Below are 562,193 nucleotides of genomic sequence, written 5' to 3' on the forward strand. Positions count from 1 at the left end.
ACATATACTATATACATATATATATATATATATATATATATATATATATATATAAGCAGCTGAACAGGATTTAAATGGCACCATCATGGTGAAAAATATTATTAACAACTAATAACAATTAATAACTTTGGACCCATATCATGTAATTTGCTTGGAATTTAATAAAAACTACTTAAATATGGTAAATATTTTTGCGTTCCGCCATTTTCTCATGCCGATTTAATGAAATAATTATTTGCGAAGAGAAGTACCATAAACCTTGTAGCTGAATGTCCCTTCTTTTAGTGACAACGCGGAAAGTCACCTCTGATCAGAGTTAAATTTCATTGGGATGGGGGGGTGGGGTGACTGTGCTGTTTTTATGGATCTCAGTATTGGGTAGTTAAACAGGTCGCTAACCCACTCGCTCCACACCACGTTCGCAGCAGATTGTAGTCATGCTGTAATCTTACTTTACGTGGGACGGTGACCTTGCTGCAGTTCGATGATAGTCAGAGCAATAACACACCATCAAGATGAGCTGATTCAAATGACACAACTTTGCTCGTCTGTAAAAGCATAAACAACACAAAACTGTTAACAGACAAGAATAAAGATGACAAACATGTCAACTAAGTGACAAGTTCTAACATCATTTTGAAACAAGCACAATGTGTAAAAATCTCCAAATGGATGCCACAGTGGGACTCCTCTCTAACAGTCATGATCAAAAAAGTCAAACAAACTGTAACGGGCTCGTAAAAATAGAGGTGGAAAGAGACAATATGTCATTCTCCCGCTGTCACCGATCTGGGTCTATTTCAAACCTCAGCAGGGCCACTGATGGAGTCGACTAAGGTCGCTGGGCTAAAAGAGAGCACATAAATAAATCTCAACTGCACCACAGAATGGTGCCTTTGACAAGAGTAGTGCTCTCAACTACAGTCGATGTATGAAGAGCATTTATATTTTTAGATCTAAATTAGTGGCCATGTACCATGTTCCTTCGTTACTAGTTCTAAAGTGACGTTTTAGACGACCACATGCCTATGGCCGAATCACAGCCATGCTGATATACAGCCATATCGCACGGCTACTCTTGTGATATTGCTCATATATTTTTTTTTTCCTCTAAGAAATAAATCCTGAAATTTTCTGCTTGTTGTATTAAATCATAGTGAATATATTGTGAATAATAAAGTTAATTTATCAATACCCCAGACCACTGTTTCAGACAGATTCATGTGCGATTAGGAGGTTCAATCTAACAAAATGCACCAGAAACTGCTTTTACACCAACTAAATGAATCAAAATCCCTGCCAAAAGCTCTAAAGTGAAAACTACCATAAATTACACTAACTAGCATTGTTCTTGTTCTCTTTCTTGTTGTGCTGTAACTTTTAGGGCTGACATCACAAAACGTTCAGTGGATAGATAACACAGTATAACACTGCAAGCTTCAGTACGTCCTGTGAAACATATGGTATATTGGAGTACTGCTGACGCTTAAAGACAGAACTGATCTGTGCTTATGAAGTGGAGACAATTAACCAGCTCTCATTTAAACTACGTGAGAAGAACACATGTGCCTAATTGTCTCAAAAGTTTTAATGCTGTTACAAAAAGAATAAATAAATACATAAATTAAACATAAAACACTAATCATATTTTGTTTTAATTTAGTACAGCAAACAAAGCATAGACGTTTGCTAAATTGTATAATTAAGTCAAGTGCACACCAACCAAAACAGCGCAATTAGCCGTGTACATGGGCAGAGAAAGTGAGGATGAAAACAACTTATCTGGACCAAATGACAAAACAATTAGCGTGGGTAGCAGATAACAGCTTATATGTATAAAAAAATATTAGTAATATTTAAAAGAAGCCACTATAACTAGTAGGACAAAAATATGAAGTCCTTCCTGCATCGCTGCAGCTAATTTGTAAACATGTTCGACACCACAGCAAACTACACAAGTAATGAAATAATTATAAAGGCTGAATCATTTCATGCAGCCAAGAAGGCTAATTGTACATTTTCAAGGTAACGCAAGCCTAACAGTATCTCCAAAGTGTGATATTACATTTTATGCTCCAAGAGACAAAGGGAAGGGGGAAAAAAAAAAAAATCAAGCATGTGTGATGTGTCTTTTTGAACAATCCGGTTCCTCACATCACATTAAGAGTGTGATTTATGTGATAATACAGGAATGCCTTCCGGGAGAGAGTGAGAGCTCAAAATGACACCTGCCTGGGCTGATTAGACCCTTCATCCACACACACACACACACACACATACGCACAAGGCCCTTTAATGCAACCCAACCTATTTTCACCACAAAGGCAATAAAGGCCATAAATAATCCACTCCGCATCCACTGTCGGAAAGTACGAGTGTGTAAACCGGAGGAAAGACATCTTCCGTATGCTGGCCAATCTTGGAGACCGCTTTACTCACTATTTTATAGCATCTGCACATATTTGCCCAGAATTTCGCCCATAGTCTCTGTCATTAGGCACTTACTGTATGAATGAGCTCAACCTGGGAGCTGGTTCAGCAGTTTCAGTGTTTCTCTTAAAGTAAAGTGCTTCATCTTCAAAAAGACAAAAAAAAAAAAAAAGTATGGTGCTACATCTGGATAAATAATCACCCTTTCTGAATTACTCACTGATGGAAACAGAAACTGAACATCTCTGATGCCATGATGCAATTTGGGTTTTGAGTAGTCTCGCGTAGCCAGACCTTCAGACTGACAGCAAAAGGTCTGGACTCCATCGAAGGTTTCATTGACAAAGGCTGTCTGACTGACATGTAAAGCAACCAATCACAGTTCGTTCTGTTTAGGGGCATGAAAATGTAAAGTCTCTTCTGATTTGCTCTATCACGTCAACTCCCGAAGCATTTCCCATTTTGTGTGCCTTTTGCATCAGACGTTCAGCCAGTGGTCCGCGGGTGTGACGTCTGAGGCTGAGATTAGGTTTTGAGTGAGGGGCAAGATAGTGACATTTGAGCTCATGGAGGACATTACTGGGCGTTTCATCAACTATGTGTAGTTTTTTCAGTACTGGTCAGAATTATTTGCCCCCTTGGTAAATATGATCAAAGATGGCTGTAAAAAATAAATCTGCATTGTTTAACGTTTTGATATTTTATTCAAAAAATAAAATATCTGCCAAAAAGCTCTTTTTTTCTTTTTTTTTTTTTTTTTCTTTTTTTTTCCCATCTGACCATAGAACCCGTCCTGTTCGAAGTCCCAGTAGTGTCAGTTACTTTTCAGATGAAAAAAAAAAACAAAAAAATAGCTTTTTGGCAGCAAACACTTAAGATGGGTTTGGTGCACACAGGGATAAAAATGTACCCCATGTGTAAAATTAAATACTGGAGGTCCTGGACGTCTTGTTCAGATACATGGCATCATGAATTCTATCAAATATAAAAAACAGAAAAAAAAAAAAAAAAAGGTGAGAACATTGCACGGGGCGGGGGCATGCTCGCACTGAATGTTTTTTTAATGTTATTTGCTTTACATGCTCATTTGTAGGATTTTTTTTTTTTTTTCATTTATTTTTTATTACCCTACATGTCAAAAACTAATTTTTCACACACAAAAAAAACTTGTTGCAACATTTTACCAAAATCAACATTTGGTTAAAATCTCATGTCATAAATGACGAAGTGCTATGCAGGATATTTAAGACATTATTGGCTTATTAGATGGCAATACTGTGTGCCACATCTCAGATTTCAATTACATAAAATATTACCCATAGTAATATTTTAGACATAGTTTTTTAAAGTAAAGAATAAAGGAAACACTGTACAGTACTTATTGAAACAACTAGTTCTTTATTTAGTTATTTATTTATTTTACCCTTGTAAGTTCACAAGTACCCTTGTAAGACCCACCCATCCCATAATAACACTTTCTCATTGGATCTATGCAAATCCCATAGGTGACCTATTTTGATCTCAAAAAGGTGAGTTCTCACTGAAAAGTGAGGAGTTTGCTCTATGTATAATGGGCCGTGGTTGGATCTTCCATCGGGACAATGATCCAAAAACAAACATCAAAACCAACACAAAAATGTGTCACTGAGCACAAAATGAAGCTTCTGCCATGGCTTCTGCCGTCCCAGTCCCCTGACCTGAACCCTAAAGAAAATGAGTGGAGTGAACTGAAGAGAAGAAGCACCAACATGGAGCTGGGAATCTGAAGGATCTGGAAAGATTCTGCATGAAGGATGGTCTCTGATCTCTTGTCAGGTGTTCTCCAAACTCATCAGGCATTATAGAAGAAGACTCAGAGCTGTTATCTTGGCAAAAGGAGGTTGCAAAAAGTATTGAAAAAAGAAATAGAAAAAAAAAAAAAAAAAGGGGGGGGTGAATAATCTCCAATTGTTTTGGAGAAAAACATTTATTTCATAATGTGATTTTTCCCCCCACTTTCAATTCTTTTCCTTCAATGAAAGGTTAGATTTTTGCTATTTCTTTTTAATAAAATATCAAAAGCATAAACAATGTAGATTTATTTTTTACAGCCATCTTTGCTCATATTTACCAAGGGGGAAAATAATTCTGACCAGCACTGTATGTCGGTCGGTTGGTCATCCATTCATTTTTTATTAATTTATGTATTGCACCGATACAAAATTTATCTGCCGATACCGATTATTCAGAACGACATCTGCCAATACCAATAGTTTGATATTTTTAAGAAAACAAAAAACTCTCCCAATGAATGCTGTCCTCTATCGGGCAAGATCTCCCAAATAACCCTCTCATTGGGCCCATTACTATAATATTAGAGGTTAAAATCACCACCAGAGCCCAAACTATATATTCAACTGCTATTTATTTTCAGATATAATAATTACAATCAAATAAAACTAAAATGTATGCAACTCAGTTGCACATACAATATTTTTTACAAGCACTTGTCTTCATGGCAAATGTATTCAAACATACAGTAAATAAGCTCCTCTAGTGTTTGTATAGCTAACTAACAAACTGTGAACACTTTCCTGAGGTAAACGCAACATTAAGTGACATTGTTCACAAGCTGTTTTATTGACATCTTTCCGGGGTTGAAACATTGATTGAGTGATTACATGAGACATGATACATTTCAGTATCTTTCAGACATAGACGTTCATATTTCAATAAATATACATTAAAAACATATATACATAATATACATATAAATGTACATAAATATACATAAATCTACATAAAAACATATAAATGATGTGTGAAATTATCATAAATTCTACTAATATTAAATGCGTGAATAATAATTTATATAAAAATTATATTCATTTTTATATAAATTGTCCTACATTATACAATGACACAGCAGTGTCAGCAAAAGCTTAATATTAAATAATTAGACATAAAATGTAAAGAAAAAGAAAAGTCTATGCGAATATCACTTGTTAACAGAATATTTGTATCTATCTATCTATCTATCTATCTTATCAAAGGCATCAGGGCTAAAGTGAAGAGAACAAAGACACAGTTAGGAAGCTTTATTCGTCCACATTCTTCACAACTTCCCATTCTTTTCTCCTCTTATTGCTAGTAAAGCAGTGAAGACTTACATCTCTTCTCTTGTGGCTCATTGACTGAAAATTACAACCAAAAGCTGCACAATGTGGCATCGTATATTATATTCTGAGTTGTGTTGCGATAAAAATAGCAACAGGATAGTGTCAATAGCTCACTGTGTGCAACCATTTGACGTCATCAACATAGAGCGCACTGTGCACCTAAACAAAATGGCGCCCCCCATTGTCCAAATATGTCATGGATTTTTTTAAATAACGTAAATCTTTCATGGGTTTTCTACTACATATTTCAGTAAGAGACGTTATTTACGTTATATTAAGCCATACAAGTATTAATACCAGGGGTTCCCTTTAAGACAAAAGCAGCCATTTTATTCCAGAAACATTCACGAATCAATGGTGGAAGTGACACTGCAGTGCGTAACTACCAGAATTATGACAAAAATGACAACTGTGATGTATGTCTATTGTTGGTCAAAAAAAAAAAAAAAAAAAAGTGCTGTTTTTTTTTTTTTTTTTTTTTTTGCTATAAGTCTCTTTATGCCTAACAAGTTACTTTGAGAAAGACTGCTCATTTATTAAGTGCTATGAGGGTATATTCAGTGTCACATACGGGAAATAAATAAAAGCCATGGTATTGAATTCCTCATTAGAAGCTGCAGATTTAAAAAAAAAAAAAAAAAAAATTGTGTGCTTTCTTTAGCAGAGTCAGAAATGTAACTGGAAATGCACGAATGAACTCGGATTCATTCAGTAATGAATGTCTCTGTGTTTAGAGGTCCTAATTAAATGTTTTAACTCAAATTGACTTTCATTCCATCAATTCCTTTTCATTATGGTGGGAATATATTTTCTGTAGAGAAATAGCTAATCTTTTTAAAGAAAATATACAGATATACACTGGAATGTAATGTTTTTTTTCTCTCTCTCATCCAAGGTGTTTAATATTCTCAGATACTGTAATGAATATACTCTGAGATGACTTGATCATATATAATCAAATCTGCATTTTCTCACCCAGTTCTCCTAAAGCCTTTAGACACTCACAGCTGTGAAGAAAAGCACAATTTCATAGTTATAAATCCCTCCAAGTACATCCATTACAGATATCAAGCTACGACTTCCTCCCATTATATTGACTGTGGTCCATTGGCCTGTTCACTCTGAGCTTTTAATCCATTTCCTGAGTCAAGTTACTAAATACACACATTATCGTCAGACAAAGGTTATTGATTAAAGCGGACGGGCGTTCGTCATCCGAAATAGAAGGACACTCTCTTTACGCTCTGTATAATTACCTTTTCTCTCTAATTGAGGCAACAGATAGAAAATATGCCGAACAAAGCAGAGAATCAATATTAGAGCGGTTAAAACAAGTTTTAGCTCAATTTGGCGCCGGAACAGGAAAAAGGAGGGATTAGCAGAATTGTGGCGGAAATATGAGAGGGGGAAGAGGATGGAGAAATGTGTTATACTGCAAGTCAGCGGATCTCTCATAGTTTTACAGAGCGCAGACAAAGAGGACCCACATAAAATCTTGGGAAATGGTGTTCCAATCTGGTTTCCTAAATAATGTTTTTAATTTTTTTTTTTTTTTTTTTTTTTTGAGAAATTTACACTTTTATTCAGCAAATGTTTAAAAGTTTTATTGCTAAAAAGGATTTATATTTTAAATAAATGTTGTTCTTTTCAACTTTCTATTCATTCATCAAAAAAAAAAAAAAAAAAAAAACATCTTCACAAGAAGAAAAAAAAAAAAGATGAAAAGGAAGAAGAAAAATGTTTCTTGATTTCTGAAGGATCATGTGACACTGAAGACTGGAGTAATGATGCTGAAAATTCAGCTTTGCATCACAGGAATAAATTCCATTTTTAAACATATTCAAACAAAATTTAAATTGTATTCTCATTGTTATTTTAAATTGTAATAATATTATACAATATTACTGTTTTTATTATATTTTGATCAAATAAATGCAGCCTTTGTGAGCAGAAGAGATTTAATTCAAAAACATTTAAAAATCTTACCAAATAAAATGAATTGCATCATTACATTATAAAAGCCATTTAGCAAACCTTTGCACAGATCTGCAGTTTAACGTAAATTATGGTATACTGACGATACAAACAACTGTTTCAAAATAGGACCTCCAAATACAGTTTGCAATTTCTGAACAATACAAATTTAGAAACTCTGCTTTAGTTCTTTAGGTGCAGATTTCATGCAGGCCTATTAGTGCAGCGTGACAAATGTTCAGTTGAGGTGTTTTGAGAAGAGCTCAGGTGTTTGAAGGGAAAGTTCATCGAGAGAAAAGAAAAAAAAAAATCTCGTCATTTAGTCATCATAATGTTGTTCCAAACCTGCATGACTGCATGTGAAAAACAAGGAGGTCAAGATATGTTGCAGCAGATTTGATGTAAAAAATGCTAAATGTTATTTGTCTGTGTGTCTCTTTATAGGATGTGTGTGTTTATGTGGTGAAATCAGCCAATCAGTGTCATCATAATGCCCTTTTCCTGCTCTGGACAAAAAAAAAAATTCGTAATTTTAATGGTAAAAGTTAAAAACCTGTTAATTGGTTCGCAAGTTCTCTTTCTAATATACACAGAGCAAAACTGTAATAAATTTAACATTTCATGGAATTTTATAGTAAAATACTGTAAAATATACAGTTTTTAGATGTAAAAAGAGAACAAGTCATCTTATATTTTATAGTGAAAAACTGTAATTTGGCATTCCCAGAATTACCTGTGTGACACATTCAGTTTTTCATTGAAATAATTTAAGTTCAATCTGGTAAACCCTGCTGTTTGTTTACCATTGTTTTATTTTTTTTATTTTTTAACTACAGTATATGCAGTTCCAGAGTGATCGATCACACGGAAGTTATGGCTTCAAGTATTTTATTAAACCACAAATTCCAATAATTCCATACGTTTACCAAAAGCGACAAAATCCAGCCACACTAGAGTTCATGAAACAGGCTCAAAACATCACACAATAAACATTGCTTTGCCCCTGAGGCGCTCAACAGCGTAATGGAGTGAGTGAGTGTGTGTGTGTGTGTGTGTGTGTGTGTGTGTGTGTGTGTGTGTGTGTGTGTGTGTGTGTGTGTGTGTGTGTGTGTGTGTGTGTGTGTGTGTGTGTGTGTTCTTACATGAGAAGAATATCTTGCCCGATAGAGGACAGATGGCAAGCGGACACAAGCTTACCCCTCTCTCCTTTCCCTCCATCTGGATGCTTTTCCAGGTAGGGAGCAAAACACTGCCACAAAAGCAGACCAACATCAAAGAAAGAAACAATATGGCCGCTCATGAAAGGCGGGCAGTGATTTAACTTAAACCACAGTCAAGAGGGGATAGTTGCTTCTGTTTCTCAGCCAAGACGGCTGTGCATCAGTGTTTTCAGTCGTACAGAGATGAGAGAATGAAAGAAAGAGGGAAAAGGACAAAGAGAAAGAGAAAAATTATTAAAAAAAAAATAAAAAAAAAAAAAAAAGGCACAAGAGATGAAAAAAAGAGGAAATGAGCTCAGAAAATATATCAGGAGAAAAGCAAAGGAGAAACAATATGCTCACGAGGATGAGTATTCGGCGTTAGAAGACACTTTAGGACAAGAGTGGAGGAAAATTACAGTACGTTTCACCGTTTGACGCGTAGAACGAAGCACTTCTGATTATCATAAAGAAAAACCCAGCATGAGATGATTCACCACTCTACCTTAACTCTTAAAGGGATAGTTCACCCAAAAATGAAAATTCTGTTTTTATGTACACACTCTCATGTCCCCAATGGACACCATTGGCTTTTTAAATTGGACAAAACAGCTGGAACATTCTTCAAAATATATTTTTTTTGTGTGTTAAGCAGAAGAGAGAAAAATCATACAAGTTTGGAACAGCATGACGGTGAGTAAATTATGTCAGAATTTACACTCCTTTAAAATTCAGTATTTCTACCTGAAGTATGACATTCACAATCGGCCAGGATGCGAAGGGATAATAGAGGGGCAAATTTTACAGGCCGTTTGGGAATTGGAGAGGAAATGTAGCGAGACAGAAATCTAATTTAATACATGTCACAAAAGACGGGTGATGAGACTTCACATTATCTCTCTAACGTGGCATTAATGACATGTGTCACAATATAAGCAATAATGTGAGATTTACAGACTGCAGGCAGATGAGGAGGATGTCAAAACTAAGCCTTCAAATATGCACGGATGTGTTACCTGTCATTTAGCAGACGCGTTTTCAGTGCAGCACACTAATTGCAGAGACTGTTTGATTTAAGCAACCTGGGATTATGGGTTATGCTTGAAGGAAATGGTAAATATTAGAAATATTTAATGTGGTATGACACGCTTATCAGTAGCAGAAAGCATGATCACATTAGTAAAAGATTTCCAAAACATGCCATTTTTCCAATTTCCAACTGGGTTCGCTTTAAGAACAAAATTTTATACTGGACATCAAGTGGCAACCCAGTATATAAAAATCTCCTTAAAATCCAACATTGAAATGCATTACATATAGCAGAACAAGGCAGATGTTTAGTATCGGTCTGTATTTAGTATCAGTATATATCGGTATATATATCGGTTTAGTATCGGTATATATCGGTACTATACACAGTACCGATATATACCGATACTAAATTTCTCCACCGATACGGATATCTCCACCGATAAGCGATATCTGCCGATACCGATAACAATACAGATAGTTTGGGGGTTCTGCCTTTTATACCTTCTTTTAAATTAACGATAATTTCATTATAATTAATAATTAATCATATTTTTTATTATTATATTTTGAAAGAAATGCAAATAAAAACTTTTTTTTTATTTTCTCCATTTCATCAACTTGTTTCAGAGTAACTGTTATCAGTTATAAACAAACACATTACTAAAATTAATATTAACACATTAAATTTTGAAGATTAAATTAATATTTCTTAACTTTCTGAATGTTATTAATTCATATAATTACTATTAATATGGAACATCAAACTTGTTTCTTAGCATTTTCTTTACACAAAGCACAAATTCAGTGCATTTTCCTGCCCTTTTTTGATTGACAGGATATATCGGCCCTAACTATCGGCTGTTTTTAAACTATCAGCCAAAGATGATAGTATGAAAATTTGCTTTTATCAGTCGATATATCAGTGCATAATGGTTCTTGTGGAAGCTCAAACGTGTTGCATAACATGAGAATGAACCTCATTGGTTCTCGCACGCCACGCAAACATGCTTCAGCTTCTGTTTATCATATCCGATGTGTGAGTTTATGAATGTAAATAAAAGTATATGTAAATAAAAGCCTTTGAAGCGTCAAATTGTCAGTTACGTAGCTGTCTATGGAGGGACAGAAAGCTCTCACATTTCAGCAAAAGGATCTTCATTTGTGTTCTGAAGATGAACAAATGTCTTACAGGTTTGGAACGACATGAGGGTGAGTAAATGATGACAGAATTTTCAGCTTTGGGTGAACTAACCCTTTAAGCATTATGCTTGAAGGCTCAGTTGTGATAGTGCCTTGTAGTAGAGAAAATAAGCAATTTCCTCTTTTGGGCACTTTTGGGATCAGTGTGCTACCACCACACCAATGCCGGGGGTTTCGCAGCTCAATGTCTAATATTGTTAGAAAAAAACATCAGAGAAATTTCCACCACCTTCCTTTCCTTTCAAACGCAGAAGATTCAATCATCATGACTCAAACCATCATTAAAAGGTTCAAAAGCCGAGATCACTGGGAATTATACAGGTATGTCTTCAATTATGGATTATAAGTAACGAGGGAGGATTTTAACGTGACACCGGCGAGCATCAAAAATGCATGTGCCATGTAAGGAATACGAATAGTGTTATGCTTTTTTCTTGAAGCGAGTGAAGCTGAAAAATACAAATGTATTTTTGAGCATGTGTGTTTTCAGTGATGTGCTCCCTTGCTCTCTGCCTCTCTGTGAAGCATGAACGTGTCTACAAGAAAAAGTACTTAATGTAAGACACTTTCAGATGTCTAAGTGTCTGTATCTTTTCCTCTTTAAGGCATTACACTCAGGAGGACTTCTTCAAACTGAGCCATGTCAGAACGGGCCTGCGTCTTCAACGCAACGCTCATGACCATTAACCGCCGTGATCGCTGTAACAGAAGCGTTTTCTAGTGTGCTTCGCCAGCTCGCGCCCCAGCGATAATGATCTAAGCATAGGGCAGGAGGGACTGCTTAACTGATGGCAGCAATCTCCAAACTCGGAGAACAAGCGAAGCCTTTTACCGCCAAGAATAGGAGTATCGGACAGCTGTAGAAAGTGTGTCAACATACAAAGGCGTTTAGGCGTAGCGCAGGGGCACCTTGACTGTTTTTTTTTCCCCCAGCTTTTGTCCTGTTGAAACAATTATTTTATTATTTTTTCTTTCTTCCAGGGAGATTTACCCAACATATCTTGAGAAGCTCTAGAGGTTCTTGGCTATTTATAGCAGCAGCACTGCTTTTGATGAGAATGTGGGCGCATATTCCCAACTCTCTCCCAACAATTCAAGACGAAAGCTTCATATAGCATTAATGGCATCTGTACTGAATTATTTTACATATGTGATATGCAAATGAGATGATAATAAGTGGTCTTTGGCCCCTCCCTAATTAAACTTGGAAACACAAACAAAATGCAGCTGCTTCTAGCAACAAAATTTCGATTTTATGAGTCGTTGAGTTTGAAATGTATTTTCATGCAATTCATAGTGCATAATGCAAGTACTGTACATGCCATAAGGGGCTCGATACAGTGAATATTAGTGAAAACCAGGGTTAGTATAGTTAACTAAACCTAAAACTGAAACCATTTAGCGGAGAAAAAAAAATAAAAAATAAAAAATAAAAAATTTGTGTTGCTTTATATAACTAGGAAACAACTGAGTTTGGAGACCCCTGTTATACACAAAAAAGACAGACATTTCTCAAAACATCTTCCTTTATTATGTTCCACAGAAGAAAAAAGTCATACAGGTTTGGAACAACACGAGGAAGCATAAATGCTCCTTTTTCGGGTGAACTATCCCTTTAATGGCACATACATTTGATGGTAAATCTGTCGCCACAGGACCGCACATGTACAATTTGATGGGCAAACATCCATGTCTGGTTCTGCATACTTGTGTAGAGCATTTTCCTAGCTTGAGATCACACACAAATATTGATATGTGCAAGCTAAGAGTACTTACAGGAATGTTAACATATACAGCATATCTGATGAGTCTCAGTGCTATCATTGCTTCAAGGTTTTCATTTCAACACACACACACACACACACACAAACAGCCTCCACCTGGAGTACGGACAGAGAAAAGATAAAAAAAAAAAATACTGCACAATACTCACATTCTCAATACAATTATTTAGCATACAAATGTTTTTGGTTGAAAAATTGGTTATTTTAGAAAGTGAAAACAGACAAACAACGGCCAGTGATACTTTCAGTTAAATCACTATTGTAGTTAAAGTGTCTTTACGTGCTGACAGGAAATTTACGGATCAAGAAGGCCATCTACCTGAGAGTAATTAGAGACACGCAGTTCAACTTTGCTCATAATTGTGTGAACTGTATTCGTTGACAGTCAGGCTGTTATCTTAAGATGTGTTGGAGAGCAGTTACTTCTTGCCCATTAGCGATGTTTATTCCAAGCATGCGTTCCTGTCAGATATACCAAATGAGTTTAAGTCTAGTATTGACCTCATTTACCCTGTAGTTGAGCTGCTAAATTATTCCAAGGGGCAAAAAGTCGTTTGCACAAGCCTGAGGAACGATTTTTCTGTGAGAAATAAAGGTGTGCTATCGACTACGTCCTCAACTGTAGGTAAAGACATAATCCACAGTTTAACGTTATTGTTAAAAATGAGAAAAGAAAATGGAAAATAATCTCCTTTCACGAAAGAGTGAAATTTTAATATCCCATCTAGCGCTATCCACCAGTTTGACATAATTGCTCTTCTTTCTATGATGTGGCCTAAAAGTTTTTAAGAATCAGGGATGAATAATGAAAGATAAAAGAAGTGAAGATCTTTTGATTTTCTTAAATAATCACAAGTGGGAGTTAAATTACTTTCCATAAAAGTGTCAAGGTTTTAAAACTTAATGCTTGGTCCATAAAAAAGGGAAAAAAACTTTCCCATTAGGTGGGAAATTAAAGAAGGAAAAAGAAATCAGGCAACAAAAAGAGAACAATAAAAGGAAAAGTGTGTGGCATTATGTAAAATTGGCCACTAAAGAGCCCAGGGCTGTTTTAATCCTTTTTGTGCAAGAATCTTTTTCGCTTCATGAAGCTGAAGAGTCGATATTGTGTTCTAGCAGGGACTCCTGATGTCTTCTTGTATTTGTGAATTGACCTGATTGAGGCTGCTGCATATTTGAATTGCACGTTGAAGGACAATCTAAAGCCCTATTTACACCTAGTATTAACTTCCGTCTCGAGTGATAAGATCACATGGTCAACTGAGACGCATGACCATTTACACTTGGTATTTGGGTGAATCTCACGTGTCAAAGATTGTGTCAAGCATAGTTTCATGACTTGTTAACTGTCATAAAAAGAATGTTAAAGTTGCGATTAAACGAAAGTTGAGACTGACTTTACTGCTATATTCTGAGTTTTTTTAGATGCATTTTAGTGTGAAACTTGATTTTATCCATCAGTTGTTGATTGGTTTGTGAAAAGTGGGTGTTGAATATCTGAATTTGACTGCAGCATGGACTATTATTTATAACGGAGTGTCTATTTACACTAAGTGCAAATAGCATCCCTTGTTGGCAAACGCTATTTACACTAGCTCCGCCCCCCAATGTCTGGTTGGGCCACTCAAGTTTTAAAAAAGACACATGAAATTCAACATCTTCAGTGGCGCAGCAGTAGTGTGTAAGGCTTATAGACTGTTAACACGATCAACATGGGTTTGAATTCACCTTTTGCCGAGCTCACATTTATTTTTAATAAAAATGAAAATAATGTTCTACACGGGGAAATAAACTGCCAACGCGAGTGTTTAATAATATTAAAAGTGTTTATTGGGTAAGGTTAGGGGAAGGTGTAGGGAGGGTTTTTATTCTCCCAATAAGGCAGCATCCATTTAATAATTTTAATAAATATAATCATTTACACTCTATGATATTATTGAACCTACTGAGTTGCAAATAGCATCTAATCACTATTTACTCTTATTGCAAAGAACTGATACTTTTACATGGTGTAAATAGAACCTATCGCTATTTTCACCTAGTGTAAATATCTATCGCTAAGAAAATGCTGCTATTGTCACTTAGTGTAAATGGAATATATTGTTATTTTCACTTAGTGTAAATAGCATCTATCGCTAAGAAAATATGCTATTTACACAGTGTAAATAGCATCTATCACTATTTGTACTTAGTGTAAATAGCATCTATTGCTAATCTATTGTTACGTCCTTGTGCTGTGTGTGCATTTGTTTTTCTCTCTCCCTGTTTTTCCCCCATCCCTTTCACTTTCTTAAATGCCGTTCATTGGTTCAGTCACCTGTCACTCATCATCCGCATGAGTACCACCCCATGTACTTTTGGTTTTGGCTAGGCAGTGTAGGTTAGTTAGGGCGTCTCGGACACTGAAGACTTTTCTTCTTCACATTTTCTTTTTGGTAGTTCGTCTTAGGGCATATTTATAAGTTAGACTTGTTCGGTTTTGTTACTTTCTTTTCTTTGGCGCCGCCCGCGTCCCCAGACCATTTCAGTGGTCATAACATTTGGGGGCTCATCCAGGATCGATAAAAAACCCATCCCAAGGCATTAAAAAGGTATACATATAGTTAAAAAAAATATTTAAAAAAAAATTATATATATTTGATGTTTCAAAATTATGGTAATGTCTCTTTGATTAAAAAAAAAAAAATGATTTTTTCATAAGTAGCTTTTGTAGCTTTTTAAAAAACACATTTCTATAAAATGGGTAACACCTTAATAAAAGGTTCCTTTTTTTAAAAATTACTTCACTACATTAGTTAACAAGAACCAACAATGAAAGATTAATAAATTCTTTAGAAGTATTTTAGTTAATGTTATTTTGAACATTTACTAATGCATTATTAAAATCAAAGTTGTATCTAATAATATTATTTAACGGACCTGAGTTAAGACTACCAAGGACACTAACTAGGGAACACAGGGAAACCAGAACAGGGAAAACCGAACCAAAACACAATAAAACTAAACAGACAAAGATACACATGTTACAATATTGTAATTATTTATTGATTGATTGATTTATTAGTTTAGATTACACACAAGTCTCTAGAAATGGCTCATGTCCTTCCTTCATTGTAAGACTACAATGTTTTTTTTTTTTTGTTTTTTTTCTTTCACCAGTTTTATTGTCTTCCAAGTGAAATTGCATTGTCTAGACCTCCAGAGTCAGCAGGCTATTAATAGACGGCACAACATAACATCAAAACTTGATATCAGATCACGAAGATGACAGTGTTGGCTTGTCCTAACATGCCATTTTCTTCTTATTAATTTCATGGTTGTAAACATTTCAATCATTCAAATCAGTCAGCGCATTTTGCAATCTCATACAATAGTCTCCCTTTCTGTGAATGCGTTTCTGTTTAACCCTGATTCTAAAGTATCTAGAATTAAATGTAGTAACCAAGGCCATACCGTCACTGTGAAAAGGAGCAAATTAAGGTAATTCATACAAACTGAAAAGCACAGGGGCGGTACTCGTTGCCTGGGACACGTATTCCCACTGGGAGAAAATTAACATGCCATAACTAAGACAAGTATAAGCCGTGGGGTGGTCAGACCGGTACAGCACTAGAGCAGTGGGTGTTTTTTATTTGCAGATTTGTTATGACATGTATTTACAGCTCTACTAAACACCTCATTTAAAATGTCACAAAGACAAGTTGAATAAAAAGAGACTGCTGAGTTTAATTATTATTACTACTTTTAGTGGTGCTTTCTATTGCTCATACTGTACGTTGGGATTTAAACAACCCCATGACTATTTTAGGGTTTCATGTATTTAAGTCATTCCACACTGTGTGCATCATAACTATTAACTATTTACATAAGTACTGTATTTAACTATTTACATGGTATATAGTGTGTGTCTATGTAGCTTCTCTCTTGTTCACCGTCTCTATGTGTGCGCAAGCATAAAAATGTGTGTGAGAGAGAATGAGAGAGTGAGAGAGACAGACGGAAAGGTCAGCAAAGTATGCTTAACATAAAATTGAGAAATATGAGAGAAATTTGGTTGTCCATGGTCAAATGTTTTAGTACATTAAGCCACATTAAGAATGTTTTAGAATAAACTATGTTGAGAAAATTGCACTTTCTAATGAAGTAATCGAATGCGTTCAGCAGTGGAGCATCATACACTAGGAGAGTAGGCTCAAAATATTAAACATAAATCATATCCAGTGCTGGGTAGTAACTGATTATATGGATTAAGTAATCAGAATCCTAAAATTAAAGAGTTAGTTCACCCAAAAATGAAATTTCTGTCATTAATTACTCACCCTCATGTCATTCAAAAACCTGAAAGACCTTCGTTCATCTTCAGAACACAAATTAAGATATTTTTGATGAAATCCAAGAGGCTTTTTTTTTTTTTTTTTTAAATCAACCATAGAAAGCAACGAAATTACCACATTCAAGGTCCAGAGAAGTAGTAAAGATGTGGTTAAAAGAGTCAAAGTGACTACAGTGATTCAACCTTAATGTTATGCAGCGACGAGAATACTTTTTGTGCACAAAAACAAAATAAAAACAAAGACTATTCAACAATTTTACCTCTTCCCTGTCAGTCTGTTACACAGTTGGCACAGTGAATGCATTGTAGTGTTCTTCCATGTTCTACATCCAAACGCCAGCTCAGTATTGGCCGAGGCTGTGTTCACGTGAGCAGAATGACGCATGCATGTGATGCTGACGCAGGAGCCAGCCAATAATGAGTCGACATTCGTAGAACACGGAAGCTACTACTTCAGTCATTCTCCTAATTTTTTATTTTAAATTTCTGGTAACACTTTACAATAAGGTTCATTAGTTAACAACATTAGTTAACATGAACTAATGAACTGCACTTCTACAGCATTTATTAATGTTTGTTAATGTTAATACTAATACAGTATTAAAATCAATCAACAAATACAGTAACAAATGTATTGCTCATGATTAGTTCATGTTAGGTAATACATTAACCTATTGTAAAGTGTTGTAAAGTGTTACTAATTCTAATTTTTAGAGGCAGCTTGCATCAGCACTACATTGAATACACATGAAGAAGAAGTAGTTATAGTAGTCGTCTGGTTTATTAGAAGCAGAGACCGTTCTTTGTTAGAAGTAATAAGAAACCTCATTACTTGACTGGTTAACGTATACTCTCTGCTGTCTCAGACGACATCTTTGTCTTGTGTCTGCCAGACGCCCACCGTAGCTTATCTACTTTGCTTCAAAATAGACAACCTCATCACTAGATGTCACTAAAATTTACACACTGCACCTTTAACGAAAATTAGAGAATAAAATAAAATATGGACACAAATTGGTTTTGGAAACAAATTCTTAATTTGTTGACACAGCATCTATTTACGGTTTCCACAAAAAAATTAAGCAATTTCAACACTGCTAATAAGAAAAGTTTCTTGAACACCAAATTGGTGTATCAGAATGGTTTTAGAAGGATCATGTGGCATTGACGTCTGGAATAGTGATGCTAAAAATTCAGCTACACAGGAATAAAAAATTTTAATCAAATAAATGCAGCCTTGGAGACTCCTTTCAAAATCATTAAACATCTAAACGACACCAAACATTTGAACAGTATATGTAAGCCATTTCTAAATATCAGAATATAATAGATACTTTGGGACAGGCTCTTTTGACGTTGACTAACATGCTAATATGTTCTCAGAACACTTTAGGAACCACATAATAACACTTTAACTAATGTTAACTAATAAACCTTATTGTAAAGTGTTACCAACCAACCACATAATAATACCCTACACCCTAGCATCGTAGTGGAGAGTTTTACACAATAAATTAATTAATGTTTTTTTTGTTTTATTAGGAAAACTGTTGAGCTGACAATAACCCTGAAAATGTAGTGTTTTGGGGAAAATCAAAATCAAAAGGGCCTTTCACTGCATCCCAAGGGGACTACAGCCCCATTTTACCATACTTTTATTTAAGGTAGCCCCACCATACTCAGAAAACAAGGACAGAAAAATGGAATGCAGCCAGTGATTTTATACTCCAAAAGGCAGGACAAAAGAACAACAGAAAGAAGCAGCACATTATCATTTACCTCATGTCTGGAGTCTTTTGAGATTAGTGTCACATGTGCTGCTCTCTGAAGAGCTGATATGTTTCTACATAGCATGAGCAGAGCACTCCACAACCACTGCCAATGACCAGAAACATCTGCTGGGCTCATTTACTGCTCCTCACCTCTAACAAATCATTTTTCTAGAGCGTGCTAGCAGTTCTCCTACTTGTTTTTATCTGTAATCAACTTGCTTACAAGTCCACTAAATAATTTAAAAAAAAAACAGTGCGAGAGAGACAAAAAAAAAAAAAAAAAAAAATGAACCTGGCTGATTTCATTGTCAAAGCGATGCAATAAATACACTTACCTTCACTCTGAACTTTCCCTGAGCACCCAGCTCATGTAATTAATGAGAGAAGAGAGCCTGAAACACACACACACACACACACACAGACATGAAACAACACTGTGTCATTACTGGTAAACTTGGACAACTGTGTTTATTATTAAGGCATCATTAAAAACTGAAATAACTAGCGTGCTTCAGATTAGCTGATGCTAATTGAGACAGCAGGGAGATTCAAGTGGGTGGTTATGTTGCTTTACTTGAAATGTTTTCTGGATAAAAGTGAGTTTGAAATGCCAACTATATTTTATGCGTAGCTAACGTCAAATGGGTCCTGCTGTGGAATAAGAGAGTTATAAATTAGAAAAATGGAGTAAACAAACTAAAAATGCTAACTACCAGTAATACTAGTAATGCTAATTACTAATTTGTCAGTATGCTTATACAAACAATGTGTTGATGGTTCGAAATTTACTACTTATCTTTAGTTATTGTCACATGACTCACATCCAAGAAACAAAGAAAAAAATTCTACTTGCTATTGCTAGTTGGCAGCAGGATATTCTCATTCTAGACAGCATTGTAGCGGACTAACATTTGTACAGCATTAGTTTAGTTTAGTTCCGGTCCTCCAATTTGATTGGTCAAGCAGCATTCCCAGAGTTCTGATATTTAGTCCAAAAACGTGGTATTTTTCTCTGTTTTGCTCACATGACTTAAGTGTTTTTTTTTTTTGTTTTTTTTTTTCACATTACAAACTGTCCATTAGTATGACTTTGCACATGACAAAAAACAAAACATATTTTGGCCATAATTTAAGGATTAGTTATTCTTATTATTGAATTCAATCATTAACACTGTACTAATTTGTTCTCTCAGTTAAAATGAGGGAACAAATTACTACAACATGGCCACGATAATAAGTCGTGGAAAGAATTTAACTAAAATAAGGGAACCAATCAATAAAATTTGCTGATACATTATCTATTTTTTTCCACATGCTCCGTACATTACTGCTGGAGATTTTTCAGTGACTCCTTCTGCAATGTTACATGCTGATGCCAGTGGGTTGCAACAAGTGACTGAGTGAGTCATTGCATTATTCACCCAACAGATTCACCCAACTCTGATTCATTCAGAAACAAGACACCACTACTTTGTGTTTTATAGGATCTAAAGAACACTTATTATTCGGACAGTCCCCCCGAAGCATTCTGGTATCTTGCACCATAGTTATAGTACACCATCATCCTTTGCAAGGTTCAAATGTACTACCTTTTAGTTACCAATCCAGTTCTTCAACCACTACTAGCCTACACCACCTTCATTTTCAAAGATAATTCTCCATGACAGCTTACCAATGAAACCAATCGTTCATTCTGTACATGGGTGATCCAAAATATTCGGTTTAAGATGAAACATATGGCATCTACAGTAGAACTCTAAAAGAGATTCAAGTCTTCAGCAAATGCTGAAAAAAAAAAAAAAAAATCACACATCACTTTTTATGCTTGGCAGCAAGTTTCCCATAGCTTTGCATGTCTGATTATTCTGGTAAATTAAAGCTGTTTTGTTTTCCATGCACAATAATTACACCCATTGTCCATTCAAGCATCATCATGAATTACGCATCCCAGACCCTTAACATTGGTTATTTTTAAACGTTATAATTTTTGAATGTGGGCAGAACACCGCTTCTTAAACAATTAAAACTGAATCCATCTCCAGCGCTGGGTAAATCAAATATTTACGAGTTGACTACCTTAATGTTTTCTCTGCTCTAAGCAACATGAGCCATCCAAATGCAACATGACAGGGCCGAGAAATGCCGTCCTTGTGCAGAGAATTTTTTTTTTTTTTCAGATAGAGAGACAACATCTTTTGTGCCTTATAATGAATCTTGTATTATTACACAGACAACTTGGAGAACACTATGAAACAAATGAGCAAAACATTGGCAGCTTTAGCATTCAACAGCATACATTTCTGAAGGACAAAGTGAGTATGAGTGATATTTACCCTCTACTGCACTTTTTTCTTTTTCTTTTTTTCTTTTGTATATGGTAAAAAATGATCACATCCCACATAGCAAGTAAACCTTAAAATATTTGTTACATTTTTTGACATCCCGACCCAAATAGGATTGTAAATCTCTATCATTTCTATCAAAATCTATGTATTTCCTGGATGTAACATTCATTATATTTTAAAAATGAACATTTTAAGCAAGCATTATGTGCATTTTCAGTCTGATCATTTAAATATTGATCATCATGTGCATCTTTAGAAGTTTCTGAAATTTCCAAATCAACCAATCAAGCAATAAATGAAAGAAATAAATGAAAAGAAGTGCAGAATAAATGACTGTAGCTGTATATAACCCAAAAGATCTCCACAGCCTTTTATAGTTCAACCCTGCGTTGTACTCTAAAATGCTGTTTGCATTGTAGTTTGTTTTGCACATCATGCTACATGTATTTCCCAGTTGCTCTGGGGGTTAAAAAGCTTTCTGTTGCCACAGGGAGGTGAAATATAAATAATAAAATATAAGTATATATTGTTTTCTAAGCAATAATACAGTACCAGGGCCCTAGAAACCCTAGCAAAACCCCCACTCAAGGGTCATACTGCGTGAATCAGCATTGTACGTGTATCTTAGCAGTCTGTAGCCACAGAAAAATGAAGGCCTAAGACCATTTAAAAGGATGTTAAATAAGGAATGCATAACATATCAGATAGATAGATGGATGGATCTACTGTACAGGCATGAATTTAAGCCCTGGGTACACTTAGTTTTTTTTTACTAGTGCACGCACACAGCCGAACACACAGCCTTGCAAAGTATACTTCATTTGATTCGGACGCGTACACGTGCGTTTCGACACATACGCTGTTTTGAGCAATCTCTCGATGTAAATATATTTGTATTCTTTCATGCTAGAGTTGTTCAAATGAGGGTACTTTCTAACCTCTTCACACAATCTCTCGACTATATAGGTCTCCATTGTTGCTGTAGCTTGCATGCGTTCCGGTCTGCTCTGTTTATGCAGGTTTTCTTCGACTACCTCGTGAATCGACTCCCCCAGGGCATGGCTGCCACCTTGTGGATAAAATAATTAAATGAACATGTGCGACTTGCGCGTACAAACGGTTACAAAAATCCGGTGGTGTGGTACAATATGTGCATACTCTTCTGATGACGAAATTCAAGTCACGTGCACTGTACGCTGACCCTCGCATACGCGTAAAAAGTGAAGTATACTTTTGGTTTTATTCGTTTCACTTTTGGTGTGAAAGGGTCTTTACATTTGCCAAAAATAGAACTTTTTTGTTGTTATAAAAACAAAAACAAAACAAATAAACAGCCCATATGAGAAAAAGTAACGCAAAAGTAATGTAACATTACTTTCTGTAAAAAGTAACTAGTGCAATTAGTTACTTTTTTAGGGGGTAATGCAATATTGTAATGCATTACTTTTAAAAGTAACTTTCCGACAGACGGACGGACACGCTTATGTATGTCAATGGAAAAATTGATCTCTGTTTGTCCTGATGCCCCTGTTTAGAAATATTATGTTTCAATTCTGCTCAGACAGCTCACATAAACAACACTGGCCAAAACATCTTGAAATAGATTTTGTGCATATTTCATTGTGAAAGTAAACATAGATAAAGACCTCTTACAATGGCATTGCATAATACATCATTGCAAGAAAACCTGAAAGAATCTAGGCTATATGTTCATGTGACCCTGATGATGTGACTAAGGCTTGATGGAATGTAGACCCAAGTGTCCTCGTCCCACCCATCTTAAAAGGACACATTTGAGTCAAGGCAAAATTCCATTTATCAAGACAATGTTGGAAGAACCCAGCGGGCCTGCAGAGATGTGAGCTGGCAACAGAGTTGACTGACTGGCAGAGGCTGGCTATTACCAAGCCTGTTCCAACACCCGCGGGAAGGAACGGACCTTTTTTTGGTCTCCTTTTTTTCCCCTCCATGGCAGGATTTCCCAAAGGTGACAACTGAACGAACACAAGGCGACTGAAAGTGTCGGTAATTAAAAGCGTTGATTAAACTGACGGAAAGAGGACGCGCAGAGAGATAAACAAAGTTCAGGAGAGCCAGCAGTGGTGGAAATCTCAATATATAACTCACACCCTGGAGAAGTGGAAAGAATCTATGTCACATTAGTGGAGATGTAGAGACTATTGTTTTCACTTTCTAAAAACCACATTTTTTTATATACTAGAAAACTTCAGAGGAAGGCATGATGTCCACTCTGCTCTTTCCATATAACGCAAGTGAATGGTGACTAGAAATGAATGGTCATCCAAAAATGGCAAATTATCATATGTGACCCGTGCTGGCAAAATGAGTTGCAATGAGCAAATTTCCAAAAATGTGTTATTGTTATTCTCTATTAAAAAAAAACTTCAAAATGATGTGTGATTTGTTGGAATCACAAAATTGACTGAGCTACACCTGTCTGAAGTCCATAAGTCAGAAGGTTCCAAAACAAAATCGCCTAGAAACCATACCTTAAAATCCCTGGTGATACCACCAAATTTGGCACAAATCAAGTCAAAACCCATATCTTTAATATATATATTTATATATTTTATATTATATAACTTTTTTCTGTGATTTCACAATTGTTTGATTAACATTAATGAAACAGCCTATTTATTAAGACCTACTGTACCAAACAGATCTAATATAATGTTACACATCAGATGTTTTTCCCCAATAGTTAACCAAATGTTCAATTAAGACATAACACATAATGTTTGCGTGAAAACTCACCAAGACAGATTTTTTGAAATACTGTAATTCTGTGTATAGGCCTATTTGCATATAGGGATTGCGCGCGCTGTCTAAGGAGTGTTTGTGCGCATGTTTCGGATCTGTCAGTCAGTGCAAGTAAGATCGTTTTGTTTACATCAGCATGAGTTTGATAATCACATTTCATTGGTTCAGACTCATGTCATCAAGAAATCGCTATAGATATTCACAAAGTTGTAATGCTGTGCTTTACAATACCAAACTTGTGCTGAGGGGAAGCGCCAGTCGAGCAAAGGAAAACGGCATTTTTCATGGTCAAAGGAAAGGTACTCCTCTCAGAAAACATACAAATAAAGATACTTTTAGATGTTTAATTGCTATTTGGAGCACTGGGATCGCTAGACGAGGGCTTAAAGAACCCATTTCTGTGAAAACTTCGACCAAAATTGATATTTTTCACTTGTAGCTTGAATTTAGCCGTGCGCATTCCGACTCATTTGGTATGACTTCAGAAGACAAACAAGTAGCAAACAAGTAATATGGACCATTTTAATAATGATTTGTCATTTTTTGAAGCTTGACAGCCCCTGGTGACCATTCACTTTCATTGTAAAAGAAAAGAGCAGCTTAAGCCCAGTTCACACCAGATTAATATTACCTGATGACCTCTAGTCATTTGTAATAATTGCGGAGGCTGTCTGTGATCTTAATCCCGTGCGAATCGGCCATGTCTGTAATTTGTAAAGTAAAACTTCTCCCGCAAATGACCTACCATATTTTGCCGAACACGGATAATATTAATCCCGTGCGAATCGGAATCTCTGTGATTTGGCGGGGTCGTATATCATTTTTTTCAAGGTTCTTGTTTCCCGTGTGCCTTTTTATCCATCTTTCACGAAGAATAGAGGCTGCGTTGGAGTGTTTTGATAGTATTTTGGGTGCTGGGTCATATCGCTATACATACAGCTATACAATTTGCAGAAAGAAAAAGCTGAAAACCATCAGAAGAGCGAAAACAAAAAGAATGATTAGATGGAGGAGATGGATGACATGTATAGCAGCATGCGGTAAGAAACTGTCTTCTGTCTATGATATATCATACATCTAGACCTATAATGACAAGACATTTTCAAGCAACAGCCTATCCAAAATAGCGCACACCCGAGATATAAGTCAGTAAATTTGAGTAAAATCACAGGGCCCTCCCGTCCAAATGCGCCACATGAAATTAAGATGTGTGTGTGTGGCACACAAGGTCCCCAGATAATACTAATCCTGTGCGAATAGGGCTTTAGACATTCTTCCAAATTTTTCCTTATGTGTTCCACAGAAAAATCATCAGAATTTTTAGGTAAACTATTCCTTTAAGATCAAAGAACTTTAAAAGAACCTGAAAAATGTAAGGTGCTCAGATCTCACGAACAGCAGAAGAGCTCTTAGAAGGTTACTTCTTAAAAATAACACATGTTATTTTGTAAGTATTTCTAACACCCTCCTTTAGTAGAGGACTATTGATTCTGCTGTGGGTATTTGTAATCTTGGAGTCCAAGCCTACAGGCTATTAAACTTAAAAAAAAAATTAAAAAAAATGAATGTAACCTCTGCTCCTGTGCTGGAGAAACTAAACTAAAAACAACCCAGCTCTGATTTCTTTCCTTTGCTGACACGGTTTTAATTTAGCCCTGATTTAGCTTGAGGACACTGAACTGCAACCATCAAAAAGTTTCCAAAACCAAGAGCTTTAAAATGTACATACATTAAACACAAAGTAAAAAACATGCCTAACTGGGGATGCAGGGAAAATTGCATCAAGTAGCATCAATATATGATGTGATACTATGAGAAAAGCATCTTTCCTTGATTTGATAGAAGTTAAGTTCAAGTAAATTTTCAGATATTATCTTTTTGAAACATCCTTGAATTTATGATTCAGTTACACTGGAAATCTATGGGGAAAGGTGATAAAATACATCTCTACACTGTTGACAATGGACAATAGACCTTTTATGCCCGCACAATTTTACCAATTTGCTAATGTGACCGCACTTAAAGAAAATAAATAAAAAAATAAAAAAATAAATAAAAGTTCTGGACAAAAATTATATAAGCAAACATTGCTTAAATTTAACCATCAAAAATACTTGCCCTATAGACATCCATTGTAAGTGTATTTCTACTAACAGTTAATTAAACAAAAGAACAAGGCCTTCCATGCAACATTTTATGGAAATGGTGTTGCATTTTTGAGTTTCAAATGGTTGTTGTGGTTCAGAGTAGATGATAAATGATTAAAGGTCTTCTATTATGTTCATTTACAGGTTCATATAATTTGTTTAGTGGGTCTACTAGAATATATTTACTGTACATTTACATTTAATTATATGAAATCATATCATTTGGTTATTTGGTGTCCTTTTTTGGAAAGACATCTAAATTTACCTTGAAAAAAGCTGAAAAATACAGTTTTGTAAAAATCACACTTCAATCTGATGGTTTACTTTGCTGGATATAGGCAATGATGGCAAAATGGACGTGTTAAACAAGATAAATGTTGTATGCTTAATTTCATGATAAGTGCGCGATTAATCGTGATTAAAAAAAATAATAATCTATTGACGGACCTTTTATTTTATATCTTTTATTTTATACCTCTCTTACATTTCAGATGTGATGTCATCTGAGTCATTTCTCAGTTGACATCAAATCTGATGTCAGATGTGATATCAGTTTTTACACTGGCCTGCATTGTACTGCACAGTTTAGAAAGCAGTCATTAGAAAAATGGTAAGAACGCAACAAAATGTTGTGGTTGTACTGCTGGGGAATAGTGTTAAATATAAGTTTAAACCAATGATTCTTCAGTTCCCCTTTGGTGTGGATATTGTGCATTGTTAATTTGCAGATTGTTTACATGCACAAAAAAGGCTTAATAGGTCACATTTAAATAACAAAATATCCACAAAAAGAAAGAACCTACTGATTAAAGCATAATTTGTTCAGATTTGACACTTTCACTGCTTCAAGATACATTATCTACTGTAAGCTTTCAGATGTACTAAGGCACTGTCACTTATACGAACAGAGAATAAGAGACTAAGATAAATGACTAAGACCTCATAAATGGCACCACTACACATATCAGAAGCTTATGAAAAAGAAGTGCAGTTAAGGCTAACTTAAAAAGAAAGGATTAGAACAAAAACATTCCAACAAGATGACTGACCTTGATCAAACTTCAGCGAGAATAAGTTGAGTTGTGTTATATTCAGAAGACTTGGTGGATGACAGAAAAGTTTTCATGAATAACTCTGAGCTTAAGAAAAGTGTGGAGATTTTGGCTACCACACATTCTGCCTCCGCTACGGTTATTTAAGACGATAGAGTATCTGACCGATAAAGAATTTTTCAGTTCAAGGATTTTTGTATATTATGCTTGGTAAAACTATGGGTCAAGTATATAACTATTCGTAAGACCTAAACTGCACACTGAAATCTTTTTAAATGAAATCCTTTTGACAACACTAAAGTGAACTATTCAGTAATGTCCTCTTCACTTTCTTTTTGTCCAGGAAAGGAATTCCACTTAAAGACAGACTGTCTTTATGAGTGAGTCACTCAGTAGCGAAGACTTTTATATTGAAAAGACTGAATTGTTGTGAACACGGAACAAGACACAACTGACAAATGCTTTGACTAGCGCTGTCAGTCACGGGAAAACCGCTTAACTGTTAAAAGGACAAGATAATACATCAGACATTTAAACAGATGTTTTATTATGAACATAGGACTGACCTGAAGGAAAATGCTAAATCTAAATGCAGGTAATAAACTCACTCACTCAATCTCTTTCTCACAGCACTCTTCTACATAATACAGTAAGCGTCAATGAACAATATCAATTGAGAACAAACAGTTTACGTTGCTAAGAGTGGTTGCTAAGGGTGTGTAGTGAACCGTGAAGCGGTCATAGCCGTGTTTTATCGTGAACAAAACACAGCATCAGAATCAAGGACAGGAACTAGCCGTTTAAAAAAAAAAAAATGAATAAACTGTATCAGTTTGATCTTTATAAACTACAAAACAAATGGTAGCATAGCAATTTTGTTTCTTTACATGCCATCTTTCAATCATTGGTAAATAGATAGATGATAAATGATGAAAAGGCCACTATTACTGTATGCTCATTTACAGGTTTCTAAATTTTGTTTAGGGGGTCTACTAAAATATGTTTACAGCTTTTTTTTTTTCTTATAATTTACAGTGTTGCAGCACCTGTTTTCACCCTCTGTCTGGACGCTCTGTTTTAGTTTTGGTTTCTTTAAAAGCCCGCCTTCCGAAAAGTACAGTCCGCTCTTATTGGTCAGCCGACCCAGTCTGTTGTGATTGGTCAACCACTTAGAGAGTGTGTCAAAAATGTAACGCCCCTTACCATAACTGGCGAGTCAAGTCACAATCAAGAAGAACAAGCAAATTGACCCGAAGCTTGGCAAGCACGATTTGTGCAGGACATTTCATAATTGTATATATCTTGCATTTCAGATGTGATGCCATAACTTCTCTACATCATGGTAAAAACTGTATGTCCATTTTAACACAGTGACCTGCACTGAACTGCATGGTTCAGAAAGCAAACGTTAGAAAAATGGTGAAAACACATATGCATATAGGTAAATGTAGGTAAAATATAGGGTAACACTTTAGTTTAGGGCCCAATTCTCACTATTAGGATATTGGCCGTTTATTAGTACTTATAAAGCACATATTAATGCCTTATTCTGCATGGCCATATTCTACATCCCTTAATCCTACCCAATACCTAAACGTAACTACTACCTTACTAACTATTAAGCAGTAATTGGGAGTTTACTGAGGCAAAAGTCATAGTTATTAGTTACTTAATAGTGAGAATTGGACCCTAAACTAAAATGTGACCAAATATAGTACAGTATATAAAAAAGTTATAGGTAAAATATAGGTATATACTTGGCCCATATACTGGGGCTAGATTCCTGGTCAAAGATTCAGCACTTGATTGTGTCAAAATAACAGTTTCTAGACTGCTAGTAATGTACCGTTTTATAAATTCCACAAACAACCAAAAATATGGCCAAATAAACAACGCAAGCTCTTTCTTTAAAGAATGGCTTGCCGTCAAGCGGAAACAATAAATCGGTCAGTCAGCAGCAGCCTCAGAATGACATATGTTGATAAATATTTAATATGAAATAATTATTAAACATTAATCACATTACATTGAGGCACCTGTGGTAAACTCCTCTACAAGGTCTCCCATGATGCCAGGATGTAATTAAATTTGGATGTTTATAAAAGTCTGGTAGAATCTTCCGAATCTAAAGGTAACAAACAGACTGAGAGAAAGAGCACAAAATATCAGGAACCAAAAAACGTTCAAGACAATAGCTACATTCAAAGAGGACAATCAACTTGGCACAAATAGTCTGGAATTTTGCTGATGATCTGACACGGATTCTGATGTAAACATGTTTTACATTATCTGCATACCGTAATAAAGAGGTTACGCAAACAATCATATACTTTAAGCCGCTTTGACAGACTGAGTCATTCATGCGTTGTATTGTGGAGTCTTGATCTCACAACATGAAAAAAAAACAGACACTGCGCTACAAAAATCCATTATTTATCGATTTTTTTTTATTTTTTTTATAAAGAAAGACAAGGAATGATGATGGAAAGCATGTTGAATTATCCATCAGTTTTTAAATTTCAGTAAACTGCAGAAATGTTTCCATTAATGCAACATCTTATGTAATACATAAAAGGAAATATACATTTTGCACATACCTTCATCTGATACACTGAAGAAGCACTGAAATGAAGGGGGAAGTGCGGTAACACTTTATTTTGTTAGTCCACATTAGACATTCTAATACTAACTTTGCAACTGCATGTCAACTAGCATTCATTAGAGTATCAGTAGATTGTCTGTGTAATATCTGCTAACACTTTATTTTGATGACTATAAGTAACTCTGCAAGTACATGTCAACTTATTCTACTAGCCCTAACCCTAACAGTCTACTAATACTCTAATGAGAGTTAGTTGACATGTAGTTGCAAATTAATGACAGTAAATTTAGGCCCAGTTTCACAGACAGGGCTTAGATTAAGCCAGGATTAGGCCTTAGTTTAAATATGGCATTTAAGTTGCTTTTATAAACGCCTTAGAAAAAAAATAAAAATAAAAAAACATTACTGGTGTGCATCTTGAGATAAAAGTTGTTTTCAGTTAAAACAGCTCAAACATGCATTTTAGCCTAGGACTAGCTTAAGCCTTGTCTGTGAAACCGGGGGATGTAGTTGCAAAGTTACTTCTAGTTCGTAGAATGTCTAAAGTGGACTATCGAAATAAAGCGTAACCGTAAATGCAATCCAAGTAAAATATATCCAAATACCATCCGGACACAAAACGTCTAAAGGGGTCTGAGTCTTAAAGGATTAGTTCACTTCAGAATTCAAATTTCCTGATAACTTACTCACCTCAGTGTCATCCAAGATGTTCATGTCTTTCCTTCTTCAGTCAAAAAGAAATTAAGGTTTTTGAGGAAAACATTCCAGCGTTTTTCTCCATATAGTGGACTTCACTGGGGTTCAACAGGTTGAAGCTACAAATTGCAGTTTCAATGCAGCTTCAAAGGGCTCTACACGATCCCAGACGAGGAATAAGGGTCTTATCTAGTGAAACGATTGGTCATTTTCTTTTTTTACAATTTTACTTCCTAAAGTCTATACCATGAGATTTCACACTGGTTTCCAAATCCTAGGGCTGTGTATCTAAATCACACTCTACACTGAAAAAAAAGGTGAAGAAACAATCTTCACTCCGAAATTGCTGGTAAATTTCAAAGAAATGACAACGGGGGGGGGCACCACAAACATATCTAAACTTCAAAACAGCTCCACTTATTAGCAGCTGACAGGAGCTGCACATGTGGGTGGAAGGAATACAGGTCCTCTAATGGAGAGAGCAGTCCCGTCCCATCAGCATCAACACACACTCAACACAACACAATCCCTGCCCACGGTCCCTCCAAAAGAGTTATTCAATCACTCAGGCGGAAAGCTAAGAGCAACCATATTTACTCAACCCTATAGCCTAATTTGGTCAGATCATATTTGCATTACATTTCAATTAATATATTATCAGTATAATTAGTATGTTTTTCCATTATCAAATAAGTAATGAATTCACGTTAAAGAATGTAATTACGGAGGCACTGCATTTATTGCCTGCGGTCATGCAGTCTTGATGTGATAAAGTAAAGTGGCATTTACTGGGGCTGATACAGTACTTCCTGTCATTGCTCAGTGTGGCATAACACTGGCACCAGCTGCAAGGAATAATGCACAAATATGACAATGCAGCGGTTTACTACTCTCCTGTACTGTATATGGACTAACTGTACAGAGAAATGGAAAGCTTAGGTACAAAAATAACAGTTTCAAATCTAAGGCCCTGTTTACACTAGTGCGTTTTCATTTTAAAATGGCTGAAAACGCATGTCACATGACCGTTCATGCACACTGGGCATGCGCGTACAAGTGTAAACAGTTGCCTCTTGCGCATATAGGCAGCAGCAGTATTATAAAATGCAGAGTTTAACTGCACAATGGCTGCTAAAAAGGACAACAAAGTCAGCAAAGCATGCAGTTCTGTCTCCATGTTATTGTTTACACGGTCGTCGAGGCTCTGAGCTGCGTTTCCCAAAAGCCTAAGTTCATCGTAGAACAATAGCCACCAACAACTCATGATGCTTTTGGGAAACACAGCCAGCTTTTCTAGAGTCGAAAACGCTGGAATAGTGTAGACGACAAGCTTAACCATATCAAAAGTTATGCGTTTTAAAACGAAAATGCACTAGTGTAAACAGGGCCTAAATAATGATTGGAGGAATCGCATTCCAAGTTCTTATTGGTCAATAAACACAACTATAAAAGTCTATATTAAAAGAACAGATTAAAAGCCCACATTATGCCTTTGTACAAAGTCTTCATTTTGTTTTTGGGGTCTACTAGAATAGGTTTTCACGCTTGAATGTTAAAAAAAAAAAAAACATTATTTTTCATTGTTGCAGCACCTCTCTTCCCAGTCTGTCAGTAACGCTCTGGGGTGCGTTTCCCAAAAGCAAGAGTGTGCTCTAGTATGTAAGAACGAGTCTATGATTGAATCTAGAAATAAAGCAAAATAACTGAGAAAAATGAGAATTAGTCCTCAGATGTCATGTTCATAATTTATAGCAAAAAAAATCTAGCAATAATTCAATCTCAAAAGGTTTCATTTAAAGAAGTTCTTACCAAAGTCCCATAAGACAAGTCATTTCACTCGTCGGCCATCTTTGAAACGCCTCTCGGGCATGCAAGTGCAGCTCCTATCTCTTTGAATGGGGAAACATCAAATTCTCCAAAGCTGTTTGCCAAGCTTTCGATTAAATTTCATATTTGAAATCACAAATGAAATCTGACAACAACTGTCTCATAAATTTTGTTTCTAAATGCTCGAATCATGACAAAAAAAGGCTGGATCAACCTAATGCACATGCGCAGTCCTAAGTGTGCGTCTCTATAGGAAGTGCGCGTCTGACTGTTTCTATAGGAATCTGAGCTTCTAAAGGCCGCTGCAGTGATGAGATGACTTTACCAATCAGCAATTGGCGTTTATTTAGAAGGCGGGACTTATTCTGCCATATTGCGTGTTGCACTTTCTCCCATTCAAAACAATGCGTGTGAAGCATCTTGTGTTATTCTATAGTCTTTGTTATTACTCCACCACCTGCGTGACATCATTCACCAAAGTGGCTGAACGACAGGTTTGCGACAATATGGTTTCAGGAAACAGTCGTGACTCGTGACTAGCTAGTTGATTTCTTTAGCGATGCATCATAGTATGGTAGTGCAGCAGTGAGTTACGTCGTTGTACAGGTAACTCACCCCTGTTTAGTTCCTGTCTCTATGAAGCTGCTCCCTCCGAAAAGCACAATGTGCTCTGATTGGTCAGCTGGACAAGTGTCACACCCCTTACCATAACTGCAATATTCTACACCAACTCAACCAGGTCCCACCCCTTCGTTTTGCGTATGCCTTGGGCGGGAATTATTTAAATGAGGAATATTGTGACTTGTTCATTCCCCAAAGAAAACTCAAGACTACAATTGAGGGAGTTCAGAAACAGTTCACACTGATATAAAGAATATAGATTAAAGGAGAATATAAAGGTCATGCATGATGCTTAAAAACCTTAATTTTTTTTTGACTGAAGAAAGAAAAAACATCTTGGTTGACATGGGGGTGCGTAAATTATCAGGAAATTTTAATTCTGAAGTAAACTAATCCTTTAAGTTCTATACTCTACAAGCAATGTCTGTTATGAACTACGCCTTGATAAAAAAAAGCCTCTAGACATCTAAGAATTACTGACTTGCATAAAGTTGGAATGAATACAAAAGTATCTCAAAGTTTTCATCAACTAACAATAAGACAAATTATCCAAGTTTAGCTCTGTGTCTAAAACATTCTATAACTGCAGAAATGCTCAATGAAAAGAAAAAACCTGGAGTCTCAACTAAAGACAGAAAACTCTAGAACATGCGTGCATATCTGTTGTCAGCACATGGATTCTCCAGTGTTGCTCGGAAAATATTCTGACTTGGATTAAGGGCTGCTTTGCTGCCTCAGGGACTGGAAAATTTGGTATCATCAATACAAAAAATGAACTCCCAAGTGTATCAGGACAATTTGAAGGACAATGTAAGGTCATCTTTGAAGTTCAACAGAAGTTGGGCGAACAGTGACCCAAAGCACAGAAGAACATCAAGAACAGAATGGCTTTGTCAGAAGAAAATACACCTTCTAGAAGTGACCAGTCCTGACCTCAAACTAAATGAGATACTTTAGCATGACTTCAAGAGGGCGGTTCACACCAGATATTCCCAGAATATTGCTGAACTTGTGGTGCAAAATCTGATGTTCAGAACTGATCCTCTATTACAGGAAACCTTTGGAGGAAGTTATTGCTGCCAAAGGAGGGTCAACCAGTAATGAAATACTTTTCACATATACATACTTTTTCCATCCTGCACTATGAATGTTTTACACTCTATTCAACAAGAACATGAAAAGTTAATGTATTGTTGTTTGTTATTTGTTTAAGCAGACTGTGTTTGTCTTGTGTTTGAAGGTCAGATCAAACATTAACCAATGTATGGGCAGCTATGTTTCCATCCACCTATTTCAATGCGAATTTTGGGAAATTGCATAAAAATGGAATGCTGAATGGAAACACCAAAATTCTAAAAAAACAAACAAACAAACAAACAAAAAAAACGTATGCACTCAATTAAGGTGGACGATTTTATATCAGATAAGAAGACATGTGCATAAAATACGATGGAAACACATTTACCAAATAAATCAATGTGCAAAAAAAAAAAAAAAAAAACCCCTCACAAGAATTTGCCTCCACAGTGGATGTGATTGATAACTGGACTAACCAGCGCACCAATTTCATTGCACAGCATCTCAAATGTTGGTTTGGTCATTCTGAAATGCCTGAGCTAAAGTCTGTTATCAAAATGATTTGGTATAATTACTTCCCAGAAGTGTCTCACACGATTGCGTTCACAAACACCAGGCATCCAAGCCCAAGATAACATCGCAGCATTTATTGCATTTTGTCAGCGCACTTTGAGGCACAAGTCATTTATGATGTGCAAAAAAAGAAGCACAGTAGCTTCCCTATGCATGCAGAAACAAAAGTAAATAAGATCATAGAGAGGACCCCTGCGGACCCTCATGACTATGTGTCAAAGTCAATAAGTCTCCTAACATATCAGATAGTTTGACCTTTTTATGACAAAGCAAGGCTAGTCCAGGTTGTAAAATGTCATGTGTGTGATGTGACTTAAATAATTTGAGTTTTTTTTTTTTTTTATACACTAATACTTTTACCCTGAAATATATTTTAAAGCTTTTTTAAAATAATGATTAAGATGTGTACACTTACATATTGATGGCATAAAGAAAATTTGTACTTGGGATATAAATACTTGAGTTATTAAAATGAAACGTGTCTTGAAAATGGTATCAAAACCATATTAACATGAATTCGAAGAGAACATTTCCAAGAACTTGGCACATGTTTTAAATTAGTATAATTCTAATAGATTTCTTGGTAACACTTTATAATAAGGTCCATTAGTTAATGTTTTAACATTGAGAAATACTTTTGTAACAGTATTTAGTAAGCTCGGTTAACATTAGTTAAAAAAAAAAAAAAAATACTGCTGTTCATAGTTAGCTCATGTCAACTCAGAGCCATTAAAGGGGTCATGAATTGATAAATCAACTTTTCCTTGAGCTTTAGATATATCTAAAAATGGTCATCGTACTATCAGAATATCCTGTAAGTTTCAGAACTAAAAACGTCCTTGTTAGTCCAATAAAAGTTTATATTGACACCAGGCCCAACGAACGACTGATCCTGGAATGTGCCTATCTATGATAGGTGAAACACTGCCTCCGCAGAAGAAATCAATGCCTACTTCCTCATTACAACGTTAGCCCCGCCCACTGGCATGTTAGTGAGATGATGAGGAGATAAGAGCGATACAGGACTAAAAATATCATTACCTTTCAAAGGATCCTAATGCTAGGAATATGGTTATTTTCAACAATGTGAATGTCTCAGTTGAGCTTTATTTATTTGTTTATTTATTTGGTATATTTCACTGGATTCTTTGGTAAATCAGTCACATTTCAGTGCAGGCTTTGAAAACAGACTTTTACGATATGGACTCGACAGTAATGCAACAACATGTAAGTAACTTAATTCTAATGCCTGATCTGATATGTAATGATTCATGTACAGTCAGATGTTCTTTGTGTATGTGTCAGTAAATCAAACCAGTGACTAAACGGTCAACTTCACGTTATTTCTCTTAGAAGAATAAAAGTAATTTGTTATTTAAATGGTGATTCAAATATATATAAAACAATCAAAGAACGCTCCCTTTACAATCGCTAGAGCTGTCAATCAAACAGTGCAAGTTTATCAGTGACTGAGTTCTGGACTCGAATAAAACTCCCGCTTTATTCAACGAATCTCTTAGTTACATCGTATTTGCACTGTTAGTTAAGATGAAAGCATTTGTTAGTGTGCAGATATTGAGTTGCAATGACGAGATCACTGCTTTCATGCGCTCAACAACATGTCTGTGATCGGCTACAATGTTCATCACTGCAACCTTCCATGCCACAATCTAAAATATAATGCCATAGATTTAAATGTAATGCTATAATCAACACTTTCCATGATTAGTTAACCTTGAGAGCTGTAATAGTAAAAACGTGCTAAAAGTTTCCGAGAGAGTAAATTGCAAAGATGTTAGCCAATCACAGCCGTGGGCGTTTACACTAAAGTCTCACAGCGGACACGCCCCTTAAAACAGAGCGTTCAAAATAAAATCAGGGTAGGAAAAATACCTTTTATTTCTAAATGACGACAATTTTTGATGTAAAAATCACTAACATTATAAGTGCACCCCAGGAAACATTATAAAACAATAAACCAACACAGTTCATGATTTTAATAATGCATTATAAATGTTGAAATTAACAGAAAATGAGATGTTAAAATGCCTTAGTTCATGTTAACTAATGTAGTTAACTAATGTTAAAAAATGCAAAGTGTTATCGATTTCTTCCTTTATAATGGGCACTATTTTTTACATTGAGTCTTATGCAGAAATTCATGGGTTTACATACTTTCCCTGCAACTTTTTTTTTTTTTTTTTTTTTAAATTTGAAAAGATTCCTATTAACCCATAATTCCATTAAGAATCTGAATCTCATCTTTGTTTCCTTACCAAGGTCATATCTGTAATCATTTCAAGTGATTAAAATAGTTATGCTATATAGAGGACACGGACAAACCAATAAATAAATGTGGCACAAAATTGCCCTTCCCCCAGAGTCATATAACATGTCTACAAGAATGAAATATTCTGATGAAACCCAAAGATCAGGCACAACTCAAGGGACAACACAAAAAATGATACAATGAAGAGATACAATGGAAGAGGTCAGGAAGTCACAGCGCTAGAAATATAACCCGGTTGTTTCACATTTGGAGATAACAATATTTCACACATTGTATAAAAATACACTGGAGTTGTGTCCGGTTTAAAGGATTAGTTGATTCTTTTATGTCCCCTGGCAAGAGAACAACTAAAGATTGTAGACTTCCATCATTTGCCAGTAGTCCACTAGTCCCTCAAGACTCTGTAATCCTTTTCACCATGACCATCAGATTGACAATGCTATTCATCTGCTGTTCTCTCTCAACATATACCCAAGAACACATATCTGCTGCTGACTTGAGGAAACCGGAGTTGTCCATGTGTTGACATGATTTGGAAAGGGAGCTCTTTGTATTTAGCTGGATTAAAGGAGATCTACAGGAACACTTCAACAAAGATGGAGCTGCTTCTTTGTAGCTTTGCCACTGTCACCGCCAACCACTTAGCCTCATGCTGGGATTGGCATTACAACAATGGACACAAAGAGCTATTGACAGATAGTGAGCATCACCACACTACAGTACAGTACATTAAAGAAAACAACATGAAATCAGAACTGACCCATTTACTTAATAAATGCTCCTCATGTATTTGTGCATTTTATTAATAAATAAATAAATAAATAAATAAATAAAGTGCTGTCAAATCGGTTAATCACGAGTAATCGCATTTAACAAATTTGTGTGTGTGTGTGTTAGATGCGATTAATCGATTTGACAACACAAAAACAAATCCAGATGATCCATTACAATATACAGTAGTGTTTATACATTTTTATTTCAGTTTTAGTTATTTTAGTTAAGTTAAACTACATAAAAATAAAATTTTGTATATTTTATGTTTATTTTATTTCAGTTAACATTCATTTTATTTCAAGCAACGAAAATGCATCATATTGATAACTGATATTTCAGCCTTTGCTTTAGGAAACTAATTAGCACAACAAGACAAATGCTTTGTCAGGTAGAAAAAAAATGCAATTAAGTTCTGATTATTAATAATATTCTGCTGTTTATTATTGTAGGGGTTATTAAATGAGGGTGTTTTAAGTGTGAGTGATTCACTGTTAGTTTGTAGTTAATAGCTCAAGCACTGGAAAAGAAACACTAATAAATAAAAAGTAGCTTTTTACTAAGGAAAATGTGAGTGGTGCTTGCCTGAGTACAACTGGCCACTGAGCGTTGCTATACAGTCACTATAAGGAGTTTTGGGCAGTTGCTTACTGGTCCAAGTCAAAAGACCCCAACCCAAGTGTCTATGGTCTATAACATGCTCTTTGTATCTGAATATAATTTTTTTACCATATTAAGCAAGTCCCCTTTTTCTGGTCACATTTACAAATCGCCACTTACTAGAGCTGCTGAACGATTAATTGTTAAAAGATTGTGATATTGATACAAAACCCTCGCATGATCAGATCTTATTCCTAAATGACAGCGATTCGGCTATATGTCTATTAAAGCTTTGCCGAGATTGATTATAGCGAACATTCAGATCTGTGTTCGTGCTGCTGCTGGGCCAGAGAGAGTGGTTGTCATGTATAGGTATGAAACAGCTTTTCAACCACACAGTATTTCTGCTACAATAATTCAGATTATCACAGAAGTACTGGGATAAAAGTTTATAGTTCGGATATAAACACTGATGTCTACGGTAGCGATCAAAATAGAATAAGTCATCTTTTGAAAGCAATTTGATGCTTCAAATCAAGAGTGTATCAATTACATCGTGACACCAGTAGGCGGCGACAAGCAACTGTTAAAAAAATGTATTTGTCATTGAATCATTCATTCAATAGATTTGTTCAAAAATGCTGATTCATTCAGTAATGAAGCAAGTGAAGTCTTTATGAGTGAGTCATTCAATCATTCATTCAAACTGAGAAAAAAATCTGAGGGATTTTGTGTCTAAATCAGTGGTCTCAAACTCAATTCCTGGAGGGCCTGGAGTTTAGCTTCAATCAGCTCCACCTCACCTGCTTAGACGTTTCTAGTAATCCCGAAGACCTTGTTTAGCTGGATCAGGTGTGTTTAATTAGGGTCGGAGTAAAACTGTGTAATTGAGAACCCAGAAATTGAGTTTGAGACCACTGCTCTAAATTGACAGCTACGCAACTACCACTTTGACGCTTCAAAAAGTTCATAAAGAGAACATAAAAAAAAAAATAAATAAATAAAAAAATCCATATGAATTGAGTGGTTTAGTCCAAATTTTCTGAAGACACAATCACTTTATATGATGAACAGAATGAATTTAGGCTTTTATGCAAATATAAACATTGATCAGCAGACATAAACAGAAGCTAAACCAAACCTGCTTGACGCGCGAGAACAAACCTCAATGGCTCTTGCAGAAGCTCAAACGTGCTGCGTAACACAAGAATGAACCTCTTGGTTCTTGCAAACATGCTTGAGCTTCGGTTTACCACAACTAATGTGTGATGTAGACTGATAGGGTGAACTATCCCTTTTTAAATGATAAGTTGAGAAAGCTCATTTCTGTCATTTAACCAAATTTTTTAATTTGGCTTTTTTCCATTTCTTGTGTTTTCACTGACACTTTACAACAAGTCTCATTACTTAATGTATTAACTAACATGAACTAACAACGAGGAACACATTTATTACAGTATTTATTAATCTTTGTAACCGTTCATTGTTAGTTATATCTCAGGTCCATTAAATAACATTAACAAATACAACTTTTGATTTTAATGATGCATTAGCAAAGGTTGGTTTTAACATCAAATAATAATAAAGTATTTTTTGTTACTTTTTGTTAACTAATGTTAACAAATGAAACCTTGTTGTAAAGTGTTACCATGTGTTATTTCTTTATAAGCCCTCAAATGGGATTAATAGATAAGTGAGGAAAAGAGGAGAAAACGTTAAGCATTTTTCAGGGAGACAAATGAGAGAAACAGCATTCCAAGTGGATTTTTTTTTTTTTTTTTTTTTTTTTTTTTTTAAATCAAATATCGTTGATTAAATCTCATCAACAGATCACAAGAGCTCAGCATCTATTGTCTTTTTACCACGGCGAGAGCAGAATAAAAAGCAGCAACTCGCTGCACAGTGTTTTAATGGCTGTCAAAGTGACATGAATGACTATTTGCAGCAGAACCTTGTTAAATATTAAACACATAGTTGAATGTGGATAACAAAAGCACATTTGCATTTACGCCGTCTTTAAATGTGGTCAAAATCTCTCCAAATGTGGTTTCATGAGTTGTGTGCCTAATGTTAATACTTTAAATGTATAACCCAAATCCCTAACCCTAATTAAGAGCAATATTAATAGTGATTCTTGCCATACCAAACACTACTAATGAATAAAAAACAGTTCCAGATGACTGGATACTTTATAGAGAAGAGGCAAAACTCATTTGCAATATGAAGATCTGCATTCACCATCTTTCATTATACCCAGAAAAATCCCACTCTCTCTGAACCTGAAATGCAAAAAATAGGCCTCAAGCCATGCGCCTTCATGTAAATGTATGGAAAGTTTGAAGCAGACAGGAGTTAATATTCCAGCATGAGTTCTGGTTCCCTCCCCTGCTGCTCTGAAAGGCTGACCTTTGACCTCTGTACTGAGAATGAATCCTCTGGCCCGGGTCACGCTGTCAGAGTAGCCATACTGATCCGGACTAGCACTCTTGACCCCAGAGCCACCCTGACGAGAACACGGTGACAGAATCGGACCTTCAAGGGTGTGTATGTTCTGTCATCGATAATAAACACTCTTCTTTTTGCTTTCCTCAAAGCACTCGCATCTCCCACTGAGAGGGAAAGACTGACTGAGCAGGGCCTTTCACCTTTAAAGGTCATGGAATAGAAGACCCCCTATCAGCTGAAATCAAGGGTGCACGCGGCTGAAAGACGACGACTTTAGGGAACGCTGCAAACAGAAAAAAGAAACTGCTTTGGTGCACTTCTGTGAACAGTCAGTGTCAAAAACAGCAAGTTAGGGGAGTTACAATGTCCACAAAAATCCTAAGTTCTAAGAAAATGTACTCTTTGTATTCATGTTGGTTTCAAAAAACACTTTTTAAAGAAAGGTTTTTAAATATAATGACATTACTTTGACTGAATAAAAGTAATGACATTTCCTTACACCTTCAATACATGAGTTTAAAAAAAAAAAAGTTTTTATCCCTTAAAATTTTATCTCTTAAAACTCATTTTGATCACCAAAATGACATTTAAAAAATTTTCCTGTGAAAAAAAAATCTTCATGCCTTAAAAATAGCTTGAATGTAACTCTACACCCTTGTTTCATTTAGTATACACGGATCAATGAATATGCTAATTAGCCCCGCCTCCACTCGCTCACACCAGCTCAGAGATCCACTTGGTCAACTTACTGAGGTAAACGCTGCACAATGGTATTGCTCTTTACAACATCAGACACATAACGGTAATTAATAAGATTAGCCTTTTGCTTGACTATGTTATCAAACAGATAATAATGTGTTGCTAATGTTACACAAAACCATGTTCCCATTCACCAACAGTCAGACCGCTGCCTTCTAACAATCAGTATCCTCACAAATGCTTTAACAACTCAGAACGTCAGGGGAGAAAGGCATATAGCTCATCATAACATCGTAATATACACCATACACCCGCCATATAGCTAAATCTACATGATTTTTCATATCAACAGAAAAATATTCCAGGATAACCTGGCTTCTCTTGAGACTCCCCTGCTAGTTCGCTGTTAATGATATGCTAAATCCCGCCGTCACGTTGACGTGATTGGTTACAAGGTAGTTTTTGATGTCACAGGCACCAGTGATTTCAAACCACAGGTTTGAGACTGTCTTTTTTTCACTGCATTGTTAAGGAGAAAATACGCATTAAAATACTCAAATAACATTAAAAACTTGATTTTCACCACAGGTGGTCTTTAAAAGAAATTATATTTGGCAAGGTCTGTATTTTAGCTATGTTTATGGAGGCGAAGCTGTAAAAATGAAAAGACATTGCTGATATCAGAATACTAAAACAATAACTGCTACAGGACAGAAATCACATAATTGACTGCAATCTTGTGGTTATAAAATTCATAATCAAATTACTAAGAAACCTGACAGGAATAACACAAAATATGTATCATTTTAAAGCTTAGAAACTCAGCTTTGGATGCTCAATGCATCCAACCATTTTGTTAAACACAAGTCATCCCGCTAAACCAGAGGCGCGCCACCTAGCTACAAAAAAAAATAAATAAATAAAAAATAAAATATTGTATATTCATATTTTTCAAAACTACTGCCTTGATCAACACAAGATATGTGTCATTTGAAAGCTTAGAGTCTGAACTTTACAATAAATGTTGACAATTTGATTAACTCCTAACTACTGCTTATTTGCTGAAAAATAAATATAAAAAGTTTTCATAATTTATGAAAAAAAAAAAGTTTTGTACTGTGTACTGCAATGTGTCGAAAACATCATACAGTTCAGATAATCATGTGTTGTAAGTCATTTGAAAGGTCTCACGGAGTAGAATACAACAAGCATAATTGGGTACGTGAAGCCCCGCAAGACCTATATGTAAATAATGTACCCATGCTGCATTTATGTCACGTTTTTGCTCCTAACTTCATGAAACAGATTCTCATGATTAAAATGAGACCAACATCAACATAATCCAATAAGTCAATCACGTGATATTCCTCATGGAATTAAGACATATAAAACCCCACAGGCGCACAGACGCTAAATAAAATCAGATATAGCTTTCACGTGGCATTTTTGCTTATAACGTCATGAAACATGCATAGATCGTACAAAATGGCACATCATTACTTACAGTGGATGCTCCCGATTGAAAGGAGTCTAAAATCAACATAATCCCTTGCGTCGATCACGAGATATTTCTCTTGAAGGAACGATTTGAAAAATGCCCATTAGAGGGCGTCAAGGGCTAAACAAAAAGACTACCTTGGTTCCAAGTGTTGTAACTTTTGAGTACTTTATGCTATCACCACAAAATTTGATCCAGATACAGCTCACATTTGTCCTCCTACCTGGAGTTGGCCCACCCTTTGCAGCTATAACAGCCTCAACTCTTCTGGGAAGGCTTTCCACAAGGTTTAGGAGTGTGTTTATGGGAATTTTGGACCATTCTTCTAGAAGCGCATTTGTGAGGTCAGGCAGTGATGTTGGCGAGAAGGCCTGGCTCACAGTCTCTGCTCTAATTCATCCCAACGGTGTTCTATCGGGTTGAGGTCAAGACTCTGTGCAGGCCAGTCAAGTTCCTCCACACCAAACTCGCTCATCCATGTCTTTATGGACCTTGCTTTGTGCACTGGTGCGCAGTCATGTTGGAACAGGAAGGGGCCATCCCCAAATTGTTCCCACAAAGTTGGGAGCATGAAATTGTCCAAAATGTCTTGGTATGCTGAAGCACGTGAAGCATTAAGAGTTCCTTTCACTGGAACTAAGGGGCCAAGCCCAACCCCTGAAAAACAACCCCACACCATAATCCCCCCTCCACCAAACTTTACACTTGGCACAATGCAGTGAGGTAAATACCGTTCTCCTGGCAACCGTCAAACCCAGACTCATCCATCGGACTGCCAGACAGAGAAGCGTGATTCATCACTCCAGAGAAAACGTCTCCACTGCTCTAGAGTCCAGTGGCGTTGTGCTTTACACCACTGCATCTGATGCTTTGCATTGCACTTGGTGATGTAAGGCTTGGATGCAGCTGCTCAGCCATGGAAACCCATTCCATGAAGCTCTCTACACACTGTTCTTGAGCTAATCTAAAGGCCACACGAAGTTTGGAGGTCTGTATAGCTACTGACTATGATACCACTAACAGTTGACCGTGGAATATTTAGTAGTGAGGAAATTTCACGAATGGACTTACTGCACAGGTGTCAACCTATCACGGTACCACGCTTGAATTCACTGAGCTCCTGAGAGTGGCCCATTCTATCACAAATGTTTGTAGAAGCAGTCTGCATGCCTAGATCCTTGATTTTATACACCTGTGGCCATGAAAGTGATTGGAACACCTGAATTCAATGATTTGGAGGGGTGTCCCAATACTTTTGGCAATATAGTGTGTGTGTAAAAATTATATATATATATATATATATATAGAGAGAGAGAGAGAGAGAGAGAGAGAGAGAGAGATAGATAGATATATATCTATCAGCAGTTTCTTAGCATGAGAATGTCCAAATGTAATAAATTTGTTTATCTAAACATTTTTTGAAGTTTGCTATCAAACGATACCTACCTTTGATTCTCCTTGCTATAGTTTTGGAGTTATACGTCTTTACTTTTGTGTATGTCACTCAGAAAAAACAACTCTAAAAATACCTTCAAGGCTTAATGGGTTAAATGTATTCTGAGAGTTGGCATTATTTAAATATTGTATTTCAATATTATAATGTATTCCTTCATTATTGACCACTTTATTGCCAGGGTTAAACAGACCTAATACATTCCTGATGAACAAGAGATCTGTTCCAACTCAAAGCTGCATAAGGCATGGTCTACCCTGTCACAAACATCCAATGGCTGAAAGCCACACACAGGATCTGTGCCTATTCAATTATACATAAAGCAAACAGAATCAAATCAATTAGGTATTGCTGTGGCATGAATGAAAGGTGCATAATTGATGCCAGCTCTCCTGCATTATACATATCTGTCTGCAAATCTCCACGTACCGCTTCCGAGAGGGAGTCAAAGAGCACCGGGGCCACATTTCACCACTTTATTCACTTAATCTACTCATTTGCATTGGCATGAGCTGAGAGTGGAGACTGATCTTCAGCTGAAAAGGATCTCTAAAGGTTTCGGTTTTGCCATTAAGTAAGAAGGCCACAGATACCACAGCACTGAAAATAGCTGGATTTTCCCATCGATGTCAAGATATGAACTGGATTGGGTCATATTGAGGCAAGAAAACTCGATACTGGAAAAACGGTTTCTGGAGGAACTACTTGAATGGGTATGCGAGTGTTAGATGAGGTGAAAGGGAGAGATTTTGGGGTCCATTTCGCTCTTTATATTCTCAGGGCATCTAGACAGATGGCAGACATTAAAAGGAAGAGCCATGTGACATCTCTCAACCGCACCGCTGAGATAGAGGTAATTAAAATACATTTAATCAAGTTAGTCTAATGAAAAATGCAGCTGGACACCCGGTTCCACCTTCTGCTCCCACTCTCACACCTTTATGCACTCAAACTTTTAGCCCTTATTTACCAGAAAATTGCACTCACAATAAGGCAATTTTTTTCATATAAAGTAGGACTAGGTACGATTAACTACCTCAAGACAGAACACACATAACTATGTATATGTCATAATTCAAAACACCAGTTGCATCAACAGTCAACGACTAACAGATGAATGCTACTGATTTATCACCTAATTTAAAACCTGATAATATTCATGAGCCAGGGTGATGAGATTTATCAGGGAATTTTAAAATTATGCTTTTTGAACCAGGCAAAGTTATTGCAATTTGAATGAGAATGATTAATAAAATCTTAACATTTATGAAAATTTCTTTAATGAATCAATTTTTTTCAAATTCCTCTTCTCTTACATCTGAAACTGCTACAATATAAGTGGTTGATGTGGACTTAAATATAATAAAAATGTCCCTGACACTTGCTTAAGATGCAGTGAGTTTAAAGGTACATTACATCATTATGGGAAGAAGTCAAGAATTTTTGAAAAGGTGTGAAAGAAATGATAGAGAAGATCCTTGATGTTAACATTTCACTGTCACCTTTACTTTTTCTATTTCATTTATATCCTAAGGAGATCAAGTTACAAAGAAAGAGCAAATATTTATAAATATATGTATTCTTCAAACTTATTTCTTTAAATTGGAGAAGTATTTGTATAGGACATTGGCTAAAAGAAATGGTAACAAATATGTCAATGGAAAAGATAATGTTGGAAAGGTGTTAATAGAAGACTAAGAAAAGAGGTGGTATTGAATATTAATGTAAAGTACTGAGAAGTGTAATGTATATGTACATGTGTATAGTTAAAATGTAATAAAACAAAATTAAAAAAAGATGTCCTTCGTTCATCTTCAGAACACAAAATAAGATATTTTTGATCAAATCCGATGGCTCAGTGAGGCCTGCATTGACAGCAAGATAATTAACACTTTCAAGTCACGTGATTTCAGTAAACGAGCCTTTGTTACGTCATAAGTGTTACGAAATGTTTCGAAATTTCAATGGTTCACGTGACTTTGCCAGTTTGATACACGCTCCGAACCACTGATTCGAAACATAAGATTCGTAAAGCTTCATGAAGCAGTGTTTTGAAATCGCCCATCACTAGATATTGTTGAATGAACTCATTATTTTGGCGCACAAAAAGTATTCTTGTCACTTCATAGCATTAAGGTTGAACCTCTGTAGTCACATGAACTGTTTTAAATTTTTTGTGTTTTTATGGAGGCCTCACTGAGTCATCGGATTTGATCAAAAATATCTTAATTTGTGTTCTGAAGATAAACAGGTCTTTTGGGTGTGGAACGACCTGAAGGTGAGTAATTAATGACAGAATTTTCATTTAAAATATGAATATAATCTGAAGCGTTCTTGATTGATTACTGTATTACCATATGAAAAAGTCTTAGGCACAACATAATAGGCATTTGTAGTGATTGCTTGACTCACAAATCAGTCTAAAGGTCAAGTTAATGATGTTCTAAAAATTGAAAGCTTTTCCATTTTTATTACATCATTACTAATGACGACAACGTTGCCAAAACGATCCCAGTTCACACAGATCAGCGAAAAGACTCAAAACACTGCATTCTGCTGACAGGCCTATAGTTGGCGATGTCACTTTGTAAAGAAACACTACAAACCTACAGACTGAACACGTAATAGCATGCGCATGATGTCACTGTTTTCACATATTTGAGTTTTTGTAGTTTACACAGAGATGATAACGGTATCGATTTCAAAAACTTGCACTTTGAAACTCGTTTTCAAAAGTTTGCATTTCCAGGCCCCTAAAACGCCATTGTGGTGTAAATAAACGCATAAAACGATTTAAATTTTTAGTTAAAAACAGTGCGTTGTAAATGGCCCCTAAATGATTCATTATTGAATTCTGGATTTACTGAATGGGGGGCTAGAGGAACCATGAAAATTCACTGGGTAAAATGTGTGGGTCCCTAAACCTAACCTTAAACCTAACCTTAAGCTTCATTTTTTTGCTAGTGTACGCACACAGTCGAATGCACAGCTTTGCAAAGTATACTTCCTTTGTCTTGTACAAATACACAGGCGTTCGACTCATGCACAGTTTTGAGCAATCTCTTGACACAACACATGTAAACATCTTTGTATTCTTTCATGCTAGAGTTCTAACCTCTTCGCACAATCTCTTGTCTATGTAGGCCTCCATCGTCGCTGTAGCTTGCATGCGTTCCGGTCTGTTCTGTTTATGCAGGTTTTCTTAGATTACCTTTTGAATCGACGCCCCAGGGCACGGTTGCCACCATGTGGATAAACTAATTACTGCAAAAAATTAAATGCGCTTGTGCGACCTACAGTACGCACGGTTACAAAAATCCGGCAGTAAGCGTACTCTTCTGATGACGAAATTCACGTCACACGTACCATACGCTGACCCTCGCGTACGCGTAAAAAGTGAAGTATACTTTGGGCTTTCAAATCCGTTCTGTTGAACAGAAAACTGTTCCAATGTTCCATCCCTACAGGAACATGTCCTAATTAGAGAAATCAAGGTAAGTACACACTGTATAAATTTATTTAAAATATAAATATCCATATAAACTAAAGTGTTCTTTATTTATTACTGTATTAGTATATGGAGCATATTAGAATATACTACTGTATTAGTATAATAGGCTTTTGTGGTATTGCTTGAATGAGGGGGGGGGAAAGAAACAAAAACAAAAAAAAGTTACTAGAGTGTTTTATTAATACCATGATGGAATTAAAAAAAAAAAAAAAAAAACAGACATTGACGTTTGAGTTTAAAATTATTAAATGTGTTTTGCTTTTTCCACAGTACATAAGAAAGCAAGGCAATAATTTAGTAATAAACTTACATTTCAGCATTTGACCCAGGTTTTCACTCTTGCCTTAACATGTCCGAATTTATGTGATTATTTTCAATAAAGTCGCTGCTTCACATAGTGCTGAGCAGGACATATAGCATCACATGCAACTGATTGCATGACGCTGTCACAAAATAAAGAGTAATATGTTTACATTCGCCTGACGTGCTGACATAATGCGTGACATAAACCATCTATCAACACATACATTTACATAAACACAACATGCGTATTATAAAACACGAATTTAAAGAGACCGTGAACACACCACCGAAATGACATCTCACAGCTTCCACAGCGAACACATGTACTCACCTTCCGTGTCGATGAGGCAGACGCTGACTCTGTAGGGGATTGTGGGAAGCGTAGTTTTTAAGCACCCGCGAACGCGTAGTCCAAAGCGCCACAAAACTACATTTCCCAGTATTTGTTGTTGCTGTCATCCACATTCAATGTATGCCATGTAAAGCATATTGTTAGTCACATACTTCTATTTTACTTTCTTTTATAGGTATTTTTGGTGCTGCTGTAATATAAAAAAAATAACAAAGTGTTATATTTCACAAAGTTATTGTGGTTAAATGGAATAACACAGAGTATGGAACAATAAAAATGCTATTAGATCCATGACCATGTCTCATATCAAAACATAATGAGCAGGTATAGGCCTAGGACCTATAATATATGCAATTTATGTTATAACTCAACTTGTTTTGGCAGGTAAATTGCAAATCATCAATATTATCTTAAAGTTTTTTGTTTTTTACAACTCAACTTTGTTGTGTTACAACTCAGATGTAAGCCAGGTCTTGATACTAAGAGCATCAAGCTTAGACTTACAGGCTTCTAGTATCCTAGAATTCATTAGATGTCCCATATGCAGTTAACCAATTGATTATTGTACAAAAATTGATTAGTTGACTTAATTAGAATTTAAAACTGAGGGAGACCTCCCTAAGGAATATTACATGACCGTTGATTAAACACTTAGTTAAACTTAGCCACTAAGACATTTTGTACTAATCTAGAAAGAGTCAAAGATAGTGTTCTGGCAGCTGCAAAGTTTATGAGGCCTTTTATAGCTATGAGTAATAAATTTTCAGTAAAGCAAAGGAAGGAGTTATTGTTATACCGCATATGACATTAAGAGCCAGACTACAGTGAAAAATTACATGAATGGCATATTTAGGGTTTATCTGTTGCTCGCTTTGTATCGAGGGGGATATTGATTTACTGTCATGCAGATGTTGGATAAATGGGGCAACATCTGGATATGACAGAATGACTTATCATAAAACTGCCCTCCCACTGGCAGCCATTATCATGCCGCTTTATTCTTTATGTTAATATATTAATTCAAGTGGCTCCAAGAGCAACTTAAATATATGTCAGAGTTTATGTGGATTCCTGGAAGCCAAGCTATAATAATAATAACAGATGCTGAACTGACATTCTTGCTTAATATGAAAATAAATCCATCTAATGATTTTCTGACTTGGCAAAGAAAGTCCCTAATTTAATAGTAAATGATCATTCTAAACAGTGTTTAAGAAACAAAAGACTGATCTCAACCCAATCTCAACAGAAAATGTAACTATTTTACAAGGTGGCAATTTTAAATGAATTCACCATGTGATTAGTTTGGAAAAAAACACTTTTAGGAAGAAAAACATAAGCATGAAGGTCAACCCCCTAAACTTAACCGTTAGTGGGGTGTCATCAGATAAACATAAGGACTGTACAAAATTATACGAATTTGCTACCAATTCAAAAAAATAAATAGTTCTGAATTCACATGAGAGTATGTTAGAAGAAGTGCTATAAAGTACCATTTTGTAAAGGTGACAAAAGTCCATGTCATATATCACTTTATATGACGTGTCAAACATACTCCTCACACTGTTGTCTCCTTTGCTAAGTACATAGTACATAAATCTTTAGGGACAAAATTGTTGTTTGTAGTGGAAATGGCACCATCAAAGAGTGACATTTGTTTAAAGTGCCCCATTATGTTTTTTTGGCTATATTAACTTTAATGCAGTGTGTAATACAGCTGTTTGTGAATGTAAAATGCCTGTAAAGTTTCAAAGATCAAAGTGTACAACAAATAAAGTTATTTAATTCTGAAGTTATCGATTCTGAACATCCAATTCTCACTTCCTGTTACATACCTACATTACAATATAACAAATTTGCATAATTCCAGGCTATGCTTTTCATTGGCTGCCTACGAACAACGTCGACTTTCAAACACTGTAGTTGTAGCTGAGACTGGAAGAGTTTGGTTTGTGTTGTTGACATCAAAAGGATGAGGACTCAGGCTGGAATTGATACGGAAAAACCAACGCCATTGTGTGTATCATTGGGCCTCATTCGTGAAACTTTCGTAAATTCAGAGAATTTGTGTTTAAACGGACCTTCCCGATAAGTCTCCTTTGTATTCACAAACGCTTCACAAACATCGGATTTGATAGTTAAACGTGTGTATGTTAATGAATTCCAATCATTCATACATGGGCGTACATTTGCAAATTGCATGTCCGGGAACACTGAGGAATCTTCTGGACTCCCTTCTCAGGTTTAGCTCCATTATATTGCATAAATGCAAAACAGACTAATAGGCCATATGCCTAGCAAAACATATTCAATTAACATGTATCCACCAAAGCGTTTTTAGTCAGATGAAAAATGCCAGGCGCTCTTCTGAAAACGGCCAGCTGGTGGCGCTTGAGAGCGCTTTGGAGGCGCAGCGTTTTTTTTAGCTGAGACGCTTTGGTTGAATATTTCTGAATATAAAAATGCAGTAACCACACTCAACCACATTGCAACACATAACCACACTGTAAAAAAAAGAAACAAATTTACACAGTAAAATACTGTTTTCAATTGAAACAGTATTATACCGTAATGCATTCTGGGTAATATTTGTTGTTTTCGAGAAAGCATCCTATAGGTTACTTTTTCGAAAACAACAAATAATATTACCCAGAATGCATTTTTTTACGGTATAATACTGTTTCAATAGAAAACGGTATTTTACTGTATAAATTTGTCTCGTTTTTTTACATTTATTTTTTTGTTGTTTAATTGTACAAATAGGATGGTTGGCCGGTGTAGTATTTGTCCCGCTTCTCCTCCATTGTGATTGGACGGCTGGGTAAAAAGTGACAGTGACGAGACCTGCATTTTACCCAAGGTTGAACAGTTTAAAAAAAAAAGGGGCAAGCGAACTCGTGAAATATTATTACAGTATATAGTGCATCAAAATGCAGTCATCAGTTTGCATAAACAAACACAGAATGTTCAAATGTTTTACACAACATTTACACGTGGTAGGGACAACATGTCTTCCAACCAATATGCCCATATAGGTCGTTTGTCACTTCCCTGAAATATAAACCATAGGAGCGTTTATTAAAGTTGCGCCCCTATCGACAACAGGACACTTTCATGTTAATGCATGAAATACGACCCATAGGAGCGTTTACTAAAGTTGCGCCCCTATCGACAACAGGGACACTTTCATTTTAACTTTTATCTGCACTGGTAGAGCATTGCAATATACAACTATATGCATCATGTGATTATACGAACGTGGGTTCGATCCCAGGGAACACATGTGCTCATAAAGTGTATATGCACTATAAATCACTGAGGGTAGGTTTAGGGTTGGGGTAGGTGTAGGTGTAGTCGTTAATAAAAAAATGAGTTTTGCTAAATGGAAATAGGACAAATGGCGGGTAAGGGACTTGTAAAAAGTCCACACATTGCATTTAAATGAACACGCATTTTGATTGGTAACGACGGTCATACGTCATTTCCTGACGACAGATGTAACACGACACTGTAATTATTTTTATGCCACCTAGAGGGCGCATGACTTTAAAACGTAAATATAGGTCATAATAAGGTGCTTGAAAAAAACGTCCTATAGGGTCATTTTTTGGAGGAGGACAGTCTCGGTAGGGAGCAGATGTACATTTCTTTCATTCCAACTAACATCTAAACATCTAAAATTCAGATATGGTAATAGGCGTTTTGTTTCCAACACGCGCTGTAAGCGATCGACCAATCACAACAGACTGAGCCATCTGACCAATCAGAGCAGAGTAGACCAATCACAACAGACTGAGCCGTCTGTCTCTTTGTTTGGATCTCTTTGTTTAGATAATATGTATATTTTTTTGTAAAATATAATAACATTTTTACCATGTGCTTATTATTATTTAAAGAGTATGGTCAAAGTGAAAGTCTTATTCTTTGCATCTATTAGCATATATTTGTAATTAAGTAGTAAAGGGCTCCTGAGTGCTTCTTTTTTTTATTATTGTTCTTATATAATGTCTGTCCAATGTCAAGAACTGCCAAGTCGAGTTCTTCAGAGGAGTAATCTTTCCTAGCCAATAAAAATCTCTTTTGTTCTACACTGACAGCACACTTCAGTTTAAGAAGGAGCCTTTTAATGTCATGTCCTCCTCTATCAGTATTACTGATTCATTTATCTTTTTTCATTGAAAAACAGGCAGTAAGACTGATGGATAGGTTGGGACAATGGCATAAGGACAAACACACACATAAAAGAAGAAAAAAAAAAACCCTCAATGGCATTTTTAATGAATAAATACTATAGAAATATACAACTGTTCAGAAAATGCAGTTATTCAATAAGCAATTCTGAAATGAATAAGACAGGGTTAAGCTTATGAACAATCTAGTCAATATAGTGACTCATTTTTATATTGGTCAGTGCATATTGTTCGCAAAAGAAACAGGATCTTTTCAGCTGCATAGTCTATTGTGTGTGTGTGTGTGTGTGTGTGTGTGTGTGTGTGTGTGTGTGTGTGTGTGTGTGTGTGTGTGTGTGTGTTTTTGTGACATATCAGGACACAAATTTGTATAATGATATAGGTATTACAAGGAGAGGGTGACTTATGAGGACATTACCCCATGTCCCCATTTTTCAAAAGGCTTATAAATCATACAGAATGAGTTTTTGTGAGAAAGTAAAAATGTGCACAGTTTCCTGTGATGGGTAGGTTTAGGGGTAGGGGTGTAGGGCGATAGAAAATACGGTTTGTACAGTATAAAAACCAGTACGCCTATGGAATGTCCCCGCAATTCACAAAAACAAATGTGTGTGTGTGTGTGTGTGTGTGTGTGTGTGTGGTTCAGGTATTCAAAAATGTCTCCACAAGGATGACAACATCTGAAATCCTTGTCTTTATGGGGACATTTTTTGGTCCCCATGAGGAAAACAGCTTATAAATCATTTTATATTATGATATTATATGCTTTTTTTTTTCTTTTGTTGTTCTTTAGGGGTAGGGTATTTGGATTAGGGGATAAAATATAGAGTTTGTACAGTATAAAAATCATTGGAATGTCCTCGTAATGATAGGAATACCCGTGCGCGCGCGCGCGCGTTTATAGGCTTACACGTACATTAAAGTCATGGAATTTTCTATAGTGAATCTAATTTTAAACACGTATACACGTCTATTGTTTCATAGTTGTGAAATATCATATGCATGTTAAACCATGCATCCACTAGTCTCATGTAGAAGATTCTGCGGATAATTCCGGATACAGAGCTTGCATGCAGTCATTTTATTACTGATGTTATCTGAAGTGTTTGGTTTTATCCCAGATAAAGGAGAGAGAGAGAGAGAAGGAGAGCGCCTTTGTGCGTCCATCACACACACTGTCTGACAGCGGCAGCAGCTCCGTCCGTTACGGGCTCGGCGCTAGGATCCGGCGGATCTCTCTCTCTCTCTCTCTCCCTCGCTCGCTCTTTCTCTCTCTCTCTCTCTCTCTCGCTCTCTCTCCTCTCTCCCTCGCTCTCTTCCAAGCCTGTTTTAAAGTCTCTGCCAGACTTCAGCTCATGCGCTACTTCCTGGAAGGCGGAATGGAAAGCTTCCAGAGCCGCTCCAACTCTTGTCTCTGTGTTTTCAGCCTGATGCATGGACTACTGCTCCTCTAACATCTCTCTCTTAATCCACAGTCCCCTTGACATGTTTCTCTTCTGGACTACAAGCTCAGCCATTTGAAAGAGAAAAGAAAAACTGTTTCCTTTGGCTTGGTCGAACTTCAAAAGAAAAAAAAATCTCTCCAAAGGACTCACTAAAGGAGGCGGCCGAAATACCTTAAAGCGTGTCCAGTGCGTTTGCATTGCTTGTTTGTGGGAGTTTTTTGTTCACCAGGAGGATAACTCTGTCAACAGTTGCCTTATTCCAGATCTCCATGTATACAGTGTGACATGCGGAGGCTACTGCGACCGCGCTGCTGCTGCTGGTGGATTCCGCCTCTGCTTTTCTCCACGCTCGTGCTCCGGTGGGCACATTGTCATCCCGGTAAGTTGGATTTGAGGTGGATGAGAATTGTTTTCAATCGCTCTATTTATCATTACCACCTATTACATTGGCTGCGTAATGTTGAAACAACACATGTCCGCAATTAAAACCATACGAGCGCGAGGCTTTTGTATTTGTGATTTTTTTTTCTGGTGTAAGTCATGGAACTGGGACGATCTAACACGGAATTGTAACGCACATAATGACGTCTGTTGATGTTTCAATATCCTCAAATGATCCGCTACTGTTATTTATAAGCGCGCGGACCCGTTATCTCTAAACATTACACTCAGATCCGTTATAGGAAAACACAATAGCCGATGTCTTTCAGTGGGTATTGTAACATATTTGATTTAAGCAGTTTGAATTATAATGCACACTTGAGCCATCTTTAGTTAAAGCATAACTATAGCAGCATTTCATTCCTTGACGACTTTTAACGTGATTTACGCACTTTCTCTTGGGAAAAGATGGTCTAGGAATTGAGTTTTTTTGTTTTTTTTTTTATTTGCATATAATAGGCTATTGCAAATAGGTTTGACCAATATTTTTTATAGATATTCACACTTTACTTTGTTGGTTATCAGTTCTTTAAAATGGGTGGCACCATTTAATGGGTCTCTTAAGAGCTTAAAAGTGTTCAACAAGAAACTGCATTGTTTACAAACAAAATACTTTTTTATCAATTTATTGTTTGCATAATTAATCATAACTTTTTACAGCAAACCGTCTTCAACTGAGCAATGCATAGCATTTTAAACTTAGGTTAAACATTGTCCAAAACAAACATGAAAATACATTTCTTACCTTAGATCATAAAGCAAGTTTCAATGCATATAATATGTATTATTATCATATATTAATATATAATAAATAAAAATAATACATTGTGAATTGTCAATATTTTGTTATTAATATTCATAATGTAAATTATTTCTATGGTTGCAGGCTAATAATTTTTTTTTTTTAAAATCGTGTGTTCATATGCCGCATAGTAATGCTGAGCAGCAGAGTTTAAGAAAAAAATGTTATTTATTTGTTGTTACTTCGTTTTTGTATTTGTAATTCGAATGTGATGAAGGAAGTAGGGAAGTCAGGCAAGTAGAGATGAAGCCTTGAATATAAATTCCCACAGTAACTAACAATGCGTCTTGGAAAACATCAAAAGAACATGATTTTTGGGGGCTCGTCCGGGTTTTAAAAATGTATATATTTGACGGCATCTTGTTTAAGATGACCTTGAGTGTGTGTGTGAGTGATAGGTGAGGATCTCTCAGGCTCTGTTGTGATGATAGGCAGCAGCCAGAGAAATAACAGAGTCTGAGATGCTCAAGTCATTTTTAACCAGGAGGAGACTGATAAGCTCTGCATATTTGCATGAGTTTTTATGTAACGCTGGAGGCGTCAAGTCTAATGTATAATTCTAGAGAGTATGACATTCTCAGGTCTTCGAATCAAACCTTATGGAAGCAGAACAAGTGCAAGGACTGTTTGTGCTCTTTTAACCAAATCTACACAGATACATGTGAAACAAGTGAGTCATATTCATAAACAAGAAAAGCTTTAGAGATTTTCAGCTCTGTACGAATGAAAGATAACATGATTTGCAGATTGCATCTGCGCAGTGTATTGTATTTTTTAAAAGTGTATGCGTGCACGCAAAGCTACAATGTGTTCGGAAATCTCATTAAAAAGCCAGAACACACTGTGTTTATCTCTCATCTTTCCATATATCTTGGTACATAAAATGCTATCTCAAAACGTAAATTTCCACAATAGCTGACCTACTTTTGAGGAGCTTGATGGTTTTGTGTTATCAAATGGCCATCGCTTTGCATACATAATAAAATGTTTCTTTGTTGGTAGTCAATCATTGTCGCAGGAATAAACTAATAACGCTGCTCTACCCAAGCCTATCAGTTAGAATGTCCTCTGGTTTTTCAATTCTTTGCTTTCGCCACTAGTTTTCATCTCCCATTCTATGTGATCCAAAACTACAAGAGTAGGGTGCTCAGGGACTCGGCGGACATAGGGGTGAGCACTTGAGCGCTGACAGCGAGATAAAGTGTCTAAGTTTCTGCATCTCAAACAGCCGAGAGATTTCATCAGGCCCGTGATGAATGCTCCATGAATAACACATTGTCACCAAAGGGCAAATGCCTGACTCAAGGTTGTGGACATTATTGGCAATCTTTTCTGTCTGTTTTTCTGTTTGCGCCTCTCTCTCTTGTGTCTGTCGCAGTATGTGTTTCTGTCTATCTTACTGTCTCCGTCTATCAGAGTCGATTTCACAGAGAGAAAGGTGCACGCTTCCAATTCTCCAGTCGGAAGTGTGGGAGAAATGAAGTTACCGTATAGAACAAAAGACAACTTTAATGCGTTCCGTTTGTTCCCTGTCATTCCTCCTGCCCTCTCTGCTTTTTTCCAGACGCGGGTCTTTTTAACCTCGGTGACATTTGTTCTGTGTCTGATAGACCTGTTCTTAGCAGAGCCACTGCTGCGGAAAGACAAGCGAGCTCTGTATCCGCCGCCGCTGCAACAGTGACATACAGCAATGTGCTAGAAAAAGGGAACAGTGCAACTTTATTTATTTCTGTCATGCCAGTGGGAAACAAGTGTCTGCACACTTGAGTCTCCAGTAATGGCCAGTTTGCTGACGGTGCAGGAGCGGAAGCGGCGAGAGGGAGGGAAGGATCTCTCGGCGGGGCGTCTGTTGGCCCCAGGCAACGCTCATTTCTCCACAGACGGTTGATCTAGCCGTTGGAGCGATGCATGACTATCACGGAAGAGAAAATTCTAGCGCCGTTTCCACCTAATAATTTAAAGCTATTAAACTCAACTGGTGATACATGGTGAAACTCGCAAGCAAAAATCGTTTGACGCAGGGAAGCAATAGAATTTATCTTCTTTTCCTTTTAGCTTCTTTTCCAACCTCCTATGTATAGTGGGAAAGAATTCAAAGATGTAGAAACCGCCGGCGATAGTGAGGAAAGGATTTCTAGACGGTTATTTCTGTCGCATGACGAATAGCATGCCACGCACTGGAGAGCACAATGATAATTCAAATCTCTTAAGAGGCATCAGACTTCCTGCCTTTCTGATTTCCTTTTATGTGAGCGAGAAGCCATTTCTCTGTCTAATAGAAAAGGATAATTTGCTAAATGTCCGTTTGGAAACGACGGGCACTTAAGATGGGGGGTTGAGTCTCAGGAGTGAGATAGCTGGAGCTGACATTTGGGCCGGACTGGATGCACTAGCGGCCCCTGTAACAACATTATCATCATCATCATCTCTCTCCGCTCGGGCCGTTATCTGTCCGGCTGGGTGACCAAAGCTGCTGTAATGTTCGCCAGGTCACTTTATCAGTCACGAAGCCTGTCATCGTTGCCTGGCTTCTCTAATAGATTGATTAAAAGATAGGGCCGTGCGGACGGGTAAACGCGTGGGGTGATGTCAGGCTGCCGCGGGGTCGCTCTACCAGAGTTTGTTAGCGTGCGTGCTGAATGTGCGCCGCATCTGTACCAAAAGTAGAGTGTGGTTGGAACCAGCAACATGGAGGGAATAAGAACTCTTAACTCGGACGCTATGTCCCAACTTTCACTGTGATTTAATTTTTGTTCAAATATAGAAAGCCTCCAACCAAACATATTTCCAATTCACTTGCAATTTAAAACATTGAAATTGATTAATTAATTTAATAATAAAATGTTTGTTTCAATTTATATTATTTTATTTATTTATTTTTAATCAAAGTAATACTTTTATTCAGCAAGGATGCATTAAATTGATTAAAAGTGACAGTAAAGTCATTTATAATGTTTCAAAAATGTCTATTTCACATAAATGCCATTCTTTTGAAATTTCTATTACCATAGAATCCTGAATAAAATGTATAAAAACATATTAAACAGCACAACTGTTTTCAACATTGATGATAATAATACACTGTAAAAAATAATTTTCATGATTTATCACAACTTTTTTTTTCTTTTGTCAAATCCACTTAGATAATTAATGTAGTTCAGATAACATAATATTTTGAGTTTCTATTTTTTAAACCAATCTCCTTCATTGTTTCAACTCAAATTTTTAATTTTGATGAACTCAAAATTTTAATGGATTAGTTCACTTTCAAATGAATATTACCCCAAGCTTTACTCACCCTCAAGCCATCCTAGGTGTATAGGCGGAAGCTAGATGTTTTACTTTATAACTTGTTAAATATAGATTTTTTTTTTTTTTTTCACAAACGCATCGCTTCACTTCAGAAGGCCTTTATTAACCCCCCGGAGCTGTGTGAAGTATATTTATGATGGATGGATGTGGATGGAGACACTTTCTTCAGCTCATACTCGTTGATCCTCGCTCACTGCCATTATAAAGCATGGATGCGTCAGGATATTTATTAATATATCTCCGATTGTGTTCATCAGAAAGAAGAAAGTCATATACACCTAGGATGGCTTGAGGGTGAGTAAAGCCTGGGGTAATTTTCATTTGAAAGAACTAATCCTTAAAAAAGTAAGTTACCTGGTTGCCTTAAGTTAAAATAACAATATTTTTTTACAGTGAAAGAAATGTCTCAAATCAACATATTAAAATGATTTCTGAAGAATCATGTGACGCTGAAGACTGACGCAATTGCTGATGAAAAGTCGGTTTTGCCATCACAGGAATAAATTACAATTTGTTTGTGAATGGTTTGGATTGTACTCCTGACTTCTTGCATTTAATGTGTTTTTTTTTTTTTTTTTTTTTTTTCAGTTTAAGTATTCAGTTTAAGTGTTAAAGCCAGTTAAATTGCTTCTCCTTATGCTTAACACACACTGATATTCTAAAAAGCTGTTGTTGGTGTTTTGCATTAACTCACACTGTTTCTTTCTCTGCCTCTTTTTTGTTGTGTTAGATGTTGTGAATAGATCTCAAGGATTATTGGTGCTCTTCAGTGAAGGACTCATCTCCAGTTTTCCTTAATAGTCTTGGTGAAGGCAGACGTGTCTGTGTTTGTGAGAGAGAGCGTGTATGTGTCCGTGCTCGTGCTGGTACATTTTCTCCTCATCTCCACTGGCAACCACAGCTCGCAGTGTGTGCCAACCACTAAATGAAGTGGACATTCATGAAGCATGCTGGTAGATCTTGTGTTAAAGACAAAAAACTGCAGATAATGAACTCAGCATGTAAAGAATTTAAGTCATATAATGTTATATTATCAGATAATGTTTTTGGTATGGAGACAAAAAATAAATGTTAGACGATGTAAAGTACAGCCTTATGATTTTCTGAGTGACATTTTTACCTATGACTAAAATACATATCAGAACCTTTAACAGTGAAATAAACAAACTTTAGTAGTTCAGTAGTAGGAACATATTGCACATATTGCCACAGAACAAGCTTCTTTGGAAATAATGCACAAGTATGTCCAGAGCATGGGGCACTTTATTTTAAATGCTTCAAAGAAGGTTGTGAGCGTATAGTTTTATGTGGCCAAACTGCCATGGCAAATTCCACACCTGTAAATGTTTATAAAATCATGCAAGTATTTCAAATACTTAGAGAATGGGGTTCAACAAAGCAATGGAGGGTGATACGTTTGGCTAAAATATTGGTAACACTTTATTTTAAAGTGTCGTAGTTACAGGTTACTACATGGTAATAACAGTAAATAGTGTGTAATTACAAGTAAATAACCCTAAACCAGACCCTAACTCTATAGTAAGTACACGCAGTTAATTAATATTACTCAGTACTTGAGTACAATGTCACCTTAAAATAAAGTGTAACCTAAATATTCATTGTGATATTTTTATTTTATTTTTTTTTTTTTAAGATGGGCCCCAAATCCTGTACAGTTTGATAAATATTGGCTTTGTGCAGACATGTCGGTTGCATTGGTTTTGTTCTTTGTTTGTTCTTTTGTGTGCAGCTTTGCTAAATTGTCTTTTTGGTTCTTAGCGACAACTCTCAACTCTTGTTGTGCACCATTTTTTGAAACGTTAGCCTGATGCAAATTCGGTAGTGATAATGATTCGCCTCATTGAAAGTTGTAGTAGTTGTAGGCAGGAGACCAAAGCCGTGTACTTTGGCTTCACTTTCTCTCAGATTTTCTTCATGTTTGCTTTTGCCACTCTTTTATTTCCCTCTCTTTCTCTATTTCTGACTCTCTCCCTCTCCCAGACTGGAGGTTCTGAAAAGATTTTCATTTGGCACAGTAACAGGGGTTGAAACAGTTTGCCAGGAGACGAAAGAAACCTTTGAGCCTCTGGGAGACTTAAGCGCTAATTCTCCTTCCACATAACCCGGCCCCCCTCCAGCGCCCCGTTCTCCTGCTTACCCCCGTCCCCCTCTCTAAGGTCATAATTAGCAGAGTATGGAGTAACAAACGTAAAAGTCTCTCCATTAATAACGTATAACGGCTGCCGGCCCTCTCCGATTTAAATGCCAGTTCTTCCTATTAACCACGTGATCTTGTGTGAAAGACCAACACGGATCTAAAACGGCAAAGATGATGCTAAATTAATCTGTCTGAAACCAAACAATGGAACATGTTTATGTTTCTTTGCAAGTGATGGATGGATTAATGAGACAGAAATTAATTACAATTTGATGAGTCCCAGTGGGCGTTGCAATATTAACAGCCAGACAGATGTTGTAGTGCAACCGAGATGCAACGACTTTCACTCTTGGCCACTAAGGGGGAGTATTTTGCGTACGTTCTGTTGTTTATGTTTCTAGTTTAAAATATGCATGCCAACTTTACGCAGTGCGGACTTTGCCTTTTACTGTAGATTATACGCAGCATTAATTCTGCGGTTTGTCAAGCCGATCGATCAAGGGTTTTGCGGCGTGCTAAGAGCTAGTGCTAAGTGATAGGCTTCATTTATCACTGTATCACTGGCCCACACAATACTCCTTAAATTAATTTTTCCTTTCAACCACTCTTAAAGGAAGCTATGAAGCCTTTTTTCTCTTCAACATAACTGGAAATCAAATATGTCAAGATAATAAAAAGATACACTTTATTTTGTTGGTACACTTTAGACATTCTGTTAACTACGTATAACTTTTCAAATACATGTCAACTTACCCTCATTAGAGTATTAGTTGCATGTTAGTAGACTGTTAGGTTAGGTGTTATAGGGTTTGGGTTAGTAGAATAAGTTGAAATGTAGTTGCAAATTTACGTATAGTTAGTAAAATGTCTAAAGTGGACCATTGAAATAAACTGTTACCCAATAAAATGATCGCCAATGACGCTTCATTGTCAAATGCATTGAAATGAAAATGCTGAAATCAATTAGCCACCCTCATGTTGTTCCAAATCTGTATGACTGCCTTTCTTCTGTTGAACATAAAGTAAGCTTTTTTTCTTTACAATGTCATTTACTTTCATTCTATAGACATTTTTAAAAATATCCATAGAAGAAAGTTGATCATACCTGTTTGGAACAACATGAGGGTGAGTAAATGAAGACAGAATTGTCATTTTTGGGTGTACTATCCCTTTAAATTCACTTTTGTGAACTCCAATTCTGGATGCCCGTAAGAAGAACCCTCCCCTTGTAATCTGATATCAGTTTTTCGGTTCATTCTTGAAAGGTAATGGCTGGGATTTAGGCTGCGTAATCCGGTCTGGATCAGTGTAAAAGGCCAATCTCTGCCCAGAGCCCTTGATGGGCTGTCTGTCATGGACAGGCCTGCTTGCAATAGAGAAATAACCTTAATTTGGAGGTTGCTGGCTGCGGTTCAGGCCTTGCGTGTAATGATACAGCCTTTAGGGTGATGTTGTCCATGTGATGGGTGTTTGTCAGTCAGGGAATTGTAGCCTAATGGTTTTGTAGGCCAGTTCATTCCATTTGGTACTAATTCTCCCCACACTATTTGTCCCCCTTTGAAAAAGAGGAACAAAAACAGCAGAAAAGGAGTGAGGCTAACTATTAGACACCCTCCATATATCACATCAGCCTTGGAAATTGCGGCAGCAAATAATTTGTTTGCGCGTGGACGCATACGGTCTCTCAGTGGCCATATAAATGAGGTAATGCCGTGGCGTTTCTGGGAAGCACGGTCACGTATTCTGAATGCCCATTTTCACAGACACAATGCATTAGTGTTGCATTAGACCACGACTGAGAGGGCCAGGCCGGTTACAGCCCCTTGATATTTCCTCTGCTTCCGTGGCAAAAAGAGGAAAGAAAAGACGAGAAGGGGAAAATAACCACATGCCAAGAAGCGTTGTGTCAGAGGCCGGAGTTGTGAGTCTTCTCATTAAATTTTTGCAGTGTAGTTGGTTTTTCCACTTTAATGCTTGGGAGGACGCTAGCCTCTTCCACCGAGAGAGAGAGAGAGAGAGAGCGGGCGAGACGCAGCCTGCGGACTGCACCACGCTGCCCAATTTGTCTTACTTCTAGGGAAGCTGTTTAAAGTACAATGTTTTTTTCTATTCTCTCCCTCCTTCTCTTCTCAAATTGGCGGGATTCCCGCTGTCTTTCCGCCACTCCAGATATCTGTGCTTTCATCAGTCAGACCTGTATCGAGTCTGCTCGGAAAATGGCTTGTGATTAGTGTCTGTCCGTTCTGATTTATTCCACTCGTAACAGTCACTCAGTGTGCATATAGTGAATTAGATGAGTACATTATACACACGCATGTTCCCTTATGACCGGCCTCTTCCTGTAACTCTCTTGGAATATCCTGCCACACAGATCTTTAGGTTTCTGTACTTACCCTGATACAGAATCAGCGGGTCTCTGAAGTTACAGAGGATGTTCTTTGCTATGATACTAGCATGATAATGCTAAAGTTGCTTTGTGTGCATCACAAATCTGTAAAGATGAAGTGTGTAGTTTCCTTTGTAAGAATTCAGTTTCCTGAACACCCCCCCCCCCCCCCCCCCCATCTGTCATTGGTCAGCCTAGAAGATAGCCCCGCCCAAACTTAACACTATTGGGTGTGCTAATGCCGAAAATGTAATTGCACACATGGTAATCACCTTCAACAACCTTTTTACTATTTTTAGACAAAGTCATTGTCATCGCAGTCATTGTAAAGCAGCTGATTTGAAAATTCATCAGCTAAATACTAGCATTCAAAGTCAATATGTTTACAGTTTAGCTTTAAACTACACAATATACTGTATCAAGCCAATCAGTTGGCCGCTAGGCTATTTCAAGCTTCATTGTATACATTGTGTAAAATCAGTGCTTGTTTAATATGAGGCATTTTATGAAAATCTTTTTGGCTATCATTTAGTATACTTAGTGAGTATGCAATCCTATGTACGCCAGTGTCAAAAACGTTGTGTTTTGTCTTGTTCTAGCTAACAAAAAAGCTTTTCATAATCAGTTAACGCTATGCTAATCTGTTAGGCCTATATTGCTAACCAAAGGCTAACTAAAACATAAAGAAAGGGAAATGGTTCATTTTACCAATTTTAGCTTTGGTAATATAATATGATATGTGGCATGCAGTGGTGTTCTGAAATGAGGAGGCACATTTTTTATTTATTTATGAATCAATGTAATTTATGAATCATGTGCATTACTCTTAACATTGACACATCTTCCTTGTAAAAATGAACATTACTTTACATTACATCAAAAAAGAAAAAAAATGAATCCAAATACAATTCTATTTTGTAATTTTACATTAACAATGTATTGTAATAAATGTTCTATTTATCAAAACCAAGTCAATCTCATCAAGTTAGTGTTTTAAGCATTTCTACATTCATTCCAAAATAATAACTAAAGGCAATAATAATTTAAACAATATATTTTATTTGTGTATTGATGTTTTACTTTTTAATTCATCAGTCATGCTGCGTAAACACCGTCTGTCACAGACACGATTGTATTTTTAATTTCACCAAGCTGATTGCACTAAAAACCCCCGCAGTCATCGTGTTTTCAGTCCATTTCAAGTTTGATTTTGACGTGACATAAAGCGGTGATATCTAACTGGGTGATCTGTTTACTTACTTTTCAATTAGTCTTCCCATTGACGCCATCATTTGTTCATTCAAACTGACGCGCAGAACGTGCACGTCAACAAGAGGCGGGATTTATCGCACAAACCAATCATATCCAATCATAACCAATTACATCCAATCATAGCGCGATGGAGACGTTGCCTCCTCTCACGTGACTTTCCCCCATTCATTCTCAATTACCCCCCACAAAACACACCGCACGCCGGGGGTCTGATGGTTTTCTATGAGAGCAAAGGGAGGCATGACTCCTGCTGTAACTTTACCTGCGGGTGTCGCTGTTGGGCAGCGTTCCTTAAGAAATACGAGTGACTTGCGCTCTTTTTAATGTCATAATTTGTAATATTTGTGTTGTTTTATATGTAATATGGATTATTTTCTCATCCAATTTTTTTTTTTTTTTTTTTTTTGAGGAGGCACTGCCTCCCTTGATATATATATATATATATATATATATATATATATGATAAGCTTTTCGTAATCAGTTAGCGCTATGCTAATCTAGTAGGCCTATATTGCTAACCAAAGGCTAACTAAAAATATAAAGAAAGGGAAATGGTTAATTTGACCATTTTTAGCTTTGGTAATATAATCTGATATATATAACATAAAAGACATTAACATTATCATGATTAAGAATAGATACATGTAAAGCAATTTTCTATCATTTCTAATCAGGCAATGAATAGAGTACCCATAAAAAAAGTTGTTTCCGCAAATGAAGTGGCTTTGGAGAGGATTTTGAAGGCTTACTGCTTTATTTTAAATATGCTAATTAGCCATGTAATCACCATGATCATACAATGATAGCTTTGACAAACATGCAAATTCAGATGAGAAGGGAGAATTGTCATTTTCTGGCATCTTACTTTAAGGCACTTTCTTCCCTGTCTTCCACTTTTCTTTCCTGCCATTTTTTTCCATATTAAAAACAATCAGCATTGCAAAGAGCGGTAAATGTGCCTGACGTTAAGCTCAAACAGCAGCCGAGTGGCAGTTCAATGTACAAGCATGAAATCAAACCCAAAAGTAGAAATAGTTTTTCATTTCTTTGCCTCTTGACAACTGTGATTGCCTTTTCTGGCTGGGTTGTGTCTTTGATGGTTCACTCTACCTTGACTAGTGCTGATGGGTTAGCGCCGTGACTACTGATTGGATTGGCTGTGTTTGACCTCTTGTAACCTCCTGTACTGGGTCTCAGCGATTGAGGTTACATTGATGCTTGTGTGTTAGGGAATATTCCACTCAGAAATTCTATCAGTATATACTCTTTCATGTCATTCCAAACTCATATTCTTCAGTGGAACGACAAAAGGAGATATTTTGTTTTTTATGCTCTTTTCCATGCAGGTACAGTGAACAGGGACCAAAGCTTTCAAGCCTCAAAAAGGACGCAAAAGCACCATAAAATATCATTAAAGTAGTCTATTTGACTTCTGACTTATGTCAGTCTGTCTCAAAGCTGCTGTATGACTTCAGAAGACTTTGAATTTAGTGTGCAAGACTTATGGACTGCTTTTATGATGCTTCTGCGGTGCTTTACATCTTTTTTGAAGCATGAAAGCTTTAGTCCTCAATTTATCGTAATTCTGTGGAAAACAGACTTTTCTTCTGTTCCACAGAAGAAAAAAAGTCATACGGGAATGATATGAGGGAGAGTAAGTGATGACAGAACTTTTTGAGTGAACTATACAGTAACTTTAGTTCTAAAATTTCCCAACCAGTACGCTGAAGGTCTTTCACTCCCTTGTGAAAATGAAGTACATTTGAGCAGATTTTTAAAAAGAGTACTTGTTACAGAAATAATACACTTTAAAAGAATAATATTTTCAGTCTGACATTTTATTGCATGTTAATTGCAATTACATGAAAATGTATTATAGTTGAACTAAGTAGTACATCTATATATGTAATTTTTTTTTGAAATATGGTTTATTGAATGTACTGACAAGCATTTATGGTAAACTATAATACACTTTAATGTTATTTCTATTGAAACATAGTCATAAATATAATGTTTTAACCCCTTAACTGGTCAACACTTCAGAGAAATGTCGGAGGATTTCGATATAAGAGAAGAGGAGCTTGAGTTTGTTGAAAATTACGCTAAAACTTACACTACTCCTACATCACGTCATGAGTTACTCTTTTGGCGTAAGTCGACATGCGTACGGCCGTCTGCCAGAAGCCAGTTATTTAAGTTTTTAAAGTTTTAAATATGGATATTTTCTTACACAAACACATTCCTTTGCTTCAGAAGACCTTTATTAACCCCCTGAAGTAGTGTGGATATCTTTTATGATGAATGATTGCACTTTTTTGGGCTTCAAAATCTCATCCTCTATTCACTGCCATTATAAAGCTTGGGAGAGCCAGGATATTATTTAATATAACTCTGATTGTGTTCGGCTGAAACAAAATAGTCATATACACCTAGGATTTCTTGAGGGTGAGTAAATCATGGGGTAATTTTCATTTTTGGGTGAACTATCCCTTTAAGTGTCCTTCTATTTTATTAATATTATCATCTGCAAGTATAATTTTTTAAAAAATAATATACTTTAAAGATTTGAAGTGCACTACAAGTACACTTTCAATAAAATTAAGCACACTTCTTTTTCACAAGAGCTCCTCCGACCAGATGTCCGACAGATGGGCTTCTACTCTCGTGCCCCTGGGAGCGCTGTGGATTTTCCGTACTTTTTCATGAATTCCTTTCTCTGTATTCCGCCCGTGTAGGGCGGGATAGGACACTTCCAGGAAGGGTTTTGGCCCAGCCGGTTCTCCATTCCTCATGCTGAGACAAGCGCCGGTGTTCCTCCTGAAACCTCTTTGGATTTACGCTGCCAGTCCTGCCATCTTTCTTGCGTTAATCACCCCAGGCTCCGCTCGCCACTCACCGGAGGTGGCGATGGATGAACCATTGGGGAAATGGAATGGAGAGTGGCCAGGCGTGACAGAGAGGAGATGAGGAGACAGTCAGGATAGGAGAGGAGAATAAAGAAGATGATAACCACCCCAACACACATATACGCACACACATTTTGCTTTAAAATAGCCCGCACCCCAACATTTAGGGCAGATGACTCCACGTGGAACAAGTGTGTGAAATCACCATCAAGGTTTTTTTTTACAATATTTCTTCAAAATTCACACAAAATTTGGTAACACTTTAGTTTAGGGTCCAATTCTCACTATTAGGATATTGGCTGTTTATTAGTACTTACATATTAATGCCTTATTCTGCATGACCATATTCTACATCCATTAATCCTACCCAATACCTAAACTTAACAACTACCTAACTATTAATAAGCAGTAATTAGGAGTTTATTGAGGCAAAAGTTGTAGTTAAAAGTTAGTTAATAGTGAGAATTGGACCTTAATCTATCTAGACTGCTAATCATCTAAAAATGGCCAAATGTCGACCAATTAATTGGCTTGGCTTCAGTTTATCATAACTAAATGACTGAATACTTCACAGCGTGAACTTATGCCTACACAATATTTTAAGTTACTGAAATATGTTTTTGTCAAAACAAACGCCTCTGGACACCAGAGCATGTGTTTATTTCGGAGTCAAAGGCAACCTTGGGCAGAATCAATGTACCAGCACTCATTTCCTTGAGGACTGTTTGCAAGTGGCTGTAGATCAACTTTTGTTAAAGAAAACACAGATGCTCATTTTTAGAACAAGACCACTTGATTTGCATTTATTTCTGGATTTTTTATGAATAAATGCATCAGTAATGCTTATGTTTACCCTGATGGTTTGAATTATTTAAAGCTCTGACCCCAAGGCAAATCCATCCATTATGCGTCAACATTTTGTTAATCATTGATAGGCTCTGGAATGTGATCAGGGAATGAATAATCGCTAAATAAAACTAGCCGTTAGCGAAAGCAAGGAGAATTTTTCACGTTTGTCTGATTAGATAAGGCCAACAGAATAACAAGGTTTTTCTGTCAGACATTTCTTATTGAACGTCCCTTTTGTCTCTTCTTTAGTTTTAGTTTATGTTATTTTATTTGCCAGATGCTTGGTGCCTAGCGGCGCTTTGGTGCCCAGCCAAAAAAATGGCTTTTAGGCTGTGTCACTATGAGAATTTTCGAGGATGTGACAGGATGTTGACAAGCGTTCGGCGAACGGTCCAAAAAGAAAATCTAATTAACATTATACGCGGCCAAAGTTCCGGCTAGCGGATGACTGCAGGGCCTATTAGCGGAAATTAACGGAAACCGATAGCGACAGTTCTCCCGATTCTGGGCTTTTAGTGGTCACGCAGGGTTGGTCCTTGCCACAAGCATTCTTTCACACACTGTCTACACACTTTCTCTTCCACTCTCCTCATGTAGTCAGGGGCACATTTCACAATTCTTGTCTGGAAGTGCAGATACATTGTTGTTAGCATAAACCACAACGCAAATGCTAATCATACTTTGCTGAAGAAACTTCTGAAGGAATTATTATCTAAAAAATTACATTAGCAGCCTAAATGTTGTCTGTTCCTGTCATATATGTTGTCAGAAGATTCGGAATAAAGTGCATTTTATGCTGCTTTTTTTCATGTTTGGAATTTGGGAGTATAAACAGCCATGCACTTTTGCTGTGAAGGAAAGAGGAGCTCTAACATCTAATTTTGCATTTTTTGGAAGGAAAAAAATTGGTTGAAACGATATGAGGGTGAGTAAATGATTGAAATGAAATAAATTTCCATTGGGTGAACTGTTTTTTTGAAGGTTTAGAGTTTTGGTTGAATGTTTTGTTTCAGAAAAGTCATCTTCCACTCTCCCTGTAGGATGAATATTTGTATAGCTTAGCTAGCATTATGCTAGCATTTCGTCAGATTATGTGACCTATCACGGCAGCTGTCTGTGTTGTGTGTTTGTTGTGGTGGGAGTATTACCTGTCATACGTGGCCGTGGCCATGGCCGTGTACGGTACGTGGCGGAGCCCTCGCGGCCTTGCTCCGAGAGGGTATTGTATTGCGGAGGAAGTGTTTTGGGCCGTGTGGCAGATGGTGGGTAACAAAATATCATTACATTTGTGCTCACAGGCTGTGCTGGCAGCCAAATGATAATATAGAAGTCTGCAGCTCCAGCCGCAATGAGATTCTCTGACCCTATTACCTGGGAATACGGAACAGGGAAAACATACAGAGTGCAGAGAACGGAATTATATACGGTGAGGGGGAATTTTTGTCAAGTGTGTGCGCTTGCACTTTTCCTTCATCTCCAGTCATCTCGGCACATTTATTTTTCATGTGAGCGTGATTTTAACTTTCTGCTGCTTGTTGTTATTTCCTGCTGAACGGAATGTAATAAGATCCATACGGGACTCATACACATTGAGGAATCAAAATCTAATCAGAACCTGGAACTATGAAAATTTTAGGATTTTGAAAAAAACACAAAAAAATGGAAAACAAATAGGGGGGAAATCTGCACTGATTATAGGTCACTAAACAAACCCATTAAAAAAATATACTGACCACGTAGTCATGTTTTACAAATTGTGACCACAGAACACCACGATTGTATATATATATATATATATAATCGTGGTGTTCTGTGGTCATATTTTTGGTATAATGAAATATAAAGGTGAAAATGGTCATGGTGGAACTCATTTTAAGCAAAGACTATAACACAAGACGTGTCACTCGTATTGTTTTGAATGGGAGAAATTACAACGCGCAATATGCTGGAATAAGTCCCGCCTTCTAAATAAGAGCCAATCGCTGATTGGTAAAATCATCGCGTCACTGCAGTGGCCGTTAGAAGCTCCGGTTCCTACAGAAACAGTCAGACGCGCGACTCCGAAATGAGACATGAGATGTGCATTTAGGACTGCGCATGCGCATTAGCTTGATCCAGCCTGAAAAATATGAGACATTTGTTGTCAGATTTCATTGGTGATTTCAAATATGAAATTTAATCGAAAGCTTGGCAAACAACTTTGGAGAATCTGATGTTTTCCCCATTTAAAGAGATAGAAGCTGCACTTGCATGCCCGAGAGGCGTTTCAAAGATGGCCGCCAAGTGAAATGACTTATCCTAAAGGGACTTTGCTATAAGTGAACATTAGAGGAAAAAATAAATATATGATATGACTGATATAAAAAATGCTGTCACTATGTGGCAAAAAGTTGTAGTGCCATCTAAAACTAGATTAGAGTAGGGATAAAAAGGAAACGCTGTGATTTCATCCCAAAGTCACAGGCATTGGTCAGCGTGTTGAAATAAATCTTTTGTTCATTTCTCACCCCTGCTCTCATGAAAGCTGAGAAAACTCAGGCTGGGCCCCTGGGATCGAATTGTTTTCTGTGTCCAGGATGAAGAGTTGGAAAAGTCACCTCATCCGTTCATGCCTGTGTTAGCCGTGGCACATGGGCTGGCCGCTGTCCATCCTGAGGTCATCAGAAATACAGGATCATCTGGCTATATTGGCCTGCCAGATTTCATCTTGTTGTTTTTCCATCGATCACTGCATGCAACTCTCAGTAGGGCATTAAAGAAGAGGTTGATGTGCTCGATAGTGTGCCGCTGCTGTTGTTGTTGTTGTTTTTTTCCCCTGTAGTGTGCTAGAGGGGTTATGTTGTCATTTTTGGACTCTGTGTATTGATGTTACATACTCCTTTCATTTTTACTCCAGTTCTGCTGTCACAAGATCAGCAACACATTTTTTCTGCGTTTTAAATTCAAAGTAATACTTTTTTTTTTTCTTTTTTTTTGAAGCCTTATATATTTTAATAGATGCAAAGCATTCGACTAAGGTCACCCACACACTAGAGTTTACGCTGAGTCTGAGAATGCTGGGGATCCATTCTCTGCTGGAATATCCAGCTTAAGCTGATAGCTGTATTGTGGAACTTGGTTTATAGCCGGTCTGAGCTGGTCATTAATTGGTCCACGCTGGTTATTCATCATAGGCCATCTTGGACCAACAAACCGGCTGCCAGCTGCTCATATCAGCGTAAGTTGGTCAAGCTGGGTTTTAGAACATGCTACTTGGACCAGCTTATATTTTCCTAAAGAGATGATTTTAATTAGAATAGCGCTTCACAAGTATGTAGAGGAAAAATGTAAGAATTTGCAAAGGTGAAAGCTGAGAAAACGTTATTTTATTAGCTTCAACAAACTCTGACATCCCTTGTGAAAAAGAAGTGGTGAATTGTATTGAATGTGCACTTGTAGCGTATCTTAAAAGTATATTTAAAAAACTACTTGCAGATAATATAATATAAATTAAATAAAAGTCCATTTATTTGTACTTAAAGGTGTACTGATGTTTTAAATATTTAAAGTACAACAAAAGATTATTAAAACAATGAAGTACACTTATTTTGATATATTTCCTAACATATTAAAGGCCTTTTTTTTTTCTAAGGTACGTTTAAACTTAAATGTCCTAATTTAACAGCCTACTCCTGGCCTAGTTAAAGGCCTACTCCTGGATTAATCTAAAGCTGCATTTCCACCGAAATTACCTGGAACAATTTGTCCCAGGAACTTTTTTCCCCCAGACCTATTGCTAGCTGCGTTTCCATAGCGGTCTAAAGTACTGTGAAGATAGTCCGGTGATGTAGGACTGCACGCGACTTTCCAGTTCCCGCTGGATTTTGTCCTCCGCATATAAGCATAATAAAGCCTGAACCTCGTCGTCGGTCCATCTGTCGTATTTTTTAAACTCCATTGTTGATTCGAACAATAAGTACTCTTTTTGAAAGTATGCTTAAGCGTACTTCTTTTTCACAAAAGATATCCACTGAGTTTTTATGAAGGCTGGTCCTGTGTATTTTTGGAAATCTTATTGTAACACCCTCAAAATCTGACTTTACACATTCCTATTCATCAAAAGTTTCATCTGAGCTTTACATTTGAAACTCAATATATCTTTCAATTACAAAAAAAAGGTGCCAAAAAGTATTATGAAGTACTACGTTTATTGGACATCACCTCATGAGAAGTCATAGTTATTTGTATGCAATGTCATAATATATACAGTATATATAGGGTGAATTCAATCACACTGAATTCAATGTATATAACTTTTCACATAAGCCAATTTGTACAATATCTTACAACTCAATTGTACAAGTTCCCATGAAACTGTGTTGGACATATTTTATGCTGATACCTTGATGTTTTGGACATGTAACAGCATTCTTTAAAAAAAAAAAAAGTGTATTATCTTCTGATAGCGTTGCTGGTACTGCTACAGTATTTCTACTAGGGGTCAGCATGAAGGGTACGTTGACTTATGTCTTGTAGCCAGCTGAATCCAGCTACATATGTTGTTGTGACATGAAAACCCGTCCTCCGTCACAGCATCTGAGCTGGGGTGCCCGTGCCCGTGGTGTAAATGCATAGGCTGTGTATTTTTAGCATCTCTGAGATATGAGTCACGCTTCACTGTACACACCTGCAAAATGCAGGTACTCGCCTGAATTTCTCGAATCGCTATCACTTCAATTCAATTCCGTGTTCTATTCTGGTTTTGGATGGGTTTTTTGATAGACACGCTCTGTCGATCCTTTTCTCCACCAACATGATATGCCTTTGGATGTTGACATAATCTGTCCGGCCCCTTTCTGTAAGCCTCGCTGGCATAGATGTAGTTATCAATCCAAGCAGACAAATGTCATTCCTAATCTGCTTGTCTGGGCTGGATTGAGCTCTCCGTTCAAAAACGACTGCCGCCATTTCAGACTTATCGTCTTTATCTCTGATTTTCATTATCTCTTCCTGCCGGCCGACGAGCGGGACGGTCAGCCACAAAGCGCTCGCGGGCCCAGCGAAGACGCTGAAAGCTGAGCAGATATGAGTCCTTAAGCCACATTGCCTGCTCATCTCAGATAGATCTCTGGAGGAAATGAGAGATGGAGTTAAATGGTGTATCACTGGGCGGATTTACCTCAGGTTGGGCATAAGACGGTCTCGATCGCAATTTGAAATGAAATGCAGCTTACTGGCTTAGTTTGGATGGGGCTACCTTATCATCTGGTCGGCTTGAGTTTGTGTTGCCTGTTGGCACAAAAAAAAAAAAAAAGTTTGGCCATTGGCAGCTGTAAAAAGCCCTCATTAGATCTGAGGAGAGAGGCAGAAGCGCTTAGCAACTGTGTACGTTGGCAAGGGAAGTGGACTTCCTGTGTGCGGGTGTGGAGCTTAAGAACCCCCATGCGATGAGATTTTTTCTGAATAAATGGATGAGATGGGTAAAGAGCAAAGGAGGGATTGAGTGAAAGGAGGTGATTGCTCAAATATGCATTATGGAATCACATACTGTATACTAAGAGTGGGAATCAGCAGGAACATATAGTACATTGGGAGAATATTAAATTGATATCTGAGTCCTAATATTGTGATATTCTGCAATCTTTTACTGATCATGTTTGTCATTTCTTAATTGTACTGGAGCTTCACACAATAAGCGCTGATCTTCCAATGCAACTAATTTTTTATTTTTTTAAATTGTGACCATAATTCTCAGAATTGCGACTATTTCTCGCAAATTACATTATTTTTCACAATTTGACTTAAAGGGGTGGTTGATTATGATTTCACTTTTTTAACTTTAGTTAGTGTGTAATGTTGCTGTTAGAGCATAAACAATGTCTGTAAAAGGGAGATATTTTCTTTTAAAGAAATTGCTGTTTAAGGACAGCTGGTAGGGACTACAACAAGCTTCTTCCCAGGTTAGTGACATCACTAACCCTAAAATTTACATAAATCCCTGCCCCCGAGAACATGCAACAAAGGGGTGAGACCATGTTATTTCAATACAGTATGTAACACAAATGGAATAGCATGTCATAAAAGCAAGATGACAGCATAAGTTATAACCGTAATTAAACTAAACTATACCTGTTCTATCTTCATGCAGTATAAATTCTCTGGCTCTGTAGGCACCTTACAACAATTCCCATATGAGCGATTTATAGATTATCATGACAGAATATGCTAATCAATGACTTTAAGATAGTTAACTCCACATCAGCTACATAAATTCATCAACTAACCATTCAGAAACGTCCTGTTTCATTCTACATGTTGTCACTTCTTCTTGAATCTCTCCATCATTGTCCGACTCCAGTTTGAACATAAAAGGCTGAACAGTTTCTGACATTTTCAGTGAATCTGCGTGAAGTATCGGCGCTGCTAACATGAGCTCTTGAAACTCCGCCCTCTTCTTGGGAGCAGCAGCTCATTTGCATTTAAAGGGACACACAAAAACTGAGTGTTTTTGCTCACCCTCAAAAAGTGACAAATTTAACATGCTATAAAAAATGATCTGTGGGGTATTTTGAGCTAAAACTTCACATACACACTTTGGGAACATCAGAGGCTTATTTTACATCTTGTAAAAGTGGCATTATATGACCCCTTTAAAGGGTTAGTTCACCCAAAAATGAAAATGATCCCATAATTTACTCACCCTCAAGCTGTATATGACTTTGTTCTTTCAGCCAAATACAATTAGAGTTATATTTAAATATTTAAAATATTCTGGCTCTTCCAAGCTTTATAATGGGAGTGAATAACCGTCCATCCAAAGCACATCCATCCATCATAAAAGTAATCCATACGGCTCCAGGGGGTTAATAAAGGCCTACTGAAGCGAAGCGATGTGTTTTTGTAAGAAAAATATCCATATTTATGACTTTATGAACACTAGCTTCCGGTAATGTCCATCCGTGCGTTCATGAGAGAGTCGTTCCGGTGTATGACGTATAGGATGTAGGAGTATCGTAAGCTTTGGTGAGAGTAGACGCCTCTCGCGATACTCAAACTCCTTCGACATTTCTCTTTAAAAATGTTCATTTTAGACTTCTAATTCAGGCTTTTTTGGGCTTCAAAATCTCGGTTACTATTCACTACTATTATAATGCTTGGAAGAGCCACAATATTTTTTAATATAACTCCGACTGTGTTTGTCTGAAACTCATATACACCTAGGATGGCTTGAGGGTGAGTAAATTATGGGATAATTTTCATTTTTGGGTGAACTAACTCTTTAAAATCACAATATGAGACTTTTTTTGTTATTCCAACTTGATATCTCACGATTCACTTTTTTTCCCCTCGTAATTGTGACTCTGATTTCTGGCAGCTATCCTTGCAGTGTGACATTTATTTTACAACTGCCTCTTTTTACTTTTTCAGAGACACAAACAGGCTTCCATAGTACGCACATATAAAATATGATAACATACAACAAATGTTCTTTCACAGACATCTAACCGATGTATGTATTCTTACTGAGTTGTGTAATGACCCCTGTAGACCCAATTTTGGATTACACGGCTGTCTCTTTAAAGAATGTGTGTTGTTTTCCTTTCATGAGAAGCTAAAAAAGGTTCATTTTGTTGCTGTCTTGCTGCTTGGAATTGAGTGTTTATCTCACTTTCAGATCGGTTCATCTGTTTATTTGCCTTTAAATGCTAAACTTTGAGAGACACACAATAAGACAATACAGCTCTTTGTCAGTACGCTGAATAGCCGCTGCATCCATGCTAGATTTACGTAACGCATTGTTGAGTGAAAAAGTGAACTGGAATACAATGATCATTTGAGTGGCAGGTTGAGCCCGAACAAAGAGGCGTGCAGAAAGACTTTCAATTGGATTAAATAGAATGGGTGGAGAACATTAGTAGTAGGTCACCTCCTTTATCACCGCGAGTCACTCGTACCACTGTTGTAATCTGTTTAATTAGCATTCGTCAGACACGTGCTCACGCACGCACACTCATGCATGTGATTCCACGAGCGCCGTGAGAGCGTGTGATCTTCTCAAGAGCAGCTTTTACGATGATTGACAAGCCTTTAGATTTCCTCTGGCAAAATAAAGTGATCAGAGAAATAGCTGCAAGACTTTGTGTCCTGTTGTTAAATTAAACCATGACGCCATCAGAATACTTTACTGGAACTCTCATATTAAGGTCAACACCAGAAAACTGCAATATGTTGGAATCTTCTGGTTTTTCTCAGGTTTTAGCATCAAAACATGAACACAAGGTGTGCACATTGAATAAGCAGCCAGAAATTAACATAATGAGTGAAAATCTATGTGTGCCGATCAGGTTTTGCTTTGTTTGCTTTGTGACCTTTACCTTTAAAACAAATGATGTGAGTTTATAAAGCATAACTGGCATAAGATTGTGTATGTAAGCACATTCACTGTCAAAAATTCATTGGTCATTATCTTTGTAATGGATAAAATTAGACTACATATATATATATATATATATATATATATATATTCGACCTCCTTTTGCCTTCAGAAGTGCCTTAATTCTCCGTGGCATACATTCAACAAAGTGTAGGAAACCTTCTTTAGAGATTTTGGTCCATATTGACATGAAAATATCACGCAGTTGCTGCAGATTTGTCGGCTGCACATCTATGATGCGAATCTCCCATTCCGCCACATCCCAAAGGTGCTCTGTTGGATTGAGATCTGTGACATGACAGATCTTGTGACAAGGCGTGTTATCCTGCTGGAAGTAGCCATCAGAAGATGGGTCCACTGTGGTTATAAAGGGATGGACATGGTCAGCAACAATACTCAGGGAGTTTGTGGTGTTTAAACAATGCTTAATTGGTACTAAGAGGTCCAAAATGTGCCAAGAAAATATCCCCCACACCATTACACCACCACCAGCCTGAATCGCTGATAAAGGGCAGGAATGGATCCATGCTTTCATGATGTTTATGCCAAATTCTGACCCTAACATCTGAATGTCGCAGCAGAAATCGAGACTCATCAGACCAGACAACGTTTTTCCAGTCTTCTATTGTCCAGTTTTGTTGAGCCCGTGTGAATTGTAGCCTCAGTTCCCTGTTCTAAGCTGACAGGGATGGCACCCGGTCTGTTCTTCTGCTGTTAGCCCATCTGTTTCAAGGTTTGATGAATTGTGTGTTCAGAGATGCTCTTCTGCAGACCTCGGTTTTAACAAGTGGTTATTTGAGTTACTGTTGCCTTTCTATCAGCTCAAGCCAGTCTGGCCATTATCCTCTGACTTCTGGCATCAACAAGGCATTTTCACCCACAAAACTGCCACTCACTGGATATTTTCTCTTTTTAGGACCATTGTAAATCCTAGAGATTGTGGTGCGTAAAAAAATCCCAGTAGATCAGCAGTTTCCGTCTGGCACCAACAATATGCCATGTTCAAAGTCACTTAAATCACCTTTCTTCCTCATTCTGATGTTGAGTTTCAACTGCGGCAGATCGTGTTGATCATGTTTACATGGCTAAATGCACTGAGGTGCTGCCATGTGATTGGCTGATTAGATATTTAAGTTAACAAGTAGTCGAACAGGTGTACCTAATAAAGTGGCCGGTGAGTGTGTGTGTTTAATAAAAATTTTCATTATAAATCCATATTGGCTTATAGATTTATTTTGTGTTTGCAAACAGCAATGACGTTATTTGTGGGTGGAGCCTACCGGTGGCAGAAGCAGTCTGTGGAAGCCACAGAATAAAATAATAAAAAAAGTTAATTTCAAGTCTATATCTCACAATTCTGACTTTTTCCCTTGCAAATCCGAGCTTATATCTCGCGATTCTTAGAAGGAAAAACAGAATTGTGAGATATATTCTGTCTTTTTTCCTCAGAATTGCCAGTTTATATCCTGTAATTCTGACTTTTCCCCCTCAGAATTGTGATATAAACGCAGTTACAAAGTCCGAACTTGGAGAAAAACATGCAAATGCAAGAAAAAAAGTCATAATTGTGAAATAAAAATGTTATAGGCTATGTTTAAAAGTTATCTCTGTAAAATATAAAATGAAGACTATATTTTTTGCATTCCGATTCTGACATCCAAAGGCACAACAAAACATTTTTCTCTTATTCTGTGGATTTTTCCCATTTTCCTCCACTTGTTACTACTATTTTTCTGTCACCACTGTGTGCGCACAGCTGCAAGTGACGTAACTGTGTCTATATCTGCACAATTTCCCTGTAAATATCAGAACTGTTATGAAGATTAGCATAGCTAGCATAGTTAGTTTGAAACATAATAATGTACTATAAATAAGCTAGCTTTGGCTAGATTTTAAAAACTACTCTTTAAATGTCCTGAATATGATATTTAGAGCAATTTAGCTGGTTTGTTGGTCATAGAAATGACATCTTGATTAGCAGAATAAAAGCAGATTGTCATTGGGTCCAAACTAACATCTGCATGTTAGTGGAATCTCAGCTATTCCAGCTCTGCGTCTGTTTCTGCTTCTGCCTGACAGCGTAACTTTGGCTTTCTGACAGGGTCAGCCTGGCCCTCTTTACTAAACGGCTTCTTAAATCTAGTTCACTGTTCCCTTCTGTATCCTGATAGTCGTTCGCTGGCTTCCATGAAGTATTGATTCCAAAATAACTTCAAAGCTACTTTAGAAGTGGATGGAGCAAGGCGGGAGATGAAGAGTGTGAGTCAACGGAGCCGATAAGAGTGTGTGTTGAGGGGCGTTTGCTGTTAAGGACTGGCAGGAGAATAGACATACCTGAGAAAATGCATTTGCTAGATGCTAGCTTTTGATACTCGCTAGTTCTTTTAGCCTCTATGTTTTCTACTCGTTTACAGGTTGCTCAATGCTTTGAGGTCTTTCTGAATGTCGCAAGACCACTCTGGGACTTCAGTGTTCTATGTTTTTTAAGTCTACCTGCATGAAAGTATCAGGTTTTGTGCTTGTGTGTGTTTGCTTGCATAATTTACTCACAGTTCCTGACCTTTAGATCCCTCTGTTTGCCTGTTTGTTTTCAGAGCTACTGATTATTATTCCATGTTTCTCATTAATCACTCTGACACAAAACAGAATTCGCAACCAATTTTACTTAAGCAATGTGACATATTTCAGGATATTCATCCAGAAAGAAAAAAAGTCGATCAGGCCTTCATCAGAAATCAAAATTGACCTTGTTTTTAAAGGTATTGTCACCCAAAAATAAAAAGTATGTAATTATTTACTCACGCTCACCTTGTTCTTTCTTTTCGTCCATACAATGAAAGTCAATTGAGGTCCAAATTTAGTTTGGACAGCAGCATTTATTTTATTTTTTTTTAAATATCCTGCTTTTTATTCCACAGAAGAAAGAAATGCATACAGGTTTGGAAAGGCATGAGGGTAATTTTTGGGTGAACTATCCCTTTAAGAAAGTAAACAGAGTCAATTTTGATTTCATGTTGACTTTAAAGGCCATCATAATCTTAGAAGTGACAAATGTGTGGAACTGTCCTGAGGAAGTGACCGCATGCTGACAGAAGCAAAGGCCACGGAACAGAAGGGCAGTCAGTAAACACAGATGGACCAACTTCACACACTCTGAAAAAAGGAAACTGATATTTACATACTTAAGCCAGCTGATACAATTTTAGCTACCAGTAAAATATGAAATCCTGTTGGGATAATATAACTACTAAACTTCTTAAAGGGATAGTTCACCCAAAAATGAAAAATTGATGTTTATCTGCTTACCCCCAGGGCATCCGAGATGTAGGTGACTTTGTTTCTACAGTAGAACACAAATGATGATTTTTAACTCCAACCATTGCGGTCTGTCAGTCGTATAATGCATGTCAATGGGAACTCATGCACAGACAAATCCAAACTAAACCCTGCGGCTCGTGACGACACACTGATGTCCTAAGACACGAAACGATCGGTATGTGGATAAGCATCCGGTGTGTGAGGTCTGAAAACGCGCTCTGATGCCGGAAGTGATCTCTCGCGCGTATGCGTCAATGAGCGCGTTTTTAGACCTCACCAACCGGATGCTCAAGGGAGTTGGAAATAGTGGTGTATTAGAGGTAAAACAATGATATAAATACTGTTTGGTTTCTCGCACAAACCGATCGTTTTGTGTCTTAGGACATCAATGTGTCGTCACGAGCCGCAGGGTTTAGTTTGGATTTGTCTGTGCATGTTTTTTTGACTCTTATAGATGGAGTTCCCATTGACAAGCATTATACGACTGACAGACCGCAACGGTTGGAGTTAAAAATCATCATTTGTGTTCTACTGAAGAAACAAAGTCACCTACATCATGGATGCCCTGGGGGTAAGCAGATAAACATCAAATTTTCATTTTTGGGTGAACTATCCCTTTAAGTCAGCTTTTTCAGATTATGTTCCAATTCTCCAAAAGAGAGAGAGAGAGAGAGAGAGACTTCTAGCAGAGAGAAAATCAGAGAGAAAATATTGTTTTACCAATTAGTCATTCCACAGTAGCTTGTCTAAATGGCCTGAAAATGCCATGGCCTGGAGTTTTTGCCTCATTGCTGGTAGGCCTCTTAGATAGAACGAGCTGTGGGTTATGGAGGTGTTGGGAAAAGACATAAAAGATGAGAACGAGGGGGGCTGTATTATTGTGACTCATTGTGACATTAATATTGAGTGGGTCAAAATGAGCTGGGATATTTTCTGTGACTCAGTGTTGCACTGGCATTGTTTGAAAACAACCTAAATGTTAAACGATAAAATAAGGTTAAACTAACCTATAATCAACTCGCTGTTCTGTTTTTTTTAATAACCTAGGCCCACAATTCAAAGCATAATCACCAGTTTTCATCTGTGAAAACCCCAGCTGTTAAACCAGTGTTTTCAGCTCAGCACCAGTAATGTTTTAAAAAGAAAAGGTTCTACTGAGGGATTCATTATTTCACATTTGTGCTCAGCAGTAATTTGAGCAATCGGGGGATTTATGTCCTGTCAAAAGCCTCAATGTAGGTGCAAGTCCTATTGGATTTGAGCTTGCTGTGTGAGCACAGACTGTAAAAAAAGATGGACAACGCGTCTCTGCTTCCTTCCAATGTAGAAAAATGAAGCCAAAATATCACCAATTATGTCCCGAGTCTGCACCGTAGAGATTGTGAGGTGGAGCTGTGGTATCAAGGTCCTGCCCACACTCCCGCTCACACAGACTCAATCGTAAGCACAGCTGTCAATCATGACGTTACACCCCGGTTTTCATAGCATCAGATAAGTAACTAAAACCAAACTTGTTGGGAAAACGAACACTTGAACATACATCTGCGTGATGAGAACTACCCAAAATGACAGAAACCATCTTTGGAAAAAAAATATTTGAAGTGTAATTGGATTTTTTATTTTGGCTCGCATCCCATTCGATTACACGGAGAGGGAGGGGTTTATGTCCTATACTGCAGCCAGCCACCAGGGGGGGCGATCGAAATGCTTTGGCTTCACTTTTCAGGACTTGTGCAGCACAATTGTGTGATCATAATACACAACTATGTTTGGTCATGTGTCTGTAAAAGTGTCATCAACCACATGTACAACAACTGGCTGAAAATCCTTGAAAACACATTCGCAGTAATACGGCCACTCAGAACACTCTAGCAACCACATACTAACGGATGAAAACCCCTAAAACACCTTAACAACAGCATCCAAACATGATGAAACCACATCAGAACACCTTAGCAAATGCACTGCACCCAACCAGAATGCTGAAAACACCTCAAAACACACCTAGCAGCTGCACACCAACTCCCCAGAACACCCTAGCAACCACATACCAGTGTGCTGGAAAACCTTCAAAACACCTTAACAACCACATAGCAACCATTCGGAACACCCTAGCAACCACATACCAATGTGCCCTTCAAAACACCTTAACAACCACATAGCAACCATCCATAACACCCTAGCAAACACATACTGTACAAACATGCTTAAAACCCCTCAGAACATCTTAGCAACCAAATAGCAACCATCCAGAATGTCCTAGCAACAACATACAAGCATGCTAAAACCCCTTAGAAAACCTTTCTATAGCAACCGCATAGCAATCACCCAGAACACCCTAGCAACCACATACTAATGTGCTGAAAACCCCTCAAAACACCTTAACAACCGCATACTAACATGATGAAACCACATCAGAACCCCTTGGCAACCGCATTGCACCCAACCAGAATATAGCAACCACATACAAACATGCTGAAAACACCTGAAAACACACCTAGCAGCTGCACACCGACTCCCCAGAACACCCTAGCAACCACATACCAATGTGCTGGAAACCCTTCAAAACACCCTAACAACCACATAGCAACCATTCGGAACACCCTAGCAACCACATACTGTACAAACATGCTGAAAACCTCTCAGAACACCTTAGCAACCACATAGCAACCATCCAGAATGTCCTACATACATGCATGAAAAAACCCTCAGAAAATCTTACTATAGCAACCACACAGCAATCACCCAGAACACCCTAGCAACCACATACTAATGTGCTGAAAACCCCTCTAAACACCTTAGCCACCACACAGCAAACAAACAAAACACCCTAGCAACCACATACTGTACAAGTTGCTGAAAATCCTTCAAAACGCATTAGCAGTAATATGGCAAACACTCAGAACACCCTAGCAACCACATACTAATGTGCTTAAAACCTTTCAAAACACCTTAACAACTGCATAGCAACCATCCAGAACACCCTAGCAACTGCATGCTAACAGCTGAAAACCCCTCAAAACACCTTAACAACAGCATAGCAACCATCCAGAACACCCTAGCAACCACATACTGTACAAACATGCTGAAAACCTCTCAGAACACCTTAGCAACCACATAGCAACCATCCAGAATGTCCTAGCAACAACATACATGCATGAAAAAAACCCTCAGAAAATCTTACTATAGCAACCGCACAGCAATCACCCAGAACACCCTAGCAACCACATACTAATGTGCTCAAAACATAGTAACAACCGCATACAAACATAATGAAAACACATCTAAACACCTTAGCCACCACACAGCAAACAAACAAAACACCCTAGCAACCACATACTGTACAAGTTGCTGAAAGTCCTTCAAAACGCATTAGCAGTAATATGGCAACCACACAGAACACCCTAGCAACCACATACTAATGGCTGAAAACCCCACATTAACAACTGCATAGCAACCATCCATAACACCCTAGCAAGCACATACTGTACAAACATGCTGAAAACCCCTCAGAACATCTTAGCAACCACATAGCAACCGTCCAGAACATCCTAGCAACAACATACGAGCATGCTAAAAACCCCTCAGAACAGCTTCGCAACTGCATAGCAACAACTTGGCAACCACCTACAACCAACTCACATTTTTATTTTATAATTTTATATTCCATAAAAAAAATAATAAAAAAAATCCCTTTTTGTGGCAAGATTAGTGTTTTTTCATTTTAAAAATTGGCAATATGAATATAATGTTTAATTGAATATTATTTCTGATACTAATTTAACGAATTAGTTCCAGGATAATCTTCTTAATTATCATGCAATAGCTACAGCTGTCTTGAGACAGAGATGCTGTTATTTTTACTGATGTTGGTTTCGTTGTGTTAGACTTGTTGTAGCTGGGTTACCTTGTTCAGACATTTGCATAACACACCCTGCAGTTAGGGTTTGTCTAACAAAATCCAAACGGCATGATGCTTTTGTCCCTGTGGCTTTTGAAACAAACCAATAGGATGTTATGGAAATGTTTAGCAGAGGTATTTAAATTTGAATGAAACAATATACCTCAGTAAAAAAAAAAAAAAAAGAAAATCAGTGAGGCTTTAAAAATAGTGAATATCTTATTTTCAGGATTGTCTTTTGACTCAGAATTTCATGCTTCGCTAAGTTTTAATGCTAATGTGCATGTGGTTTTCTCACTGAACGCGTTGGCTGATGTATCTACAGCCATGAGCTCTTTGATTGGATTGCTCTTAAGGGAGTCTGTTAGAATAATGTGAAGAGAAAAACAGAGACTGAGGAGTTAGTGTTAAAGGGGGTGAAGGAAACGGCATCTAGTCTTCAGTTGCAGTCAAATCTGGGTGCTGTGGGGGGGATGCTGGTGTCATGGAGACCGAGGTTAGGAGGTCAACAGTGATTGAGGTCGAGGAGTCGGCTGCCCTCGGCCTTCACATCTGTGGAATCTGGAGAAAGTTGCTAATATAGGCTTAGTCCAGAAAATGTGAGTAGAATTTCCAAATAATCACAGGACATCAGTCAATGTCGAGTCACGGTCTGTCTACCTGTGTCTGTGTGTTTCTGTTTACAGGCTGTGATGGTACAAAATGACTGGATACATCCTAAAAAACATTTATTGAGCAATTATGGTGTAAACCGTAATGGTAAACTGCTCATAAAACAGATTATTAACAGGCAACTGAACTAATTATGGAACCAAAATGAGTGCTGAGTAAAATACATTGTTACAGTCATCACAGTATATAGGTTAGCTACCCTTGTTTGGGCTGTGCACAAGAATCAAAATTTTGCCAAAAATGTAACACTTGCATATGAGTTGCAATTCAGAGCGTGAATGCGTTTATACCGCCTCTGCACAGCAGTGAAATCATTTAAATGTGTGACGTGTACACTCAAGCTCAAGGTAAAATAAATCTGCATAGCATCTAATGTGGATCCAGTTGTTGATTTCTTTTATATTGATTCTATAATGGCCAATTAACTTATTTTCTTTTTTTTTTGTGCTAATTTCATATCACTCTTAATTTTGGGATGTTTCTGCTCACATCCACGAAAGGTTTGGAGTCAGTATAATTTTTTTAATAAGAAAATAATACTTGTATTTCGTTAGAATGCATTAAATTGGTCAAAAGTGGCTTTTACATTAATAATAAAAAATCTGTTTTAAATTAATGCTTTTCTTTGGATTTTCTATTTATCAGAATCCTGTATAATGGTTTCCACAAAAAAAAAAAAAAAAAATCAGCACAACTGTTTTCAGCATTGATAAAAATAATAATAAATGTCTCTTGAGCACCAAATCAGCATATTAAAATAATTTCTGAACGATCACTGAACACTATATATTATTGGCTGCTGAAAATTCAGCTTTGCCATCACAGGTAGGGCCTATAAATTACATTTAAAATGTATTAGAATAGAAAACAATTTTTGAATTAAATAAATAAATAAATAAATAAATACATTTCCAGGTTACATCGGTACGTCAGAGGGGACAGGTGACTGTCTTAAAGGATTAGTTCACTTTCAAATAAAAATTTCCTGATAATTTACTCACCCCCATGTCATCCAAGATGTCCATGGCTTTCTTTCTTCAGTCCAAAATAAATTAAGGTTTTTGATGAAAACATTCCAGGATTTTTCTCCTTATAGTGGACTTCAATGGACACCAAACGGCTGAAGGTCAAAATTACAGTTTCAGTGCAGCTTCAAAGGGCTTTAAACGACACCAGACGAGGAATAAGGGTCTTATCTAGCGAAACGATCGGTCATTTTCAAAAAAAAAATCCAAATGTATATGCTTTATAGGCAAAAATGATCGCATCACAAGTGCTTCCACCGGAACGCGATTCTGTATTCTTCAAAAAGCTTACGCTGTATGTCCTACGCCTTCCCTATTCAACTTACGGAACGAACGTGGCGCCAGTTCCGTTTTTTCCGTAAGTTGAATAGGGAAGGCGTAGGACATTTAGCATAAGCTTTTTGAAGAATACGGAATCGCGTTCTGGTGAAAACACTTGTGATGCGATCATTTGTGCCTATAAAGCATTTACATTTTTTTAGAAAATGACCGATCGTTTCGCTAGATAAGACCCTTATTCCTCGTCTGGTATCGTTTAAAACCCTTTGAAGCTGCACTGAAACTGTAATTTTGACCTTCAACCGTTTGGAGACCATTGAAGTCCACTATAAGGAGAATAATCCTGGAATGTTTTCATTAAAACCTTAATTTCTTTTCAACTGAAGAAAGAAGGACATGGACATCTTTGATGACATGGGGGTGAGTAAATTATCAGGAAATTTTTATTTGAAAGTGAACTATTCCTTAAGTAAAAGAGTCATTTGAGTTGTTTATTCAACTGTTTCGTTACAAAAACGCTGATTCATTCAACAACGAAATAAGACGGCGTTATTTCTAAACGAAGATTGGCAATATTTTGTCTAAAAAGTAAGTTAAGTTTTAACTCCTTCTTTAGTGAAATTGGGCTACTTCTAAGTTGTTGCCACGGGTTATTTTTTTCCGCGGGTTGATTTCCACCCCCATACGTACGATTTCGTTGCTCCAACATCCCCAAAACACCCCCCAGACGTACAAATTCAGTAGAGATTTTGGTTGCCCGACAGAGAAAATAGAATTGGGCTATTTTTAGGCTACGTTTGACTTATAAATATTTTATATTTGATAAGTAGATGTGTAATAAGCATCGCATTATACAGTTAGATGGTCATTATCACAAAATAAAACCTTTCAGGACCTTTTGAACGTGTATTTTGCGCTAATGGCCTGACCGTCTGACTGTACATAACTGCATATCAACTTCTGTGACATTCCACTACCGGTCTCATGTTTTGAAAGTAGAAAGTTGGCAGCCGTACAATATACAGTATATAGCCTACAACAAAAACAAATGGTTTATAATGTCTCCAATTCAGCTTGTCTGGGGAGTTTTTTCGTTTATTGGTCAGACTATGGAAAGTGATTCATATGGTCCTTTATTCGAGGCTAATGTAATGGCTGACAGGGCGGCAGGTGAACTTTCTCCCCGGAGCACTTTTAATTTGTGCTACTTGATGCGGATCCCTGAAGGACACAGATTCCAGGATAATCTCTGAGGGATTCAGAGCCTACGAGGGACCGTTAGTAAGTGTGCGTGTGTATGTGTGTAGTGCTGGTACAGTATTTGTCAGTGGACTGCAGAGGGATTTGGGAGTTGATCTGTTAGATGAGGTTCCCTGGGGGGATTTTAGCTTTCTGGTCATCCCAGTGCTGTTTAACCTGTGCTGCTGAACTAAATGGAAACTGATGATATGTGAATGTGTGAAAGTGTCAACTGTATAATCAAAAAAATGACATTTGATGCTGATTCACATTTGAAATTTTCACCATGTGAAATTAATATCAGTACACCACCAATAATGTGCATGTGTGTAATACATGATTAGTTGACATTGAATCACTGAATCGTTATGAAACCAGTTTGAATGATTCTTTAATCAGACTGAATTGGTTTCAGATGTTTTCAAAATGAATCTCTCATTGATTTTTGTTTCTTTTTTTGCAATATGCGAGCTTCATTTTGCACTGTGGATTATTGCTTCTTATCACTGAAGTTTTTCACTCTTCTCATTTTTTCTTTCTTCAATACCTGATTTTGATATACTTTTTTCTTTCTCTAACTTTCTGCTGTGTTCTGATCCTCTCTGATGAGATAATGTGACATTGGAGCAGAGGTTTGACTGTTAAATTTGACTGGCTGGACTAATTCTGCCTTTTCTTCACTTGAGTGAGAGGGGTGTGTGTGTGTGTGTGTGTGTGTGTGTGTGTGTGTGTGCGCGCGTCAATGTTAGTTACACCTCACATGCCTTATTTCACTGCTCTGAAGAAAAGTGTAGTGGTTGTTCGTCTGCTTTGAGAAGAAGGTTGTTTGAAGGGTCTTTGAAGCGGCTCTGCTCAGGTCATCGGTTCAGAGCAAAGGCCAGCGGCAGCTTGTATTTAGCATATCGACATCTGCGGGCCAACAATTTGCTCTCATCAGCTTTTACGAGGGTCTTCAGCATCAGTGACCTCACTATTGAACACATTTACTTATTGAAAATCCAGCTAAAATCCAAAATCAATACTCATATTGTAACTTATTCTATGGTTGGACAACATAGTGCAAAATAAATAATATATATATAGGTCAATGACGTGATGGGCCATTTTTTTTGTCCAAAGAAATTTATTGCCTTGATAATAATAAAAAACAAAGATATGACATCCAAAGTATGTAAGTCAGTACAACTTGATCTCTTTTATTGAATCCAAAAGGTTTTAATTATATTTTGCTACATATAAAGGTATTTTGAAGATTTTGAAGTGTCAAAAGGTCATTCGGTTTAACTGTCCAAAGGCCAATACAGCCATTTCATTTGTGATTAAAATATCTTAAAATGTAATAAATGTACATATTTTTTATTCTGGCATGATTTTAAAACATCATATATCAACATAGTGCAAAATGGTATTAAAATTATGTGAAGTTGATGCTTTGTTATGGGAAAAAAATGTCCGAAAAAATGAATTTCATTGATGTCATTCGGAGTAACCAATATAAAGGGAGCATTTTGGATCAAGTCATGTGGTCAATATCATGTGATAGGATGTGACATCATTCAGACGCCTGCAAAGGACCACATGGTCCCGAAGCAAAGTAACTAACTCTCTCTTAACTATTTGAAAAATTCACGTTTTCACTTGCTCATACGCATGTCCCGAAACATCAGGTCATTCGGTACAACCGCTATAAAACATGGAAAATGTTGTAATATTTTTGTAATTTTTTTTTACTATATATAAAATGTTAGATAACAGCCTGTTAGCATTGTTTGAAAATATCGTCATTTGGTATAACCAAAAGTGTCATTCGGTAAAACCGAAATTTTGGTTAAACCGAATGACTTTTTTTGGTGACACATTTTGTCCATCTTGTAAAAAATGACAAAAGCAGTGTTAATTGATTATAAAAACCACATAATCTCATTGTTAACACTTAATAAAACTTTAAAATTAATTATATCTCCATTATGTTTTTTTTTTTTTACACTTTTAAAAACTTTATTCGTCAATGACCCATATATATATATATATATATATATATATATAAAATTTAATTATATATTACAACATTTTGATATTGAGAATTGAGAATATATATCTTGATTTATGTATTTATTCTGACTTAAATTAGTTTTACATTAGATATTTTTAATGATTACAAAACTGATTATAAAAATATAATAATGCATAGTGATAAAGATCAGTTATTAACTACATACATTTATATTGGTACACAAGGACTGTCAACATTTCTGAATGATGAAGAAAAACAAATTGTTGAACCGATTCATTGAAAGTGAATGAAAATAAATAAAAGCATTCCCCTGTTATAATAATAAAGTTTAATTTAGAAACTCTATTGAAATATATTTATATATTTTTTTTATTTGTATTTTTAATAAGTATTTTAAATAAGAGGCACAACAAAAATTGTGTGTGTGCTATTATAAGGGCTCATGTCAGCAATTTAGTTTTATTCTGGTCTCACCGGTCTAGACCAAACCATCATAAGTTCTTCCCCTGCGGTCGAGTGAGAGGATATTTCATTTTAACCCATCAAATCTCATATCACCCTTAGCCAGAATCGACGGTCAGACACTGTAAGGTTATGTGGCTGTCACTCAGTGGCTCTACCAAAGCTGAACTTCCCGAAGCCAATTGCATTTAATTCCGGGCTTACATCCTATATTCCCAGGTGTTCTCGTAGATTTATGACGTGAATCCAGACTGGTGTGTGTGTGTTCATTGTGGGCGTAGGTCTGTCCCGCAGAGATCCCATGCATTGCCCGTATGCTCACAAGCTGATTGGCTGAGGGAAAATGAGATCCCTTTCCCAGAAGCACCCTCATTTCAAGGGGAAGTGAGCAAAGATTGTATCACTTAGCAAATAGGTACCACTATAGATTTTTTCATCCTCTTCTTCCTTCTCTCCATCCACCCTACCTTTTCTCCCTAAATTCATGGAGCTGGGGAACGAGGACAGCTGTGCGTGAGCTGCCAGTTCCTCAGGGAAGGTTAACCGGCTGACCGTGCTGTTTGTTTAGGTCGTTGGAGGTGTTTAGCCAGGCGTGGCGATAGTGGATAGATAGAAGATGAGAAGAGAGAACACAAATTAATATTAATAATAATAATAAATTATACAGATCTCCCAGTATACCTGTCCTGTCCATGTGTGCATTTCTGTTTGTTTCCTGTTTGGAGGGTTATATGAGACTGTCATAACTGACACCTCAGATCAAATACTGGGATTATACTGACAGATTTGACATACTGTACAGCATCATCATCAGTCCATTCTCCTCCATATCAGTTGTTGAAACCCAATTAGACGTTTAGACCTGGTCTCAGCCTCAGATGACTTGCTCTCAGATTGTTTACGGGCAAATTGTATGTAATTATGGCAATATATCAAAACAGCAAGCTGCAATATGATTAGTTGACGTTACACACATTTCCGGAGTGCACAGGTTCTTATCGTTCTGCTTGCTACAATGGATGATTCTGAGGAACAACTACTGTAGTTGCCAAAGTCTCTGAAGTTTATATGAGTAAATATCTTTGAAGTATATTCATGAGTTTGAGATTTTTAATTAAAGTGTAACTTCCCTCATTTTCAACAAGCTTTATATTGTTACAATGTCGGATTATGTAAATGAACAATGTTTACTCGTTCTCCTTGTTACCTGAACCAAGAAATTCACGTTTATTTGTCAGGAAAAGTCTTTTGACACCTCCAGGGCTTTGTCCAGAAACTTTCTAAAAGAGCCCACAGATCGGATTGACCAGGCTAGGAGACCAGATAAAACTCTTAAACCAGCTTACGCTGGTTTTAGATGGTGTTTTTTTTAATCATTACTATGGTGAAGTACTCAGAACAAAATGGCTGCCATTGGTAGTCTCTTTAAAGGCCCGTTCAAACCAAGGATGATCACTATAACGATAACTATAGCTATAAAGTTTTAATAATCATTCTAATACTATGAGAATAGGGAAGTCCACACCACAACTATAATGTTAAAGGATTAGTTCACTTTAAAATGAAAATTACCCCAAGCTTTACTCACCCTCAAGCCATCCTAGGTGTATATGACTTTCTACTGTCTGATGAACACAATCAGAGTTACATTAATAAATATCCTGACACATCCAAGCTGGCAGTGAACGGGACCAACGAGTATGAAACTCAAGAAAGTGCATCCATCCATCCATCATAAATGTACTCCACACGGCTCCGGGGGGTTAATAAAGGCCTTCTGAAGCGAAACTTATAAGAAATATATCCATATTTAACGAGCTATAAAGTAAAATATCTAGCTTCCACCAGACCACCTTCCATATTCAACTTATGAACTTGTGCTGTTTTCTGTGCTGCGCACACATCCTAAACGTGCACACAGAAAGCTGCCTCTCATACGGAATAGCGTGCGACACTAAACTGAGTTCTCTTCTGCATCTTTTTGCACTTGATTGGACAAATACACACAAAATATGTCAAAATATCCTCGTAAACACAGTCGGTTATGTCTTAAGCGAACGTAAACTGTTGACAAAGAAAACACGTAACAGTATATTGGTTCCGTGCAGCTCTTAAAGTGACAGCAGCCTAATATTCCTGCTGCCATCTCTATAATAACGTTAATCAAACAACAAAAGACAAAGAGAAAATTAACGCTGTTCTTGACTGAATAACTTTTGTAACTATATTTGTAATGTATATTTTATTTATAAAGTGCAGTGTTATTTGATTACAGTTTCTGTGCCTGAATACCTGAAAATCTTAAAACACTGTTTATTTCAATTGTATCTTTGTTCAGTTATTTATTTGTGTGATTGCTAATTTGTTTAGTTGTTCTTTTTTAACTACTGAGCGTTTACTTGTCTTTAATAATGCTTTAATAATTTTTGAGTTCATGTGCACTTTAAGGCATGTCGCTTTACTCTGTGGTCATCTTGCTAACACCCCCTTCTATTTTCTAAACATGTCAGTGCAGCTAGTTGTTAAAACTGTCAAGATTGTGTTTAAATAATGTAAAATCAGCAATGATATTTGACAACAGTGGTTTCATAAATTTAGCTGGTTTAGCGCAAATTATGCTAAAAACTATTTTTCTGGTTCACCCTTCTAATTAGCATACACATTTTAGATTCTAGCAAAAACAGTTGTTAATATTCATGACATTGTGCGTTGTGTAGACAGTATATAGTGTGTTTGTGTGTGTGTTATGGTTGTAAACAGTAGGATTGTCTCAGGCTCTTGTGTTTTATGGCCCTGCATGAAGCTGCTAATGCGACATGCTGCCTTGTTAAACCACCTCTTCCTTTTTCTCTCTCTCCGTTCCTCTCTCCGCCCTTAACCCTGACCATGACTCCAGCGCTTTATTGCTCTAATGTTGTCCTCTGTTCCGCTCGGTGTCTTTCCCCGCCTTTTGTCATCTCCTGCTCTCTCTTTCTCTCACACGCGCACACACATTCTTCAACAAGAGGCTTTCTGTCACTGTAAAACATTGTAAGATCGGTAAACAGTAAGAACTTGGTTTCATTCATGACACTTTGATAATTTACAGATTTACAGATATTTGTTGTCTTTGTGTTTCCAGAATGAAGCCCAGAATTTTGCGCACTACATTTTTGCAACAGTGTGGTTGGAGTTCATGAACTGATGACTCACGATTCTTTTAATGAATTGGTCAAAAAAAAATTTACAGTACACCCTGACAAGTTATTAGTTTGAATCAGTCAAATTACTTGCCATAACTTGTCAGAATTGTTAGTGTTAACATGGATTACATGGATGTTTATAAAATGGCATGTAGTTAAGGGTGCAGATTCACAACAAAGTTTTGTTACATTCATATTTTAAAATGAAATGTTTCCCTTGTAGTGTTTTTTAGACACACTTGACAATTAGTTTCATTTACAAATCTTCTGAGCTAAAATTAAAATTTTGTTTTGTAGATTAACATATGAATTTCTTTACAAACAAAAGTTACATTTTTATTTTAAATAAATTAGTAATTAGAATAATAATAGTTAAAAAAAAGTTTGTCATGACCAGCGCTTGGTAAGTTAATTAATTAATTAATTAATTCCTAAAAACTAATTATATCTTCAAATGTGTAGTAATTATTTTCTCTAAAAAGTATTGCATTACTTATTAATTATTCTCTAAATTCTATATCAACCTCAACCAGTTGAACAATACAAGGATAGACATGAAACTACTCTTTTAATTCTTTCAAATAAATAATATAAAATTGCATATATTATTCTTGAAATGATTCTTCTCCCTATTTAATGTTACATTAAAATCATACATTTTAACATTAGACATTAAATTTTCATGTTAAATACACTTGTTTTTTAATAGAATTGTTCTATAGTCTATACAGTATTAAATGCAAATAAACCAGAAGTAACTGTAATTAAATTACAGTAATTAATTACATTTGAATGTATTACACCCAACACAGGTCATGACTCCCTGTTGCCCGCAAATTATACAATATCCCTGAAAATGGAGTATATAACATAACATAACATAACATAACATAACATAATTTTGTGATGGGGGTGGGTGTGTTTTTATTTAATCTAGACAAAGCTAAAAAGGATTTGTGTTTTGCGTTTTTACACTACAGTACATCCAGTAAATCCCACCTTACTTTTTGTGTTATGGTAGTTTTGAAGACTTTACTATTATTCTAAAATGTGAAATATAAAAATAATGAGTAGCTGTGTCCAGACTTTTAAATGATAGTGTGCTTCAAAACACACACACACACACACACACACACACACACACACACACACACACACACACACACACACACAAAAAAATCCAAATTCTGTAGTAAACACTGATGTGACATTCAGTGCAGGTGTGCTGCTCCTCTTGATCATGCGTGTTATCCGGGCTGTAGTAATGATGACCTGCAGGTGCACGCATCCATATGGTGTGTTTCTCACACACACTCTCACACTCCTGTGGACTTCCAGCAACGCCTGGCTTGGGTTGTGACTCCTGTGTTGCCACGGACATGCTCTGTGCCCTGTGGCACCTTTCACAACAGAAGCCCACTCCCCTTGGCAAGAAAAAGTGTTTGAGAAAGTTCTCGGATGCCATCTGGCGTACCTCCTTTCTCTCTTTCTCTTGCCTCTGTGCCCTCTCGCCCTCCTCTGTGCATTTGAGGCTTGTTCCCGCTGTGCCAGTTTCCCAACACATGTCAAAGAGGAGCTGCCACCCTCCGGTCTCACCACAGGACAGATTTCTCCATCTCTCATTCCCTTTCCTCCTTCCGTATCACATGCCATCACATCTTTACAAAGTGTTTGTTTTGTCACGGGCAGCTAGCTGGCGGTCACCTTGAAGTACACCCGCTATTACTGTAAAATAAGGGTTTGAATTTCCTCATGTTGTAGTAAGGGTACCAACATCTTATCATGTTATGAGTAATTTTATATCATGGTAACAGTATATGTCACAATATTGTTATTATTGCTGGAAATCCAATGAAAAAATGCATTTTAATACCCATGTGGTAATGCTTGTTTTGGGTAATCCAGTGAATACAAATGAAAGGTACTTCATCTCAATAATTTATTTTCTTTTCTTTTTTTTTTATTCAGAACATGATGCAACAAACGATAAGAATATTCATAAAAGGAATAAAAAAAGCACTTGTTAAAAACAAAAGCCTTAAAAGCCTTAGCTTTATATATATATATATATATATATATATATATATATGTTTAAATATTTCTTTATTTATTTTTAACTTTTTTATTTAAAAAAAACATGTATTTAAATAATAAACTGTATTTATTAATGGCATTAACAGTATATTTTTTATTTAAATTACTGTTATAATAGTTTTATTTAAATAGTATTTTACATAAATTTTATAAAATAATATTTAAATAATAAAATAATAGTGGTATAGCAAACTCTCTACTGGTTGACACGCATCTACTGTTGCACGTTATAAACATACGCCCAGCCCTACGTTGACAAGTTCTCCCTCTTTGCAGTCTGCATAAATTTGCCCAAAAATGTTGGAATTGGAGGACGGAAATGGAATGGTGGGAAGATGGAGGGCTGTTGCAGGAGAGATATTTGCGTCCTCTCCTAATCAGTCCTTCCTTGTTCTGCTCCATTACTCCCCCCAAAACAGCTGCTGCTTTCCTCTTTTTATTCTTTTTTTCTGCCTGTTCCCATCTTTTCATCCAATCTGCATAATCTCCGGTTGTTTGCTCAATTAATTTAATTGATTTTTGGAGCCGCTATGTAACCGTAATCAATACCCACAAGCCTCTCTGCCATTATGCAAATCAAGTTGCATCAGGCTTCCTTCATTACCGTGCTCTGATTGGCTGTCGGTGAGATGTTCTAGAGGTGGTCTGTCATTAAGTGAAATTGTCTTCATTTTAGAGCACTTGCCACATGGCGGGAGTTTGCCCTCTCGTAATGTGATAACAAAACTGATACATACTTGACCTACTCAAAAATAAATAAATAAATATATAAAAATAAAGTCGAGGAAAGGAGGGAACATCAGGCCATTTTCTTTAAAAATGAACACGACATTTTTCTCGCAGAGTGAAGCATGTAATGATTTGTTTTTCCCATCACCTGAACATAACATGTTTCCACAAACAAGTACGTGTGCATGTGGGTATTAAATTAGGTTGATTTCCTCAGGCACATTTCCTAGGATGACTGCTAAAATCTAAAAATAAGCTGCATCCTTTCCCCGCAAGACTCCCTGCATCTGAGATTTGATGTGTTAGAATGCGGCGTTTCAAACCGATGGAACTAAAGTGCAGCTAAAAATAAAGTGCCTTATTTTCAAAATGCACAAACAGATGTACAAACACACACCGGTTTATTGTGGCCAATCTCACACCTTGGATCACAGGGTTGGTCATTTCAAACTGTGTGTACGGTTACGTACGTGGCCTTATGTTGACCTGCTCTCGCAAGGACGCAGATGTGTCAAGTGTCCTCCAGCATGTCTCATGCCCGCAGAAAAAATGGAAGAAAGCAAAGCTAGACGTATCCGATGACTATCACTCTTTTTGTACGCCGCTGTCGTGTTTTTTCTGCCTCCCTGTAATACATGAAGGTTTATGCCAGGGGCAAGGTGTCGAGAACTGATTGCTTGTCGTTGTTTGTGTGCTTTTGTTTTTCCAAGTTTTTCCACCAGACGCCAGCTGTCAAAACCCTGCCTGGCGTTTCTGGGATCAGCTCAGTCTCTCCGCTTCCATTTTAGTCCATTATTACAGCATTCCCATTTACTCGATCTCAGCCGAAATGTTAAATACAGCACTGTGGGATTGATAGGAGTGTGCCTTTTGTTCGTGTGAATTTGTTTCTCTCTCCGCCCTCTCAGAACATACCGTTTGCACAATGCCAGAATTTGTCACTAGGTGCCTCTTTATTTTTGCTGATTTGCATATAAATGTGAATAATAGATTACATAGAGCACTTCTGCTGTAATGTTTATTCAATTAAATTAATTTTGTTGAAACACCTCATGGGATAATTGAAATCTCCAGACTTCTTGTTATTGAAATTGGCTCAGTCTTGATTGAGAAGCGTGTGTGTTTATGTGGGGTACACCGCCTCTACATTGCCTACATAGGCAGAATCCTGCTAAGACAGCATGTTGATTGAAATGCAACTCCGCGAGTGAGTGATCTGGAACATTCTACATAGAAAACAGTTCACAGTTGATTCCAGTTTGACGTTAGCATGTTGCAACACCAAAATCCTTTTGGTAAATAATTTCACTCGGTGGCCATCTTGGAAATATGCTGCCTTAGAAGTTTGCTGCCTAGACTTAGCATATTAATTAAAATAGAACCTTATAAGGGACGGTACTGAAATGTTCTACGTAGTTCTACATCTTCTCAATCCACACAAATAGCCAAGGAGATTCAGTTCACAGTTAATTCCGAATTTGACTTTAGCATGTTGCTAATTTAATGATGCAACACCAAAATCATTTTAAGGCAAGTTATTCACTTTGCGGCCATCTTTGAAATTTGTTGCCTTAGAAGGTTGTTGCTTATACTTGGACAGCAGTCTTCTAAGACAGCATTGAAATAGAACCACACGAGTGAGTGATCTGGAACATTCTACATTTAAGACAGTTCACAGTTGATTCCAGTAGAGTTTCTAATCTAATGATGCAACACCAAAATTCGTTTGGTAAATAATTTCACTCGGTGGCCATTTTGGAAATATGCTGCCTTAGAAGGATGCTGCCTAGACTTAGACAGCAACCTTCTAATGCAGCATATTAATTAAAATAGAAATAAGTGACTGTTCTGAAATGTTCTACACAGGCAGCATCTTCTCAATCCACACAAATAGCACAGGAGATTCAACTCGCAGTTAATTCAGAGTTTGACGTTAGCATGTTGCTAATCTAATGATGCAACACCAAAATCCTTTTAAGGCAAGTCATTCACTCTGCGGCCATCTTGGAAATTTGTTGCCTTAGAACGTTGTTGAGTTTATACTTAGACAGCAATCTTCTAAGGCAGCATTTTCATTGAAATAGGACCTAATGAGTGACTGATCTGGAATGTTCTACATAGGGAGCAACTCCTCATGCCACACAAATAGCACAGGAAACTCAAATCGCAGTTGATTCAAATAGAATTTGCCGTTAGCATGTTGGTAAGCTAATGATGCAATACCAAAATCCTTTTAAAAGGTTAGTTCACCCAAAAATGAAAATAATGTCATTTATTACTCACCCTCATGTCGTTCTACAGCCGTAAGACCTTCGTTCATCTTCCGAACACAAATTAAGATATTGTTGATGAAATCCGATGGCTCAGTGAGGCCACTATTGAGAACAAGGCCATTCAAACTCACAAGGTCCATAAAAACATATTTGAAACAGTTAATGCGAGCTCAGTGGTTCTATCTTAATATTATAAAGCGACGAGAATACTTTTTGTGCGCCAAAAAACAAAAAAACAAAATAAAGACTTTTCAACAATATCTATATGGGCCGATTTCAAAACACTGCTTCGGAGCTTTACGAATCAAATCAGTGAATCAGAGCGCCAAAGTCATGTGATTTCAGCAGTTTAGCCGTTTGATAGGAGATCCAAATCACTAATTCGAAACAAAAGATTCATAAAGCTCAGAAGCTTCATGAAGCAGTGTTTTGAAATCAGCTCATCACTAGATATTGTTGAAAAGTCGTTATTTTGTTTTTTTGCCGCACAAAAAGTATTCTTGTCGCTTTATAATATTAAGATAGAACCACTGTAGTCACATGAACTGTTTCAAATATGTATTTAGTACCTTTATGGATCTTGAGAGTTTGAATGGCTTTGCTCTCAATGGAGGCCTCGCATCGGATTTCATCAACAATATCTTAATTTGTGTTCAGAAGATGAACGAAGGTCTTACAGGTTTAGAACGACATGAGGGTGAGTAATAAATTACATTATTTTCATTTTTGAGTGAACTAACCCTTTAAGGCAAGTCAGTTCACTTGATGGCCATACTAAAAAAATATGTCAAACACAAAAATGTTGGGAGAAAAGGATGAGTTGTATCACCGAGCTCTTAGCAATGCATTCTGGGTTTTGTGTCTATGGAGGATATGTTGAGTTCTTTTGGCCAAAAGAATGCATCTTAGAAAAGAATTATGCTTCTTACCTTTTCAGACACCCGTTGCGTCGGAGTGTACCTATGATGCCTTAAAATGATGTCTGTGCTGGCAACTGCACATTAGCGGGCAGGAAATCATGAGTGTTCAGAAAATGAGCGCTCAGTGTGTTCAGAAAATGGGCGCTCAGTGTGTTAATTTGAACATTTTTTTTAATGGAAGCTTCCTGTAGATTTATATGCATTATATACTTGCAATAAAATATGTGTTGAAGTGGGGTTTCAGAAAATGCTCACTAATTTACCCCATGACATTGAACAGCAGCAACCTGCAAAATATTAATTTAACCTGAAGTAGAGAGGAAGGACCTATCATGGTTGTGGCACTGTTTTCAGTTGCTATAACCAGGTGCAAACATATCTTTATTTACTAGATTCGATTAACCCACCTGAGGAAAGATGGCTGTGTGTTTGATGGATAGAGCTTATTTTCTGCAGGGTCAAAAGTCAGGCTTTGCCAAAGCTTTGTGGTAAATTGTTTGTTGTTGTTGTTGTTATTGCTGTTTCTTGGTGGCAGGTAAGGTATAAATTGGAAAAAAAAGGGCCACATTCTCAAACTGTGGATCAGAATGGGGTAAATTAGATTATGACAGTGTTTGGAAGATGATATTTCTGTTTTGTATACAAATCATGACATTACTCTCTCTATCAAGACTGACATTTGATTCAGAGGTAAAATAAAACAACAGTGTTGTACAAAGGTAATATGTTTAATGCAGTTTCTTATCCTTAACTGAATGATTCATTGGTGGAAATCAGTACATTTTTGGGTAACACTTATGGGGAACACATTCACTATTAACTACAACTTCTGCCTCAATTAACTACTAATTTACTGCTTATTAATAGTTAGTAAGGTAGTTTTTGTAGCATTTAAATATAGTTATTGGGTAGGATTAATGGGATGTAGAATAAGGTCATGCAGAATAAGGCATTAATATCTGCTTTATAAGTACTAATAAACAGCCAATATCCTAGTAATATGCAAGCTAATAGGCAACAGGGCCTTGCATGCTATTTGATAATGTTAACAGTAATCAAATAGATATTTAGGCACTGTTAGCAAACTGATATTGGATTTTCTCCATTCTGGTAAATAACAGCAACTATACACAATCCAGTCAATTCCTGAGGGATAGAAGAATCAAGTTCCGCCTGGCATTTTTCTTGTTGAATATCATGTTTCACATTAGGGAGCTAAAATGCTTTACAAATCCACATTGACTTTAAGCACTTTGGCTGTGAAATTGCCTTTTATTGCTCTAATTACTGAAAGGTCTGAAGCAGGTACTCAACTTTAAGTGTGAAAGGCGGAAAATAGTTTTGTTTTTTTTCTCCCTCTTCTACTTCTACTTGGTCCCCACACTCTACTGAAGTTTTGTAAAACTCACCCAAGAATGACATTATGCCCTAAAAATGTATGAGCAATTTTCATGGACATCCAGAAAAAAAAACCTCATTCACTTGAACTTTTGCTCACCTCCCCTTTACATAAATTACATTTAAAACACTGTGAACCTCCGTACTGTGCTGCACATTTATGTGTTGGGTTAGAAAGGCTGTAAATCTAAAGGAAACGTAGATAGGTGTCTTTGTTAAACCTTGATGGTACAATAAGCTGACTCAAAATGATCTCTGCTCAAGGTATCATGTCTGTGTGTAATTTAATTACAGCTATTGAGAAAACAATCCAAAATAATGGCTTCATGCCCAGCTTGTTGAGATAAAGTGTAAATTAGAAGTAAATCAGTTGAGTTTTTATTCATTTTAAATGCTAAGTGTTATATCAACTGCATGTAGAAATGGTGGAAGCTTGCAGATGCTACGGCAGTTGATAAATTACCATGTTATCAAAAGTTAATTTCAAAGTACTTCAGAGACTATCCAAAAAGAACATGGTTTTGCCAAGGTACCTTGTCTAAAAAACATGTTTTGTGTGCTTTGTTAGTACATCAAAAGAGTGTGCTATTAAATGGTAGTAAATGGTAGTATAGTATTAAATACTATATGTGGGCCGAATCAGCAAATGCACCACGGCTGTTGAAAAGCTATTGAAAACTACTGTATGCCTATAATTCAGACCATTACACATTCAGCTAACAGAAAAACGCAGAGAGTGTTACCAAATCACATATATCATGTAGAAAAATGCTATGAAACTACAAAGTAAATTCTTGGAAAATTGGTAAAACTGCTTAACATTTGCTCACCTACTGTATGTCACAGAAATGTTCCCAGTATGCTTTACGAACAATTCATACAAATTCATGTTGCCAGTGCATTGATGTACCAATTTATGCAAGTATGGTTTTAAACTGAAAATTGTTTTGCTTATGCAACAATGTGAAAATATACACGGATTACGTACATGACAATGCTTTAGACAAATTTGGTCTGCTCATGTACTGATGGAACAATTTACGTCAAAATGGTTTTACAAGCCATTTACACAGACATATGGGTGGGCGATATGGCAAAAATATCATGTTTTTTTTTTTTTTTTTCAGGAAAATTACGATTCACAATTTTATCTTGATTTTTTTTTTTTTCATGTTGGTTTTACTATTTTAAAAGCGACTGAGCAGTACAGCAAAACTAATTTCCCTGTTTTAAAAATGTAGCCTTACAAGGTAACAAAATATAAAAGAAAAAAGAATAACAGGCCATTTAGGCCAAAGTAGGGGTGAGCAAAGATTTCATTATTTTATCTTTGTTATCAAAAATAAGAACAAATATGCACATTACAAATACAGAATAATATATACAAATGAAATAAACAGTGCTTTATTTTTCACAGTAGGTGTATTTGACAGTAGTATACAAGTAAGAAATGTAAAAAATAAAACACTACAGAGACTTCACTGTATAAATTATTACTAGGTTTTAAAACACATGCAAATAATACACTTCAATGTCACGTGAGCGTAACTCTATCTCTGCGTTAACACGTGTACAGTATGTTGGGATGGAGGCTCCAGAACTTTCTTCAAAAGCAGATCGTGGACGATCAAAAATTGTGATATCACACACCATTACACAGACATTTGTTCTGCTTGTGTTTCATGAATGAGGTTTATATACAAATATGAATCTTAAAATAAAATGTGATGTTTCACAGGTGATTTACATGGACATGATGTGTGTTAACTGGGTGAACATGCTCAAACAATACTGAAGAATTAGTAAGACTAGAAAGATGCTTCTAAAGCTTAGCTTATCTGAGCAAAGTAGGACAAGAGTTTGACCTTTGTTGTGAAGAGCTGAAAAAGAATATTTAGAGACTTGTCAAACATTGCTAGGTAACGGTATAAGTGGATAAAGATGGAATGCATATGGCTGAGAGTGTGAGGGGGGGGGAAAAGCTAGAAATACCCAGAGTCCTGTGCTGAGAGACTAGTGTTGACGCTCTAGCCTGTTTGCTGTAATAAGTCCCTGTGCTGTTTGTGATCTGCTCTACTTGTTAGTCGTTGTCAGTGGTGGTGCTCAACAGGGCCGCCTGCAGCTGTGCTTTCTGAACGCAGCTCGCCATGTGTGTCTTCAAAACTGCACTCAGGTGGGTCGGGAGCCCTGGGCTCCTCTGGAGATCAGACTGGGTAGGAGGCATGTGGATGTAAGGGATGGAGAATACAGATTGGAAGAGATCAAGACAGAAATACCAGAGGGTGCATTGAGAACTAGAGGATTGTGGGATGAGAAATAGGTGATGGAAATTGTCATGTTGGCGGTCCGGATGAACACAAGGTAATAGATAGAGGATTGAATGCCAGGAAAAGAATGTAGGAGAGGTAAAGGAAGTGTTGGTTGAATTTCTGCTGGACAGTTTCCAGCTGTGTCAGGAGACTGATCACTGTTTGTACTCATTAAAAGTCGCCAAATTGTGTTGCTTGCAAATTCTGCTCAAATTTGTTGCATCACCGATTGCATGTCACTTCAAATCAATGCTTTGGCACAATGATTAGAACGTGCGCTCTTGTATTTTGAGCCTTGCTGCTCAAACGGGTGATACAGGTTCGCATCGGGCCTGCAACATGTCCCCATCCTATTCCGCTTCTCATAATTAGTAGAGATGCTTTCCGGTGCACATACATGGGGTTAGGAATTTGAAATGCTTTCAAAAAAATGTCTTGATGCTACAAATATGTTGCGCCCTTGAACTGGAGTTCTCTTGAACTCAGCGATGGAGGTTTCGGTCATGTTTGTTTACCTATGCTGTATTTAGCCAACAAACTCATTATTACTGATCTAATGCTCGATAAGCACCGCAGGGGTTCACTTCATTAGAGCAATATTCCTCTCATCTGTTTTCCCCTCCCCTTTTTATCCTCCGTTCACTTAACTACTTTTTTTATTTCCCCTTCCTCCTTCCTCTTCTTTCATTCATCTCCACCTCTCTATTTTCCTCTCCTCTCCATTCATCTCATGTCTCTTTTGCTTTGTTGTTATTTCTAGTAAAGGCTTCATGATTGTTTAGCACCCCTACGGCACTTCTTCACCTCCACCTCTCGCTCCTTTCCTTTCTTCATCTTCCCCCTCACATCTAACCCTGCTCTCTCTGCTAATTGACATGGTGAGGGTTCGAGGGACTCCGAGGCCAATGCCGTGCTGTTTGCGAGCTGTTTTGTACCAGAGGCAGAACGCGGTGATGTGCACACACCGTGCGCTGCCATAAATTGGGCGTCCCGTGTGACTCGGTAGGTGCAGTTAGCGAGCGCCCTGAAAGCAATGCTTGGAGCGGGAAATACTTCAAATGACCTTAGAGCTGCACTGAGCCCAGATAACAAGACTGAAGGTGCAGTTGGGGCAGGATAAGCAAAATCACAGCACACTTCTTTACTCAAATGCTTGACACATTGAACCCTGGTTCTCATATGGGTGATGCAGGTTCGAGTTTGACCTTCTACATGTACCAATGCAATTCCCATTCTCTATTCTAAATAATTATTAGTGCACATATTTGAGGTTAAGGATTTGAACTAACACATAACCCTAAGTACACTGTAAAACTCAGTAAGTTCAGAATACTCAAAACATTTGAGGAAACTTATTACCTCAAAAAGTTTAAGTAAACTAACTCATTTTTTTTTAAGTTAGTAGAGCTTAAAATTTTTTGGCAAGTGGGGCGGGGCAAAGAGCCATGAAAGCGGAGCAAGTCCAGTGTGGTGCACAGGTGTCTCATTAACAATCAAGTCCCCGGCATCCCTTTGCTCCCACAGTTCTCAGCCTCGCCCCACTCATCATGATGTTAATTATACAGTTAATTTACATAAACATCACATTCAGATCTCGGTTAAATGTTAGATAGCAAAAAACACATGTTATTATAACTATCAAAGAGAATGTCATTATATACTTGAGTGTATGTAATCAAACAACATACAGTATCTAATTTGACTGGTACTGGTAGGTTTCCGCGGGAAATTCGAGCATGCCGCCATTCGTCTTTGCGTCATTACGTCACGTTTGTTCACATAAAGAACGAGTCCCAGCTAGTAGGCTATATCGCATGTGAGGATGCTGCAGACGGCGGATCATTTATAGCCTTTTCTTACAGCAGCTGGAATAAACAAACTTTTTGATGGTGGATTGTATGGTATGACAAATGGACAATTGGAGATTAGACTGTACAGAAATTGAAATCTACAGGTAACGCTAATGCACACTAAATACACGTAGTCATTCAAGGCTGTTAACATTAGCAATTTGAGAACAAAGTGTAACAATAATAATAATTTGCATGGTTTGATGTGATCCGAGCTAAGTGATCGTTAGAATTACAGTTGGTAGCGCAATTTATTGTAATGCTTTTTTTCTCAGTTGGTCAGAAAAAAGTGGCAGATTTGTTATTTGTTCAGATGACATTTTCCGGTGAAAATTCTTATTTTGGTCACACTTCCAAGACTACAATCTGTGATTCTGAAGTACCTGTACTGTATCCAATGGTGCGGTGACTGACAGCCACACATTATTCTCAAAGCATTGGATTCATCCGCGCTGAGGAGCCGTACCGATGCACAACCCATATAAAGATGATAATTCCGCAAATAACTGCAATTGCAGGTTTCAAACAGAGGCAGAACTTACAGACTGCAGCATTAATTTCAACATTTATTTTCCTTATACAGTCTGGTGCAAAGCATGCTGGGAATTAGAAATCTGCTGCAACTCAATCACATTAAGTTCAGCTTAATACAGTCAAATTTTGAGTTTACGCAACTTTTTTCTATTAACTACAATGAACTTTCATTATTATTAGAGTGAAACAAGCTCATTTCATTTAATTAATTTCACTGTTTGGTTTTGCAGTAAACTTTGACATGAATGATCAAATAATGTTTCTTTCTATTATGATTTCTATTACTATTGCTACTAGTACTATTACTTTGCGACACAATTAGATTCATATTCAGTTGTGAACTGGTTGCAGTTGTGAACTAACCAGCATGCGCAGAAGAACAATAACAAAGACGGCGTGCAGCACGTTGTCATACGGAAATAAACACAGAGTTTAATAAAGTTAGCATATACGTGTTCGTTTATAAGGTTATGTGCCGGAGAAGCCAGCAAATTTGTGCGCAGGTGATAAGAAGGATGCAAGGATGAGGAGAAAGAGAGCAACGTTTTTCTCGTACAGTTTTTCCTCAAGTTTTGCTTGTATACCACTGTCACCGTAATTCTTATGAGTATAACAGCTCACCGTCCCCCCACTGACTAACTTCGCTGCCATCTTCCATATTCAAAGAATGACTGGTATGTAAAATCTTTGATTTCCATCAGCGCAGAATCATGACGAATATCGATCTAGAGTAATGTAAAAGTTGCACAAATTCCGATATGACAGTTCAGGCTGAAGTCGCATTGCAAAACATCAGACCAGTTTCTGATTTAGTACCACATATGGAAGATATTGGTCCAACATATTGGTCCAGATCAGAATCTAAAAGATCAGTTTCCATGTGGTTTGTGCTGTTCACAATCTTATAAAATAAATAAAAAAATAAAAAAATCGGATTTTAGCTACTTTTGTCCGCAGCGTGAACATAGCCATAGACACTTAGGTGGGATTTTGTAATTGTGCTATCAAGAAACCACACAGAAACCATCCGGAACACCTTAGAAAGAAGCTAGCATTGTAAAAATACAGTACTTAATATACAGTACTTTCATGGAAATTAAATAAATTAAAAGGTTTTCCCTATAGATGGAACTTACTATTAATTTGAATGGAGAAACAACTCACCCAAGATGACTTTAATGAACCACATGGCTTGTTTTCTGTAAAGATTAGTGGTTTTCTCAATCTGATGTTTTCTTTCTAATAGATATTTATTGTTTTATATTAGACCGCAGCTGTGAATTGCAATCCATACTTTGTTTATGAGGTTGCGCCTTGGTCACTGGAACATGTAAGCTGCCTTTTCTCGTTCCACAGGGAGAAATTAAACTATACTGAGCTTAATCTGTGATGACTAGCCTTCTATTGATTTCTCTGAAATGTTTTTGCTGCTCTGATGCTGTTGAATGAAAGCACCATGGTAAAGTATATCATTTACACAATGCCAATTCAACTTCTTACAATCGATTCCAGCTTGAATTTAACTTTCAGATTGCACCAAGCCCATTATAAAGTAATAACTCTGCTGTCCATAAATAGAGTCAGTGCACACTGGGTATCTGAATGCTGGTTTATTGGAAAGGTCCATTAGGCCTTTTTACTCTGTTTGGTCATCGGTGATGGAAAGAGAATACAGGGCACACTACCCTCCATCAGGGCAGTAAATTCATCATTCCTCTCCTTTTGCCGCTGTCTAATAGCTTTCTCAAGGATGTGTGTACAGCTTGAATGAAATATGGTTGTGCGTCAGTCTATTTGAATTGAAATGAGATGTCTCTACTTCTCCCTGTCATTTAGTGGAGCTAAAATGGAGGACCCACATAAATCAAAAGATTTTTAGGGCGTTGCTGGGCCACTTAAAATGAAAGAATGAATATAAATGAATAGACTGAAAATGTAGGCTTGAAATGAAAAGCTGAATCAACAGAATAAGTTGATAAGTTTATGTATCTTAGTGGTAAGCAAAATAAAATCATATATAAGCAAATTTGCAAGTGCAAGTATCCTGCACCAACAATAAAGTATAGCATAGTTTGACGTACACAGGTCAAAAAAAGATTTAGACACTTTTGAACAATTAGATCAGAATTAATAATGCCATAAAAGATACACTAGATGACAAAATATAGAATCGAATAGCATCTGCAAATGAACATGTTTCACTAACATTGATAACCAGAAAAAATGGATAAGATTTTAGGCTAGCCGCCACAGTCTAGTTATGAATGTATGAATGTATGAATATGAAACACTGCAGTATCTTTTGTCAAATGTTTTGCCACTTTTGTAAAGACATGAATGTATTTTAAAGTGTGACTTTAGTCTCTAAATCTTTTTTTGGCTCACTGTATGAATATGTCCCATGCTATATCTCAGTGTAATCAGTACCATGCAATATCTCAAAGAACAATGCTATTCTGATATCATAACTGTACCACAGACCACAGTACTTTTGTACACACATAGCATCAGTTCCATCCTGTCATCCGCCCAGTTCTCTGTGTGTCTCTTTAATACATCACTTCCTGTCTTTGATGTTTCTGGGAAGCACAGTTTTTGCATGTTGCCATGAGATCTGCTGTCATCTCACAATTTCAAATTGAATTTTACAGAGCAGAGCATGAGGGGAAAAAATCAGTCCCTCTCCCTCCCTCACTGCACACACACACACACACACAAAATCATTCAAACACACACCACCCTCTTTACAGCTCTGCAATGTTTATACTCTTTAATCAGCTCAAATTTGTCACTCCAAATGCCACTGTTATTCCATATGCACAGAAGAATATGAAATGCCACATAAGAAAACACACTCATTAGCCGAGAGTGAGCGAGCTAAGAACAGGGATTGCTTTCACCTCCTCTTTCTCCTTCCTTCCAAAGTGGTTTAAGTGTATTTTTAATGGGATGCCGAATTGAGAGCTTTACCACTGATGCTTTCCGAGCTTTACCGCCTCCACCCCCATTTCATAGGTGTATAATTAGATTTGGTAGTCCAATGAGAAATACATTTCATAGGTATGTTTTATCAGCTGAAAATACGTTTCACCAGTTCTCCTCATTTATTAGTTGGATTCACTTCAGCACACCGGCGTCTTATCGGAAATTGCTTTGAGTCGCTAACACCAGGCATTTTACTTACAAACGTCTAATTGAGGGAATTTATTTTTGCCTGTGCAAAGCCAGCGTTGCAGCCAGGTCATGGCATTTAGCGCTGCGCTATGCTACGCTAAGCTGCACTACATGCGAGATGTGTGTTTGTTCATCCCTGCGCAAAATCCAAATTTAAAATCTGCCCTATACGCGTTTGCTTCATCGGATTTTGAGATCTGCATGTTGTTCTCCATTTCTGATAGATTACCTTTTGAATAAAGTGGGAGGATTTTATGTCCCTTCTTAGCTTTACTCCTTTAAGCCAATATGAATTTTACTTGCAGACTGAGAAACTGCAGGTACTGCTAAAGACCATTTTGATGAAAACCTGGAAATCTGACTCACTAATTGGCCTCATTTTCTTCGCAATCATAATCCACAGGGTGGATGATAGTGTGAAGCTCAAACTTTGTGAAACAGATGTGGTTGGATAAAAGCTTTTTTTGTTCTTTAGGGAACAAAGTGTGTTTTTAATTCAGTTTAAATGTAATGCCAACATGAAATCATAACTGTCTCCATATGGGGTTTATTTTTGTATACAATTAATCTGTTCACGTTGTTTGCATCATTTTTTCATCATTTTTCCCCCCACACTGCCTAGGTTAGCCAAATAGAAATTGAGCCATTATTTTATGCTAGTAGGTATAGCTGAAATTAATTTCATGCTAGTTAATGTTAATGTAATAATAGTTAAGGCAATAACAATATTTTGAAAAGAAGCCGTAACATTGGAATACATCAAGATGCTTATGTCCAGGCCAATTTTCCCCCCGTTTTTTTCTTGTTGAATATACTGTACTGTAACTTATGTAAGTGAAACTTATAGTAAAATTAGTGAATACTGTTGCTTTGTTGACTTTGAATATTTTAAAACAAATTACACAACTGTTCCAAAGTTTGGGGTCATTTGAAATTTTTTTTGAAAGACATTAATACTTCAAAATTGATCAAAAGTGACAGTAAAGTCATTTATAATGTTGATTTCTGTTTAAAATTAATGCTGTTCTTTCAAACTTTCTATTCATTAAGGAATCCTGAAAAAATGTATCAGTTTTCACAAAAAAATATTAAGCACAACAGTTTTAACATTAATAATAATAAAAAAAGAAATGTTTCTTGAGAACCAAATCAGCATGTTACAATGATTTCTGTAGGATCATGTGACACTGAATACTAGAGTAATGGCCCATCACTGGAATAAATTGCATTTTCAAATATATTAAAATTGAAAATATATATATATTTTTTTTAATCAAACAAATGCAGCTTTGGTGAGCATAAGACTGTGTCTATATCATACAGTTAATGTCTTTTGTCTTGTATTTACATTTATCATAATAGGACACGCAGGAAGCTGTCTCCACCTCTTTCCTGTGTCTCCATGATTTCAGCACAGAGTTAAAGTGTAGTGAATGTTATATTTGGAAGTGCCACATTGAGTGATTATGAAGCAGTTCCACACAGCTAAATAAGCATGATTCAGAAAGAGTGTGTGATGAATGTAGGTGCGTAATCTACTGAGGCTGCAATCCGCAGGCCCTCTGTGCCTCACGCCGCATTCACTGTATTTATCATATTGAATGTGTGTCCGCACACACACACGTACACGTAAAATTATAAAAAGTTCGCAAAGCAGCCTGAAGCAAAGTTTTATGAGCACACACCACATCCATGACAATCAGATGACATGAATGATGCGTACAATCGTGAATGTGTGTGTAGTCATGGTCGATCACACAGTTTGTTCTGGTTGGCAGTGTTTTGTTTGGTTTAAAAGCTTTGCAGCCACCAGATGGTTTTCCTGCCATGAAGCAGTGGGTCTGTCATTAGCCACTGGCAGGGGGGAAGAGCTCGTAGTTTGCATTGGGCCAGCGCTGAGCTGTGTGTGGCTCTGTGTGTGTGTGTGTTTATAGAATAGGGGCCTCATCACCTCATGTGGGTGTTAATCGAATTTCCACGTTCACAAATTTCATGTCCAGCACTTTGCCGCATCCAACCATGGTGAGATTACACTGTGGAAATCTTGACGTCGTCTAGCCGCCCCATTCACAGCCTTCGCTCTTGTTTTCAACACTACAAACAATAATTTCATATGTGTAGCCGCCTTAATCTTGTCTGCGCTCTTAAATTGAGTCTCCAGTGTGTTTGCCCAACATCTTGTTTCAGTGACTTGTAGAAAGATAGGATGAGTTTATTGCAAAATCAGTCATTTTTAGAATAGGTACAGCTTATTTGCCTCGTTTGGTTGAGATGACATTTTCTGTGTCCAAGGCCGTATTGGTGTTTGAGCAGTAATAGATTAGCTGTGACCTGCGAGTTGACCTCTTTTGCATGAAGGAGCACCACGGGTCTCCGTATCGATTCAAAATCATTAGCCGGAATAGCGGCGGCGTGTGTGGTGTCATCGCAACAAGCTGAGGCTAAACACATTGCCTTTTCTTTTTCCAGATGAGGTTATGAAACACATGTAGTCACCTACGCAGAAAACAGGAACTGTAAAACGTGTGTTTGTCAATGTTTTTTTGACATTAACACAATGATTTGTGCTTAAAACTCGAATATGAAACATTCACACATTTATTGCACCCAAGATCATCGCACCTCTGTCAGCGGAGACATGTCTATAGCAGAATTACACTCATCTTTGTCAAACCAAACAGGTTGGTGATGACTAATTGTTTTAAAAAATGTAAATGAGACATAGAGAAAGATCCCAAATGAGATAAATGACATGATGAGAATTTGACGCAGGAAGTGCGGTATCTACCGTCGTGATTTATTCATACGGAAGATCTGTGAAGCATATTGCAGAGGGCAAAGAACATTCGCAGTTTCACAGAACACATGGCGGCCTGGTTGGGATCCAGCCCTTCTGTGAAAGCGTTGTTCGCGGTATGCGTTCAACGCAGTTCTCATTGGGTGTGGATCTATTCCGTGTGTTTTTTTTTTTTTTATTGCCTACATCAATTCTTATATTCACAAACACTATCTTTCTCACTCTCTCTGGGTAATCAGATCACAAAGGAAAGTCATGTAGCCCAGGGACTGTTGTTTTTTGTGAACTTTGGCTGCGTGTGTATGTAATGAAATTCTCCGGTGCAGCATGCAGGACTAATGAAGCCAGCAGAAAGCATAATGCAGTGCCTGATAGACTCCAAGGAGTTCTGGGCAAACTATGAGAGAAAGATAGAGAGAGAGAGGTACCGAGAGTGTTCCTGGCATTCGGTAGGAACCTCGAGGGACTGAACTCCATGGCCAGTTCTAGCTTTTGTATGCAAATAGAAGTGAGGGGAAGTAGACTGCTATTTCGAGGTCTTGTCTTTCTCTCTCTTGTTTCCTGTGGGCCCGAGTTCCATGCCCGAACGTCCTGCCCCGAGGCGCCCCCTTTTCCACACACTTCGCACACAAACACACTTCCACTGGAGCGGCGCCAGCGTCTCCTCCCAGTCACAGCCACGGGAAGCAGTTTTCTCATTCTCTGTCCTCACGGTGACTGACTGCTGTCTAATCGAGGCTCTTGCCGTTCACTCCGCTGGCATCTTTAGCATTCTTAACACCCTGCCATGAGTGCGAGGGTTTGCTAATCACAAACAGGTGCAAAAATGATTAAGCACCTCTTTCCCTGCTTGTATACAACTTGTGATTCACACACACATGCTTATAATGACCCCCATGTATCAATTAAATAGATTTTGGACATTTATTTTGCATATGTTCTTCTATTTATAGCAGACAATGGGATTTAGCATGTGTGTTTGAACTATGTTTTTAAATGGATGCATTTGTGAGGGTCTTAAATTGGATTAGCTATGACAACAAAGACAGCCGCTTAAGGGAATAAGGCAAGAAATATACCCTAAAAAATACAAATAGGTGTCTGCATCCAAAACCTGAACTGTACTCTGGTACAGGACAACAAAATGACAATAAACACACTGAAATTTCAGCTCCAGAAAATTTATTTACAAAAAAACAGCAATGTTTCGACCAGTCAGGTCTTAATCAGGATTGTGTATGATGAAGACCTGACTAGTCGAAAAAAAATGAGATGCGTTCTAACATCTTCTAAAAGAATCTCAGCTCTTGAAAAGTTTTAGGAATTAATGTGTTCTAATGATGTCATCATTTCTAATAGTTTTGTCAATTATTTTTTTTGGAGGACTCTGATATGAATTGTGTTTATAGCACACACTTAAGAGTCTTTTGCACCAGTTAGTTCTAGGAACTAGCCACCAGGGTGGTTCCCCGAGAACTAATAGTTCCCCTAGGGCCGTTTTCCTGGTTGCATTCGCACCACCAGTAGGACCTATGAAGTGACGTAAGTAGCGCTTGTTGTTGTGACTTTTATTTTGACGGTGCTGAGAATGCCAGAGTCTGAGCACACAGCGCTCACATTCTCCATCTTCATTTGTGTAACAGCCTGTCTAATATGTTATTAGATAGAACTGTTATACAAAGAAAAAAGGCAGTATTTGAAAAAGTATTAGCATTTGCCGTGTGGTTGATGTCCAGTGTCACTAGCTTAGCAGAAATACATTATCATGTTTCGCTCAGTCCCCTCAAAGTTGCATTGGATTTTCTCCTTTATTTGAGAGGCCCATCTATCGTTGTTTTCATGTGTTCGTAGAGTTAATTTGTGGAGTAAATATATAGGCTATAAAACTGTGTTTGTACACAGGTTTTTAAAAATGGCGGGTGCTGTTGATTCGTGTGCGTTCAGCCAATCAGTGTACACTTCCGTCACTGATAGTTCCTACAGTGCTGGGTTAGACACTACTCTGAAGTAGGAGCTAATTTAGTTCCCCCAAAAGGAGTTCCTAGAACTAAAATCATTCCTAGTTCCTGCAGTGCGAACACGGCAAAATCCGGGTACTTCCGCCAATATGAAAAGGTTCCTCTGGTGCGAAAGCCCCTTTAGTTTCGGAAGTTTTCTTCTGGTTAAGCAAATGCAGTGCTGTACCAGGAGAGCTATTGAGCAAGTTTACTACATCAGAAAAGCCATACATATGGAGCTGATTATTTGATCCAACTGCAAAAATGTATTCGTTTATAAATCATGCACTCTTGTAAAAGTGTTTTGAAGTTATCGTTTTGAAGGAACCGTGCACAAATAAGTCTTTATTAATCAATAATCTGCCCCTGTAATCATAATTTGTGTAAAAAGGAATAAAAGATGTTAGTGTTTTACTGCCACTAGTGGTCATTTTACCTGGAAACTTGTGAAAAAGTGAGTTGTATGTTTAGGCACGTTTTTGAAGTTTTGCAAAAATTTAGCTAGAGGCAAGTTTGTTTTTGTTTGTTTTTCAGCGAGCAGCTTGTTCCTTATTGTATCAGTTCGATCCTGACTCCGATTTGCCAAAAATGTTGCATGCTTTCTGAGAGGGTCAAGCTCCATTTGAGATAATCTGACAGCTGACTTTCTCCAGGTATTATATGCTTACTTTTAATGCCCCAGTAATCATTGTACAGTGGGACTGCATGCTTCCAATGTGTTGGCCAATCATTCATGTTATGTTTTTAAACTAATTGGTCAAGAAGTGACAGTACTCCGTTCGCTTTTGTCATAAATGGCTTTTGTAATGTTCAATGTAGCTGGATGCTTCTTTTGGAGACCAAAGACAGTCTAGTTCATCCCTCTTTCTCTCCCCGTAGACTATCTTAAAGGGCAACCATCATTACTTCAAATTATGTTATTATGTCTAACAGTGTCGCCTGGCGCTGCCAGCACCATTTTTCTTTCTCCCTCTCAATGTCTCTTCCTCTTTCTCATTCTCTCATTCCCTGTTTGACACACACACACACACACAGTCACACACTGCTTGTCAGCTGCTTAGGCGCCTTCCGATTTAATAACAGTCCATTTCTCTCAGTCTCCTTCTTCTCTCTCGCTCTTTTGGACTCAGTGCTCCATAAACAAGAGACCTCCTGTCTTGTCCTTGAAGTCATTAAGATAGCTGCTTAGCCACAGGACCCTGATGTAGACATAACAAATGCTACAAAGGCTGTTGTCTCGAGACCTCAAAGCCTTTGTCCTGTTAGATTCACAGTGTGGCATGTTTTTAATCACAGCATGGACGGGACGCAAACTCCCTTACCAGTGCTTGACGAGTCTACAGGCATTGATATTGAAATGTGTACAAGACACAGGAGAGTTTTGCACACTCGATGCAAACATGTCACCTCTCTTCACAGCTGTGGGAGTTGAACCACGGCAGGCTGAAGCAGCTGTCCGCTGTCGGCTGTTGGCCTTGCTATGTGGCATCTGTTACGGATATTTCTTCTCATGTGCCTTGACCTTCAAGCTTCTCTTGAAGAGAAATAAAAGGACCTGTTCTTCATTTCACTTTCTTGCTCTCCTTTCTATTCTCCATCTGTCTTAATAAAGATAAATTCACATAGCACTCTTTTCAACTGACATGGTGATGGTGAAAACGTATGAGCCTTTGAGTTTCCCAAGACGATGCGGAATGATACAGAATGTACAAGACCCTTCCCTTTACCACTACCACTCCAGCCAAAAGAGAATCGGGACACTCCTACCCCTTCACGTGAACACACAAAACGAAGGGGGAAAGGGAAGGGGTAGAAATGGGATTGGGCCTAAATCTTGCTAGATTGAAGTAACAACATGAAATTCTACCACAATGAATAAAGCTGTCTAAAATGGTGGTTCTCACCATTTTTAACTTCAACCCCTTCCCATCCTCCCTCCCCACACCATCTGTCCATAGATTACGTAAGAAAAACAATTGAAATTAAAGGATTAGTTCACTTTAAAATGAAAATTACCCCAAGATTTACTTCCCCTCAAAGTGTACTCCCCATCCTAGGTGTATATGACTTTTCTTCTTTCTGATGAACACAATCGGAGTTATATTCATAAATATCCTGACGCGTCCAAGCTTTATAATGGCAGTGAACGGGGCCGGGGTTTAATAAAGGCCTTCTGAAGCGAAGCGATGCGTTTGTGTAAGAAAAATATCCACATTAAACAAGTTATAATTTTTTTTTTTTTTTTTTTTTTTTTTTTTTTAAGTCAAATTAGTGCCCCCAAGTTGAAAACCACTGGTCTAGACCATTCTGAAATGTGTGACAACATGGCAAGTTTTTTAATGACACAGTCAGTTACCTCATTGTTCGGCTCTCAAGCCGGTGAAAACGTGAGGTGCTTTGAGAGTGGTACAATTTGGATAAAAGGGATAATAGAAATTCCTGCAGTCAGCTGGTACTATACTGAAAGTAAAGTAAATTACTTTAAAGAGAGCTGATCCTGTCTCAAATATTCCATTAATTCCACACAAAATGTACATTGTCTGCTTTTAAATTAATTTTGCTAAAAGGAGTTTGATTTCTCTGTGCCAGAGGTTGTACATTATCGATTTTTCATAGTTGTAATTTGCATCAAAATAAAGCCAAATATTTGGATTAAGTCACAAGAGTATCAATATTGACTGAGATATTAAGTCTATACTGAGATTTTGAGTCAGATCTGATAGTTCTACAGGTACCATGGTTTTTTGAACACTGAGCCATGCACCAGTGTCAAGATTTATAATATAAAAACCATGGCAAAGGCACAGTACAGGTACTTCAGTGCAGGCTTATCCTGCTTGGCCTGAGAAGTGCAGCATGGTGTTATGGGTAAAGGGGTTGAAGCAGTTTTGTTTTTCTGATGCTCACAACTCGCCCTAAATCTCTGTTTCTTCCATCTCTCCTAGTGTGTTCTCGCTGTATTTGCTGCTCTCTCACATTTCTGGACAGATTTAGGCGACAGATGTTGCTCCAAGTGTGTAAAAGCATGTGCATCTTTGCATTGGACGTTGGTATATATGTCCTGGATGTGCCCACAGGGTGAATGCCCTTCAGGAGAGACCGGAGGAGAATTTTAATGAGTCCATTAGGACACACATACACATTCTGACCCCTCCTGTCCAAAAAGACAAAAGCAAAATCAAGGTTAAGTGCATGAATGTGAATGCCTGATGTGCATTTCAATTAAGTCTGTGCAATCTTAAAATTCAAAATTATCTAACTGAAAGAATTAAGCATGAGAACAGATTTTACCCTCAGGCTGAAGTCACCATTAATACTAACATTAATAACTGAATGTCAGTTACAATTGAATAGTGGACACTGACAGCACTACTGTTTTCATCTTGAACCTTGCACACTGAATACCTACTACATACTACAATTCTATATTTTTTTCTAGATTATATATTGTTAATTTTATACACAGTTGGGCCAGAAAGTTTTTGGCCACTGAACCAACACTTAAAGGGTTAGTTCGCCCAAAAATGAAATTTATCCCATAATTTACTCACCATCCTAGGTTTATATGACTATCAAAAGCTGATCCATTCATCATAAATGTAATCCATACGACTCCAGGTGGGATTCTGAAGCGAAGCGATGGATTTTTGTAAGAAAAATGTATATTCCATTTTTAAAACTTTATAAACTATATTGGCTTCCGGCAACGGCTGTACGCAAGTCGAGTTCCGGCAGAAGAGTGACCTCTGACCCGACGTATGACGTAGGATGTAGGAGTAGTGTAAGCTAAGGTGAGAGTAGACGCCTCTCACGGTTCAAACAAATAGGGCTCAAGCTCCTCTTATTTCAAAATCCTCTGATATTTCTCTTCAAAAATTCTCATTTTAGACTTCTAATTCGTGACTGGTGTTTTGTTTTGCTCTATCCTCTACACTTCCATGGTCAGGATCTTCTTATCTGCAATATATTTTCCTCTCTCATTTTCTCTATTGTATGTTTATCTTGGGAGTAATTCTCAGAGTCAAACTCCTTGTAAGTGTAAACTTACCTTTTCAATAAATGTCTGATTCTTTTCTTTTCTTGTATATAACCAGTCAGGCAGAGTACGGCTGTATGATTTTGTGAATCTCTGAAAATACAAAGAGTATTTCAGGGTCAGAAGAAGTTTTTGGCAGGAGCCTGTGTTCCATAGTTTGCCAAGGATTTGTGTGTGTGTGACTGTGATTGTTCAGTTTGCTAACACACTAGCCTCTGTCTTGTCTAAATGAATTACAAATTACATGTCCATGGTAACCATTTCTTTCATTTCATTCTACAAATTTCTCAATATATTTAATCATCTGTACAACTCTTTGTTGAGCACCAATTGTAGTTAGCATGGAGACCTCCTTTGGTTTCATTCAAAATAAACTTTTTTGACACATACTTTCATTAAGCGATGATTGGCCCATCCTCCGCAAAAGCAATCTCTGAGTGGCAGTTAGACGACATCGCATGGCTCCTCCGAGACTTATCTCGTTGAGACTTCCGGAATCCGTGTCTGAAAATGAAGCCCTCATAACTCTCCTCATTCTATCATTGTTTCTGTGGAGACAGCCTGACAAAAACGTCAACTCCCAATATCTTCCTCATAAAACTCTGCAGCTCTAATAGAGGGATGTAAATCAATTACGTCAGAATTCATTTAGAAGAGCCGGGCTAGATGGAACCCCTGGCGCCGTAGATTTGATCACAGAAGGCAAGCGTATACTGGCATCGACTTGCAGTTGATTCTAGATTTTGAAAGATTGTGCTTTAAGCCGATGTTGCTTGTTTTTGAACAATATGACATTCTTTTGGTGTGTGTGTGTTTGATGTTTGCCCAGTCTCATGTATTCTCTTGATCATGTGTGTCCATCTGTGTGTACAGAGGCTTTTTGTGCATATTGGGCTGAATTGATGCTGATTGATTTCGACAGGGTCTAGAGGATAGGGGATTCAGTGTGTACATGTGTGTGTGTGTGTGTGTGTGTGTCAAAATACGTGGTAATCTGTCTGTGAGTTGTTCCAGTGGTGATTGGTTGTTCTTGGTATCTCTTGATAATCTTAGTAACTTTCTCTTTCCTCTGTTCTTCCCTCCTGCTTTTAAAGAAGGGCAAGAGATGGCCTTTTCTCTGCATCAGTACCCCACACATAGGCAGAGGGTGTCAAACTCATTATTGTTTTTAGCTTGCCCCATATACCACAGAAATGAAGCAGTCAAAATTGTAAGACTTAGCTCTGTCATACTTGTCAGTGTGTGCACTTCATTAGACATTTTCCTTTTTTTGTAAGTGCCTTCATCTCTGCATGTGTGTGTTTCAAAGCCATACTTCTCAGGATGAAATTGCTGGAAAATGTTCTTAGAAAATGAGAATGAGAATACTTCATAAGCATTGTAAAAAAAAAAAAAAAAAAAAAAAACTTTCAGCGATAGGGCAAATGCACTGAACTATATGGTGCACAGCATTAAGCTACAGTGTTACCACTATGTTTGCAGGTTAACAGGCGAAACAATCAGACTAAATTGCATGACATAATATTAGAAAGGAGGAGGAGAAACTGCACTATATATATAACGTAATGTCTGTACCGTGATGGTTCAGGACGAACACGTACCAGTATACTCCTAAAAAAAGAAAAAAAAATCAAAAAAGGAATGTCCTGATCAGGTTTTTTGTTCCCCCGATCCGATTCATTGAATACTGAGTGTCTGCCGTTATCGAGTCTTAATACGATACTTGTATTTTCTTAGTGCTTGGTGCACACCTCAAGTATATTAAAGTTATTAAAATCAATCCAATGTGTAGAGGGATGTGCAGAGAGTTTCTCAGGGGACATTGTAAACAGACTCTGTGGTCACAATTATAAATATATTCTTGTATTTTATATGTACAATAAGCAGAATAATTGCAAAATAAATGGATAAAGGGGATTTAAAAGGGTTAGTTCACACAAAAATGAAATTTCTGCCATTAAGTACTCACCCTCATGTCGTTCCAAACCCTTAAGACCTTCGCTCGTCTTCGGAACACAAATTAAGATATTTTTAATGAAATCCGAGAGGGTTCTGAACCACACATAGGCAGCAACGTTATTGCACTATTCAAGGTCCAGAAAGGTAGCAAAGACATTGATAAAATTGTCCATGTGACTACAGTGGTTCAACCTTGTTAAGAAGCGGCGAGAATACTTTTTGTGCGTAAAAACCAAACAAAAATAACAACTTTATTCAACAATTTCTTCTCTTCCCTGTCAGTCTCCTACGCTGTTGACGTAGTAAACACAGTGCAGCACTTCCATGTTCTACGTCAGAATGCCAGTGAATTCTTTAAGCTTTAGGGTTTAGGCTGAACTAAGTCTATGGTATGTCACAATTCAGGTAGCTTCATTTAAAGGAGTGCTAAGAGTTAAATAGTCATCTATTTAGTGTCACTTAAAGTGTTTTTTTTAACCATCTGGTTGAATGATTCTGAGCGAAGTGAATAACAGTACCAGTAGAATTTCCTTTAGAATAAGTTTCAGTGTAGTGTGATTACAAACCACTCTTTGATGTATTTCTCAGCCCGTTTAGCTAATCATACTCTGTACAGGAGAACCGTGCTGTTGAAACTGTTGTTGTGACTCAGGACTGGTCATGTACATTCTATTTCTGATTTTGCAGCACCACAATGGAAAAAGAAAATGTAACCATGTCACGATCATGAGCCAGTCAGTACAGACCAACGAAAAGAGCAGTAACCAGTCAGCCCGATGGTAAGCCAGGCCTGTTAAGGGAAAAGCATTTGAAACACATTACAGCTTCTTTGGTTACTTAGTAGCTTGGTGGAAGAGACTTCGTTTGCGCAGATCAAGAACTTTGGGTTAGGTTATGTTTGTCCAACTTGAATTATATTTTTCCTTCCATTTTTTAAACCCTCCATTTTGCTTTGCTAGAATGTCTCTCTAGGCTATCTGTTTCCAGGCAGCCCCTTATGTGTCACAGAGCCCTGACAACTTTTCCCATAGCGTTGGGTTAGAACACTGTGCTTCTATTTGTTTGAGTCTTGAGCCACAATTGGACAAGGTGCTGTTGCCCAGTTATTTGGTTGTTTAAAGCATTCATGCTCCATTGTTGAAGACATCTGGAGTAGAGAAAGAGGGCCTGGGGTACAACGATGTGTAGTCACAGGTGTTTGTGGAGTGACATAAGAGATGGTACTAGCCAACGGGGGGAAAAAGAAACTGGCGGGAAAGCTCTCAGAAAACAGCCAGAACTGGTGAGCTAGACACACTTGGAAGAGATCTCTGAAAGACAGAAACAAAGAAGGCATGTCTCTAGAAGAGGTCGACTCTGCTGCTGATGTATGACTCATCAGAGCAGCTAAAGGGGCATCCCGAGTCTCTCCAAGAGAGTTACTCCCAGGAAGTAAGTTTTGGAGTGCTGGAGAGAGGGGGAGAGCTTCATTGATGGATGGACAGGGACAAAGGGAGGGAGGGAATGATTGAGGGAATGAGAATAGGAGCATGAGTGACATATCGGGAGGATAGCGACTAAGCCCGGCATGCCGCATTGCATAATTACATTTTCTGTTCAAAGAGTATCGGCAATCAATAATGTAATTCATAGAGAAGCCATAGCATACCCTCTCATTGGCATTCACTGCCATGCCCGAGCCGCTATCCTGAAGAATTAGAGCAGCGAGGAGCAGAAGGCAGTTTGTCATTGAAACAAAAAGTCACCCATTGTTCATATCAGAATATACTTACCCAGCATGCTTGGAGAGAGAGAGGGGCCTTGTAAATTGCATTATGTTTTGAGTGATGGCTTTTAGGCAGTCTGTCCTTGTTACCGTAGTGTGGTCAGCACATCGACAGGCTTGCGGAAAAACGTGGCCGGTTCCTCGCTGACATCTTGCTGTGGTTTTAGTCCTTTCTTAGTCCTTTTAGTGCTTTCTTCAGCTATTCTTTTCCTTCTCTTCTAGTCACTTTTTTTGGGTCAGTCTAGATTTAAAATGGCAGTCAGCCCCCAAGTCCTGCCATAGTGAGTTTGAGAGTTTGGACGTGGACGACAGCTGTGAGGCTGATCTCACGTCGTCTCTTCACCTTCCAGTGCATCCCCGACATCCCACAGCCAGGAGCCGAGGGGTTGAGATCGCCTCTGATAAACTCACACAGAGGCCACAGGGTGCTGGGATGTGTGCCATCCTTCCTAACCCCTCCAGCCCCTGTTGCAAGTCGGAACAAATTCTCATTCAACCCAGGCATATCTCTGGCATCCTTGACGACCGAGAGGTTTGGATTCCAGTAAGCTCCCCAATCCTCTGGTGTTGTAATTTCACAGCTAATATGAGCCTTAGAGCCCTGAGCAAGTAGGCGAAGGGGTCTAGAACTCCTGTTGGGTTGAGTCTAGATTAGTTCAGCCTACCGGTGGGACACAGCTAGATCTTCTCACCTTCTCCGGCTGCCAGCGCCTTGTCCGCAGCCTCCTAGCCTCAGTACTTAGCGCTTTAGCCTTCCGTTCACCGGCCAATCAGGCCTTGTTTATTTATTTAGCCCCTCATACATGTTTAATGAGGGAGGGGAAACTGATCCCAGAGCAGACAGGCTGTAAATACCGCTGTGTGGGGGGCTGTTTTTCTCTTTAATGGAGTAGTTTTTTTGAGCCTGATTGGTTTATACAGGATTTAATGACTTGGTTTAGCCAGAGATCGCAGGCTGGTGTGTTTCTGTGTTTGTGAGTGTATGAGGTTGAGTCTTGTGATTTGTTTGTGTGCCTCAGGTTTTAAACTGTAGTTTGACCCTCATGATTTGCATATGCTTGTTTACTCGCTAGGGCCCTCTCTTATATTCTTCTTATATGGATTTTTAAATGACTGATTTCAATACAGATAACTATAGAGTGGGGTGTAGGGTAATACAATTTAGTTATTATTGGGATACAGATATACACTAAAATAAAACATTTTTTACACAATATTTACTCAATTGCTTGAGCAGATATGTGAGCTCATAAAACAATCCATTAGAAGTTTAAAATGATATATCTTTAAAACGCGTGGAAATAATTAACTTTAATGATGAAAGAAGAACTATGCTATCTGTGAGAGTGTTCGCGATATAGATGATAATCAAAACCAAGCAGATGTCTTGTTTGTATTTGGCAGAGAATCCAATTGAGGCAGGAACTGTGATGGTGGAGAGGGGGCGGGGCACAGCAGCTCATTTGCATTTAAAGGCACATGCACGAAAACAGCCTGTTCTTGACTGTAGTCAGAAATGGGTATTTACAACATGGATTTATAAATGATCTGTGAGGTATTTTTAGCTGAAACTTCACAGACACATTCTGGAGACACCTGAGACTTAAATCTTGTAAAAATGGGCATAATAGGTGCCCTTTAAGACTTCTAATAATCAGCCAACAGATTCAAACCCACATACTCTAAAACTCTTTCTCATTATTTTTCTGTTTCAGCAATAGCTGAGTGGGAGAAAACTGAGCATCATGACCGGCCAATCGGTGACAGGCACCGCAGAGCGGCCGAAGAGTCCTACTGGGCCTACTCAGGTGAGCAAACCACACTCAAACATGCATAGGGACACTTCAGAAAGAGTTACATTCAGATTTCTCTTTTGTGACAGTCATTGTGTTCTGCTAGCACTCAAACACATAAACTTCCTCTGATAGACAGCTGATCTTAGCTGTCCACCTCACCCCAGAGGCCTCGCCTTAGGGTCTCCCCTGGCTTTTGCTTTCATGAATGCTTTGCTGTTGAGAAAGTGACTCATGTTGTCCCTCTGAGCAATATTTGCAGAAGAATAGCATTAATCTTTAACTGTGCCACCAAGCCTGCGGCAACCAATGATATTTATTTTATTTATTTAAATGCTTCCCCTTTTCCTTGCCATGAGTTTCTGTTGTTTGCCAGCGTGACGGGTGGCCCCTTGCACAGATGTGGCCTACAACAAACGCTTGGATACCTGCACTTTTGTGATCTTGTGGTCTTTATTGTTTTTTTTTTCCTCTAACATCAAACATTTAATGTCCCGCTAAGGTGTTGAAGTGTCTTTCAGAGGAGCAATTTGTTGTGAATAGTCAATGCATTCAGTGCCAGGGTAGTGTTGGTAGTAAAGGCTTTTTGTATTAGGCGGTATGTGTGTGCTTATATACTCTATTCAATTCTCTACTGAAAAGAGCTTGCTGAGATTGTAGTGTTAGAAGTCACAACCTCTATGTGTGTGCGTATGCATATATTATCACATCAAAGACGCCTTCAGTCAAAGGATCTTGATGTTTTAGTGTTTTTATACATCTATTTTCAAGTGATAATTACACAGTCTTACTTTGAATACTTCCTGCGGGTTGACATTAGTACACACATTTGGATGTCTATGTTGGCATTGTGTGCCAGTGTCAGGGAAGCAAATTTAATACTGTAGCTTGCTAAGCTGTAAGCTACTCGTGATGTAAAGTCTACAGTCAAGCCACTCTTTTGAAAACTTGTGTGGTTACATGTGGCTACTAAAAAAATATTTGAAACACTACAAGAAACCGTTTAAAAAGATGAACTTTCTTTAAAAAAAAAACAGTGAGAATCTTGCACTGTACCACTAATTCTTAGGAAAATTATCTTGTTACTGGAAAAGCTACACCAAGCTAGGCTTTTTAGTAATGAATGTAATTAATTATCTTTTTTATTTATTTATTTTTTTTGTTGTTGGTATGAAAAATTTTGTTAAAGGAGTTTTGGGTGTGACTGCTGTACATTAGGGCTGTCACAATTCCTCGATTCAATTAGAGTACTCGATTTTTTAAAAAATCCCATGCCGAGTAAACGGCAAAATACCGGAAATGGTGCAGAAGTCATTGCTTTGTTATGAGAAAGAATGTCCGTAAAAATGAAATGAATTTCATTGATGTCTTTCGAAGTAACCAATATAAAGGGACCGTTTTGGATCAAGTCATGTGGTCAATATCATGTGACAGGATGTGACATCATTCAGACGCCTGCAAAGGACCACATGGTCTTGAAGCAAAGTAACTAACTCTCTCTTAACTATTTGAAAAATTCATGTTTTCACTTGCTCATACGCATGTCCCGAAACATCAGGTCATTCAGTACAACTGCTATAAAACATGGAAAATGTTGTAATATTTTAAAAACTTGAACTAAATATAAAATGTTTGATTGTCTTGCTTGTTTGAAAATATCGTCATTCGGTATAACCAAAAGTGTCATTCAGTAAAACAAAAATTTTGGTTAAACCGAATGACTTTTGTGGTGACAAATTTTTGTAAAAAATGACAAAAGCAGTGTTAATTGATTATACAAACCACATAATCTCATTGTTAACACTTAATAAAACTTCAAAATTAATTATATCTCCATTATGTTTTTTTTTACACTTTTAAAAACCTTATTCGTCAATGACCCATTTACATCGTAAGGAAGTGGCCAAATATTAAAGACTGAGTAAACATTTGGCCAATATTAAGGATTTGATCTGCTGCGTAACAACAACAATCACTAGGCCATTGTCGCCCTCTGCAGGCATTTGTTATAATACATAATGCATTTTCTATTTTTATTACCAGAGAAAAAAATCTGATTACCACTAAAAATAATCGATTGATTACTCGATTACCAAACTAATCATTAGTGACAATCCTACTGTACATGATGTGTTTGTCCTTCCAATGGAAGTTCTTGAAGAACATTAACGTGTGTCGTACAAGATATTCCCTTTTTGCTCAGTGCAGAACTGCAAGCTTATGTTAAAAGCTTTGCATAATTCCCATCAACCCCTGCTGTCCAGAGACAGGAGATGCTTCGTGCGCTTCGGTCAGGGGTTTGATGGGGTGGGTCACTAGGGCATCTGTGGCTTCACCCTGAGTTGCTGTGTAGTTTGCCCGCTGTGTGGTGAGACATCTCTGCCATCAGCCTGTACAGAGGAAGGGGGAGAGAGCATGCTATTTTTAGTCAGGCATTGATGGTAAAACAGCAAGTCTGTCACAACTACAGACAATTAGTACATGCTAATTAACAAGTAAGTTTTAATCAGTAACCTGGTGAAAAAAAGAGAACATGATGCCACATTATGAGGAACCTAGATAATTCATAAATAGACAACAATTAAAAATTATTACCCTACAAGAACCGAAAACCTCCTACATGGCATTCGAGTCAATGACATGCCACTTATTTTTTTGTTCCTATCGATTGATTTATATTAGAAAATTAATTAAAAAGAATTTCACACATACAGCGATTTAAATACCCCTCTTTTATGATGAGAATGTTTTCAATTTCTTTCTTAAAATTCATTTTGGGGGGGGGACTCAAGTCTCTCAACATATTTGATAATTTTACCTTTTTATGACAAAGTAAGGCTAGTTCAAATCTCAAATCTTTTTATGACAAAGTAAGGCTAGATTTGGTGTGACGTAATGATATTTTAAAATGAATAATTCAGAATATCTGTAAAAAAAACTTTACATCGATAAATATATTTAAAAACTGGATTGAGTCTGTATTCTTGATACTGTATACATTTACTACTGCCATTTTTGAAATCCCTAGTTCAGACGATCTTACAAATCCATGTTTTGCTAATGGCAATGTTTTTTGTTTTTTTTGTTTTTTTTTTTTATAAACACAAATCAATACAACTGTAGACATTGATTCAGAGTCAGCATGTGTTCTTGAGTCAAATCCGCCTGTGGGTTTCTTACGCACATCAAGGGTCCTAGACTGTTAAGCCTTAAAAACTGTGATTGCATGGCAAGATATCGTGAAGCGCATGTTTACACGCACTTGTATGTATTTATATCTCTACACATGTTTTCTGGTAGTTGTGCATCCATGTTTTCATGCTTATACTGCACTGAATTCCTTTGGTCGCTGAGCACCTATCGTTTCTTGTGAGCAGAATGTTGTTGACGAGCACAGATGACTTTGTCCTGGAGGCAGATTTAATGAACTCGGCAGATGATCCTCACTCTGAGAGCGGCTCGTCGTCCTGTCGAGTGGCTTTACTCTGTTCGCGCCTTGTAAAGCTGCCTCGCTTGTACCCTCGGGTTAGTCATCATTCTTGGTTTGCCCAGTTACAAAGCCCTTACCATTTTTGCATCAAGCTCCATTATCAGTTTATTTATTGCTCCCTGAAGATCCCTGGAAATTATGCTTGATCAAAGAAAACCCCAACAAACATGTCTTACGACTTCTCTGGGCTACAGGGCCCACTGGGCCAAATTTAGCTCAGGCAGATTACACTTAAATATCATTAGTTATTCACATATTTCATACATGTGGAATTAGTGTTAACAGAATACTCCACGGCATGTTTTCTTCAATGTTATTGCGGTCCAATTGAGTTTCTTTGTGCATGTGGTTTTGGGAAAGGATTCTCATTGTTTTTCTGGCATCTATAACAAAAATGTAGTGAAAGTCACCATATTTCTTATAAATAATATAATTTAGAAAGGTTTTATTGATTATACATTGCCAAACAGGCTGTGACTTATTCACAATACAGCACTAGCCTCGAGTACCTTATTGCTTTTATAAAACAGTTCCCACACAATACAAATATTAAAGCCAAAAATATGTAACAATGCAACTTTCACTACTAAAAGCCTTCCTTCCGGCGTAAAAAAAATAGACCCTGACCGTGAACAGCAACAGAAGTTACATTTTCACGCCATTAGATGGCGGCAAAGACTGTCTTTATGAGTGTGCCAGTCAGTAGAAGACTTTTACATTGAAAAGACTGAATTGTTATGAACACGGAACAAGACGCAACTGACAAATGCTTTGACTAGCGCTGTCAGTCACGGGAAAACCCCTTAACTGTTAAAAGGACAAGATAATACATCGGACATTTAAACAGATTGAACATTTAAACATAGGACTGACCTGAAGAAAAATGCTAAATCTGAATGCAGGTAATAAACTTGCTCACTCGATCTCTTTCTCACAGCACTCTTCTATATAATACAGTAAGCTTCAATGAACAATATCAATTGAGAACAGTTTACGTTGCTAAGAGTGGTTGCTAAAGGTGTTGTGTAGTGATACACAGAACCGTTGGGTGAAGCGGTCATAGTGGTGTTTTATCGTGAATAAAACACAACTATTGACCAATCAGAATCAAGGACAGGAACGTATATGTAATAATCTCAACATCAATAATGTGCTGTTAAACATATCCACAAGATTCAAATTTATTTGATGCGTAAATAGCGCGACGGTGAGCGATGTTGAAATCCAGTCCAAAAACCAAGCAAGTTCTGTTTCGAGATACATTATGCTTTGTAATTTAAAACACTGAAGCATCGCTTGTTGGCAGTAAGGCACTATTATCTTTACAGCATCTAAATTGAAATGCCTCTCACAAAAATGTGCTAGATTTGGATTGTAAACCAAACAAGCATCTTTGAATGATTAATGAACTGAGAGAAGCTGCTCTCTGGCTAAGCACAGTATCAAAAACCTTGAAACAAGATCAGTATCGTCTTCCAGGGACCATGTGCCACACCCCAAAATACATTTTCTATATGATCGTTCTTGACAGACACTTATCACCTCTATAAGGCACAGCTGCGGTAGTGTTATAATCTCTGTATGCTAACCTTGGCCTATTCGATGGATATTAATTTTAAATCCTTTGTGTTCTCAGCAGCGCTTCCATTAATGGGTTTTAATTTAAAGGACGGAAAATGTACTGCTCCTTTCTTTTCATGACAACCCACATAAGGTAATTTCATCCCCAGATTTCAGCTTTGAATGAACAGCTTGCAGCTACTGCAAAGTTCTATAGAAAGCTGTATGAAGATGGAATTTGATGTCTTGCCTTTGCTGTGCCACTTCTGTTTGTTAAAAAGGCTGTCAATTGGTAAATGCTTTCACGTCTCATGATTTGCTTGCGTACGTTGAGTGCATAGATATTTCGTTTTCAACTGAACAGCAGATTTCATCTTAAAGGTGCAATATGTAAGAATTTTGCAGTAAAAACCTCTAGGCCAGTGTTATATATTTTGTTCACTTGAGTACTTACAATATCCCAAATGTTTGCAACTATTTGTAAATTGTGAGAAAACTGCAATTTTAACCAAGGCCACGGGACGTGTGAGGAGTCACCTGCCAATTGCGTCATACCCGCGTTACCCTCGGTTTCCGTTTTTATTTTGTAGAAACCATGGAAACACCAAAGATGCTTTAATATTTACATGTTTTAATAGGCAAGGGAACAACTGTTTTGATATATTTATAGACAGAAAACGAATTGTTATATAGCTCAACACATTTAGTCTTATTGTTTAAATCTAATTCTTGATTTTTTGCGAGTACCATGCTTTGCATGCCTCAGGGAAAAACACTATTTTGTGAAATAGCTAACATAGCATAATCAGATGCAGCTTTATTTTTAATAACAGTAATACAGCATTTTCTCTATCATACAATATGTTTTAAAATTAATTTCATACCATTTATCAACACAAGCCATCCAGCATTTAATATGATATTCTGAAATAGATCTAACTTACTGCAGTGTGCAACAGTGTCTCACAGCAGCCACCGAGCGAACACACAGAGTAACGTTATAACATTTTCAACGCACCCAGAGCTGCGTTACCTCATACTCATGACCGGAAAAGCGGAAGTGGCGCCAGCGACTGTGGCATAATAAAAGTTCCGCTGCTCGTGAGGCGTGTGTTGCGCAGTCGCTCCAGCGTCCTCGTTCAGCTCCCACAACACTCGGTCCTGCTCTGCTTCATACTACAGTAACGTTAATAATCGCATCCATGAACATGATTTCTTCCCGAGTCCTATCCAGATTCTTTTTTTTCACCGGCCGTTGAAGTGAAGACCACATGTCCCAAGATTCCACGCTCAAACTTGGCGTCATCAAGCTACGCCTTTGTTTTGAATAGGCCTCTAGCGACCCCTAGCGGACAGAAAATATTACATATTGCACCTTTAAAGGAGCAGTTTGTGCAAGAATAAAAATTCTGTCATTTACTCACCTTCATGTAATTCCTAACCTGAATGCAACACAAAAGACAATTTTTTTTGGTCCATACAATGAAAGTCAGTGGGATCCACTTTTATTATTGACAAAAACAGTTGAAATATACTACAAATTATCTTCTTTTTTCTGTAACATTTGTAGTCAAATCTCTATTTGAATGATCATTTGTTAACAGACAGTGCATCTTGTGAGTCTCCCAGATCTTCTGTTCACCTCTCCACAGGCCTTCATCATCATCATCTACCCCCTTCCCATCATTCTCTATTAGCTCTGAGCTCAAGGCTGCCAGCTTTTGTTTAGCAATGTTGGCAACCTGGACACAGATGTTGACCCGCTCCAGATGTTGTGCAGAGCACAGCAGGTCGACCCTCATGTTTGCTATTTACACTTAATCAGACAGACAAAGTACTTCCTGTGGGGCGTGTGTGTGTGTGAATGCAGTATGCAGCTTGTACTATTATGTTATATTTAAAGAAACTCATAATTAAGACTGTACTACATCGTTCACATTTAAAGGTATAACTCCCACTATAAAAATGTTACCGTTAAAGAAACTAATAGCGATTTTGATAGAAGCCAGGTTTGTTTAACATGTGGCAGGTCGTCCCCTCATGGGGGCAGCCATGTTGAAATCACGTGACCGGCCGAATACTACTCACTTCCATCTCGATATACACTTATTGTGGTACAATTTTGTCATGATGTGAGTAGTGTGACCAATATATCTGTAACCGGAAACGTTTGTTTGTGATGTCTTCTCAACACCAATATGTGTCAATATAATTTCCACACCACTGTTGTATTGGCCAGCACAGCATAAAAGCTGTGTCCTTAGTTGCTTACTGTCTGGGTTTGTACTCAATTAGAATAAGATTTTACTTCACGAACATTTAAAAAAAAAAGTTTTTCTTATGGTATAAATGTGTGTTGTATGAATACAATCAGGATGTTCAACATCCGCCATGTTGTCATTGTGATGTAACAGCTCATCTGTGTCCTCAAGTGTCCATCAGATGCACACAGAATCTCGGCGGAAGTAGTAGGTCAGCCTGGTACTTTTTACCTATTGTTTTAAGAACACTATGAATTCGGACATACTACTCTTATCACGTACAGTTTTTCACCTACTAGCTTATATAGTTGGGAAGTAGGGATATTCAGACGCAGGGAAAGTATTACATGAATTTTGTACTTTTTAAATAAATACATTTTTCTCTTCATTTCAGGCCTTAAATTTTAAATCTGAGAAATTCTGATTGTTTTGATTTGTTATTGAGTAGAAAGGGATTGTTTGTCATATTACAACTGATTTCCAATCTCTCTACCACTCTAGATTCTCCGCTAACTGGTGCAGAGTAAACTAAATGTAAATAGAGACTCGCCCAAAAACCTAATCCATTGTTTGCCTGCTCCTTTTTCTTTCTTTTTTTTCATTCTTTTTTTGACATCAATGAACTTTCTTCTCTGACAGCTTTTGTGCTTTGAGACTGTGCTGCAGTAAATGGGGTGCTGCGTTAACTTTTGTCATTATTTGAGTTATTTTGACAGGGGTATTTTTCATCAGTTAGACCGCTAATTAGACGACGACAGACGCATTGATGAGATAGATAGAGGCGGAGGGAAGAATTCATAATGCCCCGTTTTCCCTCTTCTTAAAGCGGGTAATTATGGGTGGGTCTGCTGGCTGGGGGAGCTGGCAGACCCCACTACAGCTGGATGTGCTCTGAGCTAGCCAGACCAGAGATGTACCTGACTGAGCATGCTAATGAGAAACACTCTCCCTCGCACTCATTTTTCTTTAATTCTCACTTATTTCTTTAACAAGAAAGAAGATCTCAGAAATATTTTTAATTTTAATTTTTCATTCAGCCGTGGTCGTTCTGTCATGCTATGCTATGTATGCTAACTTCTTCTTATTTCCTGTCTGTTTCTCTCTCTCCCTCTCTTTTTAATTCTGCCTCTTGTTCTTCTGAAGTAAAACTTCAGAAACAACTTCTGAAATATTTTTTGCCTAGGTTCCTTGCTCTCGTTTGTCCATGTTTTTTTTTCACATGCTATGCTAGTATCTATGCTAACTTTCACTGTCAAAGTTAATCTCTCTCCCTCTCTGAAATTCTCTCTTGTTCTTCTGAAATAAAAACAAGGTCATTATATTTAGTTTCTGAGTTTCTTCTCACTCTCATTCAACTTGCGTGCAGTGCTAAATTTGCTAACATTGGTTTGTTTTCGTGTAATATTTCTGTCTCTCTGGGTGAATTTCGAATGTGTTTTGTTCCTATGAAGGGCACTATGGGATGAGGACGCTACTGAGGGTCATTCCAAACAAAAGTGAGCTACTGAATCCCTTCGAGGAGGGTCCTTCCCCAAGGGCATTAGCGAAGTGTACACAAAACCGTAACCCTTAAGGAAATACTTCCAAAAATAGAAAAGGTGCCTGTTTTATAGATGACTCAGACTCTGTTTACTTTGGGACACTTTTATAAAGGGATTCTAGTAGTGCATGCAACTGCTACATAAAACGAGAGATGAGTTGGTGGGGGGTGATGTGGTTTAATATATTAATCAATAACCAGCTTTGGTTTGAATGTGCTGATCTGTTGAATCTGGCAACAGTGAGTAACATGAGATCCATTATGATATCTGCTTTAATAAAATGAGCCGGCAGGGCGTACTGGAGAGTCCATCACAGGCCTGCGCTAACGCTACCGCACGTCACTGAATGGACCTGCTGTTATTGTGCAATTTACTGCACAGCCAATAACAGTCCTGTAATGGATTATGACATGGTGCAGTTTGAGTTATCCTCCCATTGTAGAACCCTGACCCAGAGGCACATTTCATCTGAGCTCCATCCCAAGGTGCACTGTGTGTGTGTGGTGGAGGCAAGTAACTGATTCAGATGAAGCATTCAGGTCAAACTGTGAGCAGTGTTTGCTCATGTGGGATGCTGGATCATCTACTGTAGGTCGCATTATAATCTCATCTCAGGCCTGTAATGTACTCTACGGAGGTACATCAGGGCTCAACACTAAGGTTTTTTTCTGTAGGCCTGTTTTTTTGTGGCCCCACCACAAAAAAGTAATAAATAAATGTGGTTATGACACCAAAAACTACTAGCCTAACTTCAAATATTTTTAAAGACAAGTAAATTGTTAGTAATGAAATAAGAACTAATAATCAAATTTCAAGCAATAGCACAAATAAATACAATGGAACAAACATCGAAATCTTTTCAGGTATGTCTAACAGTATTTTTCAGGTAGAGAAATTGAATCAAATGTTAAATAACACTGCATAGTCTTCACTGTATGAATTAAATATATATATTAAATATAAATGAATCCTTATTAAAGTTACAAAAGTTCTTTAGTCAAGAGCAGTGAGTGATTTTTTTCTTCGTACTTTGTTGTTTGATTAACATTAAAAACTGACAGCAGCAGGATTATTATGCTGCTGTCACTTTAAGAGCTGCACGGATCCAATATACTGTTACACATGCGTTTTATTTCTCAATAGTTTGTTTACTTAAGACGTAGCAGACTATATTTACGAGGATACTAGCCAATAAGGGCATTTTGGCTATTTTGTGTGAATATGTCCTTTCAAGCGCAAGAAGACACACACTGTCTGAGAGACGGCTTTGTGGGCGTGCGCTTTGGATGTTGTGCACAAAAAACTTCCCACACAGTGCTTGAGTATCACATTGAGTTCTCTCTCGTGTCCTCCCGTCAGAGTCCTGCATGGGTCCTGTTTGACAAATCCACACCCACCCTGCACCCACCCCGATATCCGTCAGAAAAACAAATCTTAGTCCGTACCCGACCCGAACCGTTTGACATAAAAAATGCAACCCTGAACCGCACCGCATTAAATCTCCTACATCAGGTAGACAAAAAAACTTTTTTTTAATGAACCCATATAACAAGCAGTAAAACCAACATTAAGGCATTCTGAGTCGATGCAATTAATTAAACATTGCATTAAACAACACAAGTAAAATAATAGAACAAAGAATGTTTTAGTAGGCTTATTTAATTATAAGCTTAAAGCTAGTAAATATTTTAGCAGAATCACTCAGCATTTAAACATGGCTGTCTCTTCTGAAACTCAGCAGTGTTTACCTGGCCACTGGCAGTCCTTATTTTCAAGCCTTGTACACACTGTAGTTCAAAATTTTCTCAGTTTAGAGCACAAAAATCTGCATATTAGAATGATTTCTGGCGAATCGTGTGATACTGAAGACACTGAAGAGTGTTGGCTGCTGAAAATTCAGCTATGTGTTCTCAAACATATCAAACTTTTTGAGGTAAATCGTAGTCAGAAAGCTAGTTAGTAAGTTAGCTACCTAAATTATTTCCTAAATGCATACATTTGAAGGTAACTCTATCGCCCGCTTATTGCCAGAGGAACATGTTCATTTGCCCCACATTCACATCTTGCATAATTTATATCTCCTTTATGCTGAAATAAAAATAAAAAGAGAAATCTCTTACTCACTGATTTGTTTAACTGCTTGGCAACTCATTTGTTTATTCTGGTTGTTTTACTATCCCCTTTTCCTCCATCTCTTCCACCATTGTCTCTTGTTATGAATCCACATCTGGGTTTTAAAGGCCAGCTCTGTGTGTTTGGAAGTACAGAGTGGCTGATATATCCGGAATGTAAATATCAAACCTTCCTCCTTCACTACACACACACACCTGACTGGTGAAACACACCGACATGTTGCTGTTTCCGTCAGTGCTAGGCAAACAGACCCAGGGCTGTGTTAGTATTCAGGAGAGAGCAGAAAGACGGATCGAGAGAGGGAGAGAAAAGGAGAGCGGTGAAGGGGAAATGTTGCAGTATTTACAGAGCTGAGGCTCATCTCCTGTGGCCTGTGCATGACTTCAGCCTGGTGAGGACGTCATATTAGCCAAGCTATTTGAGTTTCATTTATGAAATCTGCATAGTTAAACAAATGAGCATGTTTTTACAAAAACATGCTGTTGGGTTTTGCTAAGTCTGATCAGTTCCTGTGGTTTATGTGGTCTTTTACCATTCATAATCTTGTCTTGGCTTGATTAAACAAATTTCATCAGTATTTCAGGAGTGATTCCTGTATTCGTTCACATTGAGAACAGTAATTCAAAGGATTCTCTCTTTGCATATGTGATGAGAGAAAACTTTTCGAAACTTTGAATCATTTGAACCAATTTTAGATGAGTTTACATGGACCCTAATAATCCGTTTGTAATCGGACTTATTAGCACAGTCGGAAAAAAAAAAAATAACCACGTCAATCAGAATGAATTGGCCAAAATACGATTGAAATTTCATTCAGATTGTAAGTTGTGGTTTAAACCCTTTCTAATCCGTTCGATAGGACATGTAAACACTTGATCGGAATGAACACTGAAACTGGAAAGTACTGTGCATGTGCAGTGACGTAGAAATGGCGTAATGACGTGATGCAATACGAATATTTGTTATAAATGACTGTCGTGTCAATCTAAACTTCTCCTTCCACTCATCGTCTGTGAAGTGCTGCAGGACAGTCCTTGCTTCAATCTAATGCTGTCCAAATAGACCGATCGACTGTGTCTTTCCTGTTCACGCACTTAGAAAAACTGATTCACATTTTTTTAACGTTATCTCTGAGTGGCTTTGTCCAGAAATGTGCGTACATATTGTTTTCAGAGAAATGTGATTAACGAACAGCAAAGCCTCGCTATATTTCCAGTCACGTGAATGCTTCACTTTGCATGTCGGAATGTTTGAACCCAGACCACTACGAACTTCAAATCCATTTACTAACATTTTAAATAAATAACAAAAAAATATATTACATTGTCATATGTTCTGTCATATAACCGGTAAAACAATAAAATAACAGCACAATTTACTTGCCTTAAACAACTCAGTAGGTATTATTAGTATTATTATAATTATTGTTTTTGTTGTTACATTTAATTTATTGCCACACTTTAATATGTGAATTATATTATCAGAAAACTGAAGTCATTTAGCGTCGTCAGGCTTTTATTTGTGCTTAATGGATAAAACAACGGAGCTGCGCACTCGGGTTTATGGCTGCTGTAAATTTTTGTCACAGTTTTCAACACTCTGGATGCTCTGAAACTTTTTCCGAAACGTTTAGAGAAAAGCTTCAAAGATTTAAGAGGCTTCATTTCTCCATTCCTACTCAGTAGTTTTAGGCCTTTTGCAAATGTTTCAGTCAAGTTTAGCTGTTTTAGAGAGAGTTTAAACATTTTGAGCTTGTTTTTAAACATTTACTATCTGTAATGTCATTTTTCATATGTGGAAAAAGCGATGAAACTAAACTATCCAATCAGATTTCTTTTCACCCATATCCCCCATGCCCACCCATGCACACACATAAACACATGTGACTTTACAACACACAAACGCACACCTTTATTTATTCTCATTCTCTCTTGCTTTCTTAATATGTCATGAGTGTACACAGAAAGATTTTAATAATCAATTTAAAAATTATGTAAAATATAAAAACGCATTAATTAGCACCCTCTCATCACTACTTGCAAATACTACAAAACCTGCCCACCAACAAACATGCCACATCACGGTCTTTGTTTACAAGGATTTTACTAGTTTTAAGAACATATTTTAACTTCCAAAGTAATGGAATCCAGCTAGAGGAACAAAGGTGTTAAGTGTATTTTGTGTGGGCGAGTTATTTCTTTAAATACTGTTAGCTGAGGAACAGTTTAATGACTCAAAGACGGAAACAAAGATGAATGAGCGGCAGCAAGAAAACAACCAATGAAACAGAGCTAAAAATAGAGGGAGGGAAAGAGAACGAGATTGTTCACAGAATTTATCAGAAGCTTGCGCGCCGCCTCTTTAGCTGAGGATTAAGAAGTCGACTTTAATGAGAGTAAACGGCTCTCACGAGTGTTTGTGGGAGAGGTGTGTGTACCTCAATGAATACTGAATGGACCGGCATGTTCGTCCCTGAACTGCTGTGTGTGTCGGGTGGGGGTGGATGAGCAATATTCTCGTCTACTATAAAACAAGCAAATGGATTAGCTTGAATTGATTAAAGTTTATTTAAAGCATGAGTACAAGTGGCAATATTTCATAAGCGTTTGTGTGATATTACCACACAGTGAGGCGCATGTGTCAACCGGTAGAGATGCTGGGTTCAGTATTCCAGACTTTATGCATATTGCATATTTAACAGTTTAGTTGGCGTGAACATTTATTTCAAGTGTTATATAATGTGAAGCAGCTGCTTTTGTGTTTATACCACAAATATTCATATCAAATTGATAATTTTTGTTTTGTTTTTATCCAGAATGTTTAGAAAACAAATGAGATTAACTGTCTATCATATATAATTGTATGCTGTTTATTTCTGGATTATTTGAAGTGTAAGAGTAAAATAACTGTCATACAATTACATATTTGGAATAAGTCTCTTATGGAATGAGTGGAGAAGTCTCTTATGCTCACCAAGGCTAAGTTTATTTGATCAAAAATACAGTAAAAACAGTAATATTGTGAAAGATTTCCTATTTGAATATATATTTTAAAAGGTCTTTTATTTATTTGATGGCAAAGCTGATTTTTCAGCAGTCTTCAGATATGGGATATTCATATATATGGGTCAATGACGTGACGGGTAATTTTTTTGTACAAAGGCCTTAATAATAATAAAAAACAATGATATGACATCCAAAGTATGTAAGGTAGTACAAGATCACTTTTATTGAATCCAAAATGTTTTAACTATATTTTGCTACATATAAAGGTATTTTGAAGATTTTGAAGTGTCAAAAGGTCATTTGGTTTAACTGTCCAAAGGCCAATACAGCCATTTCATTTGTGATTAAAATATCTTAAAATGTAATAAATATATATATTTTTTATTCTGGGATGATTTTATATCATATATCAACATAGTGCAAAATGGTATTAAAATTATGTGCAGAAGTAGTTGCTTTGTTATGAGAAAGAATGTCAGAATGTCATTCGGGGTAACCAATATAAAGGGACAATTTTGGATCAAGTCATGTGGTCAATATTATGTGACAGGATGTGACATCATTCAGACACCTGCAAAGGACCACATGGTCGTGAAGCAAAGTAACTAACTCTCTCTTAACTATTTGAAAAATTCATGTTTTCACTCGCTCATACGCATGTCCCGAAACATCAGGTCATTCGGTACAACCGCTATAAATAATGGAAAATGTAATATTTTAAAAACTTGTACTAAATATAAAATGTTTGATTGTCCTTTTGCTAGCTAGCTAGATATCAGCCTGTTAGCACTGTTTGAAAATATCATCATTCGGTATAACCAAAAGTGTCATTCAGTAAAACCGAACTTTTTTGGTGACAAATTTTGTCCAAGCAAAATAAAGTAAACTGTGACATATTATAACCAAAAATTCTTCATACAGTGGACTACCAGTAAAATTGATTAAAAAAAAAAATGGAACCTAAAATTATTCAGACACTTTGACCTGACCATGTTTTGCTTAAGTGTTATCTGACATAAATAAGATAATATTTTTCTGACACAGTTTAACTCTGAGTTCTTGTCATATTTTATTACCATTTTTTTTAAACTATAGTAAATAAACTGTATTAATAAATGAAATGTTCAAGGTGTCTGAATAAATTTTGGTTTGACTGTATATATACATGCTGCATGTATATATACAGCAGTTTTTTATGTATTAGTGTATGTTTGCATCCCTGTGAATATTGTCTGATGAAGCACAAAACCATCCTGCATCCCTCAGGTCATGTTGTTGTTGTTGTTTAGCACTCATGGGACTTTGTGAGTGTGTGTATTTGCACATATTCATTATTCACCAGCAGGCTCCGTGCATGTACAGTCATCTCTTTAGGGCATTATGGGTGCTTAGGGTTCCACACGAGATGGCCCTTGAAGAATGTTCCTGGGACTTCTCGGCAGAATCCTGTGATGAATTGTGTCTGTGGCCATACATGAGGACTTTTCGATCGTCCTTGTCCACTCAAGAGCACTAACAGAGGCCTGTGTCATGTGCGCTGCGGTCCCCTGCTGCCCTTCTTAATTTCATTGGCTTTCGTTCTGTAGAAACATGCAGCATCTGAATCATGGAGCTCTGGTCCTTCTGTCGTGAGATGCATGAGGGGAGAGAGAGAGAGAGAGAGAGAGAGAGAGAGATAAAGCCAGAGTTTGGTGAATGGCTTTAAGGCATTTGACACCAGAGCCATGTGGAAAATGAGCTCTGGCTGGGAGAGGTAATGACTCACAGAAGAGAAGAGCTTGTTTCTGTTCGCCATGCCCTCCTGACACACCACACACACACACACAGAACTTGATTCTCTCATAGGAAATGTACCTCGCCGTGACATATCTTAATTCTAACCTGGGTGTGTGTGTGGAGAACACCTGGTCAGACACATGTACCTGGGTGTTTCTTCAAATTTTGGTAATTTTATCGGTTCATTTTTTTTCATCTTTCTTTCTTGTAAACATTTTCACTATGCTGCAGTCATTTATTTTGCTACTTTTTGTTATAAAATTACTTGATAGATAATTATTGCTTTCCCCGGATCTTAAACTATAAAAACCCATTATACAAATGGGAATAGTAATACGAATTATTACATTTAAAATTATATACACTATTGTTAAAATTAATCCACTACTGTTTAAAAATTTTAGGGTCAGTATTAAGATTTTTTTTATACTTTTATGTAAGTCTCTTGTACTCACCAAAACTGAATTTATTTGATTAAAATCTTAGTAAAAACATTAATATTGTGAAAAATTATTACAATTTGAAATAACCGTTTTTTAATATATGTAATTTATTTATTTATAAATAAATATTTATTTATCGTTACAGCGATGTGTCACATGATCCTTCAAAAATCATTTTAATATGCTGATTTGGTGTATATTATAAAACATTTCTTATTTTATTATTATTATTATTATTTAAAAAAAAACAGCATTTATATGAAATAGAAATTGTTATATATAATAACACACATACTTTTTTTTTTTTCATAAATTACAACTGTCCCTCAGTCCCAAGCATCATTTCCACAATAAGCCTGAAGCCTTTGTCCTAATTTTTATTTTCAAATGTTAGTGTATCATATGTATCCATGGAGACGACAGTGTCAGTGAAGAGCTTGAGATTAAATATGATATGTGATGTGTGAAGAAAACCAAAAAAGTCTACACTTCTAGCTAAAAAAAAAAGAGAGAGGGTCAAGCCCAAAATGGCTAAAAAATAAGATTTCAATTGTCTTAACCACAAATTATTGGTCAGGAAATTAGCAACAGTAGAATGCACTACTTTAAGGGTTAGTTCACTCAAAACTGAAAATAATGTCATTTATTACTCACCCTCATGCCGTTCTACGCCCGTAAGACCTTCGTTCATCTTCAGAACACAAATTAAGATATTTTTTGTTGAAATCTGATGGCTCAGTGAGGCCTGCATAGCCAGCAATGACATTTCCTCTCTCAAGATCCATTAATGTACTAAAAACATATTTAAATCAGTTCATGTGAGTACAGTGGTTCAATATTAATATTATAAAGTGACGAGAATATTTTTGGTGCGCCAAAAGAAAAAAAAAATAACAACTTATATAGTGATGGCCGATTTCAAAACACTGCTTCAGGAAGCTTCAGAGCGTTATGAATCAGCGTATCGAATCATGATTCGGATCGCGTGTCAGACCGCCAAACTGCTGAAATCACGTGACTTTGGCGCTCCGAACCGCTGATTCGACACGCTGATTCATAACGCTCCGAAGCTTCCTGAAGCAGTGTTTTGAAATCGGCCATCACTATATAAGTCGTTATTTTGTTTTTTTGGCGCACCAAAGATAGTCTCGTCGCTTTATAATATTAATATAGAGCCACTGTACTCACATGAACTGATTTAAATATGTTTTTAGTACATTAATGGATCTTGAGAGAGGAAATGTCATTGCTGGCTATGTAGGCCTCACTGAGTCATCGGATTTCAACAAAAATATCTTAATTTGCGTTCCGAAGATGAACGAAGGTCTTACGGGTGTGGAACGGCATGAGGGTGAGTAATAAATGACATTATTTTCATTTTTGGGTGAACTAACCCTTTAAAAAGCCATTTCTGTCTCAGAAAAATATCAAAGACAGAATGACATTTTTGGCAGAATATGGGAAAGTGTGTGGAGTGATGAATCAAAATGAAGCGAGTTGTGTGATGATGCTCCAGTTCGATGTCTTCGAAAATCTGTTGAGAAATATAGTAATAAATGCATCTCTACCACAGTGAAGCATGGAGGAAGAGACTGTGTGTCATTGTGTGGGAGCCTTTTTAGCTGCTGGTATTGGTGAGCTGCTTCACTGTGAAGAGTCATTTAATGCTTTGAAGTACAGGAGAATATTGCAGAATGGCTTGCTTCCCACAATTGAGAAGTTGCTCTCTAAAGAGGAAAGATCAGATGTTATTTTTCAACAAGATCATGCTCCTGCACAAACTGCAAAGACAACCAAGAAGTGGATTGAGAATAAGTTCATCAGGCTCATGGTTTGGCCTGGTCAGAGTCCAGATTTGAACACTATAGTGAATATTTGGTTTGGTTCTATCATTAATTACTCATCCTCATGTCATTCCACACCAGTAAGACCTGCGTTCGTCTTCAGAACACAAATTAAGATATTTTTGATAAAATCCAATGACTCAGTGAGGCCTCCATTGAGAGCAAGTTAACTTAGACTTTCAAATGCCCAGAAAGCTACTAAAGACATATTTAAATCAGTTCATGTGACTACAGTGGTTCAACCTTAATGTTATGAAGCGACGAGAATACTTTTTGTGTGCCAAAAAGCAAAATAACAACTTTACACCTTACGGGTGTGGAACGACATGAGGGTGAGTAATTAATGACAGAATTTTCATTTTTGGGTGAACTAACCCTTTAACGAATGAGACTTTTTTTCCTGGAAGACAGTTTTTTATAGGAAGACTCTTCTGTTTGCAGTTTGGGGAAGGATATTCTATTCTGTAAATGACTTTAACTGTTTGTGAAATTCTTGCTAATTGTGACGAGTGATTTGTGATTGAAATGGCTAAAACCATTAAAAGACCACTGCATATTGCTAAGTCAATATTTTGTTTGGCCCTTTTTTTCTTTCTTTCTTTCTTTCTTTCTTTCTTTCTTTCTTTCTTCTTCTTCTTCTTCTTCTTCTTCTTTTTTTTTTTTTGTGTGCGTGATTTCAAGCTGGAATTTTCTCCAATTATGCAAAAATTTGGATTTTTTTTCTCTGTGAATTTAGAATACATAAAATGCTAGTTGTGAAATGAGCCTTAGCAAGACAAAAGGGTCAGCTATTTACTTCTAAAATGTTATTTTTCACCACATTCTCAGAACGTCTCTCAGATCCAGCCAGCGTTTCACCTTGCATGAGAGCCAAATGATAAAACAACTTACTGGAGGCAGGTTTTTGTTGTCAGTCTTTACTTTGGTGGAAAGATGTAGAATGGGGCCAGATTTGGCATCAGCTATAGCACCTCACCATGCTGGTGTAAAAAAAGTAATGGTTTTGGAAAAGTGGTAAAGAAAATGAGAAACCGCAAACATGGTGTCTCATGTAGGTCTCTTTCAGCAGCTTTCCGGATGTGAGATAGAGAAACGGCTGCATTCACAATCATGTCATTTTCATTTGAAATGAAACATTACCCTTCGGTTCAGCTCTACCTTTTTTCGTGAATCTTGTGACCGATTCTTCTGAGTAATGCGATTTGAAAATGTAGCAGACAGTTTCTAGGTACATACAAAGTCGAGCAGCTGAGGTTACATCTGAATGTTTTTAAGGACAAGAAGATATCTGTACTGTACAAGCAAGGATGAGTGCCACTGGCGACATTAAAGCATTTTGCAGAAACGCACGCAAACTCTCATTCATCTACGACTGACGCGAGACTGTGGCTATTTTCTCTGGGAGACGAGTGATATGCTGCTTTATTAATTGCTCCTGAAATATTAAAAAGGCTCTATCACGCATGAAATATTAATTCATTTTCGCTGAGATCATCGCGGCTAAATATTTCCTTGTATTGTTGTACATCAGGGGTGAGGGATGTGGCGTGGGAAGGAAAAGACAGCACGGTAAACAGAGACGCCGGCCCTGAGTGATAAAGACCCTCCTCAGCATTCCTCTCTTACGCCATCCATCCATCTCTGTGCGTCTCTCTCTCTCTCTCTCTCTCTCTCTCAGCTTTTTGTGAGTGTTATTAATCTAAATGGTTGTGTATTCATACAAAACTTTGTGTGTGTTTAAAAAATCCAATATTTGAGGTTTTGAGGCTGGTGAGTAATTACTCGTCTGCAACTGGGGAAAGATCTATCTATCTGTCTGTCTGTCTGTCTGTCCTATCATTCTATATCTATCTATCTATCTATCTATCTATCTATCTATCTATCTATCTGTCTATCTGTCTGTCTGTCTATAAATAATATGAATGAAAAATGTAATAAAAATTAAATATGGTATTTGTCTTATGAATGATTCATCAGTGCATGATATTAAAAGGAAAGTTCATCCAAAAATGAATTTTCTTTCTTCATTTACTCAGCCTCATGTCGTTCCAATCCTTTATGACTTTCTTTTGACTTTTTAATGGCTTTTTGTGACAATTGACTTCCTTTGTATAGACCAAAAAAAACAAAACAAAAAAACAAGACATTTCTTGAAATATCGTCTACAGTGCACCACAAACAAAACAATGAAAGTCATACAGGTTTCACTATTCCTTTAAATATTCATTTATTTAATTCAGTATATATTATTTAATTCAGGATTCAGCCCCTCCTTCAAAGCAAGTCTGAGGGAATATTTTGCGTTCTTATTATCCACAAGGCAAAAATCGTAAGTGCAATTGCTTAAAAAAAATGTTCAAGCCCCTAAGTATAAGCAGTAATAATAATGATGCTTATCTTAGAAAACATTACTAATAATAATGCCTTTTGTAGATAATTGAAAACCTCCAGTATAGTGTTTCCTGCTAACAGGGTTTTTAATGTCTTTGTCGGAACGCCATTCGGAATAGGCCACAAGGCTTCTACGATGACTGATAAAATGTCCTTTCCGCAGCCCCGCTGGAATCTGATAAAACTCTTAAAATCTATTTTCGGTAGCAATTATTGTGTCTTGTGTGGCTGCCCTGTAGTTTCCTCTATTGCGTGTGTGTGTGTGTGTGTTTGTAGGTAGGGAATTTAATAGTTCCACTGAGGAGCTAAGCAGTGCCATCATCAAGGAGAACACCACAGCTCAACGCCGGTGCACAATGCCCTTGATTTCTTCGCATGTGTCTGTGTGAGTGAATGAGTTTCAGAGAATAACAGGGTGAGCGTGTGAACCACACTCCATTATTTTAATTGCAACATATTTCAGCGACAAAGGCGCCTTCGGTGCTTGTTTGCCCTCTCACATCAGGGTCTGTCTTTAGCTCCACTCCACCTCTCACCTTATTTCTCCTTGTCCTTGTATTTTATTATGATTTGAAGGCACATTGGCCTTACATTGTTATTATGGTACCCTTTCTTTAAAGAATTTAAATTCCTAAACTAATGGATGTTTTGAATGCCTTTAGTTTTTTTTCTACAGTCATAACGATTTTTTTGGTGTGTGTGATTTGGTGCAAATGCTCTAATGTGGATCTGTAGTGTTTATGTGGGAGATCCTATTATGCCTTGTTTGTCCCAATAATTTCTATAAAATCAATGAGAAAGAAGTGGTAAAAAGCTTGAAAATAGTCAACATGAAATTCAATCTGACCATTGATAAGGTACGTTTATGCCGTGCTGGAATTACCGTGATTTCGAGATTCTGAGTGTTCACGTTCTCGTAGAACATGTAATTACAATTTGCAAACTCCTAATTTTCTGAGAGCTTGTACGACTTGACCTCTGGAACACCGTGTGAAAACACTCAAAATGTTGATGGCTTTAGCAGTAAAAAATAGTTAAGCATTTATTTCATAATATATCTGTTTAATAATTACTATAATTGACTATTGATAATGTTTTCATAATCAGAGAATAATCTGAAAATAAACCAAAGACATAAAGTTTAAAGGTGCAGTAAGTGATTTCTGAGAAACACCCAAACAAACACACCCCTCCCTTCATTGCTCCGCCCCCAAAATAAAGAACACATTATGCAACACAGGCAGCGACTAACAGCTGGCACAAGTATGGCTGAATCAGCTACAACAGCATATCTTGGTATGAAACATAGCAATGTTACTCACGTATTGAGCAGAAACAAAGCAACCTCTGCATCTGTTTTTAAGTCTTCCCTCTCTCTAACATCTCTCCAGCTCTGGAAAGCTTTTCTTATATTTGTGTGGGTCCTAAAGCTCTTGCCTGATCATATCCCTTCTTTTTTTCAGTGATATTCCTCTGACACTTTCCTCTTTGGTAATATCTCAGCCATCTCTCTTTCTGCAGTCATTCTACAAATGTCCAGCTTGCTCACTCTCTCTCCTCCCTCATCATGAGCAATATATATGCCCCCTATTGCGGATTGGCTACAAGAGTGTTGTGGTGCTCGGCCTGATCGGTCCGAGCCACTTTATTTTTTCTCCTGTTTACACATCCAGGACTACGTACAAGCACAGCACATACTCAGAGCAGACATCTAGCAAACAGTCACAAAATTGTTTGTTTGTGTGTTGATTTAAATTTTCAATAGAATTTCTCAGAAATGTAGCTAGTACTTACTTAGCGGGACTTTTTTTTTTTCATTGTGCCATTAATAGCGTTGACATGGAAAAGCATAATTCCAAGTCAGAGGATGTGAACAGCTCAGAGTAGAACATCCTGGGTTGTCATCTAGTATTTATGGTAATTACTGTAATTAGGACATGGCATGAATGTAGCATTACTGTTAGGTCCTAAGTCAGCATGAATTGACAATCGCAAAACATTTTATTTCCGTGATGTGTCATCTGTTGGAGTGAAATAGGATATTCAATGCGAACAAGTTTAGGACGAGGCTAATTCCTGGAATTCGGTGTATTTGTGTCCCCAGTGAAGATCATGATCTTACTGCGTAAATCTGTATTAGTCATAAATAACACCATTTGAACTCTAAGTACGGTGGCCGAGAGAGCTCAACGCGCTGCAACTGAAGAAAACACATGCAAATAGAAAAGAAATGTCCACTCTGTTAGTGTCCACCCTGTTAAATCAGAAGAGTGGACACTGAGAGTGTACATAGTGATTGTGAAAGTAAGTTGTTTAAAGTCGAAGAGGTCGTGTATTTAAAGTTCTTTGGTAATGTTTTACATATTTTTTCCTATCAAAATCTAGTTCAAATAAAAGTCATATTGTAAATGGTTGTGTGTAAAAGATAGGAAATCATCGATCCATTTTTTTATACCACTTGTCCACTCTGTTATTACTTTGTCCCCCCGTAAAGATTTTTTTTTACAAGAATTCCATAAAAATTGCAAATAAATAAATAAATAAAATCAATAAATAAAAAGAAAAATCAGTGACAATGACAATTTATGGGATTATCAATGCTGTAGTACTTTAAAAAGTTAACAAAACACAAAGTTAACAAAAATGTAAAATGATGTGTTTGTGAGAAAGTAACTACAATTGATACATAATATATAAATTTTCTGATCATTTATTAACTGATATGCTTTTAAAGGGACAAAGGGACATGAGTTGTCTAAGAAAATGTACACAATAATTAGAATCATAAGTATTTTAAACAGTTGTTCATTTGTCCCTAACAGGGTGGACATTTTTGATCTACCATTTCATCGATTTTGTTTAATAAATGACTCAATTTATCTACCCGAGGTTGACCAAAATCATTTTTCAAATGTTTTACATAACTTTATCATGATTATACAAAAACAAAAACAAAAAACTGATTTTCTAAATTTCATGTTATTCAAAAGGCACCGAATACCAGGAATGTCCCTTTTGCCACCCGTTTCTTTCACAATCACCTGCCACTGACTTCTCTCAATCAAATTTCCAGTTTTTCCATGCTAAATATTCTGTTTCACTCATAAATTATGACATTACAGAAGTAAGATGGATTGCCAATACAAGAGTTTTTGTTCATTTCGAACCGTCGCAGCAACTATCAGCCAGTCCTGGCGTTAGTGAAACTTTGTGATTGTTCCCTTTGGGTGCCGCAGTGTGACAATCTGTCCAATGTTACATTCACCTGTCATAGAAAAGATCCATGGATCGTGACCTTCACACCTGAGGCTGTGACCTCTCTGTGTACGGTGGGAAGTTCATTAGACTGGGTGACCTGAAGGTCAAAAGTGCGTCAGAGCCATTTGTTCTGACTGGAGCTTCACGCTGAGCCACTGATTGCGAACGATCAGTCCGACCTGCTCTCTGCTGCCCCACCACTGGCCAGAATTTATCACCCTGCCTAGAGGCCAATGACAGCCATGATGAGAGCCACGAAGACCATCAGTCACACGGGCCCGGACATCAACAACCGTGAACATGTGTCTCAGAACACAAAGAGGAGAATGTAGCCTCATGTTCACAGCACGATACGATTGCCTCATCTCACAATTGCTATCACTGCAATTGTAAAGTCCATGTTAAACTTTACAGCCAAAACACATAGTAAATGCATTAATAAAATATCTCATAGAGGAAAATATCTCAGGGGAAGAGGCCAAGGTCATGCTTTCTTATGATTTTTTTATTTATTTATTTGCCCTTTCAGAACTTTAGCAGGCTTCCCAGCTTCATCTTCAGTATCATCTAATGATCGGACTGGTAATTTACTGCTTTCACGCACCTCCATCCGTCTCTGTCCTGGGTGGCCGGTTGGCATGAGTGATGTGCCGTTGCGCTGGTAACGGTAGTACACGGGCAGCCAGGTTCAGCGCTCAGCCGCCACACCTTTTAATTCCTTCCTCTGATGTATTAGCTTGCCGGAAACCAATTCTGGTTCTCGAATTGAGCTCTAAATCATCGAATCACTCCGTCGGCCACCCGCAATTTATTACACCTTCGGATGAAAAAGTAAATATATAATGGATGTAAATAAATTAGAGGTTTGTGATCACGTAACTAAATATTGTATCGACAGGTGTTGTTATTCCAGGCTTTGAAGGAGGTGATTGATGAAAAGGAGTTCGACGCCTGGATTTTCTCTGCCTTCAAGGCGTCTTTGAGGAGAATCTGTCTTTAGCTTTAAAAAACACCCCTGAACATGTAGTGCAGCATCATGTGGGCTCTGACAGAGCTTTCTGCAACTTCTGAATGAACCGCTGAGGAATTTAATGTGTAAAGCATTTTTTTTTTTTTATCTTTGTTTTCATCTATATATAGTGACATATTACATACTATAGTATATACATATTATATCGTTATATTAAACTGTATATTGTGAAGCATTTATACATCATGGTAATATTTGCTGCCTTTTATTTACTTTTTTCCCAAATCATGGAATAAGTTGGAGTTATTGGAGTCACCATGTGTGTGTGTGTGTATATATATATATATATATATATATATATATATTGTGTGTGTGTGTACACTGCCGTTCAAAAGTTTCAGATCGGGACGATTTTTAATTTTTTTAAAAGAAGTCTCTTCTGCTCACCAAGGCTGCATTCATTTGATTAATAATATAATATAATATAATATAATGTAATGTAATATAATATAATATAATGTAATATAATATAATATAATATAATATAATATAATATAATATAATATAATATAATATAATCAGTGGTGTACAATTTTTTTTTGGATTCTTTGATGAACAGAAAGTTCAAAAGAAGAGCATTTATTTGAAATATAATCTTTTTTTTTTTTAACATTTTAAATGTCTTTACTGTCACTTTTTATCAATTTAATGCATCCTTGCTGAACAAGAGTATTAGTTTCTTTAATTTCTTTCCAAAAAAAAAAAAAATAAATTCTTACTGACTCCAAACTTTTGAACAGTCGTGAATAATGTTACAAAAGCTTTCTATTTCAGATAAATGCTGTTCTTTTGAACATTCTATTCATCGACGAATCCTGAAAAAAAAAAAATACAATATATATAATTATAAATAAATAAACCCAAAAACTACTTTCTGAAAACAGAGATTAAAACTGTATTGAGACATTCAGATAAAATTCAGAAATGGGGCATAATTTTCTTTGTGCAAAACATTAAAACTTCTCCCACCTTTGAAACTGATGTGAAATGGTACCTGGTCTTGTTTTTGTGAGAGTCACTCTTCCATTTTCAAATGAGCTTTATTGGCAACCTGAGTTAAGTAGGCAAACTGTGGAAAACAAACATTAGCAGTCATTAGGAGAAGTCTGGCTTTGCAGTCTCATGGGAGATTCGTCCAACTCTTGACAACTCGGATTTCACGTGTTTGTATAAGTGTGTGCGTGAGGAGAAAAGTGCTTGGAATATAGAGGAGAGGCGTTACACTCCCCATTAAAATAAAGGTGTGGGCACATAGTGCGGAAGATGAAAATAACGCTGTATCATCCCTCCAAGCAGAGTGAAAGAATGAGAGAAAGCAGGGATGAGAGGAAGGGAAAAGCAGAGAGAGAAAGAGTGCAGGCTGTCATGGCCTGTCAGGGAAGCAGAGCTCCTGTCAGATCGACACAAGCCCAGCTGGCCCTTCGGTGGCCCGTGGTGTCACTGTCAGCAAGAGCGGCCTGGTGGTCTCGTCACCGTGGCAACTGACAGCTGGGATTCCGGGCCGAGCTGGAGCAGCTATCTGAATCCACTCACCTCCGCACAACACAAGCACTTCATTATCAACTCTTTCCATCTCCCCCGTCCCACCGTAGCTGGCCATTTTTCTACGACTACCGTCATTTTCTTATTCTCCGCCTCATTCTTTTAGTGCTTTTATTGCAAACAATAACTAAATTCAACTGCCATATTCTTTGTTGCCACTTTTGAGTTGTACTTAACATACAAAAAATAAAAATAATAATAATAATAAGATTTTTGGGGTTTTGAGAAATTGGATTTAAGTGTGTATTAATGTGCACAAACTACTAAGCCACGGATCTATCTCTTTTACCACTAGATATTTCAAATAACATTATATTATATTATATTATATTATATTATATTATGTAGCTCGAGATTAATTACAATTATGACAGCAGTAAAATAAATTAATTGTAAAGATAGTTTAGTTTATAAACATGGTTAGTAAAATAGTCAGTTTTCTTTTCTGCATTGATGTATTTTTTAATGTACGGAGCCCCTAAAGGGACATTGTGATGGGGAAAAATAGTTGGGAGGAAAAATTATATTTCACTTTCGTGTTCACATTTGCATTCACTAGCAAAACTTTTGCGCTCCCCTGGAAAACTTTGTGTTTACTGTGAAAACTTATACGGTCTCTCACAAAACTTTGCAAAAAACGTTCTTTTTTCTTTTTTTATAATTTAGTTACATCACAGCTAGGAACCATGATTTTCTACTCCCTAGTTGGTTGCCAGTGTTAATGGGGGCGGGACGTGCTCATTCTAGACAGCATTTGATTGGACAAAAATATATGTAGTGCAAGATGAGTCATCAATATTTTAGCTCTGTTGTTGCAGAAATGAAAGATTGTTGTATGCATAGTGTGGCACAGGTGAATTTAGCCATTGTTTAGGAGTGCACTAGCATGTAGGTTAGCTTCAAAGCTAACAGACATTAGCCCCTTCCACAAAGTAATCCCAGTAAATTTACTCAGTAATTACCGTAACTTTACCAGAATGACTTTATTGGTAAATACACAAATATGCTGTTCACACAAGCAGCAGTGTTCTGTTCTTTTGTTGTTGTCGTTGTTTTATTTTTTTAACCGTTAAGAGACCGTTCACACATCAGCACCGAAATACCAGTAAATTTTGTGATGTCAGTCATCGGAAATGATCTTTAAATGCTGCGCCATTGTCTTCATTCGCCAGCTTGAGGATAAGCTCTTTCTATCTGTTCAATTTAACATTTTTTGACTTCTTAGGGACATGATCATGATCATTGTCTCTTAAAAACACAAGACGTGCATAATAGTATCCAACTGCAGAGCCGCAGCACTTATGAATGGAAAAGAAGGCAGGGTCTGAAGTGCAACAGGATGAAAAAAATGTGAGAATCGGCGCAATGGTCAAAGATGTCCATCTAGTACATATTTACATAGAAAATCGCGTCATCTCCATAAGAACTTTATTATTGGCCCAAAGCAGACTTTTTACGTCAGCATGTTAGGACCTTGTATGTGCTCAAACCGGTAATCTTCATTCATTGTTCACACAACATCATACTGGTAATTAACTGGTAATGTTACAACTTCTCATACTGCTAAATTGCCAGAACCAATTTACTGGTATTTTTGGATTCGGTGCACTTAGGGCGTATCCGAATCTTTTGCTTGTTTAACGATGAAAAAAATGGTCGGCGTGCCAGGCACATGGTCCAAAAGGGTTGTACCTATTCTCTTAATGAGTCATGGGTGTGTTTTGGGCGTAACGTGCAATAAACCAATCAGAGTGTCATCTCCCTTTCCCTTTAAAAGCCAGTTGCGCTCATGCCATGGTGGATTGCTGTTTGCATGGTGGAATATAGACACTCTCAACCTGACGAGTCAGTTTAAATACATGTGTGTATTGCCACAACTGGTCAAATAATTAGCCAATTTCATTCGTCATTACTGCAAATATGGTAATTCTGACTATCCATTATGACATGTAGGCATTTTTATCTTTATGTACACAATAATAATCTTTTACATTGTAATTCTTTTATTTTTAATATTTAGCATATTTGTGTGCTGCTGCGCGTACCTGTGTGTGTAACAAGCAGAGTGTACGCGCGATGTGCACCCTGCCTATAGGCGCGTATTAATAATACGCACTTTAAATAACAACAAAAATACTGCGCCATTGACTTTAGACCAGGTTTTTGTTGGTCAGTGGTGCAGTTGTTTTCAGTTGCCTCAAAATAGCAACACGCCAACAGTGCACCTGAACACACCTCGTTTTCAGACCAGCACGCCCATGGGCGAACAGATGGGCGTGAGTGCATTTGCTATTTAAACAAAAAGGGTGCTGGACGGGAAAATGATAACTGCGTCAGACTGAAACTAACAAAAAACACTTGGGCCGGGTGTATGATAGGGCTCTATATGTGTGAAAGGGGCTATTGTATAAGAGCCACAAAACTTTCATTTTGATGTCACAGGATGGGTCAAGATTAGCACAGATGAAATCTCCAATCAACTCTCAAGAGAGTGCAGTGGCAGGAACGGATGCTGCTTTAACTGCTGATGAATAGCATAAACAGCATGTTTGTGTGGAGGTGCTGGCAGTCAGAAGGTACACGTGCTTAGTGTATGCCGGAGGGTGGAGGGGGTGGTTGACGTCGGCCCCAAGGCGGCATGATGAACTGCAGCAATGTGGCTGCGACCCTCCTGTCCTTGCGCGATCTCCCCGGTGTAATTAAAGCTCTTAAAGATGAGAAATCACTCACCTTTAATTAATCAATGTGCCTCAGATGGGCCTGACTCGAGGGAGACGCCAGAGAGCTGGAAATAAATGGGTGTGGATGTGTTTGGGACTTAAAAACACAGACCACACATGCACACACATATAAACACACTTTTACTCTGGCAGCATTTAGTCATTTTTATCCTTGTGTGCACGTAAGCACGCTAGGCTAATGCTAACACAGTGGCGGCTTCTCACACACATTTATCACACGCGCAGCCGCACACAGGTAGTTTCGTTTAGCAGATGTTTGGCTCTGTTAATGACCCATTTGTGCACAGCGGATTTGGGATTATGTCTCATGCGCACACTAGCTCTGAACATGTGGATCAAATTAGCGTAATCTCACCCTGCAAATCCATGAAGGAATTAGGATTTTCTGCGTGCTGATCACACTCAAATTCAGCCCGACCCGAGGACTACGGTTCAGATGGAGACACTGGATGGGTTCTAGATGCAATACTGACACGTTTAAGCACAAATCTTAACCAAGGAACATTTTAGTGCCTCGATAGATAGCATTTTAGGGCTCAGTTAGTAGTCAGATATGACCCATCTAAAGCACATGGATTTTAGTGATTACAATGGTATATTGTGGAATGATTGTAATGGATTACAGTACAGTATTTAGTATATAATACACTAACACATTCCCAGAGGATGCATGAACTTATAGAATGTGCACATTAAATGCAATCTAAGTCACTTTGGATAAAAAGCATCTACCAAGTAAATGAATGTTTATTTCATGTCAAACACAAGCCTAGTAAGAATGTGATCTCTCACACACATTGCATAGTCAAACACAGCATCCATTGATCATTAAACGCTCAATGTAGTATCCCCCCATTATTACACGACACTTCATCAAAATGGCCAGCGGAATTAAAACCAGGTCGTGAGAAAAATTTAGGCAGCGAAAAGAACTCTAAAGCACACATTGTCAGTTTCCCAAAAAACCACAGCCAAAGCCTCCTGTGTAGATGGCAGGCTGATTACTTTTCCCACAGAACACACATTCTGCAGACTTATTAGCTCCGAGTGTGTTTAATATGCGCCCTGCGGACGAGCTGTGACGCTCTGGAGTTTACTAAACGGGGAAAGAGTGCTCGGAATTAAAAAACGGCAAAATGAGGAAGGGAGAGGGAAAATTAGGAACACGGAGGCAGAAATAAGGAAGCCAGCAATGCAGTTAAGGACGGAAGAAACGAGATGGCCTGATACTACAAAAGAAGATGGATAGGCACAGCAGAACTGTATGTAGTTGAGATGAGGGGAGAGGTGATCAGAATCAGATGAATATTTTAAATTGACAGAGAGACGTGCTTTCGCTGCAAGGCAGCTGGCGGGGCATTGCTCTTCTGTGACGGGTGCGGTGCCAGTATTATCTCTCTTTCCCATCTCTCCTGTGAGTGTCCCGTGATGGATCGCTCCCCCGCCCGGAACCGGCTGCTTTATTGCAGATGTTTAGCAGTCTATAATTGAAAATCCGAGGGGAAATTATTGTTCAATCTCTCTTGCCGAATACCGACGCTATTGATCGGTTCGCGGAGCAGCTGGAAGTATAAATGATCTAATCAGAGCGCCCCGCATTGGTTATTCTGCATTTATTTCAACTTGAGCACAAAACAGAGATGTTCTATCAGAATAACAGTACTTCTTTTCTGACCGCACACCCCTTCCACAGAACTATGGGGATTGAGGATGGCAAACACATAAACTAGTCTCGAAGAGCCAGTCTTTTGACTTTTGGTATGACGTGTGGTTCACTTTGCAGATTATGGACCTTTTTCATATTTCTTGGTTTGGAATATGTAAAAATATAGTAGGATAAGCTTCTTTGTGGGTTCATGGGAGACCATAGCAAAGCAATTTTTTTTTTTGCATTACCCTTTGCTCTTACAGTTATTATATATATATACACACACACTACCGTTCAAAAGTTTGGGGTCAGTATTTTTTTTTTCTTTTTTTTTTGAAAAATTCTTTTATTCAGCACAGATGTGTTGAATTGATAAAAAGTGATAGTAAAGATTTATATTGTTAGAAAAGATTTATATTTTGTTCTTTTTAACCTTTTATTCATCAATGAATCCTGAAAAAAGTATCACAGATTTCAAAAAAATATTAAGCAACACAACTGTTTTCAACCTTTATAATAACTGAGTATCAGATCATCATATTAGAATGATTTCTGAAGGATCATGTGACACTGAAGACTGGAGTAATGATGTTGACAATTCAGCTTTGCATCACAGAAATAAATTATATTTTAAAGTATATTAAAATACAAAACCATAATTTTAAATTGTAATAATATTTCACAATGTTACTGTTTTTTCTGTATTAATTATGAAATAAATGCAGCCTTAATGAGCATAAGAGACTTCGTTCAAAAACATTAAATAAACAATAATGATAAAAAAAAATTGGTTTAGAAACAATTTTAACTCAGAAATTGCTAGTAAATTTAACAGAAATGGCAAGTAACGCATTGAATTAAACATGAAATTTAAAAAAACTAATAATATTAAAATTAATAGTAAAATAGTCTTTGTTTCACGCCAGTAATCTTTGAAAAAAAAAATTTTATAGTGAGCAGCCAAAGAAAAAAAAAGAAAACAAAACATTAAATAATAATCATAAAAAAGAGAAAATATATATAAAAAAGTTTTCTTGATTTATAATGCTAATTATTGGGAAAATGAGTTTGTTCTGAAGGGCTCAAATTATCATAGCTCAGGTAGCTCATTCCAATTGCCATTGCATTCACCAAGCTCCCTCTGTCAAGCGTTGACGCCGACGCCCCGCGTGAATGCAGCGTAACGAAATGTTGTGTGTTGCTCAAAGACACGATGGTTCGGCTGTGGCTTGTTTGGAACGTTTTTCGTTGACAAGCAATAGAGCAAAAACAGTAACTCACAGTATTAACTTGTTTATTGAACTGTTGTATAAAATCAAGCACATTTGCAGTTGTGCTGATATTTGAGAAATCAGCACTCTTGCTTGTGAGATGTTACTAACTATATGATATAAATACAAGACAAAGCTGTTTTTACATAGCATTTAGGAGCAGTGATTCTGAAATCCAAAGCTCTTTGTGTCAAAAAATGGTGTGAAAGTACTATGGGTGGTCCACACCTACATCTGAGCTAGCCTGTCCTACTGTACACTTTGCTTTTGGGAAGATGGCAGCATTTCAAGACTAGTGTGAAGCACAACTCTTAGCATCAGCTCTTTATGGTGCCTTGGAGAACAAGAACTGTTAGCTTTATTCAATTTTATTTTTCGTTTTCACATCTCTTCCTCTCTGCCTATGCCCTTAAGCTGGGACTGTTTCGAGGCAGTGAGATGCTTTCAGAGAACGATCGAGTGTGCGCACATGTGTTTATGTTGGGGTGGTGTTAACAGGTTTATGCTGGGAACAGGATTAGTGTGGCTGTGTGAATGGAAAGTGAGTTACATTAAGTGTAAAGCAGCCCTGGGGTGGAGGATGACTCCTGCGAGCTGCTCTTTCTCTGTTCCACCGTAAATCCCGCATTGTGCCGCCTGATCCTGACTCTCGACAACAGCTCTTCCAAGTGCTCCACTCAGCACGGATCCTTCTGATCCTCAAAACACACTGTCCTACTTTGGCAGTGTGTTTGAGTATATAAATGACCCGTCTATAAAAATCAGGGCATATTGCAGTTCAGATTCGAACCTGCATTACTCACATGAGCACCAAAGCTCTATCCCTTTGCACTTACCACTGCACCATGGCTCCAAAGAGATTAATGGGTTTCAAAATGGCTCTAGCTCTTTCTCCTGTTTTCTCTCTCTTCTTTTCCGCCTTTCTTCTTCTCCTTTCACTTTTTTATTGTTCACCCTTTATCTGCTGTGAAGTGCATTACATGAGTGTCTATTGATTTCTGTCAGTATAGTAAAAGAGTGGAATGCAGCGAGGGTAAACCTATTGCACTTCTCTTCTTTCTGTTCCATTGTGTGGCTTAATCTAACTCCGGTCTAATTACCTGCGTTAAAGAGCCGCTCGTACACAAGAAAGAAAAGACGCATCATTTGCTCCTCAAAGCCATCCTGTAAAAGGAGGCCATTTCATTTCAACTACCCCACTTTACCCCCCTCCCTTCCAGTCTTCGTGTGTGGCTCCAGCTTTTACTAGTAAACGAGTATTAAATTGCAATACGTTCGACAGGAGGCAACGCCCCTGGAGCCAGTCGGCAGGGTTCATCTACATCTCGTGAATATGCACGCTGTTTGCTAATGTATGCAAATGGGATGTAAAAAATGTCGGTAATTGGTGGTGGACGGATGGCGATGCCGATCAAAGGCAGGATGGGAGGCACCATGGGGTCTGCAGGGCATTGCAACACCACTTGCTCTGAATGAAGACAGTTCCAGCTAAACTCCAACCAGCGGAGGTCTATTTTCATTTCTGTGTGGATGGTTTATGTTGTTAGCTGGGTTCACATGGAATATGCATATTTTTAGCACTTTTTGCACTGGTTTTGAGGGAAAATCTGTGGAATTAAGTATGGTAATGGTATGGTATATTAAAGTATGGTAAAATGTTTTACACAGATGTGTGAACCACACTTTGCATTATAAAATGATCTAAAAATATGAATTAAAGGGATAGTTCATCCAAAAATGAAAATTCTGTCATCATTTACTCACCCTCAAATTTTTCCAACCCTGTATGAACTTCTTTCTTCATCTGAACACAAAAGAAGATATTTTGAAGAATATGGGTAATCAAACAGTTGATGGGCCCCATTGACTTCCATAGTATTGGAAAAAAAAGAAAAAAAAAGTATACTATGGAAGTCAGTGGGGCCCATCAACTGTCTGGTTACCGACATTCTTCAAAATGTCTTATTTTCTGTTCAGCAGAAGAAATTCATACAGGTTTAAAACAACTTAAGGGTGAGAAAATGATGACAGAATTTTCTATCACTTTATTAAGCAAGAAAGGGGAAGAGAATATTATTTTATATATATTTTCCAAATTTTTATTTGCCTTTAGTACATTGACAATATTAAAGCTAATTATGTAATTCAGACATGTTTTCTTTAAAATATTACACTGCAATGTTTTTCTTAATCTGTATAAATAGGCCTTTGTATGTGAACGTGTATTTTTATATTTTAGAAAGGGGTATCATATTATTTGGGGGTCCTTGGCAACCCCTGGAAAAACCCTGGTCTAGATGGTCTAATCTTTTGTTAGGAAGTCCCTCTGCCCTAATCCGACCTCAAATACATACTTTATAAAAACATGAACTTCAATAATCTGACCCACTCTCTAGTCCACTATACACGTCCGCTAATTACTCCAAGAAATATTGTCTTGTACTTTCTCCTTCTCCTCCAACTGCTTAATAACAGGAACCTAATTAATATCGCCCAAGGCCAGATGTAGTTTATAGACCACAAAATGAAGAGGAAAGTAGATTTTAAAGGCCATTTCTCTGTGGAGCTCCTACCAATATCTCCATGAGCGATTTTGGCTGCATTTCTCATCAGATTGTTAGTTTCATTGTGGATCTTTAGAATCTGAGAGAAGATATTATACCTTACGGCTCATATATAGATTTAGCTCCTCTGGAGTAAGATTCATGCCTCATCGATCTGTCTGGGGAAGAGTAAGACTCAACAAATGAAAAATAAAGTCCTGACAAATAAAGAAACCATCTGTGACTTTATGAGGCAGAAGTGGACTGCAGGTATTGGAGGAGAGTTACGGCTCAAGGGGGAGACAATGTGAGTGGCAGCTACTCGGAGCTATGCAGGTCTTTCAATTAAACAGGAAGGCCGGGAAGGTCAGTAACTCTCGTCTCGGAAAGAGCACTGTCTTATTAAGACTACTTCAGATTGAGTGAGAGTGAGAACAGATTGAGAAAATGAAAGTGGGGGGGGGAGGTTGGCCTCGTTGTTCAGCTGAAGAGTGTAAGACTGTGAGTGAGTGGACACAGAGGCTGAAAATGAACCAAGAGAGTGGGAGAATAATTTGGCCGTCCCCAGTGTTCATATGTTGACTGAAGGAAGGAGAAGGAACGGAAGGAGGAAAAGGGTGTAATTTCGGCTCTGGTAGATGTGCCTTTGGGAAAATCAGCCCAGCCTACAGTAGCCCTGCAGGCCCATAAATCACCTGACGAGCTCCTGGCTCCCAGGAACCCTGTGGTGGTGACCCCTTCCTCCGCCTTTTCCCACACCATATCCCATTTCTCTTTCATTTCTAAGATTTGGGTGCATCTCATACTATGTGTAATTCCACTTCCCCCAGTATAATTGCCCTTTGATATGATTCACTTTAGGATTTCATGCAACACTTTGACCTTCACATGAAAAACGTGCAGATGATATCACAGAAGAGTGATTTTGCTGTTTATTACATTGCATAGAAAGTCACAGTGTCTTTTCCATCTTGTTTTCATTTTCATTCTGGAATCTCCCACTCCCACTGATACAGAATGCAAATTCTCTGGTAATCGTTTATGGATCAGGGTCAGTTGCAAATGGGATCAAAATTGAGGTTGTACATATTTTTGTTGCTGAAAGTTTGACTTAAAATAGTTTGCAATAGCGTGATTATAAACACAACAAGGCTGTGAAAGCGGACTAGTGAGTAGATGAGTTTACCTGTTTGACGTGATGTTAAGTTTTTCAGACAACCTCTGTAGTCCCATTTAGCCACTTGTTTCGCCTTTTTCAAGACAAGTAAAATCTATAAAAAAATCACAAAGGTGTATTACTGATGTTGTAGAATAAAACGTGAAAATATCTTGAGCTTGTGTTACTACAGACTTTATTTCAGGTATTTAAAAAAAAAAAAAAAAATGCATTCAAAAACCCCATTGATTTCAGGATGATGGAATCAGAAGTGATAAAAGACTAACTCATTTCCAGATTTTGGCGTACAAAAATACGTCATCCCTGCAGAACCCTGTAGAGTTTGATGCTTTGGGAAACATTGGAATGTTAAAGGCATGATATGTAAGATTTTTGGATTAAAATATCCAAAAACCACTAGAACAGTGTTATATATTTAGTTGACTTGTGTACTTACATTATCCCAAATATTTCTAAGAATGTTTAAATCCAGAGAAATAAGCAATTTTTTCGTGTGTCGCCTATCAATGACATCATACCCGCGTTGTCCTTGATTTATTTTGTATGTAATAAACACCAAAGACGCTTTAATATATCATGTGTTTTATTAGACGGGTGAGCAACTGTTTGGATACATTCATCGACAGAAAACTAATCATTTTATATAGCTCAACACAGTAAGTCTTATTGTTTAAATGTTGTTTTCTTGATTTACTGCGAGTACCATGTTTTACCATCTCTAATATTGATCTAGTTTACTTACTGCAGTGTGCAACAAGTTTCACATAGTAGCCGCCGAGCGAACGCGCAGAGTAGCATTATAACAAATTTCAACACTCAGATGTATCTAATATGATAAAACAGTGCTGTGTTACCCCACATACTCATGACTGGAAGAAGCGGAGGCGTTTGTCTGCAGCATAATAAAAGTCCCGCTGCTCTCGAGCTGTCACGCTCATCTCTCATTAGCAATCACTCCAGCAGCCTCGTTCCGCTCCACCGGCTTTCAGCCACACCCTGCTTCATACTATAGTAATGTTAATAAATCTTTAATACATTAGCTCATCCATTAATATGGTGTCTGTCCAAGCCCCTTCGGATTCTTTTCCACCAGCTGTAGACCTGAAGACAACACCTCCCATGATTCCACAAAATCAAGATGTCATCAAGCTATGCCTTTGTTTTTAAATAAGCGACCTCTAGCGGCAGAAAATTACCTTTAGTGCCTTTAATGTGCAACAGAATTTGGAAAGCATTTTGCTTCTCTAATGCACAGAAGTGCATTACTGCCTCAAGAATAAAAAAATAAAATAAGACTAAAATACAGTAAAGTCACATTGTGAGAAATAACGCTGCAAAAATAGACTTCGCAGCGTCATTGAGTGAAACTAGATACGATGACGTCAGATGGAAAACGGAGAAAGTTATTACGATTTGATACAAGCAATTATTCTCTTTGGAATAATATGCACCAATGAATCATTCACATCAAGATCAGGTGTGAATTCATGTTGACTTTAAGAGCAATACATGAAGCTGATAGTTTCCCATTGTATGCTGTATATGCGATGCACACGCTCCAGGTTCCCGCTGGAATACCACTGATCATGTTTGAATATAGAGTGTTCTGTCCTTTAATACCCTTGTGCCATTGATCAGTCCCATCGTAATTGTTGCTTCCTGAGGTTATCAGACCCCTCCTCCTCCCAATGGACTACAGGAAGGCCTGTGCCTGCTCTCCGGAGACTTGTTGTGAAAGCAGCCCAGAGTTGAATATTTTCTCCATATCGTCTCCAGTGGATTTCATAAAGCAACTCCTTCAGTTCCCCCACACTTTGAGTAGAGGTCCAGGGAGAGTTATCGTGACTGCATAGAGGGGAATAATTGTTTCTGAGCTTGAATGGGGTGACATCTCAACTTCTTCTTCCACACTTTTTCTTCTCTCCTCTGTATTTCTCACATATTTCATTGTAGCTCCCTTGTGCATTAAATCACTGCATTTTTCTTTCCAACATTCTTTTCATTCCTGATATTAATGGTCTTGAGCAATACATTTAGTCTTACAGCTTTTTTCCCTTCGAGTTCCAACATGTTGTTGCTACAATATTGCAATGTTATTTTCTTCTTCCTGTCTGGTTCCTGTTGCTGTTTGCATGTCTGATATCTGATGTATAAAAACAGAACAAACTGTGAACGGCAGGCGAGTTTTTATTAGGTTTTGCTTCCTGAGTGAAAGATGGTTGTTTACAGGGTTATATCTGCTCAGAGTTAACAGCAATTGAGGTTAGAAAAAAATATTTCTGCTTTAGTGAAGCATGCCTTAAAGCAAATTTGAATGTTTGTATGTATGTATGTATGCATGTGTGTGAGATCCAAAAACTCCAAAACTGAAAAACTGCAGTGTGTCGTTTTTCAACACATTTCTTTCTACTTCAATGACCTCCATCCATAACTTCTTGAATTGAGTTTCTTTAGCCTGTCTGTCCTACACTCTATGGCAGGATTTTAATTGTGAATCTTGGGGCCGGTAGCAGAGTCCCCAGTCTCATTTTAGCAGCGCCTGAGACACTAGATGGGACTTAACTGGCCCTGAACAAGCAGAGGTCAAGTCCTCCGAGGTCCACATCTACACTAGAGAGAGTGGGCTTGTTATTTTAGAACTGCAGCCCATTTGATCTGTGAAGAACTTAAGAAATTAATTAAGCTAATGCCATGAAATAAAAGTTGTAGTCCATAGTCAGCATAAGGATCTCTTCTTTGTGTTCCTGTAGTGGACATTTATAGGTCTTTGTGGAAAAGAATATTGATTTCATAAAAGGTCACTCAAAGCAAATGGAGAAATAGGGTGATTACAGATGAATATATCTTTCCATCGTTGTTCATCGGGGACTGTTTTCTACGCTGGTGCTACAAAAGTCAATAAGAGCATCTTCATAAGAGGCTCTCAGCAAGAACTTTGAGATATTGGTGTTCTAAACAGTCCTTCAATTGAAATCAATAAATCTCTATTTATATTTGTAATTTATTTGTGGCTAGTTCTCCATATTTTATAGGTGACCTAGCCTCCTTTGGTTATAACTATCGGCATGAATTTCCAGGCAGGATCCACCCACTGGTATTTAAAGCAGCAACTAGAGTTTTTGTTTTCATCTGCCATTTTGGAGTGTATATGGTTCAATGAAAGGATGCTTTTTTCTGTGTCTATATTCACTTAATCAAAAATACATAAAAAAACATTATGCAAAGCTGTTATGGGGAGTCGCATTCACCGTTGTTCAGCAACATTTTGTAGGCGAAATCCAGTCATTTCAATATAAATCCGTGTGATCTGGAATTTTGCATAAGAGTGAAACATTTCACTCAGATTTCACATGCCGTGTTTAGCAACAGAAAGCTGCTTGGTTTGAAAGTAACTTCTGTGTGAGCAGTGCTTTGTGCATAACCACACTATTGACAGTGGAAGACAGACCTTTTTTTACCTGCGAAATTTCACTAATGTGACTTCTACTTAATGGTTACACTATGCCATTTTTGTAAAAACTTTTCAACTTTTGTACAAAGAGTTTAGGTAAGAACCTTACACATGTTTTAAACTAGATTTTTCCTTTCTTTTATCATGGACACTCTTGTATGTCATTGACCCAAGAACCAACATCTTGTGTCAGCATTAAAGAGCACATCTTCCTCAGAACCAGCTCTCTTTGATAAAGTGGTAAAAAGCCGTTCTGGGCAAGGTACGCTGCTTAACCTTTTAATCCAGATGAGAGTGTGGTCCCAAGTCCATTTCAGACCCAGTTGGGCTTTGTGGCCAAGGGCTAAAAATCTGCCCTGGCCTCCACTGAGATCCATTCTCTGCATCTGCCAGGCAGGAAGTGGCATTGAGTACCAGGCCAGCTCAGAATAATTGACTCTGGACTGTTCTAGCCCACCCACTTGATGGATATTCCCTCTGCAAATAAAATGCCAGCAGAACCACTGGTAAAATGGAACATTTGAATGAGGAAAATGGTTCACTATGGGACATTTTAGGAAGTGGTGTTGGATACGTAGCGTTTTTTATCATCCAAATAGCACATTTGGACAGAAGGATGTTTCCACGGCAAACCCCCACATTGACTTTATATTCATGTGGCAGTCTCTCCGTGCAGTTACATGATTTATGTAATCAGCACTCTGACTATGTTTAATCCTTAAAGGAAGGTTCTCTTCATCTAAAATTAAACATGATTCAAGACCTAAAGGCAATGGAAAGTTTCTCTCTCTCTCTTTCATTTCTCTTACTCATCCTTTCTTTCCTCCTTTTTTAAAATCGGTAATCGATCGGCGCTTAAGCTCCAGAGAGATAATCAGTTTGTCAAATCGCTGAATGGGGCTCCATCAATCGCTGGGTTGTGTATTGTGTACCTGTGCTTTCACCGCAGCTGGGGCTTTGTCATCTGAAACGTGTTTTGGAAATCTATTAAAGTGGCTCTCTCTGACTTCATTGAGCTGAAGAAGCGTGGAAGGAGCACAGGGACAGTGTCCCTCAGGTGTTGAGACGAAGAATGAGTGAGCAAGGGGTGAAGATTGATTTTTTTTTTTTTTTTTTTCGAGCTTGTTTTACTAAGGCAGGGTCTTCCGTTCCCAGTGTGTGCATGGGTCTTGTATTCCCATGTCCTTGTGCTAATGAAATCTATGTTTTCAAGGGTGGATAGTTTGTCCTTTATTTGCTTTTGTCTTGTCGCAATTTATAAAAAAAAAAAAAAAAAAAATAGAATTTTACATACAGTGTGTTACGAGCCCCCTTTCTAAGGTCTAAGGGGCAGGAAAGGAGGGTAACAAAAATTATGGGGGAGAAAGAGAGAACTCCTGTCTCCAGGTCCCAGGACAAGCACAAAGCACAGCAACACCAGATTTCAAAGTAAAAAAGATATAACAAGTTTTATTTAAATAACCAGTGGGATATAAAGAAATAAGACTTCAGGAGGGGAATCGGCCAAAACAATAAAGAAAAGATATTCTTCCTGAGAGTATTTGGTAATAACTTACCTATCTTCAAAAGTAAAAGAGAAATCAAAGACATAAACACTTCCCTTACTCTCTCTCTATTTAAACACAGCAGAAAAAATAGAAACTTAAATTAAATGGCATCCACCCCTCTACAAATGATCCTACAATAAAGAGCAATGTATTAACTTAGAGGAAAAACTGACCGCCCAGGCCAGAACTATACAGTAAGATACAATAAAAGGGTTACTTTCATTACTTTCATTCATTTCACACTCCAACTGGCAAATGGTAACTACAAACTCTAACCATACTCACACAGAAGTTATAGCACACAGCATACCTTTCTTAGTGCTCCACAAGTAACACAACATACACAATGGAAGTAATAAGAGCTGGGACCGGAAGATGACAGTCTCTCACAGAGGAAATCCTCAGTCTTACTCTTTGTTCGGAACACTCTGGGTTCTTATATACTGCTCCACTCACATCTTAACAAGCTGGAACATGAATCAGGTGGCACTTCCAAGCCTGTCAAGTGGAAAGTGGGAGGAGCAACTGGGAAACACAAACAAAGAGACTACACAGAGATAAGCACCACATCTAACACCAGCAACAAAAGTAAATCACACAAAGATGTCACTAAGCATTTCTTTTACAAAGAAAAAAGTTATTTGTGTGAACGCATATTGCTGATTATTGCCTTTCATTCACTTAAGTTAATGGTGTTATGGTCACTAGTGATGCGCGGGTCGTCTCATAACCCGCGGACCCCGCGGGTCGGGTTGGGGCGGGGAAAGAAATTGTCACTTTATTTGCGGGGCGGGTTGGGGCGGGTCATTAAAAACAAAATAAAAAAAAAATCCATGTATGTTGCGTGCAATTCCCTATAGCCTATATTAAATATTTGAGAATATCTATTTTCATATTTTATTAGGTTCTTTGATAAGGTTACAATACGAAGGCCGTAGCAACATAACTTGCGTGATGTCCCCAAACCTTTGGCGTCATGTGACACGTCACGAAAGCGGCGCGCCAAGCAGCTCCCGCCGCCAGCCACGACAACAAAAACAGAGAAATAAAAGTGAAGATGGAGGATGAGGTGTGGGAGAAATTGAGGTTGGGAATTTACATAATTAAAAGAAAAAAAGTCAGGCTGCTAAATCTAATGTTTGGGACCGGTTCTCAGAAATTAAGATTTCAGTGTGTTAAATAAAACAAAAGTTCAGTGGCTGTAAACTGTTGGCCTATACAAATCTGAAATAAAAAATGGTTTAGCCTATTAGATGAATACAAACGCTGCTTTAAATGTTGAGAATGTTTATCATTATCTTGTTATTAATATGACCTGATTTATGGTTCATATTCATAATCATATGTTGTTGCCAGTTTACAGGGCGATGTTTCCAAGCACTTTCAGGCTGAAATAAAGGCTGTTTTCATTTACATTACAATGCCTAGTATGTCTATTTAATGGTCGCAGGTGTGATAGATAGATACATACAGTGTATCTTTTACAGATAAATAGATACAGTGGTGCGGGGCGGGCCAAATAATTTCATAAAAGCGGGACCCGTGGGTTGGAAAAAAAGCCGACCCGCGCATCACTAATGGTCACCGTTTCATTCGCTGACCCTTCATGTCAAACACGACTGACCAATATTGAGTAACCTACATCTTGGATACATTTCCTAAAAGTAATGTATGCACCAGAAACCATAGTAAAATTCAGGTTTTTCCCATGTTTTGATAAAAAAAAAAAAAATATATATATATATATATATATATATATATATACATATATATATATATATATATATAATATATAGGCCTATTTAATAAAACTAGTCATAAGCATATTTCCAATTCGTTTTGTTATTTAAGAAACTTTGTGCATCAGGCTCATTCAAATCCTTGGTAAAACACGCAAGTGCGTAGTGTCAGCAGCAGAATCCTCAGTAATCCTTCGGCAAACTTCAACAGTTGGTTGAACCGGCTCATTCGGTTCTTTTTGAGTTGTACATGCTACTTCGGCTGTGCGTTGTGCGTCATCAACCCGGAACTAAAGTTCGATTCAGTTCGATGAGTGAACTCAAAAGAATGATTCTTTAAAGAATTGGACATCACTGGTAGTTACCATTGCTTAGAAAGTCCTTGTAGTCTGGTCCAACAAACATCCAGAAAAACAAAAACATGATATTATAGAGCATACCTCTAAAGACCCATTATGACTATGTTTCAAGGTCAGTAATCTCTTACAAAATCACATGGTTGGTCCAAGTAGCAAAATGTCATGTGGCGCAACATAATATTTGTAAAATATTTTACCTTGAAAAGTATATTTAAAAATATTTATGAAAGTAAGATTAAGATGACTCACTCAGATTCAGTGTCGGAGAATATTATTACTTTTACCACATGACATTTTTCAGAGGCTTTAATTTAAACCATTCTTGTGGATGGGTAGAAAAATTCAAAACCTTATGAGACTAACGTGAATATAAAGAGTGAATTTCTAAGAACTTGGCCGGTAAGTTTTAAACTAAAATATTTTCCTTTTATCAGGGACGCTCTTACATTTAGTTGAATTTTGCATCTTTGTCGCAATCTCCAATTTTTTCCCCTCTAATTGTGAAGAACCAGAGGTAGCGACTCTTGACATTGTCACTCTACTTGCTTTTCTAGCTATCTTTTTCTCTTGCCTCTTCTTAAACCCACTCCATCTTTATATATCATTCCCTCCCTCTTTCCCTCTGAAAGGAAAAGGTGACAGGAAGTTTGTCAATGTCTGCTGAGAGCCAGAGAGACATAGTGTGAGAGTGTGAATAAAGATTGTGAGAGCGAAGGAGGAGAAAAACAGGGGGGAAACAATCGTGGGTTATTCATGACACCATTATCCTGGGCTAAGTGACAAGAATTGCACAGACAGCAGGGTGTGTACACTTTGATTAATGGAAAGAATGAGTGAATGTGACAGGACAGGTGACCAACCACGGGACGCACTCTCCGATGACACTTTTAACAGCTGCCCCGCTCGGCATTCTGGGATACTTCCTGTCACAGGTTCCAGGGAAATTGAGCATCTGTGTATGTTTTACTCAGAGGGTTCCGCTGCAAAAGCACACCCGTGACATTGCATTCTTTTTGTCGTTTGAAAGCTTGATTCCTCTTTCATTTGCATGGAAATGTAATTACATGGAAAAGAGCAGCATGAACATTCTTCAAAATGTCTAATTCTTTTGTTCCACGAAAGAAGGAAAACCATCAAGTGTGAGAAGCTCGAGGGTGTATCAACAATACAAGAAGAAGTTATATAATCTGTTTAGCGATATAGGAACATTGTGTAGGCCACAGAGAGTGACAGGAAGAGATGGATAAGACAGTTCCCTCTGGTTGAGGATTTCACCGTAGGACAGGTCATCAGCCAATTAAACCTCCGACTGCTTCCTCCACCATCCCTGCCTTTTTTCCACACATTGCTCCATTTTAATCAGAGCACACAACTCTTTCTCCCACACACTCTCTCTCTCTCTCTCTGTCTGTCTCTGCAGTTTCATTCCTTTCCTCATTTCCAAACATGGCACTATTCAAATGCAAATGCCAGAGCCCAATTACACATTTGTGTGTGGTTAAGTCTGTATCAGTCCCAAAGAGATTTCATTTGTACAGCACACTGTGGTAGGCTAGACGAGACTTATAGCTCACAATTCCTCCTCTACTCCTGATGATCAAATGTAATTAGCTTTACCATTGTGACAAAGCACCTGTGTTGTTTTACACCCAACATTATTAATGTGAGAAATCACCATGGTAACCACTTTTAGTACAGTACTTGCTACTGTCACAAAAAAAATCAAACAATGCAAGAAATATTCTAAAAACTACTGTTATTTCACAGTAGTAGCAATAACTGTATATATTGGCATAAAGCATATCATATTAATGTATTACACTGTAAAAAAGAATTGTTGGTTTAACTTAAAAAAAGTAAGTTACTTGGTTGCCTTAATTTTGAGTTCATTGAAATAAAAAATTTGAGTTAAATGAAGGCGATTGATTTAATCAACAGAAACTCAAAATAGTATGTTATCTGAACAACATTAATTATCTAAGTAGTGTAATTAGTAAATGTTGTGATAACAAATCATGAAAATAATTTTTACAGTGTATGATGTATTACTGTAAAATTGCAAACCATGGTATTGTGGTAGAAGGTTATGTTGTGGATTTTTTTTTTTTTTGTAATGCATAAATCCTGAAATAGCACAAGATTAAGATTGTAATATTAAGATAATAAGCAAATATTCACTCATCAGCCGGGGATGAATTTACTTGGATGTTTTCCGCCTATGGTCAGTTAATAAGTTAAGCTGTTGTACTATTAGCAAAACGTTCTCTTACTCATGCCTCGCTACACATTGTGTACGCCAGCTCGGTCTTACTGTAAGCTACTAACCCACTGAAGCACATGTGCAACAGACTTTTTTTTTAGCAGAACAAGGATTAGCATAGCCTTCATTAATGAGAGACCAATTGTGTGGTCTAATTATCAATGCTCTTATTTGCATAATGCTAATCTCAATACTCTCAGCTCCATGTTAAGGCAGTACAAGGTTCTGTGTTGTTTAGGATTAAACTAGAGGTCAGAGCGGGATACAGAAAGATCAGAAAAGTTTGGCGTGCCTCAAGTCTTTGTCCTGGGGCCATTTTCGCTCTGTGGTTGCACTAATAAAACCTGGTTCCGGAGGGAGGAGCTATAGTGCTGGATAGGCTCTTCTGCAGCTGACTTTGATGTATAGCTCATTTTGGCTCTTTGCTACCAATCTGTGATGGATGGCTGTGATGGTGATGTTTTGTCCAGCCTCTCTAGTCCTCTTGACTCTGAGCTGGTGGAAATCCATCACTGTCCAGTAACAGTTGCTGACCCCTGATAGATAGTTCCCCATTGGTCACAACAACTACAAATGCCACACACCAACACAAACCTACTCATTGCTCTAAACAACTACATTACTACATTACACTTCAGGTTACACATAGTTGAAGTATACAGTATATAAAAGGTCAACCGTTCCCTATTCAGGGCCCATCCACCCGGAGACGAGTTTAGCTGTATACGCAAAAGTTTTGTATCGTATAGGCGTTTCGTCCAGACAGATCCGGCGTTTTCAGAAGGTGAAACCGCTATTTTTTGAAATCGGGTCCCAGAGTGGATAAATCTGAAAACGGTGGCCTTGCATAATCAAAGTGTACACACCCTGCTGTCTGTTCTCCGTTTTTAGTCTATCTCTTTGGCAGAATTACAGCGCCACCTACTGATCTGGCATGTATACTACACCGTTTTGAGTCGGTTTCAGTGGTTTCGTTTGTATGCAGATATTTCTTGAGACGAAGAAAAAAAAAAAAGATCGGATAGGGAAAGCTCTGGCTTCGTGTGGATGTAGCCTCAGAAGCCCCAAAAGTCTTGTTTAATATCTCTGATGCGTAAAGGGTAATGCCTCAGGGTGAAACACCATGCAAAGAGAAAGTGTCCACTGCCCCTCCCTGGTTCTTATTACACATTCCCACGGGGGTCAGGACGGTTGACACTTCCATCCCTATTGGTTAGCCCATTGGATGTCTGGCGAAACAGAGATGTTTGAGGAGTTACAGTAAACCATGGGCTGATGCAATATTCATGGGTCTCAGGGTAGCCTGGCGTAACGTTATTGCCCTAAATAGTAACAGGAAACGGAGGAGTAGACAGTTAAACTCGTCTGGATTTTCACTTCACAAGTTGAATGATTCTCTCTGGACATTCGCACACACCCTTGCACCCTACATCCTCTTTCACACTTGCTCACTTTCGCCATCTCCTTTTCCAGGTCTGCAGTTCCTTTGAACACAACAAGCGTGCAACGAAGCCCTCAGTATTTTTGAAGCCAGAATAATCAGATTTAGAATCCTTTTCAGCTGCTTAGTGTCTCAAGAGGTCAGGATAATGATGTTGTCAGGGAATTAATATTAAAATAGATGAGGGATAGATTCGGTATATGTTTTTATATAGAGTGGTCGTCACTGTCTATTTTCTCTTTGCTTTTATTTCTTTCCCACTCTCTGTGTTTAGCTTTGATGCAGAGCTTAAATATTATAGGATGTTCTGTCTATCTATTCTCTCTATCAGCAGGATTCGCTTATGTCCCTGCACAGTAACAAGTCGAATAGTCCATCACCATACTAGGGCATCCAATATGCACTTTAAATTTTTTGCTAGATATATTTTCATCCCTGTTTAACGTCCAAAGTAATCACATGCAAGCACATGCAGATAGCATGGCCACATCTCAGTAAAATACACAGGCAAACGCTTAGACAAGAGGCTAGCTGAGAGAGATAGGACAGGCAGAGTGACCCCCTTTGTCTACTAAAGCAAAGCCAGCACAGTTAATTAAGATGTCTGTTCAGCACAAATTAACTTTTGCAATTTTGCCAAGGCATTATGGGAATGTTTCTGTTTTACAAGGATTTCCATATGGATTTTATTGATCATGAATGCATTTACCAGAATGGTTTAAGACATGCATAAACCTACAATAATAAAAGCACATGCTTGCCAGTGCCACACTGTAAACAATTTTAGTGACACTGCCTTTCCGAGCACTGCACTAATGTAAATTTTATAAATTTTACCAGAAATAAATGTTATGCAAATGATTCAAAAGCAAATAAAAGTGTATACTATAATTAAAGGAAAAATCTAATTGAAATCATATGCCAAGTTCTTAGAAATGTACACCTTGTATTCATTTTGCTTTCTTATGATTTTGAAAAAATAAAAAAATAAAAAAAATAAATAAAATGTAATTAATTTTTTAAGGTAAAAAAATGTTTTTTTTTTTTTTTTTTGCATATATCAAAAATTATATATATTTTTTGTTGGTCGCACCACACGACTTTGGTTTAGTAGAGAAATGTTTCTAAGAAATTACAAAAGATTATGCCACACTTATTGAAAGCAACTTTTTTTTCCATTATGATATTGCACCACATGACATGTTTATAACCTGAAATAACCTTTCCTAAAACTCATTCTGTGTATGAATTGCATATTTCTCAATAAATAGGAAGTTGTGATAGACTTTTCTTTCCTATTGTTATGTATATCCAAGTAAAACGGCTTCTTGAACAAGAAAATATTTGGGGAAGGATTTGATATTTCCATGGGGATTTGATTGGATGGTTGTGGTTTTCTATTGTTGTGATCTCATATAAGTGACAGGTTGTCCCGCCCTTGTGGCGAGAAACACGTAATCATGCACATGAATTAAAAAAATAATGTGCACAGATAAATCATTTATAATAAATACTGCAATATTCCATAAAAATAAAAAAAAATTGTCAATTTTAATTCATTGTAACTAAAAAAAGTGTCATGCCAATCAAAGTCATCTCTTCAAATGGTTGCACCGTCATGACAGTATTTGACTGAAAGAAAAAGCTGACCATAGAAAACAGTTTACCCTAATGTCCATGGACATGCTGAGAACACATCGTTGTTGCTTAGAATTCGGAATTGCATTCCCATGTTTCTGACCACGATGACGCGTGAAATGGAGCTAGAAGCATTTGCGACCTTAGTCTTCTCCACAGGTGCTATGTCTGCTTCTGTGACATTTAATTTACCACTCATAGCTTTTCATTGGAAAGTAGCACCTGCCTCTTTGGGTATGTGTTCCTCTGTACCATTGATTTTTTTACTGAACAGGAGACAGAGAGAGAGAAGCAACGCTTGCTCTATGGGATTCTTCCTGACGCCCCGTCTCACTGCTCTGTCAATACCTCAAAGGTGCCACAGACAGATCCTTTTCTCACTTTTTTGCTCTCTCTCTCTCACTCTTTCACACGCCATGTGAATATTGTCACATCGATAGCATTCAGTAACAGCCAAGACTGGCGCCACCTTTTTATTGAAGAATGTCCCATGCCAGAAATAAAGAAAAATCGCTACCTGAGAAACTCAGTCGGGTTTGATTATCGCACACCCAGAATTGCTAAAAAAAAAAGCCCAAAAAAACTGAAAATGTAATGGGTCTGATGAGTTTTATAAATAATCACAGCATTCTTTTTGCCTTATTGAATCAGCTTTTTATTTATTATTTTGCATTTATTATACCTAAATTCTGTCCAATTTATTTTTGAGTTTTTGTCCAGATGCACAGAATTAGTGCTGGTTGTAGCTTTGATGTTTTCGTAAAATGAAAAAATAGTTGAATATAAACTCTGCCGTCCAATTACATTAATATCTACATCTCACGGTTATGAAGGTGCATGACATTTCCTGAATACGCACTAAGCTGTACCAATCACAGCATATTTCATGTTTCGAAGGAGGGACTTCATCGAAACAGAAACTATTTGCCGCGTTTGAGCCAGACTGGGGAGAAAGGTGCTGTAATAATTTAAAATTTGTGTGTTTTTTGAACAATCAAGCATGAAAGCATGTTCTAGTACACCTCAAAAACAAAATCAAGACTTCATAAAAGGGCATAATAGGACCCCTTTAAGTCAAACTAAATCGTCATTCTCTACATGTCAATACAAATGTTGATGACATCGACAGTCGGTACACAAGCTTCACTTATTTTTTTCTTGACTTTTTTTTAACACTTTCATAATAACGTAGCTACAGAACATTATGTTAATGGCTGCAGGGAGCCTGAGAGTCCCTGTAGTGTAGCTGTCACTCTGCAGCTCCTTAAGGAGGAAAAAATTAAATAAAAGAAAATTGCTTAGAACTTTTGAGAACATTCAGCAAGTAGGACAGGATGTTCTGAAACCTGAAGGAATCAATTCAGGAACAGTGTACATCTGACTCTGTTATTAAATTATTCTCTTTAGTTTTTTTACATTGCCCACTAGAGCTGCACGATTCTGGATAAAATGAGAATCACGATTTTTTGGTTACAAATAAAGATCACGATTCTCCCACGATTCTGAACTAAACAAAATAACATTTGCTAGAGGTTCTGACAAAAATATTAATTGCTGGACTCTAATTGCTAAAGAAAAAAGTTTAATTCATTTGAATGAATGAATTAATAAATTCAATGATAATAAATACTTGTTTCATTACTGAATGAATCAGTGTTTTTGAACAAATCTTTTGAACGAATGATTCAATCACAAATACATTTTTTAACAGTAACTTGTCGGCACCAAGTGGCGTAAGATTTAATTGATTAGTTTCAAACGGTGGTTTGCTCTATTTTGATCGCTATCGTAGATACCACTGTTTATATGCTACTATAAACTTATCTCAGTACTTCTGTGATAATTTGAATATGTGTAACACCGAATGAAGTACTAGGTTCAAAACTGCTCTCTCTGGCTCAGCACAAACACAGATTTGAATGTTCCGGTATGATTTTGTCAAAGGTTTAATGGACACGGGTAAATCATTGTCATTAAAGGATTAGTTCACTTTCAAATGAAAATTAGCCCAAGCTTTACTCACCCTCAAGCCATCCTAGGTGTATATGACTTTCTTCTTTCTGATGAACACAATCTGAGAAATATTAATAAATATCTTGACGCATCCAAGCTTTATAATGGCAGTGAACAAGGTTCACAAGCATGAGCTGAAGAAACTGCATCCATCCACATCCATCCATCATAAACATACTCCACATGGCTCTGGGGGCTTAATAATGTCCTTCTGAAGCAAAGCTATGCGTTTGTGTAAAAAAAAAATCCATATTTAACAAGTTATGAAGTAAAATATCTAGCTTCCGCCAGACCGCCTTCCGTATTCAACGTATGAAGAAAGTGTAAAGCTCTCGCAGTTCAAAAGCTTACGCTACATCCTACGCCTTCCTTATTCAACTTACGGAAAAAGTGTAACTGACGTGACGCCAGTTTACACTTTCTTCATAACTTGAATACGGAAGGCGGTCTGGCATAAGCTAGATATTTTACTTCATAACTTGTTAAATATGGATATTTTTTTTTATACAAATGCATCACTTCACTTCAGAAGGCCTTTATTAACACCCCGGAGCCGTGCAGCTCTATTGCCCACTGAATAATATCCAGGAAGTTGAGGTTTGGCTTATGTTTAGCATTTAGCCCCTACTGGCAGATGCTGTTCAACTAAAAACATTAAAAATCGCAACTGTTGAGCAGCGTGATTTCAATGATTTCTGAAGGATCATGTGACACTGAAGACTAAATAATGGCTGCTGAATATTCAGCTTTACATTACAGAAATAAATTAAGTTGTGATAAATAATATATCTCAATTTTCACTGTTTTGATCAAATAAATGCAGCCTTTAAGAGCTTAAGAGATTTATTTCAAAGACTTGCAGCCACAAACTTTTGAACAGTATTGTATATCTTCCCTTTTGGAGGCAAATAAATGACACTCTCTTATAACACAATGCTGACCTAGCATATACCGCTAACACAATGCTAGGCTAAAGAGAAAGAAAATCTATCAAAACACAATGGAGGCAAAATGCTTCTTGTTAAATTTCACAGCCAATAACAAGTTCTTTGAGAACAAAGACCAGACTATTAGCCCTAATACTGCCACTGTCTGGAAAGAGTTTAGCATTTGTAGTCTTTCATGGAGACGTGACATATCAGTCGTCAGTCGACTTATCGCATCCAGCCATTTCTTTGAGCATACTCTAAAAGCAATTAGCCTAAGAGCGTGGAATGACTTATTGCAGGAAAGGATCTCTGCACTCTTTTGTGTGAAGATCCGTTTTTCCCTCAGTCTGGAATGGAAAGGCCACTGGAAGTTTTTTCCTTCAAAGGTTACGTAACCTTATGCGACTGTATTAACCTGTGAACTGTGCGAATGCCAAAGAGCGGGAATTTGTTATCTCGAGCACTAATCATAACACTCTTTTCCTCTTGCTTACAGAAGAGCGCTCTGAAGAAACCGATTAGATCTTGATCGCTGTCGGTGGTGTTGCCCCATGACCAGGTTTTCAGTCAAGAGGGTGTGTGTGTGTGTGTGTGGCTGTTTTGTCATGGTCCTTAAGTGCATTTTCTTTCATAACACTGTACATTTCAGGCCTCTCTCTCTCTCTCTCTCTCTCCCTCTCTCTCCAAACAAAGGCTGCTTAGATTATTTTTTGCAGGGGTAACAGGAGCCCACTCCCAAGACCAGGAAACTGGACCAGAACACTGCAGATAACATTCACAGAGAACAACATTTTGTGATTCTTTAAGCTGATTAGAGATAATGGGTGTTGTTTTTGTGAGACTTTTACTGTGTGCTTGTGCACAAACATGTATCTGCGTGCATTTATTACATGAAGCCATTTAATAAGGAACACACCAAATTATCAGTGAATATTAGTGTAGTTTGAATTTCTCTTTACCCACGTTGGTCATTATTGGAAACCGATGATGTTATTTTATTTTTTTTTTTTTTCCCCAATTCAAACAATATAATGCTTTTTAAAAATTCCAAGTTTTAAAGGAAAATAAGCAGTTATCAGTTTTTTAATATTCAGTTTAAATATTCTGATATTAGAATTCATGTAAACTCTGAATTTTTATTTGTTCTTTTATTATTATTATTCATTGAGATACTATTATAGTTTTTGTTAGTATTTTAAATTAGTTTATTTTTTATATTATGGTTTCAGTTTTAGTTAACTATAACAACCCTGCTCTGGATTGGGATTTAATTTTTAATTTAATTTCATTTAATTTAATATATTATTATTATTATTATTATTATTATTATCATTATTATTTATTGTATTATTATTACTACTATTATTATTATTTATTTATTTATTTTATTTATTTATTTTATTTTTTTCAGTATCTTTTACCTCTTTTTGTGAAGTGTGTAATTTTGACGGCACCAAACAGAATTACAGTTTGTTTGTTTGAGCAGCCGGAAATTAGGGATGCACCGAAATGAAAATTCTGGGCCGAAACCTAAACCAAAAATTGTGGCCGAAAATTGAAAAAGAAACTGAAAATGACTTTAATATCTTATGTTAAATTATGTTTTTTGTATAATTGTATTAATATTAGACTTTTTAATTAAATTCAATCATTTTATTGAATCTGAATTTTAAAAATACAAGCAAATTAAATAAAATAACCACACTTTTATTGAAAATAGCACACTAAAATTCAGAAAATATATTAATATTAAATATCAATTCTTTATTTAGTTATATGCAACAGAATCAGATTGAACAGATTTATTTTTTGACCAATTATCCAAATAATGTATAGTCCTACAAAAATATTATTATCAGAGCATGTGAGCAGAGAGCAGTGGGGAGTGGATCAGTGAACGAGAGAGTAGCGTTGCCCAGCATGTTACACACAGTAGGGCTATTGCAAACAGTAACAAGTATTCTACAGAGAAATTTCATGTCGGCACATTATTTGAGCCAACTTTGCTTTTCCAGTGAGTGTACGTGAGTGGAGCGTTCGCTTGAGCCGTGAGCGACTGAGCCGAGAGCACAAGTACATAGAGCGAAATATTGAGCAGAGCAAACTGGGTGCCGGTACAGACTTACCTGCTCGGCCAGAGTCATTTAGAAGTTGCGCGTCTTCGGAAGCTCGCAAAGTTAAACAAAATGCTGCGCGAGAGTGAAACCTGAGCACTGAACATGAAGAAGCAGGGTGGCATATATTTTCTGCATTTTTTCTCTTTCAGCCAAAAACTGAAAATGCCATTTTTGGATGATAATTTTTGACGCCCGAAATTTCTGTGCATCCCTACCGGAAACAACAACTTTGACTCAATCGATGGATCTTCGTCTACCTGTTTGATCAAACAATGGAATAAAGGGGGGGGTGTTTGGGGGAGGACCTTATTGGAATTTCTCAGTTTATTTTTCTTTGCCATTCTGTTTGGTGCCATTTGTAATTCTAGATTTACTCACTTCAACCTTAACTAAACAAAAAAGTGTCATTTATAATATCTTCCATTATCTGCCAATAATTCACTTGTGATGGGTGTCGACCAAAATTGGTCAGTAAAACCCCTGATTGAACTCTTTGAGAAGGGCATGGAAAGCATAGCTGCTCTTGTACCAAGCCCAAAAAAGATTCCACAGAGATTAGCCGAGTGTGTAATGGAGCAGGTGGAATGGAAGCTATGGATCCAGTCCATAATGGCCATAATGAATGCATACATCACACACTCTTCTCCTTGCGTATGCTCAATACTCCGGTCAGTCGTCAACCCCGAGACCTCTAATGTATCAAATGCAATTTTCAGGATGACGAAATGCCTTCTCAGTCTGTAAGTGGTAAAATGTTTGGCGATGCAAAAACGCTGTTTAGATGACCCTGGTGAAAGGGTGAGGAAACAGAAACCGACCATGTCTTCTGCACAGCCTAAGTGAAGTCGTTTCAGAGGAGGAGCAAGTTGTATTTTAGTTCAGTTTTATTTGAGACAAACTTTTTTGCCTCTGTAGAACATGACGCCACTTTGTCTGTTACCACAGACTGAATGGAGGGTAAAGAGTGATGGATAGACTAGAAGAAGCTAGAAGTACATGATAAAAAGAAGCAGTTGAGGTAGAAAGCGAGGAAATGGTTTAAAAGCAGAAGTGACTTCTGTGTTTTAAGACTCATTAATCCTAAAGGTTTGAGAGGAAATAGGAGTGATGGTGCCACAGCAGGGGGTCATGCTAATGCAGCTGGCTTGTCCCGAGGGCCACCTGCTGCCCGGACTGTGTGTGTGTGTGTGTGTCCCTGCTGTCACTAGTTGTGATTTATAAAAAATATATAAATATATTCTCAAGAGCATGTGGATATAGCAGGTTGCAGCATGTGCAAAAATAATATATGGCAGTTGTCTTAGATTTTTTTCTTCCTCAAAAATACTCCTTTACTGCTCAGTTCTTCTGAGATCGCTTCAGGAGCTACTCATTGAAAAATGAATACGAGAATCTCAAATATTAGCTGGACTTAAATAAACAATAAATAAATAAAAATATCTTGTTTTTGTAATGATTAGTCCAGACTGAAGGCGAGATGATGAACCCAAGTGCAGTTTATTGAATTATCCAAAGTGAACAAACAAAGCAACCAGTTGACATGACCTTGAACAGACTTGACCTTGAACAGACTTGACCTTGAACAGACTTGACCTTGAACAGACTCACCAACAGCAGGGTTACAATAACAATACACGACAAAGTAACATGGGGAAGACAATGGCTTAAATACATGAACTTAGTGAACACATGACTATGGCAACCAATGGAGAAGTGACACAAGGAACAAGGGAACCAATGACAGAACAGAACTGAAAACCACATGACCATAAACAACCAATCAGAACATGACACATAGACTAAGGGAGAACATGAGGAGCAAGGGAAGCATGGCACAAACAAGCAACAAGAAACAAACTACAAAATAAAAGACATGAAAACATGAACACGAAAACAAAACCCAAAACTATACGTGACAGTTTTAGCTAGAAGCAAAAGTTTTTTTTTAAATATTATAAAGAAAAATCTATATATGAAATATATTACGTAAAATAAAATATAAAGAATATGTATCAAATCATTAAAAATAATTATTTTAAAAATCAATCACTGATATTGTAAAATGCATTTATTAAAATAAAAATGTTTTGATAAGATGATGATAAAAAAAGATTTGCAATATACATGACTAATATATGTATTTAGTTTTTAATAAATAAGTTGTTTATATATATATATATATATATATATATATATATATATATATATAATTGTTTACACAATTATTATTATTATTATTTATTTATTTATTTATTTATTTATTTTTTAACTCCTATACCTCCTACCATGCAGCAGTGTTTCGCTCGCTGGTGATAGAAACAATACTTACAAATATATACCAGCTGACAAATTCCTAACACTTTATCATTTCAACCGGTATATCGCCCACTGCTCTTCTAGGTACTTGTTTTTCTCCTCCCACACTCTACCCAGATGACAACACTTTCAGCATCTCCTGCCCCACAAACGCCATCCTCCACACTCGCCTATAACAGCTGAGCTCAGTGCTTAGAAGCGGAGGTCTTTGATCCGGCCCTGAAAGTGTCTAGTGCCGTGTACTGGGGAAGATAAGTTGAACCAGGTGAGCGGGAGAGATAGCAACTGCCGACATCACCGCCTTTCCAACTCAGACGGCCACAATAACTCTGCTGCTTATTCTGTTGCGTAATCAGCCAGCAACTGATGCAAATAAAAAAATAATAATAAAAAAAAAAATAGCAAGGTGAAGAACAACCTGCAATTGCGTTTTTATTTAATACCAAGACAGTTTGACTGTTGTATGTGAAAGAGTAAAATTGTTTGAATTTAGGGCTAAATTTCTTTGTTCCTTATCATGGTACACAACTGGTCCAAAATGTACTGTTGGCAATGCTAATATTTATCTTGCTTTTGCAGTAATAGTGCGATGCATGTGACGTCAGGTACAATTTTTTTTCCACTGTAAAACTTACAAATCCCATTTAAAATGTACATGTAAGACCTGTAATATTGTAAGTTAATGCTACAAGTAGACCTTTTTAACTCTCTGAGAGACTGTGTTTCATATGTCTAGTTAAAAACACTGAGTGTTAGAGTCATATACGTATGCGTAGTCGTATGTAATGTATACGTTCTGATTGAAATTGAGTTTTTGATATGTGATGCATTTATAAAGTTGTTCGGCATTGGGGTATAGCTTTATTTTACTGCTGAGCCTTATGGGAAAGATTCTTTGAAACTATTGGTCATCAGGGTGGATGTGTATTTCTCAGATGCTGTAAGATTCCAGAGCTTAAGAGAAGCCTGTTTTATGCTTTAACTTCTCTTGAAGGGTTTTGCTGATGATGGCAAAGCAGGGAGGTCGGAACAGCACAACTGGACTTCTGGAGAGTAGAGTGAGTGAGAGTGTTTTGAGAGGCTGTTGCATAATGGGAATTGGCTGCATGCTGGTGATAAGGAGTGGGTCAGTTATGTAAGAAGGTCATAGTATGTGTGGAAGTTCTAATTAGAAGGAAAAAGAGTCACTCAGGCAAAGTGTCTATATATGTTTAGGCCCTCCACACAGGTTGCAGTATCTGATAACTCAGAGCATTTTCTAATCGGCTGCACATATACTATGTGCTTTCTGGTTGATAAAACGGACTAAAAAATCCTTACACTGCATTGGAACCTAAGACATGTTTATGAACCAAAATATCATATTGACTTTCCATTCCAAAAAATGCCTTAGCAACTATATAGCAGTGCACTAGGAAGCATTCAGCATACCTTAGCAACTGCATAGCAACGCCCTGGCAACCTAGAATTATAGCAAGGGAATTTTCTATGGGTACAACATTTCAAAAAATGGAAAAAAAGAGTCTAGTTTTTTACTTCTTAGTAATGCAGTGCCATATCCTGCATATAAAAAGTTTAAATTTCCTACTAGCACCAGATTCTACATAGCTTTTTGCCTTGTCGAGACATATCTTTTGAGAACTCCTCTTTCAAGTTGTTAAGAACAGTGCATGATACAGTGGGCTTATGGGTAATGTGCATTTCATGGAGGACTGCTCATGCTGAAAACCCATCCCGTTAACAGTGGATGCTCTTGGGGAAACCGCTTTATCGAGTGCCTGATGAACGCTTGCTGGGCATGGACAAAATGCTGGTTTATGATTGGCCACTGCAGGCCTTTTGAAGCGATCATGGTAGCACGCTTGATCGGCTAATTGCTCTCTCGACTCTGTGTGTACATCCTTGATTCTTTTGACTATATCTTATTCTCTTCCTTTTGTTCACCGTCTTTACCGTCAATGTCTTACTCTCTTTTAAAAACACTTCTAGATGTCAAAATGTACAGATGCTGACTGTTAAAAGAAGGAAAAACAGAAAGAGAGAGAGATGACAGGACAGTGCAGCCGGTAAAGAAGACATGAAGACGAAAAATCAATTTTCCTTACTTCTTGGTGTCCTTGCTGTACGTCCTACTCTCAGCTTTTCCCTCTGACTTCTTGAGCAAGTAAAGCTCCTTTTTTAGTAAAGAAGATATTACTTTTGGAGTGTCCTTGTATGCATCGGTATCTAAATGAGAGGTTAGATGGAGAGATCAAGAGTAAATGAGGGCACACCCACATGTCCAGACGGTATAGACCAGGGATGTCTCAGGTCCAGAAGGGCCATAGTCCTGCAGAATTTAGTTTTAACCTTAAGGACCTGTTTACACCTGGTATTAAGATGTGTTTTTTTTTTTTTTTTTTTAAGTTTACACCTGGTATTTTAATCCATCTCTTTTGAACACTTTCAAACACTTTCGACCACTTCTGTCCTGATTTCCTAGTGGAGAGGGTTTATGGGCTCATGCAATTTACATATGAACATGACCAGAGATGGCAGAAATGCATACCGAGAGTAGCAGCTTTCGTTTCTGCTCTGATAGCCGCAAGACCACACCGAATTCCATGTGTTAGAAATCAGCAATGGTGAGAGAACATTGTACGTTTTTCGTCTTCAAACCAAATTTGAGTGTTTAGCCGACAAAGTTTAAATCCCGTCTGGCTAGCGCACTTCCCATAATGTTTTCGCATTAGGTCAGTAGGCGGAGAGTCGGCTGTCTTTTGCGGCTGTTCGAACACATTTGACCACATGAGTGTCTACACTACAAAAGCAATCCGGTCGTTTTCGACTACCTCTGGAAGTGGTCGAAAGTGGACAAGCTCAAAACATTTTAGACCACATTTACACCTGTATTTGGCGTCGTCCACTTGTGATCCGATTGACCAAAACGCATCTTAATACCAGGTGTAAACAAGGCCGAATTAACATGAATCAGCTAATCAAGGCCTTTAGGATTACTTGAAAACTACAGGTAAGTGTATTGGAGCCGGGTTTGAACTAAAGACTGCAGGACCGTGGCTCTCTAGGAGCTGAGTTTGACACTCATGTCCAACCACCTGTGCGTCCGTTGCTTTGGGGAGCCATGTAAGGTGACATCTGAGGACTCAGAAATACCACCTAGTGGCAATATATCGCTCAGTTCTCTCCCTTACCTCACTGATATCCTTGACTCTATTATCCCTTGAGTTTCCATTTGACACCGGATCTAGGCAAATGCGGATCACCCAGAAGCCATTGACTCCTTGTATTCCAAAACATGTTCTATGTCTGGATTCCTTAGAGTCTAGGTAATTCCCAAAGCTTCTTTTTGTTTTCAATCAGTTTCTCTTTTGTACATATTGTCTTGTCACCCCATTTCTCAGACTCATTCTCAATCTGCCTCTCTATCCCTGCTGTCCTCCCTTGATTTCTCCAGAACAAGTGTTTGGCCTTTTTGCTGAGGCGGGATCAAAGGGCTGACAGCTGCCCCTCATTCCTGCTGAGTGTCCTATGTTCTGTCTGTCTGCTTCCTCCTGAGACCATGCTACCACACATGAAAGACCAACAAAGATCCCCGGAGGTTTCAAAAGCCTTCTCGAGGACTCCTACCATTGGATGATAAAAAAGAGACAGCAAGCTAGCAAGAAAGAAAGACAAAGGATGATGGAGCAGGGCACGTACAAGATTGAGAGGCGGGAGACGAAGAAAGAAAGAGGCTGCGGTTTAGCCCCCAGGCTTGTTGCTTATTGCTGCTGTGCTGGACTCTGGCTAATTAGTTATTAGATAGCAAAGATGTGGAGGAACAAGCTTTAATTAGGTTAGTGGCTGCTTAAATGAAATGTCTAGCAGAGCCCAGTTCTGAGTACAATAATGACAGACTGAATGCAACTTAGCCGTCAGGACACAATGCTTGCTGCTCACGACTCGGGGAACAGGCAAGTATTTGCCTTTGCTTAGGAATAGATAATTATGAGGTTGACCTTTCAATTAGCACAAACGCCTTAATGCCAGAATCTATCGCCTGAAGTAAGCTTGCTGTTGTCCCCTTATGAATAAAATGACATACACTCTAGATCTGTTTGCCCAGGACTATATATAACTACCACAGAAACATACTATCTTCAGCCATGTTCAATATCCAGTTAGAAGAGCATTTTTTGCAAGTCAAACTTTACTTTGTGTTGCAGACTTTGGGTTGTCAGAGCTGGTACTTGGTAAGATAAGCCAACCCATAAAACCAACATCAACTTACCAGAGATCACACAAAAATAATTTGTAGTGCTTGTTGACTTTTTTGAAAAGGTAAAATTACTATTTTTAGTTGAACATTGAATGATTGATATCAATTTTGATTCAGTGTGTTTTCCTGCCTATGGCCTAAGACGCTGGGATAGACTCCAGAATCCCTGCGACCCTACATAGGACAAGTGGTTTTGAATATGGATGGGTGATTCAAACCCATCTGTCACAGGACAGAACATTTTCTAAGAGACCCAATTTTTTAGCACAGTTTTGATGAAACATGCAGTTACTGTGTTTTGCCTTTGTATGGCAGTTTCACTTTATCAAAGTTTAAAGTCATCAAATGAACTTAATTGACATTGGGGTCAGTGTGGTCAGTGATTGCTTTTAACACATTAACATAGCACTATGTCGCTATACACAAAGGATGTCCATAGAAATCTGCACACTGCGCATGAGATTGGAACCCACAGGTAGACTGTGAGGCATAGACGCTAAGTGGCTATTGATTTCTACGCACAGTGAAGTGAAACTGGGCTGTTTCTTGCCTCGGCTCAGCATGCACTGCTCACCAGCGGTTAATTGCCTTTTAAGACACAGATGTCTTTGGCTGGTTCATTTTTAATGATGCCGGCCAGGATGGGGTGTTTTTTATGTGGTGGAATTGTCTGATAAATACGCTAACACTCACACTTGCACAAGGTCGTTTGTTCTACATGGCTACCATTATGTTATACTTACCACCTTTGAAATTCAGAGGAAAAGAAAGAAAGATTGCTATTCGGAACATTCTAGAACATTCTAGATTGTTCAGTGTTCTAAATGGGCTTTTGCCATTGATTTATATGTGGGTGGACTGCACTTCCTGCCTCTCTTCAGGACATTTTGGTGGGAAATGTCTTTCTCATCAGCACTTATTCAGTCAGCTAGTAAAAATATCAACTCAATTAATGAATTAATTTCTTGCCTTGTCGTATCTTGGCACACTTTTAACCTGACGGTGAATAGCGAGCAGTTGTGCAACAACCCCTGGACTTTGTTATGTAACTAGAGGGCCAAAGAGTTGCTCTAGTTTAAACGGGACTTGGCAGCGGCAAGGAATCCTTTATAAATGTTCTAACCCAAGCACATTTTCTCTAATTATTGAAGATGGGACTTGGGCTTGCCTGCCTCTCCCTCGTGTACCTTAGGTGATTGGTTGTGTAAAGAGATTTGTGTTGGGGCAGCCACTTTCTCTCTCTCTCTTTCTCTCTCTCTGGCCCTTACAAATGTGCTATCACTGGACAGAGGAGCTTTCTGATGAATGGAAGTGTATTGAGGAGCATAGAGAAACAGTAATTAGGAATAGCATTCTGATGATGTAAAACCCCAGTGGTCCTGGTCCACCCTGACTGTGTGTCTTAGTGTGTGTTTTTGTCCCTGATGATCCTGAGAGAATATATTATGCTATCAGCAGGGGGATTGTAGAGGCGGGATTTTATGCATGAACAAAATGTAATCCCTCATAAACCTCCACCCACAGATACCGGCATGAGCCCTTAGGTCCAAAACACCAGCTTACATGCAGTACTATGTGCAAAATGTACATATATATAAGGTATGTATGGGACACATGTAAGAGTGTGCACAATGAAGAATAGGAAAAATCTCTTGAACAACACGTGCCGAGTTCTTAGAAATGTACTCTTTGTATTCATGTTGATTCGTATGGTTTTGAAAATCTGTGATGGCATTTTTAAAGAACGTTTCAATTTAATGACTCATGCAGTCTAACCATCATATAAAATGTAATAACATTTTCAATACGCTTTGAAAACTTAAGTGTATAATATCATTATTTTTACTAAACAAAACTTTTCAATGTAAAATGTTTTTTGTTTTTTTTTTCAAAATATTACTTTTTTGAAAAGTCGTAATATGACATTTTACAATCTTAGCTACTATTTTGTTAATCTTGCCTTATCTGACGAATTATATAATTTTTTTTTTTTTTTTTTTACTTTAAATCTGCAACACATTTACCCTTATTTTCCAATTAAACACAAAACAAGAAAAGTAGGTAGCCCTGGTACCCAATTACATAGGCAGGTTTACCAAAGTGGGGCATTTATTTGTATTACATAACTTTGTGGGCGACTGCAAGAAGTAATCAGGTAAAGCTGGCACAAGACCGGGTGCTGCCCACATCTGCCCAAATTAGAAAGCTTCAGAGTGGGCTGGCCGCTTATTTGATAAACCCTCTCTCACTCTTGCCCATGCAAACGAGGTCTTATTTACCATTTAGCAGCATAACATCTCGGTCTGCACTTAGGTCTAGACTGTGTAATTGAGCTCGTCTACATCAGCAAGAGAACTTGCTTACGGTTGAAAAAAAAAAAAAAAAACGAGGGGTGGGTGTTGTTTAATTTAACTCTCAGACCTCAGCTGCCCTCTCTCTACACTTGTACTTTTGCTGTGTTTTCAAGATTTTCCTCAAAACCTGGAAGTGTTTTTTGTGTTCTTCCTCTATACTCATACATTTGTGCATTCTCATGCAGCAGTAGGGTCTGGTTCTCGACTGACATATTTTATGAAAGATATTCTAGGTTTTCTGTATCATACTTGTGTTAATGCTTATGCTCCGTTGTGATAACCTGGAATGCCCTAAAGTTGCTCCGTCCTACTTTCAGAATCACACTATATTTTGTCACCCTGAAGTCTTTCCATCAGTAAAAAAGGACTGCGAGATGGACAAGTTGTGAAAGCTAAAGCAGCAAAAGTCTGTCAGCATCTTACTTGCGATCACACGCTACAGCGATGGAACGTCTAAGATGAATCCTCTGCGTCGACAAGGGTCGACTTTTCTACGCACTCCATCACAAGCTTTTCTGATTTGCTCTACATAATGCTAAATGAGCCTAGCCACTTAGCTGGACACGAGAGAATTAGTCATGGCGGAGATGAATTCAGGTTTTGACAGTAAAACGCTGCCCCGTGTGAGAGATAGGCACCTCTCTGAGCTCTAATGGGTGGAAGCTGCCTGCGCCACAGGCTTTTCCGAGACACAGAATGACCGAGGACATGACACTATGAATAATAGAGTTTGCTATGCATACACAAGGTGAAAAATGCTGCGTGCTACACACACAACGCTACAGGCAAAACTAAATGGAAAATCCTCTTGCTGAATTCCTTGAGAATTCAGCGGTTCTTGCTACATACCTTTTATTTCTGTCTTCACATTAAATAATAAACAACTTTGACAGGATGCATTTCCTTTTGGCAGGTTAGCACTGAGACTAACCTATACAGCTAAAAGTACTTTTCAGACCAAGGGCCAGATTTACTAAACAGGGCAAATTAGTGTGAGAGCGCAATTCCAAAAAAAGTGTAAATGGGAGTCCAGATTTCTGCGCGTGATCTACAGACGATGTCCAAATTACAGAACACACATGCAGCCGGATCATTTCCATAATTACCATCTGCCAAAAGCAGTGTAAATTAGCATCCGGGTTAAGACATCCTTTTTTTAGGCAGTACATAATGGTGCAAATACCAGTAAATTGACTAGCGCAAACCTTAGTAAATCACCTTGCATGATTCATTTAAATACTCTCCTCCCATAAATTTTGTGTCTAAAAGGGAAACTCCTGGGGAAACTCCAGGAGGGTTTGTCCTGGCGCAAGCTGTTAGTAAATCTGGCCCAAAATGTTTTTTCACCTCTTTTATTAATAGAACAGATTAGAGGAAACAATAGGAAGGATCAGAAGAAAGGGATAGTCGCCAATTGACCCAAGTCAAAATCACTTCAACATGTCAGTGCACATGCAATATCCGCCACGTCTCCAACCAAATACAGATTTACATGATTTTCATAATTGACAGAGTCTTTGTTTGGTGACTAGGCCTCCAGACTGCAACTAAAATGGTTGCAAGTGTGATAAAAAAAAAAGTGCAGTTAGCAACAGTTAGCAACAGAAAACGTTCTGTCCATATGTGGTTTCATCAGATATCAACTTGTTAAGAGCTAGAGTTTTTTTGAACACAGCAACAAACAGCAAAAGTCTGATTCAAGAATAAATGAGTGTGAAAAAGATTCACATAATATACACAAACTCGTTCTTGAGTTAGCGGTTTTAACTAATCATTAATCATTCAGAGCCATTTCTGAGTTCACAACTGACTCCCACACTGAACTGCGAGTCATTTTTCAGTTATGTACAATTTGAAGTGAATCATGATCCAATGATGTATACTTATCCATGATGTATACTTTAGGCTGTCCCCCTGTAGTCAATCATTTTATCCCTTAAAACTCATCTTTGACATATTTAATCATTTTGTCCAGTGAAAAAAATTTCTTCACACCTTAAAATAGCTTGAATGTAACTCTACACCCTTGTTTCATTTAATATGTGGATCAATGAATATGCAAAATAACCCCGCCTCCACTCGCTCACGCCAGCTCAGAGATCCACTTGGTCAACTTACTTAGGAAGCACAATGGTATCGCTCTTTACAACATCGGACACATAACGGTAAATAATATGATTAGCTTTTTGCTTGACTACGTTATTAAACAGCTAATAATGTGTTGCTAATGTTACACAAACCATGTTACAGTTCACCATGTCAGAATCAGACCGCTGCCTTCTAACAATCTGCATCCTCACAAACGCTTTGAACAACTCAGAACGTCAGGGGAGCTCATCATAACATCGTAATATACATCATACACCCGCCATATTTCTAAATCTACACGATTTTTGATATCAACAGAAAAATATAACAGATAACCTGGCTTCTCTTGAGACTCCCCTGCTAGTTCACTGTTAATGATATGCTAAAAGCCGCCGGCACGTTGACATGATTGGTTACAAGGTAGTTTGTGATGTCACAGACACCAGTGATTTCAAACTGCGGGTTTTTACTGCAGTTTTAAAAAATACTCAGCTATGGTTTTGACACATGAATTTGCACATGGTTTGTCTTAAAGCATATTAAAAACACCACATAGACATATAAACAACATTAAAAACTTGATTTTCACCACAGGGGGTCTTTGAACATTTTACAAAAAATATGATTGGTTGTGTTTTTACGTATGAGGTGGAATTTGACTGTAAGGGAAATGTTGTTTGGGTGGCATGTTTGAACCATTATCAACACAACTTTTTATGTTTTTATCCATCACTATTATAAATTACCAATCTCTTGTATAGTTTCCACTGCTTCCGTGCTGTGATTTCATTAAGCTTGTTTATTCAGTTTCTCCCTTGATGCAATTGCACAAGCCAACACCGACCAAGCCAAGCTATTAATGGGCCATAAATGGTGCACCAACAAATAACATTCATTATCAGACCCAATCATTAAGCTGTTTTTCCCCCTTTCATTTGTTCAGGCTCCGTGAGTAAATACTAGCAAGGCGATGTCGAGTCGTGATTCTCAGCTCAGTGGCTAACGGCACAGATTAGTAACAGAGAGTGGCGGATGATGAAATCAGGCAATGATTAGACATGATATCTCCCCCAACACGCAGGCTACAGGGAGCGATGCAGTGGAGGGGAATGGCCCTCATCTCGTCCTGTTCAGCGATTGGCTACCCAAAGAGATTAGAGTGACCACATCTCCCAACTCTGGCCTCTAGGAGTTTGTTGGTCGTTGTAGAGAAACGGTGATAATTAGGTTTCTTTCTTGTGAGGCAGTGCCATGGCATCTAGTGGAAATAAGAGATTTTGATTTGATTTAGCATTTACAGTGTTTTTCCGATGTTTTATGCAATTGTTCAGCCATATTTACTCACCCTTATGTTGGTCCAAACCTTTGTTACTTGCTTTCTTCTGTGGAACACAAAATATATTTTCAAAAATTATTTTATTTATATATATTTTATAGTCCAATGAATAGTAAATGAAGTAATAAATTAATTACTATAGAATTCCTTTTTGTATGAACTGTCTCTTTAAATCTGTGCTTATACTAAATTCAATTCTTTAGACATTAGGTGTGTTCAACTTCGGCTGCAGCTGGATTTAACCAATCAGCAAGTTTTGCCGCTTGCAGTCAGGGGAGGAGTTGAAAACGGAGACAAGAAGTTGGACACTTTCTGCTTCTTGTAGTGACGTTCGTGCAGTGTTCGCTAGGGATGTGCCTGAAGCCTAAATCCGGAAAGACACAGAAAATGAGTAACGCATTCTACAGAGCCCCTAAAGGGACATAGTTAGGCTTACATTACAGTACATCAGATTTCACTTATCATGTGAAGAAGTAAGGACAGATGATTGACAGGTTGATGTCGGAGGATTTGGTGCGCAACAGAGGAGTGTTTTTGACAAATATCTTACCTTGTAAAATGTGTGGTCAATACCGCCGCTCCCTATACAATAGCGTTTGCGTGATCGCAAATTTGAAAGTGAAAGTAAAACGCGAGCGCGCATTCAAAAGCGATTTCAATACCCTGCATATTGACCCGCAAATTATATACACAATATAATTACTCGCTACTATATAGTTGCGAGAGAAAGCAAAAGCATTGAAATACATTTTTTTCCTCCCATCTCGTATTTTTTTCCATCACCATGTCCCTTTAGGGGCTCTGTAGAATGCGTAATTTTCTTTCCAAACATAGTACTCAGCTTCGGGCACATCCCTATTGTGTACTATTTCACAAACGAAGTTAATTAGCTGCATTGTTTGTCAAATATACATACGTTTCAGACAATTTCATTTAGCAACAGAAACACTTAATGTGCAGCGATTGTGTCTACAGGAATATAGTTCGACATAAACCTGCTCTCGCAGTACTTTAATGGCATATGTCACAGTGGTGTCGACAGTTATGGATTTGCGTTCATTTTATTCATAAGTTTACACTCATTCACTTCACACACTCATTATTGCAAGTGATTTTAGAGGCTTATGTATAATTTTGCACTATCCCCTGGCTCACATAGAGGATCAACTATGCCTGCTGAAAATTTTTCCTATTATTCAGTAGAATTAAAATTTTGAAGCCATTATCCATGCCTTTCCAAATAAGGTGTTCGGCTTTGGGCACATCTCTACCAAATACCATTAAATCTGTCATTTCATGTGACCAACAAATCTTTCATATGACATAAGATGACTTACAATACAGCACAAAAATTCCTTTTTAGGGCTTAGCATTGTACATTTCACTTGGTAAACTGAACCTCAGACACTCAGCCTTCTGTGTTTCATAGAAAAGTTACATTTTAACAACATGAGTAAATGATGCCAAAATCTTCATATTTAGATAAAGAATTCCTTCATTGTATTTATCAGATTTGATCATTTTTTTCATGATTAGTGAGATCATGTTAACGACAAGCTAGCATTGACCTCCAAGGAGACTCCTTAATAAGGTCCCTGATGTCCCTACCTGTTGTCCAGGTGAGATCGAGCTTCCCACTAAACCATCAGCACCAGAAAGGCTTTGCGAAGAGAGAGAGGCCCTTCACTTAAATGTGATGACACTGCTAAAAGAAGTGTCAGAGTGTGACAGCACTGCCACTCAGCCTGTCACCAAGATGTCATGCGTCCCTGATGTCTCCCTTGTTATTATTTTCGTCTGCACCATATAAAGCTTCAGAAAGCGAGTCGGTCGGTGCAATAAGCTTAACTGAGGGAAGCAATAACTCTATGGCCCTCTCATCAAATCAGCTCTGACTGAGGTGGAGCAATCAGCAATTGAAATCAGGGCCGAGAGGGACGGACAAAAAGAGCTGAACTGACAAAATGTGAAATGTCATAACGCACAATAATAAAGGAATCAATGAGATGTTAGGCCACCAACTCATGGTTGGAATATAAAAGAGGGCGTTCAGAAAGGTGCTGGCACCTAGATGGGTTATTAGATATAACGCATCTTAGGGAAAGTTGCATCGAAATTTAAGTCTACATTTCCAACTCTGTCCTGTGAAACTCTTGCTGTTTATTGCTACCGAGGTTGGGTTGGTGGTTACATTTTGTTTTGTTTTTTTGCCTGATTGGTTATTATTAAGGGTAAGAGTATATGAGTGTTACATGTGAATCTCAAGAGACATTTTTGCATGATGATGGCTGCCATCTACTTGGTAATAGTGAATGGTGTGCTGCTGTTCCAAGATGTTTTTATTGATTCCATGTGACAAATATCTTTGACTCTACATCCAGTAATGGCCATGAGAGGCTGAAATCCATCTCTTTTCCTTTTTCTTTCTCTCTCTACATCATTTTCATTTTCTCTCCCCCCTCCTTCTGTTTTCTTTTTTCTTTTGTTTTTATCTAAACAAATTAGCTGAGTGTGACCTATTTTTCGTCCGTGCGGAATCTCTCCACTCTGCATGCCGACTGTACTTGTGTCTTACTGCCAGACTTGCCAAAATCTGCTATCTTTCCGCACACCTCTGCCTGCCTTGTTTACACACCGATTTTCTAGCCAGTTGTCCTATTTCTTGGTATGTCTGTTTGTTTATATGGCTTGTTGAATTTGTAAAGTTTGTATCTAACTTTGTAGTTTGCAGACGCCATTCTACAGTACACAGATCAGGCATAACATTATGACCGCACTGACAGGTGAAGTGAATAACACTGATCATCTCTTCATCATGGCACCTGTTAGTGGGTGGGATATATTAGGCAGCAAGTGAACATTTTGTCCTCAAAGTTGATGTGTTAGAAGCAGGAAAAATGGGCAAGCTTAAGGATTTGCGCGAGTTTGACAAGGGCCAAATTGTGATGGCTAGACGACTGGGTCAGAGCATCTCCAAAACTGAAGCTCTTGTGGGGTGTTCCTGGTCTGCAGTGGTCAGTATCTATCAAAAGTGGTCCAAGGAAGGAACAGTGGTGAACCGGCGACAGGGTCATGGGCGGCCAGGGCTCACTGATGCATGTGGGGAGCGAAGGCTGGCCCGTGTGGTCCGATCCAACAGACGAGCTACTGTAGCTCAAATTGCTCAAGAAGTTAATGCTGGTTCTGATAGAAAGGTGTCAGAATACATAGTGCATCACAGTTTGTTGCGTATGGGGCTGCATAGCTGCAGACCAGTCAGGGAGCCCATGCTGACCCCTGTCCACCGCTGAAAGTGCCAACAGTGGACACGTGAGCATCAGAACTGGACCACGGAGCAATAGAAGAAGGTGGCCTGGTCTGATGAATCACGTTTTCTTTTACATCATGTGGATGGCCGGGTGTGTGTGCGTCGCTTACCTGGGGAACACATGGCACCAGGATGCACTATGGGAAGAAGGCAAGCCGGCGGAGGCAGTGTGATGCTTTGGCCAATGTTCTGCTGGGAAACCTTGGGTCCTGCCATCCATGTGGATGTTACTTTGACATGTACCACCTTTCATGGAAACAGTATTCCCTGGTGGCTGTGGCCTCTTTCAGCAGGATAATGCGTCCTGCCACAAAGCAAAAATGGTTCAGGAATGGTTTGAGGAGCACAACAGTGAGTTTGAGGTGTTGACTCTGCCTCCAAATTCCCCAGATCTCAATCCAATCGAGCATCTGTGGGATGTGCTGAACAAACAAGTCCGATCCATGGAGGCTCCACCTCGCAACTTACAGGACTTAAAGGATCTGCTGCTAACATCTTGGTGTCAGATACCACAGCACACCTTCAGGGGTCTAGTGGAGTCCATGCCTCGACGGGTTCAACATTGATAATAAGACATTTCTTGAGAACAAAATCAGCAAGACTGAATAATATTCTGTATAATTATACCTACACCTATAATAAAAATGTTTTTTGCAATATCTGTGCCCTTCAGCGAGAGAATAGTTATTGACACAGTAGTGCAGATATAGACATCAGAACCTCTCCAGGCTGGATTTAACCACGACCTCACCTATGTGTGGCAGCAATTTAACCTTTGTCTGATTCTATTGGCATAAAGCTGGCAGGGATAGATCACCTCTGCTGTCCCCAGTTTTAAATATGCTTCCCCATACTGATATAGCGAAGCTTGTCCTTCAGCCTACTTTATGTGGAACGAATTGAGCTGAGAGCTATGGAGGCCTGTGCAAAACCTCACAGCGATTGGACAGGTAGAGCTTATCTAAACGCATGAGCACTCCAGGACATAATTAAATACCTCTTCTCATCTTTTGCATGCACACATTCACACACGGATTATTAAAAGAAGTTCAATCATTGAGCTCTCGGAGAGATGGTTGGATTCTGCCACTGTCAGTCCTTCATCCTCATTTCATTTCACTTGTCAATGAAAGAAACATATGTAAATAAATATAATGTATTTTCTAAAAATTAACTTGCTATTAACTTGGGGAAATAAATATGCATAAACCAGCCTAAGTAGGGTTGCTGATCATGTTGGTCTGGTTTGAGGCCAGCAAAGCAACTTAGGCTGATTTTAACATATTTTTGTATTTTTTATTTATCAAAAATGAAGCAACCAGCAGTTAATGACATGATATTGAGCACATTGAGTCATGATGCTCACTAGTGAGATTTGAGTCCAGCCTGCAACATGCACCAGTTCCATTTCTTCTCCCTCTCTCCTGTTTATTGCTGTTCTGGTTTTAGAGGGATTTATGGCACTCATCAGACTGGAAGATCTACTAAACCATCTTAAACCTGCTAAGACCAGTAAAGCATCATATGCTGGTTTAATCTTTTTTTTTATTTTTTTTTTATTATTTTTTTTTTTTTTCAACTACAAAATGATCAAATGTCAAAATAAAATAATTACTGATAATGAATCTACCAGTTTAATTTCAACTTGCAGTATCTATCAGTTTCATTCAACTAGTTAGACTGATCTAGTGATCTGCTTTGCTGGTATTGTCAGCTGGTCAGGCTGGAAGACTAGCTAAACCGTTTTCAAATATGTTGAAAATATGTTTAAATCTGTCAAATAAAATAGGCAAAAGCCCATGAAAGAACTGTGACAACATAAAAAGCACATTTTCTCCAACAAGCTTTGTGCTGAAGTGGAAATTTCCACCTTGCAGTGTGAAATTTGTATCTGAAATATTTAATTTAAAAAATGAAGAAACAGAACTGGTTGAAAAATTACATCCTCAGAAGCAGTTTTATGTCACAATTTTATGTGATTTTGCTGTCAGTCTGTTAAAGTTAGGTTGTAGAATCTTGTATGCAACGTTTGACTGCAAATCAAAATGTTAATGGAAAAATAATAACAGCATATTCAATTTATTATATTATAACATCTGCATATGAAGTGCAGCAGATCGTTCTTAAGTGGGGGAGAAATTACACTTTATTAAATAAAAAAGCTCAATTGTTCTTGATAAGAGACATTCAAACTGTTCTTGAATGCTGTGCAAAGCATTATATTGGATTCTAACATTTGTTATTTTTTCTTTCTTTCCATGCTGTCTGGATGCTCTGGTGGGACTTGGTGTAATACAGGTAATACAACTTCATATAATCCTTTTTGAAGTGTTGCATTCATGTTCTTAGATGCTGTAAGAGAAGTCTTATAAGCGTTAAAGTGGGTATGATTTCATTACTGAATATCAAATGTCATTTTATTTAGACTTTGATGTACTTTAGACTTGCCTCCATCTTCGATAGGGTGTCGTACTGAGTATCTTAATGCATTTCTTTAACTTATCTGGTTTGTAGTCAGTGTAGACATTAATATTAGTGAAATGAAATTTTTACAAGGTTTAATAAAGTTTAAAACATGCTGTACTTTAAGAAGGTCCCTACTGCAATCTCACTTATCTTGTACTTAAAATGTAATGCTTGCCAGATTGCGTTAGCATCGGAAAGCCCAGTGTGTCCATCTGAGGTGTTAATGTTCGGAGCGAGAGAAGGCGGCTAGCGTGATGTCTTCTGGTTTCTTTTTGGAAGGAGCAGTGGAAGGAGGCAGAAGCAATCTATTTTAAATGTCACATTTGTATACAAACATCAGATAAATGTCTTAGAAACAGCAGATTCACACACATTCGAAATCATAAATGTTTCAAAAACATCAACAATGATAGAATGTCATTCTGTCATCCAGCAGGGAACACCAGGGCTGTGCGATTTGGGGAAAAAATCTAATTACGATTTCTCTGATATAAGAAATATACTCTGATTTCTCTGATATAAGAAAAAACAATATAAGAAAACACTGTTTGTTTATAGGGCTGCACAATTTGGAAAATTCTGAAATTTTGTGATTATATATCAATATGACTATTAAATAACAATATTAACTGTAAAAAAAAAAAAAACAGTTATTATTAATAAGAATTATTACTAATATTTCTCTGTAAAAATAAAAAAATCAGTACTTAAGACTGTAAACCCTAATGCTCAAAATACTTAATTAGTTTGAGTAGGACAAACTTAAATTAAACAAATTAGTTCAGTTAAATTAACTGTTATGAGTATTTAGCACTTTCTTTTTCTTTTGAGTTCACAGCACTGACATATTTCAAGTAAACTAAACTGTTTCATTTTTTAAGTTGTATGAACTCATTTCTTTTAATTTAGACTAACTTAAGTTTAACTGAAACTGCCCTGGGATTTCTGTTTCCCAGCATGCTTTGCCCTTGGCACTCAAAAGTGAGAGTAAATGCTAAAATTAAGTGTTATATAATTTTTTTTTTTTTTTGTGCAAGATTAATGGTAAGGGAGATTTAGTATGATTAATGTTTTGTTAATTTAGAAGAGTTTCTGTTAATGTGGGTTTTTAGAGAGTTACCATCATGATGACAAGTGGCGCATGCTGCTTGGTTTGAGAGCATGTTTTAAGTTGCTGTTCTCATTCAGTAAGTGCTATACCATGCTATTGTTTTTTTTTTTTTAGCAAATTAACAAGTTGGCATTTTCTGAATTAGTTTGTTATAGCTTGCTAAATATTTACTTTGAGATAACCTGATAATTTTAAGTTAAATGTATAAATTAGTGTACTCAAATATTTCAAGTAAAGAACAATAAAAATCTTACTTAAACTTTGTTTCTTAACTTAAAAAATTCTCATTCAACATTTCAAGCTTCTTTTCTTTTTTTGTTGACAACAGCCAGTTTATAAGTGCTTCTCAATACAAGTTTGAGAAGATGATAAGTGCATGTTGCGTTCCCAAATGCATGTTATAAGCCAGTGGATCTTGATTAGTTGGCCATTGGACCCATGGTCATTAAGCCGCTACCCAATTTTTTGGGAATTTGAACCAAGCAATTTTTTCAAAAATGGTTGACACACACATAAGTACCTTCACACTTTGCATACACATACACAAAAAATTGTAATGCTAATGAAAAAACACTATAAGGCTATTAAAGGAATAGTTAAAAAATGAAAATTGTCATCATTTATTCACCCTTATATTGTTGTTCCAAACTTGAACAAATTTCGCTCTTCTGCTGAACACAAAAGAAGATATTTTTAAAGAATGTTAATAATCAAACAGGACACTGGTGTGAACTTGAAAAGAACTGACTTCATACATCCACTAAGCCAGAAGCAGAAGTCAGAAAATACTAAATAAATAAATAAATAACTTAGATCATAAGACATGTTTCTCCATCTTGCTATGCACTGCAGAAGAAATTTCAAGCTGGCAGTGCAAATATTTTCTCTCATGTACTTCATTCCTGTGAAGAGTGAAGCTAGTTCTGAGAAATAGTTCTAGCATCATTTGCTTGCAGCTTGGTTTGATTTACTTAAATGTTACATTTTTAGGTGTGGTTTAAGTATTCAGATCCTATATGTGATTCTCCACTTTTCAAGCTGTTTTTCAGAGGTTTGGACACAAATAAGAGGCTTAAAATAGAATGCAATGCTTTCACAAGTGTCTCGATAACGTATGTGTGCTAACTGGGAGGGTTTAAGAGAAACGTAGAGGATGAGAGGAAGACAGTTGCTGTTAATTTCCATCTTTTGCTCTATATGAAATAGTGCCATTAGAATGCTAGAACCTCTCTGTGCTCAGAATTATAGATCAGATCACGTCCTGAAGCTCCCTCATACCTCGACCCTAGCTGACCTGCCGCCTCTGGCCTGATGAGAGTCCTTGAGTGGGCTGAGGAGGAAGGTCACCAGCCTCCTCCTCTTCTTTTCTTCTTCATGGCAAAGTAAACTTTCGAGCCTTTAGAAAAGGGCTTCAGGTTCAGCTGGAGGTGGCTGTTCCTAAGTAATGGAGAAGTTACTCTAGCTTATGTTGTGTAATGTGCTTTTATTAGGTTATATGTCGGATTGCGTTTCAGTTTTGGATTGTAATGATATTAATTCTATTTTAAAACCTTTTGAGCTACCTCGTAATCTACCTTCTAAGGCACCTAACTGTCATGGAACCTCATAATGATGATCTGGAACACTTTATAGCCCTTCTCGAGTGAAGCGTGAGGATATTTGACTTACAATTGGTTACGATAGTTTGATGTTAGCATGTTGCTAAGCTAACAATGTGATACTCTAATAATTGAATATACAATACGGCTCAAAAGTTTAGAGTAAGATATTTTCTTTAATACTTTTATTAATACTTTAAGAAATCAATACATTTATTCAGCAAGGATGCATAAAGTGGAGGTAAAGTCATTTATAATGTTACAGAAGATTTATATTTCAGGTAAATGCTGTTCTTTCTATTTTTCAAAGGATATTTTAAAAATGTAGTGCAGTTTTCACAATATATATTAAACAGCACAACTATTTTCAGCATTGACAATGATAAGAAATGCTACTTGAGCAGCAAATCAGCATATTAGAATGATTTCTGAAGGATCATGTGACACTGAAGACTGGAGTAATGATGCTGAAAATTCAGCTTTGCTATCACAAAAATAAATTATATATTTTAAAATATATTAAAATAGAAAACAGTTACATTTAAATTGTAATAATATTTCACTATATTACTGTTTTTACTGTATTTTCTATTAAATAGCCTTATTGAGCATAAGAGACTGAAAAAATATTAAAGGTCACCTATTATGCTAAATCCACTTTTACAAGGTGTTTGGATATAAATGTGTGTTGGCAGTGTGTGAACACAACCACCCTACAATGATAAAAATCCACCCACTCCTTTTTTTAAATCCCCATTAAACCAAAGCAGTCTCATTAGACAAGCCATTTTGATTCTCTGAGTAATGTGACTGACAGTCCTGCATTACCATAGTTTCCGCCCTCATTGAGTGGCTTTGGTTGTACGCTGTCCGCCATTTTCTCCGCGCTCAAGCAGCTGTAGCAACAACAATGTCTGGTAAGCAATTGAGATGTTTTGTTGTTGGATATAAGAGTGAACATATTCATTTACTGATATCTGAACTTCTGAACTCAGTGGATTAGTTTTGAAGGGAATGCGCCACAGATCTAACATACACATACAATTTCGATCGTGGAGAGGGGGCGGGGCACAGCAGCTCATTTGCATTTAAAGGCACATGCACGAAAAAAGCCTGTTCTTAGTCAGAAATGGGTATTTACAACACGGATTTATAAATGATCTGTGAGGTATTTTAAGCTGAAACTTCACAGACACATTCTGGGGACACCTGAGACTTAAATAACATCTTGTAAAAATGGGAATAATAGGTGCCCTTTAAAAACGAACCGTCCCCAAACCTTTGAACGGTAGTATAGGCTACATATTATAATCAACATTTGTCTCAACCCTTCCAACATCTTAGATGTAATTTAATGTCCAATTATCAGATTATAGTGTATGTACAGTAGCTATATTAAAAACCTTATTGTTAAAAAACCTATCTTTTAAGGCACGTAAACATCAGGAAACCTCGTAATTGACTGATTTACTTAACATTTCAACATTTGTATAGACTTGTCCACAATCTAAATTTTGAGCTTTGCACTCTAAGATAGCCCTCTCCATGAAGGATATATGCAATACTGCCTAATGAGGCCTAAATAAGGTATTTTAGAAAGCAATTATGTTGTTTAAGTTTTGGAACAGCCTTGGAGTGCGCCTACTTTGCCTTAAAATTGTTCTGGTTTCCGAGTAGGCAGCACTCGATTTGGAAGTCAGCCATCTTTCAGGGTTTTCACACTTTTCCATCAGCAAATATCTGTGACTTTCCAAGATGTTAATGATTACAGAATAAGGATGAAAATCAGTTTATACAGATTACTTTCACAGAAAGCAATTGCTGTCCATTGAAATATGTTCAAGCTGGACATGACCAGGCCTGAAAATCACAATTTTAGAATTGTCTGATATTTTTAGGTTTCCCATGTCCGTAGGAACTCTGGTCTCTTGTTTCAGTATAAACATTGACACAAAACTTAATGGAATCTCTACCAGAATATGGCTGCTCATGTTGAGCAATTTCATCTACTATTCCTTGGTGTTTTAAAGCCGTGTTAATCAGGAAGAAGGTCGCTAATGCTGCTGTCACCTTTCTGTGATCCAGGCGTAATACTTACTGTAGCACATTTTCTCTTGATTTAACACCTTTGAGATAGACCATGAACACTGCCCAAGTACATTCTAATGTCAGCTAATTGCCTTTGTTCCAAGGAGTGATATTTCTTTGCCTCGTGGCATGTGCGCACGTGACGTGAGAGAGTGTGTACTCTCTGAAGTCTACACTGCAAAAAATAATTCTAAAAATAATAATTTTGTCTTGTTTCAAATACAAAAAATATTGCAGCATCCTTTATTTTTATCTGAGAAAAAAAAAAATTGTATAAGATAATTAGATATTTCATATAATGCATTTTGAATTAAGTTTATTTTTATTTAACTATATATAGTTATATATATATATATATATATATATATATATATATATACAGTGCTCAGCGTAAATGAGTACACCCCCTTTGAAAAGTAACATTTTAAACAATATCTCAATGAACACAAAAACAATTTCCAAAATGTTGACAAGATTAAGTTTTATGTAACATCTGTTTAACTTATAACATGAAAGTAAGGTTAATATTATAACTTAGTTTACACATTTTTCAGTTTTACTCAAATTAGGATGATGCAAAAATGAGTACACCCCACTGAAAGTCTCTGGAGCAAAGCTAAATTTTACTAATTTTCTAATTTAACAAGAATTCAAGCACAGGTGAGTCTAATTCTTCATTACACAGGTGTCCAGCAGACAGTTGACTATAAAAGGGTGTTAAAACCCCTTCCCATTTCATGCTGTCAGCAATGGCACCAAATGGAAGAGAAATGTCACAAGACCTGAGAAAGAAAATAATTTCTTTACACCAGAAAGGTGAAGGCTACAAGAAGATCAGCAAAGCTTTACTTATTAGTCAGAATACTGTAGCAAAAGTGGTACAAAAATTTTAAAAAGATGGAACTGTAACCATCTCACAGAGACGTCCAGGTCATCCACGGAAGTTAACACCTCGACAGGAGCGTCTTCCGATGAGAAGGGTTGAAGAAAATTGGCATGTAAGTTCACTGCAGTTACCTAAAGAAGTAGAAAGCCAAACTGGGGTGACTATTTCCCGTGACACAATATGGTGTACGCTGTAGAGGAATGGCATGCATGGGTGCCATCCACGAAAGAAGCCTCTCCTAAAGCCCAGGCACAAAAAAGCCCGCCTAGAGTCTGCCAGGGCTCATGCTGACAAAGATGAAGACTACTGGGACTCTGGAGTGATGAGGCCAAGATAAATGTTTTTGGAACCGATGGCTTCAAAACTGTATGGTGTTGCAAAGGTGAGGAATACAAAGAAAACTGCATGGTGCCCACAGTGAAGCATGGTGGTGGCAGTGTCCTTATGTGGGGCTGCATGAGTGCTGCTGGTGTCGGGGAGCTGCATTTCATTGATGGCATCATGAATTCACAGATGTACTGCTCTACACTGAAAGAGAAGATGCGACCATCACTCCTTGCCCTTGGTCGTCGTGCACTTTTCCAACATGACAATGATCCTAAACACACATCTAAGGCCACTGTTGGATTTCTGAAGAAGAACAGGGTGAAAGTGATTCATGAGCATCACACTCCATCCAGCATCCAGACTCTAAAAGAGGTCATTCTCGAGAATGGAAAAAGATAGATGTCGCCAACTTGTTCATTCCATGCCTAGAAGACTTGGTGCTGTCATTAAAAATCATGGAGGCCATACAAAGTACTAGATGTAGTAGTTTTTGTTGTGGGGTGTACTCATTTTTGCATCACCCTAATTTGAGTAAAACTGAAAAATGTGTAATTTAAGTTATATTACTTTCATGTTATAAGTTAAATAGATGTTATATTAAACTTAGTCTTGTCAACATTTTGGAAATTGTTTTTGTGTTCATTAAGATATTGTTTAAAATGTTACTTTTCAAAGGGGGTGCACTCATTTACGCTGAGCACTGTGTATATATATATATATATATATATATATATATATATATATATATATATATATATATATATATATATATATATCATTTATTCCTTATCATTTATTCACATATAAACAAAACAAAAGTCTTTTGTTATATATATATATATATATATATATATATATATATATATATATATATATATATATATATTTATATATTCACTATAAAAGACTTTTGTTCATTTCTGCAGATCTTACATTCTGCAATATCTCACTCTCATTTGGCAAAATCCCAATAGCTTTAAAGAAAAAAAAGAAAAGGCAGAGTTTTCAAATAACCATGAAATTAATATCTTCTTAACATTTATTTTTCCATCTCTTCTTTTTTCCCCCTCCCTCTGTCTACTCATCAGCTCATTTGAAAGCCGCTCTATAACCCAGCCGCGGACGGTTTGAAATCCACGCTTTTGCTTAATGAGGCGAATGAAAAATGGTGGTTCTAGCAGAAGTACCGCTGCTGAGATTCAGGCTGCTCTAATTAAATTGTGAAGGCAGAGCGTGTTCTGTTATGAGCGTGCCGCCACATGCAGGAAGACCTCGCTGCCATAAATCAATGAGGAAATTCTTCCTTCTCTCCTGACTCTTAAGTGGGGTCAGCTTGGCTCTTTTCTCAGGGAGTGAAGACACAGCATTTCAAGGTCACCCGTGCTCTGTGTGTTTGTCACTTAATGATGTTTAACTATCATTAGACTTGAACTGAGAGAGGTGCGAGTGTGTTCTCTTGAATTTTCATTTCATCGTCATTACACTTTTGTTCGTTAAAGGAGCATATAATAATCCTGTCTGTATTTTTTTGTAATAATTAAAAAAAAAAAATACAAGTAAAGATTAAAATATATTATTTATTTATTTGTTTGTTTGTTTTGTTTTTTTGTTTTGTTTTTTGTTTTGTTTTTTTGATCGAGCAAAATGCTTGTGTGTATTATCGTGTGAGTGCTGCCATGGACATGATTGTGTCTCAGGCTACCTCAGTGAACAGTGTCAGACTCTCCTCATTAGAGTTACACTGTGTTAAATTATTCAGTGCATTTAGCACTTAGTGGTTCTCTTCTCCAGCCATTAGATTAGTCTGGTTAGTCATGTCACACTAAAACAGGTCACCCCAGGGAGATGAGACACGGAGAGAGAGGCATTAGCGGTACTTAAAGACCGAATAAAACCAGATTTTGTTGCAACAGGAGCTTAGGAGTAGATATTCCAGTAACCTCCAAGTGTAATGACTGAGGCCTGTTCTCTGGTCTAAGTGAATGATCTCAAAATAGCTTACTACTACGTAGTTCATACAAAGTTTTGTTAAGCATTTTATTTTATTATACTTTATTTATATATATTTTTTTTTAAAATAAAATATAATAATGTTATTGCAATTATAATGTATTATTTATAATATTATAATCTTACCTTCAGAAATGTATCATGTTAAAGAGATCTTTCATCATTTACTCACCCTCATGTCAAAAGATTTAAAGAGGATCTATAATGGCCCTTTTACAAGATGTAGTATAAGTCTCTGGTGTCCCCAGAATATTTCTGTGAAGTTTCAGCTCAAAATACCCCACAGATCATTTATTATAGCTTGTCAAATTTGCCCCTATTTGGGTGTGAGCAAAAACACACAGGTTTTGTGTGTGTCCCTTTAAATGCAAATGAGCTGCTGCTCCCGGCCCACTTTCCAGAAGAGGGCGGAGCTTCAACAGCTCGCGCTTCGTTTGCTCAGCAACAACAAAGCTGGAGAATCTCACGCAGCCAAAATGAGGATTGTCAGTAACGGTGTTCCAGCCTTACATTGTTCAAACCGGAGTCGACACTGATGGAGAGACTCAGGAAGAAGTTACAACTTTTAGAATGACACTGGACGTTTCTGAATGGTTAGTGGATAAATTTATGTAGTTGCTGTGCAGTTGATTCAACTCATCGACTAGCATGTGCCGTCATGTTAATCTTTTGTGCAAATCCAGTGTTGAATTGACCCTCGTTTGTGAAGCAGTCCGGCATAAAATGACAGCATGGCAACAACACTCTACTACAACAAGTAGCCCAGCATGGCCCCGCCCCCTTTGTTGCGTGTTCTCGGGGGCGGGGTTTATGTAAATTTTAGGGTTGTTGTGTGTTCTCAGGGGCAGGGTTTATGTAAATTTTAGGGTTTTTAGGTCACTAACCTGTGAAGAAGCTCGTTGTAGAGAATTCTTTAAAAGAAAATATCTCGCTTTGCATTGAACTTTGAGCGTCATAACTTTGCAGATGTTGTTTATGCTCAAACAGCAACATTACACACTAACTAAAGTTAACAAAGTGAAATTATAATCAACCACCCCTTTAATATTAATCTTCAAAACACAAATCAAGATATTTTTAATGAAACATGTCTCTATTTATATGAATTAATTTTACATACCTTAATGTCCTTTTTGGATCAAAAAGTTTTGGTTACCTGGACTTTCAAAGGAGGGACAGAAATCTCTTAGGTTTTATAAAAAATTTACTTGTGCTTTGAATTCAAAATGAGCAAACGTCTTATGACTTTGAGTAAATGAGGATGACAATTTAAATTTTTGTGAAAACTATCGCTTTAACTATAGTTTCTGCCAAAATACCTTTATTGCAACAATTATTATTAGTGTATTTACTAAGGCTGTACTATTGCTAATACTTAGAGGTTTTAGGGTCTGTAACCCTAAGCATTAAGGTGCGGCCACCTTTACTGTTGGAACTTTGACCTACAGAAAGCTGCTTGGTTTGAAAGTGACTTCTGTTTGAACAGTTCTTTATACATCGCTACATTATTGACAATATTGCTTGTGATCACACCTTTAGAGTAGACTTCAGCACGTAACTCATCCTATACCATTTGTGCTACGGACATGAGTTATAGCTCAAAACTTGGCTTGTTGAGGAGAGTTGTGCTATCATTCTGTATTTTTTCAACTGGCGAAGGATAAGATGGCAAAATAAATCTCATGGATTTACTTTGAAAGAGGTGACCGAGCCATATCTGGGAACAGGAATACTTCAGTTTTATTTGTATTCTGTTTTTACAAAACTAAAGTGTCTTTTAAACTGAAATAGTGCCATGTAATAAAATAAATTAATATTGAAACATTTTAGAAGTTCTCAGAATAATTTCTTGCATTGGTGACAAGAAAATATTCTGCCACAACATAGTTACCATGGTCATTGTCAAGGAAAACACATTGGCAAAATCTGTCATTTGACCTCGCTAAATCTATTTTGAACGTGTGATATTAGCTTTCAACTGTAATCATTGAAGCAGATTTGACACCTGTGATATGAAACCGGTGATGCCAGTTATCGTGTCCCTTTGTATTCTCCAAGTGTAAACCCATTAGCTACGGCTCTACAAGTCACCTTAGTCGGTTTGACAAGGATAAAAGTAATTGATTCTCCTGACGCTTTGCAATAGACACATGAATCAGGCTAAAGAAGGTTACTGGCATGTTAGAGAGAGAAAATGGCTGTTAAAACTACATTTAAGGCTTTAGCTCAGGGTTCTTCAAATCCAGCCCTGTCGGCCACTGTCCTGCAGAGTTTAACTCCAACCCTAATCAAACGCAGTTTAGCTCCAATTCCGGATTTGAAGAACCCTGCTTTAGCTCGAGTTAGCGTGGTCGACAATGTGTGCCAAATGGGTTTATCCTTCTCTTTCCTTCTCTGACACTCTTCAGAAAGCAGAACGTGGTTAATTAAGCCGATCATCAGCATTGCTAATTAGCTGTGCCCTGTCAAGTCTTCGACACACATCTATTGGCAAGCATTCGAATTTTGTGTGTTCATCCATGAAATCAATGGAGGGAGCCTGCAGTGTGTTGCAACGGGGGAGAAAGAGGAAAAGAGTAGAAGGCGATGCAAGAACAATGTGTACTGAGGGTGAGGACATTAAGAGAGCTGTTTGTGGGTTTCACAGGGCATTGCTCGCCCCTAATGAGGCTTTCGTCTATCTTGAGATGAAGAGTGAAGAACCCGATGAAGAATCCGTTCACACTTTTGAAGAGATTTGTTTTGTTTCATTTTCCGAACCACTTGAAGCTACTAGAGAAATTAAAGGAATAGTTCACTCAGGAATGGAAATTCGCTCATCATTCACTCACCCTCATGTTGTTCCAAACTTTTCTTTTTTCCTGTGGAACACAAAAGACGAGTTTTGTCCATATAATGGAGATTTACGAGGAACTCATTGAATTTCACTGTATGGACCAAAACAGCTCTTTAAAATGTTTCATTTTGTGTTAAGCAGAAGAAAGAAATTCATATCGCTTTGAAATCGGATGAGGGTGAGTAAATGATGACAATGTTTTTGGTTGAACCATCCCTTTGCTAGTGATGTGGTATATGTTAATATTACATAAAAATACATTAAAGTATAACACATGGAAATATTGAGTAAAACAGTGAAATTTTAATTCAGTTCATAAATACTTTTAATTATGAATTAAATATACATGTATTTTGCTTTTTTCACACTGACCATGTCACTGAAACTAGAATTTATTGTAATCCATTTGAGCTATTTGCAAATGATATTTTTATTTTAAAATATGTACACAAATTCACTCTTAAACATGCCTAATATGATGAAAACGTCTCTGTTATTGTTTCCTTTCTTGTTGCATTAAATTATTAATTCCATAAATCACTTAAAAGATAACTTATATTTTTAATTCAAAACATCGAAATTTGACAAAAAATCAATTAGTTTGCATCACTGGATATTACTGTCTGTCGTCGAATATTTCTGTCGTGAAACAGTTAAACAGTTCACCCAAAAATGAAAATTCTGTCATTTATTACTAACCCTCATGTCGTTCCACACCCGTAAGACCTTCGTTCATCTTCAGAACACAAATTAACATGTTTTGATGAAATCCGAGAGGTTTTTTATCCTCCATTGAAAGCAACAAAATTACCACATTCAATGTCCAGAAAAGTAGTAAAAACATTGTTAAAATAGTCGAAGTGACTACAGTGGTTCAACCTTAATGTTATGAAGCGACGAGAATGCTTTTTGTGCGCAAAAACAAAACAAAAATAACGACTTTATTCAACAACTTTTCCTCTTCCTTGTCAGTCTGTTAAGCAGTTGGCGCAGTGCTGCGTTTCTGTGTTTACATCTGAACGCTGGCTCATTATTGGCCGGCTCCTGCGTCAGCATCACACGCATGCGTCATGCTGCTCACGTGAACAGCGTCGGCCAATACTGAGCCGCCGTTCAGACGTAGAACCTGGAAGCTGCAACGGAAATAGAGTAGCAGAGGAGAGAGGGAGAGATGAATTTGTTGAATAAAGTCGTTATTTTTGTTTTGTTTTTGCACACAAAAATATTCTCATCGCTTCATAACATTATGAACAGTAACATTAAGAACATAACATTATGAACAGTAAAGCCTGTCACTGTTGATGTGATTGGCCATCCCAGTCATTTTGACATTAAGGAGTTAGACGACTGAAGCGGATCATGCTCAAAAATTAGTTTTCATCCTAACAACATACAGAGCTGTGCTTAATGAAGTGCAGCAAGAATATCAAATATTAGGGGAGAAAATGTAGCCATTTCTAAGGTGTCTATAGTGTTTACAGCCCTGATTTATGGTGATAATTAATGGTACTTCAAGGTGTTTCAATCAGTATCATAGTATTACCCTGATACTGAGGGATTAGGATTTTAAATGTGTGTGAGCTCAATAGTCTAGTGGTGATTCTGGTGTAAGGTTACCATGTAGCAAGGTTTTACCTTGGTACCATGTCTTTAAAAAAAATGTATTTTTTGTATTATTTTTTGTTAGTGATACCAACAAAGCTTCTGTTGTCTTCTGATTTTAGAAGACAATTTTAAAAATTCTTCTTTGTCATGTTGCGTTCCTCTTCCTTTGTTCTTTCTAACCTACCCCCACACACATTAAATATAGGTGACGTGCAGGTAATGTATTTAGCCTCAGCGCTGAGCAGAAAGAGACGTGTGTCATGTCCTCATCCTCTTAAATTGCTTTCATGCTTAATTGTGTGAAGTTGCGTGTGTGCAAGTACTCTTCCTCTCTGGCTCACTGGAGTCTGTGCTGCTGTCATCCTCAGTAAAACGACAGGCAGAAAATTAATTAATCCATCTCTGGTAATAGCACCTCTGCATTTAGCATCCAGCTTTCAACACTGTGGCTCTGTAGGGTTGAAGCCTTCTGCCTTAAATTGAATCAAAGAATCTCTCCTCACTTCTCCCGCTGTGCTGCTTTAAAGAAGCTTTTCAGTCCTGGTTCATTGGAACATAAGAGTCAATTTAGCAGCAGGTGACAGGGCGAGAGTCAGGGTCACCTGCAAGACAGGAGAGGCACAGTGCCCACTCACCTATGGGGCACGTCACACTCTACAGCTCTGTTTTGAAAGCCAATGAGCTTCCTTGCCATTTACTGCCTAGGCAGCTGCCTTCTAAGGGGCCGTTCATATATCGTGTCTGAAAGCGCAGCCACGACAATTTCTCCTCCTTTCCACAAGCACTTGCGCTCCCGTGGCGTCTGTCATTACTATGCAACCATGAACTGCACTGTCCACGATGCCGAGGAAGTATCAGCAAAGGATTAATTGATTGCTAGCCCTTGCATTAGCTTTACTACTAAATATATTTAAGGAGATGAGAAATATAAACCCGCCCTGTACAGCTATGGTCAGCTGTTCTGCTGAGCTTTCAATGTTGTTATGGAAAGGCCAAAGCTGATTGGTTGGTTCTTGTCACATGACCTTCGGTGCACTTGTGGCATTCTGAAAAGTTGAGATGTTTTCATCTCGGCGTTGCATAGGTGCCTGGAAAAAACGAGCACGCCACACCGCATGCACGTCGCTCAAAAGACGCGATATGTGAACAGCCCCTACAGCCTTGTTTGCACCGCACACGTCTGCAGCGCGTCACGGCTCTGGCGAGGTTTTTTCCATCCTTTAGGAGCATTTTAGGAGCGAAATGACAGGATTTGCGAAACCACGCGATTTGCCTGTCCTATGTTGTTTTTCTCGAATTTTTTGTGTTCTGACATGGGTAAGTTAAATGTTTGTTTTGTCCAGTTTAATTCTGTTTATTGTTGTGTTTTTGCTGTCCCACATGAGTCTGCACGGGGTGTTTATTTTGAAATTGACAGGATTTTGGACTTTTATTTTGTATTTACTGTGCGACTTCGACGTGGCGTCCGTCAAAATTAGGCACGGCTGATGTAAACACAAGAATTGACTAGAGTGGCCGCGGATCAGCTCCGGTAGCCATGCCGTAACACGCCGCAGACATGTGCAGTGTAAACAAGGCTTAAGGGAACATCTTCATCAAAATGGAACTATCTTTATAGGCAGTGACAACGTGCAGAACGTTGCAACAAAATAGCATTGTTTCCAACAAAGATTGAAGTTAGCATGTAGATTAGCTAGCAACTCTTAAGATTAAAAGATGCACAAATATTGATTAATGGTTCAACTTCGATTTTAATTAGGTTGAACTATGTAAATATATTTAGAGCATATATTATGGTTTCTTGCATCCATCATTCTGTCAATTTCATGTTTTTAGCTCATTTTTGGCCTTTCATTTAAAAAAAAATAATAATAAATGTATATCCACACAAATATCCCTTGGACAAACTCGCAACACATCAATACTATTTATGCACGCTTCGAAGCTTCTACTGAATTTTCATGCATTGGACAGATGTACTCTCACTGTATTTGCATTTAATATATCATATCCTTAAATAATCTCAAATGTGTCCTTTGGAGTAAGAGGTTTTGCAGAAGCATGGAGGAAACAGAGGCTGTTCCCACACTTCCTAGATTCCCTTCAGGCTTAGAACCTGAAAACATTATCTCTGAGCTCTATAATTTATAGGCACATGTTGCTGTGATGTCAGCGGCTGGGCTGAGAGAGGCTGTCAGGCAGCGGCGGGGAAGTTTGATGGGAATCGGCAGGCAGATTATGAATGTGGCATTTGGGGTCCTGGAAGAGGCCTGCTTCTTGTCCACTTTCCGGCGGCCACCGTGCTATTGTTTGTCAGATCTTTCAGCCTCCATGACTGACAGCATTAAAGGCCCATGGTGCTTTTCACCTGACATTCAAGCTTCATTCACTCTTGTTGTCTCTCTCTTTCACTTTTACCTGATTGCTCACGTGTCTTCACCTCTTTTTTCCCCTCCGTTTGTCCCTCCATTAATGTGTTCTTCATTTGTCACATTGGTTTGTCACTCTCCTCCCACAGTCCTCATTCCCCGAAGAGATGCCTCACAGTGTGCCAAATGCATTAGTAATTTCCTTCTACTGCTGGGGAACTACACACACACACACACACACATACACACACAAAACGATCTTCACACACCCAGCCCTTAATAAGCTTGTATAGAGTGTCTTCAAACAGCGAACCCAAATGAACACAGGATGAACATGTCAACCCTTGCTGATATTTGGCCTGGGATTTCAATCAAGCCTTTACCATGCCAACAGCATCTATAAACAGATCAAAAGAAGCCACACAAATTGATTAGTGTCTGTGGGCCTTGGAGAAGAGAGAGGAGAAATGAGATCATAAACGCTTGTGTAATGATCCATATTTAGTGGGTGGGGATATTGTCGGAGTGCCTCAAGGCTCGCTTCTCAGCCCCCCTGCTGTTTCCGTTCTGCTCCTGCTGAGGATCGTCCCAAGAGAGCTGACGCTCCACAACGTGCACACACATGTGCAAGGACACAGAGGCCTGAATTGTGACAGTTTACACGTGTTAGATAGCAACCAGAATTCAACAATGGCAATTCAACTGGCCAGTATGATTCTTTGCTGTCTTAACTATGGCTGCCAAAAGTATCAGAGCTTGCTACCAATATTTTTAAAATGTTGAATGTTATGATTCTCTCTGCATATTGGTAGCACCTAGTACTGAATAAATGTGATACCTGTTTACTGTCAGACTTTGAAGCAGCTACACGTGCTTGCAGCTGCTCGCACAAGCAGTCAAATGCACATCCAGTTGAGCTACAGAACGATTTTCCAGCATTATTAGTAATTGAGCAACTTATGTAATTATTGTCTTGTAGCAGACTACCGGTGAGGACACAATGCAGATTTTTATTTCATTAGTTGCTCTTGAATGACTTCCATGCTGGGAATCTCCAAGGTCTTGATGAAATGGGATATTTTAGGCTGGCATGTTTATCTATTTCCATGTCCTTGTTGCAAGTACTTTGGGAAAAGGAAAAAAAAAAAAAAAGGAGGCATGCTGACAACCCAGCAGGAGTTCAGTTTGGATTTGATATACGGGTCTGGCCTCATTGTCGTTATTCCCCACACAGATATTGACAAACTGTATTTGTCCTGTTTAAGAAGACAACTCTTTTTGCTTGTCTTGTTTGAGAGCAGGGGCGAAAGGTCATGGGCTAGATCAATGGCTAAAGTTCACGGCTTTATAGATCACTACGTTTGCCATGTGAAAAATATTCTCTACCCGAGTGGAGTCATACCTTTGGGGAGAAGTCGGGTAGGCACATGAACGCACGAGAAGAGGGAGCCAGAGGGAGGGAAATTTGTGTAACACCTCAGTCATAGCACTCCAGTACTTAGCAAATCAAACAAAGGACCTGAGCCTGAAGAGAAATCAATGGAGGCGAGAGAGGTGCATTCATCAGGGCGACACGGCATCGGGGAGACAGGCGGCGCAGGGCTGGGAGGGAGGCTAAGACTGGAACAATACTAATTGTAGGAGTGGAGAAAGAGCTTTGCTGATAGATGGTGTGGAACCTCATCGTGATTGGGCTCTAACGGATGATGTGTCTACAGTCATTGACTGATGTCAGAGGGCTCCTGTATTACTCAAACACTCTCCTACTGTAGGAGTAACTCTTAATTCTTTGTTCGGTTGGCTTCTTTTTGTTTTTAACCTCTTTTTGTCCACAATTTCTTAGCTCAGGCTCGTTCTCTTTACATCTGTCTTTTATGGTGAATAGATGTTCCCGTTTTCCGAGGACAGTCCCTTCTGTTGGTTTCCTGTGTTCAGAAATCACTTTGTGTTCAAAAGAGACCAGGAAAGGGAATTAATATCCAGTGTGGCAAGAATTGTCACGCTGTGGTTACCTCCTCAAATTGCTAGTTTTCTTTAAACCTAAAACACAATACAATACAATGCATAATTCAGAAGTAAAGAGAAAAGTAAAACATTATTTTACTTATAAAAAGCTGTAAATTGTTTAGGAGTAATGCAATAATAGAATGTTTTTTTATTATTCAGTGTTATTCTTTTTTATAAAACAGTTAGTTCCTGTCCTTGATTCTGATTGGACAATAGCTGTGTTTTATTCACAATAAAACATGGCTATGACCGCTTCACCCAACGGTTCTGTGTATCACTACACAACACCCTTAGCAACCACTCTTAGCAACGTAAACTGTATGTTCTCAATTGATATTGTTCATTGAAATGAACTGTATTATGTAGAAGAGTGTTGTGAGAAAGAGATTCTGTTTAAATGTCCGATGTATTATCTTGTCCTTTTAACAGTTAAGGGGTTTTCCCGTGACTGACAGCGCTAGTCAAAGCATTTATCAGTTGCGTCTTGTTCCGTGTTCACAACAATTCATTCTTTTCAATGTAAAAGTCTTCGCTACTGACTGACACATTCGTGAAGACAGTCTTTGCTGCCATCTAATGGCGTAATAATGTAACTTCTGTTGCTGTTCACGGTCAGGGACTATTTTTTTCCGGCGGAAGAAAGGCTTTCAGTGACCGTTTACAACATGAAAGTTGCATTGATACATATTTTTGGCTTTAATATTTGTATTGTGTGGTAACCGTTTTATAGAAGCAATAAGGTACTCGAGGCTAGTGCTGTATCGTGAATAAGTCACAGCTGAAGGGGTTACTCCGCATCGTGCCTAACAACGCCCTTCAGCCGTGACTTATTCACGATACAGCACAGCCTCTTGTACCTTATTGCTTACATAAACATTACTTGGAAAACAATCAATATGCAGATTATATATATATATATATATATATATATATATATATATATATAATAACAATAACAGAAAGTTCATTGATATGATATTGACTGCTAGACAAGATTTGTCCCAGGTTTTCATTTCAGAAATTTCCCTCCATGGCAGACCAACGCTACTTGAGAGAAAGCACATAAATTTTGTTTTTCTGCATCTCATTATGGTCCTGGTGTCTCTGCAGGGACTGTAAATGAAGTGTTAATCTTTCCACTCATCAGTCTCTGAGTGAACCCCAGAGAGCAAGTCTTACTCGCTCCTATGAAACTGATGACTGGCACTTTCCCTTGTTTTGAGAAATAAGCTTCGGCTAAATTGCATTTTAATGGATCTCACATCCCAAGTGCAAGGTGCAATCCATTGCTTGACGATTGTAACATGGACAGTCAGCGGCTTTGATTTATGAAGCTTTTGGGATCAAGGTCAAAGTTGAGATGATTGAAGGCAAAAAGGCAATGAAGTTTTTCGTAGCATGGCTGAGCGTTGTAGCCAGGGAAGCGATCATCATTCTCGTGTTTTATTTGATATTCAAAAGCCCAGATGGCATCGTGTAATGGTGTAGACCACAGGATTTGTAAATCCTACAGGATTTATTTGTAGTTTGTGTAAGACCACTGGTGAGTCTCCTATTTTCAACCAACTCTGTGCCAGTGAGCGCTTGTTTTTATGAGACCTCTGTGAGAAGGCATAAAGTCCAGTGAGCATCATATACTACACCCAGATTACTCATCAGACAGCCTGCGGGCTGCTTCTGGCCCATCAGCTTTTATTTTGTGGCTCCCGAATTGCTTAGTTGTATGTTTATTATAATTATCTCCCAAAAGTCGTATGAAGAGGCAGTGCATGTTTCAAGTTTTTTATCATCTATATTTCCAGCAAAGATTTTTGTAATTCTGTCTTTATTTATCGTAATTGCAAATTTATGTCTCACTGTTGCGACTTTATTTTTTATAATTGTGACTACTTTGTGAAACTTTTATGAACTTTATTTCTGCCAGTTCTAATACCAAGAATTGAACATCTAAGAGTGAAAACATAGTTGTATGTTTCTACATTTAAATCTTTCATCAATTTTGGAGTCTGGTTTGAATCTTGTGTATTTCCAAGGCTTCACCTTAAATGGCGAGAATCATTAGTGATTCTCACTGCTTGTTAACACTGAAATTGATTCTCGACATCTTGAAGGGATTTGTGGGGATTTGGAGAATTGGTGTTAAATTTTTCAGTTACACTTTATTTTACAGTGTCGTAGTTACATTGTAATTACTCAAATAAGTACTGAGTACTATTAATTAACTACATGTACTTACTATAGAGTTACAGTTAGGGTTAGGGTTTGGTTTAGGGTTACTTACTTGTAATTATGCACAATTTACTGTTATTACTATAGTAAGTACATATAGTAACATGTAACTACGGCACTGTAAAATAAAGTGTTACCAATTTTTCTTATACATAAAAAATCTTAACCAGTATTTTCACAGTGTTTTCCAGTAAAAGTCCCTAAACATCATTAAAACAAGCTAAATTTACTTAGTAACACTGTGTAAGATATTAAGACTTGTTTACAGAAAATACATCTTGAATTAAGTTCTTCTTTTCTTACCCCATTGGCAAATATTTTGTAGGCTTTATGCTTAAAACAAGAAAGCATCTGTTTGTGGTGTTGGTTACATAAAGAATTAATATTGTATCTTTGTTTTTGTATCCTCAAGAACTATCTAGTCACGTCTACTTTACAAGGTGAGCTGAGGTTTAAGCTCAGATACTGTAATGCCCTGAAGCTCTGATAAGTTTTGTGAATGACATTATGAGGAATGTTTTTGCTTTGTTTTGGAGCTCGGCTATAATTAACACCATGACTCGGGGTCTGCCTGTGCAGGTCAGCCTCACTCGTTTCTCACGATGGAACAAGAAGGAATGTTTCTGAAGGTTAGTACTAAATAAAGGATTTGGTAATGATGTCCTCTAAGAGCCAAACTGAGGAGAGACCTTGAGCCTGGAGGTGGGGCAGGTGGCAGCAGTCACTGTGGCATTTGGGATAATGAGAACTTGGAGGAAACTGGATGACAGAGAAAGAATTAAATGGCAAGATGGAAAGAGTGACTTATCTGAACTCACAGCAGATGCTTTGCAGTGACGTCAAACCGGAAAGCTGTAAAGTAAGGACAGTTGTAAAGGCAAGTAGAAGTGTATGTTTTGCACAAATTAGAGAGAAAGTCAAAGGATATTTATTTATATTGTATTTATATAATAATACAATGTTTTTATACATTATGGTATTAAGAAATACAATCTATTTATCGGTAAATATATAAAACCAGTATATATTAATACCAGTATATATATTTATATATTAAACAAGTCATTGAAGGGGTTAACCAAATGACTGTTAAATGTAAAAGCCCCTTTATCTTTTAATTAAAAGCACTAAAAATCAGTGAAGAGGAGAGCTGAGACATGCCTCTCTAGGTGAAAGATAGTGATTAGGTTGTTTTATTTAGCTGTTTCTGTAGCATAAACTGTAACTAATGGCTTTTGGTTTAAGAACGGCCAAAGCATATTTAATTAGAAAACTATAAGCTAAATGCTAATGTTTGATAGGTGAGCAACAAATGATCAATCATTCATAAGCTGAGTAATTAATCAACTCTAAAAATGTCAGTGCACGAATAGAAGCATGACTTTTCAATCTGAGCTTGTTTTAGACATTTAGAACATTCTAGCACCTCTCCATAAAGTTTTTTTTCTCTCTCTCTCTCATCACAGTATGTTTGGGAAAGGGAAAGGATTGAAATAACCCACATGGATGAGTGAAGCCACAAGGAAGAATGGCAAAACGTCTTCACATTAATAACCATGTTCTTTTGATTTTAATTGCCCCAGACATTCTAGATCTTGCTCTTAATGTTTTCTTAAAGAGCTTTCAATGAAGTAGCCCCGCTGTTATGAGGGATTCCAGATCTCCCTTGAGCAAAGATGCAGAAAGCTAAAGAGTTGTTAATGGACCGGCGAGTTGCGCTCATTTTCTGATTATTGCCCTCCGTCTCCTCCCAATTCTTTTCTGCTTTTATAGTCTAAACTTATCTCTGTCCTCCTGAAATGGAACATTATCTATTTTTGAATGGTAAATTAGCGAAGATCAGACATAGCCACTGGTCACATTTGGCCAAAACAGACGTCTCTAACAGTGTGCGTGACATTAGAGCTAGAAAGTACTTTTTTTTCTCCTAAAATTGAAGTATATTTATGGAGCTTTAATGTATTTTGGAACGATCTTAATCATAGAGATAATGACACGTCTCTTGTCGTTTTTAACAGAAGAGGAAAGGGCCGTGAAATCTCATAATAGCCCAGACAGTTTTCAAAGAACTCTGGTCCATTAGTGGTCCGTGTGTGTGTGTGTGTGTGTGTGTGTGTATATATATATATATATATATATATATATTATATATATATATATATATATATATATGTATGTATGTATGTATGTATACACCATAACCGCTAAACGCCACTTCCCTTTGTCAGCAAAATCCTCTAAGTCCATAGAAGAACCAGTCGGAAGACTCGAATCGAATCATATGATTTCAAGATGAATGACACTGTGCGTATGAGCCGGCTTTCAATTGCCGTGCTGCAAGTTTTTATCATGTTTTTCCATCGTTACAGTGGCAATTTCGACAGAATTTCGCGAATAGAAAGTACACACAACAGTGCTCCTTTTACTGTTGTAAAACTGACAGAAAAAGACATTTTACTATGTCTTGTGGTCCAAAGAGGTGGACTTAGAGGTTTTTTGCAAAAAAATTGTTAAATACCAATGATTTGACTAAAGTGACATTTTTGAAAATAAGGCATTTCAATAACTGACTAATAACCTTTTCATTGCCATTAAAATAAAATGACTGAATCTAAACATTGCAGCCTGGTAAAAAATGCTCATTTAAAAGAAACATGTCAGACAGACTTGATATATATATATATATATATATATACACACACATTTTTCAATGAGATAATCAAAAAATGTTAACACTTTTGAGTCAAAAACTGCAATATTAAACATTCACATACTACTAAGACAAATCAGTGACTTGAAAGTAGTTGAAAATGCTTTTAAAAGTTTATTTTAAACAAAATAATATGCTACTCACAACCAGTCATGGTAGCATAGGTCGAGAAAATATCTCTAGAATTGAAACCCAGTCGTGTTTGTTGCTCAATAAATGAATTTTTGCCGAAGGGACTTGCTTGGATATTTATTGGAGTTTTTTCTCTCCAGCTTGCTTTGTTTTTGATTTTAGCCGATGTTTTCTTTTCCTCTCTAACTCGGTTAAATCCGTTTGAAGTATTGTTGGAATTAAATTTTCCCTCTTTGCTCAAGGGGGTTTCATTATCTTTTATTTATCGCAAAATAAGGAAAAATCTCAGGACAATGTCACTATATCAACAATAGAGTGTGAAAACCAAATGCAATGGAAAGAAGGGTTAGGTGAGGTAAGATAAAACAAGCAACTTAAGGGATTTTATTCTAATAAAAAAGATTATTTTCCTCTAATGAGCATTTTGGCTGCTTTCTATAATGAAGTTTGCACTTGCATTCGTTCCGGACATTCCTCGTGCTGAATTTAGGTTTCCTAAAACATGATCTGCTCAAAGGAAGTCATAAAACACTGTGAAATTTTAATAATGTAGTACAATGTTTCTTAAGAAGAAAGAACATTACAAGGTTTGTTTAATAAACAGTGCATTTTAAGGTCAGTGCCTCACGTATGATTATGAAATGCTTTAAGAGTCTGTAGCTTTATAAATCAATGACACATGTAACTGCTTCCTTTATATAGGCCTAAAAATGTCTCCTACTGTGACTATAAAACCCCCAAACCCCCTCTCAATTAAAGAATTCATTCAAAATATGGTAGATATTTTGTGGTATATGGTTTTTAGTCACAAATGTAGCATTTATTTTTGTATTGAAGGACTGTTTAAGTTGTCTGATTAAGTCTTACGTTGTTGTCACACTTGTAAAATTATTTGTACTTGTTTAAGCAAAAACTCACTTAAATTATAATCGTATAAACAAAACTAAAATACTAAGTAAGAAAAGCTTTTTTTGCAGTGTATTAGAGACAGGCTGCATTGTAATTCACATTCTTGAAATATTCACTGAAACTGTGTAACTTGCTGGTTATACAGATGCTTGCTTTGAGTGTGTTGTAAGATAGTACACCAGGATTGGGATATTACCACATCTTTGCATGTAGGACATGTAGGCTATAAGCATTAGCATCTAGCTACATTTATTACCTTATAGTTTTTTATTGCGTCACATAGCTTCATGCATGTTTATAAAAAAGTTCAGACTGAGAATTCTGATTGAATGAGCCATATTGAAAATGTGTTAAAATGCTAGCATACTGTACACACACTTGTTAGCGCACATTCTATGACCTATTAAAGGTGGGGTATGTATTTTTTCAACAATACTGTTTGGAAGTTAGTCGGGCCAACACCAACAACAAACATCTAACCAATCAGCATTAGGGGGCGTATGACGGTCGTGGAGACAGAACAAGCAAGCGATAGAAAAAAAATGTAGAAAGAGAGATGATGAGACACAATACAAAACAGCTCAAAAGAATATCCCTGGAATGAAGGTTAATGACTGGGCAAGCACTTTAGGACCAGCGTTAATATTAAAAAAGCTTTCCAGCGCTGGTGAGAGCTAAGCGGGAAGGCCTGAAAACAGACGCGGAGGCTGCTTTGATTCCGCTTCACATGTGAGTAACACTGGGTTTGAGTGTCATTGATTGTCTGGAGCTGCTGTGCTGTGCTCGGAGCAGGGTGGTTAGGATTGGAGGGTGAGTTTTGGAGGCGGAGCAATGAAGAGAGGGGTGGGTTTGTTTGGGTTGATTTCAAATATCAACAATGTCCAACAGCGTTGTTGAAAAAATACATACTCCACATTTAATTTGCTAAGGTGTGTTGTTGGTTGTATGCAATAATGCCTAAATATAGTCTTTTGAATTGTATTTGTTAGCAGAAGCAACACACTCTGATGGCAATTCGTAACTATTTTACATTTTAGCGAATTGGTGGCTAAATTGTATGAATTTGTACAGTCTCATTTGTACGTTATTGTACAATCTGCTTACGCCCCATTGACGGTTAGATTAAGGTGATGGACTTTCATGCTCTTTTTTTTTTCTAAAAATCTAAAAATTACCACCTTGTAGTTACATTTTAGATCCATTTGGCAGAAGAGTTGTTTATACTAATGAATAATTAATAAATGTAACTATTTATTAGCATTTATCTGCATTGTGCATTAGAACACCCTTTAACTGTGGTGAAATCAATGTAACGCAGTTTTATTGCTTTATTAAAACTGCCGTGGCAGTTTCTGCTTTGCATTCCTCACACTTTTTTTTTTTTTTTTTTAGCAGAGTCAGCAGAGAGCCGTCACTCCTTCTCTTCCGTTGCATAAGGGGTTGTGGGAAATATTATCCAAAAAATTCTTCATAAAATCCAATAATAGCATACCATCTGGGTACTTTTGGCATGCTATTTCCTACGTACTATGATCTGGGACATGCTAATTCCAATCTCGACTGTAATTTGGGATGGATAGCATGCAAATTGGGCCGCAGACATTGAGTGGAATGTAATCTGGGCACCCCTGTGTACTCAGAATACAATTGTAACAGGGCGTGGATGACACAAAGACGACATAAAGTTTGTGAGATGTGTGAAATCTGTCTTTTCATGAGATTGAGGCAGAACTCTGTGTGGAAATGTATGAGAATGTGTCTATTTTTCTTTGTTTATGTGTGTGTGCCTGTTGAGTCTATTGTGGGCTGCCGTGAAATGTTCTCTGACAGCGTGTGGATCTCCAGTCGCTCTTGACAGCTTTTGCTCATGGGCTTCGAGTCCCACTGGGTTTACAGCCAGCATTCTCTTCCTGCCTGGACACATACACACTCACACACAAACATAAACACACGCCACATCTAATTAACACAGCGCAACATTCCGCCAGACAAGCTACTTTTACCCTGTCCACCTCTGCACTTCAAACAGCCAAGCGCTAACACCACGCAGCGCCCATCATAACCAGGGTGACTGGTTTCAGAGGGAGAAAGATTGGCTGTATTTATGCAGTCAAATTGAGCTCTCTGGAGTACAATCTCTCTAGCAACAGCTCTCATCGCATAAAAGATGCACAAACCAGTCATTCAGAGAGGTATCAGCACAGACACTTCACTCATTAGCTGTTAGCCTGTTAGCATGTGGCTACTGCAATCTTAAACTCATCCACTTTTTTGTTTCTTCACAAGAATTGGCTTTGGGATTCGTCTCATGCGGATCAAAGACTTCCAAAGTGTCAGCCCCACTCGCCTGTGTTTACGCCACTTGATTCATAATTATTTTCCTAGTTTGTTTTCCCAAAAGTGCTTTTATTTGTCAGATTTCTAATGCACGGTATGCTAATACCGGCCCCTGTGGAGACGACGACAGGCCTGCGATTCAGTTTCTCAATGCAGGTCTCTCTCTTTCTCAGCTTTGATCGCTTTGGCGCTGATGCCACAGAGCCTATTTGAGTAATTAAGCGCAATCATTGATCTAATTAAAGAAAGTAGAGGTTGTGTCAGAGGAAGCACCTCTTTAATAGGGTCCAGTGCATTATGGAAGGCGATAAACAGACCAATGCAAACCATGATTCGTTACTCAAATGGCCTTCCCCTTGGGTTCTATGAAGGTACTGCATCTCTATATATTAAAATAAAAATAAATATATTTAATATATTAATATTAAAGTATTTCTTAAAAACTATAATAATTAATATTATCTATCTATCTATCTATCTATCTATCTATCTATCTTTCAAAATCATATGCTGATTTGGTGTTCAAGAAACATTTATTATGGTTATTATTATTATTATTATTATCATTAGTTTTTTTTTTATTATTGAAGATGGTTATACTGCATTTTTAGGATTCTTTGATGAACATAAAGTTTGAATAACAGCATTATTTGGAAATAGAAATATTTCTTTAACATTATAAACATCTTTACTGTCATTTTTATCAATTAGATGCATCCTTACTTGATAAAAGTGTCAATTTATTTAAAAACAGCAATAATGTGAATGAAATAACAAAAGTTATTCTAAAGTATTACATTGAAAATCTTTTTTTGGTAACACTTCAGTATAGGGAACACATATTCACTATTAGCTACGACTTTTCCCTCAATAAACTCCTAATTTACTGTTTATTAATAGTTAGTAAGTTAGTTGTTAAGTTTAGGTATTGGGTAGGATTAAGAATGTAGAATAAGGTCATGCAGAATAAGGCATTAATATGTGCTTAATAAGTACTAATAAATAGCCAATATTCTAGTAATATGCATGCTAATAAGCAACTAGTTAAAAGACCCTAAAATAAAGTGTTACCATTTTTTTGGTGTTGTTGTTGTTGTTGTTGTTGTTGTTACAAAAGCACCCTAAAATAGTTTCCTGCATTTAATTTGCTGTATTAATTTAGATGTCCATTTGTAGTGTCACTGTTACTGGTGCATTTGAAGCATGCAGTGAATCTCTCCATAAGGGTGTATATGTGTGAGTACGGTATTCGAGAGGGAATAAGAAAGCTTTCTCTCTCAGCGTTCACTGGCAGTCACACAGTCTGATAGATTCAAGACGGGTAAATCCAGAAACACCACAGACACATGTGTCTCTGTGTTTATGACCCATCACTAATGCACCTGCAGCCGAGAGACAGGCTTAGTGTGACATATCATAGACACGTCAGAAACCCTAAGAGAAGCCACAGGAGAATTTTCAAAATCTTTTTTGGTTTTTCGTTGTTTGTCTCTTTCTTTATCTCTCTCTTGCCCATTCAAACTGCCACAACCTTCGAAATGGCATGTCTGTTTATTGAGTCACAATGCTGATATATGGCAAAAAAAATAAATAAATGCTCTTCAGATGTTCTTGCACAAACACACTTTTGTTCACATTGTAAATTACAGTGTTGCGCTCACTTTCTGCATCAGTCCAAACGGTTTGAGGTCAGTATATTACACAGCTGTGTGGAGAATTGTTGCTAATTGAGTGAAAAGCACATTGTCTCTGGGGGGCCGAATGCAACGTTCAGGTATATTTACACTCAAGATTCTCTGTTAAATCACGTCGGCTCTTTTGAGATTTGGAGACAGTTCCTGGTGAAATATGCATGAGAACAGCAGCATTAGCGGAAAAGGACTTTTGCTTTCAATGTCTCCCTTTCACACATTTTGATGAGGGCATGGTTGTACTTGTCAGACGTATTTTTGAGTGGCACGTCTTGTTTCGAATGGGTGGGAAAGAAACTCACTAGTCCACATTTTCTTTGTTTTATAAATCTTTTTTGTTTCCATGCTTTGTGTTTTGTTCAAAGAATATACTGGATTTGTTTATGGCTCAATGACACGAGGGTCATTTTTTAATCTATTGATTCAATCAACAATACAGTAAAATGCTATTTATACATATATAGACTTGAATGCACCTTTTAATATAAAATAATTTTTGGTGATATACTGTAAAGTCAAAAATGTCTTGATGTAATATTGAAGAAAAAAGGCTTCATCAAAAGAATAAAATTCTATTTATAATATAATATCAAAATATTTAGAAGATATTTAGCATAATGTCCAAGCTGCTCCCATCTGCTTTTACTAGGAGAAATATGTATTTTTTGTGTTCCACAGAAAAAAAAAAAAAGAAAGACAAAAAAGTTTTGAAAGACATAAGGCTGAGTAAACGATGACAGATTTTTCATTTCAGGCGAACTATCTCTTTAAAGATTGAGAGAATCAATGGTAAGAGTGGTTGTGTGTTCTCTGAGCAAAGCTAAAGTCTTTTGCCTCAAAACGTAATCTCATTTTAGGAGATCCATCAGCCTCTTTCACTCTCTTTCTCTCTCTCAACAAAGTAAAAAAAAGAAGAAGGAAACGGTGAACAGAGGCAGTATTGATCGAGCCGAGAGAGGGGTCAGAGGTGAATGAAATGTTGATTTGACACCTGGTCTGTGCTCCCTCCCTTTCTGTCTGGAGGGAGGAATGAAGGGTAAATCAAAACAGTGAGAGGCTGAGATCTTTCACAACTATTTAATGTTGGAATAGGTTGAACCTTCCCCTCTGTCCTCGCAAGAATAGCTTTCCATGCGCTGTACCAGCCACTGTGTGTTTTTACTAAAGGAGAGGAAGGGAGGGAGAGCTGAATTGATTGAATTGATAGACAGTCGGACAAACTCCTATCAACACAAGGAACCAAATTAACCAAAGCAAATGCTTGGTTACGGCATTGAAAAATGTGATTCTATTGTACAAAATATGTAGTCTTGTGCTAATGTAGTAGCTACTCCAGTACTCAAGGGGGCGATAGAGATACCTTCAAATATCTGTGCCATTAAATCAGATTTGTTGTTGTTCAAGTATCAAACTATAAACGTAATAATGTATTAACAGTTTAACTTGCTTGGTCAGCAAATGATGCCCTGCCTCGGCAGTAGTTGACGTGAAAGCGACAGCTTACTGTAGAAGAAGACAATTTATGCTAATGTTCGCTATGGACCTTAGAGTAGATGCTATATTCAATATGACACAAATGCAAATGAGGCTGTGAGGAAGGGCATTGACACAAATTTCATGATTTGATTAATTTCACAAGCTTGCAAATGTAAGTTTTTCTCAAGAAAAAAATGAACTTTTGAACAATGAACGAATCTTTTTTTTTTTTTTTAAATATGAACATTTGGTAACCCTTTAGTATAGGGAACACATATAAACTATTAACTACAACTTTTCCCTCAATAAACTCTTAATTTACTGCTTATTTATAGTTAGTAAGCTAGTTGTTAAGTTTAGGTATTGGGTAGGATTAAGAATGTAGAATTAGGTCATGCAGAATAAGGCATTAATATGTGCTAATAATGTACTAATAAATAGCCAATATTCTAGTAATATGCATGCTAATAAGCAACTAGTTAAAAGACCCTAAAATAAAGTGTTACCGAACATTTAAAAGGTGGCTTGTTTAAAATGTTTTAAAACATGTGAAGTCAGGTTGGCGTACTAGAATTGTTTGCGTTCATGTTTTTGCATATCTGCGTAGGGTACGTTTTGGGCCTTAAACAGACAGGGTAATACAATATCATAAATATGCTAATGTTTACTGGACCAAGCTTAATGTGTAAACAAATGAAAAATGGATCTAACGGAACAAACAAAACCATAAACCTAGCAAAACAAATAAAAAAGAAATAGTGCCGATCTCTGTTTTTCTGCTCAGAGGCAGGGTTATGTACTCGGACCTTTTTTTTTCTCATCTGAAATGCGTATCCCGAGGTGTGGTTGGGATTAAGTTTGCGTGTGCAGTTTTTCTAACCCTGTTAGGGCTGCATTAAGGAGTGAGTAATCTCTTCACACGCAAGTCCTCGCTCTCTTTCATTACCCAGCAGCGCTGCCCGGATCTATAGCACTATGCTGCTCCATATGAAACCCAGACCTGTCCAATCAATATGCCCCAAGGCTGCAGTGAGGGCAGAGGCTGAGGAGGATGAATCCTAATTTGATGAAATACGCATTTCGGATCTGTCCGGATGCTTGCAGGGCTGGGGTAATTGTCGACAAATTCATCTTAAAGGCCGGTAGCTGAGGATTGCTTTCAATTAGGAGTGGACCTTCTGTTTAGCTGTTTGTGGACCACTGCTCACCTCTCACCAAGTCTGATAGAGAAGCAACACTCACACACTCACACTCTGGCACTATAGTGTCTCATTAGGATGTGGTTATTGCTCTGAAAGGTGCATTTATGATTTGGCAGGCTTTAACTGTTAGCAAAGCCAAAGCGGTGCTTCTAACCGTACTAGAGGGTTTAATGGACTCTTAAAATATCCTTGTCTTGTTTGCTTGTCTCATTTTGTGTGCTGAAGTAAAATTGCCTGCACATACTTTTATTTTATTATGTTTAAGATGACAAGGGTCTCTACCGTGTGACATTGATCACTGATGGTTTCGCACAGTGTTGGGGAAGCTGATTTCAAACTGTAATATGCTATAATTCTGATTGTTGGACAAAATAACTTGTTACTGGAAGCTACGTTGTTTTGAAAGCAGCTGAGCTACTGTCATAATACTGAAAAATGTAGATAAGTTAGTAGTGTGACTACAAAAGTGTTTAAGTCTGGTGTCTTTGGAAGCAGCATTGTTTTTTTTGTTTTTTTAACTGTTGTGCAACAGTAACTGTGGCATATGTATACCAAAGTTAGCAATGATGCTGGGCTAGATGATTTAACTAGTCCAGTTTCTTATACATGGTGCCCTGCACATGAGAATAAAATATATTGCATAGTGCTGAATAGTGCTCAAAAGAACATCACCTCAGCTTCTCTGACAGGCGCACATGTAGCTGACATAAACCACACTTTCAATAGATGAAAAAAAATCCTATCCAGTGATGGTGTGACAAATCTTTTGAGATATCCTAATAACAGCCGCAAATTCGCACGCAATGCCTCCACGTCCGCTAATGTCCGATTCGCGACCTAATGACTCATTTGAACCGTCTGAATTGGTGTATAACAAATAATTTACTCAGAACACCTCTGAAATGAGAACATAAGTGTGCTTACCCCATTTAGCAAGAGTGGTTAGTAAGATTTAGCCTTAATAATCCACAGTATTTTCAGGTTATTTATATGACAATGTGTAGTAAATTAGGCCTACCTATAAAATCAGTTTATTGGGCCTGCAGATCACGTGGGTAGGGTACTTTTTACTGTTTGTGTTGATGACCATGTCTGTCAGCCAGCACCGAAGAACATTTTTGACCCAGGAAAAACCCTGAGCTAGCTAATAAGATATTAACTTGTGTCATGTGCACAACAGGAAATCAAAGAAAAACATATTCCATTAGCAAGTGTTAGCTTGGTAGCTAGCTATTTTTTGGTCACACTCTGTCAACAAGGAAATTTATTGGTAAAAAATGCTCCTGGTTACTTCCAAAAACCATATTTGTCCATGAGTGCTTGTAAACTTCTCCGCAGAATTTGAAAAAAAGTCACGTCTGCTTTAGCCTGTGTAGTTCAAAGGTCTTGGATTAAAGTGTGACTACTCTGTCAATTCATCAAGCTTTTCCGTTTTTTATTTATTTATTTATTTATTTTTTAGACAGACAGATGGTCGTCTCAGGACAGCTCTAGTGTGTTTTGACTGGCATTTATAAAGAATAAAGTGAGTCTGGGAGCGGTTCGGTTTCTGTTTGCAGTGTGATGATCCATTGATTTGCTGTCTCTCTCTTCTGCAGGGACGTACGGACCAGATACAGGGTGGGCGGCAGCTTTTCCTGAGTGTCAGGAGAGAAACCAATCGCCAATCAATATAGCCGACCAAGACACTAAGGTCTCGATGGAGTACCAGGAACTCACGCTGGACGGGTTTGATGCAGAGTCGTCCAACAAGACGTCAATGAAGAATACAGGCAAAACTGGTAAATACGCACAGATACAGACAGTCTTAAAGGGTTAGTTCACCCAAAAATGAAAATTCTGTCATTAATTACTCACCCTCATGTCGTTCCACACCCGTAAGACCTTCGTTCATCTTCGGAACACAAATTAAGATATTTTTGATGAAATCTGAAAGTTTTTTTTTTACTCCCCATAGACGCCATTTTAATCAGGGTTTAAAGGGGTAGTATAACGCCACTTTTACAAGATGTAAAATAAGTTTCTGATGTCCTCAGAGTGTGTATGTGAAGTTTTAGCTCAAAATACCCTACAGATAATTTTTTATAGCATGTTAAATTTGTCACTTTTTGAGGGTGAGCAAAAACGCTCCGTTTTTGTGTCCATTTAAATGCAAATGAAATGAAACAGTTATAACTTGTCATTTTGTCATCTTGCTTTTATGACATGCTATTGCATTTGTTACGTACTGTATCGCAGTAACACGGCCTCACCCCCTTTGTTGCGTGTCCTCTGGGGCAGAGTTTATGTAAAGTCTAGGGTTAGTGATGTCACCAACCCGGGAAGAAGCTCATTGTAGTCCCTACCAGCCCTTTGTTGTAGTCCTTAAACAGAGAATTCTTTAAAAGAAAATATCTCAGTTTGCATTGAACTTTCAGCGCTGTAACTCTAAAGATACTGTTTATGCTCAAGCAGCAACATTACACACTAACTAAAGTTAAAAAAGTGAAATCGCAATGAACAACCCCTTTATTTATTACTCATTATTGGTCAGCTCCTGCATCAGCATCACATGCATGCATCATGCTGCTGACGTGAACAGCGTCGGCCAATACTGAGCCACCGTTCTGACGTAGAACCTGGAAGTGCTGGACGTAAACAGCGTAAGAGAATGACACAGAAGAGAAGATATTGTTAAATAAAGTCATTATTTTTGTTTTGTTTTTAGCATAAAAAGTGGCAATTTTTTAAATATTTGTATAGATATTTTTAAATATTTTTTATTAGAGACTTGAGAGTGACAGAAAATGATTGGGGGAGGAAGGGAATGGATTTAGATTGCTGCAGAAACACGTGCCAATTGCTGCACCATGCCACTGACTAACCTATAAATTATAGGTTACATTCAATAGAAGTGTTCAACTCTTGTATTTTCAAGCTCTATCAAACTTTTATGATGTGATCTCCCCCCTGAACCTTTCACACCCGAATTCTGTTTTCATGCTACAGTCTTGCACCATTAAGCCGTACTGCAGCGGAGCGTATTGAGGAAGTAAACACAGACACGAATTGCCCAGCATTTCCCTCCTTAACATAATCCGTGCAGAGGAAGACAAATGTCCCGCTGTTGTCCCATGAATAATGGAGAGCTGCTCTGCTATTTATAACTGACACATGAGTGTTTTATCAGCGAAATAATCACCTGGAACAGGGCGGCACAATAAACCTACAGACCTGGCACTTCTGAATTATGCATGACTCAATCAATGTTTTAAATCATTTTCTCTATGGACGACTACAACGTCAAGTGACCCTTGACTTTCTCACCTTGAGTGAAACACTCATTAGGGATGTCCGGAAAAGGAATAAGTGTGAAAAAGATAAAGAACTTGAATGTCTTTGCAATGGAATGCTAGTGCAGTATATAGTGTACACCAGTGGTTCTCAACAAGATGGCCTCAGGATGACTTCAAATTATTTTATTATATTAAAAAAAATACACAACAGCTTAATATGAATGCTAAAACAAATAAATCAATGATCTACAAATAAATCAAGATGTTTTTAATTGAAAAACATACACAATCGTCCCCCTGTAGTCAATAATTTTGATCTTTGATCACAAAAATGACATATTTAAACATTTTTCCTCGAAAACAAAAAATTCTTCATGCCTTAAAATAGCTTGAATGTAACTCTACACCCTTGCCTCATTTAGTATATGCGGTTCTATGAATATGCAAATTAGCCCCGCCTCCACTCTCTCACACCAGTTCAGAGATCCACTTGTTGATGATCACACATTGACGTGATTGATTACAAGGTAGTTTGTGATGTCAGAAACACCAGCAATTTCAAACCACGTTTTTGATTCTTTTGTTAACCTCCGTTTTAAGGAGAAAATACTCAGCTATGGTTTTGACACATGAATTTGCACATGGTTTGTCTTAAAGCATATTAAAAACACCACATAGACATATAAACAACATTAAACACTTGATTTTCACCACAGGGGGACTTTAATATATCAACAATCCTAAATTTGAAAACAAGCAGCATTGTAATAATCAGAGCAGAAATATAGTAATATGAATATTGTGTTGGACAATCATTTAATTTAATAAAAAGCTTTAAATTCAAAGATAAATAAATTATTTATTATAAAAAAATAATAAATACATATTGTAAATATATAATAAAATAAATAATGATCAAATAAAATGCTTATTAATCCAATATTCTGTATACCAATATACATGCTATATACTGCAGAAAAAGTAAAAGCAGTATTCTATTCCAAACACAGAGGTGTTTTTAGAAGCGAGCAAGTGTGTGTTGCTGGACTGGCCAATACACAAGCTTCTCACAGACCCCCACCAAATTAAACTTAAGAAATTCATGAGATCTTGGAACCTTGAAGAAACATTTGCATTGATCAAGGATTTGCTGGCAGACGAGGCCTAGTTTTCACAAGCTGCCGTTCCAAGGTCCTGCTGGCTTAGCCGTCTAATTCCTGCCTGTTTGTTAAAGCTCATGAAGCTCAAAGCCGGAATAGCTAATGAAACTGATTCTCCCTCTCATGTCGGATTACATCAAAAAAATCAACAAAAGACCAAACAACTTAAAGAGGAGTCGTGAGAAGGACAGAGAGCGGTGTTGTTTTTTCCCAGGCTTGAGAGTGTGCGTTTGTGCGAGAGCATGTCATGCATCTTACTTTTGCCCCTGGCACCTCCAAGTCACTCCTCGTTGCTGTGGTGACGGATTCAGACTGCCACCAGTTGATTGCTTCAATATCTCAATGGTTGGACACTAGCCTGTTTCGCTAAGATTACAAGTGAGGTTTCAGAGGAGCCGTTCTTAAAAATAGGACACAAATCTCTCGTGGCAAGCGGCAAGGAAAAATCACTCTGAAATTCAATCAGAAAAAGAAATCTGTCCAACAAAGGCTGTGCTATTTAAGGTTGCACCCATTAATTAAAGTCCGGTCCTGGTGCGAAAGACCAATTTGTGAATCTAAATGCTCTTGGATGGAAGAGCTTTCGCCTTTAAGGCTCTTGTTTTATGAAATAACAAAAGGAATCAAAAAAGCAATTTGAAACATTGTGAGGGGGAAATGTCTTCTCTCAGCCAAATTACTGCTTCATTTGAGGCCTGGCCTTCTGAGGGCAACAGCAGAAAGGAATTGTGTATAACATTCAGCCTGCGTCTCTAAGGAAGCTAAATGAATATTCCTAAATGCTGAAAGGAAGTGTCCTCCAGACTGTTTTCAGTCAGAAATGTATCTGCGCTTGGAATGCATTTGTTTAGTGTACATGCCAAGAAAGTGGTCTTTATCTCTCTGTTTCTCCCTGTTTAACCCTCTTTCCTTTTCTCTGCACCTCACAGTGGCGATCTTCCTGAAGGACGATTATTTTGTGAGAGGAGCCGGGCTACCGGGCCGCTTCAAAGCCGAGAAGGTGGAGTTCCACTGGGGCCAGAGCAATGGTTCAGATGGCTCGGAGCACAGCATCAATGGCAGGAGATTCCCTGTGGAGGTGAGCCCCAGCTAATCTCTCTCCAACGTCTGTTCCATATCTAAACAAACCAGCTCCACCAACTCCCAACTCTGGCCCACTTGCTTTATTTTGCGGGCTACGCCAACGTTTTGAAATTACACTCTTACTTGGGACTTTGTCTCAAGACCATTCAAGCAATGTTTTAAGAATGCTATAAATTTCAAATGGCTCAAGAATTGTGATGCTTTGAGTGTATTTTGCCTTTGAAGTTTTGGATAGAGTGTCTATGATAAAAAAATAATAAAATAAAAAAGAAAGAAAGAAAATTAGATTAAAAGAATTAAAAAGAATTTAATTTAATGGTGCTAAAATGTCATGTGGTGTAACCAACAAGTAAAAAGAACAAATATATTTTCCTTACACCTTTACTACATATACAGTTGTGCTCAGAATTATTGGCACCCTTGGTAAATATGACCCCATTTCCATTATCAGGGCAATAATTAAGAAGTTCCAATCAACTAAAGATGTTAGAAATCTGCCTGGAAGAAGACGTGTGTCTAAATCGCCCTAATGCGCGGTGAGGAGGAAAGTTTAAGTGGCCAAAGACTCTCCAAGGATCGCAGCTGGAGAATTGCAGAGATTAGTTGAGTTTTGAGTCTCAGAAAGCCTAAAAATAATTATCAAACCGCACCTACATCACCACAAGTTGTTTGGGAGGGTTTCAGGAAAAATCCTCTGCTCTCATCCAGAAACAATCTCCAGCATATTCAGACTGGAACTTCAAACGGGACTGGCTTCTATGGTCAGATGAAACTAAAAAAAAAGAGCTTTTTGGCAGCAAGATGGGTTTGGTGCACACATGGATAAAAAGTACCCCATGCCCACGGTTAAATATACTGCTGGATCTTTAATGTTGTGGGAATATTTTTCCACTAGAAGGTCCTGGACTTCTTGTTCAGATACTATTCTTGTGCGCAAAGATATAATCTGTAATTCTATCAAATTCCAACAGATAAAAAATCAAAACATGACCACTTCTGCTAGAAATCCAATAATGGGCCGTGGTTGGATCTTCCATCAGGACATTGATCCAAAACAAACATCAAAACCAATACAACAATGTGTCACTGAGCACAAAATGAAGCTTCTGCCTTGGCCATCCCAGTCCCCTGACCTGAACCCTAAAGAAAATGAGTGGAGTGAACTGAAGAGAAGAAGCACCAACATTGAGCTAGGAATCTGAAGGATCTGGAGAGATTCTGTATGAAGGAATGATCTCTGATCTCTTGTCAGGTGTTCTCCAAACTCATCAGGCATTATAAGAGAAGACTCAGAGCTGTTATCTTGGCAAAAGGAGGTTGCAAAAAGTATTGAAAAAAAGGGTGCCAATAATTGTGGCCAACGTGTTTTGGAGAAAAACATTTATTTCATAATGTGATTTTTCCCCCCCACTTTCAATTCTTTTCCTTCAATGAAAGGTTAGATTTTTGCTAATTTTATACATTAAAGATAAAAAGGATAAACAATGCAGATTTATTTTTACAGTCATCTTTAATCATATTTACCAAGGGTGCCAATAATTCTGATCACAACTGTACATCTTAAACCAATCAATCAATCAATAACGGTAACTATTTTGGAGAGTCACACCACATTACATTACAATATGAACTAAACTTGACTTGCCATAATAAAGGTCAAAATATCTGATATTTTAAGAGAATTTCTGTATCGATCTTGACATGACATACTCATGAGGGTCTGCTGAGGTCCTTTTTTTGTTTCTCCATATTGGCCACACCACATGACTTTGATTTTGCGGACAAAAGTTTTCCATTAATAAGCCACAGTAGCAATTGTTTTAAAATATATATAGGTTACTTAATCTTAAGGCTTAAGGCTTTAGGACAGGACTTAAGGTTTTCTTTTAAAGAATTGTATCTTTTTTTCTTCATTACAGTATCAGGACATTTCTACCACCCTGATATTTTTTTACTTTATTTCAACATGAATTTTAATTCAGAAATTAAAAACATTTTTATTATAGAAGAGGTATACTATAATCAAATCAGTGTACTGCATTTTAAAAAAAGTGTATCAGGTCATTGACCCACAGCTCTCGGTCTAAAATGAGCTTTATCTGGACCTTGGTAGTCTTTACTTAGAGGAAAAGCAGGAAGAATCATGGTCGGGTTGAGAGGAAGAATGGTTGGCCATCTCTTATAGAAGCGTGTAAAGGGCGTTCCTGTATTGATTGAACAAGGCATTATGGAGACGAGCTCTCTCTTGGGTCTGATCACTGGCTGCTTGTGTCTCTCTTTGCAATTCTGATTTATCATTATGGCCGCCTGGCACCTCTCATGCACACTTGAGACCGATTTTATCACCCCGCCTCAAATATGCAAGTGATCAGAGTTTGCATGTCTTTCAACATTAAGTGCAATTAATATTGTTTGATTTGGTGGTCGTAGTTTTATTGCCACCCTCTCACCCAACCTAATTTAGAGAGTAAAATATGTGTTCGTTGGCCTGCATTAGCATCCCTCGTATTGGCAGTTTGATGTGCCTTGGTGTGATGATGTCATCACAGTACAAATCACATTGGCACTGAAGGTCTCCTACTGCATTCTACAAGCTATTTAGATATTGCTTGCTTAGAATTCAAAGAAAGACATTTAAAAGATATAGAAAGTATTTAAAATAGATTTCAAGGACAATGCGCTACAGTGATTTTTTTCATGTAAGGATTCGGAAAATACGCTTATTCAGTATTTTTAGTGAATCAAAAGCAACGTGAATGCTGTAATCCTGCCAATTCCTGAACAAATGACTCTTATGAGCCAATTCTTTTTAATTAATCACAACTATATAGCACAAACAGCGCAGTCTAACAGATTTTTTTGATGGAATGACCCTTATGAGCCAAATCATTTTAGTGAAGCAAATCTATACAGCGTTACCATTCTAATCCTACCAATTCCCAAACAACTGATTCTTATAAGCCATTCCCTTTTTAGTGAACCAAAACTCCATTCCCTTTTTAGTGAATATAGCACGAGCAGCTTAGTCCAACCGATTCCTAAATGAATGACCCTTTATGAGCCAGTTCTTTTTAGTGAATGGAACGCATACAAATTGTGTTGTATTTATGGCTTGTGAGACTCAAATCAGTGTAGTGACTAGATGTTTATATTACAATATATACAACATTTTCAAATTTAAATAACTTTTTAAATTTGCATTTTCAAACATATATAGTCTTTGCAAGTGTTTCCTTCAAGAAATAAAAGTGATCAGTTAATTGTGTAGCTTCAGGGGCAAATAGAGCTGACACTTTTTATTTTGAGCGACTTTTGGACCGGCTTACTAGAGCGATCTGTGTTTTGGTTCCTCTGATGTCTGTCTGTAGTGTGTTTGACTTGTTTGGTCTGTCACATTTAGTGTCTTGTAGTCGATGTGAGTCGAGCCTGAAGCTCAGAGAATGTAGATGAGGCTGCTCTTTTCACTCTGTTACACAACCCTAGCTGAATAAAGAAAAGACAAAGAGACAGACGTGAGAAAGAAGAGTTTGGAACATCACAGAAGCAGCAGAAACACTGGAGGTAAGGTTAACAACAAAACCGAATAACAAGACAGAAAAAAGGCCGGAGTTGAAGTGAAGTGTGGCCTATTATGAATTAGTCTTCACCAGCCGAAACGCTAGCTTACAACCAACACGCTCATTAACGAAACTAATTGAGTCAGAAAGCTAATTAAGGCTATCAGCAGTGGGGCTCTGTGGTTTTCCTGGCGTGACGTCACGTGTTTTGGCCTGTGCTCTCTACATGCAAGCTCTCAGACCCAGATCCTTCATGCAGCTCTCAAAGAAAACAGCGTCACCTGTGGATTAAAGCCATTTACAAAAACATATATTAACCGTAAGTGCTCATTTGGTTTTCTTTATAAAGTGGTCATGACATGATTTAGAGGGTGTAGACTGAGAGAAGAGGGCTCATTAAACTGAATTAATTACACTAATTAAACCACTGAAGAATTATTGAAAGACTAGGTATGGAGGGCCTTTTTTGTTGTTGCTGTTGTTTTGGTTGCTATTGTGGTTGTCAGTTCTCTTTGAGGCAGCTTTTTTCAAACCACAAAAGTTAACTCATAATATGCTGGAGGGCATATTATTAAAGTCTAGTTTCAAACTAATGCAGAATGACCGTTGCATATTTCCAAGTAACACACAAGTAGTGGTGTTTTCTTACTTTTGAACAGATTGGTTTTGTGAATGATTCAACGACTCACTCATGCAGACAGTGCGTTTGTACCATAGACTGTAAAAAATACGGACGTAGTGTCTATGACGTCACCCGTAGGTTTCTGAAGTGCATTTTTGAAGCCCAAAAGTGGGCAGAGCCGGTCGTCGCCATCTTGATAGTGCGTCACTCTCGGATACATGAAAATGGGCAAAGAGAAACACTGAATCCACCTGTCACTCAAGTGACCACGCCTTTAATTATGCAGAACTTTAAGACTTAATATAATTTAAACGGATGAGAAAAAATTCACCCCCCCTCACGGTTGTCATAAAGGGCAAAATTAGCTATATAGACCAAAGCCAATTTTTGTACCAGGCTGTAAACATATTTTTTTTCTGCTGTAAATTTGGGCATTTTAACATGGGGGATATATGGAATTGACTCCCTTTTGGAGCCTGTCTCTAGCGGCCAGTCGATTAATTGCAGTTTAAGTCACTTCCGTGTTGGCTTTAAGAGAGACCGGATGGTTGACGACCGGTTTGTACGGAGCCCCACACATAACATGCAGGGGGGTGGGACAAGATACCGTGGCCACAGATTAAGAATTTGTTCCCATGACTTATTCATTTGTTTCCGCATTTTAGTTAAATCATGGCCGCTTTTTAATTAAAACATAGGGAACTAATTGTTAAAACATGGCCACAAATTCATAAGTCATGGGAACAAATTCTTAATTGAGGGTCACAATCTAAATGTTTTTCTTCCGCATGTCATGTGCAGGGCTCTGTGCATTTGAATGATTTAGTTAAATGACTGATTCAATGACTCACTCATGAAAGCAGTCACTCTATTCATTTCTGAATGAATTACCTGACATCCTGGGGGAAAAACAAGATAACATGGTCACAAATTAAGAATTTGTTGACTCAATTCCCTCATTTTAGTTCAATTGCAGCCATGATTTAACAATTAAAACGATGGAACAATTTAGTACAATGCGGCCATGATTTAACTAGAACAAGAGAATGATTTAATAAAATGTGAACCTGATTCCTGAAAGAATCAGTGTTTTTGAACAAATCAGTTGAAAATGATTTGCAGAAAGAGTCAGGATCAGATTTGAGAACTAGCTGTTGTATAAAATTATAAAACTCATATTACACTACACACATTTACACAAGTATATGAACCCCTGGACAGGAGTTATTGGTTTTTGAGACTGAATAAAAAACGTTCACAGAAGATGCTAAAATCTGCTTTTGTTTGTTATTGATTGTTTGGATCAGTCAATGTGAGCCAGACGAGTTTAGAACTTGTTTATTTGTTGATTCATTTTTGCTCATCTCATATCTGCACAAAGTAGTATTACAGCTCTGCTTAGATCATCAAACCGATTTCCAAGGAACCGCACGCTGCCAAGCGCTCCCTCTTTGCATACAGATTACTCCTCCACAAAGCATTCTGCATTAGTCGCCCTGGCCCTGTTAACCAAAGAAGTTTTTCATGTTTTTGTTTTTTCAAGTGTGGCAATTACTTTTGTTTAGCTGGAGAGTCGACTGGAGACCTGAGGTAATTAAACGCTGCCCCCTGTGGAGGGCTGTTCAGAGCCTGACCGAAAGCACTGCTACTTTTGACAGAGCACCCAGTGGCCCTTGACTTCAATCTGAGAGCTGCCAGATCACTGTCATTATCACTGGGGAGAGCACTCTCCATCCTTCACTCGTCCGTCAAGCGGACCCTCCAGATGTATGGTAATCCAGGGGCTTCATGGTGTCGACAAAAGGCCCATCTCCAGAGTGTTTTGTTGAGCTAAAAAAAAAATAAAAAAAACTTGAGGGATTAAGGAAAGGAAAACATTGGTCTTTACTCGGATTCACATACATCTGATTAGAAATACACAACTTTTTTAAAAAAATATTCATTTAAGACTTTAGTTTAGCTTGGTGAAAGAAAAGAAGAAAAAAAACAATGTAGCCAGTCAAGTAAAATGCCAACTATGAGACCATTCAGAAGCATCTGCCAACCAGTTTCATGAATGTACAAGCAGTTAGAGGTAATCTTAATATGGCTCATCTAACAGCCCTTCAGAAAATCTATAAGGGCTCATGAGTATTAATTGGGTGCATGTTGTCACCTAATCAATATTCATGAGCTAAGCTGGTATGGTTTATACTGTTTCCTTTTCAGATCACTTCTTTGCCTCTAATGACTTGTATGTGATGCAAGCAAACTTGGCGACTGATCTGTTTTAGAAGTAGAGAATTAGATGTCATCAAAATGGAGTTCTTGAGAATGTTTCTGTGTTGTCTTTACGTGGTTTTATATGTTATTGTCAACTAGACATTCACCAGTTTACTAATGGATCAATAGCTATGTTTCCATCCACCTATTTGTATGCGCATTTTAGGATATTGCATAAAAAACCGCTGGATGGAAAAGCCAAGATGCGCATACATTCTAAAAATGTGCATAAAAATGTATGCACTCAATTGTATCAGATCTTTTTTTATCCGATAAGAAAACGTGCATAATCTAAGATGGAAACACATTTACCGAATAAATTCCTGAAAGGTTCTTAAGTTTGTTTTGGAGGTCTCCTATAACAAGTTTACATGCATCAAAGGTCAAAAAACACTTTAATTTTCTCATAATATACAGTGCACATCACCACATTTTTCAATGATTCTCAAACGACTCTTCCGATGCTTCAGTTACTCTAAATTCCCCTTTCCACGAGCCTGCTCTGCTCTGATTGGCCAGACGGCCCAGTCTGTTTTGATTGGTCTACCGCTTACACCACATGTGGAAACAAACGCCCATTACCATAACAAATTCAGCCCCGGAGGCTTCCTAAAGCTCAGTAATTGTACACACTGTAAAGACAACAATGTCTTCAATTTTACCATATCAATCTGAGCATAAGTCCGATGATGAAATATTGAAAGAACTAGTTATTCAACAAGAGCCTCCATCACAAGGATGACTTGAGCAGGACGTTTCTCAGTGATACGCTACTTAGTTTGACGTATATTATAAGATGTTGCAACTGTAACTCCTCACCATCAGCATTAACAAGTGTATGTCCATCAACAAACCCATGTGTATATTTCTAATGTATTGCGGTGCACATATAGGAACTGTATAATTAACTGTATGAATTAACGTGAATGACTGATATAACATTAAATTTTGTAAAACAAATCTTGCTCCATTACTCAGAGTAGTAAGAACAACAGACAGTCTGCATTAATGGACACAATTTTAGCTAATAGTGGCTCACAGCTGATTAGCAGAAGTATAAGACAGTGATAACATGAGTTAGCTGGTTTGCTGGAGACATACACAATATAAAACACAAAACTACATATTATGAACACCCAGTAGAAAATACATACATCAATAATTAATCATACTTACAGGCTGTGATTCTGAGGAGCAAGTTGGTCCAAATAAAGTGGCTATTATCCTATCTTTAATGACATTTTGTAAGTCCCATTTAGACCTTACGGAGATTTGAGAAGCAATCGTGAAGATGTTATTCTGCTGTTGTATCGCTGTGGTAATTTTAACCACTGACTCTTCACATCCTCATCCTTTGGGAGTGTTTACAAAGAGAATTTGCTGAGCAGAAAACAGCATCTTCTCGACATGTATACAACACGAACCAGCTACAGCGTTTTTGGGGATGAAAGTAGACGTTGTTCACGGGCAGCCAATGAAGACCATAGGCGGGCTATAGGCAAATGTGTTAATTTGTGATGTGTGGCCGTCACGGAAGTGGGATTCGAATTACTTTAATTCGAATATTTTTCATCTGCTCATTAGTACGCTAAAATGGATGTGTCAGATAAAGGAGACAAATAAAATGTGTTCTTCTGGGGGACCTACAGGAACAAGCTTGGGAAGCACTGAAGTAGACTCTGATGAAGAGAGAAATTCACCTTTCATGTCTTTCTATTCCTCCTGAAGCGGTTTGCTCACTCACACATGCTAAACAGCCTGAGGAGGCCAGAGAGAGAAAGAGAGGAAGTGGGTGAGGGAGAGTTGACAGGGTGTGTAAGAGATGAGCTGTGACAGATGTCTGTCAAACGACACTTCTACAGACACCGAAGGCAACAGAGCAAAGGAGCGCAGGGTTGAGTTTGTCTTTGGGGAGTTATAGTCTAGCGCCTCCTAGTGGAGGTGCACATAGTCATATTAATAAACCCCCAGCATCAGCACATCAACCAGAAACACATTTTTTAGGGGTCCAGTACTGAAGGGTTTTTCTTATTACTGTGATTTTTCTTCCCTGAACGTATCTGGATGTCAGAAATCGTAAAGTCAGAAGTGCCAAACTTGGTGGAATGATCCCAAATCTCACCCACCACTTAGGTAATCGAAATGACAACCGTCTGCTTTAAGACTTTTAGACCAAGCAGAAACATCTGCCAGCCAGTTGCATCAGCAGTCAGCTGAACGAAGGCTCTAATTCTACTTCTTTCACTTACTGGACTTCCACAAATCGGTTGTGACTACTGGGTGAACGTTACATCACCTGATTATTATTCATGAGCCAAGCTGATAAAGCTCATAAACTGTCCCCCTTACATCTCTGATGACATGAGGCAAGTCAATAACTTGAGACAGGAAGTGGGATCAAGAAGCATTGCGTGATGCTTGTTGAATCTACAACCATTTGCCAGGAGGTAGTGCTATTACGAGAATATTTACATTTTTGCTTATTTCTCAAGAACTGAATGGAACAGAATGAAAATCTCTTTGCAATGGTCATGTGGATTTTTTTTTTCAACATTGACAATAACAAGAACCTTTAATAAATGAGCACCAATGATAATTAATAATAGTTGAGAATCAAATCATTATATTTGAATGATTAGTAATGGCTAAAAATATTTTACTGTATTTTTCATCAAATAAATGCATCCTTGAAGAGCATCTTCTTTCAAAAATGTAAAAGAAATCGGAATTATTCTTTGGCCGGCATATAGGGCTTATATATTTTTTTATTTTATATATCAGCATAATTAAACTGTGAGTATAATGATAATAGTAACATTATGCTTTAGTACAATTGATGATATTTTTTGAATATTGTCCTTATTATATCACCCATAACATTTTTGCTCACATAGTATAAATGTGTTTTAGACTTTATATTTTAGGAAGGGGGTGCTTTTGATAACTCCCTTATCTAGACAAAGAAAAATTGTCCAAACATTTTAATTAGTCAAATGTTTGGCAAATATGAGACCATGAATGATTTAGATGTGGCCCATAAGAAGTAATGCAGGCCAAACAGCTAAACAAACCCTAGGTGCCATTTGTAGCTATATTCTAACTTCACATTTATAACTCCATCTGCAAAACCAAGATCCAGATGTTGTACTTCTTAAAGATTCACACTCACGTGTTTCCCAAGAGTCCTTCCTGTTCTGGTGGCTCAGGTCTTGGTTTTTTCATGACAGATGAAGGCAGCAACAGCTTTGAACAATGTCTACCTACACTCCCATGAATACACATGAGGGAGGCCATTGGCGTTTCGCTGCAAAATGCTGCACTCATTTTCTCGGAGTCATCTTGATGAATGATTTATGATTTACAAGGCCTGCCATTTAGTAATTGTTCTCTAATAAGACCGCTGAATGGCATGATTAAGTGCAGCCCTGCTGCGTTCAGGCCGGCTGTTTTAACTGTAAATCTGCGTTTAGTATGCCAGTCACATTCAGAAAGGCGTAGGATCTTCAATCAGGCGGGCATCAGCCTCCATGCAGCATTTATCCTGATAACACTTATATTGCTGTCTGAGATCACACACACTTACTCACGCTTTAGCGTGGCTAAAGGCCCTTTATTTCCTCATGAATAAGTCAGGCGCCACAAAAATCGACTCCTCACGCATTTCGTCTATTAATCTTTAACCCGTGTCTTTTTCAGTGTGTCGAAATCCGAGATGACAGTCACACAGAGGTCGCCGTCACTGCTCTGAACAAATGCTATTATAACATTTAAATTACCCAAATAAATAATGGCAGAATAATATTCAAACTGGCTCCCAGAGATCGGAAAGTGATAAGGCGTTGTGTCAAACGGTCACAATGATCTAAATGTATTTTGATCGAATTGGAACGCCCGTCATTCACAAAGCTGTACACACTTCCTACCCATTGCATGTTTGTTGAATATTTTTTGATGATTAGACCAATAAGAGTCTAAAGGCACATTTACATGGCAACGATGTACTAACTATGGAAAAGTTTTTCACATAGTTCACACGGATTCACGAAAACGACTCAAAACGCTGTATTCTGCTGCCAGGCCTATAGTTGCCAATGTCACTTTGTAAAGAAACACTATGTGCCTATAGATTGAACATGTATGGGCATACGCATGATGTCCCTGTTTTCAAAAATTCATGTTTTTGTAGTTTACACAGAGAGAAGATAACATGTTTTCAAAAGTTTGCATTTTCAGGCCCCCAAAACACTGGTGTCGTGTAAACGACCCCTAATACTCTCAGCTCTGCTTAAAGTCAAAGTTTGTTCAAGTTTTTTAGCTTTATTATGAATATGTTAGCCTTAAGGTTATGAATAAGCTGATGTGTTCCAAAACAATGACAAAATTCATATTTAGAAGATATAAGCATTCAAAACTTATAGTCTCATATATACATACATACATAATATATAAATATATAAAATGGTATATTAGTCTGGCAAGTAAACTAAAACATTTACTAGCCAATGCCGATTATTTTGCCAGGGTGTGCGTAGAGGGTTGTATGGTGGTTTGAACATTCTTCAAAATATCTTCTTTTATGTTCTGTGAAAGAACGGGTTTGGAATAGCATTAGGGTGAGCATTATGCATTATGTTTCCTTTAACACTTTCTGAAATGCGTCCTGTAGATTTCTTCCCAAACCAGTGCAAACAACTGAGTCTGGGCCTGTACGTGACTGTTATTTCCAACGCTTTCCTGCCGTGATGGAGTCTGCGTTGTAGCCAGGGGCAATGAGCGCGATGATGAAATTTGGGGTTGTCGTCTGTGTTTCTCTTATCGGCGATGCAGCCCGAATTTAAAACTCCAGAGGGGAGGGAGGTCAGGTAAGCTGTTGGATTGTGGGATACAGTGCTTAGGTGGTCAGCATTCCATTTAATCACGGCCGAACTCTCTGTCCAGCCGGCTCGATGATAAACGCACAGAACGGCTGCTACGAGAGCGAGAAAAAGGCTCTCACTGAGGCCTTTGTCCTCCTGCACCGATAAGAGAAGCACAAAGTAAATTAACACATGTGATGGGGGGCACAGAAGCCAACACACACCGCTGTGGGTATCAGAGATAAGATGTGGCATTGATGAATTGAATTTTATTTCCCATCAGCCCTTGCAGTCGGTGCAATAGAAAGCGCATTCCAAAATATTACCTGATGCAAAGATAGCCACAAAGAGAAGCGCGTGTAATGGGAAAGAACCACACAAACGACGGGAATGAGCATAGGTTTCCTCAAGCATGGGCATGTCTACTGTTACAGTGCTTTCACTGTCAGCGTTTCTTTTCATTTCCTTTTTTTTTTATTGAAAATAGACCTGACAAAGCAGCTATCGTACTTTTCTCCCCCTCTCTTTGTGGGGTTTGCAGGCCTGCAATAACCAAAAACTCACTGCTAAATGTCTAAAGCGTTATCAGTGCCGACACAGAATATGCAGACACGGGAACTTCGGTTTTAATGAATAGTCCGAAAGTAAAAAGTCTTAACAAACTAAATTACAACAAGACATTTTAGCTGAGATAACACATATTCTCATAACAGTGGCCTGCTAACCTTTTGAAAGCAGCATCTGGGTGTCTTCTGTGGTGGGGTTGTGCCGTGAAAAATCATCGTTATGGTGCTGACACCTCCTAATGTCTAAATACCAGCTGCTGCACTAGGGGAAACACAAATATAATGGAACAACGTGTCCCAACAGGCAACGTGTCATCTCAGATTTTGTATTAATTCGTAAATATTTTACAACACGTTGTTTTGTGTTCGCTTCAGCCTCTTGGGTGAGTCACAAGGCCACTACGTTTGTGTAACACGCGTTCTGCTGGGCTGATGGCCTGATCTTGTATTTGCAAAAGTAAAGTAATGCTGCGGCTCTAATAACCATATTGAGTTCGCTGTTATTGATGATTATTTGATGGGATCGCACACTAAATAGGCAGCTGGTGGCTGGAATGTTCTCAAAAGCCTGAATTGAGCAACTGAGTTTAATAAAGGAATACAAAAAACTATATAAATAATAGAAAACACATTGTTTTTGCTGGCTGCACGCAAAAAATAAACAGTGTGTTCAGTGTAGTCCAAATCATGAACAAATGCCTCCTATAGAAGCAGGTTTTGGTCAAAAAGACTCATGAGAAATTAGTTTAAATCAGTCTAATGAATAATTTGCTGAATCTGTCAGAATTATTACTGAATTGTTATCTGACTCACTCACTGACTGCATGTTTATATTTCAAATGTACATTAACAGAAGAATTTTGTTGTAATTAGTGGTAATTAAAGGGATAGTTTACCCAAAAATGAATGTACTGTCATCATTTACTCACTCTCATGTCATTTCAAACGCGTAAGACTTTCGTTCATCTTCGCATCACAAATGAAGATATTTTTTTTTAAATCTTAGAGATTTCTGTCCTTCCATTGACTGACACTTTGACGCTTCAAAAAGTTCATAAAGAGATCATAAAACTAATCCATATGAATTGAGTGGTTTAGTCCAAATTTTCTGAAGAGAGACAATCACTTTATATAATGAACAGATTTAATTTAAGCTTTTATTCACATATAAACATTCATCAACCATACATCAGTTATGGTAAACAGAAGCTCAAGCACGAGAACCAATGAGGTGCATTCTCGTGTTACGCAGCACGTTTGAGCTTCCGCAAGAACCAGTGAGGTTTGTTCTTGTGAATCAAAGCACATACGGTTGAGCTTCTCTTTATGTTTGCTGATTAATGTTTATATGTGAATAAAAGCCTAAATTCAGTATGTTCAGAAAATGTGGATTAAACCACATAAAAATGTTTTTAGGAACTTTTTAAGTGGTAGTTGTGTAGCTGTCTATGGAGGGACAGAAAACACTCAGATTTCAATATATGTATTTATTTAATTTTTATTTTATTTTATTGTAGCTTTATTTAAATGAACAAAAATACACAACATATATTATGTGTATTTGTTGTTGTTTTCAAAGTGGAAAACACTGGGTATTTTTGACAAATGCAAATAAACTGATAAAAATGTAAGTAAATATGAAGAAACCAACAAGAAATGGGGTCAGGACGTTTCATTATTTCCTCTCACTCCAGTGTTCTTCAGGGACCATGTTAATTGTGTCTTCAAACAGGCTCTTAATATGTACTAGGTTCAGGGTCACGTCAGAAACCCACTGATGCATATTTAGGGACACAAAAAATGTTGGTGTGTTGGAGTGTGTACGGGATATAAATCATAACAATATACACACATCTATACAAATGTAAGGGCTCTAGTTCCGCTTGAGCCTGGGAAGCTCTTCCTTGTTTAGCCAGGGTGAGATAACACGCACACGCTAAGCAGTACACGGTTAAATATGAAAAGAGGAATCCATTTCACAGTACACACACACTCGGGGAAAAACCATGGAGCTTAAACATTGTAAGCACTATTCAAGTAGAAAACGATTTTCCACTTCAACAATGTTAATGCACTTTAATGGCATGTCATAAATTCCCGATGTTGTTCACTCGCACAAGGCCCAAAGTAATGACTTAAAAACAAATTAGCACTGAAACCTTAACACAAACCATATATATTTTCTGACATTAAGTGTGTATATATTACATTTTTGCAGTTTTCCAGTTACACAAAAGCTGGATTTGTGCCATAGATTAGTTATTTTCCGCAGTAATGCATTATGGTATGCACTTTCCGTCTCTGTCGCTGAACAGCATCCTATAAAATCTTTTTAGATAACAGATTCATGCCATGCCATTTTTCTCAATCTTTGTATTTTTATTGCCCTTCCAAGAAAAGGGGCACATCCAATTCCTGACATAATGTTATATTTTCCTCTCTGCCTCCTCCAACAGTGAAAAACGCATCCATTCTTTAAAAGCCATGTGAAACCTGGAGGGCAAATAGATGTTGTCCCAGTTCTTTGCTTTGCTAGATACCATTTTTGATAATCTTGCCGTAGATCCCGTCCCCTCCTGCCTTTCTTTGCTCAAAAACAGTGTTTCCCGTATTTTATGAAGAGATGTAATACCCGTGAAATGGGAAATAAAAGGCACATGACACTTTTACAGATCTCAGGGCGTCTCTGTTGCTCTTTCATTTTCTGGGAAAAAGGATGAGAAGAAAATTTCTATCGGTTTCTCTCTCTCTCTCTCTGCGACACCATGTGGCCTTGATGCATGGTTTAAAAAAGCTCTGGTGCTGTACAGAAAATTGAAGAATGGTTCATTAGAAGGTCAAAACACTTCACGGGTAGTCATGATTCTGTGAACTTGTACTGTATAATCTATACATAAGATCGTTCTCTGACCCCTGTGTGGTGATCTTGAAGATGGTTTGGTTAATTACAGTATGAGAGACTTGCGCTTTTGATGAAGAATAGCGACCAATCTAACAACCCTGTTACCCAGATTATTGTCAGGGGGAAACCGATCAAACAAATATTATTTTCTCTAATGTATGTGATTATAAGTTTATCGATAACTACGGAATAATATTTGGGATCAAAAAAAAAGATAGCCCCTACTGAATGACAGCCTAATTTAGGCTAAATTTGCAACCCTTTTACTGTTTTGTTTTGTTTTTAGTTTTGTTTCATTTAGTTTCATTTCGTTTCGTGGTTTAATATGACCCACATTTTGGTTACGAGATTACAAAACCCTTCAACCCTGTTACTCATTCTGGCATAGTATATTTTTTTTCACCACATTGTAACCATGTAACATCATAAACATGATTTACTCTTCAGTTGGAAACACAAAGTCAGTGTATGATGTCTGATGCTGAGTGTAAACAGCAATGTAAATTTTAGTATACATCACATCTGATAATGCACCAAACTGAGTCAAATGTCCCACTCTGTTAAACAGCTGTATTTTTTTGCGTGATGTTTGTTGCATACTAGGTGTGCTAGTCATGTTAATTAGCATGGTGCTGTTTAATACAATCATTAATACACTGATCTATACATACAAATATCCACACACACACTCTTTTGGTTTGGTTTATTCTCATTTCACACATACGGCATATTGGGTGCTGCTCTATAAAGCAATGGGTTTTCCCTCTTGTCTGTCCTTGTGAATGTCAGTGTGATGTGCGTGTGTGCGCACCTCCAACCGTGGGACCTGGAGAGATGTCAATACGGGATAAATTCAATTTGGCAAAGTGTGGTGTGCACAGTGCATTCTTTAGAGACAAAGCCCAGAGAGGAATAACAGGCCTCGTCTGAGGTAAAACTCCCAGGTTGGCTCTTTGAGATTCAGAGGAAGCTTGGCACTATTACCATTTATATTACAGGTATTAGAGGCCGTCTGCTTGCACCCTGCCCTTTCCCATCCTGAACTTGACAATAAACTCCACAAGACTGTTTCAGAATGTCTGCACGCTGTGGGTGGCAAGATTGTTTCTGATTCAGAAAAGATAGCGTTTTTTTCCCCTTAACAGTTTTGGTTCAAAGAGTGTGCAGCTACAAACCTTAAACGGTATTAAAATTGAAATCAGATTGAGGATCAGACAAAACCATGGTATGGAAAATTTTGGAGGTCCAATTCATCTGGATTGGATTTGCTCAAGAAAGCCACATCTAACAGCATAAAATTAATCCAGCATGAAAAATAGCTTGTTTTAAATGCCTGTATATTGTAAACACAATGTAATTGACCAAAAGTTAAAACAAAATTCGACAAATAATCTAATAATTTTTTTTTTTTTTTTTTAGATTTTACAAATTTTCATTTTACCCTATATACATATACAGTCAAACCAAAATTTATTCAGCCACCTTATCTGAAAAATATTTCATTCATTCATACAGTTTATTCACTTTAGTTTACAAAAAATGGTAATAAAATATGACAAAATCTCAGAGTTAAACTGTGTCAGAAAAAAATAATCTTAATTATGAGATAACACTTAAGCAAAACATGATCAGGTCAAAGTGTCTGAATAATTTTTGGTTCAAAATTTTTATCAATTTTACTGGTATGAACAATTTTTGGGTATAATATGTCACAGTTTACTTTATTTTGCTATCCTCACTTACATAAATGAACTATAGCGTCCTAGACCCAAAATATCAAAAATATCTGAATAATTTTTGGTTTAACTATATATATTTTTTTATACCCATTTCTTGTATTTTTTTCTCCTTTATATATTTATTATTATATTTCATGTAATATTTTATTTAATTATATTTTATCTAATGTTTATTGCTAATAACACAAATCATGGTCAAAACTCCATTTGTCCTAAATTCTGTAAACGACGGTGCAAAAAATAAATAGTTTGACAAACATTTTCTTATGGTTAAATTAACCCCTTTCCCTAACTTATTTTTGTAAAAGAAGAATAAAACAGTTTCAGGCACTCTTTTGATCTTTTTTTTGTAAAAGTACTCAGTAAGAGCTGTGGAGCGGGCATTCGGTCAGCGAGAGCAAGGACTGATGGGAAATCTTTAGGCTCAGCTCCCTGCGGACCGCAGCACTCGTTTATCTCCTTTGCTTTCTCATGGTGACGGCCGTTGTTTTAAAGGGATAAAGTGCCGAAATCGATATATGTGTCCCGTCACTCAAATTCAACACTAAGAGGAATGGATCAGCTAGGGGAGGTCCGTGTGTGTGTGTGTGTCTAAGTGTGTGTATATGTTACCGCAAGAGCATATGGAATATTTATTATGATGATCCATTAATTTATCATCTACCAGCTGATATGATTAGTTACACATGCATTAGACTTGAGTTCTTGTTGCATTCTTAATGTCATGATTTCTACTATTAAATATGTGATGAGAAAGATAAAGATAGGTGTGTTCTCGTTTTTCCAAACATCTAACAAAACAAACTAGAGAACTGTTCATGACCTTGATTCCATTGTAGTCTGTGGCAAATTGGCAGAAGCGTTTGATTGGCTGCCCCAGTTATTTTAGGTGAGCATTATTATCCTCTGAGGTCACACTTCTGGTTGATCTTGTGCAAAACCAGGGCTGTGTCCAAAATCGCAAACTCTCCTGAGTAGGTACTTATTTTGAATAAGTAATTACTTCATGCTAAAAAAGTATGTTCTATATAGTATGAGTGTGTGTAGGATGAATGAAATCCAGATGTACGCCATCCTGTCATTGTCATGTGACCTGTCAGTGTCAGTTGTGTCGCTTCACTGCCATTCACAAATCCTCTCCCGTAGCCTCATGGGATAGTAAAGTGTCCATCGTATGCACACTTCAGAATCTCGACAGAAGTAGTAGGTCATCTGTAAACCTAATCTTTTATGAGTTCTGTACATTCAGACATACTTCTTTTGTCACATACTGTTTTTCACCTACTATATAGTAGGGAAGTATGCGATTTTGTAACACATTTACCAAACAAACTGTTTCTGATCTTGATTGCATCGCTATCTGAGGCTCTTTAGCTCAAGCGTTTGATTGCACGTGAGCATTGTCTTCTGAGGTTACACCTTTCGGATGGTCTTTGTTTTTTAAACTGTCCCGATCTTGACATAATTAACATCCGAGACTGTGCAGGAGTTGATAGTGCAAGGGTCCGTGAGACAAATAGACAAGAGCTTATACACTCATCCAGAACATGTTGCATGTAGACTCGCTCTGCCACCTGCATTGTAATGTGGCCCAGTCCCAAAGAGGAAGTGCCAGTTTGTCAATACTTCATTTGCTCCTTGATTTTGAAAACTTGAGCCAGTTGCCTTTGTGCAAACACAATGTCCAATTCAGGGAAGGTTTAGAGCTCATAAAGACAGGTAATTCTCTGGGTTATTTATTATTTCTGGTATTCATTTATTATTTCTAATTCAAACCCCTTATTGACCTTGATGGATGGCTGAGCTGCAAACAAACACTGGGGACACAGATTGAGTCTTTTATAAAAACAAAAGCTAAATTAATTCAGCGGCCATGGCTAATTGGCTCCTGTTTGAATTGAGAGGCAGGTCAATATGTTTGCCCAGGAAGACAAAGAGAGAGAAACCCTGCCAATCTCCAACGTTCGCTTTTCTGTAAGCCAAATCGAGACGCTCCTGATTGGTTTATAATTAGCAGGTCAAAGGACATTTCCTCCTCACGCTTTGAAGTTCTGAAGAGCCGTTGATGGTATTTCTGTAGGACTTGTATCAACAGGGAGTCCTTTGAGAAGCCATCAGCCGAAGGGAAGCGTAGTCCTAGACACTGACCTTGACCCTAACAGGAATGTGAGCAGAAAGGACGTAAAGACCTCATGTGGTTAGGAGAAGGGGGTAGTTGTAGTCATTTTGGGAGATTTGAAGCAATTCCCGCATCGAAGAACAGCAGGGCTTCTGCATTCAAAGGCCCTTCAATGGCAGATAGGCTTGTTTAGGTGTTGTCCGTTGCTGGCTTGGTTCTCAGCAGGATTACCTTGCATGTTTTTCAGAAACAAAGGAACATAAGAAGCCAAGTTGGACCTCCCCTGAGGCGCTGATGCCTTTTTTTCCCTTTCGTCCTCTATTTGGTGTGAGGAGAATTACAGTCTCTCCTCAGGAGAAGATCCTAGATGAATCCATTTGTTTACCTCAGGCTCTTTTGGCTTTGTGAAAGTTGATTCTGTGGAAACCCCCTCAGAGTTGTTACAAGGACAACTTCGGAGGTTTGATTCACCTTGCAGCCATATTTACTTGTTTATAAAGTCATATTATTATGTAGCCATTCATTTAACGATTGATTGAGTCCATTTTTTTTGTACCTTTTCCTTCCAAGAACTGCCCACTCAGGCAGGAAAATGTCATGTAAATGAGACCAACCACCATTAGCTTTGTTGTTATTGGAAGTTTAGGGGCAGGTAAGTCTCAGGGCAAAAAATCATTCAAATAATGGCTCAGCAATCTCTCCAGAAGGTTAAGTTTCCCTGCCTATGACTTCAGGACCTGTTATGTGTCTCAGAATTGAAGCACTGAGATGGGCAGGTCTGCTCTGTAGAACAAAGCGAACAGGATGACAAGGTAGAGGAAGAAAGCTGATTGTAGATCAAGGCCCATCTCTCTGTAAAGCAGGGGAACTAATTTGGATCTTAGTCAGTGAATTCCCAATCATATTGTTCTTCAAAGCCACCTCAGGAACAGCATCTCTTAGAGAATTCTGTGAAAGTCGCCATTAGCGGCTGCAGATCATTCAAAGTGACTTACAGTAACTAATTTCAGGGATGGTCCCCCTGGAGCAGCCTGTGGTTAAGTGTCTTGCTAAAGGGCACAATCATTATAAAGCTGGATTGTGATCACAGTAACTGTCCAATTCCACCTCTTACCTTGGATTGAACCTGTATCCTTTGTATTAGCAGCCCAAGGCCTTAGCGACTAGGCTACATCCACCCGTGAACGGAATATTGTGCCTCACAGACCTCATTTTTCCCCACTTGTAGCTATTTTTAGTGGTAGCTTTTGAAGATTATTCCATGTTAGAGACATTCTACCACACAAGAGGAGTATATACTGTACGACACTGAAACATCTGTTATAGAGTGCATAATCAGCAAAGCGTCACTATTCACATATGTTCAAAATCGTACACCTTTTGATAAATGTCATTCTAATATTTGACAGAAAATATTTCTAAATAATTGCAGATGATTAAACACTCTTAAATTGTCAGTTGAGATTGACACATGAATTGGCTGAATTGCTTTAAATGGTTCACACAGCTAACCCACCAATTTGTGAATATTCGTGGTCTTGACCTTCTCAACTGTATCCAAAATTTAAAATAATTGTTATTGAATTGTTACTGAATACTGTATGCTGAATATTGTTACTGAATTGTTATTCAGTTATTCAAGTATACCTCAAACATAAGTTATCTGTCTCACTCATTTTTGCATACAACCCTGTTATTGTATGACTTTCCTTTCTTAGAAATCATTTGTATTCTTTCTAAAACAAGTAAAATTGTCATTCCATTTTCACAATTTTACATCAATTTTTAGTGTTGTATTTGCATGTTTGTCAAGTATTCTCAAGCTCAAATATTCAGTTCTGTTATGCAAGTTATTGTAAGAAAAATGATCAAACATTTGGTCCCAAGTTTGTAGCTAGTACCTTCTGAATGACAACTTAATTCAGGCTAAATTGTCAACCCTGTTATTCATTTTCTGGCGTAGGATTTTGTTTTTTGTTTTTTTTTATTTGTTTCGTCTTGTTTTCAATTTTGAGGGTTATTTAATGTTTTAATCTATTTAGAAAAATATTGCAGAGTTTCAGAAACTACAAACATTAGAACATGAATTGTCTGAGGTGAAAAGAATCAGCAGGCTGTAATTTTTACTCTATTCATGAAAAATATCATTTATTTCACATGAAACACAAACAGTAACAGGTGAAATACTGGTAAACTATCAGGTTTTTTGATCCAGTTCATTAAAGCAAACTTCAAAAAAGGAATAAGACATCCAGTCACTAACACTGAATAGTCATTTTGATGAAGGACGTGTGCTATCCTGAGCCTTGGAGTGTCTGCTTAAATGGAGATGTGTTTTGAATTCCTCTCAGCTGCCTGATTTTCTCGACTCTTCTCAAAACACAGACTATTTTGTAAAAAAATATATATCTTTCCTGTACATTAGCATGTTTATATCTATCTGTTTTATGTGTGTTTGCACATTTGGCTAACAAGGAGTGTATGTAATTGATATGTGTAACCAGAGCAGAGGATTTCACAAGTCGTGTCTGACCTGTGTGCTAATGAAGCTCTGCTGAGATCCGCTCATACACACACAGACACACACTTACCTAAGTACATACAAGACACAGATACCTGTGAGTGACCTGTATGTTAATGATCTCAGAGTAGACATTCTCCCCTTTCTCTCTCTCTCTCTCCCTCTCTCTCTCTCGCTCTCTCTCTTTACATATTTGCTTTGGCTTCCTTGGGCTGTCAGAGGTAAAAGCCCTAGTGCATTTATGTTTACACAGAAATGTCGATATTATTGCTCTTTGCTCCAGGTTTATGAGTTGTTTGCATACAAGCTCTTTTTTTTCCCTTTATTTCCAATTGAGAAGTATGGGTGGGATATACTGAAACCATTAACTATTAACCATAACTTTTTGATTGGTACTGTACAAGCAACTACATACAACCAACTAACAAGCAGAGAATCATGTACGTAGCTAGTAGGAGGAGGCTCATTCACATTCTAGAGCATTTGATTGGATAAAAGTCTGTGTAGTACAAGATGAGTCATCAACAATTTTCCGTCTGTTTAACAGTAAGAGAAAATCTGTAAATTTAAGTGTGTATATCTGATTAAAGGGAATTTAATCAATTGTTAGGAGTAGAAGAGCATATACAGTATATATGGTTTCAAAGTTTGACTAAAAGCCATATAAAATCAACTAAAAACTATAATACTTAAAAGCAACAACAATAACATTTCTGTTTGACAGAAATTGAGCTATAAACTTACTTTTGGTGTTATGTAGGCTACCAAATGCAGTCACAATGATAGCATGTTGTTCATGGTTGGACGTTACTATGCAGTTGCTAAGGATTGATTGTGATTTTTAGATCATAAAGTCAGTTTTCCCTTTAATTTTGTCCATAGGGGAATAGATTTTTAACAATAACTTTAAAGACAGACCTACTGTGAGCTACGAGGTTGTTAACCAGTGGTATATGGTATAAAGTCATCAGTCTGCATTAACTCAACATACTTAATAAATAATTGTGATTAACATTTGAATTTCTTGTGAGGAACTACATCACCCATGATTCTACAAAGAAATCTCCACCAATCAGAAAAATGTCTCGGTCATGTATGTAACCCTTGTTCCCTGAAGGAGGGTTACGTCAGAACTGAATTGACGAATTGGGATTTCAATTCGTCAGTTCAGTTCTGATGTAACATTGAACGTGACTGACTGAAAGGGAACAAAACCCATGAATCGTGCCAAAAGAACTCTGTAGTGCCCACCCACTCCCATGAAGCACTGCAAATGCCATAGTAGAGTTTCCCTATGCTCTCAAACTACTTAAATATTTGTATATACTCTAAATAAACATAAAATATGTTGTTTCTAAAAACACAATCAAAATCTTTAAACCAATATGTATGTACTTTTCTATCGTTTTTAATCAGACAATGTCATTCGTAATGTTTCATGTAATTGTACTTCTTTCTCTCATTAAAGCTGTTTAGTGCACATTATTTTTTTGCTTCAAGTCTGAGTTTGAAATGTTGTAATTCACCTTGCACCAGGTTGGATTGGTTCATGGCTTATGATGCTTTAAAGACATTTTTCCGGAAATAATACTACCAATGACACTGAAAAAGTAGACGGGCACTGTTATGCTCGGTTTCTGACTGGCCAATCTCTAGATATGGCTCAGGTCAATGTAAATATAAGGGATTTTCATTTCACCCATTTTACCGTCGGTCAGTCGAAAATCAATTATATTTGTAATACCAGAACCCAAGTATCAACAATAATGTTAAACAATACCTTTCATAAGCACTACTAATGATTGTGTAGAACTGTTTAACTGCATAAAGCAGCTGGTGGGTTATCCATCATATTGCGCTTTTATTGTATTTATTCATCTATTTTACAAGGCTTTAGCACGATACTCCATTATTGTAAATTCTGCTCCATTGCATTTTGATTGAACGATGCCCTTTAATGTCTTTGTGTGTTTGCATGTATTTGCATGCGTTTGTGTGTGTGTGTGTGTGTGTGTGTGTGTGTGTGTGTGTGTGTACTACTGTCTGTGTTTATGTTGTGTTATAAAGGTGACCTGACACAAAGTTCCCCTCTCTCTGTACTGCTATAATTTTCTCTCTTTCATGAATCAGAATAAATTATTGACATTTCTGTAATGAAGCCGCTGGTGGTTTAGTATTTAGCATAGTCTATCACCCTCCTATACACACACACACACACATGATTCTCATGACTCATGAATATTAGCTTTCATAGACTTAAACAGAGCACTGAGTACAGTGCAAACACCGTAGATATGTTCAGAATATCATACTACTCATTAGGGCTGGGCGATATGGCCAAAAAAAATCATGAAAAGAAAAAAATTCTAGAAGATTTTTTTTAATAGAAATAATTAATAGAAAAAAAATATATAAAAAAAAAAATCTTATTTCACATCCTGCCCAATGGTCACCTATAAACAATGTTCATATTAAAGGCTATGAAAACAAGTATAGTAAATGTAACCATGTAGTCTGTTATATATGTGCAAAAAAGGGTCAAATCACATTACTTTCTTACATTGTAACATTACTGTGATGAGCAGGGCGGGGCAAGAGCCGTGAGGGAACGGGGCGAGGCCAGTAACTCGAGTGATAACGAGCGTCAGCTGCGCGTTGCACCGGTCTCGTATCTCTCACAGAGGAGCTCCGGAAGCATAAAAGGAGGAGCGATGACAGTGAGGGACGAGAGAGGACCAGGCCTGGACTTTATGTTATGTTTTATTATGTTTGTGTGGCCGTGAGGGACTGCCAGCATTTTACTTTCGTTTTGTATTTGTTTATTTTGTATTAAAGTTTGTTTGTTCTTCCCGTATCTACGAACTGTGTTACAATTACAATCTTAAAATAATGCTTTTTAAAGCAGAAGTTAAATTCACTAAACTAACAATCTAAATAAAAACAAAAGCACAGACTAATAATATTAGGTTATTTTGATTTTCCCCTCTACAATAGTGACTTTACAGTTACTGCTATCACAAAAATACACTTACTTATAGGTTTAAATTTCTACATATGGCATATTTATTGTTCAACAACAAATATTATAGAATTTTAGTCAGAATTATGGTGCTCCTATTCAATTGCGCGCCGTCTGTTTGATGCGCATGCGCGCGGCGGCGCTCGTTCACTGAAGTGTGAAGTTTAGTGGAAATTAACTCGCTGGCATAAGGATCGTCCACTCCTGACAGCAAAATGGAAATATTTGCATGACTTTCTAACATTTACAGATGGAGAATATACCTGTGAAATATAGGTTATGCACTGAGGAAAACACCATAAACGCATTATCATTAAACAGCGCAAGTATCTGTCAGAGCATCTGACGCTTTAAACTATACATGTTAACTATATATTATGAGTTATTTTAAAGCCCTTAATATTAAGCATGTCTCATGTTTAGGACAAATTGTATTCTGCATTTTATTCACAGCAGAACTCTGTGTCCTCTGCTATTTTTCAGATGCACTCCAAATTGTATATCGATGTAAACGGTATTGCCTCATTCCATATCATATATAAAAATATATCGATATATCGTATAAACTCGATATACCGCACAGCCCTACTTCTCATACACTATTTTGCAGTATATATACTGTGCACAGTATGCAAATGATCTTAATGCACGGAATACCTGAATGACCTACTGTACATTTACACTATTATTTATTATTTCCCCCCCTACAGCCAGGGTTATTATGGTAAAACTAAAACCATATATAATATACTAAAACTAAAACCATAAAAACATTTACCTTATACAATGCTAGTATTCCAACTGTCTTAAACAGTCATCAAGAATGAAAAAAAGTTCATATATCAATGTTGTTGGTTTCTACCCTTCCTTATCTCACTGTAAAGACTGACACGTCTTTCATTTGATCCATAGCGTAATGTTAGTCTCGTATGGAGGACGCGTCACAGTCTGCCACCTCTTCTCCTGCTTGAATACAAACATACTACAGACAGCTTCCAATAGCGAGAGGTTAAGATACTCATGGCCCTGTTATGTTAATCTCCCTCTCCCTCTGCTGTTTACTTTCATTTGAGAGCGTGTTCTCAGAAATTGCCCAGATATTATGTCTTTAATCACTGCCTGTAAAATACAACGCTGCGGATGGAGGCGTTAAGCTCGTAGGCTCGTGAATTCTCCGGCATGCGCAGTGCGATCTGTGATCATAAGCTATGAGGGTGTTTGAGACTGAATTAGATCAAAGTGGGCCTCGTGTAAGGATTACAGAGGCGAGAAAAGTGCAGGAGGCATAATATTGACAATGCTAACGGGAAGAAACAAGCCAATGTGGTAGGCAACAAGGATTTCTTTCTTGATTTTAAGAGCTTTGGACTGTGGGCTATATATGTAATTTTACTGATCTTTTATGTGGAGATTCATTGTTGTTGTTTTCATTTGAACTGTTGATTAATTTCAGCTAGGCATGTGACGGTATCAAATTTTCATCTTGTGATAATTGCTGAAGCTTTTATCACGGTATTGAAATAAGTGCAAGTGCAAAAAGGTGTTGTCATAATATAACAGGTTTAATAACTTTTTTTCTCATAACAAAAAAAAAAAAACTATACACTTTTTTGTGTACAGTATTGCTTTATTGTATTTTTATGTTCAAAGTAAACAAATGTTTCATTGAAACAGATTAAAGTGCAAAAGAATTACAAAAAAACAATAGGTAATACTTTGCATTAGTTATCTAAGGCATTAACTAACATTAACAATGAGCAATAGCTACATTTGTTACAGAAGTTATTATTCTTTGTTAATGTTAGTTAAAAATACAACTGATCATTTTAGTTCATGTTAGCTCAGGTCCATTAAATAATACAGTCACAACTTTTGATTTTAATAATGTATTATTGAATGTTGAAATTAACATGAACAAAGATTAATAAATGCTTTAGAAGTATTTTTCATTGTTTGTTTACTAATGAATTAACTAATATTAACTGATGGAGCCTCATTGTAAAATGTTACCGAACAATAGCAAAGAATCATAACTTTTTTAATCAATATCTAAGGCATGTTAGTCCAGATTAAAATATACAAATGTTTAAGTTTGATGATAAATAGACTTAAGTCTTTATTTAAGAATTTGATGCTGTGATGAACCATTGCGAATACAAAAATCTGAATGGCTGTTTGAAACATTTAGCGGGGTAACCGCTGCGTTTCTGCTGTTCCATCAGTGCCATCTACTGTCAGAGAGTGAAAGTGCATTTTCATTCAGCGCATCGTTCCACCATGCTTCTCGTGTACGTTGTGCTTGTTTCCATCAGTGTGCATGTCTCTTTGACACAGAATACAGCGGTGGTGTGCATTTTAAATGGTTAATGGGAAAAGCATTCTTAAAGGGTTAGTTCACCCAAAAATGAAAATTCTGTCATTAATTACTCACCCTCATGTCGTTCCACACCCGTAAGACCTTCGTTCGTCTTCAGAACACAAATTAGGATATTTTTGATAAAATCCGATGGCTCAGTGAGGCCTCCATTGACAGCAAGATAATTAACACTTTCAATACCCAGAAAGCTACTAAAGACATATTTAAAACAGTTCATGTGACTACAGTGGTTCAACCTTAATGTTATGAAGCAACGAGAATATTTTTTGTGCACAAAAAACAAAACAAAATAATGTCTTTATTCAACAATATCTAGTGATGGGCGATTTCAAAACACTGCTTCATGAAGCTTCGAAGCTTTACGAATCTTTTGTTTTGAATCAGTGGTTCGGAGCGTGAAAGTCACATGATTTCAGTAAATGAGGCTTTGTTACATCATAAGTGTTTCAAAATTTCAATAGTTCACGTGACTTTGGCAGTTTGATACGTGATCTGAACCACTGATTCGAAACAAAACATTCGTAAAGCTTCAAATCAACATGAAGCAGTCACTGAGCCATCAGATTTTATCAAAAATATCTTAATTTGTGTTCTGAAGATGAACTAAGGTCTTACTGGTGTGGAACGACATGAGGGCGAGTAATTAATGACAGAAATTTCATTTTTGGGTGAACTAACCCTTTAAAATGTGTGTAGCATTCTTAAAAAGCAACGACCGCCCATTACAGACTGAAACACAAGGGTATAAATACACAGAGAAACGAGGGATAATGAGGAACAGGTGCAGGTGATTAGTTGACATGGTGACTAACAAGCGTAGCTATAGAAACAAAGGTAAACAGGAACTAAACCACAGTAACTGAACACAGGCACAGCAAGACAAAAGAACATCAAAATAAAAGTCCTGAAACAAAGAGTGAAATTGTGACAATATGTGAAACTTATGTTTTTTGTTGTTTATTTTTACAAATATGACGAATTATTAATTCTGTAGTATTATTACATTTTTGTGGAGTTGCACAGTATGACATTTTACAACCCGAATTACCTTTGTATTGCCATGAAAAGGTCAAACCATGTGATATTTTATGGTCTACTACTTATTGATCTTGACATAGTAATGAGGTTCAAAGGGGTCCTCTCTCTTTTTTTCTTATTATTATATTGTCAATAACAAAACTACTTAATAATGTTTAATTTTCAAAAATGAGGCATTGCTTTTTTTTTTACATTATATCAGGATCATATTTTTGACTTCACTGTATGTCCCAAAATATCAAAATAATTTTGAATTCAGAAATTAAAAACATTCTCATCACAGAAAAGCTGTAATCAAGTCATTTCAAGTATAAATTGCATTTTTAATACACTGACAGCAGTAGTCACTCATCCCTAATTATCACCATGACAACAGAATGATGAAGTGACTCTGGTTGGAAAGGAAGTTCTTTTAAAATCTTCGAATTTCCAGTCCTTCTAAATCTTTGTTTTTAGCTGATGTTTATTATTTCCATTGTTTCTAAGTGTCTCTGACGCTCCACAGGACGTGCTGTTTCTCCATTGTTAAATCTACACCTTTTATTGACACAGAACTGATCGCTATCTGCCAGCGAGAATATCATTCATCTTTGTTGTCTTTTCTGGAGCGTTTTTGTGGGAAAAGGTATTGACAACGGAGAATAACAGAAAGCCGCTGCCAATTTAGACAGGCGTTGTGGTCCGTGGAGAGTTGAGCACATTTATTAGCCTGATCTACTGCCAAAGATCCCATCAAAGTGATAAGAGGATGGACAGGGCCTGACGTTTGGACTGGAAAGACGAGAAGGCCGAACGCTCTCGGGAGATTACAGGATGAGACGGATTAGAGGCCATGAGATTATGAGATATTAGCTTTGATAATGGACTGTGTGTTTTGTCAGTGATAATGTAAGAATTACAATCTGATTGCCTAAAGATCTCTGACTAACAAGATTCTCACATTTCTCTCTCTCTCTTTCACACAGATGCAGATCTTCATGTATAACTCAGACGACTTTGACAGTCTTAACACAGCCATACGGGAGAAGCGAGTAATTGCGGCCATGGCTGTCTTCTTTCAGGTGAGAGCTCGCTCGTTTCGAAAGCGTCTTCATGTTCGACTGCTGAGCTTTGTCGGTGTTAAGTGCCAGCATTAAAAGGCATTGATTTTGTGAGGAGGTTTTCTCTCGTCCCATTAAGTTCGGTGATACTCAAACTGCTCTGTTTTCTATATGGAAAAACTCACACATATTCGCTCCAGTTCTGTGCTGTGCTTTTGTCAACCCCGCTGCGATAATCACAAAACAGCAATTTAAGGCTCACCGTCTTTTACTAGGAATTGTGTATGTGTGGGTTTGTATACTCATCTCTCACATTTTGAGAAATTACACGTGTCAGTGCAGTCAGGCTGTAATAATCCAGAGTTCAAAAGACTCTTCAAACAGTCCTAAAAACAATTGGCAGGAAACAGGTGGGTGTGTGTGTGTGTGTGTGTGTGTGTGTGTGTGTGTGTGTCAGGTTTTGCCTACAAAATGTCCTCACAATAAGGTGACCACACTTCTGAAATGGAAACCGGGGACATTTCCTATTTGAGTGGTCAAAATATCACTGAAATCTCATTTGTTATTATCTATTAATTTAAATATAGGGACAGTACATTTTTGAATGTTTTTTTTTTTAATTATTGTGGGTTCCCTATATTATTATTATTATTATTATTATTAATATTAATAATTATTATGATTTTAGTTTGATTATTAGGATTTTTGGTCTGGTTTGAACAATTCACCGCAACTGAAAAAAAAAAAAAAAATCACACCGTGAAAACAGTTATGGGGGGGTATCACACAGTTTTTGCCAATCTCATGTTAATCTTGAGTACATCTAGAGTAACAATGCATCCTGCATATCTCTGAAAAGTCTTTAGTTTTATCATATTTATAAAAGATAGATACGCTAAACCGAGTCTTTCCGGAAAAAGCCGAGCTCCTGGAGGCGTGGCCTGCCGTCAGTGCCGTGGGCGGAGCTAAAGAGTCACGAGCGCACACAGCTTCTGCGTAGAGATCGTCTGCTAGCTGCGACATCATTATAAATACAAAGGGAACAAAAACGTTTGTGGTGTTTACATTATATGCACTTGTGCGCCGATTGCCAACAAAACACAGACATCTGATGCAGCTTTACTCACCACCCGCGATCTGCAAATCCAGCGCCGAACTGGGACTTGTTTACAAAGTATTCGTCACCAAAATCCCAGGAACAAACAAACATACATGCACAACTCCATTGCTGCCATGGAAAAACAATCTCCATCCACTGTTCCCTTGACGCTGGGTTCTTTGGGAAGCTGAAAAAGGTAATCTTTCCCTCACAACCAAAAACACACTCCTTCGGTGACAGGAGATGCGTCTCATTTCGGAGGCTGCGTCCTTCGGAGGTCGCATTTGAAGGCTACATACTTCATCAAGGATGTCATATTTAAGAAAAGTAACCGTAATAAAATTGACTGATATTCATTGTGATGTGTAAAATACTGTAATTTCTTTCTTACTTCGCAATCTAACGCTTATTTTTCTTAAATGAGACTGCCTCGATGATGTATGCAGCCTTCAAAGGGTGCAGCCCCTGAATTGGGACACAGGCCATTGTTGAAAAATCTCTCAGCTTCCGTATCCCGAACGAAGCGTGTTGATGGGCGTGCTCTTGCTCTTGCTCTGGGTGATGTGTGTGTGCACGCTTATCAGAGAGAAGTGCCTGTGCAAGGAATTCCGCTCTCTTTTGACGTCATACAGGCCATACTCGAAAAAAACTCTCCGAAACCGGAAGTAGTATATTTGGCACAGAAATACTCCGTCATACGTCCAACTCGTGTTTTGAAACTTTGGCCATGTTTAGCATGAGATTGACACTCTTTAACAGTGTAAATAAGTCAGAATGCATGAAATAGCATTACACTATTTAACAAATAGTTTTACATTTTATAAGTATTCATTATTGTAATTTCCACAAGCTGTTTATAGGCTACTGTATTCAGAATTTTTTTTTATTTTATTTTTTTAACTTAAAATGTTTTGTTACATTCGTGCTTGAAAATGACTCTTACTATCCTTAATTGGGCTTCTTATTTTGCATTTTAGGCTTACTTTAAGTGTTAAGTGTCACAAAATGCGGCGAAACTCCCACACAACATTAATAGTGAGATTAAAGGGATAGTTCACCCAAACATGAACATTCTGTCATCATTTACTCCCCCTCAAATAGTTCCAAATCATACATTTCTTTGTTCTGCTGAACACAATGGAAGATATTTGGAAGAATGTTTGTAACCAAGCAGATCTTGCCCCCCATTGACTACCATAGTATGAAAAGAAATACTGTGGTAGTCAATGGGGGGTGAGATCTGCTTGGTTACAAACATTCTTCCAGATTAAGGTAAAAAAGAAATTGCTGTTTACATGGTAGTTTCTTAATCAGAGTATTGTCTTAATCAGGTTTATATCGGAATATTGTTTTCCATGTAAACGTACTGAGTGTTACAAGTTATTTGGTCTATATTTGCTTCGACAGCAAAAATAGTTCCACATTAAGGATCAACATGCACCATTCCAATATTTCTATATACCCTAATCATTTGTTAACATGTATTCATTACTTCAATAAGCTCAGTGTTTCTGCCTTAAATTAATACATTGTTTAAATTAATACATTTGATTTGTATATGTACATTTCTGACACAGTCACCTCTGATAACAGATCGCTCTAAAATTGTAATGTTGACATGCGTTTTCTGTAAAGCTGCTTTGAAATGATATGTATTGTGAAAAGCACTATACAAATAAATGTGAATTGAATATGAATTGAAGCTAAAACAGGATCAACTGTTGTGTATAGAAGCTTGTTTCCGCCACTAAATAAAAAAAAAAAAAAAAGGTAATTGTGACTTTTTATCTCACAATTCTGACTTTTTTCTCACAATTGCAAGTTTGCGTCTCACAATTTTGACATTTTTTGAGAATTGAGATATTTAAACTCGCAATTGCGAAGAAAAAAAAAGTCAGAATTGTGAGATAAAAAGTCGCAATTACCTTCCATAGTTGCGTGCCTCATAGCAAAACTGTAGTGGCATTTTGTTTCAGCACTATTAACAGCTGATTCATCTCACCAGTATGTAAAAGAAATTATTTTATTCAGTGAATACATTTATAATGTTACAGAAGGTTTCTATGTCTGTTCTTTTGAACTTCTTGTTTATCAAAGAATCCTGAAAAATTATCAAGGTTTCAACAAAATATTAAGCAGCATATATTAGAATGATTTCTGAAGGATCATGTGACACTGAAGATTAGAGTAATGATGCTAAAAATTCAGCTTTGATCACAGGAATAAAATACATATACTTGAAATTATTTGTAGGAAAAAAAAAAATCAAAGAAACACAAAAAATGCATGCAGATGTTTGCTATAGACATTTGCAACTATAGCTTTTCTGCTGTATTTCTTTGCATAACAAATTTTCATCAGAAAAATTCTGCACCCTTCACCCCCAAAACTCTTATCAATAAATGACAATACAGAATTTCAGCTTCTAAATCTCATCTGACAAGAGTTTTATATATTTTCCCCAAACCGTGTCTTATTCTCCTATACACTTATCTGAGGAAATCCTTGTAGCGTGTGTCCCGCTCGATATCTCTTTTTATTTGAAAGTCACACCATTTTCTTTATTGCCCAAACGTTTAGTCTATCTGTCCCTGATTAAGGAAGATAGCAGTCGTAACATCTGTCATGATACGTTCATAGGCTTATTTACAAGACACGTGTCGTCCACACACTAGAGCACAGCTATTAGCTTTTAGCATGTAGCCAAAGCTTTTCTTTAATACACTTGAAACCACAGGCTTGTTGGTGGCCCGGGACACAATAAATCGTTTTTAGGTTGTATATAATTCATTGTTGGTTATTGTTTCAAGTTATGGTCTTGTGCTGTTTTATAGCTGGCAGTTATTTGCGTTCTTCATTTACTTTTAATCAATCGCAGGGCTTTTTTCTCTCTATCTGTCTCTGGTACAGCTCACAGCTGCCATATTAAAAACCTCACTCTGAGCTTAATACTGTAAATGAACATTTTTATTTTCCATCTGCTTAAACGTACTTTATTGATTTTCATGTGCTATTTTTACTTGTGAGGTGGAACAGAGCTCTTAAACTGAGTTTAAAGCAGTTTTGCTGCTATTTATTTTACCTCAGGGTTTGTTCTACAAGGAAGTCCAGGTGTTTGTGGGTTGTGGGTGACCTCTGGCATACAGGCTCATTTGTAGAGTACTTTCACTGTTCCAGTGTATATGAATGCAATGTAGAACACGATATGAGCTCTGTTTAAAAAGAAAAAAACAAAACAAAAAAGTCTACAAAAAAGTCAATGTCTACGTTCTGCTAAGGCAAAATGGGAACTTCATAAGTAACTCAATTGAAATTCTCTACATAGGCAGCTGCTCTCTTTAACAAACACTGTCATCTTTTACTCACCCTCGTGTTTCAGACCTGAATAACTTCCTTTCTTCTGCGGAAAACAAAATAAGATATTTTGAAAATTGCTGGTATCTAGTTGACTTCCGTTGTTATAGTTATAAAAATAAAAATCTCATTTTGGAACAACATGAGGGTGAGTAAATGATGACATATTTTTCATTTTTGGGGTCAACTATCCCTCTAAGTTCCCTCTATTGTCAGTCTGATGTTGTTGACCAGCAAAGACCTCACACTGTCTCTCTCTCTTCCTCCGGCCCTGACACTTTTGGCTCCGTCATTTTTCACACACTCTGGCTGTAGCTGTCCTGAGGCGAGCTAGTCCTGCTACTAGAATAAGAAAAATATGCCGGCTGCAGATTCTGTGTTTTGTTCTCCACACAGTGCCATTCCAACCTCCTCTTGTTACAAAAAAAAAGAAAAAAAAATCTAAAGATTGAATTTTCAACTCACAGTACCTTCGGAATGACTTTGATACATTAGAGAGCGTCTATCTATCTATCTATCTATCTATCTATCTATCTATCTATCTATCTATCTGTCTGTCTGTCTGTCTGTCTGTCTGTCTGTCTATCTATCTATCTATCTATCTATCTATCTATCTATCTGTCTGTCTATCTGTCTGTCTGTCTATCTGTCTGTCTGTCTGTCTGTCTGTCTATCTATCTATCTATCTATCTGTCTGTCTGTCTGTCTGTCTGTCTGTCTGTCTTTCTGTCTATCTATCTGTCTGTCTGTCTGTCTGTCTGTCTGTCTATCTATCTGTCTATCTATCTGTCTGTCTATCTGTCTGTCTATCTAGCTATCTGTCTGTCTGTCTATCTATCTATCTGTCTGTCTATCTGTCTGTCTGTCTATCTGTCTGTCTGTCTATCTAGCTATCTGTCTGTCTATCTATCTATCTGTCTGTCTATCTATCTATCTATCTATCTATCTGTCTGTCTGTCTGTCTGTCTGTCTGTCTGTCTGTCTGTCTATCTATCTGTCTGTCTGTCCGTCTGTCCTTTCTTTTTGTCTATCTATCTATCTATCTATCTATCTATCTATCTATCTATCTATCTGTCTGTCTGTCTGTCTGTCTGTCAAACACTACCATCATGTGCACTCAGACTATCTACCAGGTTTTTCCTGTTTCATGAAATGGCTGTCTGTCCTTTTGTTTTTGTCAATCTATCTATCTACTTTCCTTTCTGTTTATCTGTCCTTTGTTTTTGTCTGTCTGTCCTTTTTTTTTTTCTATCTGCTTTCTATTTGTGTCATTCTTTGTCAGTTCTCTATCTGTTGAGCAGATTTGTCTCTCTGTCATTCCGCTGACTGTCTGTCTGCTTTTCTGCTATCTATTTGTATGTCTGTCGGTTTTTGTCTTTCTGTCTGTCGTGTGAGCTCAGTGAACAGCAGTCTTTATTTTGTGACTGAAGTCTGTCTAAGAGAACTATTCAAGACAGTTGTTGTAGTGCAGACTTGTTCCGTTAACTCTCACTGCCCACTTCCTGTGTTGAGCTTCTGGAATTCTCTTTCATGCAAGAAACAGCACAAGAGTGTTCAAAGAGCCTGGAGAGATTTATGAGAGAGAGAGAGGGTGGCTAAGGGCCAAAGAAAGTGCGTGAATCCTTTTCACTCCTGCCTCATGGGAATGTTGGTTAGATCGGCTAACCAGCACTGGCCTCCTTGATACACAACCGGCACGCGCACACACACACACACACACACACACACACACACACACAAACTCAACAATAGACCTCACCCCTTGGGTCCTCTCTGTCAAAGCCTGTCTCCTGATTCAACCCTATAGGGGCTTCTTAAAAGCACAAACCTGTATTTGATACACCTCTATCCAAGAGAAGCAAAGGAAATGTGCTCTGCCTGTTATGGATTTTCCCTGATCTGTGCTTTTTTTAGGGTCAAGATTGTTAAAATTATTTTCAAACCATTTTATTTTTGTATATAGTCAGCACTGAGCAAGCTATCAGTCTCTTTCGCTAAGGAAACATATGCTCAGAAACACACATTAAAGGTCAGTACTATAGCTTCTCTCTTTCAGGTTTTATTGCGTTCTGGAGTCTTTTGTCTGTGTTCAACAATTCAGTCAGTTCAGGTGCATCTCAAACACAGGCGGCTTTTGAAGCGGTATGAGGCATAATGGCTTCTCTTATGTGAGTGTGTGTTTGTGTGTGATTGCAATCATTTTTCTTGTATGACATCAGCACAAAGCACTAACATCATGTGCTCCACTCAGATATCTACCAGCTTTTTCCTGTATCAAAAATTGTCTGAAATGAATGAATCTGTAATTCCCAACGTGAAGGTGAAAGTCATCCTTTTTTTATTTGTATTCTTTCTTTCTTTCTTTCTCAGGTGGGAATGAAGGACAATCCAGCAGTAGATCCGATCATTCATGGTCTAAGAGGAGTGGTGCATCACGGTTAGTAGATGTTTCATGTACAGTTCAGGTTGAGGGTTCAGTATTGAAATTTGTTATATTGTTTTTTACTAGTTGCATGCATTCGTTAATTGTCCTGGCAACAACTCCCGCTAATTTGTTAATGACCTGTGTGTCTACTACATGCTGGAATCACATCAAACCACTTTACATTTTTAAAAATATTTTTATAAAATCGGCAGGACCCATTTCTCAACACATAAGTCACTTTTTCAAAACACAGTTGAGCACAACAGCATGTGGGCTAAACTGTGGATCATTTTCCATTGCTTTGGCACAAAATGCATTCAGTGACTACATCTTTCAAATTACATGAATTATTTTCTCACTTGAACACAGACGCCAGCAAAACTCCATGTACAAGCCATGTTTGGCATTTAACAAACATAAAAATAAACCTAAAAGGAGAATAACGTATCAGTGGGAATAAAAGTGTCCAAAATAAACCTGAGGATCTGGTGTCCTCGCTGTGCTGGGGCACTTGAAAGAAAAGGTAGAGCTCAGATGAGTTGGATCCCTCACCGCTACCCTTCTGGACCTGCGAGGACACCAGTGTGCATGCATGGGGAAAAGAGACCGGTCTCCCGAGGAGAGACGCGCTCCCCATTCAATTCAGGTGTGCCTCATCACGCACTGCCAGTCCTGGTTGTTACAGCGCTTCTCCCTCAAAGCCACTCCAGTCGGGAACCTGGCGAAGGGCAGCGATTTATGTGACGGGGTGGCACTGATAATAAGGGGGAGGCAACCATTCCGTCACAATATATATATATATACAAGCACACAGTATATACCTGTCATGTATCCAGGCTGACAGTCACACAAACACCCACACATGCGTACACAAACACATTATCTACTCTGTGTCATTTTGTCTCAAGCTTTGTTGAGAATGTGTGTAATTTTCTACTTGTGTTTTTGATTGGCAATCTCTGTTGTCAGGTGACAGAAGTAAAGTTAGGCACTTAGATGAACAAAAGTGGTGCTAGCCTGAAGAACTGCAAGCTGATATACAAACAAAAAAGTACCCAAAGCTACTATTTGTCCATCAGACTACTTTTTTTTTTTTTGTAAGGGTGGGCTTTCCATTAGGATCAGTATCGGATGGCACATTGACAGCATTATTGTAACAAAAAAAAAAACAAAAAAAAAAAGGTATAGGTGTAGTTTCTTTGTCACTAGCGTCATGAAACAGAATTGTAAAAAAAAAAAAAAAAAAAAAAAAAACATTTTCTTGTTTTTTTTTTTTTAACCAGGTTTCCCGAAGGTTGCCCCACCCCCAAACTCACGCCATGCTCAGTCACAGTGTAACTGCCTTTATGCAAAGAAAATATATTTTGCTATATATGAATGATTAATATATTAAATGATTTAATGGTATATTCGAAAATATACAGAATAATATATTGTGTTAATATATTACAATATATTTAATAATACATAAGGAACTGCCGCTTTTCGTATATTGAAAAATATGTGACAATATTTTTACTAATATATCATAATGTATGTAATTTTATATTCATAGATATGTTTATAGACATATATATGATCAGATATGGCACTGCATGTGTATAAATATATTGCAGATATATTTACTCATGCAGTACAAACACATATATACAGAAATATATAATATATTTTTTATATTTTATAATGAATAATTTATAAATAAACTTATAATTTAACTTTTTAAATTTGAAAATAATAGAACATCAAACACTAACAGATCACCCCCTATATTAATATTGAGCAAAACACATGAAATAACATTTAATTTTAACATTTCCTCTCCTTTAACAGTCAGAAGCAAAGCATGCTGGGAACTAGAAATCTGCTGTAACTCATTTTGTGAATGTGTGTATACGTGTGTACAATACATTCACATTTATATGGGAACATATAGAGGATATACATAACATATAAAGGATACAACTTTATGAATATTCATTTCTAAATATTTTATATGTATCAGTATATAGCCATACATGGTCAATGCATATATTGCAGTATACTGAAAAATATAAGCACTAGTTTCCCATATATGGAAATGTATCACATTATATTTTGCAGTATATTCCCATATATTTTTGTTCCGTAAGGGTATGCTAGGGACACCAAAAGATCATTTTTACTTTCACAAGATGATTGTACCCCTGAAAATTACCTTTTTTGCCTTATGTAAGTTGACCCCCTGAAAGTCATCGTATAATTTCCCTTAATGTTCCTTCTGTCCGCTTCCAGACATTAAAAGCTCTGAAATGATGAAGACACCACCAACTGCTCCCAGCGTGAACTGTATATTCCGAAATATTAAGATGAAACGCAGAGGTCTGTCCATGATTCAGACAGAGTAAATTGACGTCTTTAAGGGTTTCTTAGTTAATATACTCTTGTTCTGCCTGCTTTTCAGTCATCTCAGGAACATCTCACTATGTGTCCATGCGAAGTTTAAAGGCACGGCGAGGCTTTGATGGTAATTACCGGCCTGCGATTTGTGCTGCCCACTGAGACAGTCGTAGAAAGTGAGCGAGAGAGAGAGAATGACGAAGTCGTGGTGTAATCCGGGCGTCCGTGGTACTAAAAGCATCGCAGTGCCATTCTGACAAAGAGATCAGCTCTAATGCAGTGTAATAATGGCACTCACTTTAAACTGCGCCCACTCAAAAGGGATTTTACCAAGATAGTTCTGCCTCCACCTGCTGCCAGAAGTCGAAGATGATGATGCTAAATCTGATGGCAATGATGAGGGTTACCAAGATGTGATGATGGTGATTAACTCAATTTTTACATATTCTGATATTCTGAGTCATCCACACACTTGCAAAAGTCTCTCCCGTGATGCTAGGATGTTGCCAGGACGATTATGTGATTGTTGTGGTGTTTTGTGTGCTTAAAAGAGCTCATCCCCAAGTCTCTTCTGCTGCCTCAATGTGACTCGAGTAGGGATGAGAATCGTAAAATATAATATTAAAAAATAATTTCAAATATTTAATTTAAAATCCGGCTCTTCTTTCAAAAAAGATCCATTGATTATTATTTCAATACTTGTTAGGAATACATTTAAGAAAAATAATAAATAAATAAAATACAATTATATTGCCAAATGATAAGAGAATTTCAATTTAAAAAATATATATATCTTATACAATATTAAAAACAAAAGGTTGCAAAAGGTGTATTTATACAGACTTTTTAAAAAATTTTCGTATTCTTTTTAGAGGTGGCATAAATGCAATTCAATAATTGGCCTTAGATAAATAAAAATGATAAACAAGGAAAACCTTTAACGTTTCATTCATTTATTTGTATAAATTACTACTGACAAGACTTAATTTGTCATATATCCCACAGTAAAGGGTGAGGTCACGTTTGTTGGGCAAACTTTTTAGGCAAAATCCAGTCATTTCAATAGGAATCCACTAGATCAAGACTTTTGCATGAAGGCGAAAGATTTTCTAAATCAGATTTCACCATCAGAAAACTGCTTGGTTTGAAAGTGTCTTCTATGTGGCTTCATTACATCACTGCACTATTGCTATATACCATTTTTGCCCCCAAATTTTTGCTTAAATTTGGCTAATGTCACTTTACCTTTAGTTGTAAACTAGATGTGCTGAATTTGTTCAGGAATCAGACTGATTTACTAACAAGCTCATAATAGTAATTTGTCAATTAGACTACACTGGACTTGCTTTATGTTTCACGCTGTAGATTCAGTTGCGGTGTTGTGGCACTACTCACCACTAAATAAAAAATAAAAAGGTAATTGTGACTTCTATCTCACAATTCTGACTTTTCTCTAACAATTGCAAGATATAAACTCGCAATTGCAAGAAATAAAGTCATAATTGTGAGATCTAAACTTACAATTGCGAGAAAAATGTCAGAATTGCGAGTTTATATCTCTCAATTTTGACTTTATAACATGCAGTTGTGAGTTTATATCATGCAATTCTGACTTTATAAATCACAATTGTGAGTTAATATTTCACAATTCTGACTCTATAACTTCCAGTTGTGTGTTATAAAGTCAGAATTGCGAGATTTAAACTCGCAATTCTGAGAAAAAAAAAAAGTCTGCATAATAAAAAGTTATTTAATACTTTAATATTTTAAACTGTCGTATGGGCATTCACAGTTTGTATCACGCAATTGCGCAGAATTGTGAGATCAAATGTCACTTCTTTTATTCAGTGGCGGAAACAAGCTTCTATAGCAAACTCTTAACAGAGTTGAGCAAAAAATTCAGTTCCCAACCCTTCCTCATTTCCTCCATTGTAAGTTTTGTGATCTGTAGAATATGCAGCTACTTTAAATGCCCATCAATAAAGAAAGATTCTTTTTGTCCAATATTGATCTAGTTCAGCATCCACAGCCAAACCTTGACCCTTTGATTCAAATGATACACTGCGAGAGAAGAGCAGACAGAGGCACATTTATTCATCCTTTTAATCCACTCTTTCCACACCAGTCACTGTGCAGCCTGTTTGCTGGAGCGTGCTGATCTTGTTTGCTCAGTAGGGTTAGAGTAGGGGATGGGATGGAGGTGTGTGTGTTCTCGGCGGGAGGTGGGACAGAGCTGCGTTCTCTCTTCTTATCCCAGACAGACAGGAGCAGGGGGTCTGCACACATTCAGAGCCGTGTCTCCGCTGTCAGCTCTCAGATGTCTGTAATTTCAACCTGCCGATCTTCTGCCGCATATGTACACGACGCACAGGAAGCTGAACCAAATGATTTGCAGCTCAAATGAAACATATGTGGCCGTGTGTGAATTCTTAAACCTGTTTATCTCCACTCTGACTACTAAAATGAAGATTTTGAGCAGTGTCTGGTTAGTGTTGGCACTTAAGTGGCGTGCCATCAATGTTGAGAAGCACAAGACAGAATTTTACACGCTGTATTTAAAAGCTCTCGGCTGGTGGAAGAGAAGAGCTGTCTTGTTAAGTGATCGTCCATTAAGCTTCTATAAGGTAATTTCTCTTAATATTTAACCACACGTTAGAAGAGGACATGCCATGCGAACGCTTAGTCGTATATTACAAGACAGTGTGCACTCTGTGAGAACGGCCCAGTGTGAACATCAGTGCATTTGCGTTTGCAGATTACAGTGGAGTTTGGGTCGAGGCGACACATGCAGGCACATTATACAGGCCCTCTGGGAACATGTTACTTGCGAATCCTTAATTCAAGGATGTAAGCTTTTGTTCTTTCGCCTGACGTTAACATGAGCAGGCTTTAATGAATCTCTCATGAAGTTCATGCTTCATTTTAACGTCAGCGGCGGGGACAAATGAGGTCTGTATAGAGCTTTGCTCACGGGTTCGCTCACGTCAGTAGTTTCAGAGTTATTAAAGCTATTAAAGAGGATGTGTAATGGATAACAAGAAATTCCTTGCTTTTTTAGAGTATGATGTACAATGTAGATTGAGCTCCCTCTCCAGTCCACTCAGACTATTTATGGAAACGAAGCAACTTGATCAGAAATGATCACAATTATAACATAGGCAAAGCCAAAAGGACACAGTCTAAACCCTATCATCTTGCCTCATGAATATTATTAGGCAATATAACATTCACCCAGTAGTACGGTTGCTCAAAGGCAGGAACCACAGCCACTCTTATATACCAAATTGTTGGGTTGTTTACCAAAAAGTGCAGAGACAAACTTTCTAATGTCTGTGATGACGTCACAATAAGCACATTAACATATGACCACCCACACTGACATTTACATTCACATTAAGGTCTATTTAGTTTTCAGTAACTTGGCCTGCCCTTATGAACGTCATTGTAAATTAAATTTTGGTACAATTGGATGGTTTTCATTCGCCAATCATAATAGAGTTCATTAAATCTAAAAGTTTTAAAGGTACAGTAACAAAAAAAAGTCTGTTTAGCTCCGATGGTTAGAGAGAGGGCAGAAAATGAGCATGTAAAACTAAATGATGTTGTTTATGGTGCAAGAAACCTTGACTAATAGTATAAGTGCAATTACAATGCTGCAAAAGTCTAGAATATGGCCTCTATTTGCTAAAGTTTTGTTATTCTACCCAAAAATGCAAATTCTCTCATCATTTTCTTATCTTGCCATCCCAGATATGTGTGACTTTCTTTCTTCTGATGAACACAAATAAAGATTTAAAAAAAATAATAATAATCCAGAATTTTGGTGTTTGTAAAACACAGCCATCATCACGGTAATCCACATAACCCCAGTGGATGCATCAATGTCTTCTTAAGCAAAACAATAGTTGATAGGGGTTGTATGGATTACTGTCATGATGACTTTATGTACTTTTTGGAACGTCAACATACAGTGTGGGCTCACATTTACTGGCATTATATGGACTCAAAGAGATGGATTATTTTTCTACAAATCTTTGTTTGTGTTCATCTAAAGAAGGAAAGATGTATACATCTGGGATGGTACATGATAAAAGAGTACCCCTTTAAAGTACACATAAAACGGCATTCACAATGATGGGGCTTGATTTTATCCATCAGAAATTGTGGCTTAAAAGTGGCCCAAAATATCAAAATATCCTCACTGCTGTACTGGCTCTGCTCATTCTCCTAGTGTGAGGCAGCTGATGTAACCTCATGACGGACGTTTCGGCGGCGGGACTGCGTGTGGCGGAGAGAGTCCATGGCGTGCTGGGTTCAGACACGGATGTATGACTGGAGTGTTTGCCCTGTGGCTGTGTGTGCGTGTGACAGAAAAGCGCTCCGTGGCATCCATTACCATGCCACTGAGGCACAGCAAAAGCTTCTCTCTCTCTAGTTCTACATTCCCAGTCCAACCTTCAGGGGATTACCATTCATTCAACCTTAACTTCAATATACACACAACACAAGGCATGTTAGCCTTCCCATTTACACACTAGCCACCCAGCTGCATATAAATGAGCGCATGCTTCTGTTTATTTTGCTCTCTCTCTCTCTCAGTGAGTGATAATGAGACGGCTATCAGATTGCAGTATCTCTAAACCCTGCTGTGATTGGTAGTGGCGTTGTGTGTTGCGAGTTCTTGTTTGTCCCCTCGTGACACACCAGTCGTCAAGTATTGTTCGCTCAACCGAGCATCACTTCTCTGGGGTGCATAAATGAAAACAGTGAAATGAGGTCTGTTTCTCTACAGAATGTATTACAAGTCCATTAATTCAGTCTTCCAGGGATGTTTTGAAGTCTCCATTTGCCCGGCCATCGCCGCTCTGATTGTCAATACAGAATCACACTGCTCAGGCTGTACTATTATCAAATTCCTGCAAAGATTTTTTCAAAATCGAATAACATTTGCATGCTAAGCTCCGCTGAGCAGGTTTCCCAATGTTAGGTTTGGAATATGGGTCAGTGGGCTGGCGAGATACTTTATTCTTTGTGCGTCATCCTCGCTTCGCATCAAACCAATCAGCTTTCTGCATCTGTTTATCTTGATTTCAGGCACAATGTTTGTGCATTTGAAAATCAGAACAAGAAACACTCAAGTTGAAAACGATTCTCGTTTTATCATGTCGCCAGGCCAGCCATATGTTGGGCAGGCATTGTTGGATGGAACTGATAAGCGTTTCAATCAGAGGAGGATTATGGGTAGAAATCTGCAGATTGCATCCTCTCGAGGATTGAGTGGCTTTAAAACGCTAAACGCACAACTCATCCACAGCTTGAACATTTAGTCTGGCCCATGTCCCCTTTTGGAATAACAACAGTCACAACAAGTGGAGGAAAACAATTCCAGGACAAAACAGAGATTAATCTCAAAGTTGCAGCTGCTCCATTTCGCTGTGTAAAAAGAAATAAATAAATGAATAAGTTTCATAACCAGAGTTTTATACTTAATGAAAATATGAGTAGTGTTGCCCATGCTAAACTCACAGTCATGATGCTGTGGGTGGTTGCTATACAGATTCTAAGCTATCCTAAGTGTTTTTATTGTGTTTTTGCATCAATCTGATTGCTTATTAAAGTAATGGCATACCTCTATTGCAGGGCTCGTCAATTGGCGGCCCGCGGGCCAAATACGGCCCGCCAATCATCTTCATCCGGCCCGAGGGCACCCTAACCTCCCTCCTCCTCTTTTCCTGATGGTGCGGCTACATTTGGTTAGATACGTGGCCGCAGTGGCGCCTGCAGCTGTACGGCTATATACGTACTGTTCGTACCATGCACACTCCTCCCACTGACCTGAGAAACGTTTTCCGTGCGAATATTTCAGCAGTAATTATGTGTGTTCCGTATTTCTGTCGACTGAACCAGCAATACCTATCATTCGTGAATTAATCATTCTTTTGTCTCGATTATTTCTTTTCTGTGAATTGGCCAAACACGCTTGCATAACGTTTGGACCGCTCTGTCACTGAATCATCTGAAGGTGTTTCTCGGTCAGTAACAACAAATACAGAACAAATAGCGCTGTTTTCAGGTGTTTCACTAGTTTACTTTGAACTACATTGCACGGCCAAGTGGATAACGGAACGAGAGCTTAAAGGAGCTGCGTTGATTCCTGGTCCCGGATACCATTATTAAACAGCGTTGCGACATCTAGTGAGAAGCGTTTCAATTCCACACACACCTCTCGATTACAATCTACAAATCACTCGGTGATTAAACTAGTTTTAAATCGGATGAAACGGCCTCAACATTCCCAACAAGACCGATGAGGAAAACAGGAGAAACGTGCCATGAATGAAGATAAAAGACTTTTAAATCCCAAAATCACCACCCTTACAAACATTTACCATGAATGAACTGTAGTAAATTACCATGGTTTGTGGAAATGTGGAATATTTATATTGAAAACTATGTTATAGCGATTTATATTGCAATATATTTATTAGGTGGGTAGGGGAATATATAATTCATGTCTTTGTTAGGGTGTAGTTTGTACCTGTGTTTAGGCGTTTTTTTATAAGCCCACATAACATATCATAATATAATATCATTTGACAGTGTAGTGAGTGGCCATGTATGATTTTACCTGTAGTTACCAAGACTCACTGTGAGAATATTTTAATTTAAGCCTAATAATTAATAAAATAATTTTTACCAATATGACATTTTTACCAATAATTCGGCCCTCGAATGAAACTACTTGAAGAGCGCTGCCATACAGTATGACAAGTGCAGTCCAATCAAATATTGAATGAATGACTCTAATGAGTCAATTCTTTTTAGTGAACGAAAAACTGTGTGACCAGTATAGACTGATTCTTTTTTGGGAATCCAAACCGCACAGCATGACCAGTGCAGTCCAACCAATTCTCAAATGAATGACTCATTCCATTTGTACTCCCTCTAAAAGACTGAAAAGTCTGCCTTTTGCCACCTTTATACAACCACTAAAATCAACCACAACAACTAGTAAAATCCTTATGTTCTCAACATGTTTTGTTGTTGTTGTTTCAGAGAAAGAGACATTTCTAGAGCCCTTTGTGCTCCGAGACCTGTTGCCGTCTTCAATCGGGAGCTACTACCGTTACATCGGCTCTTTGACCACCCCGCCCTGCAGTAAAGTGGTGGAGTGGATCGTCTTCAGTCGGCCTGTGTTCCTCTCCTACAAACAGGTGAGTCTTTGCCACACATATGAAGGTGTTTTGAAGTTAATTATGCTTGTTGAGTGTTTAAAAAAAAGCATTTATTTTAAGACATTTGCCAAATTATGCCAGACAAGATTGGGAACTTATTATGCATCTTTATTCAAAGCAAAGCTTAAAGTCACAATTCCCATAATACAGAGCGGCTGACCCAATTGAGAAGTCTGAGGAGTTAAAACTGTTGCAGATTTATTATACAGAGCTCATGTTTGGGACAAGAGCTAAACAATATGAGAAAAAAAAAATTAGTGTGTATAATACCCGTTATTGTTCGAATGGACCTTAAAAGACCTCAGATTTTCACCACACTGACTCATGCCTCTCCATTAGTATGCAACGCCCAGCTCCGCTTGTGCACATACATCCTGTCCTCCCTCTCGGCAATGCTCCTGAACTCTGATTGATAAGAAATACTCTCAAACTGAGCTTTTACACTGTAAAATAACAAAATCAACCACCAAAAATGGGGCATCTTCATGCTATGTGAAGAGCTGTGTGAAGGTCAGATGAGTTTACACCAAAGTGTAGAGGAAAGAGGCCTGGTTTTAGAGCAGAAATTATCAGGATACTGTGGGGTGGTCTAGTCTCACAATCACCACTGTTAGACTCAGATACCAAACAAAGAGAGCTGGGATAAGTGGGGACTAAAGTTTATAATGTACAGGCAGGGAACACAGTGGCTGTTCATAAAGGTTGTTCTCCTCAGAAACCAATCCATCTCTGGCCTCTCTGCGGCTTCTGATCTCACCGCATGAGGCTTTGCTCTCACATATAAAAGATCAAAGGATATCTGTATAATACTCATCCGGCCATGTAAGATTCCATGTTATTTCAAAGTCATTCCAAGATTTATAACCATATAGTGTAAGACTGTAACGATAAAATCAATATTTTAAAAAGAAATAGACAGGCAGAGAACGCATATTTAATCACACAAAAACGAGACTGTGATGGATGGAAGCACCAACTCTCTGTGTAAATCATTCGTAATACCATTATTGCGTAATTATGGGTTCAAGCGTGTAACGCTGAAACCCCTATTGTAATTGTTAAATTTTATAAGGATCAGCATTCTCCCCTAAAAGTGATTGGGCAGACCAAACCGTAAGTCATAGAAACTTGAAATTTTGAGGGCTGGTAGTACTCATACCTCCTACAACGTCACCAAGGCTCGCCCCGATTGGCCTGACGGGGGCGCTACAGTGGTCAAAAGTACGAAATGGCTCATAACTCCTAAACTGTTAGGCGAACTTTCCGGGTATTTTGGATTTTTTGAAACTAATCCTAGGTTTTTGACCCGATCAGAACCAAACCAGTGCAGTGAGATTCTCTCGAGTCTGATTGTCAATAGTTATCAAAAAAAAATGTTGAAATTCCGATTCACGGTCCCCAAGGGCCGCCAAAACATTCGAGGTGGGTGGAGCCACTTTTACTAAAACGGCTATAACTTGTGAACGGAATGAGATATTTTCACCAAACTCAGCACACCTATGTAAGAGCTCATTCTGTGGTTGCGTGAAAAAGGACGGTGGCCACTTGGTGGCACTATAACAGGAAAAAAAACATGAAAACAGCTATAACTACTTCACCGTTAGTCCGAGCAACTTGAAAATTACAGTGCAGCGTCTTCGTCTGAGGGGCCACAACTGTCTATGAGGGCAATGACGCATCTCGAAAAACATGCCGTCGGCCACCGAAGTTACAGCAGCTATCAGACAAGGTTAACGGAGGCCGATCAGAACGAAACTTGCTGGGCCTGTTTGACTCACGGCCCTAGAGGCCTGTGAGAAATTCTAAAGAAATCAGCCACCGGGGGCACCATCATGTTTTTCTCGTGCGTAAAGCATTGTGTCTCGCACGATTTTTTGCATATGCCCACAACATTGATACCACATGGTAGAATTCCTCACTCTGAGCAACTTTGCCTCTAGGACCGCCGCTGTCCATCGAATCGTCCGTTAAATATTGGAGATTATTTCAAAAACCAACTCTGGCAAACTAGTCTTAGGTTTTTGGCTCAATTTCAATAACTCAACAAATAAAAAGCTGTAAAAAACATGTATTTTCAATTGTAGATTGCCTGAATTGGCTGTAAATGGTCTTTTCCTTTTATAATTTAAGTGGCTACATGCTTACTAAATAAAATGTAAAATCTTTTTGCGCAAATGCTTTAAGGCCTTAAAATGCTTGAACCCTGATAATTGCTGCTTGCAGCTATATTTCGTAAATGGTTTTACAAATTATTTACAGATACTTTTGTTCTGCTCATGCATCTTAAATGGGGCTTGATTATTGTGCACCTGATTGTTGACGTTCAGCTGACGCAATACTGAAAATTCATAATTTTTGTCCACTCAGACAAGAGGAAGACACATAGAACACATGACCAAAACCTAAACCTGTGCACAGTTGTAAAAACATACAGTATAACAGTTGTACGTGTCCGTACAATCCAAGTCATACAATATCAGAGTCTCATATGAATTATTCCAGTTGTCATGAGAGTTTATTGGTCACGATGGTTGACAAATAGACTAATCATTAGTGATGTTGACTATTTTGTAGAGTTATTTTGTATTTTTTAGTATTATTATTATTATTTTACTAACAGTTCTTTAATTAGCATTCTGATAGCATCCTGTTGCTGAAGTTTGCACAGCAGAACCCTCTGGGAAATGTTGTGTTTTCAATTAATCACCTTTAAAGCATGTGCCACTAGTCAAACACGTTCAGACAAATGTCTATGACAAAACACCTTCGTACTACCATTGGTCTGTGACGATAACGTAATAGGAGGTGTGCACTGAGTCTCCGCCTTCTTTCACACAGAACTCTTCTCTGACTCATTTCATCTGCTGAATCCGTATAGGTAAGATCTCCGCGAGTGAAAACATGAACACACTAGATAGCCGGTTTATAGTACAAAAGTTGTGCTTCTGATGAAATGAGGCTCTGACACAGTTTTTCATGTTTGAAACTGTAAAGCTGCTTGCTTTTAAGCAATCTATTGAATAAAATGCCATATATATAAACGTGACATGACTTTACTGGAGTGCTTATTTGCAGAACTTGTGTTAACATATCTATGTTGTTGTGATCAGATGCTTTTCTGATGCTTTCTATAAAAAATACTTACTGATTTCTAATTTTTGTTGTATTTTGTTATTAAGAGGAAAGCGCACAGCACAAATTTACATATTCATCTAAACGTCACTCTCAGCAGTGTGGGCGGCGTCAGATGTTCGATAACAGTATATCGCTGTTCACATATTTCGAACTTCGTTTTACCCCTAAACAAAGAACGAAAAAGAAATTCGTTTTGCGTATATCAGGGCCTTAAGTGTTCTTTTGTGGCAATATAAAAGCCCATTTTAAGGGTTCAAATGCAAATCAAAAATATATAACTTCAAAACATCGAATGTTAAATGCTGACAGAATGTTGAAAAAATCATTTTAGGTTCAAAGTAAAACCAGGGTAATAGACAAAAATCATTTATGATGCATTATGAAGGCATTTACATGACTTTACATATAGTCAAATCATTGTGTACAATCGCTGTGCAGTCTGCTCAGTCATAGCCCAGATTTTGTCAGATGCGTGAGTCACCATCAGTATCCAAATGTTCTGAGCCCGTCAGAGCAAAACTGCAGGAAGTGATACGTGTACATGTCACAGCTCACCGAGCGTTTAACAGGAAGACACAATCCCTTCCTTGGAGCTGTAAACGCTGCCCACAGAAGCTTTCTGCTCTCATTTGACACCTTTTAAAGTTCTTTTGTTCCCTTTCGTCTCTGGGTGATTTTGTTTAAAAGGAAACACTGCTGAGGCAGATATAAGTGAGTCTATGGAGGAAGACAGTTGTCCTTCACTCCCCATTTTTCTTGCTCCTTTGTTCTTCATCAAAGCAGGAAGTAGGTCACGGAGACTGACAGACGGAGCTCTGGGGCGCTTTAAGAGCCGATCGATGCTCAGCCAGTCTACTGCATTTGCAACATCTGGAGCATAGGTGGACATCACACACACACACACATCTTGCCATTTGCCCCAAGAATGCCCTGTTGCTGTGGTTAGCCATAAGGGATTACTCAACCATCAGACTCCAACATGTCTTTTGAGCAGTGACGCACACACACAGATGTGTGACCCAGAACGGCCCTGTTGCTGTGATTTCCCACCAGGGATTACTTAACCTTCATACCCATGATGCACAGTCATTTCATAAACACACACACACAAACACATCTGTCTCGGATTACTACAGTGCTAAGAATTGTACACAATAAGAGACGTGCTTTTGTAGCCGATGCCCAATCCTGGTAAGCTGTTTAGAAGCATGGTTTTGCTGTATGAGGGATTAATAGATGAGGATTATGATTGGGAGATTATTCAAGAGCACCATATTGATGCAGCGGGTTTCGACGTGCATCCCTAAAGCACCGGAAATGATGTCACAGATTACAGGTACAGCGTGTGGGAACACTCTTGAGGGTTTTCATATTCAGATGTGTGACAGAGCACGCTTGCACACTCGTTGGAAGTCACGAATTCATTTGAATTCTGAAACAGATAATAAAACACAGACACAGATGCTCAGACTGATTTTGTGCCAGGGCAACTGATACTTTCTTCAGCATTATTGATGAATAGAAAGTTTAGCATTTATTTAAAATAGAAATCTTTTGTAACATTATAAATTATTGTCATTTTTGAGCAATGTGTCCTTGATAAATAAAAGTATTAATTTCTTTCTTTCAAAAAAAATCTTACTAACCCCAAACTATTGAACAGGATCTGAGCTCATTCAGTCCGTTCTTAGTTAAAAATGCCATGGAGATGCCACCGTCATGGTGGTCATAATTTACTGCTAAATGGTGGCATGGATGGATGGATGGATGGACATCCAACACTGAATTAAAAACATTTTTCTTCTTGATTTCTGAACCATTTTGACCTTTGAGGATGTCGGCACAGACAGAAGGCTGTTCTAATTTTACGTCATCTTACCTGAGCGTTCCACTACGTGAATATTTTTTTTTGGTCGAGATGCAGTTGACGCAAGGTTGTCGCTGCTACTTCTTTGACGTCAGCTTGGTGTGTCACATCCTTTATAGCGTGTTTTAATTTGAAGTGATCCATCAAATGACTTCAGATTCCAGAGGATTTAGGATAATGTAAAAAGGACAATGTGCGGTTTTGGCTTTCTAAACGTTCAGTGTTTTTAGAAAGCAAGAGAGGGAAGCAGGCAGAAGGTTAGTGAGGCATGGCAAAGGCAAAAATAAGACAGACAGTCGGTCATGTTTTTGGTCTTTGATCAGCCTGTGAGCTAAAATAACATTCCTCTGAGTCACTAGTTTGAAAGGAGGGAAAAAGAGTCTCCGGGCATCTTGGGAGATGACTTACTTAAAAAATAAGAGACAGATATGAAAACACACTAAATTCTCTCTCTCTCTCTCTCTCTCTCTCACACAGCTGGAGGCGTTCTACTCCATCTTCACCACAGAACAGCAGGATCATGTTAAATCCGTGGAATACCTGCGTAACAACTTCCGCCCACTCCAGAGTCTGGACAACCGAGAGGTCTTCAAATCCGCAGTCAAAGATGCTTGGCTGCCTGACTTGACTGACAGCCTGGGGAACCCGTACGGCACAGAGGCTTCCAAAGGTGGGCGGGCTTTCCTGACAGCTGATTGTGGCCGTCTTTTGGCAGCTTCTACTAAACCAGATGTTTGTATATCAGGGCTTTGCGGCATATATACTGTATTGAGACACTTTTAGATACAAATTTAGATTCAGATAGATTCAGTTTTTCCTCATTAGTGCTTACTCATAATGCATCGCATAACACGAGAGCAAACGCGTGCGCGTCAGTCACTGTGAGCGAGTGTGTGTAATGAGAGTGAGTAGGTGGCATATGGTGCCGTCCTCTGCTATTGTGTCATTAGACGCTCTGTCTTTACTTGCCTATTTTCTCGCTCATTTCTCTGCTCCGTGTGGCAGCCGTGCTCGCAGGAAATGCACAGGACTGCAGCTTTTCAAGGGCACGCTGTTTTTCTCACCTCTGTCTGTATGCCACAGATCTGCTTCACACGCTCTACCTCTCCTGGTGTCCAAAACACAGCTGCTTTGGTCCACAAATGATTGGACCATTCAATAAACACACATTTAATTTTATATACCTTCCTTTGGCTTCTATTGTTTTTTATTAAATTAAATAAAAAATTACATAAAATATTACATTAAGATGTATAAATATGTACAAATAAATATTTGTACAAATATTAATATGAAATTGTTATACTATTTAATTATAGTAGATTTCTCTAATCCAGATGAGATGTTTAAAAAAATAAGTTATTTGCATGCTTTGCATGTTGGAAATTAAATTACAGTTAAATTAAATTATTATGTACAAATATTAATATGAAGTTGTTATACTATTTAATTATTGTAGATTTATCAAATCCAGATGAGATGTTTAACAAAAGTAAAATATTGGTGTGCTTTGCATAAATTTAAATTAATTTTAAATTAAATAAATATTTTTGTGCATATATTAATGTGAAGTTGTTATACTATTTAATTATTGTATATTTGTATCGATCTCAGTTTATATAGAAATGTATATCATATACTTGCATTTTAACCCAATAGTTACACAGTATTTCATTTTTTTCTGCTAAATGTTTTAACATATAAAAAAAATTTGAGTCCCCCTGAAATCAAAATTTAAGGTTATGAATAAGCTGATGTGTTCTAAAACATTGACAAAATTCGCATTTTGGAGATATAAGCATTCAAAACGTACAGTCTCTCACTTCCGCCAAAATGGATCACGCATTTTCATGACATCACCGCGCACTTCAGCTTCTCATCAAATATTCTGTCCAATCAAATGCTCTCTAGAATCTGAAGTCCTGCCCCTTCCTATACTATAAACAGAACCTGAAGCTGCAGCTGAAATCGGTCATTTGTTCACACATTTACTATTTTCTACATGGTGAATGGCACTATATAGAGAATAGGGAACGATTTAGAACATGTAAATATGCATTGATGCGAATGAAGTCCGTTTTCACGTTAGCATCACATGAACCGCCGCAGCGCAAGCACAGTCTGCTCCGGTCCAGAGACACGAGAGCACAGAGCGGAGCATACGAATTCTACAGACAATTTTAAAGCAATATGGAGGAGAAATGGCCCTGTCTTCCTGTTTCATTGGAAATTACATCAACACAGTAAATAAAGCTGTGCGTTCCAAGACACTTCAGTGGACCTTTAAGATCACAAATTATTGAATCTATTGACAGCCCAGCTCTGTTTATTGGTTACATAAGTGTTTGTTTTTTTGTTTGTTTTTTGGTTTAAGCTTAAATATTTATATCCGTGTCAAGAAAAACACCAGGACTTTTTCCTGTTGTGAACTCCAATTCATGTTACCCCTTTCTGTTACCATGTACACTTCCCGCTTTTTTGCTGCCTACCAACCTTGTAAAGTCACTTTTCATGACGGTATGTGAACCACTTTTCATGTGGAGATCACAGCGGCACTTGACGCTTGTGTTGAGAAGATCATTGAAGCCCTGACGTGGGTCATGTGACAAGGATCCTAACATACTAACTGGCATCCTTACTGCCATTTTTACATATATTTTGAAGCTGTTTTCCTCGTGGGAACATTTGATCTACACATGGATTGGCAAACAGAATTAAGCACACACACCCACCCCTACTACCTCTCAATACAGACAAAGATTGTTTACCCCATATACACAAAACATTCATCCTACACACTCTTTTTCTGTACTGTACCGAGCAGAATATCTTGAGGGCCTTAACAGATATTGATTGGCATTGGCATTGTACCGCAGTAGTTCCTTTCATTTACAGTTCTCTCACATGTTCATAAAATCTTGCCTGGTGATCCATGGTCCAAGCACAATCCCTCATTCTCAACAGCTCTAATACAGATCACAGTACACACATTACAGGTCAGAAAGACCACACCATCCTCATCAGCTTGTTCAGGATAAAGAGACGACATCTACACGCGGTCAGACGGTGTTCCTTAGAGGAGAGAAAGATGGAGACAAATACTACATTAGTCATTGCTTATAAAGCTGTAATTTTGTATTGTGTAAAATGTGTGAAAATATCATGTAATTGCTAGATATAAAATTAGCATTAGCAAGGACTTTTATTCCACAAAGGCATTTTTATTCTTTTTGTGGTGGAAATTGAATTGAAACATTTGTTGGAATAATGTCCTGGGAGAAGCACTCGCCCCTAACCTAATGTACTATACTAAGACAGTTCCTACGTGTTGCGATGTATGTCACGTGACGTTCTTACCTGTCCGCTTCTTCTCAGCCTGGTGGCGCCAAAGAAAAGAAAATAACAAAACCAAACAAGTCTAACTTATAAATATCCCCAAAGACTAACTACCAAAAGAAAAATGTGAAAAAGAAAAGTCTGAGACGCCCTAACTAACCTACACTGCCTAGCCAAAATCCAAAAGTACATGGGGTGGCACTCACCCCTAACCTAACGTGTTGCGATGTATGTCACGTGACGTTCTTACCTGTCTGCTTCTTCCCGGCCTGGTAACATAAATATCACTGACAGATGTTACATAAAAGGGAAAAGAAACGAATATATCAAACGAAGGTGAACGTACGCACAAGGCAAGCAACACAAACAAAAGGGATACAAAGATTAAAGCGGATGGCAACAAAATAACTGTAATGAAACAACAACAACATGGGGGCTTGTGGGTGGTCTGGCGTGCTCTTTTATTTGCGGTGGTATGGGGGCTCGTCCGGGATCAATTTTTACCATTAGATCTATTACAGTTATTCACCGTATATAGTACGGAAACTTTCTGTAAACCAATTAACTGTTTTTCACCATAGCATTTTTACAGTCTTTTACCATTAAAATCACAATCACTTTTTTCAGTGTATCCACTGTTGCACTGTTAATATACAAATTAAATGTCAACAAGCCTAACAAGAAACACAGAGAGCTGACCACCCACACTCTCCATTAAACTCTCTGTGTGACCAGCTTGTTGACGTGGCTCCAGATAGCTCCAGGTGATTTGGATTGCCAGAATTGCACTGAAACTCCTAAACATCTGCCCAGATTCCAGAGCCTTCGAATCAGAAATATAATTAATTTGGGTGCTTGGAAATAATACTGTAATACGAAGAGAGAAACACTTCTCTTATCGCTCCCTGGTTATGCGTTTAATTTCAGCTCCGTGCAAAATTGATTGTGACGCCGTCCGCTGTTGTCGAAGAATAAAAAGGGAACAGAAAGGATAGAATAAGGGAAAAAAGAATGAAAGGGTGGAGTAATAGTGTGATAGAGGCTGAAAACAGAAGCATATCAATGGTGCCTGCAGGCTGGAGCTGAACTTTTTGTCAGCTTCGATTAATTCAAAACACACGCCGGATCATAGCTGAACTTTCCCTCGCAGTAGGCGAAACAGCCGAATTGGTTTTATCAGCAGTCCAAAATATAGTACAGACTGTGTCGCAGCACCAATCCCCACCTGTGTAGGAAATGCGTCAATTGAATGTTTTTTTTTTTCTTTTTTAAACATTCAATATTTCAAACTAAAGTAGACTAAAATAAAGGTTCTTTATTGGCATTGATGGTTTCATAAAGAACCTGTAACATCCATGGAAATTTCCATTCCACAAAAGGTTCTTTATAGTGGAAAATGGTTCTTTAGATTATTAAAATGTTCTTCACAATAAGAAAGACACTAAAAAGTTATTTGGGGAACCAAAAATGGTTCTTCTGCATCGCTGCAAAAAAACGGGGGAAAAACAAAAAACTTTTGGAACATTTATTTTTAAGAGCGTATGAATAGTACACATAACTTATGTTTTTATTTTTTCACTCATGTTGTTCCAAACCTTTTTGTCCAGCCAGTGGTAGCGTTTTCCTTTTCAGGTGAACTGTTCCTTTAAACTGGTCTTGTGTGTCAACTTGTTCGAAACAGCCGCTCAAGGTTAACGGAGTGTTTGCACTTTCTCTCTCTCTAATTTGACTTCTGCTCTCACCTTCTCTCCTTTCCTGCTATATCCCTCCATTAATCTCACTCTCCATGGTCAACAAGCCGGAGGGCCAAAGATGGCCTTTTTATTAAACGATTCTCTGTGCATCTCATAAGAGACCTGCACTCTCACGCAGTAACCTCTGCGACTGTGTTTCTGAGTGGGGCGAGAGAGTAGGAATGGGTTATATACTGTAGTGCTTCAGAAACACATGGATGGAGAAAATGTTTTGATCAGGCTTTTCTTGTGCTGATTTCTTGGAATTCTGTGGAACATATTTAAATCTGTCATTATAAAATTTACCAAAATATATAACACAATTATGCAAAGGGGATAATGTGTAAAACCCTGAGAATGACTAGTGTTCCAGTTTGGAAAGCTGCAGTTTTGTCAAGGTGTGATACATGATGTCATACATCAGTCAGATCCATGTTCTTGCTATCAATGGTAGTTGTCAACCTTGTAAAATTAAGTTAAGGAGCTTTAACTCTTTTGACTATGACATTTTTACTGTGTTTATTAGGGGTGTGACAAGATTAAAATCTTGCGAGAATGTAATGAGATTTCTCATCGAGGTGAAAAGCTGTCTCACGATATTGCCATGACTGAGAGTGAAATTTGGATAGAATATGCCACCGCTACATTTACATTACGCCTCCACTGTCATCTTGCTTTGTATAGAAATAAAAACCATTTAATTCAGTTGGATAACGCTTCAGTTCCATCCAGCTCATCCAACACAAGCAGCAGAGTCGTACATAGTACAGCAGGAATCAGAGTTCACTGATGTGATCACGTGACAAGAGTAAGTGAGGAGATGACTGACAAGACCATGGCAGAGGATTCACTGCACAGCAGAGCCTAAGCATCTGACAAATGTTTTATCTTGTAGAATGCGAGCTCAGCACCACTGCTCCCTATTCAAAGAGTACACACGATTACAACATAGAAAGTGAAAGTAAAACGCGAGCGCGCATTCTAACGCAATTTCAATGTCCCGCGTTTTGAAAGCAGCTCCTTGATGCATGCAAATATCTCCCATTATGAAAGCTTTCTTAGGCTGGGCTGTGTAGTTGTAACCATCTCTTAGCTCTTTTAATGCTTGAAGAAAAATTTGCTCTCTATTTGCACTTTGAATATTAAGAGTATTGATTTAATTGCACTTATTGTTTGCACTTAAGGCTAAGAAAAAACTGTGTTATTCATTTTTATTTATACTGTTTTTATTTCTATGATTAATTTGTGGAAAGGAGTTCAGTTAGGAGGTCAAAAGTTCTCATATGAAATCATACAGGAGAGAAGCCAGTCAGCTGAGAAAACCTTTTACAGTGCTTGAGTATTGTTGTCTTTTACTGCATGATAATTCATACTTAGAAAGCAGAACTGAAAGATGATTAGTTAAAAGATGATTAGTTAAAACATTTCAAATGCACCTGCAGACTATTTTTCTAGTCACGTATTTCATCATTGAGGATTTCTTAAAAATACTGTGTAAAAATCTTGTCTTCTGTCACATCTAGTCTCGTTACCTGTCTTGTCACACCCCTAGTGTTTAGCCTATTTAAACTTTTCTATGTTCCTGTTCAGTGATAAATGGATGTACATTGTTACTTAATCCCAAAGTATACTTCGATTTTTACATGTACGGTAAGATTTGAGTATTGTGCATACTCTGTACGTTCACCTCGCACATGCTCATTGAATTGTTTGCACTATTTAGTTTTTTTTACAAGGTGGCAGCACTGGCCCGGCCCGTTGTTTCACAGTCGAAATGGAAGAGACAGAACTACAACAAACTACTGGAGATGCAACAACAATTGACGTCCATGTTGATGAGCATGTGTGAGTGGGTTAAAAGATACGAGTACAAAGACATTTTTATCAGTCATTACTTCTGGAGCAAAATAGCACAGACACTGGACAAAGATGAAACTTTCCTGGGTGCGTGTGTCATGAATGCTAGCAAACGGTATTCTTTGAAACACTGTTGATGGCCAGACACTCTTGTACTTTCAGTAGGTAGTAGCTGAAAAGGTTTCAGGAAGTGGTTCCTGCAAATGTTTGCGATTTAAAGGCCTGTTCACACCAAGACGAACATTCGGTGTGAAAATTCGATGCAAAAATTTTGCGAACAGCTGTTTGAAAACAAGATTTACATGTCAATACTGTTGGACTTCCTTTCTTCTCTGTGACAATAAGGTGTCAGAAACAAACAGTGGTGCAGTACTTTGTGTAGTGAGTATTTAGGTTTTCTATAAACGTAATTTTTTATGCATTGGTCTGAACAGACAATTCGTATGTGAAAATCAGAATTTTCATACCGAGCATTCATGTTGGTGTGAACCATCCGTAAGGGTCTCATATGTTACTGTTCCTGCATCCTAATTTGAATATCCACTAAAAAAATTTTCTTTTTGATGGTGATGGGAGAATGCATACGATTGTGTAAGTAGTAACGCACTATGCAGGTTTTAGGAATTTTTTTGCGTTTTTAGGAATTTGTTTGCGTTTATGGTTACAATTCATTATGGTTTACATTTTAGGTCTATGAAAAAAAACTGATGTGGCAGCACTGGTGTCTCATTCCTCACTTTTGAAAAAGTCGAAAGAAAACATGAAAAACTCGTCTTCCATTGTTCAATGAGTTGTGGAAAGTATTAATAGTACCACCTGGACACCTTGTGCATACTATATTCGATGTGCCATGATTTGAGACCCACTGATTTTAAACTTGAATACCATTTAGGATGTATAGTATGCAAATTGGGCTGTTTATGAGCTTTTGAACATAATTCTCCCATAAACTCTTACCAGAGCAGGCTGTTGAAATGTCTATGAAGTCTTATTTAAAGGACAAGCTTCCATCCTTAAAGGTCAAAGTCATGTTTGTGAGCTATAATCATCAATGCATGCCATCTGTGAGAAAGTCAGTCTTTTTGCAGTATGATTACGACTGTAGTCACTATTACTTCTCTCATGATTAGAGCTAATAGAGGCTTCGGCGAGAGGAGTGATGGTGGAATTAGTTTAATTAGCATTGTTTTGGATGTAATGGCTCCCCTGTGGCTGTGGGAGGGAGTGATTTGAGCGTGTGGAGGTGTGTGCTTGTCTGTGTTGCAAATGTGTGCATGCATTTTAGGAAAAGCAGAACTAAAGAAAATTTAGGGCTTCTTCTGTCAGATTTCTCTACGAATAGAAGCTCACCCCTACGCGTGCTGTTAGCCGCCAGAAACTGTGGCACGTTCGGTGATTAAACACCTTCTGCTTGGGAGATTAACAGCAACTTGGATGCTGCTGGTGTTTACAGAGGGCATGACACAATTCAGGACACGTGAAAGCCAAGTATATGTAGCGAGTAGTGTAACAGAGCCATCTAGTGGCTGTGGGATCTAAGGGCACCAATGGAGCTCAAGGTTAGAGTGGTGGCAAAGAGGTAAACACACACTTTTGTTCTTTTCATCTTTCACGCAGCATGCAGCAGCGCCCCGATCAACATGAACGTCCAGCACACGAACAAGACTGCATTAGTCGTCCGATGGTCCCGTCCGGAGATCACCTACGATCCGCCCATCATCAGCTACCTCATTTCCTACAGCTGGACCAGAAACGATGAGTCATACGAGGAGACGTACGTCAAAGGAAGTGATCAGAAACTGGTGAGGAGTTGAATGTTTTTGTGTGTGTGATGGTCATCCACAATATCTCACAATAATCCCTACAAAATATAAGTTATTAGTTAAGTTATACTTGATTTGAAACTGAATATTCATTGGGAAATAATTTTGGTGAGGGGTTCTGTGTGCTTTTTGTGTTTGTATTGGTCATCTATATCACAATATCTCACAATAAACCCAACAAATGATTAAACATGCATCAATACTTTAAAGATAACATGAAATGACATTCATTTCACACTTAACTTCAATAAAATGTGAAATTTATGAACTGAATATTCAGTGGGAAGCATTGATGAGGAATTGTGTTTTGCTTTTTTTTTGTTTATATTGGGTATCTATACCACAATATCTCCCAAAAATGACAAAATATCCCACTTATACTTTAGAGACAGCATGATATAGCATTCACAATGTGCTTTGCTTCCATAAAGTAACATATTTCCTATTTAAACTGAAAATTATTGGAAAACAATATTGTTTAGGTATTTTGTGTGTTTGTACTGGTCATCTATACCACAATATCTCACAATAAACCCAGAAAATAATTAAATAAGCATCGTTAATGTGACATACTTCTTAGTTAATCTGAATTTTCAGAAAGAAATAATATAGGATTAGACTTGATTTTAACTTTCCTAATATATGTTTGTTCAATTTTAATACATTTTTCTAATTTATTTAAAAGGTGAGTATTGTTCGCTTTGATTTCTGCAATCATCATTTCAGGTTTCAGATTTGTGGCAGACTGTTCTTGGAAAACAAACTGGCTGTTAAAGTCTGGAATGTGAGGATGTTGATATTATGTCTGTAAACCCTCAGCTCATCGATAATATCCAGTAATCTCTCCTCCGCTAGAGCCCACAGATCCATGTTTGCAGAAGCGCAGTGAGTGTGACTGTGAATAAAGGCTGTATTTTAGGTCGTCAGCAGGGGGCCGCAGCGGTAGACACTGACCTTGAGGCCCACCATTTGAAAATACTAATGCACTAAAACTGTTTAAGAGTTGGAGATGTATTTTAGTCTCATTTCTCTTGACTTTCTATCAAGCACACTCGGTGGGGTGTGAAATTTATAACAGGCTGAGATTTCTGATTCTCTAGTCCATAGGGGGTTGCGAGGCGACAAAACAGTAGAAAGAAGTCATTTTTGTTCCCAAACATTTCAGTGTGCAATTTGAAAATGGCATTCCATTACGGAACATCATCAGAGCCGCCCCATTCCCTCCTTTCCCAAATTCCTCTCTTTTTTTTTTTCTTGTTCCTCCGTCTTCCTTTTCTTTTAAGTTCTTCATTTCCATTTTTATTTCCTCTCTCGTCCCAAGATGCTGCTATCTGGGTCAAATTAGCGTCTGACTCGATTTTTGAGGGACTGCTTCCCAGATCAATAGAGAAAGAGTTTTTACTCTTTTTCATTTATAATAACCCAACACCATAGCGTAATATTTGAGTCGGGGTCCTTTACAGAATGAACTCGCATAAATCAGAAAGGTGTTGGTGTGGAGAGGAACTGACGCCATTTACTTAGCGCGAGATTTACAAATCCCTCAAGCCCACGGCACTTTTCAGCAGACCCCGGGGAGGTGAAGTGAGTTATGATAATGGCTATTGCTCATACACTTAGAATTGTATTGAATCTTCATTTCTCAGAGATGAAATGAGGCTGCCTGTGTGAGGTTCAAACAAGCACCAATGAAGGAAACGTAGTTAAAACGGGCACATATCTGACTGTAGAAGTAGATTTGTTTGTCAAGTGCGCTGAAGCCCTAGTTTACATATGCACTGCCAAATTCTTTTTTAAAATATTTTGACTAATGTGTTTCAGCAACCAATAAGAGTGAAGTACTCATAGCTCCTTTGAACTCTTTTTAAATTGAGCTCTTTTCATTTAGGACTGTAAGCACCCTGTGATTTAAAATACAGTCTTTATTCATAATCGCAGAGTTTTTGTGCACTTACAGTTTCAGTGAAGCTGATTTATTATCTTGTCCTTCATTGTACACATAATTTGTTTAAGATTAATGGCACAATATGTACGATTTTTGGATTAAAATATCCAAAAACCACTACAACAGTGTTATATATTTTGTTGACTTGAGTACTTACGTTATCCTAGATGTTTCCAAGAATGTTTAATTCCAGAGAAATAAGTGATTTTAACCAGGGTTCGGACCGTGCCCGAAAATCCTGAAATCCGGTCTCCATTAGGACCCAACACGATCCCATTGGTTCATATTGCTTTTAATAGGTATTCTCTTTAGCACCTGTTTACAATTCCTACAAAATCATGTTACGATAAATGCTGTTTTAAGTACATTATAATGACCATTTATGTCTGTATTAGTTAGCTTATGTACTAACATAACATACAGATACAGATTAGCCTGATAGCTTAGTTTATATACGCATTTGCATTTACCCTACATTTATTTACAATCATCTGTAATGTAATTATGTGTTAAATTAAGTGTTAAATGTCCAAATATTTTCGTTATAAATAAAACAATTTAATGATGTTCAATTATTCACTTACTAGGCTCAATTGGTTCTATTATGCACTAATTTGTTTTCTTACGTATTATATAGTGGGGAGACCCGATTTCGAGGGAGGAACCGATTTGTCATGACACCGGTTTTATTTTGTAGAAACCATGGAAACACCAAAGATGCTTTAATATATCATATGTTTTATTAGACAAGGGAACAACTGTTTGGATACATTTATAGACAGAAAACGTTTAGTCTTATTGTTTGAATCTTGTTTTCTTGATTATATTAATATGATATTCTAACATCGATCTAGCTTACTGAAGTGTTTCTCACAGCAGCTGCCGAGCGAACGCTCAGAGTAACATTATAACATCATTTTCAACACACTCAAATGTGTCTAATATGATAAACAGCGCTGCGTTACCTCATATGCTTGACCGGAAGAAGCGGAAGTGACGACTGTGGCATAATAAAAGTTCCGCTGCTCTCGAGACGCATGTCGCGCTCGTCTCTCATTAGCAGTCGCTCCAGCGGCCTTGTTCTGCTCCAACAGCACTCGGCCTTTCTCTGCTTCATACTACGGTAACGTTAATAATCCATGAACGTGTCCCGTCAGATTCTTTTCCACCAGCTGTTAGGTGAAGACAGCATCTCCCATGATTCCGCGTTCAATTTCGGCGTCATCAAGCTACGCCTTTGTTTTGAAAAGGCGAACTCTAGTGGTGAAAAATTACATATTGTGCCTTTACGTATCATGTTTTTGAAAGAAGTCTCTTCTGCTCACCAAGGCTGCATTTATTTGATAAAAATACAGTAAAAGAAATTGTGAAATATTATTACAATTTAAAAAACCTATCTGCTTTAATATATTTTAAAATTTAATTTATTCCTGTGATGGTAAAACTGAATTTTCAGAATCATTAATTCTTAATAAGTCTAATAATTCTTCATAAGTCTTCAGTGTCACATGATCCTTCAGAAATCATTCTAATACTTGCTGCTCGAGAAACTTTTCTAATGTAACATTATACTGTCACTTAATCTCATTAAACTGTCCCTTTTTATCAGTTAATAATCAGTTATACAGCTTTCACTATACACAGTATTTTTGGATTGCTCAGACAGACTATGAAAGTGTTGCATAACTGATCAATAGAAGATATAAAAAAGTATAATGAGTAAATATTTACATTAAGGTATTATACTACATTGTTTTTTTAATGCATTGCCTTTCAATTGCTAAGATGGTTATCATACACAAGACATGTCAGTTCACTTAAAAAAAAAAAAAAAAAAAAAAAAAGCACACCTCTTTTCAGTAAGCTCCATGATTTGAAGTATCATCTGTAGCACAAACTGGATAAGTCATTCAGTGAAGTGGTTTGTTCAGATCCCTAAAGCTGGGTATGAACAATAGTAATAAGCAAACACAGCTAATAAAGAAACTAATTTAATATTACATCATGTAATTTCTTTAAACACTACATTTATATTGAGTAGATATATATTCAGTAGACACTGATCTAAAGTGTACCGTGCGTTAATATTTTCTCAGAGAGATTCTAATAATGTTGCATAATTTATTGATAAAGGCATACATTATATAAACAGCCGTTAAAAATAAATCAGTGCCTCTCTCACTGAATTCCACCGTCTTTGTGTCCCAGCTGAGCAGCTCAGAGGTGCTTTAGGTGGTAATGAATGTTATGTGAGGGAGAGACTGATAGAGACTGTCTATTTTCAATGCTAATGACTTGAGAAGAAAGGTGTTACCGTCGAGTGAAGGAGAGGAGAACAAGCTGCTCACCTTCATCCTCCAGACCTCTGTCAGGAGAGGTCACACTTCAAAGTGTATGCGAGTGTTTGTCGACCACTCTTCTTTTGTGTTTTGACTGGACGCGTCAGATGATAACACACCTCCACATCACAGACTGACTTTTCTTGTGAAATCTTGATGTATATTTACTGTATATGTAACACTGTGTCTGTGTGTGTGTGTATTTAAGGAGGCTGTCATCACGCCAGTGTCACCGGATGTGCTGTACCTGTTCCGCGTCCAGGCAGGTGTGTTTGAATGACAAGCGCAGTGACTTCAGCCAGAGCATGCTCTTCAGAGGTACAGGGCTACATGTGCACACACAAAGCCTTTTATCAATGATATTTTAGTTGTTGTTTTTAAACGTGTTCCATCTCCTTTATATTTATCTTCTTTGTTATGGTAGCCAACACCACCAGGATATTTGAGGGCACAAGAATAGTCAAAACTGGGATGGTAAGTTTACATCTGTCCAGCAGGTGGCAGCACTGTCTCTTTACAAATAAAATAAACCTGAATATTTTATTTTTATTTTTTGAATAATAATAATAATGTATAGAAGAATAATTTATAATAATTTTGATAATAATATAGAAAATATAGAAGTATATTTATAAAATAATTTGTTATTTATTTATTTATTTTCTGAACTCAATGCAAATCCAGAGTTATGCATAACAAATTATTATTTTACAAATATACTTTTATATTTTTTATATTATTATCAAAATTATAGAAAACATGGAAGTATTTATTTTTATAAAATAATAATTTGTTATATATATATATATATATATAATCTGAACTCAATGCAAATCTAGAGTTATGCATGATTATTATGCATATTATTATTATTATATTATGATTCTATTTTGTTCACATGATGTGCACAGATTTTATCTTTTAGAAAATATTTTTTTTTTTATTTATTAAAATTAAATAATATAACTATAAATAATATGAGTTTATTACAAATAATAATTTTACAATAATTATAATAATAATTAGTAATATATTAATAATATATATTAGAAAGTATAGAAATATATTTATACAATAATTACATGATTTAAATATATACTTGTTTTTGTTTTATTATTTATTATCATTATTTATTTTGGAAAATATAAAAATATATATGTATAATTATCATGTTTTAAAAAAAAGAATTTTTATTTTCTAAAATAATGTATATATAATTCTGAATTTAATTTGTTTAATGTATTTAATTTATTATTTATTTTAGAAAATATAGAAATATATAATCATGTTTCAAAAACATCATTTTTATTTTCTAAAATAAATAATAAATGTATATATAATTACAAATTTGATGAGATGTCACATGATGTGCACAGATTTCAGATTTCTTTTAGAATCAATGCAGAGGTAAATAAAGTGTTTGTTTGTTTGTTTGTTTGTTTTTTCTGCCTTTAGCCAACTGTCTCCCCAGCATCCTCAGCAGACATGGCGCCAATCAGCTCCGGTTCCTCCACCTGGACTTCCTCTGGTCTTCCGTTCTCTTTCGTTTCAATGGCAACTGGGATCGGCCCCTCTTCCAGCGGCAGCCAAGCGACAGTAGCGTCCGTGGTGACCAGCACCCTCCTGGCAGGGCTGGGTTTCAGTGGAGGGGTCATCTCCTCCTTCCCCAGTTCGATCTGGCCCACCAGGCCTCCGCCCTCGACCTCTGCCTCTGCCTCCACCCGCCAGACCCCAGCCAAACCTATGGTGACCACCACAGAACCGACTTCCTCGCCAGCCTCTGACGCAGACACCACTGCAGAGAGCGATAGATCTGAAGATGGAGGGGATAAAGGAGGGAAGGGTGAGGATGAGGACGGAGAAAAGAACGGAGAAGAAGAAGAGGAAGAAGATGAGGAGAAAGGTGCCGAGGGTAAAGACAGCAGAGTTCCAGACAATGTCGAAAAGCAGACGAACAGCTCCGTGACGAAAGACCCGCCCACAGCAGCGCCAGATTCGACAGCCAAAGAGAAAGGGGGAAGTAGGAAGGCAGAAAACAGCACAGAGCCATCTAGTGTCCCGGAGGATGACGTGGAGAAAAACACACACAGAATAGAGGAAGAGGACACGCAGGTGCTGCCGACTGCAGAGCCAGAGGATGATGATAATGTGACGGCAGTAATAGAGCCCCCAGACAGCATGGCTCAGACCAGCAAACCCAGCAGAGGAGACCGCAACCACCTGCCACCTTTCTCTATACATACAGGTTAGAAACCAGCCTTTCTTCTTCTTCTTCTTCTTTTTTGTTTGCATTTGTATCTCAACCTTTTTGACTCCAATGCCCCCTGATTGTCCACAACAATATTCAAAGGCCCCATGACTATATAATAACCCATGAGGAGGGTTATTATATATATATATATATATATATATATATATATATATATATATATTATAATGTTATTACAATTTAAAAAAAGATCTATTTTAATATATTTTAAAATATAATTTATTCCTGTGATCAAAGCTGAATTTTCAGCATCATTACTCCAGTCTTCAGTGTCACATGATCCTTCAGAAATCATTCTAATATGCTGATTTGCTGCTCAGGTATATATACACTTTTATTTTTATGCTTTTTTTGTACTTTTATACTTTTTTGTTTTCCATACAGTTGCCAAAGCAACTTTTCAGATTTTTATTTAGTTTAACTTGATGTACTAAAATAACTAATAGCTAAAAAAATGTAACAAAATTACTTAAACTTTGATTAAAATTAAAAAGTCATTTTGTATGTCTTGTCTTGACTACACCTCATCTATGATTAGGCATGTTTTTATTTTCCGAATTCAAATTAATTTTGATATTTTTGGGGGGGTGGAAAGTAAAAATGTCAGGGTGATACAACTATCCTGATATGTTAATGAAAAAAAAACAGCATTAAAAGAAGGACATTCTTGAAAAGAAAATCTTATTAAGTAGTTTGGAAAAATGTTTGAAAAAAAATGCTGGAAAATGACTTACTGCTTATAAATATTTGAAAAACTTTTGATGGCCAAAGTCATGCTGCCAATATGTAGAAACCTCATTCTTTATGGTTACACCGCATGACATTTTACTTTGAATGAGGAACCTATAAGTCATATCCAGAGACCTGGAGGTGGACTCTTTTGTCTTGGACCAGCCATCCATATCACCCTAGCAACACCTAGGCAACCTCCCACATCATCCTAGCATTGTGTTGGCATGTTTTGCATGTGCAGCACCACTCATCTTTTCTGCAGAAAATGTTAAATTCTTACCCTTTTTCTTCTTGATTGAGTTCTTGTGTTTTGAGGTCCTGTTTGTGTCCCCTGTAAAATGATAGTTTCATCTCACTCTCCCACTCTCATTTCTTCCTTTATTTCCCATCTTCCTCCATTTCTCTTTGCCTCATTCTCTTCCTTATCCCCTCTCTTCTCATCCTACCATCTTTCTTCCCGTCCCCTCTGTTTGTTTCGGAGGCAGAGGGTTGGCCTAGTTTTCCGGTCCAGAGAGGATGAGAAGCAGAAAACATTTTCAGCTGCAGGGAGTTTAAAAAAAACAAAAAAAACAAGAAAGCAATAGAGAAACTCCATATTTAGCTCTATGGGACTGAAGTTATGTTCATCTGTGTGTGTGTGTGTGTGTGTGTGTGTGTGTGTGTGTGTGTGTGTGTGTGTGTGTGTGTGTGTGTGCCAGCGAGGTCTGGAGTTTGAGATCATTTCTGAGAGCTCTTCCTTGCGTGACTGCGGGTCTGTGTCTGACCGCGGTGAAGCTGTAGCATTATGGGATAGCAGCATGGATTAGTTAGCAGCATGCATCTCTGGACCACCCGAGGGGAGCTGCAGGTTTCCTGATCTCTCTGTTCTTACTGTCGGCATCTGAGTCTGTGGTTTCCACTGCCATTTTGGGACTTTGGTATGTTAGTTAGTTAGTTAATGTGTGTGTGTGTGTGTGTGTGTGTGTGTGTGTGTGTGTGTGTGTGTGTGTGTGTTAGTTGTGGACTGGTAGGGTGACCGTGATCTTGCCAAGTGGGACGTGTTCCTGAATCAACATCCTTGTTGGTCCTGGAACAGCATTTATATCAACCAATCAGGTTTTAGGGAAGGGGTTAGAGCAGAGGTCTTCAACCCTGCTCCTGGAGAGCCACTGTCCTGCAGAGTTCAGCTCTAATCAAACACACCTGAACCAGATAATCAGGCTCTTCGGGATCGCTTGAAAATCACATGCAGGTGTGCTAAAACACCTAACGTTTCTCTCTGAACTTTATGGTCAGGATTAGGACGACCTTTGACTGATGTTTGTTCTAGGATTGTTCAAAATAAATGAATCTAGAAACACATTTTACTTGGCAAAATTAGGGTGACTGGAACTATATTTGACAATAATTTTAAGTATTGTTGCATTTATTTTGAATGTTTTATGAACACTTATTTTTAATGGTCAATAGATTTTTTTTTATCTAATTTGAATATTATCCAATTATCTAATTTATCTAATATTTTGAATAATTTTATCATGTAATTATATTGTATAATACTATAATAGTAATCGTTATTATAAATAATAATTATTGTTATTGTTGTTTTTTATATTTTTATGATTAAAGTATTTTTGCATTTATTGAATTTATTTTTAAAACATTATTTTGAATGTTGAGTCAGTATTTTGTGAAATGTTTACTGACTTTCAGCAATTTGTTGATCTAAATCAATTGAATATTATGAAATGATTGCAATTTTATTAATAGTAATAATAATTAATATTCTTATTATTATTATTTATTCATTATTATTGTCACGGATGGTGGCTGTATTGATGTGCACAAAGACAAGGAATCAAATTAAAACAGTCTTTAATTTTAAATCCAACTGGGAAATACTCAGGAGATTACAGGAATAGCTAAAATAACATAACCACGGGAAAAACAGACGAAACGGAACAATGAACAGACAGAACTGAGGGTTTAAATACACAAGGAGAACTAATCAAGGTAAAACAGATCAGATGCAGGAGCAAATTAACAACCATAGAGACTAACTAGGGAACGGAATGAAGACAAAACCAAAAACAGAACATAAACGTTACAATTATTAGTACTTGTAGCAATAATAATAATAATAATAATTTTGATATTAATATTAAAGGGTTAGTTCACCCAAAAATGAAAATTCTGTCATTAATTACTCACCCTCATGTCGTTCCACACCCATAACACCTTCATTCATCTTCAGAACACAAATTAAGATATTTTTGATAAAATCCGATGGCTCAGTGAGGCCTGCATTGACAGCAAGATAATTAACACTTTCAGATGCCCAGAAAGCTACTAAAGACATATTTAAAACAGTTCATGTGACTACAGTGGTTCAACCTTAATGTTATGAAGCGACAAGAATACTTTTTTTGTGCCCAAGAAAAACCCCAAAATAACGACTTTTCAACAATATCTAGTGATGGGCGATTTCAAAACACTGCTTCATGAAGCTTCGAAGCTTTACAAATCTTTTGTTTCAAATCGTGTATCAAACTGCCAAAGTCACGCCCCCCAGTGGTGAACCATTGAAATTTCGAAACACTTATGACGTAACGAAGCCTCGTTTACTGAAATCATGTGACTTTGGCTCTCCAAACCACTGATTCAAAAACAAAAGATTCGTAAAGTTTCTAAGCTTCGGACATGAGGGTGAGTAATTAATGATATAATTTTCATTTTTGGGTGAACTAACCCTTTAATACAAATGTTTTTTTTATTATATCTGTAATTGATCATATGATACACAGATTTACATCTATATCAGCTTCATATCATCCCTGCTCACTAAACATTAGCATGTGCTATTGTATTTTCATATTTTAATATTTGAATGTGCTCAAGATGCCCAGAAATGTTGTGTGGGGGGGTTCAACTCAATATGTTTTGAAGCACAGCCTCTGTTTGCTGTATGTACGGTGTGTTCATAGTAACGTGCGTCTGTGTGTGTATGTGTGTTTCAGAGCGTACTCTAGTCTCCAGCATGCACCCTGTGCCTGGTTCAGGAAGGATGGAGTGGATTATTCCTCTGGTGGTGGTGTCAGCGCTCACCTTCCTCTGCCTCATTCTGCTGCTGGCCGTCCTCGTTTACTGGAGGTGAGACACTGATCCACACTGACAAACTGACTGACTACAGGAGTCACACTGACTCTCTGAATGAATCACTGATTTCCTGAGCAACTCTTGATAGATACACGACTGATTCTGTGATTGAATCATGGGAAGCCACACAGACGGATGGCTTTACCCTGATGTGACACTCTTAAACACTTCATCTGTTTTATTGCTTTAGAGTTTGGCTACCATGTGTATTTCCGTGTACATCTGTGTGTGTTTGTGTCCATTTGGATCCTGCAGCTGGTAGTTTATCACTCTGGGGCCCCTGGTGTCCCCTGGGCCCCGAGGGGTGGAATAAAAACCAGTTAGGAGTGTGTGTGTCGAGCGTGTATAAAGTGTGGGTGATGTGTCTCTGGTGACGGTAAGTAAGATGGAGAGAGGCCGTACTCTTCCCTTAGGGCATCTCCGAAGTGATGGAGGTGCTACGGAAACAACTGCCAAGGCCCTGTTGCCATGGTCACACCTGAGACTGAGTAAATGTAGCTTCAAACAACATATATATTGCAGTGTGTACATTAACGTTCAAACATTTGGAGTCGGGAAGTCTCTTATGCTCACCAAGGCTGTATTTATACAGTAAAAATATAGTAGGCTGCAAAAGTACAGTTAAAACAGTAATATTGTGACATATACTATTATAGTTTAAAGGGATAGTTCACCCAAAAATTAAAATTATCCCATGATTTACTCACCCTCAAGCCATCCTAGGTGGATATGACTATCTTCTTTCAGACGAACACAATCAAAGATATATTTAAAAATATCCTTAGTCCTCCAAGGTTAATAATGGTTTGTTTACTTACTTTTTATTTAGTCTTCCCATTAACGCCATCATTGTCTTCATTCAGGCCAATGAGAACACACATGCATGAAAACAAGAGGTGGGATTTATCGCGTGAACCAACCATATCCAATCATATCTGATCATATCCATTCAAGGCATGACGGAGGCATTGCCTCCTCTCACGTGACTTCCCCCCGTTCATTCTCAATTACCCCCCACTAAACCCATCGCATGCTTTAGGGGGTCTGTTAAAACTCAATGGGGACAGAGGAGGCAAACTTCACCTGCGGGTGTCGCTGTTTTACTTTATAAAAACGAGTGACTTTTACACTTTTTAATGTCACATTTTGTAATATTTGCATTGTTTTACTTTTTGTAATATCGATTCTTTTCTCATCCAAGTTTTTTGAGGAGACACTGCCTCCCTTGCCTCCTTGGAGGAAACGCCCCTGCCAAGTTCTGTCATGAAACTTTTTAACTCCTTAACCTGAAGGTCCTTGAAGGATTAGTTCACTTTCAAATAAAATTTTCCTGATAATTTACTCACCTCCATGTCATCCAAGATGTTCATGTCTTTCTTTCTTCAGTCGAAAAGAAATTAAGGTTTTTGATGAAAACATTCCAGGATTTTTCTCCTTATAGTGGACTTCAATGGCCTCCAAATGGTTGAAGGTCAAAATTACAGTTTTGACCTTTGGTATTCCTCGTCTGGTATCATTTAAAGCCCTTTGAAGCTGCACTGAAACTGTAATTTTGACCTTCAATCGTTTGGAGGCCATTGAAGTCCACTATAAGGAGAAAAATCCTGGAATGTTTTCATCAAAAACCTTAATTTCTTTTTGACTGAAGAAAGAAAGACATGAACATCTTGGATGACATGGGGGTGAGTAAATTATCAGGAAAATTTTATTTGAAAGTGAACTAATCCTTTAACTCAATTTGGTAGTGATCACATCGTTATCTACACAGCGCAGCTGACTGGTTGCTGTTTACTGGTTACTGGTAGTGTTTGCAGCGTGCTTCCAGAAACCCTCCACCTTCCCCAGCTCCACCTGTATAGATCTGCTACAGGGGTTATTTCATGTATGTTACATGTGCAGCAGCAGCATGTCTTACATGCTCACATCAATGTCTGTAAATGTTTTGGTAGTAGCAAGTCTCTGTACTTGCTCTGCAGCAGCAGTGTAGCAAATCTATTCTGCCAAGACCAAATACATTAACACTGCCATATCCATTACCATGCCAATCTCTATTACCATACCAATCTCTCTAAGAGTTGTCATGACAGAAATATAAATAATGTTGATATTCTTATTATTAATAATAAAAAATGGGTGGTAATTGGTGTGCATATTATATTATGTGTCCCTTACCTAAATTGGTAGTTAAACGTGTGTTTATGGTTGGCCGTTTGCACTCATATGGCTCTCTGGATATCCTTTCTCTAGCGGTCAGCTGATAAAGTCTCTCAGGGACCCTGATCACACCATGTCTCAGTTTAGCAAACAGCTTTGGAGCAGGCCTGTGCCAGGACTGTCTCCCCAGGTCTGGGCTCTCCGCCCTGGGCCAAAAACGGCCATCTGCTCCCTCCTCTGGTGCTTAAGGGCCATGCAGTAGCGGGGGGTCGTGATTTTGAGATGTGTATCCATCGCCAAATGCTCTACTGCTTGATAACACACACATCCACGCAAACACACTTGACCAAGCCCAAAACCTCTCCAGAGAGAACATACATCTGTCATAGCACTCATAGTCATGATAAAGGGGACTATAATTAACACACACACACACACACACACACACTAAAAAAACAGACATTAACTATTATCTGATGCTGTTTCTGGTTGGTCAGAGGCAAAGGATATTGGACTTCAGCTGTAATATTCAACCATTTAATATGATCTCAAACACTTCTCTAATGACTGTGTGTGTGTGTGTGTGTGTGTGTGTGTGTGTGTGTGTGTGTGTGTGTGTGTGTGAGGGTCTTTAAGTGTAATCTGCTCAGTAGACTGACTGAGATTACCCTCAGCACAACACGCTAATGTCTCAATCTATATCAGATCAGATATCCTTACCTTCTGTCTGTGTGCGTATGTGTGTGCGTGTGTGTGTCAGACTCTCATGCATGTGTACATGCGTTTATATATGTCTCACCATATGTTCACACCTGCATGAAGTGAATGTCTTTCCACATATATTCTTAACATGTGTATGTGGAAACTAGAGCTGTTAACCGATTTTGTACATTGAATTCATTACAGTCTGTTTAATTATAAATATCAGTATTTTATGAGAAAATCAAATCAAGAATAGTGACGATATTATACAATTTAATTGTGGCAGATCAGTAAATCTTTGATTTGACATCATTTACACTTAAAAATAGGCTTTATTTTGCAACTGACATTCGGTAGAATCAGTGTTAGTTATTTAAAACTATTGAAAATCATTTTCATTAATTGAAATAAAGCTGAGAAAAAAAAATGTAAACCTAAAAAAATGAGAAATATTGCCTTGACAACTAACTGAAATGAAATAAGTTGAAGTTGAAGTACTAAAATTACTCAAACTAAAACTGAAATAAAAATAAAGGTAAATAAAAATAAAATGACAAAAGCACAACGAAATTATTAAATCTTAATGGATGGGATATATTTAATGGGTAAATTAAATGTTTTTTTTTTTTTTTAAATTGACAGCCCTAGTGAAAACTGTGTGTGTGTGTGTGTGTGTGTGTGTGTGTGTGTGTGTGTGTGTGTGTGTGTGTGTGTGTGTGTGAGATTGTTTGCCATGTTGTCTGAAGTCCACCTGGAAACATTAACTAGGATGTGACACTTCCTGTGGCAGTCTCAGGGAAAGTCAAATAATCATTTACACTGTAAAAGCAATTTCTTAAAGGGTTAGTTCACCCAAAAATGAAAATTCTGTAATTTATTACTCACCCTCATGCCGTTCCAAACCCATAAGACCTTCGTTAATCTTCGGAACACAAATTGAGATATTTTTGTTGCAATCCGATGGCTCTGTGAGGCCTAAATAGGGAGCAATGAGATAGATAACTTAAGAAATATCATTAATACATTTAAATAGATTCACCACCAAGAATATAAAATATTGTTAATTACAAAAAATACCCATTATTTATGTGTGCCATGTATTGTGTCGATATCTTAGCAACATGCTAACATCAGAAATCAAATGTGTGTTGAGTTTCCCGTGTGCTTTTATTTGTGGGCCATGTGAAGTTGTTGCCTAAAGAGTTTTCCAAATCAGTCACTGATGAGTTTCTATAATTAAACCTCATGATTGTAGCTGCTTATGTAAGTATATAGCAAAGCCCCTCACTAAACACTGTCACGTTCGAGAATAAAACTTTTCATACATTTTCCTCGGAACAATGACCTAATCATTGTGTTAAACAATGAGATTATTCATTTGAAGTCACACATTTGTGTCACACATTTGAAGTCACACAATGTCCAGTTGGACTGGTTGAAATGGCGTATATGCTAATTACATGAAGCACTTCCTGACTGCCCTTGCTCTGCTTTTGTTCCACAGATCAGACCTGTTGAGCATGAAGTTTAACAGTGCCTGCAGGGAGGGTTTCTCTTAAGCCAGGACTTTAGCTAAAGATTGTTTACAGTGGAGAGTTGGGTTTTACATTGTAATTTAGGCGGGGCCTAAAGAAATAATTCACATAGAAATAGACATTCTGTCACTTTCTTTCCATGTTGTTCAAAAAGTGTGTGACTTTCATAATGTGAACAATAATGAAGAGATTTTACGGAATGCTGATCTTTTCCATACAATGACAGGGACATCAAGCTCCTAAATGGACAAAAAAACACTATAAAATTACCCCATAGTCTTCTAAAGCCAAACAGTAGCTTTCTGTGAGGAACAGACAGGGAAATCTTTCCTAACACCTTTCAAAACTCATTCATTTTAGCATATTCAAATGTATCCAAATATAAGAGATTTAAGATCTATGACAAAGGGTGACAAACATTTATGACAAACATCTTAAATATTGGGTTGTTCATCACACCACTAACTAAAAATAAAAAAATAAAAAATTGTTAATTGAAATAAAGCTGAAATAAAATAAACTAAACGGAAATTATAAATGAACTGAAATAAGTTAAAGCAGTAAAATTAATACTGGAAATAAATATATATTTATCAGACTAAAACTGAAATAAAAATAAATGAAACCTAAATAGTAATATAAAAAATAATAATAAAAAATTACAAAAGCACATAGCAAAATAACTTAAAAAAAATTAAACTTAATTTAAAATGAAAATTTAAAATAATGAAATAAAATAAAAAAAATTCAAAATATTAATAAGAACTATAATAGAATGGAAATTTTGCTAAAATAACACAACATCACACAAAGTTATTGCATGGCTTCACAAGACTTGGACTACAGTGAGTTTTTTGGACTAATTTTATTGTGCTTTTTTGTAGCTTAAGAGTTAAAAATTGACTTCATAAATTTATAAAAGATCATCTATAGCTAATAGAAGAAAGTCATAAGGGTTTTGAACAAGATGAACCCCTTTCTTCTGTCCAAGCTGATCTTTTATGAATTTGTGAAGTCAATTCTTAAATGTATGATGACAAGTAAATAATGACAGCTTAAATTTTAAGCCTTGCTTACTCCCTTTTGCTGCAGTTTGTTTCTGTAGGCTGTTTGTGGTATTCTCCATTCTCTTGGACAGAAAGAAGAGTTAAAAAGAGTTCAATACAAGAATGGAGTAGTTGGACACAAAGGACTGTCCATCTGGAAGGGTGTGTGTGTGTGTCCAGAGGGAAGGGCAGCAGGTGTCTGTGGTTTATCAGATCAGTTCTGGACTGATCTGGGATCAGTGAACTGTTCACGTCTGACCCCAGCAGCTCTAGCTCTTGTGTAAAGCCCTGTGCATGTGATACGTCAGGACCAGCCCTCTCTCCACCCCCTCTCTCTCTCTCACTCATGGCTCTGTTTGCTCGGCGGGAGCATGCGGAGCCTACAGTCGCTTACCTCTCCTAAAATCCCTTGTTCTTTGCAGGGATGAACAGCTTATGTTCTCTGCTCTGCATCAAGTACAGGTAGGACAGACGAGACTCCGACTGGCTTATCAGGTTGACGTCCAAAACTTCAAGTTTTTGTAACTTTAGAACAACCTTTTAATCTCTGGCTGTCTTTCTCTTTCTGTTTGTTTCTTTTTACTGGATATGGATTTTGTTTTTGACCTGCTTATCTCTTGTCTTGCAAAGTGAAAGAAAGAGGTAAAACCAGTTTTCGGCTCTCAAACTTGAAACAACTGCCAATAATTCATCCTGAAAGTCTGGGTTTCTTTGAAATATCGTGTTTACCTTGTAATCTGGTGTGTTATGTTCTAAACGGACTTCATACAGATTGGTTATAGATGATTACTTTGAAAATGCATAGAAAGAAAATGTTTCACATGGATTTTGGGAGTAAAAACCTATGTGGGTTTACTCGATTATATTTTGCAGACAAAACTGTCCACAGAAGTTAGCTAAATCTAACAAAACCTGTCTGATTCATTATTATAATTTAATAAAATAAAATAATAATTTTATATTGAACCATTATGATATCATTAATAAATATGAAATTATTATTAAAATATTGTTTTTTATAATTATAATTTTGTAAAATGGTTTATTTTATGTGTAGAGTTCGGGCCTGTACCTTTATAATTATTTTAATATAAAAACAATATTTGCATTTTCATGAGCTATTTCTTTAAGTAAGCATGTGTATTGACGTGTGGGGCTGTAATCTCTGTTTGAAGTGTTTGATTTGTTCTTTAAGAAGAGGGTTCAAAGTTCATCTTGATCCTGTCATACGCACCCAACAGCATGTGTGTTTACTCTGGTGGGGATTGTTACCTCAACCACACCTCCTGGAGACATTAAAGCAGTGCTGAACGGACATTATGTCACTTGACTGTCTCTCCTTGTCTCTCTTTCTCAGGAGGTGTTTCCAAACGGCTCATTTCTACGTTGAGGACAGTAACTCGCCCAGAGTTGTGCCCAATGAGAGCATCCCAGTCATCCCTATCCCAGGTAGGTGTCCTATAACAGATCTCAGATCACTTAGATAGGGCCTAAAGACACAATCCAGTTACATACGGAAGAATTCATAGATAACAGGTGCTTTGATGTGATCTAATGTCAATATGGTGAAACAAAACTTTGCAAGTGTGTCTTTGCTTACCTGTTGCTTTATGGGTAAAAGGTTGGATTACATAAGATTTTGAACAGTGCCAAGATTAAACAAAGCTGTGGCTGTCGTCTTAGCATATGTGTGTTTGTGTGGAATAGACCTTAACTCTGTGCTCTCTACAGACTGTTACTCTGTGCGATTAGTGTTGAATCTAAAAATCAATTTCTGCATTGATTTTAACATGAAGTGGCTCTAATGAAGTTTTCAGCTTCTGGGAAACAGGGAGGAAACCAGCTGTGTCCACAAGCGTGAGATATAGGGTGTAGCGCCACCTTGTGGTTGATTTTATACGTTTTTTTGTTTGTTTGTTTTTTCATATTGCATGGTGCTTGCACTATTACTATTTGAACAAACTCCTAACCCTTAATAGTAGACTTCCTCTCACACCATGTGCTGTAGATATGAATGATACGTCAAATCCTTTGACTTTCTATTCTAAGTGATCAGACTTACCTGGTGGTCAATAAAATGGGTAAAAAATCCCATAGACTTGCATTCAAGAAACTACCCAAGCCATATCTAGTCATTGTATTATAGACTTGGGGGTGGCTTGTTTGACTTGGGCCAGTAAACAGCCACCCAGAATACCCTAGTAATGCCTGACAACCACCAACAACACCCTAGAAACCACCTAGCAACACCCTAGCAACCACCAGTAACACCTGAGCAACAACCTGGCTAGCAAAGCCTTAGCAACCACCTAGTAATGTCCTGACAACCATCTGCAGCTACCCATGACACTCTATCAATGCTCTAGCAACCATTTAGCAACACCTTAGCAACCAATCATTACTTTTCACCAACTACCATCAACGCCCTGGCAACCTCCCACAACAGCCTATTAATGCCCTGACAAATACCCACAACACCCCAGTAATCACCGAGCAATGCAAAGGGAACCACCCACTACATCCTAATAATATCTTTAACAACCAACTACAACAGCCTATTATTGTCCTAGCAACAACACCCGAGCAAATGCCTAGCTGGCAACACCCCAGCAACCATCTAGCAATGCCTTGATGACCGCCCAAAAGTCCCTAACAACCACCAATAATACACAAGCAACTACCTGGGTAGCAACACCCTGGCAACCCCCTGAGCAATGTCCTGACAACCACTCACAACTACCCTTTGCTCCCTAGCAATACCCTAGCAACCACTCATGACACTCCAGCAACCACCAAACTAGGACCTAACAACCGTCCTCAACACCCCATCAATCCTCTGGCAACCAACCACAACAGCCTATTAATGCCCTTGTAATCACCTAGCAATTCACTGTCAACTACCAACAACACCCAAGCAGATGCCTAGCTAGCAACGTCCTGGCAACCACCTAGCAATGTCGTGACAACTACCTGCATCTACCCATGGCACCTTAGCATCTAGGGCCTGGACAAAACTATCGATGCACCGCCAATTTTACAAATGCATCGCAAATCTATTTTGAGCTTAGTTTTAACAGTAGATGGCACTCTAGGCTATTTTTTAACCGCATGCTCAAATGCACATGAAGAAGAGTGCTCGTGCGTTCAGCTGAGTCTGACAAGTAATCGCACCTCAGAATGCTTTTATGACATGAGATTATTATAAACAGCCCACTGCAAACACCCTTGTAATTCGCTTCAACCTTTTCGAACTTTATGAATGGTTATTTAAGGTTCAAGTGGTGTGTGTAAGGAATTGGAAGGAAGCAGAGTACGGCTGTTTCTAAAGCACGCAGTGCCATCTGCTGTTGAAAACTAAGCTCAGAATCGATTCGAGAGAGAATCATGATACATACGCAAAATATCAGAATCGATCCAGAATCATTTCTTGATTCACGATGCATTGATGCATTGTCCCAGCCCTTCTAGCAACCACTAGTAACACTAGTAGCAACCATCAAGCAAAGACCTAGCAACCATCCACAATCCCCTATCAACAACCTGGAAACCATCCACAACTCCCTATTAATGTCCTAGCAACAACCCACAACACTCCAGCAACCACTCGCAACACCCTCGAAAGACCCTGGCAACCATCCACACAGTGAGTTTCGCACAGGTATGCATCTTTTCTGTAGTTACATAAGTATTGCTGCTTGACACTCGGTGGTTGGGAATTTTTGAATGGAGTTCCTGTTTTTAAGAAATGATTTTCTGGAGTGGCTGGCCATGTCATGTTTACTGTAAGCTGGGTTTGATGTGTGTGAGCTACGTTGAAGAGTTTGTTGAATATAGACACAGTAGATGTTTTGAGAAAGCTGTTTGAGAAAACATGGTCTTGTTAGGTTTGTTCAGGGTCTGCGGGGTTACCAGAGAAGACAAGTGTTGTCTATCTGGACCCTCTGCATGTACACACACACACACACACTTTTACATACACATTAGGCATTAAGGTTAGGAGCCAAGAAAATGGCTTCATCTGACTGGCATCTATCTCACTTTGGCACATTGCCTTTGTGTGTGTGGGTAAATAATGAGCAGAGAGCGTAGTGGAGCTGAAGTGGACAGTATGTGATTTTTCAGGGTCTGAAGGTTTCAGGTCCGGTTTAGTCAGTGTAGTGGAACCAAGATCTTAATGCAACGAGAGCCATTGATTTGCTCAGGCTTTCCCATAAGCACTTCATTGGAACCAATTTTCATTGTTGCGTGGTGGCACGGCTCACAATAACGGTGGCACGGTGCCCTCAATCCAATTTAGGCATCTGTGTTCCATCTTGGCGAGGACTGGCCTCGGTATTTACAAAGATCCATTTAGTGTGGGCAGCAGCCTCTCTCTCTCTCTCCACTGGCTCCGGCTCATATGGCGCTTTGAGTTCACTGTCCTTTCAAACATGGACGCTTTCCTGCTAAATAGAGCCTTCAGTTTCTGGCTGAATTTCCCAGTTTGTTTCTGGCATCCATGGATGCCAAAATTTGTTTGTTAGCTGTATTCAGCTATAGACGCTTTAGGATAAAGACAGAAGGTGCGTGGATCGCCTTTTATTAGTGTTAAAAGCTTTAGATAGTTTTGTGCTCGGGTCACAGTAAATGAGTTATTGTGATTTGTTTTAATGTTTTTAATTATATTATTATACACTAAAAAGTTCAGCACAGATATAATTTCATTGCCTGCTGAGCTTCATGCAGTGGCACTTGACAAAGAACGCCCTCTGTCGCTTTCTCTCACACGCACACTCAACGTGAGAAAAATAACTGAATTGAGCTCTTTCACGTCTTGCGTTTGAACGGAAAATTTCACACAAAATTAAGTCAAAATGTCTGTCTTGGCTTGTATCCTAGTAAACATAGTCGGTTATCTTAAGTGAACATAAACAACAGTTAAAAAAGAAAATTCATGTGTAGCAGTATCAGTATATCCGTGCATTATGTCTTAAAGTGACAGCGGCCTAATATTCCTGCTGCTGTGTTTTTAACATTAATCAAACAACAAAAGACTCACTGCTTAGCTCTCAATCACTCAAATCACTCACTGCTCTTAACTGAACTTCCGTAACTTTAATAAGGATTAATCTATCTTTAATTTACACGGTGAAGACTATGCAGTGTTATTTTACATTTGATTATTCAATTTCTGTACATAATCTACCTAAACTGTATCTAACTACTGTTAGATCTGCCTAAAAAAACATTAAAAAAGCATCTATGTGTTTCTTGTAGTTTATTTGTTCTTATATTATTACAAACTGTTTACTTGTCTTTAATAGTTTTTGAAAATTATATTTTATATTTATAGTTTATATTTATGTAGAATTTTTTTCATTTGCATTGTTCTTGCATTCAATGTAAAAACTAAAGTCTGACGAGTAAAAAGCCAATGGCAACTCGAGCTTCAGTGTGTCCGTAGAGGGTTTAAAAGTGATAGCAGAGATATTTATAATGTTACAAATGATTTATATTCCAAATAAATGCTGTTCTTTTTAAAAAAAAAAAAATTAGCTGTCACGTTGTGGCTGTAGTAATGCACTCGAAGATGAGGAATCAAATGAACAGTCTTTATTAAATCCAAACAGAAAAACTCTGCAGATCGCAAGAAGGAAACAATGAGCACAACCACATTAACTTAGACGATACCGGACAAAGGGAACTGAAAGAACTAAGGGCTTAAATACTGACAGGCAGTAATCAAAATGAACAGGAACAGGTGTGTGGAACTAATTAACAACCAAGGAAACTACCTGACTTGTAAAAAGCATTCACGTCCTCAGAGAACTCTGAGAGCTCCGACTTCTACCACACGACTGCTGAACCACCTGACCGCTGCAGTTTCATTTTGGTTTTGCCACTGAAACGCATAATTTCGAGTCAGAGGGTGTGAACAGCTCCGAGTAGGATGTCACATATGGTCATCTTGTAATTATGACATGATTACATCATGATGTGAACGTAGCATAAGATAATAATAAGAAATGTTAAAAACAACTTACCTTAATGCAGGATGACTTCTCAGTCCCATGTTTCTTGGGAATATCCCGGGTGAGCACCAAGCTTTAAATATATTAAAATAGACACTACGGTTATTTTAAATTGTAATATTATATTATATTATAATGATTAAATAATTAAAATCACACCATATTATATAAATTATTGACAAAGTAATTAGTAACCATACTTGTAATAATCATAGTTATTACCTTTTAATTATATGTTGATTATAATTATATATTTTAGTTGTTATTTTGTTCTAACCAAATTAAACTTGACTGACAATGATTATAGGCTTTTTTCTGTCCTGATATGAGTTAAATCAAGTTTTACAGTGCGTGGATGTGTGTACATGTGGGGTATGTGTGTATTTTGGGTATGTTTGTTTATTTTTCTCTTTACAGGCTTATTCGTGTGTATTTAGACTCAGGCAGATTTGAGTGACAGTTTGATGGCTTATTGTATGTCTGTGGGGAGTGTGAATCCGGTCAGGGTTTTTTTTTTCACCGTGACTGAAGTTGAACAGTCAACACACTGAGTTGTTGATTATCTTATCAGCAAGTAAACCAATTAAAGCACAGGTGCTACCGTTAAGAAGGATCAACATACCAGCACTGAAACATTTGTATGCTACTTTTCCTGCCAGAAGTTAAGTAAAATCTATTGTTGTAGTGCAGTTTTCAAAAATGTGTGATGCAGCATAAAAAATACAATATTTTTACTAATATTATCTATACCAAAAGTATTCCCCCAGTGCCAATCACAATTTGAAAACTGAAAATCTAAAATTTAATAAAAAAAGGAACATGATATAAGTTATTGTGTAATTTTTATATAATTATATAAAATATTGAGGTAATAATAATTATATTAATAATTGTATTTATTGGTAATTCATCTTTTGTTTGTTGTTTTATCCAAAATAATTAACACTGAAAAGGATTAAAGGTCAAAATATTGGATATTTTTTACAGGCTTATGGTAATTCCTGTTTTCTTATGATAAGACAACAGAAGCCCAAATTAATCTCTTTTTTTGGTTGTGTTTCAGATGATATGGAGGCCATCCCTGTTAAACAGTTTATCAAGCATGTATCAGAACTCTACTCCAACAACCAACACGGCTTCTCAGAAGAGTTTGAGGTAAGATCTGCACACACACGCACACACTTTACAGGCATATCCCATCTCTATAACTCTTCCCTCAGCAAACTCCCTCAGACTTTTGTAAACACGGACCCTGTCTCATGTGGTTCCCTCTGCCTCGCTGCAGCGGATCTGTTGACAGGTTCTGGTGTCTGTCTGTGAACAGCTGGGCCGGGATCCCTCCGCGGATGTTTGTTATTTCTGGCAGGTGGCCGTACAGGACAAGCCAGTTAAACTCCGCCTGTGTGAGAATGAATTAGGCCATCTGAACGTTGGCATCTTTTTTCACACTGAGTTTGGACTCTCTCTGCTGTGTGTGTGTTAGTGGGGCGCAGAAGCCAGAAAACCACAACAACATTCTGTCAGACTAATGTGACGGCAGTTTGTACGAGGATGACTAGTAATTAGTTATCCATTGAGTCTTGGGCCGCAGCGTCTGCTTGTGCTGTCAGTGGCACAGGTGAATATCAATGAACGATCTGAAATGTTTGGCCCCGATGATCGCCTCCAGATCAGAGCTGTGTAAACACACACACACACACACACATACACACACTTGCTGGGTTTATTATGTCCTGTGTGGATCAGGATTCTGAAGTGTCCTGATGTTCTGGAGGTCTTTTCTGCAGTAATAACTTTGGCCGTGCCCACATTAGTGTTGTCAAAAATATTGATATTTCAATATGTATCAATAATGAAATATCTGAAATAGTCCAATACTCCTTTTCTGCAGTATCGATACAACGATAGCAGCTGCGCGTTCTCACTCTCTCTTCTCTCCCGTGGCGAATTGACACAAATAAATACAATAGAATAAAGAGACAAATGAAATAAACATGGTTTTTCAGGTGGGTCTAACAGCAGTATTCAGGTAAGAAATACTACAGAAATGAAAGTAAACATGTAAAATAACACTCGATAGTTTTATTGTAAAAATTAAACAGATTAATGCTTGCAATTAAAGTTACGAAAGTAATTCAGTCAGGAGCAGCGAGTAATTTTCTCTTTGTCTTTTGTTTTTTGATAGACATGAAAGACAGCAGCAGGTTTATTAGGCTGCTGTCACTTTAATGCACAAATCCAATATACTGTTACACAACATGCATTTTCTCTCAACTGTTTTACGTTCCATAATGGCAGTTTTCCCTGTGGTATCGAAAATGGTATCGAATATCGATATTTTTCAATGTATCATATAGAAGTTGGAAATTCCAGTATTGTGAAAACGCTATTTTTGCTCAGATGCATTTGTTGTTGCAAACAAATGTTTGAGGTCTGCAACAAAAAACTCATTGAACGTTGCCAAAATTGATTGTTCCACCAGAATTGATGAATTGTTAAGTATAAGCAGTACAGAGATACAATCTGAGCCGGTCTTGAGTTGAAAGGATGCAAACAGATTTTACTTTTACCTGCTTGTATTTATTTTACAAGCTTGCTTATTGATTTATTTACTCTTTGATTTCATTTTATAATAAATATTAAGATTATATGGGGCAAAAAATCTCTTCTTTATTGTACTTTATGCATAAGTTAAACAGATATTGCTTAAATCTGCGGCTCTGCTAATTTCAAGAAGTTTATTTCAAAGTTAATCTTATAATTAAAACACTAAAAATGAAAACGATTGTATATTCAAAAATTAATTTTAAATTAAATTGAATTATTATATATCAGCATGTTTTGGTAGATTAGAAAAAAAAATCCCAATAAAAGTAAAAATGTCCTGAAGGTGAGAAAATATCATTTCATAAAATTTCATTTCTGACACTGATTAATTACTAATAGCCAGCTGCTTGTTTTATGGTCAGTTTTCATAGACAGTTGTCCATTTCTCACGTTTTTGTATTTATGTGAGACAACTCAATTTTGTCACCTCCAGCCTGTCAAAGTATATTTGTTTAATTAATCAGAATATCGAAGAAAACATTTAATTGAATGGCAGCCCTGTTGTTTTTGCTGCACACCTGTTACAGTTGTCAATCCAGAACACTAGCCGTGTGTCTGTGAAGCGGATCTTTTCAAAGAATGCGAATTAGGTTTGTTTCCATCAGGTTGTGGTATCAGTGACCTAGTAACCAACAGTAAACAAAACACTGTAACCGAGCATTCGTGAAGGGTTCATCTGAACACTTATGAATAAGAAAACAATAAACCAGAGCCGTCTGAACTCTTCTCGACTTTATTAAGCGTCACACACATGATGCGAATGAAGGTGCATAAAAACAGGGTGATGGAAACATAGCTATTGAGTGAATGTAATCTGTTGTGTTTGTCATAATGGAAAGGAAAATCTTTCAATTTAGTTTCAAAGTAGGTCTTCTACTTTCCCTCCTTCAGAGGACAGAATGAGGGGAGGAGAGAAGGGGAGGTGTGTGGGTCACTGAGGTTCCTCTGAGGGCCTCACTTGGCCCCTTTGTTTCATGGTGGCTTGATTGACACAGGGAAGTGCCTCAGAAAGTGTGTGCCTGCGCTCATGTGGGCTTGATGGACATTGGGAAGTGGTTCCAAGGGGGGTTTCTGGTGCTGTTTCCCCTCAATGGATTCCTCTGTGGTTCCTAACCCTTCTCTCTCGCCTCCACTACATGAGCAGAGAAAAAACGGGAAGACAGCTGAGCCAAACCCCCTTTGGATGGAGCCCCCCCAGGCCCCTGACAAGTGGCTTTGTGCAACTGGGGCCGAAAAAAAGCAGTGGCTGGGGTGGCAGCGATCATGGGAGCCAGGGAGGAGAGGAGGGTATTGGCGAGGTCCGGACAGGCACGGGGATTATATGCATGAGTTTTTGAGGGGGAAAAGAAAAGTGACTCAAAGGGAAAAAAGGAAGAGGACACTTGGAGAAGTTTGGCATTCAGCTGAAAGCGAAAGACGAGTGAATAGAGAACGCCAGAGAGGAAGACAGATCAGAGTCTGAGAAAAGCAGTGGATGACAGACTTATTTCCTTAAGGTTTTTATTGTAGTTTATTTAATTTGTTTAATGTTGTAAGACACTCTTTAAAGACAACATGAAATCAAAACCAGCCTTATTTACTTGCTTAATAAATCTCCCTGTTGTTTTTGGTTTTGTGCATGATATTCTAAAAAAATATATTATTTTTATTTTTTATCTAAATGTAATTGTTTCCTCCACATCTTTTAAGATAATATCAACTCTTTTAAGATGCTATTAATGAATTGATATTTTTACTAAGATAAGATTAATATAATAGCCCAACAACATAATAACTGCACGGCCAAATAGCTAAATTATCATTTTTTTTAGACTGCAGTTGTTGGTAATACAGCATTTTAGCAAAAAATATGACGTAATGTTACTGAAATAGTAATATTAATAGCAAATAATGAATAAGCTAACAATGTTTAGTTCCCAGAACCTCCTTGAGGTTCAATTATAATAATAATCTTAATAATAAGAAGAATAAAATCTTGTAATATTAATAAAGTTTTTATTTTATATATATATATATATATATTATTTTGAGCCTTCATTCTGACTCTGTCTAAAATGATCACTTGTCAGTAATCTGTCACTTTAATGATTGGCTAACGTCATTGCATAGAAAGACCATATCAACGGTCACTCGTTATTGCACGCAAGTTAGTGTTTTCAAAAATATTATCCATATAAATCGTCATTTATAGACTAAGCATTATGAAATCATTTACTTATGGTTTGTGATTCAGCTGCTGTCAAATCCAATTCAGCTGACTGCTTCATCTGTCAACAAAAGTTTTTTATTTTATTTTATTTTTCCCATTACACTGTGCCTCATTTACAAAACAAAATGCTCAGAACAAACATATAATCCTCCGATGTGGTCCGGAACGCTATTAAAAACAAATGCCGGGATCCTTCTGAAGTCTTTACAGCTGGACACGTCACAGTGAACGTTCTTATACTTTTCCATTTGTCCTGTTGTCGACAGACTCAAGTGCGTGGAGTACGTCCGGTGTAGTCCAGTGTAGTCCAGTGTAGACAGTGTCAGTGATTATAATGGGTTCTACTTGCTTTTGACACGACTCAACACTCACATCCAGTGTAGGCCAGTTAAGCAACTAAGCACCTGTGGCTTTTGGTTAGCCATGATTTTATTTTATTTTTTTACAGAAATAGAATGTTCTTTTTAGGTTTTCAGAATGTTTCCCTAACGAACTTCTTTATTCTGATGTCCGGTAAGCGGTATGGAAGATGGCTGGATGGACGTCAGTAATCAATACTACACAAACAATGTCTTGTTTAAATCTTTTGCTTAATTAATACAAATATGCCAAGCACATCATCATCCATCATATGGTGGATTGAATTAATATGTTTGAATTTGTTCATTAAGATGAAAGAAATATCTATCACTTTACCCCAGTAACCCATTTATTTATTTATTTTTAATTTAACTCAACTACTGATTAAAAATTACTATTTTTAGCATCATTTTAAGTGAGCAATATAGTAATTTTTAAACAATAGTTGAGTTAAATAAAACTGCCCAGCAGGTTGGGTCAAACATTTAACCCAACTGCTGGGTTAAAACAAACCAATCACTGGGGTTTGTCTATATTTAACCCAACTTGGGTTCTTTTTAACCCAGCATTTTTTTGAGTGTAGAGTTTTTGAAATATGACATCTATTCACAGACATCAAAAAATGAATAAATATATATTTGATGTTGACTAAGATAACATTACATTCATTTCTTGACACTGAATTGTAGAGTTTGACATGGACATTTGGTCAATAAACTAACACTTTTTAGTTATCAGTTATGTTAACCATTAAGATACTGTACATCGAGATGTTCTCCAGGGTGAACTTGACTTTCAGCCTCCTCGTCTTGGTCATCATCTTGATTCCATGCATGGCTCAATTTCTACTTTTTTCCTTTTCACAATCGACTGCATTCAGATATTGTAAAGCATACTTTTCAACATCCAATCATTTCCCAATGAAACTATTTTTCTTGCTGAATACCTTTTCATTCCAGAAAGTAAAATAGGTTGGTTAATGGGTTGTTCGTGTTGACTTTAAAAAAGAAACCTCATATAATACCACCAGCATCATGTATGATCTCACAGGTCACACATGAATAGAAGTGACAGTCGTGGACCATCATCACATAAATGTTGTCTTTCTCATGTGGCCTTCTGTGAAGCAACAGCTCTTCTCAGAATGTGAGCGGGGTTAGTTCAGGTGCAGGTAACTAGAAACCACACAGGTGCGTGTGTGCAGATGAGAGACTCATTGAAAACAGCCCCTGGCAGATTTTCAAACATCTTGTGGTTTTAAACAACCATGTCCACACACCCTCCAAACGCAATACAAACACACATCCCACCAATGCACACACAGCTAATTCTTGTTTTCCGGTACATCACTTAAATGTCTCAACGTTTTTGTTGTTAACAGACTTCATCATGTGTTCGTGTGTTTATCGAGAGATCTGTTAACAGCCTCAGGATGTTAGCTGTGCTGAACCTGCTGTACATGCTACCTGCAAACTATTGTCTTTAATACTGCACGTCACATAACAATGTAGGAATATCTTTGTATTAGATGACAAAATATAAAACCAAATTGGAATTAAAGGATTAGTTCACTTCTGAATGAAAATTTCCTGATAATTTACTCACCCTCATGTCATCCAAGAAGTTCATGTCTTTCTTTCTTCAGTCGAAAGAAAATTAAGGTTTTTGAGGAAAACATTCCAGGATTTTTCTCCATATAGTGGACTGCACTGGGGTTCAATAGGTTGAAGGTCCAAATGTCAGTTTCAGTGCAGCTTCAAAGGGCTCTACATGATCCCAGACGAGGAATAAGGGTCTTATCTAGTGAAACAATGTCATTTTCTAAAAAAAAATAAATGGAAAATTTATATACGTTTTAACCACAAATGCTCGTCTTGCATTAGCTCTGCGATCCGCATGGATGACGTAATCACGTTACAAAGGTCACGCATGACGTAGGCGGAAGTACCGATCCAGTGTCTACAAAGCGAATGTCAAACACTCTTTACAGAAAAGGATAAAACAACAATATCAGAAGATTTTGAAGAAAATTAGATGAAGTTTTTTGCCCTACCGCGGTACTTCCGCCTACATCACGCAAGACCGAATTGCTCATCGAATTGCAGAGCTAGTGCAAGACGAGCATTTGTGGTTAAAAAGTAAATTCATTTTTATTTTTTTTTATTTTTTTAATGACAATCATTTCTCTAGATAAGACCCTTTTTCCTCGTCTGGGATCGTGTAGAGCTCTTTGAAGCTGCACTGAAACTGACATTTGGACCTTCAACCCGTTGAACCCCAGTGAAGTCCACTATATGGAGAAAAATCCTGGAATGTTTTCCTCAAAAACCTTAATTTCTTCTGAACTGAAGAAAGAAAGGCATGAACATCTTGGATGACATGGTAAATTATCAGGAAATTTTCATTCAGAAGTGAACTAATCCTTAAAGCAAAACAGCAAATGATAAAAACAATATAAATACTGTTCAAAATTAATTGTATTTGATCACTTTTTTGTTTCATGTAGTAGTTAATGTGATGAACTACATCCCTCCCTGATGAATCACTTGTTATATTCATCATTTGAAAGTCACTTTAGATAAAAGCGTCTGATGAATAAATGTAAATGTAAACTACACCTGTGGTTACTCTGCTTGTACATCTGTGTGAACACTGAAAATCACCTTATTTTAAAATCACCTTGAAAAAATGTGATCATTTGTTTTCAGATAACGCTTGGTTTGAGAATTGGGGAAAATGAAATTTCTTTCTTTCCTGCTCTGTAAATATTATGTTTTTTTTTGTATGCCAAACTATGAAAATGAAACTCATGATGTCTCGTGTGTGTGTGTTGTAGGAAGTGCAGCGCTGCACAGCAGATATGAAGATCACATCAGAACACTCCAATCATCCTGACAACAAGCACAAAAACAGATACATCAACATCATAGCCTGTGAGTCTCTTTCTATGTAACACATATACGGTAGGGGTCCAAAAGTCTTTAAAGTCTTAGAATTTAATTGAAAATTTACATACAGTACTGTTTAGATTAAGTTTGGATTTTGTTTTATGGAAAAGAATACTTGTATTCAGCATTAAATTGATCTAAAGTGACAGTAAATCAGTAAATAAAGGTCAGAAATCAGACGGGCCTCTCACTGTCCATCTCTCTTTCTTCCTCCAGACGACCACAGTCGAGTGAAGCTCAGGCCTCTGGCAGGCAAAGACTCCAAACACAGTGACTACATCAATGCCAACTATGTGGATGTGAGTGATGTCTGCAGAGCATATTGATGTGAGGGCTTCAGTATGAATAAACTTGACTGTGTGTGATGTATATTTCTGTTTCTCTCTCCTCTACAGGGCTACAACAAACCCAAGGCCTACATAGCAGCTCAGGGTCCTCTCAAATCCACATTCGAGGACTTCTGGAGGATGGTGTGGGAACAGAACACCGGCATTATAGTCATGATCACTAACCTGGTGGAGAAAGGCAGAGTGAGTTCTGACAACCGTTACAATTTCTGAATCGTCAAATAACCATTTGTTTCATATGGCCGCTTTAAACTTTGTTCCCTTTTTCGTGTGAATCTCACAGAGAAAATGCGACCAGTACTGGCCGACAGAGAACAATGAGGAATATGGTAATATTGTGGTGACGCTAAAGAGAACCAAAGTAATGGCGTGCTACACACTCCGCATCTTCACTATCAGAAACACCAAAGTAAAGAAGGTAAACAGTTTTCATCTCACCTCCCTCTCTCGTGCACATTCTCATGCTGTACACTGAAAATGGATCATTCAATAAAATGGGTGCCATTATTTACTACTTATGTGTTAGAAATGACTTTAGCGATGAATAGCTGATGCCAACTTTTATTACTAATGAAAATAGACATTTTTCGAAACACATTAACAAATTTTTTTTTTTTTTTTGACCTTTCCCTGACCATGTATTTCCAGCCTCTCCAAATATGCAATTAAAGGGTTAGTTCACCCAAAAATGAAGTTTCTGTCATTAATTACTCACGCTCATGTCGTTCCACACCCGTAAGACCTTTGCTCATCTTCAGAACACAAATTAAGATATTTATGATGAAATCCGATGGCTCAGTGAGGCCTCCATTGCCAGCAAGTTAATTTCCTTTTTCAATGCTCAGAAAGCTACTAAAAACATATTTAAAACAGTTCATGTGACTACAGTGGTTCAACCTTAATATTATGAAGCGACGAGAATACTTTTTGTGCGCCAAAAAAAAAAAAAAAAACTTTATTCAACAATATCTAGTGATGGGCGATTTCAAAACCTCCAGGTTTTGAAATCACCCATCACAATTATCACTTATACACAGTATTTGTTCATTATTCAGATAGACTGTTTTATATACATCTATTTTAAAATCACCTCATCAAGCTAGAAAAGGCACTCATTTAATAGAATGATCCATATTATGCATGGTTTGGCCTGCCTTCCATTACCTATGTGAAGGATTGTGGCAGGGTTGAGCATTAAAAGCCAGAGGAAATCTTAAGGAGCTTATGCAAGGTCCTGGCCTTCACAGCGTCAGTGAGAGTGATCTGCTTTCTGTGTAAATCTCTTTCATAATACACAGAGCCACACCAAGGCCACTGGCAGCAAAGAAATAAGAGTCTTTTTATAGCAGCCAGTTAGATGTGAGTTTAGGTGCCACCTTTTTATGCGGCAAGGAAAAATGCATGTATGGTAATGTATGGTTAAAAAAAAGAAAGAAATCACACATCTGTGCTGCAAGTTTGAATGTCAAGTAAGGGTTATTTGGATATATGGAGATTAATCGGGTGTTTGTGTTTAATGACTGTCAGATACAATTGCGTTGTGTTGTGTAATTTTTTTTTTTGCTACCTGCCAGGGCCAAGTTTCTGAAAATATCCACACAAATATAGATTACTTTTACACGACAATAATATGATTAAAACGGAAACGTTTTTTTTTTAGTTTTCCGCATACACCATTGTCAAAACGATCCCCATTCATACGAATCAATGAAAATGACTAAAAACGCTGTATTCTGCCGGCAGGCCATTAGATGGCAATGAAACACTATAGACTGAACTTGTGCATGACGTCATCGTTCTTACAGATTCACGTTTTTGTTGTTTACATGGAGACCGTTTTCAAAAACTTGCAGTTTGAAACCCGTTTTCAAAAGTTTGCGTTTTCAGACCACCAAAACGGCGTTGTTGTGTAAATGAACGGCCAAAACGCATAAAAAGTTTGCCGTTTTTAGTTGAAAATGGTGTCGTTTAAAACGGCCCTGTACTTAAAAAAAAAAAAAAAAAAAAACTGACTTAAGGATGATTCTCACTAGGAAAAAAAATTAATAAATAGGTCAGGTCAAAGCTTAGGTTATTAAATATGCAATATGTTGTCAATTTAGAATGTAGCCATGGTTATGACTTTTGTTTTTGTTTGGCTTTGCTTTGTTTTGTTTTGTTTGCTTTCCTTTGTTTTTGTTTGTTTTATTTTGCTTTTTGTTGTTTGTTTTGTTTTACTTTGTTTTTGTTTTGCTTTGCTTGTTTGTTTTGTTTGTTTGCTTTGTTTTTTGGTTTTGTTTCACTTTGCTTTGCTTTGCTTTTTGTGTCAGATTGTTTTGTGTCTCATTTTGGATTAATTTAAAAACAGCAGACGTCTGTGTTCTTTGTCCTTTTCTGTTGAAGAGTCATATGTAGTTGTGAGACTTTTGTCTGTTTGTGTTTGCAGGGTCAGAAGGGTAACACTAAGGGCCGTCAGAGTGAGAGAACAGTTCTGCAGTATCACTACACTCAGTGGCCGGATATGGGTGTCCCTGAGTACACGTTACCTGTGCTCACCTTCGTTAGGAAGTCCTCTGCCGCACAGACTCCAGAGATGGGCCCGATGCTTGTACACTGCAGGTAATACACACACACACACACACACACACACACACTTCCACTGGCTAATTTAATGGCTAAAGAGAGCAAAAACAAAAAGATTTTAAATGTTCTTAATGTATTTTCCTCAGTGCTGGTGTGGGCAGGACCGGAACTTACATTGTGATTGACAGCATGCTACAGCAGCTGAAGGATAAAGGCTCAGTCAATGTGCTGGGTTTCCTCAAACATATACGAACTCAGAGAAACTACCTGGTCCAAACGGAGGTGAGTCACCAGTCCAAATCTGTCCTGTTTGTGTGTGTCATCTAGCATGTCTCTTTAGCTCTCTGTTGTTGTTGTTTTTCGTCTGCCTCTGTGTGTTTAGGAGCAGTATATCTTCATCCACGATGCCTTGATGGAAGCCATTCTTGGGAAGGAAACAGAGGTGCCCTCCAGTCAGCTGCACAGTTACGTCAACAACATCCTGACGCCGGGCCCAGGGGGCAAAACACGACTAGAGAAGCAGTTCAAGGTTGGGACTATCTCTTTCCTTATGCAAAGTCATTTCGACAAGCAATTTGTCATTGCAGAACTGCTATGCGTGACACATTCTCAGCATATCAGAAGAAATTTGATTTTTAATGCACATTTATGTGGAGAAGAATTTTGAACCAAAGAAATTGGCTCACTTTTATCGCTTAATACTTTATCGTTTCATACCTGGTTAGCACACTGTGACTTAAACCCCAAGTCTGACAGGTTCTGTGTGGGAAAAATGTGTGATATGTGGTCTGCTTGAGTTTCATGAGTTTGTAAAATGTTTTATTGAGCCCTGAAATTCTCACTTTTTATGGTTCTGTCTGGTACGGTTTCAATACCAGAATATAAATCCACATCACGTTTTATTTGGTAGGCTACAACTGCGGCACATATTTCCTTCCTGTTCCAAAGATTTGAGTTGCAGTACTTAACGTGAGGAATATTTTGTTTTGTTTTGTGTTTGTTTTGTGTTTTAACGAAATCTTTTGTTCTGTTAAAAATAAAAAGGTCCGGCTCGTGTTTTGTTTTGTGTGTTTTTTTGTTTTGTTTTGTTTTGGATTCTGTTCTTTTTTGTTCTTTTCATTTTCCTTGGTTTTTTGTTTTCTTTTGTTTTCTTTTCTTTTCTTTTCTTTATTGAGCCCTGAAATTCTCACGGTTTATGGTTCATAGACTGCAACTGGACATACTTCCTTCCTGTTGAATTCAAAAGGTTGGCTTTGTCTTATGTGATGTATTCATGCTAGTTTGAAATAAAGAAAAAATAATTCTTTGTCCTTGATGTACAGTTGGTGACTCAGTGCAATGCAAGATTTGTGGAGTGCTTCAGTGCTCAGAAAGAATGCAACAAGGAGAAGAACCGCAACTCTTCCGTTGTCCCATGTGAGTAACATAAACTAAAATATTTAAGACAATTAAGGTTTATTAGCATTGTAGCATCTGTTGTCAGATTTAAATGTACATGTAATAGCATATCCAATTTATTTATTGTGTATTGCTTATTGTGTTCTGTGGTGTCTGTGGCCATTTTCTTTTCTTTTTTGTTCTTTTTCACATACCTTGGCCCTTTATGACAATTATCTTTACTAATGTTCTTGAATCCAATTTGCAACACATCTTTCAAAACTGTGCTTGCAGCTCTGTTTGAGCTAATGAGATCACATCACTGACCCGCTTTCTTATTCTGCATCCTGATTGGCTGTTTTTGTCCCTCTCAGCGGAAAGAGCACGTGTTGGTCTTGCACCATTGCCTGGAATGAAAGGCACTGATTACATCAATGCGTCTTATATAATGGTGAGTACCCAACACCCCCACTACAGTTAAACATTAACCTGTACTGGATTTCAAAATAGCACTCAGTGTTCTGGGAAAAACTCTTCTGTTTTACACTCGTAAGAGTGAACATTTGCTGTAATGTTGGTTTTACAGCACCTGTGCACTGGTTTTGAGCACACGTTTTTTCAAATAGTACATAGAAAGGGGTTTATACAAGGCTCAAAGATGACATGTCAATGAGAAAACAGGCATTAGGGAATCAAACACAAACTTCACATGGTAATTTTGTATTTTTAACTACTCTTAAGTGATATCCTAAGCCCTAAGATTTTTTAAGTGACTGAAATTAACTAAGTAGATAGGGTGGGTAAATTGGGGCACTTTTTGAGTCTCTTTTATATATGCTACCTGTTGTTATGGAAGCCGGTTTCCGCCACTAAATAAAAACAGTAATTGCGACTTTTTATCTCAGAATTCTGACTTTTTATCTCGCAAGTGCGAGTTTATATCTCACAATTCTGAGATATAAACTCGCAATTGCGTGATATAAAGTCAGAATTGCGAGATATAAACTCGCAATTGCGTGAAATAAAGTCACAATTCTAAGATATAAGCTCGCAATTGCGTGATATAAATTCACAATTCTGATATAAACTCGCAATTGCGTGATATAAAGTCACAATTCTGAAATATAAACTTGCAATCGCGAAAAAAAGTCAGTTTTACACAATTGTGAGGAAAAGAAGTCAGAATTGTGACTTTATATCACGCAATTGCGAGTTTATATCTCACAATTCTGACTTTATAACTCGCAATTGTGAGAAAAAATTCTGAGATTAAAAGTTGCAATTACTGTTTTTATTTTTTTATTTAGTGGCGGAAACGGGCTTCCATATGTTGTATACTGAAAGCCAAAATAATTGATTGCATTTTTTGAACATTTTCTTACTACTACTAGGGCTACTACCGGAGCAATGAGTTCATCATTACCCAGCATCCCCTGCCTCACACCACTAAAGATTTCTGGAGGATGATCTGGGACCACAACGCTCAAATCATCGTCATGTTACCAGACAACCAGGGCCTGGTGGGTATTCAATACCATCTGCAAAGTTCCTATTTGCCTTGAGTGATGTCATGCCTCTAAGGAGGGAAACTCAAGATAATGTTATATGCTGTGCTCCTCAAGGTCAGCTGATGCCTTATTGTGAGCAGTGAATTATGGGAATTGGTTGTAAGAGCATCAGTCTTTCTGAAAGTCTTTAATTAATTCGCGTTGATGCTCACTCATGTTTGTTTCCACAGGCGGAGGATGAGTTTGTGTATTGGCCGAGTCGAGAGGAAGCCATGAACTGTGAGGCGTTTACAGTCACCCTTATCAGTAAAGACAGACTCTGTCTCTCCAATGAGGAGCAAATCATCATTCATGACTTCATCCTGGAGGCCACACAGGTCTGTCTTTGAAGGATAAGATGTGGAATGAAACTAAGAAGAATATATAAATAATTGTATGTGTTTCATCTAATATTATGTCACTGTATATAATATAGATTGCGTTTGGTAATTTTGGAAATGATCTGGCTGTTCTTTAATTCGCACGTCGTCAGTAGATCACTTTTATGGGATTGTGCTCTCACGCTCTGCCCTGTTTTGTAAATCTGGTCCTAAGTCAGTAGGCGGTCTTTTGTGGCTGTACGAACACATTCGATCACATGATCGTCTACACTACGAAAGCAATCCGGTCGAATGCGTTTTCGATTAACTCTGGAAGCGGTTGAAAGTAGACAAGCTCAAAATGTTTTACACCCCGTTTACACCTTTATTACTCCGCTTCACATCGTGCCTAACAACGCTCTTCAGTCGTGACTTATTCACGATACAGCACTATCCTCGAGTACCTTATTGCTTTCATAAAACGGTTACCACACAATACAAATATTAAAGCCAACAATATGTATCAATGCATCTTTCATGAAGTAAACTTTCACTTAAAGCCTTCCTTCCGCCGGAAAAAATAGTCCCTGACCGTGAACAGCAACAGAAGTTACATTATTACACCATTAGATGGCGGCACAGACTGTCTTTATGAGTGTGTCAGTCAGTAGTGAAGACTTTTATATTGAAAAGACTGAATTGTTGTGAACACAGTACAAGACGCAACTGACAAATGCTTTGACTAGCGCTGTCAGTCATGGGAAAACCCCTTAAATGTTAAAAGGACAAGATAAAACATCAGACATTTAAACAGATTTTTTATTATGAACATAGGACTGACCTGAAGGAAAATGTTAAATCTGATTGCAGGTAATAAACTCGCTCACTCGATTTTCTAACAGTTTCTGCCACTGCAAACCCTCTTTTGGCGTTAAAAAAAAAAACTACTGTCAGGATTTACTAAAGACACGCAGTGAAAAATTAGCGCTGAAAAGGCGTGGACACAGTTACACACATAGCCGTGTTTTATCGGCCAATCAGAATCAAGGACAGGAACTAACCGTTTTATAATCAAAAATACAGTAATTTTGAAATATTGTTACCATTTAAAATAACAGTTTTAATGCATAATTTATTCCTTTGATGGCAAAGCTTCAATGTCACATTATCCTTCAGAAATCATTCTAATATGCGGATTTGGTGCTCAAGAAACATTTATTATTATTATCCATGTTGGATACTTTTTACATACATTAAACAACAGTTGTGCCAATTAATATTTTGTGGAAACGATGGTGAAACAATATAAATAATTTGAAATTATCTCTCTCTTCCTTTCTCTCTTTAGGATGATTATGTTTTAGAAGTTCGTCATTTTCAGTGCCCAAAATGGCCAAACCCTGACGCTCCCATTAGCAGCACCTTTGAGCTCATCAATGTCATCAAAGAAGAGGCCATGACCAGAGATGGACCCACTATAGTGCATGATGAGTAAGTAATGCTCTTTTATTCAAAATTTGCCTCTTTTAATTTACAATTTGACTTAGAAAACCTGTACAAGACTGACAACTGCCTTTGGCTTTAGAGGTTGGAATGAGAGAAACATTGGTTCAATCACAATTTGCATACTAAGTATCTGAGATAATATGTAGCATGTCAGAAATGTAACATACTACAACATTTTTTCACGTTTTGTGACTTGAGGCTTACTTCATACTTGCTTTGTAGTGTATGCTTATACTTTTTGTACCTAATGTGCAAATTCAGCCTTAAATTCTCAAACATTCACTCTTGATACGTCAGCTTTTTGGCCATCCTTCATGTTCAGCTCATTCTAGAAATTTGATGGAGGCTTCAATTCAGTCTTAATTTTCACCGAGTGAAAACACAAGGCCTTCCATTTAAGACTACAAAGAGTTCACATTCCTTCAAGCCAGAAGTAGCTCTCTGTCAAACCCCAGGGAGACGGTAAGCGCAGAAATATCTCCACAGGAGAGCCAGATCTTTGCTTCTGTCAACAGCTTCTGCAGGAGGAGCATTTGACAGACTAGCTTATCTTCACCGCTAATGAACGCGATGCTAATTAAGACAGCCATCTTTTCGAAAGCTCTTAGGGTGATACCATAGTAACATTACACATTTTGAAAAGCTCAATTAGTCCGCCATGTTTATCAGATGAGGCAAGCAGACCTCATTAACATAATGAATAAACATGAAGGGGCTATTGTTAGTCGTTTTGTTGCAAAGTGATGTCTGCTGAAATTAAAGGATACTCGTTAGAGCTAATTGGATCACAGCATCTTAGGGTGTCAAACAGTAGAAACAGTAATGAATTCGATTCCCATAGATTTAAATTTAGTGTTTATGGTGGGAGACATTGCACTGCTGTCAGAGACACAAGATGAAATGAGACAGAAAATGGCCTGTACCAGATGATCTATAAAAATAGAAAAAAATATTTCTGCTTATAGCAAGCAGCAGTTTCAGTTTCATTCTTCCATGTACTTCAGCTGCCTCTGTAATAATCTTCTGATACGGCACAGAACGTTAAGTGCGATGTGAGTGCAGGCCAGCAGGGGAGTGGGGAGTACGCCCTAAGAAGTAAAATAGGTTGAACGACATTTATGTTTATACTTTTAAAGGACAAGTTGCGATGAATAAATGTTGTGATGGTATTTCCATCAAGAGGTGCATCGATTTTTGGTCAAGATCTTGAATTGACAATGCAAGAGGTGAGCACTCTGTAAAGTCTCCTCCAGCACAACCCAAAGACTTTCAATGAATTTAAGGAATGGACTCAGAGGTGCCAATTCATGTGTGAAAATGATTCTTCAACCATTCTTTCATAATTTGAGCCTGATGAATCTTGATATTTGTCATCCTGGAATATGGTCATGATGTGTCTTCCTACACACACCTCGCAGTGTATATTACCATATACAGCAATATAAATGTTTGTGTGTGGACAGGTTTGGTGCAGTGTCTGCTGGGATGTTATGTGCTCTCACCACACTGTCACAGCAGCTGGAGAGTGAAGGAGCTGTGGGGGTCTATCAGGTGGCCAAAATGATCAACCTCATGAGACCTGGAGTCTTTACCGACATTGTAAGTGTTTATATTGAGGTTTATATGTTTATACAGGTCGTATTTAGAGGTTTAGTTTACACACACACACACACACACACACACAAATGAATCATTTACTCACTCTCAAACCTAGACTTTATTTCTTCTACAGAAGAAATGCTTAATAAGGCACCAAAATTCTTACCAAAACAGAATTGATCAGCAAGCATTATTTTACAGAGCCCCGCACATGACATGCAGAGAAAGAAGAAAACATGATTTGATCCACGACTAATTAATTTGTTCCCGAATTAATCACAAGGGAACAGGGTTAATAAATTGTGGTCAGAAAATTTGTTCCCAAATTAGAACGAATTCAGACAATTTGGCGACGGATTTAACTAAAAATGAGGAAACAAATTAATATAATGTTGCCACAAATTCGTTCACACAACTTATTAATTCTCGAATTAGAACACATTTTTACAACATGGCCTAAAACAAAGGGACAAATTATTAAAATGTGGCCAAAACATTAATTCCCACGACGTATTCATTCGTTCTCGAATTAGAATGAATTAGTACAACATGGTCACGACTGAACTAAAACGAGGGAACAAACAAATTCTTAATTTGTTGTCACAATATATATATTTTTTTCTTCATGTTATGTGTGGGATCATACTATTTAATCCATTTTAACAGCAAAACTGTGATCTCTTTGGTACCATTCAGCACTTCACACTCCATTCCAGTAAGTGATGGAAGTGATAAAAGGTGTGTTTCTGCCACCTACTGGACTGGAGTTGGAAGGAGGGTGCAGAGCCATATCTAGAGACCAGAATTCCACAGAGAACATTCTAGTAAAATCATAGCATTGTGGCAGCGAATTTTGCACGGCCGGGCATCAATCGCTTGTTTGTTTGTGTTCGTTTTTCAGCTAGTTGTCTAGTTTTCTAAACGAAACATTATTTTCCTCTGTGCCCCATTCTATAGTCATGTTTTGTCTCCCTCTGTTTTTCAGGAACAGTACCAGTACCTTTACAAAGCTATGCTCAGCCTGATAAGCACGAAAGAGAACGGATCAAGCCCCATGTCCTTGGACAGAAACGGCAGTATGGCCATGTCTGACGAATCGGACCCGGCTGAAAGCATGGAGTCCCTCGTCTAAAGCCCCCGAACAGGCGCGAAGAGGCACTTAATCTAACTTTGTAAAACTTCAAGGACTAAGACAGACTTTTTCTGAGGCCTTTTTTGCCAGAACTCTTGGTTAAAAGAATAACCTGATTACTTTTTTACACTGATAAAAAGTTTTTGATATTTATTTTTTCGCCATTTTATGTCTTAATGTTATCCTACTGAACATTTGCACCGACGTTTTTTGAGTTCACGACAAACAAAACAAAATGAAACACAGTTCTGTCTAGTTTGCACTATGAAACTATCAGTGTTACTGCCTACTCCACCATCTCGACCACAGTCAGGCCGTCTCGCTCGCTTGAACTCTCACTGTCACACCGTTGTTTTGACATTCCATAATAAAGCTGCTCTCCGAAGCTTTAGAAACGACCGCCACAAACGAAAAACGATTTCCACGCACACCTCAGAAGCTGGAAAAAGAGATTAATCCCACGCCCAACTTGCGAAGACTCGCCACAAAACGCCAGATTCACCGACGAAAGACCATATGAGCTATATGGACTGTTAGTTTTGGTTTGTTTATTTGCTCTGATCATTTTGCGCACCCCAAATAGTAGATCTATTCATTATGCTTCTAGTTAAACCCATATTTACTTTCGAAAAGGTGGTATTAAAACAGCTACTGTGAACTTTTGTATGATTCATATTCTGCTTTTAATATATATGAATATATCGTATATCATGATAACTTGTGCTTTTGTAAATGTTAACTGTCACAGTCACTGCGCTCGGTTGAAGGATCCGCAGAGCTCATGACTTCTCTAGCACCCCCTGCTGGTTTGATTTCGCCATTGCTTTATGCTGCAAGCTGCTACTTGTGTCACTTGAGTGCGACCGAACAGGTAATGATATCGCATTACCTATGGACTCATAATGTAGGAGGTAATTCTGTTATTTGCCCACTTAATTTTGTAATTTTTTACTGCTCTACTTTGTCCTCTTTTTTTTTTTTTTTTAGCTAGCTCTCTGTCATAAGCCGTCCCATAACTTTGAGAATAATGTATACAAGTCTCTCGATGCCTTCTGTACAGTCTCATTTCACCTCGGCAGGTGTGTGTATGTGTGTGATATAGGTGTGTGTTGTGTTTGGTATTGACTGGTTTTACTAGAAACCTGTAGACTACGCATTTCTTCACTAAACAGACTTCTCACAGTGTCATTTCATATCGATTATCCTCAGATACGCTAGGAAAAATGGTTACTGTAATATCATAAATGGTTTTCTCATACCATACAGCGCAAAGGCCTTGCTAACATAACATTAGAATCAGTCTTAAAAAACAGGGGACCCATGATTCATTAATTTTTACCAAAGACTAAACTGTCACTCCATTCACAAAACGTGTGAGAAAGTGTTTATTTTTATTGGGAAAGAAGTTTTAAAAAGAATGTTTTTGATGGTGTCTGGAAAAACAATGTTGAAAAGGATGATTCCACAGGCAAAATAATGTTTGTTTTGTTTTTTTTGTTTTTGTCAAAATTGTTTCACTAAAATTGTTTGTTTCACAGGTCACTTTTATTTTTATTTTTTGCTTTTTTATGTTGCAATTAAAGTGAATGAGAATGTATACAATTACTGATTTCTTTTGATGTGAAGAAGAAAGCTGTTGAATCTTTGTCTTTTGAAATGCTTTAGAAAGATAACGTTATGATGTTAAGATGGAGAAGACACTTATTGAAGGTGTTTATTCAATTAATGTCTTGTTTCTCCTAAGAAGGAGGCTGAAAAATTAAGTTACATCTCTCCAACATTTGGGGTAATATTCTGACTTTGCTTGTACATCACGTAAGGTCATTGGAGGTAACAAGTTGCATTTCTAAATCTTTTCTTACATTTATGTCCTGTGGTGTCCCCTTTTTTTCCTTTTCTTGCCCTAGCATTATTTGTGGGTTGCATTTGCAAACATATTTGCATTATCATGTACATATCTTTTGTCGCTTCAATAACCCATCGCTCTCTGAAAGCTTTGTATCCTGGCATATAGTCGCAAACGTTATATTTTCATATAAATCAACTTTGTTTGTTTTTAGTTTTGTGTTTAGTTCTCATATTGATGGTTAACACAAAATGTCCCCAGATCCTTCAGAAGGTGGCTGACATCACATTCCAAAAACATTCACAACAATCATAAACTAAGGCAGTGATTGTGGTATTTCTTTGTTTTTTTCCCTCTTTGAATCTAAATAAAATCTGTTTCATTGTCCAGAAGTGCAATAGAATAGCTCTTCTAAGTCAAAGAATAATTCTCTCATATAAAGCAGGTGGGTGTCACCATCATATCCTCTTTTTGTAATCTGGAATAACACACAAAGGATTTTTTTTTTCTTGTTTTTTTGTTTTTCTTTTTGTTGAAAGCTATATCAAAGCATTCTATTATAGTGTTATTTAATATGTAAATTGTATTGCTATACATAAAATAAAATATGAGTTTTGATGTACTTTAAGTAAATCTCCATGTTGTACATTGTGTGGAGTGAGAGTCTATGATGCTTGGTATTGGTTATTTGTATTTGATTGCTTCTTTACAATAGTGTTGTAGTCAAGGGAACGAGACCAAGACCAGACCAGCACTCCTCAAATTCATCTGCAAGATCCACGTTTACAGCCTGAGAAATGTCTTATATGTAATCAATAAATATAGTTGGAATAACAAGACTATATAGAGCTGTTACCAATCAAATGAAAGCACTAACAACACTGGCATGTGTCCACTACTTCTAAATTGGTAAAATTACAACTGCATAAATAAATAATGTTGAGATAAATGTTTTAAAAATTGAACATTAGTCTCGCGTAGCCAGACTTTCAGACTGACGGCAGAAGGTCTGGACCAAGCAGCAACCTCCCCCAGTTTATCTTGAAGCCAGTATGGAAGTGACTTAAACTGCAATTGATCAACTAGGGACAGGCTCCAAAAGAGAGCAAAATCTCATTGAGTCCCATGTTAAAATGCCCAACTTTACAGCAGAAAAACAGCCTGTTTACAGCCTGGTACAAATTGTGGTTTTGGTCTATATAGCTAATTTTGCCCTTCATGACAACTTTGGGGGGTGTGAATTTTTTTTATAACTCGTTCATTTAAATTATATTAAGCCTTAAAGTTCTGCATAATTAAGGGCGTGGCCACTTGAGTGACAGGTGGATTGTCGCTGCTGTCTGTGAGTCGTCACGTTACCTCAGCTAATTCCAGCCGCTGAACTTGGCATCTCTGCTGTATTTATGCCTTTTTTGGGATTATTTCATACAAAATAATATGGCTTGCTGTGTTAATGGTCGAGACAGATGTGTGTCTTCGTCCATGTGCACTCATGCGGAAGATAAACAGAATACACATTGTTGGATCGTCTTGGCATTGGCTAAAAGTTTTGCCCCCCAGATTTCAGTAGCCCCTCACTGCAGAACACACGAGATCCAGTGGGCGGAGAAGGGTAGGTTAAGGGTTATGTAAAGTGGGAGGAGATGGATCCAGATCCAGGGGGTGGAGATGGGTAGGTTTAGATCCAGGTGGCAGAGACAGGTGGGTTTAGGGATATGTAAAGTGGGAGGAGTTGGATCTAGGTCTTGGATCTGGATCTCGTGTTCTGCAGTGAGGACCATTTCCTAGATTTACTACAATGACAATAGCTGGAGAATATGCCTCCCAAGACACCACAAAATCTGACACATATATCAATATTTCATGGATTTAACACTTTTGTGGACAAAAAGTGCTGTTGTTTGTTTTTCAATGGGTGTTCATGGACATTTTAACGTTACCCAAGTGAGACGCATTGGATTCATCTCGCGATCGCTATTTCATTACAAAGGTATGAAGTCTCCTTTTGATTTTGCGTGTTGTCATTTGCACGCCCGACACAAATTACAATATTACTGTTGCTGGAGCATCTATATCATAAAAAAGACACTGTAGATTGACAGTAAACCTTTAGAACTTTTAAATGATATAACTTGTTATCTTTATTAATATATTAGATAGTATCTAATCTTTATTAATATTTTAGGTAGCGTCTAAGATCGATAGATAGCACCTCAGTGGCGCCTCAGTTCCAACCACATACTGCCTCTTTGCCCATTTTCTGTTATCCAGGATTGACACACGATGACGCACTGCCAAGATGGCAGCGGCCGCTTTTTTGCTTCAAAAATGCTCTTCAGAAATCTACAGGTGACGTCACAGATACTACTTCCATATTTTTTTTACAGTCTATGGTCTGGACCGCCCAAGAGGATGTTTGACTGACATGTAACGCAACCAATCACAGTTCGTTTTGTTCCGCGTCATGTTTAGGGGCGTGAAAATGTAAAGTCGATGTCCCTACAATAACAGACCTGCGTGCATCTACTAAATTATTCATTCAAGAACGTGCAACAGTGGATTCGTGAACTTCACATACTTTTGAAAATCCAGCGTTAAGTTGATCCTGGTAAGCGCTAATTGTCACAGTAAACACGACGGCGTTCTATGAGGGGTTTGGCGTCACGGCATTTGTTTCTAGGCAGACCGTTAAAGAGTGCGACACACACGTCTCCCGGACATCCTGTAGAATTCAACCAACCAGAGGACAACTTCGAAATTCCTGAAGTGTTTCCAGATAAGTGTGCCATATGCATCATTCTTTCAGCCAACAGTCAATGGGTGTGACGTCTGAGGCTGAGACTAATTGAACATTAATATCATGAATACCAGAACTATCCATTGCAAAATGTTGCAGTCCATAACTTTTTTTTGGTTAAAAATTATCCCAAATCTAATTTTGAGCAAGTATATAACCAGCCAATGTTCAAAACTATCTCCTTATCTTCGCCCGATTCACAACGGTAAACTTGTAATAATGTTTTCTAATTCGAGTGGTACTGGTAGGTTTCCGCGGAAAATTCGTCTTTGCGTCATTACGTCACGTCTGTTTACATAATGTAGGCTATATCATGTGAGGATGCTGCAGATGGATCATTTATAGCGTTTTCTCACAACAGCTGGAATAATTCAATTTATCATTCTGATGGCGGATTGTATGGTATGACAAATTAACATTAGAGATTAGACTGAACATAAATTGAAATCTACAGGGAACGCTAATACACACTAAATACACAATGCTGATGTTAACATTAGCAATTTGAGAACAAAGTATAACAATAATAATAATTTGCACGATTTTATGTGATTTGAGCTAAGCGATTGTTAGATTTAATCAGCATTGGTAGCGATTTATTGTAATACTTTTTTTCTCAGCTGGTCAGAACTAAAGTGGCAGATTTGCTACTTGAAACGGGAAGTTTTACATCCATTCATATTAACAACAACAACAACAAATCGGACAATACACCAGCAATTTAGTGATATCCCCGCAGTTGTGTTCTTGACCTGTCTTGAAATAAAATCTGAGACAGAGACAATACTGAATGCATGCGGTCTTGAGTACAACACCACTTATATTTGTTTGCATCAATGCATCTTTTCATATTTGCAAATTCACTGTGAGGTTTCAGTGGATAAAAATCTAACACTGTATAACACTGCCTCCTAGTGTTCATATTTTAGTCTTTGTTTTCATTCTGACAGGTTTGTGTTTTTCTTCTCTGACAGCAGTTTGAATGGTCATAATTGTTGTAATTATTACAGTGCCTGATTTAGCTTTTCACAGCCATAGATTTAAATCAGAACAAATTCTGATGTCTGGGGCATAAAAACAATAATCATGAGGAACCAGAAGCAATTATGTGAGTTTTTGCTGGAACCCACAAACAGTACAAGAGACAAAGCGAAGTTAATTACAAAATGAAACAAAGGGCAGTCAGACTGCATGTCTTTCAATGTCCTAGTCACACTGTTATAACTATTAATACGCCACAAAGGACATTTGTGAATCATCTGCATCTTTGTATTATGACTAAATTTAGACAGAGGAGAAATACATCTTTTTTTATAGAGCATGTCTGTAAAACATTTTAAACCACCAAACTGAAGTATTAAAGCCTTGCCAATATCATAAGCTGGTTATTTAAACTAATATTAATTTTATTTTATTTTATTTAATCTTTAATATTTTATATAGTGAAAATGGTGCACCAAATTAACCATAATCTACAATGTACTGTTCTTCTTCTAACTTCTCCATTATATTTAAACTAAGTACACAATAGGTTTCATATGAAGACAGGTATAGTGTGTAATCTCAGAGTTTAGCAGGCCATTTGCAGTGATAAAGGACGGATGCCACCAATCAACTAATGGCAACTAATCATCCAAATGGCATGAGACTTTGTAACGCTGTCAACACTTTCTAGATCTACAAAAAAAATAAATAAATAAATAAATAAATAAATAAATAAATAGATATATATATCATAAGAATGGAATTTCAGTTTGGACAGAATTTACAAAAATATACTAATTTTAAGACAGTTTTGAACTGCATCATTTAACCAGTCAGCAAAGTCAGTGCTAAAACAAGCATTGTAATTGAACTAGGCCTTTTTACTTTTTTGCTTGACTGAGAAATAGCTAGTCTCTCAGAACTGGGGAAAATATGCTGTCGTGAAAATAATCTCAAGATGCAAAAAAAAAAAAAAAAAACTTGCTTTAAAATAGACTTAATTTTTATGCAAAATATAATTATGTAGTTTTTTCTCTCTCTCTCTCAATGGCTCTGGTACAAACCTTCCCTATCTATGTTGCAAATCCCCGCAACATACACGAGGGGGCGGTACATTATACATACATGCGCCCCCACGTGCGCTTCTTTCCGTGTCTCATTAGTGCGCATGCGGGGAGCCGTGACCGCGCACTTGTGTGAGACGTTTGAAACTTCTCGCCGGTGATTAGCACAGCACTGCAACCTACAGCTAACGGTAAGAACCTTTATATCCCCTTTCTCTTCTGATTATTGATAAATCCACTCTCTATTGTCTACTAGTCGTTATTAAACAACGAGATATTGAATTATCTTGTTTGAATGTTAACGCACGCAGCGCGCGCTGTTAAAGTGAGGTCGAGAGTTAGCTCTCGAACTAACCACATAACAGATTACTTTACATGATGGAGTTTTCCGCCTTACTTTTACTAAATGAACCCCATTTGACTGTTTCTTCAACGTTCTACATGTTGGTAAAGAAAATGCCGAAACGCTGTTAAGTGTGACTATTAGGATGACTAGCATTTCAGTATGCTAACAGCTTTAGCACGTGAATCATGGCCTGAGCTTCTGTCTTAAAACTCTGAAACATCCAAACTGATACCGTGGACACATAAACCAGCAGTCTACCACACACAGATCATAATGTAGTGTTTATTCATAAATGCAAGAGAGATACCTGTCAGGCCGCGATAGTAAGCTTCGCTCAGAGCAGGCCACGAATGCGTGTTTCCAGCTGTCAAGATTATAAATATCAACAGTTTTCACTATCAAGATACGGGATATGCAAAAGAAACATTAAAGAGTAAGCTTACGTCGAAATATACTTTATAAAACAGGTCTTTAATTCATTCAAATAACGTTGCTTGAGTTTACTTGAGCATCAGCAGGGTGTTCTGTTCTCAGAATGACTGGATTTTAATAAGTATTATAGTGATTCAGTTAGCCTATACGGAAATTCCTTGCTGTGATTGAATATTTTCTATAATTTTAGTAGGTTTATTGTTTTATTACCATCTCACTTCGTCATTTCTCATACATGTTTTTATTTTTGTAGCAATCATGGAGCTCAATGATGCAAATCTCCAAACCTTGACCGAGTATCTGCAGAAAACACTAAGCCCTGACCCAGCTGTGAGACGGCCAGGTATTCATTCACATTTCAGAAAATAAAATAAAAAAATGCATTTTCTTTGGATTTGACCCTGATAAGGTATGTTTGCAGGACTCAACACTAAGGATTTTCTTCTACTGGCCCGATCAGGCCAATACATTGTTTTGTTTTTGTTTTTTTTACAAAAAGTTATTGTTTTTGTTGTTTTTGACCCTTTTCACATTATAATTAGTGCTGTCAATCGATTAAAAATAACTAATTGATCACACATTTTTTTTCTGTAATTGTGATTAAAACGGTATTTTTATACTGTAATAATTTCAGTTACTCTCCAAATTAATGTAGAAACAACTTAAAGACAGCATATTTTAAATATTGTTTAATGGCATCTTTTTATGAATGAAGACTTAATACTGATGTCTCTATGGCCCTGTTTTATAGACCTGCGCGGGACAAATTTTTATAATAAAAATTTTTTATATTGTCCCGCTCCCGCCCGCGACATTCATGTTTTGTCCCGCTCCCACCCGCAAAATCCCGCATAAGAGTAGCTTATATAGATTTTTGTCCGTACATCCAAGAAATAAGTTGTTGCCACAACATCCCAGCATAAACGCTTCCGATAAAATATTTGTTATTAAAGCATCAACATTCACAAACCACAGTTCGTTTTAACCGAAACGCAAACTGCTGCATGTGTGCATGGTTTGGTGTGGCAGAATGCATGCAAAGAGCGCTCCCTTTATAAAGCTGACATCTCAGTTCATCGCGATCTCACAAAGCTCTGTTATAACACAGTGAATATATGAATAATAAATCTTTCATAATGTTTACACTTCTTGCGTTATAATAATAGGATTCATGAGCGTGCAAATTTTAGCACTGCATAAAAACTCTTGCGTGGTGAGAGGATTCTAACAAACACCTGATTGTGTTGCGTCTCAGAAATCAACAGATGTGTGTCATTGCTCAACACTGCAAACACAAGTTATAAATAGAATCTCGCATATGCTTGCGACTGTAAATTGTTTTTTTTTATATTAGTTATTCTTGTTGCTTTTTTGCAATATATGAATAACAATTTATTAGTTTTTAGATATTTTATGTTTAGATATTTCTGTTTTGCGGGAGTCCCGCGAATCATTTGATTCTATCGCAACCCACACACGAGTAGTGTCTCACCGCACGCGCCCATCAAATCTTGTCCTGCGCCGCACTTTGTTGCTTTAGATCCCGCGGGAGTGCAGGTCTCTACCCTGTTTCCACCTGGTATTAAGATGTGTTTTGGTCAATCGGATCACAAGTAGACGAGGGAGACACATTCCTGTTTACACCTGGTGTTTTAATCCTTCTCTTTTGTCCACTTTCAACCACTTCTTTCCTGATTTCTTTCAGGGGAGGGTGTGTGGGTGGGTAAATGTATGGGTTTTTTCAGATCTTTCAATCTAATGGACAAAAAATAAGCTCGCATAATTTACATATGAACGCGCAGAGAGAAGACGGGAAAACATGGAAAGCATTGGTTTTCTTTTCTGCTCTGACAGCCACAAGAACAGCCACCGCTGAACGTGGTGAGTGTGTGTTAGAAATCAGGAGTGGCGAGAGAACATTGTATGTTTTTTATCTTCAAACCAAACTTGGGTCTTCAGCCGACAAAGTTTAAATCCCGTCTGGCTAGTGCGCTTCCCATAATGTTTACACGTTAGGTTAGTATAGGCGGAGAGTAGGCGGTCTTGAGTGTTTCCACTACGAAAGAAATCCAGCAAAAGCAAAACTGTTTGGAAGTGGTTGAAAGTGGACAAGCTCAAAACGTTTTACACCCCTTTAACGCCTGTATTTAGCGTCGTCCACTTGTGATTCGATCGACCAAAACGCATCTTAATATCAGGTCTTTCAGCAAGGCCTGTGCTCCAATAACCAGAAAAAAGAGAATTATATATTTTTAAAGTCAGGGCGATCATCATTTTCATGATTGATTGTTGCTGTCACGTTTGAGTACTTGAGTACTCGTGTCCATCCCTAGTTTTGTGATAACGGAGATGGAATGTAAATGTAGAATTTACGCAACTGAAAGAGCAAAAAGTGGAGCTAAGAGACAAAATCTCCTATGACAACTTTCAGTATTACATATCATCGAGGCAGAGAAAATAACAGCCCTGCAGACAACAGGTAAATGCCGTTATCGCTGTTTTCCATGTTTGTGAAGTAAATATGTCTACACGACTTTTTAAAAATGCCGGGTGCCGGTGTTTGACCAATTGACCAATTGTCACTGATAGTTCCTATAGTGCTGGTTTAGACCCTACTCTGAAGTAGGAGCTAATTTAGTTCTGCCAAAAAGAGTTTCTAGTTCCTGCGGTGCGGTACTTCCCCCAATAGTTCTAGGAGCTATGAAAAGGTTCCTCCGGTGCGAAAAGCCCCTTTTAAGACCAGCCGCTGTCGAACATGGCTGAGATCTCACGCGTCTCATTTTCTTACAATTATTTAAGTTCATTTAAGATGTTATTTAACTCATTTAAGATTGCTCTTATGAGGATACTCGACAAACACTTGAATTACTAAATTGAGTTGTTTTTTGCTGCTTATTGTGCTTAAACAATCAAATAAACACAAAATAATGTCAATCCCGGTCTTGGTGAGTATTTACATAAACAGTCAGTTATGTTTTAAGTGAACATACAGAGAAAGAAAACGCATGTGTAACAGTATAATGGATCCATGCGTCAGGTCTTAAAGTGACAGCAGCCTAATATCCCTGCTGTCAAATTGATATTGAAAATATCTATATGGCAGGTTTTCCCCCATGTTATCTGTCAAAATTGAGTAACTAGTAACTTTGGAAATCCACTAGCCACAGTGGCTGGTGAGCAAGAAAGTTAATGTCAAGCCCTGGCAGCAGGTATATTAAGCTGCTGTCACTTTAAGACCTAATGCACAGATCTAAAATACTAACATGCATCTGGTTGCCTTTGCTCACTTAAAACATAAGCAAGGAGGTTTGCAAGAATATTTACCAGGATGGGCATTTTGACACAATTTTGCAGATGATAAACGTGTAGATGATAAACTTTCGTGGCTATGCAGCCAGTGACAATTTCAACTGTCCCGAGCATAGCCCTGATTTGTGATGAAGAGATGTGTTTACCAGGTGAAGAAAACATGAAATTAATGTTTCCTTGTGTTTTTGCTTCTCTATCTTTAGCTGAGAAATTTCTGGAATCAGTGGAGGGAAACCAGAACTACCCCATTTTACTGCTTACAGTATTAGAGAAGTCCCAAGATGATGTCATCCGTGTGTGTTCGGCCGTCACCTTCAAGAACTATATCAAAAGAAACTGGCGCATAGTGAGTGCCCTGTTAGGTTTAGTTCACTACAAAATTCAAATTTCCTGATAATTTGCTCACCCCCATGTCATCCAAGATGTTTGTCTTTCTTCAGTCAAAAAGAAATTAAGGTTTTTGAGGAAAATATTCCAGGGTTTTTCTCCATATAGTGGACTTTATGGGGGTACAACAGGTTGAAGGTCCAAATGTCAGTTTCAGTGCAGCTTCAAAGAGCTCTACACGATCCCAGACGAGGAATAAGGGTCTCATCTAGTGAAACAATCGGCCATTTTCTTTAAAAAAAAAAAAAAAATTATATACTTTTTAACCGTAAATGCTCATCTTGCACTGCTCTGCGATCTGCCACGCATTACGTAATCACGTTGAAAAGGTCAAGCATGACGTAGGCAGAAGTACCGAGCAAGTGTTTACAAAGTGAACCTGTCCCAAATGGCACACTTCATGTGCACTTTAGATCTTATGGACCTACAAAAATATATAAATTATTTTTTAGAAAATGACCAGTTGTTTCGCTAGATAAGACCCTTATTCCTCGTCTGGGATCATGTAGAACCCTGAAGCTGCATTAAAACTGACATATGGACCTTCAACCCGTTTGTAGCCATTGAAGTCCACTATATGGAGAAAAATCCTGGAATGTTTTCCTCAAAAACCTTAATTTCTTTTCGAATGAAGAAAGTAAGACTTGAACATCTTGGATGACATGGGGGTGAGTAAATTATCAGGAAATTTTAATTCTGAAGTGAACTGATCTTTTAAAGCAGTCTGTTGTGTGATAGGTGGATATTTAATGTGAATGTGTGTATGTTCTCTTCAGATTGAGGATGAACCAAACAAAATCTCTGATCCTGATCGGACTGCTATCAAAGCCAACATTGTAAATTTGATGCTGACCAGCCCAGAGCAAATACAAAAACAGGTACACATTTCAGATAACCCACGAGAAGCAGTGGATAGAATAAAGTTGCTTTACCTACGTACTTCTGCGGTTACTCTTCTGTTATTTGGAATGAGTGCTGCAGATGTAAAATGCACATTACTGGGTTTTTGATAAACCATATTGCTGTAGTCTCTAGATCAGTGGTTCTCAACCAGGGGGCCAGGGCAAACTTCAGCAGACTTCAAAGGCGGCCTCAAGATAATGATTTAAAGTAAAACAAAACAAGTACTGAAATAAGCTGCAACAACTACAAAACAAAAATCAAGATACTTGTTTTAGGTTGCCCTTTCAATGGTTGTTTCTGAAGAACCAAGATTCCCTCAGTCTGCGGGGCTCGTCAAATTTCTAAATCCCTGGTGGTCTGTTTGGTTACTGACATTCTTCCAAATATCTTCTTTTGTGTTCAGCAGAAGGAAATTCATACAGGTTTGGAACTACTTGACACTTAAACTGTGTCCTGTGCACTTGCTCTAGAAATTCTCTTTTCTCCTGGATTTAATGTTGTCAGAGGTTATCTGCGGTAACTGCAGTTTCTTTCAGTGTTTTCCCTTCGTTTGACCTGAAACACTGTGTTCGTGATCATTCAGTTTGAAATGTTGACTACACAGAGGTTTTTGAGATTATCTGTCGTGCCATTTTCTCTGTTTTTACAATTCAGTGCAGCCTTTAGCCACTGCCTACAATGCTGGAAACAGGAAATAACTTGCTCTCGCTAAATATTTACCCTTTGAATTCTTGCACCCGGGAACATTACATTATTATGACTTAAAAGCTTGATAAGTGTTTCCAACTAAAGCATGGCGATATTTGACTATGATAAGCGTATTCGTAGCAGACTGGTGGGAGTGGCCTTGGATGGCAACATTCCCAGTGCATTATGGGTGTTGAAGTTTTCCTACCTATTTGCCAAAAGGGAAGACAACTTTTCTTTTCTGTTTTCTCTATTCAGGTAGTCAACTTTCTTTATTCAGGTAAAATAGTCAAAGTTGGCAGCCAACTTTCATTGAAAGCCCATTTTGCCACCGGTGAAGTACCCTCTTAATCCAATTCACAATAATAATAATAATAATAATGAATCAAAATTCATGTGTACTTAAAGGAACCAAAATAAAAATATGAAATATAAAAAATATGAAAATTATAAAATAAAGTACAATCTTACAAAAAGTTGCAGCAAAAAAAGCATGTTCTTTGAAGAACAAAAACACTACATGGAACAAGTGGCAGATCTGTTAGTTTGCATTAACACTCCAAGACTTAATGCACAGTTCTATTTTGACTTACTGTATAAGTTTTTTTTTTTTTTTTTTTTTTTTTTTTTTTTTGGTCCTGTCCATTCCCATGGTAATCCCGTGCAATCATCGCATTTTCACATTCAGTCCAACATTTAAAAGCGGCTGTCAATAAGGTTGGGTATTGTTTGGGTTTTTTTACAATACAATACCAAATCAATACTTTTAAAACGGTCCGGTGCCTGGACCGAAACTTGTATATTTATTAAAAAAAAAAAAAGCCACAAAATGACAGTATCAGTGTCACATTTTTATTTTAGTTATATAAATATAAGTAAATACAAAACACAACAAATTTACATTACATAAATTCACAATAAAACCTAAGCCACCTAACCCAACTACAATAACTTAACACTAAATAACAGTTACAGCACTAATAACAGCAAAGTAGTCGGTATTATGCTACAAACCAGCTTCAAATTTCAGCATTTCTTTTGTAGACATATGACCACATTTGCCTTCTCTGGCAAAATACGACACCTCTCCCGACTTATTGCATGTCCTGCACAAGGTGACCATTATTTTAGAACACATTTCCTTTTTTCCATGGCGACACGTCATGCTCCTCATGTGACGCACCCCAGCCACAGTAGTGCTGTATGACTGATGTATCGTGCTTTTTTTTTTTTTTTTTTTTTTTTTTTTTTTCCCCTCACAAAGTTTCACAAACTTGTTAACTATATCATGAACTCTGATATTCCAATTCTCATAAGTGAATGTTTTGTCATTTAAAACCCTTTATAATGATCATGTTAGTTGATCTATAATAGGCGATGGGTGCCACCATGTTAGTTTGCACCTCAATTCAGAGAATTGTATCTGTCAGTTTTACATCACGTAAATTCATCCACTTCTGCTGAAATACATGAAAGTGACTGGTGAACTGGGAGAAGAATACATTAATTATATAGTTACCTCCACAATGTGTATCTGATATGAATAAAACCGTCAAATTATAATTATTGCTGCTCTAATAGACATCAGTGTCTATTTAACTTTAAATGTATTTTTTGCTAGTACTTATGTGCATTTAAATGTCTGAGACCTAAAATAAACATTGCAGTTAAAAACACTGCGTAGTTGTGATGTGCTGAGTGCATCCATCTCTGGCTCAGCACCAGCTAAAACGTATAAGCATGTTTAAATTAGCAATTGATCACGTGATGCACTGAATATTTCAGTCAGCAGCTCAGGCATTTAAGGTCCAAAATGAGTCACCGAAATCTGCATTCTGATGAATGTAAGAACAACACTACTTTGAGTCATGCAGCTACTGGGCTACCCTGCATACCCGCTCTGTCAAAAATAGTCTGAATATAAACCCTTATATAAGGCATACTGTAGTGATACTGTAGGAACAAAAAAAAAAATCATGATTTGGAGATGGATTAATGTAGTCGCTCATTATATAAATTTTGTAAATTTTGAACAAAGTTACATGGTGTACCTTTAACATTATCACAAAATATATATATATATATATATATATATATATATATATTTAAAAAAAAAAATTTTATATAATATAAAGTCAGCAAACATAACATGATATCACTAATACTCAATGTATCGCCCAGCCCTAATTGTTGTGGACAGCGGGAGTCAAAAGGTTGAGCACCACTGCCTCTAAGAACTGGGTTGGGAAACGCTGCCCTTGTGATCTGTTGATGTAAACTGACATGCTGGTTACTATGCAGCGAGGAGCAGTAGATATGACTTATTTTCCCTTCTGCAGCTGAGTGATGCAATCAGCATCATCGGGCGAGAGGACTTTCCTCAGAAATGGCCGGATCTCCTGACCGAGATGGTGAACCGCTTTCAGAGCGGAGACTTCCACATCATCAATGGAATTCTTCGCACAGCGCATTCCCTTTTTAAAAGGTATTTGAGACGCATTGGAATAAGATGAATGCAACGTTGTAGTCCTTTTACATGTGTTTTTTAATCTCCAGTTAATAATGTATGTTTTAGACCCTTTTTTACTTGACCTTTACTTAGTGTCATGACCCACCGCCCCTGTGTAAAAGCAGTGGGAGAGTAGAGGGTGGGAAAAGGGGAGAAAACAACCAATAAAACACAGACCTGCAACACTCATTATACAGACACATGAATATTAAAATATGACCATGGAGGGAAAAAAAGAGTTTTGGTGTTTTCAGTGATGTGCAGCCTGTACATATCTGTTCACATCTCCAAAAATGTGTTTTGGGGTTTCATGACCCTTTAAGTTTGATATCCATATATATATTATGTGCATCATCTCTGTTGTCTTTCAGATATCGCCATGAGTTTAAGTCCAATGAGCTGTGGTCCGAGATCAAGCTAGTACTGGACACTTTTGCACAGCCTCTCACTGAACTTTTCAAGGTGATGTCAGTGAGCGGTTGTAATCTTGTGATTATTAATTTCTATATATGATATAATCGTTACGTCATGTGCTATGAAAATTCAAATGTTTTTTTTTTTTTTTTTTTTAAGGCTACAATTGATTTGTGTCAAACTCATGCAACAGATGTCAACGCCCTGAAAGTGCTCTTCTCTTCTCTAACGCTTATTTCAAAACTTTTCTATAGCCTTAACTTCCAGGTAAGTCTTGCACTCATTCCTTGCATGACATCTTTTTTCACTTTTGTATATTCTTTGCCTGTATTTCCAATTAACATCTTGTTTTTCCAATCTCTTCAGGATCTTCCAGAGTTCTTTGAGGATAACATGGAGACTTGGATGACAAATTTTCATAACTTATTGACCTTGGATAACAAGTTGTTGCAAACAGATGTGAGTTTGCGTTCATGTTAAAATGATGACAGTTGCTCATAAATCTGATTTTTTTTTTTTTCTTTTAACACTGAGATCAAATAACCAACATTAAGAAACTAAAATGAAACTTTTGCTGTAGGATGAGGAGGAGGCTGGTCTGTTGGAGTTGTTGAAATCTCAAATCTGTGACAACGCAGCACTTTATGCTCAAAAATACGACGAAGAGTTCCAGCCCTACTTGCCTCGCTTTGTCACAGCTATCTGGAACCTGCTGGTCACAACAGGTCAGGAGGTCAAATATGACTTGGTAAGTAGATTGTATTTAACATAGGGCTGCACAATTTAACACGATTAAACTGCACACGATTTGGCAAAGGCTGCGATTATTTTATGTGCAGCTGGTCAGAGCTGTAGGGCTCTGTGATTAGTAGTAAATGCTTCTCCTTCTGAAAGCCAGAGGGCGCTCTTGCACAGAAACTCCAAATATGCCCTGATAACAAGTCATTCCAGGAAATCCCTATGGGCATCATATTATCTCTGTAGCTGAAAAAACAGAAGATTGAAATGCTTTGATTAAACATGACTAATAATCACACGACTACCTTATTCTGTGTAAGAAGCCATAAAAAAAAAAAAAAAAATCGCAGCCTTTGCGATTTCATAATCGCTCTAAGAATCGTGTTTAAACACGAGTTCATTGTTTTTCGTATCGTGCAGCTTTAATTTAATATGCATATTGTTTTTATACATATTGCGAGTTGAAAAGCTTCAAGACTTTAAAATAATGTCTGCCATTAGATTCTTTTCAGTGTTCATAGTGTTGTTAGTTTTCTCTTTAACAGTGCCTGATAATATGATGTCTGTTGTAGCTTGTGAGCAATGCTATCCAGTTTTTGGCGTCAGTGTGTGAGCGGCCGCACTATAAACATCTCTTTGAAGACCAGAATGTTCTCACCAGTATCTGTGAGAAAGTCATCGTTCCCAACATGGAGTTCAGAAGTATGTTGTCAGTTTATTTTGTCAAGGTCTTCTATTTCAGCCATTAACCAAGAAACCTTCTAATGAGATGTACCAGTAATTCAGAAGGATTTTTACACATTGTAAATTGATACTTGTATGTGAACAGGTGCAGATGAAGAGGCTTTTGAAGATAACTCAGAGGAGTACATCATCAGAGACCTTGAAGGCTCAGGTGTGTTGATACTACACTATATTGTTCAGGCACTTGGCTTTCCTGATGTCCGTACTAAATGATGCCATCTGTCCTCAGACATCGACACAAGGCGTAGAGCAGCCTGTGATTTGGTGCGAGGCCTCTGTAAATTTTTCGAGGGCCCAGTGACGGGCATCTTCTCTGGCTATGTGAACTCCATGTTGGCAGAGTATGCCAAGAACCCTGGTGTGAACTGGAAGCACAAAGATGCTGCTATCTACCTGGTGACATCTCTGGCCTCCAAAGCTCAGACACAGAAGGTGAGATGCGTGTTGGGACCAGCTATAGATGGTGTTTTGATCAAACTGTTTTACTTGGATTACTCATTTTTCTATTCACAAACTTCTCTACATTTTCATCTGAAACAGATGTAACAGATTGCATCTGATTTCTATTTATTTGTGAACTGTTGGTCTGAGACAAACTTGTACTTCTGTTTTACAGCATGGAATAACACAAGCCAATGAGTTGGTGAACCTGTCTGAATTCTTCATCAACCACATTCTAGTAGACCTGAAGTCTCCCAACGGTAATTGATGTCTCAATTAACTCTTCAGAATTTATATACAGTGCCTTTACTTGTTTTACTTTTTTACAGTTACTTTGTTTTACAGCCTGAAATCAAAACCCATTCCAAAAAAAAAACATTTTCGGCTTTTACAAATTTTGCCTTACAACGTCAAAGTAATAAAGGAAAAAGCAACAGTTCTGAAAATTAATTAAAAAAAAAAAAAAAAAACTGAAAAACAGGGTTGGAAAAGTCATCAGTCCCCTGATTTAGTGCTTCGTAGAACCACCTTTTCCTTTTAATTACAGCCATTAATATTTTTTTGATATGTCTGTAATAGCTTTGCACACTTAGATTGGGGAATATATGCCCAGAACAACCTAATCATTTAAGGATTATAAAGTTAATGTCCTTGAGTGGCCAAGTCAGAGCCCTGACTTAAGGCCCTGATATACTTCAAACGAAGTTCTTTTTCGTTTAGGAGTAAAACAAAGTTAGAAATGCGTGACCAGCGATATACTGTAATCGAACATCTGATGCCAACCACACTGCTGAGAGCGACGGTTAGATGAATATGTAAATACGTGCTGTACACTTTCTTCTCAGTAATAAAATAAACACAACAAAAATGAAAACTAAGCATTTTTATAGAAAGCATAAGAAACGCGTCTGATCATAACAACATTGGTATGTGAGCAGGAGCTCTGCAAATTAGCACTCCAGTCACGTCACGTTTATTTATATACCACTTTATTACCACTTTATTCAATAGATTGCTTAAAAGCAAGCAGCTTTACATTATCAAACATGAAAAACTGTGTTAGTGCCTCATTTCATCAGAAGCACAACTTCATTTTGTACTATAAAGCGGCTATCCAGTGTGTTCATGTTTTCACCTGCGGAGCCCTTACCTCAACAAACTCTACAGCCGAAATGAGTCAGAACAGTTCCACGTGAATGAAGCGCACTTCCTATTACGTTATTGTCACAGACCAGTGGTAGTACGAAGGTGTTTTGCAGCTGGAGTGAATTTTTCCTAAAATGACATCACATCAGTTCATTTTTCGATTTTGTTTGAAGTATATAGGGGCCTTTTAAAGAGAGAGTTCACACAAAATTGAAAATTGTCATTAATTACTCACCCTCCTGTTGTTCCAAACCTGTAAGACTTTCCCTCATCTTTGGAACATAAATGAGAATCTTTTTGATGAAATCTGAGAGCTTTCTGTCCCTCCTTAGGGGCCGTTCACATCGCGTCTTTTCCGCCCGCAAATTTATTTCAAATGTAGGATACACGCGTGGCAAGCGTGCTCATAATAGAAGCGCTGCGCATGCAATGCGGCACGCTCGTTTTTTTTCAGACACGCCTATGCTGCGGCGAGATGAAAACATCGCAACTTTTCAGAATGCCGTAAGCGCACCGCAGGTCATGTGACAATAACCAACTGATCAGCATCGGCCTTTCCGTAACAACATTCGAAAGCTCAGCCAAACAGCTGATCATAGCTGTACAGGGCGTGTTTTTCTCATCTCCATAAATATATCTAGTAGTAAACCTAATGCAAGGGCTAGAAATCAATTAATCCTTTGCTGGTACTTTCTCGTCATCGTGAAGAGCGCAGTTCACGGTTGCATAGCAACGACAGACGCCACAGGAGTGCAAGCGCTTGTGGAAAGGAGGAGAAAGCAGTGCGGCCGCGTTTTTAGACGCGATATGTGAACGGCCCCATAGACAGCTACGCAACTGACATTTTGACGCTTCAAAATGTTCATAAAGGGATCGTAAAACTGATCCATATGAATTGAGCGGTTTAGTCCAAATTTTCTGAAGAGACTTGATCACTTTATATCATAAACAGATTGAGTTTAGGCTTATATTCACATATAAACAGTAATCAACTCACATCAGCTGTGTAAATGGAAGCTCAAGCAAGTTTGAGTTTTCATCAAAAATCTTCATTTTTGTTCTGAAGATGAACGAAAAGTCTTACGTTTGGAACTACATGAGGGTGAGTAATTAATCACAGAATCTTCATTTTTGGGTGAACTAACCCTTTAAATCTAAAAATCTGTAGATGGACTTGAAGAGAGCAGTCCATTGCTGCTCATCATGGGATATGACTGAACTTGAGCAATTCTGCAAGAAAGAATGGGCAAATATTCCTCAGTCTATCTGTGCAGTGCTAGTACAGACATATCCAAAAAGATTAATGGCTGTAATTAAAGCAAAAGGTGGCTCTACGAAGTATTAAATGAATTTACAGAACTGTTGCTTTTTCTTTCATTACTTTGATGTTTTAAGGCAAAATTTGTAAATAAAGCTGGTAAAGATGTTTTTTGGAATGTGTTTATTTCAGGCTGTACGACAAATGAAGTAAATATTTCAAAGGGGTATGATGATTTTCTATAGGCACTGTGTGTATGTGTATATTATAATATAATATATTTATATTCTGGAACTGCAGTGGGATGGTATTGCTTAGAATGAGTTATTTTCTTCTTCGTCCCCTCAGTGAACGAGTTCCCAGTTTTGAAAGCAGATGCCATCAAGTATGTTATGACCTTCAGAAGTCAGGTAAGCACTTTCTTTTCCATTACATGGTGTGCTTTCCATTACACACATGTACTTCACTGTGTGTGATGGTGTGGCTTCTGTCTGGTCCTCCAGCTCCCTAAAGAGCAGCTGTTGGAGGCGGTTCCTCTCCTGGTGTCCCACCTGCAGGCAGAGAGCATCGTTCAGCACACCTATGCCGCACATGCACTCGAGAGACTCTTCACCATGAGAGGAGCCAACAACACCACCCTGTGAGTCTATCCAGTACAAGACATGAGAAGAGTGGTCATGCTCTGTTTTGTCATTATTTTAATTTCTAAACTAACCCTGTTTTTTAGCATCACACCTACTGAAATGGCACCGTTCACAGAGCAGTTACTCAATAATCTGTTCAAAGCTTTAGCAATCCCTGGCTCGTCTGAGAATGAGTACATCATGAAAGGTAATTGGCTGTTTAATTTTCACAAGACCACATAGACCATATTTGTAAACTTTTTATATTGGTTACTTTAATACTGTCCTATTTACTCTTTGACCTTTTCTGTTTGTCACCTCTCCAGCCATCATGAGGAGTTTCTCCCTCTTGCAGGAAGCCATTGTGCCCTACATCCCCACTCTCATTGGCCAGCTCACCCACAAGCTGCTCCTCGTCAGCAAGGTAAGCCAGTCAATAAATCTGCTGTCCTCAAAAGGGGGGTTTAATTCAGGTTGATGTCCAGTCAGTGTGGTCCTTGTCTAAGTCCATGGCATTGGATTCACTGGCAGGACACACAGAAATATCCGTCCATTAAAGGGGACATTTCCCAAGCTGGACTTGATCCTAAAGGCAGGACGGAACACCTCCATGCCAGTGTTTCACACACAGGGTGTGTTCAGCGTGGCACGCTAGCATATATTCAGCATACTATTTTATTAGTAGTATTTCTGTAGCATGCAAATTCTGTATGCTGAAAATAGCCACTTACTCAATAGAACTTGTAATGTAGTGAGATCATTTGCTGAATTTAAAACTTAATCATTTAAATAAACTGCTTTTATAGTAATCAATTTTTTTTATTATTATTTTAAACAGCCACAACATTGCCTTGTTTTTGGATGTGTGGGCACCTTGTTGAAATATGAGACACTTTTTATATATATATATATTTTTTTTTTCTCTCTCTCTACAGAATCCCAGTAAGCCACATTTCAACCATTACCTGTTTGAGTCACTGTGCCTGTCCATCAGGGTCACCTGCAAGGCAAATCCAGACACCGTGGGCAGCTTTGAGGAGGCCCTGTTTCCTGTGTTTACTGAGATCCTCCAGAATGATGTACAGGGTGAGTTAAACTGTTATAAAGTTGTTAAACTCTTAAGTCTAATTTTGTGGTGACTTCAACAACCGTTCAAAAGTTTGGGGTTAGCGTTTATGTTAAAAATTCAGTAAAAACAGAAATATTGTGAAATATTATTACAATTTAAAATAACTTTTTTATGTGAATATATAGTAAAGTGTAATTTATTCCTGTGATCAAAGCTGAATTTTCAGCATCATTACTCCAGTCTTCAGTGTCACATGATCCTTCAGAAATCGTTCTAATATGCTGATTTGGTGCTCAAGAAACATTTATCAGTGTTGAAAACAGTGATTTACTTAATATTTTTTGTGGAAACCATGATATGTTTCTATCAAGATTCTTTTAATAAAAAGTTCAAAAGAGTAACATTTCTTTGAATTTTTGTAACATAAATGTCTTTACTACAGTAAGTGAACTAAGGAAGCTCAATTAACCTGCTAACCAACAGTAAGAATTTTGACCAATTAATACTATCATTAAATGGTTTAAAGAGTAATTTAAGTGATTTTTCAAGATATTTTGAAAATGTTTGCACATGAGCTTTTGAGGGGGGGGAAACAGAAGTCATATGTACAAGTTGCATTTTATTATTACATTAATGTTAAAAGTTGACAGATGAAATGAAATGTTTACAAACACTAATAATAGCTAAAGGCTGTTTTAGTTCCCCTCACTCCACAGCAAATCCTTTAAGTTTAACAGTATTCGAACAGAACAAGAATGAAAAATAAAAGTACCGTTATAAATGTCAAGCCAAAACAAATTAAAGTGAAATAACTTAAAATTCTCTGTTAAAAATTTAAAAACTGTCTTTGAGGACAGTCCTGAAGCCATGTTTTTATGAGCCCTCTCTCTTGTGTCCCCTGTCCCTGCAGAGTTTGTGCCGTACGTCTTCCAGGTGATGTCTCTGTTGCTAGAGATCCACAACAACTCCATTCCCTCCTCCTACATGGCTCTGTTTCCTCACCTCCTGCAGCCCATCCTGTGGGAACGCACAGGAAACATCCCTCCACTCGTCCGGCTGCTGCAGGCCTACCTGGAGAAAGGAGCCGCTACCATCGCCAGCACAGCCGCTGACAAGATTGTGAGTGTCTTGTGAGAATTTTTTTTTTTTTTTTTTTGCTAGACTGATAGCCATAATGCAGTGGACCTCCCTTGAATACCCTCCCATGTAAATAATTTTTTTTTTTTTTTTTTTTTTTTTTTTTTTCCCCTCCAGCCTGGTCTTCTTGGAGTGTTCCAGAAACTCATCGCATCCAAGGCTAATGACCACCAAGGCTTCTATCTGCTCAACAGTATAGTGGAGCACATGCCTCCGTAAGCAATGCATTGAGGACACGTGAATAAAAAAAGTTGACATGTTTTTGTGCTCTATTCATATTTTTTATTATTTTTTTTTTTTCCTGTGGTGTTGCAGAGATTCCATCACCCAGTACAGGAAACAGATTTTTATTCTGCTCTTTCAGAGGCTCCAGAGCTCCAAGACCACAAAATTTGTTAAGAGTGAGTGATTTCTGATCGTAGTTTACTTGCCCTGTGAACACTTTACAAATCGCTCACTGTACTGAACCATCACTCTTTTCCTCTTCACAGGTTTCCTCGTCTTTATCAACCTTTATTCTGTGAAATATGGTGCCATTGCTTTGCAGGAGATATTTGATGGTATCCAGCCAAAGTAAGTTGCTTTATTATTCTAAATGTTTATTCATAATTCTGCAGTGCAGATATTGCGCAAGTCCGGTTATGTTTGTTTTTTAATTATTTGGTGAGCCTTTCTTTTTTGTGTGTGTGTGTGTCCTCAGGATGTTTGGCATGGTGGTGGAAAAGATCATGATTCCTGAGGTTCAGAAGGTCTCAGGGCCGGTGGAGAAGAAGATCTGTGCTGTGGGCATCACTAAGATTCTCACTGAGTGTCCTGCTATGATGGACACGGAGTACACCAAACTCTGGTAAGACATAATGCAGGCTTGTGGGAAAGCTTATGTAAAATGACATTAATTGGAAAATGCATTAAAAGAATGCAAATTATACATAAAAACATGTTTATCATATAAGGTATATACAAGTCATATCCGAGAAAGCTTGAAGAACCATATATTGTCGTAGTTATGAGTTTATTAGTCATGTTTAATCAAAGCGTTTCAGTCTTCTGTTTATTTTGCTGCAGTGATGGTATGATGCCCAACGGTGTAATCGCGAGAGCACCCTCTGGCTTTCAGAAGGAAGCATTTCCTACTGATCGGAGCCGTGCTTTACTGAGATGCTCCACAAAAAAATTGCAGCCTTTTTAGATCGTGATTTTTGGTTGAATTTCGATTAATCGTGCAGCCCTAATAGAAAGGACCTTTGCAGACCCCGACTTTTTTTTTTTTTTTTTTTGTTAGTTTGACCTTTTTGTCACTGCAGAATGTCATGTGGTACAACTCTCCAAATTTGTAGTTCATGATATTTATTAAATATAGGTTTTTACCTTAAACATTACTTTAAATATATTTTAAATATACTTTAAGATGTGTATACTTACTACTTTTTACTTGGTTAAACCACGTGATATGTCATGAGTCATTAATTTGAAACTTTTCTTAAATAGTATATAAAGGTTTTCAAAACCTTGTGCAACCAAAAGGTTTCAGAGGGCACATTTTTAAAGGGTCATGAAAAACCAAAACTTGTTTTTTTGAGATGTGAACAGATATGTACAGGCTGCACATCACTGAAAACACTAAAAGAACTCATTGGAAATTGGTTATTTTTGCATTTTTCGGACAATTTTCGTTCTTCCGGGTTGAAAAACAAAGTCGCAGCTATGTCACGGAATCTGACGTTGAAGCGTGCCTCCGGAGTTTGTGATTGGCTGCTGGGGCTGGAGAGGCACGATTCTACGTTATCCGGTTCTGAGCGCTTCTCTGCATTTATTCATGAGAATGAACTCTTTCAACTCGTTCACTGCACTGTATTACGCATGAGATCGCATCACGGCGGAGAATTCAAATAACATGTAACAACGTGGAGCGTGCCTGGCAGCACTTTCTGCACGGAATGCTGCGACGATTTTATCAAAGCTTGCAATGCGGATCAAAGGTTATATACAGACTAGAGTAAGTGTGTTTCAAGTTATAGACATATTTCATGTCCATAACTTGAAACCATTTATGCGCACATTTAAGTCATGTCTTCTTCAAATGAAATGAATGTGCAAAAAGGACACTGATACAGTTGTACATCTGATCATTGACATGAGGAATTATTCTGATACACAATGTAGACTGAAAATTAAAGAACAATGGACAAAGTAATTTTGCCTTTATTCTTTGTTAAACTGATGCGTGTCGTTTGTTCAGAGATTTTAGTGCTCATAAATGTAATGTAAATATTATTAGACCTTTTAAATGTTCTCCATTTCTCCCTTGATCTTGGGAGTTTGTGTTTTTTTTTTTTTTTTTTTTCCTCTCCCCTCTGTGGTCATTAATATTCATGCGTCTTTATAATAGGGCTGCACAATTAATCGCAATTTGGCAAAGGCTGCGATTTATTTTATGCGCAGCTTGTCAAAGCTGTAGGGCTCTGTGATCAGTAGTAAATGCTTCTCCATCTGAAAGCCAGAGGGCGCCCTCACGCAGAAACTGTAAATATGCCCTGCCGCCAAAGTATATGACATGCCTCATTCTAGGAAATCCATATGGGCATCATACTATCTCTGTAGAAGATTGAAACACTTTGATTAAACATGACTAATAAACACACGACTGCCTTATTCTGTGTAAGAAGCCACATCTCACAGAAGGATGCTCAACTGTCATTATAAAGTGAGTTTGGAGTAAAAACATGTTATTAAATTGTCTTTTGTTGGACAAGATGTTAAATGCTGCTCATGTCTGGAAAGAAACTCGCAGTGCTTTCAGATGGATTAGCATTTGGAGCCATAGTTCAGTGACAAGCCACGCATAAAAAATAATCGCAGCCTAAGCCAAATAATTCAAGCGTGATTTCAGTGTTATTTTTGTAATCGTCCGGTTAATCGTGCAGCCCTACTGTATAATAAGTGTTGCAGGTCTGTGTTTTATTGGTTGTTTTCTCCCCTTTTCCCACCTTTCCACTGTTTTACATGCCCATTTCTTGACTTTTTCAACTCAGAGGTGTGAACAACCAGGCTAAAACGGGGGATTTCATGACACTTTAAGAAAAATTTCTAACACGGTTTACACCAGATGTGAGTGGCGGGACACGACAAAAGTATATAAAACCCATTATAATCATTGATGCTGACTACACTGGATGCGGTGCAACATGACATTCCCGACCCGTTCTCTTTCTGACTTACTCCAATTGATTTGCGATGGCTGCTGTGTCACGTCCAGTGTAGACAGACTCAACGGTCATGACCGGTGTAGATATGGTGTTGAGGGCATGCATGTTTTAAAACAAGACAAAAAATTTTTTTTTTTTTTTTATTATTTACTGAAGACAAACTTGTATGCTATTGACCTGAACCTGGGTTATGTTCTTTAGGACTCCTTTGCTGCAAGCTCTGATTGGTCTGTTCGAGTTACCAGAAGACGACAGCATCCCAGATGATGAGCACTTCATAGACATAGAAGACACTCCGGGATACCAGACCGCTTTCTCCCAGCTTGCTTTTGCAGGCAAGAAAGAACATGACCCCATCGGAGATGCTGTCAGCAATCCCAAAATTCTCCTTGCTCAGTCCTTACACAAACTCTCCACCGCCTGTCCTGGAAGGGTGAGTATCACTCATGAGAAGGTTTAGGGATGCTGATGTAATTACTAAAATGTCTTCAGAACATGGCAGACCTAGTGAGCTGCGCTACCCAGAATACCTGCTAACTGAATGTGGTCTGTAACAGGTGCCCTCCATGGTGAGCACCAGTCTGCCAGCAGAAGCTCTTCAGTACCTGCAGGGTTACCTTCAGGCTGCCACTGTACAGCTGGTGTAGCCACACACACCCAGACTCCTTATCGCCAAGAAAGGGGGCTCCTGACACTCTGAAAACACCCAAACTGAGACGACCAGTGGACTCAACATGAGTGGAGACGTACCGCCCAGTGATGCATGGCCAGACAGAAGGAGTTTTTAAGGGTTTGTTTTAATGGATTCTGTGCGATGAATGGGACCGAGCAGGGAATGATGATTATGCTTGGGTTGAGAGGGCTGATCAACTCACTGGGTGGCCTCTGCTGATGTTGGCTTTTTCCTCTATGTATTATTTGAAGTTTATTCAACATTTTCTCTTATTGTTTAGTTTGGCGCCTCACCCAACCGTACATTCGGCAGTATTTTGAAATGTCGCCTTTTACAAACATTTAACGCACTTAGGAATCGGCAGACGTTTGGTGGCATCTTTAAAATCAGTGGGAAAAGTATTTTCCATTTGTTCTTTTTCCTTTAGTTTTGGAGATGTTTTTACTGTATAAACGAGTTTTTTGCAACGCAGAAGAAATTAACTAAAAATGTCTCCTGTTGCATGTCATTTACCATGTCTTGTCTTCATGTCTTAGTTTTGCTGCTCTAGTTGTTAATAAATAAAATGAAGCACTTGTTTAACATGTTGGTCACGTTTGTATTTGCTTTAAAAAGGTTTATGTGCCTGAGGATCTTACACATGCTGAGGAGCTGAAGACCACAATCGCTGTATTGTACTCAGCTGTTCATTACATCACACGCTAAAGCTGATCGTATTTCACAGATCACTGCATTCCAGGAAAGACTGTCATATATTGATTTTCCATAATGCAAAGTCAAGTTTTCAATCAACAAAATGAGTTTGTGTAACATATTAATTTTACCACTCTATCACTACATTTTATGTAAATTTCTGATTCATAAAAGCAATCTATTTTTTTTTTTTTTTTTTAGCCCATTGATGACTTAAAGCATGGATTACATACTTTCAAACTCGCACCACATCACATGTAGTCCATTCACAGTCCTGATACAACATGCCCTATAGTAATAACAGATTATGCATATTTAACTCTAACCCTATAGTGAACACATGTAGTTCATTAATTTTACTAACCAGCTCACTTTAATAACCTGCCCTAGTTTTGCCCTGTTACTCCTACTTGAATGTGTGTGCCTATTTTAAGCTGTTTTAGTAAATGCTACTTATTTATAACATTAAAAATTAAATATATTGTTACATTTAAAAGCTATATTACTGTTATATAGCAAATAGTATAATAAATCTGCACAGATTCATTCTGATGTTACAATACAGTATGTTTTTTTTGTACAGAAAAATAAAAGTATTTCTGTTGGTCCCCATGAAATACATTTATACTTTTAATTTATATATATATATATATATATATTAAAAGTAAAGATAAAAGCCAAAATGCTTTATATTCTGTGAATGCACTCTTGGCTTTTCGCCTTGAAATGTGGATGATGTGTGGAGCTATTACAGGATAGTTAAGAGGATTTCACATGACCGTTAACAACCTGTTGCTGTTGTTTGGTCTTAATGAAGGAATACATGCACTTGTCGCCTCCCATGAAACGATATGTTGCTACATTAGCATCCCAGGGGAGCAACCTAAAAAAAAAAACATGACAGAGAACGATTAATGCATATGCTTGAGTTTTGTGTACACTCTCACTTAATCAAAGTCTAAGCAAACTGGACTTTGCCAGGCTGTTTTTTTTTTTGTTTGTTTTTTTGGCCAGTGGAGGTACTTACGCCCGCGAGAGGATAGCGAAGTACATTACGCGGGGGATGCAGACCATTTGCTGGTCAGCCAGAATGGCTTTCATTGACTCCTGAACACAGTATAGAGGATCCAGAGGTGGAATCAGGCCTTGGAGTTCCTTCCTGTGAATGAAGACACACTAGTGTGAACATTAGGAGAACGTTTCTGTTGCGTAATGACGGACAGACATCCATTGTGCTGTAGAGGAATAAATAGTAACCAAAAATAGAAACTCATTGTAAACTCGTCCTTATGTTCTTTCAAACCCATTTTTTTCTTCTGTGGAACAAAAAAAAAAATGTTTCGTTCATAAAGCTCATTTCCAAAGCAAGCATGGTGATCACTGGCTTCCAAAAGGACAACAACGAACCATATTCAAATGTGAAGACACACTGCATTAGTTTTGGAGCAGTGCTATTTATGTTTATAATTTCAATTATTATTTTGAATTAGCTTTTATTTTTAAATCGTCAGCTTTCTTTTTAATTTCAGTTTAATTTTCCGTATTTTTTTTTTTTTCAGTAAAGTTTTTTTTTGCTTTTTTAAATATTGCTTAGTTTTTTATTCCAGTTTTAGTTATTTCCAATAAATAACTATAACTGTAGAAAAAAAAATACTATTGTAGTCGATGGAGGGCGAGATCTGCTTGGTTACAAACATTCTTCCAAATATCTTCCTTTGTGTTCAGCAGAACAAAGAAATGTATCAGATTTGGAACAACTTTAGGGGGAATAAATGATGACAGAATTTAAATTTTTGGGTGAACTATCCTTTTAACTACAATGTACTTAACCATTTAATACAATAAATATGTACATGTTGGTGCATTGTAATTAGATTTAAAGTACTTACATTTAAAGGTACACTATGTAACTTTTGGCCCTCTAGCGGTTAAAAAGAAATTGCAGAAGAACATTGTTTTGGTGTCTTGGCTGTGCCTGACTGTGCGGATGTATATGAAACATGGCCATTTACAATCGATAATGCAATGAACTCTGTTAGAGAGCTACATATGGAAATTAATCTGTTCAATAAAACACCTCACACTGTGTCCTAACTACACGCAATGCGATGCTGCGACACGCGATAAAAGGTATCTTTTCCATGTTAATCAGAGTTTTTGTCCTAACTAGGCACGCGGCGATTCTGTTTTAGAAATGGTTTCTCGCCTATTTTTTGCGACGTCCCGGCTGGAACATCAATACAAAGTATGGCAATGATAATCTCAAGTACTGTTTATGTGCTTTATTTAATGTTAAAAGCGTCTAATGTGAGTTTCAATATCATTCTGTGTTCCCAGCGTTTTAGCTGTAAAGAAAACAACACTGGCTAATTCACCTCAGATCTTGAAAATAAATAAATGGGCACAAGAACGTTCAAACTGTCAACTCAATGTGAACAAACAAGTGTATTCTATGACAAAAATCGGTTCAGTCACTCTGTATGTACTTTAAATAATGTTTAAATGGTGTAATATTTATAAATTTTAAGAGGGACTCTCCCACACTCTCTTCTGATTGGCTGTGGTTTTTGATTGATTTTATCGCTTCTCATGGAGAGGACAGTCAAATTTTGCCACTGGAGTCTTATCACATCGCGTGTAGTTAGGACATGGTGTAACTCACATGTTGAGTAATAAAATGCCATCTCTGCAGAGCTTTTACAAAATTTAAATTCCCTCAGTTCTTGGCATCTCCAAAAAACCAAGCCAATGAAGTCAAAAAAGTTACATAGTGTACGTTTAATTAACATTTGTTACACTGTTAACTTACCCTAACTGTAACCCAATCCTAACCCTACCCCTACCCTTACTCCTAAACCCAACCCTCAAACTCATTAGCAATAAATGTGGAAATTTTCCAATATAGTTATACAGTAAATACAGAGTTTTGTGAGTATTTATTGTTAGTACACAGTAAGGCCGCCAAATATTTTGTAATAATTCATCATTTTATTTTCTCACCTGATTTGGCATCCAGCAAACATGCCAGTGTTGACGATGTACGGGCAGATCAGGGTGGTTTTCACCCCATCCACACCTTCCTCTGTTAACAAACTATGAGTCAGAGATTCATGGAAACCTACAGCTCCAAATTTACTAGCACAATAGTCCTAAAACCGGAAAGATAACACGAGCAGTCAGTCAACAAGCTTTTAACGTCACTGAAGGGTTGCAGACACAACAGTTTTACAACTGTATAGTTGTTTAACTTACCTCTACACAAGCGGTACTGAACAGACCAAGAGTGCTTGCAACAGTAACAATATGTCCGTGGTTCTTGGTTTTCATCTGTGGCAGAAAGGCTTTTGTCATCTGTCAAAACAGGAAAACAGTATGTGAAAAAGAAGTGCACTTCATTTTATTGAATGTGCACTTGTAGTAATGCCCCTTTCACAAGATTTTGGTGTCCCCAGAATGTGTCTGTGAAGTTTCAGCTCAAACTACCCCACAGATCATTTATTATAGCTTTTGAAATTTGCCCATATTTGGGTGTGAGCAAAAACACGCCGTTTTTGTGTGTTCCTTTAAATGCAAATGAGCTGCTGCTCCCTGCCCACTTTCCAAAAGAGGACGAGCTTTAACGGCTCGCACTTCAGTTGCTCAACAACAACAAAGCTGGAGAATCTCACGCAGCCAAAATGAGGATTGTCAGTAACGGTGTTCAGCCTTACATTGAGTCGACACTGATGGAGAGACTCAGGAAGAAGACGGTTAGATAAATTTATGCAGCTGCTGTGGAGTTGATTCAACTCATCGACTAGCATGTGCCGTCATGTTAATCTTTTGTGCAAATCCGGCGTTGAATTGATCCTCGAATTGTGTCAGGATTTGAGCTGATTGTTACTCATGGTGCTTGCTGTAGCAGGTCATATGACTGCATGCTGCCTGGTGTTAAAACAGTGATATACATAAAAGCTATGGGAATTACTGTAAGAGTTTTAGTGGGTCAATGACTCCACAAAGATGTCCACAATATAAAAAAGAAAAATCTTTAAAACATTTAGAAAAACAGTTTACCATTTTCATTTTCAGTTTGAAGTTAATAAATGTAAAAGTGTCATGTGGCGTAACCATCAAGTAAAAAGTAATAACATATTCTCTTACACCATAAGTAAAAAGTTACAAATACCATGCATTTTTCTTTCATTCAATTATTCATGTTTTTGAAGTTGCACCAAATGACATTTTACAACTTGATGTAACCTTATTATATAATGGTCCAATTATATTATATCTCAATGATATCACTTCCTGTTTTAGTTGTTTTCTGTAGGCTTCCCGCTGGACACTCCACGTGACTTAGATTTGGCAAATGTTTTTTTTAAATATTAACAAGCAGTGAAGAAGTTTTGTTCAATTTTTTTTTTTTTTTTTTTTTTGTAGCATATACTGTTGGCGGATTTTCATTTAAATAAGAATTGCTGCATTTAGTAATTTTACATTAGAGCAAAAAGTGTCCAAGAACAAATTTCACAAATTTCATGTAACTAACCCTAAGTCTTTATGATACTCTGGTGTTTATATATGACTTGGGTCCCTCCTTAAATGTAAGTATATATATAACATACTTACATTGGTCTGATTTCTTTAAAAAGTAATACACACTTCTCTATGCAATTTGAAGTATGTTCATGCCCTTAACACAAACAGTGTGGGGTGAGTTATGCGACTTAATTAGGGTTAAAGCTGTGTTCAAATGCCCCAGCAAGTATCATTTCATATTATTGACAGTTTATATAATAACACTTATGACTAAGCTTCTGTCATGATTAATGACTTGATAATCTGGTGCATAATGTCCTGTTCCTCATTGTATGTGTGATTTATGGTCATATGCACAATAAGCCATTATTGTGAACCTTTTTCATCAAGCAGATTACAGTCACTGCAATTTTTCACTCCAGCTTTAGACTGCAATTCAATATCTCCTTAACCTTCAACAGCATGGAAACACACAAACAGTCACCGTCAGATGTACTTTGTCAGCACAGACAGCAAGAATGCTGTCTGTCATTCAGACAAAGCGCTCAATCCTCATCCTGGACATCAAGCTTCCTGTAAAATTCTCAAACAAACCTGAACCAGCTATCCAAAATCTTTTAAGTTCACTTAAAAAAAAAACTGACCGTCCTTACAAAAAAAAGTACTTTGGTGGTACCATAGTACATTCTAAAAAGAAACTCAGGGGACCTATTACCACAATCTAAATCTAAATCTATTTATTTAATCAAACATTATTTTGATGTTGACATAATAATGTTGGTCATTAGATCAACTGTGTATTGTTGATGTAAAAATGCACTCTTGTGTGTATTTTTTAAACTGAAATGTCTGTTTTAATTGAAAAGATAATAAGTAAATATGTTGAAGTAACTTAATGAAGTTGTCTTGATAACTGAAAATTGTTCAGTGGATTGAAATTAAGTGTCATTTTATGTGTTTTTTAGAGCAACGCTGTTATGACATTATGGGCCAGATTTACTAAACGATGCAAATTAGCGTGAGAGTGCAATTCCACAAATGGCAAGTTTTGCACCTGATCTACTGCTGACTCGCAAATTAAAGAACACAGACGCAGTCAAATAATTTACATAATGACCAACGCAATCTACCAAGAGCAGTGCAAATTTGTGTTGGGTCGCAACGACACAGGCGCAACTTGTTACATGTAATATACGGATAACGTCTTCCTCTGGCATTCCAAAGAAATTAATATAAGTCAAGTCACCTTTATTTATATAGCGCTTTTTACAATGTAGATTGTGTCAAAGCAGCTTTACATTGATAACTGGTACATTGTTTGGCTGCACAGCAGCTCTTAAAGAATAGTGTCAATGCAGGCAGATCAAAGCACTGTTGAATATCAAATGTCAAGTCAAGTGTCCCCAATTACTAATTACTAAATTAATATAAGTGGAAAATATTTTCTCCAATATACCACGCATCCTCTGTTCTCTGCAGTGTCTCCTCCTAGCAGCAACAATTGCAGCCATGTCGCAAAATGGGTTAAAACATGCTTTTTTGGGCGTTACATAATGCCGCAAATACCAGTAAATTGACTAGCGCAAACGTTAGTAAATCGCGTTGCGTAATTCATTTAAATACTCTCCTCCCATAAATTTTGCGTCTGAAAGGGAAACTCCTAATATCCATATGCGATAAGGTCAGCCGCAAAAACAACTCAGCCCACGGCTTTTCAGAGCTAATTTTTAGTCTTTAGTAAATCCCGACAGTTTTTTAACGCCAAAAAAAGGTTTGCGCTGGCACAAGCTGTTAGTAAATCTGGCCCTTAAATTAGTTAAGGTTACCACATTTCTGTGGTTTCTGTGTGTGCTGAAGAGTGCTCATGGTTAGGTTGTGGTGGCTATACATTGATCAAATGAACAATAATTTTGCTAATGCCATACAAGTAACTTTATAATAACTTGTTCACTCATGCTATATGAGTAACATTTAGAATGTGCTAGCTGTCAATTTGAACTGAAATAGATAAGACTAATTAGTTCCAACCACTTAATTATGTTAAAAGTTGAAACATCGTAATTGAGTAATCGACTTAAAAATTTGTTCAATCCAAATATTATTTTCAGTCTGATGCTATATTTCAAAGTTCCACAATATGATTATATTTTAATATTGTGGTACTTTGATAGAACCAGACTGAAAAAAGGCACGTCAAATAATATCATAGTGGTGTAATGTCCAAAATACATGGCACTACCATGGTACTAGCCTATTTAAGCACCACTGATTTAGAAGGTCTTACCCAGAACAGCGCGTGGCAGTTGACCAGAAGGGTCCTCTCCAGCAGTTCATCCGGGCACTCCAGTAACCGTCGCCCCGCAACGACTCCCGCGTTGTTGACCAATATGTTGACGTCGCCCACCTCTTTACGCACGCGGTCAGCGGTCTGATAGATGGCTCTCGCGCTTGGACAGATCCACTGTGTACGTGTGCGCTTTGCGGCCAAGTTCCCTCACTAGCCTGGCCGTTTGCTCGTTGGCTTCAGTGTTGCAGTCCCACAGCACTAGCTCGACCCCTTCTCTAGCGAACTCCAGCGCGAAGAGTCGCCCGAGCCCTCCGCCAGCGCCCGTGATCAAACACACCTCCCCGTCCACTGATTTGAGACGCGGCCGAAGAACAGTGCGAACCACCGCATTGATGATGGTATAAGTCAGGTCCAAGAGCATTAACACTAGATCTATTAGCACTATCATGTTTCCTTTTATTAGAACAATAACATCAACACAACTTATCCAAGCACCTCTAGTCCTGTTGAGCAGATTCAGCTGCATAGGACTTGTGCCTGTGGTTTATATAATCACTGCTGGATTAACTACAGGGTTTAAACATGCAGCACCACCAATTGAGATCCTGCTCTGCTCTTTGGTCAATTAAGATATCTTTTTTGTTTATTTAATCATATTTTATTCAAAGGTTAAATAAGTGGCTAGATTAACAAATAAACATACGTTACCTGAACTGAATATTCCATCACAGTTTAGTAATAATGACTTTATGAATTTCTTCACTGAGAAAATCGAAAGTATCTGAAATACAATTGTAAACATACAACCTTTGACAGCATTTTATGATTCAGCCTCAATTATCGCCCCTCAAAAACAATTGCAGTGCTTTACAGCTATAGGACATGAAGAGTTAAATAAACATATCATTACATCTAAACCAAAAACAACATGTTTATTATATCCAATATACACTTAAATGAAATAAAGAGTTGTTACCTGTATAGATATATCAGATTGTTACCATTTTGTTTATTTAAATGGGGAATTATCCAAATTAATGTCAGTAAATTATGGAGTGCTGCAAGGGTCTGTTTTAGGCCCTCTGCTATTTTCAACATGGTTGGTAATATTTAAATGTATTGCAATAACATGGCCTCACCCCTTTGTTGCGTGTTCTTGGCGGCGGGGTTTATGTAAATTTTGGGGTTTGTGATGTCACCAACCCGGGAAGAAGCTCGTTGTAGTCCCTACCAGCCGTTTGTTGTAGTCCTTAAAAAGCGATTTCTTTAAAAGAAAATATCTCCCTTTGCATTGAACTTTGAGCGTCCTAACTTTGCAGATGTTGTTTATGCTCCAACAGCAACATTACACACTAACTAAAGTTAAAAAAGTGAAATCATAATCAACCACCCCTTTAACAGATCTTTTATTGCTCTACAATCAATCCATTTAGCACTTTAGGGTCTTCCTGATAATAGCCTTCCTGATAATGCTTGGTGCTCAGACACACTCTCCCAGTTTAAATCTAGATTAAAGACACATCTCTTTAGCCAAGCATTCAAATAATACACCTCATAACTTTGTATTCCAGTTATATCAGATGAAATGCACATTATTATATTTTGCTTGAAATGTTATGAACAGCAGCTATGCTAATTATTTCCCATGTGCTTTTCTGTTTTATCTCGGGATGCATATCCCGAGTTAACTTAGAGATTACACCAGCTCCAGTTTGGATCCAGCCTCTTACGAAGATTTCAATTGATCCAACACCTGTGAAAAGATGATGCCAACCCCTGCAAGGACTTTAGATGACACTAACTCTGAAGCAACATGCACCACTGCCAGATTTTCTATATATTGTAATCATTATGATCACAACTTAACTGCTTTAATGAACAGATCATTGTTTCTGCTTAAATGAATACATGATGTTAGCTATCTGCATGATTTATATTATCTCAGAACATTTCTGACATATGGACATTACTTACAGTCACTTGAGACAAGGGCCAAAACATGTTTTAGATGTAAAAAAAATAATAATAAAAACTAACACTACAAAAATGAATACCATCAGAAAATGAACCATGAAAGGGAACAGGTTTTTATGAAATTATTTTTTTTCTAAAAATTAATATTTAATCACTTTATAATTTGTGTCAACTCCGTCAGACACACTAAAAAGCATGCTAATTTAAAGTATTCAGTTATGTAATATTATAAACAATCCAGTTCCTAAATTTCTTAATTCTCTAACCTCCTTTTTAATATTAAACATATATAACCAGTGTTCTTAGGTAAATCAGACATGATATCATGTAGTTCAGTAGATGTTTTAATATTTTATCACAATGAATTGAAAAAAGAATAAGACATTTCTTTCAAAATTAAAAAAAAAACTTCACCTGACGGTGTTAAATACTGATGGAGTTGACAAATACTGACAGTGTTGACGAACGTCCAGCTGGGGCCAAACATATATAGCATATGTAAATAGAATCAGGAAACAACATTAGAAGAATTACCCATATGCAAAAAAAAAACCATATTTAATCACATTATATAGACTTTTTGAGAGCACTTGTCAACCATCAGATGTAAAACCTGATGGAGTTGACAAAATTGATTTTTTTTCTACCTTAACCATGTTTTACAGTGGAGCAATTTAGTTTTTTTTCCTCAGTTGTAGCTGCCTTAATAAACATACCAAAAATGGCAAGATTTATCCCACAACTATTTACAGAAACTACTACACTGCAATGACGGACTTGACATGTTAAAGCTGTGACCGCAGAGACTTCAATATTGCTTGTTTAAAATATAAAAAATATATAACTTCCAGGATCTATTATGTCCTACTGTGAGATCCACAATGAGCAGGAAATAGTATCTCTCAGAGTTAAAGCTGCCCATGACATTGCCTGATTTATTCAGAATTATAAAAAATCCTGACAGAGTTGATGTAAAGTGAGAACTTTGATGTCCATTTTTTAATGCAAAATGTAATTCAAGGTTTACTTTTGTACTGTTTGATATCTTAAAGATCTCTGCCTTTTAATGTAACTGTATTTTTTTTTTAAAAATTGTTGCATTTTTAAACACTTTGTTTTAGCAGTTTTACATTGTGACCTCATGCTGAGCGCAGGTTGAATGACATGTTTAAGTAGAGTGTGCTTTTAAAATAATACTAAATAAATTATTTAAAAATATAAGGAATGAATGCCCCGAGTATACAAATTTCCTTTAGATGTAACTTTTCAAGTATTTTTATTTTGTTGATATTCTTACTTTTTAACATAAATAGGGTTTTTGCGCTTAGGACATGTTTTGGACATGATCTCAAAGAATCAGTACTCTGATAACAAATAACTGCATTTTGTGTAAAGCTGCTTTGAATCGATATTGTAAAAAGCGTTATACAAAAAAAAAAAAAAAAAATGTGAATTGAATTGCAAAATGCACAGCTGGAAGAAAACAAAACTAGAGGTAGCCTATTACGCATTGCATGGAAAATATAGTGTTTCTACATACAGTCTATAGAGAAAGGCCTTAAAACTACACTGTAAAAAATGAATGTGATTTTAACAGTAAAATATTGTAAAAACGGTACAGAAAAAAATTGTAAATAGGTTAACAGTAAGTTCCAGTACTATATACAGGGAAAAACTGTAAAAGCTCTTACCAGACATTTTATGTAATTTTTAGAAGTAAAAAAGAACAAATCAATGTATAATTTACAGTCAAAAACTGTAAACTGATATTCCCACAATTCCCTGTGTGACACTCCACATATGAAAGTATTTTGTTTAAAAAAATCATGTTTCTTAATAGTTTTTGTTATCAGTTATGTACATTAGGGTTTTATGTTACATCTTCTGTTGTTTGATGAATGTTTATTGCATTATGTAAGTGTTGTGGGTTACCTTGATGGTGTTTTGCATTTGCGTGAATGACTCTTTGCACCCTCTTTACATTAGTATATACTTCAGCTAGTGGAAAAGCTATTTGTGATGAACTGATTCTTCATGTGGCTTTCTCTTTTACCACCTGCATTATTATGGTGGTTGTCAGTATATGTTAAAGGTACAAAACAGATTTTAGTAGTAGTGTGCATTGTTAAATTTACTTGTTTACATTCAAATTTTCTTGTTTGTAAATTACAGTTTTATATTGTAAAATTGACAGTTTGTTCTGTAAATGTGTTTACAGTTTTTCTGTATTTTTTACAAAATTATTCTGGCAACCACAGCTGCCAAAATTATTTTGTAAAAACTACGGAATATTTTTTACAGTGTACTTTATCTAGATAGATAGCTAATTACTCTTCGACAGCGATGCCATAAAAATATACAGAGCTACCGCAAAAAAAAATGCAGTTCAAAAACGAAATTTTAAAAGATGGCTGCGTGATTAATTGTTTCTCTGGCACAAGTGTGAGAATTAAACTGCACTTCAACAAAAACGCGCGCTCTGTATTCGAACAACAACAACACACACACAGAGACACAAAACTTATTGCGATAAACCAAATATTTTTTCAATTGGTTATTTGACTGTAACATTATATATACAGGTGCTGGTCATATAATTAGAATATCATCAAAAAGTTGATTTATTTCACTAATTCCATTCAAAAAGTGAAACTTGTATATTATATTCATTCATTACACACAGACTGATATATTTCAAATGTTTATTTCTTTTAATTTTGATGATTATAACTGACAACTAAGGAAAATCCCAAATTCAGTATCTCAGAAAATTAGAATATTACTTAAGACCAATACAAAGAAAGGATTTTTAGAAATCTTGGCCAACTGAAAAGTATGAACATGAAAAGTATGAGCATGTACAGCACTCATTACTTAGTTGGGGCTCCTTTTGCCTGAATTACTGCAGCAATGCGGCGTGGCATGGAGTCGATCGGTCTGTGGCACTGCTCAGGTGTTATAAGAGCCCAGGTTGCTCTGATAGTGGCCTTCAGCTCTTCTGCATTGTTGGGTCTGGCATATTGCATCTTCCTCTTCACAATACCCCATAGATTTTCTATGGGGTTAAGGTCAGGCGAGTTTACTGGCCAATTAAGAACAGGGATACCATGGTCCTTAAACCAGGTACTGGTAGCTTTGGCACTGTGTGCAGGTGCCAAGTCCTGTTGGAAAATGAAATCTGCATCTCCATAAAGTTGGTCAGCAGCAGGAAGCATGAAGTGCTCTAAAACTTCCTGGTATACGGCTGCGTTGACCTTGGACCTCAGAAAACACAGTGGACCAACACCAGCAGATGACATGGCACCCCAAACCATCACTGACTGTGGAAACTTTACACTGGACCTCAAGCAACGTGGATTGTGTGCCTCTCCTCTCTTCCTCCAGACTCTGGGACCCTGATTTCCAAAGGAAATGCAAAATTTACTTTCATCAGAGAACATAACTTTGGACCACTCAGCAGCAGTCCAGTCCTTTTTGTCTTTAGCCCAGGCGAGACGCTTCTGACGCTGTCTGTTGTTCAAGAGTGGCTTGACACAAGGAATGCGACAGCTGAAACCCATGTCTTGCATACGTCTGTGCGTAGTGGTTCTTGAAGCACTGACTCCAGCTGCAGTCCACTCTTTGTGAATCTCCCCCACATTTTTGAATGGGTTTTGTTTCACAATCCTCTCCAGGGTGCGGTTATCCCTATTGCTTGTACACTTTTTTCTACCACATCTTTTCCTTCCCTTCGCCTCTCTATTAATGTGCTTGGACACAGAGCTCTGTGAACAGCCAGCCTCTTTTGCAATGACCTTTTGTGTCTTGCCCTCCTTGTGCAAGGTGTCAATGGTCTTCTTTTGGACAACTGTCAAGTCAGCAGTCTTCCCCATGATTGTGTAGCCTACAGAACTAGACTGAGAGACCATTTAAAGGCCTCTGCAGGTGTTTTGAGTTAATTAGCTGATTAGAGTGTGGCACCAGGTGTCTTCAATATTGAACCTTTTCACAATATTCTTATTTTCTGAGATACTGAATTTGGGATTTTCCTTAGTTGTCAGTTATAATCATCAAAATTAAAAGAAATAAACATTTGAAATATATCAGTCTGTGTGTAATGAATGAATATAATATACAAGTTTCACTTTTTGAATGGAATTAGTGAAATAAATCAACTTTTTGATGATATTCTAATTATATGACCAGCACCTGTATATATATATATAAAACACTTTGCATCAGCGTACAGCTCAGTACATTCCAATCAGATTCGCGCCACTTGCCACCTGCTTGGAACAGTGCTCACTGTGACGTCATCGCTACTGAAGTACGCTTCTCTCTTGACAGACGATTCAGAACAGTCTATACTTGCTGTACGGTTCAGTGTTATCGACGATTCACACCAGTCTGTATATACTGAAGATACACAAGTCTTTAAAGGCATTTCTGATAAGTCTTTACAGGTAGCGTTAGTTCGGTTTTCACAGACAGATCAGTCTTTACAGACATTTCTGACAACCCTTCAAAATCGTTAACGACTACTCTGTGTAACGGCCGTTAGCGACGATTCTGTGAAACAGACGTTACCAGTCCGTCTTCAGCGACTTTTACTTGTTTTACTCACCCATTCGATAAAAGAGCAATGAGTGAACCACTGAAGAAAACGTACGTTCCTCGGCCACCGGCCAACGTACAGAAAGAGAAGCACAGGTCGGACGTGAGGAAGCAGTGGGCCTGGCCAATACCGAATCAGGTTTATAATGTTATTTACTCTGAAACAGTTTAATGAACAGCTAGATGAGTACAATTTGTGAACAAACAACTTTGATGACCTAGCTTTGCGGTTACTAGGATGTTCTGGGTGGTTGCAAAAGTGTAATGCACACCACGAGTTTAAAAGCTTATTTTAAATGTTTGATATGAATAAATAGTGCTCATAAACGGCTATAATAAAATATTATTCCCAGTTGAAGCAAGTACTAGAGGCTTGGACCTGGATGACCAGTGCTGGGGAAATCAAATTTTAGTCTGTTATTGATTACAAATGACAAAAAAATTGTAGTTAGTAACGTAATCAACACATTTTGGATAATGTATACTAATCTGACCACTTTTTTATTACTTCTTTATAGATTCCCACATGAAAAAATACTATAGTAATTTATGGTAAATACTATAGTGTTTTGAACCATACTATAGTAAAGTACTTGAATTAATTTGTTGTGTTAATTCTAAAACTATAGTAATATAAACAAATTACTTTACCCAATACTGTACTAAGTTTTCTACAACTATAAGATATATTATACTACAATATACACTACAGTTTACTGTAGTAAAAACTAAAGAATACTACAGTTTATCAATTCACTATAGTTAATACTACAGTATGCTGTAGCATTCATTAACAAAGTGTTGAAATACTATAATATATACAGTATAATATATACAGTATAATGTTTTTAAAAGAAGTTTCTTCTGCTCACCAAGGCTGCGTTTATTTAATTAAAAATACAGTAAAAACAGTAATATTGTGAAATATTATTACAATTTAAAACAACTGTTTTCTATTTGAAAACATTTTAAAATGTAATTTATTCTTGTGTTGGCACATTATCATTACTCCAGTCTTCAGTGTCATGATCCTTCAGAAATCATTCTAATATGCTGATTTGCTGCTCAAGAAACATTTATTGTGTACAATTGTACAACATATGTGTGTACAATATATATTTTTTTTTTCAGGATTCTTTGATGAATAGAAAGTTCAAAAGAACAGCGTTTATTTGAAATATAATCTTTTGTAACATTATAAATGTCTTTACTGTCACTTTTGATCGATTTAATGCATCCTTGCTAAATAAAAGTATTAATTTCTTTTCAAAAAAATAAAAATAAAAATTCTTACTGACCCCAAACTTTTGAACAGTAGTGTATAATGTTACAAAAGCTTTGTATTTTAGATAAATGCTGTTCTTTTGAACTTTCTATTCATCAAGGAATCCTGAAAAAAAAAAAAAAAAAAAAAAAAAAACACAACTGTTTTCAACATTGATAATAATCAGAAATGTTTCTTGAGCAGCAAAGCAGCATATTACAATGGTTTCTGAAGGATCATGTGACCCTGAAGACTGGAGTAATGATGCTGAAAATTCAGCTTTGATCACATGAATAAATTACTTTGTAAAATATATTCGAATAGAAAACAGTTATTTTAAATTGTAATAATATTTCACAATATTACTGTTTTTACTGTATTTTTAATTAAATAAATGCAGCCTTGGTGAGCAGACGAAACTTTTGTTAAAAACATCAAAAATCTTACCGATCCCAAACTTTTGAACAGTAATGTGTGTATGTGTATATATATATATAATATGTGTGTGTGTGAAAATTAGGTAGAAAAAATTTAAATTTAAATGGGAATTTGATGATTACAGCACTGGTCATACCTTAAGTGGATAATGACGTGTTATTGTGGCTAATCTTGGTTTTCTCCTCTTCTTTAGGTGAGCCCATCTGTTTTTCCTCCACTGGCTGTGCAGGCAATCAAGCCCCCCCAGCACAATGGACGATTGTTAAACCGTCCCTCCGAGCCTCAGCCCAAACTCCCATACATCTCTCATGGGAGTGTCTCTGTGAGTTCTTTTGCAATTATTTAAAGCACACAATAGATAAGAATCCCTGCCTGCCATCAATAATGCAGTCATAGATCATTCAGTTCATTAGAAAAGACATTCTAGTGAGAGATACATTAACTCCTTAGAAAGCCTTAGTTAATATACTTACAAAATATGAAAAAGTAGAGCACTTGAATTACATTTTTTTTATTATTATTATTCAGCAGGAGCAGAAGCCAGGCACTTCGAAGCAAAATGGCTTAAAGGGTGTCTCTGGAAAGATGCAAAAGCACCCAAAAAAGAAGGAACCTCTTGATGTCACAGGTATCCGATGTTTCACCAGTTCATATGTATTTCAATAAGGTTTATTTAAAGAGTGTACAACTGTGTATGATAAACATGATAGAATCTTTTTCCGTGATTATGTTTTTTGTCACATTACTTTGTCAGAGGCATTGAAAAAATATGGCACCAGATTGACTGAGTTTGAGCAGAAGGAGATTCTGGAATACACAGAGATCTGGTACCTCGGCTTGAAAGCTCTGAAGATCAGAAAATATGATGATGAGAAAGGCCATTATATTATGGTATTTGTTTTTATTAATGTTACATGTTTAATATATTAGGTATGGGATAATGTGCAGCCAGCGAGATGTTAGTGATTATAAAAAAGTTAACTGTGTGGATGTACATTATCCCAATCATTACACAGCTCCTGGGCACATAAATAAATATTTGGACACAAATATTTAAATATTTGAGAACACTTGTAATAATCTCAAAGCTTCCACAAAGAAAAACAATTCCTAGTCAGCGTCTTTTAGCTAAGATGAACAAGTTCAAACAAGATGACTCGACTTCTCCCCAAACAAAGAATTTAATATATTAGCTGCGTCTCTCTTCAGAGGTTACATACTTCATCAAGGATGTCTTATTTAAGAAAAGTAACCGTAATAAAATTAACTGTTATTCATTGTGAGGTGTAAAATACTGTAATTTCTTTGTTTCTTTGCAATCTAATGGTTACTCTTCTTAAATGAGAAGGGCTTGATGACATATGCAGTCTTCAAATGCGACCTCCGGAGGACGCAGCCTTTGAAATGAGACGCAGCTATTGATTTGATTTGAAATTGTTTTACAATCATACTTAAAATCACACAACAATATTACAGATATATTAATACTGAAGTCCACTGATTACTTTTTCGATACATACAATCGATAACTGAGATGCACCAGCAGCTGTGAGCTTCTGGTTTTGGATATTAAATGTTTCTTTTGTGTTGTTCACAGGTTGCTCATGACCACATTGCCTATCGATATGAGGTGCTTGAAGTGATGGGTCAAGGCGCATTTGGTCAGGTGTTCAAATGTCGGGACCACAAGACCAATGAGATGGTTGCAATTAAAATACTGCGCAGAATGTAAGTCTATTACATTCCATAATTTAAATGGAATTCTTAATTATTTGTATTTGGTTTACTAAATATGGTTTCATTTTTAATAGACTTAACTGAAAACACAAAACTGTTGCTGCTGTTTGGCTGGAACTCTTCAGGTTTAACCCAGTATGTCTCTGTTGTGTAACAGGAAAGATGATCAAACTTCCATGACAGAGGTCAAGATTTTGGAGACTCTGCTCAAGAAAGACAAAGACTCCAGCACCAAGACCGTCCAAATGAAAGAGCACTTCATCTTTCGCAAACACCTCTGCATCGCCTTCGAGCTTCTGGGGTGAGTGTGAATGAGAATATAGATTTCAGCAGTTTCTAGTTTCTAGGACAATCGATTTTTTAAAATGTTGGCACATGTAGCAGAAAGTCAGATCTTAATCAGCTTCTTAAAAAAATGGTGTGTTTTTATCTCTGCATAGATCAAACCTGAACGAGGTTCTTAAAAAGCGACACCGCCAGGGCCTTTCCAAGAATCTGGTCCGTCGTTATGCCTGCTCGTTGCTGAAGTGCCTGCAGGTGCTTCACGATGAGAAGATCATACATGCTGACCTCAAGCCTGTAAGTTGACTAACACTCGACATCCTTTTAATTTTACATCCTCATAAGTATTCAGATTTGTTTGCTTTTGGTCTGATGCACTGTTGGAAGATCTGCAGTGAAACAATTTGCTCTATAATGCTATTGCTCTGTATAGGAAAACATCCTGGCGATCGACGAAGAGCACTCTGACATCAAGGTGGCTGATTTCGGATGTGGCTGCTATGAAGATGAGCAAGGTGAGTTAAGCTTTAGGTGGTTCTTTTTTCTTGCATTTTCATGACTCTCATCTTTATCTCTATGTTCACTGTAGTTTTCGGCTACATAGGAACTCGGTGGTACCGTGCACCTGAGTTGCTGCTACGTCAGCCCTATGGCACTGCCATAGATATGTGGAGCCTTGGCTGTGTCCTAGCAGAGCTCCACACTGGGCATCCCATCTTCACCGGCAGAAATGAGCTTGATCAGCTGTCCTGTATAATGCAGGTAAAAGGCAGTGGAAGCCTGCTTTCAGAAACATGAATATTCACTTAATGTCTTAATGAGTTTATATTGATTGTGTTTTATTGTTTAGGTGCTTGGAATGCCATCTATTGATGCAACAGAAAAATCGGAATTTTGGACTGCGTTCTTTGGTGAGCTCAAAACATACACAGACATGATGTGATTTTCCAGTTGTTTTTATTCTGCATCATTTGAGCTGAACTGGTATTGTGTGTTTTGTTCTATTAAAGCTCGCAAGTGGAAAAACAAGACTGTAGCCAAACACGCAGGCATCAGACACCCCAAATCGAGACCTCTGGTCAATATTCTGGGAATCACCAATCCTTCCTTTTTGGATTTCATGCAGCGCTGCCTGACGTATGTTCATTTTGATTACTATACAAGAGATTTGTGTATCTGATTAATTTAAATGTACTGATTATGTATTACTAACCTTTCCAGGTGGGACCCCAAGATGCGCATGACACCACAGGAAGCCATGCAGCATAAATGGATCTTAGAGGGTCGCCGCAACAACCATAACAGGACTCATGACCAGCTGCAGCATGAGCCGAAGGACAGCACTGGGGAACCATCTTTCCCCAAACCTGGGTCTGGTCCTTTGATTAAAAGGGGACACAAGGCCTTATTATGTGAGGAAAGGCTGGCACGTCTACGAAACGTGTACAATCCCTTGAAAATATCAACCCTCAAGCCCTTAGTGAAGCACCCACCATGAAGTGGCGACATCACCCTGGGTAGGAAGGAAGGAAGCATTTATATAGTGCTTTTATTATGTACTGTTGTATACCCAAGCACTCTACAATCATATCAGGTACAATCATATCCTCAACCACCAGTAGAGTGTGGCATCCACCTGGATGACCAAGTCCAAACTACAAGCTTCAGTTTTCATGGCAGAATAATGATCTCCTGACTACTGATGATAGGCTGGTATTTAACGAGCACCACAGCTTCGCCCTAAGCACTTTTGTGCTCTTTAATGAGTTCCTTATTCTGAGGGGTACCTCAACTGACCAAACGTTACGAACTTACATGGTCCAGAAATTTGACAGATTTGCATAAAACACGAGACTTCTCAGAAGTCAATTTCCATCTTTGACAGTTTTATAGTTAAAGCTTAGTGGAGTGGCTTCTTCGTGTGTTGACGCATATCCGAAAAATGAAACATGAAGTCTGTATTCACAAAAAGCTTAGGGCTAAAAGTTATTCCTAATGTGGAAATTTAGAAGCAAATTAATTTTAGGACTCGCACATTTTTAATCTAAGACTAAAAGGCCCTGATATACTCACGTTGAAGTTCTTTTTCGTTCTTCGTTTAGTAGGGGTGTGAATCGTCACTGGTCTCACGATTCGATTCGATTACTATTATCATGTCAATGATTCGATTCGATCCGATGCATCGCGATGCATCAATGTGTTACATCCTCAATTTTCAATATTTCTGCACACACTCACTTACACTCATGCACAAATGATTTCTCACACACTCGCACGCACGCGCTCGCACACTCGCATGCACACACTCGCTCACTCGCACACTCGTACGCACACGCTCGCTCAAACACTCACACCCACGCTCTCTCACATGCACACACACACTCGCATACACGCGCTCTCTCTCTCACACACACACTCGCATGCACGCACGCAAGCACGCGCTTTCTTACACATACACACTTGCACCATTGTTCGCACACACGCTCGCACACACACACACTCACACATGCTCTCTCACACACACCCGCATGCACACGCTCGCACACACACTCGCACCATTGCTCACACGCTTGCACACAAACACTCGCTCTCACACACACACACACACACTCACATACACGCGCTCTCTCTCACACACACACACACACACACTCGCATGCACATGCTCTCTCACGCGCTTGCTCGCACGCACGCACGCACACACTCGCTCGCACACTCGCATACACACACTCTGTCTCACACGCTCACTCGCACACGCTCGCACACACACAAGCACGCTCTTTCTCACACATACACACTTGCACCATTGTTCGCACACACACGCTCACACGTTCTCTCACACACACCCGCATGCACACGCTCGCACACACACTCACACCATTGCTCACACACTTGCACACAAACACTCCCTCTCACACACACACACACACACACTCGCATACACGCGCTCTCTCTCTCACACACACACATTCGCATGCATGTGCTCTCTCTCATGCGCTCGCTCGCACGCACACACTTGCACAAATACACTCACGCATGCACTCGCTTGCACACTCGTACGCACACACTCGCGCAAACACTCACACACACACTCGCATGCACGCGCTCGCACACACACAAGCACGCGCTCGCACACACACAAGCACGCGCTTTCTTACACATACACACTTGCACCATTGTTCGCACACACGCTCGCACACACGCTCACACATGCTCTCTCACACACACCCGCATGCACACGCTCGCACACACACTCGCACCATTGCTCACACGCTTGCACACAAACACTCGCTCTCACACACACACACACTCACATACACGCGCTCTCTCTCTCACACACACACACTCGCATGCACATGCTCTCTCTCACGCGCTCGCTCGCACGTACACACTCACACAAATACACTCGCACGCACACTCACACAAATACACTCGCACGCACGCATGCACTCGCTCGCACACTCGTACGCACACACTCACGCAAACACTCACACCCACGCTCTCTCACATGCACACACACACTCGCATACACGCGCTCTCTCTCTCAGACACACACTCGCTCGCACACAAGCACGCGCTTTCTCACACATACACACTTGCACCATTGTTCGCACACACACGCTCGCACATGCTCTCTCACACATACCCGCATGCGAGAGAGCATGTGCATGCGAGTGTGTGTGTGTGTGTGTGTGTGAGAGAGAGAGCGCGTGTATGTGAGTGTGTGTGTGTGTGTGTGTGTGTGAGCGTGTGTGTGAGAGCGAGTGTTTGTGTGCAAGTGTGTGAGCAATGGTGCGAGTGTGTGTGCGAGCGTGTGCATGCGGGTGTGTGTGAGAGAGCATGTGTGAGCGTGTGTGTGCGAGCGTGTGTGCGAACAATGGTGCAAGTATGTATGTGTAAGAAAGCGCGTGCTTGTGTGCGTGCGAGCGTGTGCATGCGAGTGTGTGTGTGTGTGAGAGAGAGCGCGTGTGTGTGTGCATGTGAGAGAGCGTGGGTGAGTGTTATGAGCGAGCGTGTGCGTACAAGTGTGCGAGTGAGCGAGTGTGTGCGTGCGAGTGTGTGCGTGCGAGTGTGAGCGTGCGAGTGTGCGAGCGCGTGCGTGCGAGTGTGTGAGAAATCATGTGTGCGTGAGTGTAAGTGAGTGTGCGCAGTAATATTGAAAATTGAGGATGTAACACATTGATGCATAACGATGCGTCGGATCGAATCGAATCATTGACATGATAATCGTAATCGAATCGAATCGTGAGACCAGTGACGATTCACACCCCTACTAAACGAAGAACGAAAAAGAACTTCAACGTGAGTATATCAGGGCCTTTTAGTCTTAGATTAAAAATGAGTCCTAAACTTAGGAGCGACACCCCTAATTTTTAAGAGTTGCTCCTAAATTTCCACATTAGGAACAACTTTTAGCCTTAAGCCTTTTGTGAATACTGATATGTCAAGCCCTGAATCACGCATGCAGGAAGCCGCCCCTCGATGAGTCCACGGAGGTAAGTGCTTCTATGTACATGGGGGTTGTGATAAGGTACTTTAGTGACACCAAGTAGACAATTGTATTAACATTTCTGGGGCTTGTTTAGTTGGAGGGAGGAGAGGCCAAATCTATAGCCCGTGCTGTCGTGGCTTTCCTCAAGAAGTGTTGTCTTAAAAAAGAAAAAGTCCTGGGGATAGGATTGACAATGCCTCTGTTATGACAAGGATTAACAATGGGGTCTATAAAGTGCTGAAGGAGGAGTATGGCCTCAAAGATCTGGTTCTTATTTACTGTGTCCCTTACGAAAAAGAAGTTTATTCAAGTGTGCTATTAGTATGCTTCTTTTAAACTAAAAATAAGAAATATACTTTATGTACTTCTCAGAAATATACTTAAAATTGCACTTAAGTATACTTGTCTTATACTGACAGAAAAGTCTAAGTATATTTGGCCTATACTTGTACTTAATCTTTTGACTGAGATATACTTAAAAGTATAATCAAGTATTCTAAGTATGCCTGGCTTGTAGTTATGTTTAATCTTTTGATTTAGTAGCCTATTAAATATTTTTCCCCACATAGTTTTACATACTGTCTTATAAATGTACATTGTTTGAAAATATTGACTTACAAAGAAAACAGATATGTTCCTAATTCTAAGTATCTGAATCTTTGTGTAGACTAGTCCACTTCAAATCTACTCAACTCTTTCCCCGCCATTGACTGCATTTTCATGCTATTGGTGTTTTTACTGCTATATGTTAAAGGGCACTATGATGCATCTTCTGAAATAGTACAGAATCTCTGGATCAAAAACAGGAAAAGAAGAAGCTGAAACAATCCCTGCGTTTCATTCGGAATTAATATTTACTTTATTCCTAATTACCTCCTTTATACGTAAATAATGAATAAATTCCCCTTTAGGAATATTTGGATGTTAAATCTTTAAAGGAAATAGAAAATATGAATATGAGTTATGCTGTGTTGACTCCATCTACAGAAATAAAGAGCTTTTTTGTTAAAATAAAAATTATTTTGTGTCAATATGTTGAATTTTGAGGTAAAATCATACCCTATAGGCCTATATTGTACTGACAACACATCAATTAAATATTTACCATCTTTTTTAAATAAACACTGACAAAAACTATGCAAGTTTTAGGGCTGGACGATATGACGATATATATAACATTGATAACTGATCACCTGGATTTAGACCTACCTATATTGTATTTATATAAAGCGTTCACGGGCAAATTTGCTTTATGTAGGCTATTTCCCCGGAATCGAAATCAGGCACATATAAATGTCAGGAAACATGACTCCTGGCTGCATGTCAATATCCATGGATCACTGGATCTTTGGTAAGTTGTAAGGAACAAACTTTAGTTTAAAATGATAATCGTTTGTTTTACTCGCGTTTTCGCTGTTTCCCCTATTAAATCCAGTCATGCAGCAGCTCTTTTGCCACTCAGTCCAAGTGGTGTTCGCTGCAAAGCCAAATTACATCCAGCCCCACCTCCCTGGAGCTCAAGGGTGGAGCATAGACATTATAATATCTATGGGGTGTAGTCGAGAGCATAGACTGTAAAAAACAAAACAAAAAAATGGTGAGAGATGGGATTATGGCTGGGGTTACGGTGTGGTTGGAGGATATGCAGCTCCACCCATCATGCCCATAGTAGGTCGAGAGAGGGGAGGTTATACTCCACCCATGGGTTGTTCTTAAAAGTGACGTCCTATTCGGCACCAGGAAAATTCCGGAAAAAGGCAAAACAACAAAACTCATGCGTTTTTGTTAATGTCATGTGTATAGACATTTGAAAACTTCTTCGAAATTTTTTTTGCCTTTGTTCTTCTTTGGGAAAAGGAAAGAATTCGTCCCGGAACGTTATTTAGTTGTGGGAGCACATGACAGAGCCGAGCCACATCTGAGCCATTGCAACAAGGTATTATGATATTTTTTATTAATAATCTTGTTTAGTCTTATTTTTGTGTAGGGGAGGATGCCACCTTAACAATATTGTGTATTTATTTACACTCTACATACTATCTAAAGTACCGCTATGTAGGCTACGTAAATGGTAGGCTAGCCTACATAGGTACCTGTTGGAAAGGTACCGCCCCGTGACTTTTCTCTGATTTTTCTAAAAGTGATATAGATACGAATTTAGTAGGGTAGTGCGGGGCACAAACTATCGCGTGGGTAGTTAACACACATGGTTTAAAAGATTCCACACATGGCAGCATGACAAAACTTACTGTATTTACTAGTTGTCATATCAAAACTGTACTAGAGAGAAAAAAAAAATCTTTGAACATTTATTTAGCGATAGCAAAAGTAAATTTCTGACTTAAGTTATTTTTTCAAATCGATTTTTAGTGTTCTTTCTTTAATGCTTATCTAACCAGCAGAGGACACTAGCCAGGTTTAAATCCCAGTTGCGCAGATGGGGCACGTTAGCACTGTTACAAATTACAATGTGACCCTTTTTTAGAACTACGCTGTTCTATGACGTTAGCGAAGTTTTTCACATGAATAACTTTTATGAATTTTAATTAGAGTAACACTTTAGAATACTGATCCTTAAATAAATAAATAACTACACAGGAACAAATGAGAAATGCATTAGTAAAACTTTGAGCGGTACGATCCCACGTCATATAACTGCAAGATTCAAACTGTGCTTTCGCGATTTGGCTGCGAGACGGACGCGCACAGCTCTTGTTATATATCACAGCTATGCAGTGTTTTCAGCCACACAATGTTTTTTTTAAGATTTCAGACATTTAAATACGCATAAGCACCAGTAAAACAACACATTTAGAGTTTATAAAATACACACTGATGTCAGACATCAGTGGAAGCAGCAATAACAATCCATTCAAATATAATTTGCCGACATTTATTCATATCAGACACACATAATGGGCCTAAGTAACTATATTATTACTATATTACTCTATTATTCTTCCAGTTCACCAGCCACTTACTTGCATATATTTCGGGAGAAACTGATGAATTCACGTGCTGTAAATCCGACTGACAGGACTCTGCGAACTGTGGGGCAAACTATGATGGCGGTGCCAACGCGCGTTATAAATCAAGATAAAGATAATTTATAAAGGTTCCCTTTCGATACTTCACTCGTACTGCGTATGGGAAATGTCTCCTTTTTCCCCGTTACTGAAGCCTTTTTCAATAACGCAGTGTAACTGCATCGTCATTGGTTCACTCATAGAAAGTTGTTGAACCAATGACGGCACGGCATAGCTGCGCGGCCTATGGCGACAAAGCACGCGAAGAAGCCCGCCAAAAGGGGCGGGGCTTACAGCTATATAAGCAGGCATTTCGCCATAGGATTTCAGTTCTATCTCCTTCAGCGACGACATCTCTTCACTGATCTCCGAGCTGAAGCCTTCGCCGCCTGGAAGAAGCTCTCGCCTGAACAAGCTCTTGCCGCCGTCGAAGAGGCTCCCGCAGCGGACTGAGCTGAGCTCGCCAGACGAAGACAGCGCCGGCGCCCTCGCAGACTGCCGCCTCGAGCGCTGCTCTCGAGCCGCCCGCTTCCCGCTTCCGGCCACCTCTCAGCGCGTCTCCTGCCGCCATCCGGCGCGTCTAAATAGAGCAGTTTCCCGTGGTTTTTCGCCGCTCTAAAAGAGCTTCCAGCGGCCCTCGCCACTCTAAAAGAGCAACTCAAATGCCGTTTTCACGGTGGCGGTGTTGCTGCAAATGCCGTGCCACTCTTGTGGCATATGCAGAGCCCCTCTGCATAATGACGACGGGCACGGTGAGTGCGTCGGCTGCCTGGGCAAGTCCCACGCGGAGGCCGCGCTCACTGGGACCTCATGCTCTCACTGCGAGAGCATGAGTCTAGCCTCTCTGCGCTCGCGGATCGCTTTCTTCACTGAAAGCGGTCCCGCCGCTCGCGCCCTCCCGTCTTCTTCCTCCCGCGAGCCAGCTAGGAAGAGACAGCGGGGCAGAGCGGATCAGCGCCCAGATTTGTGCGAGCTCACGTCGGCTCAGCCCCCGCGTGCCTCGCCCTCTCCCACTAGAGAGCAGTCCCCCGTCCTGTTCTCCTGCCCTGAGCTGCGTCCCTCTGCAGATGCGAGCGACTTCGTCTCATTCGGCGGATCGGACAAAGAGCCGTTCGACGACTCCATGTCTCTCGCGGCCTCCGAAACAGAAGGATGGGCCGGTGACTCGGAGGACCCCGCCCACCTACCCTCGCTGGAGCCCATTGACTGCAAGCCGGGTATGGATGCCGAGCTTTTCCGCATCCTCTCAAAGGCAGTAGAGGAACTGGACCTCAAATGGGCCCCGCCAGAAGAGCCATCGCGGAGCAGGCTTGATGAGTGGTTCCTGCCAGGTCGTCGCCAGGCCCCTCGCCAGCGCTCCGCCCCGTTTTTCCCAGAGGTGCACGACGAGCTGACGAAGTCGTGGCGCACTCCCTATTCTGCCCGCCTACGCACTACGCACCATTCAGCTCTCACCACTGTGGACGGCTCTGAAGAGAAGGGCTACGAGCACCTACCGCCCCTGGATGAAGCAGTGGCGGCTCACCTCTGTCCCCCCGCAGCTGTGGGCTGGAAGACGAAGAGGGCCCTTCCATCCAAGCCCTGCAGGACCACCTCTGCCCTGGCTGGCAGAGCCTACTCGTCCGCAGGCCAGGCTGCCTCAGCGCTGCACACCATGGCAATCTTCCGGGTGTTCCAAGCGAAGCTCCTCTGCTCTCTGGACGAGTCCGGTATTGATGCACCTGCCTTTCGTGACCTCCGCAGCGCCACCGACTTAGCCCTGCGTGCCACAAAGGCCACAGCCCAGGCCATTGGACGGTCCATGGCCAGCCTGGTCGTGCTCGAGCGGCATTTGTGGCTCAACCTGACCGAGTCTCTCCTTCCGGTCTCTTCGGGCCAGCGGTAGAGGGCTTCACGGAACACTTCACCGCAGCACAGAAGTTGTCCCAAGCCATGCAACGCTTCCTGCCCAAGCGCTCCAGTTCTGCTTCTGCTTCCAGCCGCCCCAGGCCTGCGCCGGCTCAGCAGAGCAAGCCTGCACCCTCTACCTCTAAGGCAGCGCCTCCCAAGGAACAGCGCCAGCGTTCACACCCCGCAAAGTGCTCCTCCTTCCCGAGACGTCAGGGACCCCGGCCTAAGATTTCGCTGGACCCGACGCCTTCTAAGTCTTCCTGATCTGCAAGGAAGGAAGAGGCTGGGGCAAAGTCTCGCCGAGGCCGGACCACCCCAAAAGCGCCTTCGTTCAGTCTCCCCTCCACCCCGTTTAGTTCCGGGCGTGGGAGATATGTTCAGTGTTGTGCTAACTGGGCCCACAAATGTTGCGTCCATGCAAAACGCTGTTCTCACGGCGAACACAATAAATATTTTACCTCCTCAAAGAAAGAGCAAACTTCCTCTTCCACTCTCTCCAGTGTATGGGCCCCTGACCGGCGGTCCGTCATCCGATGCCATTCAACCCCTTGTCACGCGGGCCGAGGCCTGGCAGGCCATTCCCGGGGTGTCAAGCTGTGTCCTGGGGACCATAAGTCGGGGCTACTTGCTTCAGTTCACGCTTCAGCGGGGTGCTTCAGACTTCAGTAAACACGGACAACATTCATGTCCTCCGAGCCAAAGTCACGACTCTACTGAGGAAAGGAGCTATAGAAATAGTCTCCCCCTCAGAGAGCAAGTCGGGGTTCTACAGCCGTTATTTCCTGGTCCCCAAGAAAGATAGCGGTCTCAGACCCATCCTAGATCTCAGATTCTTGAACCTCTCCCTCATGAGACGGAAGTTCAAGATGTTAACGCTGAAGCAGATCCTCGCGCAGATTTCCCCCGAGGACTGGTTCTGCTCACTGGACCTGAAAGATGCTTACTTTCACATCCAGATAGCCCCCCATCACAGGCGATTCTTGAGATTCGCATTCGAGGGCGTGGCTTACAAATATACAGTCCTTCCCTTCGGGCTGTCCCTAGCTCCTCGCACTTTTACCAAGTGCATGAACGCGGCGCTTTCCCCACTGAGACAGATGGGAATCCAGGTTCTGAATTATCTCAACTACTGGCTCATTCTGGCCCATTCGCGAGCCGAGCTAGAACATCACAGATCCGTGCTCCTCAGCCACTTGGAATGCCTGGGACTCAGGGTCAACTTTGCCAAGAGCTCACTGCTCCCCAACCAACGTATCACGTTCCTGGGTGCAGTTTTCGACTCAGTCCGTATGACGGCGGTAGTCTCGCCAGAGCACGCCCTGGCCATTCAGCAGCTCGTGGCTTCAGTCAGGAATAAAGCCTACCTCCCTCTGAAGTTCTTCCAGAGGATGCTAGGGCTGATGGCTTCCGCCTTCCCAGTTTTGCAGCTCGGCCTCCTCCGGATGCGGCCTCTACAATACTGGTCGCATTGTTCATGAGTCCCTTGTTTGTTCTGAACAGTTAAACTGAGCTCTGTTCTTCAGAAAAATACTCCAGGTCCTGCAGAATTTTCGTTTTTAGGAGCATGTTCATCTAAAATGGTTCTGGTAAACCCCACATTGAGGGAACAAAATGCCTTTATGGCCTTTATGTTTGCTAGCACACATGTACATATGTGAACATGAACATCTCCTGAAAACAATTTTTTTTCTCTTATTTTCAGTCTCCCCATTTACTTTAAGTGGCAGGTCATTTTTGACCAGAAACCCCACAAGTGTGACTTTGTGCCTATAGAGACAATAATTTGACATTCATTCAAATGTACCACATTGCAAGTAACTCCTTCACAGTTTGGCATATCTTAAAATATCAAAATATATTTTCCTTTTTTTTTTTCTTTTTTTTTTACAGAATTTCTATTTATATACATGATGGAAGAGAATAGTTTACAGATTCAAATTTTTTAAAAATGACAATATGTAAACATCCTTAAAATGTAAAATGCTTTTAAAATAAAAGCATCTATCTACCAAATGCATAAATGAAATTTGTGCACAGTGCTTGAAATTGTTTATATTCTGTTTGTTGGAAAAAAAATATTTTTAATTTTATTTATTTATCTTTCTTTGTCAATTAAAAAATATATTTTTCAGTGAAATGTTTCTGACTTTTATGCCTCAGCCATGACTGTTACTTTATGGCAACCCAAGTGGCAAAACATAAAACAACACTGACTTCTGGTGGTAAATTTGTAAAGTGCAGTGGCACATACTGATTTCACACAAATAAAATATAGATCACTGTTCAAGAATGAAATAACAAAACAACATAAAATGGTTGATTTACAGATTAAAATTATAAATAAATATTTCAAGGAAATGCCCAAAACCATTTGGTCACACTCTCGCCATGTTTACATTAGGTACTGTATTTCCATGTGTCTCAAATGATTTTGATTTTGGGATTTCAAAGATCACATACTATATGCTGTATGTTGAAGCAAATATACCAAATATATTTGGGTCGTTCCATGTCAACTCAACCAGAGGTCCCCGGCTCAAATGTTTAATTTTGTTAATATTTTATCTGTAGAAAGACAAACATAATGAAAGCTAAAATATTAAATGTCACAGATGTATATTTACTGATTAATCCACTATTTTGTAGAGGGGGGTCAAAATTACAATTTTCACCTGAGATTTTGAGCCAATTTACAGAGGTGTAAAAATGACTTTAGAAAGATGGCAGCATCATTATTTTATTTTTTACAGAGAGATTGGTAAGTCTATTAGTAAAATCTGTTGACTTGAGCAATCTTTGTTTCATTATATGCCAATGGTGACAGTTCAAAAATGGCAAAAAGCACTTCTCTGTCACTGTTGGCATATAATGAAACAAAGATTGCTAAAATCAATCAATAAAATAAAAAAATTAAAATAAAAAAGGTTCCCCTGATATGCATAAGCCTACAAATTCTTCAAGTCTTCACTAAATATTTTTAATTCATTGTCTATTAAAGTTTCTGAGTATCTTCATTCAGGTGTTTGACTAAAATGAAATGTAATATTTATTAAATGTATTTCAGTTATATATTTCGCCTTTTTATGTCTTTATTGGATAGGACAGTATACAGATCAGAAAGGAGAGCATGGCGCAGAGAGAGGGGAACGTTGGAGAACCTCGAGCCGGGAATCAATCTCAGGTTGCCAGAGGTGGAGCACTGTTCACGAGACTATTAGCTTCGACCATGAAGATTTGTTTGATTCTTGTGCTATTTCTAAATGGTAGATCACTTTATATCTGTTGTCCTTTAATACAATTCGATAAAAGGGGAAAGTGGGGTAAGATGAGTCATTTTTTACTTATGTGGTCCACAAGATGGTAAACAGCAGTATAATTAAAGTATCTAAAGTAATTTCAGGATGTTTCCTATCATTTTAAATGATCAGAATACATCTATGACAAAGGGTTCTAAAAATATGGCTTCTTATTTTTAAAAAAAGTGTTCCTGTGGCTCAATTTACCCCAAGTTAGGGGTAAGTTGAGCCGAGTGAGTGGGTAAGTTGTACCATCTGTGGGTAAACTGACAATCTAACCGAATCTGAATCAAACCCATGTGAAATTGTAAAGATAATTTACCTCTTTTAAAAACTAATTTAATAATCAAATTTTCTTTTACAAATGATCATATTTCTTTTTTTAAAGCTAACTTAAACAACATAAAACCAACCAAATGAAGTTGAAATTTCAATATCTTTAATTGTTTGCATTTCTGAAACCTTGTAATCTTTGCAAAAAAAAAAAACAGACTAAATAGGGAGTTTGTTGAGTAAAATTGAATAAAAACTAAATTAGAACGAATGAATAAATGTCACTGAAACTAATAAACATTTTAGTCAGAAGTTCTTGGCATGGTAGTTTTTCTGCAATGTTGACCATGTTAGGCCATTAGGGACTACAGGTCGAAAGATATATATGATTAAGCATCTTCTTGGTTTGTATCAGAGAAGGATTTGGTGTACTTGTGCACTGTTCCTATCAAATAAACTTGAGAAAAAAAAAAGTTGCGTAATATTACATTGAAATTATACCAGTTTATGCTTCAGAGATTTAACTAGGTAGGTTAAACTGCTGGCTCAATTTGGCTCACTTTGCCCTATAGCTGCCATTTTGGAAAAAACTAGCTAGCTTACCAATTCAGGCTAATATTTAGCTAAATGATTTGCATGGTTTTATATGTTGCTAAATCACCAGTATGCATCAAATATTTTTAAATCTGGACAAATTTGCTTTGCTGTAACTGCTATTACATCTGTTATGCTAAAAATTTACTTTAGTTTTTAAAGTAAATCGGTGCCTTCCATTCCTCCCATGTGCTTCTCCTTTTCACAGTCTGGCAGATGGGTGGTTCCAAAATATATGGTCACATGACAATAAAAGTGTACGGTCACCAAGATACAGGGGGTGGGTCAACTTACCCACTGGCTCATCTTACCCCACTCTCTCCCTATCCCACTAACTAAAAAATGAGTTATTTTGTGATTTTGGCTACAAACAATCATATTGTGCAAACATATAAGGTATTTATGACCATTATAAAAAAAATTTCCAGGCACTTCTTCTGTTTCTGTGATGCTGAATCACCCAATTTCACTTCCATGTGGCCATGGTGAAAAAGTTGTGTGGCGCAAGGTCATCCCCATCAACGCAAATGTTGCTGAATGCCAAAATGAGAAATGTGTTGTAAACGAAAGTTTTAGGCAAAGATTTGCAGTCATGCATGAAAAAAATTACACTCTATTTCTCAAGTCAGCAAAATACAATGACCAGGGGCAATATGTGTGCAGTCGTGATGGCATTGACAAGCATTTTAAACTGGAAGTTGTCGGTAAGTGTTTGCTTGTCACACATTAGCAAGTTGCTTTGCTGCTATATACTATGTGTAGTAGCTTCAGAACATACATAAAATAGCATGTGTAGTTGAACTTACTTTAAGTAATATAACTTTATTTTTTATTTATTTTGATATTTCCTCCATAGTTCCTATAAATCTGACAGCTGTTGAGTCAGAAAATATCACTCTTCCATGTTATGCGGATACTCAAAGCAATGTCAGAGATGTGACGTGGCTCCATGATGAGCAAAAAATTCTGCACTACAGTACAAATGGAGGCACAAACCCAAGCAACGGCTATAAGGACAGAGTATTGTTGACAGAGGATGGTTTCAGAGATGGTGATATCTCTCTGACTATCATGGATGTCCAAAAGACAGACGAGGGATTATATCGCTGCTTAGTTCATGATGAAACAGCTAAAGGATACCCGCATGCATACATGTTGCATGTGAAAGGTAAGACTAGAAAAACTACTTTTTTACCAGCATGGTGTGAATATACACTGCCCGACCAAAAAAAATGGATCATTATTACAGTGATTATTATGTTTCTAGCATGTTATATGTTTGGCAACAGTACTTTTAACCCTTAAAGATGGAGTGTGTGGCTTTTCATTTCTTAAACAACCATGTAGGAAGACACATCATGGCCATATTCCAGGATGACAATGTCAAGATTCACCAGGGTTAAAATTGTAAAAGAATGGAGCATGAAGAATCATTTTCACATGTGAACTGGCACCTCTGAGTCCAGACCTTAATTTCATATATGTGTGGAGTAGACTTTATAGATTGCTCACCTCTTGCATTGTCAATACAAGATCTTGACAAAAAATTGATGCACATCTTGATGGAAATAACATCACAACATTTATTTCCATCGAGAGGTGCATCATTTTTTGGTCAAGTTCTTGTATTGACAATGCGCTCTGTAAAGTCTCCTCCAGCACATCCCAAAAACTTACACTGAGGTTAAGGTCAGTGCCAATTCATGATTCTTCATGCTCCTTCCCAACAATTCTTTCACAATTTGAGCCTGATGAATCTTTACATCCTGGAATATGGCCATGATATATCTTAATACATGGTTGTTTAAGAAATGAAAAGCTACACACTCCATCTTTAAGAGTTAAAAGAACCGTTGCCAAACATATAACATGCTAGAAACATAATAATCACTGTAATAATGATCCATTCATAGACTCTTAAGTATTTGCCTATTAAAATCCAAACAGCGACTTTTTTTTTTGGCCGGGCAGTGTATGTACTTGATATTTCATTAGGTGCATGTCATTATAACTTATTGTATTGTCTATTGTCACAAAATCAGCCTGTAAATTAGGTTTTAAGTAAACATTACATTGCAGTTTAATATACAGCAACATTTATATGAGAGTATTACTATTATGCAATAGTGGTTAAAGTACACAATCATATATTTGAATTTAAGTACAGAAAGCCAAATTAAATATTACTCCAGTAAAAGTATACTCCCCTTTACATTTTTAGTTTGGTAAAAAATATAAAAGTACCTATTTTAAATGTACTACATATCAAACAAAGGTACTGATCGATGGACTATTGTTTATTTATTAATATTTGCGATTTGATAAGCTCCATCCTACTGCCCAAAATACCCATTTTAAGGGGAGAAAAGGGGTTTAATGACCTAGACACACACTTAACCTGTCACGTAGAAGTGAAAATATCATACATGGTTGTAATTCATGAATGCTTCCATGTAATTCATGGAATTTAGGCTTAATTTTTGTCTCTTTTTTGTTCACTTCAGAAAATGAAATTAAAATATATATCCATCGCTAACAGTATGAAAACTTGAGACTTAGGTCTTGTCAAGATTTGATGGGTAAGATTTAAAGTAGTCCATTAAATTAGTTGTTGTTTCAATATAACCCACCAGTGGATCAGTAACAGTTAGAGCCCAGGTCCCAGTCTGACATTATTACGAATTATTCAGCTTTGAATATCAGTTGAAGGTTATTGAAAATAATTAGTGAAATAAATGATTTATTCACAAATGAAATCAGACAATATACATTGATACTGGGTCTTGATTTCTTCAGTTTGAAATAACACTGAAATTATAAAGCACATTAAGCTTTGGAATGTACTGTTGTAGGGTTGCAACTATTTTGATTATCGATTAATCTGTTGATTAATTCAATTAATCAGATAAAAATCCAAAATTTATTATTAAAGTGCCCCTATTATGCTTGTTTTTTTTTTGTTTTTTTTATATTATCTTTAATGCAGTGTATAACATAGCTGTTTATGAATGTAAAAGGTCTGCAAAGTTTTAAGGATCAAAGTGTACGATAAATAAAGTTATTGTCTCCTAAAAGAAAGAATCGATTCTGAGCTGCTGAAATGAGTGTCAGTAATTCCAGTCTCACTTCCTATTACAAACATGCAAGGTTTTTAACAAATTTGTATAATGCCAGCCTATGTTTTTTTTTGACTCGGGCTCGAGTTGATACAGTACAACCGTCGTTACTGTTCGTATCACAGTTTATCAAGTGCTGAGGAAGCCTCCAGAGCTGAAATTCAGATATTGTAACAGGTGTTTTGTTCCCGACAAAATATTTCATTTTAAAAAATATAAAATTTTAATCCATTATTTAAAAAAATATTATTCCACATCCTGCCCAATGTTGTCCCCCAAATATAAAGGCTATGAAAACAATAGTGAACATATCTATGTAGGCTATGCTCTATATTATGTGGAAAAAAGATATTCAAACATTACGTTCTAAACCAAAAAACAAATGTTTACGCCCTGTCTACATCAGACATGACAGTTGTCATCAGTTTACTTTCAGGAATTTGTCATGTTGCTTTACATTACGCTCCATCAAATGTAGACAGCATCACTGATTATAATAGGTTCTATTCGCTTTTGTTGTGTCGCGTCGCACCGCTCGCGTGTGGTGTAGACACAGTGTTTTGCTTTATTTAAAGCGCTTATTATAAAGCCTTCTCATGTTTCTGAGAACCATTCACCTTTCCCGCAATCTCCTCCGCTATTTTTCATGTGTTTTGTCCATAGAAATGTGTCATTCACTAGTGTAAAGTGACATGAATGGCAAATGGCTTCCATGACAAATCGATAATCAAATTCATTGTCGATTATTTTCATTTGTGATTATAATCGATTAGTTGTTGCAACCCTACAATGTAGTGAAGTAAAAATTTCCCTAAGTGAAAACACTCCTTTAAAACAACAACAACAACAAAACACCTTTTTCACATACATTCCATTTGCAGTGCACAAGTCTGTGGTTTTTCTCACCAAATTAGGCAACTTTTGCCCTGTTGTGTGGGTTGTTTTTTAATCCACAGGTTAAAGTGTTTTCTTTTGCATAGAGAACAACATAAGATTAGAGAACAGTGATGGGAAGATTTTAGTGACTTGGATTTTTAAATCTTGTTGAGCAAAATGAAGAAATCTTCAAACTTTTTCTTTTTGAAAAAAAAAAAAAGTTATATTTTTAATGTCCAGATTCCCCCAACAGATATGATTATTTCAGGATTATTTCAGGGTGTTCTGGTCAAAGTCATTCATTCTTTTGTCACGTGACAGCTGCATTGGCTAATACAGGAAACAGAAATGATTAGTTAACCTTCCGACTCTGGTCCAAGTTGTTCTTTGTCTTATGACAGTGCATAGGCTTAGGCTCCAGGTGTCTGCACAGGAAAAACAAATTTTTAGTTCACCTCCTGAGTCTCTCCTCCATGACAGCTACTTATCTCTGTATATACATTTTTATACAAAAGTTATGTTCTTTTGTATTATATATTTTCTGAACAGAAGATCAAAGAAAAGCCACATGATTTTTGCCATCATACAGATAAAGTTTAAAGGTCAAGTATGTCATTTCTGTGACACTAGTGGCACCTAGCGGAATTACAAAAATTAAGCATATTTTGCAAACACCCCTTTCTCGCGTCACACCTCCGCTTCTCAAACATTACAACACAGCTCTTACGACTGCTTGTGAATGCATGTCACTCTCAACAGGTAAAAGTAGGCTACTTTCAATAAAAGGTATAACATATTAGGAATACTTTTAGCTGTGTTGTGTGTGTCATGAGTAAGCAACTGAGTATGCAGCGAAATTTGGCCTGCACTCTTGTACCAAAATGTATTTTTCTGCTACCCTAGCCACGTCCCAAACTCTCGCTATAGAGAATAGGCTTGTTCGGCTGCACAGACCGATTGAAGCAGTGCATGCCGGTTAGAAATTTTGTCTGACTTGAGACCAGTGTTGCCAAGTCCACGGTTTTCCCGCGGAATTGGGCTACTTTTACACTGTTGCCGCGGGTGTTTTTTCATATCCGCGGGTTGAATCGACTCAAAATAACGTGATATTTAGCCCCTGGAATGCTAATTTTACCAGGGGAGCCCCTCTAAAAACGCGAATTTTTTTGAGGAGCAATTGGGTGGGTTTTGTTGTGAAAACCTGGCAACCCTGCTTGAGACAGCCGCCAACGCCATGTGAATGTGATGTATGGCATCAAAGTACCGCGAGTACTTTTTATTTGGTTTAACATTACCTTTGTGAGTATGACTCTCACATTCTTAGTGGACTGCTGTCAGTGTTTTAATACTGCCTGGTAGGCTCTGTTTACACTTTTAGGGGAGGTAACCCCATAAATGGTATGTCGATGAACAATAAAATGGGTTAAGAGAATGCACTTTAACATTAAAAAAATCTTACATACTTTTTTTAAAGGGTAGGTAACACACACAGTTTCTACCAATCTCATGTTAATCTTGAGTACCTGTAGAGTAGTAGTGCATCCTTCATATCTCCGAAAAGTCTTTAGTTTTATCATATTTATAAAAGATACATATGCTGTACCGAGTCTTACCGAAAAAAGCCGAGCTCCTGGAGGCGTGGCCTGCCGTCAGTGCCGTGGGCGGAGCTAAAGAGTCATGAGCGCGCACAGCTTCTGCGTAGAGATCGTCTGCTAGCTGCGACATCATTATAAATACAAAGGGAGCAAAAACGTTTGTGGTGTTTTATGCACAAAACACAGACATCTGATGCAGCTTTACTCACCACCCGCAATCTGCAAATCCAGCACCGAACTGGGACTTGTTTACAAAGTATTCATCACCAAAATCTCGGGTACAAACAAACATACATGCAAAACTTCATTGCTGCCCTGGAAAAACAAACTTCATCCACTGTTCCCTTAACGCAGGGTTCTTTGGGAAGCTGGAAAAGGTAATCTTTCCCTCACAACCAAAAACACACTCCTTCGGTGACAGGAGGCTGCGTCCTTCGGAGGTCGCATTTGAAGGCTGCATACTTCATCAAGGATGTCATATTTAAGAAAAGTAACCGTAATAAAATTGACTGATATTCATTGTGAGGTGTAAAATACTATAATTTCTTTCTTACTTCGCAATCTAACGCTTATTATTGTTAAATGAGACTGCCTCGATGATGTATGCAGCCTTCAAAGGGTGCAGCCCCTGAATTGGGACACAGTCATTGTTAAAAAAATCTCTCGGCTTCCGTATCCCGAACGAAGCGTGTTGATGGGCGTGCTCTTGCTCTTGCTCTGGGTGATGTGTGTGTGCACGCTTATCAGGGAGAAGTACAAGGAAATCCCCTTTATTATGTGATAAAGGGCCATACTCGAAAAAACTCTCCGAAACCTGGTCTGAAACTGGAAGGAGTGTATTTGGCACAGAAATACTCCATCATACGTCCAACTCGTGTTTTGAAACTTTGGCCATGTTTAGCATGAGAATGCAACTCTTTAACAGTGTAAATAAGTCAGAATACATGAAATAGCATTACACCCTCCCTTTAAGTAATTCTTTATTACCAGTTTCAATGTTATGAAAAAGAACAAGAAATAAATTGCAAGAAATAAAAAAGTAAAATGACAAATGTGTAATTGTAAGAGTAAAAGATTAAAAGCTAATTACCTGCTTGCTTGTAAAGACATTTAGGAATTACTAATTTCTGTATCCAAAAAAAAAAAAAATATATATATATATATATATATATGCAGCTGTCATGTCACGTGACAAATGAATGAAAGAGGCTCGTCCGGAGAAGAGAGTCGGGAGGTAAACTTTTGTTCAGTTTATAACAATATGGTGTAGTGGTGTAGCCTAATTGTGTATGTATGTGGATAAAGCTGAATATACTAGTTGCATGTTTTTAAGGCAAGGTTTAGTGAAAGGTCTCATCTAATTTGTGTCTTCCACTTTTATTCTTTTATTCCATTTTTTTTTATTCTTTACAAACACAATGTGCCAGTTCTGTTTTTTAATTTCATGCAGAAAACCCCATCAATGCAGGAGGAAACCAAACAGAGGGCAACACCAATGAAAAACGAATTCGGATTGGACTGATCTTTACTCTCTTGCTCATCATTCCCTTTTTTGTCTTTCTTTTATGCTGTAAGAAGACGACAACACCCGTAGCAGAAAGTCAGTCAACTACAGACAGTGAGCCTATACAGGAGAGTGACCAAAAGCAGTCAACTCGGCCTTTTTATTCTGGAGGCAACACTCACGTACTACAAAACCTGGGGATGATTTCTCATAATGACAATTTTAATAATGAAACCACTGACTCCATTGAAACATCAATGTGACTGTTAGAATTGTCATTAATCTAAAAGGCAGCTGACACAGAACCCTGCATAAACAGGAAATATGAAAACTGCCATTATGGGATTTGTTCTAGCCAACATTGTTGTGTCCGTTGTATGAGTTTGACTCTGTGCTGGCTTTACACACTTGCCCTTAGGATGGAGAAACACACAAAAAGTGGATAGACAACATTCAATGTGAGACTTTTAACATCACTTCTCATACAAGTGATCAGTCCATCGACACCTAAAGGGAATTCCTTGCTTGTGATAGATGAATTTGCAGTTATTTATACAAATGTTGATAATCAATGGAGCACTCATAAATGCAGTATTGGTTAGTTCAGGTGCTAAAAAACATCACAAAGTTGCAGTTTGATCTTGATCCCTGTCTTATGTTGTTAAATGATGATTCTTCTTATAAGTTTACATTAGTTCAGAGAAGACTGTTAATGTCTGGCTTCACTGCTGCTAAAAAAACAATTTTACATTTGCTTTTCCTGAAAACATGAACACACTGGATAGCTGCTTAATAGTAGAAAATGAAGTTGTGCTTCTGATGAAATGAGGCACTGACACTGTTTTTCATGTTTGAAACTGTAAAGCTGCTTGTTTTTAAGCAATCTATTGAATAATATGCCATATATATAAACGTGACGTGACTTTACTGGAGTGCTAATTTGCAGAGCTTGTGTTAACATATCCATGTTGTTGTGATCAGATGCTTTTCTGATGCTTTCTATTTAAAAAAAAAAAAAAAAGCTTGCTGTTTTCTCATTTTTGTTGTGTTTATTTTGTTTCTGAGAGGAAAGCACACAGCACATATTTACATATTCATCTAAATGTAGCTCTCAGATGTTCGATGACAGTAATTCACATAATTCGAACTTCGTTTTACCCCTAAATGAAGAACGAAAAAGAACTTCTCCATGAGTATATCAGGGCCTTAAGAGTCCCTGAAGTGTAGCTGTCACTCTGCAGCTCCTCAAGAAGGAAAAAACTAAATATAAGAACATCTAGAATTTATTATATTAAAATATTTTCTTTAATATTTTTACATTGCCTATTGAATAATATCAAGGAGGTTGAGGTTTTCCTTAAGTTCAGCATTTAGCCTCTACTGGCAGATGCTGTAACTACACCTAAATGTGGGCAAAAAGCATCTTTCTTCATTGACAGGCACTGAACATGTACCTGTACATTTTGACTAAATTTTTCATTTTTATTTTTTACTTTGCAGTTGGGTCTAACAAAATAGACAACAAACAACACTAAATGTCCATTATCTTTGTTGTCTTTGAAATCGCTGTTACCTTTGAAATCTGTGCAGTCTGATATATATTAAAGAATTAGTCCACTTTCAAATTAAAATTTCCTGATAATTTACTCACCCCTATGTCATCCAAGACGTCCATGTCCTTCTTTCTTCAGTCGAAAATAAATGAAGGGTTTTGATGAAAACATTCCAAGATTATTCTCCTTATAGTGAACTTCAATTGGACCCAAACGGTTGAAGTTCAAAATCACAGTTTCAGTGCAGCTTCAAAGGGCTTTAAACGACACCAGACGAGGAATAAGGGTCTTATCTAGAGAAACGATCTGTCATTTTCTAAAAAAAATTTAAAATTATATACGTTTTAACCATAGATGCTCCTCTTGAACTAGCTCTCTTCTTCTTCTTCTCTATTAGAATTCCGGCAGTGTAGACGCTGCTGAGTGTATTACTGCCCTCCACAGGTCAAAGTTTGAACTAAATTGTCATATACAATATGCTAGTGCAAGTATATAACAATTAATTCAATCTTTGACAAAACCTTAATTTCTTTTCGACTGAAGAAAGAAGGACATGGACATCTTGGATGAAAATTGGAGGAAATTTTTATTTGAAAGTGAACTAATCCTTTAAGGAAAGTGCAGATTTTAGGTCCTGTATGGTCACAATTAAGATTTCATTATTTTTAATTGCCTTTTAAGTTTTTGCAGTTGTGGGCTAATGGTTAGAGAGTCAGACTTGTAACCTGGAGGTTGTGGGTTCGGTTCTCAATACTAGCAGGAAAACATAGGTGGGGGGAGTAAATGAACACCCTCAATACCCACGACTGAGGTGCCCTTGAGCAACGTACCTAACCCCCAATCGCTCTCCGGGTGCCGCAGCAAATGGGTGTCCACGGTCTGTAGTAGTGTGTGTGTTTGTGTGTGTTCATTACTCACTACTCCTAATGTGTGTGCACTAGCTTGGATGGGTTAAATGCAGAGGACAAATTCTGAGTATGGTTTAATTAGTTCACTTATAGTCATGTGGTTTGACAAATTTAAAAAAAAGTTTTAAAAAGTATTCTACGTATATAGTCTCTCAGTGAATATGAGCTCATCAAAGTTGTATAATTATACAACTAGTCATTGACACACATTAGCTCTGTAGACTTCTATGAAAACAGAACTGCACCTGCTGGACCCTTTTTGGGACAGTTTAGTAATTTGCCTGCAGGCGTGGACACGGATAGTTGAGCTCGTATGGGGTTGGCTGTAAAGTGGTTTCATACGAGTGACGTGTACACTTTTGAAGAGCTTTGCACATTGTGTGTATTCTTATTGCTGCAAATCTATCAGTAGATGTTTTTTAAAGCATCACTGTCTGACAATGAAAAGAGCTTCATCAAGACCTCAACAACTCAAAGAGCAGCTCCTTCAGGCCATCGATGCTCAAAATAACGTGAGTAAATATGTTGGATATGCATCATTAGTAGTAACTGTCACTTCATTTAATTACTTACAGATGGCATTTTCCACCCATTCATTCATTCAATGATTAATAAGCTTTATGTTGAAAATATTACAGGAGGATAATTCTAAATGCATACAAAAAAGGTCAAGAACACATATCATCGTTTTTATGAGAGAGAGAGAGAGAATGCCAGTCTTTATTCATCTCATAATCAAGACTTTTTTTATTCCTTAAATTAAATTAGATGACTTTTTGTCATTGAGACGAATGACAACAGTGCCGTCCCTTTTACCTGAATAAATATTATATGGGTGCATCATTTTATAACTGACATTTCACATTTGTTACATCCAAGTAAAATCAAGGTTGGTTTTGTTTTATTTTAAATCTCATTGTGGTGAGGTTTATTTATGAGACAAGCTCCCTGGGGCTGTATTTCATATAGTTTAACAGCAATGAGAATGCAGGCATGTTATTTGCATTTTCAACCAACTGAGATCTGAAAGTGTCACTGCTGCAGGTGCACATGTGAGAGTGGATTTAAATACAAGAGGCCCGTTTACTTTCATGAATATGACCAACCTCTGAAAAAGACACAGGGACTGACTTTCTAACAAACAGAAAAATGATTAATCATTAATCAATGTAAGTCTTTTTTTTAATGCACGGAGAATATTATGAAAGCCTGAAGTGACATTAGCTTTGCTTGTACCTGTCAGCAGATACAGAACATGATGGTTGTGTTGGACGTGATATGCTGTTTGGAAAGGTACCCCATGACTAAAGAGGCTCTAGTGGTAAGATACCATCTCAGTATATTTACACTGAGTTTATCACAACAGCTGTGTATTGTGGTATTTTGTTTCACACTGAAAATAAGAATAAAAGACTGAAATCACTCTTACTGGAAGCAGATCCACAGGGGCTTCAGAAATGAATGACATACAGTGGCAAGAAAAAGTATGTGAACCACTTGCAGAATCTGTGAAAATGTGAATAATTTTAACAACATACAGGAGATCATACAAAATGCATGTTATTTTTTATTTAGTACTGTCCTGAGTAAGATATTTTACATAAAAGATGTTTAAATATAATCCGCAAGACAAAAAAATAGCTGAATTTATTAAAATAACCCCATTCATAAGTATGTGAACCATTGATTCTTAATACTGTGTGTGGTTACCTGGATGATCTACGACTGTTTTTATGTTTTGTGATGGTTGTTCATGAGTCTCTTGTTTGTTCTGAGCAGTTAAACTGAGCTCTGTTCTTCAGAAAAATCCTCCAGGTCCTGCAGATTCTTCAGTTTTCCAGCATCTTTTGCATATTTGAACCCTTTCCAGCAGTGACTGAATGATTTTGAGATCCATCTTTTCACACTGAGGACAACTGAGGGACTCAAACACAACTATTAAAAAAGGTTCAGACATTCACTGATGCTCCAGAAGGAAAACACGATGCATTAAGAGCCGGGGGGTGAAAACTTTTGAACAGGATGAAGATGTCCAAATTTTTCTTATTTTGTTTAAATATACATTTTTTTCATTTAGTACTTCCTTTCGGAAGCAACAGAAGATACTTTCATGTTTCCCAGAAGACAAATTAAATACAATTTACCTTGATCTTCAAATTCCAAATGTTTTCACCCCCCATCTATTAATGCATCAATGCAACCTTTTTTAATAGTTGTGTTTGAGTCCCTCAGTTGTTCTCAGTGTGAAAAGATGGATCTCAAAATCATTCAGTCACTGCTGTAAAGGGTTCAAATATGCAAAAGATGGTGGAAAACTGAAGAATCTGCAGGACCTGGAGGATTTTTTCTGAAGAACAGAGCTCAGTTTAACTGCTCAGGACAAACAAGGGACTCATGAACAACCATCACAAAACAAAAAAACAGTCGTGGATCATCCAGGTAACCACACACAGTATTAAGGATCAGTGGTTCACATACTTATGAATGGGGTTATTTTAATAAATTCAGCAATTTTTTGTCTTGCGGATTATATGTGAACATCTTTTATGTAAAATTTCTTACTCAGGACAGTACTAAATAAAAAATAACATGCATTTTGTATTATCTCCTGTATTTTGTTAAAATTATTCACATTTTCACAGATTCTGCAAGTGGTTCACATACTTTTTCTTGCAACTCTATAACAAAATATCAAATGCAACAGAAAATTGGCATTTATTTGAAGGAAAAAAAGCATAAGCACAGTTTTAAAGTGAAAAAAACTATACTATGGTATATGGTACGGAAGCCCTGAACCGCATGGTGGGGAAAAAAAAGAAAATTTCGACACAAGTCGTTATTTCGACATGTTGTTATTTCTACATAATATATCGTTATTTCGACATAGGGGAGATGGTTGTAACACTTAGCACCTATAACTCACTGAATTTTTTAGCCTGAGTTCTCAATCTTTTATACAAAGTACCCACATTTGTTTACTACAAATGGAACCAATTCAACCCTCTACAAGAATATCACAGACCTCGTGAGTTAATGTCAAATACATGCTGTTCCTTTGTTACAACCTACCCCACTACCGGGGTAGGTTGTAACACGTGCTGGGGTAGGTTGTAACAATTAGACAAAAGAAGCAAAAACACATGCATACCATATGATATCGTTCAAAAACAGATTTATTGAAATAAAAGAACAATGTCTCTTACTCTCTCTATGACAGTGTGTGTGTGTGTGTAAATTAATCTACTAGACAAACGTACTTAATAGTATACTTAATACACACTACTACAATGTACCCGATTAAAGAACATCTTTGTACAACTTTAAGTCTAACAAATATAACATGTCAGTGTGTGTGTGTGTGTGTGTGTGTCTATGAAATGGGATGGTTGTAACACTTTTTAAATAAGTGTTACAACCATCCCCGCCCCTGTCAGCCATTGTTTAGCTAACTGTATTACCATAGTGGTTTGAAATGAGCTGGGGGAAAATGCATCACATATTGCCTAAGAAACTATTATTTAATCTGATATAAGTCATACAATTTTATCTGCATTCGAATACATACTAAACAAAATATAGTCTTTGTCAAAATTTACTTTCTTACCTCAAAATCTGCTTTTTCTCCATATATTCTGAATGTGCCTGTTTCCAGCCTTGACAATCAACATGTGGGATCGGAGAGGAAGAAGGAAAATACTCAAGTGATCGCATGACTCCTATCTTGTCCCTAACTGGTGGAATTGATGGTGTTACAACCATCCCCGGTCTCCCATATTAAGTCGTTATTTCAACATATTTGCACTGTGAATGATTATATTTATTAAAATTATTAAATGGATGCTGCCTTATTGGGAGAATAAAAACCCACCCAACACCTTGCCCTAACCCTACCCAATAAATACTTTTAATATAATTAAACAGTCGTTAGGCAGATTATTTTCACTTTTAGAATATTATTTTCATTTTTATTGAAAATAAATGCCTTTCTGATGTGAAATGTGATGGGAAAATAGAGAAGAGAGAGCTCAGCAAAAGACGGATTCGAACCTGCGGCGATCGCGGTAAAAGCCAGGACTGCGATGTCGAAATAACGAGTTGTGTCGAAATAATGAGATATTATGTTGAAATAACAAGATATTATGTCAAAATAACGAGTTATGTTGAAATAACGACTTATGTCGAAATAACGACTTATTATGTTAAAATAACGACTTATGTTGAAATAACGGCCTCTCAAAATAATGACTTTTATGTCGAAATAACAACTTTATCTCGAAATAACGACTTATATTGAAATAACGACTTATGATGTTGAAATAATGACTTATGTCGAAATAACAACTTTATCTCGAAATAACAACTTATATCGAAATAATGACTTATGTCGAAATAATGACTTTATCTCAAAATAACGACTTATTATGTTGAAATAACGACTTATGTTGAAATAACGACTTATTATGTTGAAATAACAGCCTCTCAAAATAACGACTTTTATATCGAAATAACGACTTATGTCGAAATAATGACTTTATCTCAAAATAACGACTTATTATGTTGAAATAACGACTTATGTTGAAATAACGATTTATGTCGAAATAATGACTTTATCTTGAAATAATGACTTTATCTTGAAATAACGACTTATTATGTTGAAATAACGACTTTATCTCGAAATAACAACTTATATCGAAATAACGACTTATTATGTCGAAATAACGACTTTATCTCGAAATAACAACTTATGTTGAAATAACGGCCTCTCGAAATAACGACTTATTATGTCGAAATAACGACTTTATCTCGAAATAACAACTTATGTTGAAATAACGGCCTCTCGAAATAACGACTTTTATGTCGAAATAACGACTTTATCTCAAAATAAAGACTTATGTTGAAATAACGACTTATTATGTCAAAATAACGACTATCTCAAAATAACGACTTATGTCGAAATAACGACTTTATCTCGAAATAACAATTTATTATGTCGAAATAATGACTTATGTCAAAAATTACAAGATAAGTTTTCTTTTTTTTCACCATGCTGTTCAGGGCTTCCGTAATACTATAAATAATTACAAAAATTATTTTGACAATTTGTGGTTGTCAAACATTAGTGGAACCTGTTCATAGTTAATGTGATGAACTACACCTGTGGTTATTTACACAAAAAAAGTATTCTATTTCATTTTATTGTATTATTTACTTATTTTAAATGTACATAGACTATTGTTCAAAAGTTTGGGGACGGTAAGAATCTTAAAATGTTTTGAAAGATGTATCTTAAAGGGATAGTTCACCCAAAAATAAAAATTCTGTCATCATTTACTCACCCTCAAGTATTTCAAACCTGTATGAATTTCTTTGTTCTGCTGAACGCAATAGAAGATATTTGGAAGAATGTCAGCAGTCAACCAGATCTCGCCCCCCATTTACTACCATAGTAGGAAAAATAAATACTATGGTAGTCAATGGTGGGGCGAGATCTGCTTGGTTACAAACATTCTTCAAAATATCTTCCTTTGTGTTCAACAGAACAAAGAAATTTATACAGGTTTGGAGCAACTTTAGGGTGAATAAATGATGACAGAATTTTCATTTTTTGCATTTATCTCTTTAAATGTATGATTACACTGTAACAAGGACACCCTAAATTAAAGTGTAACAGAAACTATATATGATGATGATGATGATTGTGTGTGGAATTGTTTTATTCCAGGAAACCAGGCTTGGAAAGTTGATCAATGATGTGAGAAAAAGAAGCACTGACAAAGATCTTGTTAAACGTTTAAAAAATCTCGTACGGAGTTGGCAGAGCCTGGTTGGAGTAAATGAAGCCGCGACAAAAGGGCTCTCAAGCTCTGTGGATTCAATTCCCGCTGAACGTATTCCTGTATCAGCACAAACCCTCACGGAAAATTACAGCAGAACTCTTTTCCACAATAACATGAGCCAGAGGGATGAAATGTCTCAGGGTTCTGTACCAGGCAAAAACATTTTTAGAAAGAGTAAAATACCCATCCGTGCCATCAGACCATATTCCTCGTCCATCAAGAATTTACAACAGTTCACGAGCTTGAGACCATCTCTGTCCAATCAGCATTCCCAAGAGCAGCACAAGTCCCAAAGACATGACACCTCAGTCGGTCGCAGTGACACAAAGCACCTTATGGTGGCCGAGGAACCGCCACAATCCACCTGCGTTACTTCTAGTCTACCTTTAAATTCCTCCATCCAAGATTCATACGTAAAGATGCAGCAGCCTTCAGACCTCCTCAACATACTCAAACCTGCTACGCTGAACGTTAACCTCCATGAGGTCTCCAGCACAGTGACAGACATGAGGACTTATGAGGACACGAAGAATCAGCATAACAATCACACTGTCAAACTCGACGGACGTCCTGCAGAGGACAATACCAAAACTACACAACAGCAAGCAGGCAAACTAACATATGACCCTCATACTCGACAAATCAAACCTATATTAAGCAAAACATCTGATTGTCAGAGATCAACAGGAAGTGAAATCCAAGGCAGTGAGCGTCTGAAACAAAACCTTTGCTTGGTCCAACAGACAAACTGCAGGGAGATGTCACAATATAAGATGATTCAGAATAGCTTGCCAACTTCAGAAAGATCAAGAATGGACTTTTCTGTGGCTGAGAAATTCAAGCAAGAGAAAAATTTAAAAGTCTACAGAAAAGCACATGCGTTTATACCAGATTTCCCTGTCACAGACCTTCCTGGGGTCAGCCGAGAGATCACAGAGCGAGACCTGGTCAGGATACGCAGTCATCGATGGCATGGTGTGAATGGCTGCTATGATAATAGAAATAACTGGTACGACTGGACTCAGTCCATAACCCTGGATCCATATGGGGATGGGAGTAAACTTAAGATCTTGCCTTATGTTGCCATAGATTACAGACTTTGAGACTGTAAAGGCGTGTTTCTTAAAAGTGGATACACAACTATTTTAGACCTTGTTGTGCTTCTCAATTCTTTGTGATTAGTACTATGAAACCTCTGTCCTGACTTTTAACAATGCACCAATGACATGATACATTTTTAAAATATTATATGCATCTAGATTATTTAGAGCATTGTTTTCAGTATAGGAAACAGACAAATGAACTAGAACGAATCTACAGTTCCTAAATGTCTCCTGTAGATGGCAGAAGTTACCTACAATTTCTCATCTGTACAGAATAATAAAAGCACCCTGGCCTTGGCTTTCATCCAAGCAAAACTATTTTAACAAGGATTTTATAGTGTTTTCATCTTATTTATAATAACATCCTGTAGTACGTTTTTATATGACTTTTTGTATTACACTTTTCTGCAGTTGATGACTTACATAGGCCTAAAACTTTTTATAACGTCTTAAATAATTATTTACATTATATATGTAGCCCCTAAAAGGGCCTGTGGTGATGGGAAAAAATATTATATATAACTGGCAAACCTTTTGGAAATGCAATCTTTTGCAAAAAGCATTGAATTTTTCCTCCCGTATTTTAAATCTCCCGCAATAATAATAATACACATATTTTATTTATTTAATAAAAACAAGATATACAGTTAACACAAAAATATATTTACTACAGTTACTATACAACCATAATAAATTAATATGGGAACTCCTTCAGACAGTGTAAGGAGCTTAATTTTTGATGACCGTGGTAGCTAAATACCAGTTTTACTGTTGAGTTACACTATTAAATTGATTTGTACGGTAGTTGGGAATAATATATATTACACTTGTTTACATTTTAAGAGAGCACATTACGTGAATAATTCACTTGCGTGCAGCTCTTCAAAACCCGATGTAAACAGTACACCTCTATCAAAAACTCTCTCCGCCGGTTACCATGGTGAATCTTCTTAGGGGCGTGACTTTAGCTCTCTCACGTGACTCTTCCAACAGCGATTCCTCCAGAGTAGCTCGCTCGCGTCGTGGCTTGCGCTGAAAGATGGCCGCGGTGGAGCAGCGCCCGCCCGTGCGGGAGGGAATGCGGATCGCGGTGCTGTGCCTGTTCTGGTACACCGTCAGCTCGGGTGGCAACGTGATTAATAAAATCATCCTCAACGGCTTCCCCTATCCGGTCACGGTCTCTCTTTTCCATATCCTTTCTATCATCGTGTTTCTCCCGCCGCTGCTACGAGCCTGGGGCGTCCCGCGAGTGGAGGTACCGGCCCGCTACTACCGCTGGTACATTCTGCCGCTCGCCTTCGGGAAATACTTCGCCTCCGTCTCGGCCCATTTCAGCATATGGAAGGTTCCGGTGTCGTACGCGCACACCGGTAAGTGGCTTTCTGTTATTCATATCGGCTTTGTATAACAGGCCTTATTATTTAAAATCAATGAAAGTGAACCTGATCGGATGTGTCGATTCGGCTCGGTTCGTTTAAACCCGTCAACGTGCGTTATTGTTGTCTCGCTGTCTGTCATTAACCCTAACCACAGCTGGGGAGCTAGTAATCTGCGTTCCCCAGACATTTAAACGTCCACTTTCATCCACACATAAAGAAACAAAGTGTAATGGGGATTTAATAACTCATCGGTAATTGCTTTACGTCCGAGATTTGATAACATTACACTTTACCGAAGTAATTTATGAAGTACGTCACTTCCGCACTCTTAATACATACTGCCACATCATCCACCTGCGTGGCTATACAAACTAGTTTGGAAAGCTATAATTCCTTTTTATATGAGATAAGTGGCCCCATTATTATCAAACCCTGCTGTAGAAACCATGATATATGTATAAAAACACTTTGAAATGACATGAAATGATTTCTTATCTTACAAACTCGCCATTCAGAAAAGTATTGAGAGCTTAGTAGTTATTTTAAATTTGACAGTATTGATAGTGTCTATATATCAGCATATACATTTTATGAGCTCTTCGACATTGTCATTTTTATCTAATTGTCTTGACCAGTGTCGTCTTGTGACTTTTGCAATGTTCGGCTCCATTAGATTCCTCAATTATAATAATTTTGGGGGAAAAAAACATGAAGTGATAGTGAATTTTTATTCACATAACTTATGTGAACACCTATGACTTTCCCTGATCCTAAATGAGTTTTTCCAGTTGTTTGTGGTTAACATTTTAGAGCATAACAAGAAAAACAGAAAATATTAGTACGTTTGCCAAGTCATCACAAATCTGGTTTTGTTTATGTAAACTGGTGTGAAAAAAATAAAAGAATTTAGCATAAGGCTGCAACTTTTTTATAACTTTCTCTTATCTGAAAGCAGGTATTAGTCTTATTGCTTCTGGGTTATTAACTCCTTACTGATTTAAGTGATTCTCTACTTGGTTGCTATTTATGCAGATTGTCTAGATTTAGTCTAGTCAGGTTTTCTATTTGAAAAATATTTGCTCACTTTAGTTTAGGGTCCAATTCTCACTATTAAGGACAACTTGTGCCTCAAACTCATAATTACTTCTCATTAATGGTTAATAACAATAATAGTTCAGTTTAGGTCAGATTAAAGGCACGATTATGTAATTTTTTGCCACTAGAGGTCGCTTATTCAAAACAAAGGCATAGCTTGATGATGCCTTGATTTTGTGGAAATCTTCACATCTACAGCCAGTGGAAATGGGACTCGGGAAGAAATCATATTCATGGATGAGCTAATGTATTAAAGGGATAGTTCACCCAAAAATGAAAATTCTGTCATCATTTACTCACCCTCAAGTTGTTCCAAACCTGTATAAATTTCTTTGTTCTGCTGAACACAAATGAAGGTATTTTGATAAGTTTGTAACCAGGCCACTTTGGGGCACCATTGACTTCCATAGTAGGGAAAAAAATACTATGGAAGTCAATGGTGCCGGTTTCCCACATTCTTCAAAATATCTTTGTTTGTGTTCAACAGAACAAAGAAATTTATACAGGTTTGGAACAACTTGAGGGTGAGTAAATGATGACAGAATTTTCATTTTTAGGTGAACTATACTTTTAAAGATTTATTAACATTACTGTAGTATGAAGCAGGGTGTGGCTGAAAGCCGTTGGAGCAGAACGAGGCCGCTGGAGCGATTGCTAATGAGAGACGAGCACGACAGCTCGAGAGCAACGGGACTTTTATTATGCCGCAGATGACTTCCGGTCATGAGTATGTGGGGTAAAGCAGCGCTGTTTCATTATATTAGATGCATTTGTGTGTTGAAAGTTGTTATAATGCTACTCTGCGCGTTCACTCGGCGGCTACTATGTGACACTTGTTGCACACTGCAGTAAGCTAGATTGATATTAGGCATGGCAAAATATGGTACTCGCACTAAATCAAGAAAACGAGATTTAAACAATAAGACTGTGTTGAGCTAGCCTATATAACAATGATTAGTTTTCTGTCGATGTATGTATCCAAACAGTTGCTCACCTGTCTAATAAAACATATAATATATTAAAGCATTTTTGGTGTTTCCATGGTTTCTACAAAATAATCAAGGGTAACGTGGGTATTATGTCATTGATAGGCGACGCACGGTCCGTGTCGTGGTTAAAATTGCTTATTTCTCTGGATTTAAACATTCTTGGAAACATTTGGGATAATGTAAGTACACAAATCAACAAAATATATAACACTGTTCTAGTGGTTTTTGGATATTTTAATCCGAAAATCTTACATATTGTGCCTTCAAGGGATGTAGAATATGGTCATGCAGAATAAGGCATTAATATGTGCATTATAAGTCTACTAATAAACAGCCAATATCCTAGTAATGTGCCTGTCAATAGTGAGAAATGGACCCTAAACTGTAAAGCATTAGTGCAGGAATCAGCAGGGAGAGTGTGAGTGTTGTTTCTGAGGACTCGACTGCAGCTGAGATGTTTCAAACACCAGGTGCAATCACAAGACTTTACAGAAGAACATGTGACGAGACTAATGGCTGATGTTATTAGATGAGTGAATGCATGTCTTCTTTTCATTCCCTACTTCCTAGTGAAGGCCACCATGCCCATCTGGGTGGTTCTGCTGTCACGGATTATCATGAAAGAGAAGCAAACCACAAAGGTCCGACTTCATCTAAACATAGCTAGAAATAAGTCATGTATTTACTGAATTTATAATGGTTTTAATAGTCACTGATTGTGTCTTAGTCATCCAATACTGAAGTTTGGATTGTTTATTTGCATATTTGACGAGTTTGGCTTTTTCCCACCAGGTTTATGTGTCTCTGATCCCCATCATTGGAGGTGTCCTGTTGGCCACTGTCACTGAATTGTCCTTTGACGTCTCTGGATTGATCAGCGCTCTGGCAGCGACGCTCTGCTTCTCTTTACAGAACATATTCTCCAAAAAGGTTCCTATTTCTATCAGGTGATTTCTTTAAATTACAAAAAGTCTGGTATGAGTTTCTGTATGAAATGATTTTTGTGGTTGTTTCAGGTCTTGCGTGACACAAGGATTCACCACCTCCATTTACTGAACATCCTGGGCTTCAATGCACTTTTGTATATGCTGCCTACATGGATTTTAGTGGACCTCTCCTCCTTCCTGATGGATGGAGACCTGGTAAATATGTTTTGAATAATTTTTTTTATGAGTATGAGGTAAGAGGGTGTTTATGTGTAAATCTGTTCAGTTCATATCTGTCCCAAAATCAAAAGAAAAAAAGGTTTTACATCTAGATTTTTGGCATTGTCCTCCCAACCCATTGTAATACAGTAATGAAATAATGGGTTCTGTTCGGACATAATGATTTGAATGTAATAATTTTATTTGTATTTAATTTTAATTCAGTAAAACTAATTGTACTTTACAAATTTGATTTTTTTACAATTAAATATGTCAATATTTTTTATCATTACATTAGACAAATGGGGAAGGTGGTGGTGTATTTAATTATGATTGAAAATAATATCACAGAAAAATATTATTTTATTCAAAATGTATACAGTGTTCATACAGTGTTTTTTGTCAGTAATATTTATTATTATTATTATTATTATTATTTGACATTGTTTTGTTCAGCAAGGTTGCATTAAATTAAGCGACACTTATGTTCCATTTTAGATAAATGCTTAAAAAAAAGTATCATATTATATTCACAGTAATTAAGCAGCACTACTGTTTTCAGCATTAATAATAATAATTGTTTCTTGAGCAGCAAATCAGCATATTAGAATGATTTCTGAAGGATCACATGACTGGAGTAATGATGCTGAAAATTCAGCTTTGCCGTCACAAGAATAAATTACATTTGAAAAAATAGTTATTTTAAGTTGTAATAATATTTCTCAATATTACTGTGTGAATAAATACATACAGACTTGGAGACTTTTTTTAAAAAAACATTTTAAAAAAATCCTACTGGACCCAAACTTTTGCACAAAATTTATTTACATCATGTGTACACTTTGTTGTTATAATGAGGGGATTTTTGAGCGTGCAGAACTCAGCAATTGTGTTCAAGAGATCAACAGACATGTCTGTGATTGGCTACATTGCTCACCGCTGCAAAAAAACACGTTGTAAACAGAAACCTTTGCACTTTCCAGAGGGCAAACACAAATACGCACTAGTGCGTTTGCCAAATCTGTTTTGCCAATATGCTATTTTTACAAAGAAAACTGATCTTAGATCAGCAGTTATGGCTGCTTTTTCCTTCTTAAAGCAGTGAGAAGCAGCAGCAGTCAGGGGAATGCTAACACCTATGCTTGCACTCTGTAAATTTTTATTTTATTTTAGTGGTTCTTGTTGCTTTGTGCAATAGATGAATAAAAGTTTTCAGATATTTTATTTTTAGATATTTACAATTTGCTGGAGTAACGCAAATCATTTTTTTTCTTCCACAACCCACACACATGAATGTTTTACCACCCGTGCTCGCCCATCAAATCCGGCGCTGCGCTCTGTTGCGTCGGGTCCCGCAGGTGAATCACTGTGATTCTCTTAACTCATCACGCCCACACTCATTTTCTCTGTTCTCTTCTACAGATGGAGGTTTCCAACTGGACGGGAACAATTGTGCTGCTCCTCATCAGTGGTGTCTGCAACTTTGCACAAAACATGATTGCTTTCAGCGTGCTGAACCTGGTCAGCCCACTCAGTTACGCAGTAGCCAACGCAACAAAGAGGATCATGGTCATCAGCATATCCCTACTGATGCTCAGGAACCCCGTCAGCACCACTAACATCATTGGCATGATGACAGCAATACTAGGTGTCTTCCTCTATAATAAGGTAATTTCCTTTTTTAGGCATATCCATTGCTTGAAGTGGGCCGGTATGCAGTATTTTAATCTATAGCGTACCCATATAGCATTCTCACATGTTGCCGGTGCTCTGACTGCCCACACCGAAACATAGAATTATATACATTGCATGTTCTGAGCTTTTATAAGCCATACGAACTGAACAGACCAATTATCTGTGCTATATAACTCAAGCCCAATTTTTTAATTTTGCATGAGGGGTGCACGAATCACAGTAGGCACATTCACCATTGCCCTCCAAAAGTGTGATGAGATTTGCGCGAGCCGTTATTGCGATGCTGATGATAAAATGTGTGACCAATTTGAATTCTGTTGAGAATGAGCCACTTTCAAAAGCTATGGAGAAAGTCAAACATGATCTAAAACAGCAGCATAAATTAAAAAGAAAACATCTTGCACCAGCATAAATTAGAAAGCTTTTTAAACTACTCATGACCATCTTTACTAGAATTTATTGTGTTCTATAGTATTTATTGTGGTGAATTTCGACTAACTTGAATTATTGACAAAACAATTGGTTTTTCCCATGTGTAAAATGTTTTCTGCTAATAATGACAGATATTAGGAAAAAACTGGCTTTCAGATATTCCAAGAGATTACAGGAAATTAACAAAATTTTAAGTAAACTTGGTTTGACTTCCCATTGCACTTTGCAAACAAGTAATTGTTAACTAGGGGCCAGTTGTTCAAAAGTAATCTGATGGGATTTCGGCTATCGGATTGGATCAAATCTTGAAAATGGGTTGTTTGAAAGGAAAAAAGGATTCTGAAATCAGATTAGATCACAAAATCCAGTCTTGGTTTTGATCTGGATAAAATCATCAGTTTGTGTTGTTCAAAACTTTTTAGTAAGATTGGGATAAATTTTATGATCCAAAAAATCTGGATTATACCGATCGCATCAGAAGGGTGGATTTCAGGAACAAAAATGTAATAAAACTTTAAAACTGTCAACAAATAAACATTTTTATCATGTAATCTGCATACACACTTTTTTATTTTGCTCTTGATTAGTTTAACTGTTAAAGTAATAAATTAGAAGTAGGCATTAGGCTACATATTTAGCCTTTCGATAACCTACTGTAAAGTAAAAAGAGATTTTGGTGCCATAAAATAATCCCCAAACAGCTGTAAATATATATAAAAAAATTATATTTTATTCAAAGTGCTTTTTTTATCACTGTTTGTAAACTACATTGGCACAATCATGAGATGAACCAGTCAAAAGTTATTTGCAAGCGAACTTTTCTGAGAGAATGCAGGGTGATCCAGTCTAATTTTGCTTTGAAATACAAGCACAAAATTAAGATATATTACCTGATCCTGGATAGCAAAACATGGGATTTTCAAATCCAGATCATTCTGATCCAGATTAAACTTTTTGAACAACTGGCCCTAGGCTATTACTTTATTGCAGTTACGCATGTTATCAACCAACTTTGCATGTGTGGGTGATACCACAAAAGGCCATTTTGCAAAAATAAACAAACAAACAAATAAATAAACCTCACGAGGATACCAGCACTTTTTTCTCTCACTTCAAGCACTGGGCAAATCATCACACAAACGATGTTGCAAAGCAAAAAATGATGTCAAATGAAATGGAATCCTTTTTTCTTCACCAGGCGAAGTATGACTCCAACCGGGAGGCCAAAAAGACACCGCTGCCAGTTTCAACACAGGATATGGTGTCATTCGACAAGCCCCAGTCCAACGGCACCGGGCCCTTCACACACAGCTCAGACTTTCAGTACGGTCGGAGCACAGTACTCACCGACCACTTTCAGTACAGCCGACAGGCCTACACAACGAATTACAGCTCCAATCAGTATGTTGTGTGAGTGGAGCACTTCGGAGGACTCTATAGACTGTTCCCAGACTCCCGTGCTTCAGAGGATGCATCTTTCATACGAACAAGGAAGTGTCGAATTGACTGGAAAAGGAATGTTTACTCACAGAATCCTACTGCTTTTTCTTTTTTCTTTTTTTTTTTTCCCCCACAGGCCTGTTATTTATTTCATTACAAACCTTATGTTGTGTTTTCACATTTATTTTATGAGGAAATTCTCGGTGGTATGTGTAGGCTATAGGAAGGTGCTGGGAACTTTTTTGATTATTTTTGCACAGCATGCATTTTAATGCATTTCAGAATGTAGCGTCTTCATCGCCATCATGCTACTGCGAGTGAGGGACAGACAGACAAGCAGTCATATAACATACACTGGGTCACTGCATATACAACTGCATCAGGGTATTAGTCAATGTTCTTATTTTGCTTTTTATTTGTAAATATTTTATTTATTTTTATAGAGGAAGGTGCATTGGTTGACCATATCATGGACTGAAAACACCCCTTTGAATTTTTGAATGTTTTCTGAGAGAATCACTTTTTTCCCTCCTGAGGTGTTTAAATCAGACAGAGGTCACTGTACAAGATCACTTGAATCATGGTATACATTCATATGCATGATTATTATTATTTTATGTATCTTTACTTTTTGTACTGAAGGGGACTTGTCAGATACAATGGCCATAACTTATAGGTCAGTTTAATTAATATTGGATGAGAAGGTTCGTAGAACACTTTATTTATTTTTTCTTTTTTTCTTTCTGGAAGTTGACATTCTTTACAGTTAAATTTGTTTAAATTCCTCAAACTGCAGTCTAATAAAAAGTCTGAGGACAGTGTTTAACTCCAATATTCCTTTCGATCATGACAGCTGGAGGACTTTCAAGCCCTGTAAAACCTCAATCTGTGGACAAACTTTTATGGTAAATTTGGTAAAAATGTGTTAAACAAAGGTGAAGTACTCTCAGCTCTATTAGTAGCTGAAAGCATTAATAAACTAGCCAGAATATTTCATGAAAAGGTGGGTTATTTCATAACTTTTTGATTTGGAGACTTCTTATGGGCCTGCTTTTTGGTTATAACTGAACCATTATCGTCTTTGTTCCTAAAGTTATACCAGTTTTAGCTAAATGTGTGAGGTGGTATTTTAGTTTAATATTTGTAAGCTAGATGTTTTTTCTCTCTCTCTTCCTCCATTTCTATGTCGTGTCTTGCTGCTGGAAAGTTAGACACATTTTTGGCAAAAAGCATGCACATTCTTGCATAACTGCAAAGAGAAAAGAACTTGGAGAGTTCTTTTTAAAATATATATATTTTAAGTGTTATGGATTTTAAAAGGCATCATGACTTTTTTTGTCGTGACTTTTGAAAGACAAGGTTCACGTGACATTCTGTCTTTATGTCTCTTTATATATTGTGAATTTAGAGGATCAGTTCAGGCAGATGAAGTGGTTCATTAATTGATACTGTAACTTCAGCTGCCAAAAAAATGAAAGGCTGTGGCTGTGGTCTCTTCCCTCTGTCTGTTTTTTTTTATTGATTCACACCTTTTGCTCTTTCATTGTGAAATCACTAGAGGTGTGCAAATTTCTTCTCAGTGCCGATTTTCTTTTCGTTTCCCCAATTCTTAGAGTTTTTAGGTGATTGGTTGTAAATGTACAAGAAATACTGGGGCTGACACAACATAGTTCTTAAGATGTGAGTTAGCACTGGATTCTCAATGTCTCAAACTGAGTCTTGGAAAACATAACTTTTTGATTTTTGTGTTGTATTACACAGTAAATAATTGTAAACTGAGCCTAAACCTTGGAAATATTCAGCTCAACAGAACCAATATTACAGTGTCTTTACTTTCCCATTCAGAATATAATGCACTACTGTAGTATTTGATGCGTTTTCAGTCCGCTTCAGAATATTTAAGCTCTTAGACCTTTTTCCCTGGGAGACTCATATGTGTCTCTATAATCTGACAGTCATGTTGAGTCCAGTTTAGTTTCGGTTTGTTTTTTCTATGGTGTGGAAATGCATTGTCACACTTTCCGTGTTAAGATAGTTTCACCTTCAGCCAGTGTTTTATATGATTTGATTTTAAGATGCCTTGGTACAGTTAATGTTGCATTTTTTTTTTTCTTGTCAACTTAAAGGTTATAAGATGACTTATTTTTAAATGTGAAAATAAAAAAAGATGAATTGATAAAGTCTTGCTGTCGTATTTGTTTAGGGCTTTGTAAAGCAGAATCCTAAAACTTTTTGTTTGGTCTTATGAACACCACTGTAGGCAGAAAATTGTACAAGCATGAAAATAGCATTGTCCCTTTTTGTTTATAATGAATTAGCTACACTGTTTTTAAAATCTCATACAAAGAATCACATATTTGGGGGTTTGAATTTGAATTCTCAAATGTAGTTCAAGAAACTCAAGTTAAAAAATTCGAACTGCTTTACACAGGCTAATATTCCTAATTATGTTGAATGTTTAATGACTTTGAGATTGCATTATTTTAGTAGTTGTGTTTGCTCTGTTTTTTATTTTTTATTTTATATCCTTATTTTACTCTAAAACTGTTGGGTCAGAGACCATAAAGTAAGTGTGTGTGTGTGTGTGTGTGTGTGTACAGGTTTATATTACATATTACTATTACAAGGATAGTAAAACCTGAGATCACCTGCATTACCAGCCAGCAGTCCCCATGGGGGAAATTAATTAATAAACATACTAAATTATGTTTTTTTTTAAATGTAAAAATGCCAAACGTTTTCTGTGATGGTATGTTTAGGGGTAGGGTTAGGGGATATAATATACAGTTTGTATAAAAACCATTACGTCTATGGAGAGTCCCTACAAGGATAGTGAACCAGACTGCGTGTGTGCGCCAAATCCTTCTCACCTATTAATCTGTGAATGTATAATATATATATGTATATATATATATATATATATATATAATATATATTGCCAAAAGTATTGGGACACCCCTCCAAATAATTGAATTCAGGTGTTCCAATCACTTCCATGGCCACAGGTGTATGAAATCAAGCACCTAGGCATGCAGACTGCTTCTACAAACATTTGTGAAAGAATGGGTCGCTCTCAGGAGCTCAGTGAATTCAAGCGTGGTACCGTGATAGGTTGCCACCTGTGCAATAAGTCCATTCGTGAAATTTCCTCACTACTAAATATTCTGCGGTCAACTGTTAGTGCTATCATAACAAAGTGGAAGCAATTGGGAACAACAGAAACTCAGCCACGAAGTGGTAGGCCACGTAAAATCACAGAGCGGGGTCAGTGCATGCTGAGGCTCACAGTGCGCAGAAGTTGCCAACTTTCTGCAGAGTCAATAGCTACAGACCTCCAAACTTCGTGGGTTTCCATGGCCGAGCAGCTGCATCCAAGTGCAATGCAAAGTGTCGGATTCAGTGGTGTAAAGCACGACAACACTGGACTCTAGAGCAGTGGAGACGTGTACTCTGGAGTGACCAATCACGCTTCTCTGTCTGGCAATCAGGCTGGAAATCTGGGTCAGGCTTTCTGGGATGGCCCTTAAATGATTCAGGTCATACTGAGAAGGGAGAGGTTATTATGTGAGTATTGGTGACCATAAGTCTGAGTGGACATCCATGACATGCAGAGTCCCTCAAGGCTCAATACTTGCACCGCTCCTGTTCAACACATATATGTTGCCACTGAGCCTAATAATTGAAAAATTGGATCCGCCAAAACTTCCTTCAGTTAAACAAAGACAAAACTGAAGTCATTGCATTTGGAAACAAAGATAAAGTTCCCAAAGTGAACGCATACCTTCACTCTAGCGGTCAAACAACTAAAACTCAAGTCAGGAATCTTGGTGTGATTTTGCAGTCAGACCTGAGTTTCAGTAGCCATGTAAAAGCAATAACTAAATCAGCATATTATCATCTCAAAAATATTGCAAGAATTAGATGCTTTGTCTCCAGTCAAGACTTAGAGAATCTTGTTCATGCTTTCATCACCAACAGGGGGGGCTATTGTAATGACTCCTCACCGGCCTTCCCAAAAAGACCATAAGACAGCTGCAGCTCGTACAGAGCGCTGAGCAGAACCAGAAAATATGAACACATCACACCAGTCCTCAGGTCCTTGCACGGGCTTCCAGTTGCATTTAGAATTGATTTTAAAGTACTGTTACTTGTTTATAAACCACTCAATGGCCTAGGACCTCAATACATTGCAGATATGCAAATATAAACAGATCATCTGGATCAAGTCAATTAGAAATACCAAGGGTTCACTCAAAAGAAGGAGAGTCTGCTTTTAGCCATTATTCCAGCCGCAGCTTCCAGAGGAGATCAGATGTGCTCCAACAGTATTCACATTCAAATCCAGACTCAAAACACATCTGTTTAGCTGTGCATTTACTGAATGAGCACTGTGCTATGTCTGAACTGAGTGCACTTTATTTTATATGTATCATCCTTTTATTGTTTTAATTCTTTTTATTGTTTTTATTTAATTTTTTAATGCCTATTATATCATTCTTTTATGCATCCTCTTTTTATTTCTGACTATTTTAATGCATTTTAAATATTGCTGTCTAGTTGAAAGAGCTGGGAGAATTATTAAGCATGCATTTGTTATCCCTGGATGGAGGTAGATCCAGGAAGATTTGTCTGTAAGGGTACTGTTTTAACGCACAGCTACCTGACAAATATTTTTACAGTTATCCCTCCGCGTGAGGAAGACCCAATTAGATCCGCTCTGATGGAAAACAAAATTGAGTTAGCCCTGGTGGTTTAAACACATACACATGACAAATATTCTGAATGAAACTCCTTGACTCCATCTAGATATAGGGGTATTCTCTGTTTTTATTGTTATTTTTATTTCTTATGCATTCCATTTTTATTCTTATGTATTTGTTTCCTTTTTATGTAAAGTACTTTGAATTACCATTGTGTATGAAATGTGTCCTAACTACCGTATCACACCTCAATAGCAGCACAAATTTTTGCATTACATCATCAACACAATACATTGTACTTAATAATAATTATTATTATTCAGTCAAAGTTTGAACAAATTTTTATATACTTGCACTAGCATATTGTATATGACAATTTAGTTCAAACTTTGACCTGTGGAGGGCAGTAATACACTCAGCAGCGTCTACACTGCCGGAATTCTAATAGAGAAGAAGAAGAAGAAGAGAGCTAGTTCAAGAGGAGCGTCTATGGTTAAAACGTATATCATTTTTAATATTTTATAGAAAATGACAGATCGTTTCACTAGGTAAGACCCTTATTCCTCGTCTGGTATCGTTTAAAGCCCTTTGAAGCTGCACTGAAACTATAATTTTGACCTTCAACCGTTTGGAGGCCATTGAAGTCCATTATAAGGAGAATAATCCTGGATTGTTTTCATCAAAAGCCTTAATTTCTTTTCGACTGAAGAAAGAAGGACATGGACATCTTGGATGACTTGGGGGTGAATAAATTATCAGGAAATTTTTATTTGAAAGTGAACTAATCCTTTAAGTATTAAATAATATATATTTTTTTTAATTAAAAGATAATTTATGCAGATAAATGTAGACAACAAAGTGCATTTGACACGATTTGAAGCCTATACAGCAACAAAAAAATAGTTATAACAATATAAAACATTGCTAAAACAATTTTTAATATAATATAATATAATAAGATTATTAAATCAACAACACTATTTGAATCATATCAAGTGACCGTTAATTCATTTTTTCATGTTTAAATTTCAACCGTTCGTCTTCCACATCCAGAGTTACAGCTGCATGCGCTGAAGATGAGTTTGGACAAAAAAACACGAAAAAATAGGGGAAAACGACGTCAAATGTATGTATATTGTAGACTATTTATAACGTATTACAGCCCAACCCGTGTTTTTGCAGGAAGCCTTAATGTGCCAACGTTATGGCCGCTGAGATTCGGTTTCAGAAGTCGTTGAACTGTAGGCTAGATTAACAGCGACACAGCTTAATAGGATTATTACACTTAAAAAGCCGATTATTTAATAATATTAATAATAAAAAACATCGTTATCCAACTATGATCGCAATTTCCATTTAACTCTATTGGTAACGACGGAACTTGCGACCATATTTGGCTTTGGGAAACGCGCCTCAGTATCGACGAATGAGTGAAGGAGTCGCGCTGCACATTCACTCTCTGACAGTAGATGGCGCTGATTGTCAGCTATCTAACAATGAACGGTTGTATTTTTATTAATCAAATGTAGCCATTGCTCATTGTTAGTTAATGTTAGCCAACTAAATGAATTGACTGGAATCTTATTGTAAAAGTGTTGTTCTTTATTTTTGTATTTTTTATTTTACACTGTTTGAAACAATTGTTTGCTTTATACATTTTTTTATACTTAAATGTTCATAGTTCTTTTTATTATAAATGTTAGGAGGACAAAACTTCATTCTAACCTATTTCAATATTGTGATACCATGTAAGCTACACTCTCAGAAAAAAAGGGTACAAAAGCTGTCAATGGGACGGTACACTTTAAAAATGTTCTAATATGAGGTACTAATATGCACTCTTTAGGTACAAAGGTGTACCTTTTGAAAGAGTACCACCCCAGTGACAGCTTTTGTACCTTTTTTTCTGAGAGTGTACCATGATAAAAGCTTCAGCAATTATCATTAAATGAAAATTAGATACCGTCACATGCCACACACAGTTTAAACCAAAGTAGGACTATCAATAATTACATAATTATTAAAATCAGTTTGAAGAAGAAATATTTAAAATATGCTCCTTGGGAGAAAAGTAAGCACCAAGCCCAGAATTGCATGTACTCAGAGAATCATATTTTATTTATATTTTTAGATTAGAGCTCGAGTTGCAGGAGCGTTTGAGGAAAGAGGAAGTTGAGTTTCAGAAAAGGATGAAAGCAACAGATGAAGAAAAGCAGGTGGTAATACGAAAAAACAGCAACAACAATATTCACATTTTAGCTGTTCCAGTTTAAATGAGTGTAATGCTTTTGTGCTCCGTCCTCTGTGTGTGTTGTCAGAAGTACGAGAGGAAAGCGGAACAGCTGAGAGAGAGGATAGAGAGAATAAAAATAGAAAAGGAAGAGAGAAGAAGGATGGAGGCGCAAGTAAGGCAACATTCTGAAACAACTCCATAGATATGAATGGATAATGTGTAAACTGACTTTAATATCATCTGCAAGCCCCTTTTTGTCTTTCTCCCCATGCAGCAAGATGAAGCCCATGAAGAAGCCCTGAGGAAAATAAATTTCCTCCCTCCAACCATTAAATAAATGAATAAATGGTGCTTCATGTGATAATTTATATTGTTATTATTATTATTATTTTACTAAACTAGTAATTCATATTAATAATCTTATCTGATAACAGAAGGCTACATAAACAGAATTTATTTAAGTGTTAGCTCAAGTGAAAAAAATCCCTGCAAAATCAGGTTACCACAGTGTGTTCTGAACAGATTATCTATAACAGTTGGGTTCATAAGTTATAAATAATTGATCTAAGATGAGATATCAACAGGGCTGGGAAGGTTACTTTTAAAATGTATTTGAATCGAATTGAATTGAATCTGAATTGCGAGAAAAGATGTCAGAATTGTGATATAAACTCGCAATTTTCTAGAAAAAAAGTCTGAATTGCGAGAAAAGATGTCAGAATTATGATATAAACTCGCAATTTTCTAGAAAAAAAGTCAGAATTGCGAGAAAAGATGTCAGAATTTATATAAACTCGCAGTTTTCTAGAAAAAAGTCAGAATTGCGAGAAAAGATGTCAGAATTGTGAGATATAGACTTGCAATTGCAAGAAAAAAGTCAGAATTTCAATTTTATATGATGCAATTCTGACTTTATAACTTGCAATTGTGAGTTTATGTCTCGCAATTCTGAGAAAAAAGTCAGAATTGTGAGATAAAAAGTCGCAATTACCTTTTTTTTACAATTACAAAGGACTCACAAACAACTATTGCAAAACATGAAAATAGTCATGGATCATCCAGTTGACAGACCGTTAAGATTCAGTATGTACATTTTTGAATGGGGCAATTTTTATAAATTCAGTCATTTAGTCTTCTGGAGTATATGTAAACATCTGTTATGTGAAATAGATTATTAAGGGCAGTACTAAATAAAAATAACATGCAATTTTTATGATCCCTCTTATTTTGTTAAAATTATTAAAATGTTGCATATTCTGCAAGGGGTATGAAACTTATGAGCAGATAGCTTAGGATGCTTTTGCAGTGTCAGAGCCAGAGAATCAACAATTGCTGTTTACATGAATTGCCCGTCACAGTTTACATTAATGTTTAAATGAAATAAATGACATTAAAATTCAAAGTAATCACTTTGGTAATCTAAAATACTTTTCGGATCTAACTGTAATTTGATTACCACCCATTTAAAATGTAACTGTAATGAAATACAGTTACTCAAATTTTGTATTTTAAATACGTAACTAAGTTACATCTATTTCGTTACTCCCCAACCCTGGATATCAATCTGAACAAGTACACATCAAAATTAAATATTTTGGAAGTATTGAACCCAACTGTTACAGGTATAATATAAAGACCATCTGTTTCAAGATAATTTATTAATTAGAACAAAGAATGCTGCAACATATCAAAAATGTTCACTAAATCTGTAAAATTGAAAAATGACTGAAAACATTGCCAGGGTCCAAGCCAATCACAGCCAACAGCTCCGTCAATATTTGTGTTATTCAGTTATACACCTATCTGACCGACAGAGGGAGACAAAGCTCCGTCTGGCTCAAGATCAGTGATTCGATGGGAGAGTCACTGTCAACCCCACAAACCCCACACACTGAGGCAATCATTTTATTTTATTTTTTTTAATAAATTATATATATATAAAAAATGTATATTAAAGTATTAAAATTAAAATAAACCAATAAATAGAGACTTGGTACGTTCCTATGCAAGACAATATTTCTCATGTTTGCAAATGGAAAGACATGGTTTTTATTTTAATGCGTTTCACAGCCTCATAAAACCAGTAGATAGGCCTATATGTAAATGCACGGTGGCCCAATGGATTTGTCTTCATTCATTTCTATTTTACTTCCTGCTGTAACAAGTGTGTTTGATCTGTCATCTGCGCTTCAGGAAACTGCTGCAGTCTGCCGCTCTGTTCAGCCGTACTCACATGACATGAAACTTTGGGGATAAAACACATGGTAAGGACACCTTGATCTTCTTTTTAGCAAAACTACCATAAATGAGCATTTTCACAGCTCCCATTTAAGTATTAAGTGACTGCTGATTAAAGGTTTAGTTAATTCAGCCTATCATAAAATAGACAAACCTAAAACCGCTTCTCATGTATTAAATTATTTTCATTGTTGTTGTTGTTATTGGTAACACTTTAGTTTAGGGTCCAAATCTCACTATTAACTACTTGCTTATTAGCATGCATATTAGGATATTGTCTGTTTATTAATACTTATGAAGGACATATTAATGCATGACCTTATTCTACATCCCTTAATCCCTAAACTTAACTACCTTACTAACTAATAATAAGCAGTAATGAGGAGTTTATTGAGGCAAAAGTCATAGTTAATAGTGAGAAATGGACCCTAAACTAAAGTGTGACTTTATTATTATTATACTGTAAAAAAGAATTGTTGGTTCAACTTAAAAAAGTAAGTTACCTGCTTGCCTTAAAATTTTCAGTTCATTGAAATTAAAAATTTGAGTTAATACAATGAAGGCGATTGGTTTAATCAACAGAAACTCAAGATATTATGTTATCTGAACCACTATCTAATCTGATTTGACAAAAGAAAAAATGTTGTGATAACAAATCATGAAAATAATTTTTACAGTGTAGTATTCGTGTTAGTATTACTTAAAAAGGCAGCCCACTGTGCAAAGGCTGTGTCACACAGTGATCACCAGTATTTTTGTTGACCCCGAAATACTGCATGTGAGCTGTTGAGTTATTCAGAGATCTCTCTGTTTTGAGAAGCAGTGAGGAAACTCTAATCACAGTTTTTGTTAACATAAGATCATTTTAAACCTTTGGGTAATGTAATCCTGCGTTGTCTTGTTACATGTTGTTCATTCTTTTTTCACCTTTAGCAACTTTTCAGTGTTCTTTCAAAATGAGGATATATTGCTTTAGCCAAAGTTAAAAGAGGCACTTACATTAAAAAGCTGTTAAACAACAAAAAAATTGCTGTTTTCACAGCATATTTTAAAAGAAATACAAATTTCCATATTTTTAAATTTCACACTCTGCACTTAAATACTTTTATATGATTATAATTATAGATCATTGTTTATGATTATAAATGATTTCTGAATTTTATATATATATAATGTGTGCTGTACTGTGATTATTGATGTAGTTAATCAAACGATGGGCACCCACCATAGAGATATTCTGATAAGTGATCAATTAGTGTAGGGTTTTCAATGACTGATTCTCAAAACGAGATTTTGGTGATAAACTCAGGCCTCAGTTGATGGCTTAATACAAAATCCTTAAATGAATAAAAAAAGAAGAAGAAAAAATGTGGCTAGAACAGATAAGACAAAGCTTTAATTTTTCTTTTGTCATTGACACGGGTTTCGTTTTTAGCAAGGCATGCAGCTGATTGGCTCACTATTGACTGTTGTCTCTATGGCAACCACTGTTGAGTGATGTGCTGTGCAAAGGTGTGTGGTTGAAGACACTTCCTGTGCCTCACTATTGTTCTGAATCTGCTGTTCACTTCTTAAACACTTCGAGACAGTTCATTATCTTCCCCACAATGTCTGATGCCATGAAGGTTTTCTTTTAAAATATGCTGCAGGTTAACAGATGAGTAATCAATCACTGATAATAATGTGCACTCACTATTTAAAGAAAGTTAATACGGACGAATCAGTAACACTCACTGCCCAGTCTTAATGAGGTTACAAGATGTCATGATGACAAAGTGTGGTCTGAGGTCTATTATAGTCCATTCTCCTAATGCCACAGAGATGGCATACTTCTGCTAAAAGCTTCTGCCTTCCACCTGATTTTGATCAACTCCTTTTTTTGAACAAACAACAATGTATTCTTATTGCAATTAAATCATCTGAGCTGAATGTTTCAGGTTCGTTACAAGTTAAACTATCGATAGCATCTGTGGCCTACTGTCGATTACCACAGAAAATCCTTTTAACTCGTCTTCAGTTTATAAGGACAAGCAAAAATGCAAATCAAAGAACATGATTATAGTAAATCATTTGCAATGGAAGTCTGCGTATGTTTGGTTAAATATGGTGTTAACAAAAGTAAACTTGAAAAGCTGATTTGGAACATTTATTTTCTTCTGTAAAACAGGAGATTCAAGTATTCAAATCAAGCCTTGGTCACATTAGCGAAATTGCAGCAAAATGTTCTTCACACCATAGAAAAAATGGTTCTTATAAGAACTGTTCACTTGAAGGGTTCTTTGGGAAACAGAAACTGCTTCTTCTATGGCATTGCTGTGAAAACCCCCTTTTGGAAACTTTATTTCTAACCTAGTGTGAAGTACTGCTCACACAGAAGTCAATTTCAAACCAAGCTGCATGCTGTTGATCAACACGGTGAATTTGCATGAAAAACCTGATGCAAAGTCTTTATTAGGAAATGTTTTACCTTTAAATGAAATTCCAGATCACAAAGATTCCCATTCAATTACTGAATTTCGCTGAGAAATGTTAAATGTGACCAAGGATGAGGTTTGAGTTCATCGGTCAGGAATTGATTGGTTCTTTAAAAGTGGGCATTACATACAGTACTAGAACAGAGCCTATCGGACGGGGGAGGCTAAAAGGAATATGTGAATGAATGTCATTTTTGATATTCTGAGATTTTGAAGATATACAAGACCAAGAATGTATATTTAAAAAGTAAAATGAAAGCAAATAAAGCATTTTCTGTTAAAGCATTGCATACAATTAAAGGGTTAGTTCACCCAAAAATTAAAATTCTGTCATTTATTAGAACAACTAAATATGTTTTTAGTACCTTTATGGATCTTGAGAAGTTCAGTGGCTTTGCTGTCACTGAGCCATCGGATTTCATCAAAAAATATCTTAATTTATGTTCTGAAGATGAACGAAGATCTTAGGGGTGTAAAATGACATGAGGGTGAGTCAGAATTGTCATTTTTTGGTGAACTAACCCTTTAATGTGTTACTTGTGAAGTACTTTTGTCAAAATTGTCTTTAATTTAGCAGTACAATCCCTTTCCCCATAGACTTCTAATAGTCAGTGAATTACTGCTAGTTAAAATCATTTTCGGTGGTCTAAAGAGCCATTTTAAACCTAGAACATTCCTTTAACTGTTTGAAGTGAGACGGAGAACATTCTTCGATCTATCCGTACATTTGTCACATTTATTATGTATTCATCACTATAGTTCAGACACTGAAATTTCATGTATATTTTAAAAATTCACACCTGCTTTGTATCCTGCATGCATGTTTTTTTTTTTTTTCCTTCTCACACTTTTAATATTGTGTGGTAAAGCACCCACAAGGTCAGATGTTGTGTAGATGGATGTTATGGATGGTTTATGTGACAGAAGCCATGCTACAACCGTGTCATGTACCGTTTACCCCAGTTTCTCTCGCCATGAAACACAACATTTCTAAAACCGCACAAACCAGCGCCACTGAACACGAGTCTAACATCACAGCATCTGCAAATGATTAACTCAGAATGGTCTTCTTATTCATAGGGTTGATCTACTATTGATTTACCAACAGTTTGAATGGGATATATTCCTTCTGATTGTCATAGCTGAACAGTTTTACTTTATAATACACCGACAAGTACCTTAAAAACGCAAGAGAAAGTTCATCACATGAAGCTTTTCTACAAGTTGAGGTAAAAACTAATGTATAGAAGTTACACATAGTCATGCACATAAATAAAAAACATAATCATGGTAACACATATGACACAAAAATAATGCAATAAACATAAATTTAACACAAGATGTAACAAAAAAAAAAAACATAATGTACATAACCAACAGGGCAAGTGTAAGTTATAGGATGACATGTTCTTTTTTAAGCCTTTTTACTGTACATTTGACAGCATTTTACTGTAAAATTGCAAGAAATGTCTCTTAGATCTATGACATTTCACCGTATAAACATACGGATAACCAGGTTTTTACCTGTGAAAGGCACCAGTCAAAAGGGTACTTTAACTGGTTTACAGCTCAAAATGAGAAATAATTACATTTTTTTATAGGAAGAAAATGTGGATGTCAAGGCCCTCCGGGCCAAATTTCACGCTCAGTTAGAAATGGCAGGTTCCGGAGGTGGGATCCGCCATCAAACCTCACGCAGTTGGTGCGCTGCCAGAGTCTCCTAACCAATGGAGTGCTCCGAAACAAGACGTCAGCTGTGCCTCCAAGACCAGTTGTTCCTCTGAACTCTTTAGGTGAACCAAAGATGTTTCACTCGGCCCCTCAAGGAGTGTTCCCAAGGCCTCCTCCCGCTCATCGTTTAGGAGCTCAGGAGAGTCCTAAAACGCCCCCTACGGAGGTCAATGTGCCGAGCAGAGTCAAACTGACTGGAGAACTTCTTCAGAGCAAGATACTAAAAACAGCAAAGCGACATGAAAGTGTCTTCAGCTTTCAAACCGCCACTGCCGAGCCAGAGGAGCGTGTCGGAGGTAGTACCGCTAAGGAAGCCGCTTCCCAATGTCGGGCCACGACCGTCAAAACCAAAACGGCCCTCCGTCTGTAAATCTGGATCACTTACGGAAAAAAGCCCCCCGTTGTTCTTCCCAAAAGACCTACACAATCACAATGTTCAAAAGGTAGGAGCCATTTTGAATGGAAAACAATGCCTTTTCACTCTTTTATTGCATACACATACAACTCAGTAATAAAAAATGCATCTCCTCAATAAATATTTGCATTTATTGGTCCATATGACTTGTGATACAATGTAATAGCTATTGTTCATAAACTTTTTCCATGACATGTTAAGCAAGTCTTTGCGTTGAATTAGTTTTATTCGGTATATTTGTGTTTTATCAGGACCAGCAAGACCCCCAAACAAACCCAGCCAGTTGACATCATCCTTTTCAGAATTGTGAGTAATATGTGGTTTTTCGTAGTTGTCTAAATTGCCAGTTTGGAAGAGAAGGGAAAAGGAAACTGAAGCATAAATATAGAATGGATCTCTGAGGTGTAAATTTTTCCATAACAGTACTTTATCTCTGAAGTATAAAGAGAATAATTCTGAATTTTCACAACACAACACCTTCCATTCTATGTCGCTTTATGCGTGCATCTTACAGTGCAACCTTTCATCCTGGAAGTATGTGGGTGTAAAGCACGCTCTGTGGCATTTTCCTGACTCTTTATGCAGATTCTTATGAAAGCAGCTCAGATATGCACGTATTGTGTTGCATTATGGTTATCGGTTGTTTTTATCCCACTGTGTTGTCATTAGTAGAGAGTGAAGTATGTTTGTTATCGATGAGTCTGATTGGGTAAGTATCCGATCTAACTCTCATTTGCATGTGTTGTCTGGATCAGAAACATTTCCCCGGAGCCCGAAACCTATGATGACATCAGCTCACTCCCACCACCTCCTCCCCCACCTCCCAAAGCCAAGAGGTAAACATGAATGCAATTGGACTTTTGCTTGGCGGGCGATAAAGCAGATGAAAGAATCTCATAGATTTACATTGAGCGACCCAAGCCGTATCTGGAGATCAGATTATCATAGAGACTTGAGAGTGGGTCTTTAAACTTATACCAGTAAGAAACCACATAACAATGGCTAAAAAAACCACAAAGCAGTGGCTTGGTGACCATTCACAACACCCCAGCACTGTGGCGGGCAAAACACTAATCTTGCATTTATCTCAATGTTGGGTTTTTGTGTGTGTGTGTGTGTGTGTGTGTGTGTTTTCTTTACTGTGAGAAGCAGATAATTACAGAATTATTTCTATAAAAAATACATTCACTAATACAGCATATATGTCTCTCAAGTTGCAGACTCCTGGACTGACAGTTACCCTTCTCAGCACGAGGTCGGTCTGTTGGGTTATTTTTACTTGTATGTTTGTCAAGAACGAGTGAAAGCGAGGATGTGTGGTTCAAGGGTCTTCATCTGCAGTGGTTACAGTGCTGTGCTGTGGTCTCTAATGTGCTATTTTATTGTATTGTAGGACAGCGATCAAGAAATCTATGAAGACCCAGACAAGTAAGTCATACATTTACAAAACATTTACGATACAAATATCCCTCCCCACTCCACCCAGACCATTACACTGCAAAAACAGCTTGTTTAAAAATGTTCATAATTATGATGCCATAAACATGAACACATTAAAATGCACCCCATATACCTAAACTCATTACTTCAGACTTATGCACTCTCCAGAAGCTTGCGTTTTGCAAGTAAACGATGACTTGTGGTGCCATCCCAAAGAGGCACAAAATCACTTTCACAGACCTTTACCTGGACTGTTCCATGCTGGTGGAATGACCTGCCTAACTTAACCCGAGCAGCTGAGCCATTTTCATGAAACGGCTAAAGACTTTTTCATCGACACTTGACCCATTAATACTGACACTTGCTGTTCTATTCTGTATATCTTGTATAACTTGGATGGGTTAAATGCAGAGGACAAATTCTGAGTATGGTTTACCATACTTGGCCTTCACGTGTCACTTTCACTTTCACTTTTTATTTATTTATTTTAAAAAAAACTTGCTACCTGCTACTAAAAAAGTACTGTTCTAGACTAACCAGGAATACACTTACATATTGTGCCCTACTGATTGCTAAAATCACTTTGTATAACAGCTATGGTTAAATGTAAATGTAAAATTGCACCTCTTGCCTGCTGCAATAACAGTAATAACATTAAGTGAACAATAGGGGTTTTGTAAGGAAATATCCATGTTTAAAACTTTATAAAGAAAATAACTTAAGGCAGATGCTGTACGCAACGATTTGCTGGCAGAAGAGTAAATGAGTTTATGATGTAATGATGATTGCGCAGAGGATAGAGCAACCAAAACCAGGTCACAAATTAGAAGTCTAAAATGAGAAATTTTAAAGAGGATGTCAGAGGATTTCAATATACGAAAAAGGAGCTTGAGTTTGTTGCCCAGATCTATTTGTTTGAACCGCGAAGGCATCTAAGCTTACGATACTCCTACATCCTGCGTCAACATCGCGTCAGGGTTACTCATTACTCAGTATGCGTACGGTCATCTGGCGAAAGCTAGTTATTTTACTTCAAAAGTTTTAAATATGGATAATTTTCCCATCGTTTCGCTTCAGAAGCCTTTCTTAACCCCCTGAGCTGGTGGATTACATTTGTGATGGATGGATGCATTTATTTGGGTTTCAAATATAACCCCTCCCCCCCAGGGTATTTTTAAATATATATCCAATTGTGTTTGTCTGAAAGAAAGAAGATCCAATGCCAGGTAAAGGACCGCCCCTTATTTGAGTGCATAAAGGGACCTGCACGCGCTCCCTTTCCTCAGTAAGTCGTCACCTTTATTATATAACGCTTTTTACAAACAGTTTGCAAAGCAGCTTTACATGGAAAAAACTATTGATTCAATGATGTAAGCAGAGTTTAATCTGCTGTGAAACAGCTCTAAAAAGAAATAGTGTCATTGTTCAGCTAAGGTCAGTTCAGTGTTGATTCAGTTCATTCAATAACTGTAAGGATCATCAAAAATGAAATGAGTTCAATTCACTATAAATGATGTTTTATTAAAATTCCGGGAGCAGCACGTTCAGATAATCTGCCAATCAGCATGAGAGAGGGGCATATATATGCAGTCTGCATATACTAGCAGTGTGTGAGCTAGAGCATAAAACTTGGAGAGAGCATTCCCCCTTGGCGACTGATATGTGTTATAGCTATGGTATTGTCACAGCGTATCAGCGTATCAGAAAATGTCTTAGAGCCTTCCACAGCTCTAAATAATTTATGTGGGCTGACTGAGTTTGTTTGACCACCACCGTTTCTCTGTTCTGCCCTCCTGGGTGGCTCTCTACCCTGTTAAGGACATATCTGTCATTACCACCTTCTGCTACATGATTGCCCGAGAAGAGCCGCATGAGCATAAAACTTGTGTTTCTCTAGTGGCGCAGGGCTGTTGCGTATGTGCCGTCACTGACTAAGTGACAGAGATCACGTAGAGGGCTGAGATGAAGAGATAAAAACCACTTCATAAGTGCCCTCATTCTCAGTAGGCCCAGGAGCAAAGCCTGAATAGCTGATGTCATAAGAGCCTGTAATCTGAGACAAGTGTGATATTGCACCCTTTGAATTGTGAGAGGCACCAGAAGGGCTCAATCTGAGAACAGCCCCAAAACATATGCATATATGTACCTGGACTTGTGCTGCTACACAGATGACAAAAAGGGTCAGACTTTCTTTTAAGGTTATTTAATAACTCTCCAAAATGGACCACCAAAATTTCCATTCAATTCTATTGAATGATTTCTCTCGCAGAGGAAGCTGTTGGATAATATAAAGGAGCCTATGTAGATTGTCCACAGCGAGTGAAGAAAAACCTGACCAGTCATAACTGATCAAGTCTCCTACACACATTCTAATCTTAAGGCTAAGACTTTTGCTTTAAGCCTTGCATCTGTGAATAGAAGGCTAATGGAACTGGAACATTCAGTGGACCCTTTGCTTTCTTTAGAGTTATTAAAGCTGCATTTTGGTCCCTGTGCAAAGCACCTTTTTTCTAAAGTAAAATAAGAGAATTAAATAACACGAGTACCACTATGTCCCATAGAGTCCTCAATATCTCCAGAGTAATCTCATCTAACCCTAGGGCTTTATTACTATTCATGAAATCCAAGGGCAAGTTTTTGTTCCTCAGTTGTCAGAGGGCTGACCAAAATATCACGCTGAGAATCTTTTAGCTCAGGAAGATTTATAATCAGGGGTGTCCAATCCTGCTCCTGGAGGGCCACTGTCCTGTAGAGTTCAGCTCCAACCCTAATTAAACACACATGAACCAGCTAATCAAGGTCTCTAGGGGCCTGTTTACACGTGTCAGCAATGTTCAGATAGACAGATGATGAAGATCAGGATAAGTTCAAATGCAGAGTTTAATGACAATCCAACAGGCAAGAATACAAACAAGTGCTAACGCAAACGAGACCGGACAAACACTGAGTGATGGTGAGGAACTAATATGCACATGGTGATTAACTGAAAGACGAACAGCTGTGATGATTAGTGTCCATGGGAACTTATGAGTGGTGGGAAAACAGAGGAACCCATGTGATGAATGAAAACAAATGATTAATGTACTTTCTTTGCAAAGTGACATCGCCAACTACTACATTAAAGTTGTGTTCATTACTATAGCAACAGCAGACACCCAGCGCGGTTTTCTTTCTGAATCATCATAAAATAATAATATGCTCCGTATAAAGAGAACAAAGAGGGCTTTTATAACTATTCCGTTTAAGAAAAGTTAGTTAGGATTAGTTGGGAAAGTGTATGATATTCTAGGGTAGTCTCTCCATGTAAGCATATGTTTAATGTACCTGGAACACTTTAATAAGTTTGTGTAGCTATTAACACTGTCCTGCACTAGTTAACATGAACTACATGGACAAAAGATTGTTTTTTGCCCCCACTCTCTGACCTCCTGAAGGCTGCTGTGTAATTCACAACCCTGGGACTAAGACACATTGGGGAAGCATTTCAATAACCCTAATGAATGCATATAAAAATGCAGAATCGAATTGAATTAATCGAATCACATCGAATTTTAATGTGAATCGTTCTGAATTTGCAAAAATCGTTCTTGATCGAATCAAACACCTATGAATCATGAATCAAATCGATTTGTACACCCTGATTTAAATGCTTAAGTAATGAAGCAAAATTAGATGGATTTGTTCTGGATTCTGAAGTATATGTCGATAATAAGGATTCAAATATTTATATCCTTAGGTTGAATATATACTGAACCCTCATGCCTAATGTCTGCTTTGGATTCACTATCCTTTTACCTTTAGAGCCAGCAGCTTAAAAGGTTGTTCTCCTTCAAAGTAATATGATTGTCTAGTATGATGCATGATGAATTCAGCTCGATGCAAACAGATTTTAATTCTGATTTAAGAACCTTTACTTCTTTAGCATTTGTCTCACAACATTTACCTTTAAAGGATTAGTTCACCCAAAAATGAAAATAATGTCATTTATTACTCACCCTCATGTCGTTCTACAGCCGTAAGACCTTCGTTCATCTTCGGAACAAATTAAGATATTGTTGATGAAATCCGATGGCTCAGTGAGGCCTCCACTGAGAGCAAAGTCATTCAAACTCTCAAGGTCCATAAAGGTACTAAAAACATATTTGAATCAGTTCATGTGAGTACAGTGGTTCTATCTTAATATTATAAAGCAACAAGAATACTTTTTGTGCACCAAAAAAAATAAAAAAAAATAACGACTTTTCAACAATATCTATATGGGCCGATTTCAAAACAATGCTTCATGAAGCTTCTGAGCTTTATGAATCTTTTGTTTCAAATTAGTGATTCATATCTCCTATCAAACGACTAAACTGATGAAATCACGTGACTTTGGCGCTCCGATCCACTGATTCGATTCGTAAAGCTCTGAAGCAGTGTTTTGAAATCGTCCCATATAGATATTGTTGAAAAGTCTATATTTTGTTTTTTTGGTGCACAAAAGTATTCTTGTCACTTTATAATATTAAGATTGTTCGACTGTTTCAAATATGTTTTTAGTACCTTTCTGGACCTTGAGAGTTTGAATGGCTTTGCTCTCAATAGAGGCCTCACTGAGCCATCGGATTTAATCGAAAATATCTTAATTTGTGTTCCAAAGATGAACGAAGGTCTTACGGCTGTAGAACGACATGAGGGTGAGTAATAAATGACATTATTTTCATTTTTGGGTGAACTAACCCTTTAAGTCCTTCTCTAGTAGACTAATTTGTTTGGTAACACTTTAGTATAGGGAACAACTTTTCCCTCAATAAACTCATAATTTACTGCTTATTAATAGTTAGTAAGTTAGTTGTTAATTTTAGGTATTAGGTAGGATTAAGAATGTAGAATAAGGTCATGCAGAATAAGACATTAATATGTGCTTAATAATTACTAATAAACAGCCAATATCCTAGTAATATGCATGCTAATAAGCAACTAGTTAAAAGACCCTAAAATAAAGTGTTACCATTTGTTTTTCTAATTCAATTTCCCTCTCCCTACGCTTTTTACGAAAATATGAAAAACGTCCCAACTGAGTTAGCTTCTTTCTCGCCAATGCCATCACTCTCCTTTTAGACGCAGTTTGGGTGCTGTAATCTGGGAAGAAAAGCAGCAAAAATCCCATATAAAGGGTTTGTCCTGCAGCTAGGGCTCCATTCAGGATCGTATTCCGATTTTGATAATGTGACAACTGGAAGATGAATGTACAAGGGCAAGGTTTAGAGTGCTCACCGACATATGACATGTACGCGAAGGTTGAGGATCCAAATGCAGTAGTTTATTGGGGCAATCCAGAATCATAATCCATAAAACAGGCAATAGGTCAAAACCACAGATAATAACACAAGTCCAGGAGACAGGCAAACAGGCAACAGGCAAACAGGATCAAAACCAAGGAACAGGAAACTAATTGAGCACTCACAAATGCAGTACTGACACATACAAGACTTCGCAAAGAATGACTGAGAAAACCAGGCTATATAGGAAGAAGTAATGAGCTAATGAGCAACAGCTGTAAACAATCATGGATGATTAGACCGGGAAGAGAGTTTTGGGTAATGAAGTCCTTAATAGAGTATCAGTAGTCTGGGGGTGGAGTGCCTTCTGGTGGAGCTGGAGACTGTAACAATATATATGGTGAGCTCTTTCAATCTCCATTACCTTGCCAGCAAGAGAAGGAATCCATTGTGGAGATTGTTCTGTATAAACCTTCTACACCATCTTTAAGCCTCACTAGACTGATATTAAAATGGTGGCTTTTGTCTTTGATTCTCACCAATTTCTCTGGAAGGGAGTCCACTGCCAACTTAACCTCCATGGTGTCTTTTTTTGCATTACAGAGAGCTGTCTGCATGTTGTTGAAGTTATTTCTTATCAGCTGAACATTCTTCTTCTAGCACTCCTAGAAGTCTATATGCAAACAGGACAAATTATTCCATAAACAGTTCCCTAACGAAGCTAAGATGCATCTTTAGCTCATCAGCTACAATGGTGCGAAGTTCCCTCTCAAGGGCACAATTAGGATCTTTAACTCGCTTTTTGTCCGAGAAGCCCACGTTAATTGACTGTTGCCATCTCCACTTGTTACACTGTCAGCAGAAATACAAATTACAGGTTTTACTGAGAACAGATGGATTAAGGATACTGAGTCAGGGAGCAACAGAACAGACCGCCATTGCTGTCACTGGGTCACATGATCTCCTGATACTGTGCTTCTCACTGTCAGGGAGACTCGATAGATTGAGCCACAGCGGGGACACTCATGTCAAGGGCAACCATGTCATTAACTTCAAGACCCACAAGACTTGAGTTGAGTTGATCTCCCCCAGCAGTTTTTCATGAGCTTCGCACATACGGGGAAGACAGGGAGAAGCTGCTGATGGAACTTTGTAGGGGTGTCCATTCAATATTGAGATGAGCTGCCACTCACTAACAATATTTCAGGAGGACGGACTGGGCTAAAGCAGCCGGGTCTGCTTCAAATCAGAAATTCACGTACACATTATGACCTCTACCAAAGGCCCTTTTCATGGAAAGTCTGTTCACTCTGCGGCCATATTTGCAACGCCTCTGGGCAGCTGTTTCAGGCATCCAAGACTAAGTACTATCTATTTGAATCGGGGAATCCTGAAATCTCAAAAACTGCTTGGCGAACTCACAATTAAATAACATATTTCAATTCAGCAACAAAATCTGACATGAACTGTCCCATAAATGCTGTTTCTTACGCTCAAATAGTGTTAAAAAAGCGTATTTTTCAAGCTAGAAGAGCCAATGTGCATGTGCAGTCCTAAGCGCGAGTCTCGGCTTTCTATGGGAACCGAAGCTTCGAACAGCCGATTGGCTCTTTTACTTAGAAGGCGGGACGTATTCCGCCATATTGTGCGTTGCAGTTTCTCCCATTCATTACTAATATGAGTGAACCGTCTTGCTACATCTAAAGTCTTTGCCTCTACTAAGATTCCAAATACAGACAACTAATTTTCTTGTACAATCTAAGAAACTGTGTGCACACTTTGCGGGTGTGTTGTGAGTGATTTAACATATAGCCATGTTCATTTTAGTGAATGAAATTAATGACTTGCAGTGTAGTAAATGAGTCAAATCAATTTAGTGTTCGCTCCGAAGTGTTTCTGATTCACTAAAATGACCTGACTCATAAGTCTGACTCACAAGTCAGCACTGGCCATCTACATATTTTACAAAGTAGTTTTAGTAGCAGTGCTGCTGAATAGTAAAAAAGACAGTAAAAAAAAAAATAATAAAAAAATATTAAAAACAATGTCAGTAGCAGTGTTCCATCCACATCATTGGAAGAATGAAAGTACATGTTCTGTCTAACAGCATGCTGTCACAGGTCCTCTGAAATTCTTCTTAGATAAGTGAACACTTTATTTCATTATTTCAAATCTCAAAACATTGTTGTGTTGTCTGCATTTTTTCAATGATGAAAGCATACATGTTAAAAACAATGTTTGATGTGTAGAATGAAGTTGTGTACATTATGCAAAGAGTAAAAAAAAAAAAAAAAACCTGGAAGTAAAGACACTGAAAATAGATAACATTCTCGTAACATTCTTATGAATGTTATTGTGGTTTCAGAGTAACACATTTCCTATAGGGAGTGTTTACTCGCCTTCCTTTTAAAAGCTCCCATCTCTTATAAGGATGTGTCTTTTTACCCTAGGACACTTTGCGCATTGGCATACATCCCAGTGCTGAGAGCTTTCATTTGGAGGTGAAATCAACTAAAACACTTTACAAAATAAAGTGGTATATATCATGAATGCATCTGTCCTTGAAATACTCTCAAATGTTCAGCTCACTTTCTAATCACAGCTGTAAAGACGCATGTTGTGGTCTGGTCTCAAAACATCTATTACATTATCATGAAATGTAACTTTGAGCTCTGCTCGAGGTACGGTAGTAACTGGGGGTGTGCAGCAGAGCCAGTATCTCTATCTGTAACAATCTGTATTTGGATAAATCCGGAAATGGATGGGCTTTAACCGGAAGTTTATGAAATTACATGATAGCTTGTTTTAAATGTAATTAATTTCCGTTCATCGTTTTTCATTTAACAAATATGCCTTGTATAACTCAAAAAATAGTTATTTTTTATTATAATTATAAAATTTCTATTGTCTAATTAAAACAATAATACTTAATGTAACCCCTCCTGTTCGAACCGCCTACTCTAAGCGGGACTCGAACCCGCTTCCGCAATCTACATAAGGTTTGTCCAAGAAGTTGCTAGATTTGTCGCTAGGCTTTTGAAAAAAGTATCAAAAAGGACGGGGAAGTCGCTAAATCTAGCGACAAAATTGCTAAATTGGCAGCGCTGATGCAGAACAGGGAACTAATTGAAACTGGGGGCTTAAATGCACAGAGCAAACATAGGGAGAAACCAACTAGACACACATGAAAAGAGTACTCTAATCAATCAGTAATCTAGGAGACAAACAGGCAGGGAACAGAGGAGAACAGAACCAATCAACAAACTAACAGCAAACAGAAACACAGAACACAATGAAAACTAAATCAAAACAGAACATACACGTGACAGCCACATCTAAAATTAAATATGAAATTTCAAATGAAAAAGGCATTGTCATTTTCTACAGTAGCCTATTCATGTGTGTGAAGTGCTAGGAAAAACAACTGTAGTGTGATGAGGTGTGAACAGGATGAAATTTACAGTACAGTGGATGGGAAACCGTCTTGTATGGCTCCCGCATCATATTATGTAAACTGACAAAGAACCGCACAGATTTAGATGTCATGACAATCAATCAATAAATGCACACACCTTTTCCTCTGCTTCTGACGTTGGTGGCACTGCACCACTGCGGAGTGAACACACTGAATAATGAGAAAAAAACATGGAGAAGCCTGCCGCCGTTTTCATATTAGTTTTAAAGGGGATTGAGGCTATCACAAATGTATGTACAGATTACGGAGTTAAACCCCTGTTTTGAACTTTAAGTGTGAATGAGATTTGATAGCAATGGCAGAAGGGGAGATTTTCAGTGATGACTTATGTTTCTTTTTCTAACACAAAGGTATTATGTGACTTCAGAAATCATCATTCTTCAGAAGTTTTCAGAAGTTATATGGACTGCTTTTACAGTGTTTGAGCTTGACAAATTACAAACTTGATTTGAATTTCAATGTATAGAAAAACAGTTTGTTTTTTTTTTTGGTTACATAAAAATTATTTCAAACAAGCTTTGAATTAAACGAGAAGTAAATGATAACTATTCTTTTAAACACATTGGTTCTCAGCAAGTGAGTCCTGATCCAAAAATATGACACAGACCTATTAGGGACATAGCAGGGGAACAAATTATATAACGTAACCATATTTAGGGCATATTTTCTGCACTTGTAAGACAGGAAAAAATAAAATTAAATTAACTTTTAAAAAGGAGAAAAGAACGCTTCTCATATATAACCATAAACAAAACTACACACTGTAAAAGAAAATACAACCCAGACAACATTAAATATGGATTCACTGAGAACAAGGATGAACTTGTGTGCCAAAAACGATCTGCATCATTGTGTGCATTGAATCTTCGGCTGCTGAGAGAATGATACAGTCTAAATTAGAGACATTTTAGATTCAGACAACAAAGACAAGCCTGAAATTATCAAAATAGTGTTGTTTTTTTATGGTATTATTGGTAGCACTTTATTTTACAGTCCTGTTTCGCATGTATATACAGTATACTTGTTGTAGTAATTACAATAACTGGGCAATAACTAGGTACTAGTCCTGAACCTACCCCTAAACCTAACCTTAACTCATGTAGTTACCTTATAATACTCAGTACTTTCTTGCTAAGTACACTGTAAGTACTTTGAAAGTGCATTTACTGTAAAATAAAGTGCAACCGTAATATTAATAAATTACCAAAAAATGCCATTAATTGCAATGTATCACATTCATACTTCTTGCTAATTTAATGAATTATTTCTTTCCTAATTTACTGCTAATTCAATTATTATGTATATTAATACATTTCAGTGTTTCATTCCATGCACATTTTTGTTCACTTTTGTTTGATTACTCCACATTTTCTGTAATCTGGACCACAACAGGTGATGCTTGCATTGATCTAACACTTATCCATTTCTGTTCTTAGGTGTCACAACTGTCCTGACCATGACCACACTGAGTATAAGTGCCCGCAACTCACTTCCCAAGGTGGCCTATGCAACAGCCATGGACTGGTTTATGGCAGTGTGCTATGCTTTTGTCTTCTCTGCTCTCATTGAGTTTGCCACCGTCAACTACTTCACAAAGCGCAGCTGGGCCTGGGATGGCCAGAAGGAGGCCCAGGAGATGCGGGTAAGATAGACCATTTAATACACTGGATTAGGATGTCACAATGAAAGTACAGTATGTCCTGTACACTTGAGTGCTTATATTCTTTAAAACCATGTCACGGAGTTAATGGGTGCACTATCATTTGAAAAAAATAATCTGAAAGAAGTTGTATACTTTTAGAGTGTCGCTCAGTGTAATCAATCACTGTTTTATTTTCCACTGTCGACATTTTACAGAGTTCCTCCCCACAATAAGCAATAAATATTCAGCATATAAATCCTAAACTAATGTAGGCTTTCTTGTTAGCAAGCTTGTCACTATTGTAATTTTTCATCGAGGTTGTTCCCGTTCAATAAGTTTGATGCTGCCAACCTTCCTTTTTTTTCCCCCCACCGCTTTTGCTTGCTCTTGATTATTGCCACCCTCTGTCCTGGCCCTGATAACCTCTGAAAAATGAAGTGCTTAGAGCTAATGAATGTGAATTGCTGCAGAGAAAGCTCAGCGAGGTGCCGTATTGCTCACAGTATGAGGAGATATTGTACCTGCGAATCACTAATATAAATTCCTGTTTCGTCCTCTTGTTGTAACCCATGCTTAATCTGTCGAGAAACACTTTACTTCTTCATTAACTGTTCAATAGAATAGAAATGTTGTGTTTCTACAGAAAGCGTCGAAAGCAGCTGCAGTCTCTCACGAGAGTACAATGCAAAACTGATAGCATGTATAGGCTTGGACAATAGAAGTTAAAGCCAGCTGCTAAAAATGTAGTATTGAAGAAATAAAGTGACAATTTATGTATAATATGAATACATTTATGTATAATTATGGATACAATTTTTTCGAATATAATTTAGTTAAATAAATCTTCATTTAACCCATTCCTTTATGGAAGTTTGGGGGAATATCTCAGTTTATGACTAGGGGTGCTCCTATTGATCGGTTACCGATTGCTATCGGCCGATAATTGCTTCTAAAGGCTCAATCGGCAATCATTCAATTTGCCGATCTGAGAAACCGATCTCATGCTGACGATGCAAAAAGACACGCGCCTTCCATGAGAGGTATGGCATTACTTGCATCTCAATCTCTGTCGGTGCGGGTAAAAAAAAAATTATTATAATTAAAATGCTGAAGGTGAGGTACACTTCATACATCTTTATTAAATAACTTTTTACAAATCAGTAATTTGAAAACTTTTTTCATTTAGAAATGTGTCACAACTGCCTTTTGTCTGTGTACAAAATGCATTAAAGTGTAATTGTAAATGTAATTTCTATTGTATAATTAAGTTCCCTTTCAAGGGAACTCGCGTTGCGTCGAGAATGACGCTGTGGGAACGCTCTGCGTGATTGCATCGTGAAGCACCTGTGAAATCAGTCCAATGACGTGACGGAAGGTGGGTGATGTCATGACCAGGAAGCTATAAAGCGCACCCAGACCAAACAATGTCAGCTTCTGCGCCTTCAGTAAGCGCTCTGTGTGAATTTGTCTCTGTCTATTTATTGTTGTTTGTCCACAAGCATATATTTATCTAGACAGGAGTATATGGTGAGCAAACAGCGGCTTGAATCGTGTGTTCCTCCCTGCTCTCGCTACACTACGAGTGGGGATACACATGATTTATGTGTTGTTTTCTGGGAGTGGAGCATGCACGTCAGCTCTCATTGGGGCTGACAGTGTTCATTCATAAAAATGTCCCAAAGTGTAAAGAAAAGCATGCACTATCAGGAGTTTTTTAGCTCCGCTCCTGTTGGCTTTATTCTCGAGGGAATAAAAGTCTAATGCAAGGCCTGGATCTCGCGTTTGCCGAGGCAGCGCGCAGATTACTGGTCTGCAATAAGAATAATGCTCGGATCTCGCGTTTGCCGAGGCAGCGCATGGATTACGGTCTGCAGTAAAGATCAATGGCTCGGATCTCGCGTTTGCCGAAGCAGCGTGTAGATTACGTGCCCGTAATTTATATATATATATATATATATGGGAACTGAGCAGATGGGAGTTTCCCTTTCTCTCTTGTCCCTTTGATCGCTTGCAAACTATTACGAGCTATAATTCTTTTTGTATCTAATATATTCAGCCTGTCATTCAGCCATGTTTTTGTTGTCTGTTTCCTGGCTGCATTTAATTTGAGAATTAAAATAAATATTGTCTGCTTTGAAAAGTGTATGTCTGTATGAAAATACTGTATCCAGCCTCTCATCCTGACCGTTTTTACTTGTCTGATTGATAAGGCTGCATTTAATTTTTTAGGAATTAAATGGTAAATACTTTTCAGAAGTTAGATGTCTGTATTAATACACTATATTCAGCCTTTCATCCAGACCGTTTTTACTTGTCTGGTTGATATTTGGCTGCATTTAATTTTAAGGAATTAAATGACAATTACTTATCTGATTTTGGAATTAGATGTCTGTTTTATTCACTATATTCTGCCTTTAGTCCAGACCATGTTTACTTGTCTAGTTGATTTGGCTGCATTTAATTCTAGGAATTGAATGGTGAATTCCCAGGGGGAAATCATACGGTGCCCATCTCCCTTTTACACTATTAGCTGAAGTCTCTTCTGGGTAAGACGAATCTGAGGACCGTCATTATCGTGAAGAAGGCATTGGCGAATAGGTTCTGACATCAGTGATGTCAGACCTCTGAGGGCATCCCCTCTGGGGGGAAATGGATTACACCTCATTTCACGGTGCCCATCTCACTTCAGTGCTTTCAGGGGGCAATTCTGCCAACCCCGCCACCTCGGTGCTTTGGGGCGCAGAGGTCCCCAGCGAGTTCTAGTTCGGTTGTTCCCTGCCGGTCTCCCGTTTCAGGGCACCGAATTGGCTACTCAAGTTATGCCAGAGCCCAGTCTCGAGAGGCTGGTTCTCTTAGTACGAAGTCTTTTCAGGGTAAGATGGATCTGAGGACCGTCATTATCTCCAAAAAGGCTGCGCGAGGGCAGTCCCCTCTGGGGGAAAGTGGTCGACACCTCATTACACGGTGCTCATTTCCTTTCGGTGCCCTCAGGTGGTTAACACCTCACTATACGGTGCCCATTTCCCTTCAGTGCCATCAGGGGGCCATTCTGCCACCCCTGCCACCTTGTGTGCTTCGGGGTGCAGCGGTCTCCAGCAAGTTCTAGTTTTGGTTGTTCCCTGCCGGTCACCCGCTTCAGGGCACCGTACTAGCTACTCGAGTTATGCCAGAGGCCAGTCTTGAGGGGCTGGTTCTCTTTGTATAAGTCTCCTGGTGGTAAAATGGATCCGAGGACCATCATTATCTCCAAGAAGGCTGTGGGAGGGCAGTCCCCTCCATGGGTAAGTGGTTAACACCTCATTACACTGTGTCCATTTTCCCCTCGGTGCCCTCAGGGGGCCATTCTGCCAAGCCTGCCACCTCGCGTGCTTCAGGGCGCAGCGGTCTCCAGTGAGTACATATCTCAGCATCCGCCCAGAAACGTAGCGGCACTGGGATGCTCGCTCCCTCTGCAGAGGGTCTCAGAGCAATCAATTTGGCTGTTCCCTGCCGGTTCGCCACTTCAGGGCACCAAATTGGTCGCTTGAGTAATAACAGAGACCAGTCTCGAGAGGCTGGTTCTCTTGGCCTCAGGGGGAAAGTGGTTAACACCTCACTATATGGTGCCCATTTCCCTTACGGGGCCATCAGTTCTGCCAACTCTGCCACCTTGTGTGCTTCGGGGTGCAGCGGTCTCCAGCAAGTTCTAGTTTCGGTTGTTCCCTGCCGGTCATCCGCTTCAGGGCACTGAACTGGCTACTCAGAAACTCCAGAGGCCGAGAGATTGGTTCACTTAGTAGATTTTGACAGCATGGAAGACTGCCAATATATCTTAATGGGTCCTGCACTTGAGGGTTCCTGTCCTCAGTGGTAGGCCCTGAGCAGGCTCTGGTTATGGAACAGGAGATAAAACTCTGCTGGGGAAGAGGATCATTAAAATGTGTTCCTCCTCCAAACAGAGTCTGGGTTTTTCAGTCTGTATTTTATCGTTCCAAAAAAGGATGGGGGGTTGAGTCCAGTTTTGATCTGTGCACTGAGGCGAATCGGGACATAATCAGATCCGACGACTGGTTTGTCACGATAGATCTTTTCGATACATACTCCCATATTCCATCCTTCTTCAACTCAGGAAGTTCCTCAGGTTGCTTTTGGGGACAAAGCATACCAGTACTAGGTTCTTCCTTTCGGCCTAGTCTTGTCACCCCGTGTTTCTGGCTCAACATGTGAGCAGATGGCGGATCGGCATCGAGATGTCATCCTTGCCCACATGAAAGTATGGGGTGTTAATGCTGAGCGCAACGAAAAGTGTACTTTCTCCATTTTTTAGAGGACCACTTTTTCAGGCGTGGTGTGGGATTAGATGACAATGAAGGCATGTCTTTCTCCTGCTCGTATCGGTTCGATCCACACAGCCGTGAGCAAGATAACTAGGCCAGTCACTCACTGTCAAACAGTTGCAAGACTGTTTGGTCTGATGGCAGCTGCGTCCAATGGGATACCTTTTGGCCTGCTGTACATAAGACCTTTGCAGTAGTGGCTCAAGACCAAGGGGTTTTCCTTTAGGGGCAAACCATTCCGCGTGATCAAGTTTACGCGCAGGTGCTTCGTACTTTGGTTATGTGCAGGAGGTCTCGGTTCTTGTCCCAGGGTCCTGTTCTGGGAGCTCCATGTCGTCGTGTAACGCTTACGCCAGATGCTTCCCTCACGGGCTGGGGAGCGATCATGGTTGGTCACTCAGAGTCTGTGGACAGGTTATCATTTCTCCTGGCACCTGCCTGGTGATGATGACTCAGGCTCTACATCCCTGGGCACCAGATTTAGGGAGTAGACATCCTGTCGAGACAGGGGCTGAGGCCCGAGGAATGGAGACTCCACCCCGAGGTGGTGGTGCTCATATGGAGGTGCAGACGTGGCTGAGGCTGTGTCTGTACACGGTATCCCTGATCGTTCTACTTCCGGGAGTTCTGGAGAGCAGAGTTATGGAAGTATGGGTTTGGCCTCTGAGGAGGCCCAACTCATAGACTCAGGTCTCTCAACTGAGGTTGTTAGACCATGCTAACTCCAGAGCTCCCTGCACAAGGAAACTGGCGGAAATCATCAGCGGGATACAGTTACTGCCCGGCTGGTACGGTGCTGGAATTTCTGCAGAATCGATTCTCTGCAGGGTTATCCCCCTCCACTCTAAGGGTTTACATGGCGGCCTAGCTGCTTACCACGCATCTTTGGGTGGTGTCTTTGGGGAGAAACCCATTGGTGTTTCCTTTGTGGTGCGTCGGATCAGGAGTATGGCTACTCTGAAAGCCTTTTTATAGGGGTATCCCTACAAGAGGTCCGTGATGCAGCGGGCTGGTCCTTTCCACACATATTCGTCAGGTTTTACAACCTAGATTTGGGCTTCACCCCTGGGTCCCAGTTGCTTTGTCTTAGTTGTGCTCGCCTGATTTCACAGCGTCATTCTCGACGCAACGCAAGTTCCCTTGAAAGGGAACGTCTAGGTTACCACTGTAACCTTAGTTCCCTGAAGAGGGAACGAGACGTTGCGTCACCCTGCCATACTTCCGGCATGCCTGTGATCGACTTGCTTCGGCCTATCAGAAGCTGACATTGTTTGGTCTGGGTGCGCTTTATAGCTTCCTGGTCATGACGTCACCCACCTTCTGTCACGCCATTGGACTGATTTCATAGGTGCTTCGCGACACAATCACGCAGAGCGTTCCCACAGCATCATTCTTAATGCAACGTCTTGTTCCCTCTTCAGGGAACTAAGGTTACAGTCGTAACCGAGACGACTTCTTTATATAAATAACTTTTGATTGGCAAACCAGCATTGTAACCTGGGATCTGTTCTTTGTACGCCGCTAACTCAGTTAGCTGGATTTGACTGATGATGATTTGGCATTATCTTGGATTGTTCAGTTCTTTGATATGGAAGCCCTGGACCGCATGGTGGAAAAAAAGAAAAAGAAAACTTATGGTGGGGAGGCAAAAGAAGAAAAGAAAACGTATCTCGTTATTTCGACATAAGTCGTTTTTTCGAGATAAGTCGTTATTTTGACATAATGTAATTATTTCGATATAGTATCTCGTTATTTCGAAATAAGTTGTTATTTCGACATAAGTTATTTCGACATAAGTCATTATTTTGAGATATTAAGTCGTTATTCCGACATACTGTAATAACTCGTTATTTCAACATAATAACTCGTCATTATATATCAAGTTTAATTAAAGACGCACACAATTCAACGCCTTCAGTGACTTAAACTCATTATGTCGAAATAACGAGATATTATGTCGAAATAATATTATGACTTAATATCTCGATATAACGAGTTATGTCGAAATAACGAGTTATGTTGAAATAACGAGATAAGTTTTCTTTTTTTTCCCCCCTCACCATAAGTTTACATTGTGATAACAATGAGAACTGAAATGTGCCCTCAAACGATGTTTCAATGAACAGAAACCTTGTTAAAAACTTAATTTCAGCCTGTGATGTCCTTTGAACGACCACTGTGTTTGTACTAGAGTCAGGTGTTGCATAACTACAGCACCTCTTACCAACATAGCAGGGCTTAACCCTAACTTTAATCTCATAACTTGTGTTTTTTTTTGTTTTTTTTTTCAGTGGCCAATGAGAGCAGGGTGGCTGATGGCCAACATACAGTGTAAAAGTGGTAACCTGCAATTGTTACACTAAAGAGACATTTTTACCTGATTTTTAACCCATACAAATTAGATTTGTTTGCATAAATGAATTAATTTGGGTTGATTCAGTGATGCTGTTTTCTTTTTATTTGAATAAAACCAGTTATTTTAGATTTTACCATTTTAGGTTAACATTTTTCAGTGTAATACAAAGTTCTGTCATGAAACTCTAGATGGTGCATGATAGGTCCTTAACTCAGTCTGCTTGCAATCACATCATCTCTATAGGGCACAGCTGATTGGTTCCTTCTGTATCAGTAGCCAATGAGTTTGCTGCTCAACCAATACTGGTCAGCATTTTCTGTAGCAGTTGCAGCATGCTTTCAGAAATCCTCTGAAATTAATCATCTAAGATAAGTGAATGGTCTTTCTTATGCTATTTCAGTATGCATTATTGCGTGATCTACCTTATTAATTCCTTAAGAAGTAACCATACATATGTTAACAGTCCTGTTTTAATGCTTAGAGTGAATTACTGAGCATATGCAAATATGCAATATTGTATTTATGCAGCAGCAGCAAGCAGACAATATAGTTGCTGTAAGGATATAGTGACAAAGCATTTTTGCAATTTATTTATTTTTGACAAAGCATTAGCAATTTATGCTAATGTTGGATACTTTTGCCATAAGCAAATAGTAGTTTAAAGGTAAGTAGATCATTCATTGCTGTCTCATGAAGAATAATAATTATAGCTTTCCACTTATAGTGCATGTCACGGCAGTTTTCCAGGCATCCTCAAACGAAAGCAAGAGCACTTTCAGTTGATACTGTATAATATCATATTGGCAAAACAGATATGACAAACGCTCCAATGCGTATTTGTGTTTGTGCTCTGGAGAACGTCAAATGTTTCTATTTGCAATGTGTTTTTTCGGTGTTGAGCAGCGTGGCCAGTCACAGACATTTCTGTTGATCCTTGAATGCAATGGCCATCAGAGGTAATATTTGATTTAATATTAGTCAGAATCTCACTGCTTAAAACGCCGGCGTATTTGCATTAACAGACAGGTGTGGACATGGTGTAAGTGGGAGATTCATTGTGCAGTGTGGACAGCTCATTGATTGTAGCAGAGCTTTGTGAGAATGCAGTGGGCTGAGATGAGTGACAGCTTTCAGTGATTGTGTAGAGAGCGGTTTTTGAGTGCTCTCAAGGCTATATGTAGTCCATTGATTAAAAGTTGTTCATGTTTCTAAGAGAACCGACAGTTGGTTGCACATCGCAGGGTTTTTATGGTACGAACAGGAAGTGAATAGTGAAGAGGTGCAGTCAATATTCAGGAGATGGCTTCTCTTCTCTCTGGTGGTTGGATGAATGAGTGTCTTGTTGGGATGTTACACGGGCACTTCCCGGGCCCATTCTTTGTACATGGACATCCGTATAGTAGCTATATGCAGTCCTTTGGTGTCTCCCTGTGGTCTTGTTTGGTATGGCAGGTTGACTTGTACTTATTTGTTTAAATGGGTCCTTGATTATGATTTCACTTTTTTAACTTTAGTTAGTGTGTAATGTTGCTGTTTGAGCATAAACAACATCTGCAAAGTTACAACACTCAAAGTTCAATGCAAAGTGAGATATTTTCTTTTACAGAACTTTAAGGACTACAACAATGAGCTTCTTCATGGGTTGGTGACATAACAAAACCTAAAATTTACATAAACCCTGCCCCCGGGAACATGTAACAAAGGGGGTGAGGCCATGTTGGGCTGCTTTAGAGAAGAGGAAGAGTTGTTGTAGTAGAGTGTTGTTACCATGCCGTCATTTTACGTTGGACTGCTTCACAAACGAGGGTCAATTCAACGCTGGATTTGCACAACAGATCAACATGACGGCACATGCTAGTCGATGAGTTGAATCAACTCCACAGCAACTACATAAATTTATCCACTAACCATTCAGAAACATCCAGTTTCATTCTAAAAGTTGTAACTTCTTCCTGAGTCTCTCCATCAGTGTCCGACTCCGGTTTGAACAATGTAAGGCTGAACACCGTTACTGACAATCGTCATGGTTGATTCGGAGAGGAGGGGGGAGGGCTTGGAGTAAAAAAAGGTTGGGAACCGCTGAGTTAGAGAGTTTTGTGCATATTCCGCCCAAGAGAGGAAGTCATTTTTTGTTGGTCATAGCTGCAGTAGGATCTCAGATAGCATCCAATTTCTTGTCTTTCTACTTGACCATTTGCTTGAGGGTGATAACCAGATGTAAAACTAACATTGATGTTTAGTTGTTTGTAAAAAATCTCGCCATACTCTGGAAGTGAACTAGTGTCCACGTTCCAAAACAATGTCCTCTGATAGTCCATAGATTCTGAAAACTTGATTGAACAGGGAATTAGTGGTTTAGATGACTGTAGGAAGTCCTTTGATGGTGATAAGACAGTATTGTAGATAATTAGCTCAAAGGAAAATATGAATAATTTATAACTGACTTTAGTTAATTATACATTTTTGGATCAATTTTGAAAATTAACTTGATGTAGCAGACATTACGCGTACATGGGTACAATGGAAAGTGAATGAATGAAACCGAAACAGAAACAGGTGAATGAAGCTATGGAAATATAAGAGTCAGTCACCTGAAAAACCATCAGCACCTTGGTAACAAGGGATCTACAGCTTATACTAAACCTCTGTTTCATTTGATTAAATATACGATACTTGCATTGTATTAGCCTAAGCATCTGCACTGACTCCTGGGCAAGTGGCATTGCAGTCAGAATGGATGTCTCCACTCTTTTCCACATAAACAACTGAGGTTTGTTGCAGAAACTTCTGCAGAGTCACACCTCTCGAGTTTGGCTATACCAATGTAAAGGTGTAATGTCAAACGGGAAAATTTGCTTCACAGCTTCCTCGCTGCAGCTTATTTGCATAAATAGTGTGGACTCGCAGAGTTGTGTGCCATTAAACTCTGTTTAGTGTATCAAGAGTCCCACTGAAGTTTTAAAGATGTGATATAGCCTTTTTTCCAAAAACGTTTTTTCCAAAAAATCCTCAATTGTGTGGTGTTATTATGATTATTTTGCTTCTTCCAATCGAGTCAGAGCCTCCCCGATCCCAAATCTAGATCGGGCTGCCTCCGACAGGATACCCGCAAAAGCCAGTGAGAGTGAGCAAGCTTCACCAACCAGATGTTGCATGCTTTTATAGCTGAAACATGGCAGCCACAAACATGTCATGAAAGTGGAGTATTGAGAAAGAATTTCGACTTGTACAACTATGGCAAAAGTATGAGTGGCTTTATAATGTGTCGTGCAAGAACTATCACAACAGGGCTGACAAGGAAAAGGAATAACCCCAAATTGATGCAGAGTTGGATGAAATAAGTGAGTGGGCTAATGCTAACAAAGTAGCAGCAAATTTTAGCATGTTAAAAGTGTGACAGTGAGAAATGAACGTAAACGGTTTTGGCCGTGAAGACTAAGACCACTTTGTTACGGATCCTGTACTCTAAACTCCTGAAACTGAAACCAAGCAGGAGTGGGGACACTGCACTGACATCGAAGTGGAGGTGGCTCTTAACATCCCTGGACTTCCTAAAAAACATGTCACCCAGCATTCCACCGAAACCAACGTGAGAGTTGCTATTAACAGTTTGATTTTTTTTTTATAGATTTTTTTAGTATGGGCACTCCTATAAAGATTAATGCATGTAATAAATATGTTGTTTTTGCATTGTCACTGTCCTGCATTGATTGAACTTTTAAGTATTTGTATTGTTACAGCTTGATCATTCTGTGAATGATGCAATGGCAGGACACAACACTGTTGGCATTGTTACTGTCAGAGATATCTGATGAACCTGCAGGAAACCTGTTATCCACCATATCTGAATCACATAGCAGAGAATTTGGATTGTTTCTCTCCTCCTCACAACCCTGCAAAGAAGCGCAAAGAAAAACAAACTGTTGATCCCCTTGAAATGCATAAGCTGGATTTATTACAGGAAATGTCGGTTGCAATCAAGAGGCCAGCTGCTGACTGTGATGGCACATTCGGGAACCAAGTAGCAGAGGAACTGAGGTTGATTGAAAACCCTGTGATCAAGACAAGGCTAAAGAGAAAGATTATGAACAATAAATGAGGCCCAGGAGTGTGACCTGCCACTTTCCACACCAGCTGCATACCTCCCCCTCCTCCACCTGTTCAAGTTCCTCCCACAAACACACCTTTACAGTCACTACCACACCTGCACTCGCCTTTACAGTCACTACTTTTTGAAATCACCAAAACAAACATGCCCTTGTCCCAAAAGGATTTCTCCCCTATTTTGATAGCTCCACCCCACACAAAATGAATGTCTTTATCATAGCTGAAGCAAACGACAATAAGATTGCAAATGAACAAACAAGCGAAGATGACATCCGAGCATATTCAAGCAAAAGCCATCATATCTTAGTTCTGTGAAACAAAGCAAAACCAACGTTACTCACCTATCGAGAGGAAATAAAGCAACCTCGGTGTCCGATTTCAGGCCTTGCTGCTCCTTGAGTTCTCTCCAACGCTGGAAAGCTGCTCCGATATTAACGCGGGTCCTACCTCTTGCCTGATCCTAACCCTTGACTTTTTCACCGACATTTTCCTCTTTTGTTTTTTAAGAACTTTTGACTAGGTGAGATTAGTGCAGTGAACAGCGCTAAATATTACATGCAGTATTATATACGAATGTATATGTATTTGTTGATGCATCAGGAGGTAATGGTAGCACTGCATTTACAGGTGGTGTTGTAGCCACATCTGTGCATCTAGTTAAAGGTTTAGTTCACCCAAAAATAATGTCATTTATTACTCACCCTCATGTCGTTCCACACCCGTAAGGCCTTCATTCATCTTCGGAACACAAATTAAGATATTTTTGATTAAATCCAATGGCTCAGTGAGGCCTGCATTCACAGCAATGACATTTCCTCTCTCAAGATCCATAAAGGTACTAAAAATATATTTAAAACAGTTCATGTGAGTTCAGTAGTTCTACCTTAATATTATAAAGTGACAGGAATACTTTTTGTGCGCCAAAAAAACAAAATAATGACTTTTCAACAATATAGTGATGAGCCGATTTCAAAACACTGCTTCGGAGCTTTACGAATCGAATCAGTGACTCGGAGATGAATGAAGGTCTTACAATTGTGGAACGACATAAGGGTGAGTAATTAATGACAGAATTTTCATTTTTGGGTGAACTAACCCTTTAATGTGTGTGCTATGAGAGGAGCGCTTGTGAGTGTTGTGCCATCCTCTTTATTTTGATCTTTACTACCTTGTCAGACTTGAGCATTATTGTAGTGCAGAAGACTCTCCATTGATTGGCAAGAGAGTAGTTGAACACCCGTTGGTCATGATCCATTTGGCAGAAAGAGGTCACAACAGAGAGGGTATGCTTCGTCTCCCAAATCATAAAGAGGGCTTCAGAGGCTGAGCCAGGCAGCGGTTTTGCGGAGGGAATGTTGAGGAGGCCCTGGTCAAGTGCTCTCTTAAAATCCGTCTGTGCAAAGATTCCAGCATCAGGGGTCTTGCCCTGCGCGCCCACACTGACATACCTAAATTGGTATGCTGCATCAACAACATCCATCATCTGCACAGCGAACCGACACTTGAAGTTGCGGAAAGTGCTTCCGCTGTGTGCTACTGGCTGTGTGTTGATGTGTTGATGTGCCAAAAATCGCAGGGTTATGGCAAGTCTCTTCTGGGTAGTAATGGCGAGCCATATTCTTGTGTCTTTCTTTGTAATTAGCAGTGCTATTTTTGTGAGCAGAACTTCAGATTCCACTGCAGTCATTCTTAGCAGATCCCTGAATCCCATTGTGTCCCCTACGGTGTCTCAACGGAACTGGAAGTTGAACTCTAACATCATGTAATGTCTGCATGCATTAACGTCTTTTTCTCCTTTTGTGTTTTTCCACCATCCTCTATATTTGTTTTTCTTCTGAAGTCATGTTTGATCACGCGAGTTTCTGTGAGATCTCATGACTGTGGAATTGCCACAGTGAAATCGTTACTACAGTCGGCAGGTGTGTGGTCTCTTTTTATTTTTAGATGAGCTATCCCTTTAAATAAAAGTTTTGTTGTTGTTGTTTTTTTTTAAATATAAATCGCTTTTAACTTTCATTTTTAAATTTGTGATCATGCGTACTCTGTGTATAGGGAACGCCGGTACTGACCACACATTTGACAGATATTTGTCAATGATGCTCAGGATCTGTTGCGCTCCAAGTCCTCCGACATCGTCCTGTCAGTCATCTCTACTTATTATCTTCACGTGATAAGTGAAATCTGATGTACTGTAATGTAACCAATTACCACAGCAAGCCTAACCACGTCCCTTAGGGCTCTGTAGAATGCGTTATTCATTTTTCGTGCCTTTCCAAATTCAGATTTAGGCTTCGGGCACATCCCTAACATGACGTCACCTTTGCCGCAAATTAGCTTGGAAAATGGAAAAGATTACATTCAGCAGTTGGAAATATTGCTGTTACATGATGTTTCATTAACAAAGTTCGGGAGGAGCACATGCCAATAATCTATCCAATCAACTTGTCATCAGCAAATACCACGTCTATCCTATCAGCATGAGAGGAAGCATATATATATATATATATATATATATATATATATATACACAGTCGATATATACACACAGTTGACAGTTTTCAGCATTCCTTCACCACCCTGACTCCTCACTCTTGGCTTGTTCCTACCACAGCCAGGAATCTGGGGGGAGTACTCTGGATTCAGGCCAAATACCGGACCCGGAGCACTCTCCTCGGACAGCACGCCAAATACACTTACCATTTACTCTCTCTGACTTATTTGTAAGTGTGAACTTGTGAATTTGATTTTGTTGGGAGAAAACATGACAAGAACACTGTTGTCAAATGTAAGTTTTGACTCTGGCATTATGGCTTGCTCATCCACATCCCTTTGATCCCAAATACATTATACCCATCTATTATCAAAAGTCTTTCTAGAAAAGAAAAAAAAAAAACATTTTCTTATAACCTTACATGAATTATTTAAGAAAAACACATATAATGAAATATAATTGTACCAGAGTAACAGGTGAATTACAGCTATAGTTAGTATTGGTAGAGATTGCTAAGTTACTGTAAACCACCATTGAGTGTTTGTAACTTCTGATTGTGATCTAATGTGGATTTTGGCCATATGATGAGGCAGAAATATGTTATTTGTAGCATTTTAGAATAAGCTAATTGCTACACCTGCTTAGCATTTCTCATGTAAACATCATTTTATCTTATAAAAATACCCCAAATCACAAACAAATCACAAACAAATCATATGCTGTCGTAATCATTGTTTATTAGCTTCATGTTTCATGTGTAGAAATGTTTCTGTAGGTTAGTATGTATGGAACAGAGCATGGAAGTGTAGTGGAACTTTGTCATCGGAAGAGACAGGGCGGGTTATGAAGATGTAATATGAGTGACGTGCAGAAAATGATCTTCCTCTGGGTAATAACAGCGATCACAGAAGTGAAAACACAGGTAACAGCGCTGGAAGCCACTAATATGCTCACCGGATTGCATAAAATTAATAGAAATTTGAACTAAATGTGTAAATAACATTCACAGAGAGGCGCACATGAACGAAAAGTCATAAATTTGAGGAGAAAATACACAATTACCAATTTTGTGGTGTGTAATGGAAAAGTAATATAACGAGTAGTGTAACAAATTACTGTTGCCAGTGAGTAATAAGTACAGCAATAATATTACTTTTGAAAGGAGTAACGAGTAATGAGTAATACATTATTTTGGTAACACTTTAGTATAGGGAACATGTATTCACTATTAACTACGACTTTTCCCTCAATAAACTCCTAATTTACTGCTTATTAATAGTTAGTAAGGTAGTTGTAAGTTTAGGTATTGGGTAGGATTAAGAATGTAGAATAAGGTCATGCAGAATAAGGCATTAATATGTGCTTAATAAGTACTAATAAACAGCTAATATTCTAGTAATATGCATGCTAATAAGCAACTAGTTAAAATACTCTAAAATAAAGTGTTACCATTATTTTTTGCAACTCAATCACTTGCATTTATCAATCTTTTACATTGCATGGCATTCATTTGGCAATTGTTAGTTACTCTTCTCTATCCTTTTGTTAGTGAAATTCATTTTATTACACTTGTTTCTTCCTTGTGTTGATAATACAGTATAAGACGCTCTACAAGTTGATGTAGCTGACACGAATCCTTCAGATGGGTCAGATAACAAACTCCTTCCAGTAGTTTGTACATAACTGGTTATGTACAAACAGGCGTCACTGCTCTAATGGCAGGCAGGCCCCTGGCTTCTTGTGCCAGTGCCAAAAGAACAGCTATGGGCAGCTTTGAGACAGTTTAAAATTGCTGGACCTTTGAGATGAATGGCTATTTATAGTGAGAAAGAGAATGATCGAAAGCAGAAGAAAGCACTCAGATGAAAGATAAATTGAAACCGGCTCACTGGGGTCTATGCCTAAAGAGAAAGCTGAAAACTGATTTGTTATAGTTAAAAGAAAGAAAAGAAAGAAAAGAAAAGAGCAGCACAAGCAACAGAAAAACAGATGAGACAATCAGGAAGAAAGAGAATACGTTTTAAGGAAACGAAAAGAGACTGATTAAAGGAACGAGAAATCGGTTGGTATTGAACATTGGCCTCATGATGAGAAATTGAACTGTTGAGATCTCGTCTCATTGGCTTTACCGAAGGGGTTGGCGGGGTCACATGGACGCCGCTGAAAAAGTGGTGTGATGGCAAGAGCGTGAGTGGTGCCTAAGTACAGACATTATCTAGCAGAACTCGCTCTACAGGCCAGCACTGGATACTACCTATTGTATTCATTCTTTACTGTAATTCCACAGCAGATCGAGTTGGACACTGACCTCTGCGCTCTCTGAGGTCACTTGTCTTTGGAGCATGGAATGACATTACAGATTGAGGTTGATGTGATTTACCTTAGTGAGAAGAAGGTCCTGCTCCGGCCATTTGCTATTTTGAAGTTTCGCCACCACTGTTGAGAGTGGCTCTCAGCTTTGGTGATAGAGATAGTAGTAACATCTGATTACACAATATGGCTGCTGTAGCAAGCTGAATATGTTATGAACTAGAAAAGTGTTTGCACAAAAAAATGGGCACACAATTTTGTAGACTAACATTAAAAGAAGGACATATCTAAAGACTAGAATATCATAGAGACTCCTTTCATATATAGATAGTGTTGAGATGTGATAGATAGTGTTGAGATGGAGATAGTAATATTCCAATGTGAAATTATATGAAAATAAAAGAAAAAAGTTGGGCTTATGAAACAATTTATTTAAATTACAATCACACCATATATGTGTATGCTATATGTGCTGCACATATATAGACACCAGACCGATGCTGAATTTCTGCAACAATAATCTTTGCTTGTCTCATGATTAAAAAGACATTTAATATTCCTTAAAGTGGAAATGAAGCAGTCAGTCAAGTTAACATTATAAAGATGTTTTGATTTGTATTCTCCTCTAAACCACTAGAAGGCACAAAAACTTTGCTAAACATCCCCGTTTCACTATGCATGCGGAAATTTGGTGCATTCTTGGTGCAATCGTGGGCAGTAATGCAAAGTTGTATTCTGTGCTAGTTTGATCTAATACTAATGTTTTCTTTTTAAATGTTATAGATTATGTAGCGAATGAAAATCAATAAAATTACAGAATATATTTTGAGACAAAGATCTTCATTTTTGTTCAAGGTAATAAAATCAAACAGTCTTTCAATAACTGTATGGTAAAAAGCTCCCCTGCTGTTGGGGGGCCCTCAAAGCACAAAAAAATGATATAATAACAAATAGCCAGCTGACTTTTCCTTTGTTGACATGCATAGTTAGAATTCACGTGAATTGATATGATTTAATTGTGGGCATCCCCTTAGAGATAATGATCATTTATAATGAAACCATCATATTAAATATTTTATATATTGATATCATAGTATTATATTTATTGTTACTACTGTACAATTTTATGGGATATTAAATATGTAAATATTATGCAAAACATGTTACTTTAGCAAAAGTATTTGTTTCAATATTGGGTGCTTTTTACCCCATGCTGGTGAGTCTTTTACCCCAAATGTGGAGTAAAAGGCCACACTCGCCACCTAATTTATATGATTTTTAAACAAAACAAACTACTTTTTGATTTATTTTGCCCTAAAATGTGTTGATCCATCAATGTTTAATAAATTAATTTATATTTTGTTGTATTACAATCATACACTATGGACTAGTGAAAAGCACATTTTTCCTTAAAGGGTTAGTTCACCCAAAAATGAAATTTCTGTCATTAATTACTCATCCTCGTGTCATTCCACACCTGAAAGACCTTTGTTCATCTTCAGAACAAAAATTAAGATATTATTAATGAAATCCGATATATATATAATATATATATATATATATATATATATATATATGTCAAAAATTACAAGATAAGTTTTCTTTTTTTTCACCATGCTGTTCAGGCTTCCGTAATACTATAAATAATTACAAAAATTATTTGACAATTTGTGGTTGTCAAACATTAGTGGAACTGTTCATAGTTAATGTGATGAACTACACCTGTGGGTTATTTACACAAAAAAAGTATTCTATTTCATTTTATTGTATTATTACTTATTTTAAATGTACATAGGACTATTGTTCAAAAGTTTGGGGACGGTAAGAATCTTAAAATGTTTTGAAAGATGTATCTTAAAGGGATAGTTCACCCAAAAATAAAAATTCTGTCATCATTTACTCACCCTCAAGTATTTCAAACCTGTATGAATTTCTTTGTCTGCTGAACGCAATAGAAGATATTTGGAAAGAATGTCAGCAGTCAACCAGATCTCGCCCCCCATTTACTACCATAGTAGGAAAAAATATATACTTATGGTATCAATGGTGGGGCGAGGATCTGCTTGGTTACAAACATTCTTCAAAATATCTTCCTTGTGTTCAACAGAACAAAGAAATTTATACAGGTTTGGAGCAACTTTAGGGTGAATAAATGATGACAGAATTTTCATTTTTTGCATTTATCTCTTTAAATGTATGATTACACTGTAACAAGGACACCCTAAATTAAAGTGTAACAGAAACTATATATGGATGATGATGATTGTGTGTGGAATTGTTTTATTCCAGGAAACCAGGCTTGGAAAGTTGATCAATGATGTGAGAAAAAGAAGCACTGACAAAGATCTTGTTAAACGTTTAAAAAATCTCGTACGGAGTTGGCAGAGCCTGGTTGGAGTAAATGAAGCCGCGACAAAAGGGCTCTCAAGCTCTGTGGATTCAATTCCCGCTGAACGTATTCCTGTATCAGCACAAACCCTCACGGAAAATTACAGCAGAACTCTTTTCCACAATAACATGAGCCAGAGGGATGAAATGTCTCAGGGTTCTGTACCAGGCAAAAACATTTTTAGAAAGAGTAAAATACCCATCCGTGCCATCAGACCATATTCCTCGTCCATCAAGAATTTACAACAGTTCACGAGCTTGAGACCATCTCTGTCCAATCAGCATTCCCAAGAGCAGCACAAGTCCCCAAAGACATGACACCTCAGTCGGTCGCAGTGACACAAAGCACCTTATGGTGGCCGAGGAACCGCCACAATCCACCTGCGTTACTTCTAGTCTACCTTTAATTCCTCCATCCAAGATTCATACGTAAAGATGCAGCAGCCTTCAGACCTCCTCAACATACTCAAACCTGCTACGCTGAACGTTAACCTCCATGAGGTCTCCAGCACAGTGACAGACATGAGGACTTATGAGGACACGAAGAATCAGCATAACAATCACACTGTCAAACTCGACGGACGTCCTGCAGAGGACAATACCAAAACTACACAACAGCAAGCAGGCAAACTAACATATGACCCTCATACTCGACAAATCAAACCTATATTAAGCAAAACATCTGATTGTCAGAGATCAACAGGAAGTGAAATCCAAGGCAGTGAGCGTCTGAAACAAAACCTTTGCTTGGTCCAACAGACAAACTGCAGGGAGATGTCACAATATAAGATGATTCAGAATAGCTTGCCAACTTCAGAAAGATCAAGAATGGACTTTTCTGTGGCTGAGAAATTCAAGCAAGAGAAACATTTAAAAGTCTACAGAAAAGCACATGCGTTTATACCAGATTTCCCTGTCACAGACCTTCCTGGGGTCAGCCGAGAGATCACAGAGCGAGACCTGGTCAGGATACGCAGTCATCGATGGCATGGTGTGAATGGCTGCTATGATAATAGAAATAACTGGTACGACTGGACTCAGTCCATAACCCTGGATCCATATGGGGATGGGAGTAAACTTAAGATCTTGCCTTATGTTGCCATAGATTACAGACTTTGAGACTGTAAAGGCATATTTCTTAAAAGTGGATACACAACTATTTTAGACCTTGTTGTGCTTCTCAATTCTTTGTGATTAGTACTATGAAACCTCTGTCCTGACTTTTAACAATGTACCAATGACATGATACATTTTTAAAATATTATATGCATCTAGATTATTTAGAGCATTGTTTTCAGTATAGGAAACAGACAAATGAACTAGAACGAATCTACAGTTCCTAAATGTCTCCTGTAGATGGCAGAAGTTACCTACAATTTCTCATCTGTACAGAATAATAAAAGCACCCTGGCCTTGGCTTTCATCCAAGCAAAACTATTTTAACAAGGATTTTATAGTGTTTTCATCTTATTTATAATAACATCCTGTAGTACGTTTTTATATGACTTTTTGTATTACACTTTTCTGCAGTTGATGACTTACATAGGCCTAAAACTTTTTATAACGTCTTAAATAATTATTTACATTATATATGTAGCCCCTAAAAGGGCCTGTGGTGATGGGAAAAAATATTATATATAACTGGCAAGCCTTTTGGAAATGCAATCTTTTGCAAAAAGCATTGAATTTTTCCTCCCGTATTTTAAATCTCCCGCAATAATAATAATACACATATTTTATTTATTTAATAAAAACAAGATATACAGTTAACACAAAAATATATTTACTACAGTTACTATACAACCATAATAAATTAATATGGGAACTCCTTCAGACAGTGTAAGGAGCTTAATTTTTGATGACCGTGGTAGCTAAATACCAGTTTTACTGTTGAGTTACACTATTAAATTGATTTGTACGGTAGTTGGGAATAATATATATTACACTTGTTTACATTTTAAGAGAGCACATTACGTGAATAATTCACTTGCGTGCAGCTCTTCAAAACCCGATGTAAACAGTACACCTCTATCAAAAACTCTCTCCGCCGGTTACCATGGTGAATCTTCGTAGGGGCGTGACTTTAGCTCTCTCACGTGACTCTTCCAACAGCGATTCCTCCAGAGTAGCTCGCTCGCGTCGTGGCTTGCGCTGAAAGATGGCCGCGGTGGAGCAGCGCCCGCCCGTGCGGGAGGGAATGCGGATCGCGGTGCTGTGCCTGTTCTGGTACACCGTCAGCTCGGGTGGCAACGTGATTAATAAAATCATCCTCAACGGCTTCCCCTATCCGGTCACGGTCTCTCTTTTCCATATCCTTTCTATCATCGTGTTTCTCCCGCCGCTGCTACGAGCCTGGGGCGTCCCGCGAGTGGAGGTACCGGCCCGCTACTACCGCTGGTACATTCTGCCGCTCGCCTTCGGGAAATACTTCGCCTCCGTCTCGGCCCATTTCAGCATATGGAAGGTTCCGGTGTCGTACGCGCACACCGGTAAGTGGCTTTCTGTTATTCATATCGGCTTTGTATAACAGGCCTTATTATTTAAAATCAATGAAAGTGAACCTGATCGGATGTGTCGATTCGGCTCGGTTCGTTTAAACCCGTCAACGTGCGTTATTGTTGTCTCGCTGTCTGTCATTAACCCTAACCACAGCTGGGGAGCTAGTAATCTGCGTTCCCCAGACATTTAAACGTCCACTTTCATCCACACATAAAGAAACAAAGTGTAATGGGGATTTAATAACTCATCGGTAATTGCTTTACGTCCGAGATTTGATAACATTACACTTTACCGAAGTAATTTATGAAGTACGTCACTTCCGCACTCTTAATACATACTGCCACATCATCCACCTGCGTGGCTATACAAACTAGTTTGGAAAGCTATAATTCCTTTTTATATGAGATAAGTGGCCCCATTATTATCAAACCCTGCTGTAGAAACCATGATATATGTATAAAAACACTTTGAAATGACATGAAATGATTTCTTATCTTACAAACTCGCCATTCAGAAAAGTATTGAGAGCTTAGTAGTTATTTTAAATTTGACAGTATTGATAGTGTCTATATATCAGCATATACATTTTATGAGCTCTTCGACATTGTCATTTTTATCTAATTGTCTTGACCAGTCTTGTGACTTTTGCAATGTTCGGCTCCATTAGATTCCTCAATTATAATAATTTTGGGGGAAAAAAACATGAAGTGATAGTGAATTTTTATTCACATAACTTATGTGAACACCTATGACTTTCCCTGATCCTAAATGAGTTTTTCCAGTTGTTTGTGGTTAACATTTTAGAGCATAACAAGAAAAACAGAAAATATTAGTACGTTTGCCAAGTCATCACAAATCTGGTTTTGTTTATGTAAACTGGTGTGAAAAAAATAAAAGAATTTAGCATAAGGCTGCAACTTTTTTATAACTTTCTCTTATCTGAAAGCAGGTATTAGTCTTATTGCTTCTGGGTTATTAACTCCTTACTGATTTAAGTGATTCTCTACTTGGTTGCTATTTATGCAGATTGTCTAGATTTAGTCTAGTCAGGTTTTCTATTTGAAAAATATTTGCTCACTTTAGTTTAGGGTCCAATTCTCACTATTAAGGACAACTTGTGCCTCAAACTCATAATTACTTCTCATTAATGGTTAATAACAATAATAGTTCAGTTTAGGTCAGATTAAAGGCACGATTATGTAATTTTTTGCCACTAGAGGTCACTTATTCAAAACAAAGGCGTAGCTTGATGATGCCTTGATTTTGTGGAAATCTTCACATCTACAGCCAGTGGAAAAGAATCCCATGGGACTCGGGAAGAAATCATATTCATGGATGAGCTAATGTATTAAAGGGATAGTTCACCCAAAAATGAAAATTCTGTCATCATTTACTCACCCTCAAGTTGTTCCAAACCTGTATAAATTTCTTTGTTCTGCTGAACACAAACGAAGGTATTTTGATAAGTTTGTAACCAGGCCACTTTGGGGCACCATTGACTTCCATAGTAGGGAAAAAAATACTATGGAAGTCAATGGTGCCGGTTTCCCACATTCTTCAAAATATCTTTGTTTGTGTTCAACAGAACAAAGAAATTTATACAGGTTTGGAACAACTTGAGGGTGAGTAAATGATGACAGAATTTTCATTTTTAGGTGAACTATACTTTTAAAGATTTATTAACATTACTGTAGTATGAAGCAGGGTGTGACTGAAAGCCGTTGGAGCAGAACGAGGCCGCTGGAGCGATTGCTAATGAGAGACGAGCACGACAGCTCGAGAGCAACGGGACTTTTATTATGCCGCAGATGACTTCCGGTCATGAGTATGTGGGGTAAAGCAGCGCTGTTTCATTATATTAGATGCATTTGTGTGTTGAAAGTTGTTATAATGCTACTCTGCGCGTTCACTCGGCGGCTACTATGTGACACTTGTTGCACACTGCAGTAAGCTAGATTGATATTAGGCATGGCAAAATATGGTACTCGCACTAAATCAAGAAAACGAGATTTAAACAATAAGACTGTGTTGAGCTAGCCTATATAACAATGATTAGTTTTCTGTCGATGTATGTATCCAAACAGTTGCTCACCTGTCTAATAAAACATATAATATATTAAAGCATTTTTGGTGTTTCCATGGTTTCTACAAAATAATCAAGGGTAACGTGGGTATTATGTCATTGATAGGCGACGCACGGTCCGTGTCGTGGTTAAAATTGCTTATTTCTCTGGATTTAAACATTCTTGGAAACATTTGGGATAATGTAAGTACACAAATCAACAAAATATATAACACTGTTCTAGTGGTTTTTGGATATTTTAATCCGAAAATCTTACATATTGTGCCTTCAAGGGATGTAGAATATGGTCATGCAGAATAAGGCATTAATATGTGTATTATAAGTCTACTAATAAACAGCCAATATCCTAGTAATGTGCCTGTCAATAGTGAGAAATGGACCCTAAACTGTAAAGCATTAGTGCAGGAATCAGCAGGGAGAGTGTGAGTGTTGTTTCTGAGGACTCGACTGCAGCTGAGATGTTTCAAACACCAGGTGCAATCACAAGACTTTACAGAAGAACATGTGACGAGACTAATGGCTGATGTTATTAGATGAGTGAATGCATGTCTTCTTTTCATTCCCTACTTCCTAGTGAAGGCCACCATGCCCATCTGGGTGGTTCTGCTGTCACGGATTATCATGAAAGAGAAGCAAACCACAAAGGTCCGACTTCATCTAAACATAGCTAGAAATAAGTCATGTATTTACTGAATTTATAATGGTTTTAATAGTCACTGATTGTGTCTTAGTCATCCAATACTGAAGTTTGGATTGTTTATTTGCATATTTGACGAGTTTGGCTTTTTCCCACCAGGTTTATGTGTCTCTGATCCCCATCATTGGAGGTGTCCTGTTGGCCACTGTCACTGAATTGTCCTTTGACGTCTCTGGATTGATCAGCGCTCTGGCAGCGACGCTCTGCTTCTCTTTACAGAACATATTCTCCAAAAAGGTTCCTATTTCTATCAGGTGATTTCTTTAAATTACAAAAAGTCTGGTATGAGTTTCTGTATGAAATGATTTTTGTGGTTGTTTCAGGTCTTGCGTGACACAAGGATTCACCACCTCCATTTACTGAACATCCTGGGCTTCAATGCACTTTTGTATATGCTGCCTACATGGATTTTAGTGGACCTCTCCTCCTTCCTGATGGATGGAGACCTGGTAAATATGTTTTGAATAATTTTTTTTATGAGTATGAGGTAAGAGGGTGTTTATGTGTAAATCTGTTCAGTTCATATCTGTCCCAAAATCAAAAGAAAAAAAGGTTTTACATCTAGATTTTTGGCATTGTCCTCCCAACCCATTGTAATACAGTAATGAAATAATGGGTTCTGTTCGGACATAATGATTTGAATGTAATAATTTTATTTGTATTTAATTTTAATTCAGTAAAACTAATTGTACTTTACAAATTTGATTTTTTTACAATTAAATATGTCAATATTTTTTATCATTACATTAGACAAATGGGGAAGGTGGTGGTGTATTTAATTATGATTGAAAATAATATCACAGAAAAATATTATTTTATTCAAAATGTATACAGTGTTCATACAGTGTTTTTTGTCAGTAATATTTATTATTATTATTATTATTATTATTTGACATTGTTTTGTTCAGCAAGGTTGCATTAAATTAAGCGACACTTATGTTCCATTTTAGATAAATGCTTAAAAAAAAGTATCATATTATATTCACAGTAATTAAGCAGCACTACTGTTTTCAGCATTAATAATAATAATTGTTTCTTGAGCAGCAAATCAGCATATTAGAATGATTTCTGAAGGATCACATGACTGGAGTAATGATGCTGAAAATTCAGCTTTGCCGTCACAAGAATAAATTACATTTGAAAAAATAGTTATTTTAAGTTGTAATAATATTTCTCAATATTACTGTGTGAATAAATACATACAGACTTGGAGACTTTTTTTAAAAAAACATTTTAAAAAAATCCTACTGGACCCAAACTTTTGCACAAAATTTATTTACATCATGTGTACACTTTGTTGTTATAATGAGGGGATTTTTGAGCGTGCAGAACTCAGCAATTGTGTTCAAGAGATCAACAGACATGTCTGTGATTGGCTACATTGCTCACCGCTGCAAAAAAACACGTTGTAAACAGAAACCTTTGCACTTTCCAGAGGGCAAACACAAATACGCACTAGTGCGTTTGCCAAATCTGTTTTGCCAATATGCTATTTTTACAAAGAAAACTGATCTTAGATCAGCAGTTATGGCTGCTTTTTCCTTCTTAAAGCAGTGAGAAGCAGCAGCAGTCAGGGGAATGCTAACACCTATGCTTGCACTCTGTAAATTTTTATTTTATTTTAGTGGTTCTTGTTGCTTTGTGCAATAGATGAATAAAAGTTTTCAGATATTTTATTTTTAGATATTTACAATTTGCTGGAGTAACGCAAATCATTTTTTTTCTTCCACAACCCACACACATGAATGTTTTACCACCCGTGCTCGCCCATCAAATCCGGCGCTGCGCTCTGTTGCGTCGGGTCCCGCAGGTGAATCACTGTGATTCTCTTAACTCATCACGCCCACACTCATTTTCTCTGTTCTCTTCTACAGATGGAGGTTTCCAACTGGACGGGAACAATTGTGCTGCTCCTCATCAGTGGTGTCTGCAACTTTGCACAAAACATGATTGCTTTCAGCGTGCTGAACCTGGTCAGCCCACTCAGTTACGCAGTAGCCAACGCAACAAAGAGGATCATGGTCATCAGCATATCCCTACTGATGCTCAGGAACCCCGTCAGCACCACTAACATCATTGGCATGATGACAGCAATACTAGGTGTCTTCCTCTATAATAAGGTAATTTCCTTTTTTAGGCATATCCATTGCTTGAAGTGGGCCGGTATGCAGTATTTTAATCTATAGCGTACCCATATAGCATTCTCACATGTTGCCGGTGCTCTGACTGCCCACACCGAAACATAGAATTATATACATTGCATGTTCTGAGCTTTTATAAGCCATACGAACTGAACAGACCAATTATCTGTGCTATATAACTCAAGCCCAATTTTTTAATTTTGCATGAGGGGTGCACGAATCACAGTAGGCACATTCACCATTGCCCTCCAAAAGTGTGATGAGATTTGCGCGAGCCGTTATTGCGATGCTGATGATAAAATGTGTGACCAATTTGAATTCTGTTGAGAATGAGCCACTTTCAAAAGCTATGGAGAAAGTCAAACATGATCTAAAACAGCAGCATAAATTAAAAAGAAAACATCTTGCACCAGCATAAATTAGAAAGCTTTTTAAACTACTCATGACCATCTTTACTAGAATTTATTGTGTTCTATAGTATTTATTGTGGTGAATTTCGACTAACTTGAATTATTGACAAAACAATTGGTTTTTCCCATGTGTAAAATGTTTTCTGCTAATAATGACAGATATTAGGAAAAAACTGGCTTTCAGATATTCCAAGAGATTACAGGAAATTAACAAAATTTTAAGTAAACTTGGTTTGACTTCCCATTGCACTTTGCAAACAAGTAATTGTTAACTAGGGGCCAGTTGTTCAAAAGTAATCTGATGGGATTTCGGCTATCGGATTGGATCAAATCTTGAAAATGGGTTGTTTGAAAGGAAAAAAGGATTCTGAAATCAGATTAGATCACAAAATCCAGTCTTGGTTTTGATCTGGATAAAATCATCAGTTTGTGTTGTTCAAAACTTTTTAGTAAGATTGGGATAAATTTTATGATCCAAAAAATCTGGATTATACCGATCGCATCAGAAGGGTGGATTTCAGGAACAAAAATGTAATAAAACTTTAAAACTGTCAACAAATAAACATTTTTATCATGTAATCTGCATACACACTTTTTTATTTTGCTCTTGATTAGTTTAACTGTTAAAGTAATAAATTAGAAGTAGGCATTAGGCTACATATTTAGCCTTTCGATAACCTACTGTAAAGTAAAAAGAGATTTTGGTGCCATAAAATAATCCCCAAACAGCTGTAAATATATATAAAAAAATTATATTTTATTCAAAGTGCTTTTTTTATCACTGTTTGTAAACTACATTGGCACAATCATGAGATGAACCAGTCAAAAGTTATTTGCAAGCGAACTTTTCTGAGAGAATGCAGGGTGATCCAGTCTAATTTTGCTTTGAAATACAAGCACAAAATTAAGATATATTACCTGATCCTGGATAGCAAAACATGGGATTTTCAAATCCAGATCATTCTGATCCAGATTAAACTTTTTGAACAACTGGCCCTAGGCTATTACTTTATTGCAGTTACGCATGTTATCAACCAACTTTGCATGTGTGGGTGATACCACAAAAGGCCATTTTGCAAAAATAAACAAACAAACAAATAAATAAACCTCACGAGGATACCAGCACTTTTTTCTCTCACTTCAAGCACTGGGCAAATCATCACACAAACGATGTTGCAAAGCAAAAAATGATGTCAAATGAAATGGAATCCTTTTTTCTTCACCAGGCGAAGTATGACTCCAACCGGGAGGCCAAAAAGACACCGCTGCCAGTTTCAACACAGGATATGGTGTCATTCGACAAGCCCCAGTCCAACGGCACCGGGCCCTTCACACACAGCTCAGACTTTCAGTACGGTCGGAGCACAGTACTCACCGACCACTTTCAGTACAGCCGACAGGCCTACACAACGAATTACAGCTCCAATCAGTATGTTGTGTGAGTGGAGCACTTCGGAGGACTCTATAGACTGTTCCCAGACTCCCGTGCTTCAGAGGATGCATCTTTCATACGAACAAGGAAGTGTCGAATTGACTGGAAAAGGAATGTTTACTCACAGAATCCTACTGCTTTTTCTTTTTTCTTTTTTTTTTTTCCCCCACAGGCCTGTTATTTATTTCATTACAAACCTTATGTTGTGTTTTCACATTTATTTTATGAGGAAATTCTCGGTGGTATGTGTAGGCTATAGGAAGGTGCTGGGAACTTTTTTGATTATTTTTGCACAGCATGCATTTTAATGCATTTCAGAATGTAGCGTCTTCATCGCCATCATGCTACTGCGAGTGAGGGACAGACAGACAAGCAGTCATATAACATACACTGGGTCACTGCATATACAACTGCATCAGGGTATTAGTCAATGTTCTTATTTTGCTTTTTATTTGTAAATATTTTATTTATTTTTATAGAGGAAGGTGCATTGGTTGACCATATCATGGACTGAAAACACCCCTTTGAATTTTTGAATGTTTTCTGAGAGAATCACTTTTTTCCCTCCTGAGGTGTTTAAATCAGACAGAGGTCACTGTACAAGATCACTTGAATCATGGTATACATTCATATGCATGATTATTATTATTTTATGTATCTTTACTTTTTGTACTGAAGGGGACTTGTCAGATACAATGGCCATAACTTATAGGTCAGTTTAATTAATATTGGATGAGAAGGTTCGTAGAACACTTTATTTATTTTTTCTTTTTTTCTTTCTGGAAGTTGACATTCTTTACAGTTAAATTTGTTTAAATTCCTCAAACTGCAGTCTAATAAAAAGTCTGAGGACAGTGTTTAACTCCAATATTCCTTTCGATCATGACAGCTGGAGGACTTTCAAGCCCTGTAAAACCTCAATCTGTGGACAAACTTTTATGGTAAATTTGGTAAAAATGTGTTAAACAAAGGTGAAGTACTCTCAGCTCTATTAGTAGCTGAAAGCATTAATAAACTAGCCAGAATATTTCATGAAAAGGTGGGTTATTTCATAACTTTTTGATTTGGAGACTTCTTATGGGCCTGCTTTTTGGTTATAACTGAACCATTATCGTCTTTGTTCCTAAAGTTATACCAGTTTTAGCTAAATGTGTGAGGTGGTATTTTAGTTTAATATTTGTAAGCTAGATGTTTTTTCTCTCTCTCTTCCTCCATTTCTATGTCGTGTCTTGCTGCTGGAAAGTTAGACACATTTTTGGCAAAAAGCATGCACATTCTTGCATAACTGCAAAGAGAAAAGAACTTGGAGAGTTCTTTTTAAAATATATATATTTTAAGTGTTATGGATTTTAAAAGGCATCATGACTTTTTTTGTCGTGACTTTTGAAAGACAAGGTTCACGTGACATTCTGTCTTTATGTCTCTTTATATATTGTGAATTTAGAGGATCAGTTCAGGCAGATGAAGTGGTTCATTAATTGATACTGTAACTTCAGCTGCCAAAAAAATGAAAGGCTGTGGCTGTGGTCTCTTCCCTCTGTCTGTTTTTTTTATTGATTCACACCTTTTGCTCTTTCATTGTGAAATCACTAGAGGTGTGCAAATTTCTTCTCAGTGCCGATTTTCTTTTCGTTTCCCCAATTCTTAGAGTTTTTAGGTGATTGGTTGTAAATGTACAAGAAATACTGGGGCTGACACAACATAGTTCTTAAGATGTGAGTTAGCACTGGATTCTCAATGTCTCAAACTGAGTCTTGGAAAACATAACTTTTTGATTTTTGTGTTGTATTACACAGTAAATAATTGTAAACTGAGCCTAAACCTTGGAAATATTCAGCTCAACAGAACCAATATTACAGTGTCTTTACTTTCCCATTCAGAATATAATGCACTACTGTAGTATTTGATGCGTTTTCAGTCCGCTTCAGAATATTTAAGCTCTTAGACCTTTTTCCCTGGGAGACTCATATGTGTCTCTATAATCTGACAGTCATGTTGAGTCCAGTTTAGTTTCGGTTTGTTTTTTCTATGGTGTGGAAATGCATTGTCACACTTTCCGTGTTAAGATAGTTTCACCTTCAGCCAGTGTTTTATATGATTTGATTTTAAGATGCCTTGGTACAGTTAATGTTGCATTTTTTTTTTCTTGTCAACTTAAAGGTTATAAGATGACTTATTTTTAAATGTGAAAATAAAAAAAGATGAATTGATAAAGTCTTGCTGTCGTATTTGTTTAGGGCTTTGTAAAGCAGAATCCTAAAACTTTTTGTTTGGTCTTATGAACACCACTGTAGGCAGAAAATTGTACAAGCATGAAAATAGCATTGTCCCTTTTTGTTTATAATGAATTAGCTACACTGTTTTTAAAATCTCATACAAAGAATCACATATTTGGGGGTTTGAATTTGAATTCTCAAATGTAGTTCAAGAAACTCAAGTTAAAAAATTCGAACTGCTTTACACAGGCTAATATTCCTAATTATGTTGAATGTTTAATGACTTTGAGATTGCATTATTTTAGTAGTTGTGTTTGCTCTGTTTTTTATTTTTTATTTTATATCCTTATTTTACTCTAAAACTGTTGGGTCAGAGACCATAAAGTAAGTGTGTGTGTGTGTGTGTGTGTGTGTACAGGTTTATATTACATATTACTATTACAAGGATAGTAAAACCTGAGATCACCTGCATTACCAGCCAGCAGTCCCCATGGGGGAAATTAATTAATAAACATACTAAATTATGTTTTTTTTTAAATGTAAAAATGCCAAACGTTTTCTGTGATGGTATGTTTAGGGGTAGGGTTAGGGGATATAATATACAGTTTGTATAAAAACCATTACGTCTATGGAGAGTCCCTACAAGGATAGTGAACCAGACTGCGTGTGTGCGCCAAATCCTTCTCACCTATTAATCTGTGAATGTATAATATATATATGTATATATATATATATATATATATATAATATATATTGCCAAAAGTATTGGGACACCCCTCCAAATAATTGAATTCAGGTGTTCCAATCACTTCCATGGCCACAGGTGTATGAAATCAAGCACCTAGGCATGCAGACTGCTTCTACAAACATTTGTGAAAGAATGGGTCGCTCTCAGGAGCTCAGTGAATTCAAGCGTGGTACCGTGATAGGTTGCCACCTGTGCAATAAGTCCATTCGTGAAATTTCCTCACTACTAAATATTCTGCGGTCAACTGTTAGTGCTATCATAACAAAGTGGAAGCAATTGGGAACAACAGAAACTCAGCCACGAAGTGGTAGGCCACGTAAAATCACAGAGCGGGGTCAGTGCATGCTGAGGCTCACAGTGCGCAGAAGTTGCCAACTTTCTGCAGAGTCAATAGCTACAGACCTCCAAACTTCGTGGGTTTCCATGGCCGAGCAGCTGCATCCAAGTGCAATGCAAAGTGTCGGATTCAGTGGTGTAAAGCACGACAACACTGGACTCTAGAGCAGTGGAGACGTGTACTCTGGAGTGACCAATCACGCTTCTCTGTCTGGCAATCAGGCTGGAAATCTGGGTCAGGCTTTCTGGGATGGCCCTTAAATGATTCAGGTCATACTGAGAAGGGAGAGGTTATTATGTGAGTATTGGTGACCATAAGTCTGAGTGGACATCCATGACATGCAGAGTCCCTCAAGGCTCAATACTTGCACCGCTCCTGTTCAACACATATATGTTGCCACTGAGCCTAATAATTGAAAAATTGGATCCGCCAAAACTTCCTTCAGTTAAACAAAGACAAAACTGAAGTCATTGCATTTGGAAACAAAGATAAAGTTCCCAAAGTGAACGCATACCTTCACTCTAGCGGTCAAACAACTAAAACTCAAGTCAGGAATCTTGGTGTGATTTTGCAGTCAGACCTGAGTTTCAGTAGCCATGTAAAAGCAATAACTAAATCAGCATATTATCATCTCAAAAATATTGCAAGAATTAGATGCTTTGTCTCCAGTCAAGACTTAGAGAATCTTGTTCATGCTTTCATCACCAACAGGGGGGGCTATTGTAATGACTCCTCACCGGCCTTCCCAAAAAGACCATAAGACAGCTGCAGCTCGTACAGAGCGCTGAGCAGAACCAGAAAATATGAACACATCACACCAGTCCTCAGGTCCTTGCACGGGCTTCCAGTTGCATTTAGAATTGATTTTAAAGTACTGTTACTTGTTTATAAACCACTCAATGGCCTAGGACCTCAATACATTGCAGATATGCAAATATAAACAGATCATCTGGATCAAGTCAATTAGAAATACCAAGGGTTCACTCAAAAGAAGGAGAGTCTGCTTTTAGCCATTATTCCAGCCGCAGCTTCCAGAGGAGATCAGATGTGCTCCAACAGTATTCACATTCAAATCCAGACTCAAAACACATCTGTTTAGCTGTGCATTTACTGAATGAGCACTGTGCTATGTCTGAACTGAGTGCACTTTATTTTATATGTATCATCCTTTTATTGTTTTAATTCTTTTTATTGTTTTTATTTAATTTTTTAATGCCTATTATATCATTCTTTTATGCATCCTCTTTTTATTTCTGACTATTTTAATGCATTTTAAATATTGCTGTCTAGTTGAAAGAGCTGGGAGAATTATTAAGCATGCATTTGTTATCCCTGGATGGAGGTAGATCCAGGAAGATTTGTCTGTAAGGGTACTGTTTTAACGCACAGCTACCTGACAAATATTTTTACAGTTATCCCTCCGCGTGAGGAAGACCCAATTAGATCCGCTCTGATGGAAAACAAAATTGAGTTAGCCCTGGTGGTTTAAACACATACACATGACAAATATTCTGAATGAAACTCCTTGACTCCATCTAGATATAGGGGTATTCTCTGTTTTTATTGTTATTTTTATTTCTTATGCATTCCATTTTTATTCTTATGTATTTGTTTCCTTTTTATGTAAAGTACTTTGAATTACCATTGTGTATGAAATGTGTCCTAACTACCGTATCACACCTCAATAGCAGCACAAATTTTTGCATTACATCATCAACACAATACATTGTACTTAATAATAATTATTATTATTCAGTCAAAGTTTGAACAAATTTTTATATACTTGCACTAGCATATTGTATATGACAATTTAGTTCAAACTTTGACCTGTGGAGGGCAGTAATACACTCAGCAGCGTCTACACTGCCGGAATTCTAATAGAGAAGAAGAAGAAGAGAGCTAGTTAAAGAGGAGCGTCTATGGTTAAAACGTATATCATTTTTAATATTTTATAGAAAATGACAGATCGTTTCACTAGGTAAGACCCTTATTCCTCGTCTGGTATCGTTTAAAGCCCTTTGAAGCTGCACTGAAACTATAATTTTGACCTTCAACCGTTTGGAGGCCATTGAAGTCCATTATAAGGAGAATAATCCTGGATTGTTTTCATCAAAAGCCTTAATTTCTTTTCGACTGAAGAAAGAAGGACATGGACATCTTGGATGACTTGGGGGTGAATAAATTATCAGGAAATTTTTATTTGAAAGTGAACTAATCCTTTAAGTATTAAATAATATATATATATATTTTAATTAAAAGATAATTTATGCAGATAAATGTAGACAACAAAGTGCATTTGACACGATTTGAAGCCTACATTAAGAACAGCCTATATCCATACAGCAACAAAAAAATAGTTATAACAATATAAAACATTGCTAAAACAATTTTTAATATAATATAATATAATAAGATTATTCAATCAACAACACTATTTGAATCATATCAAGTGACCGTTAATTCATTTTTTCATGTTTAAATTTCAACCGTTCGTCTTCCACATCCAGAGTTACAGCTGCATGCACTGAAGATGAGTTTGGACAAAAAAACACGAAAAAATAGGGGAAAACGACGTCAAATGTATGTATATTGTAGACTATTTATAACGTATTACAGCCCAACCCGTGTTTTTGCAGGAAGCCTTAATGTGCCAACGTTATGGCCGCTGAGATTCGGTTTCAGAAGTCGTTGAACTGTAGGCTAGATTAACAGCGACACAGCTTAATAGGATTATTACACTTAAAAAGCCGATTATTTAATAATATTAATAATAAAAAAACATCGTTATCCAACTATGATCGCAATTTCCATTTAACTCTATTGGTAACGACGGAACTTGCGACCATATTTGGCTTTGGGAAACGCGCCTCAGTATCGACGAATGAGTGAAGGAGTCGCGCTGCACATTCACTCTCTGACAGTAGATGGCGCTGATTGTCAGCTATCTAACAATGAACGGTTGTATTTTTATTAATCAAATGTAGCCATTGCTCATTGTTAGTTAATGTTAGCCAACTTAATGAATTGACTGGAATCTTATTGTAAAAGTGTTGTTCTTTATTTTTGTATTTTTTATTTTGCACTGTAATCTGTTTGAAACAATTGTTTGCTTTATACATTTTTTTATATTTAAATGTTCATAGTTCTTTTTATTATAAATGTTAGGAGGACAAAACTTCATTCTAACCTATTTCAATAGGCCTGTGTGATACCATGTAAGCTACACTCTCAGAAAAAAAGGGTACAAAAGCTGTCAATGGGACAGTACACTTTAAAAATGTTCTAATATGTACAATTTAGGTACTAAAATGTACACTTTGAGGTACTAATATGCACTCTTTAGGTACAAAGGTGTACCTTTTGAAAGAGTACCACCCCAGTGACAGCTTTTGTACCTTTTTTTCTGAGAGTGTACCATGATAAAAGCTTCAGCAATTATCGTTAAATGAAAATTAGATACCGTCACATGCCACACACAGTTTAAACCAAAGTAGGACTATCAATAATTACATAATTATTAAAATCAGTTTGAAGAAGAAATATTTAAAATATTCTCCTTGGGAGAAAAGTAAGCACCAAGCCCAGAATTGCATGTACTCAGAGAATCATATTTTATTTATATTTTTAGATTAGAGCTCGAGTTGCAGGAGCGTTTGAGGAAAGAGGAAGTTGAGTTTCAGAAAAGGATGAAAGCAACAGATGAAGAAAAGCAGGTGGTAATACGAAAAAACAGCAACAACAATATTCACATTTTAGCTGTTCCAGTTTAAATGAGTGTAATGCTTTTGTGCTCCGTCCTCTGTGTGTGTTGTCAGAAGTACGAGAGGAAAGCGGAACAGCTGAGAGAGAGGATAGAGAGAATAAAAATAGAAAAGGAAGAGAGAAGAAGGATGGAGGCGCAAGTAAGGCAACATTCTGAAACAACTCCATAGATATGAATGGATAATGTGTAAACTGACTTTAATATCATCTGCAAGCCCCTTTTTGTCTTTCTCCCCATGCAGCAAGATGAAGCCCATGAAGAAGCCCTGAGGAAAATAAATTTCCTCCCTCCAACCATTAAATAAATAAATAAATGGTGCTTCATGTGATAATTTATATTGTTATTATTATTATTATTTTACTAAACTAGTAATTCATATTAATAATCTTATCTGATAACAGAAGGCTACATAAACAGAATTTATTTAAGTGTTAGCTCAAGTGAAAAAAATCCCTGCAAAATCAGGTTACCACAGTGTGTTCTGAACAGATTATCTATAACAGTTGGGTTCATAAGTTATAAATAATTGATCTAAGATGAGATATCAACAGGGCTGGGAAGGTTACTTTTAAAATGTATTTGAATCGAATTGAATTGAATCTGAATTGCGAGAAAAGATGTCAGAATTGTGATATAAACTCGCAATTTTCTAGAAAAAAGTCTGAATTGCGAGAAAAGATGTCAGAATTGTGATATAAACTCGCAATTTTCTAGAAAAAAGTCTGAATTGCGAGAAAAGATGTCAGAATTGTGATATAAACTCGCAGTTTTCTAGAAAAAAGTCTGAATTGCGAGAAAAGATGTCAGAATTATGATATAAACTCGCAATTTTCTAGAAAAAAAGTCAGAATTGCGAGAAAAGATGTCAGAATTGTGATATAAACTCGCAATTTTCTGGAAAAAAGTCTGAATTGCGAGAAAAGATGTCAGAATTTATATAAACTCGCAGTTTTCTAGAAAAAAGTCAGAATTGCGAGAAAAGATGTCAGAATTATGATATAAACTCGCAATTTTCTAGAAAAAGTCAGAATTGCAAGAAAAGATGTCAGAATTGTGAGATATAGACTTGCAATTGCAAGAAAAAAGTCAGAATTTCAATTTTATATGATGCAATTCTGACTTTATAACTTGCAATTGTGAGTTTATGTCTCGCAATTCTGAGAAAAAAGTCAGAATTGTGAGATAAAAAGTCGCAATTACCTTTTTTTTTACAATTACAAAGGACTCACAAACAACTATTGCAAAACATGAAAATAGTCATGGATCATCCAGTTGACAGACCGTTAAGATTCAGTATGTACATTTTTGAATGGGGCAATTTTTATAAATTCAGTCATTTAGTCTTCTGGAGTATATGTAAACATCTGTTATGTGAAATAGATTATTAAGGGCAGTACTAAATAAAAATAACATGCAATTTTTATGATCCCTCTTATTTTGTTAAAATTATTAAAATGTTGCATATTCTGCAAGGGGTATGAAACTTGTGAGCAGATAGCTTAGGATGCTTTTGCAGTGTCAGAGCCAGAGAATCAGCAATTACTGTTTACATGAATTGCCCGTCACAGTTTACATTAATGTTTAAATGAAATAAATGACATTAAAATTCAAAGTAATCACTTTGGTAATCTAAAATACTTTTCGGATCTAACTGTAATTTGATTACCACCCATTTAAAATGTAACTGTAATGAAATACAGTTACTCAAATTTTGTATTTTAAATACGTAACTAAGTTACATCTATTTCGTTACTCCCCAACCCTGGATATCAATCTGAACAAGTACACATCAAAATTAAATATTTTGGAAGTATTGAACCCAACTGTTACAGGTATAATATAAAGACCATCTGTTTCAAGATAATTTATAAATTAGAACAAAGAATGCTGCAACATATCAAAAATGTTCACTAAATCTGTAAAATTGAAAAATGACTGAAAACATGCCAGGGTCCAAGCCAATCACAGCCAACAGCTCCATCAATATTTGTGTTATTCAGTTATACACCTATCTGACCGACAGAGGGAGACAAAGCTCCGTCTGGCTCAAGATCAGTGATTCGATGGGAGAGTCACTGTCAACCCCACACACTGAGGCAATCATTTTATTTTATTTTTTAAAATAAATTATATATAAAAAAAATGTATATTAAAGTATTAAAATTAAAATAAACCAATAAAGTAGAGACTCGGTACGTTCCTATGCAAGACAATATTTCCCATGTTTGTAAATGGAAAGACATGGTTTTTATTTTAATGCGTCTCACAGCCTCATAAAACCAGTAGATAGGCCTATATGTAAATGCACGGTGGCCCAATGGATTTGTCTTCATTCATTTCTATTTTACTTCCTGCTGTAACAAGTGTGTTTGATCTGTCATCTGCGCTTCAGGAAACTGCTGCAGTCTGCCGCTCTGTTCAGCCGTACTCACATGACATGAAACTTTGGAGATAAAACACATGGTAAGGACACCTTGATCTTCTTTTTAGCAAAACTACCATAAATGAGCATTTTCACAGCTCCCATTTAAGTATTAAGTGACTGCTGATTAAAGGTTTAGTTAATTCAGCCTATCATAAAATAGACAAACCTAAAACCGCTTCTCATGTATTAAATTATTTTCATTGTTGTTGTTGTTATTGGTAACACTTTAGTTTAGGGTCCAAATCTCACTATTAACTACTTGCTTATTAGCATGCATATTAGGATATTGTCTGTTTATTAATACTTATGAAGGACATATTAATGCATGACCTTATTCTACATCCCTTAATCCCTAAACTTAACTACCTTACTAACTAATAATAAGCAGTAATGAGGAGTTTATTGAGGCAAAAGTCATAGTTAATAGTGAGAAATGGACCCTAAACTAAAGTGTGACTTTATTATTATTATACTGTAAAAAAGAATTGTTGGTTCAACTTAAAAAAGTAAGTTACCTGCTTGCCTTAAAATTTTCAGTTCATTGAAATTAAAAATTTGAGTTAATACAATGAAGGCGATTGGTTTAATCAACAGAAACTCAAGATATTATGTTATCTGAACCACTATCTAATCTGATTTGACAAAAGAAAAAATGTTGTGATAACAAATCATGAAAATAATTTTTACAGTGTAGTAATCGTGTTAGTATTACTTAAAAAGGCAGCCCACTGTGCAAAGGCTGTGTCACACAGTGATCACCAGTATTTTTGTTGACCCCGAAATACTGCATGTGAGCTGTTGAGTTATTCAGAGATCTCTCTGTTTTGAGAAGCAGTGAGGAAACTCTAATCACAGTTTTTGTTAACATAAGATCATTTTAAACCTTTGGGTAATGTAATCCTGCGTTGTCTTGTTACATGTTGTTCATTCTTTTTTCACCTTTAGCAACTTTTCAGTGTTCTTTCAAAATGAGGATATATTGCTTTAGCCAAAGTTAAAAGAGGCACTTACATTAAAAAGCTGTTAAACAACAAAAAAATTGCTGTTTTCACAGCATATTTTAAAAGAAATACAAATTTCCATATTTTTAAATTTCACACTCTGCACTTAAATACTTTTATATGATTATAATTATAGATCATTGTTTATGATTATAAATGATTTCTGAATTTTATATATATATAATGTGTGCTGTACTGTGATTATTGATGTAGTTAATCAAACGATGGGCACCCACCATAGAGATATTCTGATAAGTGATCAATTAGTGTAGGGTTTTCAATGACTGATTCTCAAAACGAGATTTTGGTGATAAACTCAGGCCTCAGTTGATGGCTTAATACAAAATCCTTAAATGAATAAAAAAAGAAGAAGAAAAAATGTGGCTAGAACAGATAAGACAAAGCTTTAATTTTTCTTTTGTCATTGACACGGGTTTCGTTTTTAGCAAGGCATGCAGCTGATTGGCTCACTATTGACTGTTGTCTCTATGGCAACCACTGTTGAGTGATGTGCTGTGCAAAGGTGTGTGGTTGAAGACACTTCCTGTGCCTCACTATTGTTCTGAATCTGCTGTTCACTTCTTAAACACTTCGAGACAGTTCATTATCTTCCCCACAATGTCTGATGCCATGAAGGTTTTCTTTTAAAATATGCTGCAGGTTAACAGATGAGTAATCAATCACTGATAATAATGTGCACTCACTATTTAAAGAAAGTTAATACGGACGAATCAGTAACACTCACTGCCCAGTCTTAATGAGGTTACAAGATGTCATGATGACAAAGTGTGGTCTGAGGTCTATTATAGTCCATTCTCCTAATGCCACAGAGATGGCATACTTCTGCTAAAAGCTTCTGCCTTCCACCTGATTTTGATCAACTCCTTTTTTTGAACAAACAACAATGTATTCTTATTGCAATTAAATCATCTGAGCTGAATGTTTCAGGTTCGTTACAAGTTAAACTATCGATAGCATCTGTGGCCTACTGTCGATTACCACAGAAAATCCTTTTAACTCGTCTTCAGTTTATAAGGACAAGCAAAAATGCAAATCAAAGAACATGATTATAGTAAATCATTTGCAGTGGAAGTCTGCGTATGTTTGGTTAAATATGGTGTTAACAAAAGTAAACTTGAAAAGCTGATTTGGAACATTTATTTTCTTCTGTAAAACAGGAGATTCAAGTATTCAAATCAAGCCTTGGTCACATTAGCGAAATTGCAGCAAAATGTTCTTCACACCATAGAAAAAATGGTTCTTATAAGAACTGTTCACTTGAAGGGTTCTTTGGGAAACAGAAACTGCTTCTTCTATGGCATTGCTGTGAAAACCCCCTTTTGGAAACTTTATTTCTAACCTAGTGTGAAGTACTGCTCACACAGAAGTCAATTTCAAACCAAGCTGCATGCTGTTGATCAACACAGTGAATTTGCATGAAAAACCTGATGCAAAGTCTTTATTAGGAAATGTTTTACCTTTAAATGAAATTCCAGATCACAAAGATTCCCATTCAATTACTGAATTTCGCTGAGAAATGTTAAATGTGACCAAGGATGAGGTTTGAGTTCATCGGTCAGGAATTGATTGGTTCTTTAAAAGTGGGCATTACATACAGTACTAGAACAGAGCCTATCGGACGGGGGAGGCTAAAAGGAATATGTGAATGAATGTCATTTTTGATATTCTGAGATTTTGAAGATATACAAGACCAAGAATGTATATTTAAAAAGTAAAATGAAAGCAAATAAAGCATTTTCTGTTAAAGCATTGCATACAATTAAAGGGTTAGTTCACCCAAAAATTAAAATTCTGTCATTTATTAGAACAACTAAATATGTTTTTAGTACCTTTATGGATCTTGAGAAGTTCAGTGGCTTTGCTGTCACTGAGCCATCGGATTTCATCAAAAAATATCTTAATTTATGTTCTGAAGATGAACGAAGATCTTAGGGGTGTAAAATGACATGAGGGTGAGTCAGAATTGTCATTTTTTGGTGAGCTAACCCTTTAATGTGTTACTTGTGCAGTACTTTTGTCGAAATTGTCTTTAATTTAGCAGTACAATCCCTTTCCCCATAGACTTCTAATAGTCAGTGAATTACTGCTAGTTAATCATTTTCGGTGGTCTAAAGAGCCATTTTAAACCTAGAACATTCCTTTAACTGTTTGAAGTGAGACGGAGAACGTTCTTCGATCTATCTGTACATTTGTCACATTTATTATGTATTCATCACTATAGTTCAGACACTGAAATTTCATGTATATTTTAAAAATTCACACCTGCTTTGTATCCTGCATGCATGTTTTTTTTTTTTTTCCTTCTCACACTTTTAATATTGTGTGGTAAAGCACCCACAAGGTCAGATGTTGTGTAGATGGATGTTATGGATGGTTTATGTGACAGAAGCCATGCTACAACCGTGTCATGTACCGTTTACCCCAGTTTCTCTCGCCATGAAACACAACATTTCTAAAACCGCACAAACCAGCGCCACTGAACACGAGTCTAACATCACAGCATCTGCAAATGATTAACTCAGAATGGTCTTCTTATTCATAGGGTTGATCTACTATAGATTTACCAACAGTTTGAATGGGATATATTCCTTCTGATTTTCATAGCTGAACAGTTTTACTTTATAATACACCGACAAGTACCTTAAAATTGCAAGAGAAAGTTCATCACATGAAGCTTTTCTACAAGTTGAGGTAAAAACTAATGTATAGAAGTTTCACATAGTCATGCACATAAATAAAAAACATAATCATGGTAACACATATGACACAAAAATAATGCAATAAACATAAATTTAACACAAGATGTAACAAAAAAACAAAAAACATAATGTACATAACCAACAGGGCAAGTGTAAGTTATAGGATGACATGTTCTTTTTTAAGCCTTTTTACTGTACATTTGACAGCATTTTACTGTAAAATTGCAAGAAATGTCTCTTAGATCTATGACATTTCACCGTATAAACATACGGATAACCAGGTTTTTACCTGTGAAAGGCACCAGTCAAAAGGGTACTTTAACTGGTTTACAGCTCAAAATGAGAAATAATTAAATTTTTTTATAGGAAGAAAATGTGGATGTCAAGGCCCTCCGGGCCAAATTTCACGCTCAGTTAGAAATGGCAGGTTCCGGAGGTGGATCCGCCATCAAACCTCACGCAGTTGGTGCGCTGCCAGAGTCACTAACCAATGGAGTGCTCCGAAACAAGACGTCAGCTGTGCCTCCAAGACCAGTCGTTCCTCTGAACTCTTTAGGTGAACCAAAGATGTTTCACTCGGCCCCTCAAGGAGTGTTCCCAAGGCCTCCTCCCGCTCATCGTTTAGGAGTTCAGGAGAGTCCTAAAACGCCCCCTACGGAGGTCAATGTGCCGAGCAGAGTCAAACTGACTGGAGAACTTCTTCAGAGCAAGATACTAAAACAGCAAAGCGACATGAAAGTGTCTTCAGCTTTCAAACCGCCACTGCCGAGCCAGAGGAGCGTGTCGGAGGTAGTACCGCTAAGGAAGCCGCTTCCCAATGTCGGGCCACGACCGTCAAAACCAAAACGGCCTCCGTCTGTAAATCTGGATCACTTACGGAAAAAAGCCCCCGTTGTTCTTCCCAAAAGACCTACACAATCACAATGTTCAAAAGGTAGGAGCCATTTTGAATGGAAAACAAATGCCTTTTCACTCTTTTATTGCATACACATACAAATCAGTAATAAAAAATGCATCTCCTCAATAAATATTTGCATTTATTGGTCCATATGACTTGTGATACAATGTAATAGCTATTGTTCATAAACTTTTTCCATGACATGTTAAGCAAGTCTTTGCGTTGAATTAGTTTTATTCGGTATATTTGTGTTTTATCAGGACCAGCAAGACCCCCAAACAAACCCAGCCAGTTGACATCATCCTTTTCAGAATTGTGAGTAATATGTGGTTTTTCGTAGTTGTCTAAATTGCCAGTTTGGAAGAGAAGGGAAAGGAAACTGAAGCATAAATATAGAATGGATCTCTGAGGTGTAAATTTTTCCATAACAGTACTTTATCTCTGAAGTATAAAGAGAATAATTCTGAATTTCACAACACAACACCTTCCATTCTATGTCGCTTTATGCGTGCATCTTACAGTGCAACCTTTCATCCTGGAAGTATGTGGGTGTAAAGCACGCTCTGTGGCATTTCCTGACTCTTTATGCAGATTCTTATGAAAGCAGCTCAGATATGCACGTATTGTGTTGCATTATGGTTATCGGTTGTTTTTATCCCACTGTGTTGTCATTAGTAGAGAGTGAAGTATGTTTGTTATCGATGAGTCTGATTGGGTAAGTATCCGATCTAACTCTCATTTGCATGTGTTGTCTGGATCAGAAACATTTCCCCGGAGCCCGAAACCTATGATGACATCAGCTCACTCCCACCACCTCCTCCCCCACCTCCCAAGCCAAGAGGTAAACATGAAAGCAATTGGACTTTTGCTTGGCGGGCGATAAAGCAGATGAAAGAATCTCATAGATTTACATTGAGCGACCCAAGCCGTATCTGGAGATCAGATTATCATAGAGACTTGAGAGTGGGTTCTTTAAACTTATACCAGTAAGAAACCACATAACAATGGGCTAAAAAACCACAAAGCAGTGGCTTGGTGACCATTCACAACACCCCAGCACTGTGGCGGGCAAAACATAATCTTGCATTTATCTCAAATGTTGGGTTTTTGTGTGTGTGTGTGTGTGTGTGTGTGTGTGTTTTCTTTACTATGAGAAGCAGATAATTACAGAATTATTTCTATAAAAAATACATTCACTAATACAGCATATATGTCTTCTCATGTTGCAGACTCGTGGACTGACAGTTACCCTTCTCAGCACGAGGTCGGTCTGTTGGGTTATTTTTACTTGTATGTTTGTCAGAACGAGTGAAAGCGAGGATGTGTGTTCAAGGGTCTTCATCTGCAGTGGTTACAGTGCTGTGCTGTGGTCTCTAATGTGCTATTTTATTGTATTGTAGGACAGCGATCAAGAAATCTATGAAGACCCAGACAAGTAAGTCATACATTTACAAAACATTTACGATACAAATATCCCTCCCCACTCCACCCAGACCATTACACTGCAAAAACAGCTTGTTTAAAAATGTTCATAATTATGATGCCATAAACATGAACACATTAAAATGCACCCCATATACCTAAACTCATTACTTCAGACTTATGCACTCTCCAGAAGCTTGCGTTTTGCAAGTAAACGATGACTTGTGGTGCCATCCCAAAGAGGCACAAAATCACTTTCACAGACCTTTACCTGGACTGTTCCATGCTGGTGGAATGACCTGCCTAACTTAACCCGAGCAGCTGAGCCATTTTCATGAAACGGCTAAAGACTTTTTCATCGACACTTGACCCATTAATACTGACACTTGCTGTTCTATTCTGTATATCTTGTATAACTTGGATGGGTTAAATGCAGAGGACAAATTCTGAGTATGGTTTACCATACTTGGCCTTCACGTGTCACTTTCACTTTCACTTTTTATTTATTTATTTTAAAAAAAACTTGCTACCTGCTACTAAAAAAGTACTGTTCTAGACTAACCAGGAATACACTTACATATTGTTGCCCTACTGATTGCTAAATTCACTTTGTATAACAGCTATGGTTAAATGTAAATGTAAAATTGCACCTCTTGCCCTGCAATAACAGTAATAACATTAAGTCATTTACATATAGAAGTAGGAATTATATAGGTATATAGATACTTTATCTGTTATTGGTCAATATTAGAAAAGTTTTGTTTATTGATAACAGTTGATAATAGATATTTAATTGTGCATGCTAGTTTCCTCTATTTAAATTACATTTGCTGTCACCCAGCACTCACTCAAACTGTTTATAACTCTTTATAATGTATTAAAAAGCAATTTTAGCCAGTCTAAATTATACATTTTTTTTGTACTGTACATTATATTGTGGTTCTAAATGTATTTCTAGCATTTAAAATGATTGATTTCAGTTTTTAGTGTTTTATTTTTAATTTAAGTTTAAGTTTGGAGGTCAGTAAGATTTTGTAATAAATTAATACAATGATGCATTAAATAATCAAAAGTGACAAACTGTTCCAAATAAATGCTGTTTATATTCTTCAAGGAATCCTGAAAAAAATGTATGTTTTCAAAAAAAAAAAAAAAAGGCAGAAAAGATGTTTTCAATATTGATAACATGAAATGTTTTAAAATAACAAGGAATCAGCATATCAGAATGATTTCTGAAGGATCATGTGACACTGAAGACTGGAGTAATGATGCTGAAAATTCAGCTTTGATCACAGGAATAAATTAAAATTTAAAATATATTAAAATAGAAAACAGTTATTTTAAATTGCAATAATATTATTACTATTTTACTGCATTTTAATCAAATAAATGCAGCCTTAGTAAACACAAGAGCTGTCTTTCAGAACAATAAAATCTTACCAATCCAAAATATTTGAGCTGTAGTGTATTTCAAACCGCTTGAAATGGGTTATTGACCATGAAAATAATTACTGGCTTACTGGTATTGTGGCTTACGGCCACAATTTTAAAGGGTTAGTTCACCCCAGGCCTCACTGAGCTATTGGATTTCATCAAAAATATCTAAATTTGTGTTCTAAAGATGAATGAAGGCCTTACGGGTGTGGAACGTCATGATGGTGAGTAATAAATGACTGAATTTTCATTTTTGGGTGAACTAACCCTAATATCGCTGCATCTCTGTATTGAAGTCTAAAAAGTACAGTTGAAACTGTAGACTATTTAAATGTAAAGGATGGTCATGCAAAACTTTTAGTACAAGATAGTAAGAAGTATAATCTAAAAATAAATATGTTCTTACAGCCTCAGACTGCTGAATTATCACTTAAAATATAAACTTTAAAAGAAAAGTTCACCCTAAAATTAACATTTATTCTTTACTCTGACTTAATTTACTCACCCTTGTGAGAAATGACAAATTACTCTTTCCAACAAAATGAAAGCAAACAGTGACTGTCAAACTCTAAAAAGAGCAGCATGAACATTCTTCAATTTTCCTCTTTTTGTGTTCCACTGAAGAAAGTAATTCTGGTGTGAATTGTTCCTTTAATTTTAACTGTGTTTTTCTATATGTTGCAGACCTGTTCCTATTGAGAGGCATGTCTTAAAAGAAAATAAAAAGGTAGAGCTGGACAAGAAAGAACTGAAGGAAAAGCAGAAGCAGGAAAACGAGTATAGAAAAAGATTTAAGGTAAGTATTTTGTCTGTGTTGAAGCTAAAAATAGGCAGAATGTCACGAACGTGTTTATGTTTGTTTTTGCATACTTCCTGTAGATATTAGCATGTTCATACTTGTGTTTATTCGCACAGCTGAATGGACCTATTGAGGTTATCCACATGGCTCGTGTAAGAGAGGACTGGCAGGGCGGAAAGAATGACCTGATCGTGCGACAGGGGGAGAACGTGGAGATCATCCGTGTGAGCAACAACCCTGAAGGGAAATGGCTGGCACGAAATATGAAGGGCAACAGTAAGTCATAATCTTAAGTTCTAACTGTGATGTGATCATGTGAAAATCATGTTTAAAGCAATGCACTTACAATGGAATTCTACTGTATGGGGCGAGACTTTCCGCAAAGTTAAATCAGAAGTGATTTGTATTTTTGTTAAAGCACTTATATTAATTCTTTCATACAAAATGTGTAGTATGTAATCCACAGCGTTGGGTGGTTGCCTCCGAGGAGTGCATTCAAATTTTTAAATGCACAGCTAGCTGTAGATTATCCCGCTTATACCATGGTCATTTGCCAGCATTGACAAGTTACAGCTGTCAATAATGTTTGCAGCGCTAAATTTGACTAGAAGGGTTAAAATGACGGTTATTTTCGTCAGCTACAACTTGTTAGATCTAGCATTTTGTCCGCTCTAAATCAGACACAGAGATAAAATAGTGCGGTAAGGTTACATTTATTATTTATGTATTATAATTTTTATTTGAATTAATTAGCCTATCGAGAGAGAGAGATGCATGTGTGAATTATCTGCATCTGTGCAGCGTCTCTCTACTAGCAATGGAACTGTGAGTTTAATTTATTAAAAAACAGCGACGTTACCACCTCCTTGCTGAGCAATATAATTTAGAGATTTAGTAGCCACAGTTTATTCATTTTAGTTTATTAAAAGTCACAGGGCAGTGTTGACAACAAGTTTCTGTGCTCCTGAATGTTTCTGTGTGTGCGCAGCGTGATTTCCGATCTCTTTGTGCAAGTGATGTATGTGCGTGCAGTGCATTAAAGGGTTAGTTCATTTATTACTCACCCCGAAGTTGTTTCACACCCGTAAGACCTTCGTAAGAACTAACATTAAGGTTGAAACACTGTAGTCATGTTGACTATTTTAACCATGTTAAAATACCTCAAAATGTGGACCTCAAAATGTGCTGTGACGTTGCTGCCTATGTGTGGTTCAGATACTCTCGGATTTCATCAAAAATATCTTAATTTGTCTTCCGAAGATAAACAAAGGTCTTACGGGTTTGGAACGACATGAGGGTGAGTAATTAATGACAGAAATTTCATTTTTGGGTGAACTAACCCTTTAATATAGACAGGTGATTAAACTGACTTGGAATTACCTGTGCATTAAACAACTTTAATGCACACCTTCAGAATCGAGCATTCAGACAGACATGGTACAGTATATTTGAGCTGTAAATGTTAGATAATCATCCTTTTAGCTTTGGGACTGCAGTTCTAGGTGGAAAACGGTCACTGTAATTTTGTCAAGTAAGAGATGTTCATCGATCAACATATTTTGTTGATCCTGGAACAGCAATCCTGTCCGAAAATTTAGTCGTAACCCTACCCCTACCCCTAAACCCAAACCATAACTTATCCTTAAAATCAGAGGGAAATGATAGGTCAGTAAGAATGGTGCAGAAGCCCTTAACCCTTGTAAGCCTAAACTTGACAAAATCTGTAAACTTGTCCCTTAAATCTGATTGGTTGATTGAAACATTGTTCCAGGATCAACAAAGATGGTGATCCAGGAACATGTTGTACTTGTTGAAATGACGTTCACAGTGGAGGAACTTTGGTTATTACATGTGTACATAATTTCTGTAGATGTAAACAGTCTACTTCTGGTATCTTTGCCTATACTGTGTGATTATATCACACTAGTCTCATGTTCTTTTGTGTAATGTTCAAGTCTTGTGGCTGTACTTTTGAAATGGTGTTTATTTCAATGTCTTTGCCCCCATAGACTTCAATCGTAAGTGCATTACTGTTGAGTGGAAAGAGCTGAAATAAATTAATTGACATTACATAACTTATACAACACTAATGTTATACATTACTTACAGCACAATGTTCTGGTGAAACAACAGATTTCACTCAAGTGATGTATTCCGGGCTTCTTTAATCATTTAGTGAGCCTAAGCCTCTTTCTTTCAATCGAAATGCAATCTCACATTCAGATCTTCCTACATTCAATGGAAGTCCCCATCCTACATTTTTTCATTTTTGATAACCGTATTCACTCTGACATACATCACAATATAAAAGAAATGATCTGTTCCTACTTCCATTTTGTCGCAACTTTTACTTAGGCTATATTTTAACTCAGAATCTTCTTTTAAAGTCTAGCTATCAACTTGGCTTGACATTTTCTTAATAACGTAAAATATTCAGAAAGTTATGAATATATATGTGTTAACCACTGCAGTTGGCTACATCAGTAACTCCTGTGTGGATGTGGATTATGAGGAAGTGAAGCGGAAAATCCGCGGTCAAGCCACCCCCTCCTTCCAACCTCCTGTAGTCCAGGCCATCAACCCAGAATTTTATGATGATATCGGCTCCAATGACCAACTGGACAGGTGAGCCTCATGTTGAGGAAAGACAAAGGATATTTCTTATATGACTCAACAGTTTGAACTCATATTGTGTGTTTTTTTTCCTCTTTGCAGCAGTTTTCACAGCGATGGTGAGTAATCCTACACAGACCTCTACTTTTAGAGGGATTTTCTGCATTGGATTGAAAAGTCTTTTCTGCATTGGATTGATATGTTTGGGTTCTGCTGTTCTCAGATGTATATGATGATGTGGACCATGAGTTTCCTCCTCCTCCCCCAGAGATCAGGTGTCTCTTGTCTTTCTTTTTTTTAACAAATTGACCTTAGTCACCAATATTTAATTTTACACAAATGAAAATGAGGGAACAGATTACACTCTTAGAAGAAAAGTTTCTATATGGAACCTTAAAGGGTTCTGTCTGGCACTTTATATATAGGTTTACAGGGTTTAGTTGACCCAAAAATGAAAATTACCCCATGATTTACTCAAGCCATCCTAGGTGTATATGACTTTCTTCTTTCAGAGGAACACAATCGGAGTTATATTAAATAATGTCCTGGCTCTCCCAAGCTTTATAATGGCAGTGAATAGAGTGCAACCATCCATCATAAAACTGAATAATCCATCATAAAAAATAACCACACAGCTCCGTGGGGTTAATAAAGGCCTTCTGAAGTGAAGCGATGCGTTTGTGTAAGAAAAATATCCATATTTAAAACTTTTAAAAATTCTGACATCGTATGCATCGATTTACAGCGAAAGAGTGAACTCTGACCTGACGCATGATGTAATAACAAACGTGGAAACGCAGAGGATAGAGCAAAACAAAACACCGGTCACGAATTAGAAATGTTGGAGGATTTCGATATAAGAGAAGAGGAGCTTGAGTTTGTTGCTCAGCCCTAACAGTGAGAGGCGTCAAAACTTATGCTACTCCTACATCCAAGTCAGGGGTTAATCTTTTGGTTAATCTTATGTATGTATGGCCGTCTGCTGGAAGCTTTTAGTCTTTATAGTCTTAATTAATTAATATTTTTCTTACACGAATGCATCACTTCACTTCAGAAGGCCTTCATTAACCCCCTGGAGCCATGTGGATATCTTTTACGATGGATGGATGCAGTTTTTTGGGCTTCAAAATCCTCTATTCACTGCCATTATAAAGCTTGGGAGAGCCAGGACTTTATTTATTATAACTCTGATTGTGTTCGGCTGAAACAAGATAGTCATATACACCTAGGATGGCTTTGAGGGGGAGTAAATCATGGGGTAATTTTCATTTTTGGGTGAACTAACCCTTTAAGGCCCGTTCACACCAAGGACGATAACTATAACGATAATGATATAGTTTTAAAAATCATTCTAAATATAAAAGAATATCCGCACCACAACTATAACGATAACGACACAGAGAAACCATATCGTTGGAATTACTTTCAGAATGATTTTTTCCTGATGCATTGACAGCCAATCAGAATCCATCCTGATTTAAAGAGCTTGAACATTTAAAGCGGCAGATGACAAAACTGCAGCAAAAGCTTAGAATAAAGAGAACAATATAGCGCGTTGGTGTGGACGCTACCATTATAGTCAGGGGTGCACATAACCGGTGCGCATGCGTGGTAAAAATAAATGATGCATGCCAGAAAATGTGGAGTGAAGCGCTTTTGAGTACCAACATTTTTGGAGACAGGGACATGTTTACTAACAGGAGTAGGATTTTTCTCCATCTCTGGTAAGATAGCAATCATGATGATAAGTGTGTTCATTAATTATTAGGGGTGCAACGGATCGCAGTTGATCCGTGATCCGTATGGACCAGGCCCCACGGTTCTGCATGATTCGCGGATTAACTGCTAAGTTTAACTGTAATGTGAAAGTTTATCATTTGGATGTGTTTTGTCTTGCCAATTTGCACATTCAAACGATTGTAAACGCGAAAGAAGAGTCAAAAATCAGGATTCGCAGAGAGAGAGAGAGGCTTTCAGACAGCGCTCAAACACCAAATGAATTCTTCTTTCATGTTTACTTGCACTTGAACGGACACATACACACAAAATTTTGTCAAAATACCCGTCTCGGCAAGTATTCTCTCGGTTGTGTCATAAGTAAACGGTTGAGAAAGAAACTGAATGTGTCTCAGTATATTCAGTCTTAAAGTGACAGCAGCCTAATATTCCTGCTGTTGTCTGTGTCATTAGTGTTAATAAAATAAAAACAAAACATAATCATTATTATCTACCATGTTCGAGAGCAAAGAAGATAGTGAGGAGAGCAGTCAGGAGGAAAGTGATGATGACAACTTGTAGGATAAGAGTGTTGCTTAAAGTTTGAGTACCAAGCAGCATCTCCAGGTGCTCCCTTGAGAACCAGACCAAAAACGTTATGTGCACCCCTGATTATAGTTATCACTATAGTTATCATTCTTGGTGTGAACCGGCCTCACTCAGCTGATGAAACTACAAATGCATCTGAAAATAATGCCAGTATTTGATGTGACTTAGAACCTCACAGACTCATTTTCATTCGCTAAAGGTGCGGCCACAAGTTGTTTGCCAAATTTTTGCAAGCGAAATCTAGTCCTTTCAATAGGAATCCACACAATTTGTAATTTCACATGAGGGTGAAAGATTTCCCCATGCAGATTTTGCAGCAGGTTCAGGTTTGTCACGTACGTTTGTGGCAGTGACCATCAGAAAGCTGCTTGGTTTGAATGTGACTTCTGTGCTTCATACATCGTTACACTATTGACAGCAGACAACGGATCTGTTTTTGCCTGCAAAATTTTGCAGACATTTCACTGATGTGAACGCACCTTAAGGCCTATCTGTGTTCCATTACAAAACAAGCAATCACACCAATTATTTTCCTTTTATTTGCTATTTTTGTCTCATGTTGTATGTATGAAGTGTCTCTCTTCAGCTTTAAACAAATGACAGACTTTCAAAATCCCATTTGAATTGTGTGTTAATGGATAACTACAGTGTAAACTACCATTGGGGAAAGAGAGAGCTTTTGTTTTAGCTTCCCTAACCTGAGGCAATTTGCATAAACATAGACCATGTCTTAAGAACTAATAACTATTTAGGGCTAATCAGTCTTACTTTTACTATATGTAACTGACTTAAAAAATATATAACCTGTCTTGAAGAAAAAAATTAGATGATGACTAGTCTATGCAGTTTATCATATTTTTTCTAGTGATTATTATTAACCATATAATGTTCAAAATATCAATCATATAATGATCACAATTTTTATACATTAATTATTTGAAAAAATCTTTCTTTTGTAATATTAATACCATATGGTTTTGTTTAGCCACGATCCGAAAAAGACCAAGCAGCAGGAGAAAGAGTTTCGAAAGAAATTTAAGGTAAATCTGTCCATTTTTTTTTTTACAGATTAGCTTTGATTCTTATGCCATGAGAAGCTTTAAGATGTCTTAAATTGTAAAATATAAAAGATATCACACTATTTAAGTTTGAAGGGCCCATCCGAGTTTTGTACACCATGATGGTGGATCCTAATGCCAGTTTGAAGAAGGGTGGGAACAAAGACCTGCCGTTGGTCCATGGAGAGATTCTTGAGGTTATACAGGAGACCAACAAGAAGCGAGTTCTGTGCCGTAATAACGAGGGGAAATGTGAGTCAGACACCACCTGCTGGAAAATATATGCTATTGAAGCTTTTAAACCAAGAGCACTGAGAAATAAAGATCTGCTTTTATCTTGATTAAATAAATAAACAATAATTTATCACGATTGAATCATTTTATACTCTTTCTCTTTGCACAGATGGATACGTGCCCATGAATTACCTTTTGCCTGAGTGTGTATTCTTTTACTTAAATACAGTAATACATTAAGTGATTTTTATTTACTATATGTATATTTTTAAAATGTTATCCTCTGTCTTCATTTTCAGGGAGAATGATGTTTATGATGACATTGACGCTGCTTCAGGTACATCATTTCTTTCCTCCTAAAGCAAATGTTTTACTTTTAATGCTGTAGTAGTATAAAAAAATAGATGTTTTATTTGTAATTATTATAGCAAATGAATACAAATTTGATTTATTTATTGTGTATTTGTTTGTTTAATGGCAGATATATATGATAATGATGACAGCTGACCTGCTTGGAGATGATGGGTATCATCCATATAAAAGTGTTTTTACCTGAGAAAGTAAAAAGGGACTGATCCCCATCTGTTCTCTATATGAATGAATGACATGGTTTGAAATTTGCTTCAGGAAACTAAAACTCAAAGCTTTGTATATTGTAGAAATAATTATTATGAAACATTATAATTATAATTATTATTATTATTATTGAAAAATATTTTGTAAAAAATGACTTGTAATTATCATAGGGATGATTTTGATATTTGTTAGATTTGATATACTGTTATATTCTCATCTTTTCTGATATTGACAATCCAGCACTGTTTAAATAAAAAGAAATAAAGTTTTATATTTGATTTGTTATTTATTGGTGGTTCATTATTCACTTTTAAACATATTTACCATGTAACTATTACAATAATGATGCCAGTCTTTCTTCTTCTGTTATTTATTTCTTTTTACGAACACTTATAATGCAATGCCACAGGCTACAACAAGTGTTTTCTTTGCCATCACATCAGATTATGATTGACAGGTGCAGTAGACTCACATGACTCATAGCAACAAGTCATATAGATATTTTATATATGAAATGTTGCTTTGGTGTTTGCATCTGAGGATTTGGCAATGCCACTGTGGATAGCCCTAATTATTTTATTATATTCTTTGACAATTTTTACCATTTTCAATCCTCTGATGTAAACATCAAAGATATAACATTGCAAAATCCCCAACTTTTCGTAAACAGTCTTTCCTTTTTTTAATCACAACATTATATGAAACTCATTTAAGTGTTGGATCCAGTCATCCATTTAATTCAATAATTCAAAATATAATGTTTCTAACACAATAAAAGAAATAATTGAAAAAAATTCATGTTAATGCATACATTAGTAGATGTTTGTGATAAATGTACTTTTTGCAACAAATCAGTTGAAGATATCGAACATTTATTTATTTATTATTTTATTTTTATTCTTTTTTTTTTTTTTTTTTTTTTGATTGGTTTCAAGATAGAAACATTTTTCGAAAAAAATGTAAATGTATATGCTTTATATTAACAAATGATCGCCTTCCAAGTGCTTCCGCCAAAACCGTACTTTCGTATTCTTCAAAAAGCTTACGCTGTATGTCCTACGCCTTCCCTATTTAACTTACGGAAAAAAATGTAACTGGCGCTGCGTTCGTTCCGTAAGTAGAATAGGGGAGGCGTAGGACATACAGCGTAAGCTTTTTGAAGAATACGAAAGTACGGTTTTGGCGGAAGCACTTGGAAGGCGATCATTTGTTTATATAAAGCATATACATTTACATTTCTTTTCGAAAATGACCGATCGTTTCGCTAGATAAGACCCTTATTCCTCGTCTGGTGTCGTTTAAAGCCCTTTGAAGCTGCACTGAAACTATAATTTTGACCTTCAACCGTTTGGAGGCCGTTGAAGTCCATTATAAGGAGAATAATCTTGGAATGTTTTCATCAAAAACCTTAATTTCTTTTCGACTGAAGAAAGAAAGTCATGAACATCTTGGATGACATGGGGGTGAGTAAATTATCAGGAAAATTTTATATGAAAGTGAATTTCCAAAGACTTTAAAATTTATGTAACGCCCAAACGTTCATTCATTCATATCTGTACTATATGTTGGCTTTCTGTTGTTGTTCTTAATCTTTATTTCGCATATTCCGAAATGTACATTTTGCACTGTATTTAAAAGTCACATGACGTAATTCCCCGACTCAACTCAAATCGGCTCTTGACTGCTTTGGTCTGAGGTGAACATGAATAATTTCCTGTACGAAGTCCACTGACCTAATGCAAGACTGCTGCCATAAGAATGATTTTTATATTAGCTTAAAAAAGCAACCCCGCATTATATGTGCTTTATATTTCTTACATTCTGAAAAGTTATTAATGGATGTACCACGTCACATCTTTTGTCTGAGAAATTTACAAACGAGAAGTCTCTCCGCAGGATTGCTTGTCTGCAGATGAGAATTAAACAGACGAATCATGCAGAATTCAGTCGAGTCCTTCATAAATGTGCTAGAGTCATATAGAGGAAGAGACAAAGTGGTAAGTTTGTATTTACATGCTTCATGAGAACCCCATATCATATATAATAGACAAGACGTGTAACGTTCATTGCACAATAACTTTTTTCTGTTTTTAATTTGAAATCGAATTACAGTAGGCACTGCATTAAGAACAATAAAATAAATAAATAAAATGGTAAATTAAACCGTAAGATACGATCTTATTCATATATATATATATGTATGTATATATATATATATATATATATATATATATATATATATATATATATATATTTAATTTTAGAGATAGTATAGTATGAGACATTTCAACTGATAATTATGAGTATTACTATATACAATTGTACAACATATTTGTGTACAATATTTTTTTTTCAGGATTCTTTGATGAATAGAAAGTTCAAAAGAACAGCGTTTATTAAATATAATCTTTTGTAACATTATAAATGTCTTTACTGTCACTTTTAATCGATTTAATGCATCCTTGCTGAATAAAAGTATTGATTTCTTTAAATAAATAAAAATTCTTACTGACACCAAACTTTTGAACAGTAGTGTATAATGTTACAAAAGCTTTGTATTTTCAGATAAATGCTGTTCTTTTCAACTTTCTATTCATCAAGGAATCCTGAAAAAAAAGTACACAACTGTTTTCAACATTGATAATAATCATAAATGTTTTTTGTGCAGCAAATCATCATATTAGAATGATTTCTGAAGGATCATGTGACTGAAGACTGGAGTAATGATGCTGAAAATTCAGCTTTGCATCACAGGAATAAATTCTATTTTATAATATATTGAAATAGAAAACAGTTCTTTTAAATTGTAATAATTTTTCACAATATTACTGTTTTTACTGTATTTTTAATTAAATAAATGCAGCCTTGGTGAGCAGAAGAAACTTCTGTTAAAAACATTAAAAATCTTACTGATCTTACTGAACGATAGTGTGTAATGGACAATACGTATGGCAACGTATTAACTTTTTTATTTTTATTTTTTATGTATACAAGTAACTAAATTCAAAAAAAAAAAAACTATCAAAATAAGAAATATAAAATAAAATACTCAAACTGTAAGATACAGTCATCAAGTGTAACCCCCAGTTTCACAGACTGTTTTAACTAAAAGCAGCTTGCTCTGACATATATTAAAATATGTCAGTGTCATTGTTTTGTCTCAAGAAGCACACTAGTAATGTTTTTTTCTATGGCACATTGATAAAAGATACTTAAATGTCCTAACTGAACTAAGGTCTAACCCTGCCTGTGAAAGAGATTTCACAACATGAGACATTTAAATCAAAATTCCTTCAAATCTGGTCAAAGAATCTGGTTGGTTTGCATTGGATGAATTTACAGTGCATTCTTACTCTTTGTTAATCTTGTTAGAAGTGCACTAAATGTGAGGAAGTTAGTAACTAGGCACATTCCTCATTCCCAGTTATCCATACATGCTGATTGGGACATCATATATTGCAACTGTATTATCATTTATTTCCTCTTGGTTTAGATAAGGACCCTCTGCTATGGCTCTCAGCTGGTAGGTGGAGTTCTAGCTGGAAAGAAGCCTCAGTCTTCACTGGGGAAGAGTCTCCTGCTGTTCTCCGCTCAGTTGAGTCACTGCAGAACCACACTCAGGCTCTTTGATGACCTGTCCATGCTGGCGTACTCCACAAGCTATGGGTTAGGAGCCTCGGTGAGGACACAGGATGGCTCTGTTTAATTGAAACATTGGAGTTTTGAAGGAGAGTCTGACTTAATGACCTTTTTTTTCTCAGGAGGAGGACGCTTTGGTGCGCTGGATGTCAATTCTGACTAATGTAGCTGATCAGTTGTATTATCCCTGCGAGCACATCGCCTGGGCTGCAGATGCAGAGCTCATCAAAACCAAATCTGAGCGGTGGTGGGTGTTGAGCACAGGCCTCTGGGGCATGTCACTCATCCTCAGCGTACTCAGGTAAAGTATGTGGGGTCCAGAAGTCTGAGAACACATTGAGCATTTTTTCATTTAAACCTGAGATCAAAAAAGATTAAAAAGGATGAAATCACTGCACTCAGTGTTCATAGATCTGTTGAAAAAATAATAACTGCAACATTTTTCTTATTTAATTTTAATTACAAATTTATGCATTTTATTATTAAATTATTAATTTTTGAGGGCAGTTGTGGCCTATTGCTTAGAGAGTTGGACTTGCAACCCGAAGGTCACAGGTTCAAGTCTCAGTACCGGCAGGAAGTGTAGGTGAGGGAGTGAATGAATGAACAGCGCTCTCTTCCACTCTCATTACCCACAGCTGAGGCACCTAACCCCCAATCATTCCCCGGGTGCCACAACAAAAACGGCTGCCCACTGTTCATGTGACTTCAGTGGTTCAACCTTAATATTATAAAGCGACGAGAATACTTTTTATGCGCCAAAAAAACAAAATAACTTTTCAACAATATCTAGTGATGGCCGATTTCAAAACAGCATTATGAATCTTTTGTTTTATCAAAACTGCCAAACTGCTGAAATCACGTGACTTTGGCGCTCTGAACCACTGATTCGAAACAAATGATTCGAAAAGCTTCGAAGCTTCATGAAGCAGTGTTTTGAAATCGGCCATCACTAGATATTGTTGAAAAGTCATTATTTTGTTTTTTTGGTGCACAATAAGTATTCTCGTCACTTTATTATATTAAGGTAGAACCACTGTACTCACATGAACTGTTTTAAATATGTTTTGAGTAGCTTTATTGATCTTGAGAAGTTCGGTGGCATTGCTGGCAATAGAGGCCTCACTGAGCCATCGGATTTCATCAAAAATATCTTAATTTGTGTTTCGAAGATGAACGAAGGTCTTGCGGGTGTGGAACAACATGAGGGTGAGTAATAAATGATAGAATTTTCATTTTTGGGTGAACTAACCCTTTAAGGTAGCCAATGATGTGCTGTTTTTAAGTCACATGACATTTGAATGTCCCTCCAAAACTGCATTGTCAATACAAGAACTTGACCAAAAAATGATGCACCTCTCAATGGAAATAAATGTTGTGATGTTATTTCCATCAAGATGTGCATCAATTTTTTGGTCAAGTTCTTGTATTGACAATGCAAGAGGTGAGCACTCTGTAAAGTCTCCTCCAGCACATCCCAAAAACTTACACTGAGGTTAAGGTCAGTGCCAATTCATGTGTGAAAATGATTCTTCATGCTCCCTCCAAACAATTCTTTCACAATTTGAGCCTGATGAATCTTGACATTGTCATCCTGGAATATGGCCATGATACATCTTAATACATGGTTGTTTAAGAAATGAAAAGCCACACACTCCATCTTTAAGAGTTAAAAGAACCGTTGCCAAACATATAACATGCTAGAATAATAATAATCACTGTAATAATGATCCATTCATAGATTCTTAAGTATTTGCCTATTAAAATCCAAACAGTGACTTTTTTTTTGGCCGGGCAGTGTATTTCCCCATTTGGATTTTTTATAGATAGTAGCATAGCAAGTAATAGCAAGTGTTTATTGTAGCATAGATGTATTTATGTACAGCACCGGTCAAAAGTTTGGAAACATTACTATTTTTAATGTTTTTGAAAGAAGTGTCTTATACTCATCAAGCCTGCATTTATTTGATCTATTTTAATATACTTTAAAATATAATTTATTTCTGTGATGCTGAATTTTCAGCATCATTACTCCAGTCTTCAGTGTCACATGATCCTTCAGAAATCATTCTAATATGCTGATTTGATACTCAGTTATTATCAAAGTTGGAAACAGTTGTGCTGCTTAATATTTTTTTGGATACTGTGATAGATTTGTCAGGATTCATTGATGAATAAAAAGTTAAAAAGAACAGCATTTATATAAAATAGAAATATTGTCTAACAATATAACTCTTGCTTTAAAAAAAGTATTAATTTCTTCCAAAAAGAAAGAAAGAAAGAAAAAAATATACTGACCCCAAACTTTTGAACAGTAGTGAATATTGTTACAAAATATTTATTTTAAATAAATGCTGCTTCTTTTTTAGTATGACAGGTTACAAAAAAAAAAAAAAATTAAGCAGCACAACTGTTTCCAACATTGATAATAAATCAGAATATTAGAATGATTTCTGGAGGGTCATGTGACACTGAAGACTGGAGTAATGGCTGATGAAAATTTAGCTTTGCATCACAGAAATAAATGATATTTTAAAGTATATTATAAAAGAAAACCAATATTTTAGATTGTAATAATACTTCACAATATTACTGTTTTTATTTCTGTATTTTTGATCAAATAAATGCAGGCTTAATGAGCAGAAGAGGCTTCTTTTGAAAACATTTAGAAACAATAGTAATGTTTCTAAACTTTTGACCGTATAAATAAAATTATTTCTTCTTTTCAGAAAATGAATACAGTAATATTTTACAGAAAGGGCAAAAGGAAGAGTGCGGAGTTAGCTCTTCCATGTGATGATAGGGATTAAATGATAGGGATCTACTTATTTTAGTTCCAGTATAAATCTATCTAATTTCTAAAAGAAACGTGCATTTAATTAGAAAAGAAAATCATAACTTAATAGAAAAACTACTTTTTTGACCATTTTCCAATACCAAAAATCTTTGTTTTTAGATCCATTAGATCCATCCTGATTCTGAAGAGAAAATTGCAGAAGTGTCAAAGGTCAGGTTCAGCTGACAGCAGGTGGGTGTTAAAGTTTAGCTCTGAATGTTAATGTTCCCCTATTGCATTAACACAGAATGGCTCATTGTGTCTGATTATCAGAGAGGAAGTATTTTCTCAGAAAGCTGCGCTCCGGAAGCAGATCAGAGGGGAAGTGTTCAGTATCCTGAGCAGTTTGGCAGATCTCAGCAATGCCATTCACTGGATGCCTCCTGGATTTCTGTGGGCTGGACGGTTTCCTCCATGGCTGGTGGGACTGATGGGAACGGTCTCCTCTCTGATAGGTCTTCTACAGATGAGCTCCAGTGATCAAGGAGCATGTACCTAAAGCATTACACACACATCAATTTAATAATTAATAATTATGTTTAACAATGTGCAATTTATACAGACTCACTGATGAGTCTGTATTTTGAAATTCTGTTAACTTCTACACTGGTGAATAGTTAAAAAAACAATGTTATATTCAATTGTAGATGGATGAATGTCTTTGTGAAAATATGCAATTTTTATACAAATAATGTGATAATGCTTTAAGCATAATTGCGAAATAAATGATTATTTTTCCAATGACTCTTTAAAATGTAAGGAATCCTTTCATTAACAGTTACATTTGTTAAAACTTTTTTTCAACAAGTTCTGTATGCCTCGTTTGATGATACGATAGATTAGTCATGTCTTGTTCGGTTGCGCATGCGCATGCGCAGTGGAGATGTTCTCAACTACGTTTAAGTTTTTGTGGAGCTGCATTAAAACAGTGCAAAACCAGTAAAAGTTTTCCGTCTATATAAAAATGAATACCGTCAGTGTTTAGGGATGTCTTGCTGAAACACGACATCCTTTTAACCGGCTCCAAGCTCCAGCCATTTAAGCGACTGGACAGGATTTGCGTGATGTTTATTGACTATTGTTGGGGATCTAGATGAAAGGTAAGCCGTTATATATAATAACACTAATGCTAATTTACAGATAGATCATCAGAAATAGGATTTACGTGCTTTGTATAAATAGTGTCATGCACTTTGAACTATCCACGTACACAAAGTTAACCCAGCTGGTGTGTGTGTGTGTGTGTGTGTGTGTGTGTGTTGTCTTATGTCATTACACAATGCACTTTATCTTTGTAGACTACGCTGTGATTTAACTTACCAAAAAGTATTGCGATTGTACAATGGTACAGTGATTACCTTGATGTTTTGATGGGAACTATAAAATACTTAATTTGCCTTTTTTCATGCTTTTGATGACTTAACTATTGTTATAAAATGTGGGAAATAATAAAGATTGATTAGAAGTGATAAAAATTTTGACTTGTGCAGTATGTTTTATAGTCACCAGTTGTTTTAATCTTGCACTTTATTAATCTGTTATCTAGGTTGCTTTACATGGATCAAGGCTCTTCTGGAAAAATGAATTATTTTTAAGGGTTATTGCCTTACTGATGCAAAGAATTACTAGTAGTAGCAATGGCAGATGATATTCTCTACAATAGAAGTTTGGAACCGAGTTCCCAACTTGCTTCTTATGATTCCTCCAACTCTCAAACCGAAGCTTTAGCCCAGGATGCACTTTGGGTTCCTGATGGCTTGGATTACTCGACTAACCCTCCTGAATCCACAAATATGAACAGTGAAAATCTACAGACACCCGAGTTGGAGGATCTGGATTCCTATAACCCAATCGAGCCCCCACCACTAGACTGGAGGTCCGACTCCTCCAGTGAAGCCGGTTTGGCTGTAGAACTTGAAAGCTGTTCGGTGGGAGATTTTGAGGCTCCTGGATATTTCAACACAGAGTTGACTGAGGATACAATGTCTGCAGTAAGTGATTACGGAGCTCAAGACTCCAGCGAAGCTTCTGACAAAACTGAAGTGCTTTTGTCTCAAGAAATGTGCGAGAACAAGCCTGATATTAGTGTTTTTCAAAAACAGGATGAGCAACGAGAAAGAAAAGAGAATTGCGCAGAGGATAGAGATAGAAAATTGGATAATCAAGATATGAGGAAAGGGAAACATGAAGAAGAAAGTACAAAACATGATATTGACCATTCACACATTCAAAGTCTTCTCACTCAACTGCATCTTTTTCATCCATCGACTCCTTTCGATAATCCCACCCACTGCACACCTGATGACTCAGCCAATCACGGCGCTCTGCATAATTCAGCGGAGGCCGCTGCTTCCTCCCAAGGGCTTGAGTTTGGTGTCCAATCAGCGTGTGCAGCAGACAGGAACAACCCTGAAGCTTTGCTCTTTTCACATGAGTATCAGAAAGATCTGCTGCAGCTGCTAGAGGACCCAGAGCCTGAGGAACCCAGAACTGGCCCTCTGTTCGTTCACACACCCCTGGTGACCCCTGAACATCAGTCAGGTCTCAGAAGGCAGAGCAGTGAAGCAGATGAGATGATCTCGATATCTCACAGCGAGGACGCTTGGCACAGACACCTGCAGGATGAGCTGTTGGTCTCAGGAATCACAGAGGAGGATCAGTGGACGGCGTCTGAAGGCCTGACCGTGGATCAGTCTGTCTCCCCAAATACTGATCTGGTGAGTTTTTAGTCCTCTTTAATTGCAGTTAGTTAGGCTAGTTACATTGTAAGGCAGATGTGGGTATTCCTACTTAAAATTTTAGACCATTGCTTGACAGAAAAGCTCATTTAAAGCATTTTACACGGCTGTTTCTATGGAAGTCCATTTCTGGCATAGAATAAAAAATAATTGCGACTTTATTTATATATTTTATAGCAATTCTGTGTTGATCTCGCTATTTTAAATTAATAGAATCTCATAATTCAAACTTTATTTCTCAGAATTGCATGTTTATAGCACAGAATTCTGACATTATTTCTTGCAGTTTTCTCAAAATTCAGATTTTTTTCTTTGAATTCTGAGATTATGTCTCTTTTAAAGGGTTAGTTCACCCAAAAATGAAAATTCAGTCATTAATTACTCACCCTCATGTCGTTCCACAGACGTAAGACCTTTGTTCATCTTCAGAACACAAATTAAGATATTCCGAGAGCTGTCTGACTCTGACCACTTTTAAGGTCCAGAAAGCTACTAAAGACATATTTAAAACAGTTCATGTGACTACAGTGGTTCAACCTTAATTTTATGAAGTGACGAGAATACTTTTTGTGCGCAAAAACAAAAATATCTTCCGTCTTTACGTCAGAATGCTGACTCATTATTGGTCGGCTCCTCAGCATCACGCATGCGTCATGCTGCTCACGTGAACAGCGTCGGCCAATAATTAGTCACCGTTCTGATGTAGAACCTGGAAGCGCTGGACTAAACAGCATAAGAGAATGACACAGAACAGAAGATATTGTTGAATAAAGTCGTTATTTTTGTTTTGTTTTTGCGCACAAAAAGTATTCTCGTCACTTCATAACATTAAGGTTGAACCGCTGCAGTCACATGACTTTTAACAATGTCTTCAGTACCTTTTTGGACCTTGAAAGTGGTGGTTAAATTGCTATCTATGGACGAGTCAGACAGCTCTTGTATTTCATCAAAAATATCTTAATTTGTGTTCTGAAGATGAATGAAGGTGTGGAGCGACATGAGGGTGAGTAATTAATGACATTAATTTTTGGGTGAACTAACCCTTTAACAAACAGAACTTTGGGAATTCTGAGTTGAATGGAGCACAGCAATGGAATCATCAGTTTAGACGCTTATTTGATTTGATTTTTTCTTTTAACAGGAAGCTGAGACACAGCCGGCTTATAAGAATGGTATAAAACTCAATATAAAGTATTTACCAATTGTATTTATTTTCATAGCTCTTGTGATGTAGATGGTAAATAATGCCATTTTGTTGTTGTTCTAAGTGCCTGGACCATGTGACCCCGAAGACCTCCTGGATGGGGTGATCTTTGGAGCTAAATATCTTGGATCTACACAATTACAGTCAGAGAAAAATCCCTCCACCAACGCCCGGATGGCCCAGGCACAGGAAGCTATGGATCGTATCAAGGTCAAAAAAATATTATTTATTTTAAAAAAAGCTGTTTTATCTTTAATTTTCAAGTTCTGTTTGCTAAAGCAAGTATCACGACAGGACTTATTTCTGCAAGCCACTGTTATGAATTTAAAATGATTAATTTATTAATTTACTAATGTCTAATTTTAAAAGCATCATTTTGCATCTATTATTTAATATTTGTTTTACAATCATGTTTAAATATTATAAATTGTACTTCACCAATTGCTTTTCAGGAAAGTTTTCTTTAAAAAGATTATAGCTGAAAATTATACAGTTATTATAATTAATCAGGAACTTCAAGACAGCAGTAAAAACTTCAACACTTTTGCTGGAAAATGATGACATGCAATACATTGCAAAACATTACTGATTGTTTTTTAATTTTCAACCTATTAAAAATATTAGTGGCAGTTTTACTTGGAACAACAAGGAACCACCCACACTACCTTTCATTGTGGTTTCACACAGGCAACCGCTATACTCAGGCTTTCTCTAGAAACGATAAAAATCTAGTTTAAAGTATTAACATGGCTAATACAACAGCAGATTGTGTCATATATGTGCATGTGTGTATTTGTATAATATCTAGGCACCTGAAGGAGAGTCTCAGCCTATGACAGAGGTGGATCTGTTCATTTCCACACAGAGAATCAAAGTACTGAGTGCTGACACACAGGTTAGACAAAAAACATACCTGACAGTCCATCTTATGTTCTGTGAGTGCTGCCTTTTCTGATGTGCGGATGATTTCTCTCATGCTTCCAGGAGGCCATGATGGACCATGCTCTGCAGATGATTTCATACATCGCAGATATTGGGAACATTGTAGTTTTGATGGCCCGCAGGAAGCCAGCCAATCGCAAATCAGCAGACTCTGCGGCTAGCTCTGCAGCACCACCGAAGAAGTGCTGGATGATCTGCCACGTCTTTTCTTCAGAGGATGTGAGTCAAATATTTACATTTACAAGCATTCACTTAGCAGACGCTTCTTTTGTCGATTCATCTTAAAAAGGCAATAAACATGAAAAGTGTGAAGGAGAGTCACACTGTGCAATGTGCTGGTGCATTTTGATTCATTTGCAGAGGTTTGATTGCACATGTTGGAAGTCACTCTCAAATATTGCACATATTTTTGTGTGATGTCCATCTGCACAAAGAGTAAAAGTGTTAAAAATGTCCCATTGTCATTATTATTGGGTTTTTATTATTCATTTATGCATAAAGATGTCTTTTGAGATTTTAATTTGATCTAACTTTCCTTACTCCTATGTGTGTCTTCTTTAGGCTCAGATCATTGCACAGGCCATTGGTCAGGCTTTTGGTGTTGCATACCAGCAGTTTCTGTACACTAACGGAATTAAAGCTAGTGATCTGAGGCCAGGCGAGTACAGCGATTACCTCGGCACTCAGGAACTTTATAACGGAGACCTGGTTCACTTTTCTCGCTCTGAAAACATCAGAGAGGTGAGGATGTCTTCCCTTCGTTGTGGATCTTTGCTGAAAGCTGTTGCTTTGAACACTTCTTTTTTTTTTTTTTCTTTAATATGGCAAGATATAGGGGTGGGTGATATACCGGTGTACACTATAAACCAGTAGAAATTTGTCAAACGGTAGAGATTTTGGATTACAGTCTCTATCGTGGTTATGCTCACGTGACATTGCACGAATGCTGATCATTTGAATGCGTTTTTAAGCCTTGCAGTTTAAAAAGTGTGTGATTTTGAACCATTCAAGCGCAATAAGCAGCGGAAGATAACTCATTTCACTATATACACATGCTGCCTGATAGGGGTGGGTGATATGACCATAATCTTATATCACGATATAAAATGATTTATATCTTAAAATAAGATTTTGGTCATATTGCCCAGCCCTAGCTAGATAGCATAAATAATATTAATAAAAAACATTCTCCTGTTTTTATTTTTAGGTGTGCATAATAAAAAAGGTAGGAGAGATATTAGGCGTTGCGATTGTGGAGTCTGGCTGGGGCTCTATCTTGCCGACAGTGGTGGTAGCCAACCTGCTGCACGGCGGCCCTGCGGAACGTTCCGGCGAGCTAAGCATCGGAGATCGCATCATGTCTGTTAATGGCACCAGTATGGTGGGCCTCCCCATCGCCACCTGCCAAAGTATCATACGAGTAAGACTGACCAGAAATTAAGCAATCCACAACAATTAAAACTCTCTGCATCTCGTGTGAAAATGTTGATCTTTCGTTTTCGCCAGGATTTAAAGAACCTGTCGATGATAAAGCTCAGCATCGTTCACTGTCCACCTGTCACAATGGCGATCATTAAGCGTCCAGACCCCAAGTATCAGCTGGGCTTCAGCGTGGAGGACGGGATTGTAAGCAACTGTTTACAACACTATGTTGGTGAAGCTGTATTGAGTATATGACATTCTGTTTCTGCTAACATGACTTCTGCAATAGATTTGCAGTTTAATGCGGGGCGGAATAGCGGAGCGGGGCGGCATTCGAGTCGGTCATCGTATCATTGAGATCAACGGACAGAGTGTCGTTGCTACACCTCACGAGAAGATCATCCACATCCTGTCCAGTGCTGTAGGAGAGGTAGGAGCAGTGTATTTCACTTTAAACTATATTGCACAATTTATACTACAACAAGAATGATTAAAAAAACTTCTTGAAATCGGGATACGATCATTGAGATTTCAACACATTCCAAAACATCTGTCTTAAATCCGATTTCAAACCAAATATGGATGTTTCAAAAACCAAAATCAAAAATGTTCACCAGTATTGCGTTTTTTTTTTTTTTTTTGGTTATTAAATTCTATAATAAATGTAATAATTAAAAAAAGTACAGTACCGGTCAAAAGTTTGGAAACATTACTATTTTTAATGTTTTTGAAAGAAGTCTCTTCTGCTCACCAAGGCTGCATTTATTTGGTCAAAAATACAGAAAAAACAGTAATATTGTGAAATATTATTACAATTTAAAATAATGTTTTTCTATTTTAATAATCTTTAAAATATAATTTATGTCTGTGATGCAAAGCTGAATTTTCATCAGTCATAAATCCAGTCTTCAGTGTCACATGATCCTTCAGAAATCATTCTAATATGATGATTTAATACTCATTTATTATCAATGTTGGAAACAGTTGTGCTTTTTTCAGGATTCATTGGTAAATAAAAAGTTTAAAAAGAATTTATTAAGAAGCATTTATTCAAAATAGAAATCTTGTCTAGCAATATAAGTCTTTACTATCACTTTTTATCAATTTAACACATCCTTGCTGAATACAAGTATTAATTTCTTTAAAAAAAAAAGCATGAAAAAAAATTACTGACACCCAACTTTTGAATGGTAGTGTATATTGTTACAAAATATTTCTATTTTTTTTTATTTTTTTTTTTACTTTTTTAGTTATCAAAGAATCTTGAAAAAAGTATCACATTATAAAAAAAATATTAAGCAGCACAACTGTTTCCAACATTGATAAATCAGCATATTAGAATGATTTCTGAAGGATCATGTGACACTGAAGACTGAGTAATGATGCTGAAAATTCAGCTTAGCATCATATATTTTAAATTGTAATAATATTTCACAATATTACTGTTTTTTTCTATATTTTTGATCAAATAAATGCAGATTTGATGAGCAGAAGAAACTTCTTTCAAAAATTTTAAAAATAGCAATGTTTCCAAACTTTTGACCAATACTGTACATATTTCAATATTTTGATTAATATAAAAAAAAATAAAAAAAAAATAAACTAAAAAAACACATGAACGCAGTTAAAAATTGCAATTAAATGGTTGTGACGTACATCCAATTTTCATTCATGGAGATAACATGGAAAATGTGCCATGGTTTAGTGGAGGATTTCTGTCACCTGGTGGAAAACTAAGGCTACGTTCACACTGTCAGTCCAAATCTGATTATTTGTGTAATGGAATCTGATCTTAAATGATTGACTGTCCACTTTGTTTATTGCAATTGTTCAGATCCATGATTTGTGTGTCCATACCGCCCCGTTATATTGTCATTTTCTGCCTATCCGGCACTTTGCAACAACGCAACCTTGCAGCGACTTACAGCATGTTTTTTTTGCCCTTCACACTTTCTTAATCTGATCAGATTTCAATCGGATATGCACAAAAATCAGATTTGGACTGACTGTCTGAACGTAGCCAAAAACACTTTTAACATGAAAATGACATGAAATTATTAATATAAGCAGTAGATGGCTGTGGAAGACCACTCATTAGCTCACTTGCCATTTCTATTCCCTTTTATAGTTCTTTTTATATGTTTTGCTTTTGGATTTATAATAAAATGAATACATATCTTAGCAGTTTCATTGTACTGGAATATGAACTATAGCAAAAGTCTCATGCTATTTAGATGAAAGGAACAAAATAAATAAATAAGCCCAGATTTTACAGTGGATGGGAAACCGTATTGTATTGATCCTGCATCATATTATCTAGACTGCATTTATGACCGTTTATAACTGCACAGATGCAGATATCATAACAATCTGTCAATAAATGCACACTCGTTGACCTCTGCTTCTGACGCTGCACTGCTACAGATTGAAGAACACGCTGAATAACAGACTAAAATACGGGGAGGAGCCAAAGCCTGCCGCCATTTTTAAAGGAGACTGAGGCGTTCACAAATTATTGTACATATTACAGAGTTTATCGCAAATTTTGGGTGGGCTGGGTGGAAATTTAGGGGCGTCACACCCCTGCATACGACACCAGACGGTTTCACCCAAAAGATCCAGTTATGATGTTACGATGAATCTTTCACAATAAGAGCTATAAATTGCATTTAGAAAATAAATAGGGTGAATTTTCATTTGTAATAAACATTTTTATCTAATTTGTAACAGATTCACCTGAAGACAATGCCAACATCAACCTACCGTCTCCTGACTGGCCTAGATCAGCCCGTGTTCCTTTAGGAGGCGGATCCCCTCAGGTTCTCTCGGTCACATGCAAATTTACCACTGAACACTTGACTGAAGTGTAGAGAAGTTCTTTTATTTAAACTCTGTCCTTTAGCAGATGCATTAAAGCTGAACAGTGTAAAATCTTATAAAAGATCATGGACCTCCATTTTAAAGCTGTTTTAGAGCTGATTATTTAACTGCTGGTTTGTATGTGTACATGTGTTTTTGCTCTTGCTGCTAAGCCAAGGTGCCTGAAGACAACGACTATGCATTAGAGTAGAATCCACACTTAAAATGAATCTTAAATGATCTTGAGCCTTCCATTTCAAGCTTCCAGCACTTCTGCAATATCTCATTATAAATTTGATGTTTTAAGGGTTTACATGCTCTTTACAGAGCTCAAGACTTAGTGCCTGTAAAAATGAATGGACCTTGATTATGCCAGGGTTGTTTTTAGCTATATATAGAGAGAGGTATATTTTAATAACTGCTGTATTGGATGTTTATTAAAGATACATAAAGACATTCTTTCTTGATTTGTGTGTTTAATTGTTGAAATAGGAAGGTATAGTACTGTTCTAAGATGTATCTTATATTTTCTTAAATTAAATCGTGTTGTTTTATATGTATTGTTTGTTTTAACTATTTTATTATATAATATAATTAATTTTCAAGACAGAATATATGCCGAATTATAAGATATGTGAAAAATAACAATTACATTTCCAGGCAGGCTCTCTGTATAGATGCCGGAAATTGCGCAGGGCTTATGTAAAGTCTAAATGGGCGGGCGCTAAATGAACACAAAGCAAATGATTGGCTGCATATTCTGAAAGCAGCGCTCTCGATTGGTTACAAGCTCAATGTGGTTTCAATGTTTTGAATGGAAGCCCCGCCCATGTTAGTGCTTCCTCAAAGTGATCTCGTAACACCGGCAGCGCGCACGGCCACGGACTGCAGAAAGACTGCAGCAGACCAGCTAAATTCATGAGGCAAATGAAGTTTTGGATAAAACGAAAGGTAACAACATTCTACCCGTGTTTATTGTGTTGTTTATAGACATTAGTAGCGAAAGTTAAAGCTACAGTACTGTGAATTATTCGATATATGACCTGCAACGAACAGTTCATTAAATATGAATGACTTAAAATTATTATATCCGGTAATATATTCTGTATTACAGAACACTGTAAGGAAAACTAGTAAATGATTTCTAAAATATGTAGAATACACCGCTCAAATGAGGCCTTATTTTTAAATAGGCCTATAATATATTTTACAAATATAATGTTTTGTTTATTGTATCCATGAAGAGTGTGAAAATAATTGTCAGTTACAATAAACAATCTATAGGTCTCTAGGTAATTCATAATTTTAAATCGGCAATATTTAATATTTTGTCCAAACAAAAGCAGCCCATAATAATTTCAGTCATTACATTAACCTTTTCTTTGTCTTACACAAGCTTGTGCTGTATTTTTCTGTGCCCATTTTGGAGGAGATTTATTTGACTTGACTCTGTTAAGCCAATTAGTATAATGAGGATTTCAAGAAAAGGAAGTGACAGTCAAAGCTGAAGAGATCATGTCTTTTTAACTTTTAACAGCTCATCCATTCATTTAAAGGGGTTTGTTCAAAATGTTCAAATTAACATTTTGTTGTAACTGAGGAGCTCCAATTTGAATAAGTGCAAATCACACAATTGTATATATATATATATATGTGTGTGTGTGTGTGTGTATATATATATGTGTGTGTGTGTATATATATATATATATATATATATATATATATATATATATATATATATATATACACACACACACACATATATACACACATTATATATATAATAATTGACAGTCCCTTGTCACCATTAACTTTAATTGTAAAAGTTCAGTCTTGCATAATATCTCCTTTTGTCTTCCACAGAAGAAGCCTCTTTTTTGAATTGAAAGGCTTCTTGGCTTAGAGTGTGAAATTGTCATTGTATTTGCATGGTGGAAGAGTTTAACCTTTTTATGTTGTTGTTGTAGGTTACCATGGCTGCATAGTTCTGTGCCATCCATCATGGCCATTGGAACACAGCTCTATCTGCTGCTGTGGAAAAACTTCACGTACCGCAGGAGAAACAAGGTGTCGTGTCTTTACTCCTCCAGCCGCAAAACACTCTTTGTCAAACACTCTACAGTATGTATAGAGTGAGGAATGTCGTTAAACATGATCATTGTCTCTTTTTCTTTCCATACAGGTCCAACTGATTATTGAACTTCTGTGGCCGCTCTTCCTCTTCCTCATCCTCATTGCTGTCCGGCAATCACACCCGCCGTATAAACAGAGCCAGTGTAAGTGACGCCCTGTGAGCGTGAGTGTTGCCCTCCTCTGTTGGCAGGGAAGCAAAGCTGATTAGCTACACTGAAAATTCGGGACATTGTTGAGCCCTTGTGACATTGTTTATAATCATGACCTTTCTGACGGCTCACCTGAAGAAAATTTAGTCACAGTGACATGATGATTTTTTTTTTAATAAATTAAATGAATGTTACTGTGTATCACTGCAGGACTGTTGCACATTTCTCTAATAAGGGTTAGATATTATAGGTGATCGAAGTCATGTGTTTATTTCCCCAGAAACATCAAGGTGCTATCAGAACATTGCTCTTCTTAAACATCCCAACCAGGCAAACACAAGCTTATGTTATACTTAAAGAGTTAGTTCACCCAAAAATAAAAATTCTGTCATTAATTACTCACCCTCATGTCGTTCCACACCTGTAAGACCTTCGTTCATCTTCTGCACACAAATTAAGATATTTTTGATAAAATCCAATGCTCAGTGAGGCCTGCATTGACAGCAAGATAATTAACACTTTCAATGCCCAGAAAGCTACTAAAAACATATTTAAAACAGTTCATGTGACTACAGTGTTTCAACCTTAATGTTATGAAGTGGCGAGAATACTTTTTGTGAGCCAAAAAAAAAAAAAAAAAAAAACTTTATTCAACAATATCTAGTGATGGCCGATTTCAAAACACTGCTTCATGAAGCTTCAAAGCTTTACGAATCTTTTGTTTCGAATCAGTGGTTCAGAGCGTGTATCAAACTGTCAAATTCACGCCCCCCAGTGGTGAACCAGTGAAATTTCGAAAAACTTGACATGACGAAGCCTTGTTTACTGAAATCACGTGACTTTGGCAGTTTGATACACACTCCGAACCACTGATTTGAAACAAAAGATTCATAAAGCTTCATGAAGCAGTGTTTTGAAATCACTAGATATTGTTGAATAAAGTTGTTATTTATTTTTTTTTTGGCACACAAAAAGTATTCTCGTCGCTTCATAACATTAAGGTTGAACCACTGTAGTCACATGAACTGTTTTAAATATGTTTTTAGTAGCTTTCAGGGCATCTGAAAGTGTTAATTATCTTGCTGTCAATGCAGGCCTCACTGAGCCATCGGATTTCATCAAAAATATCTTAATTTGTGTTCTGAAGATGAATGAAGGTCTTACGGGTGTGGAACGACATGAGCGTGAGTAATAAATGACAGAATTTTCATTTTTGGGTGAACTAACCATTTAAATGTCCATCCTATCGAAGCCCATTTCAACTTCAGAGTAAAAAAAAAAAAGAGAAAAATGCGACTTTATATCTCACAATTGTGACTTTATAGTTTGCGTTGTGACTTTATATAGCACACAATTGCAACATTATTTCTTATTTTAAAATAAGAAATTACATTTTTTTAATCTGAAGTAGAAATTAGCTTCTGTCCAGTTAAAGTCACCATGAAATCAAAATTTAAATTTTTTAAATGTATTTTTTTTTATGGAATATTGCAGTATTTATTATAAATGATTTGATCATGTATTTTTAAAGAGTTTTAATCAATCAACGATGATAGCCAGCAGAGTTTCAGCTCTTTCCTTCCAGCAACCTGTCACTCACAGGAAACGATCACAGCTATTATTCCCAGTGGACAAAATCAAGTCCTCATTCCAGAAGTTGTTTAATCTGGATGTATGTCACAACAGGGAAGATAAGATCGCAATTAACGACTTAAAACTTTATGATGACTTTATTAAACTATACTGACACCTATTGGTGTGGATGCAGCTTCACGCAAAAACAAAAGTTTGTGAATATTCATACCACTGTAAAAGCACACCCTATTCACAGGCATATTTGTCAACATTGTTTATTAGTTATGCAAATAAAAGTGTCCAATGAAATAATCATCTCACATGTAGGGGACACATGTGGGAAATTATTTTTAAATGTATGAACTATGTTCATTTTAGTTAAATATCTTTGTTTTGAATGTTTCACATTCACATTAAACGTTGCTGATTTTTTTTTTTTTCATTTCAGGTCACTTTCCCAACAAGGCCCTTCCTTCAGCAGGCACACTGGCATGGGTTCAGGGTATCATCTGCAATGTCAACAATCCCTGTTTTCATCACCCCACTGCAGGAGAAACACCCGGACGAGTGAGCAACTTCGACAACTCCATGTGAGAAACTTTTCTGTACAGTATCTCAGACCGTGTATCGTGATTTTTCTTTTCTTTGGCTTTGGCCATTAATGGAGGTTTATTCTGTTATTTTCAGTCTCTCTCGACTTTTGGTCGATATCAGGACTGTCCTGACAATCAGTGGTAACCGGACAGCCCTCTCCGGCCTACAGGACCTGTCGCAGGCAATCCAGAGACTGGGGGAAAGACCTGATGCCTGGCCAAGTACGGCACGCTGATCAAATGTCTCATTGTAGAAGCTTAAAATCCCATATAAGATGTTCAATATCCCAGCTGTTTCTCAAAGATAGATGAAAAGATAGATTTTTTCTCCCCAATCTGAGAACGCTTCTCTGGTAGATCTCGCAGAGAGGAAATAAGGCTGTTGTTTTTGTTTTGAAAAACTCCCATAATCCTTTTTTTTTTTTTTTTTTATGGGCACAGCAAGTACACATTCTGTGCCTTGCACATGCAAATCCTGAACAAAATGTTGCCAGTAGGTCAAACCATTTTCCTTAATGTATTATTAACAAAATTAAACTTTTTAATATAAGCCCACTGGACTTCTTTGTAGATATTCCGGTTGGAGAGTATCTCAGAGCCAATGAAAGCTTCTCCTCCTTCCTGCGGACAAACACCAGCATCTCCTCAGCATCTGTTGATCAGTTACTGAGGTCACGACTGAACCTACAAGTGGTAAGAAAGAAACTTTTTCCCACTTTCTGAAGTGCTTATAATCCTCCTCTGGAAACCTAGATTCTGAGCTGGCTAAATGACCTGAATGTAACCTGACAGTGCAAGCATTGTTTTTTTTTCTTTTTTTAACCAGAAATATGTGATTGGATAACCATATACAGCTATTCATTGTCCAGATACAAAGAGAAGATCAAATATTTGAATATGTAAAGTGACATTTTGAATAAATTTGAGATATTTTTAATATCTAAATAATAAAGCTAGCAGCTCAGATTTGCAACCACAATGCTGTCCCCTGCCCAGTTACATCATCAGTTAGCGCTAACTATTAATTTTGATTACCTAAGCTAGATTTCTAAATTTTCTTCAGTGTAACAGAGACTTTTCATGATTTGTTTTAAAGGTCGGCATGAAATTAAAATTCACCCATCTATTTTCTAAATGCATGTTATTGATTAAAGTTCATCTGTTTATATGGTTAATTTTTTCAAAAAATGCTGATCTTATGATTATTAATCAAAAATGATGAACTCAGTCTGGTGAAATGACAGACTCTCTGGTGATGTCAATCATTTAGTCTGCTTAAACTCTTCCCCTTTCTTACAATCAACTGCAAGCTCACATTCTATCTGCCTCCTTCGAATCAACAACCAGTACAACCAAGAACCAAGTCCCCGCCCTACATTCTATTTTTGAAAATTTGTGTCACTCAGATACGTGTCACAATATGAAAAAAGAGGTCTGTTGCTACCTCCCTTTCATCATGACTTTAAAGTCAGCATGAAATAAAAATTTGCCCTATCTATTTAAATATATTCTGTTGATCATATTGTGAACAATTCATCCATGCATATGTTTTATTTATTTATTTTGACCTCTTAATTTTTAATGTCTTTTGGTGAAACGACAGATTTCTCTCTGGTGATGTATGCAGGACTTCTCCAGTCATTTAGTCCGCTTAAGTCCAATCAATGAACAGAATCAAGTCCCTGCACTAAATATTTTTTCATTTTCAATTACACTTGGATGTATGTCACAATACATCTTTAACACTTTCATAGATGTTTATAGTAAATTGATACATCAATATCTTTTGTCCACAAGGTTTCATTAGCAGGTGGAGGAATGCGTTTGTCTGATATCGTCTGTAATGCTTCACTCTTGGGTCGTTACCTCACCGGCTGAGAAAGGAGATTCTTTCCCTGAACTCCAGGGGGCGCTGTGTGCTGTGCCCTCAGATGTTATGCAGAAGGCAGAGCAGATCTTCCTCTCACAGCTGGACTTCAGCAAGATCCTCACGGTTAGTGAATTTATGCTTTCCATATTTAGTCTCCGATTGAGCAAACGAGCTGATTCAGATTCTCCCCTACAATGGTGTCATCATAAGGAGAAGCCCCGCCCACAGTGGTGACAATCTGCCCTATCAGCATAGACACAGCCCTGAGTCAGAAGCACAGATTCCGCCATTTCTGTATCCTCGATTCCTCGCTGTAGTAGCTGGAGTTTTACAATGTCTGTGCCAAAGAGGCATTACAAGTGTTGTGTTTTGGGATGTACCAATGCACATAAGAGTCTCCATATAGTCCCGCCACCTGAGTCACTGAAGACATTGTGGTTAAATATCATTTTTGAAGGAAATGTCCTGAAGAAAGTAGTAAAGTCTTGTATGTTTGCGCAAATCATTTTATGCCAAACTGCTTCACAAACGAGGGTCTGTTCAACGCTGGATTTTTACAAAGGTTGATTCTGAAAGATGGGTCAGTACCAAAGCTTCATGCTCACACTTCATATCCAGAACTGATGGTTCCCACACTTGTTATCGGAATTATCGTAAACAAGAGTTTTCATAGTTAAAAATTGCACAAGAACACCCTTTCTGACATTTTGGTGCGTGAGATTGTCCTCTTGTGTTGTTGCCGGTATGCCGGAGCATGAGTTCTTGAAAGGGGGCCGTGGGGCAACAGCTCATTTGCATTTAAAGGGACACACTCAAAAATGGCATGTTTTTGCTCACACCCAAAAAGTGGCAATTTTAACATGCTATAATAAATGATCTGTTGGGTATTTTGAGCTAAACTTCACATACACACTCTTGGGACTCGAGACTTATTTTACATCTTGTAAAAAGGGGCATAATATGTCTCCTTTAAGTGTGATGATATGATAACATATCTAGGCTGCTTTTAAAGGGTTAGTTCACCCAAAAATGAAATTGCTGTCATTTATTACTCACCCTCATGTCGTTTCACACCCATAAGACCTTCGTTCATCTTCAGAACACAAATTAAGATATTTTTGATGAAATCCAAGAGGTTTTTTTTTCTATCCCCAATAGAAAGCAAAGCAATTTTCATGTTCAAGGTCCAGGTAGTAAAGACATCTTTAAAATACTCCATGTGACTACAGTGGTTCAACCTTAATGTTATGAAATGACAAGAATACTTTTTGTGTGCAAACCCCCCCGACTTTATTCAACAATTTCTTCTCTACCCTGTCAGTCTTTCACGCAGTTTGACGCAGTGAACGCAGTTCAGCTCTTCTGTGTTTACGTTCGAACTCCAGCTCAGTATTGGCTGGCATCACATGCATGCATTGTGGTGATCACGTGAACAGCGTCGGCCAATGTTGAGCTGGCGTTCGGACGTAAACACGGAAGTGCTGAACTGCGTACACTGCGTCAACTGCTTACGAGTCTGATAGGGTAGAGAAGAAATTTTTGCACACAAAAAATATTCACTTCATAACATTAAGGTTGAATCACTGTAGTCACGTTGACTATTTTAACGATGTCTTTAGTACTTTTCTGGACCTTGAATGACAGTAAATACTTTGCTTTCTATTGGGGATAGAAAAACCTCTGGGATTTCATTAAAAAATATAATTTGTGTTCTGAAGATGAACGAAGGTCTTACGGGTGTGGAACGACATGAGGGTGAGTAATTAATGACAGAATTTTCATTTTTGGGTGAACTAACCCTTTAAATGAACATTTATTTTTAGTAAAAATTCTGCTTTGGCAAAATTGAAGCTTATTAATAGCCTAAACTACAATGGTATGTCACTGTTTCTGTTACTGTAACTTCCCGAACACATACACCAAAAATGAAATGCTTTCAGCCCAAGCAAAGGATGGGTATAGGCTAATTTATGAGACTTGTGGCTATCATATACATAGCACTTCACAGGTCTTACATGTCACATACTCAGCATAGCACATACCCCAGTCATTAATATTTCTATCATTAATGATTTGTCTCATCGACCCTCGACCCACCCGACCCACATTTAATCAGAATATTATTTTTTATTACTTGGGCTGCTTGACCCACAGATTTTCCTCAGTGTCTGCAGATGTAGCCACGATCCACGCATCTAATATTCATTTGTAGTGATTGTTTTGTGTTTTTAGGCAGGGCTTGGCGAGCTAGACCAGTTATAAATAATTAACTATTATTCTCCCTTTTTATTACACACCGATGGGTCTTAAAATGAATTAAATCCGAACATTCATTATAAAACTGACCCAAGATCAGTTAAAACAATTTCAATCATGACAACTCTGGGAATAGTTTTAGTATGTTAATGGATATGACAATGTTAAGTATTCGGTCTTGGCAGGCTAGATCTGCTACGCTGCTGCTGCTGCTGCTGCTGTTTTTTACTGCTGCAGAGCAAGTATGGACTTGCTACTGACAATAGATGCACAGACACGCTGCTGTGAGCATGTAAGATATGCTTCCTCTGCATGAATATGCATACACAAATCCTGTAGGGGGAGGTGGAGTTTCGGACCACGCTTGCAGCAAACATTGAACCAGATAATTTAAATGTTGAGCAAGCAAGCTCATAGGCTGCAGGATCAGCAGAGGCCAGTCAACTTGTGCTGTGTAGTACATTATGCTTACAGATTGCATTTGGCCTGTGCCATCTAGAGTTTCATGATTGAACTAGATATATATATATATATATATATATATATATATATATATATATATATATATATATTGAATAGTGGTTCATGGGTTCACCAGATTAATGCCCTCTAGCAGCAAACCATTGGAATTTCAAAAAAATTTTAATAGCAAGGTGCGAAACAGAATGATGTAACGAAGCCTCGTTTTCTGGATATGCACTCTGAACCACTGATTTGAAACAAAAGATGCATAGGTTGTGAGGCTTCATGAATTAGTGTTTTGAAAGTGCTTATCACTAATTATGTGGTTACCAGTCAAAAACTATCAAAGGGGTCTGTCATTTTTTTAAATAGCCAGTAGCATTTAGTTCATGACATAGCTTTGAAAATGATATGCTGCTTTCTAATGCTAGTCAGAAGTAGGTGGTATCAGGAGGAGGGACATTGTCATTCTAAAGAGAATTTGATTTGATTGGACAAAATGTATCTTATATGGGATTTTATTATAAGTCATCACTATTTTTGGGCCATTTTCCTGGAAGAAAATTTTATATATGATAAATGTTAATGTGCTTCTTTTTGTCAATGGCATCTGAAATCTCAGTTTCATATTTGAACTCATTTTTCTTTCATATTAATTCAGAGAGACAGACTGCAGGCAAACGCGGCTGATCTCCGGCTTATCAGTCGGGCTGTTTCCTCTGTAACTCAGGAACTAGCATCAGTTATGGATGATGTGAGTCATTTTTGAGATTTTTGTTTCACACTTACTGTATTAATGAAACATTAATCTTGCCTTTTCCTTTCTCTATGAAACTGCATGACAATCACTACAGATCAAAAGTAATAAAATAAAATGTAATTTATTCCTTTGATACAAAGGTGAATTTTCAGTATCATTACTCCAGACTTCAGAGTCACATGATCCTTCAGAAATCATTCTAATATGCTGATTTGGACTGCAAAAGACATTCTTTTTATTATTAATTTTGAAAATGTTGGTGCTTATTATTTTGTGGAAACTACCATTCAAAAGTTTGGGTAAGTAAGAAGAAATTATTACTTTTATTCGGCAAGGATGCATTAAAATGATCAAAATGACAATAAAGACATTTACGATGTTACAAAAGGTTTCTATTTCAACTACATGCTGTTCTTTTGAACTTTCTGTTCATCAAGGAATACTGAAAAAATGTATCATGGTTTCCACAAAAATATTAAGTAGAACATTAATAGTAATAACCATTATTAATAATTGAACACCAATAATAATTGAGCCCCAAATTTGAATGATTTCTGAAGGTTCATGTGACACCGAAGACTGGAGTAGTGAAGCTGAAAATTCAACTTTGCCATCAGAGGAATAAACTACATTTTAAAATATAATAAATTATAAAAAGTTATTTTAAATTATACTCATTTGTATTTCACAATATTACTTTTTTACTGTATTTTTGTTCAAGTAAAGCATAAGAGACTTCTTTCAAAAACATTGAAAAATTGTAATTATTTAAAATGATTTGATTATCATAAAACATTTGACCGCTTTTGTTCATGATAAATAATACATTTTTAAGGATGCAAATATGTTAGTGATCCATTTTCACATCACAGCAATGAATCTGTTTCTCTCTTCTCCCTCAGATCTCTTCTCTGTCTAGTTTCTCAGAGCTGAACTCCGAGATGAGGTTACTGACACCTGAAAACCGCTTAGCACTGCCACGCGAGAGCTTTCGTGCCTTCTCCAGAATCATGTGTGGACACCCAGAGGCAGGGGGAGAGAGAATCCCTTCATTCAACTGGTATGAAGATCAGGACATCAAATCTTTCCTGGGCAGAAACATGTCAGAGGAGACAGACCTTGAAAATAACAACAGCACCAGTAAGACGTGTTTGATTCTTTTATAGGGTGTAACGATGCATATGCATTGATCTTGAAACATAGATTTTTGAATCGTGAATCATTTGTTTAGGTCAAGAATTAATTTAAAATACTAAAAATTGAATGAAACGTGATTCGGTAAAGTAGATTTCCATATTGTAAAGTATATAAACATTAAATTAGTTAAATAAATGTCTTCCAAGTTGCCTGAATGTACATATATTTAATGTGTTTACTTTCAAGTTGCTTACAATAAACAATCTTAAGTAGTTGGTCTTTTTCTTTTCTTGAGACACATTAGGAGAAGCATTAACAAAATCTTAACATAGTGAACTTATAGATTTGAATCATTAATCAAGATCAAATCAAATTGAATCAAATTGTCATCATTGTCAATCAAAACGAATCATTCTAAATTTGCAGAAATTGTTTCCGAATTGAGACAGTTATGAATCGTGAAATGTCTACCCAAAGATTCATATTCCTGTTTGCATATAGTTTGGGCATCAGGGGTAACTCAATTATTTTGACTTTGAAACCTTAGCAAGCTTTGTAGAGTAACATATCATGCCTGATTTTACTCATAGCGCCGTTCTGTGAAAACTTGATTCGAAGTCTGGAGTCCAACCCTCTCTCTCGGATTGTGTGGCGAGGCATCAAACCACTGTTCATTGGAAAGCTGCTATACACACCAGACACACCAGTCACCCGTACAGTCATGTCAGAGGTACCTGCCCCATCCTGTGTGCAATGTGTCTGTTGTCCAAAAATAGGATGTCTATAATGCTATCTTGAAATTCTTGTTCCTCCAGGTAAACAAAACATTTCAGGACTTCCAGATTCTCAATGATGTGCAGGAGGCGTGGCAGGAAGTGGGTCCCAGAATCAAAACCTTCATGGAGAGCAGTGTAGAAATTCGGCTTCTGCAGGATCTTCTGAGAAGGCCTGAGGTGGCGGTAGTTGTGAACCTACGTCTGGAAAACACCTCTTGGACGGCCTCTCGCATTTCCCGGTTCCTCTCAACCCCTGACCCAGATACACCTCGTAAGGTTGGAGCACCGCCCACTTGGTTAGATCTGTACCAGGATTTAAGCAACACCTTCAGTACTCTGTCAGAACTCACAAAGGTACTTGTCTGCTAAGCCTAGCAGGAAATCTGCAGCTCATGTTATGACCAGTTAAACTAGTAAACCTGATTTATTTCTGTTTTTATATCTGTTGAAGTACACAAGTAATGGATGTGAAGAGGATGTGCTGAAGTAGCATGAAATGGAAGTTCTGATACAAGAAAAATGTAGGCTTGGATTTTGTCAATTTAGGAATTGATTGGATGGTTGAGTGATGGGTTGTCCCGCCCTCACGCCAGTAAACACGTCCTCAGAGAAGAGAAGAGATCTTGCTGCAAGAGGGAGGGGAAGTTATTTTGATTAAAGTAATGAATTACTATTAGGATAGTAATGAAAGTTTGAGACAACTGTAGGGTCCATGTGTAACTCATAATTCCATAAATTTTTTGGGTTTATACATTTATCTACACACTCATTTATCACATTTTCAGCAGCTGAACCATAACAATTAATCATCACAAATTCCTTGTCTTCTGTTGATGCGCACTTCAAAAATCCACCACAAATAGTTGCCTACACCATCCTTACTATTTGCTATTCCTCGACATTTGCATTGAATGTTGGAATACAATGAATTCTGACTGAATGCTGACTTCAACCTCATAAATTGTCCAGTAATAACCAGACGTTCCTCCACTTTGAAAAAGGACAATATGGAAAACTTTAATGTATAATTAAAGGGTTAGTTCACCCAAAAATGAAAATTCTGTCATTAAGTACTCACCCTCATGTCTTTCCAAACCTGTAAGACTTTCATTCATCTTCGGAACACAAATTAAGATATTTTTGATGAAATCTGAGAGCTTTCTGTCCCTCCATAGACAGCCTACACAACTTTGGCACTTCAAAAAGTTCATAAAGCTCAAACGTTTGAGCTTCCGGAAGAGATTTATTCTCGTGCGTCATTCAGGTTCAGTTGAACTTCTGTTTATGTTTGCCGATCAAGGTTTATATGTGAGTAAAATATAAATTAGATATGTTCATCATAAAAAGCGATCGAGTCTCTTCAGAAAATTTGGACTAAACCACTCAGTTCATATGGATTAGTTTTCCGATCTCTTTATGAACTTTTTGAAATGTCAAAGTTTCAATTGCATCGGCTGTCTATGGAGAGACAGAAAACAAAAGATGAATGAAGCTCTTACGGGTTTGGAACGTCATGAGGGTTAGTTATTAATGACATAATTTTCATTTTTGGGTGAACAAACCCTTTAATGTAGGTGTACTAACAAAAATATGTCACAGATGTGGCACATAGACATTAGGTTGAAAAACTATATTATTAATTGAAATAAAAGTGTTATGGATAAAGATTTCTACTTTACCTATAACCCTTTATAAATGGATCTAAATTTCTTTACAGTGTCAGCCAATCTATACCTATAACTGTCATATAATGTCAATAACTTGCATTTGAGACAATCCTCAGCATTTATATGGATCATTATCTATCTCTACCCTCTATTGTTCCAGTGCTTCTCTTCGAATAAAATTGAGGGTCTGGCCACAGAGGGTGAGCTGGTCGAACGAGCCCTGGAGCTGCTGGAAGATCGTCAGTTTTGGGCTGGAATTGTCTTCCTCCTCCCAGACCCTTCATCATCCTCCCTACCTCCTCATGTCAAGTACAAGATCCGCATGGACATAGACGATGTAACCCGCACAAACAAGATCAAAGACAAGTATATTGAAATGTCCACACGCACACTTAACTTTACAGAGAAATTTATTTATGTAGCGCTTCCATGGTCAATTGTTTAATAAAGCTGATATATCATGCTTTATAATTTGACAGATTTTGGGATCCAGGCCCGGCTGCTGAACCGTTCAGTGACCTCCGCTATGTCTGGGGCGGTTTTATTTATGTGCAGGATTTAGTTGAGAGAGCTGTGACACATTTGCTCACTGGTAAAGAGCCAAACACAGGCATATATGTGCAACAGATGCCTTACCCCTGCTTCGTTGATGATGTGTGAGTTTAACTCTTCTGTTTCACACCACACATTCCACAAAGTACACCTAGATAGTTTTTTGGGGATAGTTCACCCAAAAATGAAAATTCTGTTATTAATTACTCACCCTCATGTCGTTCCACACCTGTAAGACCTCTTCATTCATCTTTGTCATGTCATAAGTGTTGAAATTTCAATGGTTCACCACTGGGGGGTGTGATTTTGGCAGTTTGATACACACTCTGAACCACTGATTCGAAACAAAAGATTCGAAGCTTCATGAAGCAATGTTTTGAAATCGCCCATCACTAGATATTGTTGAATAAAGTTGTTATTTTGTTTTTTTTGGCGCACAAAAAGTATTCTCATCGCTTCATAACATTAGGGTTGAACCACTGTAGTCACATGAACTGTTTTAAATACGTCTTTAGTAGCTTTCTGGGCATCTGTTAATTATCTTGCTGGCAATGGAGGACTCACGGAGCCATCGGATTTTATCAAAAATATCTTAATTTGTGTTCTGAAGATGAATGAAGGTCTTACAGGTGTGGAATGACATGAGGGTGAGTAATTTTCATTTTTGGGTGAACTAACCCTTTAAGTTTTTTATGTTTATTATTAAACATTCTTTTATAATTAATGTTAATAAATATTATTTCATAATAATAATTATTATTATTGACTTTTTATGAGCATTTAGTGAGGGGATACATGCAAACGTAACTGTCGTCATGAGAATGACTCTCCAAAATCAAGGACCACAATGGAAATAATGCAACTTTATTGTATTATCCTTGACAAAGAAGTTGTAATGCAGTTGTATTGCTACATTTTATGTCAAATAAACTCAAACTCAATAACCTATAAAGCAAGATTGGTTGAGGTTGTAAAATGTCATATTTTCCTCCCAAAAATCATAAATTAATAATTAATATTTTTTTTTAAAAAATCAATTTTAGAAGATAACGTATAGAAGATAATGATTAAGATAATAATTTTTAAAGAAATGTATACACTTTTATTCAGCAAGGATGCATTAAATTGATCAAAATCATGAAAAAAATGCATCATGGTTTCCACAAAAAATATTAAGCAGCACAGCTGTTTTTAAATGATTTTTGAGCAGCAAATCAGCATATTAGAATAATATCTGATGGATCATGTGACACTGAAGACTGGAGTAATGATGCTGAAATTTCAGCTTTGCCATCACAGGAATAAATTACATTTTAGAATATATTAAAATAGAAAACAGTTATTTTAAGTTGTAATAATATTTCATAATATTACTGTTTTTACTGTATTTTTGATCAAATAAATGCAGCCTTGGTGAGTATAAGGACTTCTTACAAAAACATAAAAAACTCTTACTGACCCCAAACTTTTGAATAGTAGTGTATGTATTCAAAACATATGCCAGTACTTTTTACTTCATATTGAGTCATAAAATTTCAAAATCATTCCATTTATTTTTGAAACCCGTCAATTACCTTTTTCTCTTTTTTTTAGGTTCATCCGTGTCCTGAATCGCTCGTTGCCTCTGTTTATGACATTGGCGTGGATCTATTCTGTGGCTATGATCATAAAGGGTGTGGTCTACGAGAAAGAAGCTCGTCTAAAGGAGACAATGCGTATCATGGGCCTGAGCTCTGGGATGCTGTGGCTCAGCTGGTTCGTCAGTAGTTACCTGCCCTTCCTGTTCAGCGCTGGACTCCTTATCGCCGCCCTTAAGGTGAACAAAGTTGCAGCTCTCCTCAGCCAAAAGTGCTCTTTGATGACACCCCTTTAAAGATCCTTTTCTCTCATCTGTCAAAAGATTTATCGAAATAAATATGCACTGTTTGAGCTCTCTGTCTCTCTTCTCTCTCCTGCAGTGGGGAGATATCTTACCCTACAGTGACCCGGCTGTTGTTTTCTTCTTCCTTACCGCATTTGCTACAGCCACCATCATGCTTTGCTTCCTCATCAGCACGTTCTTCTCACGCGCTAACCTGGCAGCAGCGTGTGGAGGCCTCATTTACTTCACCCTTTACCTGCCGTATGTGCTGTGTGTGGCCTGGAGGGAATATCTGACCAGCACACACAGAATCTTAGCGGTGAGAGCCGCTGGCGTAACACATCTTCACACAACACATATAAGAAAATATATAAGAATGAGATTTGAGGGCTGCAAAGGAGAAGATTATTAGAAAATGACAGCTTAAACTTCTGTCTGTTCCTATCAAACCCTGCAATTCAGATGTCTGAAGCAATGACTTGTTTCCCTGTAGAGCTTCCTGTCTCCAGTGGCCTTTGGTTTTGGCTGTGAGTATTTCTCTCAGTATGAAGAGCAGGGTGTGGGGATCCAGTGGTTTAACTTGAGATCCAGCCCCATGGAGGGGGACCGCTACAACTTCACCACCTCCATTGTGATGCTGTATGTAGATGCTGTCATTTATGCACTGGCTACTTGGTACATTGAAGCTGTTTTTCCAGGTAAAGCAACTTTTTGTGAGCTAACACAAAATTATATCTAGCTATGTCTTCCTTTGATATCTTAACATGATTTTCTGGATTCATCAGTGTTTATATGCTCACCATAAGTCTCTTATGCTCACCAAGGTTGCATTGATTTGATATATATATTATATTTGTATAGAATATATTTATTTATATATAATTTATTTATTTATAGAAGTGTAATTTATTCCTGTGATGGCAAAGCTGAATTTGTAGCAGCCATTACTACTACTTTACTACTAGTGTCACATGATACTTTAGAAATCATTCTAATAAAGTAAATTTGGTGCTCAAGAAACATTTCTTCTTATTATCAAAGTTGAAAACGTTGATGTTTTCAAATGTTTTGTTTCTTTAATTTTTTGTGGAAACCATGATGATTTTTTTCAGGATTCTTTAATCAATAGAAAGTTCAAAAGAACAGCATTTATTTGAAATTATTGATATTATTGAGAATTAAAATTATTCATATTATTGATATCTTTTGATATCTTTTTACAATTTTTATCTTTTATAACATTATATGTTTTAATCAATTTAATGCATCCTTGCAGAATAAAATCTTAAAAAAAAAAAAACAACTTTTGAACATTAGTGTACTTCACAAGTCTCATAGTAATCAAAAAAAACTTGCAAATCTATTCATAGACAATGCAAGAAAAAGAGGTTTAAATGATTGCGTTTTACCCCAAGACATTCCTGTTTCACAGCCAGACATTGAGTGAAGTGACAGAACAATAGTAAAGGTATTTAAAAAGTGAAAGTGGGGTAAATATCTAGGTTTTGTTTATGCGTTCAAATACAAAGCAGCATCAAAGTATCATAACATTATTATCTGATATAATCATAATAACATGGTTATGTTTTGGTACATGTCAAAGAGAAGTTGTTTTATAATTTCTCGGCTGAATATGATTATGCATGTAAACGCACTCATTGTGTTGAATTAGTCTGTGTGGAAAAAATATGTCAATAATTGGATGTGTTTCACAGGGCAGTATGGGGTCCCCAGACCATGGTATTTTATCTTCCAGCTGAATTACTGGGGCGGGGTTCCATTAGAGGTGGGGTTGCCCATTCCTACAGCACCTAGAGAGGAACAAGATGGTAAGAGCATCAAACTATAAGTTAAACTGTGTTTGGCATGCAGAAGTTTTTAATATTTATTTCAGGACAAAATATTTGGAATAATACTCTTGGGTGATGAGATTTATGTACCATGTTTATTACATGGTACATGTTTATTACAGATCGGATTGAAGCTGAACCGACAAACCTCATTCTGGGAGTTTCCATAAGGAACTTAGTAAAGATTTATAAAAAAGGGGCCAAGCTTGCTGTCAATCACCTTAACATAAAGTTCTATGAGGGCCAAATAACCTCTTTTCTGGGACACAATGGAGCTGGCAAGACAACCACCATGTGAGAGCTTAAAAAATGAATCATTACAAATATGTAACATTTCTTTAAGTCTTACTAAATTTACTTTACCAAGCTCTAACTCATTTAATACTTCATGATGATTTGACTCACAGGTCCATTCTAACAGGACTGTTTCCTCCCACTGCTGGTACAATATACGTGAAGGGAATGGACATTCGCACAGATATGGACATAATCCGCAGGACTCTGGGAGTTTGTCCCCAGCACAACGTCCTCTTTGACATGTAGGGCACCAGTCCAATAAAAAGGGTTAATTTTGGAAATATTATTAGAGTTTTGAAATAATAATGAAACATTTGTGTTGCCACATGAGTCAAGCTTATACATTCTACACTATATGTTTAACATTATTGGTGTTCTCTTGTATGTCGTTGAAGCCTGACGGTGGAAGAGCATGTGTGGTTCTATGGTCGAATGAAGGGCATGAGCATGGGGGATGTGAAGAAAGAGATAAATTCACTTCTGGAGGATGTGGGCTTACAACACAAACGACACGAGCAGACTAAAAACCTTTCAGGTAGGTTAACAAATATATTCATTTCAAAGCCGTTCAGGTGTTCAATATCTGTTATGGTGTTTTCTAAACTGTGACCTCTAGCCTTTACTTGAGCTTATTTTGTCTTTCTTGACAGGTGGCATGCAAAGGAAACTGTCTGTTGCAATCGCTTTCATAGGTGGGTCTAAGGTTGTGGTCTTGGATGAGCCCACAGCTGGTGTGGATCCCTACTCCCGCCGCGGGATTTGGGACCTTCTGCTCAAATACCGTGAAGGTCTTTTAAAGCTTTGCTTTTTAAAAATGAATATAATCTAGTGGTTTGTCAGCTACCAGACTTAGCACCCTTTGAATTTCAGGCCGCACCATCATTCTGTCCACACATTACATGGACGAGGCTGATCTTCTCGGTGACCGCATTGCAATCATTTCCCAGGGAAAGCTGTGCTGCTGTGGAACGCCGCTTTTCCTCAAAGCACGTCTTGGTACAGGATACTACCTTACGCTGGTCAAGAGAGAGATGCATAGGACACCCAGCAGCATCAGCACTAGCAAACTCCCTTCAGCAGCAGTAAGCAAGGTGAGATGACCCACATGAATGAAGAGCAGAAAGGGTTAGGGCATATTTTCCAGGTCCTGTTGAGTACTTTGACTTTAGCACATCAGTTATACCAAGGCTTCCCAGACTTTTTTCAGCGCTGCTCAGTAAAATAGTTTAGCAACTTAAGCTACAAAGCTACATGACATTACTAATAACTGTTTATTCAAGAAATTAATTGCAAACAGAAAGACATATAGTACAGAGAAATGGATTTGAGCGATATCATTCTGCTTCGCTCATATGCTCTGTCGCAAACCTCCTGCAGTTTTCTCACCAGGTCTCTGTGTTTCAGGACAGCGAATCCTCATTAAGTGATGACACAGGATTGGGCAGTGAAGAGAATGGATTTGGTAGGTACAGCTTTGCTTTACAGGAATTATTCGCAGCATGTCTTTGCTGCCCGCCTGTGCCCGCAATGTCTATTCTAATGTCTATTGTTGCCATGCTTTTTAAATCCAGACCTCAGCATTATCTAAGGACTCTGATACCTTCCTGTTTTAGATGTTGCTGCCCTAATGGCTCTTGCACAGCAGTACATCTCTGATGCTCAGCTGGTGGAGGACATTGGCAGAGAGGCAGTTATCAACTTGCCCCATGCTGCCTCAGAGGACGGCAGTCTTGCCCTCTTCCTGAACGAACTGGACAAACGGCAGAGCGAGTTTGGCGTGGTCAGTTACGGGTTGTCAGACACCACGTTAGAAGAGGTGAGAGGCATCAGTTTGTTTTTCCACACTGATACATTATCTCTGTAAAAGGATTTACCCCTCACTAAAGTTCAAGTTTGTGGTATACATATCCGTCAATGGCCAGTCATTATCCCATTCTGGCGGCAAAAGAGGAAATCCCTCTTAAATCTTTGTGGGTTCTTCTAACATCAGTTAAAAATAAACAGGGACTAAGTAGAGAGTGTTTATCCTCATGGCTGCTGTTGTAACCTAATATGTCTTCTTGCCAAGTGGAGGCAAAAGGGGCTTTGCCAGACTGTAATATTTACCTCTGCCTGTATATTTTAGATCTTTCTTCGTGTGGCAGAGGAGACAGGTGTGGATGCAGACCCCGAGGAGCTGCCAGCATCTCCAGGCCACCAGGGGGCGCCATCTGAGGACACAGACACAGGTAAATGAACGCATTTCATTCCCGCTGAGCCAATGAGATCAAATCTGTGGCCTGTTGAATAAACTGTTTAGACTAGTCTTACAAGTAGTCATCTAATTTTTTATTTAGGACTGGTCATAACCCCCTAACTACGTAACTGCTAGTTGGTCAGACTAGTTCTTAAGACATATGCTGAATTTGGAATCACATACAAGTATAGAGACAGATCGAATTTAGGCCATGCCCACACCGGGGGGAAAACAATCCAACCGTCTCCATTGACTTTGTATTGCGTGAGGCTGCCTCCTTGTCATTTCTGACTTATAACTAAAAAATGCCTTAAAGCTGCTGTGTGACAAGGTGTACAGCAAACAAGCTAAAAAAAACCAGAACCAAATTTTTAAATAAGCTACCGAACCGTAAAAGCCAGCCTTTAAGGAGACAAATGTGGATAAAGGCATTAAGACGTGAAGCATCAGCTGGAAGAATGGTTAAATTTTGGGATCCTGACACTCAGTATGCCTCAGTAAGCCTACGTGTGCAGTAAACATTTTGTCAATGTGAAGTCAAATATCCAAATGTCAGTTTTATATGTTATATGTCCTGTCGCTGATTACGTTACCCTCCAGTGGGCGTAGTTCTCATAGTAATATGACATGTCGCGCTCTGTCTCAATCGCCTGTATCCACTTTTTAGTCCTTAAACGCTCGTTTTTTGGGTCGACAGCTTATAAAAACTTCTGGGGTTTTTTTAGCTTGTTTTCTGTACACCTTGTCACATAGCAGCTTTTAGACATTGTTCTTTCTTTTGTTATAAGTCAGAAATGACAAGGTGGCAGCTTCACGCAATACAAAGTCAATGGAGACGGTTGGATTGTCGAATGTGGGTTGACGTAAAAAGAAAAAAATCGCAACCAACAGCTTTGCAGGTGTTTTGTTGCATAATTTGCATACATAAGACGATGCTGTGCAATGCTAGCATTTGTTGTGCAGGTATAAGTTAATTAAAAAAAGATAATTTAAATTGTTTTTTGTTACATATCTATTTTCTGTAAATATTTGCTAACCTGAGAATTAACAGGCAGGACTTTTTTTTCCATAATTCATGTACATGTATTTTATGTCTTGCAAACATATACTTTTTTTTTCGTTAATGAACATTTTTGCAAATTTTACTGACTTAAATATGTCATCAAAGTAAAGTTATCTAGCTGAAAAACGACAATTTTGCAAGTCTTTGATGCTATATTCTGCGGTGATAGCTTATGGTGTTGATAGATAGAGAGATAGATGATAGTATGCATCTAATTGGGCATACTATAAGCATATAAGTATGAATGTGAGGTTAGGTTTGGTTGTGTCATGTATTTTAAAGATGTTTTGTTTTGCTCTTCTCTCTGCTTCGCTGGCAGTACGGAAACAGCCAATCAGGAAAGGTACAAAATAAAACAAAGCAGGCTGTAATTAGTGTTGACAGCAGTAGCGCAGGTCAGAACAGCTGTAATGAGACGTCATTAACCAGAAGGTCTTTCTCTGGCACACAGAGGCCCAGGAGACAGAACCGTTGAGTGGGGATGGTCAGGGTGGCGGTGCCCCTCTCATAGGCTGCTTCCATACATGTCAGCAGCTTCGAGCGCTTTTCACCAAAAGACTGAAGTACACTCTTCGCAGTCGCAGAGGCATTTTTGCACAGGTACACAGTAGTGATAGACCTGTCAATACAATGATTTTGAAATGATCAACTAATATTTGTGCATGTTTGAGTGATTATGTCAGTTCCAAAGTCTACCAACAGATGTTAAGGATTTTTTTTTTTCAAATTAATGTTGAATTAATTCTGTCTTACTGCATTATTTAAGTCAACTTATTTCCTTTTTTTAATACCTGTTCTTGGTGTTATAATGCATCAGTACAGGTTATTCCAAATGGAAAGAAAATCAGTCTGCTTTGGCAGCAGTGATTTCTAAATAATTTAGAGGTAATTATGCAGGTGCAGATAGTGCACTTAGTAATTCATAGTACATGTTGTACTTCCACTGAGGGTTTTTAAGGTATCTTGTAGGGATATAAGTATCATATCAGTTTCAGATCAAATCAGACTGATGTTGCATATTCAATTACCTTTACTGACATCCAATTTCTCAATTAAAGTTTATCTGCAAAAACATAAATAATTTAATAAAATTGTTAAATGTAATCTTTAGCAAATGTGATACCTAAATTTTTTTATGGCACTCAAATTTTTGTGGTTTGTAAGATTTTTTTTTTTTTTTTTTTTAAGAAATGAATACTTTCATTTTAACAAGGATGCAGTAAATTGATCAAAAGTGACAGTAATGACAAAATATTAAAAAAGATTTATACATTCTAGTATAAAAAATAAATCTGATCTTTATATTTTATAATTTGCTGTTATTTTTAATCTGTTTTTTTTTTCTTTTCATCAAATAATACTGAAAAAATATGTATTAAAGTTTCCACAAAATTATTCAGCAGCTGTTTTCAACATTGATAATAAGAAGAAATGTTTCTTGAGCACCAAATCATCATATCAGATTGATTTCTGAAGTATCATGTGACACTAAAGACTGGAGTAATGATGCTGAAAATTCAGCTTTTCCATCACATGAATAAATTACATTTTAATATATATTAAAATAGAAAAAATTTTTTCAAATTGTAATATTTCACAATATTACTGTTGTTACTTTTTGTATTTTCTTTCAAAAACATTAAAAAAATCATCACAATCCTAAACTCACTATAGTGTATAGTAGTTATATAAGACCTCTTTGTTTCAGTATGGTGCATTTTGTATAACAACGTTGATTTATGATCCATCATGTTTTGCAGATTGTTCTTCCTGCAGTTTTTGTCCTTATCGCTCTACTCTTCAGTCTCATTGTCCCACCCTTTGGGAAATATCCATCCCTGGAGCTCCAGCCGTGGATGTACGGGGAACAGTTCACCTTCTTCAGGTATGCATTCAGAGATGGAGAGTTTTAAGGAAAAGCCTGCTGTCACCTGCAGATCTCTTACCTCTTGTCTCTTTTCCATAAAGCAATGATGCCCCACAGGACCCAGCCACACAGAACCTCCTGGATGCCCTGCTAGATCCACCCGGGTTTGGTACTAAATGTATGGAGCCGAGCAGGTACGACCCCTGATGTTAGGAATACAAGAACATAAAATAGTCTATACTGTTTAATTAATTTAACGTGATGCTTATTGTGTGCTCTCTCAGTGACCTGGAGTGTTTAGAGGAAGCTGAAACAAAGTTTGTTCGGCCCCAGATTCCTTACAGCATGTGGCAGCTCTTTCATAAAGGCAACTGGACTGTGGAAAAGCCATCTCCTGATTGTGAATGCAGTACTGAAAATATCCGCAGAATGCTGCCGGACTGCCCAGAGGGAGCAGGAGGAATCCCCCCTCCTCAGGTCAGTAATATACACTACTGTTCAAAAGTTTGGGGTCGGTAAGATTTTTGTAATGTTTTTGAAAGTCTCTTATGCTCACCAACGCTGCATTTTTTGATGAACAATACAGTGAAACAGTAATATTATGAAATATTTCCTGTGATGGCACATCTCACCAGTGTCACATGATCCTTCAGAAATCATTCTAAAACGCTGATTGGTGCTCAAGACACCATATTTATTATTATCAGTGTTGTGCTGCTTAATATTTTTGTGGAAACCGTGAAACATTTTTAAGGATTCTTTGATGAATAGAAAGTTCAAAAGAACAGCATTTATTTGAAATAGAAATGGTAATGTAACTTCATGTATAGTATGTTTTATGTAAAATATGTATGTTAGCATTTACCGTACATTGTGAACAGTTAGCATTTTCCCAGAAATAACATTGTTAATATAGGTGTTTACAATTATTGACCCATTCCTTAAGGGAAAAAACATGTTAGCAGAACACTTGTTAGCAGTCAAAAACACAGATCTAAATGGAATAGACAAGGTTTTTTCATTATTTTACTTTATTTAGTGTTTTCAGTTTTGTACTAACACCTCCACCATTTCCCCATGTAGATAAAACAAATGACAGGTGATATCCTGCAAAATTTGACAGGTCACAACATTTCTGACTACCTCATCAAAACATATCCCCAAATTCTGAAGAAAAGGTTTGATTTTCAATCATTTTTTCTTTAAATACTCTATAATAAACAAAAATGAGCTGTTTTGACAGCACATATGTGTAATTTTTGTCTCTCACATACAGTTTGAAGACGAAAAAATGGGTAAATGAATTTAGGTAAGTTAATTACCGTCAGAGATCCAAACAATCACCATTTAATTTCAGTTTGATTTGATGTTGGTTTACTCTCTGCTCACCCGTTGCAGATATGGAGGTTTCTCTCTGGGGGCTAAAAGCTCTCAAGCTGAGGATGAACCACATCACCTGGAGGAGTCTGTTTTGGCTATTAGAAGACGCTACAACGTTGCAGAGGTGTGACATCTAAGTTTTTGGGTGAAACAATATTTTGTTGAGTGTGTTTTTGTGCTGGTACCTTGGCTGGTTTAAACCTATCATGGACTCCTAAAGATTTTCTGTGCAGCGATTAGTTCACGGCAGTGACAGAAATGAACTTTTCTATATTTAAATTTTTACCTTTATAAGGGCAATTCTTGCCCAATTTTTACTTTTAAAGAGGGGGTATCACACACAGTTTCTGCCAATCTCATGTTAATCTTGAGTAGCAATAGAGTAGTAGTACATCCATCATATCTCCGAAAAGTCTTTAGTTTTATCATATTTATAAAAGATACATACGCTGTACCGAGTTTTTCTGAAAACAGCCGAACTCATGAAGGCGTGCCGTGTGAGCGGAGCTAAAGAGTGACGAGCACGCACAGCTTTTGCGTAGCGATCATCTGCAAGCTATCAATGGTCAGCTAAACGAATGTATTTAAACACACGCAATACACCGTTGCATTATCCCTATAATGAATATAGCGTATAGTGAATGATGAATAATAAATTTATAAATTCACTACGTTCTTGTTGTTTACATTATATGCACCTATTGCCAACCAAACAAACATTTGAAGCAGTTTTACTCACCACCTGCGGTTCCGACTCATGACCGGGATCATTACCGCTGTGACCGCTCCATCTTTCAGTTTCAAACGATCTGTAAATCCAGCGTAGAACTGGGCCTTGTTTATGAAACCATGAGCGCCGATCCTGAGGGCTCGGAAAAACACGAGATATGCTCCATTCATTTTAACCAATAAAAAAGTGATTGCAACTATCAGTTTCTATGGTTATTTTAATAATAAATGTCGAGAGCGCATCAATGTAATGCGTGAGCACAAAACTCTCAGCTCCTCTTAACGCTGGGTTCTTTGGGAAGCAAGGTTATCTTTCCCTCACAACCAAAAACACACTTCTTTGGTGACATTGTTGATTTCGTGAAGTCCTGTGACCTGTGCAGCGCTGCCGACGACTTCCGTAAAGCCGAACGCGCGTTGATGGGCGTGCTCTTGCTCTCTCGCTCTGGTCGACGTGTGCGCGCGCGCTCTTCCGGGAGAAGTGCCCGTACAAGGAATTCCGACCTTTATGACGTTACAAAGGCCCATACTCGAAAAAAAGATTGCGAAGTTTATGAGGATTTGAGTATTTTTGGCACAGAAATGGCAAAGAGTATTTTTGGCACACCCAAAGCACCCTAGCATTATTACGGTCAGTTTTGCACTTTTGTTCTTTTGCAGAATGGCTCTTTAGATCAGCTCCTTCATAGACTACCAGATGTCCTTACAGGACTCACCAGCCAAAACAACGTGAAGGTGAGTAAGACACCTGTGAGAGCTCAAACTTCTCCTGATCTCTTCATTCAGCTGTGATGTGTTCTCTCTCAGGTCTGGTTTAATAATAAAGGATGGCATGCCATGGCATCATTTGTGAATATTATGAACAATGGTCTCCTTCGTGCCAACTTGCCGCCTGACGTGGAAAGACGCAGATATGGAATAACAGCCTACAATCACCCGCTCAACCTCACGAAGGAGCAGCTGACGGAGATGGCCCTGTATGTAATATCTGTTTGCTGAGAGGTCTGATGGGGACTTTTCACTATCTCAAATGACAGACCGGAAGTCATTCAATATTTGAACTTTTGTGGCTAGACCGTATGCAACCGGATGTGATGTAATCTACTAAAAACTATATAATATTTTCCCACTAAAACATTATACTTTAAACACTTTTTATTTACTGCCACTAGGGGATGAAATGCGACAAATTATTCCGAATTATAATTCGGCTTACAAATTATTGCCTCGCGAAAAGTTTTTCATGACACTCTGTCATGGGAAAAGGTGCAACTCTAGTAAAGCTAAAAATTGTCAATGCTTTTTTCTTTCTGGTCTCTGCAGGATGACCACTTCAGTGGACGTTCTGGTGTCCATATGTGTTATTTTCGCCATGTCATTTGTTCCTGCCAGTTTTGTGCTCTTCCTTATTGAGGAACGGGTCAGTAAATCAAAACATCTGCAGTTTGTCAGTGGAGTGAAACCCATCCTGTACTGGACTACCAATTACTTATGGGACATGGTGAGTGCTGTGGGTTTGATGTGACTGTGAAACGTCTTTAAATGGTTATCCTAATTGATTTCATATTTGTGGTGTTCTTGTGTTTCAGTTGAACTATACAGTACCAGCCACTATGGTGGTCTTCATCTTCATCAGCTTCCAGCAGGAATCATATGTGTCTGAGAAGAATCTACCTGCACTGGTGCTCCTACTGTTGCTGTATGGGTGAGAAAGACATTTACTGGTTCAATTAATAACTCTTCAGCACATTAGTACATTTACTAACACTGCGTACAGAAATATCACATGTTTTGTTTTGGTGGTCCCCAGCATGGGAGTGCTGGTGTCCCCACAGCCTGTTTTAGCAGCTTAATCAGCTAAACTTCCTTGCAGTTTCCACCACCTTGACCAGCTCTAACCAGCATAAATCAGTAATGCGCTGTTTGTTTGTTTCTGCTGCAGTTGGTCTATCACTCCACTCATGTACCCAGCCTCCTTCATCTTCTCAGTCCCCAGCACTGCCTATGTGGTCCTTACCTCCATCAACCTCTTCATTGGCATCAATGGCAGTGTCGCCACCTTCGTCCTGGAGCTATTTGTCGATGAGGTGAGGTACATAGACCACACAGATACTGACTGGTTAGCCTGATTCACTAGGGTGACCAGATTTCTCATGGTGGAATATGGGACAGGATGGAGAAACTCCACATGATGGGCATTTTGACAACTGTGTATTTGACCATTCAAGCGCAAAGAGAGGTGAATTTGAGATCGCGCACTGTCTGAGAGATCGCTTCTGGTATGTGTCATTCAGTGCGATACCGCATTGAGTTTTTTTACTGCGCATAATAACTCGAATAAACTCTTTTTGAAGATCCTCGTTAAATGTACACACACGCTTCTTTGACATCTTCACGTCTGATTTGATCTCGTCTGCTCTCTCTAATATCCCGCCTTCACTAACTGCTGATAACGAATTGTGATTGGATGGTAATTTTGCTCTCCAAAATATACTATGACAAGATTGGCTACCTTTGATTAGGCTATTCTCGCATGACAGAGGACCACTACTCGCTTTTATGATCACATAGCAAAGAAAATTTAGGAAAGAAGCAAACATGATTTTTTATATTAAGTCAGGACACTAAAAATAGAGCTGAATACATGACTGTCCCAGAGAAAACGGGACGTCTGGTCACCCTATGATTAACCCATGTACTGTACATGTTTCTGGGTCAGCATCCTTAGTTTTGGAAAAACATTCCTATCAACAATTCTTTGCTTAAATACACTACTGTTCAGAAATTTGGGATTTTATGTTTTTGAAAGAAGTTTTCTAAACAGTGCCATTGTTCAGCTGAAGTCAGTTCAGTGTTGATTCAGTTCCATTGTAAAGATAATCAATTATTAAATTAGTTCATTACATCATCCAGCTTAGTTCAGATCTCATCCAATAGTGTCAGTGCAGTCAAATCAATAATATAGTTGAATATTAAGTGTTCAAAAGAACAGCATTTATTTTAAATCGAAATCTTTTTTAACATTATAAAAGTCACTTTTGATCAATTTAATGATTTAATGACTTCATCCTTGCTGAAAAAAAGTAATGTGTATACTACTACTAATGCTACTTGTTATTTATTTCTTATTTTTATTAATATAGTAATAATAATAATAAAAATATATAATATAAAATTTTAATTCAAAACCAACATTCATTAAAAATCATGAATAAATAACTAATAATAATAAAATGGAAGCAAAAATTACAAATTTCATCTCTTCTTTATTTTATTTTCATGTTGTACTCAGCATTTGAATGAGGTCAACAGGATCTTGAAGAAGGTCTTTCTGATCTTCCCTCACTTCTGTCTGGGTCGAGGTCTCATTGACATGGCCAAGAACCAGGCCATGGCAGACGCATTTCAGCGGCTGGGTATTTTTACAAAGACCTCTTTCAGTGATAAACAAATATTTCTGCAATAGGCATGAACATCTGTAAGTTTCGCATATGTATTAATTTTGTTGATGTCAACAGGAACCAAACAGAATCTGGAGCCTTTATCCTGGGATTTTGTCGGGAAAAACCTGTTTGCCATGGCGATGGAAGGAATTGTGTTCTTCATCTTCACTGTTCTCCTGCAGTATAAATTCTTTATTAATTTTAGGTACATTTGTATGTTTAAATATCATGATATTGAATAAATCAACACATACATGCAGTAATAAATAAATAAATATTTTCCCTTCAGTCGATGGTCGGGCTTTGTGCTGCCCCCGCTGGGCACGGAGGATGAGGATGTGGCAAGAGAGAGAGACCGTGTGAAGAACGGTAGAACTGTGGGAGATATTCTCGTCCTTACAGACCTCAGTAAGGTACAGAACCGCACCGAATACTACACAAGAAGCTGTATAAAATGTTGTTTAACCTATTCAATAGTAAAATACGGACTCATTGTGTCTCTGCAGGTATACAAGGCAGGCAGGAAGCCAGCGGTGAATCGACTTTGCTTGGGCATTCCACGGGGAGAGGTAAGCAGAGTGCCATATCCCAGAACTCTCCTGGAAACATTTATACTAGCTCCTTGTTTTTCCGTTGTGATAGTTTAAACTGCTGCAAGTGTCTTCTTTTCCCATGGCAGTGTTTTGGACTTCTTGGTGTTAACGGCGCTGGGAAAACCTCAACCTTCCGCATGCTAACAGGAGACACCCATATTACTTATGGGGAAGCATTTCTTAGCAACCACAGGTTAGACCTTTGACATGTGATGAACATTAGCAATATTCCTACTTCCTACTTCCTACTTTCACTTAGTATTATTTTACCCTGGCAACTACCCACAACCCCCTAACATACATGCATTTTTTTTTATTTAGTGTTCTTACAGAAATGGAGAAAGTTCATCAGCTGATGGGCTACTGTCCTCAGTTTGATGCCATCAGTGACCTGCTGACAGGACGTGAGCACCTGGAGTTCTACGCTCGCCTCAGAGGAGTTCCAGAAGCTCATGTTGCAAAGGTACAGGATGCTCCAAAAATATTATTATTATTACAAAAGTGCAGTCTGAGCACATAATACTAGATATAAGTGTTAATTATAGGTCAGGGGGTCTCAGAAAACTAGTGATTCTGAGCTTGTTTCAAATGGACCCTCTAGTCATAATATATTTTTGTATTAAAATCCATGGTTGGTTGGCTTCACATCTTCTGGCAAGTAGGTAGGGGTGGGAGAAAAAAATCAATGCATTGCGATTCTCTAATGATTCTGGATCAATTTCAGAATGGATTCTGATTTCTGATTTTCATGCGCAATGATGACGCTGCGTATTTTAGAAACACCCATATTCTGCTTGCTTCCAATTCCTCACACACACCACTTGAAACTTCCATAAAATTCCAATTCCTCACACACACTCCATAAAATAATCTTTGTTAAAGTTTGGAAAAGTTGAAGCGAATTGTGCGAAGAGAAATGTGCGTTTTGCTTGATGTTACACCGGTATTTTCCTTACAGATGCTCTAAGAAGGCATCATTTATGAAATGCAGTGGGCTTATATATCAAAAATATGAAACTCACTGACAGAAGGCTGTTTTCAATTTCAAATGCTCACATGCGCTTTGTGAAGAGCGCTCGTGCATGTGGCTGTGTGCAACTCTGTGTAAGTGGTTAAATGTACTTGCATCTCAAAATGGTTTTATGACACGAAATTAATGTAAACAGTCAGTTATGTCTTAAGGCATTAAACACAGGACAAACCACGACTTATATTTCAAAAGAGAAAGAGAAAAACTCACAGCTCTTGAATGGGAAACGTTCAGATACTCTTGAATACTGAAAGCACTCTTTGTTTATTGCTTGTAATTTTTTTTTTTTTATTATTTACTACTTGCTTTTATGTTTTGAAGCTGTATTACTTTATATATTTAAAATTCCTAACACAATTGTTTTATTTTTTTAATGTTGTAATTATTTTAAAAAGTACTTATAATTGCATATGTAATGAAAATCTTAATCTTTTTTTTTTTTTTTTTTAAGATTTATTTTTGGCATTTTTGCCTTTATTATGATAGGACAGTAAGCAGAGAGGAAACGAAGTGGGGGAGAGAGAGGGGGACGGGATCGGGAAAGGTGCCACATGACTTTTTTTATTATTTAAAGTTGGTAAACTAATTAATTAATAGGAAAAAAAGCAGATCAAGAATCGTTTTGAAATTGGATCGTGACTCCCAGAATTGGAATTGGATCGTGAGGTGCCTAAAGATTCCCACCCCTACACGCAGGTGTTTGAGACCCCTGTTTTAAAAACTGTGACACACCAAGCTGATAGTTTTCTGTGGTGTGACACCTGCTGACAGGTAGATGCAGAACTTACAAGCTATTTGGCCGTAAACTTTGCGGTGTGTTTAAGCGCAACTTTTTGGTGACGTGAGGCGACACCACAGTCGACCTTTGTCTCCTCTAGTTCTTTGATGCTGGTTTGAGGTGATTAGTCAATAAGCACTGTAGATCGCTTACAGTCCTTTTTCATACCTGTCCTGTAGGTGGCGCAGTGGGGAGTTCAAAAGCTTGGTCTGAGTCAGTATGCTGAGCGAGAGGCTGGGGGATACAGTGGAGGAAATAAGCGCAAACTCTCCACCGCCATTTCCCTTATTGGAGCTGCACCTGTCATATTCTTGGTATGTTTGCTACCATCACACTGTTGTATGATGTAGCTGTAAATGGCATTTTACAACCTCGTCTGTGATTTTCAGGATGAGCCTACGACTGGGATGGACCCAAAGGCCAAGCGCTTCCTCTGGAACTGCATTCTCAGCGTAATCAAACAGGGACGATCTGTTGTTCTCACCTCTCACAGGTAGAGGACACTATTACAGTTTCATATAGGTAGCCTCAATGGATGGAAATAAAAAAATCACATTCTGTTTTCTAAATTATTGTGAAATGATTCATCCATGTATACATTTAATTAAGTGAATCCGGTGAAACTAAAGTTCTCTCTGGTGTTGTATGCAGAAATTTTTCAATCATTTAGTCCACTTAAACTCCACCCCTGCAAGCTCACGTTCACCTGCCTCTGTTTTTGAGCGCAATGCCCACATCTCAAAATCCAGTCAAGAACCTATGAACAAAACCGAGCCGTGAGAATCTGTAAAGAACATTGAAACGTTCATGTACAAAAATGAAGAACTGCCCACTTAGACCAGAAGAGATCATCTGATTGACATGTAAAACATCCGACCACAGTTCGTTTTGTTTTTACGTGAAACTTCAAATCCAAATATAAAGTATAAAGATTCCTCTATACATGATTCCTGAGAGTGATTCATGCGCAGAGGCATCTTTATACTTTATATTTGGACTTTCAGTTTACCATCTTAGAGAAATCAACTCTTTGAAAGATATTCTGACTTCAGATTAACTGATGGTTCTGCTGTCTTTGCAGCATGGAAGAGTGTGAGGCTCTATGCACCCGAATGGCCATCATGGTGAACGGCAGGTTCCAGTGTCTGGGCTCAGTCCAGCACCTGAAGAACAGGTAACAGTTCCGAATTAAACATTAGGTTAATATGAACAGCTTAGTATGTACTGCATGCAGTTTCAAAAATAGGATGCGAAACAGTATGCAGTATTATGCATATAGTAGTATGCCTCATTTTGTCATACGACCTCCATATATTGCACGTTCAATTCAGTGGCATCATGTCAGAATCAAACCGTTATTTGTAGAGAGATTAAATAGTGATTCAAGAGATTGTGGATGATATAAGTAATGTTAAAAAGAAAACAGTTTTGTGGCTGATGTCACTTTCAGTTCATTTCGTCTTAATGGAAAAGAGAGGTCAAGAAAATACTGCAAAACTAATATGAGTAGTATGCAATTTCCGCACATCAAGTCACCTTTATTTATATACAATACAGATTGTTACAATACAGTAATAAACAGGGAAATAACAGAATCAGAATATGTTTTGTTCAGTTCAATAACTGGAAAGTTAATATTAGTTATGAATGAGTCAGTTCAGTGAGTCAGTGAAGTTCAATAACAGTGTCTGTGTTGCAAAAATGCAGCTCTACAGGAGATAACAGTGTCATCAGTCAGCTCAATTCAGTTCAATAGTGTCAGTGCAGTGTAAGTGCAGTCAAATCAATAATATTACTAAATAGTGTCTTCTAACAATTTTTATTTCTGCCCTCTTTGTCTTTCCTACTAGGTTTGGAGACGGTTACACAATAATCCTTCGTTTGTCCACCCCGTCTACAGAACCATGCCCGGTGGAAACCTACATCCAGAACTCCTTCCCTGGGATCCAGCTGAAGGAGAGACATCAGAATGTTCTCCATTACCAGCTGCCATCACAAACCTGTTCGCTCGCTCGTGTCTTTGAGGTTCTGTCAAATAATTATAAGGAGCTGGGGATAGCTGACTACTCAGTGTCACAGACTACACTGGATCAGGTAAGAGTACAGTGCTGAGACTCTGCTGGTGTCTGCGCATGCAATAAGTGGGCGGGCAATATGCTAATGTTTCATTTTGACGTCATAACGAAATGGCTTGGGATTCGTTTTACAAATGACTCGTTTAATTGACTCAGAGTCGACTCTTACATTTGAGCGATTATAACTTTATATACGGTGCACTTGCAGATTTAAAACTTTGCAGATGTTTTCATTCACTTAGAGCTATGTTACACACTACATGAAAGGTCATTTTCAAAAATCCATAATAGGGGCACTTTAATATTAGTCCCAATAATTCCAAATTATGTTACATTTTCACTTTGTATTGTAGCACAGAGATTGATCACAAACAATATGGTCAAGAATCATGTTTGGATTTCTTACAGTTTGTCACAGAGATGTTTCACTCGCAGATTTTGTAGCAGCAAATCGCACATGCTGCCTCATGAAGAAACACAGACTGGCTGTATGACACTTTCATTCAAGCAGAATTTCACAATAAACATCGCTAAACTTTGTCAGTGTTGTCAGATCATCAGCGCTTTTTTGCAGCGCAAGAGAGAGCGTGTGCGTGTGGTTGCCAAATTGAAAAGATTAAGTAAAACACTGGGCGGAAAATGAATCCTTTTAAAAGAAAAGCTCAGTTTGGCGGATAAGATTTATTCTCATGACAACTTCAAGCAGGAAAGATAGTGGAGGCTTGTTATCAATGCAAGATAACAGAAGTGTCTAAATAAAAAAAAAAAAAAAAAAAAACATTTTCGGGACATATAATCAGTGGGGCGAATATAACGACAATTATATTTATTTAATTGAGAGAAGCAGAAATGATCATTAAAATAAAAAATTAATCATGCAGCCTTAATAGCACATGTAAAATAGTCCATTTTAAATTAATCAGAACTACTTTTTATTGATTCTTTTCAGTATTAGATGAAATATTAATATTTATAATAATTTAACATTTTTCACTGAGCTTGTTGCAGTGAATTTTAAGGGATTGCCCTCTCCACAAACACACATTTACTGTTATTTGGTTTACTGTTGTTTATCTACTTGCCTGAGGATGAATGATTATCACACACTTTTTTTCAAGTTGGTCACATAGATATGCTGCATTGACCAAAAGACAGCTGCTTGGTTTGAAAGTGACTTCTGTGTGTGAGCTGTGCTTCGTACATCGTTATACTATTGACAGCGGACCCTGTTTGCCTGTGAAATTTTGCTAATGTGACCACACTTATAGAATCTGGCCTGTAGAAGATATTTTAGATACAGCCTTGTGTCAGAAGGCATCTCTCTAGGTTTTAGAACAGGGATTGTTACTCACAACTAAGAGTGTTTTCCTCCTGCAGGTGTTTGTTAACTTCGCAAAGGAGCAGTCAGATGATGATCAGCTCAGGGAAGTCACAGTAAACGGTGGATCCGTGGCCAACAGACTTCAGCGGCCCACGGACCTCAAACTCGAGAAATTCAGCAGGTCTTCCACACCACACTCTCTTTCAACACCCTCTACAGATCAAGCTGCTCGCTCAGAACAAACCCCTGAGCCTTCATCTACTAGTTTAAAGACCAAAAAGAGTAAATCGAACAGTCCGTCAGTCTCAAGACAGCAACAGCAGATCCGGATGGAACCTGTTGGCGAGGCAGCTAACGGATCACACCCTCCTGAAGACCAGACTCTTGGGAGAAAAGATCCATCCATGTTATTTATTGTCAGTACCAAAACACAGGAAAGCAAAGTGTGAAAAAAAACAAAGATATTCAGAACCAAACAGTCATGATGTGGATCTCTGGTGGTCTTTGGTGCCTTCTTCACATATAATTTTCCAAAATTTTTATATAGTTACTTTAAAACCAATCAGTTATTAAATCTATTTGGCTGCCCTGATAACTCTGCAATTCCTCATTGATTGTATGTCAAGTTTTTATTCTGAAACTTGAAAATGACGCATGGCATCATTGGCAGGAATTCTTTCCCAGCCCTCTTTAACGCATAAATTTTGCATATTATTGTTATGATGTGAGTTGCACCTCCGTATAGGATTTGCTTTGTGCAACCCAATTTGGATATGATTTTTGCTGAATATGTTACATTATAACAGACCTCTGTTTTCTACATGTATGTAAAGGTCAAATGCGCAGTGTAGAGATGGTATCAAACTGAAAAACTGCCTTCATTTGCTCAACATTTGTATTTCCTGATTTTTTGTACTGTTTTAGATTTATTTCTATTTTTTATGTGATGCACTTTAGCTTAAAACGATTCTAATATCGTAGTCTGGATTATCACTGTATCTCTTCACTGCAAAGACTGTCACAATGCTTGACATGTAGCTTTTTTATGTAGTATTTATTGTATGTACATACCAGAGATATTATGTATGAAATTATGTTTGCAAGATTCCTTATGTGTATGATGCTGGATAAAATTCTAAAAAGTTAAAATGCTGCGATATTTATATGCAAATATATAAATCTGGGTACTGAAGTTTGGTGTGTGCGCACATTGATTTATTAAAAAAATGGATTGGTGTCCTTTTTATATTCGATTAACACAGTAACTATTTTCAAGGTTGCATATAGTGTATCTTGTCATAAACAAATCAGTAGAACATTGAAGAATGCTTTCTCTGTGACACTGAGTGAACTTGTCTTGTTTCTTAAAAGCTACAGGGAATCAGGGGAAATTATGTTTGTGAAGGGTATTTTTAGGCTTGACTTTATGGATGATTACTGTCTGGCACCGGAAATGGGGATGAAAGTAGCTCTGGTAATGCAGCTGTCTTTAACTGCAGTCACTTTCCTCCACCGTCATCATGGTCTCTTTGACCATATCTCACTTTTTAAACTGCTGAGACTGTACAACTCACTGTTTGAAAAAAAAAAAATATATATATATATAAAAAATTGACAGCATTAACAAAATCCTTTCCAGTCAGATCTTGATATAAAGTTCTATATAATACCTTGACCATTACCATAACATGTCATACAATACCTAAATATATTAATATAATTATTCTTTTATAATTATGCATGCAGTTTTTCGACCTCATGTTGAAACATTATATTCAATATTTGTACGTAACTTTGTCACACTTCACGACTATTTATAAAAAAAAAACTTAAAATGGTGAAAAACTTAAAATGGTTACCAAATACATAATCTAAGATATAATATAATATATAGCTTCTGTCAGGTTGAAGCGTTCTGAGGATATTTATTGGCTGAAATGGTTGTTATGGCTGTAGGGTTTTCAAAACCCCGCCCATTCTCTTTATCTAGTTAGCTATTAGCCATCGCGGCTAACGCCAGCTGTTCTGGACCTTTTCTCCTTATAAATTTCTTTGTTTGTGTCTCTGTCGTGTTTCTTTGTGAGAAGACTTTGAGATGGTTGTGTTAAATAGCAATGACAATGAGGAACAGGATGTAATGTAAGTGTATTTTTAGCTTGTAGCCGGTAGCTAATACGCCTATTTGTCTTAGCACATACACGTCAGTTGTTTTTGTTAGTCGGCCAAGCTTATTAGCTAAATTAAAAACAAACGTCAGATAATGTTACGTCTCTCAAGTCTTCGTTGCATCTAATGTTTTACAAAAGTGATGCACTTGTTTAAAACTGTGGTAGCAATGTAATGATTGTTTATGTCATGTTTAGCACCTCCGCTAAATGACAGGTCATTATATACAGAAATAAATATATGTAAGGTTATAATTAAACTAAGTAAAGTCAACTAGTTGGAAATAACTGGCATATCCGAATAAACTGTTAGAGTAAAATCAGTATTTCACATCTCATTTTCTGTAGGTTATTTAGTATAAATGTGTAATGTACTATTTACTGGTTTCTCTATAGGTGAACCTGGGCAGCTTCTTCACAACAAATAAAAATTAAATAATTATAGTAAAATAGACAACTAAAATTTGCATATGTTTTTGCAGAGATAAGCTGTGACCTATTTCTATGGGTAAGGCATCTGGCCTGTGGCTAGAGCTATAAATAAAAGCAGAGCAGTGGGTCCACTGAAGGATCTGTAGATTCACTACAGCAGTGCAGTGTGAAAAACTAAAACATTGTGACATTTAAAGTGAATTTTAATTCATAAATTTGTATCAGAGTAAATTTTGTGGCTGTCATGTGTGTGACTATGGAGTAAACCCTTTGGGAGAATAGTTTAGTAAACCAAAACATATCTGATTTCTGTTTCTCTTTCAGCCTAAATGAGCGGCGCTGCTCATCTCTACCCAACTCTCCTGCAAAACGTGTTTCTCCAGCCAAAAAGAAGCAGTTCTTTATTAACCAGGCCATCCGTAACTCGGACCTCACTCCCAGAGCCAAGGGCAGGAAGAGTCTGCGACGACAGGAAAACAGTGAGTCTTGGTTTGATGTCTGGATACTTCATTATTTATGTTTATGTTATTTACTATTTTATTGCCTACTGCACAGGAAATTTTTGCAAAAAATGAAAATTGTGTTATCATTTACTCACCTACTTGTCATTTCAAACACATATGACTTACCTTTTTTTTTCTGTGGAACACATGCTCTTTTCTATACAGACAAAAACACAAAAGTCTATATGATTTTTTTTATGACTGTACCATGGCTCTCATAGTTAATTTTTAGCATTAAGGTGTGGTCACATTAGTGATATTTCAATGTATGAAGCGCTGCTCACACAGATGTGACTTTCAAACCAAGCCGCTTTCTGTTAGTCAGTGCAGCGAATTTGCATTGAACTTAAAATTAAATCTGGCTGGGGACATTTTTTCACCCTCACACATTCCTGTTAAAATAATTGAAATTTGTCTGTGAAATTTAGCTGCGCAACAGTAACTGTTGCACTTTTAGGCCCTAAGTTACACCTGGTATTAAGATGCGTTTTGTCGATCGGATCACAAGTGGACGACGCTGTAAACTGGTGTATACTGTAAACGCAGGTGTAAACGGGGTCTAAAAAGTTTTGAGCTTGCCTACTTTCAACCACTTACAGAGGCATTCGACCGGATTGCTTTCATTGTGTAGACGTCATTTGGTCGAATGTGTGTGAAAAGCAACAAAAGACCTCCTACTCTCCACCTACTAACTTAATGCATAAACATTATGGGAAGTGCTCTAGCCAGATGAGATTTAAACTTTGTTTAAAGTTTGGTTTGAAGACGAAAAACATAAGCACAATGTTCTCTCACCATTCCTGTTTCTAACAAACACTCACAGCGTTCGGTGTGGTCTTGTGGCTATCAGAGCAGAAAGGAAAGCTACTGCTCTCCGTTTGTTTTTCCTAATGTCTCCGTGTTCTTTAATATGTACATTTTGCAAGCTTATAACCCATACATTTACCCGCCCACACACCCTGCCCTCCAAGAAATCACGACAGAAGTGGTTGAAAGTGGAGAAAAGAGACAGATTGAAATACCAGGTGTAAACCGGTATGTGTTTCCCTCGTCTACTTGTAATCCGATCGACCAAAACGCATCTTAATACCAGGTGTAAACAGAGCCTTACCGTAGCTCAATCAGTAGAGCAGCTCCAAAGTCATGGGTTTGGTTCCCAGGGAATGCAATATCCCCCAGACCATTACGCCACCACCAGCAGCCTGAACCGTTGACACAAGGCAGGATTGATCCATGCTTTCATGTTATTTACACCAAATTCTGACCCTACCATCTGAATGTTGCAGCAGAAATTGAGACTCATCAGACCAAGCAACGTTTTTCCAATCTTCTGTTGTCCAATTTCACAGAATCAGGGATCACAGAATCAGTACTCATGTGAATGTGCACAAAAGTTTTATTTAAATATAACACAAACACATAACTAGTCTAAACATACACACAATCACGCATGCATGGGTAAAATGGAAAGTGAAAGTGAATGAATAAAACAGAAACGGGGGAATGAAGCTATGGGAACGTAACCACACATAACAGTCAGTTCAACCTGAACAGAATTATCAGCACCTTGTTAACAAGGGGTCTTCAGCTTATACGAAACCTCTGTTTAGTTAAATGTACGATATACTTGCAATGCCTTAGCTGTTGAACGAGCGTCCGGAGCGCCACACCTTTCGAGTTTAGCTTGACCAATGAGAAAGGTACAATTTCCAAGCTGGAAAAATTCCTTTGTTTGGAAGCTGACTCATTTGCATGATCAGAGTGAGCTGGCAGTTAATACCCTGATTAATATACAAGCATATGATGCATGCTTTAAGGAGGTGATATACACCAATGTGCAGGGCGTTAAACGAGGATTATTTTAATAGGAATCATGATATCAATAAAGTTACAATATCTGATAGTTTCTAACATAACTGGAAAAACTAGAATAACAGTGTTGGAAAAGTCATCAGTCTCCTGATTTAATACTTCGTAGAACCACCTTTTGCTTTAATTACAGATCAACATTTACTTGAACACAGAAAAATGCAGTTGCTTAAGGATAGGAAGGTAAATGTCCTTTTCGATAGAAAAAATGTGGATGGACTTAAAGAGAGCCGTCCATTGTCACTCACCATGAAATTCAACTGAACTTGAGCAATTTTGCAAGGAATAATGGCCAAATATTCCCCAATCTAGGTGTGCAAAGCTAGTACAGACATATCCAAAAAGATTAATGGCTGTAATTAAAGCAAAATGTGGCTCTTCAAAGTATTAAATAAATTTTCAGAACTGTTGCTTTTTCTGTTGCTTGCTCCTTTGGCCTTGATAAGAGCTTGCATTCTTTTTATGTACTTTTCCACAATCTCTGTTGTTATTGACTTCCAAATAGTTTATAGTTGTTCCCAAAGACTTGCTTTTGATGAAACCTTTGAGCGATCTATCTTTAAATCCATTAAATTCCAACAATAATTATATTTTAGCATTACAAACATAACTGTGATTAAAGAGTTTACGCATACTGGTGTGGATTAACCATTCCAGAAACATAAAAAATGATTTTGGTAATCACCAGTACTGTTAGTTTAGGGCAGCTGTGGCACAAACCTCACATTGGGTGGTGGTCTAATAAATTTGTTATGCACTGTACTGTATATGTACTGTATTAAAGCATTGGCCAAATGCTTAAAATGAAAAGAAAAAAACTTTGTTTGGTGCAGAAAAATGATTATTTGTTACAGAGGGGGAAAAAAAAGTTTAGTTATGATATTGTAATATTTTGCAAACACTCTGCTTCTGCGTAGCTCGTTTTCTGGACAGTCTTTTGGAACCGGATGAATGCTCTAAAGAGGATGGTGAAGGGCATGAAACAGCCTCGCCCACCATCTTCACTGAAGCCTGCACCAATGGAAACTATGTGGAGGTAAAGCAAGTTTCTTTAACTGCTCTCAGTTAAGGGATATTTTGACTACTTTAACTCTCTCTCTAATGTCTCTCAGTACTGGAGTGATTTTATGAATCGTTCTGGGGAGGAGCAAGAGCGACTGTTGGCTCTGCTGGAGGAGGAGGCTCAAAGGACCCACTCTAACAAGAGCCATAAAGACCAAAGAAAGGGTCTGACATAAATTAATCACACAAACCCACTTTGCATCCAATAAGAGAGAGGGTTGCACACCAGTTTATCACACTACACACGACTTGTTTATGTTTGATGTATTCACTCTAGTGTAGACCACTACAGATGAGGCGTACTTCACACAGAGAGGCATTTGTACTTCACATGCTCTCTGTTGCCTTTAGTCCCCTTAACCCATGGCTCTAAACTGCATTTGAGCACTTAAGTTTTGTATAGTTTACATTTCAGTGCCTTAAGATCAGGGCTGTGTACAGACATTTTGGGGGGGCAGGTGCTCAAAAGAAAAAAAGGGCACCCCTCTCATAACTAGCCTACTATAACAATTACATATAAAAGTTAGTTACAACATCTTTAAATTACTTACATTTTTATTCAAATAAATAATTATGTCCTTTGTTGGCATTATGATATTCTAACTGAAAGAAATTACTATTCATCATTACTATTGTTTATATTACACTGCAATTAGTTATAGTTGCATGAATAATGTTATGAAATTAGTGTCTAAAATGTAACATTTTGAATATAGAAAAAATGAAATTATACTTTTCTATATATGATACTTTTATGTGAAACTAAAACCGCCAGTAGTGGGCAGCAAGTCTTAAAGAATTAGTTCACTTTCAAATGAAAATTACCCCATGATTTACTCACCCTCAAGCCATCCTAGGTGTATATGACTTTCTTCTTTCTGATGAACACAATTGGAGTTATATTCATAAATATCCTGACGCGTCCAAGCTTTATAATGGCAGTGAACGGGGCCAACGAGTTTGAGGTTCAAGAAAGTGCATCCATCCATCATAAACGTACTCCACACTCTGAAGCGAGCAATGCGTTTGTGTAAGAAAAATATCCATATTTAACAACTTATAAAGTAAAATACCTAGCTTCCGCCAGACCACCTTCCATATTCAACGTCGCGACTTAATCTTTTTCCGTAAGTTGAATACGGAAGGCGTAGGATGTAGCATAAGCGTTTTGAGCTGCGAGAGGCGTTACACTTTCTTCATAAGTTGAATACGAGAGGTGGTCTGGCAGAAGCTAGACTTGTTAAATATGGATATTTTTCTTACACAAATGCATCGCTTTGCTTCAGAAGGTCTTTATTAACCTCCCGGAGCCGTGTGGAGTACGTTCATGATGGATGGATGCACTTTCTTGAGCTTCAAACTCATTACCTCCGTTCACTGCCATTATAAAGCTTGGCTGCGTCAGGATATTTATTAATATAATTCCAATTGTGTTCATCAGAAAGAAGAAAGTCATATACACCTAGGATGGCTTGAGTGTGAGTAAATCTTGTAAATTTTCATTTTAAAGTGAACTAATCCTTTAAAAAGTGAGTCAAAGAATCATTCACTGATTTGTTCAAACCGGCTGATTCATTCATGAACAAAACACCACTCTGTATGTTGCAAGGAGATGCAACCATTCTGCTTTTTTCTAAACTATTTTCGTTCGTGAAATAGAGCAAAGAACAGTCAAAATGGACAATACTGTGTTTTAAATTAATATCAACTTATTGAACTGTTGTATTAAAATGAATCTTACGTTTGCAATCGTGCTGATATTGGGGAAAACAGCACTTTTGTTCGTGTGATACCTCTAAACCCCCCCCCCCCTCCCCCCACTCTGCCCTAAACTCAGGCACTGGTTGAGCCAGAAGTCGGACGTGTCGGGACGCTCAAACAAACAGAGCAATGTTTCGATAGCTCCACAGTATTTGCACTCTGTATAGGTGAACTTATGCATGATTTACTTACGGTTGTCTTTGCCGTTAATCTGGGGATTTGAAGTATTCCAATAATAAAAAAATTACACACTTCATCTTCATTAATTCAATGATGGGCAGATTATTTCTAATTATATTTGACATATTTGTGATGATCATTCTCCTATCCTTTGAGCAGTAAATCCTGCTCTCAGGGCTCAGGAATGTTACCAGAGGATTGATCGAAGGCTGCGTGCGACGCTGAGACGCAGACAGATTCCCATGGTGACGCTCTTTGGCATTTGCTTGATCTTTGTCTTTTGCTTTTTAACAAGTGTTCCGCCTATATCCCTTTCTCTTGTCATATTATTCTTTTTTCTGTGTGATATCTGTTCATTCATTTTCTTTGTTTAAGGGAGTGTTGGAAGGTCTGGAATCCAGTCTGCTGGGATTCTTCATGGCACATCCACACTCAATTTACATTACCAAACTCAGCAGCAGGTGCACAATCTACCACAGTTAATGCATCTCTCACCTCCACAGACTAATTCAGACCTCCACTAACAATTAAACATGCATGTTTGCAATTGTTGCTTGAGAAATTGAAAGCAGTAATGGTAGTGTATCAGAAGAATACCATGTTTTGATTCAGACGTGTCTGTGTTTCTGCAGTTATGAGCGACTGCTCTTTCATGCCATCTGCCAATACATGGATCTGACCTCTGCTAGTGAGTGAACTTTATTACTTCATTCCGACGTAGCCAATTTATGGTTGTTTTCATATGAGGCTGATGTGAATTCATTTGAACAAACTCATTTGTGTATATATTATGTACTGTAGACTGCAGTGGAATTTTCAAGAACTCGAGAAGGTTTTTCCCTTTAATGTTTTTGTCAATTATACACATTAAACCTGTTTTTGCTTTAGTTAAAATAAAAAAAATAAAAATTTGATTTATCATTGGCTAGCATACTCTTTTGTAATTGATCATAATTGGCATAATTGATCATGCCATTAACAATTTTAAAAGTTCTTACAAAAAAAAAAAAATGCTAGCTTTGATCCTAATGTGAGTTAATTATAAATATTTTAAAATACATTTTTAACAACCTGGGATAGCAGGTTAACACCACTGACAATTCTCAAATAATGTGATTTTTCACAACTAAATGTAGAAACTCAGAGTTTTACCAGTATCTCCTTGACGCACATGACCTAAGGAAAAACTAAAATGTGTGATTTTTCTGCAGGCTCTGACTGTAATGGTGCTCGACAGACTGAGGTAGTCAACAAACAGGAAGAGTTCCTGCCTCCTCAGTCTCTGCTCTCTGCCTACCTGGAACAGATGAGCTAAGCTGCTATGAATCCTGGCCACAACCAGTACCATTGCTGTTCATCCAGCCAGAACCGGCACCGCTGCCTCTTACCTGGCCAACATGAACTGTGCGTGTGGCATTATGTCATAGGACCTGACCTGCAGGCCTTGTCTTTTAGGAGAGACTGCCTAACTAGCGTGATCACTGTACTCAGTGTCACTGTCTCTTTCATTTACTTTTTAAATGCATTTTCTGATGTTTTGGAGCACATATTAGTAGATGTTACTATAACTGTCTTTATAAATAATCTGATTCTTTTTCCATGTTCCAGGCAGAATTTTACTGTCATGGCATCTTTGTATTCAAGTAGAAACATAATTGTGTATGAACTCGAGAATATGATTGATAATTGACAATTATTGTTTTTGATGTTCATGATCTTAACATAAAAATTCACAGTCAAAAACCTACAACTCAGGCTCCTAAAAGGATGACATGTTCTAAATCAGCACACATATCACAAATCTCATGATGGTTATGCAGTTATTGTATGTGTATACCCGTACAATGTGTTTATTTTTACTGCACACATACTGCACAACATTTTACTATTGACATGCATTTGATTTGTGCAGACTTGTAATTCTGCTCATTTACTTTAGCCAGTCCTGCCTGACAAGAGGGATCTGTAGTCCTTTTATATCCAGCATTCTATAACATGAATTTGAGTAAAACAGTACTTGTTTGTTAATCTGCAGTTATCAGGTGTCACACACTTCTTTTTTTTTTCCTGTTAAGGATCTGCCAACATGCACTTAAAACTGCCTTACCTGTACATGCCATATTTGTCAGTTTTGCTTTTTCGTATTTATATATTGAGCCTTTACATCAAGGTTATTTGGTTTACATACACGGGAAATCTTTTGATGTTTTATACCATCAAGGGTCTTGAGACACTTGAGCAGTTCTTGCATTGGTGTTTATAACCAAAGTGTGTGTGTGTGTGTATAGTGCTGATTCTCAGGCATCACCCTTCATGAATGTGGACTTTTACATTACTCTCAATCACCTAAAAACAGGTGTGTTGAACCCTTTTGCGACGAAGAGTTAGCTTTTTAGAATAATATTTATACTTTTGTGCCAATATTTGAGTTTAATGCTATTTATACACCATGGTGGCAGAACATGAATACACACCATAGAGCGCTTCATTGTATTTAGTTTTGTCTGTTGCTAGTACCTGTTAAAATGGTATCAATCTTTTAACTGAGATCATATTGTGTGATTATTTTATGGATCGAAATGCAAGTCATGTGGACATAACCATGAAAATAAAAACGTTCTGGTAAAGCTCGGCTTCCTGTATTCATGTTGTTGTGAAATATTAATTTACAAATAAGGTTTAAAGGCTTGGTTGAAAAACACCAATGCCCTGTTCAAGTTCCCATTCTGGCTCTAGTTTCACCACAAAAACAACTTTTTTCATCATTTCCTCACTTTTGATCTAAACCTGTATGACTAACTTTCTGCAGTGAACTTAATGAATTTAAATATTTGAGTGAATGATTTTAAATGATTTCCATTTTTTTTTTTTACATTTAAATATTTACCTGAAAATTGATAAAAGAACACATATTACACAGACACTTCACATGTAATATTATTAGATTATAAGTTAACTGCATTTAATAGATTTTACTTCCAATAAAACATTTGCAATGCGTTTGTAAAAGGTCTTTTTATGCATGTTTGGCCTGAGTTTTTGTTGCATTTGCACTGCTCTGACCAGCAGGCGTCACCAGCGTGTGGCGTCTCGAAAGCTTGGAAACAGTGAATCATTTTGTGAAGTAATTGGTTCAATTGATTCGAAGCTTTGAAAAGCTTCGTTTCTCCCATCACTGCTTACGACACGCCATGGCGATCTCTAACTGAATTGCTTTTTAATAATAGCTGCAGAAAATGCTTGTGTTCATATCTGAAACCATTGTTGAGATCAGGATCATTACAACAAGCCAGCTGGTGCTAGTATATGACCTTTAAGAAAACAAAGACACTCCAAACGTGCTCTGAGGGAGGCCTTCACCAGACTCGGGCTTTCACTGTTATAGCAAAAGCAACACGTGGAAGAAACCGAAACACAACTCTTTTTTTCAATCAATTATTAAGCCTCCTAAGACGCTGACAAAAATTGCCAAGGCTGACTGTATTTCAAGTCATCCCGGTGGGGTATTGGGTAAAGTTATCTGCTCATCCACGACAGGGTGGTATCAAGCTTTAAACTACCATACAATCAGCATTTTGGCCCTGATGAATGAATGGTGTGTCTACGAAACAGGCAAGCGATGTGCACAAAAAGGTTTATTCCTTGTACTCTCTTCACTTAAAGAAAAAAGTGTGCTGTTTCCGTAAATCTAAGGGGGAGAGAATTATGGGTATCCTCGAAGCAAAGGGGAGGTCATAACCCTCAATCTCCAAGAACATGTTTGAGTTTGGGATCGATTCAACGAGCCCCCTACGAGGTCGGGTAGGATAATGAAGAGTGCAAGGACACTGTAAACATATTCTGAGGGAGGTCCAATGCCAGCTTTGTTACCTCTGGCGTTCTCCCTTGGTTCTTCTAGGACTGCTAATCCATTGTGCTCTGCACGCTTGGGTTCGAATCCCATCCTCGTCGTTCGATGGCTTCGGAGAGCCCAGTGCAAAGCATGATGGGAAGTGAAAGTCCTGTTTGATTGAGTCCTGGTTGAGTTTACTTAATTGAAACGTGTTATTTTAATATGAAAACATCAAGTCAAAAAGTAATTGTTTCAAGCCAATTTAACATGAAGCAATTAAATTTGAACCAGAAACCTAATACAATGGTGTTGAATCAAAATAAGTTGTTTAAATAAAGTGGACAGCATCAAAAAATCATTTTTTTGAGTGATCCGGCCAGGTAATTTTACTATCCTTCCTGTCTTTTACTTTAAAAAAAAATGTATCTGGTGAAGTGTGAAACACTTATTGTCAACTAGTGTTGTTTTTGGCGGCCTGTTTTAATTTTAGTTTTAGACTAGTCTTTGTGTCAAGCTGTCATTTTAGTTTTTATTAGTTTTAGTCACGTTCATACTCTTTTTAGTCTAGTCAAGTTTCAGTCGACTAAAAGTCTGAGCATTTTGGTCTTATTTTAGTCAGAATTATCCATGACTATTTTAGTCTAGTTTTAGTCGACGAAAATTGTATTTTAGTCTTTTTTTTTAGTAATGCAATATTTAACCCAGTAAATATAGTATAAGTACCTAGTAGTATAGACGAAACCAAAATTTTCTTTTAGCCAAACCCATTTCAAACAAGGTTATCTTATATTATTGTTACCTTATAGATAATACCTTATAATGCCTCAAGATGTCTCTTAACCTTTAAGACCTGAAGGCTTTTTTAGAGGTTTTTTTCTGAGCGACATACACAAAAGTAAAGACTCATAACTCCAAAACTGTAGCAAGGAGAGTCAAAAAAATAGGTATCATTTGATAGAACACTTTTTAATTTTTTAGAAAATATAAATTACATTACATTTGTACATTTTCATGCTGAAAAACTGCTGATAAAAGACAAAAATATATTTTTTTTTATAATTTTTCATTTTTTTTATTTGACATTTTTTATGGAATAACTCAGGAAGGCAATAGGATCAGAGAAAATTTTCTGTTGTTGTTGATGATGCTCTCCTACATGTGAGCTGCATCTGCATGGTTCAAATTTTGTGGTGATAGCATAAAGTATAGTTGAATAAAGTGTTATTCATTTTTTCGCAGCTAGATGGCGCCCACGGGCGGTAAACTCTGGTTTAGAGGCACTTCTCGGCACTTGTTAGGAGTTTTTCAAAATGGTTAGATGCATTAAAAAGCTAAATTTCTAAGCTTTAAGATGATACCTATTTTGTGTTATTCCACGTTGGAAAACGAACATGGATGGTTCCGGGAACATTGGATACACACTGCGTCCCGGAAAGATGAGAGACATGTTTTTAGCCTATGTTAAATCATTCCGTGAGTAATATCTTGCGATCAACGCAATATATTATGTTGATTTGTAAATAATGATGTGCATTTTCTATGATCTGTGCATTTTTCATGAAGTTATGAGCACGTGAAATCTACATATTTGTATTCAGTTAGCGGCTGGCCGGCCATCGGTCCCTTTCTCTGTATCAGATTTAACTTTGTTTGTTGTCGTTTACGTTAACTCACCGCAGCTGCATCTTCTAAATAATGCCGCGAGTGGGGGCTTGAGGAAGTGACGTCGCTTGCGTCTGCGCAGTGCGACCTGATGCAGACACAGGAAACAGAAATACTGCAAAATAATAATAATAACGCGACTAAACGAGACGAAATAATGTTATAACATTTCGTCTCGTCTCGTTTTGGTCAACGAAAATGAAGAGACATTTTAGCATAGTTTTTATTTTGTAAACCACATTTAGTCTCGTTTTTATTCGTCAACAATATTGCATTATACATTTAATTATAGCAAAGACTATAGAATAACACAAGACATGTCACTCGTATTGTTTTGAATGGGAGAAAGTGTAACGCTCAATATGGCGGAATAAGTCCCGCCTTCAAAATAAGAGCCAATCGCCGACCTGTAAAGTCATCGCGTCACTGCAGCGGCCGTTAGAAGCACCGGTTTCTATAGAAACAGTCAGACGCGCGCCTCCGAAATGAGGCACAAGAGACGCGCATTTAGGTCTGCGCATGCGCATTAGCTTGATCCAGCCTAAATACTGTTTTTTTGTCATGATTTGAGCGTTTGGAAAAAAAAAATTATGAGACAGTTGTTGTCAGATTTCATTGGTGATTTCAAATATGAAATTTAATCGAAAGCTTGGCAAACAGCTTTGGAGAATTTGATGTTTCCCCATTCAAAGAGATAGGAGCTGCATGATGCCCAGGATGCACGAGAGGCGTTTCAAAGATGGCCGCCGAGTGAAATGACTTGTCTTAAAGGGACTTTGATTATAGTCATCGTCACATGACCAGCATTTACGTGACGTTTTTGTCACGTGATAAAGGTTCGTTGAAGGCGATATTTAGTCATAATTTTCCTTGACGAAAGCAACACTATTGTCAACCATTTGTAAAGTTAAAATATATGCATGTACAATGTAAAATATTTACTAAATCACCGTATATATTTATTGGACTGTGGTTGGCTTTTTTCCTCAGTGTGATTCTAGAGGTGTCTTGGGCTGGGAGGCAGTTGATGCCTTGGCAGCCTGCCTGGTTGGCCTTAACTGAACAATCACTGCCTTGTTCACAAGATGAGGCCAACATAGCTGTACATGGCTCTGCATGCCATGGACAAGGTGCCATCAAAATATAGCCAGAGGGTAAAGAAGAAGACTTTGCCAGAACCATAGAGAGCATCCAGGAAGCGGAGTGGCTCTGCTCCAGGACAGCAGGCAGCAGAGAGGTAATTTGACTATTTGGATCTTTACTAGTTTATAACCCACTATACAGTCCAGATTATATCATCCTTCTTTTCCATAGACTGTTCATGACTCATGGGCAGGTGGCTCAGGACCCTGAAGTCCACAGGGTCTGTGAATGTGTTTGCTTACGGCTTTTTAAAGAGATTAAGCACGGAACAGGCCCAAGGACACAAGAGGAAAAACTCTGCCAATCCCACAATCTATTGTGATGGTATACAGCCACTTAAAACAGCTGCTGGAGGACAGCAGAGCAGTTCTAGGACAGACGAACCTGGTTCTGGTCCCGATAAACACCACTACTGTCTCCTCGTGGTGAGTCTTCTTTTGTACAATCACAGTAGTATATCAAGATTGTACTTATAAAACCTTCCTGTACATGTTTCTTTTAAAAAATTATACTAAGTAAAGACAATGGGCTTTAGTTTTCTAGTTTAGTTTATTTAACCTTTATTTAACCAGGCAAGTCATTACAGTTTTTCTGAATTGCTAAAACACATTTCTTGAAACCATCACTCATTTTCCCAAAACATTAAACACAAATCCAAATCTTCAAACTAAATTCACAAAACCTCTGACTCAAACAATTGCTTCAAAACCCTTTCACCTGTACTCAAGATCATTGTCACGGCCAGCTCGTTCTTGACCGCCACATAAAGAGGATCACACAAACAAATGAGTTCTTTAAATTGCCATGTTGTTTATTACAAAATAATCTGTTCCAAACAAAATAGCACAATGTCTAGGGAATAAAATAAAAATAAATAAGAATCCAATGGGTAAGAAAGGTTGGGAAGAACAAAATGAAAACAAGTTGGAGCAAATGACTTCTCTGGAGAAACACGTTCTACCAGAGGAAGTACAGTTGAGTAGATCAGCCAGATATTCATACTCTCCACCCATAAATTATCCAATTTGACATTTACGTCACATCCAGGCGCCACACTGCCACCACCAGGTGACGAAGGAAAAGACAGGGTCGTAACAATCATTCATTAGACACTACATCAACAAAATGGAGAACACAACATCCAGAGCATGTAGTTACAGAAAAAAAGTATATTGTATCACAGTAAACAAATGTGCAATTACATAACAGTATAGTAATCACAACTAAGTAAGGTGAATATATTGTATACTGTATGAACTGCAAGTATAGTATTATATTGAATATTATATAGTATTGAATGCCTGTATATTCAGCACTTGCATGCTGTAAAAATACAGTAGTCTAAATGCAAAAGCTTTAAAGGTCAAGAAAACTCTATATGAAAAGCATGTTACAGTAAAAAAACCTGCAACTGCAAAACCAAAGTCAGTGAGAGATTCATTCTGCTTCAGCATCACGTCTTCATGTTGGATCCAGCCTGAGTCAAGTCACCTTTATTTCTATTGCACTTTATTACAATACAGATTTCACAGCAGCTTTACAGTGATAACAGGTACCTGATGATCAGTAATACAAAGAGAGTTCATTTCGGCTGTACAGCATCTCTAAAAGAAAATAGTGTCATTGTTCAGCTGAAGTCAGTTCAGTGTCGATTCACTTCCGTTGTAAAGATCATCAATTATTATTATTTCCATCTATTGTTGGTATCATCATTCAAGACCTGTGCCACCTGTGCACTCTGAACTGGCTTGTATTTCATACAGTTGGTTTGATCACATCATTAGAAACAAGTGTGAACAATTTTGAGTCGTTGTGTAAAGGATGACAACTGTGTTGTAGTTGTGCTTAACTTTTGGTGCTTTTACCATTTTGCAACACAAGTGCATCACAGTGCGAAATGTGTTTTACTGAGTGTTGTAATAAAAGCACTCGCTAGGTATTTTTTAAATGCACATACTGAAATATTTGTCTCAAATTTCAATAATTTCTGTAGCACATTCCAATAATTTAGGGCAGTAAATTCAAAACCAATTTTAAATTGCTAACTTAAGATGAACAATGTTTCTCTTGCAGGCTACAGAAAGGTGTGGACAGAGACATGCTGCTGCAGGGTACTGCACTGCCTAAACAATTATATTTGGCAAAGGAGTCACTTCCTGCTGCTCCTGCACAGCATGGGCATGAGGCCATGGTATTTGAGGAGCCAGAAAATCAGGAGGCAGAGGCCTTCATTCGCAAGCACATCTCCAACTACCCACCCCTCCTCCTGGATCTTACTCGGGATTTCCCATATACCCACCAACACCACACTTTGCATTCCCCCCTCTTGGGTCCTACCCACCCTTTCCCAGCTACCCACCAGGTCTACCAGTGCCTCAGTCTACCCAGTTTATGCCCTCTCCCCAGTTCCAGCCGCCTGATAACCTGCCACCACAAACTTTCCCTCTACTCAGCCCAGGCAGCGCACCTGGAGAAGGCAGAAAGCTGCCCAAGAGGATGAGGAACGAGTGGCTAGGGGTGAACCACCATGGAAACGCCTAGCAAAGGATATATATCACTATATCTGCAAACACTGCGGGCTGTCAAAAAACAAGACAACTGGCCACACTCAGCTGAAGGGCCGGTGGTATTGTCCAGCCTCAGGCCTCTCTGTTGCACAGTGGAAAGGGAATGTACAGGGAGCTCTTTGATTTGTTTAATTGGTGTATATAGTAGTTATGTATATAGTTAGGTTTTTATATAGTAGTTTTTTTTATAGTTGTATATACTTCAGTTTTTAATTGTGTTTGCTGTGCTGTGTGTTGTGCTGTGAACATTTTGTTTTTAGTTGCTGTGTTTGTATAAAAAAAAAAAAGACACAACTTGTGGTGTAATAGTAACACATCCAACCTTTGGGTGGAAGATTCCAGGTGCAAGTCCAGGCAAGAGTGTGTGGTGTGTTTGTCAGATCAGTATTTTAGTTTTTTAAAAGTTTTTATTATAAATTGTATAGTCAAAAATCATTTAAACCCTTTACTTAAATCCTTTGTGTTCATGAGTGCTCGACTTTTTTTCTTTCCTTAAGTAAAAATCAAATACTATCAAAAACAATTAGATGAAACTGAACACCTACACAAGCATTAGTCTTTCAATTCATTACCATCTATTCAAAGGGGAAAACTTCTGAATAATTTTGTACTGTAACATAAACATGGTTCATGTAACAAACTGCAGTGAAATATAAACAATAGAGAGTGTTTTTCTTGTTTTGTTAAGAAACTTTACAAAAGAAAACGTATAATGCTACCTGATGTTAGTGTTTTTAGGTCTGTGTTTTATGATTGACAAGCTGCGTTTGCTGAGTGAAAACCTTTGCTAGTGTTTTGGAAGAATGAGTTGATTTGAGACATGAATGAAGTGTTTTGTTAGATTCAGTGCATTTTGAATGTGAAATGAACTGCTGTGCCCAGATGAAAGTTGGTTAGGAGAACTGTGTGAAGAGTTTTGAAAAAGTGACTTAAGTATTGAGAAATGTGTCCTTGCGATTGTAAAAAAAAACTGTAAAGGTACTTAATCTGTAAAGGTAAAGGTAATTCAAGGATGAGATTCTGGTCAAATGTCTGTTTAGTTGTTTATTATAATGGAATTCCACCAAAAGCAGCAGAAGTGAGCTGTCGGCACATTATGAATTGTTGTCTACTGGCAAAAACCTGCACAATATCACTGGCTGTTATGTGCCTGTCACTAAACCAGTTACAGCTCCCTTAAGATCGGTCAGGATCAGGTCAGGTCAGGGCCAAGATTCAGCAAGATAGTGAATGGTCATCAGAGATGAGACACTCATAAGGGAGGAAGAGATTATGGGGCGGTTTCCCGGACATATAAAATATATATATATATATAAAATAATTTTGTACGTTTATGTGCATTTTATATATACAAATAACTGATCAGATTCTAAAACATTTCAGCATAATTATTTTTGTTATACAAGAGTTTAACAGGAAATAAAAAAAAGATAAATGAAGAAAAAGTGATGGTGTGTTTTGGCATAAATACACTGAAAAAAAAGATAGATAGATAGATAGATTCTTTATTTATTTAGATTCTTTTTTTTTCTCAGGTTTTCCCTTTGAAAACTGCTGTTTGAAGTACATTGTGCAACATTCCTGCTATTGTGTGAGTATGCTTTATTAATCAAGCACATAAAACACAATCGCTTGGAAAGCTTGAATTCATGGTTCCAGTAACACTGGGTGGTCTTATGCAGCAATTACACAGCAGTTTAACAGCCACGGTTGCAGATATATGTATGTCTTTTTCTCATTTTTCATTTTCTGGTCTCCAAACAGTTTCAAGCTGAAGAAGCAAAGGACGCTCTGTGCTGATCCGAAACAATCCTGGGTGCAAGAACTCATGCAGAAAATAGACAAGAAAAACACAGGCACTAAGTAGTGTACGAGTTTCAGAGACAGATTTGATCACGCCACTGCAGACGAAACTTGTGTTTTTAACCCAAAAATGTTTATATGACCAACACACTAAAATAACAATATGCAGTTTATAACACCATCACTCCTGCTGATTCATATATTTTCTACATCAGACTATGAATTGCTATCTTCATGCCGAGGTTCATAATGAACTCTATTGGTTTGCTTCTGTTCATTGTATTAGAACAATATGAATGTATGAATGTTTGCTCTTGTTTCCATGCTCCACAATGAATCTTTTTACATTTTATGTATATATTTTTGCCCTTTTTTGATGTTTTAGTCGAATATACATGTAACCTGTGAACTGCATAGCCTGCATTTAAGTGTGTGTGTGTGTGTGTGTGTGTGTGTGTTCTTGTATACATGGTTTATGAGGACACAAATGTGTCCATGTAAACCAAATGGCTTAGAAACATACTAAACAGTGTTTTTTTTTTTTTAATTAAAATGCAAACAGTTTTCTGTGATGGGTAGGTTGAGGTTTTGATTTAACACCATTGTTTCTGGTTCAAATGTGGTTGCTTCATGTTAAATTGACCTGAAATGGTTACTAGAACTCACTTGATGTTTTCATTTTGAAATAACATGTTTCAGTCAAATAACCCAATCAAACAGGACTTTCACTTCCCATCATGCTTTGCTCCAGGCTGAAGTGGGAGAGTAAATGTTGAAAAAGTGTTATTTTATGCATTTTTTAGAAAGATGAGAATATGGAGAGACTTTTTACTGTTTAATGTTCTATTATGTAAAAGTTTTTGTTATGTTAATGTTTTTTGGAGATTATTGTTGTGGTGAAGTGTTGAGCTTGTGCTTGGGTTGAGGACCTGCTAACAAGATTTGCTTTTTTTTTTTTTTTTAAATAATGATGCAACCACTATGCCGTGCTTAGTGTGCTTTGAATCAAACCAGTATCATTCCTAGACTGCCAACACCGATTATCACATGTGTAAATAGTTATGTTTAGTTTGTTGCTAAAGGACAAAACAAAAGCATTGTTTTCAGCAAAAGCACATTAAACCATAGGGTTATTAGAATTCATCTATTTAAATAGAATTCATTACAAACAAATTTCCAGGCATTACTTTTTTTTTCCACAGCTGATGTATTTTGCTTGCTTTGAAAGAACTGTCTCTTGTTTAGTAAAGTTTTTATATTGGAGTCTTTTCTGCTGCCATTGTTTTCCTTGTATTTGCTTCTGAGTTCCATGCAATTTTAAGCTTTTCTTGGTTCATTCCATGTTTTACAAGCAACCTCTCTCATGCTAATTCAGATTAGCACAGTTGGTTTTAAATTAATCTAGTTTATTTTAATTCAGGACTCCATAGTCCAGGTTTTAGTAATCTGTACTTAATCTGTATTTCAGAAAGCCATTTTTTTAAGCCGCGATTAACTACTCTAGATTAAGGCCTATCCTGACTTCATTTAAACCCTGTCCGGGAAACCGCCCTTATGTGACATAAATTCACAACATGCACCGCTGGACATTTTCAAAAGCATGATCAATTTAGGGGAATCTTGTTGCACAATATTGCATTTAATTTGCTTTTTTTCTGTTTATTGGCACACAGACCATAAAAAGTTGTAACGCAGATGTTTAAGGTGGCAGGGGCGAGGAATGGGGGCTGTAAAAAAAAACTCCAGACTCCCAGCGGTTCCATCTCTCACGCTAAAACATCTCACTATGACCAAATATAGAGGTCTGAGATATTAGAGATCCTGTTTATGTTTTTAGTGCGGGAACTCTCAAGTCAACTGTGATTTGTCAAAACAACACTAAAAATCAATCGAAAGGATCCACTTTATTAACAGCGTCTAATGCAGCAGAAAGTAAAATATATTCAAAATGTGATGGGGCGTGGCAAAGTATCAGGTTTTGTTGCTATAAAAAGTGTTAACTAAACAGAGGAGGAGACATAAGCAGCTTTAGCCGTGAAGAAAAACAGCATTCTTCCAAGAACCTTTGAGGTAAAGATGAGACATGCGGTCTAGCTATTATTCAGCACATTTGAGCCACATGTTATTTATTATATATATTGGCTAGTGGATGCAAATAATGAAATGAAACCTGCTCATGCTAAACATTTCCTTGTCTTTTCTTGCAGCTTATATGGAAACACAGCATTCAGCCATGAAGTTTCAAATTCTGGTTTTGATCCTGCTGTTGGCTTGCATGTATCCCAGTGTCGCACAAGGTAAGAATTGGCTAACTAAGTCAGATCACTTCCAATATGCAATGATAATTTGATATTAAGTAATATATATATATATATATATATATATATATATATATATAATTTTGTATGTTTATGTGCATTTTATATACAAATAACTGATCAGATTCTAAAACAAGGATGGTGAAAAAGTGATGGTGTGCTTTGGCATAAATACACTGAAAAGATAGATAGATAGATAGATAGATAGATAGATAGATAGATAGATAGATAGAAAGATAGATAGATAGATAGATAGATAGATAGATAGATAGATAGATTCTTTGTTTCTTTAGATTCTTTATAGATTCTTTTATTCTCAGGTTCTCCCTATGAAAACTGCTGTTTGAAGTACATTGTAGGAGTGAGGAAGAACATGAGAAGAAATATTGTGAGTTATAGAGTGCAGGAAACAGATGGAGGGTGCAACATTCCTGCTATTGTGTGAGTATGCTTTATTAATCAAGCACATAAAACACAATCGCTTGGAAAGCTTGAATTCATGGTTCCAGTAACACTGGGTGGTCTTATGCAGCAATTACACAGCAGTTTAACAGCCACGGTTGCAGATATATGTATGTCTTTTTCTCATTTTTCATTTTCTGGTCTCCAAACAGTTTCAAGCTGAAGAAGCAAAGGACGCTCTGTGCTGATCCGAAACAATCCTGGGTGCAAGAACTCATGCAGAAAATAGACAAGAAAAACACAGGCACTAAGTAGTGTACGAGTTTCAGAGACAGATTTGATCACGCCACTGCAGACAAACCCAAAAATGTTTATATGACCAACACACTAAAATAACAATATGCAGTTTATAACACCATCACTCCTGCTGATTCATATATTTTCTACATCAGACTATGAATTGCTATCTTCATGCCGAGGTTCATAATGAACTGTATTGGTTTGCTTCTGTTCATTGTATTAGAACAATATGAATGTATGAACTATGAATGTTTGCTCTTGTTTCCATGCTCCACAATGAGTCTTTTTACACTTTATGTATATATTTTTGCCCTTTTTTGATGTTTTAGTCGAATATACATGTAACCTGTGAACTGCAGAGCCTGCATTTAAGTGTGTGTGTGTGTGTGTGTGTGTGAGTTCTTGTATACATGGTTTATGAGGACACAAATGTGTATAATGACATGGGTATTACAATGTAAACATGGTTTATGAGGACACTTCCTGTGTCCATGTAAACCAAATGGCTTAGAAACATACTAAACAGCGTTTGTTTTGTTTTTTGTTTTTTTGAAATTCAAAAAAATGCAAACAGTTTTCTGTGATGGGTAGGTTTAGGGGTAGGGGTAGTGCAGGGGGATAGAATATACAGTTTATACAGTATAAAAACTATTACATCAGGGGCGTTTCCTCCGAGGAGGCAGTGCCTCCTCAAAAAAAAAAAAAAAAAAAAAAAAAAAAAAAAAAATAGGATGAGAAAATAATCCATATTACATATAAAACAACACAAATATTACAAATTATGACATTAAAAAGAGCGCAAGTCACTCGTATTTCTTAAGGAACGCTGCCCAACAGCGACACCCGCAGGTAAAGTTACAGCAGGAGTCGTGCCTCCCTTTGCTCTCATAGAAATCCATCAGACCCCCGGCGTGCGGTGGGTTTTGTTGGGGGGTAATTGAGAATGAATGGGGGAAAGTCACGTGAGAGGAGGCAACGTCTCCATCGCGCTATGATTGGATGTAATTGGTTATGATTGGATATGATTGGTTTGTGCGATAAATCCCACCTCTTGTTTACGTGCACGTTCCGCGCGTCAGTTTGAATGAACAAATGATGGCGTCAATGGGAAGACTAATTGAAAAGTAAGTAAACAGATCACCCAGTTAGATATCACCGCTTTATGTCACGTCAAAATCAAACTTGAAATGGACTGAAAACACGATGACTGCGGGGTTTTTTAGTGCAATAAGCTTGGTGAAATTAAAAATACAATTCGTGTTTACGGAGCATGACTGATGAATTAAAAAGTAAAACATCAATACACAAATAAAATATATTGTTTAAATTATTATTGCCTTTAGTTATTATTTTGGAATGAATGTAGAAATGCTTAAAACACTAACTTGATGAGATTGACTTGGTTTTGATAAATAGAACATTTATTACAATACATTGTTAATGTAAAATTACAAAATAGGATTGTATTTGGTTTCTTTTTTGATGTAATGTAAAGTAATGTTGATTTAACAAGAAGATGTGTCAACGTTAAGAGTAATGCACATGAATTTACATTGATTCATAAATAAATAAAAAATTTGCCTCCTCATTTCAGAACACCACTGCACGCCACTGCATTACATCTATGGAGAGTCCCTGTAACCACATATACAAGTGTGTGTGTGTGTGTGTGTGTGTGTGTGTGTGTGTGTGTTTGAGTTGGTAAGAGGGCAGTATACATTTAATGCATTAAGTATATAATAAAGTGTTGCAATTGTACATTTAAATAAATTGTCATGTGTTTTTCTTTTGTGTGCTATTTCTATGACAATACTCTAGCATATATTATTATTATTATTGCTGTATTTTATTAGGTTATTTTGAACAACCAAAAATTGAGACACTGCTTTATTAATTCTTTAAATTAAATATTAATTGCTTAATGAGAAAAGCTTTGTTATAAAATAAGTCTGCCTTTCAGGGCCTTTCTAAGCAAATACA

General features: G+C 37.4%; 14 protein-coding genes and 3 long non-coding RNA genes across 30 annotated transcripts in view; 14 read left to right on the forward strand and 3 right to left on the reverse strand.

Annotated features, from left to right (window-relative positions):
• Positions 1 to 48,577, reverse strand: part of fhit (fragile histidine triad diadenosine triphosphatase) — a 311,803-nt gene extending 263,226 nt beyond the window's left edge. For 6 of the 8 annotated variants that reach the window (XM_051912051.1, XM_051912052.1, XM_051912050.1 and 3 more), the window contains exons 1-2: positions 48,505 to 48,577; positions 19,218 to 19,274 (exon numbers count right to left, since the gene is read on the reverse strand). The gene's annotated coding sequence lies outside the window, so the exon portion shown is untranslated. Of the gene's footprint in view, positions 1 to 452; positions 549 to 19,217; positions 19,275 to 48,504 lie in introns of those variants that run through there. The other 2 variants (XM_051912048.1, XM_051912049.1) reach the window with 2 other exon arrangements.
• A 5,366-nt stretch (positions 48,578 to 53,943) lies between these two features.
• On the forward strand, positions 53,944 to 330,465 carry ptprga (protein tyrosine phosphatase receptor type Ga). The gene is given in 30 exon segments (XM_051912024.1): positions 53,944 to 54,539; positions 122,342 to 122,434; positions 224,814 to 224,996; positions 228,580 to 228,728; positions 257,277 to 257,372; positions 264,175 to 264,241; positions 273,662 to 273,819; positions 279,320 to 279,512; positions 287,386 to 287,570; positions 292,084 to 292,140; positions 292,142 to 292,193; positions 292,300 to 292,349; positions 293,331 to 294,120; positions 297,873 to 298,005; positions 304,806 to 304,897; positions 310,523 to 310,614; positions 317,472 to 317,568; positions 317,800 to 317,882; positions 317,979 to 318,113; positions 318,214 to 318,348; positions 320,356 to 320,528; positions 320,639 to 320,774; positions 320,875 to 321,021; positions 321,815 to 321,908; positions 322,244 to 322,320; positions 323,261 to 323,389; positions 323,608 to 323,754; positions 325,085 to 325,227; positions 326,706 to 326,841; positions 327,827 to 330,465. Coding segments are annotated over 30 exon segments (4,263 nt in total). The 5' UTR covers positions 53,944 to 54,445; the 3' UTR covers positions 327,974 to 330,465.
• Positions 330,466 to 334,690: 4,225 nt separating this feature from the next.
• Positions 334,691 to 355,268, forward strand: cse1l (CSE1 chromosome segregation 1-like (yeast)). Its single transcript, XM_051912025.1, has 25 exons — positions 334,691 to 334,855; positions 335,696 to 335,785; positions 338,955 to 339,097; positions 339,915 to 340,016; positions 343,068 to 343,213; positions 343,609 to 343,699; positions 343,811 to 343,918; positions 344,018 to 344,110; positions 344,232 to 344,399; positions 344,962 to 345,091; positions 345,219 to 345,284; positions 345,363 to 345,565; positions 345,750 to 345,834; positions 348,327 to 348,388; positions 348,482 to 348,618; positions 348,706 to 348,809; positions 348,928 to 349,025; positions 349,537 to 349,687; positions 350,581 to 350,789; positions 350,925 to 351,022; positions 351,123 to 351,208; positions 351,299 to 351,380; positions 351,508 to 351,654; positions 354,215 to 354,446; positions 354,571 to 355,268. The coding sequence occupies exons 2-25, from the start codon at positions 335,701 to 335,703 to the stop codon at positions 354,658 to 354,660; spliced, it is 2,916 nt and encodes a 971-aa protein (XP_051767985.1). The 5' UTR covers positions 334,691 to 334,855; positions 335,696 to 335,700; the 3' UTR covers positions 354,661 to 355,268.
• An 808-nt stretch (positions 355,269 to 356,076) lies between these two features.
• On the reverse strand, positions 356,077 to 362,803 carry LOC127522265 (retinol dehydrogenase 10-like). The gene is given in 6 exon segments (XM_051912036.1): positions 356,077 to 356,262; positions 356,407 to 356,538; positions 358,380 to 358,528; positions 358,632 to 358,730; positions 362,185 to 362,337; positions 362,339 to 362,803. Coding segments are annotated over 6 exon segments (1,032 nt in total). The 5' UTR covers positions 362,714 to 362,803; the 3' UTR covers positions 356,077 to 356,138.
• Positions 362,804 to 371,437: 8,634 nt separating this feature from the next.
• LOC127522274 (uncharacterized) lies at positions 371,438 to 374,457 on the reverse strand. Its single transcript, XR_007932554.1, has 2 exons — positions 373,689 to 374,457; positions 371,438 to 373,224 (listed from the first exon to the last, which is right to left on the reverse strand). It is a non-coding gene; the product is annotated as an uncharacterized LOC127522274 (long non-coding RNA).
• A 4,147-nt stretch (positions 374,458 to 378,604) lies between these two features.
• LOC127522264 (uncharacterized) lies at positions 378,605 to 394,174 on the forward strand. The gene is made up of 5 exons (XM_051912035.1): positions 378,605 to 378,903; positions 384,984 to 385,146; positions 386,475 to 386,750; positions 386,903 to 387,214; positions 393,084 to 394,174. The coding sequence occupies exons 2-5, from the start codon at positions 385,011 to 385,013 to the stop codon at positions 393,398 to 393,400; spliced, it is 1,041 nt and encodes a 346-aa protein (XP_051767995.1). The 5' UTR covers positions 378,605 to 378,903; positions 384,984 to 385,010; the 3' UTR covers positions 393,401 to 394,174.
• Positions 394,175 to 395,750: 1,576 nt separating this feature from the next.
• LOC127522261 (mediator of RNA polymerase II transcription subunit 26-like) lies at positions 395,751 to 403,381 on the forward strand. Of its 5 annotated transcripts, none has more exons than XM_051912031.1 (4): positions 395,751 to 396,110; positions 396,842 to 396,919; positions 399,251 to 399,376; positions 401,321 to 403,381. In XM_051912031.1, exon 4 carries the CDS (start codon positions 401,549 to 401,551, stop codon positions 402,536 to 402,538), a length of 990 nt encoding a protein of 329 aa, XP_051767991.1. In that variant the 5' UTR covers positions 395,751 to 396,110; positions 396,842 to 396,919; positions 399,251 to 399,376; positions 401,321 to 401,548; the 3' UTR covers positions 402,539 to 403,381. The 5 variants fall into 5 exon arrangements, 4 of the variants coding, with proteins under 4 accessions (XP_051767991.1, XP_051767989.1, XP_051767990.1 ...); XM_051912032.1 differs by having other exon boundaries at positions 396,013 to 396,110; positions 396,845 to 396,919; XM_051912029.1 differs by lacking the exon at positions 399,251 to 399,376 and having other exon boundaries at positions 395,754 to 396,110.
• A 123-nt stretch (positions 403,382 to 403,504) lies between these two features.
• Positions 403,505 to 412,893, forward strand: LOC127522263 (solute carrier family 35 member E1-like). Its single transcript, XM_051912034.1, has 6 exons — positions 403,505 to 403,908; positions 406,572 to 406,642; positions 406,794 to 406,931; positions 407,018 to 407,143; positions 408,569 to 408,814; positions 410,472 to 412,893. Exons 1-6 carry the CDS (start codon positions 403,578 to 403,580, stop codon positions 410,685 to 410,687), a joined length of 1,128 nt encoding a protein of 375 aa, XP_051767994.1. The 5' UTR covers positions 403,505 to 403,577; the 3' UTR covers positions 410,688 to 412,893.
• A 2,973-nt stretch (positions 412,894 to 415,866) lies between these two features.
• On the forward strand, positions 415,867 to 419,530 carry LOC127522273 (uncharacterized). Of its 2 annotated transcripts, none has more exons than XR_007932553.1 (4): positions 415,867 to 416,156; positions 417,545 to 417,629; positions 417,732 to 417,818; positions 419,438 to 419,530. It is a non-coding gene; the product is annotated as an uncharacterized LOC127522273 (long non-coding RNA). The 2 variants fall into 2 exon arrangements; XR_007932552.1 differs by lacking the exon at positions 419,438 to 419,530 and adding an exon at positions 417,921 to 417,985.
• Positions 419,531 to 424,459: 4,929 nt separating this feature from the next.
• On the forward strand, positions 424,460 to 488,399 carry si:ch73-40i7.2 (FYN-binding protein 1; the record flags this gene model as incomplete). The annotated part of the gene is made up of 15 exons (XM_051913495.1): positions 424,460 to 424,532; positions 477,921 to 477,975; positions 478,422 to 478,501; positions 478,890 to 478,924; positions 479,061 to 479,095; positions 481,201 to 481,312; positions 481,432 to 481,591; positions 483,787 to 483,940; positions 484,031 to 484,047; positions 484,152 to 484,203; positions 487,239 to 487,293; positions 487,401 to 487,563; positions 487,715 to 487,748; positions 487,845 to 487,882; positions 488,027 to 488,399. Coding segments are annotated over 15 exons (1,089 nt in total), but the record flags the coding sequence as incomplete, so codon positions are not given.
• Positions 456,364 to 465,264, forward strand: LOC127522262 (solute carrier family 35 member E1-like). Its single transcript, XM_051912033.1, has 6 exons — positions 456,364 to 456,779; positions 459,447 to 459,517; positions 459,669 to 459,806; positions 459,893 to 460,018; positions 461,444 to 461,689; positions 463,347 to 465,264. Exons 1-6 carry the CDS (start codon positions 456,449 to 456,451, stop codon positions 463,560 to 463,562), a joined length of 1,128 nt encoding a protein of 375 aa, XP_051767993.1. The 5' UTR covers positions 456,364 to 456,448; the 3' UTR covers positions 463,563 to 465,264.
• A 1,418-nt stretch (positions 488,400 to 489,817) lies between the features above and the next one.
• pex11g (peroxisomal biogenesis factor 11 gamma) lies at positions 489,818 to 495,340 on the forward strand. Its single transcript, XM_051912041.1, has 5 exons — positions 489,818 to 490,118; positions 491,615 to 491,800; positions 491,883 to 492,061; positions 494,717 to 494,788; positions 494,870 to 495,340. The coding sequence occupies exons 1-5, from the start codon at positions 490,056 to 490,058 to the stop codon at positions 495,093 to 495,095; spliced, it is 726 nt and encodes a 241-aa protein (XP_051768001.1). The 5' UTR covers positions 489,818 to 490,055; the 3' UTR covers positions 495,096 to 495,340.
• A 122-nt stretch (positions 495,341 to 495,462) lies between these two features.
• On the forward strand, positions 495,463 to 504,217 carry si:ch73-40i7.5 (amyloid-beta A4 precursor protein-binding family A member 3). Of its 2 annotated transcripts, XM_051912027.1 has the most exons (12): positions 495,463 to 495,696; positions 496,143 to 496,587; positions 496,699 to 497,313; positions 498,476 to 498,506; positions 498,603 to 498,748; positions 499,347 to 499,433; positions 499,523 to 499,699; positions 500,042 to 500,221; positions 500,688 to 500,900; positions 500,987 to 501,106; positions 501,192 to 501,332; positions 503,633 to 504,217. In XM_051912027.1, the coding sequence occupies exons 2-12, from the start codon at positions 496,234 to 496,236 to the stop codon at positions 503,702 to 503,704; spliced, it is 2,136 nt and encodes a 711-aa protein (XP_051767987.1). In that variant the 5' UTR covers positions 495,463 to 495,696; positions 496,143 to 496,233; the 3' UTR covers positions 503,705 to 504,217. The 2 variants fall into 2 exon arrangements, with proteins under 2 accessions (XP_051767987.1, XP_051767986.1); XM_051912026.1 differs by having other exon boundaries at positions 496,143 to 497,313.
• A 382-nt stretch (positions 504,218 to 504,599) lies between these two features.
• Positions 504,600 to 539,406, forward strand: abca7 (ATP-binding cassette, sub-family A (ABC1), member 7). Its single transcript, XM_051912023.1, is given in 50 exon segments — positions 504,600 to 504,712; positions 505,729 to 505,828; positions 505,944 to 506,037; positions 508,067 to 508,208; positions 508,306 to 508,433; positions 508,783 to 508,904; positions 510,009 to 510,083; positions 510,085 to 510,204; positions 513,461 to 513,553; positions 514,462 to 514,699; positions 515,287 to 515,426; positions 515,512 to 515,826; positions 517,300 to 517,505; positions 517,619 to 517,795; positions 519,285 to 519,507; positions 519,650 to 519,871; positions 520,046 to 520,250; positions 521,268 to 521,381; positions 521,525 to 521,696; positions 521,810 to 521,941; positions 522,095 to 522,234; positions 522,350 to 522,487; positions 522,570 to 522,790; positions 523,104 to 523,161; positions 523,313 to 523,515; positions 523,825 to 523,927; positions 525,318 to 525,341; positions 525,450 to 525,598; positions 526,759 to 526,883; positions 526,967 to 527,059; positions 527,150 to 527,342; positions 527,949 to 528,043; positions 528,142 to 528,174; positions 528,264 to 528,369; positions 529,635 to 529,709; positions 529,782 to 529,951; positions 530,298 to 530,475; positions 530,564 to 530,679; positions 530,917 to 531,061; positions 532,267 to 532,390; positions 532,493 to 532,622; positions 532,707 to 532,830; positions 532,924 to 532,986; positions 533,097 to 533,203; positions 533,332 to 533,473; positions 534,998 to 535,132; positions 535,208 to 535,311; positions 535,900 to 535,992; positions 536,669 to 536,912; positions 538,271 to 539,406. Coding segments are annotated over 49 exon segments (7,008 nt in total). The 5' UTR covers positions 504,600 to 504,712; positions 505,729 to 505,762; the 3' UTR covers positions 538,664 to 539,406.
• A 756-nt stretch (positions 539,407 to 540,162) lies between these two features.
• On the forward strand, positions 540,163 to 548,813 carry r3hdm4 (R3H domain containing 4). Its single transcript, XM_051912039.1, has 8 exons — positions 540,163 to 540,353; positions 541,136 to 541,290; positions 544,101 to 544,219; positions 544,296 to 544,410; positions 546,346 to 546,431; positions 546,562 to 546,647; positions 546,819 to 546,874; positions 547,398 to 548,813. The coding sequence occupies exons 1-8, from the start codon at positions 540,310 to 540,312 to the stop codon at positions 547,499 to 547,501; spliced, it is 765 nt and encodes a 254-aa protein (XP_051767999.1). The 5' UTR covers positions 540,163 to 540,309; the 3' UTR covers positions 547,502 to 548,813.
• A 3,842-nt stretch (positions 548,814 to 552,655) lies between these two features.
• LOC127522936 (uncharacterized) lies at positions 552,656 to 557,303 on the forward strand. Its single transcript, XR_007932778.1, has 4 exons — positions 552,656 to 552,917; positions 552,995 to 553,248; positions 554,897 to 556,981; positions 557,155 to 557,303. It is a non-coding gene; the product is annotated as an uncharacterized LOC127522936 (long non-coding RNA).
• Positions 557,304 to 559,029: 1,726 nt separating this feature from the next.
• LOC127522935 (C-C motif chemokine 21-like) lies at positions 559,030 to 561,543 on the forward strand. Its single transcript, XM_051913304.1, has 4 exons — positions 559,030 to 559,263; positions 559,401 to 559,490; positions 559,832 to 559,952; positions 560,126 to 561,543. The coding sequence occupies exons 2-4, from the start codon at positions 559,406 to 559,408 to the stop codon at positions 560,226 to 560,228; spliced, it is 309 nt and encodes a 102-aa protein (XP_051769264.1). The 5' UTR covers positions 559,030 to 559,263; positions 559,401 to 559,405; the 3' UTR covers positions 560,229 to 561,543.
• The last annotated feature ends 650 nt before the right edge of the window (positions 561,544 to 562,193 follow it).

This window comes from Ctenopharyngodon idella, chromosome 11 (genome assembly GCF_019924925.1).
Source record: "Ctenopharyngodon idella isolate HZGC_01 chromosome 11, HZGC01, whole genome shotgun sequence".
Lineage (NCBI taxonomy): Eukaryota > Metazoa > Chordata > Actinopteri > Cypriniformes > Xenocyprididae > Ctenopharyngodon > Ctenopharyngodon idella.

Bases quoted from the DNA above. Each gene is read 5' to 3' on its own strand.
- cse1l (XM_051912025.1), top strand. From the start codon at position 335,701: ATGGAGCTCAATGATGCAAATCTCCAAACCTTGACCGAGTATCTGCAG. The intron at 343,919-344,017 runs GTAAGTCTTGCA...CAATCTCTTCAG, and splicing joins TCTATAGCCTTAACTTCCAG to GATCTTCCAGAGTTCTTTGA. The intron at 345,285-345,362 runs GTGTGTTGATAC...ATCTGTCCTCAG, and splicing joins CAGAGACCTTGAAGGCTCAG to ACATCGACACAAGGCGTAGA.
- LOC127522264 (XM_051912035.1), top strand. From the start codon at position 385,011: ATGGCGCAGAGAGAGGGGAACGTTGGAGAACCTCGAGCCGGGAATCAA. The intron at 385,147-386,474 runs GTAGATCACTTT...AAAAATTTCCAG, and splicing joins TCTTGTGCTATTTCTAAATG to GCACTTCTTCTGTTTCTGTG. The intron at 387,215-393,083 runs GTAAGACTAGAA...AATTTCATGCAG, and splicing joins ATACATGTTGCATGTGAAAG to AAAACCCCATCAATGCAGGA.
- LOC127522261 (XM_051912029.1), top strand. From the start codon at position 396,039: ATGAAAAGAGCTTCATCAAGACCTCAACAACTCAAAGAGCAGCTCCTT. The intron at 396,111-396,841 runs GTGAGTAAATAT...TGTACCTGTCAG, and splicing joins CCATCGATGCTCAAAATAAC to CAGATACAGAACATGATGGT. The intron at 396,920-401,320 runs GTAAGATACCAT...GTTTTATTCCAG, and splicing joins TGACTAAAGAGGCTCTAGTG to GAAACCAGGCTTGGAAAGTT.
- LOC127522263 (XM_051912034.1), top strand. From the start codon at position 403,578: ATGGCCGCGGTGGAGCAGCGCCCGCCCGTGCGGGAGGGAATGCGGATC. The intron at 406,932-407,017 runs GTTCCTATTTCT...TGGTTGTTTCAG, and splicing joins AGAACATATTCTCCAAAAAG to GTCTTGCGTGACACAAGGAT. The intron at 407,144-408,568 runs GTAAATATGTTT...TCTCTTCTACAG, and splicing joins TCCTGATGGATGGAGACCTG to ATGGAGGTTTCCAACTGGAC.
- LOC127522262 (XM_051912033.1), top strand. From the start codon at position 456,449: ATGGCCGCGGTGGAGCAGCGCCCGCCCGTGCGGGAGGGAATGCGGATC. The intron at 459,807-459,892 runs GTTCCTATTTCT...TGGTTGTTTCAG, and splicing joins AGAACATATTCTCCAAAAAG to GTCTTGCGTGACACAAGGAT. The intron at 461,690-463,346 runs GTAATTTCCTTT...TTTCTTCACCAG, and splicing joins GTGTCTTCCTCTATAATAAG to GCGAAGTATGACTCCAACCG.
- pex11g (XM_051912041.1), top strand. From the start codon at position 490,056: ATGCAGAATTCAGTCGAGTCCTTCATAAATGTGCTAGAGTCATATAGA. The intron at 491,801-491,882 runs GTGAGGACACAG...TTTTTTTCTCAG, and splicing joins GCTATGGGTTAGGAGCCTCG to GAGGAGGACGCTTTGGTGCG. The intron at 492,062-494,716 runs GTAAAGTATGTG...CTTTGTTTTTAG, and splicing joins CTCATCCTCAGCGTACTCAG to ATCCATTAGATCCATCCTGA.
- si:ch73-40i7.5 (XM_051912026.1), top strand. From the start codon at position 496,234: ATGGCAGATGATATTCTCTACAATAGAAGTTTGGAACCGAGTTCCCAA. The intron at 498,749-499,346 runs GTCAAAAAAATA...TATAATATCTAG, and splicing joins AAGCTATGGATCGTATCAAG to GCACCTGAAGGAGAGTCTCA. The intron at 500,901-500,986 runs GTAAGACTGACC...CGTTTTCGCCAG, and splicing joins CCTGCCAAAGTATCATACGA to GATTTAAAGAACCTGTCGAT.
- r3hdm4 (XM_051912039.1), top strand. From the start codon at position 540,310: ATGGTTGTGTTAAATAGCAATGACAATGAGGAACAGGATGTAAT. The intron at 541,291-544,100 runs GTGAGTCTTGGT...GCTTCTGCGTAG, and splicing joins TCTGCGACGACAGGAAAACA to CTCGTTTTCTGGACAGTCTT. The intron at 546,648-546,818 runs GTGCACAATCTA...GTGTTTCTGCAG, and splicing joins ATTACCAAACTCAGCAGCAG to TTATGAGCGACTGCTCTTTC.
- LOC127522935 (XM_051913304.1), top strand. From the start codon at position 559,406: ATGGAAACACAGCATTCAGCCATGAAGTTTCAAATTCTGGTTTTGATC. The intron at 559,491-559,831 runs GTAAGAATTGGC...TTTTATTCTCAG, and splicing joins GTATCCCAGTGTCGCACAAG to GTTCTCCCTATGAAAACTGC. The intron at 559,953-560,125 runs GTGAGTATGCTT...GTCTCCAAACAG, and splicing joins TGCAACATTCCTGCTATTGT to TTTCAAGCTGAAGAAGCAAA.